Raw genomic sequence first — 487,587 nt, 5'->3', positions numbered from 1 at the left:
AATTTAAAGAAAATAAATAGGCTGGCACTGTGAATTAGAGTTACATTAAGAGTTCAATGAATAGAACTGCAAAGGCTGGAGCAAACACAACATAGAAAACGGCAAAGGCAATTGTATAGCGTACAACTGCATGAGAGAAATACATTTAAACATGGTTAGATACGTCGGCCAATGAAATGTGAATTCAACTGTTAGTACAATTGGCATAAGGCGGTGATGCTACAGCTAGTACAAACAGCATGACGTAGGTGATCACATTTTCATGACAAAATGGCAGATATTTAAAAGAAGATATAAACACTGCTGGATTACAAGTCTCTGGGTTTCATTCATTTAAATTTTGTGTGTTGGATATGCCCCCCGAATGAATAAAAGACTATAATACCAGCATTAGGAGTTGGATTTTTGGCTTTGCAAAGTCTTGCAATATGACAAATAAATGATCTAATATAACAAAAATAAACCCTGACCCTAAATGTAAAAAAATACTTATTGGAAAATTAAAGAAACTCCGTTATAGTGAAATTACCCACAAGCAAAGAACCCTACTAACCAAAATCAGAAAAACAAAGGGACCACCACAATAATGCAAATCCACCTTACACATAATTGAGACACTGCTTTCCTCATTTTTAGTTCAGTCAGTTTTAACCAGAGAGCCGCAGTTAAAGAAACATTTACAAAACTATACTCCAAAAAATGAAATAATACAACATACAAAAGGACACAATAAAATTCATAAGCACTCGCGTTTGGAATTCATGCTCCTTTAAAGCATGCTTCTTTAGAAGCTAAGCACTGAACAGGTTTACAGTTAAACAGGTTAAGGATAGTTAGCCTGAGCTGTAAAACTTTTCTCCACAGGTAAAGAAATTGCTCCACAGAAGATTTGTTAAAATCAACGCACTCGTTAAGTTAGTGTTTTATTGCTTTACTTTACAAACATTACAGGAATCGTTGCAATCCGTAATTAAAACCCAATGGGTGCCAGCAGCATTTCCTGGCATTTTGATTTTACAGTATTAGTACATATAGGTATATTTGTGTTACCCATTTTAAAAATTACAATTCCATAGTCTTTATATAAAGCCCTTTTTAAAAAATGCGATATAACGGGTTTACAGAAAATGTGGAAAATAACAAATGAATGGCACTCCTCTCAGACCCAGTGATTTCTTCGAGGAAATTATGCTTAGTAAGTAGTGTAAACAAGCGGAGTTAGTGTTGAAGTACCAGATCTTTGTCCTCACCGGGATGACGCAGATTGTCAGACATTGTTACAATCATGATTGTGTGCTGTAGTGACCACACCAGAGAATGGCCGCTGTTGAGCTTAAACCAACAGTCTAATGCTATACAAGATACTTTAAAATGAACTGAAAAATACTTTTTTTTTAAAGAAAAGGGATGTTAACCCCCCCTTGTTTAAAGCCTTCACATTTTCTACCGCGTTTTACTCCGTCATCATTAATCTTCTAATCTGTGCCCATTATGATCTAAAAAGCAAAAGTGCAATCGTTTGAGTCCCTGAACATGTGTCATTTTAGAACCTTGGCACCCATCACGATTGTAGCATGTGAGCATTGCCTCACAGTGATAGGTTTGTCTTTCAAGATGGACCATGTGTGCCGGATGGATCTAACCAACCATAGATCATTCATAAAAAGAAAAAAAAAATCCCCTCCTCTGATTGTAGAGCATGTTTTCAAGTCTAGCATTGTCTTACCTTGTGAACTTTACAAAAAAATATTAGTTATGTTTTTGAACTACCTTCATCATTTTAAAATGGAGAGATGTGGAATCATAAAAAAATAAAACCTTCTCATGATACTTCCAGTTAGCTTCATTAAAGTATTACCAGTGCATTACTCCAAGCTCGCTACAAAGTCGTAGTGTGTCATCAGGTTTCTCCGTTCAAAGGCAAATAATTTTTACCCACATTCTTCTACCCATGTTGAGTCCAAGACAAAGGAAGCTTAAATTAAAGATAGATCCACAAATTATTTGTTGAATTACTTTCTTAAACACAAGCCTTTTTGAAATTTGGAGGTTTTACAGAACTGGAATGGAGTGGTTTGGTCCCATAAAATTCCTCATATTTTGCTATTCCCCATCAAACCTGTATTTTTCTTATATTTTAAATGAATTTTTCAGTGCATTTGGTAAGTAAATGGCAGAATTTTAAAAAGGATGCTAATTCGCGCTGCCTTGTAAAATCTCTTTCACTGCTGACATACGCTAAGCTTCTTTGGACCAGGATGTAGGCAGACAATCACATCATTGATACTTTGTGGTGAAACACTTCAACGGTGGTCCTGTGCATCTGTATTTGAGAGTTCCAGTTTGATTTTAAAATCATGCAGAGTGGCAAATACTTTGTTCCATTGGTTTTGTGAGGATCCCTATGCAAGTCCTTTACTTTTGGCAGATTTGTGCATGTTACGCTGCTCGGAGGTTGCCCTATAAATTGTCTCCAGGTTGATACTGTGGTTCTGTAGCTGTGAAATAGTCTTCCAAGAAGGACTGAATATACTCAAATGTAGGCCGCTCATCCGGGTCCTTCTTCCAACATTGCTTCATTAATTCATGCAAAGATTCAGGACAACCCTGTGGGCATGGCATCCTGTACCCACGCTCCACCTGTTCCAAAACCTCCCGGTTCACCATTCCTACAAGAAAAGGAGAAAAAGTTAATTTCTGCTTTCAGGAACATTTGATAAAGTATTCCCTACTGTTTATTTTTCAACTGTATTTTCGAGACAAGATTCTGAAAGAGCATCACAGACTTCATTTACAAGTCGCAGAATATTTAGGGTTCAGTACATATATTTTGTAGCCAGTGATACCATTTATCAGAGTTGTGAGAAAAATTGCAAATATTACATATGACTTTTGAACAACACATCATTTTCAGCAAGCTACCTACAACGGGGTCTCTCACACAAAAATCTATCTTTATATGTTATCGTCAGCATTAACTAGGCTGAAGTACGGTCAGTTCTCTTCATAATCATGCACCCACACCTTTGTTTTCGGATGACCACTTCTTGTGGATGACCATTGTAGTTGGTTCCGTTTACAACAATACGCAAATTTTTTCCGTCGAATATACATTTCACTGTGCTGATCTCCAAAGCCTGTCCACACTTTGGGTCAAACAGGAAAATTAGTGGGATACAGAAGTGTCAAGACAATCCAGAGAACCTGGAGTTTAAAGAGTCAGCTAGACACTGACACACAAAGCCTTTCATATGATAACCTGATCCTCTTAGACTCTGATTATTTGTAACATGGAAATCAAGTCCATATATGTTTTATACAGATTAAACTCAACCCGAAGTTATCGGTGAGCTTTACATGAGCACCAGCTGCATTAATTAATTTTTAAGAACAGAGAAAGCGATAGCCTAGAATCACAGGATGTTGAGTCGACACCGAGACTCAAACCTGGTTCCCAAGCTTCTAAGTAGGCCGCTCAAGTAGTTACGCCACATCCTCTCCAGGAGTTTATAAAAAGCAGCATAGGGGAACAGTAAAGAGGAAAGCTTTTAACAAATTAGAAGGCAAGCTTTTGCACTGCACAACCCGAGTGAAAATCAATACGGGCGGTGGCAAGCAACAAACACTGCAAGTATAAAACTAAGCAGGATTTGCCCACAATCACAGGACGTTAAGCCTGCCACAAAGACTCATACCCTGTTTCCCAGCTTTAAAGTCAGCTGATCAAGCCGTTACACCACATCCTCTCCCAGTGCCTATAAAATGAAGCATAAGGGAACAGTAGAGGCAAGCTTTCAACAAACTAGGAGGTAAGCTTTTCCACTGCACATACTTATGAAAATCACATTAGCAAAACATAGTTCTGTAGTCATTGGTGGAAGTTTAAATTGTTGATGCGATTGTACCTTGATCTTAAATCAGACTTAAAGAGGATGCATTAAAACCCAACTCGTGTTGCAGAGGCGCATAGCTGTTATGGTACCTTCACATGTGAAGCTGTTATTAAGGAAAACAAGCAAGTCAAGGGAGAAGTAAAGCTTGCTGTACAGTTGGAATAGTAAAGCAAACAAACGGATATCCCGGAAGCAACATTCCAGTGGCATGCTCGATTGTAAATAAAACTAGCAAGAAAAGGGAGCAGTAAAGGGCGCCATCCAATTGGAAAGGCAAAAACAGGAGCAGTGGATGTTTTCAAGTACTTGGTCCATGCTATGGAGGGAGGGCTAAATACAAGAAGAGGCATGACCATGCATGCCAGGGACAAATGGAGACAAGAATATGAGACAGACTATGGCTCAAGCAAATGGGAAATCTGTGGGCAGGCTGAAGTCCACAGATTAAGCACAACATGTCTCTTCAAGACAGCGCATGCGCTGTCTAGCCAAGACCAAAAAATGGCACCTGCATTTTACACAAGCTGAAGGAGACTGATGAGATATTTATTGAAATTTACTGTAATTGTATTTATATAGAACACTACCCCTGACGAGCCGTCAAAAAGCTTTTAAGAGAGTAGCACGCCACTATGGAACCCAAAAAGGATTAGTGGTGGATTAGTAGTGACATTTGAGAGTTGGACATTTGAGTCTGTTAGTTGGATTGAGAAGGATAATGGGGAATAGAAGAGGGAAGAGTCTAGAAACTGTTTCTTGGGAGATGATAGTAGTAAGATGAGGTTTGGGATGAGTATAGGAGAGATGGAGGAGGGTAAGAATCACTAGAAACGGATTAAGGAGATCATGTTAGTAAAATTAGTTTTGGGATGAGTCAAAGGAGGGATAGGCGAGGGAATAATTTAGAAGGGTTATTGGGGAGATAATAGTATTAAAATGAGGTTTGGGGTAATCCAAGGAGGATTGAGGAGGTAAGAGTCTATAAATAGTTATTTTGGAGATCACAGTAATAGAATGAGCTTTGGGAAGAGTCAGAGAGAGGAGGAAGAGGATATATTGAGAGAGGTATAGGGTGAAATATAGGGTAATGCATTGGAGTGTATCAAAGTTTTTTTTCTAACGTTAGGACTAAAGTAATAAATATATAGATACATAAGTACATATTTATATCAAGAAATACAAATATCTAGATACATACATGTAATCAATTTAAATGTTTATATACACAGGGATATTCTGTACATTTGTGTTTGAGTATGGTAGTTATGTAGTAAAGAGCCAACTCTTGAGTAGTTGTCTGATGATACAATAGTTATTTGTGGATCGTATGTTTGGGGGTAATGAATTCCATAGTTTGGCTTCTTGAACAGAGAAAGATGTGCCACCTATGGTTCTTTTCATGTATCATGGGATTTTGAGGTGAGGTGCCAATTTGGAGCAGAGAATCCTTTGTTAAATGCATTTGGTGATTTTATTCCTGATGAAAAGCGGTCCTGGTTCCATGTATTGATTTGTGGCTGATACAAAGTTGTTGTATCATCCAGACAGAGATAGTTGCCTGGAACACAGATCTGCTCTCTTCAAAGCTGAGGCAAGGAGTAATTTTTTTAAGCTCTTCAAAGGGGAGTGACACCTACCCGAGATCTTGTTGACATGCCGGCCGAAGGTGATACCAGCAACTAATCTCTGATATTTACATCAAGATTTTTGGTCATAGTAGCAGTGGTTGGGAGTGGGCCAAGTATCAGGTCTGGAGATTCTTCCCTTCAAACATCATCTCTATTTTATCAGCATTCAAATTCAAAAGGGTATTGGTCATCAAACATGGGAATAAAGGAAATCATCTTAGTCTAGATAGACCCATCAAACATTTTAGGCAGAGCCAAAGTATACAATAACATGAACATTAAGTATTATTTTAAAACAATAAGTATTTACTGTGACCAGACCTAAGAAGGGCCCTCTGTACTAAACCCCTTCCTATTGCATTTGCTAGAGAGGTCACAATAGAAACCCCCATCCTATTGTATTTGTCAAACAGTTCAAAATGTAGCACCCAGCCTCCCACTTCATTTGGTGTTTGTCAAGGAGTTCACAATGTAAAAATCCCTACATATCGCATTTGTCAAAGAGTTCACAATGAAAAACAATTTACTATTGCTTTTGTAAGATTTTGCAGTGTAAAACCCCTTCGTGTTGCATTCATTAGGGGTCCACAATGCAAAGCCACTTCATATGGTATTGGCAAGCAACTCAATATAAAGTCTCTTCCTCTAATATTTGTGACAGCTCACAATGTGAAGCTACTTCTTATTGTCTTGGGATTACACCATGCAGGGGCCATTCCTCCTGTGAGAAGTTGGCCTGATATGTGATGTCCACTATTCTAGTGGGCACCCTGTATCAGTCCAAACAACCCTTATGGTGATGGTTGTAAAGTCAACCTTATAGATCAGCTATCCTAGTGGTAGCATGGACAAAGCAGTCTTAGGCTAATACTTCAGAGAGCATATGAAGCCAATTTCTTTTACCAATAATAACTCATTGAATACCAAATGAAAGGACACCACAGAAGGTATATATCAAATATATATGTATTTATTACTAACACAACCCCTCTGCACTCTTTATGAGGTCAGAGTTCAATAAACAGCACAAGTGACTCAATAAGCATACTATAAGTTGCACAAATACAATTCTGCCCTAGGGGCCTCACAAACCATATACTAAATAAGTGGTATAAGAAGGTGACTAGGCCTAGGGAATCGCTGGGACTACACTGAACAACCACAGGTTAGGCAGTAGGAGTCTCACAGGATGCGTGTGCAATGTCTAAACACACACGTGGGTTCTCATAGACATTCAATGGGAAAGTAAAGTTAACAAAGTAGTTGATTTCCGACACTTACGGGTGGACTACGGGAAAACCCAGTTAAAGTAGGACACTTGGATAGTTATTACCCACGGGAGCACCGGAGTCCTCGACTTACTTCACCCAGGGAAGCCGGGTGCATAGGTGTTCTTTCGCGTCGGGTTTCGTCGTCGAATCCTATGGAGAACTGCACAAAGATGCTGCAGGCGACCAGGAGGAAAATCTCCGGTTGGATCCAAGAGTGGATCGAAGCAGTGAAGGACCTGAAAGCAGAGGGGACAGAGTCTGGGTCACTAGACAGTGACCAGGAAGGAGCCAGGCGATGTCGAGCTGCAAACAGGTGAAGAAGTGAAGCTTGTCTCTGCAGCCACGTGGACCAGGGGCCGTTGCCGACGACCAGGAGCTGGATACGGACTGTCCCACTAAGGATTTAGCTGTTGGCGGTGTCGGCGTCCAGATTGGAGTCAATAAGCCTTGGCAAAGGCAACCCACTCAGGAAGGGAAGATCAGCTTCTGTTCAGACCAACAAGGTTCTGGGGAGCTCCCCCTTTACAGGAAAGAAGGAGCAAGCCCGGAGCAACCAGGCAAGCGATGTTGTTTCGTAAAGATGTCTTCAGGAGGGCTACTAGCCAGCGGGATAGCAACTGCGAAGACCCGTATAGGAGAAATGCAAGAGCAGGCCCTACGCGGCACTCGTGGAGTGTGGAGGGCTGAGCTTCGGTGCACTTACGGCTCGGGGTTGGGGCTTCTCAGAAGCTGTACAGTTAGCAAAAAGCAGGTACTGCAGGTAGTCCGGTCCCATGTCTCTTGTGTCTGCCACGGGTCTCAGCTTTGCTGTGGATGTGGGTCGGGTCAGAGAAGTCTGGAAGTCCAGAGACTGCGTCGCTAAGTCTTCCGCCTCCGGCGGGAGCATCGACAAAGCACACCGGCAAGTCACTGATGGTGCCTGTTTGCACAGGGTGGTCACTCCTTGACCACAAGGGAGATTCTTCAGTCTTCTAGTTGCAGTAGAATGTCAAAGGTCCAGAGTTTCGTTTCAGAGTTTCAGTTCAGGATAATCTAAAGTCTCTAGACTAAGCTCCTAGCTTTATACTAATCTAAGGGGCTGGATTACCTGCTATGTCCCTCCTATGGGTGGAACCTGGGAAAGGGGTGGTTACACCCCTTTCTCTTTGTCCAGTTTCGCGCCAGAGCTGGGGCTGGAGTGCCCCAGCAACTGGTTTGAACCGGGCTATGTATGGGACACCTTGTGTGCCCCAGGCAGTGTCTCATTTCATTCAACCCACCCTGACCCAATACACTATAGCCTGTCTGGGGAGGTGCTAGCACCTCCCAAGGCAGCAAAAATCTATTGTCCAGGCCTCCCTCGCTGGAAGGGCTCCCAGCTGCAGGAGGTCAGACTTGCGTCTGTGGCAGCAGCATCCATTTTATGATGCTGAGGCTCTGGTGAACTTTAACCAGGTAAAGCTACAACTACATGTCTTCTCCCTCTAGAAGGGTGGAATTCTACCCCTGCCGCCAGGACTGGCGGGGGGGGGGGGGGGGGGGGGGGGGGGTTGTGTTGTTGAGTATTCCAAAGCGTCTTACACGACATGTTTTTATAAAGCCAAACCAAAGTTAGCATTAACCGCCAGGATTATAATGCACTTAAGAGTATATGGTATGGCTATATCATAGAACAGCTATAAGGACATGGTTCCGAAAGCTGCAGACAGGCTCAGCTCATGCAAGAGCACCATCTCACATAAAACCAAGCACTCTGCCTTCAGGGTTGTCAAGGCCTGCCATAGGAGTGACTTATAGGTATATATGTGTCTATATGTAATGGTAGGTATAGGGATACTATACCTAAGCAAGGGGTGATTACACGACCTTGCCCCAGCTGAGTGATCAGCCAGTTGTGTCAATGTGAGTGGCCAGCCAGGGGTGGCAGAATACATGCTGCAGCTCCTGGTAGGCCTTGGATGCACCTATGCTCTGGGTACCTATGGTACACTATAGAGGGACTCATAAGGTGACCCAATATCCAATTGGAGATGTACCTAAAGTACATGGAGCTCCATTTTTACAGTGAGAGCAGATAGCCTGGGGCCCTGATTAGCAGGATCCCAGGCCAACTAAGTCGAAAACCAGCTAAACACTAGGCAAAAAGTTGGGGTAACCATATAGTCAGATATCCACCTTCCTACACCTACTGTCCCTGATCTAGGGTTAAAATTTGCCTACAGGTCTCAACACAGTGTAATACCAATCCATTCCTGAAGATTTACTGGTTTAAGAAATGCTTTTCACAAACAATTCAAGCCATCTTGATAGGGTCATAAACAGATCAAACCTAACTTACAGCATCAGATATAACTGTTCCCAATGAATCTATCAGGCTTACAGCCCTGATCATTGGCTTGTTACCGTAACAGAGGCCTACCGTACTAAACATAATCTGTGCCATACAAGCACTCCTTTTCAGAGGAAGCACACAACTTCTTTCCAATCAAATCCAGCAAGGCTGAACATAAACCAAGTGGACAGATCCAAAGTCCCTCTATAAGTAGTGCTTCTTAAAGCTTTTTTGTTGGTCATATAAAGTGGGCAACAGTTATGCTGTCAAGCCATGCCTAACCAATGTTACCTGTTGGGTGGGCTGAGTGTATAAGGAGGCAATACATTCCCATAGAGAAATATATTAGGAGTCATTTGAATCACAGTTAGAAGATTATGATACAATATTTCTACACGACAACAATGAAAATCATATTAGGAGAAAAATGTTTTAAGTTCTAGTGACAAACTTAAATGAAATGCGTTGTACAATATCACTCTTCTATTTACCAAGCAAAGTGACTGGAAAAGCCAATCCCAGACAGAGCACAAGATTTCCAGTCCTTACTCTTTGAGGCGCCTCTACAGTTCGTAACAAATCTCTTATGTCTTATGCTTCCTCCAAGATATAAGTGTTGCACCTAAATGTGATTTTCATACTGTACAGGCAAGAGAAGGCAAATCCAATGCCCACTTTCTTCAACACAAAGTGATGCTCAAAAAATCCCTCTCTCTTTTGCACAAATTCCCAGGTAAAAGAGAATTTTTGTCACTGTAACATGACTAATTAGTTCTTCATAGACCACTGGGAATGACACTGTCCAATTTTATAATTTTGGGAATTCATGCATCGAGAAATTGCTCATTCCTCTATGAGAATAAGGGTCTTTATGATCCTCCTTAGTTTTCTTTCGTGGTCCTCATTCCATTTTGATAGTATTTCCATGTCCTTAATGGTGAGCCACGTTGGCACTCTATATTGTAGAGATTGGTTTCAGATTCTCTCATAATCTGCTTAAATATCACTCTTTATCCTACCAATCTCTGCAAGGATGAGATATTTGCCCGTCTTGGTTGACTGGATACGTTTGCACCTGGAGCTTACGTTTTTCATTATTGTCTTCATACCTTTTGCAGACTCAATTTTCAGAGCGGACTAGATGCGACTGTTCTTAAAAGAAGAGATTTGGCCTGGGAACGGAACCTGCAAAAAGGTGTACTCTTGAACTGAACTTTGTAATATTAGATCTGAATATTGATGCTTAATGTTTTCAGGGAACCCTTCCACAAACTTTTGCAGTCATTTAAAAATTATATTACCGGGATCCTCATGTTTGCCATCTCATAAAAGGCTAGAAGAAAAGGCCTGAGCCACATATCCTTGTAGAGCACTGTCCGAATATTTTCTCTGGAGGCCACCATTTATCGGTTGAATGTGAACCCCCAATGGATGGTCATGAAGTAAAGAACTGGGACAACATCAAAATGTGTAGTTTTGAGACTGTCCCTTCAGAGGCCTGCTGGGATAAGGGAGGCAGTAAATAAATTGTTAGTTCAAGATACATTTTGGGCCTGCGCTCTTTTTTTCATGACTGGTTTTATAGTCACATTATTGAACCCATTGGGAATAAAGGCTGCTTGAAAGATACATTAAGGGCCTCTTTCAAGTCCTTTGCGAGAAATGTTGCACTATGGGCTTTCATGAGTAGGAATCTCGTGGAGAGGGTAATGTTGTCAAGGCCTTGAAGCACTTATGATTGACTTCTAGGCTTTAAAAAGTTTGAGTTAATTCTACCTTTGGAGATAGGGGAAGGGCTGGTGGATAGAGAGAATGACATTTCTAAACAGTCTGAAGAGACTCTCAGATTGTAGTTATTGTTGCTATTCTTTGTCAAAGAACTGTTTCAGGTTTCTGAGTGGAGCACATAAAGTTCCAAGTGCTGCTCTTTAATGGTGTTCCAATTGTTTAAACATTTACCTGTTTAGCTGATAGTCTTCCTAATAAATTTAGCATACTAACCTTTCTTTTAGCTACTGGATCAGCTCAAAGTTAGTCTCTTGTGTGCGTATGGTAATGTTGTAGACTAATTGCACCCTTTGTTAATTTTTTTTCCAAAGGAGGAAAAATACCTTATTCCTGTCACAGTATGAACGAAATAATCCCTAAGCAGCCTGTCAAATTAAAGGGAAATGGTAGAACTGTAAGGAGATTATGGTAACTTATAAAGACATTTTGTAAGAAGGCCCATCAATAATTTTAGCAACAAGTAGAGGAGGGCTTGTGAGAAGCCAAAAACTGAGACAGAAGTTACTCTGCTAGATTTTATTTTTACAGTTTGCATGAAATACTTGTAATTCTAGGTCCGGACTGAAGGCAAGGATTACGCTGTTATTTCTTTGTTTCACTGATACAGCAGCCATTTACAAGTAAGTAATTAATTCCAAAAATAATTCCAGCTTATTCCTGAGGGAGTATAGTGTGGAGGTCTCCTAACTGTTTATGCACGTCCAGAGGGCCAATAACAGTGTCAGGCCCTGCAGTACACAGAGCGCCCACTGAAAATACCTAGGACAGATGGACTCGCATGGGCAGGTGTGCTTTAGCATAATGTTGGGATCGCGCTAATCACCGATAGTGCAGACCCCCGATAGGGGGGTAGGAGGGGGAAGGGGGGGCATAGAAGCTCCAGGTGTGAGGAGCACTAACCAGCAGTTTGCAAACCAGGGGCGTAGCTAGAGCTTGTGGTGCCCGGGGCTAGCCCTCAGTATGCCGCCCCTTGGTGGGGAGAGGGGGGTGCTCGGGAAAAAGGACGGTGAGCACTTGAAAGATGTCCGAGACACGTAGTATTGACTGGACCAGGAATCTCCCGCATCTGTTAGTCTTTGAGAGCATGAGAGGGTTTGGGGTGTGATTTCCTGCTCTAAATATTTTCCATTGGCCTATCATGGCTAGATAGAAAATAGTCCTTTCAATTATTGTGTTTTATTCTACGAAAAGTCCCTAACTTTACTTGTTACTTAATTTCTTTCCTCGCACGGCTACTATTCATTTTGCCAACTTTCTTTTTGCCCATTTTGCATCTTTTTTTTTTATTTGGCAATATTAATCACTTGTGCAGTTTACCACCTGGATTACTGGCTGGGACTTCTCCAATTATCTCCCTTTATTGACATAGGTGCACACAGCACCGTTCTGCGCTGGGTGGTGCATCCACACAACATGTGTTCTCCTGCTCCCCCAGCTGTACTGCCTATATCATTGACCATCCATGTAAATCTCTGCCTTGAATATATTAGAAAGTATGGCATACCACGAGCAGTGCTTCAATTGGAAATGTGCAAGTGCTGGCACTACCCATCTCCAAATAACTGTCTAAATCTGGGAAATGTTGGTACTTTCTCATTCATAGCATGGACCCACACTAGTGAAGTGCACATACTTAACACTTAATTGTATCAGCCCCCTTAAAGCACTGGCTGTCAGTTAATTAATTTTGTATGTTGCATGTCTTATTCACACAACTCCTCCTCCACCTCACTGCGTGCTAGGCATTGTGGGTCACGACAAGATAAGAGCAACCCTCTAGTCGCACAATCATGACATAAACACATGCCCACGTATAATCAAAACAAATTCCAAACTTTTCTCACATATGGTCACAACAAAAAAATAAAAGAAATGCGTTACTTACCTGTAACAGCAGTTATCCAGTATTGGTGTTTTTCATAGATTCACATGCCTGAATCATTCCCCGTCGTCGAGACGGGAGCCTCCGGTAAATAAAAAAGTAATGTCCATAGACATACATAGAGAGAAAAGGTCTAAGGGCCTCCCCTTAGTAGCCTTTTCTTGTCCTTATGTAAAAAGGACCAAACTCTCACAGTCAGCCAATCAGCTCCGACCTCCCTCTAGAACCTTCCTGGGAGGAGCCTCAGTCCCTCAGATTTTCGTACGCACCCAGCTAGGTTGGCGTAATATAGTCCGAGAGGGAAGTGAGTCCTTCCAGGGGAGGCGGGAGGGTTGCATGTGAATCTATGAAAGACACCAATACTGGATAACTGCTGTTACAGGTAAGTAACGCATTTCTTATCCAGTATTAGGGGTGTCTTTCATAGATTCACATGCCTGAATCAGAATAGCTAGCAATCATAGTAGCACATTTGTAAAGTAGAGTTGCTCTGCCGTCATGGTAGATAATGCATATAATATCATACAACAAAGAGACAGCATAGATAGAACATCATCAGAGCAAGAACGTGCATACCTGGAAGGCGGGATGTAGGAAGGCTCACCTTACTGAAAGAGATGGCGAAGCACCGCCTGGCCCACTGCCGCATCCTTCTGGAGTTCGATATCCAGGCAGTAGTGTCTGGAGAAAGTATGCGGTGACTTCCAGGTCGCCGCTCTGCAGATGTCCAGGATCGGCACTCCAGCGAACAGTGCTGCTGACGTGGACATCGCCCTGGTTGAATGAGCCATAACACGATCATTCAAAGGCCGGCCGGCCTTGTCGTGGCAGAATGAAATCGCAGAGGAGATCCATCTGGAGATGCTTTGCTTCGTGAGGGGCAGGCCCATTCGTGGTCTGCTGTATGCCACGAACAGTTGTGAAGATTTCCTGAGAGCCTTAGTCTTGTCCAGGTAGAACTTTAGGCATCTCATAAGGTCCAAAGAATGCAGCGACCTTTCCGCTGCTGTTGAAGTGTTGGCAAAGAAGGACCTAAGGACTATTGGTTCATTGAGATGAAAGTCCGAAGGTACTTTTGGAATGAACTTAGGGTTTGGTCGCAGTATCACCCTGTCATGTCTGAATTGCATATATGGTTCCTGAATGGACAAGGCTTGCAGCTCGCTAACCCTTCTGGCCGATGATAGAGCGAGCAAGAGCGCTGTCTTCCATGAGATGTGTTTAAGAGATGCCCGATGAATGGGCTCAAACGGATGACGCATGAGTTGGTTGAGTACCAGATTAAGCTGCCATGTAGGAGGTACTTTCCGAGGCCTCGGAAAGGATCTGTATAGTCCCTTGAGGAATTGCTTGACTAGCCGACTAGACCACAGAGAAGGTCCTGTGACAGTTCTGGTGAACCTCGAGATAGCTGCCAGGTGAACCTTGATGGACGCATGCGCCAGTCCCGACTGAGCCAAATGCAGGAGGTATGGTAATATCTGTTCAGGTGTGATGGTGAGGGGCCGTATGCCCTGGTCGGAACACCAAATGCAGAACCTCTTCCATTTGAGACTGTAGGTTTTGTTCGTACTGTCTGCCCTTGCTTTGGCTAGTACATCCCTGCAGTCTTGTGGGATATTCAGGCCACCGAACTCTCTGTGCTCAGGAGCCAGGCTGATAATTTGAGCGATTGGAGGTTCGGGTGCTGCACTTGCCCGTTGGACATCGTCAGAAGGGCCGGGTGTGGTTTCAGGCGAATCGGTGATCTGATGGAGAGTCGAAGCAGATCCGAGAACCAGTGTTGCCTCGGCCAGAACGGGGCAATTAGGATCAGGGTACATGGTTCCACCTTCATCTTCCTGAGGAGCCGTGGGATCATCGGGAATGGAGGAAAAGCGTATGCAAAGGCGCTGTACCATCCGATGGAAAATGCATTTCCTAGTGATCCTTGTTGGGGATGCCAACTTGCGTAGCTTGGGCATTTGGCGTTCCTCTTGGTGGCAAAGAGGTCGATGTTTGGGACTCCCCATAGAGAAAAGATGTGAGTGAGGGCGCTGTCTGAGAGTTCCCACTCGTGGGAGAGGGATTTTTGCCTGCTCAGGGCGTCCGCGATGGTATTGTCCTTTCCTGGGACATATTCCGCTTTGAGCGGAATTCCGTGCAGCACTAGCCAGTTCCAGATCCTTTGCGATTCGCGTGAGAGAGAGAGCGCAAACGCGTTCCCCCTTGTTTGTTTAGATAGTGCATCGTCGTGGTGTTGTCTGTCCTGACGAGCACCGGGGAGTTCTGGATGCGGGGCAAGAAGGCTTGGAGAGCCAGATACACGGCTCTTAGCTCCAAAAGGTTTATATGGAGCGATTGCTCCTGAGAGTCCCATTTGCCGCTGATCTGTAGGTTCTGGAGAACAGCGCCCCATCCCTCTAGGGAGGCGTCGGTTGTTATCACCAGCGGTGATGCTGGAAGGAGAAACGGTAAGCCCACAGTTAGATTCTGGAGACGTTTCCACCATTGCAGAGCTTTGGACATTTTTGGTGTGATCCGAATAATGTCTTCGAAGGAGCCAGTGCTTTGAGTCCATTGGCTCGCGAGTGCCTCCTGCAAGGGCCGCATTCTGAGTCTGCAGTGCGGGATGAGGAGTATGCAGGAAGACATCATCCCCAGGAGGGAGGTGTAAGTCCGAACTTTCAGGTGCGTGTTTGCTGCCACAGCCGTGGCCAGGGATAAGATCTTGTCTGTCCTCTCTTTCGAGGGGAAGGCTCTTGTGCACTCTGTGTCCAATGTGGCCCCTAGGAAGGTAATCTTCGTTGCGGGGACCATGCAGGATTTTTTGAGATTGAGCGTCAATCCCAGATTCTGAAAGAGATTGGTGCATGCGTTGGAGGATGTGACTGCGTCTCCAGGTGAGGGTGCTTTCACCAGCCAGTCGTCTAGGTAGGGGAAGACTTGGTGGCCCAGTTGACGCAGGAAGGCTGCCACTGGCGCAAGGCATTTCGTGAAAATGCGCGGCGCGGACTTGAGGCCGAATGGCAGGACTTTGAACTGATAGTGACGGCCCGCCACCTCGAATCTCAGGAATTTCCGGTGATTTCTGAGGATGGGGATGTGGTAGTAGGCATCCTGGAGATCTAGTGATGTCATGAAATCTCCTTTCTCTAGAATGCCCAGAATTTCTTGAATCGTCACCATCCTGAAGGATTGGCTCCGCAGGAAGGTGTTGAGCGCCCGGAGATCCAGGATGGGCCTCCACTTGTTTTCTTTTTGCTGTACAAGAAAGAAGTGGGAGTAAAATCCTTTCCCCTTTGAGGATGCCGGTACCTTTTCGATTGCTCCTTTTTGTAGCATTGTCGAAAGCTCCTTGAGAAGCAGGCGCGGGTGTTTGTGTGTCCGTCTGCGTGGAGGGGTATTGGGAGGGATGGAGGTGAATTCGAGAGAGTGGCCGAATCGAATAATTTGAAGAACCCACCGGTCCGTGGTGATGTACTACCAATTGGTGAGGAAATGGGTCAGCTTTCCTCCAATTTGAAAGGATGGAGAGGGTGTTTGGACTGGCTGGAGTAGTCGGTCACTGGCGGCCGCCAGCGCCCCTCTTGGTATTTTTACCTCTGTAGCTAGATCTTCCAAACGAAGACTGGCGGCCTTGCTGTTGTTTGTTTTGGTACTGGCCTTTGTGATTGTATGAAAACGAGGACCTGTTCTGATAGGAGCCTCGATAGGAGGACTGACCTCTGGACCTGTTGCCCCGAAAGGACTGGTTTCTGGACTGCAGAGTGCCCAGTGCCCTTGCCGTGTCTGTGTCCTTCTTAATGGCCTGCAGTGCCTCGTCGATTTTTTCTCCAAAGAGGTGCTGGCCGTCGAAGGGCATGTCCAGAACCTTTGCTTGTACTTCCTGGCGGAATGATGTCGCTCTTAGCCATCCTTGGCGTCGCAGTACTGCAGCTCCCGCGAGTTGACGGAAGCCTGTCATGGCTGCGTCGATAGCACAGTCTATGAGTTCCGCTGCAGAAGATTGACCTTCCACTAGGAGCGCTTTCACCTCACCCTGGACTTCGTCAGGTAGTTCCTTCACGTAAGGGGCAATGTCCTCCCACAGCTGGCGATTGTAACGCCCCAACAAGGCAATGGAGTTGGCCACCTTGATGGACATGGCTGATGTGGATGTGAAACGTTTTCCAATCGTGTCAAGTTTCCTGCCCTCCTTGTCCGGGGGAGCGGACAGTGGTGAGGAAGGGTTGCGGGAGTGTTTCTGGGCCGCCTGCGTCACCACCGAGTCCGGTTTGGGGTGACCATTGAGGCAAGCCGCTGCAGTAAGTGGTGCTCTGTATTTCTTATCTAGGCGTGGGACCACCGCCGGTACAGAAGCAGGTGTTAGCATTAATTTCTTTCCTTGTTCCCACAAAAATTCTATAATTGGAATAGCCTTTGCGGACTTTTGAGTCTGTTCCTTAAAATCGTGCAGGAAACAGTCTGTTTCTGTTGATTCCACCGCCATGTGGAATCTCTTCGCTGCTCTCTCCACAAGCTTGTGGAAGCCAGCAATGTCCACCGGCGGGGAGTCCGCTTGACGTGGTTGTGGTGAAGCTGGGGATGATGCTATATATTCATCCTCTTCATCCTGGTCTGAGTGGTCCGAGTGTACCTCCTGGACCTCTCCTTCCTCTAGTTCCTCCTCCTCCTCATCATCGTCCAAAGAGACCACCACCTGAGGCTGGATGTCATGGTGGGTTTGAGGGTGATGCTGAGTTTGTTTTGGTGCGGACACCGGTACTTGGATTGTAGGTGTCTGATTCCCCTTGTCCTCCGGCGCAGGACTCTTAGGCGCCTAACCGCCTCTGTCCGCCTCTGGAAAGCGTTGCTTGTAGTCTTGCACAAGGAATCGTAAGTCATCAACAAGGGTCGCCGGTAAGCATATCATGGGGGTGACTTCCGTGCGGACACTAGTATGGACAGAGTGTTCCTGATAGGTGAAGTCTTCCTGTTCCTCATCAGTGCTTTGGCATTTTATGTGAAGGTCCGAGACCGAAGTTGCGGGATCCAGATGGTCATCCTCTTCGGATTCTTCGCTTTGGAAGATTTCCTGAGGTGGTTGCTTTTCCACCTTGCTTGGAGACGTCGTTTCCGGGGTAATTTGTGGTTTGTTTGGTTTGCCAGACTGCATGTCAGAGCCTGTCGTCGTCGAGGGGACCGTCGACGGCGGCAGCATCAGGGTCGATACCTCCACCAGTTTCGATTTTTTCCATGGCTCCTGCAGTGCTCCCTTCGACGACGAGCCCTCCGTCGACGGTGTCGTCGTCGAGTCCGTCGTCGACGGAGTCTTTGGTGTCGTCGTCGAGTCCTTCGTCGACGGAGTCTTCGTCGACGGGGTCATCGACGACGAGCCTTTCGTCGACGGAGTCGTCGACGGTGGAGTGGGCGATGGGATCTTGGTCGTCGACAACTGCGAAGTCGTCGTCGACGTCTTAGTCGACGGTGCTTTCGTAGACGATGTCCTCGTCGTCGAGTCTCTCGTCGACACCTTTGTCGTCGACAGTGGGATCCTTAGTAGCGCCTTCGACGACGATGGGCTCGTCGATGACGACGGCGTCGTCGACGGTGTAGTCTTCGTTGTCGACATGGTCTTTGTCGTCGTCGACGATTTTAGAAGAATAATAGAAGAAACAGGTCTACCTGAAGATGAGGAGGACGTAGTCGTCGTCGACGCTGAGGGCGACGACGCTGATGTGGTAGACACTGTGGTCGTGACTGAGGTAGTCCTCTGGGCTTGTCTAGAGGACGGAGCAGGCTTCTTAAAGGTTTTATCCTCCTTAGCAGACACTGAAGATGACGCAGATCTCGCCTCTGAAGACTTTTTGTGGGTCTTCGTAGGAGGAGTGTCTGAGGGGCCAGGGGAAGCTTCCCTAGGCCTCTTTTTTGAGACAGCTGAGGTCCTGGAAAAACTGCTCACAGAGGAGTCCAGATTGTCTCTGTCCTTAAGCCTGTCCAGCCAAATAAGAAGGCGACCTTCCCTGTCTCTCACGGTCTTTTTTGGAAAAGACCTACAAATCTTGCATTTGTCCGAGTTATGGTCCGGGTAAAGGCAATACAAGCACAGGTCGTGCTGATCATCCACATGGATTCTTTTCTTGCTACAGGAAGAGCAGGCCCTGAACAGGGCTTTCTTCTTCGAGTCAGACATGGAAGAAGCAGTTGAAAACACACTTACTGTCAAGACAGTGTAGTGAAGAAGTCCTTGAAGAGTTTTGAGGGTTCAGAGAACACTTTCCAAGAAAGTTTGATGAATTTTGAGTAATCCTGAGGAGAGCTCAGGCTGGAGACTCCCTAGCACAACGTGCGGTAGAAAATCTGAGGGACTGAGGCTCCTCCCAGGAAGGTTCTAGAGGGAGGTCGGAGCTGATTGGCTGACTGTGAGAGTTTGGTCCTTTTTACATAAGGACAAGAAAAGGCTACTAAGGGGAGGCCCTTAGACCCTTTCTCTCTATGTATGTCTATGGACATTACTTTTTTATTTACCGGAGGCTCCCGTCTCGACGACGAGGAATGATTCAGGCATGTGAATCTATGAAAGACACCCCTAATACTGGATAACTCTGCCAACCACTTTCATGATCTATTGAGATATCACTCTTTTTTTTTACTTCTAGCGCAAAATTCATTTTGAATGTGAAGGGTGATCATCTGCACAGCTGATTACACCCCCACCTCCTTTCGTGCATACGCCAGTGCTAATAAAGTAATCCTGGCCCAGAATCTTGTAAGTATCTTTTACAAGCACAGGAAAGTGTCACGGGACCACGCACGGCAGCATCACCTCCCCACTAACCGACGGTGCACTTGTTGCTGCACACAGATTGCAGGACCTCCACATCAGCATTGTTCCTTCCCAACAACACAGACACACCCATAGGGGTCCAGGCTCCAGGACCAGACGTTATAAGTATAAGTATTTACTTCACGGGCTCAAGCTCTAGGTTGCTGTGTTGCCTTACACAGACACCCTGTTGCTCTCCGAATAAACCTTTTCTGTATAACGAAATAAACCAGAAACCATCAATCAGTGAAAACAGAAAACCCTTATCTTCCCAATGATAACTAGTTTTACAGGTTGCATAGCACATTTCTGATATTTGTGTTTCCCTAGTCTTCATTGTTTGATTTTGCTCAAGAGAAAGCGTCACTCGTTGTGGAAATGTCACTCATAACTACACTGAAATTATAAAAATGTCACACATAGTAATCTGAAACCTTGGCAGCTATGAGGTAATTAGAATTATGCAGTCTCTCACCTCGGCTCTTCATAATTATAAAAGCTCAGCACTGCCCGCCAGCCACTCTCTACTCCTCACAACGACGAGAGCATAGTGGTGCGCGTAATGCGTCACCTATCGCGATGCGAGGTGAGGGCTGGCCAAATGTCCATTGCAGGGCCGTCATTGGTAGCGCTACCGCGCGCCACAACTGATTGACGGCCCTTGCTGGACAGGGGGGAGGAGGGGGAGCCAGCCAAGTCAACAACAGACCGTCGGAGCCTGCAAGTGGCAAAAAAACGAGTTAGGTGCACCGCAGCACTGGTGGAGGCCGCCTTAATAATTTATTTGGGTTTGGGAGTTGGGACAACTGTGTTCAACAACTTTTCCATTCCCAAAATAAATTACAAGCGCCGGGCCCGGACGGAACTGGCCTCAGTGCTGCACGACCAAGGCCGCCTCAAAAATTGTGCCGCCTGGGGCGGACCGCCCCCCCCCCCCCCCAACCCCGCACCCCCCTAGCTACGCGGCTGTTGCAAACATCCGGCGGCTGCACTATCAGTTTCAAGTAATTGAATGTGCGCGCCGGCACAGGGGTAGTGAGAGGTGCTGAGCGCAAGTGATTATAAGGCTCCACCTAGTGGCCAGAGGCCAACACCGCAATGGCGCCAGGCCCTGCAGCGCGCAGCTGAACTCACAGCGGCTGCGGAGGAGCAACATTGGTTCCCGCAACTGTACAATGTAAAGCTAAACACACACAGAGCAAAATAGTCAGTAAATCACCATAAACATCAAAGTGGCCGAAGGCACGTAACTCTGCTGCTGGATCAGCAAACAGAGGATGCAGCGACGTGGGACTATGGAGGGGTCCTGGCCTCGTCTGATTGGATGTTGTTATTTATTGAACAGTGACTTTTTCCCTTAGCGTTATGGGAAATGAAGTCTGTTCTTGTAAATGGCTGCCGTATCAATAAACTGAAGAAAGGACGGCGTATTCCTCGCCTCCTTGTCCTTAACACCTTCGCTGCGGTGGCTATTCCGCCGCAGCGCTAACGGTCGCGGGGGGCGCGCGGCTCACCTGCGTGGGTGACAGAACAGTTTCATCACGGCTCGCGGGTGAGCTGTGCTTGTGACGGAACGGTTCCGTCACGGCCCCACCCGCTCAATGAAACGCACCGCGCAGGCGCAAAATCAGTGCCGCGCAGGCACGGCGAGCGGGCCGTGATGGAACCGTTCCGTCATGAGCACAGCCCACCTGAGGGGCGTGACGGAACAGTTCCGTCAATATGGTCGAAGTGGTAAACAGAATTGAAACTTTTTGTTAAGATAGCTAGGACATTTTCCATTCCTCTGTAAAGAAGATGAACAATCAAGCAGTCTTTCTCATACTTTGCACATAGACTGTGAAGCAATTTGCAGTAGGTAATATGGCTAGCCCCCTGATATCTTCTCCCTTATTGCATGAACTGATTGCCCAAATAACGAACTTTGCATCTCTCCACCTGCCCTTACCCCTGTATTCCGCATCCATGAAATGTGCCTACTTTATGCAGTTACTTCTAACTCTATTTACAGTGTGCTGCATTCCATGCGCTCTAATTTGAGGACTTACACTACCTTGAGTGAGGCGTAGACCCTTCCAAATAAAAACACAGAAAGTGGCTTTGTGGCGAAATCCATTAACATAATGTGAGGATTGAACCTGGACAAATGAAAGAAAAACTGAAAAGTGGGGCTTGTAGGTGTAGTAGTGATCGTGGTCATCAGCAGGGAGGAGAATTGACAAACTGAAGAGGTGAAGGGGGAGGGAAGTGCCATTAGAAAGTTGACTGTGGAAGGAACGTGGCCGGGGACTGGCAGCAGTGCGATGACAGTAGCAGTAGGTGGCATGAGAAACTGAAAGGGGACTAGTGACACAGAGTGGGAGGGAGAATAAGGCAACAAGGCATTTCACTGAATGCATCTTATGGATAAACAATATGTGCATTCAAAAATATTCCTCGCTTTAAATGATTATTTCTTAAAGTATTAACATGCATAAAAAAAACATTCCAATACCATCTTATTTGCACATGTGTAGAAAGAATTCTGTATCCTAAATACACAATTTGCAGAAAGTGTTACTGGTAATAAAATCACAACTAATCAGTGTTACATCCTACCAAAGCAAAGAAGAAACAACTAATTTGAAAAAAATATCCCCAGGGATAGTGTTAAGTCACAGCAGTGACATTTCATGTATCTGCTTGTTCCACTTCATAGATGGCGCTTGCAGAATGCAGCCAACACCGTCACGTGACTGCGTGGCTAAATCCTCCACTGCAGAATCGACACATCATTAGGTAAGGAAGAATGACATGGCTCAAACTGCATAACTAACAAAATCAGACAGAACAGGAGTATGAAAAGACATTTGTTAACCATGTTGTATTAAAATCAAAACCAGCAACATATTTTTGATTTCAGAATATTTTAAGCACAATTGTGCATTTCAGTGTCTGTAGTAAAAGGACCAATGCTTGACCCACACAATGACCTTCATCCCCACATGCTCTTACGTTATCTTAGGTTAATACTTTCTTGTTGGTATTATACAGGGAGTGGTGCAGAAGGGGTAGAATGTACGCTAAGAATGTACAATATTTTGATTTAAGATGAGCATATCTATATCAACCTATCAACATTTAAAAATCTCAAACAAAAGTTTCAGCAAATTCCGACTGGAATTTCAAGTGAGTGTTTTTGTAGCACCATGTAATAAAACCTGAAAATCTTTAATAGAGCTTGGCTTGCATAACATTCCATGAACATTCGAACTGATGCACAGAGCATTTCTTACACACCTGGATAGGGCACCCTGCCCTTTGTCACCAGCTCCGTCAGCAGAATTCCAAAGGACCAGCCGTCGGACTTTATCGTAAACCGGCCGTACAACGCCGCCTCAGGCGCAGTCCATTTGATTGGAAATTTGGCACCTAAAACAATGAAGGTTAATATTCTTGAGTATTAAACAAACATTCTTAAATGTTAGAGCATCTCTGCGTCTCAAAACAGAATGTTCAATTCGTATTTTATTGATGAATAGAGGACCAAATATCCAGTAGGAAGCACAAGTTGCCCCTATCCTCCCTCTCCCCCACACCATGTACAAATCTTTGTTGTTTGTATGTAGAGACACCGGTTCCACCTGGCTAAGGGAAGAGCACCCTCTGAATCAACTGTATTTTGTGGAGGAAGTGATGTTTGGGAAAATATTAGGGGTGAGACGTGACAGCAGGGAGCCAGGTTTGTAGTCATTACAAGGGATACAAGCACTTTGTCTACTTTTTAAGACCGGTTCCTTCCGCTCTATGACCCGATGGGGGATCCATTTTTTGGTAGCCGTTAGTTAGTTGATGGAATAGGGAAGCAGTTATTGACCTGGGTATAGAAAAGGCCACCAGCTTTAGCTCGGGACTTCCCAATAACGCTTTCAGTGAAAGACTAACTTTGGGAGCTCGTTCTCTACCAACATTGCTTAATTATGGTCCAACAAGCGATGAAACCGAGTAAAAACTGAAACTGAAGCCAGAATTATTCATTTAAACAGCGCAACACTGAAATAATTCTTTGGTATTAAACAGCAGCTGGCTATAAACAGATATTTGACCCCTCCCCCCACTTCAATTAATATCTAACAATATCCTAAAAGTTGAATACGTTGGATTGGCTGCTTAATGGATATAGGGCCTTGGAACCACAACTGCAAAAGCTCAAACCTTTCATCTTCACAAGCGGTGGTTCTTAACCTGTGGTTCGAAGACCCCTGGGGGTCAACAGCACATACTCAGGGGGTCCGCAACTGCTTAGATCATTAAAATATTAATAAGGCCTATAGAGTAAAGAAGCAAATGTTAAATATTTAAATATTTTGTATATGCGAAAGAATCTGAAATTTGAGCCTAAACATTCAATTGATATCCTGCAACTGATTTGTGGGAGCAGTGCTAGTTCTTCACACAGAATACAACAAAGATGAAGGGTGGCATTAATTGAATTTAGAAAAGCTCTACCTTGAGATACATTTTTTTCTTCATATTTATTTGTGAATTAAATAAAATATTTAATCATTTGTGTTTTTGTTTGGATGACCCACTTTTCAGAACAATAAACTTTCGCAACCCAACTACCTATTAATGGACATGAGGGAGATCTTCAAAGGCAACTAAAGCCTCATCTGGTAGTGCGCTGTCATTTCCAGACAGCACATTTCCATTGAAATGGCCACTAACGTTTGACCTCTGTCGCTGAAGCACGAGCAAATGTGAAAAGATAAAAACAGAAGTTAAAGGCATTTTGATTTTTATATACTGTGTGAACTTTCCCGATCAACCAAAAATCGTCACGCAACCCAACCAAGTACAAGTGTCTCCCTCATGCTCCTCCTGTTATGTTATGTTATTTAAAATTTATAGAGCGCTCATACGCCCAGGGGCTTCTTGGCGCTGGAAAGAGATAAAAAAACATAACAAGGGGTGGATCAACGAAAGTCTCTATTTAAAATATGCCTGTGTGAATAGGTGAGTCTTAAATGCCTTTCTAAAGGCAAGGAGATCCTTGCTCTGTCTAAGGGCTAGCGGCAAAGAGTTCCACAGGGTAGCTGCTAAAAAATGAAAACTGCTGCCTCCCTGTCATTTCTTCTTAAAGCGAGGTACCTCAAGCAGGTCTTTGTGAGCGGATCTCAAGCTGCGAGAGGGGACGTATCTGCCGATCAACTGTTTGATAAAAAAAGGGCCCTTGCCTTGCAATGCCTTAAAAATGATGCACCCGGCTTTGAATTCGGCTCTTTGGGACACAGGTAGCCAATGCAAGGCCTCTAAGCCAGGTTTAATCGAGACCCATTTGGGAACATTGCAGATCAGTCTGGCAGCTTGGTTCTGTAGGTACTGTAATCTTCTAAGTTGGCCTAGGGGTAAGCCAAGATAGAGGCTGTTTGAAAAATCAATGTGGGAGAGGATTAGGGCCATGACCACCTGGATTAGAGCAGTATGAGTGAGGAGGTGTGCAATTTTCCTGATTTTCCTCAGTTGAAAAAAGCCATAGGAGACCACGGTACCGATCTGGGATTTTAAAGTGAGGTCCTCATTGATGGTTACCCCCAAACTTTTTACTGTTTGTGATTTCTTTGGGGGGAGGCCCATGTCAGCAGGCCAGAAATTAGGGCTCCAACTGATTTCGCTCTTGCCGGGCAAAATCAGCTCAGTTTTCCCCGGGTTTAATTTGAGGTGATTTAAAGACATCCACCTCTGGATAAGGGTCATGGTTGCTTGAAACTCCTCCACAGCATTAGGGGAGTGGAGTGCAAAGACTAACTGCAAGTCATCTGCATAGTTATATACAGTGACTTTGTGTTTACTTAAAGCAAAAAGAAGGGGCCGCATATACAAATTAAATAATAAGGGGGACAAAGAAGAGCCTTGGGGGACCCCACAGAAGGAATTGATTTTAGGAGCTGAGAAAGATCCTAGGCAGACAGACTGGGTGCGTTCGAATATGAACGATTTTAGCCAAGCCAAGGCAGAGTCTCTAAGGCCTGCCTGTTCGACACGGTTGACCAGAATGGAATAGTCAACCGCGTCGAATGCCGCGGACAAATCAAGGAGCACCAGGGCTTGGTGAAGGTTTTTGTCAGCGTTGGACCTCAAGGTGTTCTGGACGGCCAGTATTACTGCCTCAGTAGAATGACCAGGCCGAAATCCTGCTTGATTAGGTTGAAGATAGCCCGATTCCTCCACAAAGTTTGAGAGGCAGTTGGTAACATGAGCCTCCAACATTTTGGACAAAAAGGGCAGCAGGGATATGGACCGATAATTTGTGAGGTCCGATGGATCAATACCAGGTTTCTTCGTAAGGGGTATCAATAAAGCCTGCTTGAAGCTGCTGGGGACTATCCCTGAAGTGAGAGAGTTGTTAAGCAGGGGGATCATGCTGTTGGGAATGGCTCGGCCGATTTCCTTCATAATTTGAGGGGGACAGACGTCCATAGGGGAGCCTGATTTGACTCTAGCTAGTAACTCTAAAAAGACTTTCAAATCAATAGGGGAAAAAGAATGTAAGGTTAGGGGATTAAAAAAAATATCGTCCACAGGGGCACAAGTTGGAAGTGTGGAGATGTTCTGTTTAATCAGTAGAATCGTTTCACTGAAGAAATCATTCAGGGAGTTGCATAGTGCTTGTGTAGGAACTACCGGAGGAGAGGTTCTGTCATCATTGCATAGGTCGTTCACTATCCTGAAGATTTCTTTCGACTTATTAGTCGAGTTTAAGATTTTGGATGAAAAATATGCGGTCTTATGGTTATGTAGTATTTTTTTATATGCCTTCCTTGCTAGGCAATAAGTAGCCCTGGCTAGAGGGCAATACTGAGAGCGCCATGCCCTTTCCTGTTGCCTCACTTCCAGTTTTAATTTTTTGAGCTCAGGTGTGAACCATTTGTGTGCGTCCGGGCTCCTAGAGCTGCACAGGCGTGTGAGAGGAGCATAGATATTGACCGCTGAAGTAAGCCATTCTTTAAACCGGAGATCTGCCTCCTCCACATTGGTACTCTCTAGGGGAAGGGAGGTATTTAAAAAATTTAAGAAAGCAGACATATCCATGGAAGCCCATTTCCTGGTGGTCTTACTGGTTTGTAGCTTAAATTGGATAGTCTTGTCTAGCTGGAAAGAGAAACTTATGCTGTAGTGGTCAGACCAACAACATGGTTTTATGTCTATCGAAGATATTGGTAAGTTCGAGGACCAGATTTGGTCGAGGCTATGACCTTTCTGATGAGTCTCGTGTGGATATATTGTGTCAGGTTGAGGTCATCAAGAAGTTCTTTCATCTCTGCGGCTTGGGGGTCTAGCGTTATATTGTCAAACCAAAAATTTAAGTCCCCGACCAAAAGTAGTTTAGAATGGTCGGTGACCAACGGGGCCAATAACTCAGCTAGGGTAGATGGAAATGTGGCCATAGTTTGAGGTGGGCGGTACAATAGCACCAGTGCAAGTGTTCCATTGGGAGTGTCTAGTTTAGCGACTAAATTTTCTGTGTTGGACAAAGGCAAGGATGACAGTTGTCTGAGTTGATGTTTTTTATTGACAATAATGGCCACTCCTCCCCCAGCTTTCCCTCCTGGACGAGCTGCTGACAGAATATAGTATTCTGCTGGTAGGGCCGCTAAGTGTGCATGAACTAAGGAGCGCTGAGCTTCTGACACCCAGCGTAGGAGCTGAAACCCAAAGGAGGTAGACATTACTTGACATCAACGGGTAAGTGCAGAATTCCACCGAACCCCATTCTTTTAGTAGGCTCCGCCAACGATAACTCACTTTAAACATGACTTAAAGCACAAATTCTTTCAATGAACGTCATCTTATGGTAGAGTTGACCAACAGTCAGACACCTTGGAGTAATATTGCACATTATACGTATAGAAGTTCCCGTAGTAGGTAAATTAAATTAGAAAGGTGAATGAAAAAAAGGAAGAGTTATTAGATGATGGGCAGTAACATTTTTCAGCGCAGAATATTTAATTGTAGGCAGCATACGACAAGACGCATGGCAATTCCCATCGTCTAGGCTATTTCACATTAACCAAACACAGTTGTTCTTACCTTGCCGAGCCGTGTATTCGTTGTCCTCTATTAACCTTGCCAAGCCAAAATCTGCTATTTTGCAAACAAGGTTGTCTCCCACCAGGATGTTAGCCGCCCGGAGGTCTCTGTGAATGTAGTTCATTCTTTCAATGTACGCCATTCCGTCAGCAATCTAGGCAAACCAGGAAAACGCTTTGACACGAGTAATTTGGAAAAACTTAGCGAGCTGGTGAATAATATATATATGATCAAATAAAAAATATATATAAAAACCTTCAAAGTGCACATATATTTATATATAAAAAAATTACTTCAAAGGGTGTAATAGGGGCATCTGCCATTTTAAACACTCTTTGGGTACCTGAGTGAAATGTGGTTCATCAGTGTTTGAATCGCAATTATTAAAAACAGACAACCCTGTTAGTCATATATTCACTGGAAATAAGATAATACTTCACCTTTCTGCCAACCACAAGAAGCATAAAACGCTAAGTACCCATGATCTGTATGGCCAGCTCACTATGTCAGCCTTCCAAATGCATCTCTTGACCCATGGCCACGAAAGCACTAACTCTAATCGAACAGTAGGCAGTCTTTCTAGTTATGCCATTTATTATGCTCCAAAAACTGAAATTAAGCTTCGACAGTGATAAAACATCACCTATTTTCCAGGCAGATGTTTAACAGTAAACATGCAGCCTGTTCCTGACCATATTACAATCCGAGTTAAAGGTGAGTCTGATTTTTAATACAACCCTGCCAACTCCAAAAACCCATACTCGCTGATCACTCCAGGCTGTCACTAGAATGTCCTAGAGGTGAATCGTGCCCAACAAAACTAAGTGCGCCACATGCTGTATGTAGCAGGTAATCCTCCTCCCTTACACTTTGACAAATTCTTAACACCCTGACACAGCACCGCAGAAATGTGCACTTATATATTTAAACTTTATTATTTTGCTCCAGACAGAAAATATTTTCCGTGGATAAACTCGTTCTGCTATCTCTTATGAAAGGTGACAAGTGTTTGCATTCTCACTTATGAAACACTTAGTTCTTTTTTGGAGTAAATGTGCAAGTGTTTCCATGGTGGAAGTGGACATGCAAATGGTGCGACTTCACAAACCTAAAAGTCTATGGTTACTCCATTCATTTGCATGGCCACTCCATGGACACACTCACTTTGACAACACAGCTTTGCTGGTAAAACATCCACCAGATAGCTTTCATGACATTAGAAGTGCACTTTATAATCCAAAGATTCCACAGATCACAATGCGGGAATCGGATTTTAGAATTGCAAATACCTTCCTGCTCCCCTAACATAAATATAGCTGAACAAAACAAATTGTGAAGCCAGCCCTTTGTCTCAGTTTCAGCTTTTAGGATATAGCAATAATATAGAAGAAAAAGCATTGAATGGAAGTGAAAAGGATCCCAACAACGCACAGGAGACAGCGCATATAATGTAAAAGCTATGAAATCATATGTATATTGCTAGAAATGGGTTTCCTGGTTGGCTAGGGTTTGCACCTAAGCCAGGCAGAATCCACCACTCTAGTCAGGATAAGGTGATTACAAGTCTAAAATAACCCCTGCTCACCACATTGGCACGAGAAGTCAGGCTTATCCCAGAGGCAGTGTGTAAAACAAGACCAAAATAACAATCCAACATGCAGTGATCAAAATACGAATAATGCAAAAACAGCCTTTATATACAGCTCCTTGAAGTCGATCGCTCCACCAAAAAAATCAAACAGTTCTGGCCAGTCGTGACGTCACGGGCCAGCTACAGTGTCGGGGAGAACCGTAAAACAGTAGCTTTGGAGAAGCAGGGCGTCGGACCTCCGGAGGAGTGTCATCGTCGGTGCAAGAGTCTTCGGACCCATGAAATCACACGCGTTGCAGGTCGAACTCCGTGAGTGTGAAGTCAGGAGCACCGCAAGGCGTCAGGGTGCAGGCAGCGGCTCGTGACGGGTAACACCCCATATCAGCCAGGCTCCGTCCATCATCTCCTTGAATTTGCTTTGTTTGCCCTAAGTTGGCAGGGTATGCCCAGACGTGGGTCCCTTGGTCACTTTGCCACTGGATTCAAGCTAGCCTGACTGATGAGGGGTGTTATCCCAAAACCGGTCCAGGGAATATCTGGCTTGGCAGTTCGGCTGGACTGTTCCCATGAGGCACAGGGTCAAGACTGATTTGCATATAGCTGGGTCTGAACTGGGGTGGTGAAGTGAGCTAAAGAACGGTGATGGATTTAACCCGGATCTGTGATTGGGGGGAGGGAGTGTCTGAAAAGTTTCAGTGCTCCGTCCATCATCTCCTTGTGTTTGCCTTAAGTTGGCAGGGTATGCCCAGACGTGGGTCCTTTGCTCACTTTGCCACTGGATTCAAGCTAGCCTGGCTGATGAGGGGTGTTACCCTCTAACCGGTCCCAGGATGCTTGTTTCCGGTCCAAGGATGACCTGGCTTGGCAGTTCGGGCTGGACTGTTCTGATGAGGCACAGGGTCAAGACTTATTTGCATACTGTTGGGTCTGAACTAGGTTTTGTAAAAGATTGTACCACCACCACATCTTTGCAACTTTTTTTTAAATATCATGGCAATAACTGCATAGCTGAGAAAAGAATGATTTAGGTTTGCCAATGAGAGTAAATAAAATTGTGCCCAGATATAAAAGCTTGATAGGATACTAGTAAATAAACAGTCCATGATCTCCTTTCACTCTAAACATAAGGTTCATGTCAACCGTATACTAACAAAAGAAGACATAATGGACTTCATCAAGTAATATAGTAGTTGAGTAATGTTAATTGTAGGGGAAAGTGTACATCAGACGCAGAAAATGGCACTAAACGGGCTGAGCCATCAGGCTCACAGGGAGAGATCCAATCCTATATTGATCAAACAAGTTAAAGCTCACTCTATGGATAAACATATCAGTCCTTTTATCTATCTTGTCTGCAAACGGAAATTACTGTCACATATCCCCATATTATATTGACGTACCTGTGCAGCCATGTCAACTAGCTGAGGGAGCTTTAGGTACTTTCCGTCACCTTCCTTAAGGAAGTCTAGTAAGCTACCTGCGAAAAGAAGATGATGTGATTAAATTACATTGCCAATCACTTTCATCTAAGGTGCATTTTTATCGTGCATGTCAGAGAGAACTTTACTGAGCTAGATTCTTATAGCCCTATAGGGACTAAGTACTCTGGCGTGTAGTGCATTAACAGCCTATTCCTATATACTATTTTACCACACAGCAGCCTAACTTCGCACCAGCGCCAACTGTGGTCCTGCTTTCGACTTCGACTTGACATGAGTGAAACAGTTCAAAATACTTTGAAAAGCATAAAACGGGAGATATATATTACTTCACATTTCGCGAATACTATCCTAAATATTTTGACATATTTTGTTCATTGAGCAGCCTCCTCACATAAGCAGCGTTCAAATCCATGTTTGAATCACAGCCGACAGCGCCCCCAGAAGAGATGAACGAATAATTATTTTACCACACAGGACTCTTTTTTTACCTAAAGGACATCAAACATTGGTAACTTTCTTTTCTCCAGTATGTTCATACTGAATCTGAACTCTCTCAACTTTCAAATTCAGGCATACCCTCTTCGGCTCATATGCAATGAGTTTTTGTAACACTTCTTGAATACCACTTCGGCTACTTCTAGAAGTAGGTGCGGGGAAAAGGTATTAAGGTAGCAGCCAGTGAACAATTAGGATTCCATTAAATATTTGGTTCTTAATTTGTGAGAGCTGAGAGACAGTCACTCACCTGTATGCACAGAAATGTATGAATGTATGTATATGGTAATTATATAGCGCAAACCTAGCCAAAAGGCGGTAGAGTGCTGTACATGTCAAAGACCCGAAAAAGTCAACGAGTAAAGGAAGCCAAGTTCTGGAATCTTAATGGAATGTGATGTAGTGTCCTCTGAAAAGGTAAGTCTTCAACTCTATCCTAAATTGGAGTAGTATTAGGGTGGTCCTGATGAATACAGGGATTTTCTTCCAGATCCTGGGTGAATAGATGGAAAGAACCTGCTGTCTTGTGGTTTCTTTTTTACATTTCTTAGTCTTCAATTTGATGGTGGCCTGGCTGCGCCTGTGCTAAGAACTATCAGAGACGGTGAGCTTGTCTGCAGGATAAGGGGGAGGGGATGCTGTTGTGACGGGTTTGTAAGTGATGCAGCTAGTTTAGAAAATGGTGCGGGCCATCAAGAGAAGCCAGTGGAGTTCCATCAGAATGGGGGTTATGTGATCATATTTCTCCAGGCCCTGGATGAAACGTGCTGCATCATGTAGTATGCCTCTAAAAATCATAAAAATGTAACTAGACCTGCAGGTCAAGTAACTTGAATAATCTACTCAACCTAACTGCAATGTACTTGACCTGTAAAGTGGTCTCAAATTGTGCGATCACTGGAAAATATTACATTTTACAGAGTCACCCTTTCTTCAGTCTCACGTTTCTGTTTTTGAGTGCACTTTCAAATATGTAAGTTCAGCATTTCTGCTGGACAAAACAAAACTGTTTTGTTTGACTAAACAGACTAAATGCTTGCTACATGTGTAATAAGAATCTAGCCCACATATAGGGTAAACATGAGCCCGGAATTGCTTCTTAGTTTAACATCGCATTGCCATCAGGGCAGGAGTATTTGTCAGTTCACGTTTAAACACTCACTTTTAATGAATATATTTCTGAAGCATGATGTGGTAGCACACTGTCATTTAGTGACCAAAAACCTTTCCACTACCTTGCAGCTTTACTGATAAAACTATATAGTATATTAACAATCTGTGAAAAGTGGATTTTAGAAAACATTTATCATTTGCTCAACATCAAGTAAAGTGTTCTGATTTTCATCCTATTAAAATAGTTTTTCATCACACAGAAGTACAAAAAATGGCTTTCACAAATAATAGGTGAGAAGATTTTTCGAAGCCTGCTTCAGCATGGCTGTAGCTACTGTGAAGGTGATCATATTAGCCCCATGGTCGGACAGCATTGATGGGTAAGGGCATAGGTGTTAATATAAGTTCCTGTAAAAAAGGATATGATTTAAAATATGCACCGGTCTGGAATTGGGGTGCAATGCACAATAACATATACCCGAATTGTTAAGATGACAAAAAAGCCTAGAAGCATCTGTGTGTATGGTATCTTCATAGCAAATATTGAAATATTTAGCCAAAACAAGCGGGTTTTGTTAAAGGGCAACTGGAGACTAAACGTTCAAACTTTCATCAAGTGTGGGGAAGATATGTGCAGGAGAAAGTCTAAAAAACAGTTGTATAATTAGTTTGGTCTTTCTCCAGTTAACTCAGAGTTAACGGCAAGATATTGATGTGCAGGAAGACCTACTATTGTGGATGTGTACACTGAAGCTGTTCCTGCATCTCTGCCAAGAATTTGCCATTAGTCACAAGTTTATAGCAGGGGTGGCCTCATACTACAGATCATCCTTTGACAGTCAGGTCTCTGAGAAAATCAAAATAACTTATTTCTAAGTGGAGGATTATCTGTGGTATGCTGCAACTCCACACAGAATGAAGTGGTAACAAGTAATTATTTATTGAGCTATGCAGGGCTGTCGAAGTTGTGGTAGTGCATGATGACATCTTACACATGATGAAGTATAGTTAGTGTCAAGATGGAAAAGTTGAGCCGCCATCTACCATTGGTGTTTGTGTAGAGGGGAACTGATGGGTTTGCCTTGGAGAGTCCTTAGAATTTGAACCTCTTATGCTGCACTGTATTTGGTAGCTTCCAAGCTTTGCAAGAAGCAAGTGATAATTTGAATTAGGTGGAAAGCAAAACTATTGTACTGTATCCAAGCCATTAAGTCACTGGGATTTTAACAGTACAGAGAGGTAGCAGTAGTCGAATTCAATTGCACATTCCTTATAAAGTTCGGGTTAGTATATCATCACAAATTTTGAAAATCCCCTTCAAGTACATCAAATGCTACTGACAGTGTCCGGCACTGTGCTACCCATAGGGTGTCATAAGTTGTTACCAAAAGATGGGCTACAATCAAATCCAAGTTTACAATGCGAAACCGCAGCACTATAAAAACAGTCAATACAAACAACAGCAATTTTTCTCTTGGATAAATGATCCAAACATTTCTCTTCTTCTCGGTTTATATTCAATGGCTCCAGTTTTTCAAATGAGTACATACATCCAACAGGCAACAAGTGGTGCAGACTCTTTCAAGGCTGCAATGAGTACAGAACATATGTGTTCAGACAAATGATAATATATTCCAAAATGCACCTTTCAAGAATTTAGTGCTTCTCTAGGGCAGCCAGGAAAGGAACCGAAAATGCACCAGAAACAGAAGAACACCAAGTGTCTTTGTGTCTCTGAAAAACAAGTGAAGTGCTTATCACCTAGTCAAAAAACGATGATCGTGAGTGCCGATGTCAAGACAAAAATTGGCCAAGCAAGGGCTACCTTCTTTCAGCTAAAGAAGATCTGGTGCTCCAAGGACCCAACGCTGCTAACCAAGATCAACTATTGAAACCCAATGTAAAATTGGTCCTTCTGTATGGAACAGAAACTTGGAAGACAATAGTGCCCAATACTAGCTAAGTCTAGACCTTTAGCAACACCTGTCGGAGGAAAACCTTCCAAATCCGCAAGCCAAACCCAATCAGCAAACCTCACCGGACAAGCCCTGACCTGGAACCCTCAAGGAAAGACAAAAAGATGAAGACCAAGAAACACCTGGAGCAGAGGCTTCAAAGGATGACTACAAGGAGATGGGTTACACCTGGACAGCGATGGCTGGAGAATCCTGGTCGACCCACCAGGAGGGGTAACAAGCATAAGTAAGTTACCTTGTGGTGTTTGCAGAAAGCAACAAAAAGCTGTTCTAAAAGGTTGACTTCTGTCATTATGGTTTAACATCTGAAGTGTGGAGAGCCTGCTCTGCAACTGAGTCAGGCTGGGATAAAAAAAGAAACAGGAAGTTCAATGGACTGACTGAGGTGTAGCTGTGAGCCCATATTAGGGAGAAATCTGAGGTTGGTGCGGAGGACAACCCTTTCCCTCTGTATCTGGAAGAAACGTTCTTACAAGGTTAGTTCCTGAACTCACTGACATGCCTGAGTGAAGTGATGGTGAACAAAAAGCTACCTTCCAAGAGAAAAACTGGAGTGAATAGGAGTGGAGAGGGTCGAACGGAAAGCCAATGAGTCTGTCAATACAACATTGAGGTTCCATGTCAGGGCAGGTGGGCCGCGAGGAGGAATGACTTGAGGCCCTCCATAAAAGGTTTAATAACTGGAATTTTGAAGAGGGAAATGTGTTGACAGTTATGAAGGTAGGAGGATATTGCAGCTAGGTGTAATCATATGGATGTGAAAGCTAAACCACAAATTTACACATGAAGCAGGTAGCGGGCAATATCTTGCTCTTTGGCTGCTAAGGGGTCAATGTATTTTGAATGACATCAGTGGATGAATCTCTTCTGTTTGGCAGCATAACAGGCATGAGCAGTAGGTCTGTGCCCTTCTTTGAGAATGCACATGCATTTGGGTGGAAGATTAACAAACCTAAATTTCAGGACTTCAAGAGACACATCACAAGATTGCGAGATCTGAGGTCAGGGTCTCTTATTTCTCCATGATTCTGCGTGAGAAGGTCTGGCCTGTTGGGGAGTTTCTCATGCAGAAACAATGAGAGCTCGAGGTGGATGGCGAACTATGGTTGGGTGCCCAGGTGGAAGCCACCTTGATGAGGGTGAGAGATGTCTGCCGAACCCTCTATACTACAAACGGAGTAGTGGGAGAGGAGGAAAAGTCTAGGCCAATATCCCTGACCAACTCATCCACAATGCGCTGCCTCTGGACTGTTGTTGTGGGAACTAGGATGCAAAGCCTGAGCATTTGGCATTTTCTGCTGTGGCGAAGAGGTCTATATCTGGAAGCTGGAGGTACTGGAGAAGGACTTGTTGCTGCATCCTGCTGAAGTCAGCAAAGTCGCTGTCCACTCTCAGAAGGTACTTCACTAACAGATGTATGTTGTGTCAGAGAGCCCATAGTCAAATTGTTTGGGCTAGGTGTGAGAGCTGGGGCAATCTGGCACCCCCTTGCTTTTGAAGATACTATATGTCTTCATGTTGTCCCTTTTGATGAGGACCACTTTGCCAATCAAGTGAGGAAGGAAAGCTTTCAACACAAGGCGAACAGCTAGTAGTTTGAGGTAGTTGATGTAGAGACCCTGATGTGTGAGTTCCCACTGGTCTTGCACAGTCCGAACCCGTTGTAATGCTCTTCTGCGGAACTGGGTCGAGAAAAAGAAGACCCTCCAACAGGTTGTTGGTGTTCCTCAATGGCAGAGAGCGATGACCATCCGCTTGGGATCATTGGTGCGCTAAGCACTCCTGTGATGGACGCATGTGCAACTGGGCATAGGGCACTGTGGCAATACAGGAGGCCATCAAGCTAAGGAGGTGCATGACTGTCCTGATCATGAGTTGGTAGCCTGGTTGAAAGAGAGGGTTTAGCATCTGGAAGGACTGTATCTTAGCAGCATTTGGATATGCTATGCCAATTTCGGAGTTGAGGATTGCCCCCACATACAGCTATATCTGGAGGGGTTGAAGGTGGGGTTTTGTAGTGTCGATGGTAAACCCTAGTTGGTGAAGGAGGTTTATTGTGAGCCAAGTGTGTTCGCTGCAGGTCTGACAGGTGGGACTCATCGTCTACATAGGGAAGACATGGACTCCTCCTCTGTGCAGGTGAGCAGTCACTACTGCAAGACACTTGGTGAACACCCTGGATGCAGTGGTGACCCAGAGAGGGAGCACCTTGAACTCGTAATGCTTTCTGCTGACAACAAACCTGAGATACTGACGATGTGCCGGGCGGATCAGCACGTGGAAATAAGCGCCCTTCAGGTCGTTGTAGCAGTGAGATGACATCATGAAGAGTAACCATGCTAAAGTGCTCTCAAAGAATGCATTTGTTTAGGTGCTTGAGGTCCAGAATAGATCAAAGCGAACCGTCTTTATTGGAGTGAGAAAGTATAGGGAATACTCCCATGCCCTGCTGATGGTGGGGGATGGGTTCTATGGCCACTTTAATTAGGGGCGCTTGGAGCTCTTTCCTGTGTAGCCTTTGATGTTCTGGGGTGAGTTTGTGTTTGGGAGGTGGAATGGTAGGAGGCGAGAACGTGAGCTCCAGATAATAACCATATTGGATAATTTCCAACACCTTCTGGTAGGGGGTGACATTTTGCCAAGTGAAGAAAACCTTTGAAGTCGTTCTGACAGGTGTTGTATGATTGGGAGGAAGGAGAGGGAAGTCAGGGCTTAGCAGGGGTGGCAGCAGCGGCTCCTTTAAGGGAGCCAGCTTTACCCCTGCCTTGTAAGTTGTTATCTCTGTGGGATCCTCGAAAATAGCCACTAGGGGAGAACTGTTGGGTGTGTGGACATTGGTACAAGGAAGAAGTCTCTGCAAGAAATCTTTGAGCCTCCACAGCTGGACATGCAACAAAAGGAGCTGCGACCGGTAAGTATTTGAAGGGCACCTATCACTTTAGTCAATACTGTGCATAACTTTTGAACCCTCCTGAGGCACAGCCGGGAGTAGCAAGGAAAACTGAGCATAACTTTGTTTTAAAACTGAAAAATTTCACTTTGCTTTTAAAATCACTCACCTTACCTGTCACATCACTGCAGTGTGCAGGCACCCTTTCCTGCTGAAAAACGAGCACTGGTAAGGGCAAAATCGCCGTTTTCCCGCCAACTTCATTCCCCTCTCCCTGACTGGGACACGCCCACTTCGAGGCCACGCCTCTTGCATTGCTCCCTCCCTACAAATATGTGCATCTTCCGGAAGCGCAGCGGACGAGCGCAGCGGGCGCGACGAATGCGCGCCGAAGGCACGCATAAGGCAAGCTCGTCTGCGCTCGTCCGCGCCGAGTCCGGGCCCTGGGCCACCCCCCCTGCATCTCAGCCACTACAGCACAGATGCTACAACATAGAAACCCTCTATGGACTAAGGCCCTCTGCCAGTGTCTGCACCCGGCATATTTATCCAGCCGAGGATCTGACGCAAACCTGCCCCACTTGCCGCCTCCCCCTCAAACACAAACCTAGCCCCGAGCCCACACACGACTTTCGCATGTTCCTACTAAATTGCCGCTCCTTGCCTAAGCACAGCGCTGAAATGGCACTTTTGTTAGAGGAATACACTCCTGATATACTGTTCCTGACGGAAACCTGGCTCACCTCCGACTCCGATCCCGCGGTAGTAGATGCTCTACCGTCTGGCTTCCAAATCACACGGCAAGACCGACCTAAAGGGAGAGGAGGAGGCCTGGCTATTATCTACAAGGAACAATATCACTGCCGAATCACCTTTGAAACCATCCCGGACTGTGAGAGTCTTGGCTTTAATATCGAACTCTCACCCAACAGTTGCTTCTCTGGTACTCTTATCTACCGCCCCCCCGGGCCCCTCAAGCAGTTCCATGAAATATTACCATCCAGTGTGGCCGATAGAGTCAGTACCACCTCTAACTTCACCTTGCTAGGTGATCTCAATTTCCACTTCGACTCCCTCTCTGACCACACAGCCGCCACCCTGACAGACGATCTAGCGGCCCTGCAACTCACGCAACGTGTCACCTCCCCCACTCACGCCAAAGGCCACTTGCTGGACCCTGTCTTCAGCAACTGCCCCGACCTCTTAGTCGGCTCACCAATCCCTCTGCCCTGGACAGACCACCTTTTGGTCCCCATCAGCTGGACTTCGTTCAAACCACCGTCACCCGCCCCTACCTCAAGGTTGACAACTGGTCTACCAAACTCACCAGCTCTCAACCCAGTGATCAGAAAGACCCTGTCCTAGCAAATCAAGCCTATGTCAACTGGATCACTCAAACTCTTGACGATACTCTCCCAATGAGCAAGACTATGCTGAAGCGTTCCCAAAAAACTGCCCCTTGGTACACGCAGGCTCTCAGGGACAAGAAACGCCTATGTAGAAGGTCGGAAAAGACGCTGGCGTTTAGATGACTCAGCAGACAATAAAACTCGCTACCGAGAATCTATCGGCGACTACAAAGTTCAAATAAAAGCAGCCCAGTCCACCTATTTCGCCGAAAAAATTCTACAGGCCAAGTCCAAACCTAAGGAGATCTTCCAGATCGTTAAAAAGTTAACGAACCCCCCTCCTGCATTGCAGGTCGAGAAATCCGTCACTCATTGCAATGATGTCGCTGAATTCTTTTATCAGAAAGTAAACACTATCTATTCAGCCTTCCCCCCCCAAAATATAAACTCATCTACCCAATCCAACTCTCTATCTCAACACACCATGTCCCACTTTCCCCTACTAGACCTTACCACCCTTGAACCACTAGCGCGCAGTGTTAAGTCCGGATCGCCGGATGATCCTGCTCCACCAGACATAATAATGGCTGCCTCTCAGATCACCCTGCCTATTATTAGGGAGGTACTAAACGCATCCATCACCTCCAGCACTGTACCGACCGTCTGGAAACAGGCCATGGTCAGGTCGCTGCTTAAAAAACCCAATTTAGACCCATCTGACTTGGCCAACTATCGCCCCATCTCCCTGCTCCCATGGGTGAGTAAGGTCTTATAAAAATATATTAATCAACAGCTAGTGAACTTCCTGGAAAATCATCACGTACTAGATCCCACCCAGACGGGCTTCAGACCGAAACACGGGACGAGACCGCTCTCCTCATGGTCACCGAGGAAGCTAGAAAAATCCTGGATCAAGGAGGATCAGTGGCAGTGATCCTCCTTGATCTAAGCGCGGCATTTGACACGGTCAGTCATGACACCCTACTGGACCGTTTGTCCTGCGCCGGGATCAAGGACAAAGCCTGGACATGGTTTAAATCCTTTCTGGAGAACAGATCCTTCAGGGTCTTTGAGGGTGATTCAGTCTCCTCTAGCAGACCTCTAAAGTGCGGAGTTCCTCAGGGCTCCTCTCTGAGCCCCGCACTCTTCAACCTGTATATGAGGCCACTGGCTGATGTCATCCGCCCATTCGGAGTTAAGATCATCTCCTATGCGGACGACACGCAGCTGGTGGTCTCACTGGCGCAGGATACTACCCGGCCTGCGTCAGGTGGGCTTAGAAAATGCCTAGAGGAGGTGAAGACCTGGATGTCTTCATCATCCCTCAAGTTGAATGGAGATAAAACAGAGCTGATGCTCTTAGGCCCCCCAGATCTTGGCCTCCCCCCCTCCTTGTGGCCTCCTTGTCTGGCCCCCCCCCAGCCCCCAAGAACAATATTAAGAGCCTCGGAATGTGGCTAGACAGATCTCTGTCCTTCAACGCTCAAGCCACAAAACTATCAGCCACCTGTTTTGGCATCATGAGGATGCTAAATAAAATCTTCCCCCTCCTCCCCATGGAAGCCAAACAGGTGGCCATACAAGGCCTCATACACTCACGCCTCGATTTCAACAATGTGCTCTATCTAGGCGCCCCAGATTACACTCTGCGCAGACTGCAGATAGTGCAGAACTGCGCAGCGCGCTTACTGCTCAAGATCCCTCGGAGACAATCAGTGAGGGCCGGTCTGGTCAGCCTTCACTGGCTACCGATTTGGCAGAGAGTCCTTTTTAAAGCTATGTGCATAGCCCACCAAGCATTCTGGGACACAGGCCCCAGCATTTCACGTGACCTAGTTACTCACTACATTCCCAACCGAAGCCTTCGCTCCAGCCAGACCTTTTTAGCAGTGGCGCCAAGAATAAAAAGATCCAGGTCAGGCGGAAGGACGTTCGCCTACAATGCGTCCAGAACCTGGAACACTCTGCCACTACATCTCAGAGCCAATCCCAACCTCACTGTGTTTCGCAAACAATTAAAGACTTTCCTGTTTAATTCCCCCCACTAATCCCTAGCTTCCTCCTCATCTGCTCTTCGGTAGGTTCTGGTTACCCTAGCGCTTGGACGCCTCCGGGCAGCACTTGCACTCTACAAGTCTACAGGTTTACAGGTTTCTTTCCCCCATACCCCCCCCCAACATCTGGTCAACTTGTGGGCTGAACAGATGTTGCGCATCGAAAGGGTAGGTTGAGCAAATTTTGTTGGACTTCTGGCTTGAGGCTGGAGATATGGAGCCAAGCAGGCCTGTTTAGGGCAACACTAGAGTTGACCTCCCTTGCAGCAGTGTCCACAGCATGCAGTGTGCAGCGGATGGTGGTGTTGGAGATCGGCTTTCCCTTAGAGACAATCTCATAACCCCATTTTCTGTGCACCTCTGGCAGATGTTGGAGGAGTTCCTCCATCTCATTCCATAGGGCACAGTCGTACCTAGAGAGCAGCCCAATAGATCTGGCAATCCACCAATTATTATCCAGTTGTGCAGCTACCCGCTTACCAGCTGCGTCTATTCGTTTACTCTCTCTATCTGGTGGAGGGGTAACACCAGTAGTCAGAGTTCGGCCTTTTGCAGATGGGAGTGACCATTAAAAAGTTGGGTGGAAGCTGGTCACAGATGTACAGAGAGTCAGTAAGGGAAGCTTTGTATTTTTTGTCCACCCTAGGAGTAATGACTCTGATTCGGACAGGGTCGTGAAAGATGTCCGAAGTGTGACGGAGCATGCCTTTAAACACGGGAAGGTACTGAGCGGAGTGGTGGGTGGAGGATTAGATTAGATTAGATTTCAGTTTATAAAGAGCTCGAATGCCGAGGCGTCTTGGCGCTAAGAGTGAGAAAGGGAGATCAAGCGTAATACAGCTAATTAGTTAAGCCCCCGGAAACAGCCAGGTTTTTAATTGCTTCCTAAAAACTGACTAACAGGACAGGGTCACGAATAGGAAGTCTTCCTCTAAAGGCTTAGTGCGGAGATCCACCTTGTGGAAGGAGGCAGCCCTACCAATAAGTTCATGGTAGGAGGTGGAGTCATCAGGAGGGGAGGGACAGGCAGGGTGCAGGTCGGGATCTGTGTCCCTTGGTGGATCAGTGTCATATGTGTCCCAGGGATCCCAGTGCAGAGGAGTGTCACTGGTATCACCCCCTCCCATCCAGTCACACCAGGTCTGAATGAGGCAACTCCAGAGGTGTGTAGGGAATAGGGTTGCCTGGAGAAGTGGGTGGGGAGGGTAAGTGGTGTGGAGCAGGATGAGGTGGTGGTCGTGGTAGAAGAGTGACATGCAAACAGCTTGTAGCCTTGTCCACTTTCTTGCACTGCTTCGGTGAAAGGGGCATGTCCAAGGCTTCCTTGAAGGTCAGGTTCCATTTTGACGGCTGAGCAGCAGCAGCTCCCGGAGGGTGAGTGAGTATCCGGCCCATATGGGGATGTATCATGAGGTGTTCCTGTTGGGAGTCGATCTCTTCCTGAAGTTTATGGAGAATCTGCTTGACTGCCCCTGAGTCGTGCCTGGACTTGCTTGTCGGTGCCGATAGCCTCGGCTCTGACACCAATATTGACATCGAAGTTGTCACCTCCAACAGTAGGCTCCGCTAAAAAGGCAGGCGGGGCCGGTGCTGAAGCAGTAGGTCACTGTGGTTTCTTCGGCATTGTGCTGGGGATGGGTGTTGCATCTGAAGATGGTGGTCAGTACGGACCATGGCCCAAAGGCAGTTGCGGCCTGGCAGTCTGTGTCTGGTGCTCCAGAGTAGCTTGACAATCCCTTGGAGGGGGCTGCAAAGCATGGGACTGGTGTCAAAGGGGGGCGGGTTGAGGGGGATACTGTACTAATGGCTGAGTGCGCAGGTGAAAAATGTCAGATCTCCAAATCTGAGCTGGATCTGTTGTCAGGGGAGAAAGCCTCTTCACCTGTGGCCAACAGTCGTGGATGGTGTTCACCAGTCGGTGTCCACGGCCCGAAAAGGTGTTGTCTCTACTCCTATTTGACATCTGGAGATGTTTGGTTCGATGGTCACAGAGTGTTTTCTTCGAACGGAAGGAGCGGCAGGCGTCGCATGCAAAGTCATCGCTCTCAGGAGACAGACACAAATTACAGACCTGATGGAGATTGGTCCGAGGATATTTTGCATGGCAGCAAGGACAACAACTCCATCAGCATGAGGACATGGTTGGGAGGGGGGGGACGCAGTTCGAGATGGAGTGAAAGCCCATGTGGGCCCGAGTTCGACAGAGAGCCGCCTGGCCAAAGCATGTGTCGTTGAACAGAAACAAAGGGACAAGAGGAACAGGATTGAAACGATACCAAAGGGGGAAGGAACCCATGTAAACCAAAAAAGTGCACCACAATGGTGTCTAACCAAAGATTAGGAGCACACGTCCGAACCAGAAGGTGGAGAGAAAACATTCTAACAATGAAGTTGGTGACCTTGAGCATTACCAACAAGAGGAGGAGTCACAGTACTGCGTGACTGGAAAGACTTCTTTGAAGAAAAACAACTTGCACACATCCAGCTCAACACTAGATGTCAGGAGTATCTGCAGCCACACATGCCTCAAACATATAGTCTCGAGGGAGGCTCGCAAAAAGACTTCCCACAAAATTGATGATAAAGAAACGTTCGCTCTGGGCAACACAAAAAAAGCCTGCCAAAACAGGAATTGGGACTGCCAGTCGAAGATAAGTGACCTAATTTCAGAAGAGACACAACTAGCTAACAGCTTTGCATAAGGAATATGATCATTTGTAACATTAACCATGTTCCTAAAGCTCCAGGATGCCCAGAAAGTACAACTAGCTGAAATGGAACAGTAGAGAAATCCTTATTAAGTGTAAGTTGTAGGTGAATTCAAGATGACACCATATAATCCCATCCATGTGTAAATGAGTTGGATTACATTAAACATTGCTGCTTTACACAGACGCCATTGTAACAAACCTTTTGCCATAAATTCAGTGACAATGTAGATTGGCTCTTCTGACACCACAGCATAGAGTGGAACCAGCTTGTCGTGCCTTAGTTTCTTCATTATCTGGGCTTCCTGCAAAAAGGCTTCCGGCATCATTGTTCCGGGCTTAAGGGTTTTGATTGCTACCTTTGTGGTACCATTCCAAGTTCCTAGGTAAGAAAGTAGATTATCCTACATTAGATTTCATTTGAATCGTTTCTGAACACTGAAACATTGAAGCACTTAGGTAGGTGTGGTCAGCAACAGTGGCACCTGCTGTTGTCATATGCTAGCACCAACAAATGACACTGAACCCTAGGCAACAGCACATGATTTGAAACTCACCCATCCACACTTCTCCAAAGCAGCCTTGACCAAGCTTCAACTCTAGCCGTAAAGAGTCCCGCGGGATTTCCCAGGCATCCTTGGACAGGCCTTGGGTCTGCGGTTTCACAGTCGGACACACAGTCGTTAACCGATGGCACAAACCGTCAGCATGATCTAAAAGATTAAAAAACCATAAGTACATACTGTGAGTATGTGTTGCATTCGAGCTATCATAATTAATTGTACCTGTATTCTGTACAGCAGCTAGGGTACAATACTTCTGGAAATACATTTTTATTTCATTGGCACGTACAGCTAAATATGTTCGAAAACAAGAACGTCATATGTATCCCTCTTATGTTATTAGCACTCAAAAAAGACTCGATGACCGTGAATAAGCCGTGGCCATGTATAAAAAGAACACAAACTACCCTAGTGCCACAGGTCACTGAGGACTTCACAACGCTTTCCCCCATGTGGTATTTCGAAGTGCCTTTAGGATAGAATTTCACCCTGACACAGAGTGAGAGAGAGACTTGCTTTCCTCTTTGGTTATCAAATGAACATTTGTATTTAAGGAATGTTTCACGGACTCTGAAACCTGCAATACTCTCATAACAAGTTCAAGTCTTTTTTTCAGGTCTGTAAAGTGTACACAATACCCTGTTCACGTCCACACTTGGTTGGTTCACTGCCTTATCAACGCGAAAGACATGTCTGATCACTGCAATCGGTTATCACCACCTGGAGGGATTACTGGACCAATTGACCTCTTATTATTTTAAGTGAACACCCTTCTTGTGAGCAAAGCTCTCTGAGAATAAGAATAAAAACTTCAGCCTGGTTTCGATGTCACATTGTTAAAATGAAAAGCGTTCTCAAATTAAGTTGAGTAACATCGACACATTTTGTAATTAGAAAAGGGCACAGGTTGGACACCTCACAAAGATTAATCATGCCAGGTTTCAGCAGAGCAGGCTTATGAAGCCTCAAGCCTATGTGGCCTGCATTTAAGGGTATGTTTCAGTCTTTTATCACACTTGCTTGAACTAGCCACAAAAGAAATTATAGTGGTGCTGCATTATGGTAGCTGTTGGCATCCCTTTCATTATTCGTGTATTGAAATAGGGAGCACGTAATGGAAAGGGAATGTCTTGTGTAGGGAAAATTGGTGTGCACCCCTCCTCTGAGTGACCCCACTACACATGGAAGTACTACCCTGGTCTTTTGTGGCACAGCTGGCACGCTTAACAGGCAAGCGTGCTGAAGCCAAGGCCTGTCCATACCAATGTCAAGGTCCATAACCTGTTTTGTGACCTGGAGTGGTACACAAGAGTACCCTCTTTGTTGACATGGGACTACAGCTCATTTACTAAGTTTTTACTATGAAGCAGTGGTGGCATCATGCTGATTTTTGTGAATTCACACAAAAGCACACTAAGCAGACTTGTTTCCTCTCTTTCAAGGAAGGGTGACCTACCTTCCCCACTCATGTGTAGTTCTATTTTAATGAGACATCCAGCCCATTGCACGGACATGCAGTATGTATTGCATAGGTGGTGGTAGGACTCAGTGATGTGGTGAGAGCCTGACTGCTGTGGTTCCCTGAGATCCATTCTTCAAAGTCCTTTGTTTAACAAAGAACAAGATGGAGAGATGGAAATTCAGGCAATACAGTCCCACTGGTTTTATCATGAGGACTGTATTACCTCCATTTCTGGAGCTTAACCGCTTCCATGCTCGTGACGGAACCGCTCCGTCACGAGCCTCGGTTGAGCTGTGCTCATGACGGAGCGGTTCCATCTGATTTCGCGCCTGCACGGCGCGTTCTATTGAGCGGGCGGCGCCATGACGGAACCGCTCCGTCATGAGCACAGCTCAACCGAGGCTCGTGACGGAGCGGTTCCGTCACGAGCATGTGGGCGCCGCTCGGCCCCCCTCCCCCCTAGCGCTGCGGCGGAATTGCCGCCGCAGCGAAGGGGTTAAGGGAGGAGACCAAGACACGGAGGTGGGGGAGGATGGAGACGGGGCTACTCTAGCAATTTTACGAGAACTTTTTAGCCGGGATTGCTAATTTGTCTCTTCTATGCACTGCCATTTGGTCACTCGTCGAGGAGAGCGGGTAAGTCAGCAGATTCCATTAAGAGTGAGGAAGTTTCTAGGCAGAGGCTGCCCTTTAGAGTTTCACTGATTGCTAATTTCGGAAGGCTGATGACAGCCAGGTGCAGGGTGTTCGCACTTCAGTGTGCTCATGTTTTGTATACTCATGCTTGGACCCAGCATCATCTCTACCTGCTGACAGAGCCATCAACTTGCACATTTAGTTAAGCCCCTTAGAAAACGACACAACCTCCCTGGCATCTGGAAAAACATGGTGTTATTGCTGAACGTGCCTAAACTGTTTCCACGGTATGCTACATTTATTGTTTTGTTGCAAATCATACTCTTCAGGATCACCACGCAACACGCAACAAGCACTACTGGACACTATCGGATATGCTCTGTATGTCGCTTGTTTGCGAATATCAATACATATAATGACAAAAATAGGAGGCAATAAACTATATAGCAAGATACAAACTGAACTGACCTATAGGTCCCTTTATTGGGCAATCAACTATACTAGCAGCGAAGTCCATTGTCGTCTTAAATTACCCTTCAGTTTTAAGTTCTCATAGGCAGGTGAAAGCTACAGTCATGGTGCTAGACAGCTGTTCGAGACGGCTACTGCCACTCTCAAGCTAGGACCCTGGTTGGGAACAATACAAATTGTTCTAGCCTGTAGTGTTCAGAACCCTGTAACTGGGCCCCATTTCTGTGTGTGCGATTATTTTTTGCTGTGCTGTTAAGGTATAGTATATTACGGTGTCTGCTGGCGGATTTCTGACTACTTGCCCTCCACGCTACCTCCCTGAAAAGCCTTCGAGTGCCTGCCTTTAGTACTCCAACTCAAGTACAGAATGAGGGGAAATGACCCCAATCAGCATGCTTGTGGCCCTGTATCCCTCTCTGTGCATAGCCCTGGTCTGCGTATGGCCCCTCTTGAACCGGGTCTGATTTTAGTTTTCATCTGGCCCTGGGCTGTGCCATAATTAAATTGGGAAGGTGTTTCTTAGTAAGATGATACCATTTTAACACCAACACCACTATAGCTGAGGGTTTAAAATCTTATTCATTTGACACCTGCGGAGACACCGCATAAGAAATGTCATGATTTCCACTCCCTGATCCAAGAACTGATAAGCTAGGCTGCATATGGAGGCTAATCACAGAGTAGAGAAGATAAATGAGAAGACCGATATTTCACCCAAGGATAAAGACCAGAAATACATGTTCAAAGACTAACTCACCCGGGTCAATAAAAACATCCTGACAAACAGAGGCGCCAAACAAGTGAGGAGGAGTAGATCTAACATATGCAAATAATTTGAATGGTACCAAAATCCTGGACAAAACATAGTCTTCATTGAAGTAGATAGCTGCCCAATGTTCCCCCAACTGAAACAAATCTCTCATCTGGGGAGTGGTATACTGACTCTCCAAGGCATAACGTTAATTTAATAGAGAAATGTCTCAAAATAATACTAGATCTACCGACCAAAACAAACTAAATCTTTATCAGGGTGCAGCTTCCTAGAATCTTATTAATGGATATAGTCACAGACCGTGGAGGATCAGTAAGGAATCTGCAGCTCGATAGAGTGTAGAAAAGCACTACCAAAAGTAAGCATCTTGTTTTTCTGATAGAGACTACTAACTGCATATTCTCACATTCTGATTGGATAGCAAAGTTGTACCTATTTGGAGGTGGGCCTGTGAATGGACTCAAACCAAAAAGTCATGTAGGAATGAGCTGGAAAAATGTCTCTCTCGGCGTACCTGAGAATAGTGCTTCATGAATGTATGGAGGAAAGCCCATGTAGCCACCTGGTAAATGGCCAGGGCAATGACTCTGCTTGCCAAAGCAGTGGAAGTAGCTTTGGCCCTGGTAGAGTGAGCATGCAGTCCTTCCAGAGGCTGCTTTTTAACCAATGCAGAAGATCAGAATGCAAAGCACGATCCAGCACAACATAGTTCTCTTCTGCACAGCCTTGCCTTTTTTCGCTCCTGACAGAGCCCTAAAAAGAGCTGATCACCCATTCTGTGTTCTTTGCTATGATCAATATAAAAGCTTAGAGCTTTCTACTGCCAAATGGTGACATCTCTCTTCCAGCTTAGAGGGGTGAGTCAGGAGCTCAGAGTGCCAGAAAGGTGATGTTTGACCAACGTCTATGGCATCACAACTTCAGGCAAGAAAAATGCCTGTGTCCACAAAACCAGCTTTTCTGAGGTCACAAGTAACACTGTCTTGAGAGTGAAAAGCCACAGGAACAGTTTTGAAGCAGCTCATCAGAAATGTGAGGAACAAGTTAGGTTCCCACTGTGACATGACAAAGGGTGTGAGAGGAAACAAGTATTTAAACCTTTCAAAAACTGCATAACAACTGGAGAGTTAAACAATGAGGGCTGATCCAGCACCACAAAAGGCAGAAAGAGATGAAAGGTACCCATGTAACTGTGTCCAGAGCAAACCTCGCCAGACTAGAGACAAAACAACAAAATGACTGTCTGGAGGGGGCATATCTGTCTAGCACCGCACCAAGCCACAACTCTGTCTAAACAACAGGTGTATACAGTTTTTGTCGAGGGGTGTCTGGCTGCAGAGGTGAGATCAACCACCTGCAGAGAAATGTCGATGGTGCCAATGGCCCGCTCAATGGAATTTGTGGTATCCAATCACAATGAATTGTGAACTTGGCTAGGCCACGACCGTCCTGTATAGCCTGAGCAAGGACAAGTCGGAGATCTTCAGGAAAACCTGGAAGGACTTGAGCCGCCGAATCCCAAACGGTGTGGGAATAGCATCCCAGTAGGGAACTGGTATTGATACATCGAAGCATCAAGCTGATGGATGGGAAGAATATCTTTTCAAATGTTTCCGCCACTCTATCGTGGAGGAAAGTGAGGGGGAGAATAGTTGAGAATGTGTTTGGATTAATCCTGCTGGTGGCCACCTGCACCACCAAGCTTTCAAGGGGGGGGGGGGGTGTCGAGATAAAAACACAGGGTCACTCAGGGTGGAGGGTGGTGTTGATGTGCAATTTGCTGGCTGACCAAGGCCAGAGAAAGGTTTGGGAGGTAACATTTCCCTTGCACACTGCAAGTACAAATTTTAGTAGAGGTAAGGGTCTCAATGAGACAAAGGACACTCTCAGTAGCCATGTGCTCTATAAATTCTATTTTCTTTTTATCCATTTCTGGTAGCTACGAATCAGTCAGGTGTTGCGGAAAGAAAGGAACTGATGTCAGCCTGCAGGAGTGGAACCTATGTAGGCTCCATACATCATTTCAGAACAGCGTCTGTGCAGAGCCAAACTGCACGAACCTTCAGACGCACAGCGGTACTGCTGAAAAGTTTCCAGACCCAGCCTGACGCCTGGGGAATATTCAAAAGGTGAGGAGTCTGTGGCTAGAAGACTATCAGAAGTGACCCACACTGTCAGTCACTCAGTCCCCTCCACTGACTGCCTAAGTCCCAAGATTTAAAATCACAATGTGAAACCCTGAACCAACATGGCATTAGAATTCTCAACCTAGAGTTGGAAGGTTTGAAACATTCCGCTGGGCGTACAATGAATTGAGCAAGTGCACTAAATGCAAGAGCTCCTGTGTTGCTTATTCCACTTTTCCTCATCTCAAGGAGGTGCCGTTCTTCATGCCTAGCTCTGCCCTGTGATTGATTTAAATTTCCTGGTTGTTCATACATTAACGAATTTTACTTTTGAAGAGTCAACATGCAGCGTCTCTCCCTCTGCCAGTAATCTACACCTTACAAGCAGGGGCCTGCGCATGTTTGACATTGCTTCTATGACTTAGCTGAGCTAGGGTGACCAACCGTCCGTAAATTTCACGGACAGTCCGTAATTTCGTCCGTCTGCCCGTTGTCCGTGAAGGAATCTTTAACGGACGCCATTTGTCCGTCATTTTAACCGGGCACCGGTTGCTCCACCCTAAAGCCAGCACAGCTTGCACCCACCTCCCTTCTTCACTCCGATGCTGCACCAAAGCTCCTCAGATACCCCGCAGCAATGGAGAGGCTCAGCGGGATGGCAACCCTCACACCTCCAGCCCTTGATGACCTGTTAAGAGGTGCTTCGAAGGTGACTGAGAGGGAGGGGCTGCAGCTTCAGGAGCAGCGACATCTATTCACATGCAAACAGCCCTGAATGTGTCATGTCTCTGTTATTTAAAGGGGGGCTCACACATTCCATTTCTACCCAGGGCCCCAAACATCCGAGACTCGGCCAGATTACACCCCTGATTACACCGAGGCAGCACTTGGTTCTCTTCACAGAGCGTAATTACTGTGAGGCTTCAGGACTCGGTTCTTCAAACATGCAGTCTATAATGTAAGAAAATAAAGAAATGGCACAATCGCAACCACACTGATTAACAAAGTATGGAGGACAATCAGTTAAATCAGTTCTCTTGGAGTATCTCCTGTAAGTACTGTACATCACAGTGGGGGGTGGCATTTTGGACAGAGCTGTCTTGTGCAGGAGAGGAGCCCAAGATGATACTAGAATACTGCATGCCCACCCCTGTGTTCCCTCTCCTGTGATGGCTCCTGCCCTCCCCTCAGTGATGGCACCTGTCCCCCCATGTGGTGGCTCCAGTCCACCCCCCCCCCTGTGGTGGGTCCGGTCTCCTCCCTGGGTGGCTTCTGTCCCAGTCCTGGAACGGCCCCTGCAGCGAGGGTGAAGTTCTTGATGGGACTCTTCTCAAAAGGGCTCAGCTCAAAATTAATATGGAAAGGTCGGCGAGTAAGTAAGTGAAGGGATGGGTGAATGGCTTGATGAATTAGTGAATGGATGAATGAAAGATTGAATAAATGGCTAATGAGAGAGGATGGATGGATTGATGAGTGAGGGGAAGGATGGAGAGAATGTAAATAGCTGGATGTATGGGTGGAAGGGTAGCTGGATGATGGATGAGGGGAAAGATGGATGAGGGGAAGGATGATGGAGAAGGATGGATGGAGGGGAAGGATGGATGAGGAGAAGGATGGATGGATGGAGGGGAAGGATGGATGAGGAGAAGGATGGATGGATGGATGGATGGATGGATGGATGGATGGATGGATGGATGGAGGGGAAGGATGGATGAATGAGGGGATGGATGGATGGATGGATGGAGTGGATGGATGGAGGGGAAGGATGGATGATGGATGAAAGGAAGGATGGATGGATGAGGGGAAGGATGGATGGATGAGGGGAAGGATGGATGAGGGGAAGGATGGATGGGTGAGGGGATGGGTGAGGGGATGGATGGATGGATGAGGGGATGGATGGATGAGGGGATGGATGGATGAGGGGATGGATAGAGGGGAAGGATGGATGGATGGGTGGGTGAAAGGATGGATGGATGGGTGGGTGAAAGGATGGATGATGAGGGGAAGGATGGATGATGAGGGGAAGGATGGATGATGAGGGGAAGGATGGATGATGAGGGGAAGGATGGATGATGAGGGGAAGGATGGATGATGAGGGGAAGGATGGATGATGAGGGGAAGGATGGATGGATGATGAGGGGGTGGGTGAAAGGATGGATGATGAGGGGAAGGGTTGATGGATGATGAGGGGGTGCGTGAAAGGATGGATGGATGGATGATTAGGGAATGGATGGATGATGAGGGGGTGGGTAAAAGGATGGATGGATGATGAGGGGAAGGATGGATGGATGATGAGTGGGTGGGTAGAAGGAAGGATGGATGGATGATGAGGGAAAAGGATGGATGGATGATGAGGGAAAAGGAGGATGGATGGATGATGAGGGGAACGATGGATGAGGGGAAGGACGGATGGATGGATGGATGGAGAGTCGGTGGGTGAAAGGATGGATGGGTGGGTGAAAGGATGGATGGATGATGAGTGGGTGGGTGAAAGGATGGATGGATGGATGAGTGGGTGGGTGAAAGGATGGATGGATGAGTGGGTGGGTGGATAGTGGGTGGGTGAAAGGATGGATCAGTGGATTGGATGGTGGGTGGGTGAAAGGATGGATGAGTGGGTGGATGGTGGGTGGGTGGATGGTTGGGTGGATGATGGGTGGGTAGGTGGATGAGTAAAATGATGGATGGATTGATGGATTGATTAGTGCAAGGGGGAATGAATGGACTTATGAGTGAAAGGGTGGATGTAAGGATGGATGAGTGAGTGAAAGGGAGGGTAGATGGACAAAAGGATGAATAGATGTGTGAAGGAGTGAAATGATAGGTGGATAAGTGATAGGATCAATGGATGGAATCATGAGTGGATGAGTAGATGGATGGATGGATGGGTTGGTGGATGGATGGATGGAAGGAAGGATGGCGAAGTGAAAGGGTCGATGGAGAGAGAAAGGGAGGATGGATGGATGACTAAAATAGTGGATGGGTGGAAGGATTAGTAAGTGAAAGGATGGCTGGATTGGTGAAAGGGTAAATGGCTGAATGGATGAGTGAATGGATGGATGGGATAAAGAGTGGATGGATAAGTGTACAGATGGATAGGGTGAAATGGTGGATGGATGGATGGATGGATGGATGGATGGATAATGGAGATGAGTGAAAGGATGGATGAGGGGATGGATGAAGGGATGGATGAGTGAAATGATAGATGGAAGGATACATGATGGATAGGTATGCAAACAGTTGAATATGTTTGGAAATGGCTGGGCTTACTTATATACTATTGCGCGACCTCTGATGTGTCTGTAAAACGTACCTATTGTCCTGAAGTTTTGTCCTGAATTTTGACCTCCTGTCCTGAATTTGTGTCCTGAATTTTGACCCTTTGTCCTGAATTTTTACACTCACCGTCCTGAATTTGCACCAATGCCAGTTGGTCACCCTAAGCTGAGCCCGTAGTGTCTGTGTGACTGGTTTCATGCCTGTGACTTATGGCCGTTTTTCTCATTATTTCGTGCTCAAGTTGGGATATTAAAGCGGTCATTATGAGTTTTGTAGTAAATAATGGTACGTCAGACCTGATTATATTTATTAGAGGGGGAAATGGCCAGTAAATAGTGCACTAAAATCTGCACGTTTTTTCAAAATAACAAAACTTGTGGTAAATACCTAACACCTCAGTGTCCGTTTTAATTGTGTGCGACAATTATTGCACTCCATAGCGTTCAGCTCAAAATGAAGGGCTCTGCTTTTAATCTGTACCGGTCAATGGGGTTCAGTATTAGTTCTGCAGGAATGTCACAGAGGTGAGTATTTCACTTTTTATGCCAGAAATATATTTTGCATCCCATACCCAGGACTATCTGCTGATATTAAAGCTTGTATTACATAGTGACAGACCTGATTCTCAAAGGTAAGCCAACCTCTTTCTATGTCCTTCTACCCCTGACTCTCTCACGCTCTACCTATCCTTACTTTACCTCACCACCCTCTTTCCTTTGCCTGCGTCTCTATCCTTTTCCCAGAAACTCTCTACAGGTGTATCTCCCCCTTCCCTCACCTCTTTCTCAGCCATCTTTCTGTACCGACCCCATCCAATTTGTACCGGTCTACCTCCGATAACGTAATCTTTACATCTTCACATCATCTCCCTCTACCTTGGTTCTCTCTCATCTTTCCACATCTCTTCTTTCTATCTCACTTCTTTCTACCTAACAATATTGTAGTATCTTATCTCTATATCAATCAATAAATTGCAGCTCTTATCTATCTACCTCTAACTCCACACCCTCTACATCTTGATGTTCCCACTCCCATCTCACCTGTCTGTCTCAAATCTCTACAGCAACCCTCACCTCTCGCAGGTACACTTCTATGTGCCTGTCCCCTCTGTCACTCACTATCATGACCTCATCATGTCACTATTCTCTTTGCACCTCACCTCACTGTGCCCATCTCACTTCCTCACCTCTCTGTCTACCTCATCTTTTCCTTGAACTCTCCTATTTTCATCTCACTTTAACTCACCTCTCTGCCCTTCTTTCCCCATACTTTCACTCACCACCTCCATCTCATTTCTCTCTCTTCCTCACCTCACTCACTCTCATCTTTGTACCCCACCTCACTCACAAGCTTACCTCTCAATTTGGCTAACATTTATTCACAGCCTCACCTCTCCACCTCCCTTCTTTCTCCTTGTTGGTTCCTCCTAACTCGCCTCTCACTACCTTCCTCCTCTGTTGCTACCTCTTTCTCTAAAGCAACCCTTTATGCAGTCTGTCATTCTCTTTTCACTCCACTTTCCCTGTACCGACTTTGTTTCAGTCCATCCTCTCCACCTCGCCCTTTAACCCTTCATCCATTGTTCTTCCTCACTTTCTCTCTACTTTCCTCTCATACTCTACTTCACCTATTTACTTCATCTTTCCCCTCTAAAAATCATCTTTCAGTTCTTCATCCTTCTTGCTCTGTGCTTTACCTAACCTATCTTCTACACCTCACTTCTCATTGTGTCCCTCTCTGTCACCACTCCACCTCTGCTTTTCATCTCCTTATCCTTTCTGAAAATGATAACATGGGAAACCTTTGCTGTTGCATGCATGCATTTTTTACACAGAGTACTACTTGAAATGCATTCATATTTTGTGCACTTTTTTAAAATGGCGTTTCTGGCATGAAAAGAGAAAATTAATTTAAAGGAAATAGTACCATCATATTGATGTACAGCACTGCACAGTCACAGAATGTATTTATTGTATAGTTAAAACCATTACAAGTGTATCAGTGTGTTCAAAAGTTAATATGGTGCAAAGATTGTCCTCTATAGCACATAAAATTGGCAATTTCTTAATTGATAAATAATTCAATCGTATTGCTTTAATAACCTTCCTGCTTTCTCAAATTTGCTTGAAAATGCACCATTTGTCCGCTCCTTTTTCAAAAATTGCTGTAGGTTGCTCGGGCTCGCTCGCTATGCTCGCTCGCCACAGTGCAATACGGCAATTATTTTACGCCCCACCACTTTCAAATGTCACCAGCCACCACTGCTTACAAGCACTTACAACTAAGACCATGTGTATGGGTGAATATCTGCATTTAGGCCAAATGGTATTGACCTGCACTTTAAGTGTTTGCTCCCAATACAAACCTGTACTGTCCTCCTAAATGGAAGACAAGAGGTTTGTACCCTACAGATGAAGAGATGACCAAGTAATCTACCAGTTGACTGAGTAATTATTTATAATTAAGTTTCCATTTTGCACTTCTCAAGCAGGACAATTTGCAGCCTTCACACACCAAACTCCTTGCACAATTAAATCCGAGAACAGAAGCCCTGTCCAAATTCACCTTCCTCCGCTCCTCACAACAACTATCTATCTCAGTTGTCATATAATAAGCACATGGACTTCGAACAGCAGCACTGGAGATTCCTCCTAGAACAAAAAAAGTGGTCACGAAGAGAGGGCAAATCACTTGAAGCTGAAATGTAAAACTAGCAACAAGACTTAGAACTTCAAGTTGTGAAGTGATCAGTGTCCAGCAATGTTATAAGCTGAAAGCCTTTCCTCCTACAGGTGCGATGTGTAACTCTACCAGTGAATAATGAAGGAATGGGAACAGAGTAATGGGAACCAGCAGGGACTGTGCTGGAATGTGTGACAATCAGAATTGTCTCTAAGAATGGGGCTCTGGATTTAGAGTTATAACTATTGTACACAACATTATGGAATTATTTTGATTTCTTTTAGACTTTACATGACAATTTAAAAGTACTAATTTACAGTACCACAGCAGGTCTGCTAGTGAAATTACTGAACAACAAGTGAAAACGGTGCTTTACTTGTGTGGAAAGTGGCTAGGTCTTTTCAGACCAAGACATTCAGATAAAGTGGTGAAGTGGAGAATGTGGCTATTGTTGCCCTCAGTCCTCTAATTACTAACCATCAATGTACATGAATTTGTCAATAAATTAAATAAAGAAGGAAGACAGATTGCGTTGTAAATTGGACTGGGAGAGGTAGAACATGTTTAATCTTAAAGGATGTTCTTTCATCCTCCTTGGTAACAACTAGCACCAGAATGGTAACGAGACACTTGAAGGGAGATGGCAGGGGTACACCAGTGCTGGAGCAGAAGCACCCTCAACAAGCATTAGAAATGCAATAGGTCTCGCAGCATTAGAGTTAGTGCTTTTAGAATTGTTTATGGTTTTTTTTGTAAATCTTTAGCATGAGGTTGAGGGTGAGTGAGGGTGAGTGAGGGTGAGGGGTTGAGGGTGAGTGAGGGTGAGGCTGAGGTGTTGAGGGTGAGTGAGGGTGAGAGGGGTTGAGGGTGAGGGGTTGAGGGTGAGTGAGGGTGAGGGGTTGAGGGTGGGTGAGGGGTTGAGGGTGAGTGAGGTGAGGGGTTGAGGGTGAGTGAGGGTGAGGGTGAGTGAGGGTGAGTGAGGGTGAGGGTGAGTGAGGTTGGGTGAGTGAGTGTGAGTGAGGGTGAGTGGGGGTGAGTGTGGGTGAGTGTGGGTGAGTGTGGGTGAGTGTGGGTGAGTGTGGGTGAGTGTGGGTGAGGGGTTGAGGGTGAGTGAGGGTGAGGGGTTGAGGGTGAGTGAGGGTGAGTTAGGGTGAGGGGTTGAGGGTGGGTGAGGGTGAGTGAGGGTGAGGGGTTGAGGGTGGGTGAGGGTGAGTGAGGATGAGTGAGAGTGAGGGTGAGTGAGGGTGAGGGGTTGAGGGTGAGTTAGGGTGAGGGGTTGAGGGTGGGTGAGGGTGAGTGAGGATGAGTCAGAGTGAGGGTGAGTGAGGGTGAGGGTGAGTGAGGGTGAGTGAGGGTGAGTGAGGGTGAGGGTGAGGGTGGGTGAGGGTGAGGGTGAGTGTGAGGGTGAGTGGTTGAGGGTGAGTGAGGGTGAGTGAGGGTGAGGGTGAGTGAGGGTGAGGGTGAGTGAGGGTGAGGGTGAGTGAGGGTGAGGGTGAGTGAGGGTGAGCGTGAGGGTGAGTGAGGGTGAGCGTGAGGGTGAGTGAGGGTGAGGTGTTGAGGGTGAGTGAGGGTGAGTGAGGGTGAGGTGTTGAGGGTGAGTGAGGGTGAGCGTGAGGGTGAGTGAGGGTGAGGTGTTGAGGGTGAGTGAGGGTGAGTGAGGGTGAGGTGTTGAGGGTGAGTGAGTGAGGGTGAGTGAGAGTGAGGGTGAGTGAGAGTGAGGGTGTGTAATATCAATACATCTAAGTCACGTACATACAACACATATGGCATTACAAATGCTATAGGTGTCACATTTGCGAAAGCTAAAACTATTGGCATTGCAAATGACAAAGCTATTAATTTAGCTATTTTCAAAACCAATACATAAATACAACATTTTTCATTTACAATACCAATAGCTCAAACGTTCCTAATGCGAGACCTATTGCATTGCAAATGCTTGTTGTGATCCTTGTAATGTTAACACCGGACCAGTATTTTGGTGCAAGATTAAGTGAAACGTGTGAAATTTAAACATGAACTAAATCGCTGACTTGGATTACCTTAACGTCTTTTACATTCATTGTTCAAAAATCAATCAGTATTATGTGTCAGTACAATTAAGGACATTAATATAGGAACTCGATTCAATGTCTGTTTTTAATTACTAATAGGTCTGAGACCCGGAGGAACCCAGCCCACTGACAGGGGAAGGTGATACTGGTATGGAAACATGGACGAGAGAAGGGGCACAAGATAAAACTGGGAAGGCGACAGTAACATGCACACTGGACCATGAAAAGTCTGTCACTGGGACAGGCCAGAGAGGGACACGTGTACTATGAGACACTGGACCGCACACAAACACCCCTGATACAAAACCTCAAAAATAGGGGAAACCCACGAGCAGCAGAGAAAAATCTGCAAAATAAATTACCAAACAGCACCAAGATGGCTTGCAAATGGCGAGCACTGTGCTACGATAAAAAAACGTGCAACATTATAACTTTCTCTCCCAAACACACGAGCACTTGTAGTAAGTACAGCTGGAACATTGCTGGCTTGCACTAGAAATGGAACATGGCTCACTTGCAACAGAAGAGCTACCTTACTCACTGGCAGTCTGGCACCAGAAAGGATAAACTGATCGCTGGCACCAGAAATGTAACATTATTTACATACACCAGAAATTGTGTATGTGCTCACGTGCATCAGAAACTACACAATACAGTGCAGCCTTGATGATATATTCACCCGTGGGAAGCACGACTAGCTCAACTGCTCACACACAGCCACCAATAGGGGGACGTACAAAGATTACATATTTTACTCACCCACACTCGCCTCCCCAATTGTGTAGGTCTTGCCAGAACCCGTTTGACCGTAAGCGATCACGGTGGCATTGTAGCCCTGAAAGAAAGACTGCACCAGTGGTTGCACGCAGGTCGAGTACACGGCCTCCTGGTTTGGGGTCTCAGCCCCAAAGACTTGGTGGAAACGGAAAGTGCGGTCCCGTCCCAGAGTGAGCTCCTGCGGTCCCACCCGCAGACAAGGCTGGTGTCCACGGAGCACCTCTACGGGCAGCAGCGGCCGCACACGCACAGACACCCGCACTGGACTGTCATCTGCTGGAAGCTTCAGACCCCTGGCGGCGTAGTCAATAACCAAGAGGAAGAACTTTTAACATCCCCAACTAGAAGAGAGATGCCGGCCCTAGTCCCAAACAACACAGTCGATGAACTACCAATCCAGCCCCGTAGACATGGAAGACAGACTAAACCAAGAGGACGACAAACAAGGCGAACACAGTAGAAGAGAGACTATTTATGGCTTTCGAAGCTAGACTAACTAAGGCTCAGGACAGCTGATGAACCACGCCATCGCTGCAAAATACAGTTGCAAGTTTTGGCCATTTGAATTTTAAATAATTTAAATGTTGTACTTTAAATCTGTTGACACGTTTTGCGCAATATAAAGATGCTATCACATCACAGGAATAACGGATGCCTATTTCTATCAACATTCAGAGAAGTTTGTATTCATTCCCTGTGCTTAAATTGGAAACAAGCCTTTCACCGTAACACGGCGGGCAGGGGAGGGGGCGGAGAGGGGAGAGGTGCGACACGGCAGGCAGGCAGGGGAGGAGAGTAGGAGGAGGAGGGGGGAGGAGAGTAGGGGAGGCACGGCCTAGCGGCAGGCAGGCAGGGGAGGAGAGGAGGAGGGGGGGAGGAGAGTAGGGGAGGCACGGCCTAGCGGCCGTGCAATCAAGTAGTGAGGGGGCGGAGCTGGGGGAGGCTGTGAGAGAGAGTAGGCAAGGCAGGCGGCTGGGGGCATGTGCACGCGCATTTAAGCTCCATGCGCATGCGCATTGAGCTTAAATTTCTCGTGCACTGCAAGGAATCGCCACGATTCCTTGCAGTGTGGATAAAGAGCGGATAAGTGCCAATACTCTCGCCTTGCTCGATGCGCATGCGCATCGACAGGCGAGACCTAAAAAGGGCTATATGGGAAAGAACTGATTTCTGTATCAATGCTTTCTCTGCATTATAAACCAAGGGTAAGTATGCATAATTGTAGCCAAGGAAGGGTCTAAGTTTGACTGCAAAAACACAATATACTTCGAACTCCCTGAGCAAACTCACAAAGTGTAGAATGATTAGAAATGCAAAGAAAGACTGTCCAGGGTAGGAAACACTGCAATCCATCAGAGACGAGAATGCATGCAACACTTAACTAGCTACCTGTCACTAGTGCATCTTCGAGGTACAAACTTTGGTAGGCAAAAAATGTTGAACAAGTGCTCTTTATATAAAAATACAATAAAACGCACCAGTAACACAACCCGATTTGGAACCTCTCATCTAACTATACAGATAGTAAATTACAACAGCCATAACATGACCGTGACCCTTCATAAAGAAAAGCGGTACAAAAGGGGGTGGTGATGGACGGAGCATCTGAATCAATCAAACACTCACACCCAGTCAAAAGATCTGGGTTTAATCCTTCACCGTTCTTTAGCCCACTCTGCCACCCCAGTTCAGACATGGCCATAAGCAAATCAGTCTGACCCTGTGCCTCATGGGAACAGTCCAGCCCGAACTGCCAAGCCATACCTTCCCTGGACCGGAAACAAGCTTCCGAGGACCGGTTTCACCACCCCCTTTTGTACCACCTTCATAAAGAAAAGACCTTAAATACCCTTCAAGAAACACGACGCAAGCCCATGAAATAACCACATTCTTCAATTCCCTGGCATCACACCACTTCCTACAACCTCACTACTCTAGCAAAGACCGGTAAAATATGGGATATCACTGTGTATAGAGGTGGAGATTTATAGACTGGCATGACCAGCTTTTTCTTCCCAGCATACAATTCCATATCAAGTTAGGTATCTTGACATCAAGATTCTATAATTTCTAATGGACAAAGAACACACATGGATACCTCACTTATCACTAGGACCATTGGCCATATGGTCAGAGTTGATCATCTTTCAACTAACTCCCCCTCACAGGATTTCCTACCAGCACTCTAAAAAAATAATGTATATGCTTAAATTATTCATGGGGGCTTTGTTCTATCCGCAGGAATAAATCACTTATCAATGACCTTATAAGACTGCAGGTAGGCAGCTGTAAGCATAAACAATGGGGAGGTGGCTCTCACAGGCTGCGTACAGTCTCTTAAGATAAATGTTGAGAATAACCCAGTAAGGAAGTCGCCCCCCCCCCCCCAGCTATATTAAAAACAAGCATTTACAATGCAATGGTCTCAGCATTGTTAAAGTTAGAGCTATTGGCATTGCTCGTGACATTATTTTTATTTATGTTTTGGTTTTTAAAACATAAATAAATGGCATTGCCATTTACAATGCCAATAGCTTAATCGCTCACAAATGCGAGACCGATTGCATTTGCACCCACACACACACACAAAGCCACCCACCCACCCACACACACAGAGCCACCTACATACACAGAGCCACCTACACACACACACAGAGCCACCTACACACACACAGAGCCACCTACACACACACAGAGCCTCCCTCACACGGACAGAGCCACCCACAGAGCCACCTACAAAAAAAGCTACCCACAAACACAGAGCCACACACACACAGACAGAGCCACACACACAGACAGAGCCACACACACACAGAGCCATACACACAGACAGAGCCATACACACAGACAGAGCCACACACACAGACAGAGCCACACACACACACACACAGCGCCACACACAGACAGAGCCACACACAGACCGAGCCGCACACACACAGACCGAGCCGCACACACACAGACAGAGCCACACACACACAGAGCCACACACACACACACAGAGCCACACACACACAGACAGAGCCACACACACACAGACAGAGCCACACACACACAGACAGAGCCACACACACACAGACAGAGCCACACACACACAGACAGAGCCACACACACACAGACAGAGCCACACACACACAGACAGAGCCACACACACACAGACAGAGCCACACACACACACAGAGCCACAGACAGAGCCACACAGACACAGACAGAGCCAGAGCCACACACACAGACAGAGCCACACACACAGACAGAGCCACACACACAGACAGAGCCACACACACAGACAGAGCCACACACACAGACAGAGCCACACACACAGACAGAGCCACACACACAGACAGAGCCACACACACAGACAGAGCCACACACACAGATAGAGCCACACACACACAGACGGACAGAACCACACACACACACACACACACACACACACACACAGACAGACAGAGCTGTGCACCATGCTGGAGTCCTTAGATAGCTCAACTGGCCTCATTCAGAGGTCCTTTGGCCGATGCCAGCTTGCCAATACGAGGCTGGTCAGCAGTTTCGGAACTGGTGGATTTACAATTAAAATATGGACGATGTGTCAAGCATATGAGTGGCCAGGCTGCCTTTACAGCTTTGGGTCTGCCCCCCATCTATCTAGTGGCCGCTTCACTGCAGGTATAATTCACATTCTTCCTATTATCCATAAAAGACTAAACTAGTTTCCAAAAATGTGTTGCGTAGAACATATTTGTCCGGCTGCTCCTCTCTCCCATATTCCCTTTGAACAAAAGCTAGCTCTTCCCAGGCCCCTCTACCCCCTCAGGCCACTGGAGGGAGGAGTTCGAGAAATGCTGTCAAGGCCGCTGGAGGCCTGTAGATCGCCACCTGCTGGCCAGCGTAAACATCGGTTAAAAAATATACAACACCAGTTTTGCATCCGGCTCGCGCAAGAATGGAAAATGTTTTGGTTTTTTGAAGCGATTAAAACTGAGTTGCACATTGAACAGATGCTGTCCATGTTCACGTTGACCTTCCGCCCCGCCCCATGAAAAATGTGCGGGGCCTGAAGCTTGTCGATATCCATCCACGGAGCAAGGAATCGCGCTAGTCAAGCAGATGCAAAAACAGCTCTTAAGGGGCGCGCTCAGCAGGTTTATTTAATCGCTAAACCAACAGCCAGGCAGTTACACTTTAACTCTGTACGTTGCGTGATTACCCTGTTTTATGCTGAACTTTCAGTGTGGCAGCGTCTAGTTTTCGCACAGTCAACATTTTAGCTGGCACACGCCTTGCCCTTAAAGCGCGTCTCGGGCCGGTGCTGCGCTTCTGCCGGCAGTACCAAGAGAGCAAACAGTGGCAGCCGGAGAGGACTGGGGGAGGACACCAGAGCAGCAGCCGTACACAGGAGTACCGAGGGTGCCGAGAGCAGGGGGAGGGGACGAGCAGCAGCACCAGCCGGGCTGAGGCCGCAGGAGGCGGGAGGCGGAGGCAGCCGCACTGAGGAAGCGGCTTGCAGGGGAAGCAGAGCAACCGGATCGAAGACTGGAGGGGAGGCGGCTTTGGCAGGCTGAAATACGGAGGGAGGAGACCCGATTACAACAACAGACGGGGGACGAAAAGCACGAGTTCAGGAGAAACGGGAGAAGGTGGCAGCCAGAACGTCTGGAGAAGCGAGGGAGACGAGAACAGGGGGAGGGGACGAGCAGCAGCACCAGCCGGGCCGTGTACAGGGTACCATGGTGGACGGGGATGACGCCATGAACACATGAACACAACCATCTTTCTCCGAGGCCAAGCAGAAATGCCTCGGAGAAACACAGCGTCATTTTGGGATTCGGGGGCGTGTTTTTCTTTCTCTCCTCTTCCCATTGGCTGGAATGTAAAATTCCAGCCAATGGGAAGAGGAGAGAAAGAACATGAAAAAACATGCCCCAGAATCCCAAAATGACGGGGCTTAAACTGACAGACGCCCCTCTTCTCCAATGGCCGGCCTCCGTTTAGGAAGCCAGCCAATGGAGAAGAGGGGCGGGTTCAAGCCCCACACTAAGGAGATATGAGATCTCGCCGGCGAGACTGCGCAAGCGCAGCCTATGCATGCAGAGACCTAAAAACCTATGAAAGGAGTACTTAACGAAAAAGAAAAAAAGTTCTTGTGATGTGAGCAGTGGAAGACAAAAGTCATCAATTTAAAAGTACGTTAAGAAGCTATCCTCCTGGGGAGGAACAAACAGAAGACAGAAATCCAATGAATAAGAGGCGAGCAAATCAGAGTGACAAGCAAGAAAATCGATGGTAAGCAATGGGCTGGTGCTAAGCCTGGTCGGTCTAAGCTTCTGTTATGGTCTACAAGAGGTCTGTCCCAGACAGAGAGACATTAAAATAAACCCCTTGTTAGGGACACAACTATAAAAATAGACCATATATCATAGGTTGCCCTGTTTCACTAGCCCATGAAAAAGAACTACTTCTGAAATAGATGTAAAGAGGACACGGAGCTCATCTCCTATTGTTCACGTCTTTAACTTCAAAAAGGTAGCATTTAAATAATATTATCTGGCATAGAGAGGAATGAGGTTGGAGAGTAACAATGCATCACTGTATGATGAAAATGCATGTCAAGCATGACAGTTCAAAAGGGTAAATATATACAAATGTAAGAGACCTATTAGGTATGAAATATAATAATTAAGTAATATGTGGATTCTGACTGAGCATCACGTTTAATCGCACACAAACCATGCCTACCTTTGTAATGTTTAACCAGCTTCTGCAGGGACTCGAATTGTGCCCTGGTTGTGATGTAGTATCCACCATTGTCAAGTTTTCTGATTTTGTAGTGTTTCACATTATCTCCCCTCGCCTCGTCCCAATCTCGTATAGAAAGAGAATATGCACCTAAGGAGCAAGAAAAAAATGGTTGATTGGCATAAAAGTATTGTCTTCTAAAAGTGGTACAAAGGAAGTAATTATATTTACCTTTAGTGGTTTCACTTTCTCGGACCAAGAAGGTCCCTCTCTGGTTCCCTGGATTTAGCAATAATCGCTCTGCATCTTTTCTACCCATTTTTCCAAAATACCATCTGAAAGAAGTAGGCACGTTCACTTAATAGATTAGCACCAAGAAGCCCATTCCAGCACAACCTTAAACTAACTTACCAGTGACCTGTGTTTTAAAGTGCTGACACAGACGTCAGCATTTTAGAACACAGGCATCAAAGTTCTCAGATTTCTTCCTTATATGACTTCTGGTCTTGTATGTTAGGGGATTTTATTCTTACAGCTTCTTTTTTTCTCTTAACACCTACCCCCACCTACTTCTCTCACCTACGCAGAATAGCATTATGCGGATAAACTTCTAAAGTGCAGCATGTATTAGAATAGAAAATATTCTGTCGGCAAAGCTAGGAGGCTGAGCAGCTGACATACTTTAAAAGAAAATAAAGAGCAAAAAACTTCATATATGCTTTTTTGTGGATAAGTGGATGAGGTTTATAAACAGTCAGAATTATTTACAGTGCAACACCACAACAAATCAAAAGATGAATTCCAACATATGAGCGAGTAATTAAAATAGAATCACAGGGAGTGAAGAGATGCCTTTTGTATCTGTGGCTTTACGCCAAATTTCTTTTGTTTGCAGGCCAGTACATGATGTACGCTCTTCTCAGCTGTATTCACTTGTACAGGCTAGACTTCTTTCTGATCTAATAGATACAAAATGGCGATTGCGTGCACTAAAATAAACATCAGTACTTATAGCATTCTCCCTTAGGTTCCCTCAGTTTTTCAAAGTCTCCTTTCACTTCAATATCAGAGACTGCATATCTGGATCTTAGTCCCACGTTTTCCCATCATAATACCTCAATAGTCGATCAGTAGCAGCACCCCGCCCCCCCACCTGCAGCGCTTTGAGACCCTAATGGGTATGTAGTGCGCTTTATAAGTGTCTTGATTGATTGAATATGCCTCACTTTGCTTTTGAATCTATACGCTAAAGCCATTGAACCCAGCTGAAAATCGTACTCAAACTACTCCAATTCCCTTGTATACACCGCACTCCAAGGGTGGTCGTGTGTCTCAACACACGCAAGCATAAAGAGGACAGTAGGGGCCCAAAACAAAACTTTTATAGCCCGACTCCCAAAAATTATTGTGCACCTCAGCTAAACTTGGGTGCATAAAAAGTTTGCAGATGGAATTTTCATATCCTGATTCACACGATTTGCTTTTGTGGATTTTTGTGACCACAGATTAAATGTATTCCTTGGGGAAATCTGTCAATATGTGAGATGTCACATCAGCATAGAATCATGGTGGGAACATGGGTGTTCCCGCGAGAGAGGTAAAGGGCAATCCTGCGGAATGCTTGAAACACCCACAAAGGTGGAACTTTGTGGGCATTTTCTAATTTTTTTCTATCCCTTTCCATTCTGGTATACAGGAATTTACTTCCACATAAGTTACGAGTGACAGTGTTACCAGGCCCATAAAGGGAATAAACAACTCCTCATAAATCTTCGGTAGGAAGTGAAAAGGGTTGTTCCAGTGGGAGAAATGTTATCCAATTACAGAAAACTATTTACAGTTGCTAATGCATATTCCTTAAGCTTATGTACAAGTAAACCTGGAAAAGTAGGAGTTGCATAGATTTACTTGCACATGGTTGGGGATCTTAGTGAACACCATAAAAGTCAGAAATCCACAGAAGTAAAACTAGGATGGATATAATTCTGCCCCCCAAAAAGTAGCAAATCAAACCCTATGATTTTAAAACAGGCTGATCGGGGTTATTCGAAGCAAAGCGAATATTTTTAAGACGTGGCATATAACTGGCTTGTGCGGACAGTTGAACTGCATTTGCTAGCTTAGAGACTATAGAATTGAAATCTCAAATTGACCGCGACATCTTACTCTTCGGCTTGAATAGAGTCCGCTGGGGCGACATAATTGCTGGGGATGTATCCAGTTTTCCCAGTCGCAATGGATCTTGCTTCCCACCAGTCTCCCTCCCTGTAATAAAAAAAAATAGTTTGCACATCAGTGACACCATTATCCCCAGAGCGCATTACAATTTAGGGTGCGTTTGTGTCGAAATGCATTATATTCAGTGCTGGTATTCTATACAATTCAGAATTCACTCTGCACATGCCTGAAGCTCAAAATTACAATCACTGACAGAATGTCACACAAAAAACACTACACAGCTGTACTGGAAATAGTCTGAGCGCAGAAAATGTATTCAGTTAAATCGTTGGGTCGGCCAAAGTCTTTGTGCATCACCTGGGTTTCCAGATGGTCAATAAAAAGTTGCGAAACAAAATCAACTGGATGCAACGAGTGCACAACGTCACTCCTTGCAAGGCAGGCAATAGCTTTGCCTTAGTAATGCCCTGATGCTTTAGAAATGCGCCGAGAGTTTATTTAAAGCGGCATAGCATTCCAACTATAACGCTATACCACAGAGTCAGTCACATATATACCAGGTGTGATTTAATGGCCTAGTGTGAGATGGGTGCACTGCGTCAAGGGGGTTCACATAAACACCAATGCACGTTCTTTTAACGTCTCCAACTGTTCGACTCGGAATGTTTAAAATTAGCTGCATACTATAGAAAGGATTAGCTGTCTGTGAGCGAGTTACCCTTGCCTGGGGAAAAAAACAAATATATATAGATCTTACATTTCACACAAGACATAATCTACTCCCACCAAAGTCAACAATGCTTCCCAGAACCTCTGCAGCCTTATCATACTAGATGAAAGTGAGTAAATGGGCACAAATGAATTTCGATGTTTTTGTGTCTCTACGAAAGGTAGAGGTCTGGGTCAATTTGCACCGCCCTGTAAAAGCCAAGGGTTCTACAGAGAGTACTTCAGCACCACAAGGTATGGCCACGCAGACTTACACAATGTACTACAAACCGCAGGAGATGTCCAGGTATTGTCATGGTTTCCCCCATAACAAGTACACGCTTATTTCTGTTATAGTTCTTTGGAGGGAGGACTTATGGGTGCACAAATGTTCTAAATCAAAAAAAATAAATGTGTGTTTTTACCTTGGGTATAAGATTTGTTATTGAATTTCAGGGTTTATAGTATTTTATTTTATCATATTATGGCAAATGGGAATCCTGTCCTATAATTTTGCAGTGCTGTTCTTTAACATGGCAAAGTGGATCCCCAAACAAGGGACCTGGTTCTCGTACCACATGTTAAGGTGTGAACTGGTCCTGAATTTACAGGGCGGATTCATTTGCTTAAGAATATTCAAATGTAGGACCTGCTTACTGAAAGAAGAAGAGCTTTGTGAAGCAGGGCCCTGATTAAGCATGCCTCCCTCATGGGAATTCAGTAGGAAGCTAAACACAAGTCTAGGGTAAGACACACCTATTCACAGAAAAATCTTTGTGATTGGCACCACATTTCTTCTAGTCAAGAAGCAGAAGTTTAGTAGCTGGTGGTAAAATAGCAGTCTGGTGTGGTTTTCAGAGTCTCTGTGGAATTGTATTTAGGCTGTTGGAGTTCCTAGTACTCCTTAGTGGCTTGTAGTATGTATTGGAAATTGGAATTGTGTAATCTGTGAGCAGAAGGTTGGCCCGGGAGACTGCTGTGATCTTGAAGTGATCAAGGCTGTTGTGAGGGAGTCTATGTGACAGACTGTCTGTGTGGCTTAGCTGCATTGACATGGGTGGGCTTGGAGTATGAAGGCAACACACTACAGTAAGAATAAATGCTAGCACACACTTGTATCTAACAAAAAGAAGAGGATTTCAAATGGAATGGGTGAAGCAGGGAAGCAAGCGACCACAGTTGCCCCTCGAGATCCAGTCTCTGGCTAGGGGTGGAATAAATATCTGACTATTACAGGAGAGGGGTTGAAGATGGTTGGGTGGTGGTTTTATCATTGCGGCTTTGCCGTTAACAGTGTAAATCCTGCACTTTCCGTCTGCAAGAATGTGCATTATGTGATACAACTCCCGAGATCTTTGCCATCTGAAGTTGAAGTAAGTATTCCTGGGTCTAAAAGACCAGCCAAGGGTTCCTATTACAAGGGAATGGTGGGCCAATATTGGCTGACAATTTTAGGGAAACTGAAAATTGAATTTTAAGCCTACTCTTGCCAGAGGTGCAGGGTGAGGAATCACTGGTTAGATGGTCTGAAATCGGCTGTTATTTCAGGAGGCTATGTGAAGCAAAAATATAAAATAAAGGAATTACAGTGAGTAATTAGAAGGTCAACACACAGGGCATCAGTGGAAATGTTACTCTAACACGAATTAAGACAGCAAAAAAATGGGGTGGGAGGTGAGGGAGTCCAAATGCCCAAAAGGTATACACGATTATTTGTACACTGCTAGAAGCACAGTAGTGATGCTGCAAGGGCTGACAAGGGGGATGCGGGGTTCATGACAACTACGCTTCTTCCGCTAGATTCATACCTTTCTTGGAGGCATTAAGGGGAGCGGCATATTAGCTGGACTAGAAGTGTGGCTAAGAAGTGGTCACAAACCTGCTTTTGCAGTGTGGTGCCTTGCAGAACTCACCAACAGTGCAATAGTTCTGATGGAACCATGTTAAGTCACAAGTGAGATACTCTTTGCCTGTGGATAGTAATGTGCTGCTCCTAGATGTAGGTTCTGCCATTCTATAGCTCAGAGGTAGCCTAGGGTAAGCAGATTGTTTTACAAGGCTGGACAAACCAGTGCAAAGCCTGAACTGGATCACTGCAACGGTTGTGTTAACTGTGTAACTTTAAAGTTACAGTGCTGAGGACTGGATTGGAGTTCTGGACTTTTTGGTTCCGTCCAGAGGTGTCAGGGTACAACACCCAAAGACCCCGGAGTCCCACCTGCCTTGGTGCACAAATGAACAGAAACACGGGCTTCTCGATGGTGGCGTCAAAGACCAAAGGTTTATTACTGCAGGGACACAGAAGTCACAGAATCTACACACGGGCAGAATCTAGGAGACTGTTCGATTTGTACAAAGTGGGTTGCTCCTTATATACTAAAAATTGTGCTCTAGGCAAATAATTCACATGTCGGTACATTCCCAAACCTTTTTGTCTCTAAACAATAAATATTTGGCGTTACACAGGAACTGTCGATAATATCTGATACCAAACATCACGAAGAGGGGTTCCCACCAGTCCATCACAATCCCTTGTCAATATTGCATTCAAGACCCGGACCGCCTCATCGTAAAGTTCGTTACCTCCCCCTAATAAAGGCCCAGAAGGAAAGGAGCAGAGCCAGGTGCAGAAGATAGAAAAGCGGGATAAGAGATGTTTGTGGGTTGTAAATGGGCAAGGCTACCGGCTTCGGCCGCCTAATCATGATCAGGTACAATGGACAGGAAAACCAGTTCAGGTGGGCTGGCCTCGGGCAGAGGAGGCAGCCTTTGTCGAGTCATGCAGCTTCAGCGTGATCTGGTTTAAGGTGCACGTGTCATGTAAGAGGTGAATCTCCGGCTAAGGCTACGTGTCTTTAATCAAAGTGAAGTGAATGAAATGATCAGAGGCTATTGCATATGTGAGGGCAAGGAACCACAAAATGGCGGCCATGATCTAAGATGGATGCCGTGGGTATATCAGAAATATGTCAATGGAAGGAGTGCTCTTGCTCGTAGCGTAGCGAAAACACTAGGATATACTAAATGGATCATTTGCGGTTCGCTGATACTAATTTTATGTATTTCCGACAAACTTGAAAACACGGGTTCAAGTCGTCACGGAACCGTCACGGAACCTCAGACCCTCCTTTTGCCCTTACATAGGCAATTACTCAATCTATGTCTGAATCTAGTTCTATGCTCATCAGGTCAGTGACATGCTGTTGTATCATCATCCTTTCTCGTGTCTTTTCTCCAAATGCAGGTGGTTTCCTAAAACAGGTTGTAGCACAAAGACTACACAGAGCAGGACCACACTGGATAATCAGACAACATGAGAATAGTAATATTAAGATGACACCAATGACCATTAGAACCTTCCATCCCCACGCTGAGATCAGAGTCCAAACCCACTCCATAAAGGACCAGTTTCCCTCATCTACATGTATGGAGTCTGAAATCTTGTGCAACTTAGAGATCGCCTCGTAAACTGTTGGAGCATTATTAGGAATAAAGACACAGCAGCTCGATTGGATCATTCTGCATACCCCACCTCGATCTGCAAGTATAACATCTAGAACCATACGGTTCTGCAATGTCATGAGCCTATCCGCCTGAAGCTCAGCTGTCAGATTGCTAAGGGCACCAGCAGTTTCGGTAATAGTAGATTCAACTACCCGTGTTAGCTGACGTATGTTTCTACTATTGGCCATAGGCCCCCAGAACGGAAGGAAGCCTTTGAAGAAGTCTCCAACTTCCTGACCAGCTGTATCTTCCTTGCTGAAGACACCTCTCGCTACTCTTGTTCTGTGGTAATCAGGTGAAGCAGTGTATGTCGGAGGCAATAATCGAGCAATATAACATGAACCTGAGAAGTCGGCAGGCAACCATGTATAAGCTCTGTCTCGACAAATGAAGTAGGTACCCCTAGCAGTAAGAAAGGCAGGGGAAGAGTTAGCCGGAAACACATAAGTCTCTACGCACTCACTCCTCCCTAGCTGAGCTCTCGGATTTCTCCCATTACCTTGCAAACAGACCTGACCTCGGTGAGGTACGACCCAGATTGGAGTTGAGCTTTTACGCTTGCTTTCTCCTAAACTAAGGCGATACTCTGAAGTATTCCAACTTAAATATACTCGCAATTCGTCTCTAGGGTATGATGGAGTATTATTGACGTCTTTGATCATGTCAATAATTCCCTGGACTAAAGCTTTGTTGGCAGAGTTATATTTAGTGGAACGTGGTGGACGTGGAGGATAGGTCTCAAGAGCATAAGCAAAGATGGTTTGAAGGGCCTGAAATGATCCATTGTAGCTGAAAGGCAAAACCAGATAGGGAATACCTTTATCCATAGTGTGGGGTATCAAGCCACACACCCAACAGTCTGTCGTGTTAACTACCAGTTGGTGTTGGTGCAAGAGCTGTACAAAAGTATTATTAATGAATTCTGAGCGTCGAGCTTGCTCATGTTCCGGAAACGAGTGAAAAGAGTGTATAGAAGAAACAGTAGAAACAGCAGGATCAAGGGGAGGTACTGTAGATACTGGCACAAAAATCAAATTTATGCTAAAGACAATTCCACCCACCAGTGTTGCTAAAACAATCAAAAATGTAATGGCACATTGCATCAAGAAACATTTGCTATGAAGAATTCTATTTAGTCTGTTTCTGCGAACGTAAATCACATTTTCTCGTTGCAGCGCAGGAAGTTCCATCTTCTACAATCCGCTCGCGACCACTGATGATGTGTACGTAGATGAAAATGCCTCTGTCAGCCCTGGGAGTTCCCAGTACTAACAGAAAGATCGACCTTGTGTCAGACCCCTGCAAATTCAAACTAGGCACACAGCCACGACCCTACGGCTACCCAGACGGCAAGGCAATTTTAAAAACAATAAACAATAGCAAACTTCCTGGCTGAAGGCAAAAGTTCAAAATATATATAAATATATCAAAATCACAGTATGCAGTTGCCTGCTTTATAAGTCCGTTTTATGGCTTCTAAGGTGGTATCTTTTCTTCGCTGGTACTGTTTGATCGGAAAATAGTGTATCACTAGCAGCTGTTGCAGAGTTTACGTTCGCAGATGGCAAAGTTTCTTCTGATGCTGGAGACAAATTTTCAATGTTCAAAGCAGTCTTTTCAAGAGGAGAGTCACGTTTCAAAGTGTCAGAAATCAAATCGGCATCGCTGAAAGGGACAAATTTTGGAGTTATTTCAGATTCGGAGGCACCAATTCCCTTCTTCACCCAGTCGTCGTAGGGCAGCGGCAGTGGAACACGCTTTACGTGAGAAGCGTGGATCCAGTGCTTGCGACCAGCAACACGTACAGCTGTCCTCGTTGCCAGCAGGATTTGGAAGGGGCCGATGTAGCGAGGCTGAAGATTCTTTGTCCTCGCAAAATTTCTGACCACCACGTGGTCGCCGGGTTTCAGCTGATGCCCTGGACTCTCCGGAGGTTTTGGCAAAGCATCAAAGACCTGTTGATGAATAAGACTTAATTTAGCAGTCAAGTCGTAAAGGTAGTCTATCAACATAGGATATTCAATGGAGCAGAATTGTTTAGGCCTTGGCACACCCCAGACATTTGCCGGGCGGCCAAATACAATCTCATATGGAGAAAGCCCTATTCTAGAATGCACTGTTGCTCTCGTTGATAACAAAGCCAAAGGAAGTGCGTCTGGCCAAGCCAAACCTGTGGATGCTTGAATTTTGGCTATTTTAAGCTTGAGGGTGCCATTGTAACCCTCGACTAAACCAGCAGACTGGGGATGGTTCGCACTATGAAATTTTTGTTTCAATCCTAGACCAGCACACACACTCTGCATAACTTTCCCTATAAACTCACTTCCGTTATCTGACCATACAATCCGTGGCATTCCAAACCTAGGGAAAAATTCTTTGAGAAGAATTTTGGCAGTTGATAAAGCAGTGTTGTCCTTTAGTGGGTATGCTTCTATCCACCTGGAAAAAACACAAACCACCACCAGGACGTATTTTAAATTGTTGCAGCGTTCCATGTGAATGAAGTCTAACTGTATTACTTCAAAGGGACAGGAAGGAGGAGCGAAATGACCAGCTGGAGTTGGAGTTCCCTTGCCAGGATTATGCATCAAGCACACCATACAATTTTTCACCACTCTCTCTGCACACTTACTGATTCCCTCATTCTTCCAAACCGGAGCTAACATCTTACATATCCCTTTAGAACTTATGTGCGCCACTCCATGCGCCATCGTCACTACTGCAAGCACATACGCATCAGGCAACATCCAACGCTGCTGTTCTGTCAAATCAATCCAACATCCATTCGAGTCCAATTTGCCCGTACTTTCTCTCCATACGCGTTTCTCTTCCTCAGTCGCTTCTTTCTGAATCTCTTTCACACTTTCCATTGTGTCCTCACACATTCCAGACTCAGCAATCCATCTTGCAGACGTAGCAACGTACATTCTACTCATCATGTCTCTAGCTGTCTGTTTAGCGGTTTCATCAGCAAAGGCATTTCCCCGACCAACATCATCCGTGATTGCTTTATGAGCACTGCACTTCACAATCGCAACTTCAGTCGGCAAGGTTAGAGATTCCAACAAGTCGTTAACTAGCTGACCATGTTGAATCTTAGTCCCATGGGACGTAATGAAACCCCTTTCTCTCCACAACCGGCCAAAACTATGGGCCACGCCAAATGCGTACTGACTATCTGTAAACACATTCACTCTCTTTCCCTCAGCTAAAACACACGCTCTCGTAAGAGCTATTAACTCTGCAGCTTGGGCAGAATTCTGACTCACTCTTGCAGTCTCCACAATCGTCTTCAAAGTCGTTACCGCGTAGGCAGCAGTCACATCACCATTCTCCAATTTAAAACATGACCCGTCCACATACAGCGTACCATCTGGGTCGGATAGAGGAGTATCTCTCAAGTCGATACGACCTTTTGTCTCTTCCTCCGTTTTGAAATAACAGTCATGTGGCTCAGAATCACTCGACTCTTGATCAGTCGGCAACAATGTTGCTGGGTTCAATACATTGCATCTTTTGATCTGAATATGACTCGCTAATAACGTCAGCTCGTAACCAGATAATCTCGCACTAGTAAGGTGTTGAGTCTTCGTTCGGTTCATGAGTGTGTCCACTGCATGAGGAACCATGACCACTAGCATATTGTTCATCACCAAACCAGCAGATTGTCGAATGGAAGCTGCAGCTGCCGCTGTAGCCCTCAAACAACTAGGCAATGCTCTAGCTACCGGATCTAATGTTGATGAGAAATACGCACAAGGGCGTTGTTTATCACCAAACTTCTGTGTCAAGACACTCAACGCGCAACCTTCTCTTTCGTGAACGTAGAGCGTGAATGGCTTACTGTAATCAGGTGTGCCCAATACAGGAGCTGAACACAAAGCTTTTCGTAATTCAGCAAAACTCTCTTGACATTCATCAGACCATGGCACCGGACTCGGAACATTTTTCCCAGTCAAAGCTACCAATGGCTTTGCTAAAAGTGAAAAATTTGGGATCCATTGCCTACAGTAAGAGGTAATACCTAGAAAGGCACGTACTTCCCTCTGTGTGCGTGGAACACTCATCTGCGTAATTGCTTTTATTCTTTCTGGGGTCAACTTCCTTCCCTCCTTTGATAAGAGGTGACCTAAGTAGGTTACTTCTTGGCAGCAATATTGCATCTTGGAAGGAGACACCTTATGATTCAAATTAGACAAATGATGCAATAGTGAAATTGTAGCTGCTTTGCAAGTTTCCTTGTCATCGGCAGCCACTAAAAGATCGTCTACGTATTGTACTAGGGCAGAACCTGGAGGAAGGACAAAAGAATCTAGCTGACTTTTTAAAGCTTGACTGTAAATAGATGGACTTTCACAGTAGCCTTGTGGAGCGCGTTTAAATCTGAAACTACGACCTCCTAAACAGAAGCCGAAAATATCCCTACTTTCCTCGGCTATCGGAATGCTGAAAAAGGCATTCTTCAAGTCGATGACTGAGAACCATGTAGCTGTAGCAGGAATCAATGTTAACAAAGCAGTAATGTCTGGCACTACAGGAAACTGCGGAATTACAATCTTATTAACTTCTCTAAGGTCTATGACAAACCTATAGACTGGAGGCTTTGTAGGATCTGTTCGTTTCAAAATCGGCAATACAGGACTATTACAAACATTTCCTCGCGTTTCTTCAACCACACCCTTTTTAATCAAATCTTGCACAATCAATAAGAGTGCACGTTCTCCTTCACTTGAGATTTTATATTGAGGAATTCTTGGAAATTTTACATTCGCTTTCAAAGTTACTACATACGGTGGAATCTCTAGTAGACCTACATCATTGGGACCAGTCGCCCAAAGAGAATCAGGGAGTGAACGTAGCTCCGGCGGGAGTGCGTCCATTGACAAGTACATCGGAGAGGTGAGTCTTTTACCCAAAGTAAGCTGTACTCCTTCCGGAGAACAGTACAATGTCGCATATAGTCGTTTTAACAAATCTAAACCAAGCAGATTTTCATTACAACCTGTCGTCAAAATTAAGGGTGCTTTCAATTGACACGGTCCAACAGAAATAGACAAAGGACCAGATATCGGGTTGTACACAGGGGCGCCTGAAAAACCTACGGAAACATTTGTTGAGCCAGACAAAGGTGCGCCAGGGAGTTTCGCATGCATGATAGAACTTTTTGCGGCACCAGTATCCAACAGAAACGGTTCGACTACACCTGATGTTGCTACTGCGACATAAGGCCCACTCTGATCCACTGGAACTGATACTACTCCCTCTCTCTGTCTATGGCTGTCCTAGTACCCATTTTGTTGAAATCCCTCTTCAACTTCACAATAATCCTCAACAAGATATTGCTGAGATCTATTCTGTTGAGCTGACTGTACATTTCGCTGATCAAAGTGATTAGAAGGACGATCATTAGTTTGTGGAGGCATAGCACCTCGTCCCCGACCTCTAGAATTCTGTGCAAAACCACCACGACCTCTCTGAGCTGCTGCTGCATTATTTTGCGCTAAGATCTGACAATCATTTTTATAGTGACCCTCTTTCTTACAGTACGCACACTGATTCCACTGGTATTGAGGCCTGGTCGAATTATAATCTGTCTTTTGATACGAATTCTGTTGCATATTAGTCTGATTCGTGCGAGGCGGATACGCCTGCTGTAAGAGAACTTTAGTCTTTAAATCTTTCGTTTTCTTCTCTGATTTCTCCTTTTCCTCTTTATCCCTATTTTCATAGTACTGTGCAGTCGCAAGTATTTGCGCTGTCGTAGATACAGCCCACGCACTTTCTGAGTCTTTCAATTTATTGCATAATTCGGGTAACAAATTATGCACAAATTTATCGACAAACAATCTCTGTCCTCCTTCAGTGCTCATATCCTGACCACTATGATCTACAAAAGTCTCTTCGAACCTCGTGAAGAAGTCGGAGACACTTTCGTCTTTCTTCTGCTTGCATGCGGATAATTTATCCCAATTAACACGCAATGCTGGCATCAGAGTCTTCATTAAATCTATTATTCTGCCAGGAAGATTAGCAATTAGGGGTTCGGGTTTCGCACCACCTATTTGTTGAGCATCTGCTGCAGTGATAGCTGCCCAATCACCACCTAAAGCAGCCTGATGATCCTCTCTACGAATTTTAGCCCACACTGGTTGTGGAACTACATTACCAAACAACATATCAATGTCGGCTAAGTTCATTATACAAGCCTCAACTGTCTGTGTCAATTCCTTGTAATATCCGGCTGGATTCTTACGTGGATCTGGCAAGGCCTGTTTCACTGCTAACACTTCTGCTCGCTTCCACGGAATATGTATCCATACTCTTTGGAACTGTGCTGGAGCAGCTGCAATACCCGCATTATCATCACGTTGTACTGCTTCGCGCCAAATTGGAGGAACTTCCCTCATAGGATATTGGCGACTTAGCTTCATTCTACCTCTCTCTAAATCTCTCGGCGAACGAAGAGATGGATCATTCCTAAAACTCAAAATGAGTTCCATCGCTTCCTTTATATTATCGCCCACTATCATTCCAGCAGCAAACTCTTTTTGAATCTTAATTAAATCTTCCAAATCTGATTCGACATCGTCTTCTTCTATTTCCTCACGCAACAACGAGCACATCTCGTCGAAGACGTATCGCTGTGTTGGCTCTCCCCATTGCATAAATGTCTCTAACACATCTTTCGTACTATATCTTCTAACTTTTGTAATCCATCTGAGAGCCGTGGAGTCTAAAACTCCCCGTTCCTCAGTACTTGGAAGCTGACTCCGTCTCTGAACAGAGTCAGGAGTAGGAGTCTTAATCAAGGTTTTATATATAGGAGACAGCATATTAGTAACAGAATCAGTAATTCTTCGACGAACAGAAAGTGGAGTTAGTACACTCGCAGACATAGAGAACGCAGTAGAGGTAGGAATAGATGACGAAACAGTAGGAGTATCGAGGAAAATAGTTTGAGGACCAATAGGTACAGTGGTAGGTATAGGAGCGGGCAGTGCAGGAAGAGGAGGAGCTGTAGGAACATTTACATTCACCACAGGAAGTAAAGGAGCTTGATTCTGAGGAACAAGAGCAGGAGCACCAGGTTGTCCAGCAACCGGCAATTGAACATTCGGTATAAGTGGAGCCGCAGCACCTTGTGCATACGGTGGAGGCGACCGTAACAGATAAGATAGCAGAGGATCGTTTTCGGAATCCTCCAGTATCTTAGCCATTTTCGATGGCAAGGCAGGATAGCACTTGTCAATCGCTAAGTTACGCTCTCTAATGGCTACATCTATGGCTTTCTCACACTCGTCAGCCTGCAACTGCTTAGTCGCTTGCTCTAGAGTTAACTCTTCTAGTTCTTTTTGCTCTTTTTTCAACCTTTTCATTTCTCTCTGTTTGGATTCTTTCCGCCAATAACGAAAAGAGTCAAACATTGCCGGCCGGGCTTTCTTCCTAAACAATTTCGCTTCTAAATTGTCGAGAATCTCTTGTTCAAAACTACCATGCAGTGGCCAACTAAGGACACCATCCTTCTTACAATAACGGACCCATATCTCATTATAAGTTATAGGACCCACACCATACTTACAATATAGGTCATATAGGGGAGTCCCAATCGGAGGAACCAGACAGGAATCCTCTAATTGTGAGTCACTGTTGCAACTAAAACAAGACAACATTTTCCGACTTACCATTCTCAGTCCGGAACACAAAACAAACAAAACACGAAACAAATTGTGCACTCGAACTAAGAACTTAGGCCTACCAAAACGAACTGATGTATCGATACCCAAAACTGAACCAAATAGATTATCGTAACCAGAACAACCAATGATAATCTTACAAAACCAAACCAAACCAAGAACCGATCAAGGATTTTTAACAATCCTCACAAAAGTAACCAGCTAGCTATCACTAAATACTTAACTGAGGCACTGAAGACGTCACCAAGGAGAAACCCGTCACGTTTCGCCGTACTAAGGACTGCACCACTTCGGGTCCAAGACAGGGCGACGGTCAAGGCAACGGCCCACTGCAGCCGTCCTGAACGGGAACCCTCGTGGAAGAGAACTTCAGGGCCACTTTTGCGATATGCCGGGATCGATGAAGTGGGGCGCCTCCCTCAGGAATCTTCACACGAAGCTTCTCGAACTCTTCAGGCTTTTGGACCGGTACCGAATGACGTCGCCCCACGTTGGGCGCCAATTGGAGTTCTGGACTTTTTGGTTCCGTCCAGAGGTGTCAGGGTACAACACCCAAAGACCCCGGAGTCCCACCTGCCTTGGTGCACAAATGAACAGAAACACGGGCTTCTCGATGGTGGCGTCAAAGACCAAAGGTTTATTACTGCAGGGACACAGAAGTCACAGAATCTACACACGGGCAGAATCTAGGAGACTGTTCGATTTGTACAAAGTGGGTTGCTCCTTATATACTAAAAATTGTGCTCTAGGCAAATAATTCACATGTCGGTACATTCCCAAACCTTTTTGTCTCTAAACAATAAATATTTGGCGTTACACAGGAACTGTCGATAATATCTGATACCAAACATCACGAAGAGGGGTTCCCACCAGTCCATCACAATCCCTTGTCAATATTGCATTCAAGACCCGGACCGCCTCATCGTAAAGTTCGTTACCTCCCCCTAATAAAGGCCCAGAAGGAAAGGAGCAGAGCCAGGTGCAGAAGATAGAAAAGCGGGATAAGAGATGTTTGTGGGTTGTAAATGGGCAAGGCTACCGGCTTCGGCCGCCTAATCATGATCAGGTACAATGGACAGGAAAACCAGTTCAGGTGGGCTGGCCTCGGGCAGAGGAGGCAGCCTTTGTCGAGTCATGCAGCTTCAGCGTGATCTGGTTTAAGGTGCACGTGTCATGTAAGAGGTGAATCTCCGGCTAAGGCTACGTGTCTTTAATCAAAGTGAAGTGAATGAAATGATCAGAGGCTATTGCATATGTGAGGGCAAGGAACCACAAAATGGCGGCCATGATCTAAGATGGATGCCGTGGGTATATCAGAAATATGTCAATGGAAGGAGTGCTCTTGCTCGTAGCGTAGCGAAAACACTAGGATATACTAAATGGATCATTTGCGGTTCGCTGATACTAATTTTATGTATTTCCGACAAACTTGAAAACACGGGTTCAAGTCGTCACGGAACCGTCACGGAACCTCAGGATTTCCAAGAACGATGTGGTCTCCAGCAAGTGAGGAGGAGGTCATGACCACCCTAGCGCCTTGCAGGTTTCACTCATGGAGAATCACTGAGCAGGTGAAGTACAGCAGCAAAGTGAGCCTTCTGCACTCGCTGCAGCCATGGAAACGCTGACTTACTCCTGTGCGATAGCACAGTGGCCAACGACTCTCCACTCAACAGAGGGAGGACGCGGAAGACAAGAGAGAACGGAAAATAACAAACAGTCTTTGCAGTGTTTCCATACGTCTCGTGCCAGAGAGGGAAGTGCGCTCGCGCTCTCCCTTCCTGAACTGGTACAGAGCTTAGCTTGCCCTTTAGTTTCCCTCCTAAGCAGATAACATTTACATTTTATTATTAGTAAAATATAAACACCAAGCATTTAGTTATTCAAGCTCAAACATGAATATGGAAGTATATCAGACCAGTCACCTTGTTTTTACACAGGAACAGAATAATTAAGTTGAGTACAAGAGACCTCTCAGGCTGATAAATGAGATCCTCCTGTAGGCAAACTTCACGTCGAAATGTCTGGTGGCAAAACACTCAACTAATGAAGAGCTGCAGCACAATGGCGGACCACCAGTGCAGAGGCAGCGCTTTCAGGAAGACTTGATTTTAAGAGCAGCCTCTACCTCCTTTAGAAGGGCAACACACCAAGCAATAATGCCCTGCTCTGTGGAGGGCAAGTGGGCAGGGACATCACAACAAAGACAACAGCGCTAAATTTGTTTCAATACAGGTGTTGCCTCTGCCACACAATGCAAAGTTACAGCTGGATAGAAACTCACACGGACAAGTACACCCTGGTGCGCCAGAGACTGGGGCATAAGCTCGATTAAGGGACTGAGTTAGAGTTTGGCGCACGGGCTGCTCCGTAACATATGTGACTGATATCCTGTCCGCCATATTACAAGTGCCATAGGATATGATGGACTTGAAATATGGCGGAAGGGATATCCGTCATGTTCGTGACAGAGTAACCCGATCCGCCGAACTCTAATTCAGGCCCTAAATCTAATGTCTCTAAATACAGTCTTGCATACTTACAGGGCCACTGCCAGCCACAACGCCCCATGTAATAACACCATTTTACATAGACCACATCATATAACCAGATAGAGCAACCATCCGCCCAGAGACGACCCATCACGCACGCTCTGAACAACCGACATATCCCTTGGTACAGGCATGACATGCCCTGAAATGCCATTATATACCCGTTCGAAGGTTATATTCCCATATTTATCGACAGTGGCATTTTCCTGTCTTCTGTTGCCAATACCGATTGCCAGCCTTTTATTCAAGATTACCACGGTATCCACCGACAGTGTGCCCGGCTGGGTACACTGTAAGTCAATTCCAATTTTTTATCACGCATGGGTTGCATTAATAAAAGACACCACAAGATGTCCCTCACTGTCTAGTCCTGACGAGACCTTTACTGAGCAGGTCGAAACGCCGTCGACGCCATAGGGAATGAACCTTTTCAAGCACAGTGTTCTATGATTGCAGATAGTCACTGCTAAGAATTGCTTTATTATTGCGCTTGGTCATTTTCCCTTTGTAAATATTCATAATAACAAAGTTGTACAGATCACTTATTATTTTATGTTCTGTTTTTTGTTCACAAAACCACTGGGGACACATTGCACAATTTTTTGTAAATATGTCGCTGTTATAACTATTAGACTGAGTGTCTGAAAGTTGAAATACAAAGAATAATTTCTTTAAAAAATTGGTATATATGTGTGCTTCTTTCTTTGCCAGACCCTTTTCTGTTACAATTTAATAGTGCTTATCTAAGCTGTTATATTAAATATTGTGTTAAATAAATATGCCACAGGAACCATTGTTCTTTGGATAAACATATTGCCCTGGTTCCGCTGTGAGTAGGGTTCCCTTGTTTCCCCCTTTCGTCTAAATACAGTCTTGCATACTTACAGGGCCACTGCCAGCCACAACGCCCCATGTAATAACACCATTTTACATAGACCACATCATATAACCAGATAGAGCAACCATCCGCCCAGAGACGACCCATCACGCACGCTCTGAACAACCGACATATCCCTTGGTACAGGCATGACATGCCCTGAAATGCCATTATATACCCGTTCGAAGGTTATATTCCCAAATTCTGCGTTTCAGGGTCAGATACAGGCTCACAGACCCATTTACACTACACCCACCACGTACTTTGCCCGTCTTCCTTTGTCTTCTGTAAATTTATAAAGGTATTACCCTATGATGCAGCAGGATGGGCATTGGCATTTCACAGCCTGGAGACAGAGGCGAGGGTGCATGGGAAAGGAGGCACGTCTGAGGCTGCTCTCCGCACCGGAAGTGACGCAGCGCCGGCTCCTACTCCGTTGGTTCACCTGCCACCCAACACTTCCGGAATTCTTAATTTCAATATTTACTTCTACGCTGAAATTCACCACCGAGGCAAAGTCTTTTGTGATCCCCTATCACACCTTCTTTCAGCCGCAAACACAAATTCTGCTGCCTCAACTGCATTTAAAATACCCTAGTACGGATATTTAAAATCTGCGTGTGGGAGGAAAAGAGCAGCAAAAAGAAAATCTCCACATTCTAACGCCGGTTTGAAAAGAGCACCAGGTACACGTTAGATACTTCCCAGAAGCGTTGTAATGAATTTAAATACTTACTCATGCTAACACCGTTAACACAACGCAATTGTAATGAAGCCATGACATCATGTACAGTCAATTTGAAACTCTCCCACTGAACAAACAACAATATATCAAAGTAAGCGAAGGAAGGAGAGCTTTAATAAAGGGGAGCAGACATATCTGGAGGCTGAGGTCTATATTCCCCAAATCAATCAAAATGTGAGTCGAAATTCAAACAGAATCCCGACGTCATTTTCAGCCAAACAATACCTAACTGAAGTTCGTTTTTAACTCCTCAGTGGAGGATGCTACGTCATGATCCGTCTTAACCCTTACATACTAGCAGGTACAGTTTAATTTAATGTAACATTTTTCTAGAGTGCAAACTCATCTTTCTTCCACGAAGCTGCATACAATTAACTGAATAATACAAAACAAATGAAAAAAATACCAGAAAATATTAGCGATTTCCAGCCACACAACACATTAAAGAAGGAAAATAATCATTACTCGTAATATTGTTCAAAATAAAAAATATATATATTTGTAGTCATTCTTTGTGACCAAGCCTGTTTGTTGTTCATGCTGGTTTCCAGAGGGCGAGAGCCTTGCAGAGGGTGCAAGCCAACCACATAAGTAAAATTCGACTGTAAAAATAATTTTAAGTATAAGCGCTCCGACAGGGCTCACTCTGCTGTACGGGAGGAATGTTAGGTGACCACCCAGAGTATTCCCAATAGACTTGTAAAAACTAATGCTGGGATGAGAGGGGAGGGGGGGGGGGGGGGGGGTCCGGTTCGGAAACCACAAGGGGCAGAAAAGGCCTCACTTGTTTTTCAATCCTCAAAGTTGCAAATTAGCTGTGGGATGCCTTTGGAGATGTGTGCTGAAAATGTTAATTAAGGAGACAGGCCAATGATAGACAGCCGGACTGAAAGCCAAGACTGAATTAACGGATAAGCAGTGCAGAAGGAAACAGTAAGACTCAGTCTTGGAGGGAGTGAATTAAAGATACATAGAAGATACTTGATGAATGACAGGCCACTATTCAGGGTAGGAAGTCCCATAGTCCCAACATTCTTAGGTGCCACCATAGAGCGGTTGAATACCATTGAATGAAGGGAAATGCAGTGTTTACGGACCACAAAAATCCGCCAGAATCGCGGCTGCATTTAAAAATAGGAGCTGAGAGAAGACCAGACATGCCCTTAAAGTGCACCGCTAGAAAGAGGAAGACATAGGGATCAACAGGGGAAGGGAGAATAATCGTCCGCTGTCAAGATGGAATTCCCCCCGCTGTCTGATGGGTTAGACGTACAAACTATAACACAAACTAACACACTCATTGGATGATTACATCGCTGTTGTCATCAATGATGTCATTTAAGATATCAGTGTTGTCATAAATGATATTATAGAACAAGTCATGAGTGATGTAATAGGTGAGGTCATAAGCAGTGCATGGCGGGGCGCAAGTTATAGTTAGTGCAGTTGACTATAACTGGTGAATTTCTATGGTTTCTTTTGTGTTCAAACGTTAATGTTGTCAAAGACATCTTCACTGAACTATAGCGGTACTTTAACCTTTGTTTTTTTAAGTGAATTTCTAGTTTTTTCGTTTTTTTAAAAACAAAGTGTTTTATTACCATATGTAAAGCCAAACCCCAACCGCGCACAGTCATATGCCGTGTGCAGCAAGGGGTTGTCCACAAGGCTTGGTTTTTGGCCAGGCCCTAAGGCAAATCCCCCACAGGCAGCCAACCTCCCGCAGTGCAGAAAAGGAAGCAGATAACTCTGGTCAGTTCCCAAGTTTAGGTGGAAAGCAGCTCCTATATAGAACCCCCTAAAACACCAGCAACACTCCGAATCTGCTTATGCCAAATATCTGCTTTTAGCACAATACACCCATTCCGAGCTAGAAAGTGACAGCCTTTTGTCAATTTTACAGCTAAGTCTTTAAGCATAGGATAAGCACAGTGCCACCCACGCCAAGCTGAAAAATTACAAAAGCCTTTTACCACTTCGGTTATAGAATTACAACTTTTGGGTGGTATAGCTTTGTCCAGACACAGGGGAGCACCCAGTAGAAGTCAAGCCAAAGCTATTCCTGTCTTTCAACTACAACAAAACACATCAGGGGGTGGTTTTATTCATTCCAGGTTGGCTAGAGTTGTATTTAACTATAACCCATGCCCTCACCATGCACTGCTACTTACCTCAGGTATTACTTCACTCACAATATGTTTTATGACATTATTGAACAGATCGCTGCAACATCTGAAATGACATCATTGATGACAACAGCGTGTATGGCGGGGGTGCATGTAACTGCCATTATTTTACATAAGTTTGTGTAACCCTGTATTGCCATTATTAGTATGCCTTGCAAGACTGTTCGATTATCTTCATTCCCTGGTCTAGACGAGTCAGTCACAGATCTAAATTGGTTTGGGATTGCTTTAGTTCGATCATCACTAGCTTGGTGCTTTCATGTGTATGCCTGATAGGGAGTATTTTGGGATGATGGACTGTTTGAGTGCAAATACAATTAGAACACTAGAATGGTGGAAAGTCCACTGAGGAAAATGAAGTGACTGAGGGCTAATAATGACTGGTCTAAGCCTTCTGTTCCACCATTTAATTTCAATGTTTATCTGTTTCTCCCTTTTTAATTCAGAACATTCTATCCTCAGTGGGTGGTATGTTCCATAGCCTTGTAGCCCTTCCACCTTGGGCTATACCAGTTTTTAAAGGCCCTCTTCCTTGTAATAGGCCTGTACTTGCAGCTCAGGTCTATAACTCTGGTTCAGGGCCTTTAACATCTGGTATGGACCTCAGCAGCAGGCTGTAAGGCTATATCACCCAGACATGTTAGTATGCAAGATTACCCAAGCAGTGGAACCATACCTTTTAATTAGGTTAATGGAGTAAAAGGAATTCTAAAATAAAGTGATATAAGGCTGCCTTTAACAGGGAAAATTGCTTCAAAGTTTAAAGTGAAACGATGTTTATAAAACTATAAAAAAAACTGTAAAATGAGCGATTAGATTTGGATGGTAACAGAAAGCTAATGAAAATAACAAGGGGGGGTTGGAGGTTAATAAAAAGTGTTGCAAAGTCAAGTAAACGTATCCAAAACAGTCAGCTGTATGATCTGCAAGTTAAATGTTAACAGTCCGCGATGGTAACCTGAAATACGTTATTAAATGGTGCTAAGCAGATGGCCTGGTAATCTCTCTCTTCATTTAACACTCATTACCGCATACACTAGAACACAAAGGAAATTAATACTTGCGTGTTTCGAAATTGAACATACTGGGAAGCCTGCTGCTGATTAACTGGGCACAAAAGCCTTTAATAAAGATTGCACTTATGCTCATAGCAGGAACATTTATTTTTAGACCACAAAACAGTACATGGTAATCTCCTTTGACAATTTTTTTTAAATTTGGAATAATTAATAGAATTAAAGAAATGATAGCAAGTACAAACCTAGAGAACACCAAAAAGAATATTTAATGTATTAACACGATTCAAATGCAATTTTAAGGAAAATATAAGAGTGATATGGAACACACAGAATAAAAGATCTAGGTAGCATGATTCATGTGAACAAGGAGAAAATAGTTGAGTATGGTTCAAGGACAGCAGTATAAAATATGAAAATTGCCTATATAAATATCTAATTTTAATCTTTCACTGTTGAGGTTGGTAAGTGGTGGTACATAACTGTTTAACCTACTATGATTTAGGAAGCCTTTACTTTGGAGTTGTAATTTCTAAATACCATCATTTCAGCCTCATATGTTTTTGTACTATAATTTTGGATGCCATTATTATTATGATTATTTTTTTTAATTCAGGATCTTTTTTTTAATTTGGCTTTTTTTTTTAACATGTGTTTGAGTAACCCATAACCCCAAAAAACTACTTAATCGTAAACACAAACTCACCTCTAAACCCTTGAAAAAATTCTTAACTCAGCACAGAAAGACACCCCTCAACCATAAAAAACCTATCACATCTAGTCTAAACAGAGAGAGAGAAAAAAGGCGCAAAATTCTGCAACCTAACATAATTTTCATAAAGAAGCATAACATGAAAATAAGCAAGAGTACGCCAAACATAATGGAATTTTCAACAAGGCCTAGTAAAATCCCCAAACCCTTCTTATCTTTTTAACACATTTTAACATATTTTATTTATATAATTGTAATTGCATTTATATAGAGCTTACTACCCTCATGAGGCGTTGAAGCGCTTTTCCGCGGGTAGCACGCTCCTCTGGAACAGGATTAGATTAAATTAAATCACTTTAGGAGTACTAAATTTAGGAGCCCTAACTTTACTACTCCTAAACTGAGAAAAATCCTGACTTTAAGACTTTCGGTATTCACAGAAGGCATTTAAGAGTCCTAAAGTTAGGACTCCTAACTTATGTGAATACCGAAACGGTAGTAAGTTTAGGATTTTGTCTTAAGTTAGTTCTGTGAATCAGGCCCAGTGACTTCTCCCTTGAAAAACGTGTTCCGGTGCAACGTACAAGACTGGACACAAAATTTCAGTATGGAAATTTAATCTTTTTGGCTTAAGCCTATGATTTGTACATATTTCTGGAACTCTCAAATAATTCCAGGACCACACTTGGAAAGCAGCGACTGCAGTATTGTCATGTTTATTTCTGTCACACTCCTAAATGTCCATAACCCATGAACATTCATTCAAGCGAGAAAACAAATGCCACACGTTTAATTGCATTTTCAAGCTTAGTTTGTGTTTTGTCAAATGCACATTATTTTTCCCCGTTGAGAAAATAGTTCTCATACAGCCAAACCAGTTTTTGATTGTATTCTCCTCATTGTCACATTGGATAAAGACTTAATAGACTGACAAATAATATTACCCGACCAGGGGATCAGAATGTCTGGCAAATGTTTAACAGCTACTTTGGCAAGTCACACTGATATGCAATACGCACTACTAGCCACTGTTACATTTTTCACTGACAAAAAGAATTGTGAATTTATGTTTTGTGAATCAGTGACAGGAAAGTGTACTATTGAATGATGCATTAAAGAACAAATTGCTTACCTTCGGTAATGCTTAATCTGGCAGAAACTTTATCCAGCTGCAGATTCCTTACCTTAGAATTATTTCTGGGCGTCAGACTGGATCAAGAAATTCTTAAGCAGTACCCTGTGCACCACTAGGTGGCATTGTTCAGCTCCGTGTCAGCGGTGTACGTGTCAGATGTGACACGCGCAGCGCCTATATAGGCGCCAACCCAGATCACTGAAGAGTTTCTTTTCTTGACATACACGCCAGAAGTGAAGAGCCACGAAGAATGCTGATACACTGGTGTTCAATGCGAAGATCTTGAGACGGGTAACTTCATTCAGAAATCAGTTCATAGAATGGGGAGGTTGGGAGGGTCAATAGGGAATCTGTAGCTAGACAGTCTGTACCAGATTAGGTGTTCCCGAAGGAAAGTAATTCGTTCATTTGATAAAGACTTCTAGTCACAGACTCCTTACCTTAGAATAGATACCCAAGCAATATCTCCCGGAGGTGGGTCAGCGAGCAGATTGGACAAAAAGTCCTGTTGGACCGAATTGGAAAAACTCCCATCACAATGGACCTGACTATACAGACATCTTTGGGAAATAGGTGCAGTGATACCCACGTTGCTGCCTGACAGATGTCCAAGACAAGGACTCCCCGAGCTAACGCAGTGGTCGTAGCCTTGGCTCGGAGCAATGAGCATGCAATCCATATGGGGTGCTTTTTGGCCAGTGCGTAGCAGATTTTTATACAGAGCACCCTCAATTGTGAGAAGGGTTGTAACTGCACAGCCTTTTCCTTATTTGCCCAAATATACCCAATAAACAGCTATTCGCCCACCCGAAACTCTTTGGTACAATCAAGGAAGAATGACAAAGATCTTTTTGAGTTCAGGCAGGGGGTCTCTCCTCTTCTTTAAAAGGGTGAGGCGTAGCACAGAAGGTATTCCAGGTGATATTCTGACCTACTTGAAAAGGTGTCAAATGCTTCTGAAGGAAGCACACATGGGTCCTCAGAACCAGTTAGTGTGGATAGAAAGTTGTGTAAGGAGGGCGCACACAGAGTGCTTGCAGTACACTGACCCTCCTGGCCGACGTTATGGCTACCAGAAAAGCCATTTTCATGGTGAGTAGGCGAGTGGGGCACTTGAGTGGGGCTCCCATGTTGCACACATGAGAAATGTGAAGACAAGGTTGAGATCCTACAGAGGCTAAATAGTCTTGGAGTGAACAGATGTTGAAATCACTTATGAAACCAAGTCACAATAAGTGATGTAATCAAAAAAGGTCGGACCGGCAAACGCAAGAAGACCAAGATGGCCGACAATCTTGATCAGTGCCCAGAGCAGAGTCCTACGGGGCCAGAGAAAGGACAAACAAAACTTGCGAGTTTGATGAAGACAGAGGTCAATGCTCTTGGATGCACACAATATCAAAAATGTGTCCAACGGCAGGCGTATACTGTCTTGGTGGAGTGACGCATGGTTGCCTGAATAACATCACAGGCTTCAGGAGGAATGCTGAAAAATGTCATCTGTCATCGCTCAATCTCCTTGCATGAGGGCGGAGAGTATGCAGGTTTAGGTGAAAGACAGTGCCCTGTTGCTGTGAAAGAAGATCCTCTCTAAGGGGCAGCCTGAACAGAGGACCGATGATCATGCTCAGAGATTCGGTATACCATACTCTCTGTGCCCAAACCAATACCATAAGAATAACTTGAGCCTGGCTGTTCCTGAACGTCTTGACAACTTTTGACAGGAGTGGCATCAGCGAAAAGGCGTACAGAAGGCGTGAGCTCCATTCAAGACGAAAATCATCTACGAGCAAGAGCCGTCTTTGAAACTTCAGTGTGCAGAACTGCGGAAATTGCGCGTTCTTTGCAGTGGAGAACATATCTAACCAAGGCTCTTCCCGTAATTGAAAAAGTCCCTGCACTACCTCTGGATGGAGACACAATTTGTGATCCTCTCAAGATCGACGGCTGAGTTTGCCCCCCTGGCATTCAGAAAGCCCGCCAGGTGTTGAACCACAAGGGAAATGCCCTGACGTTTCAGCCAAGACCAGAGACACAGGGAGTCTTGATCAACGGTCCAGGGCAACACCCCACCCTGTTTCTCGCAGTACAACATGGCAGTGGTGTTGTCTGTGAACACCTGAATCAGCATTCCCTTGATTAAAGGAAGAAAGGCATTCAATACCAGTCGGATTTCCAGCAGCGCCAACAGGTTAATGTGGAGTCTAGACACCACCGGATACCAGAGTCCTCTGATCTCCATCTCGCTGAGGTGGCCGCCCCACCCCAAGAGGTATACATCCGTCATTACAGTCAGCTCTGGTTGGTGAGGGCAGAGGGTTCTGCTGCTGACCCAATCGCGACTCATCAGCCACCACTGCAGGTCTTTTCAGTTCCCTCTGAGATCAGGACCAGGTTGGAGAGATTCCCCTTTTGCTGCACCCTCTGGAACTTCAGGTACCACTGCAGAGCCTGCATATGCCATCGGGCATGTGTCACTAGCATGATGTCCAGACTCACCTAAAGCCAGGATAGAGGCAGAAACATTAGCCTAGCCCAAATATATTGTACTCGCCATTTGGGATAGGCCAGAGAGGTTGTTTCCTGTTCTATGTCCAGATCAGGAAACAACCTTTACAACGCAGTCATTACATCGCACTACTTTTACATAACAGTCATTACGTTGCAACATCCTTTACATTGCATGTCACTACAACGCATGTCATTACAACGCATGTCACTACAACGCAGGCATTACATCGCAAGTCCTTACAATGCATACCATTACAACGCATAGTACCCTTACACTATCCAACATTTACCCTACTGTTGCACTAACTGCAGTTAGAATAGTAATTTATACCCCTACACTATCTAACACTTGCCCTATTGTTGCAATCACTGGAGTTAGAATAGTAATCATTACCCTTATACTATCCAACACTTACCCTAAATGTGATGTAATGGTATGCATTGTAATGGAATGAATTGTAAAGGTATAATGCGATTTAATCGAATACGTTGTAAAGGTACTTTCTGAAAATGCGATGTAATGGCATGCAATGTAAAAGAATGCATTGTAAAGGATGTCGCGATGTAAAAACTGCGTTTTAAAGGCATGCATTGTAAATGTATGCGCTGTAACGTCATACATTCGTCCAGAACAACTCCAATGTAAGGGAGCATCTGAGAAAAAGTCAGATGTGAATTTGGCACATTTAGTGAACCTCAGCGAATAAAGGAGGTCCGCCATAGTCTGGAGGTGGGAGATGACTACCTGGTCGAGTCTGCCTTCAACAGTCAATCATTTAGGTAGGGAAAGACTGGAACATCTGACCTCCAAGATGTGCTGCAACCACCACCATCTCCTTGGTGAAAACCCAAGAGGCACTGGTAAGGCCAAAGAGAAGCACAGTAAATTGAAAGTGTTCCTGGCCCAAAGTAAACAGCAGGTAACGTCTGTGGGCAGGCAGGATGGGGGTGAGCAAATATGCATCCGGCAAGTCCAACAATACCGTCCAAGGCAGAAAAGATCTGAGCTACTGTGAGCACCTTGAACTTCTTTCTTCAGGAAGAAGTTGAGAAGGTGCAGGTCTTCATCTGTTTTAGTTACTAGAAAGTAGCTGTAATAACAACCCTGATCTACATCTGATGCCAGCAACTTCTCAATGCTCAATGAGCCCTTTGGCCAAAAGGGCCAACACTTCCAGGTGGAGCAAGGTGAGATTGTCCTCCGTCAGTTGGTTATATGTGGGGGGCATCGTTAGGGGGATTTCCAGAAAGGGATCAGAGTAGGCCCTGTGGGCGATTTGCAAAACCCACTTGTCCGATGTTATGAATTGCCTGTGGGGCAGGTGATTGCAGATCCTGCTACCCCACTGGGGGCCTTTGCTGGTTAAAGGGACAATTATAAGAGTTTTAAGGCTGTGGCTGCCAGGGGTGGACACTAGGGGCCATATGTAGGTAATTTAATTTTACCAATTCCTAAATACCGAATTTTACCAATTCGGTATTTAGGAATCTGTAAATTGAATGTAGGTAAAATTCAGTAAATTTTACCGATTCAGTAATATTCGTTATTACCGATTCGGTATTTACCCGATTCGGTAATTCCCATTCATTCATATGGGCCTGGAGGCCCATTGGAATGACTGGGAAGCCATTCACTATTACTGATTCGGTAAATACCGAATCAGTAATAGGGGGAGCATTTTCAAGGGTGGCAGGGTGTCATATTGACACCCTGTTGCACCCCTGAATCGTGCATGAGTGCACATGTGGCACACATACATGCCCTAAGGGCATGTATGTCTGCCACATGGCACCTTGAAAAAAGCAAATTATTGTTTTATCAAAGGTATTCGGTATTTATCACCAACTTGTAGTTGGTGGTAAATAACGAATCCAGAATGCAAAAACGCACTCACTTGAGTGACTCCTACATAGCTCTTAGGGATTCGGTAATTTACCGATTCCTTAAAATAAGGAATCAGTAAATTACAGAATCCTTAAAACCTGTCTCCTACATCAGAAAATGCTAAATACCGGTCGGTAACTGGTTAATTACCGATTTTCGGGCGTTACTGACCGGTATTTAGCTACCTACATATGGCCCTAGGACACTAGCCGAAAGGCTAGTGTCCTAATGTGGTTTGTGGAAACCACGTCCAAGAAAATGCTGGGAAGCCTGCTGGCATTTTTGGCTGGGCGGGAAAGGTTGTGGTTGGTAGCTTTTCCTGGAGCAACAGAAAGAGCGAAAGGCAGGTTGGGTTGGTGGGGGGCCATGAAGAGGCCCAAAAATCTAGCAGTAGCTCTGCTGTCTTTAAAGCTCTCCAGTGCTGAGTCTGCCTTGGTGTCAAAAAGGTGGAAGTCATCAAAGGCCTGAAAAGCCAGTGGTTCACAATAAGGCTAGGCGCCTAAATGCCCTAGATGATGCAATCGCTCTGCATAGGGAGCCGTGTTCAGCCCACATCTGATGATGAACTTTGCTGCATTTCACCCGTCAGCAATTGCTTGGGTGAGTATAGCTCAGGCCTCATCCGATACAATGGGCAGCAGTTGCACATTTAACTCACAGAGTGTGGGTATATCAGCCCAAAAAGTATGCAGGTTTTCTTCCTAATGTTTTTATTGGATTTTAACAAAAAAAACCGAAAATAATACAAATAATCTAAAATAAAACAGATCACATAATCCAGGATCAGCATTATTACAATGTACACAGGGTCACATTGATATAAAAGGCACAAAGAGATAAGCAACCAATTGTTCAGCAACTTGTCTTCACATAGGTATTGACAGAGAAACATTTCAGAAAGGCAAGTCCCTACCCCACAGGAGGCTATGTCCACAGGTCTACCGTACACCAAGTAGGGATGTTTAGAAAACAGCAGTGGCATCACAAACATCATCAACCCTGCTCTTCATTGTTAAGTGGCATGACAATTGATATTGTGTAAATAGATTCCAGAAACCCAACAGGTGTCTACAGGGTGGAAGCAGTTCGTTATAAATATCCGATTGGGTGTTAAAATACACCATATCTTTTTCCCACTCAGCAACTGTAGGTACAGGCCCACGCATCCACCTCATTGCTAGTCTACGCTTAGCGAGAAGACCAATGGCAATCAATTTGCAAAAATTTTTCCTAAGGGGTTTCGTATACCCCAGCAACGCCAGTAGGGGGTGCGGAGCAAGTGAGAGATCCACAATATCGTTTAACATCTTAAAAATATGGCTCCAAAATAAATTACTCCACAGGGGGGCATTGCCAAGTTAGGTGAAAACACCTGGCACCCGGCTTGCCACATCGTTCACAGTTATCAGTGTCATGCAACCCATATCTATGTAGGCGCTCTGGAGAGTAATGAACCCTGTTTAAGAACTTAAAATGGGCCAACCTGTCGCTACCATTCAGAGAGACCTTGCGTGTAATCTCACAGAAGTAATACCAAATATCGTCCGTGAGTGGTATCCCAATGTCCGCCTACCAGGCCAGCCGCGCCTTTGTGTAGGTGTCATCTTAGTATGTGATGCCGAAGCATGAAACCGTGAAACTAACTTAATAGGAGACTGTGAACGCAATAGTATGGACAGTGGTGGGATATCCATTGATTCCGTGAGCTCATCACCCAGCACAGCTCGCATAGCGCGGCGAGTCATAAAGAAATGAAATTGAGCTAGCGCAGAGGGTACCGCCATACCAGTCGCCGCCTCCACCCATGTTACCGCTCAGCCATTTTTAAACAGGTCCTCATCTCATGTATGCGCAGATCATTCAGCGAGCGAAGAGTACCTCGCTCTGAGCTAAGAGCAAACCACTGACCCCACTCTATTAGCATGGGTTGCGAATATAATTGTGCACCAGAATACAGTTTAAGAACAATATGCCAAGCATGGACTGTGGAATTCACAGAGTCAAGAACCCCACATCGCCTAATTGGCGGTTTAGTCAAAAACGTGGTAAGGGGCCAACAGCAGCAACCACTTTTTCTATCTAAAGGTGAGGGAGGGTATGAGGGCCATGAACCCAACCATGTGCATGTGAGGCCTGTGCTATCCGATAATAAAGCTTTTAGTCCGGCGCACCCAGACCTAATGCAGTATAGGGCAGCATGGGGGTGTCCAATGCAACTCACGGCGTCTTGCCCGCCCATGCCAATTTATCCATCAGTGTACGCAATTCTTTAAACATATGCTGAGGCACCACTATGATGATACTGACTAAGAGAAAAAGAAAGCAAGGAACTACCACCATCTTCATTAATGAAAGCCTTTCCACCAGCGAGAGCGGGAGCCGAATCCAGCGGTCTAGGTCATCGCCCAGCTTGTCAATTGCCTTACCGTAATTTGCCTTGGTCTGCATCAGAGTGAACTTGAATACCCAGGTAGCGAACCAGGTCAGACGGCCAATGGAGAGGGAAGTTGAGAGGGGTCGGCACTGTGACTGAAGTCAATGGGAAAATTATAGACTTATCTTATCAAAATGTTATAAAGCGCGCGCGCACACCCGAGGGTTTCATGGCGCTTACCAAAAGGTCGCTAAATCTACAAGGAGACCATCAAGCATTAGGCCAAGACCTGAGTGAACAGCCAGGTTTTTAAAAGCTTCCTGAATGGAAGGAGAACAGTGCAAGAACGAATTTCCAGGGGGAGGGGGATTGGAATATCCCAATTGACCTTCAGACCCAAAAGTCCACCAACGTGCAACACCTAGCGAATCACAGCAGGAAGGTGGACCTCTGGGATCCCGAATATACAAGAGCATGCCATCAGCGAAGGCTGAGATTATTAGGTTATAGTTAGGGAACCGAAGTCCCCTGTGACCGTGATATTCCTGTGGCGCCCGTAGCAGGGGCTCAGCAGCTATTGCATATAATAGCGGGGATAGGGGACACTCCTGCTGAGTGCCCAGAGATATGTAAAATAGGGCGGAAACCATGTTTCCGGAGTGGACCCGGGCCACAGGCGAATTATAAAGCATCAACACCAACTGCAGGAAGACCTCACCCACTCCCATGCGGCGCAGTACAGCGAGCATAAACGACCATTCGATGGAATCAAAGGCCTTCTCTGCGTCTAAAAAGACCGCCGCAGCCTTAACCTCTTGTCGGACATGCTGAAGTGCGCCAAACACCGTTCGGAGATTGTACAATAGCGTCCGGCCCGGAATAAATCTGGCCTGCTCAGGGCCAAACAACTGAGGCAGCAATGGAGACAGACGGTTGGCCAACATTTTGGCAAATATTTGTGTCTCCACGTTAAGAAGGGAAAGTGGGCAATAAGAACACCACTTTTGGGGGTCCTTGTCAGGCTTCAACAATGTGACAATCAGGGTCTCCCGCACGGTAGGTGGTGTAATCCCATCCGCTCCCATCTCCTGAAACAGGGTAGCCATATGGGGGATCAAAAGATCACTAAAAACTTTGTAAAAGGCTACCGTAACCCATCCTGTCCTGGAGCACTGCCCTCTCGCATAGAGTTCAAGGCCAATCGTATCTCCGCAACCTCAATAGGACGCATTAAAAATTCACAGTGCCAATTTTGCATCCAAGGCAGCTCGATATATTTCAGATACTGCAATATATCTGCGTCACTAGGGGTGACCTTAGAGCTGTATAGCTCTTGGTAATAATTACGAAACTGAGTGTTAAGGTCCGCCTCCTCTGTTAAAACAGAACCCCCCTCATCTACCGGTGCGGCCACGCTACCAGTCTCCGACCTGCGGCGAGCCAGCGCCGCCAGGACCGAACCCGGCCTGTCAGCCTCACCATAGAATCTAGCTGTTGCGTATTTGCCCATATGTTTGACTTCACAATCAGCTTCTTCATGTTATTCGTCGATCATGGACATTAGGAGATCTCGCAGCTCGGGATCATTCCAGAGGACCAGCTCTGCTTCACGTTTAGCGATTCGAGATTCTAATAAGGTTAGCCTGTCTCTAATAGAGCAAAGAACTCCTGCGTGTTTGCTGATGGCAACGCCTCTTTTGTAGACCTTTAACGACTCCTACACTGTGGTGAAAGACACCACTGAGCCGATATTAATAGCAAAGAACTCAGAAATTGCATCATGTAGCTCATACTTAAAGACTGTGTCTAGTAACTGTAGGAAGGTAGATCCTGACTATGGTTGCCCCCAACATTTTGCCCTGTGTTTTAGCTGGTTTTTGACATAGTTGGCCTGGGACCCAGATGGCCTGGGACCCAGCCAATCAGGACCCCAGGCCTACTGCTCTCTCTGTAAAATGGATTCCATGTACCTTAGGTACATATCCAATTGGTACTGGGCCACCTTATCAGACCCTGTAACTCAGGGCATAGGTGTACCCAGGGCCTACCAGGGGCTGCAGCATGTATTATGCCACCCCTGGCTGGCCATCTAAATCTGACACAACTGGCTGCACGACAGCTGGGGCAAGGTGGTGTACTCACCCTTTGCTTTAGATATAGTATACCTATATCTAACCCTAAAATGGACACATAGATTCCTATCAGTCACTCCTATGGCAGGCCTTGACAATACTGAAGGCAGAGTGCTTGGAATTATATGAGATGGTGCTCAGATCCTTTTTCGTTTCAGCTCTACCTAGTCGGATTCGTCCGATAACACTAACTTTGTAATTTCTAGCAACCATAGACTTTGTCCCGCATCCCGCGTGAGAGTGCACACTCTGCACCCGATCCCCCTAGGCCTCCTGCTAGTAATCTGAAGGTTCAGTAGTCAAGTCCTAGCGATCCTAAAGTCTATTAGAGTAGTACTTACCTGCTAGTAATTTCGCACTCCACTTTTAGAGTATATGGTTTTTCGTGCCCCTCGGGCATTTGTGTAAATTGTGCAACTTTGCGTATTTTCTTAAGAGCTTTGTATTGTGCTTAGCACCCTGTCCTCATAAAGAGTCCAGGGTTGTTGTGTTCTAAATAAATATCCTTTTATTTTCATAACAACTTGTGTGGTGTCCTTTCACTTGGTGTTCAAGGGGTATATGTGATGGTATAACAGCTGGCTTAACAGGCCCTCTAGAGTTTACCCTAAAGACTGCTCTTGTCCATGCTACTAGGATAGCTGGTCTACGGTTGACTTACAACCAATCATCAATAAGGGTTGTTTGGACTGATACAAAGTGCTCACTAGAATAGTGAACATTATATATCAGGCCAACTTCTCACATTAACGAATATGGGGTAGAACCTCCAAAAGAAAGGAGGAGGACCTCGCGAAGGCACCGTAATGGTCAGCAGCATGGGAGAGTGGTCTGAAAAAAAACAAGCAAGCACCGAGCAATCCTGAACCTTGGACAGTAGCACTTGCGAGATGAGCCAGTAGTCTATGCGTGTGTGAATATCATGGTGCACTGAATAATGTGTGAATCTAACATTGGATCTAGCCCTCCAAACGTCAACCTTTTGTAACTGTAAAGAAATATCAGCAATGGCTTTAGCAGCAGCAGACGGGGCCGAGGTGGGCCTCTTGAGCGGTCAAAAGCTGGATCTAAGACACAATTAAAATCACTCCCCCATAGTAGTGGTAAGCGATAACGGTCTTTAAGAAGCCTAACGATGAACTGGTAAAACTGTGGGTCATCATAATTCCGTAGGAATGAACAATAAGGAAATCAGCTCTTTACTATAACAACGGGATAGAACATATCTACCAGCTGGGTCAGTTTCACAGTGTTCTATTTGGAGTCCCGATTTTGGATTAATCCAAGTCAACACCCCCCTAGAGTGGGAAGTAAAACACGCAGCGTGGAAGGCACCCGTTAACCGACTGCTTGTCAGTAACGCACAGCCAGGGTGAAGGTGCGTCTCCTGAAGCAAAGCAATGTTGACCTCCTTCAGTTTTAAGTGGGCTAGTATTTTACGCACCTTTCTGTGATCATTTAGGCCATGACATTCCGTGTCATGAGGTTCAGTCGCCTAATACGACTCAGATTGTTGTGCCTACTTGACATGCAATGAATGAGTACAAGTATAGCTCCCACCCTGTAATACCACAAAGTCTACCCTGCTACACAAGGGGAAATAAAGACATGTGATCTGCAAAAGGAAAAATACCACAAAAAACCCCAATACCACCCCACACCTACGTCTTGCATGCCCCAACTAAGCAAAGGCGAATAGCATCCCACCCTGTCTCAAAAAGGACATTTAGGAATTGCACATCGAACAAACAAGCAACAACATACCCCCAAAAATCAGAAAATATAGTTTGTAATGCATTGGGGCAGATGTTACCCTGCAATATCACACTAATTAACCCCTTGCCGCAACACCAAACATCAAACATAAAGCTTCAGTCGTTACAACCAGTAACATTGAGGAAATACTTATAGTTCCCGAATCCTCCACCGCAGAGATCCCGTCACTGCGCCCAACGCAGAAGAGACCCACGGAGCAAAAAATTAAAGAATATGCATAAGCAAATCATGTGAGACTGGAATGCACCGAATAGCCTTCCGGAATAACAACAACCCTCTAGGTGCTAGGTGCATCATCGGCTCTAGGACTGCCATCTGGACCCTTCTGTTGTTTTCCAACCTTGTCCCAGTCCTTGAGAGCTCTCTGAAGGGACTGCGGATCCGAGAATATCTGGGGCTTCCCATCAAACAGTACCCTGAGTCGTGCAGGGTACAGCAAAGCATATTCAATTTGCTGAACACGAAGCTTGCGCTTCAGAGGAGCAAATTGCCTCCTGGCTTCCTGGACCTTAAGTGTAAAGTCAGGGAATAAGCAAAAAGAAGATCCTTCATATTGTAGTGTACCCAGCTCTCTAGCTTTCCCTAGTGCAGCGTCTCTGTCATGGTAATTGAGCAATTCAGCAATGATGGGCCCCGGAAGGGCGCCGGGCTGGGGTCTAGGACCCAAAGAGCGGTGCGCTCGCTCCACCACAAACAGACGAGAAGGTATCAGCACCCAGCAGTGTCGTGAAGAGTTTCTCAATGAAGGTCTCCATATTACCCGTCGCAGTAGATTCAGGCAGGCCCGTAATGTGGAGGTTACTGCGCCGCAACCTTGCTTCCAAGTCTTCAGCTCTGTCCTGCCGGGCAACCAGGACCCTCTCCACTCGCTTCTGGGCATTGTTGGAGTCAGACTCAGACTCCTCTGTTTCCGCAATGCGACGTTCTGCCATATCCAGGCACTCTGAATGTGTGTCAACCCTTTCCGACATTCTGTCCATTCTGTTTGCCAAAGTGTCGATTTTGGCATCTGTAGCCATGAGACCGTGCTGCAGGACACTATAATCTGTTTGATATCGCCAATAGGATCCTCCGTGGGGTTATACGGCTCAGACATTGCGGATTCCGTAGCGCCTGGATTGTCGCTGCTCGAAATTGATCTTCGGTTGAGATTTGTCGGGCTTGCCCATCACAGCTTCACAGGCACACCGACCTCCCAGGCACGCGTGTACCAACCCCCATCAACTGGGACTCTCAGGTCTAGGGAGTGTGGTTAGCTCCCGCCAAGAACGTCTGGCCTAGGCCACAGCGTGCCGGGCCAGTATCAACAGTTGTGGGCAGGGAAGAAAAGGGGCCGCCTACAGTATCCTCCACTCAGTAAGCACTGACTCCGGCCCTTTACTATCAGTCTGTAGGGGCCACCACTCAACAGATGGCACAATGCAGACCTAGACAGAAGGTCCTCACCCAGGCGACACAGACAACGCAATCCTCTAATTTCGGGGGTGCCAGGCCCAGGGTATGAGACCAGAGCTGTCAGAGGCCGTGGCAATGCAACGCTTCCAAGTCTCAGGGATATGGGTGCAGGTCCAAAGTCTCAGGGCACCAAGGGCAGAGGCAGAGCAGCGCGGTTCAGTCCCCAGCACAACCTCCGCCAGACGGGCCCATGCAGTTCAATGTGACGGGACGCAGGGCTCACCTCACGTCGCCGAGCTCTTGATGCGTCCCACAGCACCGCCAACCTCCTGCAAGGAGCCGCGCCGAGAGGGGTCCCGCACACTACAGATGCCACACTCCAGCCAGCGGCCAGCCGATGCGGCACAACGTCTCGCTCGTCAGCCACGTTACCAGGCCGCGCACCAATGCCTACAGGATGGGACAGATCCCCGGCTGCATCAGAGCAAGACGACTATTAAGCACAGCGATTGATTCAGCAATCAGAGGGCTACATCTGCTCAGTATTTCCGCACAATACCGAGATGGTAGAAGCAGCAAATCCCTGCCGGATTGTACTGGTGGCCGGCGGAGCTCGATCACGGAGTGGCCATCTTGAAGCTAGGCAAGCTCTGCCCCCCCAAAGTGTATGCAGTGTTCATCGACTTCAGTGCTAGGCTGTAGGAGAAGACATACTCCTGCCAAAGGTATCCAGCAGTTTGGAATCCCTATCAGGTAAATTGGTAGGGATTGTGCCAGGTTTGATCCTGGAGGTGGAGGCTTGAACGACCAGGCTCTCCGTGGTAGGGTGCTGGTTGAGGAAACCGGGGTCTCCAGGAGCAGTCTCCAGGAGCAGGATGATGGTGGTGGGCTATCGTGCTATGCACGGAAGCCCCTGTGCAGGGCTTGGACCAGGACTACAGTAGGACATCAGTGAGGGCTTCGCTGAATGGGAGGAGAGATTCAGAAGGAGTATTTCCCGACTGAAGGACCACTATCAAGATGTTTGTCTTAACTACCACCAAATGCAACTGACAGTCTAGGACCTTCGCTGCCCTCTGCACCACCATTGTAAAAAGGCTCCCTCCTGTGTTGTCGCAGTAGGAGGAGAGACCAAGCCGTGTCTGGTGAGGTGTCCAACCCACTGGCATCCATCAGTTCCTCATGCCAATTATCCTCTGGTTCATTTAAGGGGTGATGGAATGAATAAGGGTCTTTAAACCCCTCCAAATCGTCTCCCTCTCTAGGCCATGATAAGAAAAGGCACTGGCTTCGGCTTGGAAGGCATGGTACCAGCCGGCACAGGAATCAACAACAGCCAATACCGATTCGGCTCCATATCGAAGTAGGGATTGATGATGGGGTCGGCGACGGGAAGGACCGCATTGGAGCGGGCTCCATGGAGGGTCACTGTTTCACAGGTGGAGTCGCTCCAGTTCCAACACCAGATCCAGGAGGCCAACTAACACCGAAGATGAACCCGCCGGCGGGAATCCAGGAGAGGCGCTCCTGAAACTGTGGGGCCCAAAAGGCGCTCCAGAGGGGTGTAACCGCTGATATATGAGGTGTCTGGCCTCACAGAAATCCTTGAGTTAGGCAGGGGCCACTCCGGCTCTAGAAAACTCTTAAGAGACGTGGAGCGGACCCAGGCACAGGCTCTGAGGAGGAGCAAGGTGTCAAGCAGTGTCATTGTTTCCATGCCTGCCCGGTAACTTGGACTGACATAGAGAAGTCAGAGAGCACTTCAACTTCTTGCACTAGTGGGACTTACCTGACCATTTAGACTGCGATGACTATAGTCAGGAGCTACTCTGCAAGCGGCCCTGGAACTTTCCGTATGACAGGGATCGAGAGCATCACAGGGTGGATGAAGTCGGGTAACGAGGGGCTTCCGGGAACATTACCTCTGTGCCTTTTGGTTCATGGCATGACAGTCCTCACAGGCCTTGGAGTTGTGGTCTCGCTCCAAGCACCACAAACAAAGTATGGGTCTGTCACAGACAATTGCCTGTGATAGGCATCACTGGGTTTAAACCCCGTTGGTTTCTTGGGTGACATCCTTCACACACCTTGTGAAAGGATTCTCAAAATGTTTTACAAAAAATTGAAAAAAGTTAAGTCAAAAAGTGTCTGAGGGGTAGCTCTTCTAGATCTGCGCCGACGGGCGCGGAAAGAAAATAACTGAAGTCAGCGCGCTGAGGTGGTGCCTATATAGGCATTGTACATGTCACAACTGGTGCAGATAATGTAGAGCCAAAATATACCACCTACCAACGAGCACAGGCACTGCTCAGGAATTTTCCGATCCAGTCTGACGCTTGGGGATAATTCTAAGGTAAGGAATCTGGGGCTAAAGTCTCTATCAGATTGATGGCATTTGTGCAGATAGGTGTCACTTAGGTGTGCAAATAAGTTTTCAAATGGCGACCCTTAAAAGGAGCCTTTTAACCCAATATCCACAGAAGCATGGCTGGTTTCATACATTTGAAAAATAGTCCTAGACTACTCACTTACTAAGGGGAATTTCACATTAGGCACACTGTCCTTGTTTTCTACATGAAATGTTTCCTGAATGTCCCTTGGGTTCTACCTAGGGGGCCTGAAATACAGGTGGTGGGGCCTTAGGGAATACTCATGGGAACCATTTTCCTGTACTTCGATTATGGCTGTTGAAGGCTGGATTGCCTCAGGTGGTCTCAGTCCATGGTGGTGTTATTGTCTACTCTGAGATCGGTTTTCACCAAGGAGCCCGAAGCGTAGATCTCCATCTTGAAGATGGGCTGCTACCACTGACATGTGCTTAGTAGAAACCAAGGGGTTGATATCAGGTTGAAAAGTAGAAAGATGAATAGGAAGGGACCGTACCCCGCTAAATGGCATAGATACTTACTGTAGCCCTGCAGGTTCGGCACATGAAAGTACACATCCTGCAAGTCTAAAGATATAATCCAGACTTTGGGAAGAAGGGCCAAAAGAACCTGATACAGTGTCATAATTTTAAATTTTGCCTTCTTGAGGAACAAGTACAAGACTCGGAGGCTCAAAATCGGTTGCATACCCTCATCTTTCAAAACCAGAAAGCATCTGGAATAGCAAATCATGACCCTTTCTACCTTTGTTACAGTTTTGATTGCTCCCTTGGCAAGCCACATCCCCACTTCTTGGGAATGAATAGCAGCATGATCTGTTGAAGTCTGAGCAAACACCAGAGTAACCGGAGCTAGGCCACAAACAAAGGGAACAGCATGGCCTTGTGAACAATTTAAAAAGACCCCACTGGGAAAAAGTAATAGAGTTACTGTCTGGTAGAAAGCACTTGATTTTGTCCCTAAATGGCTGACGGAAGGGAAACTAAAAGGACTTGGTGGCAGTAGCACCAGGCAAGGAAGGTGGCCTCTTCTCCTACCACTACCCGTTGTAACCATGAAAATTCTGAACTGCTGAATGGGCTGGCTGTCTCTGTCAATAGATAAGGACACTTCAATACCCACAGAACTTCTGATACTGTTGGTGGGATTGGCTGGCAGGGCAAAGCAAACAAGACGTTAAAGCAGCCCACTGTAATATGCTGGGGAGGGGGGGGGGGGTAGTGTAGGAAACTAGGACCTGCTTCTCATGGTTACCCCCACTTTTTTCTTGATGTTACACTGTTTTTGACTAGTTTGACTGGGATCCAGTCTATCTGCTTTCTCCCTAAAATGTAACAATGTACTTAGGTACACTCTGGATTGAATACTGAAGTACCGATATAGACCTAGGTATCCCAGAGGTCTTCCATGGGCTGAAGCATGTATTTTGCCACCCATGAGAGGCCATGCAAAATGGAACTACAGGTCTGCCTTTGCAGCCTGTGTAAGCTGGTGCATGCACCAATTGCAATAGATATAGGTTCACTATATCCATAGGTCTCTACACTTAAAACATATAAGTCACCCCTATAGCAGGCCTTAACACTCCTGAAGGCAGGATGCTGGGTTTAACGTGAGAGGGTGCCCCTGCATGAGCAGAGCCCCTATGCAGCCTTTGGAAACCATTCGCCTGGCTTGTCTGTGACTCAGCCAGACATATAGGTAGAGGTGCATTATAACCTTGCGGTAAATCATATCTTGAAAACGGCTGAAACAAAACATGTTGTGTTTGGTATCAAACACCTTGGAATCATACCTCCACACCGGTAACCGGTGTAAGAGGTATGATTCCACCCCTCAGAAGCAAGCTTCTTGGGTCCTTGGTCTTCCCGGTACCAGCCTTCTCGACATGGAAAGCACAAAATGGATGCTGCCGACAAGAGATACATTTCTGACCTCCTGCTGCTGAGCCAAGCTCGAGCAGAGGAAGGCAGCACAATAGGCATCCTGTCACAGGGAGGTGTGACCACCTCCCAGACATGGGTGGGTTCACTACCAAAGTGCCTGAAGGTCTGCATGAGGCGCACATTTGGTGTCCCTGTGCACTGTCCAGTTCAAACCAGATCTGGGAGCCGTTGGCTCCTGCTCTGGCGCAAAACTAGACAAAGGACATGGGTGTAACTACCCCTTTGTCCTGACCCTCCCCTAGGAGGGTCCCTGAATCTGTCAAACTCTTTCCCGAAATCAAAGGGTAGGCCCTTTGATTTCACGTGTGCAGGATTCTGAACAAGAAACCAGTGACCTTCGATCGTCTGGACACTCTGGACTTCGCTGAACTTCGACTGGGCCCGACTTAGTCTCCCTCTCCGTCCAAAGCATTGTCTGTGCCCGTGCACCATACAGGCTCCGTGCAGGACCTGTGGACCATCAAGGACATCTGAAGAGTCTCCCTTGGGGTGAAGGAGTCACTTCCCTGCCTTCGCAGGCACCGTAACACAACTGATAGGTCTACTGATCCTGAGCTGCTACGGTCTCCGAAGGCACCGGCAACACAGGTGGGTTCCAATGTACCTTGAGGTCGAGCAGCCCTCTCACCGAGTTTGAGGCCAGTATCCCTCGTGGGGACCGCAACACCCAAACCCCTATGCATTTCCTACTTTTGCAAGTGCATATGCTTGTTGGTGATTCCCGAGCTTGTGCATTGGATTCCGTGTAGTCCTGACCCTGAGCAGTATTTCCACCAAAGAACTCTGGCCTCCTTGCACCGAGTGCTCCGTGGGCTGGTGCTTTGTAATCTTGCTTTTGGTCCCCTCGCGACTCCTGGTCATTCAGCCTGTGGGTCCTCCTGAGGGACATCTTGAATTCTGTTGGGCTTTGCTCATTGCTCCAGACGTGCCCTAGCTCCTCATTGTTTGGTGAGTCCCCTGGTCCTTGCTGGTCAACACTGTAACCTGCTTGACGTTCCTGCGTGGGTTGCTGTTGCCAAGGCTAGTTTCTGCTCCCGCCGGACACCGAATACTCCGCACTCGACATCCTTCGTGGGACAGCTTGCATCCAGCTCCTCGTCGTCCTCGATGTCTCCTGGTGGCTGTGGAGTCAAGCATCCCTTCTTCGCACCTGAAGCACCCGACATCGGTGGGCATTTGTCTACTGAGCCCCAGACTCTGTCCCCTCTGCTTTCAGGTTCCTTCCATCAAGAATCCATACTTGGATTCCAACGGACACTTCCTTCCTTACCGGCAGCTGCTCTTCTTTGAAGCCCTCCAGTGAAAACGACGGCGGTTTCCGACACCACTTTAGACCTATGCACCAGGCTCTCCTGGGATAGGTAACTTTGGTACTCCGTTATCCCAAGGGTGGGGTGGCTCTTCAACCTCCTAAGTTCCAAAGGGTTTCCTCGAAGTCCACTGAGAAGGGTCCTAAAACTTTAAAAGCCCACAGAATTGAAAGGAGCCCGCAGTCGTGTTACCACACTCCACCATTCCTCCGTGGGGTCCCTGTTTACTCACCTTGGGTGGTTTCTTGGGGTCCCAGCGATTCTACTTGCTCTAGACACGTTCTCGACCCAAGTCGTGGTTCTTATACCACTATTTTAGCATATGGTTTGATCTCCCCCTGGAGCCCATTGTGTATTGCGCTACTTATAAGTGTTCCTTTGCTAAATTATTGTGTGCTTTGTGTTGCATCATCGTGAAGAGGATACTAGAGAGTGTTATATAAATAAATACATATTTTAAAAACTACTGTGTGGTTCTCCTTTCATTTAATTAATACTAAAGGTGATATTCTGGTAAAACAAGCTGCTTTATATTCCTTTAAGATTAAGCCTGAAGGCTGCTCTCCACAGCTACCACTAGAATAGCTTTCTAAAGGTTACCTTTGACCTCATACATCATAAAGGTCATTTAGACTGGCGCAAGGTGCTCAGTTTAATTAGTGGACAGCATATACCAGGCCAACTTCTCACACCGTAGCTCTGCTTTCCTTAAAGCATTCAAGGGCAGAATCTCCCATCTCGTTAAACAAACAAGCCTGTCAAAGGCCATGCCTGTAAGCGAGATTTGGACACCTCCAGAAAACCAACTGGCATGCATCTGGGCATGGCATATATGGGAAACACTATTTGTAGTATCCAGGCTGGGCCTCAAATATATTTTGCTACAACCTGGAAATCCAATATTGTCTGGGCAAAAGAACTCCCAACGTCTTCAGACAATCCGAGAATAACCTCACTCATTATGTCCCAGAGGGAGCAAGTAAAACGACCTAAGAAAAAAATGCATTCATGGATTGGAGAGCTAAGGCCGTCAATGAAGACTCACGCCCACAGAATCAATTTTCTTCAATTATCTGCCTGTTGCAGCAGAGCGAAAACATATTTAGAATGATTCTGTTCACAGGAGGCATAAACTTTAAAGGTACTCCGGAGTAAGATACTGTTTCCAGAAACATTGGATAAATTGGCACAGGTCTATGTCTTTCTGCAATGTGACTCACTGTCCGGGTCAAACAAGGCTTGGACCAGGGTGCCATAGGGGGCTTAGTAAGGGTTTTATTGAACAGCAATGAAGGATCTGAAGCAGTCCTTAATTTATAATGGAATAAGTACCGGGTCCCAAAGCTCTGAAACAAACAACCGGTGCAATTAAGTGCCTGCACACTGAATACCAAGGCTGCGTAGTCTTGAATTCACATCAGGCCTCTTTAACCCCTTCCACGCTGATGACGAGCTGGGCTCGTCATGGCGTAGCCTCCTCGCACGCTGATGACGAGCCCAGCTCGTCACGTAAAGTGCGTTTTCGCAAATCCCAGCGTGAGAGCGGAATTCCGCTAGCGCGCATGGTGTTAATCCACTACCAGGCCCTTCCTGCCCCTTTATCTCACACTTACAGGCTCCTGCTTTCTCCCTTTCTGACAATTTTTCCTTTCTTGTTCTACTTCTTTCCGCTTTGTTTGTTTTTCCATCTTATGCTCTTCGTTGCAGAAGCATTTGTGCCGGTCCCCAAAAATAAATGCTGGTGCCCCCCACCAGCAACCACTGCTCAAATTAAGCAGAAGTCTCAGGCAGCAAAATTACAGTCAAATAGTTGGCCTTATCTTCCAATGCAGGATGCTGCAAACCTATAACTTCCACTGATCTGCGCCCACTATCACAAACAAGCACTTTCTTCTGTAGGGTGTCCCAAGGGCGAACTTAATTCAGTCTTTAATGAAGTCTTGAAACCACTGTCATTCTACAGACCAAGTTTCCAGCTAGCACCAGCATAATGACCGGGGAGTAAGTGGTCTGCCTCTTGATTAGCGCCTTTGTTGTGGAAAACTTTCTCAAAGACGTGAAGAGCCCTGGAATCATAACCAAAGAGGATCTTGATCCTCCAGAAATACTGCCTCCAAAGCAAGAGAAGAAGAGAATAGTCCTCTAATTGAAGTCGGGCATAGTTAATTGCATACTGTGGCACACGTGGTTCAGGGGATCCCAATTATGAATAAGAGCCTCAACCAGTAATGGAAAAACAAGAGGCAGCATAACAAAGAACCAACTGGCATTGAGAACAGCAAAAGAAATGAGGCACAACAAACTGAATTTGCACAGTGTCAGTCAGAGGAGGACCCTGCTGGTAGAAGCCAGACTGGAGGCCATCACACATCCATGGGACGCGGCGGCACATGTGAGGGATCCAGAATCTTATTAAAGAGCAGTTTAATGACCTCCCTGAATGCTGCGATTTTGATGGCATGGGGATATTGAAAGCTATGTCTCCAGAACCGGATACAAAAATCAATTTTGAAGCTAGAGTTGGGCTGTTTTAGCACGGACTATTAGACCACTTCCTGGAGGGGGAAGCCAATGTGGATAAGAGCTTTGCCTGTGTTTTTTTCTACTTCTCTCCCAGCTTCGTTTTGGACTTATTCAATGATGGTGAACAGGAAAGGGATTGGGAATGGCCATATGACGTGGAGTGGGACTGGCCATGTTTCTTATGCTCAGCAATGCACAGTTTAACTTTTCGGTCTCCGATGGTCTGCAGATGCAGCAGGGAGCTATTGTTGCAAGTTTTTGACTCATGCTAGGTGCCCAGGCACCAAAGAGGATCATCCTGCGGGAAAGTGACTGATATTTGTTGGTGACATGCACACCAAGGCTGGAATCCTACAGTTTCGGGGACGGGGTTCAACATGCCGACTTACAGTTAATGTTTTTTTTTTGAAAAACTGAAGGAGCTTAGTGCAGGGGTGGTGCCTAAATGCATCTCCATATTGTATTGTCATGTCCAGTGGTGGGACAGATTTGGAACAGAGGCCGATGTTGCTATTGCGAGAGTTTCCAGATCTAGTCTGGAGCCTGAGGAGAGTCACAAAGAGAGAAATCTGTAGGTAGAAGTATCCCTTAGAAATCCTGATTATACTGGGAACAGACAAAATATCTATTTGCCACATTTTCCAATCTACTCGTTATATGTGCTATATCCTGCCACTATGTGTAGCCTTGGGGCCGCTGACTCAAAATGTTGTCAGGAAGAGAGTTACTACATTCTGAATCCCTCTCAAGTACTTTCAATTACGATGCGAATGTCCTATGGGCCATGGCATTAGGGAAAGAACCTTCGCATCGTAATTGGATCAATATGTAAATGAAGGACTGGTCAACGAAAGGCCACACACTCAGTGTTTTGTTAAATATATGGTTATGTTGGTTTGTCAATATATGTCTTTTGTAGATTTATGTGCATACAAAGGTGTTTCAATGTATGTTTGTACTTTGTGTTCTGTAATCAAGTGTTGCCCTTCAAAGAGACATGCAATAATGTAAAAATACTTTTCTGAAAAAGATAAAGAGAAGTGAAACATATCACAAGAGCTAATGAAATCAGAACATTGGTATCTTTATTTTGAGTAGATTAGAAAAGGTGGACACTAGATATTTTGTCAGTTTACAAAGTTTAAGTGGTCCAATCTGCTTTGCTCAAAGGACCTAAGCCTTCCTTTATCGACAAGATTACTGGGAACAGGGCATTCTACTAAATGTAGCGAGGAGCCTGGCAAATTAAGTGTTCTGCCGTCAGTTCGATGTGAAGCCACACCAGGAGAAGTAATGAACTGCTGATGGCTGTAAGCATGAAGTATTATTACCATCAGCGGACAGCCAGAGAAAACACGAGCAGCCGAAGCGACCTGCCTAAGTCTGATACAACACATGGGGAGTCACTGGCCACAAGAAGCGAGAAGGTCACTGCTGAATTAACATGCCAAGAACCTGATGCAGGAGAAAGCACAGGGAGCATGCGAACATTGAAAAAAGAAGCCAGTTGTCGAGTGAATCCATTTCGACAAGCAGTTTTAAATACAGTTGTATACTCAGGTGTATCCGTGTGCATGTTACCATGTTTACTGCTCAATTGAATCCCTGTTTTTTGTCCAAGCACACTAGGGCCTGCAACACCAGAGGGACACAGGACATGCAATGGGAAGATACTCCAACAGTACCATGGAAGGAGCAACAGGTGTAATGAAACTACAGCAGCACCTGTGCCAAAGAACCTAAAGCCATAGCAGCTGCAAGCAGCAACTGTAGGGGCGCAGGGGCCCAGGGGAAACACAGGAAAAACCATGATACCAAATGACACTGCAGTCATCTTTAAAAACAAATGCCAATTGTGCCGGAAACTCTTTTTTTTAATCTTTGCTACTAATGGGGAATCTGTACAGGAAAAAAAAACAAGTATACATCCGTGAAATGCTTTGGGTTGGTACCAAAGCAGTGGATGCTCCTCCGCTGAGCATGGAGGAGCGTCACCCCACTGCTATTTCAGGATTGCAAAAAATTAAAATTAAATGATAACAGGACATTATCATTTTATTTTTCTAGGTGGGAGTCGAGGCGGGCTGGGCTCTTTGATGCCATAACAGGGGAGGAGTGGTTTGCACTCCTCTAAGTGCACATGACAATTTGGCCGGCCCTCTGAGGCCGACCAAACAAACCATCAAGTGCACTTGGCATGTTTTGTGTTGCACAGCCCCGTGGAGTTCATGTTCAGCCTCCCCAGGCATGTCTGTGCTTCCAAACAGGATACTCAGACCAAACACAACGCTGCTCCTGCAGTGTCGTGATTGGCTAGGAAAGTCCAGAAGCCTGGGTGCTTCTGGTGCTTCCAGTACAGCAGATGGAGAGGCGGTGGGTAGGTAGGTATGTTTATTTTATTCTTTTAATCCCCCCCCCCCACCCCTGTTCCGAGGCAGCCGCAACTGTACCAACGTGATGGACAACCCACTTAGCTAATGTCTAAAATCAGATTAACCAAACAAGCTTAGACTTAAGGGTTCTGTCCTAAAGTCCTTTCCTTCTGTGTGTGAACACAGGTGTATATATAAGTGCATGCCTTGTGTTGCATAGGGTGTGTAGTGTCAGTCAGTCAGTCAGAATACTTTATTTCGATAAATCAATATCATAAAAAGACAATAGTACTATACATAATTAACATAAAATACAGTTACAATGATTGTACAGACTAAAAACAGAATTAATTTATACAAAGTTGATTTTACACAATGAAAGTATCAAACTTTTAAAAAAACTCCTTAAAATTCATAAAAATTTCATAAAATTTCCTACAATAAGATCAAAATGTAAAAAATTAAAAGGTTCTTTCAATATTTAAAATGGATCTTTTATTATAATTACCCTAAACTGCTATGTTATATTGTGAATAGTTATCCCAGATTTCATCTCAGATCATTTCCATACATTTACGGGCTATCATTCATGTTCTTGTTTCTAATCCTGACTGCACCCACTAAAAAACTAGCAACGTGGTAGATAATCCTAGGGGTCTCTAATAATTGCAGATACAAAAGGGCAGGCTTAACCTGCAGAAACCCAGCCTCCTTTAAAATAGGGACCAAAAATGTTAACTTTAATTCAGTGTAATTTGATATTTTTGATATTTATTGGCATTTGTAGAGCGCTAACTTTCGCTCCGGAGGGAGCATCTTGGCGCTGAGCACACAGAAGGTCGTCTATGGGGGGCATGGATCAGATAGCTGCGAGAACTGAGGAGTCGGACTGAGAATAAATCCAAGTTTTCAGGGATTTCCTAAATAGGCTTTCTGAGGGAGCGTGCCTAAGGTCGGGGGGGAGACGGTTCCATGCCTTAGCCGCCAGAAAAGAAAAGGTCTTTCCACCCTTAGATTTAAATTTTATACGGGGTTCAGAGATGAAATTGGCGCCAGATGACCTCAAACATCGGGTTGGAGTGTAACACTGGAAGCGCTTGGTCAAGTAGGATGGACCCGTGCACCTGTTAGCTTTAAATACAGTGACTAAGAGCTTAAATAAGATTCTCTTATGGAGGGGCAGCCAGTGGAGGGCGTTGAGGGCTGCAGAGGCCGAGGACCTACGGGGGAGTTTTAAAACAAGCCTGGCTGCTGCATGTTGAACACTTTGTAGTTTTTTCAGAGAGGATTTCTTGATGCCTGCTAGGAGGCCGTTACAATAATCCAGCCGGGAGAGGATAAGCGCCACAGCGACTGATTTCCTGGCTGTGATAGGCAGAAAATTAAAAAATTTCTTTAATTGCCTGATCAGACTGAAACAGCGCCCTGCGGTAATGCGCACATGCTCATCGAAGCTGAGGGAAGCGTCAAATTGAACGCCCAGGTTGCGGGCTGAAGCGACCGCGCTAGGTGGTGCTTCGGAGTTATGACCACAGAACATCAGGAAATGCATTGTGTTCTGGGTAGAAAAGTTGTCACATGAACAGAGTTGAATTTTCAGGGGTACTCCAATTAGGGAAATATCCGAGGTTCAAATTAATCATATTAAAACGGAATCGGGTTAAAAGAAACCTATGATATGAGCGATTCACTATTTTAAGATAGATTTCAGGTCCTAGTTGACTGGAAATAATAAGATTAGCCCTCACAGTCGGTTTTTTCAACTCCAGTTCTTCCCTTTCCAAACTTAACGTATGTTCCATTGCACCCTTGATTAGTGCAATGTCCTTTGATGTTATTGTCTCTGGGGAGAAAAAGAGCTCTGGTCTCCCTAGCTTGACAAAACTGTTTTTAATGTAGGTCAGCCACTGAATCTTATTATTTTTGTCTAAGTGTAGACAGTCTTTCAGAATAATATGATTCAGGGGGATCTCCTGATTTAACCAGGTCTTCATCCAGGATATTAGAGGGGTCACTTTTATCCTATCTGAGATAAAACCTTCCCCAAGTTCGGAGTGGATAGTATATGAGGGAGTAGACTGTGGCACAGAGAGGACAGATCTAAAAAATTTATTTTCAGTGGTCTGCAGACAATCCGGGGAACGATATCCCCAGATTGAACTGCCATAAGTGGCCACTGCAAGGCATTTAGCTTTGTGAATTTTTCATTAAACCTACTATGGGCCTTGCCCCCAATCGTTTGGAAAAACCCTGGAGAGCAGAGGTAGTTCTTGCGAGGGAGATGTTTCTATTTTTTAACTGCGGACCCCAGTTCCCTCTTTCATCAAACGTTATCCCCAAATAGGGGAATGTAGTAACTCTGCAGAGTTCTTCTTTTCTACAAGTGAATATTTTAGAGTACTTCTTCCTAGAACACTTTCCCATGATCATGATCTGGGACTTCTTATCATTAATTTTAAGGTCCAAGGAACCCATAAAATGCTCAAAAACATCCAGCAGGCGTTGTATTCCAACCCCGGTCCGCGAAAGAAGGACAGCGTCATCCGCGTAGAGGAAAACTGGTATTCCAAGTTCTCCTACACGGGGGATGTCAAGGGTGGCCTCCTTTAGTACAGGTTCCAAAGCGTTTATATACATCGTAAAAAGAAGGGGAGCCAGGATGCACCCTTGCCTGACCCCCCCTATCTGAGTTAAAATGGGTGGTACATCGGCCCTCCGTGGTGACCCTGACGGAGGCTAACAATCCAGAATGTAAGTCAGCCAGAAGGTTAACTAGGGCCCTGTCAAGACCAATATTAAGTAAAAATTCCCACAGCTTTGACCGATTTACAAGGTCAAAAGCTGAAGAGAGGTCCATGAACCCCAGGTACATGGACCCCTCCTTGGCCATGGTGTATTTATTCAGGAGCAGGTGTAAATTAAGACATTGGTCTAGAGTACTACTTTTTGGTCTAAACCCATATTGCACATTTAACAGGACCTCTTTTTCATTCACCCATTCATTCAATTTAAACAGAATGACCCGCCCCAAAATTTTAACCGAGGAGTCAATTAATGAGATGGGTCTGTAGCAAGAGGGGTCCTGCCTATTTCTCTTCTTGAAGATGGGGATGATGATCGATTTTTTCCACGAGGCCGGTATGTTATCCTGGTTTAAAGCATTAAAAACATTACACAAAATCTTTGACCAGAATTTAGGTGCACATTTAAATACATCAGCAGGGACCCCATCGGGGCCAGGAGCCTTATTTTTTAGGGTCAGGTCTATCGCTTTTTCCACTTCTGAAACCTCGAAGGTTACAATGGAACCCTCGATCCTAAGAGGGATGTCACCCCTTTGTGTGTCATTGCTAGGGTCGGAGTACATTTTTCCAAAATGTTTTATCCATCCCTCATCTGGAATGTTAGCCTCAAGTGGGGATTCTCCTCACCCGAGAATAATGGTTGGTTTACTATTTTCCAGAACAGACCGCTATTTTTTAAGGTATCTGGGGCAAGTAGTTGGTCCCAAGCTTCATCTTTTACCTCTTTTTTCCGGTCTAAGATAGCTTTCTTATACGCAGATCTTAAGCTAACTATTTGGGCTCGATCTTTGGGTGTGGCCTTCAGGGCCCTAAATAGGTTCCCATGTCCCTTAGAGCATGTTCTATTAAACCATCTCTTGCCATAATGCGACTTCTGTCTTAAGCCTATAAGTAAACTTTTATTTATTTCCCTGCAGATATTATCAAAAGCAAAAACCACCTCATGATTTTGGGTCTCGTTTGCCAGACATAAAGCCACCTCGTCCTCAAGTTTGTCCAGTACCTCTACTAGGAAGGTTTCAGGGACTATGTTTGACCATTTAAGCCTGCGTCATTGGTCTTTAACAGTCACATTTTGTCCACCCTAGTGTGACACCGTTTTCATGGAAAATATGTCCGTAGACATTATCTCCATGAACACTGGGTTATGATCACTGAAGACCGAGACCTCCGTTTTACATATTAAAACTTTACACAATAAAAAAGAAGACATGAAAATATAATCAATAATAGTACCATCATCTATTCCCTTAAATGTAGGAGACCTACACCCCCCATCCCCCGCCTTGTATAAGTTCCATCTGGCCAGAAAGTTTTTAAGAGCCTCCCCTCGTTTAGAATGTTCTAGGTGCATAGGTAAAGAGAAAGGGGGGCCTTCGTCTTCTAAACTGGCACACTGTAGGTTGCAGGGATGTATGTTAAAACCCCCAAGGAATATTATTTCAAAAGTATTCACGTTTACACTGTAGACTGACAAGAATGTTTCCAGTACATCTAGGTTATAACTGGTGCACTCATTTGCACTTGAATTATAAAAGTTGATAAATAAAATCTTACTCTTATCGGGGATGGATAATTCCACAATTAAACAATTCTCGCAGCCTGAAATACATTGAGATAGTGTGCCCTTTATATCAAGTTTGAATAAGCTTAGTAAGCCCCCCTTGGCTCTTCCTGCGGCACTACTAGTTGCTGGGATGCAAAAGTGGCTATAACCATCCAGGGAGAAACTGTTTGTCTGTTCCCATGTCTCTTGTAGAGCAATAATATCAAAAGTTTTTAATATGTTAATCCACGTATCCCTGCTTTAGCCTTGATACCAGCAATGTTCCTGGTTGCAATTTTGAAGCTAGAAGGTGGTGGCTGGGCTTTAGTCCTCAGTTCATTTGACTGTCAATCGTTTTCTTCCAGTGAAGATGGGGGGGTGTAACGATTTGCCAGGGGAAAGACTTGATCAAAATCAAATTGATTACACGGCCTAGCCAACCGATAACAGTATGGGTCAGGTTTATTTGGTGGTTGATATGCGTTTTGCGGGGGACAGACAAAACCCCGCCTAGGTCGAACAGCTGGAAACTTAGACTGATCAGGCTGTGAGAGCACAGGGTTACTAAGATGATTATAAAAGAAACCAAGGGGCCGTGCACATACAATGTTATCCCCGACTGGTAAGGAAGCTGCTCTAAGTAAAACTGTGGCCACGTGCTGTGGATGCTTAAAATTTACAATAATGCAGTCCCCCCTAGTATTCTTTCTGGAGTTTCCTATCTAGCTGACTCTTCGGGTAGAAATTATATCATTAGAGAAGGCGAGTGGAAAACCGCAATTCCGGCTTAACCACGATAGCGATTTGTTTTTCAAAGCCTCAGTGAGATAAGAATCCACCTCAGGAACATTAGTTAGCACAACAGTATATGGTACACATTCCGGGGGAAGATAAACTGGAGCTTTCCTCTTAGCCACACTCCATTCATTGATTCCCCCACCTACAGCTGTCAGGTTACTAGAGGTTGTAGGGGGTGGTTGAATTACTGGTACTGAGGGTGGTTGAGTGTTTGGTACCAATGGAGGTTGAGTGGCTAGTACAGTTTGTGTGTTTGTTATGACCCTGTTCCCCCCATTGCCACGACTGCCTGCATCCTTATTATCAATATTTGCATTATTTCCAACCTTGAGAGACTTCTGTGTTTTAGTCAAGGTTAGGTGTGAGTTCAGAAGACCACCCAGTCTAGATACCTCTTGTGTTACCTGATCTAATTTTTCCACAAGAGGTTTGAGCAAAAGTTCGTTTTTTGATCCAATTAGGCTTGCCAGCAGGTCAATATGGGCAGGAAGCAGATTATTCATCTCCGCATTATTTGTGGACTCAGCTATTCTCCCTTGACCAGTAAATTGAGTTCCAGCCTTTTATGATTTCCAATCCCCCCCCCCCCCCCCCTGCTTAGCTGGTACCTTCCTACAGGCCCTTAATACTCTTCGTACAGGCGAGGGTGCAGGTGAGGGTGTAGGTGAAGGCCTCGGGGACGGTAAAGGGGAGGAGGATGATGATGTTTCCAAGGATTTATCCCTCTCTTCCTGCCTATGTTCTGGGGATATATCATTGGCACTAATAATGATCGAGTCATCATTACAACTACGATCCAGAGCCGGTGAGACCAAGGGGGCATGCAAGCTTGTTGGGGAGACCGGAGGGCTTACCCGGTTTAGAGAAAGACGCCTTTCTTTATTAATTTTACTGACCACCTTTACCAGATAATTGTCCATAGTGCTAGTCACTAGTGGTGTTTTGGATGATGTAAGTTTCGACATTTTGGTATACCTAGGTTATGGATCAGAGCACTTTAGTTTGGTGACAGGTATTGTTACTTATAAAACGATTGCCTTAACTTCAAAAGCGTCAACAAGGGCCACAGTACAAGTACAAAATAGTTAGTCTCACAGTTTTGAAGTGTTCCGGGGGAAAAGAGCGGAGGTCCGTGGCCCGGCCCAGCCTCGGTCTGCCACAGACGGCCCGCCCTCTGCCCGGGCTCAGCCCGGCGTGTCCCGCGCACGTCCTCGCGGGACGAGATAGAGCGCTGATCTTTAAGCGCCTCCTGGCGCAGGCTGATGACAACAGTGGCGGCGTCCTGGGGTGGGGCTGCTGGGATTCGTAGTCCTGCCCAGCGGAGCAAATCCCGGCCAGACAGGAGAGCAGTGGGGGTAGGTCGCTTGGCGGAGCGAAGCCCGGCCACTACACCCAACCAGTAAGGTGAGCCTCCAAAATGCCTCAGCGGAGCAAAGCCCGACCGGCGTGAGACCCTCTCAGAGCAGCAGTGTGTAGTGCTTATAAGCTGTGCCACACATGAAAGCTCATTTAAGCCAGCTCTAAAAAGGACAAGAAAAATGTAGCAGGAGCTACCAAAAGGTACAGACTTAGTCACCTAATGTGGCATGGGCAATATTCTTCTAGTACCGGCTCGTGAGCTTAAGGTTTAATATTTGTTAACCCAGGAGACACGGATTGGCTGTAGTACAAAATACGTATTGCACACATAGCTTTAGAAACGGGCTTATCTTTAGTGACGCTACTAAGGAAGAATGTGATCACATGCAGTGAAGAGTCCAAAACCTGGAAATTAGAACCTTTGCATGCACTAGATTGCAAGGGTTAAAAAGAACAGTGAGACCGGCACGCCGTCGTACTAGGCTCAAGAACACAACTGGGATGGAATAGCTAAAGTGTTATTGGGATAGGCAGAGTGACAAGCACAGAGTGTCATGCCCACTGGAAAAAGAGCCATTGAGACATGAGGAACATGAAAAGCAACGCCTGTACAGGCTACCAGAGCTCATCATGGACAGAGAAACAGGAGCGGCTATGAGAGCGATGCAGGCCAAAGCGCACTAAAAGAGGGGCAGCAGCAAAGCATTAATGGAGTCAAAGAGGCAAGAATGGAGGAGACTTGAAAAGGAGGGCGACAAGGAGGGGAAAGGCAGAGGCGAGACAAAGAGAAAATAGCAACAACACACGTGAAGGGAGAATAAACGAAGAAACAAGGAGCGAGAAGCTTGGAGACAGCTGGACGAATAAAAGACAGACAAACCCAGAAGGAGAAGTAGCACTAGGCAGACGAACTAGATTTGTGTCTTTTGAAGAAAACATTGGCCAACTTGCAAAAGATCCTCAACTGCCCCGCTCACGTCATCCTTGGCCTGAAGTACACCGATGACATCACTGGCGCCTGGTCCTGATCACAAGGCCCTCCATGGCCGAGCCTGACCTGGCCTCACTGAGTGGTTACTACTGTCTTACTGACCCACCAGACACTTAAGGACAACCGTCCAAATCCAGCTTATACAACAAAACTGGCTGCGCGTTTCACGCACGAGGTCGCGCCCTTCAAAGCCCTGAAAGGGCACTTACCCCATCAGTCCTGCTAACAGTCCGCCCTGAAATCCAATTATTTGACCAGCACGGCCCCTGTCTCAGCTGATCCTCAGCTGACTCCTCCACCCCCCGCCCTATAGCGCCATCTTCTATTGCTTAGACGTCGTTATTCAAACACAACGAAGAAAATGAAATAAATCATGGAAACGACTGTGGCGGGAGCAGCGAGAGGGAAAATCGTACGTAGGACGTGAGAAAGCAAAAAGAACGCGGCACAGAAAATGAGATAGAAGACTAAAGTAGATATATACTGGAAATAAAATGAAGTCGACATCTTAGAACACAAGACCCAGGGGAAGCCTTCGAAAAATGGTTAAAAAACATAACGGAGACACCACATGAGACTTCTTATACTTTCTTCCTAATACAGTTATCAAAATGGAAAATAGATTGACAATATATACTTTCGTTTGGAGCACTGTGCGCTGCAGAGTTCACCTTTTGTTCAATAACATAACATCTTCATGTCCTTCGTTGCGTGTCCATAAACACAACTCGAAAAGTTTGATTTTCAACCAGCAGCAAAGAATCGCTGCAACCAAACAGGCAACGCCCCTCACTGCACCGACCTATGCACCTCCAGCAGCCATCAGTACAGTGAGTCCCCGCCTTGTGCTAATTTTAGATGTGGACGTGTAGATAACACTCACGTGTTGTTTATTATCTGGAACCTTTCACCCTTCTTAAACGAAAGATCTTCGGTAGTTCTCGCTTCGTAATCATATAAGGCCACAAAAATGGTAACGCCACCTTAAAAGCAAGATAAACAACAACAAGAGTTAGCACACGACATAATATGTTACAATTAAATAATGTTCTGTTCAGAAAATGGAAACAAACTGACAGACGAAAAGAGCGCCCGACCGACAAAAAAATTACCACCAGCATTGTTGGTACTGTCGAATAACAGCACGACAAATACAATGTGTCTTAATGGCGGATTTAGGAACCCCTGTGGGTCTCCATACCCCTTCGCACAACCTCACACACACCATCAATCTCATAAGCAGGATCGACGCTTGTGGTTGTAGAGAGGGGACCTGTCAGTGCCCGCAATGCACGTCTTTTAAAGTGTCATTATTTTTAAGATTAGTGGTGAATTAGTATAGTGAAATAGGAAAGTGATTTGAGCGGTGGATATGTTAGTCAGTTATTTGGATTGAGAAGGATGGGGAAGGGATAGAAGAGGGTAAAAGGCAGGGGCGGCTGGTGACATTTGAAAGTGGTGAGGCGTAAACTAATTTGCATATTGCACCGCAGCGAGCGAGCCCGAACCACCTTGCATCCATCCATACATCATTCATACATCCACCCATCCATCCACCCACCCATCCAGAACCCATACATCATTCATTCATGCATCCACCCACCCATCCATCCATCATGCATCCACCCATCATGCATGCATCCATCCATACATCATTCATGCATACACCCATCCATCCACCCACCCATCCTGAATCCATACATCATTCATTCATGCATCCACCCACCCACCCATCCATCCATCCTGCATCCACCCATCATGCATGCATCCATCCATACATCATTCATGCACCCACCCATCCTGCATCCATACAACATTCATTCATGCATCCACCCACCCATCCTGCATCCACCCACCCATCCTGCATCCATCCACCCATCATGCATGCATCCATCCATCCTGCATCCATACAACATTCATTCATGCATCCACCCACCCATCCTGCATCCATCCACCCAACAATCATTAATGCACCCACCCTGCATCCATACAACATTCATTCATGCATCCACCCACCCATCCTGCATCCATCCACCCAACAATCATTAATGCACCCACCCTGCATCCATCCATCATTCATGTATTTTTATGACCATATAACTTGCACCCAGCTTGTCAGTGTTCAATACCAGTCTCGAACCTTGTACTCCAGCACCAATGATACATGATTAATATTAATTGTTTTTAAAACATGTATTTATTCGACACCAATTTCACACCTTAGTCGGAACATCATTTTTATTTGTTTTTTAAAACATCTATTTATTTTACACCAAAGTCATGTATACTTTTTTATGGCTCGATAAGAGGCTCGAACCTGGTTTCACAGCACAAAGTTGGCCGCGCTAACCGTCAGACCACATCCTCTCCCCTTTGGTGTGGCCCTGCAGTTTTGATGGTACATATTCACACCAAAGTCATGTATACATTTTTACAACTTCACACCAAAATCGGAACATACATATTGAGCCCAAAGTCATGTATAAATTTCTACAACTTTACACCAAAATTGAAATCCCCGCTTTTTCCCATGCGCTCATTTTGTAATGCGCTGATAGTCACTGAAGAGGGCAGCATCTGATGCTGCTTGTAAGCCCTAGGTATGTACTATACAAATTCACATACAAACATACACCAACATGCATGCAATAATAAATGCATATATCATGCTATTCCGCCTCTTCCGTTTGTTAACATTTTTAAATTTTATAACCTTAGTTCAAAGAGTACATTATATTTGTGGTGACAAAGTTGTTAACTCATTTTCTGGAAAATGTTTATAAAATGAAATCTGTTGAAGGCTGTTGTTGCAACTATCAAAATAGAAATTCTGAGAATATTTACATTTCCAAAACCCCATGCCGTGAAATAAACGGGTGACCTGGAATAGACGCACACATTTCTGTAGCAGATGCTTTAACACACTGAACTATCTCAAGTCATTTGAGCTTGCGGAGTTAATGTGTGTCTGAAAGGGTAAAGAGAACCGTGCCAAGGAAGTGCGTCTAGGTCCAAAATAACTGTCTATTCGCTACTGGTCAAATTTCTACGCAGACGACCTTTGACATATGTAAGTGGCCAAAAGCAATATATTAAATTGCATTTGCTTACAGATTAGACTATTGATTAAAGAATCAACTAATTCTGCGTCCAGCACTCCTTGCAGGACCCGGGCTATAGTATTGACCAGCCAATCCTGGCGCTGTATGCAGCGCCGGGATTGGCTGGGGGCGCACCATGAAAAGTCAGGTGTCTCCCGGATTGCCGGTTGGCGGGTATCGCGAATATTTAAATATTTTCATTTGTATTTTAGTGACGATGCGGTAGGTCCTGGTAAAAGGTTTGCATTTATAAAGCGCTTGCTACCCCTGGCGAGGTGTTAAAGTGTTTTTTCGGCGAGTACGATGCTACTCCAGAACCCATGAAAGGTTATTGGTGAATTAGTATAGTGAAATATGAAATGAATGAGTGGTGGACATGTTAATCTGTTTTTTGGCTTGACAACAATAGTGGAGGGATAGAAGAGGGAAGGAGAATAGAGGAGACGTGTATCATGAGTTCAGCCCTTCAGAGTACCACTCCCATGCATGCTCTTTTAGTTACAAACCGGATGTAAATAATTATACTGTATTTTGTACAGATGAGACACGTCGAGTTGGCGCTGTTATGAGCATGCTGCATAGATGCATAGATTGTGCAATACTGTGAATCACCGGCCTGAAGAAAGGTAAAGCCCCAAAGACATCCAGTAAAACCCAATTCTCGGCAGAACATTACCAGTGCAAGGCTTCTGCTGATTTGTGCACATACATATTGTCTCTTCAAACCATCCGTCTGTAGTTTACATTGAAGAACGGCATGTATATAGCAGCCGAGAAGCTTGGCAGAGGGTCGGACAGACCACCCAATGTCACTGAGAGAGGCACTGTTCCAATGAACAGCAGAGACTGCTTTCATGAAGGGCTGAATGCCCAGTCATGGCGTGCGTGGCCCGGGTGCTCTCCCGCCTCAAAGGAGAACACCTATATAGCGAGCTTTTCATTACGGGGGTCTCATGAGCTCACAAAGTGGCACACATGCCAATACTCCTGATTTAGGTGACAAATTCCCAGTTTTAAACATTAAAATGGTGTTATTTTTACTAAGTTCCACTTAAAACTTCCTCAGCTTCGTTCCCAGTTGATGAGAAAACTCCTTTTTTTAAAAGCGCGAACATGACCACCGTGAGTATCAGAGCGCTTTACAGTTTATACATCAAGAAGGATACAAGGGGTCAAAACCAGAACAAACAGACTAAAGTTAACAGTCCTGTAGAGCTGGGCACCCTCTGGAGCCCTGGCACCTAGGCACAAACCTGCGCGGGTGACCTCGGTCTCCTTTGGAAGCTCCATTTCTAAGGCAGAAATTTCTTCATCAATAAAACTTTGACTTGCTTTTTTGAATTTGAATTTAAATTTGAATTTAAAAACATTTGTATAGCGCGCTTATACCACGCGGTTTCATGGCGCTTTTCAGATTGCGAGGTAGCAGCAGAAGCAGAGGAAGTTAGACAGCGAAGGCTCGGGAGAAGAGCAGGGTTTTAAGGCTTTTTCGGAACTATGTGTAGGAGGATGTGATGCGGAGTGCCACAGGGAGGGAGTTCCAAAACGCAGGAGCGAGAACCGCAAATTTAGTTCCACCAGCCTTCTTCTTTTTAAATCGAGGGGTGGTCAGGAGTGCCATGTGGGTGGAGCGAAGCTCTCTGCCCGGTGTGTAAGGCTTAATGGCAGAGCAAATAAACTCCGGAGCGCTGCCCATTTTGGCCTGGAAAGTAAGGCAACCAAGCTTGAACAAGGCTCGCTCTTTCACCGGCAGCCAGTGTAGTGTCTGCAATAGAGGAGTGGCACAATGGAATTTAGGCAGGCCATGGATCAGGCGGGCAGCCTGGTTCTGCACTAGTTGCAGGCGGTGAATAGCATAGGCCGGCGCGCCATTATAGATAATGTTGCCATAATCAAGGCGCGAGAGCACCATTGCCATCACTATGATCTTTAGAGCAGGAAGGGAAAAAAAACGGGAAATCTTCCTGATTGTTCTGAGGGAGAAAAAACAAGAGGAAACAACAGAACTAACCTGTGAGTGGACAGAAAGTAGGGGACTAAGGAGGATACCGAGAGTTTTGACTTTGGGAACGGGGAGTGGAGGGACACCAAGTGAGAGGGGCCAGTGAGACGGGGACCAGGGGCTGCAACCACCTCCGGTCAAGACTAACTCAGTCTTGTCCGGGTTGAGTTTGAGGTGGTTGCAGTTCATCCAGTCCTGAATGAACAACATAACTGATTGGACATTCTGAGAGGATGAGGGGGAGTGAGAAAGGTTGAAAATTAGCTGGAGGTCATCGGCGTAATTAAACACTGTGACCTCAAGCTGCTGCAACATAAAAATGAGGGGATAGATGTATAAATTAAACAAAAGAGGGGAAAGTGAAGAACCCTGGGGAACCCCGCACACAACCTTACGGGAGGCGGCAGTGAAACCAGCTAGATGGACCGCCTGAGCCCTGTCGCTCAGGAAGGACTCGAGCCATGCGAAGGCTAGGCCCTCTATGCCCGCCGCCCTGACACGGGTGAGAAGGATGGAGTGGTCCACCGTGTCAAAAGCGGCGGACAGATCTAAAAGGATGAGGGCCTGCGGGAGATTGGTATCAATGCCCTCGCGTAGGCTGTCCATCACTGAGATCACCACCTTCTCCATAGAGTGGAGGGGCCGAAAGCCCGCCTGACGGGGGGAGAGGCAGTGATTGGTTTCCACGTGGGTGCTCAGGATGCTAGTTACATGAGTTTCTAAGACCTTACCCAGGTAAGGCAGGAGGGAGATGGGACGGTAGTTGGAAGGGGATGAAGGGTCGGCGCCAGCCTTTTTTAAAATAGGAATGACAGTCGCAAATTTATGGGGGGTGGGAACCACTCCATTGCTGAGTGAATCATTCAGAAATGTGAGGGGTGGAGTAGGGCATGCTAGGAAGATTTCTCTCAGGATATGAGCAGGGGAAAAGTCCAGGGGGGAACCTGACTTCACCCTTTGAAGCAGAGGGAGGAGAGTGGCTTTAGTCAGGGGGGGAATGGAAGTTAATTTAGAAATGGTGGCGGGGGAGAGGGATTAATAAATGTGGGGGATGGAAGAGGAATATTAGCCTTGATCTTTGCGACCTTTTCAACGAAAAAATCGTTGAGCGAGTCGCAGAGAGATTGGGAGGGAGGGATCGAGGCCGTAGCTCTGTTGGATGAAGCAAGTTCGTACACCGTGGCGAAGATTTCTTTAGATTGTGACTCCGCTGCCAGTATCCTGTTGGAGTAGAATATGGTCTTGGCATCAAGGATGCCTTGCTTATATATCTTAAGAACAGAGAGATAAGTAATTTTTTGGGCGGGGCAGTATGCTCTTCTCCATGCTCGCTCGGCTCTCCGTGCGGCCAATTTCTTCTCCTTGAGATCAGGAGTGAACCAATGGTTAGCAGCGTGGGCTCGCTTGACCGTGATCCACCTCAAGGGAGCAAAATCGTCGCCCGCTTGGGTCAACCAATTGTTAATGGTGGCCAGTTGGACAGGGGCGGCGAGGCCGGAAAGGTCGGGGCTGGAATTGGCCAGAGACGAGCAGAGAGATGGCATATCGGCTTTGCCCCATTTTCTAACCCTGGTGTTCTTGGGGAGTGGAGGCTTAATGGCTGGGGCTAGGGCAAGGGAAAAGGAAAATAAAGAGTGGTCAGACCAGGAACAAGGGGAAATAAGGGGAGGTGTGATGGGGATGTTCAGGGTCCAGACCTGATCGAGCGAATGGCCTTGTATGTGAGTGGGGCTGTGGATGTGGGGGATAAAATTAAGACTGATCATAAGATCGGTGAATTCTTTAGAGAGGGGGCTTTCAGCCGGGTCATTAGGCCAAAAGTTTAGGTCGCCTAGAACTAGCACTGACGAGTTGTTTACTACCAGTGTTGCGAGGATGTCTTGGAGGCTGGAAACAAAAGCAGGAGTGGGGTGGGGGGGACGGTAAATAAGAACGGAAGTTAGGGGAGCCAGATGAGAGCTAGAGCGGATTATCAGGCAGTCAACTTCAGGAATAGGGGGGGAGGGGAGAATCTGGAAATGAAGATCAGTGCGAGCTATCAAGGCCACTCCGCCGCCTCTTCTGCCCTCCGGTCGGTCCGCTCGGATGGTATAGTATGAGGGGGTAGTGCAGCTAGGACGTTGGGCAGGGAGTCGGCCTTGAACCAGGTCTCCGTTAAAAACAGGAGATCTGGTTCGTGAGTATCGATATAGTCGAATAGCTCATACTGATGGCTGACCGCCGATCTAGTGTTTAGGAGCGTGGCCGTGGTATTAAAAGCCTGGGTGTGGGGGACAAACGGAGGGGGGGGGGAGATGGGCAGGACAATGATAGGCACGGAGGTCACTCCTGATATGACAGCGGGGGGAGTGGAAGGTGGGTGGGAGAGTAGACCTAGATGTGTCAGGAGTTCGGAGACAGACGATCTGATGGATCCGGGAGTCCAATACGAAAGGAGGAGGGAAGGAGAATATGTGAGCGAGGGGACATAAGGAGGTGCCCCTTGCCCCGGCCTGCCTCGGACGGGCGCAGACGGGCTGGACTCTGGCGTGACTCCGGCGCGCCCACTGCGCTGACACATGAGGGCCGTTAAATGGAGGAGCAGCGTGGGGGGAGTGGCGTGGGTGGGGTTGGGCGATCCAGCCCAAGCCAAGATGGCGGCCACGGCCGCTGAGAGCCCGCGATGTAGTCAGCTGACAGACAGCCACGCACAGCCCCTAAGAAGCAAGGTAAGGATTAATGACCTGTTGATTTTCAGTACAGGTTAGTCAAAATTAAAAAGAGTCACAATCTAACACAAGTAAAAGCGTGTCACCGCTCGTAATCAGCGTGACAAACGCGCAAGGTTTTAAAATGAGAACGCAGCCCTCAGCTCCTGCTAGCAAGCCCACTGCCACCGGGCTGCTCGCAATCGCTGGGGAAGCGTCAGAAACACTCCTAAATGGAGGAGCAGCGTGGGGGGAGTGGATATATGTTGCAGAGTTTCATCCAGGGTAATCTAAAGTCCTAAGGACTGGGTACATATACTTATACTAAGTTTAGGGGTTGGACTTACTCTAGGGGTCCCACCTATGAGAGGTCCCAGGGTGGGGGTGGTTACAACCCTTTCCCTTTGCCCAGTTTCGCGTCAGAGCAGGGGCTGAGTGCCCCTGCAAACAGTTTGAACTGGGGTATGCACAGGGACATCAAGTGTGCCCCCAGCACTGTCTGAAAAAGCATTCTATGAATGCACCCACCCGGCCCTAATACACTAAAGCCTGTCTGGGAGGTGGTTACACCTCCCTGTGACAGGAAACCTATTGTCCAGGCCTCTCTGCCGGAGTTTCGTCCAGCAGTAGGAGGTCAGACTTGTGTCTGTGGCTGCAGCATCCATTTTGTGATGCCAGGGCTCTTTAAAACTATTACCGGTTAAGTAAGTATGTACATGTCTTCTCCCTCTAGAAGGGTGGAATTCTACCCCCGCCGCCAGGACTGGCAGGGGGTAGGATTCCAAAGTGTTTAACACCAAACAAGACATGTTTCTATGCAGCCATTCCAAAGTTAGCATTTACAGCGAGGTTATAATGCACTTAAGAGTATATGGTCTTGCTGCATCACAGAACAGCCTCAGAGAATAGATTACGAAAGCTGCAGAGGGGCTCAGCTCATGCTTGGGCACCCTCTCTCACAAAACCAAGCGCTCTGCCTTCAGGATTGATAAGACCCGCCATAGGAGTGACTTATGGGTGTATATGTGTCAGTGATATAAGGTAGATATAGGTAGCCTATATATTAGTAAGGGGTGCAAGCACCACCTTACCCAGGCTGCAGTAGCAGATCTGTTATGCCATTTTGGAAGGCTTCCCAGGGGTGGCATAATACATGCTTCAGCCCCTGGTAGACCTCGGGGGTACCTATGCCCTTAGTACCTAAGGTACCATATACTAGGGACTCACAAGGGTAACCCAGTAACCATTCTGTACCTAAAGTACATGCAATCAATTTAGAGAGGAAGCAGCTAGGCTGGGGTCCTGGTTAGCAGGGTCCCAGCCAGACTAAAGTCGAAAAACAGAGAAACACCAGCAAAGAGTGGGGGTAACCATAGTAAGCAGATCCTACTCTCCTACACCTGCTACCTCGGGAGGGGGGTCAGGTGACTCCTTACACCATGTATACCTGAGAGGAAGGCCGGACCGGGAGGAGCAGCCCTTGTCCACCTCCAATGGGAGCTATAATGGGGCCTTACATGCCATGGTAGTTTGTTTGGTTCCTTGTACTATAATGAGCTGCAATTAACAATGCAAAGTGAATGCCTGCATGGAAACGAGAAATTTAACTTTCTGGCCTGGCATTTTTGTTTCACATACTTGGATAATGTGGAGCAGTGCATGGCAGTGTGAGCTTTCTTACTGTGACAATGTGGAAAATGGCATCTTGGCGCTACCTACTACGTGATATTTACCTCTAACGTCTGAGGTCCATGCCTTGGCATAATAGTTACCCGCACAAGTCCTATGACACTAAAGAATAACACTGAGACTCTAGGAAACTCCTCAGCCCTGTGAGATGGCCTTTTCAAGACATTTTGAAAAGCATCCTGGAACATTTAAAGGCAGCCCTGACTGGGTGGCATAGTCATGTTATTTGCACAAATGTTTTGATAACTAAGAACAGTGATGACAAAAGTCTTGAGAGGCAATGTAAACCTGGCAGAAATTCTCTCTGGGTAAGATTATAAACTGGCAGTTCAGTGGGTTATACTGCATCAGATAAACACTGTGCATGCACCCCTTTATTGTACCTAGGCACAGGCGCTATTTTGTGCATTGGATAAACACTGCTCCTGCTTTCAGTCTCTTGAAGACATTTAAGTATAGGAATATTTCATTACTACCCCATCAGAAAAGCCCGTAAATCTCATGGATTTTCGTAAATATATCTAAACACTGCTACAATAAGTTTCAAAACTTAATTGCGCACAAAAACACCCTCCAGGCTTAAACTCCCTATGGAGAGGGTTGAGCTCGCCGTTATGTTCTAATGGCACAATATTAAAATATGACTGGTTTTCGTGCCTACTTTGCAACTTGCGCTGCTGCCAGGTCCTCACAGAAAGGTCAGCCATGCTTGAGGCTCTTCCGGCTGTCCTCCCTCTGAACCCCCAGCCCCTGGCTGCTCTTATAGGATAAAAGTTTTTAAACAAAGTCAAAAAGATGCATCATGATTCAAGGCTGCAGGAAACAAGAGACTTGGGGAAATGCGGTTCCAAAGCCCAACTGGCTATATTTTTGGCAAGCCAGTGGTTACAAGCTCCAATTACAGAACGAAAATTGTCAAATTCTAAAAACAGGGTGAACAAATAATGGGTCACAACCCAAGAATATGAGACATTCTTTTTATTTAAAAAAAATATATATATATATATTTTTTTAATCCGGTATTGTACCCGTGAGCCGATACAGGGATTTTGTGTAGTAATAGGATAATGATAGAAAATACTAGTAATGATGGATCATAGAATGGGCTCGAAACCATGCTGAAGGGGACGGCTACATATTTAAAACCCAGTTATGTTTGTACCAAAACAATGTCTCAGAAATGAGCAGCTCGTTTCTGTAGAAAATGGTGTCCCATAGAGCAACTGGAGAGGAGTTGGTGAATACCATTACATGTGTTTGCGGGTGTGCAGCAGAGGCGCAACTAGAGCCACATTGCGGGGGCGGGGGGGGGTCTTAAATACTTTGTTCATCTACTCAAGCACTCTTGGTTGCCCATGCAACATCACACTAGCAAAGACAGATGGTTTGCTTGATTCTCGCTCCGATTCCCTGTTTGAAAGGTGTAGGACTAGGCCCTTTGAAGTACAGGGTGAGCACATTGCATGTGAGAGCATTATAATAAACATAACATAACACAGAGGGGACCAGAGATGAAGCCTTACCTTGTTCTTCAAAAGGCTGCTCTAAAAAACTCACCAAATGAGAAGGACTGAAAAACAAAACTTGGAGCTCTGAGCATCGTATTTGGACGTTCAGAATTTAAAACACTGGTCAAATGCCTTCACAACTTGGGAGGAAAACCCATAAGGTTGTAAATATTGCCCTCATCCAGTAGACAGTGGCATGCTTCATCATTGGGCCGCTCACACACCCTTGCGAAGACCAACGCTTAGGGTGGAGCACATTTCTTTTGTTTTAGAAAGAACCTTTTTCTTCTTGAAAGGGATCCCAAATTCATAGAGAGAAAGAATATTAAACTTTCTACGTGGATCACCCTAACCTTTTTTTAATCTGGGCCACCAGTGACAGGATTAAAATAAGAATGAGTATATTGAGAGATTATGTCTCAATTAACCTTACTGCCAGGATCAACATGTTTCAGCCTCTACCAACTGTCCCAACAGGTTATAGGCCTTCTTCAGGATACAGATCCCTATGCTTTTCACAATCCCTCCTGATAGGAAATACCTAGTGGCAGGGATGGATAGCGCTGGCAATACTTGCCTACACACTTGAAACATGTTCCAGAGTTTCACAATTGTCGTTCTCAACACAGGGTGCGAGTGGGACTGTCCTCCTGTAGTCACTCTTTCTTCAAGGAGTAACCTCGCCGTCCACGCCACTCTCGACCCTTAGACAGTTTTCATATTCTTTCTTTCTCTGCATTTGGGATCCCTTTCAAGAAGAAAAATGTTCTTTCTAAAACAAAAGAAATGCGCTCCACCCTGAGCGTTGGTCTGCGCCAGTGAGTGTCAGCGGGCCAATGATGAAGCATGCCACTATCTAGAGGGCAAGGGCAATATTTACAACCTTATGTGTTTTCCTCCTAAGTTGTGAAGTCATTATATCAGCGTTTTAAATTATAAATGTACAAATGGGATAATAAGAGCTCTAAGTTTGCATATTAAAGCCAGACCTATTGGCATTGCCAGTGCTTGTTTCTGGCCTATCATACTGAAACTAAAACCACTGAGCACAGGCATAAAAATTATCGGAGTAGTCTTGGGACATCTGTAAAAATGCACACACTAGCCTACCAAAATTACATATTCGGAAACTGAGACAATAGTGAAGGGCTGATAGAGCACACCTTAACTCCAATAGCCATTGACACACAACTCCAGCTTTGAAAGTATTACACTGGCGCCCAGAAGAACAAAATACCAGAATTCAGGCCCTATGTGAAGCACCCAATGTTTCCTATAACCGGATAAGTCTGATCCAGAAACCACACACAGGGTGATTACCGGCTGATCTGCTGGAAGAGGATCAACAGATACAAGAACCCAAGAAAAGACTAACAGCGTTGAGAGTCACATGGAGCAGTAAGTTGCATATTTCTTTTTGGTCACAAGACAGCCGTAAAAGCTTGAGGAATTATCTTAAAGTCTACCTTTATAAAGTCATTTAGCTGCTAGCAGCACACTTAGAGTACGCCCACCATCGTCACTAAAGGATCGGCCTTATAGCGCTATACAATCGTAATCTCCGACTGATGATGCAAATGTATTGTCCAGATAGAACAAGCCTGCCTTCTAGAGGAAAACAAAGACCGACCACCAGAACTGTTCGCAGTTTTAAATGGACTACCGTTTTCACCTCTATCACAAACCATCAGCCCCCGCTTTGTATGGGACCTGCCTGGCAGCACAGCCTTGGCTGTTCCCATTAGAGCAGTATCATGGTCGAACTGCAAGTGGCTCGTTCCTGTGTGATGGTGGGCAAAATAACAATGGACTGGCATGCGATCCAAGTAATTGCCAGTGGCGGAGATTAATTCAAGTTTTCGCCCACCACTTTATGTTTTTTTATTCCTCAGCACAGTTCAGTAAGACACATGAGAGGATGTCAACAGCAGGGAAGAGAACGGGCAGTAATGGTATGGTCAATCATGCTGTTCAATGCAAGAAGTACTCAAGTGGAGGTGGAAAATACACCCAGAAAGCCAATAGCATTAGGTGAGAAAGTAATACTTCACTCGGCTGAAGCCAATGGCTGAAAAAGGAGGTTGAAGAAACCCAGGGGTTGAAAAGCAGTGGAGTTCCTCATTTAAGCACTGGAACAGTTTAAATCTAGTTCTGTGCTTGTCCCTAAACCTGCCCATCTCCTTTCCAAAGTAAAACTGAGCATTGGCCTTCCTTTGGCTTATTATCCCTAACTGATCTCTTACCCAAGGTACAATGCTAGCAGCGGTTAAAGGTGGAACAATTCTTCGTCTTTCAAGAAATCTGGAGTTGATCCATCAAACATCTTCAATTGCCACCATATTCTTCTTACCTTCCGCTTCAGATATTATGGAACGCCGCCTACATTGAATCACTGGAACTGCTGTCAGAGCATAGACCTATGCAGGACTGCAGATGTTGATAGCATCAATGACCTGATTTGCTGGATCTATCAGCAGCATTTGACATGGTCAACCATTGCCCGCTGATCCAGTAACGTTATGAAGCAGGAAGAGGTAAGTTAGCCAAATAGTTGGCCTCCTTTTTCTCAGATAGGTCTCAAAAGGTGGCTCTTGGTCCTTTTTATCCATGTCTAAATCCTTAGGCTGTAGAGTTTTACAGCTTGGCTTATTTCTGTCAGTATTTATTGTGTATGTTGAACCCCTTGCCACAGCGCTTCATTTGTAGAAGAATGAATGCTGGGGTCCACAGTCTTACTCCACAACTGATATTATTGAATGTCAGCATGCTGAATACCATGGTTGCGTTGTCTTGATTCCACCTCACGCCTCTTTAATGCACTGCCATTCACGCCCTGCCACTTTATCTCTCTTGCAGATTCCTGCTTTCTCATTTTGTCATGTTATTTCAGTCTTTCATTTCCTCCTTTTTTCCCCTTTCATTCTCATACACAGGGCCAAATTTTGAAGAGTACATTAAAGTTCTTCTCCTTGAGTGTGCTTTGTTCTCCCTAAGTTGGCACGGTATGACCAGACATGGGTCCCTTGCTCACTTTGCCCCTGCATTCAAGCTAGCCTGGTTGATGAGGGGTGTTACCCTGAAACCAGTCCCAGGATGCTGGTTTCCAGTCCAGGGAAGACCTGGCTTGGCAGTACAGGCTGGACTGTTCTCATGAGGCACAGGGTCAAGACTGATGTGGCGAAGTGAGCTAAAGAACAATGATGGATTCAACCAAGATCTGTGACTGGGGTGGAGTGAAAAGTTTCAGCGTTCCGTCCATCATCTCCTTGTGTTTGCCATGAGGACATTTAAGTGTCACTCCCCATAAAGGAGTGCTGGTGGGTCCCACATTCAACCACCAGCTCACATTAAGCACAGCCTAGCTGCTATTCAGCAATTCTATGGGAACCAACTAACATTATTCAGATGACACAGAAATGCTATCCAGAAGAATCAAGCCCTTATGCAATGCCTGTTGGAAGCCGAGAGAGTGGATGGGAAATCAGTGGCTAAAGTCGAAACGCAGATAAAATGTAATTCTTACTGAAAAATTATTCTCCACCCTTGTTTTCCCCTGTATGGCTTTCTGACTTCGGTTCTGACCCGAGACCAGAAGTAAGATAAATGACAACATCGATGCCGTCGTGAATATTAACTACTCATTTAAAATGAGACAACTGCACCCCATTCTTCATCTTTTACCAGAGAAAGATTGTTGTTTGTCCACATCCGCATTGATACGCTACAGAGTAGAGTATTGTAATGCAGCTCATCTACTGATTAAGCCTACCCTACTTCAATGACTTTAAGCAGTACAAAAATCAAGCTGCTCGACTGACGTTTTTGGCCGCCACCACAGACATGTTACTCCGCTTTTGAAATACCTCCACTAGCATCCCATACAAGCATGCACCATTTTTAGGGTACTTAGTATTGATGGCACTGCCCGAAATGTCATTTGCCAACACCTCATTCTTTACATTTTACCAGAAACCTATGTTCTTCCATACTGTTGACTGGGGGAGACAGCCATTACAACGCGGCTGTTTCCATGTAGGGCTTTTACCATGCAGGCCTTGGCAAGCATACCCTGTTACAACGCATAGCCTTCACCACGCATTTCTTTTTACAACGTACGTGGTGAGGGCATATGCTGGTAACGGCACCTGAGTGGTAGAGGCTATCGGCGTCGTTAGAGGAGCGAATAGATCATTCGGCTTCCTCTAGACAACCTGTGTGCGCAGTGCCTCACAAGAGTTGTCTTGTCATGTAAAGGTAAGGGGGATTGTTTTTGGGAGTGAGGTGACTATTTTAAAGGAACTGGGGGCCATGGGACAGATTTAGGGCTCAGGGCGGGGGCTGGGTATTTTTTGAAAGGGCTGGAGTATAGGAAGGGATTGCGCAGGGTTCTAGATTTAGGGTTTAGGGAAGAGTCCGTTATTTTTCAACAGGGAGGGGGTTGCATTGGGTGTCAAGATTTACGGCTTTTGGAAGGGTCGGGTGATTATTAACAGGGCGGGGGTCGCGTTGGGTTCTAGGTTTAGGGAAGAGTCGGGCAATTTTAAAAAAGGCAGGTGGTAGGGGTCACGCAGGGGACAATTTTTAGGGATTAGGGCAGGGGTCTGGATTTTTTTTTAAAGGGACGGGGTGGGGAAGGCTGGGAACCGGCTTAAGGACTGAGGGCAGGATTTAAGAAAAACTTTTATCACAAGTAGGCCTTTACCACACTAGCTTTAAAACAAAATATGTTGTAAAAGCATGCGTGGTACAGGTTATATGTGATAAAGGCTTTTGCGTTGTAACCAATGTGTGGTAAAGGCATGCATTGCAACGGAATGCGTTGTTTTATCATTCAACCCTTGACCAGCTCTCGATATTGGAAGTCTCACGGGGCGGGGGAAATCGAGCTTGCTCAATTTTAGCCACAAAGTTACTGATTGTCTTTCCCTGGTCTCTCAGAAACACTTCCCCGTATTTGCTTTTTTGGAAAAATTCTAACAACTTTGCCTTTAAGGCAACCCTTTGGTCAATTTCGGTTTTCTTTTTTTCTCACATGGTCTTTAACAGCGCTCTGAGATTTGCTGGTTTAGAGTGGTTTAAAATTCCCTTATAACATAAAACTTGTTCTATGGATATTGCAAGCAATAGATCTTTTGACATCTCTGTCAAAACCTAACCTAAAACATGCTGTAGGAGACTGGCAAGTTTTCTCCTGATATTTAATTTTCTCTATATTGATTTTCCCTCATGGTAAGGTCAGGCTATGTTCGCTTCATCTTGTTGCTGTTGACAGAAGGGCACGTTAGTGGACACAGTCACGATCTGTTAAGCCTTGACAGGTGTTTGGATGCTGGGTCTTCATCAGACTTATCCCCTACAAGGAGTGTGTCCTACCGTTCAATCTCAGGTTTTGGGAATGGTTCCCAAATACAAATAGAGGTTGCAGTAAACATGGATAGCTAACAGCTCCCTTTCTTTAGCCCTTCATTTTATCATCCATTAATCTAGCTCTTCGTTTCTATAGCCATCCCTCCTTCTTGTCAGGTCTTCATCATCATTTCCTTCAACTCCAGCCGCAATAACCTGTTACTTACTATTGTGGGCTATTTCGGGAGCTCTTCCAGGTTTACGTTCTGCTTTCCCAAACTGGATGCCCGCAGCACCAACCAATGTTTGTTTACTGTACAAGATTGCTCACTGTTAAGCTACAGTGTCAGATGTATACAATTGGAGGTTCATATAGGTTAAACTCTGGTGAGAATCTCAACCTTACACCATTCCTTGGCTAAGAAAGTGCCCATGACACTCTTGAATTAACAGTAACACATGTAAGCAGCACTTGAGGGTTAGAGGGTATTTAAATATGTAGAGTGCACAGTAAAAGTACGTTTTATTTTAAATGAGCGACAACTACTAAAAATTATTTTTACAAATGAGCTAAGGGGTGTTGGCTGGTGTGGATCAGAGTGAGAAGATGGCCTGTCAAGTGTTCTGGACAGTCCTGTTGGGCAGGCTGTGTGCCCTTCTTAAAAGAAGAGGGTGGAGGTGAGGTAGCGCACAGCCCAGCAGCCTCTAATGTAAATGCCTTAGAGGATGCAAGGTTCTCTCTGCTGTCACACCGCCAATGTTGGAAAATTAGGGGCATGAGCACCTGTAGAGGCTGAAGGCTGCAAAATAGGATGGCTGAATATCTGGGAAAAGTGACGCTGCCCTTTCTTGGGCTGGGGTGAAGCTCCACATTATGCATGCAACCCTGCAGCAAAAGCCATGCCCAATCCCTACTGTTCAACCCTATGCTGTTTCAACCCCTGTTTTCCTGCCAGCCATGAATATCTCCTTGTGGGGTTGCTGATTAGCGTTAAAGGAAGATTTAGGATGCCTCTCCCTTATATTTAAAGATTGTAGCACTATGATCTGACTACTCGCTAAGTAAATACAGGGGCTAAATAGTTCACGGTCGAAGCCAGGGTTACCCCCCATATTACAGGTTTCGAGATGACCAACGAAGCCACTGAATTATAACCCGGGGCGGTTAGCAAAGTTACAAAGCAAGAACAATACAACCAAAGAAAACGTATGTGGTACGGTGGTTCAGTTATCAAGATTAAAACCTGGTAAGCTGCATTTGAGTACCAGCTTCATTAAAAGATCGCATTTGTGTGATTCTGAGTCAACACTAAATATTTATTTGCCCTAGTGTACTTATGTTTCAAAACCGAAGTTCACACACTACCAGTATTAAGTGATATATGAAACTGATTGTAAAAATTTATTTAGAGCTTAATTTGTAATACAATTAGTGTCAGGCCCAAACTTTTTTTCAGAAGCTGTTATTGCAGAAGGTTGAGGTACTGAGTACCAAAGATGTGTAGTCTTAGTTCTATCTCATGCCTCTTTAGTTCACCACCAGACACTCCCCGCCCCTACATCTCCCCTCTTCGCCTTCTTTTTTGTCCCTGCTTTTTCCTTTGGTCACCCGTTTTCAGCCTTTCTCCTCATTTCCACCTTATGTATCTCTTAGTTTGGTTCAGAGTCTGAGAGGAAAAATAAGTGCTGGTCCCCAAAAATGAGTGCAGGTGGCCCCAAGTGCAACCACCGGCTGAAATTAAGCATTTAATTCAAGGGGTGGTACGGGGAAGCGTTCTTGGCTAATTTAGTACTGTTACTGATTAAGAAAACAATAAAAAGACGTTTAAAAATGGAAGCACTGCGTCTACTGGTTGCTAGAGACCTCTATCTGAATTACACGTCTTTTCAAGATACATGTGTGGGATTCTGTGACTTGTCTCCACTTGTTAATATAGATCTAAGAGAACACAGTCACCTTGGTTTCTGCATAAGCTAGCCTTTGATTATAACAAGCAAAAGCTTGGCAGCAAGTCCTTTCTTTTCATATTACTGTAAACGAGGCTCAATGCATCCACTATAATTGGGGCTAGACAGCAGCGCATGCCTATTTACAGCTTCTCACAAATACCACTTATGTTTATCTACAGGTATTTTACAGTCATTAGAAAGGAAGGTCTGTAGTTGTTCAATTTGAAGAGGACTTTCACACCAGCTACTTGACAAACTCAGAAGTCGGTGGACGCATGTTTGTCCAACCATTTACAAATTATATATCCTGGATTTATGGCAACAAAGCGCTCGCTACTACACAATGCAAAGAGTCCCAGCTGTGACACTTGGCTTCCCTCTTGCGACCCTTGGCACTGCATTTGAGACCCAAGGCCTTAGAGGGTGTAAAATCAGTGCCAATAACAGTGGGTCGTTGGACCTCTACCCTCCCTTGTTTTCGGTCTGTTTCTTTTTTTAAGTAACAATGACGAATGCTCGATTATTCACTATTAATGCACTAAAAAAGGATCACAATTAGCTGAAACTTGACTCACTGGGAGCTGAGGTAAGTAAAAAATATTTTAAATGTATGATAGGTGCGTGTTGCCAGTTGAGAGCATGTTACTGTGAGAGAGAATATGTGTATGTGTGACAATGACAGTCTGTGTGTGTAAGCAAGTGTGACTAAAAGTGAATGGGAGTCAGTGACAGATAGTGAGAGAGAATGAATGAGCTTGCCAATAAATGAGTAGGAGTGAGTATGAGTTTGAGGAAAAGTGACTGCAAACAAATTAGTAAAATCGAGATTGGCGGAGTTGGAAAGAGTAAGTGAGAATGAGTGAGTGACAGGGAGGATAACAGAGTGATAATGAGTGAGTCAAAGTGAATGAGAATGATTTTCTGACTTTTCTGTATTATTCTATGAACCTGTAAAGCGCTCTGATACCCTCACGGGTCAAGTTCGCGCTCTATAAAACCTTAAAATAAATAAATAAGAATGAGGGAGAATGAATTTGAGTGAGTTAAAGAGAGTGAGGGAATGAATAAGTGAAAGTGTGAGTGAATGTAGGTGAGTAGGAGTATGAATGTGTTGTGATGCTTTTATTTCAGATGTTTACCCTAGCATGTTCACAGTATTTTTTGTTTTACAAAGGCACCATGGCAAAATACTGGCACTTGCACAACTGAGGTAGTTCTTGGCATAATGAGAACCATGGTAAAATACTGAAGCTGGCATGCTAGAGCCAATAAGTGGCACATAAGGCACCATGAAAAAATACTTGAGGAAATGCTTGCCCTGGCATACTGAGCTAATTTCTTTAACGAAGATCGCTCACGGTGTACGGGCAGCGTTAATGGCAAAACTTTACACTGGCATATTGTACATACATTTGTGGTGTAAGGCGGAACCCATGACAAAATGCTTCTGCAGGCACAATGGAGGTAACATTTTTGACGTAAGAGGCACCCAAAGCACATTCTGTAAAAATGGGATCAACTCTTGGGAGAGTAATGTTTCATTGGCTTGTCACACCACTAAAGGACTTGACTATTTAATGATTGTTTATTAGAGCCTGTGTCGTTTTCATAAACGTAAGTGAAAATGTTGCTTTAAAATGCTCTATTTGAACCCACCCCCGGACCTTTCCTAGAAGACGTCTGGCAGCTCACTAGATGCAATGCAAAGCAGTATTATGCCTCACCACTTTCAAAACTCACGGCAGCATCGTAATAAGGTGGTACCTACAATAGACATTTGCCTGTTTAATAATGCAGTTATTATGGAACATCAGTGATGTCATCTATCATGATGCCATCGAGGTTAAGGTCATGTGACATGACTTCTTGGGAAGGTCATATGATGTAACTTCCTTTTACATCATTAAGGCGAAATGGAGTGCGACGTCACTTCCATCAGGTGTTTTAGTGAGTCAACGCCCATGCTGCTCGAAGCCAACCCTGAAATTCAGCACCATCGCAAGTTCTCGTGACAGACCTTCACTGGAGCGCTGCATAATTTGTAGAATTTGACAATGGTTTTACTGGTGTCTTCTCAGCTCCTCCAATCTGAGTAAGGGACTCGGGTTGCTTTCACAGTTTCAAAACAAAACGTTCAGCCATCTGCTCGTATCGTCTATGTTTTCAAGTACATTTTAATCTCGGATGTCAGGCTTTGCTGGGCAGATGGTAAGGCAAATCAAAGAAAAACATCTTACGGGTGCACGTGCTTTACGGTCTCGCGTGACGCACGCGACGCAGGCTCGCGCTTGTTGCAAATGATAGTCAAATGGCTGCCTCGTGAGGTGTTCTTCGAGGGCTTCACCCGTGTCTGGCACGAGAGCGGCAGATGTTTCTAAGAGGACAGTCACATAATCGCTGGGATTGTATGCTTAGCCTCAATTAAAAACTCGGATTGTAATGATCAGATGAAAGCATGCATTGGGGTCAGTTCGATGTCCGCAACCAACATCCGAGGCCGAGCGGGGAACACAGCGGACGCGACAGGCAGGTTTAAATCATCCCCACATTGGAAGGGACGAGGGAATGTAACGAAATGGGTCTAAAAGTGCATAATAACAAGACTGGCCTCTTTCAGTTCACTGGTCCCTGCTCGTCATTAAGGCAGAACGCCGATACAACTGAGAGTTGCTTGAAATAGGAAACTTAGTAATTGCGTTATATACATATAAAAAACTCGCAGGAGTGATGTTATGGTGAAGCAGCGTTTAAAGTGTACTGGTGGAGACTGGTATTCGTTTCTGTGGACTGGAACGTATCTTTCATCCTCTGGCCCAGAAAAAGAGGAAACGGCAGACATGGGAGAAAGGAAGGAAGCGGTTGCTAAAAGTGGTAAAAAAGCCAGGGATTTTGAATTTTACAAAACATTTACTTATCCACAGGACTGGATACTTCCGACATCTACTTTTCCTTTAAAGAATTCTAATTGTCCAATATGGTGCCGCACAGTGTAGTAACAAACTTGTGGCACGTTCTCAGTATAGCAGAGCTCTGATAGTAGTAGCCTGTCTGATTGTGTTAGGGTTCATCTTATATCAGGCTTTGGAGTCTAGCAAGGCTCTGATTTTCCCTCCTGATGCAGATCTCCTACACTGGCTGGAAGGAGGCAGAAAGTCGTCGATCCATGGTTGGAAAGCCCCATGAGTCGGTGCGCACCCACAAACCAACATGTTTAATGGTATTCATAAACCTCTCTCCAATCTCTTCCCACACTGCAAATCGTTGAAATGTACTCCTAATAAGGGAATATGTAAAACGTTTTCCAGGGTGGAAAAAAATGGGTGTAGGAAAAGTGAATTTGCAATCACCCAGCAGATTTCTGCATTAAAAAAAATATACACATGCGGACACCACAAGGTATGTGTGGCCGATTAAGAAAATGTGTATCTGTCCTCGCATCCGCTCTTAGGTGGCATGCTTCATCACTGGGTCCCTTTTCACACCAGTATGTGGTGTGGGCTACACCTCTCTATTATAGAGACGAGCTACTGAGGTGTTTTCAGATAATGTGGGCCCTTGTGAAAATGATGGTATGGGTGAGGAATGCAAAGTGCTCAATGTGTATGTGAAGTGAAGGGACAGATTAAAAAGCTCAAGGGGGAGTGAAACTTCACCCTAGTGCAAGAGTGGTCAACATGTTTCTGCCCATCTTGTGACCTTGCTAAGAGGTGCTTAGGCATTCTACAGGACCACAGATGTATGCCACTCTGCAGTGTAGTGTGACCAAAGTGTTCTAAAATAAAAAAAATGATAATTAACAACTAAATACAGAAGGTGACCCACATGTTTTGTCAGGGAGAACCACCCTCATTCTCACACGCAACTGGTAGGTGCTTTACTTGAACTCAAGCCTGTATTAAGGCTGCCTGTAGAGTAGTCCTGTAGAAGACAAAGTTTAGATTCAGCCACCAATAGGTGGTTTAAATACATTTAATTCACATACATCTAGCACGCTTCACTCTTCACCCATAATTTTTGTTGCAAGCACAAGTACACATTTCTTTAATCAACCACGTGCCTCACTGGGCCAGTTTGTGTTTTGGGAGCTTTACTGGTTTGGTCAGTAGCTCCCAATAGTCCACCTTTGTTGTATTGTAAAATTTATACATGTACGTTTGCTTATGTGAAAATCGAATTAACAAAAGTTTGCTAGAAGTACAGCTATCAAGCTAGCTTCTGTACCCACTGAAATTATCTGAAAGTCAATATGCATTAATACAAAGACATAAATCTGCAGCTTTTGAGACTTTCTTTAAGAAATGGGCCCAATATTTATTACATGTTCATGTTGCCCATAGGGTTGTCCGCTGATTCTCAATTAATACTCTTTATTTTTACATATTGGCATGCATTAAATCCTTAATGAATGATACCACAGAGAAATTGCATTTAACGTAGAATAGTTCAGAAAATTAGTTTTCTTAAGTTGCAGTTTTTTGTGTACGTTTTAATTTGAAAGCAAACTTTCTCCAAATTTCCTTTCATAACTGTGCATGTATTGCCTGGCTGTCAGGGAGCATTATAAAGAGCCTTGAATTGTTAAATACTACAAACGTGTGTACATGTTTTTTTACGGGATCCACTGACAGTAATGCAATCATAAATCACAACTCTCTGCATTTCCTAGAAAAGCTTCCCCTAATATTAAAGGCTTTCCAAAAATTAACCAAATAAAAAAGTTTGAACTATTTATACATAGCGATACAAATCTTGCTTAGTGGCAGACAATGCTCTTTAACTGAACCCTATTGTGTTGCTGTAAACCAGTAGCCAAAGGGATTGTACTGCAGAGGGCTAGGTCTGCTTATTCAAACGCCAAACAAGATGTTCTAGGTGTAGGGAGATAGGAATCTCACACTCCTGAAACAAGTGCATACAAAAACCTAAAATGGAGATAAAAAAGAACCTGCAAGAGTGAAATAAATAAGAAGTTTAGGATATAGAAAAGCCTTGAAAAATACTGTAATATCCAAAACTACCAGTAATTCAATTGGGGCTCATCGATTTTTAAAAATATAATTTGCTCTATCCAGCTCAATGACTGATGCCAATCATGACAAATTTTTTTTTATAGTTTCCATTCTACCTGGTAAACTATGAGAACTGCATATAAATATATTTTAATAACCTAAAAACTCACTGCGAATGCATGGGATATGAGAGTGTATCTTGGAATCATCTAAGTTTACAATAGGGCAATGTCAGTTTGCCTCAACGGTTTTATGATGCTGCATATAAGCAGTGTAAAATGGTCCTGGCGGATAGATTTGTTCAGATGACCTACCTGGAAGTCTGCAAATTCTTTCAGCGGGAATTTCCAAATTCCTCCAAATTGGGAATTTTATTTGAATAGTGTAAGACATTGATATAAAAGCATGTTCATTTCAAATGCCGGATCGTTTCCTATAACTGTCACCCATTTATTCACCTGTGGAAGACAAATCTGAGTCAAAATGTTCCAGTGGTCTATTTGTGTTTGGATTTTCAACCAATATTTCCCATGAAGTGCGACGATATGAAGGGTGTAGTGTTTTCACCTCTGTTGCCCAAGGCTGGAGCCTTATTTTAGAGCCACTGACACAAATGTGACCTTTCTTCAGCTGCAAACGTTATGAAAAAATTGTGCGATTATCGACTGGGCCTTGGAACATACTCTAATTTGAGATTAACTTAGATATAGTCTACACACATCTGGAAATGCATGTACTGTAGGCCAATCACAAGTATGAGGGGGGTACACAAATAATAAATTAACTAGTTGTTACAAAGTGGAACCCCAATTGCTCATTGAGTAATCGGTTTTTCAGTGCTTGCAAGAGTCCTCTGATAATCTGCTCCTTTTGATTCTGTAGAAAGAACTGAATCCACACTCCAGGTTAGCGAGACGAAATTTACATTCAATCAAGCAGTCACTGTCATGGCATTTCATAATGTACCCCTCCACAGGTCGCAGAGAACACGTAGTTTACTAATGCTTATATATGCACTTTTTGACCAGGGTTGAATTAGTCTTCTGAAGACTCCTAGAGGGATTGCAGGTTTGACTATTAACTTGCAGTCAAAGAACCTGGTTCAGTTGGACTTATCACACAGCTTTAGCTAGCCAAGGTATTGCTGCGCTATGACAAGGTTAAGGAGGGTGGAAGGTGAAAGGGTTGTTGCTGGGATTAACCAACATCCACTTTTGAGGATGGGAGTGAGTTTGATTGTCAGGTGGTCCCACATTTTCTGCTTCCATGGTTGAGCCCTGGAGATACAAGCCTTCCGGTAGTAGTTTATCACATCTTGCCAAATCAAGTTATGTGTAAGGGGTAGCGGTAAAAAGCTGAGCTAGACAGGTCAGTTCTTTTCACTATATCCTAGGGGAGGGCTTGGGTAACAGCGAGTTCAATTGTGAGTACATTTAATTTTCTACTGCTATTGCGGGTCTCAGACAATAGCAAATTGTTTTAAAGTGTCAAAAGATCTTACTTGGCTCTCGACCCTGTGAGGTGGCAACGTGGACCAGCATGAACCTCAGATCCAGCATGACATAATCAAATAGTACGGGAATGTGGGAAGCAGCATTGAAGACAATAGAGTGGCTCTTGTCCAATAATTATTGGTATCAGCTGCCGTCTCAAATTATTTTTTGATTCTCCCAACTTAATTTAAAACATTCTACCATAGCCCTCCACCTGATTATAAATACACCTTCGCCTCCGGCTTGGCCCTATAAATAGGGTTCAATGTTCAGCAAGAGCTATAGTTTAGAAAGCCCAGGGATTGATTTACTCTAAAGATTTATAAAACGGCAAAAATGTAGAACAACAAATATTACAGCGCCGCCCACTAGGATGTGCTAAAGGCGTAAGGTAAAGTTGAGCTGTTCGCTCACGTTAACCAGAGTGAAATACTGATCATGAGCAGAACACGCATATCAACTATGTTTTGCTGAAATAATTAACTCTCAGCAGTTCCCGCATTTACAACAGAAAGACTGCAAAGTCTGCGCACGTAACTTCTAAAACAGACATCAGGTTTCTTAGCAACCATGCCTTGAAAAAGAAATTGCTATTCCAGTGTCTTGGCAACCCCCTGCCCAATTTTAGCAACGTAGCTCAGCAACAAGGGTGAATATAGCCGCGCTTGATGACAGTTGACACACCGGATCCCTCCAGTAAACCCACCTCCCAAGGAATCATTGGTCCTTCTTCCGTTATGGTTGAAAGAGGGGTACCAAGATCTGGGACGAAAGGAAGTTCAAACCAAAGGTTAGGCCATAACCTAGGTGTGAAACGTTCCCATCTCAAAACGTCACAGCATGGATTTAACTTGACCTTTACATTCATATTCAGCTAGGGCTGCACCGGCTCCACAAGACCAGGTTTTTGCAATTTCCCCGAGTTTGGGTAGTAGAACGAAAAACCGGATATCAGAATGGAACTCGTTTTCCATTAGTTCCAGAGCAGGCAGGGACCTGACCCGAAAGTACCGGTCATGGCAACAGGCATGGGCCTGAGCAAGGAGGAAGGTTGGGTTAGTAGAAGCTGGAAGGACAGTGAGACACCACCTGGTAAGGGAAGGAAGATGCTTACTGGAGGACTTCCACAGACAGCCAGTGAAGAATCTTCGAGAACACCACATCTGAACTCACTGGAGACAGCCACTCAACCGCCTGAAAACAAATGGACCAGAGATGCTGATAAAGTTGAAGGCAACTACAGGATTCTGAAAGGCAAGGGAGCAGGATCCACAGGACAACTAAAAACGCCACCTGCTACACAAAATAAAATAAAACTCTGCTGTCGGCTAAATAAGCAAGCAGAGGCCCTACCATCGGAGATCTACGGGGGGTGGGGGAGTGGGGTGGGGGTTGCAGCTGGAGTCAAGTACTTGCTCTAAAGTGGGAACGTGTTAATTAATTCTAGACACAGTGGAGCTGTGTTACACTCTACGAGGGTAATTGCGATGAAATACTAAGGTGAAAAAGACTATTATGATTTGGGGACTCATCCAACCACCAGGAGTAAATGTGAGAGAGCACCAATCTCACCTTTAGCACTGGGGTTCATGGTAATGGGAAAACGAGGCGACTTGTCTAATTTCTCATAACCTTATGCTTTCCTGTATTTTCCACTAAGGGGAAAGCAAAAATGGCACAAAAGCGGCAGAGGAAGCTCTCCTCCTGGAAGGAAGAATCCAAAGTGAAACCACGGTTCGCTTGTACAGACATTATAATCTGAACAGCCCAATATTCAATTAAAAGATATAATAGATAGTGTACTGGCACAACTCGCAGGTATCAACATTTTTTACACCACCACTATGGTCTTTCAAATTAAGAGACTTTGGAGGCCTGCAACTTCAAATGTGAAGCATCCCCAAAGGTTAAAATGACAAAGGAGGTCACCCTAGTATTACTCTGAGGAAAACTGCAAAGGAGCCTGCTAACTAACTGTAGTCTTAGGGGTTCTCCTCTTTAGGCAATGGTGAAGTTAAGGCACGAGGGGGATCTGTACCCTCTCCTGTCCTTGCCTGCACACCAGAACAACAACAGCCTAGCATGTCAATTTTCAGACTGAAACATAGTGGTGCACAGCATACAGAAGAGAAAGCTGAGCTCGGAGCGAGTTTGTCAAGCATCTATCATCTGATGGGTGATTCTCCACAGGCTACTGCCCCCGATTGTTAGATTATCTTCTTTTGAGTTGAAATTGGAAGACTATCCTCTGATCCATACTGGCTCATTTTCTTCAGAAAGCTCGGCATAGCAGGTCTTTGTCAACGAGGACTCCGTTCTCATCCAGTCAAGTCCTCGCCACTCAAAGTCTAAATTCCCCTTCCTCCTCACAGACAGGTAAACTAGCTTGATTTCAGGGTTCTAGGCCTAGCTATGGGCTTAAGGGTCACAGAGAACATCTTCAGAGGTGGAAGCAAAATACTCAGAAGTAACACATATCCATGAATAGTGCAAATAAATGAGGTCAAATAACATTATTTGGAACAGTGTCACTCACTTATCACTGTAGTACAAATGGCAAATTTCTTATTGATACTGTAAAGTGGAACCGACTTCAAAAACACACTTTTTTATTAAAGCCTTATAGCCTGCTGACAAGACAATTCCGTTTGTTAAAGGCCCTGGATCCGAGTTATAGGCATGCACCTTTAAAAACGGGTATAAGCCTACACAGAAGTGCTATAAAGCTATTAGAACATTCTACCCACTGAGGGTAGAATGATCTAAATAAAAAATAGTGAAACAGAAAGACAAACATTGAAATGTTGGAATTGAAGGTTTGTAACAGCCGTTATTAGCGCTGAGCAACTCCACTGTCTTCAATGAAATTCCCAACATTACAATGTTCTAATATCTCACAGATTCCGTTCTAGAATAAGTTGACCGAAATAGGCAACTGTGGCCATACAGACAAAGCATAGTTAGTGTGATTCTATCTCATAACACAGATTTAACCCCTTGTGCTCTCAACGCAACTTTGTTTTTAGCTACACGTGATTTAAAAAAAACATGCCGTAATCTATGCATACAGATATACTGAGCGTACTACGCTATTTAATAACATTTTTGAGCAACACGAGTGGCATTATGACTTACATAAGGTTTTGCCTCTCGTTATTCAGACCCCTTCCTACACTCCACAATGGTAATAAATACCATATTACACGTAGTGCATCCGCATATGTACGTACACAGTTCTAATGTTGTTGGGACCAGAGGAAAAAATAGTGTCCAGTCCGGGTCTGGGATCTTTGAAATGGTTACTGTCCTGCCAATTCAACTGACATTCTCCAGGGTCTCCCCCTCAAGACATAGGGAATGGTGGTGTTGATTTGCAATGAGTTGCTACTATCACAATAGAGGCGGAAACCACTTAAGGAGTCACTTTCTGTGTATGTTTACTCATCACTCTCTCCTCCATTTACATTGTGAATAGGCACTATGTCAATGTTTCTCTGCATTCACTACCCCAGAATAGCTTAGCACGTAGAGGTAGTAAACACTATGCAACAACTATGCCCAGGATCATCACTACTGGCCCTATGTTTAGCAACCATATTCAAGGTCTGCCAGTAAACATGGGTACCCCACGTCATGGCAACAATTAGTATACATTTGTTGCCTACCGGCTGGCTTTAAAGCCCTCAAACGTTTGACTTGCAGGAAACTGCATATAACCTCCAATTTAAATTTCCCTTTAATCTGAAGATCACTGAAATGTAAGTGATTCAGCAGCTTCAGTTCTAAGAGGAGAGTGAACTTATCACGGATGATTATTGGAGTGATTGGCCAAATAACACAACAGATCACACTCTGGCGGGTCGAGGAGCACATGCTACAATGCATCAACAGTGTCCACCAAGAAGCAGCAATAATACCAAAAGGCAGTATCGGTATGGCTTGACCTCTCTTTGGTACTTAATGCCGCCAATACCAAGATCTACACAGGGTCTAAACTCCTGGTGTAACATTTTCTTGTCAAAGTGAGCCGAAGGACATGAGCAGTAATCCTTTTGTTGCCTATCGGGGCATTGGTGGGGACAGCGGGTCGTTGGACTGCTGTAGAAGGACTCCTTATGTTACGTACGGTCTATGCAACATCCCTATATGTCAATAAAGTTTATTAATAAAAAAAGGTATATGGTATTTCTATAGCGCAAATCTAGCCATAAGGAAGCAGAGCACTGTACATGGTCAAAGGCGAGCTTAAAGTCAGCGAGTAAGAGGAGAGGAGGAAGGGTTGTAGCAGGTTATGGCATTATAATGCAGTGATCTTTAGAGAGGTGACTCTGCAAGGGTTTACTACATTGGAGCAGTGTTGGAGCGATCCTGATTGATACAGGGATGTTGTTGCAGCTCCTGTGTGCTTAGATGAAAAAGGCATGATGTCTTATTTTTTCTTTCTTACACTTCTTGTTCTGCAGTCTGATGTTGTCCTGGCTGCAGGTACCCAAAGATCCACGAGAGATGGTGAGCTTGCCTGCTGGACAAGCAAAGGTGTTGGTTACGATGGCTCTGTAAATGATGCAGCTGGTTTTGAAGATGGGGGCAGCAAAAGGAGCCAACGGCGTTCCATTAGGATGGGGTGATGTCCTCTTATATCTTTATGCCCTGTATGAGGCGCACTACAGTGTGTAGGATATCCCTAAGGTTTGCCTCAGGGGTGAGTCCTCCCTGCTCTTATTATAACACAAACATGCATCTCTCAACTGAGGCTATCCATCTGACTGGGCTGATGTTTTCCATGTGTGCAGATAGCAAATCACTGTTAGGTAATTTCAAACATGACTAAAATGCAGAATATCTTTTGGCCTAGGGTTTGAAGCTTGGATCTACACCATAGTTTGACCCTAAACACCGATAAAAATGGTAGTCAGAGGCAAAGTATCTACCACAGTGCTTCTTTTTGGGGTGTATATAATTCACAATTTTGCCTGATGTACTAGAGACAATATCTTTAAAATTTGCTTGTCGATGCACCCTGACCCACAAATCACACTAGTGTGCAACCTGCAATCATTAGGCTATAAATACATGGTTCAGCAAACCATTATTTTCCACTTGGTTGGAAACTAGTACAGGAACTCACTAACCAATGTCTTGAATATATCAAGAATCGCTCACAGCAATGCATGTCATGTCTCCTTCTACTAAAATCAAGTATCAGGTCACAGGCTTTACAAAACAAGAGCTATACTAAGCAAGATAGCCAAGCTGATAAAAGTCAGCAAGCACATCCACAACATAGTCTGCCCATGACCCAGGCTCTAAATAAAGTGGCAGATATGATTTAAGATCATTTGCATCCCCCCCCCTCCTCCCCCCCCCGGGTAGCCTAAGAGATTACTACCAGCAGGTACTCCCACTCCCTGAGAGTTGAGAAAAACTCTACTGTCACGATGCACCTCTAGCGATAGCACATTTTTTCCAATGTTCATCCTCTGCAAGAAACCGCATGAAGATTAGGAAGAAGCCCAAGATGCATTTGTTTAGCAAAGCACAGAAGTAGGGAACTGCACATCCATGTGCACTCTTTGGAGTCTTCAATCATCTTAATTATGTTTTATTCTCTCTCAAGATCTGAATTAAGGAAGCAGGCATCACATTTAAATGAAGTTTTACTAGATCAAGCCATGGAAAAGTTACTCAATACAAGGTATTTTCATTAAAACAAAAGGAGAGTTTTGACAAAGTACACAAGTCCCTACAAAAAAAGTGTCATCTATTCACCCAGATGTCAAATAATGTGAAGCAATACATGTAGTTTGCTAACTTGAGCCACTGTAGAAAACAATCACAAAGACAATCTGAAAGCACATGGACACCAAATCGACTGGTAAAATACATTTCCAGCTTACCTGTCAGACCACTAGGATATGGACTTGGTGTAGCTGGAAATGATGACGATGCTCCCCCAAACGGAGTCATTCCAGAAGATCCTCCAAAGGGCGTCATGGAATGGCTGTTGAAATTAGGGGTTGGTCCCTTTGCTGCTGGCGACTGTGGTCCTTGAATAGGATCTCCTCCATATTGACTAATGTGGACGCTCTCTGGCTCTGTGGTGTTATCGGTTCTATACGTCGTGGCGGGGCCCTTGTCCTCCTTGCTTTTGACGCACCCCATAGTAAACTCTACAAACAAAGGAGAAAGAAGGAGAATTAACCATTCAGCAGTTCACAAGCAACATGAAGACTGCAGCAGGGTCGTAACATGGTACGCAGTGATGAACACAATTTAGCAAATAAACGAGTTAACGAGTCCAAAGAATACTACAAACACAAGCTAATCATAAGAAGAAGCACACCTGTGATTACATCACAAATGTGATGTGTTTTCTGAACATCTGTATCCTGCCATATGCAGATTATGGTGTCACATGGCTTAATCAAGCCAGAGGTACCGACGGACAGAGCGGGGCCTCATTCCCTGAGCAGTTGCCAGGTGAGGTGAGGTGAGTATTGCTCCCACATAATGATGGGAATGAATTCAAGACTCCTTGAATTTGGATTGCACAGAGTATGGTAGGGTGTATCGCACCAATCATTTTGAGTTGTTAATATTTGATTTTGCACAGTTTTTTATATTTGCAGTAGTGTTTATATATTGGTTCTGAAGAAAGCCTAAGGTTTAAACTTAACCGAGTTGCTGAAACATGCAGACCTGTAAATCCATAACCTTGATAGTTATTTTGTCAAACTATCAGCACGCTGTTTTTAGGTTTGACACTATGATAGCGTATATAAAAACATTTTGAGGTATCTTAGTAGTGAATTTTAAAATTGCACATATCTTTTCTTCTTCACGTTTCGTAGCACTGCAAATGTTTCAGCACCACTGACTACAAACAAGTTGTGGCTTTATCTATCACTGGTGTTACAGTCCAGAACAGCTTTCCACTCTACACGGTCAGCTGCACTGGTTGTGTAATCTACAACTAATCCCAGATGATGAAGTTCTGCCACTTTGGTGGGCTGATGGGATTCCTTCCTAATTTTTAAACAGGTTGTGTTTATGACCCAGATCCCAATGTGTTTCTGTTTAACTCTGCCTCACTTTTGGTAGACCGGTAGTTTCTTTGTGTTATTAAATATTGCTAGTTGTGGACTTAATACTACCTGGTCTTAAAATATTTCATCCCTTGGACCCTCTTGCTAAGTTTTTTGTCACATCAGAGTTCACATCGGTCCAGGAAGGATTTGGTGAGGGGCTGGTAGCATCCAAGTTACCTGTTGACTAGCCCCGATTTACGCAGTCCAGACATGTTGCTTACTGGTCTGTTTTTACTACTTATAATAAGCCGAATATATAGCAACCAGCAGTGAGATTGCAGTGCGACTTTTCCTGCGGTCTAATATAAAGGGGGGCTTTATGGTGAAAATGCATCTTTTCCTGTTGATGGTTTTCCAGCTCCAAAGAAATTAAAAGTAAAAATACACTTAGTTTAAAATCATAAAATACTTTCAACAATTTACCCAACTAAGAATGCTCTCATTCGAAATGGTTAGTTTTTACGCCCCAAGGAATAATTTTACTCCTAACCAAGGAGTACACCCTCCCAGCTTTCAAAAATGTTATCCGAAGCTCTATATTTTCAATACTTAGGATTCTCGTAAACAGTCAGGATTATGCCCAGAGTCTACAAAAACACACATACCATGGAGCCCAGCCTAGCAGAGGATTCAGAGGATCAGTCGCTCATCTGTGTGGCCTCCGGCATGGCCAATGCCCTGGATGTAGCACTACTGAGTTGCAGACCTGCGACACAAAAGCCAGCCAAACCAATGGTAAATCCTCATATTCAAGCACACAGTGTGACTGACCGCGTGAAGCCTACAATCTAGCCAATCGCCAAGCAGCAAACCCACCCACTGTAGCAGGCCATAGAGCGGTCAGTCAAAGACAGAGAGAGAGAGAGAGAGAGAATTAGTATGTATGTATGTGGTATATGTAGCAAGCATACCTAGTCAAAGAAAATGATGCTTTTCCTTCCCTGGCAAGAGAGTGAGAAAAGTTCCTCTACTGGGAGACAGTCAAAAAGCATCAGTCAGAGTGGAAGTGTGCAAACGTAACTAAAATCATTGGAGGACCATGTCTGATGCAGAAACTATTGTAACAGTTATTATAATTGTTATTGGCTCTGTATGAAATTCATTGATCAAAAGTCATCTCATTAAACAATTGGGAGAGCCAGGTAGTAATTTAAGCAAAGCATAGGTCATGACTGCGACTCCCAGACTAAGTTTGTTAATTTTATAACTTTTCTGATTCTTATTGCTAGTCTAGGCGTACAAACTGCACAATATGGCAAAAAACCTAACTCTATACGTGCCAGTCACTCATTGTCCACAGCCCTACTAGTAATCCATTAACTCTAATAGGAATATATATTTCACATTCACCATGAAGCAAAGCACTCCCTCGGGGCAATTGAAGCGTGGCATAAATGTCTTTATTCGATACGGTCTTAATGACATGTTTCGGCCATCGAGGTCTTGATCACAAGACCGGCAGTACAACTGATATGCAAATTTAGAAGAATACTACTAAGGGCAGACTAATGTAACAAAAACAAATTGCGCCATCTTGCAGTGTCATAGTTCCATCTACAACTTATAAATGCGATGAGGTGTAAAGGCTGTTCTAAAAAACACTTTTCCAAGCTGCTGCAGCTGGCACAGGCGGCCGCCGTTAATGGAGGGACTGCTATGTATTCTATGCACAGATATGAATTCAGAAGCCCACATGCCTCGAACCGAATATGCTACTTACCAGTATGCATCTGTTCTTGGCATGTAGGGCTGCTGACATTCATATCGCCCGCCCTCCTCCCCGGCACCTGTAGCAGCTGCAGCATTCACACATACTTCTAGCATGGTCATCATTCACATAGTTTCACTCCATCTTGGCCACAATGGCTAATAACAATCTGAGGATGGAGTCGGTGCCCATGCGCACTGTGGTCCGGGGGGGAGCCACCTATCTCGTGGTGCTTCCGGGACTCTTCCAGGACGGCGGTGTGCGATCGTCCGGACCCAGCACTAGGCGGCGATCTATGCTAGCAGGAAGAGGGCCGGCGAGAGCGGGCATCCCTGTCTGGTCCCTCGCTTTAGGTCTAGCAGCTCTGACGTGCCTACGTGTACTACCACTCGAGCCTTGGGTTCGTTATATTAGGGCCATTACCATCTTCCTGTAGTTAGGGCCTAATCCGAACTTTTGCATGCATTGGTCCAGGTACGGCCATGACACCCTGTCAAAAGCTTTTTCTGCATCAAGGGCAATCATGACCGCCGCGTTATTGCTTTTGGCTGCATGGTGGATTATGTGGCAGAGCAGTTGTCGTGGGACATTCTGTTTTTCAGGTATCCCACCTGCGCGCGGTGTATGAGTGGGTAGGTATGTGTTGAGTCTAGTTGCTAGGATCTTGGCGTAGATTTTGCAGTCCACATTTATGAGTGAGATAGGCCTGTAGTTTTTGGGGTGTTGTGTGTCCTTGCCTTCCTTTGGGATTACGATAATATTTGCTTCCGCCATAGATTGGGTCATGCGCCCGTTGTGTACACAGCTTGTGAACACCGATGTCATCGCGGGTCTGAGTATGGTGATATAATGTTTGTAGAACTTGGCTGTGAACCCGTCTGGCCCTGCTGCTTTGTTGTCTTTAAGGCTTTTGACTGCTCTTTCTATCTCCTCGCTAGTTATTTTTGAGTCAAGCCTCTCCCTCTGGGCTTTGGTTAGTTCTGGTGTTGTGTTTCAGGAGTTATCTACCCCCATCACTTAGTGTGTCGTCTTTTTTGTAAAGCTGCGTATAGTAGTCCCTGAAGGTGTTGAGTATTCCTTTGTTCGTCGTCTGCGATTTGTTCGCACTGTCCTTAACGGCTGCTATCGTGTGTTGCCTCTGTTTGCCCTTGAGGTAGGATGCAAGTGCCTTCCCTGCCCTATTGGCGGTGCATGGATTGATTGCTTTGCATTTGTTGATCCAGGTCCCTGCCCTCTCGCTAAGGATCTTGTTCAGTTCATATTTTTTCTTTGTTAGGGTCGTGAGGGTGTTCCTGTCTTTTAAGTTGGCTATGTGTCCTGCTCCTAGTTTTTTGATTTCCCGCTCTAGGTCAGTTATCTTTTTGCCTCTTTCTCTGTTCTGTCTCCCTTTGATACTGATTATTGTTCCTCGTCTTGTGGCTTTCAGTGCATCCCACAGGGTCCTCCTGTCCATGTCTGGGCTGTCATTGTTTGTGAGGTACTCTTTTATGGCTAACTCTATCTCAGCACTGTTTGTTTTTGAGTAGGTCGTCGTCAAATCTCTACATGCGCGTCGGACGTTCATTGTGTTTGCCCGTCAGTGTGAGGCAGATGTGGGAGTGGTCTGAGATGGTCCTTGGACCAATCTCTGTGTGATCTATGAGGTGTGTGTGTGTGTCTGACATGAAGGTATAGTCAATTCTGCTGTAGGAGTTGTGCGGGGGCGAATAGAAAGTGTACTAAGTGTTAAGCAATCTATAATCTACTGTATAATCTGCTGATTTTAACCCCCAAAAATAGTTTCTAGTGCAAATGAATCAACAGATACCAAAACTGACTACAAGTATTGCCGCAAAGTGGAAGACCTGTCGCAAAGGGTGATTGGTCACCTTTCTGTTGCGAATTGTTCTATTTGGGTGTTACATTGGTACTAATGAGGTTAGGCTTTAATGCAGACTGTTAGCATGTGTGAAAATGTCAAAGTTTATAAAATGTTGTAAAAAAAAGGGCACCTGTTCTTGCTGCATAATTCAACCCTGACACACAATTTGGTCCTCTCCTGTCTCACAAATCCAGTCCAGCGGCCCTGACTATGGTGGAAAGTAAAGGTGGGCGAGCCAACCAATTAAAAGGGACAGCTGAGGTTGGCTCTGGCTCTTAAGAACCCATGCAAAAGCCGAGACTTAAAAGTATGCATGGCATGTCAACCATGGGACACAGATTGTTAGGGTATATAAGGTGTCTTAAAAAATTAAATGTGGAAGCGTTTCACCCTAGTCTTTGCCACTTGAATGATGTCATTCTGCAGCTTCTCTATATTGCTGTGAATTTGCTGCATTTGCCACAATCAATTATCTGCTGGATAATCTGCAGATTTTAACAAATTTCTGCTCAAACTGATAAAAAGTTACTAAAAACGTGGCAATGTGTTTGCACTCAATGGAAGGCCCTTCACAAACGGTTATCTGGCTTACTTTTCAGTTCCTTATTTCTGCATTTGGTTGTTACATTGGTAGTCATTTCTTTTAACACACTTTATAAAAAAAAAAATCCTTTTTTGTTCTGTAAACACAGAATGAATACAGCCATGCATAGAAAACTTATCAGTGCATTACAGATAGTATCATGAATCATACATGGAAAGGTCCAAGATGGCCGCGGGGAGGGAGCACTCCATCGGAGCTCCGGACACCGAGATCACCTACACGGTGTAAATCCCAATCTGACCCCCACCATCACCTCATCTCCCCCCTAACAAAGAACACGGACTCACCGGGCTCTAGACCAGAGAGGGACAAGCCGGGTTCTCGCTCCCCCATATCCAGGAGGCTTGGATGCATCACGCTACTCCCGCCTCCTCCAGGACTGCAGCGGATGCCTCGGAGGGAACGGAGACCAGCGATTCTGATGGAGACCTCGGGACGTGCTCCATTCGTCCTGCGAGTGCCCCTCGAACATGCGAGCCAGGAACGGAGACTGAAACGGGCACAGACGACTGCAGGGAGGGAGGTGAGAGCCAAGGTAGAGCTACGGAGTGCCTGTCTTCAAGATGGCCGCTCCCAGCCCCGAATATCTATAGCGCCCCTTTTAAGCATGCAGCCCGGATCTGGGGGGCACGACCCTGGATTTCTCAGAACGCAAGTCTTGGCCATTTACCACTGGCTTTGAATTGTGCACAATATACAATACTCGTTCAGGAATTACAGATGCCTGACCTTATGATGGCCGCCCCCCGGGGCTGATCTCGGAAGGATGACCCATGGCGCCTTATCTCGCCCTGATCCAAGGATGCCTACCCCTGACTCCGAGCACCCCAACGCGCCGAGGAATCACTCTATCTCCCTGCTCCAGAGTCTTGCCATCATATGCCAACTGCCTGAGATCTACAATGAGCAAATCCCTACTAGCTTACTCTGAACATTCGTAATGAACAGGGGCAGCTGAAATTCCAGGAGCCTAGTCCCGACAGCTCGACGACTTCGGAGGGCTGGAAGAGGTCCCCCGCTACACGGCGGAGGAGGGCACTGGACATCGAATGCTGTCTCATACTATGTGACCTATTGTTCCACCTGTCTGTCTATGCTCTCCCAGGTACTTCTCTTGTAAAGCGCTCTGATATCCGCAAGGATCTTGTCCGCGCTATATAAAACTTTCTAAATAAAATAAAATAATCCACCAGGCTCAAGATAAATCCATTAATCAACTGTAATCATTTCACGAATTGGTCAAACAAATGATATACAGAGCATGTAAGTAACACCAAAAGCAACCCATTAATCATTCGGGATAATTGTCTGAAATAAAAACGAGGGGATAAACCAGAGTGCATCCTACTTCTTATAAACCTTGGAGCAAGCCACAATCACCATCTTATCATGACCACCCAAGGGAAATAGTACAGCAGGAATAATTAAATAAATATATATTCCTTAAAGTGCACAACTAGGACTTTTATTTGTCCATTTAACGTTATTATCAGCAAAGGGCACAAATTATTAACTTCGAGAAAACTGAAAAGCTGCTTTTGACACAACCTCATTGAAACTTGTGACCAGCAACTTGCACGCAAAGTTCATCAGCAGTTGGTCATCCTATGGACTTACCTTACAGGTAAGTCATCTAAACAAAAATGTTACATGTGTATGAATGTACGCAAGACGCACCACTGCCCAGCGCATATGTGAGCTTGTTCGGTATATTGATACGGTAAGGCTCGGGCAGGCCAGCTCTGCAATCACTCAGACTGACAAAGGGACAGTCAGGCAAGGACTTACACCTGTTCTGAATGGGTGGAGTTCAAGAGAAGACGGGCCTGTTCTCGGTTTGCTGGTGAAAGGGCAATGCTTAATTTGTGCAGCTTGTGGCCACCAACACTTATTTATGGGGTCAGGACTTCTTTTCCACAATCAGACTTTTGACAGCAAGTGAGAAGGGCAAAATAGGAAAAAAGGGAAGAGAAGAGAAGACGAGAGGAGAGAATAGAAAGGCTGGAAAACGGTGACAAAGGGAGAAAGCAGGGTTGAAAAGGAGAAGCAAGAGTACGATTATGGGAAAAGAAGTGAAGGCAGGTGGCGTAAGGTCAAAGCAAGACTAGCCAGCGGTGTTATTTCATAAATTCACACTTAGCAGTGCAAGCAGCAGGCTCCCAAGCTATTATTATTATTATTTTTTTTTTTACAAATGAAGGACAGCGAGAGATGCACGGTGTGCCAGTAGTGCTATTGGTGTGATAGTGAAGAATTCATGTGCTAAGCTCTCCTTCCAGTGTGATATTGGCTGGGCACAGATGCCAAGCAAGACCATACCGGTCACCCCTATTTACTTGGAGCCATATTAATCTGGAGATGCAGCACATGGCGTAAGATGAGCTCCTCGGCTCAGTTCTATCAGAAACTTTACCTGAACCTAACTCTAGTCTTACACCAAACCATGACGTTACTATACAGAACTACTCTGCCTGGATTAGAACAGCGATTGACACTCTTCCACCTGAAAAAGCATTCACCAACCGCTGAAAAGCCCCTCAGAGCCCTGGCACTCAAAGCTCAAGAACCCAGAAACAGCTATGGAGAAGACTGGAGCGAGTTTGGAGATCTAAATATAATACCCAAGACAGGGTGATCTATAAAAAATAAAATTGCAGAATATAAAAAGTTAATATTAAAGAAAAGAACTAAATATTTTTCTGACAAGATTCTCCAATCTGACAATTCTGTAAACACTCTTTAATACCACAAATCAAAAGATGCCTACGCCCAGCAGCAATAGCTGTAGCCAAATGTTCTGCAATGCTCTTGCAAATTTGTTTTCAGGAAAAAGTAGGGGATGTCTTCGACACTTTTCATATCTAACAATCAATATTAGCCGTATCTCCTAGCTTAGTGTAGAGCAAGTATTACATTTAATTGGATCCACCAAATCTGGAGCACCATTAGATATATGACCCCCAAAAATTATACATTTTGTACCAAAGATCTCATGCATTCAACTGACTGGGATTTTTAATGCAATCATCAACAATGGATATTTTCCTTCCGAGTGGAAGAAAGCTTCCATTTTACGTCTGTTGGAAAAAACTGTCTGGACCCACAGGAGACTAGCAATTACAGGCCCATCTGCAGGCTACCCTTCCCAGCCTAATTATTAGAGAAGGCTCTGAAAATGGAGCTTATGTGATTTATTGATAATAAAATTCTCTGGGACTCCACCCAATATCGATTAGAACGACCCATAGTAGAGTAACGGAGTTCATAGCCGCATCAGAGGAACTGAGGTTCATTGTAGATGGAGGAGGTCGAGCCGCGCTGATATTATTACATCTCTCAGCTGTTTTCAACACTATCAACCATAATATCTTGACTGACAGTCTCGCAGAGTTAGGAATAAGCAGCCCTTTTATAACGGACAGAATGACAAAGATTGCTATGTATGATTTCATCTCTGATCAGTTTCATTTGCCTTCTGGGGTGCCTCGGGTCTGTTGGATGAGCCCTACCCCTTTTTAGGTCTTGGTCTAGCGATACAATGTGCAGCCGTGTTCGCGAAGCCAGAGCCCTTTTGACTGGGTTTTCAAAATGGACCTGGAAATTCCACAGGCTCGTGCGTGTTTATTTCCTATGGTCCATTTTGATTGGGCTTTGTGTGTGTGTTGTTTTTTAACAGAACACGCAACAGGCCATAGGCGGTCGCGTAGCTCTGCCTATGGCCTATTGGTGTCTGTTAGGCGCACCAAAGCCCATATGTTTTCAATTATCGTGCCCAGACACAGGCGCGATAATTGAAAACATATGCTTGCAGTGGCGCGCGTGCATCACTCGGAATTGATAGTCAGTTTGGAGCTTGGACCTGCCTGAATGAGGTGCTCGGTTATACAAATCCTGACTTACCCACATGTGAGCAAAATCATTGGTGTGTGCCAAACACCACAATTTAGCAACAAGTGATGTGGCAGTAAAAGCGCGCACCTCCACAAAAAGTCAAATTGAAGTAATAGATTGGCTTGAATTATGCAAAGTTTGAGCTAAGGAATCTGAAGGTAATGTAACCATCATGAATTTGGAAAAGCTTAGCCACAACCCATGCGTGGTGGGAAAAACTGGGTGAGCAGCGGTGAAGACATGTTGTTTTAGGTACAGAGGACGAAGATTGATTGCACTCAGATCAGGCAGTAACACTGGCATCAGAGTGGAATGCATCAGTAAGGTGAAACGTGCCACGCAAGATTGTCTTAACTGTAACACTTTAAAGTTGTGCTTCTCAAGTTAAACATGCAGTTGCTTTAAGAAAAAGGAAATTAAGAGATGAATAATACATGTCAATCACTTGGCAATTGTATAACCACTAAGTTGACTTGGAATAGTGTAAAAATGTCCCACAACTGGTACACAAGTTGATTAATTAAATTCCCAGTGATTAATTGGTTTTATCTCTTCGAAGTACTTGTTTATTGTGAGACATGGAGAGATCACGCCGTTTGCCCATAATCACAAGATGTTGAGCGGAGCCGAGGGTCGAACATGCTGTCCCAGTTCCAAAGTCGGCAGCTTTGCTCATTAGGCCATACTCCCTCGTTCAGTTGCTCATCCTTTTATTTGTCTGGAAATGCTTACAAACCCTACAGAAATGTCGGAATTCTGACTACAAGCAGAAAAAGTGCCTTGAATGCGTGGGCATTAGATAAAATATTCTTTCAAGGGCATAGTATCACACAATTTACTTAAGCTCGGAAGCTTTGATTAATCCAGGTTTTTGGTTTCACGTTCTGCCTCCTGATCCATCCGCTTTATTAGCTTGCTTTTTGTTTAGATGTTTTCAAACCTGCTGACTGTAAACAACAAACAGCTCATGCATACCCACAACCACTCAACAGCAGAAAAAAACACACAAGTAGGAAAAATTGACATTTACATCGCCAGTATAACTTTCACCAATGCGAGACCTATTGCATTGCAAATGCTTGTTAATCTTTATATCACCCCACTGGTAAGACTGATTAAATCATTTTGATTTTCGGTGGTGTCCTACGCTGACAATACCCAAATAGTGGTATCTATTCCTAGTAATCCTGAGAATACTGATAAAAAATTCAGCTCTTGTATGACTCATGTAGATCATTGGATGAGGTCAAATTGTTTAACGCCTTAACTGCTTCGAACGTTCAGCGCCAGTGCTGAACGTTCGAATAACGGGTGGGGCCGCGTCGGCCGTTGGACGTGCGCAGCACTACAGAGGTAGTGCTCGCAACGTCCAACGGCCGACAGGAGCACTAAAGGGGTTAAAGCTCAATTTCGGGAAGACAGAGGTCCTCCTTCTTGGCAAAGACAACTCTTATTGGTCATCATGTTGGTGGCCTCAAGATATGGGGGTACCTCCCTCACCAGTGCAGAAAGTGAAAAACGTGGGGATTCTCGTCAATGATAAACTTAATTTCAAAGATCAGGTTAATGCTTTAGTCTCATCAGTATTCTTAACTTTAAGAATAATTATAAAGATTTGTCTCTTCATTGCCTCTGGCCTTCAAAAATTGGTGGTACCACCCTGTGGAAGAGGTGTGGCGCAGCGGCCAGGGTGCCAGACTCCGGACCACGGGGTTTACAGTTCGATCCCCAGTGCTGGTGGCAGGTTAGCCCAGCACCATGTGACTTTGGGCAATAGCTCGAATAATCTTCCCGATGGCCCCCAGCGCCGGGACACCTCTCCGGAGGTAGCTGTGCGCATTACAAATGCTGGTATTCCACCCTAGTCTTAGCTAAATTGCATTATGGGAATGCCCGATTGATGGGTGTCCAGAAAACATCCCTCCTTAAACTTCAGATGTTACCCAATGCCTCAGCTCGGCTTCTCCCAGGAATACCCAAATATCAGACAGTTTCGCAGGCCTTGATTAAACTACACCGGCTTCCAGTGGCAAAAGGATTGAATTCAAGGCTTTCTGTATAGCCTCCAAGGCACTGCACAACAATGTTCCACAATATCTTCATGAGAGATTTGTCAGGTATATCCCGCCTAGGAAGCTCAGATCCTTGGAAGCCAATTACTTAGTACTGCCAAAGGTCAAACGAGCATCATGGGGAGGTATGGGTCTCCATTGACGACCACAAAACGATGGAACTCTCTCCCCACAAATGTAAGAATCTGCCCTGACATTCTGTCTTTCCGAAAGTCTTTGAAGACTTGGCTGTTTATTCATTAGAGCTGAATTCTGGTTTTATATTTACCTCTCTCGTCTATGTGAAAGTAGCAGCGCCAAGACGACTTGGGGCATTCAAGCGCTCTAGAAAATTATAAATCGAATCTGTGACGAGAGAATTAACCGAGAGATGCCAATCTCGGTAGTCAGTATAATGGAGGGCGAGGGAGTAGGGGGCCAGTGAAAGAGGGCATCCTCCATAACCAGTAGGATTAACAACGTTTGAGAAAGCAGCAGTTGTAATACACGACTAGTTTCATTGGGCAGACAGTGCATTAATAGATTCATTATAGTTGTATGTACTCCAATTTCCATGTTTCAAGACGTCCCGCCGGCAGCAGCTAGCAAAACAGTCTGCACGGACAAAGCCACAACCTTGGAGGCAGCTCTGAGCTCTTTTGCATCGTGTTTATCTTTTGCAGGTCGAAGGAAGGGTGCAGCTACACCAGCACGGGTCTCTAGGTAGCACGACCAGAAAAAAAACGTAGGGGTCTGTAGTCCCCAGCCCGAAGACTGCTCAACTAGAATTTTATAAATCAACATCAATGACATTCAGTAGTTTTTCTCACTATTGTTAATAAAAATGGTTCTTGGACATGGAGGTGGGGGCGGCGTAACAAAGGAGCGAGCTGCATAGGCAGTTACCTACTTCATTCACGGAGTTTCTATCTATACACAACTGCTGAAGGCCTGCTGGACTGGAAAAGAATATCCCCTCTGCCATTTATTGTGCTGTTAAAGTAATCTTCTTTAGAGAGATGAAAATTCTAGCAGGGATATAATCAGCACTTAAAGAGAAAATCCACTCAGCGACAAGAGAAACAGTGGCAGACGTCAGAGGCCTATTCTGGCAATCCCCTCTGACAACGCCACACCAAACTGCACACTTTACACCAAGGCTCCTCTCCTACCCTTACGGTGCGCTGCACTAACCGCTCTTCGCCAAAATAAAGTAAAACTTACATTTCTGGATAGAGTTATGCACTAGTTAATAATTAAAAGATTGCCATTTTGGAAAAAGTGCGCCATAATGTCTGGAATTGCATTAACGGTTACGTCACTAAAGTTTTACTGTCATTGCTTGCGCATGGTTAGTGTATGGAGCAAAGGGTAAGGAGGATATTTGCTGTAGTGTCCTGAATAGAGGCCTAGAATGAGGAGACTCAAGACACGTGTGGTGTGGTTCGTGGCGGTAAACTAACCTGACCACGCCCGGAGCCCCGGGCTTTTTATTGCATAACTCGCGTACACACGTACACGCTCGGACTAAACCAACGCCCCTTTACGTTCCAGGGGATAACACTTAGTAACAGTGGGAGGGGGCGTGCGCGGCAGTGGTACGCCCCAACTGCTCGCAACACCACATTCCTCCTTTACCTAGGGATAAAACAAAAGGGTAGAAAGAAAAAAAAACGTGGGCAGTGTCTTTGAAAAACGTGACGGCTGTCCGCACTAAGTGCACAGTTCATCAACGTTCGTTCAACAGTCTATGGTGCAGTCTCTGACATAGTGTGACCCATATAACAGATGAACCATAAAAAATGTAACAGTCTTACTTCAATCTCGGCGGGGCCTCTCGTCGGGGTACTTCAACGCCAACACTGGGCCACAAAGTCTCGGTACCTCTGGGAGGGTCTGGGGCAGGGGCGTAGGCTGTACTTCGATTGGCTGCGGCCTTCAGCTGTGGCGGGGGAGAGTTTTTCCGTTTCACTGGTGGCGTCTCGGCCGCCGGGGCCTTCCGCTGGTCCTGATGGATCTTCTTTGCTTGGGGTGGTGTCTTCAGGCCAACGCGCCGGGGTGCTGGTCCCCACTGGTTCCGATGGCCTGCGTGGCGTGTCCGGGTGCCCGGCGTCTGGTTCCGGCGATTCAGGTGCCAGTCGTCTGGCTCAGGGTCTTCTCTCCTTTCCGGGACTTGTTTGAAGAACGAGACATTTCTCGTGACTACCTCTCCTCTCCTGACGGCTGTGACCATTGTTCTGTGCACTTCAGTGACTCTCCAGGGGTCGAGTTCAAACGGCAAACGGAACTTCCCGCCGGGGTGGCGGTCTTTCACTAACACCACGTCGCCTACTTGAATCGGGCTGTCTGCGGCCCTCCGCCTCTGGGATGTTCCTTGGTTGTTTTTGGTGCGTCGTTCCATGGACTGGTTGCTGGGGTTTGGAACCATCTCCCATCTGGGATGGTGCGGAAGGGTGTCCGCAACGACTCGGTTGAAGGACAGGCGGTTGGGGCGATTCCGGTGGTGCAGTGTGGTGTCTGGCGATACTCTCGGAGGAACTGGTAGATTGCTAGTTCTATACAGAGACCGTCAGCGACGGCAATTTGAATGACTTTATTTAAAGTTCTCATCAGCCTTTCGACCTCCCCGTTCGCCTGCGGCCACCTTGGTGTGATCCGTCTGTGGGTGATATTATGGCTTTGCAGGTACTCGGTGAACTCACTGCCGTTGAACGGGGGTCCATTGTCCTTGCGGACCTCTTTCATGATCCCATGGGTGGCAATTATTTTTTCGAACTTCGGGATCACCTCGGCTGCTGCAGTCGACGTTACAAACTCCACCTCGGGGTAGCGGGAGAAGTCATCCACTACGACAAGCATGTACTTGCCTCCCGGAAGGCTGTCAAAGTCTGCGCTTGCCCGGGCCCAGGGGGAGGTCGGTCCGTCCTCGGTGATCACCGGTGCTGGGGGATTTGGTAGGCTGGTCGCCAGGCATACTGGACAGCTGTGGACGACTTCCTCGACGGCTCCGTCGAGTCCAGGGAACCATAGTTTGCTTCGGAGTCGGCTTTTTGACTTGACGATCCCCTGGTGTGACCCATGGGCTAGCAGGACGGCTTGCCGGGTGAGGCTGCTGGGCAATACAAGGCGGGGGCCTCGCAGGAGACACCCTTCAGTAGACACCGATAGCTCGTCTTTGACTCTGTACAGGGCCTTAAGGATTGTTTGGGCGTCTTGAGTGCGGAAGGACGCCGGGCTTTGCAGGGCTTTCCAGTCAGCGGATTTTAGGGCACTGATTGCTATCTGGAGGCAGTCATCGTCTTAAGTGGCTCTTGCAACTTCTTCCAGGGACATGGGGCGCGGTTTCGACCGCTCGACGATGAGCCGGACGTATTCTTCCATGGCTGCTGCTTCTGCCGCTTCCGCGTCGGTGACTGGACGAGCGTGTCTCGAAAGGTAGTCTGCCGGGTTTCGGGTGCCCGGCCTGTACTCCACCATGAATTGGAACTCTTGCAGCTGAAGCACCCACTTCTCGATTCTTGGTGGTGGTCGAGATGATGACCCTTGGAAGAGGGGTATTAGGGGCTTGTGATAGGTGATCACGGAGAAGGGGTGGCCATACAGGTAGATATGGAAGTGGCGGCACCCCCATAAGATGGCGATTGCTTCTCGTTCTATTTGAGAATAGCGTTGTTCGGTGGGTGTCCGCGTGCGGCTGGCATATGCTACTGGGGCCCATTCACCGCATGGCTGACGCTGCGATAGGACCGCTCCTAGGCCGGTGGGACTGGCATCCACTATTAGTTGAGAGGCGTGCTGTGGATTGAAGTAGGCTAAAGTAGTATCTGCCGACAGGGCCGCTTTGGTGTTCATGAATGACTCTTGCTCCTCTGGGCCCCACTTCCAGGTGGCATTTGCTTTGGTTAGGTTGCGGAGGGGCCCTGTGAGGTCTGATAAGTCTTTGATGAAGCGTCCGCAGTACGTCACCATGCCCAGGAAGCTGCGGACGGCAGTTACGGATGTGGGGGCTGGAGCGTTGTGAATGTCTTTGACTTTGTCCGGGTCAGGGCCCACTCCTTGGTCGGAGAACCGGTATCCAAAAAAACTGATGTCCCTCCGCAGGAATTCACATTTGTCTTTATGGAGTGTTAGTCCTTTGTCTTGTAGCCGGTTGAAGACTGCCTGGACTCGTCTGATGTGCTCTTCCAGGGTTGGGGCGTGTACTAGGATATCGTCACTCACGTTGAGCACGCCGTCAAGGCCTTGGAGGACGTTGTGGACGATATTTTGAAAAACTTCTGCCGCACTCGAGATGCCGAAGTTTAGCCTGGTGTATCTCCACAGACCTGCATGGGTGGAGAAGGTTGTGATTGCGCGCGAGTCAGGGTGGAGAGGGATCTGATGGTACCCCGACCGCAGGCCCATTTTGGAGAACCACTTGGACCCTGCAAGTTCTCCGATGATGTCATCAATGGTCGGGGTCAGGTGACGCTCTCTCTTGATGGCTAGGTTGGGGATGCGCATATCTACGCATATTCTCACTGCGTCGGGTTGCTTCGGTTTTTTGGCTACAACTATGGGTGAAACCCACGGCGTGGGCCCTGTGACTCGTTCGATAATGCCTGCTTGTTCTAGCATCCTCAGTTCCGCTTCGACTTTGGGGCGGAGGTGAAAAGCGATCCGCCTGTGCCGGAGGGCTACTGGGGCGACTGATCGGTCTATGTGGAGTCGGACAGGGGGGCCCTGTAGGCACCCGATGCCCTCGAATAGTGAGGAATGTTCCGCAACCAGATGGTCCAGCCCTTGGGCCTGCACGGTCAGAGCGAAGTGTATAAGTCCCAGTTCCCGGGCGGTCCTGCAACCGAGAAGGAATCCTGATCCTTCCTGGGACACATAGATCTTTGTATGTAGGAGTGTCGAGTCGTGAGACACAGTCGTCCGGAATACTCCGCATAGGCGTAGAGGGCGCCGAGTTCCATAGGCAAACACTTGCACCCTGGTGGGGTGGAGTTCGGGGGCGTCTTCGAGGCTCTGGTATACGCTGGCCGCCATGAGGTTTATCGTGGCGCCGGTATCGATGAGGGCTTGCATCACTTGGCCATGCACCTGGACGGAGCACATCGGTTCGGATGAGGACGCTGCCGCCAGTGTGTTGAGCATGCGCACCACGTGGACGGACGCTGCGTCATCCCCGTCGTCCATGTCGCTGCTGGTCGACGTATCTTGTGGTGGCGCCACCTGTCGCACCCTCCTGGGTGGGCCGCTCTGCTTCTTCCTTTGGGACGATAGACAGACGCTTGCAAAGTGATTTGCCTTACCACATGCGCTGCAGATTTTGCCCTGCGCCGGACAGGGACCCTTGTGGGGGGTAGGGCCTCCGCACCACATGCAGGGTTGGTCCTGGGAGGATTGGCCTTGCTTCGGGCGCCCTTTCCTGGGGGTCCGCGCCTTGTTGTCCGCCGGATGTGATCGGATGGCACACACGGGCTCAGTTTTGACGGTGACTGGTGATTTTGGCTCCATGTGGGCTGCCCGGGCTTTGGACAGTTCTTTAGACCACCCTAGGGCTAGGATGTCGCGCATGGGCATTGCATCTGTCTCAAGTACTCTTTCCCGCAGCTTTAGCGAGGCACACCCCTGAATGAATTGGGCGCGAATTTCATCTTCCGCATCGGGGAGGGTGCACGTGCTAGCTAGCAGTTTGAGGCGAGCGTAGAACACGTTGACGGACTCCTCAGGAAGTTGGCGCGCTTGGCGCAGCAGGAAGCGTTCATAGTCGGCACTGGCAAACGGCTCAAAATACCTAGTGATGGCGTCGCGGAGGGTGGCGTAGGTGTGTGGTGGAGCGCCTTCTGTGATATCTTTGGAGATGTCGTGGATAGCTTCACCTCCCAAATGCAACAGCATGGCGCAGCAGCGCCCCACAGCAATGTCGGCGGCAATGAAATAGTTCTCCAGCCGCTCTACCCATTTCCTCCAACAGGTGGCTTGCGAGGGAGGGGGGCCTGTGACTGCAAACGGTTCGAGGTGTGGCACGGTGGCCATGGTGGTCGGGCGCCCTCGTCGGGGAGACAGGAGGCAGGCTGTAGGCTTCACGGGGCACCGGGGCGGTGTCACACTGGAGCGCCGAGTACAGGGCAGTGCGGCGTCGGAGTGCAGCAGGGCACGTGGAGAGGTGGGTCGTGGACCACTCTCGTCGCCAGTGTAGTGTCCTGAATAGAGGCCAAGAATGAGGAGACTCAAGACACGTGTGGTGTGGTTCGTGGCGGTAAAGTAACCTGACCACGCCCGGAGCCCCGGGCTTTTTATTGCATAACTCGCGTACACACGTACACGCTCGGACTCAACCAACGCCCCTTTACGTTCCAGGGGTATAACACTTAGTAACAGTGGGAGGGGGCGTGCGCGGCAGTAGTACGCCCCAACTGCTCGCAACACTACATTTGCCTCTGTGGGGACTGAAGTTACCCAACCTATCGTTAGCAAGGAGAGAAATGTCAGGGCAGAGCTGGTTACATCCTGTGTGTAGGGTAAACATGAGCAGTGGACACAGTGACAAGGAGTATCTGCATGAGACAAGGCAAGTGACTCCATCAAAGGATGAATGGTGAAAGTATAGAGAAGAAAAGGGCAAGGTGATGGTGAAAGTGAGGCTAGTAAGAGGCCAGCAACGGTGAAGTCATAACCAACAAGGGAGCTGGCTGCTGGTCAACGGGCTGGAAAAAAGCAAACAGACAGTAAAGCATGACAGGGTGAATGAGAAGTATTGTTGGGAACATAATTGGCAATGGTAAAGGTACATTCGTAATAGTGTTGAGTAATAGTGATGGTGTATAAGTACTACAGCTGAGTAAAAGTAGGGTTAGTCACAAGGCTGTGCGATGGTGAAAGTGCGGAACAGGGATGGGGTGCAAAATAACGTTGGAGTGGGATGTGGCCCAAGTAATTACAAGTAACTAGGGAATAATTCAGTTATTCCAACCATCAATTTTTTTGTATCCTTCAGTGACAGCAGCCGGATTTCTGTCTGCCCAATTCTTAGATTTTCTGAAAGGGCCCAGTTTGTTCTACAGTGTGTGAAAAGGTTGCTGGGCAAAATTACTTAAATGAAGATCCAAAAGCTTGATCATTTTTATTTGAATATTTTATTTCTAGCATAAATATAAATCCTGGCTTTGAGGGGGAAAAATCCTAGCAATTTATGCTAAATTCCTGGGAGAATATAAAATGGTTTCCGTATCTCGATATATTACCAAATCGTGGGCTTTGGTGTGAATTGCTAAGAATAACGATTGGAGTTATCCTCGGTTATACAAATGACAAGACAACAATGGAAATGATTCAACCCAGAGGGAATTGTATATGAGAGTAGAGTACAAAATGTGATATTTTGAACATCTTAGTGGACTGCTTAAAAGTGTTGCCCTTGCGGAAATTGATTTTATGTCCATTATTTTTTAAAATACGAGATTAGGAATTGAGCGCAAGCCGTAGAACTTCTTACTGTTATGCTTTATTTGGATATTGCAATTGCTTATTGGAAGGTTTATTACTGCAGTTAAAAAGGCCCTGCATGGGTAAGCAAGATTAATGTTGTTGTTAGGTAATAATTTATAACAAGGAGCTATAATTGAGCAATGAAGTGAGGTAAATATAACCAGGTACTTTTAAGATGTTATTGTTTTATTGTGATTTTGGAAGATTCATTTTAAATTGTGTTACATTTTTTATGTAAATTTGAAAATCTATAGTACAATGTGATTATACGTGCAACTGTGTTGTTTAAAGACCGTTGGCCTAAATAAACATTTGATTGATTGATTGATTATATTGATGAACCCGCCCTGCCTGGCTACCTCGCCTGCTGGGTGGCAGTCACTCCTGCACAGTCAGGAGTAGGCGGGTCATGGTGAGGCTTGGCAATGCAGGAATGAAGGTGGGGGGTTACCCAAGAAGACTGGACAGACACATTCGAAGCGACTGACCTGACAGAAGGGAAGTTACAAAGGATTTGAGAAAGGGGTAGGTGAAAGGAAAGAAAGGAGTGAAGACGGGTCGTACGTGAACAAGAGAGCCACAGAAGGGGAATGCATGGGAGGAAGGAAGGAAAGACAGTAGGTGAAACCGGACGGGAGAAGAAAGGAATGGGAAAAGGAGAAAACAAAAGACAATGGAAAATAAGAGAGGAAAGAGTTCAGAGAAAAGAACAAAAAATGCAGCTGAGGGAAAAATGGATAAACAATGAAGGAATAAATGGAGAATGTAAAGAAAAAATATGAGCATAGATATGGTGTAGTAGTTCATTTTCCGCATTTTTAGGAAATGGATTACTTTAACTCATCACAGGTGCAAAAATAGAGTGAATGTTCTTTTGCACCTTTTTGGTCATTTCTTATTAGAGACTAGACAAAACTGTGCTTATTCAAACCATAAAAATAAAGAGAACATTAGATAAAGGCAAAAAATTGGGTAAATAATGGATGATGGACCCTCAACCAAGCTACTCCATGGACAGAATGAAGTCTTTGGAAGCAAAAGTTCCAATGATTGGACCTTAAGGAAATGCACCACAACCTTCCATAGCCGGGGAGGATAGACACTGGAGTAAAGGGGCTTCCAGCAGTTATTAGTATAGATTGATGTAAAGAATGGGGAGGTGACAGGCACCTCAGGCATTGTAGAGGCGGGCAGGTATATGCCAGTCGCTGACAGATGTAGAGCGGGGCAAAATGTTGTTGCACAGTTAAGAGGAGCAGACACGGCACAAAGGGGGTACCAGGTATGGTGCAAGAGAGCTCAGACCCCACATCATTAACAACTGTGTTATCAATGCCTGAGACACAGAGAAGAGACATAAAGGTGGTGTGTTATTTAAATGGCTTCATTCATTAGCTAAAAAGAGGGGTGGTGACAACATTTCTTGCAGGACACAATTCAGACTTGATTCTGCTTCAGGAGACCCACATAATAGGTTAAATGCTGTCGCTATTGGGTAGGAGAAAACATAAGGTATGGTTTCACCCAAACTTTACAAAGGAGTAAAGGGGAGTCAGCCCATAAAGCACTGCCGCTCACTGTCAAACGCATGTGGATAGCGTATGTTGTGCCGCACTAATAGGGAGAGGGAACAGGGAGGGACTCAAAATAGTGTCTGTTAATCTCCCACCAGGTTTGCAGACTACAGTCCTAGAGCAATTAGTAACCCACCTCTTGTAGGTCCCAGACACCTTACTTATTATAGGAAGCAAATATAACCTGACCGTTAATGAGTGCCTGCATAGAATTACTATCTGGAAATGCCCTATGAGGGAGAAGAGAAGGCTACGTGACTTTACTAGAGCCATGGAGCTATTGCACATATGGAGACATGCACACAACACACAAATACTCAGGCATCAAAATATAAGGTGTTCCTAGTCTAGGCTTCATGCATTCTGGTCTTATTAGGGGGAAGAAATGAAGAGACAAAACACTTTGTACGTGGAAGTACTGATCACTCACAACTGTGTACTACACTGGTGTCATCTAGGTCTCAGTCGGCCGTAGGATGAAGGCTAGACCTATGGGAGTTGCGAAACAAAGAGATGCCTGGGGGTCTGAGGCAGACTATCGATCTTTACCTTGAAGCGAATAAGGAAGACCTTGTATTCTGATGCTACCCTTCGGGGGCATATAAATTGTTAATAAGGGGACAGGCCAAAGTCGTTAATACGGGCTTCCCCAATGCAAGTGAGGAGGAAGTGCATATACTTGTACAAATGTTGCTGCAATGGGAGGCAGGTGTCAATGAACGAACCGGGGCATCCACTGGCATTGGCAAGGAAATATTATAGTCTATTAGGAGAAAGGGAAGCGAGTGCATGTTATTTGGTGAAAGAACACCAACTATATGAAGGTGAAAAAGCAGAGAAACGCTTGTCATGGTAATCTAAAATGAAGTAGAGCCAACGATTGATAAAAGGGGTTGGATCACACACAGGGGTATGGTAGAATCTGCAACTGAGATTGTATGTAAATTTGGGAACTCCAGGAGAACACGATCGCAGAGAGAACTGGAGGAGTTTCTGGCTGATATTCCTAACTAGTGCTGGAAGATTGGGAATCACTAGAGGAAGTGATTAAAGTAGCAGAAATTGAGGACAATTAAAAAAAACATGAGGGAGGAAAGACCCCAGGACCAAAAGGTTTGCCACCAGAGTTCTTTGAAAGCCTGGGGAGCAGATTAGTGAAACCTCTTAAATGCCTATTTTATAGAGCCAGAGAAGAAGAGATACTTCTGTTAGATTTGAGGACAGCAGAGAATCTTGTTATAGAAACCCCTAAACTAGGAGGAGTGTAGCTCATATAGACCAATCTCCTTGTTAAATATTGAGACCAAAATCTTGGCCAAACTGTGGGCCAACCGATTGCACACAGTATTTGATAAACGAATCCATCTGGATCAATCCAGTTTTGTGTCTTATGTCAACAAGGCACAATCTTAACCGCTTCGACGCGGCTGGAATTCCCCCGCTGTGCGGGAGAATTCAATGTGTGCACGGAATGGATGGCCCCCGGCCGCCGTCCGCACCCGTCCACTGTGATGTCGGATGACTGGGGGCCGTCCGACGCATGGAAGAGGTTAGACAAATGTATATACTCCTTGCAAAAGTGCATACCAACCAAAAGCCAGCTGTTATTGGCGTTGGACGCTGATAAGGTATTTGATTCACTAGACTGATTATCTACAATCCATCCATTGGGCCCGAGTTTATGATAGGAGTTTCTCTACTGTACAAGAATCCAGTAGCCAGGGTACAGGTAAATGGGGCAGTTTCACAGTCCTTCCAATTGAGTAAAAGAATGAGACCGGGAAGTCCATTCTTCCACTGTTGTTCTCCTTGGCATTGGAGCCACTGGCACCGTGGGTGTGGAGTGATGCAGAGATTAGGGGGCTGACATTGAATCATGATTGGGAGGATATCATTTCTTGTATGCAGAGGATTTCCTTTTATATTTAGCAGACCCTGAATACTCTATACACCCAGAGTCCTGGATATTATTAATAGATTAGGCGAATATGCAGCAGTGTCAATAAACTGGCATAGATCAATTATATTTCCCCTTACAGATAGGGCACCAAGGGTTCGATGGAGATGAAAACAAAAACTTAACAAGCTCCCCTAAGCCAAGACAGGTTAGAAAGTGCAAAGAACAGATTAGAAAAAAGTGCAGCAGTGGAAGAAATAAATATAAAACATCAAAATGCAAATATATATCATTTGTAATCAATCTAAAATTCATAAATGTAGAAAAAAGTACTTCAAAATATTTAAAAAAATTCCACATAGAATTTGATCAACATTTATCACTGCACTTTTCATAAAACATCATGAATTCATATCCTTTAAAATTTCAACAATCAAATGTAATAGGAAATGTGCAAAATATGGTCATTGACACATTTGGGTGGATAGATCTAATTACATCCAACTTCTTCAGGATAAACAACCTTTCTTTTGACAACACACACATTGCTTCTACGTGATATAGTTCTCATAAATGATCTCAAGGGTAATTCAGTTCATCCTCCTTTAACTCCGTTCTGCTCAATCAATACCACACAGCGCAGGGACCAGACATTTTGGCTATTACAAAATAAGAACAAGCTGGTGTAGGTTCAACCCACTACTGAACTTCCGATACGAACAGACACAACTGCTCTCCGAACCGCCACAATGAGAAAATTAAGAAATTAAAAGGGGATGCCAATTAACATTAGCCACCGGGAGCGTTAAGTACCTGGGAATGTATATTACTATGGATAAGAATGAATTCCAGTGTTGAAATCTAGTATCTCTCCTTGAAAAGTTTAATGTTTAATGTTGATGTGATCCATTGGAAGAAGTTACCAATATCTGTGCTTGGGAGACGAGAGCTAATTAAAATGACGGTTCTGTCTAAATTTCTGTATAGGTTTCAGAACACCCCACACTGGATCACTAAGGCGTTATGCTAAAAAGTGGATAGCATACTTTGGACCTAACTGTGGGATGGGAAAATACCCTGGATTGTGCTGGCGACTCTTTGCAGGAGCCCGTTTGAGGAGGGCATTGCGGTCCCGGACTTATGTAAATACTATTAGGCCTCTTATCTAATCTGGGCATTTATCTCGCAACAGAAATTGGCAGGGCAGGAAGATAGAGCAGCTATGGAGCCAGAGGTGTACATAGGGGCACTTAATGGTGAGAGGGCTCACAAACCCAGGCACACTCACACCTCGATAGCAGTCAGAAAGCAGCAGATGGCGAGTCACTGAATGGACAGGTAAGCCGACACTTGTGACTGTATTGGACTTTCAACTGCTGCCTGATTTGGGTAAACTGGAAGTTTTTTTTTTAAACACTGGGGCCTCCTGCGATTATCCAAATGGCGGGAATGTCTAAAGCGCAGGTGGAATGATAGCCTTTCAGGAATTCCAAGTCCAATTAGACCTGTCAGGGACCCTGGGATTTAAGTAGCTTCAGTTTCAGTTTAAACGACTTAGTGAGGTCCAGGACGAGTCACCACTGGCATGTAGGCTGCTGATAGTCGTGCTTCGTATTCATGTCATTTTTGCAAATATACAGTATGCCCGTTAGCAATATCCAATCACTCTTGATGGTCTCAAGGCGCAATGGCAACAAGATCTTTGGGTGCTAAAGGATGCCGACTCAGCGAAAGGCATGCAGGCTCCCCCAGGAGGTGGCAGTTAGGGCTGGCCTTAGCTAAAATTGCTGCATAGGGTGTATATTACATAACAAACCTGCTGTGGTAAATGGGGAACATTGCTACAGAGAGATTTCATACACTGTGGGATGCCCAAAAATTTGTATGCATAATACTGGCCTCTAGCCCTGACAGAATTCGAATTGTTTGCGTTTTTGCCAGGGGATTAACTGCTGGTTGTAGAGTGTGAATGGTGAGAAGTTTTTAATCCGCACTGTTGAGTACGGGACAGGATACGAGCCTAACAAGATATACTCTGACATTCTGTCATTTTGTTTGAGGATAGTGGCCAGGCGGGAGACACTGTAAAAGTCTGGGGATCTAGGCCCTTCCCAAATCTCGCATAGTGGGGGAAAAATGTGGAATGGTGGAAGGAACAGCACATACGACGAGAGGAGGCCGGTAGAAATTTGAGGTGTGTAGCAGGAGTTTGCGGTGGGGACTGAGAGGATAGATGCGCTTTGGAAGTCACCGCCCAGTAAAAGGTTTAGACCACTGGTCTCCAACCGGTCGATCGCGAGCCACTGGTAGTTCGCCCAGGACCAGTGAGTAGCTCGCGGCAGCATTTTGAATTTGTAGCCCATTACTGTCTTTGTTTTCTTGGCCTTTTTTTTAAAAATAGCTGTTGTCCGTCCTCACCTAAACAAACTCCTCTGATAGGCTCTACTGAGCTGGAGTAGGGCGGGGTGAAGAAGAGTCATCTCGCGCCACCTGCCTTTTGCAGTCTTGCACCGCAATTTCATCTGGACGTGTGTTGGTGCGGATTAGAAGGACGCACGCTGCGGATTACTTATCGGTGGATCACAGCAGAGAAGAGCGGTGGGAGGTGCACGGTACAAAGTCACCTGAGGCCCAGTGGTATGTGGTAAAAGGAATACATATTGTGTCATGCTCCTTTATCTAACTATGAGGCCCTTTTAATTATTTGTTGATCGCGGCATCCAGGTTCAGCCTGTGACTGGCAATGGAGCAACCACATGCTGTGCCAGGTAGGCACTTTTATCTGTGGCGGTTAAGGGGCAGTTGGGGCGCCAGCAGCAGGGGCACATGTACACTGTAGGCTGCAGTTTGCAGGGGCTTGTTTGTTGACATTGAGGCTTGTTTACCCAAGCACCAGGCTATTGTTTTGCCCTTGATCTTATGAGGCCCTCTGAGGATTCGGTTAGCCAGGTCCTTCGGGGACCAGCAGTGCTACAGGTCATCCGGCACACTGAAGCCACTGATGAACGCAGTCACCACTTGGGCTTTTACCGTGATAGGCTGGGTTCTTTTCTGGTGCTTTCCACAGGGGCTCCACCACCCGCTGAGGAGTCCGCCAAACCTCCCTCGGCCCGCGTGTCTACCTCTGTGCAGAGGTCAAATCGCTGTTCTCCCTAATCTAGCTGCCTTGCCCTCTAAATGAGGAATGCTTCCAGGGTGTCTCAGGCAGGTCTCTCTCACAGGGCTGCCCACAGCCCCAAGATGGCAGGTCTAGGCTCGGGGAGCACTTCGTCCGTGACAATGCAATTATACTTCTGCACAGGTCTATCACGACGTTAGGACCCTATGCGCAACATCTCCTGGGGTCACTACTCCCCCTCCTTACCCCATTACAGCTCATTGGAAGGGCCGCCATTGCTACAGGCTCTTTGATGAAGGCTCAGTCGAGGAGTTCATGCTCGTCTGACTGCACACGCCACACACATATGGTTTCTTTTTGTATTACAAGTGCAGACCTTTATGAATCTATAATGCAAGTGGCCCAGTAGCACAGCCTGAACTGGTCATCTAGGATGGTGACCACATCAGACTACAGAAAGGGAGATTCCTACAAATGGGCAGAGGCAAATAGTCCTGCCACAGTTCAGAAATGCTTTTACCCGGGTGAGTGCACTCCATTAGGTGGCACGAGAAATGGGGAGTTCAATGCCACCCCCTAACAACCACTCAATCCTCTCCAGCTATAATAAAGCTCCATCAGAGGTTACTCTGCTGCCACAGATGGGGGCTGCATAAACAGCAGGGACCTCGCTTGGGGTCTGATCGCCCGGGCAGTCAAGATGCAGAGGAAACAGCAATAAGGTTTTATTTTGTTCAAACCCACAGTATGGCCTACAAAGAAATTATGCTTAAAGTCAGTGAAGCTGGGTGGGGGTGGGGGGTAGTCTCGCAAAATTGCGCAGGTTGCTCGGCCTTTAGTGGCTCACAACGATTTTCACTGATCAGAAGTAGCTCTCACTACAGAAAAGGTTGGAGACCGATGGTTTAGACTAAGGTCAGAAAGGAAGCGAGTAACTAGAGAGAGAGGAGAAAGGGAGCGAGGAACTGGAGAGAGAGCAGAGACGGAGAGAGGAACTGGAGAGAGAGAGAACAGAGAGGGAGAGAGAGGAACTGGAGAGTGAGGTCAGAGGGAGAGAGAATAAAGGGGGTTTCGTAGGTGAAATCAAGGTGTCCAGGGGAATGAGTACGGTTTCACTGACATGTGGCCTGACATTTGAATCTCTTTTGTGAATGATGTCTGCTATTAATGTTTGAAATCAAGCTTTGTAGTATTTTCAGGCTGTAAAAGCCAGTGGAGCTTTTCATGTGTTTTCCCCACAGAGACTCCATAATCCTAATAATATGTGCGCCACTAGTGACAGAAAGGCCCCTCTTGCTGCTTGTTAAGATCTTATTTTCAAAACACACACGCACCAGCGAAAAGAGAACCTGGCTGCGTAATCTTTAAAGAAGATTGGAAGTAATTGGCTCTGCATTGTGGAAACACTGGATGGAGTGCACTAAGTCAGCAGTAATGCATCTGAAAAAACCACCACTGAGGGAGGGGCCTTCCTCCCAGTTCAACAGTTCAAATACGGACCGTTGCGCAGCCGCGCGCTTGTTAGATGAAGACTGCGCATGCTGTTTCCACTACAGAGAAAGTGGGCTTCGCCTGCCTTGCTTCACCATAGAGTTTAAGGAAAGGAGGACGGTGGCCAAGAGGTACACAAATGAAATTAGAGAATTTACAAATGGCGAAGTGTTCAGCATCAAACTAAAGAAAGACTGCAACTGCACTACAGTTCGTGCCTGATGGGGAGGAGTTATTTATGCTTATGTTAATGCAGGCTATGGTATTTACCGGGTGCAGTAACTACCTCCAATTTCGAATTTTCCCAAAGAAAATGAAAAAAATCCATGCAGAATCTTGTGTATCCGGATGTACTAGGCATTTCTCTCCTGGTAAATTTCAGCAGGTGTGACTTGCCAAAATGCACCCGGGAAAATTGCAGGAAGAGCAATGATTAATAGACACACACACTTCCGACCCCTGGGCAAAGAGGGCTTTGCACAGGAATCGATTTTTTTTCAAATCCTTGTTGTGGCTTACGTATATAGTATTATATAACATTGTGATCATTAAAAAGCTATTGAAAATGACTCTTCTGTGTTCAATTCAACCTATTCAAGCCAAAAAATACAAACGATATTCAAACCCACAGTTGATGTATGAATGTTTTAAGAGCACCACCTACACATACCTTTAGAATATTGGCCATTGGGTAAAATAGTAATCTAAGATATTTTGTGCATTTCCGACTTCAGAGGTTTGTGTCAAAAGTACTGCTATTTGATGGAAAACAGTGGTACATTTTCATGTAATTTGACAACATTTTCATGTAGTTTGACAAAATTGCGCTTTCAGAGTAAAACACAATTTGCCACATCTTTTTTTTTAATGCGAGTGCGCACCTCACATAAAAACGTCTCATCAAGAGAAGTCGGATTAGAGCAGAAAATGTCTATCATGAGACTTTTTCTGTGTGAAATGCGAAAAACTCTTCCCTTGGTACCTTGCAAGCCTTTTTTTTCTTTTCTTAAAAAAAAGGGGCAGGCTCACTTTCACATAAGATGGAATTCAGTAATTTTGTGAATTTTGTCCAGGCTTACACTGCATATTTGTAATTAATTTATGTAGCCAACAGAAGTTGAATTCTTTATTGCTTAAGGGAAAAACTCTATTGCAGCAAAACATACAATTGCAGCAGAAACAGATACAAACATTCATAATATGCCAATATAAGAATACATTAAGATCACAGTATCTCTCTCCCTTCCACTCCCCTTAGACGCAGAGCTGTCCACACAGTGCAACCTACACGTTGGCTTTGCCAAGGCTTGTTTAGCTAGAAATTAACAGATGGATAAATCGCATCAGACTTGCACATGGTTTATAAAATAATCTGAAGTCTTGGAAAAATGTTTGCCGACAACAGTATGACTGCTGAATGTCGTAGTTATTGGTTCATTCCTCAAAACAGTGATCTGAGGTCCCTAAGCATAAAAGATGTGGTAAAAATTGAACAACTGCATTACACAGTTGGCTTGGATGACTCTTAGTTACTTATGCTCACCATCAAGGCACAAAGAGGTATCTCAGAGAGTGAGAGAATAGCGCAACAAACAATGAGAAGGTGTTGGCTTTCTAAACTCATGCACTCACTCCCATACAAAAAGGTTATCAGTTTATCTTTTTTCTTAATACCTTCGATGCTGATGACGAGCTCAGCTCGTCATCAGCTACGGCGCTCGTATGCTGATGACGAGCTGAGCTCGTCATGTAACGCGGGGTTTTGAAAAACGCTGCACACAGCGGGAAAAGCCGCCGCAGCGATGCGGTTAAATGACAATATTGGGGGGGTGGTCTGCTCAACGGCAGAATGATACTGCTTAGTAAATTCCCTTTGTAAACAGCTACTAGAGAAACTGGTGGTGCTCCTGTTGTCATTCCAAGACCTAGTTCAGTCAGCTCAAGAAAATGCTTTACGGTTACACAGAAGATTAAACAAACCAGCATAACTTCTCTTCTGGAGGTTATATCACTGTATCCGAGGTACATTTTGGATGGAGCTATGAAAAACCTTGTGCTTCAAGTGAGCAGAAAAATACTCCGGTGTTGGGAAGAAGAAAAGTGGCATGGGAAAGGGGGTGTATGAAGAGTATCATCAGGGAAAGAAAATGATGAAGGATAAAATAATAATATTAAACAATTAAGGAAACAAACCTATAACTTTGCACAAAATCGGTAATGAAGGTCCTACTACATATTTTAACTCCATGCCCCACAAAACTCTGAGACAGCCCTGGAGAGTAGTGACCTATTACTCACAGGAAAAAGAATGAACCTTCCATATTCATCTAATAAGTTTTCATTTCTAGCACACCACTAGAATCTCTCTTGGGAGGTTCCTAGCAACATTATCTAAAAGGTGGCCCAAGGATGCTCTAAAGGCCTGAACTTCATAGTGGTACTGCAGCAGACCGGTTTAGATGCTGGAAATCCTACACATCAATACAGCACTGCTTGTTTCTCAGAACAGTCTGTGGACAGGAACATAAGCAGGGCTGGTTTGAAGCTCGCCTTAGAAACGAGGGGTGCCTCCTCCATTGGAGTGGAGGAGAGTCGCCCCACTTAGATGCCCCCAGAAAAGCACCAGAGACAAAAAATAAAATGGTAATGAAGTTTATTCATTGCCATTATATTTTTTGGCAACTCGTCCTGAACAGTGTGTCAGGACAGGGCGGGGCCTCCTGAGAGGCAGCAGTGGTGGGCTGCCTGTGCACTAGTATATATTGCACATATCACTTTGGCGGGCCATCCTACAATGGCCAGCCTGATAACCGCACTATAAACCTCACAATCCAGTTGTTTTTGACAGTTGGGTTGAGAGCCTGCACAGGCCTCTACTGTCCTAAGGAGAGCAAAGAAACGCCGCTCCCTCCAATCCTATCTAATAACAGCATGAGAGCAGCACCAGGATTGATCAATGGACTTAGCTGAAGCCCTGGATGTGACATGGCGAAGAAGAGGAGGACCTGAGCAAGGAGGACGTGTCTGCAGCAAGCACGATAAGTAACACTTTATTTATTTCATGCATGTATTTATTTTATGGATTTATTTTATGCCCCCATCCATTTGACACTCCCCCCCGCCCCAAACGCTGTACTTGCCAGCCCCCACTGCTAGAAAGCACAAGGGATTTTTTGGGAGATAAAGACAGTACTCGTTTTAGGCAACCCTAAACTCTCCGAATCCAGACAGACAACTTGCTACATAAAAATGCAATTGGCAAGACATACGAAAATGGGGAGTTGCGGAGTAACTTAAATAAAAAAAACAAAAAACAAGACTTTCCTTAGGGGTAATCAACCCTTACTTTGCGGGTGCTAATACGCATGCCATTACTACGCAAGCATTATTATGCTTGCGATGTTACAGCGCGTACCATTAGTACGCAAGTTCTAACATCGAAAGCGTTGTTACAACACATGCGTTGTAATGGGATGCGCTATCCACACCGTTATGCCATTGTTTGGAAAGAAACGTCATATATCCTGAAAAGCATTGTGGGAAGGATTTTACCTACTCCCACCCACATACATGTGTGTTGATGTCACATCCTGATAAAAATCGGTGCCAGAGGAAAGCGTCAAGAGACGCATACTGCTTCCGTCCTCCTCCTAGCATGGTAAAGTCGTGCAGATCGGACGTCAAAGGAATTTGGAGAAGAGAGGAACCATGGAGGAGAGAGAGGTAAGTGTATTTTTTGGGGTCGTGCAGAGGGTAGTCTTTTAGGTTGTGTATGAGTAGTGTAGAGTAGTGTATTTGAGATTAGGGTAGTGTCTGGGGTCGTGAAGTGTAGTGTTGAGGAGTAGGGACAGGACATGGGGTCGGGTAGGGATATGCAGGGGGTAGTGTTTTAGGGTAGTGTTTGTGTAGTGTAGGGTAGTGTTTTAGGGTAGTGTAGGGGGTGCATGCAGGGTGTTTGGGACAGGAATAGGGGTAGTGATTTAGGGTTTAGGGTAGTGTTGTGGTGTTTGTGTAGTGTAGGGTAATGTTTTAGGGTAGTTTAGGGTAGCTAGACAAGGCAAGCACAGCTTTATACTGTCGCAACAGGTAGAGTAGCTCTCTCCACACAGGCAAACAGCTGGTCTCAATTTGCTGCTTCACCGGCAGCCACTTTTATACTTTGTCTGACAATGCTGATTACAAAAGGGCAAACATTAAGTTACTTAGAAGTTACACATTGGTAACAAAAAACAATTTTTGTCACCTGTGTTCCTAACCGTATGACTTCTCTCTACACATTCTTTTGTGTAATTTCTATCAATGCTTAGCTTAACAAACTATTTTCTACTCTTGACTGCATGTGTATTTGTGTCTGTGCTTTATCATTCTGCTCTCAAGACCTCTTAATAGATAATGTGTCCTCCTGGCTAATTCAATGTCTTGCTCCTCTTGTTGAATCATTTGCTGAGAACCAAAATATGTGCATGTGTGCTAAGACAATAAATTCACTCAAGCTTACAAACACGGATTTTCCTTTAACTAAGACCTTGCAGGTCATGCGCTCTATTTTCAAGTGAACTCTTCATCTCTCTGGCATCAGCACAAATTTTAGGCTTGCACTTTTCTTTCACCACATATACTTTTATATCATTTTCTACTGATGTCTGATGAAGCCTCATTTCTTCTTATTTCATTTGCTATATGACATTGGTAAGTAGAGTATCATTTAGAAGTACAACTTTTACAAATGTGCCAAGAATGGGGCCGGTGACAAGCAGCTACACCAAAGAACAAATAGATTGTAATCGTGACTCCGTCATGCAAGATAACTACACCATTTACAAAACATATCCAGGCACCTATTGTGTTTAGAAAAAGAATCATCAATTTTAAGAATCTTCTATTTGTGTCTTATTGCCGAATTTTCAAGTTGCTCATTGTAAATTTTTGCGTCTTCACACGACTATAAAGACTTTGTCAACTGCCAAATACAGTAGGAATTATATTGATGGTTCACAAACATCACAGGAGTGTATGTACAGCTACCTTCAGAGTGCTCTGCAAAGCCTCCGAGCTGCAAAAAATCAGCTTTTTTTTCTTTCTTACATCTTCTCTTTCTGAATTGAACCACTTTATCCAAACATGAGTCACAGCAATCTCCCACTGGGCTGTCTTCACGCGCGATGGGTTTGTCATCTAAATATTGCAAACCCTTTAAAAAGCAATAGCTAAATCAGAACTCTGAATAACTCTTAGATCCTCTTCAAAAAGTGAAATGCTCCCCCCCCCTTGTTTAAAGAACGTCTACTATTTGCAAAACGTTCTCCATTATGTTCTCAGTTTTCCTTAAACCATTTGCTCTGATTTAGGTTATTATCTACTTAGTAGAAGGTTGTGGTATCAATTTACTGCATGGTAAAAATATTTACAGTTTGCCATAGTTATTATTCTGTTTACCAAGGGAGTAGACTATGAATATTGTTTAATACATCCATGTCAAGGTGCATTAATGCAAGGTTATCGGTCACCCAGTGTAAGCCCTTCTTCAAAGAACACACTTTTACCAGATTAGATCTTGCCAGTACCTCTGAATCTGTTGTGGATCCCGAAGGACTGTTTACGTGTTTCTGGAAGACTCCTTTCCCCCAGTCATAAATATTCCAATAGATCAACTATGAAATGTAAGATTCTGCTGAATCAAAGGACCTCCTGTAGTCTTAGTGGGCAAGTCAATAGCTCTGGCCTGCTTTTTTAGTCCTGGCTAAAATATTTTTTTTAAACTGCTGGAATGAAAAAAAAAAAGATTTGTGAACGGTGCATCCAAGGCAGAAATAATTTAAAATGTGATGATATAGGTGACATTTGAGATGTAAAATATCCCTGAATACACAGCAATTGAAACACTCTAGAGGAGGAAGAAAGACACACCAACAGCAAATAGCCCCTGGTTAGGGGGATTCACTCCTCTTGGCAGAACCAGAGTTCACTCTACGTGTATTTAAGGAATCAATAAAAATAGGTACTACAGACAGTTGCTAGTTAAGCCGAAAATGAATAGACATAAAAGGCCATCTATTTCCGTCTTTTTCAACAAGGACAAGACAACAAAAACCATGCACAGCCTCAGTGACACTCCAAAGTGTTGGGGAGCCTACTCACATCTCATCACCAACATATTTTTGTAAAGTCAAGACTAAATGTCACATCTACTGGACCACATCTATTGACGAGGTTGGGGTGGTCTGACAATCTACTTCAGAGAATTGCCCAATCAAGGTTTATTTACAGTACTCCCTCCCTTAATTGAGGATGTTTCTGAGCATTCTGAATGTATTCCGATAACAGAGTACGGGCAGACTAAGGTAGTGAGGTGTTTTTTATCTGGCAGATATGCCAGAAGGTGATTACCGGACTCTATCTGTGGTGGATACTGTTGTTGTTTACTGTTAGTGTCAGGACTCTGATACTATTTTATTCCAAATGACTAACCAAGTAATGCCCTGTTAATAATGCTTGACTTGCTACTGGTAGTGGCTAGCAGGAGGTCAAAGTGGCGTTTACTTCTACAATATGGGTGCTATATAAATGGTAAAATGAATATCCTATTAACTTCTGATTTTGTTTTTTTTCATTGTCTAGCAAGACTATTCATACATTTGTAAGGCAGAGCATTCTATTTCACATACACAAGGCCACACCATTTCAGGGTTTGCCCACGCAGCTTTTCCATCACACCAACACTGGAACCGATTGCCCATTTGGAAGTGGATGGCACCCCAGAGTATACCAACATGATGCCACAGCAAGTAGTGTTTGCCAAGGAAAATGGAACCAACCAGCTAAAAAAAGCTCACAGTAAATTTTAAGTTGTTAACAGATGTATTTTTCATTATTTGAACACCGGGGTCTCAATGGTAGCCTCAGTTACAGTAGCTTAGATATATCAAATCCTGACACTCACTGAGGGACAATTTGTGACCTTGTTAGAGATGATCTTGGTTTCAAATCCCCTAAACAAAAGATTTAACGCTAAATGAAAGGCAACGTCTTTGTCAAACCATTTGTATAGACTTACAAAGAGCAGTAATACTATTTTCAAAGCTATACATAGCTAAATAGTTATTCGATATAGTCTGGGAAATGGATTATGAAAACTTGGGAGTCATCCATGTAGATATTGGTTATATGGTTATTTTCACATCAGAGTCAAGCCAAGAAAGAGGATATTTCCAGAAAGGAGACTACCACTGACATTTAATATTTGTGCAGGCCAAATTCATCTACCAGATCAGTCAACAAGCACTAGAGAATATTTGGGTATACCCTGATCACGAAATTAAGATAACTGTAGAATTTACAGCGTTGGCAAGCCAGACAGCGAGTGCCACATAGTTCCTAAGATTAATCCTATATTCAATGATCAACATACATATCTTATTCAAACGAGCAAGATATCTCCATATAGGGCATATTCTCCCTCGGGTGCACAGATCTTACATAATCCTCTAAGAAAAGGCTACTATAAGGGACTAGTTTATAGAGCCAGACCACAGGCCATCTCGCTATACGCGGACGACCTTCTGATGTTTTTAGCTAACGCGGATGAGGAATTGGAGGGAGCCAAGCGACTTCTCAGAATTTTCGTGAGATTGTCGGGTCTAAAGGTTAACTGGGCCAAATCCTGCCTATTCTCGTTGCGACAGGGAGAGTCGCGCCCTCTCAACACCCAGGAGCTCAGATGGGAGCCTCACTGCCTACATTATTTAGGTGTCTGTGTATCACACGGCAGCTGATATGTTGGATGGAAATGTAACCCGCTGCATTAATGCACTGAAGGGGAGCATGGACTTTCGGGCCACTCTACCACTCTCGATGACGGGCCGTGTCTCCTTGCTGAAGATGATAGCGCTTCCACGACTGCTATACTACTTCCGTACATTACCGGTATGGATACCGAGTTCCATCTTCCGTCGATTAAGATCACTAGTAATAGCATTTCTATGGGGATCGGGCAGGCGACGGATAGCGCTGGACACCCTCTTGCGGACCAAGGATGAGGGAGGTATGGCAGTGGAGTTCGGGGGGTTGCTGTTAGGGGGAGGGGGCGGGGTGAAAATATAAAAGCCGACCACGTTATCCTAATGCCCAAGCCAATGTGAATTGGAAGAAAATGCAGAAGATGAATATATCACAGACGCCGCCCGGCCTTCTGGATGTGGGCATACAGGCTGTGTAATTGTGTCGCTCAGGCACACTTTATATTTCACTACTGCATTGATATTATATTTATCGCTGTAATGAATACACAACAATTTGGTACTGCAATAAAAACGATGTTACAAAAAAAATAATAATCCTCTAAGAAAAGATAGCAAATTAGGCCCCTCTCGAACTAGTTTAATAAACACACGTTGTCAAAAAAAGAGGCAAGATAGAAAAATGGGGTCGGTATCAAGTGTGATCAGTGTTTCCCAGTTCAAATAAACAAATCAGAACACAGAACCCTTATACAAATGCCTCAGGAAGCAATGGTAAAACACTCGTCGCTCTAGGGCTGGGCTTTTACAAAGAGAATGCAACTCCAATCTGCCTACAACCTTCAATAAATGTACAAATAATACAAAAAGAGAAACCTTTTTCCAGCTACCAGCATGAACTTTATAAGTAAGACATTGTTTAGTTAGTGGCCTGATGTTTCTAGAAGTACCATCTGTGAGAAGTTGGCCTGGTATAGGATGTTCACTATTCTGGTGAGCACCTTGCACCAGTCCAAACAACCCTTATGGTGATGGTTGTAAAGTCAACCTTATAGACCAGCTATCCTAGTGGTAGCATGGACAAAGCAGTCTTAGGCTAAACTCAAGAGGGCATGTGAAGCCAGCTGTTTTACCATATGTAACCCCTTTAATACCAAATGAAAGGACACCACACAGGATATATATAAAATATATATGTTATTTATTACTAGACAAACCCTCTGAACTCTTTATGAGGTCAGAGGTACAAGCGCAATACAAGATATTTAATTAAAATACAATAAGTTGCACAAAATATGGTAGGGCCCTAGGGGCACGCTAAACCATATACTGAAATAGTGGTATAAGGACCACTACACGGAAAAAAAATAGGCCTAGGGCATCGCTGGGGCTACGCTGTACTACCAAGAGTTAGGAAGCAGGAGCCCCACGGGATGCGTGTGCAGGGTCTAAACACACACGCGAGTTACCATAGAGAATGAATGGGAACGTAACAGATGGAAACTAGTTCTTTTAGGTCACTTCTGACTGGACTCAGTGAAAGTTACTTGAAACCTAGACAGTTGGATAGTCAATACCCACAGGAGCACCGGAGTACTCGCGTTACCTCACTCACAGGAAGCGGGTGCATAGGTGTCAAAGTGTGTCGGGTTTCGCCGTCGAATCGTATGGAGCCTGGAAGAAAGATACTGCAGGCGACCAGGAGAGAAGTGTCCGGGTGGATCCAAGGGTGGATCGAAGATGTAGAGGACCTGAAAGCAGAGGGGACAGAGTCCGGGTCACTAGCCAGTGACCAGGAAGGAACCAGGCAATGTCGTGAAGCAATCAGGTGCTGTCGTGAAGCTGATCTCTGCAGCCACGTGGACAGGAGGCGTCGACGACAACAAGGAGACAGGCACGGACAGTCCCACGAAGGCTCTCGCTGTTGGCGGTGTCGGCTTCAGGATTGGAGTCAACAAGCCTTGGCAAAGGCAACCCACGCAGGAAACGAAGTTGGCTTCTTACTCAGACCAGCAAGGTCTGAGGGGCTGCTTCTTTTGAGGGAAGCAAGGGCCAGTCTGGAGCAACCAGACCAGCGGTGTAAATTCAAAGGTTCGTCGCCAAGATGGCCACTAGCCAACGGGCAAGTGACCAGGCAGATGCGTCGAGCAGGAAAATACAGAAGGGCCCCACGCAGAACTCGTGGAGTGTGCAGGGCTGATCTTCGGTGCAGATGATGCTCGGATCTGGGGCTTCTCAATCCCCAATGCACATCTTCAAGGGTGCCTCTGGTGCTGCACAAGTAGCACGTCGCAGACTTTTCAAGATTGCCGGTCCCACGTCTCTCGTCGCCTCCACGGGTCTCAGCTCTGTTGGGACTGTGGATCGGGCTGTTGGATGTCTGGAAGTACGGTTCTCGTCAGGCTCTGTGCTCGGGCTCCGGCGGGAGCGTCGACAAAGCAAGCTGTTGATTGCTGGATGGTGCCTGCTTGTGCAGGGTGGTCACTCCTTGACCACAAGGGAGATTCTTCAGTCGTCTTCTTGCAAAGTAGATCGTAGAAGGTCCAGAGTTTCGTTTCAGAGTTTCAGTCAGGATAAATCTAAAGTCTTGGGACTCAGCTCCTACCTATATACCAAATCTAGGGGCTGGATTACCTGCTAGGTCCCTCTTATGGGTGGGACGAGGGAAGGGGGTGGTTACACGCCTTTCCCTTTGTCCAGTTTCGTGCCAGAGCTGGGGCTGGGAAGCCCCAGCACCGGTTTGAACTGGACTATGCATGGGACACCTTGTGTGCCCCAGGCAGTGTCTCATTTCGTTCAGCCCTCCCTGCCCCAATACAGAAAGGCCTGTCTGGGGTGGTGTTACCACCTCACAAGGCAGGAAATCTATTGTCCAAACCTCCCTCGCTGGAAGGACTCCCAGCAGCAGGAGGTCAGACTTGTGTCTGTGGCAGCAGCATCCATTTTGTGATGCTGAGGCTCTGGTTAACGTTAACCCGGGATTATTATTATTATTATTAATGGACATTTATTAAGCGCCTGGTTACGCCACTGGCGTGTCCCCGCGCTATGACAAGTGGAGTGGCTGTCCCCCCTCCTCCCACACAAGCTATCTGCTGAAAAGGTGCGTTTTAAGTTTTTTCCTGAACTGGACTTCGGAAGGTTCAAGCCGAAGTTCCAGCGGAAGATTATTCCAGCGCTTGGGAGCAAGGTATCTGAAGGATCTACCTCCCATACGAGCTTTGAATATTCTTGGGACTTTTAACAGCCCGGTCTGCGAGGACCGAAGACTGCGTGCGGGCTCATAATGGGATACTAGGCTCTGGAGCGGAAGAGGTGCTTTGCCGTTCAGGATACGATGACAAGTGGCAAGGGCCTTAAACTCCACTCTCCTCTCAATGGGGAGCCAATGGAGGGCCCGTAAAGCTGGTTTGGCGGATGACCTCCTAGGGAGTCTGAGAACCAGCCGCGCTGCCGCATTTTGAAGAACCTGCAGGCGGCCCATAACCCTGCCTGTGGCCCCCAAATAGAGCAGGTTCCCATAATCAAGTCGGGAGGTGACCAGGGAATGCACCAGCGTCTTACGAGCAGAAATGGGAAGCAGATCTAATACTTTCCTAAGGGCTCTCAGAACACTGAAGCATATCCCTGCCACCCGACCGACCTGTGGGCCAAAGGTGAGGTCCTTATCCAGCCACACGCCAAGGTTCCTGGCCTCGCGGCAGGGAGCAGGAACTTCCCCCAGACAGGGTGGCCACCACGCCGACGACCACGCAGACGGTGCACCCCCCACCACGAGCACCTCAGTCTTGCTCCCGTTCAACTTTAAACAGTTTGCGGACATCCAGGCAGCAAGGTCTTTCATGCAATTCCTGAAGATGTCCGCTGCAAGTCCGGGCGCGCGCGATAGGGAGATGACCAACTGCGTGTCATCGGCGTAGGACACCAGGCGGAGACCATACCCCTCCACGATAGCCGCCAGGGGGGAGACGTAGATGTTAAATAGAGTTGAGCTCAGGGACGAACCCTGAGGTACGCCCTGGCCCAACTCAATCTCCCTGGAGTAGCAATCACCCATCAGAAAGGAAGGACTTGATCCAGCCAAGCGCAGCTCCTGTCACCCCTCCTCCATTCAGACACTGTAGCAAGGTGGAGTGTGCTACAGTGTCGAATGCTGCGCTTAAGTCTAGTAGGATCAATGCCATCGTTTGGCCCTCGTCTACTCCCTGTCTGAGTGCTTCCACCGCCACGAGAAGAGCAGACTCCGTCGAGTGACGGGGGCGGAAGCCAAATTGCGAGTCGTGGAGTAGCGAAGCCGTCTCCACGAACTGCATAAGCTGTATGTTGGCTATTTTTTCCGCCACCTTCGCCATATAGGGAAGGAGGGAAATAGGACGGAGGTTGTCCATTAGTAGGAACAACATGTCTTCTCCCTCTAGAAGAGTGGAATGCTACCCCAGTCGCCAGAACTGGCGAGGGGGTAGTATTCCAAATTGTATGACACTTTACTCAACATGTTTTGATAAAGCCAAACCAGAGTTAGCATTTAACCGCGAGGTTCATAATGCACTTAAGAGTATATGGTATGGCAATATCCTAGAACAGCTATAAGGACATGGTTCCGAAAGCTGCAGACAGGCTCAGCTCATGCTAGAGCACCATTTCACATAAAACAAAGCACTCTGCCTCCAGGATTGTTAAGGCCTGCCATAAGAGTGACTTATAGGTGTATATGTGTCTAGATATAAGGTTAGATATAGGTATAATATATCTAAGCTAGGGGTGATTACACGACCTTGCCCCAGCTGAGTGTTCAGCCAGTTGTGTCAATGTGAGTGGCCAGCCAGGGGTGGCATAATACATGCTGCAGACCCTGGTAGGCCTTGGATGCACCTATGCCCTGGGTACCTTTAGTACACTGTACGGGGGCTCATAAGGTGACCCAGTATCCAATTGGAGATGTACCTAGGGTACATGGAGTCCATTTTAAAGGGAGAGCAGATAGCCTGGGGCCCCGATTAGCAGGATGCCAGGCCAACTAATTCGAAAAACCAGCTAAACACTAGGCAAAAAATCTGGGGTAACCATAGTCAGGTATCCACCTTCCTACACCAACTTTGACACCAGGTTTTCTTTAATCAAATTTTGCTAACCAGGAATTTGGCCATTGTTGGAAACTCACCTTTCTATTTAGTGCAACACAATAGGGTACACTGTGCAGAGAGGTCGAGGAGAACCTTACTGGTTTACGGGGCAAAAGTAGATAATACGAACACTCTATTTTGTGGTAGTAAGGGTGAGCAATTAGGCTTATCAGAGGGTAGTACTAAGCATTTGGTGTGCTCAGAAAGGCAATAAATGATCCACATACTCAATGAATGAAGTAGAGACCGAAATAGAAATAGTACTTTTTACATAAATATTTAGACCAAGAACTTCGGGTACAAGGTTAATACTTTTCGCAATATGATACAATCTCTATAAATCTAATAATCACAGTTGTGCACAATTATGCACAATACAGTTCCTATGGAAGGAAAAAGGCAACCGGAAAATCCATGCAATGCAGGTACTTCAGTGGTTCACCTTTTAGAATCGGTAGGTTCGAGGGCCAAGGTCTAAAGTGCCAAGGCCAAGGCCAAGGCCAAGTTCTCAGGAGCTTCCTGGATTTCCCCAGGAGCAAGGAAAAAAGGGGACTTTGTAGCTGCGAAGACAAGGTGCCATCTGTAAAAGCAAAGCAAAGGAGGAGTTGCAGGCACATCCGGAAATACTAATTCTTATAAAACTTTGGACTTCGTGATGAGTACTTCAGGTAGCAGTTACCGAGCATACAAAAGAAGAGTAAGTGGGTTCCTACTGGCACTGTAGAATAACTTCAGCCCTACAGACACAGTACTCTAGTGAGACTCGGATGTAGTCCAAAAAGCGATATGGCAAGCCCATGGGCAGAGGTGAAGAGCAAAGAGGGCGGTACAGAAGGCTAAGGATAAGGATATCAGAAAAAAAAGTTCGATTTCTCACCTTCGGTTAGATTTAACAGGCATCTTGGGCCATTGGGCCACATACTATACAAATGTAAGTAAGAAAGTAAGTAAGTAAAAAAATGTATTGTTTTTGATGAATTAAAACCATTACATAAACACCATAAAAGACTTCGAACATAATCAGACAAGAGAAATGTAATTCTAAAAATGTTTAAGTCTCTGATGAAAAGCCACCATTGTTCAACTTCTTATATAGAGGTTCAAAGGTCTGTGCTCTAAGTTCCCGATTATGTAGATTAAAGCTTCCTTATTTGGTTCTAGCATTTACGTGTGGTGCTGCTCTCCCTTGCTTTGATTCTACGAGTGACAGAAATTTCACTAGCTTCCCGTTTAGCTGCGGGTCCTTAGAGTCAAAGCATGCAATCACAGCCTGTCTCCGGATTCGAATACCTTGTTCATTAAAGTGGGCTTTAAGTAATCCTGTCCTTTCCTCCTTTAGTTCGGTCCAGGAGCAGATTACGTGTTCCACGCCTTCAGTGCCGTTCCCACATAATCTCCATGTTTTCCCACATTTCTCCCTCTGCCAAGGTGGAAAGTGCGGGATGACTGGCAGGCAGAATTCCAAACCAGTATTTTAAGAATTGTTCTTTGGTCCTCCTGGAGTAGCCCAGATTGAAGTATGACTGTGGCTGAAGTGATTTGTAACCGCTCGGAGTCATCCAGGCGTGTCTCCTGCGGGCAAAGGCGGCTTGATCTTCGACAAGGGAGTTTTACTTTTTTTACTGGTTGTTTAAAGAACAAATGGGTAGTATGAGAGTCCCATAGGTTGCCTAGCCCTATAGTAGCAAGTGAGGCCTCCAAGTACTTTCTGGCCGGGGAATTGGGTGTGTTAGCGAATTCTTGCCATAGCTGATGGTTCAACGTGTTCTGTGGAGAGTTCTTAATTTTGTGCCAGCACATTATGTTTACAGATGTGTACTGTATATCGCCCATCCCTGAAAGCCCAGCACAACCAGGTATGACTGTCAGCAGGTTTTCACTGCCGCTACTGGCAGCATCCTGGCACAGTTGGGCTGGGAGGGTTTAATTTTCACGGGGGCAGTGCCATAAACCAATAGGGTTTTTCACCCTTTATACTCTAACTTAAAACAGAAATTGAAGTACCCTTCTGTTAGTCTGATTATGGGTAATGTTAGTAGGGTACTAGCTTCCATACTCAAGAACTCCATCTACCCCCAAAGTAAGGGTGTTGCAAAGACATCACAGCTATTTGGGGAAGGAATCCATGAGAGAGATCTGTGTTTTCACTGACTTGTGCCTCATCGCTGTATAAAATCATCACGTCAAGTTAAACTGTACCGCCAGCTCACCTATAGAAATAGAATTATACTCCAATTGTGTGTGAAAGGAACTAAAATAAAACTCATCATTACTATGTTATAAATGTAAATATATTGGGTAATTTTACCAACAAGAATGAACAATATTATGGAGTGCTGAATTTATGACTGGTTGCTTACATGTGAAAATAATATTAGAGCACAAGTTTATTTTTCAAATAATAATGAAGTCATTTTCTTGTTCATAAATGCAATTGATGAATGCACATTGTTCCGGGAGACATGTTATAAATCACGCCGACAGCCCTATTATCTACTTACTGGATGTTGTTTAAAATGAAGTAAAGATGCTCCCTGCACAAAAGCATTCCAAAAAAGATCTATGTTAATAAAATCGAGTATTTTAATGTCCCTTTATTGTTTTGTTTCTTCTTTGTTCAAGTAGGTGAACTGTTGGTACGCAACATAAATGGTACCAAATTGATGAGTCCAAATGAATGACTTTGTTGCTCCATGGATTGTGAATCTATGAATTGACGTATGCTTGAAAGGGTCACCAATCAAAAATGAGTGGGAAAATGCACCTACGTTGGGTTCGTTTTCTTGAGTTCCATAATGCTGATCAAAATAGGTATAAAAGTTCCACTGTGTAGTAAACATACTTCGAAAGAGCACAAAACAAGCATTTACAATGCAACGCTCTCGCCTTTGCAAAAGTTAGAGCTATTGGCATTGTAAATGACAAAATTTTTATTTATGTGTTGGTTTTGAAAACAGATAAATAAATGGCAGTCATATACAATGCCAATAGCTTCATCTCTCGCAAATGCGAGACATATTGCATTTGCATCCACACACACACACAGAGCCCCACACACACACACACACACAGCCACACACACACACACAGCCACACACAGAGATCCACACACACACACAGAGCCACACACACACACACACACACAGAGCCACACACACACAGAGCCACACAAACACAGAGCCACACAAACAAAGAGCCACACACACACACAGAGCCACAGAGCCACACACAGAGCCACACACACACACACAGCCACACACACACACACACACAGAGCTACACACACAGAGCCACACACACACACACACAGAGCCACACACACGGAGCCACACACACACACCCCGGGTGCAGTGTCTGGAAAGTGGCGGCACCCCTCCCCCGCAGCCTGCCCAATGAACACAGCACGTCCCCCCATCATCACATTTGATCGGTGTTGAGCCATCTTGTGGTATCCATCGCCCCAGAAGAGGCTGGGAGTCCTCTGGGGCCATTCTTCTCCGGGGAACAAACCTTGCAAGGCTATGTTTACACTGGCTTTAAACAACTGATGCAGAGTCCTTAAGATTAAGGGTAAAAGCCACTCTGTGGCAGATGCCACAAAGCGCAGGCAGCAAAGTGGGGGCAACAGTCCATGGACCCCTGCCTACGCCACCACCACGCTGACAAAAACGTTTCATGTGAATCCCCAGTCGAAAACAGAGACCAGTCGGCTGGTGTCAGCTGACTAAATGCTCAGCTGACCATGTCTAGCGTTAACGTGTTGTTCCTTGCAAGTTTGATAGCCATCTTGGAAGGGTTAGCTTCAACAAATCAACGCGGAAGGAGATTTAGTTATTAAGAGGAAAACGTTAAATTGGATCTTTATTGCTGACGATAGAACATCTAAAGAGCCTAGAATCTCTTCATTTTCTTCTAATAAATAAATAACAGAAATGGAAAAAACACACTACACTCTCAAAATAGACCTACCATTTTATCACACACACATTCACACCTCTCTCTATATTATAAATACACTTTGATGCCCAAAACACTCCATAGTAATATGGCCGCCCTTTACTAACCGGCTTTACTGCGTCCAAACACCAGGCAGGGTTCTGACAGGGCGAGTAGTTATCGATAAAGCCTCACTGACACTTCTCATGGCGCTGACTAGAAAGACGATTGCTGAGCACATCGATCCCTCACCTGCTCCTGGAGGTGCAGGGCAGGGAAGAAGAGCGCCGAGAAATCGTACGGGGCTTGCTCAATCGATCCCTGAGAAGCTGCTCGGCAACATCCTTGGAGTGAGGAGCGCGCCCCTGACCGGTGGGAGGGTATAGTCTTGACAGGCGAGGTGGTGGAGGGAGAGACAGCGCTCCTTGCCCCAGCAGAACAGGCCGGCTAACTCAGAGTTCTAAGTGTGGGCCCGGGCATGACTAATGCCAATTAGCAGAAAGGATGGTGGCACGCTTTTACATTTTGAATTCGTTTTACCCCAGATACAAACTGTGTTGGAGCATTATAAAATAAATATCGTAGCAATCCAAAAGAAGAGGTGGTCACCTACTTACCATTCACATCCGCAGCAGCCGTTCCTTCATCTCGCGGGGGTGGCCGCACAGAGGGCTGTCGGTTCGGCAGACAAGGGGGTCCCAAGCGTCCCTTAAACCCTGTTTCAAGAAGGCTCCACAAACTCCTAATGGGCCAGGAAGAGGCTTCCTTCTCCGGGCGGCAGCGTTGTCTGTGACAAGAAGGGTGAAAACAAGCGCTCGGAACAAGCGCTAGGGATGACGTCAACTTTCCGCTTTTAGAGCCGTCCTTTTCAGACTGGCTTGGCCTGACTTACTGGTTGCGTAAAAGCTTTCTTATCTTCTTTATGGGGCGAAACAGATGGCCCCATAAAGCAGATAAGAAAGCTTTTACGCCAGCAGGGAGTCAAGTAAGCCAGTCTGAAAAGGACGGGGCTTGGAGAGAAAGAAGAACGGCACTGGGACCTCTTCTCCAATGGCTGGCCACCGTTTAGGAGGCCAGCCAATGGAGAAGAGGGGCAGGGCTTAACCATTGCTAGTGAGGTACACTCTAAAACATAAAATCTCGCGAGCTCGACTGCGCATGTGCGCAGTACGCCACGTGAGACCTAAAACGAAAAGCAAAATGACAAAATCGAGGCAGAAGTGGTGTGAAAAGTCTCATGAGAAAATGTTGCCATTCCTCTATGTGCCAAATTGCACAATTTCTACAGTAAAAAAATCTCAATCAACTAACTAGATAACTAACGAAGGATTCACAACAAAAGAGTAGAGAACCTTTCTTGACTGTTTTGCAAACAAATTTAAGAGCAAAAAAGCAGGTAGAAAAGGAGAGGAGAGTAGCTCAAATGCATGATCAAATGTGTGGGTGCTTGGTTGTCGCCACCATCATAACTGCAACAGTTGATTAACACTTACTTTCATTTGATGTGAGTGAATTTTATTTTCTCCTTCTGTTTATCCTTCACAGCAAGCCGCAATGAAAAATCCCGGCTGACCATCACAAAACCCAATTACCTAATTTCTAAATCCGCTAACCAATATAATTCCCAAACAGAAGACCTTTAAGTGTATTCTACATTTGATGCAAATTTGACTGTTGAGATAAGGATGTAGGGATAAAGGAAAGTTCTGAAATAAAAACAAAATGGCCCACCAGCCCTGGCACTGTAGTGGACTTCTTTCTATGAAGCTAAGTACAGGTGTACAAACAAAATGTTGTCGCTCTCAGTTAAAAGCACCAATGGCCGAAGTGGGCAGCATCAAAATTTGAATAACACTTGAACAAACCAATGGATGAGGACGGCTGACCTAAAGCCCCTGTAGGTATGCGTGTATGCGTTTATGGTCACTGAAAAAACTAAGTTAAAAAAGAGTCATGATTGTGAATTAAAACCAAAAAAAACACTGACATTACTAAGATGTGGTTAGGACTGCAACCCATAACTCACACACTAGATTCAATGCTCTTGACCTCATCCTTGTTGGCAGAGGCAATTGCAAAGGTTACAAATATACTTACAGATGTAATTACAAAGCAAATTACCTTAACACTATGAAAGAAACAACTAGGAATGTAGTATTATTTATTAATGTGTGTATGCATTGTTACTTAATTACGTTGTGCTTTTAGGCTTTGTTACATGTTGGGATAAACTTTCCGTGTCTATAAGCCTTGCAACGCTTGGACGAGTTATAGTTTGAATATCCGTTGTGTGATTTATGGGTTGTGAACTCAACTATAACTTAAAAAAACAAGCCACTGAAATTCGCAAAGATAACTTCACTTTTTTAAAAAAAAATACTTGATTGGTTTTCACAAGGTATACAGAACGTGTATATCAGGGTACGCACGGGTATCCAAGGCAAAGTTTCACATGTGCAAGCATAGCGTGACCACAGCCTGTGTAAGCACACAATGGGGAAATTAAGATGACAGAGACCTGTTCGACCTGTTAATAACCTCGGCAGTGAAAATGGTGCTTGCCAAATGGAAAGACACAAGCAAGACGTTGTACAAGAGCTGGCTAAACTGGATCATCCATCTCAGAGGGGCTGACAACATAGCCTTACAAAGCTCCCCAAGGAAACAGACACTTTAACTGCGTTTTCTCTGTTAATTTGAAGGGTTTTTATGTAAACACAATTTAATGTGTTTTAATCAAACGTTACTCAGAACTGCACTTTTTCTCATACAGTGAACTTTTTTTGTGTCTTATACCATATGCAACAGTCCTCCCGCCCAACCAACCGCAGGAAGCTAGCCCTCGCTCCATACAGCCTTTATCTGTGCACAGTGAGGGTGGTTCTAATAGACTGACCTGTGTGACCTGCAGCCAGACCTCGCGCCCAACCCTCTCCAGACAGTCAAACACCACCGCACGCAGCCTTTGCAGTGCACACAGGAGAGGGTCAGAGTGCTTGACCTTCAGTCCACTGCAGTGCACAACCGTCTGCGGAGACCACACCCCCTCTGTACATGGTCTTCAACCCTGAGCAGCAGGAGATGCCCACAGGTAGTGGGACTCTGTGCTCAACCCGCAGCATGCAGTCAAACCCCACTGTCCAATCCAGTCAGATAAGCTCAGCAGGGCTTAGATGCCGGGCCCCAATCCGTCACAGGTGTCCGAACCCAGCTGTGCATTTGTTAATGAACAGGGAGGATTGGCAGCTATCACTCGACTGTGGTTAAGCCTTGCTCTCAACTTACAAGGGGCAGCAAACATCTACAAGTGGCCGTTAGCCATGCACCGCTGTGGTGCTCTAAATAACTTTTTTTCAATTTTTTCTGTTACTTGACAAAGTTCTGTAAATCCAGTTTCACAGAACTCCACGGGCCCAAAATCCCCAAAATACTCAAACCTGTTTCGACAAGGAAACTTTCTCTCCTGCCGACCCTTGTGGCTGCATAGAAGCAAACCTCTCTTGATTAGCTGGCTGCTATTTCGGAGGAAAAAAAAGTTGTGGTCATCATTCCAGGATGCGGGGCCTCGGTCTCTATGTTATTAAAAAAATCAAAACTGAAAGGGCACATAAGGAGGCAGAGTGAGTACGCCCTGACCCCCAGGATCATGTGGGAAGAAGGGTTCCAAAGGAAACCTCCGTGAATAAATAGATATACATATTTTTAATGTAGGATTCTGCAGCGAGGTTCACCAATCCCAAGGCTGAGTTCAGACGCAAGTTCATGGGCAGGGATCATAAACCCACATTAACCATTGACCGCGGCGCAAATTCCGCCACGGTGCGGGTGAATTAATGAGTGGGCGTGTTTCGGACGCCCCCTCCAAACACCTGTGGGTTCACTCAGCCTGTCATCCTTTTGGTGTTAATAAAATTAGTACCACTGAGTTGGCTAACAATAAACACCTTTTATTCAGCACCAAGATGCATCAAGAGGCGAACATACGTTTTACAAATACAGGTTTTTTAATGTTTGTTCTTAACAGAGATTTATATAGCGCGAACTTGACCCGAATCAGGAATCCGAGCGCTTTACATTGCACCAGTTGCATTACATGAGGACACGTTCATTTTGCTATGTAATTTTAAAAAAAAACATGCTCAAACCAGTAAGTTATCATACATGCATAGTGGTCTCTTTCATGGTGTGAAGGGCAATGTATAAACTCCTGTTTAAGATGACTTATGACATTTGCAATTCCATCCATCCGTCAAATCAAGAGTGAGGCCATGACCATTGCATTTAGTGTGCCAGTTACACCCTGTATGGCTGCTGTGCAATTATGAAGGGTCTAAACATAATTTATGAATTTGAGAGTTTTATGGCTTTATTTTGTAAATATAACTGCACTGCAACTGTGTTTTTTTTTATTTCTGGGGTTCTTTTAAACATACCTTTAGGTGTTACAACAAAAGCTAACCATAACTTCACTTTAACCTGTTTGCTCTTGTGTGTACGTGTTAGTTCAGAACAAATAGCTGTAAAAGTGCAAATTCCACAGGAAAACATAAAATATGAAAAATATGTCATGTTTGCCTGTGAAATATGGATTTAATCTTCATAATAACAGCCCCAATACCAATCTGCAGAGCTTTACCATTGTCAGGCCTCTTGGGGTACTGTGCCAGGGAGCAAGGTTATCCACATTAAGCGGCAAAAACCCAACTAATTATGTGGCACATGAATAACACACACCTACCCACATCATTGTTCTTTGTTTTATTAGCAATTTATTCATGAAAGGTACCTAAACCTAAACCTAAATATCATACTTCCAATCAGCACCTATTGTTAGCAGACCTTAAACATTCTAATTAGAATCAGTGCTCATTGTAAACTGTACTTTCTTTGAATAAACATCCCAAAATATACATGTAACAAATACAAAGCAGCACACATTTCACTAGTCCAACAAACCTTACAAGCAACGGATACGAGGTATTTTGTCAGACAGCTACTCAAATGAATATGCGGAGGTGAAATAGTTTGAAAACATTTAAGTTTAAATTTCCCAAAACCTAACCTGGAAAACGTATGTGTTGTGAACAGAAGTCCATTAGCCGAGGTGTATAAAAGAAGGTAGATTTATTCAGGCTTAGTTCCAGGTTAAGTTTCTTATAATTAGGTAGAAGAAGGAAAGTATGAGAGAGCCCCAGCATGAGCAGCCTCCCTGCTGCTCAGCCTGCCCACTCTAACTGACACTCAGATCCACCACAGGCACCCACGCATTCCACATCATCAAACATCCAGCATTCCAAACATCATCAAGCACACCAGCATTCATCCTGGCTGTGCAGTAGGGAAGACGTAGCTAAAGAAGAGGAATGATGACAAGTAAGTTATAACAGTATGCCACTGTCCGCCTACCAAGGTTTGCTATTCAAAAACTTGGCACGGGTAGCAAGACAGATATCTGCAGGACTTCCTTCAGTCTTATGATAGCATGGTCAAACATATCAGCCTTTTCAGTTGCCTTTTCCAAATGATTTCAGGAACCAAGCATACCCAGTTAGCAGAAGCTCATATTTTGTACACTGCTTCATTTAGCAGAAAGAATGGCACTCATAAAATATCTAAAACTCCAGCGCGTGCTGCATGACTGGACTTCCTGACTGCGCTGCGGGGGACCGGGGCTGCGCTTGCGTTTGAACTTCGCCCTCTTGCGTGCCCCGGATATATTCGGCATACCATTAAACACAGTTGGCAGGCATGTGACGCCGGCGGCCATCTTTCACCACAGTTGACACATCTTTAGTCACAGCTGCCCCCGCAGCTGACATACCTTCATTGCATTTGCTTTTCACTAGATCCGAAATGCATTTGGCTACAGCTTCGGCGAACGTTAAGTACAGGAGAATTATTGCAATCACAGGGTTTAGCTTAACTAAACTACGGTGGTCAAGCTGTTCTGCCTCATCAATGCACGAACATTATTTGTGGAAGTCTCTTGCTACACCTAGACAAAAACCACATTGCGTACTCATGCCGTGAGATGTATGTGCAAAGGGCTCGGACTGATAAATCCTGGAGAAAAAAAAAAGAGTCCATTGGCCATTCCTGTTCGTGAAGGTATAAATTGGCAGCAGAAAAAGCTAATTTCAAACTTCAATTATTAGCAATTGCTATAAAAATATTTCAATGTCCAGAAAAAAACCTATGCGGAATCCAGTGTGTTGGTCTCTAAGCATTGCAGTAAACAAACTGTATCCAATTAATTTTGAGACCCTTTATAAACCTTTAGGAACATTATTTATGCCACGCAGATTATCAAAGTTAGCCTTAACAAAAAAACAAAAAAAAAAAAGAGGAAGGGAGACAGTAAAAAAGGAGACACAGGCATGTACCTTTGGGAGTGCTAACGCTAAATCAAGGAGCACGTCTCTGAAAGGCTGCTCCAACCAAGTCTTGGGTGATTCAACTTACTTCAGATCTGATGGGAAGATTACCAAAACACAAAAAGACCCAATTAGTGACCTCTTCCAGGAAAAGGAATGAATCCTAATGTGCTGGGCCATCACGCAGGGGTGTTGGGTTGACTCGGTCTATGAACAGAAGATCTGCATCTGAACCTTTAAGACGGAACATGTTTAGGTGCACCCAGCTTACAGTAGATAACCACTTGTTGTTAGTCCCTACATCCCTCCTGCAGGATGAGACGGAGCAGGCCGTGATCCAAATACTAGCAATAGCTGATTTTGCCGGGGTTCAGAAGAGACATACAGCAATAGAAGATGTTACGGAGAGAGAGGATCCCTTCGGAACGCTGCCTATGATGTTGCTAATTTTGGAATGCAAAGTGCACAGATTAATTTGCTAAATATAGTTTTGAAAGAAGGAGTTGAGATAAGTTACGTTTAGCCCATTAATTCACACAACCCTTTCTCCCAGAAAGGAGCCGAGCCGGAGCGCTCTTGCTAAGTGGTCCCCAGTTCTTGGTAGACCTTAAGAAGCTTGCTTGTGGAAAGCTTTATTTCAGTCTGAAGTGAGCCTTCCAGTCTGCCTGCAGCTCTCTTGCACCGGACCTTCTCCACAAAGACACAGAGGAGTAACATCACACACAATATACAGGTTGAGGGATTCACGCCTTGAACTAAACTACATCAGTTTCAATCTGTAGCACATCAACCACCACTAACGATTTCAATTTTTCATCATCTGTGTGTACCCAGTACAAACTGTAATGTATTACCAAGGCGCCATGGGCATTTAAAGGCACTAATGCAGACCCCCACCAGATAGTTATGCTGCCACTGCCAGGGCCTGGAGCTGTGGAGAGCTGACACCAGCACGCTGCAGGAGGTGGACTGCAGAGACCCAGACCCTCCAGACCCTCGGAGAAGCAGCAAAAGACAACTGCCTCCGTGGGATGGGGGAGTGGCCCATCACACATGTTCAGCTTCTGTCTTTGGGTAGAGGAATTCACTAAGAGCTTTATAATGGGGATCAAGATGAAACCTCCGCTGTCGTTCAGTGTGCTGCAACACCCACAGTCAAAATGTCAGCTAACAGCAAGACAAAACAATAGCACATGCAGTGTGACTAAGTCGAGCACCAGGGTAATCGCTGTGTGGTAGAGAGCCATATTGTAACTAGGTGAAGTGAAGACAGAGAGCTACCGTTACACTGTATGGTTGTAGTAGAGCAAGACGGTGTCAATAAAATGATCTGCTATGGTCTGTGGCCTACCAGATTGGGAGCAGGAAAGGGTGCTAGAAGCGGCTGTGCTGAGCAGAATAGACCCCCAATAGTCTCAATTCTGGAAGTGGAGTGAGATGTGTCCACGTGGATGCGCGAGTGTGTGTTGGTGTGCCTTCAGCCTAACTCATGGCATCTCAGTCATCCACAGCATTTGCTACCCATGGCATATAAAAAGTATCTATGGCATAGCACCGACCGGCACTGGCTTAAAGCTAGCCATTCCTAACATATTTCTGGGCATCTCTGGAATGACAGTAGCCATCCCTGAAATAAGGCTGGCCATCCTTGGCATTTCTGGAATAACATTGATTATGTCACATGGGTGGTCATTCTTGGCATATTGCAAGCATCACTGACACGATGCCCGTCCTCCCAGCAGCACAATGCTGGCCTTCTGTGGTATATTGCAGGCATCCTTGGCGTGACTGTGACGTACTCTGGCATAATGCTGGCCTGGCTATCCTTGCTGTTCTGGTGCTCATCCCTGCCTGTAGTATCCTGGAACAAGGGTAGACATGCCATAATAGTGGGCATTAAAATTGTGGGCACCCTCAAAATGATTTTGCCCACCCCTTACACAATAGTCATCTTGGCATATGCGAGTGGTATTTCTGGCATGTCAAGATGATACACCTGCATGTGAAGGCAGAATCTGTCCATCTCTGACCACATTGAGTGGGAGCACATGATGAAAATGGCAAGTGGATATTTCGGGATAAAATATAATTTACTCAAAAAAATGAAAACTGCTATTTTCGGATAAAAACACCGTTTTTTAAATCATGTTTTTGATTGAACCAATTACGTTGGACACCCAAAATGCAAAGCTTACAAATCAGAGAAAAGTTTGTGTATTTTCAAAACCACCAAGCTTATGTTTGGGGAAAATGATTGCTTTTCCCAGATATTTCTAAAGATGATATTTCAGTGGTAATTCATGTTGAAGGTGGGATACTTATTGCTGAAGTTAGTATCTAGGTGCCACAGGACACTTACTGCCAGAGCTGCTATTAAATGGCTGATAAAGAAATTGAGGCACGTCCCCTTCAAAGTTTTATATAATAGTATTTCTATGCTGTCTGAGGACTGACTGTATGACTGGTGCAACCTGTCTGCTGTCTGAACTTTGGGGCAGCAGTAATGTCCTTTGAGACTTCCAAAACGTATCTCACTGCACTGTCTACTGCCTGAGATTATGAAATATGTGGAACTATTTATTTTTCCGCCTACCATTGGTTGGCGTCATTGACAATTTCACTTACTTGCTTCTTATTCATTAGCTTGTGTGTGCTTCTTTCCTCTTCTTGTGGAGCATGGATGCTTTATTTGCGCCATCCATTGCTCATTTGTCAGGTGCTACTTTTTTCTGTTTGTTTAACCACTCCAAGAGAGTGCATGTGTTTTCTGTTTCCCTAGTGCTTCTCTTCCCCCTCCCTTTTCCTCTTCAAGCTCTGTGTTGTGCGCTTCTCCGCTCACTCCCACTGCTTTCTGGGCTGCCTACTTTTCCGCCCCACCACGTTACTGTCTCTGCCATTTAGTTTGCTTCCCTCCCCATGCCCTCTGTGTAGCTTCCCCATCTACATAGTGTTACTCCCACACCATCCTCAGTGCTGCTTTCCCACCCCCACTCTACCACAGCGTTGCTATCTCTCCACCATGTTTCTCAGTTTGCGTTTGACTGACAGACAAGCTGGAGATATTTGGATCAACGTCACAAGGGAGAAAATGGCCTTCATGACTTCGAGATCAACTTCGACAGAAAACAAATACGGCAGTTCCACTTCTAAAAGTGCATCCAATAGCCCCGGGACCTACAATCACGGCCTGGGTTGTCAAAGTGGAGAAGATCAGGCCCTCGACTTTCTTTCATTGAGGTGCATAATCCCCCCCATCCCCCCACCAGGAAGCAGCAGCTATACTCCAGTCCTCACAGAGATGCTGCTGAGTGAGTGACACAGAATAGAAAAGCGGTCGCTTCTCCTTTCTGCTGCACAAGTTTTTTATTGGACTCCAAGGACGTCCCCGTTTTACAAAATCACAATTTTTACCTCTCACTCACAAGACAGCTTTTAGCAGTCTGTAGGCTAACGCCTACTGTGGACCACAGTGTTTAAATAAGATTTAAAAAAATAAAAAAGATTAGCTGGTGGGGTGGTCAGGTGTGTGCGCGTGGGTGAGTGTGTATGTATGTGCACAAGCACACAAGTGCAGAGGGGGTGTCTCTAAAAGGAACATGGTCTTAGAACTTGAGGGTATGCGTTAAAACATGTAAACTACAATCCTGCGCTCGGAAAAACATTTAGAGGCATTGCTGTGAGTTTCCCGATGTTGCATCCAGGCACATCACACAACAAGAAATATATGCTTAAACAAGTCAGACCTATTGGCTTTGAGAGTGCTGGTTAGTAATTCGATATTAATGAGCAACAATGATTTCATTTAAGAAATTAGAATTGCTCATTACAAGTGGTACACATGTGACCATCACTGTGCCCATTCAGAAGCCAAGAGTTAGATGAGCATGAAATCTGAGCACTGTCATAGCCCCAGGGCTTTAAGTGGGATGAAAAAAGTCAGGGGTCTAAGAAAGGGGTGCGGCCTATTTAACCAAGGGCGTAGTTTGAACATGCAAACTAAATTTGTGATTCTGACATCATGCCACCCGACTGGTATTATGGAGCCTCTCTGAGCTTTGTGTTATTGCATACGGATATATAGCACAATAACTGAAATACACTATGAACAACCCAGTACTATTGGCTTGGTCAGTGGTTAACTGTTTAAAATAAATGAGTAACAATGATTTTGCAGTAAATATTACAAATGTTTCAATTCTGAACATATGAGAGAATTAAAAGTTCCTAAGGTGCGTGGAAGGCATAGTGGTTTTCAGAGTGTCTCAGTCGCTTTTGTTCTTCTCTTCACCACTTTCCTCCGAAGTGTATGTTAGAGAAATGCACCCTTTTTTCTCCACACCCTCTGAAGTCCTCTGTATTTATCTCTCACACCCCATTCTTCTTCAGCACCCTTTCCACTCTCCCCTGCATGCACTGCAATGCATCCAGCCCAAACTCCAGAGCTCGCAACTCTGGTCCCTAATAAACACCTGGAAACGACATAGGTCAAAGTATGCACTGCGCAAGAGCACTATGCTGTACAAAAAAATAAACTACTGAAACCACATCCTGGAAAGAGCAAAAACTCTTGGGGAATGTAGAATTAAGCGAACCGTTAAATATAAAGAGTGACTACATCACTGACATGAATACCCTTAACATTTTTTATATCCATTTTTCACAAATCGGTCAGTTTTTTTTGCTTCTTAAGTTAAGGACATGAAAATACGGCCTTAAAGGGACCTGCTTCAATGGCCACTTTTAATTGCTTCCGGGTTTGGGACCCGGAGGGACCAGGTCAACTTAAAGACCTGTATGGCCACTGACTCCATTACATTCAGCCTCCCCTGCAGAATTCCTAAAAGTGCCCCATTATGAACACCACCCCAAAACCAGAACTCATTCGAAGACCTAGATGCAACTCAGCTCTCATGAACCATATAACCACTGGAAAACCCAACTTCGCCTTTTAGAGCCAACCCGCTGTGTTTTTCCAAGACGGAGTAAAATTAATTCCAATATAAAACTGCACTGGAGCAGAGTTTACAAATGTTAATAAATTCAAAGACTTTGCTTATATGAAATATGCCAAATATATACAGTATTATATTGCTAAAACCAATGGCAAAGCCAAGTGATCCCAAAGACGTAACCTAAAGACTTTGCAAACATTTCTTTATTTTTATGATGTGTACTTCTGGACATGCGCTTTTTGTATGAATGGATATGATTACACCTATTTTGTGGCCATTCACTGTTGGTCATTTATAATTATACAAAAAGAACAACTGATAGACAGAACGTTTGCTGTAACACTTTTCGCCCTAAGTGGGATGGGTATGCCCAGACGAGGGTCCCTTGCTCACTGTGCCACTGGATTCAAGATAGCCTGGCTAAAGAAGAGTGCCATACCCTGAAACCGGTCCTAAGATGCTTGATTCTGGTCCATGGAGGACCTGGCTCGGCAGTTCGGTCTGGACTGATCTCATGGGGCACAGGGTCAAGACTGATTTACATATGGCTGGGTCCAAACTGGGGTGGCGTAGTGGGCAAAAGGACGATGAATTTAACCCGGATCTTTTGACTGGGGGAGAATGTTTGCATTGTCAGTATTCCGTCCATCATTTGTTTGCTGTAACACATTTATAATTATACAGCATGAACTTTGTACTATTAACGTTGATTTTTAGCACTATAAATAAACTTTTTGTTTGCTCTTTTTCAAACAAGACAGTAAAAAGGAGAAGCCCTTTTGCTCAAGTCACTGTAAAAGGCTCAGACGTCTCACAGGGGCGTTTTAAAGAAGTCACTCACACACAAATTAGATAAAATACCACTGAACGGCTTAACATAAGCGCGACTTCTTCAATGTAGATATTCACAGCCAGGTGACCCTCTATGAACAAGATAAAGAGATCGTGCATACACTGAAAAAAAGCAGAGGAAGAAATGACTGTTGAGGCTTAATTGCTCCAGTGCTGCCGTGTGAATGGAAAAGACACACCCCCAGTACAATCCAGAACTGAATGACTGTCAGTGAACTAACTCTCTAGGCGGGAGGCACGCTTTCACCGCATGCAGAGGCGGATGCTGCATCTGCGTCAGTGAGTGTGCGTCTGAAATTTCCAAACAATCTCCATGATTTAACCACCTTAAAATGTTAATCCGACAAGTGGGTTACGGGGGTGGTTTGAGTGGTAGGAGGGCCGGTGATGTGTGGTAAGGGTGCCAGTGACAATACTCCGAATATTACACGGCATTCCGAAGACCCCTCAAATCTATCCAAGTACGCAGGTCTCTGTATGGTACGAACAAAACTTGCAATTCTACGCCCATTTACGTCAATTCACCGAAATGCCAGGAGTATCGGAAGTGACATCACACGCTCTTTGGCCTCCCCTTTCACTCATATACACATACACACAAATGCACTCTCACACAAACAAACTCTCACCCGTAAGCATGCACACACCATACATTTAAAATCATTTGTTTCTTACCTCAGCTGCCATGAAAGGGCATATTCCAGCTTATTGTACTCCATTTTTATTACACTATTAGTGAATAATACATATTATTTATTCGCTATTAGTGTAATAACAAATTTACAGAAAATAAAGTGAGTGGAGCCCCAGATGCCCCTGTGTTCCTGGCACTGAATTTGCCACCTCTGAGGTCAGGGCTGGCAAAGGCAGTGCCAGGGGTAGCAAAAAGCAAGCTGCGACCCCTGAATGACCTCCATGTATACGCCACTGTCACCATCACCTCCAGGTTGCTGGCTCTAGTCAAGGAACTCGGGAGATTGAATACATGTATAAGGATTTATAGCGCAAAGACTGTCACCCCGCAGGGAAGGAGCGGAACAGACACAGACCCCCACCCCTAGACAGACAGACAGACAGACAGACAGACCCCCACCCCTAGACACACAGACAGACAGACAGACAGACAGACAGACAGACCCCCACCCCTAGACACACAGACAGACAGACAGACAGACCCCCACCCCTAGACACACAGACAGACAGACAGACAGACAGACCCCCACCCCTAGACAGACAGACAGACAGACAGACAGAGACACACACACACACACACACACACCCACACACACACCCCCCCCCCCCCGAATGAGTATATTTGATTTAAAACAGCATTAATAGCTGCTCCTTGGTATTCGGAGCTAGACTTAAGCGCATAAAACAAAGTAAGTATCATGCTACCTGTGGCAATGGTACATTCTTCATCAACACAAAGTAGGTCTCTCTCGAAAAAGCACAGTAAAACGTATCCAGTCTGTCAAATACACATGTGTAAAATGTTACATTTTGTATCAGTCATCTCTGCATAGCCAATAAAGCAATACACAGGTGAAACATTTTCAGGGGAGAAATGGCAAAAACCATAGCTTTGAAATGTGCTGCCTCCTTGGTCACAATGTGCATTAATTAAGCTCTTTGTTTTTCTTATTACTTCAAAAGTTCGGGGTGTGGGGAGGTGGGGGAAGAAGGTATTTATTAAAGAGGGTGGAGGAAAGCACACGTCCCTGAGCATAAGCTTAAACGTTGTCTTCTGTGGCAAACACGCATACTGCCATTCAGATATCACAGTGGGTTATTGTTCCTAGAGTGGAAATCGGTCAGCAACGTAAAGCCCATTGACTAGAATCAACACATCTTTTTATACTTTTATGGTTGATAAAAGTAGTACTACCAAGATAGCTAATAAGAAAGCCAATTATTTGTGGTTCTATTTACCAGTCGGACCGGACAAAAACTCTACAAAAAAGAACACAAGTATACATATGTTGTGTCTGCCCCTACATGCATACACATATCCAATTTTATCAAAGGGTCTCTCTTCCCGCGTGGATTTTGATTACAAAGTGAGAAATGTTAGGTTGGAGTGCACAGATATGGTGAGGTTTCGAATGTCTTATTGCTAGTAGCCTAAAATAAGAGTTACATCAAGTGCTAAATATCCATTTATTTGATTTCCCTTATCTAGTACCAATGTGTCAAGCCACGCCTTTTCCAAAAGGGTTCGTAGTTCCGGTTCGTAGGCCAACCCAAACCCCACCTTTTCAATCCACCTGGAGCCCTGTTGAACTTCCGACATGTTCCTTCCTGGGCTCCATGGAGTAGTGCTTTATGGTGTCACCTGGACACGTTGGCTCTGCCCTCGGATCTACAACCATTTTATTTCTGCGAAGCAATGGGATATTGGGCAAAAGTGACATTAAGCGTTGATTTTGGATGTTGCATATTAAGGATGTTGAACCTGCTGTACAAGAAAGTCATTTTAGTTCAGTCGAGAACAAGGCGATTGTGGATGTCGACGACCCAGAAACTTACACATAGGCTGGACAACATTCCTCAGTCCACTACCGTAGAGGATATTGATCTGTCCTCTTTCTGATAACGTGGTACTTACTCATCGTTTAATAAGCTAATTAGGGTGTATCTCTTCTACCTGTCTTGAGGAAGACCAGATCCAAAATCATCTTCCTACAGGTCAAAACGTTGACACCTACGTATCTTCATGCTTGATTAAATAAAATGACAAATGGGCATAAACACTGAGTTGACTGTCGTACGTTTAGTCAGCCTGACTGTTCAGAGAGCTTTTGTTTGTTTTTCCTTTTTTTGTGCACTTCACCCTCACGGTCACTGCACCAGTATATCTCACCATTAGGGACGAACACCTCTTTGTCATATACAAGGTCTTGTTTAATAAAATACACTTAGTTTACTCGTATTGATGTGTACTTGTTTTTTCCTTGCAATTCTGATGTACACACATTTATAATCCTCCCTTCCCTCACATTGATTGGGCATACTTAGGACTAATTTATAGCCTTTGATTAAGTGACAAATTATTGTACAAATGCATCTGACATAATCAAGATATCCTTAATGTTACATAAATCCAGATTCTGAGGATTACCAGGTGTATCCCCTGTATTTATACATGGTTCAATGATTCTGGGGTGACGAAATGGCAAATCTGTAGTACTATGTGCAACATGTTCTGTACAAGCAAAACCATTTTAATGCTGGCATAGAAAGGATGCACCATATATCCCCTCCCGGAAGGAACATTTCTTTTTTTTTTTTAAGATGGGCGATAGGGGCACTACTCGACAGCACTGGTTGATGAGGCTACTATCTTGAATTATTGGAGACCATGTTGTCCAATGGAGGAGGAGACGTGCAAGAAAGGCGGAAGCCACACAGCAGCAGCTGCTTGGAGTTACTATTATACAGCACTTGCTGACAGTAGTGCACAGCGCTGGCTGATGAGGACACACTGGTCCTTCTGTTGGGAACTGCACAGTAGTGGCAGATGTGTGCCTAGATTTCTGTGCCGGGGTTGAGAGGAGAAATTCTGGCCTCATGGAACCTAATATAGTACACAGCTGTAGAGTAATAGTTAATGGAGACTACTTTACTGTGTTGACTAATGGGGAAATACAACAGTACAATACCCAGACCTGCAAGCTGAAAAATGTCACTGTTTGAGGAGGGGGCGGGGCCTTATGCTGAGAACTTAGTGCCACTTTTGCCCACTCGCCCAACAACCTCCGCCCCCTCCAATTGACCGTGGGAGCAGATATCCTGTCACACATAGGGGTGCCATGCGAGTTGGCAGGTCTAAGTACTTGTGGGCAGTAATCACTACAGAGTACCGACTGCTAAGGAGATTATTGTACAGAATCACATGATATAGAGTACTATGCATCAGTACTCTCAGATCCAAACAATCCTGGCTCTTGAGGTAGTACTGCAATGTAACACCTTGTTGATGGGTAACAATTACACCAAAGAGATGCCTGAAGCTACCATCCTGGCACAATCACTAATCCAGGGGTCTCCAAGCCTATCTGTAATAACCGTTACTTGTTGAATGGAAATCATAACCAGCTACAATTATTAGAGTTGAGTTCTGTAGGAAGCTAGCTCTGTATATAACGTATCAACAAAAGATATATTGTGCACAGAGTTCATTGGAACCCCAGAGGCTTACAGAGGTTTAAGTAGATAATACTAAAAACTCTATTTGTGGTAGTGTGGCCGAGCAGTTAGGCTCATCAGAGGGCAGCGTTAAACATTTGTTGTGCACACTCAGGCAAGAAATGATTACACACACACTCAAAGACTGAATCCAAGAGCAACTGTTTTGTAAAAAAAAAAACATGCATTTTGTTATTTTACTTTAGGACTAAGTAGAACTCAGTTACTGGTAATTGTTTCAAGAATGGTAATAATACTTGTGGTAAGAATGGTTTTGCAAGGCAGAAAATGCTTTACAGTGATAGGAATACTTTTGTATTGTCAATCAAAAACAGTAGAACTTAGCAACTGTGAAAGATAGACAGTTACATGCAAGAGGAGAAAATGCAATGCAAACCTATAGGAGGAAAACAGGTATATGCATTAACAGGTAAGTAAAACACTTACTCTTCCAGTCTTCGAGGGTTTAGAGCAACACTGGTCAAGTTTCAATTCAAGGTAGGTACTGCACCAACAGTGGCACTGGGGCGCCGGGGACAGAGGGCACTGGGCCCAATGTTAGTCAATAAAGACTGGGGGCACTGAACAAGGTGCAGATTGCAGGTAGGTACCCATGGTTTCAGGGCACAGGCCCTAGAGGTTAAGGTGAGCATGGGGGGCCACAAGGCAGCACCATATCTACACCACCAGCGGCACTGGGGCGGCAGGGTGCAAATCAGCGTGAGGCTCCCAATGCGTTTCAATGGGGAACCTCGGTCTCACAAAGAGGCTGCAGGGTCTGTCCAGGAGGCTGGATGAAGTTGACCATTGACTGGACTGGTATGTTGGAGGGTCGCTGGGCACCGTTGGCTGGGCTCCCCAAAGTCGGTGAGCTGAGTATGCAAGGGTGCCTTTTGGAGATGCGTTTTCTTCACTGGAGCCGGTCGGGGGGGACCCTTTGTGTTGAGGCTGCTGGTGATTTCTTGAGGCCCAGATTAGGTCAACCACCAATGGAGTAGAAGTTTGGATCCCTGGGGAGACGTCACTGGACAGGTATGCCACTCAGACTCGGACCGTGGGCATCAGGTGCAGAGCGGGCAGGTGTCGCGAATCCACCTTTATCCGGAATCCTTTAAGATTGGGTTTTTTTGAACAGGGACAATGTTCTCAGGAGATCTGGTCTTGGCTGAAGAGTGGCAGTCTTCTTGGGGTTCTTGGAAGTCACTGGTCACGCGACAGGCGTGGACTTCTATGCAGGGTTCTTTGAGCAGGAGACAGGCCAGTAACGCTGGAGTTAAATCAACAATCATCTTCCAGGCAAGGCTGCCCAGCGTCTTCTTCGTCTTTTTCTTCTTTCGGCACAGGAATCTGACGATCAAGGTTCAGTGGTGCCCATAAATACTGGAATTAGGAGCATTACAGGGTCTGGCAGGTAGTAGCACATGAGCTACTTGCCTTTAGGGTGGCTACACCCTTTGAATGCCCTCTCCCTTTGGAGAGGGGGCATCCCCTAACCTGATTGGGTCGAATCACTCCTTTCAACATTGAGGATTTCCAAAGGAGGTGGTCATCTCGGTCCAGGGCACCTTAGAGGTGGTCTTGGCAGAGAGGGGACACACCTCTCATGACTACTAATTTTCCCGCCGACCTTGCTGCCAAAAGTGGGGCTTGGGAGGAGGGTGCATCTCCACTAGCTGGAGAGACCCTGTCTAGCATATCAAAGGTCAGGAAGCCTTTGAGGCTCACTGTCCTGCATGTTGTTCCTGCCTGGGGGTAGTTGTGAAGCACCTCCACCCCAAGCAGCCTTTGTCCCTGACCCAAAAGAGCACAAGGGACCCCCGCCTCAGGGGGTCAGAAACATGCCTGTGCATGGCAGGTTGGTGCAGACCAGTCACCTAGACATGAGGGAGTCGTTTTTCATGGGGCATCACTAAGATGCCCTCTGAGTGCCTTTTGTAATAAATCCAACACTGGCATTAGTGTGGGTTTATTATGCTGAGGAGTTTGATGCCAAACTCCTTAGCATTCAGTAAAGCCATCATGGTGCTGTGGGGTTCTTAATGACAAACTCCCAGTCCATGTATTCAATATGGCTTCACTGGACTTGCAAGGTCTGTGAATGGCACAGACACTGTAAGGGCACATTGATCATGCAGCTGTGCCCTCACCTGAGTTATAGTGCACCCTGCCTTAGGGCTGTGAGACCTGCTAGAGGGGAGACTTACCTATGCCACAGGCAGTGGTTGGTGGGCACGGCACAAGGGATGTGTGACATGCAGACTCTTAAGTTTTGCCTGTACCAAAACACACAGTCTACAATGGCAAATCAAATCAGCATAATTTGTATAGCGCGCTACTCACCCGTAAGGGTCTCAAGGCGCTGCGGGGAGGTGAGGGGAGGGGGGGGGGGGTCGCTACTGCTCGAACAGCGAGGTCTTGAGTTGTTTCCTGAAGGGGAGATGGTCCCGGGTCAGCCGTAGGTGAGTGGGGAGGGAGTTCCACGTCTTCGCTGCCAGGTAGGAGAAGGATCTACCTCCGACGGTGGATTTCCGAAAGCGTGGGACGGAGGCGAGGGCGAGGCTGGCGGATCGGAGCTGGCGGGTGGGTGTGTAGAATGTGAGGCGGCTGTTGAGGTATTTCGGGCCCATGTCGTGGAGAGCCTTGTGTGCGTGGGTGAGGAGTATGAACGTGATCCTCTTGTTGACGGGGAGCCAGTGAAGGACTTTCAGGTGGGCAGAGATGTGGTTGCGGTGAGGGATGTCCAGGATGAGTCGTGCTGAGGCGTTCTGGATGCGCTGGAGTCTTTTTTGTAGTTTGGCTGTGGTTCCAGCGTAGAGGGTGCTCCCGTAGTGCAGACGGCTGGTGACGAGGGCCTGGGTGACCGTCTTCCTGGTTTTGGTGGGGATCCATCGGAAGATCTTTCGGAGCATGCGCAGGGTGTTGAAGCAGGATGATGAGAAGGGCGTTGACTTGCTTGTTCATCGTTAGGGTGTGTATGTGTTTGGTGAAGGGTATCAGAAGGTGGCAATCAATCAATCACAGGCATTTATATAGCGCACTACTTACCCGGAGGGTCTCAAGGCGCTAGGGGGGGGGGGGGTGGGGGGGGGGGGGAGTGCTGCTACTGCTCGAATAGCCAGGTCTTGAGCTTCTTCCTGAAGGAGAGGTGGTCTTGGGTCAGGCGCTGGTCGGTCGGTAGGGAGTTCCAGGTCTTGGCGGCCAGGTAGGAGAAGGACCTTCCTCCTGTTGTCGTTCTTCGGATGCGGGGGACGGCGGCGAGGGCGTGGCTGGCTGATCGGAGATGTCGTTTGGGAGCGTAGAAGTTGATGCGGTTGTTGAGGTAGCTAGGGCCTTGATCGTGTAGGGCTTTGTGTGCGTGGGTGAGGAGGCGGAAGGTGATTCTTTTGTTGACGGGGAGCCAATGCAGGTCTCTCAGATGTCCGGAGATGTGGCTGTGTCGTGGGATGTCGAGGATGAGTCTGGCTGAGGCGTTCTGGATCCGCTGGAGTCTCTTCTGGAGCTTGGCGGTGGTTCCGGCGAAGAGGGCGTTGCCGTAGTCCAGTCGGCTGGTGACAAGGGTCTGGGTGACCGTCTTCCTGGTCTCGGTGGGGATCCACCGGAAGATCTTCCGTAGCATGCGCAGGGTGTTGAAGCATGACGAGGAGATGGCGTTGACTTGTCTGGTCATGGTGAGGGAGGAGTCCAAGATGAAGCCCAGGTTGCGTGCGTGGTCTGTCGGTTTGGGTGCGCTGCCCAGGGCGGGGGGCCACCAGGAGTCGTCCCAGGCGGAGGGCGAGGAACCCAGGATGAGGACTTCCGTCTTGTCTGAGTTCAGTTTCAGGCGGCTGGTCGTCATCCACTCGGCTACGTCCTTCATCCCTTCGTGAAGGTTGGCTCTGGCGGCGGCGGGGTCGTTGGTCAGGGAGAGGATCAGCTGGGTGTCGTCAGCGTAGGAGATGATGTTGAGGTTGTGTTGGCGTGCGATGGCCGCGAGGGGGCTCATGTAGACGTTGAAGAGGGTGGGGCTCAGCGAGGATCCTTGAGGGACGCCGCAGATGACTTCGGTGGCCTCTGACTTGTACGGTGGTAGACGGACTCTCTGTGTTCTTCCGTCGAGGAAGGAGATGATCCATTCCAGTGCCTTCTCCTGGATTCCGACGTTGCTGAGGCGCTGCACTAGGGTGCGGTGGCAGACAGTGTTGAATGCCGCGGAGAGGTCTAGGAGGATGAGGGCCGCTGTTTCTCCGTTGTCCATCAGGGCTCGGATGTCATCGGTGGCAGCGATGAGGGCGGTCTCGGTGCTGTGGTTGGCTCGGAAGCCAGACTGTGAGGGGTCGAGGGATCCATTCGTCTCGAGGAAGGCGGCCAGCTGCTTGTTGACGGTCTTCTCGATGACTTTGTCTGGGAACGGGAGGAGCGAGATGGGATTCTTGAGTTCGGTGGGGTCCGCTGTAGGTTTCTTGAGTAGGGCGCTGAGTTCGGCGTGCTTCCAGCTCTCCGGGAAGGTGGCGGTGTCGAAGGAGGTGTTGATGATGTCCCGCAGGTGGGGTGCGATGACCGCGTCGGCCTTGTTGAAGACGTGGTGAGGGCAGGGGTCGGTCGGAGATCCAGAGTGGATGGAGTTCATCAAGCGGATGGTGTCTTCGGTGCTGATCGGAGTCCAGGCGCGGAGGGTGGTGGTGGGGGGCGGTGGTTCGGTTGTGGCGTGCGTCGGTTGAGTGCTGAAGCTGTTGTGTATGTCCGCGATCTTGTTGTGGAAGTAGGAGGCGAGGGAGTTGCAGAGGTCTTGCGATGGGGTGATGATGTTGTTTCCGGCGTTGGGGTTGGAGAGCTCTTTGACGATGTTGAAGAGTTCCTTGCAATTGTGTGCGTTGTTGTCTAGCCGGTCCTTGAAAGCAGTTTTCTTAGTGGCGCGGATCAGTTGGTGGTGCTTCCGGGTGGCAAGCTTGAGGGCGGTCATGTTGTCCGGTGTTGGTTCCCTTCTCCAGGCTTTCTCGAGGGCTCAGCAGTTCTTCTTGGAGCTCTTGAGTTCGTCGGTGAACCATGGGGCCTTCTTGCTGCCGGGTCTGCTAGGCGGGGTCCTCAGTGGGGCGAGTTCGTCCGCGCAGTTGTTGATCCACTTCGTGAGGTTGTCGGCGGCCTGGCTGGGGTTCGCTGAGCTGGCGGGGCGGTGTTGGCTCAGGGAAGCGGCGAGCTGGCCGGCTGTGATCTTGTTCCAGCTTCTTCGAGCAACCGGTTGCTGGTGGTGGTGGTGGATCATCGTTCTTCTGAAGGTGAAGTGGACGCAGCTGTGGTCCGTCCAGTGGAGTCCAGTGGCGTGGCTGAAGGCGATGTCTTTGCTGGATGAGAAGACGGCATCGAGTGTGTGTCCGGCGAGGTGGGTGGGGGTGGATACCAGCTGCTTGAGTCCGAGGTTGGCGAGGTTGTCGAGCAGGGTGGTGGTGTTGCGGTCGTTGTTCTCCAGGTGGAAGTTGAGGTCCCCCAGGAGGATGTAGTCAGCGGAGGGGAGGGCATGCGGGCTGACGAAGTCGGCGATGTCCTCGCTGAATTGTGTGCGTGGTCCCGGGGGTCGGTAGATCAGGGTGCCTCTGAGGGTGGTCTTCGGGTCGGTGCGGATCTGGAAGTGTAGGTGTTCGGCGGTTTTCAGGGTGTCGTCGGTGTTGGTTGTGATGTGGATGGTGTCCCTGTGGATGATGGCAATGCCTCCTCCAGTCTGTTTGACGCGGTCTCTTCGGGTGATCTTGTAGCCCTCTGGGATGGCGATGGCGATGTCGGGCGCTGAGGAGTCGTTCATCCAGGTTTCTGTGAGGAAGGCAATGTCAGGAGCTGTGGTGTCGAGGAGGTTCCAGAGTTCGATGGCGTGCCTGTGGACGGAGTGGGTGTTGAGCAGGATGCACTTGAGGTGGTTGCTGCTGGTGTTCGGCTTGGCGGGTGCTGGTGTGGGGCAGGTCCGGATGCAGGTGAACTTGCAGGCGTGGCAGCTGAAGGGTCCGTGGGTGCGCCTCGGGGTGGCTCGGTAGCATCCAGTGATCCCGCCGGTGTTGAGTGCGATGAGTTCGGTGGCGTTGTAGGACAGTCGGGTCGTCTTTCGTCAGTGGGGGCCAGGGATCCTGGCGCTGGGCGCGGTCCAGGCGCGGACGGGCGCAGACGGGCTTACCTTTGGCGCACCTTCGGCGCTCAATCGGTGCTCCCGCTGCGTGCGTCCGCTGCGCGGTCGCTCCGGGGGGGTCATAAGAAGGGGGACGATGGGCGGGTCAGCTGGGCGTCGGTCTCGGCTCGGCCAATGGGCCGGTGGTGGGCGGGGCCTGTGGCGAGCTGTGGCGGGAACGGGCTAGCGGGCTAGCGGGCGGCACTGCAGAGGCTGGCCCGCTCGGGGGGCCTCTGGGAGGAAGAATGCGGCAGGGAATGCAGGCAGGAGCAGGCTGGAGCAGGAGGCGGCAGGAGGAGCAAGGGGGCGACCCGGCCTGGTGAAAGGCGCAGTGGTCACTCCCGAGTTCTCCCTGCTGTCTCCTTAAGAAGGGGGACGATGGGCGGGTCAGCTGGGCGTCGGTCTTGGCTCGGCCAATGGGCTGGTGGTGGGCGGGGCCTGTGGCGAGCTGCGGCGGGAACGGGCTAGGGGGCTAGCGGGCGGCACTGCAGAGGCTGGCCAGCTCGGGGGGCCTCTGGGAGGAAGAATGCGGCAGGGAATGCAGGCAGGAGCAGGCTGGAGCAGGAGGCGGCAGGAGGAGCAAGGGGGCGACCCGGCCTGGTGAAAGCCGCAGTGGTCACTACATGCAACATGCAAAATACATGCTGCAGCCCTTGAGAGACCAGCTCTGGTCACAAGGCCCTTGGTACTACCGATACCTTTTACAAGGGACTTGCATGTGAGCCAGAGGTGTACCAATTGGGGAAACAAAGGTACAGTTTTGGGAAAGAACACAGGGACCGGGAACGTGATTGGCAGAGACCCAGTGCACACTCAGTCAAAGTGCATCAGATATCAGGCAAAAAGTTAAGGGTAACCATGCAAATATGGGCATTTTCCAACATGGTCGTGACCAAATCAGACAAGAGTACATTAGTAGCCACGGTATACAAGCTTACCAACAATGATCTTCTCAGCGCATCAGGCATGGCTGCCAGCAGTAATGAAAAACATACTTTGTCAATGGGGAATGCTTCTGCATGGCTAATACATAAGAGCCTTAGCTGCAATGCTCATAGCACCAAGTTAATATCAGTAATAAGTCTCATCGACACCACACCATCACTCGAATATCAGTTTTAAATATATTTTGGAAATTCAGCCATTTTTCTCCAAACATCTGCATATAAGTTCTGAAAACACAGACTGTCATGAATATACACTTTTGTATTTAGTTATGCATATTGTCATTCAACCAAGCAAAGGCCTCTCATTCACTAGGCTGGGTTGTACACAGGAGAGCCACATACAGGTATGTGGAAATCTACCAATATCTCGTTAGGTACTTGAAGCAGCCTGGGCCTATTTGTAGATTCCCCAGAGTACCAGAAGCTTGTAGGGTGCTAAAAAATTAATGTGACAATCTAAGTGTTTGCTGGCCCCCAACGAGTATGATGTGAAGCTCACAAATGATAACTTCATATTGGAAACTGTTACGAGAGTTAATCAATTTTCCACAATCAGTCTGAGCAACTGAATATTTCTTCCAGGCTAATCAAAAGTGAAGAGCCTATTTATACAGGCACTATATCTAGGCCAAATATATCCTGGCACCAGCGCTGGAAATGATGACTTATCCTCGCACTGGAATCTGAGAACAATCTTGGTGAAACAGAAGTATGCACACATATATAGCAAACTATATTAAACTCACTATCTAGGAGATGGGAATAACGTTATCATTTTGAGAAATTTGGAGGAAACTGCTCGTTTAGTCGTATTTGAGCTAATTTGTAAGATCATCTATTGCACTGACACTTAAGAAATTGTATTATTCCGAAATATATTTTTTCCATGCAACTTTCAGGCACTTAACTGATGCAAATTCCTGTCAAGCTTTGTGATTCCTCAAAGATAAAAAATGACAGAGGTCAAGGTTCGCGTGGCATCATCCGGTATGCTAATTAAAGCCACAGATATGAGCTTCGAATGCTAGGGTTCGGGATGGGGACTCCCGCCTTTGAAAACCTGTACTTTTCCACCGGTGAAAATGAAAAAACACACCTACCTGTTGTAGTGCAAGATGACCGTTTCAAACTAATGCCCTTCACAGTGTACTTCTGCAGGCCATTAGTAATTTTAAAAGCAGCAGTTAAACTAGAAATGTCCTACCAATGCGCACTTTCAATCCCCCGTGCGCATCCATCAACTGGTTCACTTTCCTGTTTTTCAAAGCTCTTTCTAAACAAAAATCAACTCTCGCATTGATTTGCTAACCGCATATGTCGTAAAGGGACTACTTAAAACAAATCAACTTGGATGCAATGGAAATAACGTGTTTTTTTCTGCTGAGACCTTGCTTTGCCTTGCAGTCCTTGTAGATTTACACGCGTTTTTCCAATTCGGCCACCGCAGGCTAAACTGTTTTGGCAAACCACACAGTGCAAGGAGCACAGGAGCCTAAATGTAAACAAAACGGCTCAAGGTTAAAATGGCGGCTGTTCTATTACACCACTGAGAACAATGTCTCTCTGCACTGTCCTTGGGTGCACCTGGCAGAGCCCAGGCCTGTGCACCCTATTGCACAATTAATTTGTGCTGTTCCTGGTGTAGACCAATGTCTGCAAAAGGGCCTGTGCGGCAGTTTCAAACGGTCGCTTCTTCTTTCACTGAAGGTGTCAAATGCAGGTATAGGGCTTCCATAGCCACTTCCATAGGGGTAACCTAGGGGTGCGTTAGCGACTCCTTAGCTTGCGCACATAATGTGTGACTTAGAGAAGACTGATTGCCCTTGCGCCCATATCAGGAGGAGTGTGGTGTGGGCACAAGGGCAAAGGCGTTCCCACATTTGAATGGGATCCTCGTTGAAAGCGGCTCTAAGGCAACCCCTTGACATTGCCTAGGTGCAAAGAGTGTCTCCTTGTGAGGATTGATCCAGAGGGGGTCGCACACAAGGCTTGTTCTGAAATACAGAACACCACCAGTGGAGCCCTAACTGGAAGTAGCCCCCCCCCCCCCCCCCCCCCCCCCGGACACCTCAATAAACTGGCCCCAGTGGCACTCCGATACCGTCTCCGGCGGCAGGGGTCAGCCCAGCACCATGTGACTCTGGGCAATAGCTTGCTTAATCTTCCCGACGGCCCCCAGCGCCTTGACACCTTCGGGTAATTGTTTGCGCTTCACAAATACTGGACAGTTACGAGGGTCATTTCCATCACTGCATGCACACAAACTTGCCACTAGTCACTGTTCCGGAGCTTAGAAATACATATATATTTCAATATTTTTGTTTTTCCACGGTGCTGGTTCAGCCACCTGAATAAAAGGTTGTACGAGTCGTATTCCTATAACTATGGCAACCAGAGTTAGAAAAGCCTCAGAAAAAGGATGACGCCGACAGGTAAAAAAAACAAAAAAACAGCAGAACTATGTAACTGTCCCGATTAAAAAAATTAAGAAGAAAACAAAAGCATCTTATGTGGTCTTTAGTTATACATTTCCTTTGCCACTGCTATGGTTTTCCTCCAACCCAGGCCTTTTGTTTCATGGTGCAGTTTGCGTCGAGCCACTCCCCCTGTGAAATGCTTCCTAGAGGTGGTAATCGTGTCTGGGGACGTGGGCTGGGCCTGGCGGCGCAGCGTCTCTAGCAGGTTCCGCTTACAATCCGCGGCTCTCCAGGCCTGGAGCTGGCCTTGAACCCCGTGTTCGTCCAGAGTGGGACAAGCCCTCTCCGCCCACCCCAGGGCGGGGGATCACAGGGGAGTGTCAGCACGCATGTACGACCGACAAGAGGAGGCTGAAAAACGCTTTACATTTCAAAGCCTGGCTTCTACCCCTAAACTGCTTGAGAGCTCAGAGACACACAATGTCAAAACGAGCTGCTGTGAAATAGAGCAGGACAAAGGTACACCACCCCTTGGGTTTATGGCAGTGCAGAAGTAGGAAGGCAGCACCTTAAAACGGAAACATATATACTGTGAACAAATAACTGTAGGCTAAGCTGTCTAGTAGTTGCCAAATAATATATTGCTATCCCCACCTCCTCCTTGCATTTCTTCTTTGATGATCAAAATTAAAGCCCCCACAAAACCTCTCCCCAAAATACAAACATATACCATTATTCAGTTTGCAGTGTTTCGAGACTGTGATCATCCTGCTGACATGTTTCTCCCTAGAGTGCTTGGCTGGTCTTTGGAATAATATCTGCACTATGTCAAATACTCAGCTAAAAATAAAAACAAGCATTGGCAAAGCAAGCCAGTCTGGCTGATACCTGAAAGTGCCATGATGTTTCCATCCATGGAGTTACTCATCCATCTGTCAATGTACGAGGTCACTCATCCTTGCATTCATACATTTAGGAATCCACCGACCCCTGTCTTCCCCCATCTGCAATACCGCAATCACAAACTCACTGAACAACACAAACGCGTTGTCTGTTGCAAGCCAGACCTTCTGGATTTGCTGTGAATCTGTGAGGGATGCGAGAGTGCTTGCGCTAGTGTTTGACTGCTAGTCTCTCCAGCAGGTAAAAGCGCTCTCTGTAGAGTCACCTCTACTCCGTGAAGGATGCAAGAGTGCTTCTGGTGATGCGTGACTTCTACTATGTAAGGCTGGGGCGACAAGGGCCACTGGAAGAGACTCGCATGCCCACAGGTCAGGGCATTGTCTGCCTGGGAAGACCGCTGCCCACACTCCGAGGCCGACTCTGTTAAAAAAAACATGTAAAAACAGAAATTTCACCTGAAGGGCGAGGGATGGACCATCTCCTCCAGAGAGCTACTTCTGACGGAGACGTTCCAGGTCTTATGCCTTCATCTGGATGCCCGCTTTGATTAGTCAGATTTTTGTAACCTGTCCTGCAGTGATGTGTGGGGTATCCTTGATTCACTCTGAAAAGCTCTACTCTTGCCGCACACATGGCGTCTGACATCAGCTGCTGGGCACTCCTAACATGCGTTCTACTGTAACCACCCCAGTGACGGCTTCTTAGTGAGCTCTGGGTTGCTCACTGACCCTTGAGATGGCAGAGGGTGCTGGCAACTCCCTCATCTCCCATTGGCTTGGAATTCTGATTTGCTGGCAGCTTTGACAGGGTTAAAACATCTTCCAGCTTGAAGAGCTTTATTAGAAGTTTCTGAGGGATGAGGAATCACAAACTGGAATGATTTTAGACTGCAAAGCTTTTTCAAAAGGTATTTGTAAAACTTCCAACAATTGATGATTGTCGAGATGCATAGTGAGAGTCTATGGTTTCTATAGTGGCTTGACGTTTTAAAACACATAGGTAGTTCATGAGGCTGTTTTACAGACCGGCGTAGGTACTTAAAAAAAACTCAAAAAATATACCAGAGCCAACACTGCAACCACAAACCTTTGAGGCATGTCTCACTCAACCATCGGTGTCAGTAAATAGTTCATAGTCCTTGATCCAGCGCCACCAACAGTCCTAGGTTGTTGCATTCATATAGGCTAAAAGGTGGCAAAACACATAAGAGGAAACTACAGCGGGCGAAGCAGCACTGAAAGACCTGGACACCTCCAGAAAGGATTTTATAGCTGTCATCCTAATCGGAGGATATCACTTATACGAGCAACAGAAGAGGGGGCAGAAATTAGCCCTCAAGCATGTGTAGGATGGAAAGTTGCATCAACACGTGGGAAAGCTCTGCGTGGTCACCACTGTATAGCACAAGGATTCCAGGCAGCAAACAAGGGCCACAACATTTATCAACACACTACAACATGCTACTGGCTCAAAGACACAGCAGAAAGAAATGCCAGTTGCCATAATTCAAGGACTCTTGTTTTGTATGGCCTGAGGGACAGAGCCCAGTGTGGTGTGTCTATCCCATGGGTTGGCCAGCTCTATTCTGTTTTTACCTGCCCTCTTCTCCAATATGCCCGTCCCCCCAGACTTCCTGTTTCTGTGCACATAAACACGCGTTTCAGAAATGTCATTTTGGTGCATCTGGAATGTAGCGATGACACGAGGACAACAAGCAGGGCTGGAGCAACATTCAAAGCAAAAGATCAATATCAAAATATCTAACGCTCACAGCAACCATTTATTTACTGCATAAAATGTAAAATGAAAGAAGATTTTAAATGACAATGTTGACAAGCTAGCACAAGCTAACACGTAGGTGAAACTGGACAAAAGTCAAAATACACCCGTGAGTCAGCCCCATCTTACAGCCTGCAACCCTAGGCACTCAAGACCATAAACTTTACATTAAATATTTCGTATTGGCCAACCCAGTGCAGTAAGCAGCTAAATCGACTATGAACATAAGAAATACCTTAAAGGGATCTGAAGAGCTGCTAAAAGTTTCCAACTTGCGAAAAACTATCAACTGCCCCCGTTCCCTCAACTTCTGCATTCATCTCACTGCTTAACACTGCATGCGGGATGCACCTCAGTGGTCCTCAACCATGACGTGGAAACACTTCCTGCATAGGGTCATAACAAAGACAGCAACCTCCCAACCACTATAACTATATGCAGACTGAAAAGGCGCCGCTCACTGACGCAACAAGGCTGCGACATCATCCTGCGAGCAATGTTTAAAATGTTCGCTTCGCATTTGCAAGACCGTCGGAACGCCATCTGGAGTGGATTAAAGAGTTTTCCTAGACAGCATTTAGGAGACAGCATTACTTTTTCCATAATGCGGTTAAATTACCATCCAGTGGGATTTAGTGAAACATGGACAACGCTACACCCACAACTTATTTTTAAGCTGAAATGTTGAAAGCGAACGCGCAGAATATTACTTGTGGTAAATTCTTGCTCGAATGAAGCTCCAGCTTAAACCCAATGCATCAGAAAACTCATTACGGTCCTTGTTGCGCATTTGAAATTGAGCCCGTCTCAGCATTGTTGCAAATGCGTTTTTCTGATGAGTTAGAGACTTCCTCGCGAGGAAGGGCTAAACTTACCTCACTCTTCTTTACGAGAGCCAACAGAAAATATTTCTTCCATGTCAAGTGCAGGCAGGGTGACCAGGCGTCCAGGATATGCTGCGGCGGTCGCGGTTTTTAGAAGGGTTGGCTAAGCAGAGGCGAGGCACGTTTTTGTGTTCAAGTGAAGGATTAGTTCAAATTCAAAGCCTTCATCAGAAAACAATTTTGTCAAGAAAGATGACGCGGTGCTTAAAAGTTACATGAAATTACTCGTAGTGAATCTTTCTCTGTCTTTCCAATGTTAGTGAGCGGTCAGTCAAGTCATTCTGTCGTGAGGGTCTTCTCTGTTTGTGGAATGTTAACATTTTTGGTTTTCGTGAATCTGATCACTTTATGCCCAGGTACAGTTTGCATTTCACCCTCACTGCTGGCAATACAAGAAGAATTATTTTCCATCTGGTAAAAAAAGGCTTCCACATTACTTCGATACGATTTAAAATTCCTTGTCAAGCTTCAAACTTTTCCAAATTTAAAATGTCATCAAGGACACATGGGCATGATATTTTTAGTTTAAACTGCTTACGCGGTCCAACAAGATATTCAGGGTTGAGGAAATAACTAACTTTTATTGTAAGGTTTCTGCTTATGATAGAAAAAAACCTCAGAAACACTGGTCCATTTATCACCACCTTATGCCTTAGGTGGCCCGATATGCCAAAATTTACCATCAATATAAGCCATGGACAGCTTTTTGAAAATGGTGAACACATTCATACCTTAATGGTCCCAATATGATAAAAATATTACCATCACTATTTAAGGGTCACTAGGTAGGCATTATGCTACCATGCAAGGCCGCAAAATGCCACAAACTGCCAACAGTGAATGTAAGTGTCAGGGTTTCCCCAGTGCCGACAGTCTTGCGCGGCTGGCCTAACATTAGCAGTAATATGTGAGGGTCGGGTTTTTGCTCAAGGCAGGATTTAGACAAATTGCCAAGAATAACTCAACAAACCGGGTCACATGGATGTACATATATGCACATGCGTGCACAAACACAGAAGAACACACACACACACACACACACACACGTGCACATACAGACACACTCTCACACACGTTCTAATCATACACTGACGTGGTGAGAAGTGCTGGTCAAGAAAAATCCTGCGAAACAGTGCTCAAATGGTACTGCTACCTAACTGAGAAGTACTGGAAAAGTATAAGAACCCACTGAAAAGTGCTTTTAGTGAATTGCTGGTAAACTGCTGCGGCCTTGCTGAGAAGTGCTGGTAGAGGAGTGCATCCCTGCTGACAAGTGCTGGGCAGCTATGTTAATAAGTGCTGAAACTGCCCTGATCCCAGCAGATAAGTGATGCAGTCCTATGGCAGGCGGCAGCCGTGCAAAGGCTAGGTGTGCAACCCTGCTACAAAGTGCTTTAGACCACAACAGTCCATCTGAGATCTTTTCACGGATCGATGGGAAATTTAAGTTGAGGTAGTTGCACACTGGCTCGAGACACTTGTTTATGGTGAGACTGGAAAGACAAACGGTTATATTTCCGCTACAAGAAAGTTCTACTTTCTTCACTTACCTTGCACCAGACTCTGTAGGGGATCACACTCCTTCAGTCGGATGCTCCGAGGACCGGTCGACTCCGCACAGATCCTGGGCACATTTCCACACTACCCGGCAGTCCTGGCATCATACTTGCCTAGTGACTGACAGTGCAGAGCCTTACAGGGCCAATCCCACCTTGAGTATGATGCCAGGCCCTGCCACTGGTGATGCTTGCTGAAAGGCAGTGCCTCGTTAGTGGGCTGCGAGGCCCGTTGCAGGCCCACTTACTGTCAAGCAGATCCCTGGCAATCAACGCTACAAGTAGGCAGACTGTGCATGTAAGCTTGGCTCACTGGTCTCGCCAGCCAAGCAGAGAAGAGCAGTCTGTATTTTTCCTACTGTCACGCCAGAGTGAGAGAGTGTGAAAGACGAGGCAATGCCGGACTCCCAAGGGAGGTAGCATGGGGGCGTGGGGGTCGGGGTAGGGGTGAGGGTGTAACTTCACAAAATGCTTTGATAATTCGTCTCGATGTTCAGATGTAGCTCACATCAAAGACTGGATAAGACACAACTGCTCACAGAGAAAACTTTGTGAATCAGGCCTCATGTCTTCTAATGTCTTATAAGTCGATCTCAAAGGCAGAAAGGCCTTGGTTATAGAGAAGTTTAAAAAAAACACGTTACAGCTAGTGTGCACGTTACAGCTAGTGTGAATTCTGGCAATTCATGTCACTTTTTATATACTTATTGATTTCAAAAGAACACAACAGTGGATTTACTCAATTAGACATCCTAGGAGTCTTTCCACTAGTACTCCTGTATCCACAAGTGGGTCTAGTGTAACACATACAAACATAATACCTGGAATTGTTAAGATCACTTTTTTAGTGCTGTGCCTAGTTTTAATCACCGAGCTCAAATATTTTTCCTTGATCGCTAAGAGACTGCTGACCTACTATGTGCTCCTATGGGCATTTAAAATCTGCACATGTACTTATATTTTTTAGGTCAGGCCTAAAGAAAGTTTTACCTGTCTTGCTAGCTTAACATAATAAAAACTCAAACATTTGATACATATAGACCTATATCAAGGGCCTTCACTCATTTATTTATTTACTTCACTTCTAAAGCGCACTATCACCTAAAAAAAGGCATCCTGGCGCTGACAGACTCATATCAGAGGGGGGGACAACTGGTAGCAAGCTAGGGGTTCGGGAAAAGCCACGTTTTCAAGTGCCTCCTAAACACGAAGAGGTCGGAGACATGCCTAAGTTCAACCGGAAGGGCGTTCCATCTACCTCCTGCTTTAGATTTCTTAAACCTATGTATGGTCACCAACCTGGCTGAGGAGGAACGTAGATTGCGAGCCGGCGCATGCCACGAGAACTTCCTTTGTAAACGAACAGGGCCCAACCCATGGAGAGCTTTAAAAGGCCAGACAGAGAGACTTGAATTGCACCGCCGCTCAAGTAGCACAACACATACTCCAGCACAGTCCACACTGTGGCGGTCTCACCTCTTTACATCAATGTCCAGTTGGTAACGTTTATCTGAACTGGCTGGTTTACCACAATTCACAATCGTTGCAAGTCAGGTTTGGTGGCCCAATGAAGTAATGCGTCTACTATTGATCGGTGTTTGACTTCAGGTCATAGATTTGACCCTCCAGAAAGGGGTTGATCCATTCTGGCTGGAATCGAACTGACCCATAGTACCTGTTACGGCCCGATAGCTAACCTACTTTCAGATAGTTTTTTTTAAATACAACTAATACTCACAATACTGATTTTCTTACTAGTCCATCGCCTAAACTAGCCAGTCTAATTCAATTAACCTGAAGTACTCCAAGAAAGCTAAGGGGCTACATATGTGGTGCCATATGAACATATTAATAAAGATAATCATGGTAGTCAGTCAAGTCGAAGTGCAACCCAACTACAAACGACCTGCTTCTCCCACATTGAGACCCTTGCAAAACACTTAACTATTCATAAATCGGGGTTTTATTGTTCCTTTTGGTGCCTTTGTGCTGACTGCCCAACCTACCTGCTAACTATTCTCTGAGGTAAGGGACGCTGCTACCAACGTTCCCGACGCAAAGCCCATCCCGCTGGACTGGACGCGGGCTCCCAGGGAGAGGGACTGCATTTCCCAGCAGCCTCCTTCGGCAGGCACAATCCACGTCACCCACAATCGCCAGGAGGCGCTTAAATTCGACCTGAGCCTCCTGCGTGCGGGTTTCATTGTTCCTTTTGGTGCCTTTGTCCTGACTGCCCAACCTACCTGCTAACTCTTCTCTGAGGTACAGGACGCTGCCTCCAACGCTCCCGACGCAAAGCCCATTCCGCTGGACTGGACGCGGGCTCCCAGGGAGAGGGACTGCATTTCCCAGCAGCCTCTTTCGGCGGGCACAATCCACGTCACCCATAAGCGCCAGGAGGCTCTTAAATTCTACCTGAACTTCCCCCAGCGCGGGACGCGCGCGGGCGAAGCCCGGGCCAAGGGCGGGCCCGTCCGCGCCAGTCAAAGCCAGGAGGAGAAAGGGCAGGGCCACCCCTCTTCCACTGGACATTGGACGCAACTAATGAGTTAAGTTAGTGTTTATGAACAGTAATAATTGTTGTTGCTTATCTGTTAATTTATCTGTGGTCTTAGCACTTCCTTACTAGTCACTAACCATGAGTAAGGGGAGTCGCAAGGGGCAGGGGGGCAAGGTGTTGTAGACACACTTGATGCATTTTTAATGAGGGCCGAATCCGTCCACATACATGAAATCGAGCTCACGCAAAGGAGACTCTCTTCAGAGCCTCGACTAGCCCCCTCTGAAGCTCTTACTGCTGGTCCTTTGTTAACTACAGATCCGCCTCTTGATTGTGTGCCCCCCCAGGGCTTTCTATCCCCTACAGTACCACCAGTTGATCCCCCTATTCTCGCTAGTGTGTTCACTAGTCTAGTCTAGTCTGGAAATTTGTATTGCGCAAAACATATCACATCCCGTGAGGGAGTCTCATGGCGCATGCGGACAGTCCCAGAGCAAAAGGAGAGAGATCCTGTGAAAAAGGCAAGACCTAGCTGAAAAGCCATGTTTTCAACAGTTTTCGGAAACGCGAGTGCTCGATCGTTGCACGGATAAGTCAGTGGAAGTTTGTTCCACAGGAGAGGTGCCATATGTGAGAAAGCACGTCCCCCATTCCTGACTGTTTGTACTCTAGATGGCGTAAGTTGGAACTTATGGCTGGATCTCAGTTCTCGTCCGGGCTGGTACCAGGTCAATTTTTGGTTCCAGTATTTGGGTCCAGTGCCATGCATATGTTTGTGAACCAGACACATGATTTTAAAAATGACTCTTTTTTATGGGGAGCCAGTGTAGATTCTTCAGGCTAGGGAGGGAAGGGGATCGTTTTGGGAGCCCCAAAATCAGACGAGCAGCAGTGTTTTGAACAACTTGCAGTCTCTTTGTGTGGCACTCATTTATGGCCAGTAGGATAGAATTGCAATAATCTAGCCTATTTATAATGAGGCCCTGAACTAGAACTTTGCGTGCTTCTTTTGGTATCCATTTGAAAGCTCTACGGAGGCTTCGCATGATTCCGAAGCAGGTTCCAATAGTGTGGTTCACCTGGTCCTTCATGGATAATTTATTATCCATGTGGATTCCAAGATTGCGGACGGATTCTTTTGGGACCGGACATTCCCCCAGTTCCGGGGGCCACCAGTCCTGAGACCAGTGTGCACTGGCTTGACCGAAAATCATTATTTCGGATTTTGCGCCATTTAGTTGTAGGTGGTTCAGACTCATCCAGTTTTTAACCTCTATCAGGCACTTTTTAAAACGTTTTTTGGTGTCATTAATATCCTGGCCAAGGGTAACTAGTATTTGCGTGTCATCCGCATAGGATAACACGTCAAATCCATGTGCCCTAATGAGATTGGCCAGGTGGGCCATATAAACATTAAAAAGTGAAGGGCTGAGAATAGAGCCCTGTGGCACACCCCTTGTAACTGGCCGTGTGCTGGCTAAGGTTTCATCTGTTTGCAGTGTGGTGGTTCGGTTTGACAGATAGCTAATGAACCACTTTAAAACCTGCCCTTTGACACCACACTCCCACAGTCGTCTGACTAGGATATGGTGGGAGATGGTGTCAAAGGCAGCCGATAAGTCTAAAAGTACCAAAATGCATGACTGGCGTTTGTCAAGGGCACCTCTGATGTTATAGGTCACCTCGATCAGGGCGGTCTCCGTGCTATGTGCCGCACGGAAACCTGACTGTGAGGTATCAGGTAGATTATTCCTCTCGAGATAGCTTATCAGCTGCTCATTTACAAATGCCTCCAGCACTTTCCCTGAGAAGGGCAGCAAGGAGATGGGGCGATAGTTTGAAAAGGTGTTTGCATCCGCACCGGGCTTTTTTAGTAGTGGTTTTACTCTAGCCGCTTTCCAAATTTGAGGGAATTCCGCTTCTCTCAGGGATGTGTTTAGGAGGCAAGAGAGGGGATGGGCCAACACTGGAGTGAGGGTAGTAAATAGTTTGGATGTTAGGTGGTCACAGGGAGATCAGGATTTTATTTTATATCCTAGACGTAGGATTTTTTCATCGTCTAACAATTCGAAAGTGGACCAGTTGGGGGAGGAGACATCTTGGTTCATGTGTAGCTCTATGTCAAGGTGTTGGAGAGATGTATTTTCTGCATTGAATGGTTGACATATTTTTGTGATCTTATCGTCTAAGAACGTTGAAAGGTCTTCTATCCATTCTTTGGTTTTTGGGGCCTCTGGTGGGCTTTTAACAGACGTAAGTTCTTTTAGTATGTGATGAAGCTCTTTGGACGAGGTTTTAGCTTTACTTATGCGTTCAGCTATATGGGGTTTTTTTGCCGCTTTGATTTTCCTCATGTATTCGGTATGTAGGGTTTGGTAATTTTTACGATCATTGGGGTTTTTTGTTTTACGCCAGGTTTTTTCGGCATTTCTTGTTTGAGTTTTGAAATATTTTAATTGATCGGTAAACCATGGTGAGGTTTTGACCCTACAATACACCTTTCGTAAGGGGGCTATTTTAATAATCTCCCACTCACCCCGCCACCAGTTAAGATTCTTACCCGCAACTAACAAATATCTCATGCAAGGGGTGGGGAGGGTGCCCCAGCAGTTGCTGCAAAGAAAAGGAAGGCGGTGGTTTGCCACTCACTACCATCCAGACTAACAAAGTGGCCAAAACCAGAGGGGGGCTAAGACCAGAGGGGTTGGGCTAGGCATTAAAGGTAGCTCCCTATGAGCTCTAGATACCAGTATATCCAGCACACTAGAGATCAGTGCACAGGCTCCATCTAGCGAGGCGTTAATCGACTTTGAAGCTCGACTCTTACTCAAAATTGAAGAGAAACTATCAGTGTTGCTCAATCCCCTATTAACTAAGTTGTCTGATATTAATTTAAGATTAGACAAAATTGAGCAACAACTTCCATCTCTCAAGTCCCGCTTCCCCCAAAGTAGTTAGTAGCGGTGTAATTGATTCCAGCAGAACAACATCTTCGTCAGCAAATGCACCTAACAACATAGCCGGACTGAGCACCAATTCAGCAGCCTTACCCCTGCTCGTAAATCTTAGAAGCATATCCACTAGCATTCCAAACACTGTCCCCATGGGGGAATTAACCGGGGGCATCAATAGAGGAAGGGCAGGGCACGGCCTATCAAGATTACTACCTTAACTTACCTCCTGCCGCCACACCCTTCAATATTATACTATCGAACGTACCCCCACTACAACATGGAAGTAGGGAACATTGGGTGTCGCTAAGGAATAAGGCCCTGCACTTTTTAAATAACAAAAACGGGTTCGGTAGCCTCTTATTTCACAAATTCAAAATGATTCGTAGAATCTCTTGGATTGGGAAATCACCAAAAGCGAGCAGAGGGGACTGTGTGGTGTTGAACTTTGGATCCTCCCTACTAGTGAAAACCATTCTAGATAGGGCCGGGTCAAGGCACTTGAGTAAGGAAGACATTAGTATCTTACCACTAGGGTTCTTCTACCAAAACCCCCCAAAATGGTCTGCTGGGATGGGTGTTAATCGAACTACCTCCAACTCTCAGGAATTCTACGAATACAATGTACCTACACATAACAGTTTGAATTTACTGTCCAATTTGGAAGACTTGGATTGACTGGGTTGCCCATTTTTCAGTGAAAAGATTCCATCTCTGACGGTTACCCAAAGTGGGGGTGACTTAGTTTAGTCTCCCACAAGGAGAGATTCTGCTTCTTTGTATGTTACTTTGGGCCATTACAGAGTAATAATTCTGGCTCATTTGGTTCTTTTGGACAAAGTAGGGTACTACTGGGTTGTGGCACGTCCCAAATAATGGATTTCACTCTAAATGTTGTTGACCCACTCGAGACTTTGTGTGATCCTTGCCCCCATGCAAGAATTTGTGACTCTATATACAATTGTGCTGGCTTAAAAAAAAAAAAAAAAAAAAACAAAAAAAAAAAAAATCGCTTCGTGGAATATAGCGGGCCTCACTGGCAAAACTGCCTCACCTGATTGGTCCTCATTTATCGAGGAACAAGATGTTTTGTCTTTCCAAGAGACTTGGGCAGTGGATCAGGTATTCCGCTCAGGTTATATGAACTTTTATAAACATGCAGAAAAGGGACATCAGGGCAGGCCTAAAGGGGGCTTGACAATTTGCGTTAGGCAGTGTCTGCAGTATAAGCTAGAGGAAATTTACATTGACTCCATCGACATTCTTATTATTAGGTTTTATAAGGGTAATCTTCCTGATTTTTTATATATTAATGTTTATTCCAGGGGGTTGCAAGGAGGGAAGTTTTCAAACACCATAGCATTGCTTGATGTTTTTTTAACTAACCAAAAAGGACAAAATAACATAATACTAGCCGGAGATTTTAATTGTACCTTTGAACCCCTGGATTTCCAGGATACGAATTTTAGTGCAGAAGAGGATGAAAAATGATCGCTTCCCGCCCTTGAGCTTACACCAATAAAAAGGTGGACAAGCACAGCAGTCTAACTAAAAGTACTTTGTTTGAACATGGGGCAAAGAGCTGTAAATGGGCGTACCATATCAGACAAAAATGGGCTGCCGACCTATGTTAGTGGTCAACACAGAAGTTGTATAGATTATATTATTATTAATAAGATGCTATGGACTTACCTGTTAGATATGAAGGTCCATTGTCGCTTGGAAAGCGATCATAATCCTTTGCTTTTCTCCTTGCGGGATAGGTATCCCAACCAAGGTCAAGGAGGGTTACCAAGTGTCGATTTGTGGAAATTATCTCAACAAATGATACTCGCTGCCTTAAATGGCCAAATTTGGCGAACAAGGTTGATCATATGAACCAAATGAGTACAATGGTAACTAATGCAATAGCGACCCTTCAGATTGATGCTGCCCATGATCTATCCATTTCTAGAGCTGCATTGGTTCACGAACAGCTTTTTAGTGATCTTAAACGCTTTTTTATTACCAAACCCCAAAAAATAGCGAAACAATCAGGCCAGAAGACTGCCCCATGGTATAGCTCGTCCTGCCGTGCTGCTAATAGATCCTTAGCAGCTGCGGTTAGGAGTAAAGACAGTGGTTTGATTAGAGCGAAAAGGTCGGCCTGCAAGGCAGCTCAATCCCAGGCCAAGAGGGACTGGGATGAAGCACATTGGGAGGACCTGCTTAAAGCATGTAGCAGGAAAGACTTATATCAAATCCCCCAACTTTTAGCCATTAAAGCCTTCATCCGCTGCACCGAAGATTGGATTTTCTGAATTAGTCTACTCAAGCTGCAGTTATTTGGTGAACTTGTATTAATTTTAGCCCATATAATTATTTTCAAGAATGACTGCTTCATTAGGACACATTGAAGGTGCATCTAGGCGGCCCATCATCCACACCTTTACATCCGAGCCATCACCATACATTATGTAGAACGTGTTCTTCAACAGGCAGTATGCCAGCATATCTCACATACAAATATATTTTACAAAACTATTATACACTTTGTGTAGATTTTCTATTATTAGCTTCAAAGGGTCGTTACTTTTTTCAGATAACTGGGACACAAGTATGTCAGATGATAGTCTGACTACAATATTAAGCACTCTTACAATATTCTGGTACTGCACCCTTGGACACTACCTTGCTTCACTTTTAGGAAGCCAACGCCGATTATACATGTCACCATATTCATCAATAATAATTATTTCATCACAATATTAACACAGTTACATCTTCCTTGATGTGTATATAGACTTTACTTTCTATACTTTCCTTTCCATGGCAACAGTGCAAGTGATATTAATACTTTAAAGTTTTCATTTTGAAAAAATAGCAGGGCACCAACAACGGCGCACACTTGATTCAGGAATAAAAAAGCGCACTGTAGTGAATTCTACTTAAATAGTGATAAAATGGGCATGGAAGCAGCACATGTGGATGAGTTACCATCAGCCTCCTTCCACATTAACTTAATACATCTTTGGCTTCGAATTTAGACGTATACGTTCATATCTTTTATAGCGAGCAGTCCCATTTGCCTCATGAAAGTACACCTCAAAGCTAATGATCCGAAATATATTCAATTCCATTCAGTTCAAAATACCTTTATATCGGCTATTAGAAGCCATAAAAGTGTGTACAAATTAAATTAAAAATAATAAAATACATTTTATGGTATAAATAACAATAAAAACGAAGTCATAAAATACAATTTTAAATCCGAAACAGGCTCGAATATATGCAGCAGCAAGGGAACGTGCTTCATGAGGCAGTTAAGAAAATAAAATGACACACTATGTATAGGCAGGACCCTCCTGCGAAGCAGCCACATAGCACCCAAAAATGTAGCTACAGCACAAGCATATAATGGCCGATAATCAGTTTTAAGTAACCAAAGCGCAGTGCGGTGACTTTTTCTCTACAAGGAAAAGCAAGTGAACCCCTCTTTTTTCTTATATGTCCTAGATGTAAAATGTTGATTTCCACAATAGAGCGAACATACCACCTGAACAATTGTACTTAACTGATTTAACCCTTGTTGCCTACACTAGGCTGCAGCGGTGGGTGAGGCCTATCGATATCGGTCTGCCCTTGTGCCAACATCTACATAGAATGTCAGAAGTAAATGATAAGAACCGCCATTCTTTCTTCCCTTCTCTTCCCTTTCCTTCCCCCCTTTCCCTTCTTCTGCCTGAATTCTTTCTTTTGCTCTTATTATTGATCATGTGGGTTAGCTATATAAGCGGAACACACAGTCTTAGGACTCATATGCATAAACCTTGCCTTGGATAACTTATGCTAACCCGGTTATAGATTTCTAGTTTGCCCTTGTTAAAATAAAAATGAATAAAGTATTTTGAAGGGAAAAAAACTGCATCTTTTTTTAACCTTATTTCTTCTACCTACATAGTTTACACGTTTTCAGCTTGGCAAAATTTCAAATAATGTATGAATACACACGAACATACGGGTTTGTGAATCTTATTTTTGTTTTTCATGGCTGACTCCATAGCACCGTCTTTCTGATGCCAACACTAACTTAGTAATGTAGAAGTTTTGCTTGGTCGCCACAAAAGTAAACCCCATCTGCTAGAGTCTGACGTCCCCAGATCTAAATTCTATCACTCGTTATCACGGAATCTGGACTTATATGCAGTTTTTTTTGCACACCCTAGTTCTACCAAGTTGCAGATGTGACTGAGTGAAAAGATCAAATCAAATATGGGAGACCCGATTTCTAAGCTGCAGTGTAAGCCCCAATTTCAAATGCAAACCCACCCTAAGAAAGGTCGGAGTGAATCCGTAGGTTTTCCCTAGTTTCATCTCATGGGTCAAATAAATGGTGGTGCTGTGGACGTCTGTTTGATCAAAAGCATATCACCTTCTCAGTTGTTTCTGGAAATGACCGTGCAACAGTCGAGCGGATTATGCACATACAGTTAAGCCAGGGGGTCTGAAGGGTCACATACTATTGACACAGGGTGAGGGATGTCGGTTTACTAAATTAACACCCAGAGCAAAACTGAGCTGACAAAATCCAAAAATAGTTAAACCACAGGTCTTGAAGTAATAATTTAGTTGAAACGATGGAGGTAACACAATGGCCCTTGCCGAATGGGCACTGGTGCTTCTAAATGTACCACTACCATGCAGAGCTGTGGGAATGGTTTTAAATCTGTACATTGGAAGCTTAAGAACCAAAGGTTTACCACCATTGTAGTTCCTAAATTTGTAGTTATCCCTTTCGCTCGGGTCATTAAATTGTTCTTGTTGCACAAGAGATTAAACAAATGTAACACAGCATTCAGTTTGTACCCTAAGTAAGTACAAATAGGTAAAACAATGCGGAGGAAGAGTCCTTGACATACAGGCAAACTTTAATCATGATTGTGTTAGGTGCCCAGCCACTCCTTAAATACAAACTGAATGTAGCAAATAATCTTCGTCCATTAACCATCACCTCTTAAATGGGAAAGATCCAATTTCCAAGGAATTCAGTAGTGGAATCAATATGTGAAAAATACTGCTAAGAGCTGATACTTTACATATCCTCTGGCCAGGTGGAAGAAAGGCAGATCAACTTACAATTACACTTGTCTTGATAAAAATGAATGGATACATTTAAGGATGTTCTTGTACATCACATACTGTGAATTAATGTTTTCTGGGCTTTCCATTTCTTTGGTATCTAAGGTAACTGAGTGATAAGAAGATAACGTTATCAGTCCAAGATCACACTAATTTACTCAAGTCCAGAACCCGATTCTGAACTTGAGCCCCCTGGTTACAATGTATGCAAATAACCCACTCAACTTCGCCCCCACCTAAACACGCACCGGCGGAGTCAACAGGTTTTACATTTGTACTCCTTGCTTTTGAACATATGGATCCTACAGAAAAAAAGATTGATTTATTATCTGTGGTATCAATTTTCTAATGCATTAGTATATATCCACACCTCAGTGATACCGTGCGACTCACACACTTTAAGCTCGTTCTTCAAGTATTCCAATTGGAGGTGTATAAACACATTGAAACAGCCAACAGAAACAACCATTGGAAAAGCCAATAGGCCTTTGAAATCTCTGAACTATGTACCCAGTGCCTGGACCAACATCTCCATACCGAGTGCTGCTCCTCTTTAGTAAAGAGTTGAAGGCTCACCTCTTCATAGAACACTATCACACTGCATCAATCATCCATAACTCAACTTCCTCTCCTATTACTTGCTGACCTTAAGCTTGTCTGACACTGTACAGCGCCATGCTGTCTTTAGGCTAGGTTTGCGTTATAGAAATGCCACATTCATACATACCTATTGGCTTTGCCAATACCTTTTAGCCATGCTATACAGCACCCCCAATGCTGTGGAGCTTTCCTAAATAAGGGTACGCAACATGTGTGAGGGGTCACAGAGACAACATTGGGGACTGGTGGGGGCTGAATCAATATGTGGGCAGCAAACATTACAGAGGGTGCGAGTGCAAGGTTTGGGGGGAAGCAACAGGGAAAGGGTGGGAAGGAAGCAATAGGGAGGGAGCAGGAGGGGCAACTGTGAGAGCAGAGTTCAATGTGGGGAGTGGGGGAGAAAGAGCAACACAGAGCCGAGAAAGAGGAGAAGCCACGGGTGAAAAAGCAACATGGGCAGGCAGAGCACACAAGGATGAGCATATCACGGAAGAGGGTAGAGGAGAAACACATGGAAAAGATAGAGAAGCACGCAAGGAGGAAGAGATGCACACTAAGGAGAGAACTGCACAACATTTGCACTCTTGTGGAAAGCTTAAACAAAAAGAAAAAAATAGCACCTGAAAAAAAGAGGAGTGTAATGGCACAGTAATGCATCCATGCTCCAGGGGAGGGACACACAAGATGAGGAACGAAAGGCCACACACTCTAACAAATGAGAAGAAATGAGAGGATACCAACAGCAAGTACGCTCACTGTAAGCTAACAATGCGTCTCAACAGGCCATGCATTCGTTGTTTAGTAGGTGAGACATAAACAGGTGATGTCAGAGTACTGCTGCGGGTTGCCCCAAGATGTGTTTTTAACAATGTTCCAAACCAATGACTGCGTTTTGAACGCAAAAGAAGCAAAGGACTGTCCACATAATACTTCAGTTTACTTGTCGGAATGACAGAATGTGTGCTTACGCTAAGAAATGCAGTAACATTCTACGAGACACTTAAAAAGCTAATTCATGTATTGCTAGCCTAAAGCTCTATGGGAGTGCAAAGTAAAGTTAGTATACATCCTAGTATATTAGCTTACAGTGAATTAAAGTGATTTTTTAAAAACTCTAATCCTTGGTGCTTTGCCATCCAGGCATATGTTTTTTACTGATTAGTTAGCTTGTCTAACGGTTCCTTCTTAATTATGCCAAAAACACAAGAGCCTTTACAACCTGGCTATGTTCAAGAAAAAAACCTGAAAAGAGGCTTTCCCATCCTTAAACAAAATTTCCAGAACTACTCCCCTTCAAAACTTAACAAGAAACAGGTTCTGAAGAACTTGCTAGTTTCTTCGGCCCCCTCACAGGGCACGGATTTCCCTCAGCTGAGAAAGGCCAGCAGACTGTACCTATCTCCAGTAGAGCAATGAAGTGGCACCCATCACAAGCCAGTGTCTACAAAGACACGCACGTAAATAAATAAACAAACAAGCAACCTTCACACTTCCTCCATGGATGGGTCATCCTAAAAAGCAGGCAGTGGTGGAAGAAACATGCAGTAGATCAGTTTCATTTAGGTGTGATCTGGCTTCGTCACAAAATACTCAAGTTCCAAGCTGTCTCTCCACTACTAATCTGCATCCTGGATGGATAAATCAATGATACGCAATCATGCAAGACACCTTTCTGTATGAAAGTACCCCTTTTGACATGGTTACCCCAGCCCCCATACTTTTTGCCTGGTATCTGATGCAACTTTGACCAACGTGTGCTGAGTTTCTGCTAACCAGGTCCCCAGCACTAGTGTTCTTTCCCTAAACTGTACCTTTGTTCCACAACTGGCACCACTTTAGGCTCTATGTAAATCCCTAGTAAATGGTACTCCTAATACCAAAGGCATTGGGACTAAAGAGGGTCCCTAATGGCTGCATCATGAATTGTGCCACCCTAAGTGACCCGCACTTAACTCATGCAAACTGCCAGTGCAGAATGCGTGTCTTGGTGAAGAGAAAAACGGAGAGTTGACATGGCACACATCCCTGTTTGCCATGCCTGCAAAACAGTAAATGTGGTATAGGTGTGTGACCCCTACAGTAGCCCTAAGGCAGGGTGCACTATACCCATGTGTGGACATATCTGCATGAGTGGATGTGTCCCTGTGATATCCAATTCACCCTTAGATACCACAAGTGCACAGGGTAGCCATACCAAGTACATTGGCTGAACACTTGTCATTACGAGTTCCTCAACTACATGATGGCTTCACTGTACCCCCAGATGTTTGGCACCAAACATCTCATCTTAATAAACCCACACTGATGCAAGTGTTTGATTTATTACTAAATGCACCCAGAGAGTACCTTAGAGGTTCCCCCTGAAAACCTTCTGATCACTAGTGTGTTCACTGACTGGTCTCGACCAGCCAGCCACCCTAGACAAGTTTCTGACCCCACTGAGGTGGGAGCCTCTATTCTCGGAGGTCAGGATCAAAGCCTGCTCTGGACAGTGGTTTACATTGCCTCCACGCAGGAACTGCATTCCAGGTGGGAAGCTTCAACGGTCATACCACCTTTATTACATGACCAAGGCCGCTCCAGATAGTGGAGATGCCCAACCCCCATCCAGACACCACTTTTTGGTCGCAAGACAGGCAGGAAAATTAGCTAGATTAGGAGGAGTGTAAAGACGTGGGTCCCTTGCTCACTGTGCCACTGGATTCAAGCTAACAAAATAAGTAAAAAATGGTTCTGTCGGTAGGACAACTGATTTTTACACAGTATTCAATACCTTAAAGACATTATTAAGAAACACCCCAAGAAAACACAGCTCGATTAAGCAATAATGGTATTTTTTACTTTTCACATATGTTGAAAAGGCTGTCGAGTGGCACGCTACACAAAAACAAAACACTACATAAGACTCAAGTGTACATTGAGTGCCTTATTGTGATAAGTGACAGTTGTGCTATAAAAGAAGTGACAAGCATGACATGTGAATACAGATAGGGGAAGGCTCTTTATGGTCAAGTCCAAAATACAAGCATAACCCTCCAACAGGGGTAATGATTTCCTGTTCAGTTCAGGGGATTGCGTGGACTGATAATGACGATAATGTCTAATGGATGCAAGCTAGCCTGGCTGAAGGGTGACATACCCTGAAACCGGTCCCAGGATGCTTGTTTCTGGTCCAGGGAGTACCTGGCCTGGCAGTTCAGTCTGGACTGTTCCCATGAGGCACAGGGTCAAGACTGATTTGCATATGGGTGGGTACAAACTGGGGTGGCGTAGTGGGCAAAAGAACGATGGATTTAACCCTGATCTTTTGACTGGCGGAGAAGGTTTTCATTTTCAGCATTCCTTCCATCATTTGTTTGTTGTAACACTTTTCGCCCTAAGTGGGATGGGTATGCTCAAACGTGGGTCCCTTGCTCACTGTGCCACTGGGTTCAAGCTAGCCTGGCTGAATGAAGAAGGGTGACATACCCTGAAACCGGTCCCAGGATGCTCGTTTCTGGTCCAAGGAGGACCTGGCCATCCGACCTCAACTCGTGAGGTGCAAACGCAAAACGTCAGAGGTGAGAGGGGGGAAGAGAGACAAAGGAGCGACGAGCAAACCCAGGCCCAGGGGTCAAGGATTGTCAGGCAGTACCAGCAACCGCCAACCACTGCACACTAGGGCACTGAAGTGTGGTCAATACTACCAAACTACTGCACAACCCATGAGAACCCTGTGAAGCCTGACTAATTGAACTGAACCCCCCAAGCAAGGGTGGAACCTCGACAAAGAACAATAAGGCCTCTCATCGAACCCAGAAGAACAAGTTACTTACCTTCGGTAACGATACATCTGTAAGAAACAGTAGTTAGTATTAGATTCCTTACCTTAGAATATCCCCAGGCATCAGACTGGATCCGGTAACTTTTGCGTAGCAATACCCCTGCGCGTCGGTAGGCATCGTCCGCAGCTCCACGTCCGTCGTCGGCGTCGTCGTTAGCACCGGAATGACGTTGCTGGAGTACTTAGACGCCGCCCTCGCGTGCTGACGTCAGTTCTTATACACAGCTTTTCCGCGCCAGATACGCAGAGCTATGATAGAACCAACACTGGTGCCATGAAACTAGGGCCCTGAAAGGGGATGACCTTAACCCTAGATATCGGTTCGCAGAATGGGGAGGATGGGTGGGTCGGTAAGGAATCTATCACTCAGTAATGTCTCTTACAGATATATCGTTACACAAGTAGTAACTTGTGCATCTGAAAGAAACAGGTTAGTATTAGATTCCTTACCTTAGAATAGATACCCCAGCAATACCAACCCCGGTGGTGGGCCTGCGAACCAATAATCACACCAGAAAGTCCTGGAGGACGGAACGGCCAAAGAAACCATCCCTCCGGACTTGGCTGTCCAGGCAGTAGTGTCTTGCGAACGTGTGCAGCGAGGCCCACGTAGCTGCCTGACGTATGTCCTGCAAGGGAACTCCCCGACCCAGGGCAGTAGTAGCCGCCGTGGCCCGAGTGGAATGGCCCCTCAGCCTAACAGGAGGTTCCTTTTCAGCCAAGGAGTAGCATGCCTGGGTGCACAAAACGACCCACCGAGAGATGGTCCGTTTCTGCACCGCCCGTCCCTTCTTAGCGCCCACATAACAAACAAAGAGTTGGTCATCCCCCCGGAACTGGCGTGTGTGATCCAGATAGAACGAAAGCGCACGTTTTGGGTCCAGACGGTGGAGCCGCTCTTCTTCTTTAGAGGGATGCAGAGGTGGAAAGAAGGTGCCCAATATGGAAGACTGTGACTACCATGGGTAGGAAAGAGGGTCTTGTCCGCAACACAACCATGTCCAGATGGACAGAGAGGAAAGGAGGTTTGGAAGAAAGAGCCTGGAGCTCACTCACTCTCCTGGCAGAGGTGATGGCAACCAGGAAAGCAGTCTTAAGGGTAAGAAGACGGATAGGACAGTTGTGAAGTGGCTCGCAAGGAGCGCCCTTCAGATAAGTTAGTACAAGGTTCAAGTCCCATTGAGGCATCACGAAAGGAACGGGGGGAACATATGAGTGATGTCCTTCAAGAACCTATTTACAATGGGGGACTTGAACAAAGAAGGCTGATCAGGTAGCTTTAAGAAGGCTGAAAGGGCAGAAAGGTAGCCCTTGATAGTGCCCACAGCAGAGCCCTGCTGCGCAAGAGAAAGAAGGAAGAGAAGAACCTCAGAAAGAGGGACATTGAGAGGATCCACAGCCTTTGCTGTGAACCATGCCACAAATCTGTTACACCTGTAGGCGTATACCGACTTTGTGGAAGGACGCCTGGCTGCCAGAATCACAGTACAGACTTCAGGAGGCAAGTCAAATGGCCTCAACTGTCGCCGCTCAATCTCCAAGCATGGAGGTGGAGACTGGACAGGTTCGGGTGGAGGACCGTCCCCTGCTGCTGCGAAAGAAGGTCCTCCTGAAGAGGCAGACGAATTGGGGGATCGACTGACATACTGAGTAGCTCGGGATACCAGTACCTTCGTGCCCAGTCCGGAGCCACAAGGATGACTTGGGCCCGGTCGCGCTTGATTTTCTTCAGCATTCTGGGCAGAAGTGGTATAGGCGGAAAGGCGTACAACAGACTGCAACTCCACTTGCGATGAAAAGAGTCCCTGAACGAGTTCCACCTTGGAAATTTAAACGGGCAGAACTGATGACATTGCACGTTCTCTTCGGTGGCGAATGGATCTAACCAAGGCTCTCCCCACTGCAGAAAGAGGCCTTGCGCCACGTCAGAGTTCAGACGCCATTCGTGATCCATCAAGCACCTTCGGCTGAGCTCGTCCGCCCTGGCGTTCAGAGAACCTGCCAGGTGTTGAACCACCAGGGTCACCCCCTGATGTTGCAGCCACTGCCAGAGGTGCAGAGCCTCCTGGCAGAGGGTCCACGACCCCACCCCGCCCTGTTTGTTGCAGTACCACATGGCGGTGGTGTTGTCCGTGAACACCTGCACTACACTCCCCCGGACAGAGGGGAGGAATGCCTTCAGTGCTAGATGAATCGCCCGCAGCTCCAGAAGGTTGATGTGAAGCCAGGACTCGGTCGGAGACCAGAGGCCTCTGATCTCTGCCTGTCCCATGTGGCCTCCCCAGCCCTGGAGGGACGCTTCCGTCACAACTACATGCTCCGGTTGGGCAAGGGAGAGGAATCTGCCGCTGACCGAATCGCGGTCCGTGAGCCACCACTGCAGCTGTCTCGCAGTGCCCTCCGAGATCAGGACATGGTCAGACAGGTTGCCCTGATGCTGGGCCCACTGAAACTTCAGGTCCCATTGCAGAGCCCGCACCCGCCACCTGGCGTGATGCACCAGAAGGATGCAGGAGGCCATCAGCCCCAGAAGCCGCAGCGTCAACCTGACCGAGACCCGGGATAAAGGCTGAAAGATTGGAATCAGAGCCTGAATATCCCGGACCCACTGTTCAGGAGGATAAACCCGAAACTGCGCTGAGTCAAGGACCGCTCCGATGAAGAGGAGCTTCTGAGAGGGGCACAGGTGTGATTTCGGCACATTGATGGAAAACCCCAGCTGGTGCAGGACGTCCGCCGTTGTCTGGAGGTGGCTGACTACTTTCTGGGGCGAGCCCGCCTTCAACAACCAGTCGTCGAGGTAGGGGGAAGACTGAAACCCCTAACTTGCACAGATGAGCTTTCGTGAACACCCGTGGGGCGCTGGTAAGGCCGAAGGGGAGCACGGTAAAGTGCTTGTGGCCTACCGTGAACCGCAGGTAGCGCCGGTGGGCCGGCAGGACGGGGATGTGGAAATAAGCGTCCTGCAAGTCCAACGCTACCATCCAGTCTCCTGGGTCCAGGGCAGCTAAGACCTGAGCCAATGTCAGCATTTTGAACTTCTCCTTCCGGAGGAAGCCGTTGGCGTTCCGTAGGTCCAAGATAGGGCGCATGCCCCCCTTGCCCTTCTTGGGTACCAGAAAGTAGTGGGAGTAACAACCACACCCCACTTCCGGCCCAGGAACGCGCTCGATGGCCTCCTTGGCCAAGAGGGCCGTAACTTCCTCTTGCAGAAGTTGCAAGTGATCCCCGACACGCAGTGGTATTGCGGTGGCATGGCTGGAGGGGTCACCTCGAAGGGGAGGGAGAAGCCCCTTCGGACGATTTGCAGCACCCACATGTCCGACGTGACCGTGCGCCAGTGGAACTGGTGATGGCGAACGCTGCCCCCCACTGGCGTCATATGGGCCTGAAAGCACGGACTAGGAGGGTTTTGAGGTGGATCCTGCAGGGGAAGGTGCGGACTGGCCTTGCCGTTGTCCCCGACTGCCGCCACGGCGGTTTCCACGGCCACCACCGCACTGTGTATTAGTCTGCGGTGCGTGGCTGGCAGCACGTGTGGGAGCGCCCCTTCCTTGGCCACGAAAGGAGCGAAAGGCACCTGTTTGCTGGTGAGGGGCCCGAGAGGCCCAAGGACTTGGCAGTAGCCCTGGAGTCCTTAAAACGCTCAAGCGCATGGTCTGCCTTGTCGCCAAAGAGGCGACGGCCATCAAACGGCATGTCCAGAAGGGTGGCCTGGACATCAGTCGAAAAGTTGGCAGTCCTCAACCAGGCGTGGTGTCAAACCGCCACCGTCGTTGCCATCGCTCTGCCTAGTGAGTCCGTGGTATCCAGCCCACACCGATTGGAATAGCGTGCCGCATCTCGACCCTCCGCAAGGGCTTGGGCGAGTTTAGTCCGAACCTCCTCCGGACATTGTGGCAGCACGTCCGCGACTGTGTCCCACAGAGTGTGGGTGTAGCGCCTAAGAGGCATGCGGTATTGACTGACCGCAGTGCCAAACTCAGGGACGAGAACACCTTCTTACCGAATTGCTCGTACCTCTTAGATTCCCGATCGGGCGGCGCCGTTGGGAATGCGGTCTGGGAAATAAAGGCCTGGATAACCAGGCTCTCGGGGTGGGGTGGGTGGACAAGAAGCAAGGGTCGCCCGGAGCCGGGCGGTAGGCTGACCTGTAGCGGGCTTGGACCAAGTGCCCAAAAGAACGTCACACAAGGCCTCATTAAACGGAAGCAGAGGCTTAGCCGAGCTTGCCTGTGGTTTAAGGAACTCAGTGAGGAGGTTAGTCCTCACGGCCGCGACGGGGAGCTCTAGGCCCAATGCCTTGGCGGCCCGCATCAACACTACACTGTAGGCAGACCCCTCCTCTGTAGCCACGGTTGGAGACACAAAACCAGTGTCTGGCGAAGTGTACAGTCCACTGGCATCCCCAAGTTCACATGTCCAGTCCTGTTGAGACTGGCACTCCTGTGCCAGAGGGTCCACAAACCCCTCCCAATCTCCCTCGTCACCCATCACCTGAAATTCAGGTTCAAAGGATGGGGCCGGTTCGTGGAAGTAAAAGTCTCCATACGACTTCGAGAGCGGCGCCCGGCGGCGCCGCTCCGGCGCCAGAACCGAATCAAGGGCAGGATCGGGGACGGCGTCGCCGGGGGCGACACCCTAGGGGCCGGCGTCTGTGAAGTCGTGAGGTCGACCGGCAACGACCCGGATCAGGAACCGGATCCAGTGAGGGCCTGAGGCGCCGGGACCGAAGTCGCCTGCGGTGCCGGGGCCGAAGCACCCTACCAGCTAGGCCCCCCAGCCGGGACCGTAGGGCCCGAAGGCACCACGGAGCCCGGCGGAGGAGGGAGAGACCTCATGGGCATGAGGTCCCACTAGATCTCCTCTGGCGTCGCATCGTGCCCAAGGACTGGAAGGTATGGGCCAGGTTGCGACCTCGTGACTCCGTCAGAGCCACGTGGGTGGTGTCACCCAACCCCCCGGCCGCGTCGCGCGAGCGTCTGGGTGGGTCGGAAGAATGATGACGCCTTTCAGACCTCTCATGCCTCTTACCTGAGGATCTTGATCCCGAAGACCGATGCCGACTCTCTGAACTACAAGGGCTCCGACCCCGCGACCGGTCCCTCGACCTCCTGTGGGACCGGGACCTTGAACGGCGCGGGCCGACTGCCGGAGCTCAAGCCGCTTGCGGGACCGCTCCCGCCTAGCCTTAGACGTCAGGGCCCGGCAGTCGGAGCAGGTTCGGTTGTCGTGGTCGAGGGCTAGACACTGAAGACACCGGCGATGGGGGTCGGTAATCGACATCAGTCGGCTGCACATGGAGCAGGGTTTGAACCCGGGCATCCCTACCGGCACCGTAGGAGTCGAACGACACGAGAAAAACAGATCAAAAGATAAAAAAAGTTTAGTCAAAAATTGACAAAGGGGTAGAGCTTCCCTGGATCTGCGCTAGCTGGCGCGGAAAAAAGAAGAACTTACGTCAGCGCGCGAGGGTGGCGTCTAAGTACTCCGGCGATAGACGCGGAGCCGCGGACGACGCGCAGGGGTATTGCTACGCAAAAGTTTCCCGATACAGTCTGATGCCTGGGGAAATTCTAAGGTAAGGAATCTAATACTAACCTGTTTCTTTCAGATGGAACAGCGTATCAAAACCTAAAAGGAAAACCAAACCTGCTGTCTCATCACAAACCCCGAAGTGCTAAATAGCCTCTGCACACACTTTCACACCCTAAAACAAAGTACCACCGACAAAGGAGGAAAGGAAACAACGCACAAGGGGAAAAACAAGCAGAAGTAAAGAACGGACAGTCACCTCTAGAAAGCAACGAAGGGACTCCGGGGCACCCCCAGAAGGAGTGCAGAGTGCGGCGACACATAGCCCGCACCAAGAGCCCTTGGCATCGAGCAACCCCTATGGTGTCTTGAAGACAACATACCATGATCAAGAAAAACCACTAGCACCCACAGAAGTGACCTCAGCAATATACTCAGGACAGATTGTGGAAAAGACAAGCCGAAATAGGGACAACGACTGCTAGAAGAAGGGTAGAAGAACGGAGTGCCAAACCAAGGACACAACCGCGAAACAGCAAAGGGAAGGAAATAAAATGGCAGACAGAGAATCAAGGCTACAGCAGCAGCTGCAAAAGAAAAGCAAAGGGGAGCCACAGATATCAGACTCCCAGCTCAAACAGAAACCAGACAAACAACACCCTAGAGACTATCCTGAAGAAACTCGCGGAGGTCCACGATCTAGCGAAATCCACAAAACTCACCACAGAATCAATACAATTGGAGATAGTCACAGTAAGAGCAGACTCGAACCCAGTCAACATAAGACTGGCAGCAACTGAACAACGCATTAGCGACTCCGAAGACACAAACCAAAACACAAAGAAAGAGGTCAAGGCCCTTACCATAACAACTGATTCCCTACAAAAACAAACGGCGGAGATGGAAGACAAGAATCGCAGAGGGAACGTACGTATACTGGGTATTCCAGAAGGAACAGAGGATGCAGCCGGGTCATGTGCCAACTTCCTGGAAGATCTAATTCCTAAGATCACAAACCTAAATTTTGCCCGCCAGTTCGAACTGGACAAAGCATTCAGAGTCCCAGCATCCAGACAACCGTGCTTCACCAGACCCATCATTTGCAAACCCTTGAGATCACAGCACACTGAAGACATCTTCAACTACACAAGAAAGAACCACAAAATCATTCTAACACAGGACTACTCAAAGCCCACAGTAGACACCAGGAAAGGTTTTCTCGCACAACCCCAGCTGCTCAAGAACAGAGACATCCAATTCTCGTTTGTAGCCCCCGCCAAATTTAAAATAACAGACCAAGGATAAACCTACTTTTTCACAGACCCACAAGAACTGCATCAATACCTCCAAGGCCCACCGACACAAGCGATGGACACCGCAGCGCATGGCACGACCAAAAGAGGACCTTCACCGGAACCAAACAATGACTGAACACTGAACTGATCCCCGAGAGACCATAGGACAACCGATACAACCAAAACTACCTCAAAGTAACCAAAGTAACCTCAAAAGGAACCAAAAACGACCTCAAATGAGGGGACGGTACCCGTGGGCGCCAACAGGTCAAAGGCTCAACCAGAACGCAGAGGCAAACACGCATGTGACCAAGTCTTGAACCTGACAAACATCAGAATCCACGGCGTATCCTTTCCTTAAATAATAATATGTTATCATGTTAGGGCTCGAAATTTCCACTCGACCGCTTGCATAGTCCAGCTTAATTTAACATGGTCGAGCTGTTTTTAGGTCCTACTCACCCTTTCTGGCGAGTAGGAAAACAAACCAACTTTTGTCCTCTGTCTGTGAAAACGGAACAAACGTGACAAGAGAACAAGATTTAAAGGCATTTTTATTGCTCACAAAGTTAATAAGCAATGAAGATGCCTTTAAATCTTGTTATCGTGTCACATTTGCTCCGCTTTCAGAGACGGAGGTCAAGTGGGTAGCAGTTAGGTCGAGAACATTTTTTAAGGTACTAGTCCTGCAGGACTAGTACCATTTTTGGGATTTTTCGAGCCCTGCATGTGTATCTGTGTAAGTCTAGAACTGTTCCTCTCAAAGAGAGGTGGACAGACACCTGCGAGACACATCATGTCTCCCAACAAAGCCTAGATTAGGCTGTAAATTGGGAACCTAATATGTTTGTGATATATAGTCTAAGCCTCGGGAGGCGTAATGGCGATCCTGCCGTCGCACTTTCCGCATTCTAATTGTTGGGGTGTGGGGGAGGGGTGGAGGGGAGACAAGGGGGAGGCCAGGGACGAATGGTAGGATCTTTTTCTAAACTCATCTCTGTATTTTCGATACTTTACTTATTCCAAATCTCGCATACCTTGAAGCTTGAGACCATACATTGTAGTAGTTCCTTAAACATTGGGCACAGGAAGCAAGCGCTCCGAACCTTAGATAATGGCTAGCAATAACCCGGTCTCGCTCACCGAAGACCTCAAAATAACCTCGCTAAATGTTAAAGGCCTGAATCACCCCATCAAATGCAGGAAGATAGTGGAGTACCTAGCAAAGACAAAAAGCGACATTGTGCTATTGCAGGAAACAAAACTAGATGAGGAAGGCTACAAATTAGTCAGAACTAACTGGATAGCGCACTCAGTGTGTTCACCCGCCACTAAAAAGAGAGGAGGTGTCATGACTCATCTCCAACCAATTAATACATACTTTTTTTATTTATAACTCTATTTAGTGTCAAGAGCAGGTCACTGCAGGCTCTTTAAACAACACACAGCAGGCATGTTTCTTTTGGCAACTCAACTTTATATTCCTTTTCATTAAATGCATTCTCACACTACAGCAGTAAGTGTAAAAATACAAATGAATAGAACAGGAAGAGTGGGGGCCCAGGGGGTACTGGAACCATAAAAAAACTAAGCTTTGGTAACCAGTTAACAAAGGCATGTATATATGCTAATGGTCTTTAAAGACCTGTGAAAACTCGGGCATGCCGGAGAGAAGACTCCAGACACTGCCCAGCTGAACCCCAGCAGCAGCCGGGGCTGAGACACAGTATGGGGCAGGAGGGAAGCTGAAGCCCTGGAGGCCAGGGCAGAAGTGTGAATGTGAATGCGCGACCCCCTTCACATCACTCCACGGCCCCCCTGGGAGTCGCGCCCCACAGTTTGAAGACCCCTGTTCTACACTTATTCTCACTTTCCTCTTCTATTCTTATCCTACCACCACTGTTTAACGAACAAAGGGGTTGCCAACCGAGATGTTTACCATGAACCACTTACCTTGTATCCTCACAGGCTGAAAATCCATATAACTATTCCCTTTTGCATTGTATGTATATGCACAAATACCATAAATAAATATATATATTAAAAAGAAATGAATGCAGGAAAAAAACATTTTGCTAAACTACTTTTAAATTTCAGGCACCATTTCTTTGCAGCATCATTTATTAACATGTTGATGCATGTAAATATTTGCCAAAAAAAATCATAATGGAAAAATCAGCGTAACCAGTTTCAATAAGATTATGGGAAACAAGCATGGGAAAAGCCACTAGGTCTGAAATTGGTGTTCAGCTTTTTACTTTCGTCAAGGTGCGACTTGTTTCTGCATGGTTTTTGTAAAACCTTATTGGTGTGGGAGCTGCCGGGCCCTCACCATTATAACAAACAATGGCAAAAGCAAAAAATGTTTTGGTCTCAAAAAGCACACACTGTCACAGTAGTTACTGGCAAGGAACAAAACTACTTTGTGAGCCGATATGCTCCTTGTGAACGAGTAGAATGCTGTCACTTACAGTGAAGTCAGCCGATAGACCGAGAGAGACAGAATTTGAATAAACACAAAATGTCACGGTCAAAGCCAGACCAAATTAGGGGCCCAATTATATAAGAAAACGTAGTTTTTATGAACTGGTAGATGTTCAATTAAATAATGATTACGCAAGAATGTCTCTCATTCATTAGGTTTATATTTGATTTTTTTCAATGTAATGTTGTTTTAAGCAAAACATTTCCAAATCCCAATACATTTCGGCCATATGTGGCCTTCATCTGGAGAGGATTCAAGAGGCTTCGCCTTCGTGCTTTGACGCGTTCTCTATGTCGTGGTATTGGGATTTGGAAATGCTTTGCTTAAATCAATGAATTGCAGTGATTAAAACTACACTTGATTGAAAAAAATCAAATATAAACTTCATGAATGAGAGACATTCTTGCGTAATCATTATTTAACTGAACATCTACAAGTTCCTAAAAACTACGTTGAAACTCAGCAACTTCCTGTTGGAGGCAACATACTGTGCCCTGGGGACACACCTCACAGTTGTGGGGGTGCACCCTGTTGATCAGAACCATATCATTCTTCTTCAGAGAGTGAGACCCAGGAGGCACGTGAAACCTTAACAGACGGTGATTACTTTGGAGGCTGTGCAAGCACTTATTTTCCCTTTTTACGTAACATTGAGAAAGACCTTTTACGTAACATTGAGAAAGACCCATGATGAAAGGGAACAGCTAAACAGTAAAAACTGTGGATAGATCCATAAATACCTGGAAATAAGATATATACCCCAGCAAATCTGGTGCGGACACTAATTTACCTGGGTGCTATCCGCCCACTCGTTTGGGATACATCAAACATTTACGCACCATATGGGGTTACTCTTCTTTACGTTTATGTATGCACAAGCAGCCATTGGTCAAGCACAGCATGTTTTACAGACGAGTGAGAGAGAGCAACACCACCTGTGAACCACAGTCCTCTCCAGGAAGCAAACAAAAATGATAATACCGGTTCTGCTCCCGTAAAACAAACACCATAAACAGCAGAGTTTTATGTCAGCTCTCCGTAAAGGGAGGGGCACAACACACACGTCACAGGGTCGCTTGAGTCTTGCAGCAGCTCGCCATAAGGACAGCCCAAGAAATGTGGTATTGCACCATGTAGCAGTGTACAGGCTGTGTGTGCCAGATTCTTCCAAATGCCCAAAGGAAGAGGCAGGAAGATGGAATAGGCTATTGTAAATTGATTTATGGCCAGTATCAGAATGTTCCAGTGTGAATGGATGTTGGTCGGACAATTATCACAGGGGGGCTCGCTAATACAAATTATTGTAGGGAATAAAACTAATGTTTTACATAATGGATGTACAAGTATGAACCACTTGACCAGGCAGCAAATTAAGACCCCGATTTAAACAGCAAATGTCAAACAAATAGTAACAAAAATGCAGAAAGACTATGGGAAATGATCACATGGAAAATCCCAGCATTAACTGAGAAGAACCCAAAACATGGTGGTCTTAAGTCCACGTGGGCTCTTCTCTCGGGAACAGTCATTCTTAAAGCCATTTGTCAGCTTACACTTCTAAACTAGGCAACTAATAACTTAATTCTGAAAGGTCTGCACCCCGTGTTATGTAGTGTTAAAAAACATGGACATTAAAACCAATGTTGAGGATCAAGGTCCCTGCCCTATTGCTAATTGTATAAAGGGCTCAGCTGTCCTTTTTGCTCCAGTGGCACAGATGATCTTTGTTGACACTGCCATGTTAATCCTCTCACCTATTTTCATTGCTAAATAAGTACACTGGAGTTTTCCCAACAGGCCCGCCCCTCTGTTGCCCTATTCTGTACCTTTCCAGTCTTGGGGCAGTTAGTTCTTTCTTGGCCCTGTTCTATGACCGATGGCTCAAATGGAGTCTGCTTTCCTAATCCAGGTCTAGGACTGAGGGCTTTAGTAACAAATGTAAACATGAATCATGTAAAACATCACAACGGTTTCCAAAGTGAAACCACATCCATAAACTATGTACAAAGTGCCACTTTCCTGACTTTAGAATTTGATGCGCGAAATTGCACAGTTGGTACAAACATCAAAAAATAAATAGTACACATTAATCCACAAAGGTCAGGAATAAGAAGGTGGAAAAAATCAGAAAGAAAAGCTACCGATAAAATGAATGTCAAATGAACGGAGGATGTAGAAAGAGTGAGAACAGGGGATTAATCCCAGAGGCTACGGAGGGAACTGTTATCACATTATTGAACCAGTGCAAAACACCGTCATTTTCTTTCACACGGTGGCTATGGTATGTGAAACTTCTAACGTTGCCCAGCAACCAAACCTCCAGTTTACGGACATCGTTTACTACTGCAGCTGTTTATCTCAGCGGTATCTTCTCCTGTTTTAGTCGAAGACACGGAGAAACAAGAATATGTGATATCCGTTGAAGAAAGTTACTAGGGCACTCACGGTCAACGTCCCAAGAAAAAGTGTTACCAACCGAATTATGATTTCATTGCTGGTAGAAAGAAACTACACGAGTGAAAATCTTTCCACGGTCGACCAGAGACCCACATATCCACCGGTCCATCTGCCTACAAATGGCGACAGAAACCCCTAATTCCGGCGTGTCTGGCCTCAGAGTTATGAGATATTCATGCAGAGAACCAGCAGCTTTGTACATCGGAGGCAAATCAGTAATAGAGGTTGCACGGTGGTGGCTTTCGTGCTGGCTTTCTGCCAAACGTTGAAGGGCAAGCGTGTAAATAAGGATGGTTTTGAAGGAAATTTGCGCTTGTTTTTTTAATACTTATATGTGATTATCCTTTTGTTTAATACGAGAAGGCTTCTGTGCCTCTACTACAAAACGTTCTGTCCCTCTTCTTCAGACTATCAGTTTTCTGGTGCCTGGAAGTACTTTAGATTACTCAGCTACCGGTAAGCTATACATTTCCTTGCACGTCGGAATGTTACTTTTATATGCCTTTAGGCTACCAACAAACATGTACGATATATATACATTTTTCACTTCTCTGCTAGGACTCATTGAATGTTTTTAGGCTTAGGGATTTTTAAAAATTCTTTTGAAGACAACAATGCCTTTAGACCCGCTCTTGTTTGTATGAGCAATGGTTGGATTTACATACAATATTTTCTTTAAACTAACTGGTCTACGAAGTTCAGATTTATTGCTTATGTTAGAGTTTACATCAGATAGGTCATCATTACAGCATCTGCACCCACAATGAACATGGCCGCGTTCTATTCTGAAATGCATGGCCTAGAACCTGTTGCCCAACAACTTCCATTTGAGAGAACCGTGCCCAGGGCCAGACAGGCCTTTCATTCCACCGGGCATTTTCCTAGTGGTTGGTGCTCTTGGAGGACGCTTGTTTTCACAGCCCAGGGCCACTACTGGTGCCTCTGTCACTTAACGAAGCTCGAAGGGGTTAACTGGGGCAGGACGCAGGGAGGCTTCAAGCCAGAGAAGAAGTAAGATGGAGACTAACGGAGGGGGAAGCTAGGGTGAAAGGGAGCAGCGAGGGGAGGAGAGAAGCAGAGAGGGAGGAGAGAAGCAGAGAGGGAGGAGAGAAGCAGAGAGGGAGCATGGATGGATGGAAAGAGAGCAATATAGCAAGGAGGCGGAGGGTGTGTGGTAGGTTTGAGCATTTTTGCCAGGGATGCTTTTGTTTTCCCAGTCCGGCCCGACCCGACATTACTTTACACGTTGCCAAGTCCACCTATCAACGGACAGCCTAATCTAATTTCTCTCACTCTGAGAAAGGCCTAGTTATTACACTGGTGTGAAGGTGGCACAGCTTACTGCCTCTACTGTAACAGAAATTATCCAGCAAGACCTCGAGACTGGGATCCTGAGCAGGTTCTCCTCCGGCATCCACAATACACTCTTTCCAGTCCTCAGTACCAGTTTCCCTGCTCCATAGAGTGCCCCACATAAATAGTTAAGATGTTACACACAGTATAGGTTTCCACACTCCCATTGTGCACATTTTTCCTAATGCTGGGTACCAAAGGTACTTTCTAACATTTAATCTGGGCGTGTCCTCCTGCAGCTCAGTATTGGACCTATTTGCATAACAAAGTTACTGGGGCTTCCAGACGACACCTTTAATGCTCAGTGTTGCATTGCCTGCTAGCACTGGTACCACAACTTAGTAATAAAGGTACTCCTATAAAGTTCCTACAAATGGCTCTGCTGTTGGCCCAACGAAGTAACACTCATCCATGGATGCATTTGGGCATACAACGATTTCCATTATCGTAAAAACACACAAGAAAGTTCTTCATTTGAGGACAAAATACAACATAATGTTATAGATGGACGATACATGGATACCTACAACATGTGGCTGCAGTATCTCGATTCCTCAGCAGACTATGACATACTAACAAATAGGACAAACTGTACCTTGACCGTGAAATACCAAATATATTTTAACTTATAAGTAAACAGTGCCAATGGGGCATTATGACCTCACAATGCTACTGGGCCGCCTTACCTATGGTGACTCTAATCATAACTGTTGTCTGTTTGCTAATGTAATAAGAAAAAAGCAATTTTAAAAAGCTGTCAATACCTAAATTGAATTAGAAGTATGGCTTTTGAGTAGATCTATACAAATAATGTCCTCCAACAAAAATGACAGCAGGAATACTAAGTTAACAAAAAGTTTTGAGAAACAAGGAAATAAATTACATTTTCTTTTTAAAGGATACCAGGATCCATATAGCTCATGCATGTAGCCTAAAAGAGACTATCTTAAGACATATTCATACTAGGAGCTACATTCAACTCTCTTCAGTAGCAGAGGGCACATAATGCACCTACAACTCTTTCATGCCTTAACTTTCAGCCATTTGTAAACGGTTATGGGGAGATGTGGCCTAATGGTTAGGGCGGTCGACCTGGAAGCTGGGGAATCAAGTTCGAGTCTCAGCAGGGACGCTCAACAAACTGTGATTCTGGGCAAATCACTTGATCACCCTGTGCCTAGCAAAAATTAATGTGCCCGTCTGTAACGCAACTGGTGCTCATGTAAAGCGCTCCGATACCTTCTAGTTAGAGCTATATAAAACTTCCACCCCAAAAAATAAACTCTACTTAGACCTAGCGAAAAAAATTTGTTTAAAGCCAGAGCAGGTAAAGATTTTTCTGGCAACCCGCTGGATCTTGGGATCAATATGAGACTGGATTATCGGAGGGTCACAGCTCCGCAGTCGCCCCTTTTGTTCCTATTGCGCCTACTCAACCAATTAAAACCCATGATATACGTCGGAGCTATTGAAATGCAATGTTCATGAGTGGGAACAGGGTAGGTGTTCAATGAGGTAACTGGGCTCCTAAACAAAATAGTGAAAATCAGTAATAGGTTAAGAGAAAACTAATCAGAAAAGTGATCCACAATATCCAAATAATCTTAAAACAGATGTTTGCGCAGGGACTGTAACACACCCAGAAACTGTGGTAAGATGACGTTAGAGCTCAGCTGAAATAACACATTTTTACCATCCTACTAATCAGCATATGGCACGGTCACAAGCAGGCCTCTAAGCTCAAATAGATTTATCAAGCTAAACACTATATTTTTATCCTACACGATTAAAAGGTACCCCGGCTCCAGAATAAAAGGAGAGCAGGCAACCGAAGCTTCTGCAGTTTGTGTTTTTCCTTCGTTTACAGAACGAGCTAACACAATCACTGGCAATCGGAGGGCTGCCATGCCTGCTCAGAACCATAAACTTTTAAACAAAATATCTCAGACTTGACCACCCAGGGCAGAAACCAGAAAAGTAGACTATGATCATAAGAAATACTATACGAGACCTGCAGAGCGGCTCAAAGCTGCCAGCTAATGGAAAACTGTGAGCCTGTTCATCCACCAGACTAAGCGTGGCGTCCCATAACAAAACTGTACCTCGGTGGCCATCATGCATGACACGGAAATACCTCCCAAATGGGATCAAAAACAAGGACAGCACCCTTCCAACTACACGCCTTACATACACACTGCAGCATGCTGCCCTTTAGGCAAGTTTTTCAGTGGCCAACACAGGCTTAGCAAGGGCTTTATAAATGCTGCATCCTTGGTGATTTCAAGCTGCACTCCAGATACACACATGCACATGGCTCCGCACAAACTGGTTAAGAAAGGGAATTGACCGCAAAGGCACCCATAGTGTGCTTAGAAAACTCAAACTAATAAAAACATCACAACTACATTCAGTTCAGATGCGAAAGTAAACTAAATTTATGGTTGTTGTGCCTGATCTCTTGTTTTGTTACGTTATTCACCCAGCCCAGCCACAAGCAGTCACCTTGTTCTCTGAATAGACTCGGCAATCAAGACTGGCAGTAAACCAAAAACAAGCCTTGGCAAAGCCAATAGGTCTCGCGTACAAGAGTCCTATTGGCTTTTTCAATGTTTTTATAACCATGTTGTGCAGCGGCTGCAGCACAATTGAAAGTAAAAAAAAAACAAAAAAGCTAAGAAGCGGTCAACGCTGGCTGCGCTTGCAGCACCTTTTCGTTTATACCTTATAGTGAGAGCTCCACTAAAACTATTGTCATAAGCTCTAGAGGGGCCACGAAGTTTGAAGGAGAAATTCATGGGGTGGCAAAGAACAAAAAGTCATCGGAGTAGGGAAGAGTATGGTGTATGCATGAACATCCAAATTAATTTGTTTAATCTAGTTTGAATTTAAGAAGGGTTTGTGTGCTATGCGTGTGTGTTAAAGGGGTGCGGGTACTTCAGGGGACAGCAGCTGTTGCACGGAATGCCGTTTCACTAGGACGTGCTTGTATTTGCGACTTGTCCACTCTGGCACAACGCTGGCTACAAGGATAGTTGCCAGAAAGGAAGCAGCGGTGTACTGGTAACTGTTGCAAGGGTCAACATGGACAGGTCAGGTGACTGTACCTAAAGATTTACACTCTTCTCGGAACAGCAGCAGTAACACGACTCTGCCTAAAGAACTGGAGTGGAATATGGACTTAAAGCCGGTACTTTATGGTCTGATCACCTGCATAACACACAAAATGCTGACGTTTTTGTATGCTTGATAACATTTGACCTACGTCTTTGTAAACTGCACTGGTGCCAGCTTGGCCTTATTCACTCTTTATAAAAATAAAAATTGTATTAATAAAAATAAAGGAATTCGATAATGGCTAAAATAGATTTAGCATGAGCCTGCGGCATGCTAAAAACCACAAGAGTGAGTGCCGTGCTGACGCATCCCTAAGTAGCTTAATGAGCATGCAAAGGAAGATATTGGTTTCCTGAAGTGTGACGGGTGGCGTAAGAAGATCAGGAAACTGAAGAAAACACACCTTAGTATTGCAGCAACCATGGGCTACACGTTACTAATACAATTTATATAAGGAGAAGGAACAGAGCACCAAGAAACACACAGCGTGAAAGGGTACTATTTTAGTCATGGCAAAAGAACACAAGAAAACCGCGAGAAAGACAAGAAGACCGCGAGTGGGAAATTAAAATACTCAGAGAGGCCCTGGGTGGCAACAAAAAGAGAAAGACAAGAAGACCGCGAGAAAGACAAGACGACCGCGAGTGGTGCGTGCGCACTCAAAAGGAATATAAGCAATGCAGCTGCCACCCTGCGCGCCGTTGCTCACTCCTGCAAGCAAAATGCTGTGGGAGTGAACATTTGGGGGAGTGAACATGTGGTAAAGAAGTGGGACATGCGCCCGCCTTTAGCCATTTGCAAGCTACGAAAAATGAATGACACAGGCAACAACCAACCGAATGCGTGGGGGTGAAGTCCTAGCCACACAAAGGAGTTTGGAGTGCTCACAAGAAGCCTCCCACAGAACAACGCATGCACGCTGCGCTAGGCTCGCCCTAATAAGACCTAGCAAAAATGGTCTAACCAGCCCCGCCTTGTGGGAGGCTGCCATTAGAATGGGGCCATGGGTCCCTGGCAGCATCAGAAGTCCATCCTGCTCTGAAAGCAACCCCCTGGCCTGCATCCCACCGGGAAAAGCCAGAGTGACCGAATGGCCTGGTAGGCACTGTTGGAGATATGTTGCTGTAGATAAAAAAAAAAAAAACACTCGGAGGTAAAAAGAGGATGGGAGAGGATGAGGTCTAACTGCTAGGGTGGCCTATCTCCAATCTGGGGAACCGGGTTCGAGGCTCATCAAGTACACTCAACTTCCTGCAATTCTGGGCAAATCACTTAATCTCCCCGTGCCTAACAAAAATGAATGTGTCCTTGTGTAACACAACTGGTGCTCATGTAAAGCGCTCCGATACCTTCGGGTCAAGTTCGTGCTACATAAAACTCAGGCAAAATAACTCGCCTTTAGAATGTGAATGCCGACCTGTTCACTTTGCCAGCGTTAGTCTGTAAAGCACTGTTAATAAAAAGTAAAAGAAAAAAAAATTTCAAGATATTGAAATAACTTTAAGTGTAACACTTTTATCATTCGAAAGTACACCTTTATGTTCTCGGTCTGAAATAACTAGTCACAAATACAAAGTTAGTGGAAGACAAGAACATTTTACCAGGCTCGGGCCTACATCTTTCCCTTGGAGGTATTAATTATAGTGAGTGTCCTCCTAGCAGTCCATTTTCTGCATCTGCGTAACCAATAGTTCAGCCTACTCATAGGAGTTTTTACACCCGATAATTAAATTTGTCAGAGGCAAGGGCTTTGCTTTCCGTCCAATTTTCAGATTAATGGCAAAAATGTAAAGTAATTCACACAAATGATAGCTGCACCCTTTTTAGGTCTCTGCTAGCATAGGCTGCGCACATGCGCAGTATCACTGGCGAGATTTAATGATTTGGTGTAGCAAGGTTAAGCCCCACCATTCTTCTCCATTGGCTGGCCTCCTAAACGGTGGCCTGCCAGTGGAGAAGAGGTCCTAGTGACATTCTTCTTTCGATCTAAGCCCCGTCCTTTTCATATTGGGGGAGCGTGTTTTTTTAACTTTCTTTCTCCCCTCTTCTCCATTGGCTGGCCTCCTAAACGGTGGCCAGCCATTGGAGAAGATGCAAACAACAGTCAAAAACACGCCCCCCCAGTCTGAAGAGGATGGGGCTTAGAGATGGTGAGCGCTTATTGATAAAATATGGGCCCCCACTTCTTTACTATACTGCCAAGAAAAAAAAGCAACGTTTTGAAATTGCGGAGATTGAAATATAACCTGCTAATGGTGAAAACATTGCAAAGGTTTCATAGTCATACGAGTTCTGTGAGAGTAATAACACGCCGCTCTGGTTGGAGAGAAATATAATCTCAGTAACATGCTGCTTGCAAGGAGTGATTTTATTCGTTAGGAGGGGCGGTAGTTTGGGCAGGCCTGCGTTCCTTTTCAAAAGCGATGTTAACGGCAATGCCTGGGCCCAGCTCTAGAAACAAGTAATCCGAGCAACTGACAAACACGCCTAGCCACTGTCTCTTTAAGAGCAGCACACGCGGAGGCTGAGAGTGGACCCGAAAGGGGAGGTACCACGTCTGGTAAGGTGGGGGGGGGGGGGGGGGGGGAGGGATAGGTAGCCGCTGCCACCATCGTAAGGGGAGGTGGGAAAGATAACTTCCACGGGGAGCCTCCCCCCGCCGTCAGAGGCAGGTAACTGGCGGTTGGTGTTGCGCGCAGGCAGTTGGTTGGTGGGATTGCGCTTGGGCACTGTCCTCGTGCCGGTTGCCTTTCTCGCTCTCAGTGAAGCTCGGCACGAGCGTGTCAGAGAGGGGGGGGGGGGGGCGGCATAAGAAGGGGCCTACGCCATCAGGGGCAACATGGGTGGTGACTGGTGGCGCCATATGGGGGAGGGCCATTAGCCTTCAACGGCCCCCGCGGCACAAGAAAGTTTTGCCTCAGGCTGCAGGAATCTGGTGAGTTTGAGTCCTGGGAAGCTCTGTCTGCGTGAGAAGCCATGTGGATGTGAGGGGACTCCGGGACAAGGGCGGATGAGCTTGGGGATTCTGTCATGGTTCGAGGGGGTAATCACAACCAAGGGATGCAGGGTTGCGAGTGGTTGGGTGGGGGTGTCGAAACATTGCTATGGGACTGGAGTATTTGGACGGGTATTATAGGTAAATTTGGTCAAGGATCTGATAAATAAGATTGTGCACTTTTGGAGTAGGTGCTCTTAGCTGTTGGATGGGGCTACTCGGAACCTCTCATCTGTTTCCCCCTTGTAGACTCCCTGTGTGTGTGTGGCTGTGTGTGTGTGTGGCTGTGTGTGTGTGTGGCTGTGTGGCTGTGTGTGTGTGTGTGTGTGGCTGTGTGTGTGTGTGTGGCTGTGTGTGTGGCTGTGTGTGTGGCTGTGTGTGTGGCTGTGTGTGTGGCTGTGTGTGTGGCTGTGTGGCTGGGTGTGTGTGTGTGGCTGTGTGTGTGTGTGTGTGGCTGTGTGTGTGTGTGTGTGGCTGTGTGTGTGTGTGTGGCTGTGTGGCTGTGTGTGTGTGTGTGTGTGGCTGTGTGGCTGTGTGTGTGGTTGTGTGTGTGTGTGGCTGTGTGTGTGGTTGTGTGTGTGTGTGGCTGTGTGTGTGTGTGTGTGTGTGTGTGTGTGTGTGTGTGTGGCTGTGTGTGTGTGTGTGTGTGTGTGTGTGTGTGTGGCTGTGTGTGTGTGTGTGTGTGTGTGGCTGTGTGTGTGTGTGTGTGTGTGTGGCTGTGTGTGTGTGTGTGTGGCTGTGTGTGTGTGGTTGTGTGTGTGGTTGTGTGTGTGGTTGTGTGTGTGGTTGTGTGTGTGGTTGTGTGTGTGGTTGTGTGTGTGGTTGTGTGTGTGTGTGTGTGTGTGTGTGTGTGTGTGGCTCTGTGTGTGTGTGTGGCTCTGTGTGTGTGTGTGTGTGGCTCTGTGTGTGGCTGTTGGACAGGCCACGTGAAGGGCCGCTCCCCCTCTGCCCGACCAGGCCCGAGCCCGGTCCCCCAAGTGTCACACACCACCACTTCACGTTTTCCGTCCCCTCCGGGACCCTTGCCTCTGAACATATCGACCTCGTGGGCCCGATCCACTACTGGCCCGCGCGCCCAGCCTGGGCGCCATCTTGGACACTCCGCCACGAGGCCGCGTGGCCCCCGATCGACCCCAACCCTGGGCCTGGCCAGGCCTCAGACATCCCGGCACCACCATCCACCCAGGAGGTGAGCGGACTACTTGGCAGGTCAATGGGAGAAAGAGGTGTTGATGGCTCTCCCCCGCCAGGTGCCGCTCGCCCACAACCTCCCCGGGCGCTGGCTCCACCCCCCTGCTGGGTGTCTGGACCCCTTCATCCCGGACCCCCCAACCTCCAAGTGCGAGGGTCCGGACATCAAAGGGCACCAGCCCTATAACTGGGGCAGCTCCAGAGCAGGAAGGCAGTTGTATCCTGGAGTCGAGAGACGCAGTGAAGAACTCATCCTTGACGGACTACTGGCGCTGCCGTAGCCCTGCCTTGCGAACCATCGTCCTGCCTGCTGGCGCTGCCGCAACCTTCGTAACCTTCATCGTCGTCGGGACCTGCTGGCGTGGCCGCGGACCGTTTGTAACCACCATCTTCATCGGGACCTGCTGGCTCCGCCGCGGACCGTCGCTTCCTTCATCCATCTCGGGACCTGCTGGCTCCGCCGCGGCCCGATCATCTAGAACGCCGAGCTCGAGGATTGAGAGCTATTTCCATCTATTGGTAACAAGACTGTCCCGCTACCCTTTTCCCAATCCAGAGACCAGAACCGAGGGGACCCCTGAGTCCAGACCTCCTTGTATCATTTTACCGTACCTAAAGAATTGCTGATAAAGTATCGTTGAACCTTATCCTGGTGTGGTGTCCGTCTGTGGGGGGGGGAAGTTACTTGTCTGTACGATCGCTGGAGACGGCTCTCCCCGGAGACCTCTCCCCTTATCCTCGGCCGACCCTCCCGGTCCGTCTAACATTGGTGGCCAGCGGCGCGATCCGAATCACCGCATAATCGTACAGAGAGTAGCTCACCCCACGACGAAATCACGATGACAACCAAAGAAAGCGGATCCACCGAGAAATTTCAGATGGAGAAATTGGACGAGTACAGCCATCGTGAACTAAAACAATTCTGCATCGAACTAGGTATCGCTACCACCGGTCTAAGTACCAAAGACGATTTCAAGCATGCCCTAGAGTCCTGGGCAGAAACCGGGGCCATTGGGACCACCGACCAAAACATCGCAGCAGTAGAAAAAAACACCACGGCCCCCGAGGAGCGAAGAACGGGTCTCTCGCAAGACGAGATCCAGGAACGAGAAAAAACACGACTACATGAACTAGAAATGGCCCGGCTCAAAATGGATGTTGAACTTAAATTGGCCGAACAAAAATTGAGCTTAGAGCACCTGCGTCTCCGAGAAGAAAGAGAGGAAAAACAGAGACAAAGGGAGCTCGAGGAAAAGAGGCTGGCGTATGAACACGAGCGCAAACTAGCTGAGATAGACTTACGCAAGCAGAACAAAGAATTAGGGGTGCCCGAGCAACCCCGCGACCCAGGGGCAACAGAGAAAAAGGTACACATCCCCAAGGATGTCGTTCGAGAATACTTCCGAGAGGACGACATCCAGCAATGGTTCAAGGCCTACGAAATCGCTATGACCGCCCACCGGATCGATCGAAGCGACTGGGGAGCCGGTCTATGGGGGAGATTCCTCAATGAGGGCCGCGATGCCCTGCTACAGCTCCCGGACCATCAGATGACCTCCTATGACCACATGAAAGCTGCCCTCCTCACCCGCTATGGGCTCACACCCGAGATGTACCGCCAGAGGTTCAGAGACTGCACCCGCATCCCGGGTACAACTTGGGTGGACTACGTGAACTATTTTAGCCGAGCCTTCGAGGGCTGGATCAAAGGAAGCAATGTCACAACTTACGAACAACTCTTCAATCTCATGGTGTGGGAGCATCTATCAAACAATTGCTTCATTGAGCTCCGGCAGCACCTCCTCGACAGCAAATTGACTGATCCACGGCAGCTCGCAGCCGAGGCTGACCGGTGGGAAATCACCAGAGTGGGCCGAAATGGATCCTATGAACAGAACCGGAACAACAACGGTCAGCACCGTCCCCGAGGAGGAGGAGGGGGCCAAGGGCGAGGAAGAGACAACGCTCCGGTCACCCCCGCGACCAGCACCACCCCCCCGGCCAACCGGGGCAGCACCCCGGCGCGACCGGGATACAGAGCCAATGTCACGTGTCACCGATGCCAACGAGTCGGCCACTATGCAAACGACCCAAATTGCCCACAGTACCAGAGCCCAAGACCCCGCCAAGTGGCCGCTGCTGCCCTGGGGGAAGAACAGATCTCCGAGGAGCAGGAAGAATATGAACAAGAGCATCAAGAATGGGAGCCAGCCGCCATGACTTTAGCATGCTTAGGGGGGAAAGACATGGTCCCGCGGGTCCCCCTACCCGCTAACACCCGTAAGTACAGCCAATGGGTGAGCATCAATGGACGCCAGGCCGAAGCCCTCCGTGACACCGGGGCCAGTGTAACAGCCGTCCGCTGTCACCTGGTGACCCCAGAACAGTTCATACCAAACATTCTCTGCCCTGTCCGTTCAGCCGATAATTCGGAAAGTCTGTGTCGGATGGCCTGCGTCCCTTTCGAATGGGGAGGGGTCTCCGGCATGTGTGTGTGGCTCTGTGTGTGTGTGTGTGTGTGTGGCTCTGTGTGTGTGTGTGGCTCTGTGTGTGTGTGTGGCTCTGTGTGTGTGTGGCTGTGTGTGTGTGGCTGTGTGTGTGTGGCTGTGTGTGTGGTTGTGTGTGGCTGTGTGTGTGGCTGTGTGTGTGGTTGTGTGTGTGGCTGTGTGTGTGGTTGTGTGTGTGGTTGTGTGTGTGGTTGTGTGTGTGGTTGTGTGTGTGGTTGTGTGTGTGGTTGTGTGTGTGGCTGTGTGTGTGGCTGTGTGTGTGGGTGTGTGGCTGTGTGTGTGGGTGTGTGGCTGTGTGTGGGTGTGTGGGTGTGTGGCTGTGTGTGGCTGTGTGTGGGTGTGTGGGTGTGTGGGTGTGTGTGGCTCTGTGTGTGTGTGTGTGGCTCTGTGTGTGTGGCTCTGTGTGTGTGTGGCTCTGTGTGTGTGTGTGTGGCTCTGTGTGTGTGTGTGTGGCTCTGTGTGTGTGTGTGTGGCTCTGTGTGTGTGTGTGTGGCTCTGTGTGTGTGTGTGGCTGTGTGTGTGGCTCTGTGTGTGTGTGTGTGGCTGTGTGTGTGTGTGTGGCTCTGTGTGTGTGTGTGGCTCTGTGTGTGTGTGTGGCTCTGTGTGTGTGTGGCTCTGTGTGTGTGTGGCTCTGTGTGTGTGTGGCTCTGTGTGTGTGGCTCTGTGTGTGTGGCTCTGTGTGTGTGTGTGGCTCTGTGTGTGTGGCTCTGTGTGTGTGTGTGGCTCTGTGTGTGTGTGTGGCTCTGTGTGTGTGTGTGGCTCTGTGTGTGTGGCTCTGTGTGTGTGTGGCTCTGTGTGTGTGTGTGGCTGTGTGTGTGTGTGTGGCTGTGTGTGTGTGTGTGGCTCTGTGTGTGTGTGTGTGGCTCTGTGTGTGTGTGTGTGTGGCTCTGTGTGTGTGTGGCTGTGTGTGTGTGTGGCTGTGTGTGTGTGTGTGGCTGTGTGTGTGGCTGTGTGTGTGTGTGTGTGTGGCTGTGTGTGTGGCTCTGTGTGTGTGTGGCTGTGTGTGTGGCTGTGTGTGTGTGTGGCTGTGTGTGTGTGTGGCTGTGCGTGTGTGTGTGTGTGTGTGTGTGTGTGTGTGTGTGGATGTGTGTGTGTGGATGTGTGTGTGTGGATGTGTGTGTGTGGCTCTGTGTGTGTGGCTCTGTGCGCGGCTCTGTGTGTGTGCGCGGCTCTGCGTGTGTTTGCGTGCGCGGCTCTCTGTGTGCGTGGCTCTCTGTGTGTGCGTGGCTCTCTGTGTGTGCGTGGCTCTGTGTGTGTGCGTGGCTCTGTGTGTGTGTGTGGCTCTGTGTGTGTGTGTGGCTCTGTGTGTGTGTGGCTCTGTGTATGTGTGTGGCTCTGTGTGTGTGGGTGCAAATGCAATAGGTCTTGCATTTGTGAGATTAAGCTATTGGCATTGTAAATGACAATGCCATTTATTTATCTGTTTTCAAAACCAACACATAAATAAAAATGTTGTCATTTACAATGCCAATAGCTCTAACTTTTGCAAAGGCAAGTCCGTTGCATTGTAAATGTTTGTTTTATATATTTTCAGTCAATTGTTTTCCTTTCCAAGCATAATCTACAGCAAGAGCAATAAGCACCCAGGTCTCATTACTTCATAACCCAGGTCTTCAACCCATTCCTTAAATCCACCTAAAGGCCACACATCCCCATCCGTAAAGGGGGCCTGCGCTCACATCACATATTTGGTTAAGTCAGTGGTTTCCCTTGCTTACTTAAACTCATGCTGGATTGTCTCTTCCTGATTAAGGTCTGATTTACGAGGGTTATGGTTAGGGGTGGACAGAACTCGCAGAGTTATACGAAAACTCTGCAAGGTTCAGCGAAATTCCACCAACAGACGGACCCTGGCACGTTTCATTGCATACACTGAACAAGCATTAGAAATGCAATAGGTCTCGCAGCATTAGAGTTAGTGCTTTTAGAATTGTTTATGGGTTTTTTTGTAAATCTTTAGCATTTTTGTTTCCTGTAGCCAATGCTAAAGAATTTAAAAAAAAAAGCCATAAACATTTCTAAAAGCTCTAACTCAAATTCTCCGAGACCTATTGCATTGGAAATGCAATAGGTCTCGCAGTAGGAAAGTTTGAGCTATAGGTGTTATTTATTTTTTTGTTTTTTATTTATGTGTTGTTTTTTCTAAATAGCTAAATTAATAGCTTTCTTCTTTACAAAGCCAATAGTTATAATTTTTGTAAATGTGACACCTCTAGCATTTGTAAAGCAACATGTTTTGTATTAACGGGACTTATATGTGACTTATATGTATTGATATTAAAAAAATCAATGGCTTTAAAAAACAATTAATAATTAATACGTAAATAAAATGGATTTTATTTTATATTGCCAATAGCTTAAAGTTTATTAAATATATTTAGTGAAGATGCTGTGGTTGCGCTGAGTGAGGGTGAGTGAGGGTGAGTGAGGGTGAGTGAGGGTGAGTGAGGGTGAGTGAGGGTGAGTGAGGGTGAGTGAGGGTGAGTGAGGGTGAGTGAGGGTGAGTGAGGGTGAGGGTGAGTGAGGGTGAGGGTGAGGGTGAGTGAGTGAGGGTGAGTGAGTGAGGGTGAGTGAGTGAGGGTGAGTGAGTGAGGGTGAGTGAGGGTGAGTGAGGGTGAGTGAGGGTGAGTGAGGGTGAGTGAGTGAGTGTGAGTGAGGGTGAGTGAGTGAGTGAGTGAGGGTGGGTGAGGGGGTGAGAGGGTGAGGGTGAGTGAGGGGGTGAGGGGTTGAGGGTGAGTGAGGGTGAGGGTGAGTGAGGGTGAGGTGTTGAGGGTGAGTGAGGGTGAGGTGTTGAGGGTGAGTGAGGGTGAGGGTGAGTGAGGGTGAGGTGTTGAGGGTGAGTGAGGGTGAGGCGTTGAGGGTGAGGCGTTGAGGGTGAGTGAGGGTGAGTGAGGGTGAGGGGTTGAGGGTGAGGCTGAGGGGTTGAGGGTGAGTGAGGGTGAGTGAGAGTGAGGGTGAGTGAGGGGTTGAGGGTGAGTGAGGGTGAGGGGTTGAGGGTGAGTGAGGGGTTGAGGGTGAGTGAGGGTGAGGGGTTGAGGGTGAGTGAGGGTGAGTGAGGGGGAGTGAGGGTGAGTGTGGGTGAGGGTGAAGGTGGGTGAGGGTGAGTGAGGGTGGGTGAGTGTGAGGGTGAGTGAGGTGAGTGAGGGTGAGTGAGGCATCACAGCAAACCTGTAGAGAAGAGCCACTATAGTTTAGTACAGCAGTGTCCAAATATGCACAACTCTTGGTACTTAAGAAGGAGCGTTTGCGACCATTTTAGCCGCTCTTCAATGTCACGTTGGGTGTTGACGATTACAAAGTGGCCTATGCTAGAATCAAATTCCTCCGTTTGAAATGACATGGTAGCTGCATTTCAACATGCTCACATATGCACATTCCGCAGTATTCATGTTGTGATTGTGAACACTGTAATGGGGAAACCACCATAACCTTTAATGATGCGCCCACCCAATAAATTGATAAAGCCCAGTGGGCTTCCTTGCACAAAGTCAACAATGTATATAAAAACATCATCTCGAATACTTTGGGCGCCAGGTTTTAAAACTGCTAGTAAATTGTGAGGATAAACGGGGTTTACCTAACGGCTGGGGGTTGTTCATGCTGATTTAGTATCTGCGCCATGACTGATTCATCTGTTCCAGTGTTTGTCACAGAGAGACCCGTGGCGTTTTGTGCTTCAAAAGATTGACAATGTAACTTTACATAGCCGCGTGACGTGCCAGCTTACTTCAGAGCTGCCATGTCGTCTTTATCAGGAACAGCAGTTTGAGTGTCGGGGATTAGTTCGACCGAGGGGCGGGGCTTGCGAGTTTACCCAGCAGACTGCAAGCACGCAGACAGCGGTGATTGATGGGATGGGAACAGGCAGGCTGAATGCGGAGATGCCCCTGCGTGCATGTCCTGAAGGGCTCCGCTTGGCCCTTCCTGAGCAGACATTGATACTGGGACACACTGATTACCCCTGGAAGGAGCTGCCGTTGTGCAGACATTCAAATGCAAATGTTTGCAAAGTCTCCCCTGAAGGTAGCCCACCCTTGTAGTTGTGCCTATCAGTTGCAGGGCATCTCATGTCGCTGAGAAAGGAGAAGGTATGTTAATTGGTAAGTAGCCGTCCACTCAGTGGCTTAAAACAAGAAACATTAAATCAGTCCTGTCTGCAGGAGGAAGTGTTAAAGAGACCCCTTGCCGAGATACTTGTGTGTGTGCTATTTAATTAGTAGCAGCTCGGTAATGTAGGAAAAAGCTTGTTTTTTTTAATGATCCGTGTCAGAAACGCATTCATTTTTTCCGCAATGCTCAATGCATTATAAAACTGACCAGTCCTGGTGGCTGTCTTCGGGCACTGTGTCGGTAGGGCTAAGAGGAAGTTCCTTATGTACACGTGTCATGTGTACCTACAAAAAAACATTAAAAAAGATCGGGAGGCGGAGAGTTGAGGCAGGCAGGCAGGCAGGCATGGGAGGAGAGGAGGAGGGGGGAGGAGAGTAGGGGAGGCACGGCCTAGCGGCCGTGCAATCAAGTAGTGAGGGGGCGGAGTTGTGGGAAGGCTGAGAGAGAGAGTAGGCGGCTGGGGGCATGTGCACGCGCATTTAAGCTCAATGCGCATGCGCATTGAGCTTACATTTATCGTGCACTGCAAGGAATCGCCACGATTCCTTGCAGTGTGGATAAAGAGCGGATAAGTGCCAATACTCTCGCCTTGCTCGATGCGCATGCGCATCGACAGGCGAGACCTAAAAAGGAGCGTAAACAGCCGCATGCAGAGCGCCAGAGGGTACCACTTCTCGAGTTGGTTTTGTTGCCACTTACGAAGATTTTCTGCTCAGGCGGCAGCTTTCTCACTGCAAACAGTTGCGATTGCCTGCGAAGGCTCATGTTGGGAAATCTTGCTGGGTGCCGGCTTGGCACCCGAAAATCACAGTAGGGGATGTCAATTCTCGCTACCAACTTACCATTAGAATTGGAAAACGGCATATGAGGAAAAATTCTGCCGTGTGGCGGCCGGCAGAATTCTGCTGGAACTCAACGCGGACTGGCTAAAATTCCACCAACTCCGCCAGCTAGTGGAATTTAATCGCCCAACCCTTGTTATAGTGCCTTTCGGATCAGAGTTTGGTGAGGTTCCCTTTCTGATAACACCAGGGCCACCACGTTGATGACGCCACCCAGGAGATCCAATGAGCTTTGACAAAGCCAGTGGGTTGTGCTTCTGTAAAGTGCATGTACAGAGATGCAAAACATACAAGGACACATTAACTGCAAAAACACTTGTTTCCATATCCATTTAACCTTTGCCCTATATAAAATGATCACCAGTCACTACTTGTATGTATTGTATATACCCATTCCACCTTTGGCCTGTTTGGGGGACTAATAGATATACTGCAGTGCAAATTAGTACCTTTAACTTTCTAGTACTGACATATGGTATTCTTAGGTTGCTAGTTCACTTTATGTTCATAAAAACACATTGTATCCAGAGATGGCTTTACATTTACAAATCATTGCCAGGTATGTTGGTTTAAGTAAAGAAAATAACGCAACTCCCTGAATAGATACACTTTTCAGATGAAAGTCTAGGACTAATTGTTGTCCCCCACATACATGTAGCAAGCATGCAAACACCGCAAATAGCATTTATCAAGTTAACTAGCCTTAATTTCACACTAAACATACATCTGATATTTACGATGCTGAAAAGCATATTACTTTCTTTTTTTTTTGCTTGCCAAAGTAATTAAATGCACCCTGACATTTTAAACAAAAGTAGATGAAAAAAAACAATTTTGAGAGCACTCATTATTTTGAATAGCTTCACTTGTTAAACATTTTCGTTAACCTTTGTTGACATTTATCTGCAGGCAACAGGTCTCATGCATTGCATCTTTGCAACGGGACATTAGGGATGCAAGATCCTGAGTAACTTTGATAATGAGGACGGTTAGGCAATGTAGTGTTATGCATGCACAGGTACTACTACAGAAAGGGTCTGGCTTTAAAATGGGTTTGGTAATGAAAGTCTTTACATTTTTACATTTTAAATTGCAACACCAATGCAAACAGTAAATGCCACACCTTTCAATTACTGTGAAGGATTTACAAAAATGGTGCACTAGATGTGTAATCAAGAAACGTCCTGTGTCCAAGAGTGCTACATTAACAACTGCACAGAGGGGAAATGTTAAATCTAAACAAGATATATATGAATTCACAAACCAATACAGGCCGCCGGAAGAGCTAATAAAGGTGGCAAAGGAAGCTACGGAGAACAATACATTACACCTGAGTATGTGGCATCTGGAAATTAAATGGGAAATACTGATAAAGATAACTTCACTACTTCTGACTGCTCTGGTTCAGTGGGACAGCCGCTTTCAATCCATTCCTTTATGATAAGACAGTTTTCTTTAAGTATCCCCATCCACCCAACCCCCTTTACCCCACAAAAGCATTCTGCACTACTAAAGAAAAGCATACTGCACTACTAAAGAAAAACATACTGCACTACTAAAGAAAAACATACTGCACTACTACAAACGGTGTTTCTCATAGGAGAACTTCACCTGCAAAATACGGTTTGTCACATACAACACGACTGCACAAACAATTAAAAAACCTTAGTGGGCTCACGTCAATGCAATCATTCCATTTGAGCTCAGGAATTGAAACATTTGCTTGTAGTCCTCTGCTAACTGGTGAACACCTTCTTTCCACTTTAATTAGCTTTGTATAATGGAATCATGATTTATTAATATAAGTTTGCTACAGGTTGGTAGTGGCCACAATTACATACCTGCTAGACACACCGACCTGAAAATAAATGCAGTAAACTGTGACCCACAATTTAGGCTTGCAATCTTGGTAGTGCACTAGAGCAAGTGGTCATTTCACACTTAATATCCAAAACACATGGGCGGCTCGCTCCTCCATTATAGCGGAGGAGCGTTGCCCCACTAAAATGCCCCCAGAGACGAAAAAGAACATGGCAATGAAGTTAATGCATTATCTTTTTGACATTTTGTGTGTCAAGACGGGGCGGGCAGGGCCAGCTGAGTGGCAGCAAGGAGGAGTGGTGGACAGAGGGCTGCCTGCGCACTGTTTAGAGTGCGCATGTCCCTTTGGCCAGCCACACATGCGCACTTTAAACTCTCAACCCAGCTGTCTTAAGACTGCTGGGTTGGTAGCAAGTGGAGGCCTCCAGAGCCCTGGGAAACGCCGACAGAGGCAACTCCAACCCTGGCGCTTCTCTCGTGCAGGTTAAGGAGGACGGCTGCGGCACAGTCAGTAACTTTTTATTACGTTTATTTAACCCCTTCGGCGCTGCGCAAATTATTCTGCTGTGCGGGAGAATTATTGAGTGGCCGTGCTTCGGACAGCCCCCGGCCGTCCTCAGCACACGCCCACCGTGACGTTGGAGCACCGAAGAGGTTAATGTAAAGCCCCCTTCCCCACCCCTCGCAGTGGTTGTTAGCCACCACTGTCCAACAGGTTTCTTTACATAAAAACAGACACAAGCTACCTTTAAAACTATCTGCAAATCAAGCACTGGAATGAAAAGGCAGGTTTTTAAAAATAAACCAAAAAAAAAAATGTTTGCAGTGCCTATACAATAGAATGCATAAGGAGCACTTTATGTCACACAAAGCATAGTCCAGCTCCTGACCCCATTAACCAAAAGGTTCAACTTCATCATCTGGGTTGCACAGGCTCGGGCTTGTAACACTGTGGATTCATGGAAATTGGATGCGGTCCGATTCTCCCATCCTATAAATGGGTGACACTTTAGTGAAACTCGCCTCTTCTGAATGATTAACCCTAAACAACCTTTAAGTGTCAAAACGAATGTGGGCTACTTCCACACCTATGACTTCAAATATTTGACCGCCAAATTACAGATGTTATATCATGCAAATATGATTAATGAAACCTATATAACACATGCAGGCCTTCTTTATCATTTGGTTTCCAACTTTAGTAGACACAATATGGTGCCAATTTGTTGGCCATTGTGCCACCCCTTTGCAGTCTTTCTTGTCCCTCTTTCACCATCACCCGCTCATAAAGAATTATTTTTAGAACGTCAAACACGGTCAGTAATGTTTTACGAATTATTAAATACAAAAGGTTATATGGATTTTATTAAAAAGGAGGGAACAGCCACCCACTGTGTCATGTAAAAAAAATGATACACTGCCATGACCATTCATCACAGACCATTCAAGCCCCTTTCCAGCATGTAGCATCAACACAGGTCTCGCGATAATTCATACTTGTAATATTAGCCTAATAAAGACAGCCAGCTCTGCAGAATGTCCACATTGCCCATCAGCTGGAACTTGCATTCCATTCCATGCACGTTCGCCACAGAAAATGCTTACCTTCCACACTTCCTGTGATCACAAGAACTTACAAAAGAACAAAGTGAGACAAAAATAGCAGCTTGTGTTTTTGCAGTGCTGGGGACAGCCGTGCTTCAGCTTGTAAAATAAGTACTTAAAGCAACAACAACAAATCTATACCAGTGCTGCAAGCGGCGACTTCCTGAACATCTCAAAACCAGCGTTCATTGTGTAGCAATTAGAGAACGCGCTTTGAAGGCGAACAATTTTCAAGGACGAACATTAAAGATATGTTACCATTAGACTGTAAGTTTACAGTTTTCTCGAAAATTGAAGCAAGCATCAAACCTTGAAGGACTTGATCGAGCATGGTTGGGGAAAAACATCTTGACCAACCACCTATGTAGCTGCCCACGTGTGAATCGAGCAGCGGATGCCGTTTCTTCGGGCATGATTCACACAGGTAAATAAATATGCAGCTCAAGTGTGTGATGAGGTCACTGGATGGGCACGTGCAGAAAGAAACGAGGGTGTAGTCATGAACACTGCCAAAACAGCTTTCAGACAAGGGCTTCGAGAGAGGTTTAGTGCACTAAAGTTTGGCGCGCCTTCCAACAAGCACTGGTGAAGCCAAAAGGTGTTGCCTTTTAATCAGATTGTCAAGTTATTGACTTTGCAAATGCTTGCTAGCAAAGAATTGTGTAAAAAATAAAAAAAACTGTTCAAAATACTGGAGGAATAGGAAATGCATATCTTATGGTAATTCGAAAATGTATAGTGAATTCACTATTTTCAGTATTTGATTTTTTTGGGTGCTTTATTTTGCAAATACTTCTTGCTCAAGAAACTCTGAACATCATTTAAAAAGAAAAGGGAACAGTCATAATTTAAAGGAGAACACTTTGAAAAGCCTAATTTACTTTCCACCACGCTCAGAAGTAAAATAAATGTTCCAACTTTTCGGTCTTAGCAGTAGCCCAGGGTGCAGATCAATCAGCCTGCAGAAGAGACAGCACCTTCTGTTCCAAACACCAGTTAAGTGAGGGCATCGGCCAGCCACTCCCCCAGCGCCTTAAAAGCCTTTATGTGTCAAGGCCTGAGCTTTCATGCTATATGTGGAATGCAGGAGATACAACAAAAGCAACACTAAAGTCTGCCCTTTAGCCATACCCGGGAAAAATATATGCGTTGCTGTGTGTTTACAGACAAGCTGGGAGGGATGGAAAAGAACAGAGTCCTGGGGTAAGTATCTGAGTGGGAAAGCAGCACGAGGGATAGGGCAAAAAACGTGCTCTTGGGGAGTAACGAATTAAAAAGGAAATATTCGTTCCCTGAATGCAAGCAGTGGAAGGCTACATATTACCCAATCATAAGAATGGTAAAGAAGCTATGTTCCACACGAGGGGAAACAAGAAGAGGAAGGGAAATCATTGGATAAAAAGCAAGCAAATGGGTTGGCACAAAACCCACTAAGTTTCCGTATGGGCCATAAGAGGTGTTTCAACCACAGGCAGCTAAAAGGTGTCTACAGGCAAGACATAAACAGAAGGAGTCACACAAGATTCAATCAATGTGAATCACCAGTGTGAGGGAAAACCTTCATTTTCCTTCTGGATATACTACTCTGTGGTTACCTATGTATTGCTCTACCATTATAATAAATGGGGTGACCCAGTTAAGTCAAAGGACCTGAATGTTGATCGATATAGAAAACAGTGGTCCTAGACACTCTTTATTTATACTCAATTGTATACCAGTAGATGCGAATTAAATACTTGTAGGCACATTAAGGTGAAAACATGAAGTTATAGACCACTTCAAGATAACTAGCAAGATTCAATTTACTCATTTATGATAAGCATTCATCCAAAAAGTAATGTCATAAATTCAAAAGCATAATATACAATTTGTAATATCAACGTGGTTATTGTCAAGAAGAAGGGGGTGTGAAAGTAAGTGCTCATGTGAAAAATAGAAAAGAAGGATATGAGTTTCATAAAGCGGGTAATTCGAATAAGTTAATGCCTAAGGGATCCAACTAAAAGCTTGACAAAAAGTGGTATCCCTTAGGAATTCCGGCCTACCTCTGTATACAAATTCAAATACAGTACATTTCATTCATCAGTTTTTTTTTATCACAGCGTAACCTCATCTGTGATTCAGGTATGGGGGGTCAGGGTGTAGGGCCAATCAGGGGTTGTTAACATTTCGACCCTAACGCAAAAGGGTGAGTGGATTCCTCAGCTGCGGGTCTTCCTCAGGACGGGGGGTCGGGGGGGGGGGGGGGAGGAGAGGGGTACCAGTGCGCACAGTGCAGTGAGGAACCAAGAGATTACTTCATGGTTCTATTGGTTTCAATCCTGTTGATTCACCATGTAAAGGGGGTGATCTCCCAGCGCCGCTGTGTGGAAGAGAGGCGTGAGAACGTCTGGGCATGTATCAAATTTGTTTGAAATCTTAATTGTGCAGGTTCTCTCAGTGCATACAGCGTGCCGCATCCGTCGGCATCTCTGTGGAACGGCATTTTTGTTAGATGAATACTTACCATAAATGAATAAATTGAATCTTGCTAGTAATCTTGAAGTGGCCTATAACTTTATGTTTTCACCTTAATGTGCCTATAAGTATTTTATTCTGATCTACTGGTATATGTATTGCTCTAGTTCGCAGCAATGCCTTATCGAACCAGAAAAATATCTTTGCACGGTCTTGCAGTTAAACCACAGGCATAATGTAAAATGTACTTTACTGTTTTGATTTCATTGTTCCCAATTCTTTCTTCCGAGGCCTTTCAGGGCATATGGTGAACAAGCATTTACAATGCAATGGTTTCGCCTTTGGAAAAGTTAGAGCTATTGGCATTGCTCATGACATTTCTTTTTTTTTTTTTTTTACTTATAAATAAATGGCATTGTTATTTACATTGCCAACAGCTCTCACAGTCCACACAGCCCTCACAGTCCTCACAGTCCTCACAGTCCTCACAGCCCACACAGCCCACACAGCCCACACAGCCCACACAGCCCACACAGCCCACACAGCCCACACAGCCCACACAGCCCACACAGCCCACACAGCCCACACAGCCCACACAGCCCACACAGCCCACACAGCCCACACAGCCCACACAGCCCACACAGCTCTCACAGCTCTCACAGCTCTCACAGCCCACACAGCTCTCACAGCCCACACAGCTCTCACAGCTCTCACAGCTCTCACAGCCCACACAGCTCTCACAGCCCACACAGCCCACACAGCTCACACAGCTCTCACAGCTCTCACAGCTCTCACAGCTCTCACAGCTCTCACAGCCCACACTATGCTGCTGTCTCTAAGAAAAGCACTTCCCAAATTCAAAACAGATCTCAGTTTCAGAGATTCATTCCCCAAATGCAACTACAGACATGTGCTTTCCCAAGGAAATATACTGCAAAAATAAAAACAAGCATTTACAAGTGGGGCCGGAGACACGGACAGCAGGAGGGGGGGGGGGGGTGGGAACAGGCACAGGCACAATCAAAAGGCAGAAGGCAAGAAAAAACAAAACAAAGTTGTATCTGTTATTTTGGTGCAGGCTAGAACCTACTTGCATGAGCTAGCTGCACAAAGGCGGAGTCTCATTTCAGGCCTGGAGGGACTCCCTGCACAGGGAGGGAGACTGGGGACAGGCCTGAAGGGACTCACTGCACACAGAGGGAGATTGAGGACAGGCCTGGAGGGACTCACTGCACACAGAGGGAGACTGAGGACAAGCATGGGGGGGACTCACTGCACACAGAGGGAGACTGAGGACAAGTCTTGAGGGACTCACTGCACAGAGAGGGAGACTGAGGACAAGTCTTGAGGGACTCACTGCACAGAGAGGGAGACTGAGGACAAGCATGGGGGTGACTCACTGCACACAGAGTGAGACTGAGGACAAGTCTTGAGGGACTCACTGCACAGAGAGGGAGACTGAAGACAAGCCTGGAGGGACTCACTGCACACAAAGAGAGACTGAGGACAAGCCTGGAGGGACTCACTGCACACAGAGGGAGACTGAGGACAAGCCTGAAGGGACTCACTGCACACAGAGGGAGACTGAGGACAAGCCTGGAGGTTTAGAAATGGTTAGAAACTGCGCAGAGTATCTCTCTCAGACTTCTGTGTAACTGGAGCTTCGCAAAAAATGGGCAACATAGGAAAGCAAACATTAGCAAAGCCAATCCATCTAGCGTTGGGTTCCAGGCTTTGGGTTTGGTTAATAGTTGTTCTGTATTGCCATTGATTGCATAAAACGCCGCCGTGGAAGTTGCCAGGCCTTCACTAATATTTAAAAAATATATAAACACACATTTTTTCTCGAAACAAACACAGTGTCAAAGTGGCCCCTGAGGGGGTGCTACTTTGTGTGTGGAGGTGTTCATTTTGACAGGGTTTGCTTTTGCCCTCGCTCAGGATGCAGTAAGCCAATGGCTGAAGTGGGCTTGGCCAGGGGGTTCAAAGCAGCGAGCAGAAGAGAAGTGTGAATGGCACAACAGCAGACCAATGTCATCCTTTGCTACTAATGCCCTCAAATAACATCGAAAAACCGTGATGCCTATGGGAGGTTTTACTATATGGTAGGGGTTATTACTTATAGGTGTGCATGCCTCTAATTTGCAATCTAGCAACTGTTTTCAAACGTCACGAGCTTCACCAAGTTTAAGCTTGTAAAGTTTATTTTCTATAAGGGGCAAGTCCAGTGTCCCTCCGCAGAAGCAAGAAGAGTTTCCGCTGCCATGAGGGGCGAGTGGGCGACTCAACCCAACAGGCAGACACAGGTGCTGCTTGTCAGCAACCCCCGCCTCTGCTCAGAGGCGCCTCTGTAAAGCCTAAACCCCCCTGAGGCTTCAACGCCCACCATCCTGCCCCAGGCCCCCCTCTCCCCGGCACCATCATGGCCCAGTTCAAGCTGATCGCCGCACCCTCAAAAACGAAACCCAACTGGGGTCACCTGTCCCACTCCCGCATCGTCGCTACCTGGTGAGCTATGCATGCGTCGCGCGCGCACACACATACGCGCAGGGACACACACATATACACGCTCACATTCGCTCTCTAGCCCCCACCCCCCTCCTCCACCCCACGGGGTTTCCTAACCCTGCCAAAGCTGCGTTTTGCTTCCCCCGAGAGAAATATCACTCTGATACCCCCAGTATAGAGACAGTGCTCTCAGCAAGGGATCAATACACACAGGAAGTTTCCCGCCGCACAATGCAGATAGCAGCGTCGTGCTCACTTCCAACGGGGAGCGCAGGGAGTGTTTGCTGGCACTTTAAAAAAAATCCTTAAGATGCTATAAAGCCGCTGAGGTATAAAATGGAAAGTGCTTAGCCTGCGTTAGTCATTTATTTGGATTACGATTGTCAAACTCAAGCTCCGCCTCTCGTGACTCCACCCCCTTTGCTCTGCCACTCGTTGACCGCCAATTTCAGCATTCCGAGAGTATTTTTTCCCAATTCCACTACCGGAAAGCGCTTTATAAATGCTCCGATACAAATACATTACAATGCCGACATTCTCCCTCAGTATCTATACTCAGCCCATTCGGGCGGGAGACCCGGATTAAGCTCCGCGGCATGTTTTACCGCTTCAAAGGCCTCTCTTCACTTCTCTATGAGAAGGATCGCCCCACTAGTCCCCGGAATGCTGTTTTTCCAGTCACTGACACGCAAGCGCGATAACAGCGTGCGTCATTTCACGCTAGAACGCGGGGACGGGCACACGGAGGGGGGGAGGGGGGACGGCGGGAGGGGGGACACTGAGGAAGGCAGGACCACACGGAGAGCGGGAGGGGGGAGAGCGGGAGGGGGGACGGCGGGAGGAGGGACACGCGCTAATAACTCTTTCCACGGAGTAGTTTTTTTCCCCCCAAATACAATAATTCGCTAAGGTGAAATGTGTGCCAGATAAAAGTTTGTCTTATATAAGGCTTAAGTCACCACCTCTACTAACGAAGATACATTGTGTGCGCACACATGCCTAAAGGCAAATATGATTTCCTGAAAAATGTTTTCCTATACAGTATGAATGGGACCAAATTACTCCACTTGCATGTACAGGCGTTTTAAATACAAAATGCACTCTGCACTTCCAGGGCTCACATAGATCAAGGGTCAACAAAATACCGTACTCTCCCCGAAAATGATATGATCATTTAGAGGACATAATTTTGTTTGGAAAAATATTCAGACTATAAGCAAATCTGGTTCCATTCTATCTAAAGCAAAACGGGGACAAACAGCAGTGGAATACCTGCACCCACAGGGCAACACCAGACATTTTGCCCATCCTGTAAAGCGCTTAAAATGGCATTTCCCCCGACCTCACTAAGGAGTCCGCATTCCCCCAATTAGTCCAGTTAAAAACCGCCAATGAAACACACACAGCAGGGCCCTAGGAAACCAAGGGCAACCCGCTATAGGAAACCAACGACAGAGATCATAACAAACCCCTCCATCGGCCTGCGCTTACCGAATATTTCCCGCTTGAAAAAGTCGGGGGCGGCGGGAGGAGGGACACGGAGGAAGGCAGGACAGCAGCAAGCACGGCCCGGCCGGACCAGATTCGGGGGCGTTCCCGACTTTTGGCTGACGTAGCCAAAAGCCAAAAATTCTCTGGAACGCCCCCGCCATGACGGACGCCTCTCTGTTCCAATGGCTAGCCTCCATTTATGGAGCTAGCCAATGGAACAGAGGGCGGATTCCCGAGCAACATACTGTAACTCATTAGATTTCTCCTGCGCAAAAGCTGCTTGCGCAGCTTTTTTGCAGTCGAAACCTAAAAACAAATAAAAGGCACACACTCCTCGAACTTCAATCATGGTTGACTACACTACGCTGACACTGTTGCCACTAGGCCACCAGTTCTACAAACCCATTAACTTACCAAAAATATTCTGACCTCAAATGCGGTTGTGTTAGCCATTTATTATATTTTGGGGCAGAGGTGAGAAATGCTGTCCACATCGTGATGTGCAACTTTTCAGGTATGATTTCTAGTTAGAGCCACATGCTTTTGCGATAGACGACTAAGCAGTGAACCCAATGTAAGCAGGGTGCAAGGAATACAAGTAACAGTTTCTCCAAATATGCTCATTTATATGCATACTCGAGGGACGTGTACAGAAGCGTATGAGAAGTAGGGTCAGTGAGTACAAAAGGTTCCAGAGGTCCAGGTTAATGTATATGAGAAAGATCCGGGAATTTAAGAAAAACATTAGGGCTTTAGAAAGCGTTTATTCATTTGGAATGACACATGATCAGCATATTAACATATCTATATTCAATGCTCTCAATGTTGCACATTTCACCTAATTACAATACTTACAAAAGCAAGTGCACATTTACTGACTCACTTAATCTCAGTCAGTGAATTTATTTAAACAGACATTAAACACACACACTCTCTTTCTCAATTGATTTGAGCTTTCACATTTCATGCTGGGGGTAGGAAAATGCCTCTTTTTGTCAAAATCACCTCAACTTTTTTTTGACTGATGCTGCTGTTTTCTTTTTTACTCTGTGCACTGGGACACTGCTAACCTGGTCCTAGTGCATGTGCTCTGACCCCTAGAACATATCAGATTTAGTTGTACTCCTAATTGGCATATAATTAACTTCCCAATAAGCCCATAATATGCTGGTACAGAGTGTACTCAGAGCCTATAAGTTAAATTCCACTAGTGGACTGCGTGATAAGGTGAAGGTACCTTGAAGGGATTTTAGTAAACAAAAGAATTTTAAAGTCACTAAGAGAATGAAATCATGTGGGCTTCCTGATTTGAACCCACTAATGCTGGTTATGCAACAACAGAAATGATACGCATTTAAAGGCTGTCACTTATTAGTGATCAGTGAAAGGAGAGAGCAAAAAGGGATTGGAAGACGGGTGTATATAGAAAAAAAGTATATATGTAATCTTTTTTCAAATCAAGTTAAAATATTGGTGGGTACATGATAGACAGCAATAACGCAGAAGGGTAAATACATTAATCTACACAGCCCTTACTACATCAATTGCTCAAGCTTTTCTACCTATTACAAAATTAATTAAGCATTCAATGGTAGATAAAGCCACAGTCGACGTTTCGGTCTCTATTCTTTCGTGTAGGAGACCATCCTCAGGACATGGATTTCATATCTTGAGTACCCTCATTCATATAAACGCCCGGATCAGAGACTAGTGGACAGCAGCACATATTGTGCCGCCTCTAAAGCAAGCCAGACAAATCTACTTGGTCACTTGCTATGGCGAGTCAGATTTGATCGGGGCAAGCTATATTAGGGACTACTCACCCCTTCTGGTGAGCTGACAAACAACAGGTGTTCTGTTCTTTCACAAAGTGAAGGAGCCTTAAAGATGCCTTTAAACCTTGTTTTTATTTTGTCACAATAATTCTGTGATCAGAGACAGAGGTCAACAGTCAATTAAATCCCTATAAGGCAAGGTGCTTGGTATTTAAAAGTAGGATATATAAATGTTTAATGTTAGATATGTCCTTTCAGTGACAATGCCCTAAAGCCATTTTCACTAGAGCATGGTTAGCTATTTCGGAGGAAAGCATTAGGGTACTTAATTAAAATTAATAAAGTTATCTCTATCTAGGACCAGATAAAGAAAGTTAATTATTGTTCTTTTTAAAATATTTATTACAAATCCAATTAACTGGTAAAGTCAGATTTTTAACAAATATTTGACAAAAAGTCATTTTAAAAAGCTACCTTTAGACTGCCTAAGGTCTTTAGAAGCCCATTTGCTTATGTTTCAAACTGTCACCCAGGAGCTGAATAGCTCCTTGATTGGGTATGAATTGGCTCCCAGGGTTGAGGCAAGGGGCTTGGGTGTAGATGTAGGAGGTTGGATTCCTCTGACAAGAGAACCATCTGGCAGTGCCCAGGGACTTAATTTTCTTCAATGGGGTCTCTTTGGACAAATGCAGAAGTTGCTCAAATCTGGGCCTGCCCCCTTTAACTGTCCTTCTAGCCAGTCAGGCACCAATACTAGTGGGAGAGGAGCTGCCTTAAGAACCATTATTGAGTGACCACAGAGAAGGATGTATGCATTTCCCTGGTCACACTCTAGGGTGGGCACAGGAGCTCTGCACAGAATAAGAAAGGCTATGCCATCTTGCTTTCAGGTAGAGAGGTGCACTGTGGCACTGTGGAATTGTTTGCGGAAGGGCACACAAGACCTGCTGCAAAGGTTGGTAGGGTTACTTACCCCTGAGACCTTTTTCCCTCTTGATCAGGGAGGGGTCACAAGTCAACCCCGCCCACAAGCTAGTGCCAGGCATAAATACCCTTTTAAGAACACTGCCGGAAATGTGAAAGACATAAGGACTGCAAATGCTGTTGTGACCTGTGAGGAGAACACGAAGGGCTGGATGTGCTCCCAGTTGTGCCCAGGATGAAGAAGTGGACTTTAAGCGTCAAGTGGCAGAACTGTTAAGCTACAGGGACAAAAAACCTGCTAGAAACTCACTTTCTTGAAGACCCCAGCAGACTGGTTTCAAATGAACCAGTCCTCAACCCTGCTGGTGGCTTCTTTTGGAACCTGACCCCCATACGCTGGTCCTGTACCCTTTGAATTATGTTAGAGTGTACTCCTCCTACCCAAACTGTAAAAGCTGGGACTTCAAAACTTTCTGTAAACTTTTGCTCTAAAGAACCTGTGGAAGACCCAGTCCGCCGCCGACCTGTAGCTATCAACATCATATCACCGGTCAGATCTAACTGGCTGGTCTACCCAGCTGAAGGAGATCTAACTTCTATCTAAGACCAAACACAGAGGGCTTCATTGAGAGTGATGGCAAGCCGAAGCAGTTCAACATCAAGATCTTTCTGGGCATGAACTTAGTTGGCTTGGGAGCTTTCCTACCTTTGTGAATGACTGCTCCGGGACCTCTTCTTCAGCAACCCGCTGTCATTGAGCCCCCTTCGGATCCAGCTTGTAACTTGCCTTGCTGATGACTGCCACTTTTTCTCCATAAAAGTTTCTACGTTAGAAGGTAAGCTTTCCAGACGGGCAAACCTGGCCCCAGTATCCGACGACTGGTCCATTCAGGGCAGCCTTAACTTTTGAGTTTGACCTGGTCTAGTACAACCAACTGCCTGCGGTTGTTGGTTCACACTTTTTGGCACTATTTTTATTTGAAACTTGGAAAGTTCATGTATCTGGTTCCCCCTACTGGATTTTTGACATTTTGGTTTTTGGTGTAATTTTGTTCATTAAAATAGTCTCTCTTTTTATACATTGGAGTGGGATATTTATTGAGTTGTGTTTTTAACTTTAACTGTTTTGATACTTCTATATGCTTTACACATCGCTTTAAGTTAAGCCTGTCAGCTCTATGACATAGTTACCAGGGGTTTAGCAAACATTTTCACTATGATGGAGATACACTGTGGAGAACATATCAGTCACACAGTCAACCAGACGTGAAACCATTAAGTAGCCGACATGGCTTAGGTTTTCAGATAGATACGATGACAACACAATGGCCTGGTTAGACCTGGCATCCATGGCGTGGTTTCCCCCGTTTTGCCTTCAGACCTCTTGTTTTTGCTAACTTCGTTTTAGCTGGCCTTAGGGCTGTGCTCACTTTACCAATGCTAACCAGTGCAAAAGTGCTCGTGCTCTTTCCCTAAAACACTGTAACTGCTGTACGTGGCCCTTTTTGAAGGATTATCCCCAAACTTTTTGCCTCTTCCTCCTAATTATTCGGACCGGTTTTTGTTGGTTTTAGGATGCTGGGCACTTTACCACTGCTAACCAGTGAAAGTGCATATGCGCTCTATTTAATTTGTGTTGGTGATTAGTTTATCCATGATTGGCACATTCGATTTACTAGCAAGTCCCTAGTAAAGTGCAGCAGGTGTGCCCAGGGCCTGTAAATCAAATGCTACAAGAGGGCCTACATCACTGATTTTGCGAACCACATGAGTAGCTCTGCGAACATATCTCAGACCTACTACTGCAGCATCTGTGTGTGCAGTTGTGAACTGCCATTTCGACCTGGCATGTGCAACAACTTGCAAGACCCAAACCCTCCCTTTTACTAGATGTAAGGCACCTCTAAGGTAGGCCAAAAGTAGCCCCATGAGCATGGTGCACTGTATTTAAAAGGTAGGACATGTACTGGTGTGTTTTATATGTCCTGATAGTGAAATACTGCTGATTTCGTTTTCCACTATTGCAAGGACTATCTTTCCCATAGGTTATCATTGGAACTGCCTTGTAACCTCTTACAAGTGTAACTTCCAGTTGGGAAGAGATACAGATTTGGAGTTTGAGGTTCCTGAACTCACATTTTTTAATGACATCTTTTAGTGAAGTTGATTTTTAAACTGCATGTCTAAAAATATCACATTTAGAAAGTAGGCATTTTTTTCCTTTACCATTCTGAGCCTCTGCCTCTGAAATCCACGTCGGCGTGAGGGTGACAGTTAGGCTGTTTGTGCATTCACGCTAGACCACGGGTACTCATAGTACGGCTTGCCAAGCCTTCCTGGGCTGCCTGCGGACCTTGCAGACAATTTACCCGTGTTTAAAAAAAAAAAAATTTAAAGAGTGTCTGCAAACTGTGCGCCAAGACTCTGCTGCTCTGTGGGGGCCCGGGCATTCCAGCGATAGTCAGAGTGGAGCTGCAGGGGCGCTAAGAGGTGAAATACAAAAGCCTCATTAACATACAAATGGTCTTTTAAAGACCTTTGAAGTGCTCAGGGGCTGTGCGAGTGTGTGTGCCCGGAAGCTGTCTCAGCCGGGCGCACACAGGCAGGATGAGATGAAGAGGGTGACATAGCGGGGGTAGAGGGAGGGAGGGAGAGCGAGGGAGAGCAAGGGAAAGGGAGAGGGAGAGCGGGGGAGGGAAAGGGAGAGGGAAAGGGAGAGCGAGGGAGGGAGGGAAAGGGAGAGGGAAAGGGAGAGGGAAAGGGAGAGGGAAAGGGAGAGGGAAAGGGAGAGGGAAAGGGAGAGGGAAAGGGAGAGGGAAAGGGAGAGGGAAAGGGAGAGGGAAAGGGAGAGGGAAAGGGAGAGGGAGAGGGAGAGGGAGAGCGAGGCAGAGCGAGGGAGAGCGAGGGAGAGCGAGGGAGAGCGAGGGAGAGCGAGGGAGAGCAAGGGAGAGCAAGGGAGAGCGAGGGAGAGCAAGGGAGAGCGAGGGAGAGCGAGGGAGAGCAAGGGAGAGCAAGGGAGAGCGAGGGAGAGCGAGGGAGAGCAAGGGAGAGCAAGGGAGAGCAAGGGAGAGCGAGGGAGAGCGAGGGAGAGGGAGGCAGACCAAGGGAGAGAGAGAGGGGGCAGGAAAGGGAGGCAGACAGGAAGAGGGAGGGAGAGCGAGGGAGGGAGGGTGGGAAAGGGAGAGGGAGAGTGAGGGAGGGAGAGCGAGGGAGAGGGAGAGGGAGAGGGAGAGGGAGAGTGAGGGAGGGAGAGCGAGGGAGAGGGAGAGGGAGAGGGAGAGGGAGAGGGAGAGGGAGAGGGAGAGGGAGAGGGAGAGGGAGAGGGAGAGGGAGAGGGAGAGGGAGAGGGAGAGGGAGAGGGAGAGGGAGAGGGAGAGAAAGGGAGGGAGAGGGAGAGGGAGAGGGAGGGAAAGGGAGGGAGAGGGAGGGAGAGGGAGGGAGAGGGAGGGAAAGGGAGGGAGGGAAAGGGAAGCAGGGAGAGGGAGGGAGGGAGAGCGAGCGAGGGAGAGTGAGGGAGAGCGAGCGAGGGAGAGTGAGGGAGAGCGAGCGAGGGAGAGCGTGGGAGAGCGTGAGAGGGAGAGGGAGAGGGAGAGGGAGAGGGAGAGGGAGAGGGAGAGGGAGGGAGAGGGAGGGAGAGCGAGGGAAAGCGAGGGAAAGCGAGGGAGAGCGAGGGAGGGAGAGGGAGGGAGAGGGAGGGAGAGCAAGGGAGAGCAAGGGAGAGCAAGGGAGAGCAAGGGAGAGCAAGGGAGAGGGAGGCAGACAGAGGGAGAGAGAGGGAGAGGGAGAGCGAGGGAGGGAGAGGGAGAGCGAGGGAGGGAGAGGGAGGGAGAGGGAGGGAGAGGGAGAGGTAGGGAGAGGGAGGGAGAGGGAGAGGTAGGGAGAGGGAGGGAGAGGGAGGGAGAGGGAGGGAGAGGGAGGGAGAGGGAGGGAGAGGGAGAGGGAGAAGGAGGGAGGGAGGCAGACAGAGAGGGAGGGAGGGAAAGGGAGGCAGACAGAGAGGGAGGGCGGGAAAGGGAGGGAAAGGGAGGCAGACAGAGGGAGGAAGGGAAAGGGAGAAAGGGAGGCAGACAGAGGGAGAGCGAGGGAGGGAAGGAAAGAAAGGGAGGGAAAGGGAAAGGGAGATGGAGAGGGAGGGCGGGAGGGAGAGAGAGAGGGAGGGAGAGAAAGGGAGAGCGAGGAAGGAAAGGGAGGGAGAGGGAGAGCGAGGGAGGGAAGGAAAGGGAGGGAGAGCGAGGGAGGGAGAGGGAGAGGGAGAGGGAAAGGGAGAGGGAGAGGGAGGGGGAGAGAGGAAAAGGGAGGGAGGGAAAGGGAGGGAGAGCGAGGGAGGGGGGGAGGGAAAGGGAGGCAGACAGAGGAAGAGCGAGGGAGGGGGGAGAAAGGGAGGCAGACAGAGGGAGAGCGAGGGAGGGAAAGGGAGGCAGACGGAGAGCAAGGGACAGAGGTGGAGGGAGAGAGACAGGGAGGGATGGAAAGGGGGAGGGAGAGCGATGGAGGGAAAGGGGAGGGAGGGAGAGGGAGGGAGGAAGAGGGAGGGGGAAAGCAAGGGAGGGAGGGAGAGCGAGGGAGGGAAAGGGAGGCAGAGAGAGGGAGAGCGAGGGAGGGAGGGAAAGGGAGGTAGACAGAGGGAGAGCAAGGGAGGGAGGGAAAGGGAGGCAGACAGAGGGAGAGCGAGGGAGGGAGGGAAAGGGAGGCAGACAGAGGGAGAGCAAGGGAGGGAGGAAAAGGGAGGCAGACAGAGGGAAAGGGAGGGAGGGAAAGGGAGGCAGACGTAGAGCAACGGAGGGGGGTGGAGGGATGGAGACAGGGAGGTAGAGGGGGAGGAAGAGCGAGGGAGGGAAAGGGAGGCATACAGAGGGAGAGCAAGGGAGGGAGGTAAAGGGACGGAAAGCGAGGGAGGGAAAGGGAGGGAGGAAAAGGAGGGAGGGAAAGGGAGGCAGACAGAGGGAGGGAAAGGAGGGAGGGAAAGGGAGGCAGATAGAAGGAGAACGAGGGAGGGAGGGAGGGAAAGGGAGGCAGGCAGACCGGGAGAGCGAGGGAGGGAAAGGGAGGCAGAGAGGGAGTGCGAGGGAGGGAAGGAAAGGAAAGGAGGGAGGGAAAGGGAGGCAGACAGAGGGAGACAGAGAAATGGAGAGGGAGGGAGACAGGCACAGACAGAGGGTGGGAGACAGACAGAGGGAGGGAGACAGACAGGGAGGGAGGGAGACAGGGAGGGAGGGTGACAGAGGGAGGGTGACAGAGGGAGGGTGACAGAGGGAGGAGGGTGACAGAGGGAGGAGGGTGACAGAGGGAGGAGGGTGACAGAGGGAGGAGGGTGACAGAGGGAGGAGGGTGACAGAGGGAGGAGGGTGACAGAGGGAGGAGGGTGACAGAGGGAGGAGGGAGACTAAGGGAGGAGGGAGACTAAGGGAGGAGGGAGACTAAGGGAGGAGGGAGACTAAGGGAGGAGGGAGACAGAGGGAGGAGGGAGACAGAGGGAGGAGGGAGACAGAGGGAGGAGGGAGACAGGGAGGAGGGTGACAGGGAGGAGGGAGACAGGGAGGAGGGTGACAGGGAGGAGGGAGACAGAGGGAGGAGGGAGACAGAGGGAGGAGGGAGACAGAGGAAAGAAGACAGATAGGGAGACAAAGAGAGGGAGACAGACAGAGGGAGAGGAAGGGATACAGAGAAAGGGAGAGGAAGGGAGACAGAGGGTGACAGACAGAGGGAGGGAGGAGGGTGACAGACAGAGGGAGGAGGTAGGGAGGAGGGTGACCGACAGAGGGAGGGAGGAGGGTGACCGACAGAGGGAAGGAGGGAGGAGGGCAACAGAGTGAGGGAGACAGAGAGGGAAGGAGAGAGGAGATTAGATAGATAGATAGATAGATAGATAGATATAGATGTGTATGCCGGGTCTGGTGGCTCAGTGGACGAAGGCGTCCGCTGCAGGGACCTGTGTTCAACCTCATGGTCACAGTTTTTTTTTGTTGCTCTAGCCCCGACCCCTCCCCCAATGACCCCTCCCCAACCATGCAGTCCTCGGACACAAACCACACTGTAAATGTGGCCCTAAAGAGAGAAAATTTGTGAATACCCATGCTCTAGACAGTCACACAATGGGAGAGGAGGTGTGCCCTGCATATCCTGATGGCCCATCACCAGGCTGATGGGTCTCCTGAGCTAGAGTGGTGGGAGGAATTGTCACTGACACCTGAATAGGGCTGCACCTGTACTCACATAAAGCTGTCTCCACCCCCTGTAGTGTGTCTGGAGCCAGGCCAGGGAAAGGCAGGGTCTTGTGCACTATAAAGACTTTCCTTTGAAGTTTTCTTACTTCAAAGGCAGAAACTGGTATAGGTACTGGAGCTGTGACACCATAACTTTAGAACACTTTTGGACTAAGAGGACATTCTACCAGGAAAAAGAGCTGGATGCTGTAGAAGGGGGAGCTGTCACTCTGTTTATTGCTTTGTTGTGCTGGCCTACTGCTTTTGTTCTGGGAGAGAAATAACTGGACTTTGCTTTCTACATCCAACTTCCAAGGTACTCCAAGGGCATTTGTGTGCCAGTGTCCTGTTAAGAAGTCTCAGGGCCGTCAAAGACCTCATCTGCAGCCCCTGAACCCATGTGCTGGGAGTCCTGAACTTCCAAGTGGTGCCAATTCCAATCCTGGGCCCTTGGAGGTGGTTTTGCTGCTAAGAACCAAGAACATCCACTCATCGACCCTCAGCGTCTGTTTTTCTGACACAGCATTGCGGTGCGCTTGAAAAATCAACGTATCGCCACAGTGCGGCAGAAGAATCGACCAACACCTGTCATGCGGCTGAAGGATCACCGTAACCTGCTTCGTGGCAGGAAAAAAAACAACGCTGTGCCCGTTCAGCCACCGCATCGAACCAGCGCATCTGGATTTTCAATGCATCGTCCCTAGGTGCCAAGATCTTCATTGACGTTGTCCAGCAGTAGGGAACCAAGACAGCCTAACCAGAGATCGACAAATCACCTCTCCTCGCAGTAGGGAATCTGTGCATTACCTCCCCTGCGTTGCGGTAAGGAATCAACGCATCACCTCCCATGGCAGTAAGGAATCAATGCATCACATCTCCTGGGAGAAAGGAACCAACGCATCGCTTTGCTTTCCAGCGCCTCACTTCCCCTTTGTCTGTTTTTGTCTTTTATATTGACGCAACCCAGGTACTTTGTGATGAAAGTGACACATTCATAGTTTCCTGTAGACTGAACCGATTTAAACCTTTTTAAAGTGATATATTTACTTGTGTATGTTGGACTTTGGTTGTTTTGGTCTTGTTTTATTCAGATAAATATTGGTTATTTTCTAGACTGGTTTGTAGAGTTTTCACTGTGTTAGTGTGTGTGTGTGTTTGTACAAATGCTTTACCAATTGCCTCTGAAATAAGCCTAACTGATCATGCAAAGCTACCAAGGGGGTGAGCAGGGGTTATCTTAGCTGTGCGAGTCCCTTACCCCGACTAGAATAAGATGTCCTACATGGACAGGGTGCAAACTACTGCCAACTACAGACCCCTAGTTCCAAAAATAAAACGTTGAAACATACCCAATTGGCATATTTAATTTAAAGTCCTTAGTAAAGTGTACTATATGTGCCCAGGGCCTGTAAATTACATGCTACTAGTAGACCCGTAGCAATGATTGTGCCACCCACTTAAGTAGCACGTGCCAGAATTGCCATTGCCAAGCCTGTGTGTGCATTTACTCTGCCATTTTGACCTGGGAAAATAAACCTTTTACCAGGCCCAACCCTTCTTTTTAATACATATAAGTCACCCTTAGGTAGGCCCTAGACAGCCCCAAGGGCAGGGCGCAGGGTTTTTAAAAAGTTGGACATGTACTTTTACATTAATTTTTCACGGCTGCAAGTCCCATCTATCAGATACGATAACATTAGAGTTGCATAATTAGAAAGTGTAATTTCCAAATGGGAAGAGATAACTAGTTCATGCGTGGGGTCTCTGGAATTCTAACAAACTCCTAACTTATGGCACGGTCAGATTTTAAATTACTATTCTGAAAATGTCACTTTTAGAAAGTTGGCTTTTTTTGCCTCAGCCATTTAGAGTCTCAGGTCACATGGCTGGGTATAGTTGGCAGTTGAATTTGGTGTATTCCTCCTAGACGGCCACACACAATGGGAGCTTAGGTGTTACTATCACTGACACGATGGGAGATAGGAGCTGGGCACAGCCTCACTGACACCTGAATAGGCTGTATCGTGTCTCCACACAAAGGGCTGTATACCCCTGTAGTTAGTCTGAAGACAGGCCATCTGTACACTTCAAAGGCATGCCTCTAAATGTTCATTGCTTTTTCAAAGGCACAACTGTGTATAAAAGAAGGAAATTGGACAACACCATTTCAGTACACTTCTGGACCTGTGGATACTCTGACAGGAAGGAGGACTGTTGTGCTGATGAAAGGACGGATACTCTGCCACTCTGAAGGAGCTACTGCCTTGTTGTGCTGACCTGATGGCCTCTTTCCTGTGGAGGAAGATCTGGACCCGCAATGCATCTTGAGCCCAGGACCCTAGAGTGTCTCAAAGGGGTTGTCTGGTGGCCTCCAAACCTGAGCCTCAGGTAAAAGGGATGTGGAATTCCTACAGCCCGACACCCAGGACATTTTGTTTGGGGTCAAGGGCAACAAGTTTTCATGTGTATTTTGTCCTTGCGACAAGTAGGCTCAACCCCCTGCAACACAAGCCCTTTGGATGCCGGTTTACAGTGCCACATTATGGATCAGGAAAGGGCACGCTCTGCAGTAAAGGTAATATTTTTGTAAATATGTTAATGCTGTTCACATTTGTATTTATGGCTAATTAACTAAAATCCTTTATTAATAGGGTGATCGCTCTAAACAAATGTTGTAAGCTCTGATGGTATTACTGACGGTGGTTTCAAGTATAAAAATGTGAACACACGTTTTCAAAATCTAGCTATATGATGCTATGTATAATGCTCCCAGAAGGCTCTCCGGTTTGATGCAAATATTTGCAGAAGCTGAAAAGCAAGATTGATGATTCTTTGTTTTCAAAATAAAATGTTCATAAAAAAATGAAAGCAGGGAAAAAAAAACATTTAGCCAAACTTCTGTGAAATTTCAGGTACCATTTCTTTGCAGTATCATTTAGTAACCTTGGTTGATGCATGCTTGCTTTCCTGAAAATATTCATAATGGAGAATGAGTGTAACCAGTTTCAATAAGAATATGGGAAACAAAAATAAACAACCATTGGCAAAGCCAGTAGGTCTAAAATTGGTGGTCAGCTTTTGAGTATTGTCAATGTGTGAATTGTTTTGGCATGTTTTTTGTAAAACCTTATTGGTGTGGGAGCTGCCGGCCCTCACCAGTATAACAAACATTGGCGAAAGCAAAAATAGTTTTTGCTCTCAAAAAGCACACACTGCCACAATAGTTACTGGCACTGAACAAAACTATTTTGTGTACCGATATGCTCCTTGTGAAAGAGCAGAATATGGTCACTCACAGTGAAGCCAGCCGAAACAGAGAGAGACACAGATGTTTAATAAATGCAAACGGCCATGGTCAACGCCAGACCAAATTATGGGCCAAATAATTTAAGTCACAAAAGTCCACCCATGATATGTGTCCTTGCATTAAGTGCAGATATATATGGATTTCTTGAATTCCCCAAAATTTACAGTAGTAGGACAAGAAATAGTAGTCCTAGAAAATATTTGTGAACTGCATTTAAGCATGAACAAATATGCATGTGAAAATCTGAGAGTTTGCAAGTTCACTTTCACTTTCACTTACTACCCCCCTGGATAAATTAAATCTAGAGGCATTTTGGGGCCCATTTGCAAACATGGTTTTTATTTTTTTAATGAATGCTAACATTAAGCAAAGCCATTGGTGGTGCAACTCTATACAAACATTAGTAAGAGCGAGTAGTGTAAATGCTGCACAAGCCCTCAACTGCAAGCATTTATTTTAGAGAAAAAATTGAGTTTGCAAGATGAGGAGGAGTGTTGCTCACCACAAAGGACAAGTCCATGCTCCACTTCTTACCCGCTGGTGCTGTGAAGAATTCGGTGATGTGTGCTATCTCAGAGACTTCCCTTAGAAAATAAACTCTGCCTTTGTTGGCTCACCCTGTCCATATGTGAGATGCATGGACACCGACTGGTAACAAGCATAAGATCAACAGCCTAGCTTTCGGAATATATGCAGGAACTTTCTGGTCATCTTTTGGAGTTTAAGGAGCTTGGACTCTGTTAAAGTTTATTTACCCAGAGTAGAATTTGCTTGCAGTCGACTGCTCCATGGCTAGAACTAAGTCCAAAGGTGTGCGTTAGCTTTGCTGACTTCCCCTGCTGCTGATATCTTTCTGTGTAGAAACCTCTCACCCCATCCAAGGAGACCAAAGATCCCCACAATATATAAACAGCAATGCTCTCGCAACCACATAACAACGTAAATTTAGGAAATTGTATCGCTATGGAGTTATAACAAGCAGGTAGTAAACAAAAGCAAATCTTTGTGTTTGTATTCCTTATGGAAAGATGTTTATTAGGTCCACATTCAGCCGACACGTGTTTCGTCGTGTTCAAAGTTGAGTCAACACGACTCTTCAGGGCTGATAAAAGAGAAAACAACATGGGTATAGTTCATTTCACATGTATCACATCTTAAACACTGGTGCGTGACGCTACCTACCAATCATAACCCGTCTATTTGGATCCCCTCCCGGTACAGTCAGACACAAACACGTGTCTAGGTATGTGCACATCCGTTACCTTAGCGTCTAGTTTTCGTAATGGAAGTTAAATCTCCGTGTATTGAATACAGCCAATATCACCTAATTCCCGCTTTACTTGGATTGTTCTTTTCTATACAGTCTGTTTTGGTACTGACTAGCCATACTTGGCCTGAAGGATATCCGTAGAAGCCTAACCTTTCGCTCCAAACCCGGAGTAGGTTTTTCAAGTATCAGTATTTGAACACGCAGCAATTAATACATCGGGGTAAGCAATACTTCCCGATATTTTCCACAGTACCCCACCATTTCTAACCACTTGCTCTCCTCTTATGCCTCTCCCGCAATTTCTTTTAATACACAGATTCATCTACCTAATTAATATTTTCCTTGTTGACCCATAGACGTTTGGGTCTCTCCACCAGGTATGCCTCTTTGAGGATAATAGACACTTCCAGTCCTGCATGAAACATGTCACATTCACTTAAACACATATTTGAAAAGTTGGACGGCAGCGCACTCACTGATTTCGTTCACTAATCTATATAGATATTTAATCACCCTGATCCCTTGTTCAAATGCAGGATCGTCGTGAGCACGAGAATATAAAAAATCTTGCACGTCGCTTATACTCAAGAACCATATCTTGGAATGTTTTTTCACATAGACACTATGAGTCACTTTTCTCGGTTGGAGTGTTGAGAAAGGCATGGTTCAATTGTCACGAAAATGGACACTAGACACTTGAGTAATCCGTGGTCTGAAATCCACCTTCACAACCATGCACTTCGAAATTTCTCCGTCACGCACCAGTGTTTAAGATGTGATACATGTGAAATGAACTATACACATGTTGTTTTCTCTTTTATCAGCCCTGAAAAGTCGTGTTGACTCAACTTTGAACACGACGAAACACGTGTCGGCTGAATGTGGGTGGACCTAATAAACATCTTTCCATAAAGAATACAAACACAAAGATTTGCTTTTGTTTACTACCTGCTTGTTATAACTCCATAGCGATACAATTTCTTAAATTTACGTTGTTATGTGGTTGCGAGAACATTGCTGTTTATAAGTTGTGAAAGTCTTGTTGATTTTCTTACGAACGGTTAAGGGCTTCCCCGTTCGCTCTTTACGCACCACGCCCAGACACTTCTTCCCAACGGAACTTAACGTAGACTCCAGGTAGAGCGCCCTGAATTTCTGAATTTCTCAAAAAACCCTTCACAGCCAAAGATCCCCACAAGTCCGCTCTGCCACTAACCACAGAAAAGTAGGTTGCTCTACCTTGATGACTGCTGATGGTCAGGCACATCCGCTGGGTCCTTCCAACCCCTCTACAGAGACAGAATTCCTGGGAGATGGGCTGCTCAGAAAAGTAGGTGCAAAAAGAACCATTGATGGACAGAATGTTGAACAATGTCGAACATTCATCCCAGTAGTAATATCTGGGCCTAAATCCATCCATCCGGTCCCAGGATGCTTGTTTCCGGTCCAGAGAGGGCCTGGCTTAGCAGTTCATGCTGGACTGTTCTCATGAGGAGCATGGTCAAGACTGATTTGCATATGACAGGGTCCAAACTGGGGTGGCGTAGTGAGCAAAGGAATGACAGATTAAACCCAGATCTTTGTGATTTGGAAGAATGTTTGCATTGTTCAGCATTCTGCTCATCATTTGTTCCTTTGGCAGAAGTGTAGATGTGCCTGGTGAGAATACCCCTCTCTGTACCGACGTATAGCAGATCTGTCCATTACAATTTGTTCCTTTCAAAACAACACAGCGGTCCAGCACACTTAATTTAGATTAGTAAATTAATAAACAAAAGGTTTTTTTTTTTAGAAGTAATCCTTGGTATAAGTCAAACATTAATTCATAAATCAAATATCAAAACAAAAATGGCAATTCAGCAGGGTTGTTCTTTAAATCCTTCATTGGAGACTTCTTTTTTCAGACAAGGTAAAATCGTACCAACGCATTTCATCCTTGCGGACTTCTTCAGAGCAAAACACAACAAAACACTCTTATCATCGGTTGGATTTTTTGCATTGCGCAGTGTCTCCTTTTATAATCAGGCAATTTATTGTTTTATCTGTTATCTGGTTTGATAAGTCTGACGAATAATTGAAGGATTTTAACCTTTCTTCGTGTCCCAAGTTATCAGTATAAGTGACATGAAGGTCCGGTCATTCCATTAGTGACTTTTTAAGCTGTATTCTGGCCGGCGTGGTACCACTGTGTTCTGTCCTGTTAGAACCTCTTGGGTCGGAAGACTTAATAACGACTCAAAGCATGTGGCAGGAAGATTGTTATACTTCACTTTACAACTGCACCTGGGCTTTATTTCATTATGACACACTTTTCAAACTTGAGGAACTAAATCACAAGCATGTTTCCCCATCCCACAACCTATTTTTTTTCTGTAAAGTTGTATCATAGGGCTTGCATGAACGGTTTTCGATTTCTTGATAATACATATACTTCCCATCATAAAAAGTGTGTGGACAGGCATTATTTTAACATTGTTGAAATCACAAGTCATCAGGCCATAATGGAATGCCAACATTTTCAGGGCATGATAATGCCCTAAAATGCCAGCCAATGGTCCATGAAATTCATTTTAAGGTTTCTGTACCTAGCACACGTATACGTTTTCTTATTAAGACTTCTAGCTCTAAGGTTGTCCCCTGATCCACTCTGGGGTTAAAGAGGTTTCCCCTTACTTCCGCATAGTCCCAATTATGTTTTTCCACAGCACTGCAATCACTAATAGCCTTGCAAAGTAACCACCACCAAAAACAAAAAACTTGACTTCCAAAACAATCTCATTGATCCACAAACCATCCCAGACCTAATGAAAGGTTCTTAAACTCCTAAACGCTCCATGACAAAAATGGCTCTCTTGGTCAGATATATTTTTAACCTAAACTTGGTCAACTAATAGAACGGTCAGATACATATAAAATTAACACCATTAAACGTGCTGGCTGTTGTTTGGCTCCTGCAAACTGCAGCCAGTGAATTACCACAAATGAATCCTTACGAGACACCGCCCAAAGAACCAAAAAATTAACGATACTCAAAACCTCAAGGTCTCAAAATTGTATATGTTCATACTTCCTTCATGAGGTGATTTTTATGTTGTTGCAAATATCAGATTCAAAACAAATTTAGAAAAGCCTCTGTAGAAGTTTGAATCTTTTTGTATGTCAAATGTAGTGTTTTTCTGAAGCTCATGCCAAACCTTCCTTTGGGACGAGTACACTATCTGGATCAAAGTACCAATAAGAAATCATGTTTGCCTTTTGACCCATGAAAATTGAACTTTCAGGAAACAACCAAAAAAGAATGACATCTTTTTAGATGTTGGGGTATGGGAGGAGGTTGTGCCGATTCATTGAATGTCACCTATGTCAATAGCACCTCAAAAATGATACATCTATAGTTAGCAATTTTCCCATAGCAGCATCTGTAATATTAACGTTTTTTGCATACACACAAATCCTATCATTTTCTTACGATACTGGGGAACAATTTAAAAAACATCACTTTTCTGACTGGCAAAGAACACTCAATAACTAGGGGAAACAGTAAATAATGTGGTAGCTGGTATCTATTAACAGACCTAAACAATGTAAACCTTATCTGGCAAGTGATGAAAGTTAGTCAATATAGAAATATAATTGAGACTGGGCCGAAACAACAGATCTGGGTTGCTATAGAACTTATTTATCTATATTGTACTCTACCTGCTTCAAAATGGACGGCAGCAGGATGACTAACAGAACGTCAATAATCTCTCTAACACTAAGTGGAAGCCTTCGTCAACACGTCTCCCATTGACAGTCACAAAAAATTGAATACACCATTTGTTACTCACCAGTAGCATAACACCTAAAACATGTGCCTACGCCTACAGTATTCAAATCACAAGCACTAACAGATTGGAGTTTCCCCAAGCAGATGGTGATGGCTGAGTCACATACCTCCCACTTTTAATACCGTTGATGGCACATGTCAAAACAAAAGCCTAAAAAAAGTTTAATAGCGGAATGGTTAGGGATAGAAATCCTTCTTGTTAAATCTCAAGGGTAAGGGAGTTTAGAATTTTAGAGTTTAGAGCTCTCACTATCGGTCATGTAATTTAACAGTGCTGAGTGATAAAAGCATAGTTGATAAATGCCTTTTGCTTAAAAAGCAGAGAGGAAGACAAAAAAATCATTAGACCAACTCAAAAACCAACTGGCACCTTAAAACGACATGCAATCTAACCAAACAAGCATACTTTTTAAGGTCACCTATCAGAGACATTGTAATTCTTGCCTCATACACCTCCAAAACACTACTTACTGTGTCACTCTTGTTCTGACACCAAAATGCCACCATTCCCACAAAATTAACTAGGATATGAAACCACTCACCCCCATTTTAACCATCACAGTACTTACACCACTGCTTGCAATTCTATCCTGAGCTTCTCTTAGCTTTAAAGAACCAAATATCTCAAATCCATGCATAATCCTACTCAGTCGGTCCCATCAAAGAACCAATCAATGTCCTCAGTATAGCAAAACCACATATGTTGGAACACATCCAAAAAGCAGGGGACTGAACCTGCCAAACAAGTCTGAGTAACAGCTCAGCTAAATAAGCAGTTGAGAGACCCTAGAGAAACCTTACTACACGTCTGTTTTTCCAGTAAGACTATAGAGAGAACTTGAAATAGCAACCTCAAAACTACACTGAACTTCATCAACTACTTCACAACTGCTAATCGTGCTCGAGAGTGGCCTGCATAACAAACAACTTTGAAGAACATCAAGAAGACTTCCTCCGTCTGAAAAAAGACCATGTGCCAGCTTCTAACATAGTCGATCGTGAAAGCATGCTTTATCGACTCAAGAGGAGAGCATGAGTGTGGCATTAGGACTGGATCAGCTTCTTTATGAATTGCAATGTCGCTGTCTTCAATAGAGGACACCTTGTGCGGACTTATTCTCGGCTCTCACCATTTCCACTTCTTTCAATATCTAGATAAGGCCCCTCGCGGATTTCATTGCTCCATGATACTTAAAGTGTATGCTGGTGAACACTTAAATCCAACAGACGGGCGAATCGTTTTTATGACCAGCAAGTGTTTCAGACATCTACTTCTGAATAAGCATGAACTTTTTTACATTAACTGACTACTTCGGTCCTGCATGAAACCCCAACTCCAGTCACAGAAGTTGAGATATCTCGTTTAGCACTGACCTGGACTACTTCATGCAGATTAAAAACGTTGTTAAAACACAAACCTGCATCTAATTATATTGCGGAAGGTCCTCCCAAGCCAGCAGTCCTATCACGGACTAGAAAATACAGAAGCACACTTTCACACTATTACATTAAGAATGTGCTTGGCCTAAATAAGGAGCTGCGTAAACTTAAAAAGAACAAAACAAACTTTAAGACCAGGGGATGTATCATTCCAGCCCTTCAGTCACAGGGAAGGCTCGCTTTAGAGCAGAAAGTGAAGAGCAAGACCTTTTAAACCATTCACAAACTACACAAGAGCTATGTGTAGGAGAATCTGCAAAGGGTACCCCTACCCCCCCTCCACTACACACCGCCTCGTTGAGACCAGAAACACAGCTGAGACTACACGCTTACGAGTTAAGAATACTTTTGCTTTCTAGTAGGCCTTTCCTCGCTTTTTTACATAAAACGTAAGTCAACCAACCCCAGTGACCCTTGTCAGAGGCCCTTGGCCTGTTATTCTAAGACCTGTCTTTCAAAGCAGTCTCTTCATCTGTGACCTAAGATGACCAAACCTCAGCAAGCTGGATGGCCGCGTCCCCCACAGTGGGACACTAGAGGGGACAAACCCTTAGTGTTTTCTCACTGACCATGGGGGGTGTGGGTTGGGGGGGCTAGTATTTTTTTCTGTGGCCACCTGGCAGGGATATGGCTACGACTAGGGCGAGATCTCGCCTCTCTAGGGATGATGTCACTTCCGGAGGCGGCTGGCTTTTTAGGTGGGAAACACACTTAAGACATTCCTCTATCACCTCCAAGGAACTTGCTTCATTAAAGTTCTCTACTCACTGCAAAGTTGCCATGAGATGTGTAGGCTACAATACAAAACGCCTTAATAGCAATGTCTTCACGCCCATTAGCAGCTTGCCCCCGTTGCTTCTAGAGTGACTTGACTCGTGCCCAGACACGACAACGCAAGACCTACTGATACCCACAACTCATTAACGTGTTGCAGTCTCTAAAATACCCACTTCAACGGTTCAAAAGACCATGTCTATTTTTTAAAACAAATTCAAAACAAGCTTTGAAGAAAAAAAGAGTGCGCTCGAGCAGCACTCTGAGCCCACGCAGCGCGCACTACGCTGCGTCTTTGAACTACTGAAATACAATCGTGCGACAACAAGGATACAAAACCCGAAGGTTATTGTTGGGAGTACAATGGGACAGCAGCCGGACGTGCATCCTGAAGTTTGTCAGGGCGAAACTCGGCGAAAGCACCGACTGACAAAGGCGACCTTTCTTGTCAGGGGGGCGGCCTGCTGCGGCATTCCTGCCGGGGGGGCTCGAACAATGGCCGGTGTCTCCTTCCCGTGACTCTCGCCTCAGCAGGCACCGAGCGCCGGGCTTGTAATCCCACTGCTGGGGCCCTGCCGGGCACGGGCCTGCTCGGGCTGTGATTTACGGCACCGGTGCCTGAAACGCTGAAACAGTATGCTCAGTCCGGTCCAGGAGGTCACTGGGCGCTTCGGGTGGGTTACCGTCACGCCTGCAGGTGGCGTTGTGTTATAGTAACACTATATGCATTCATAAGAGCTAACAATACCACTGGGGCAACCACGTGCGCTCTGAAAGAGAGATTATTAACTAGGCTTAAAGGGTTAGTTAGCTCTTCTAGAAGGCCAAGTCCTGCGGTTTTATCACACTCTGCTTTAAAACGCACCTTCTCACTGAGAAAACATATCTGCAGCTTCCATACAGAATGTGCGCACCTGGGGGGGGGGGGGTTCAGACTAACAACTCCCAAAAACTGTTTTCAAAGGGCCAGCATCTGGTTGACTGGAGTCACAGCACTGTGTGATTTGTGTAGTAGGAAATCAGAATGGTATGACAATAGTAGATCTACTTATGTAGCGCTGCATGTATGGAAAGCATCTCCAGTGATCTTAGAGCATGATCTTGCCAAACAAGAGGAAAAGCAGTGACGAACACAAGGAAGCCACCGGAAACGCATGACGAGGAAGTACTAGAGTTGCTTACATGCTAGAAGGCAGAGGGACACTGCTGAAGTCCAAGCATACAAGGGTGTAAAAACCACAGAAAGCTTACAAAGCTGGTCTGAACCTAGGAGATTTGAAAATGGTCTCTTGCAATGTAAGCAAAGACTTAAAAAAAAGAAAGAGGTGCTTGTCAAGCTGAATGCACCTTGGCCCATGAGTTTGTTGGTACGTGCCTTGATATGAACGAGACCTATTTGGTATGGTACTGAAACTCTGTGCAATATTTTATGGTCTCAATATACTCAACTGACGAGTGGGATGTCCTGCCTGGATGGAGAAATATTTCTATAGCACCAGGGATGCAAGATTGCCCATTATGGGGTCAGCTTTACAAAACAAGGATTATGCACAGGGCCACTAAAGGATGGAGGACCATTTTATTTAATCTTTCTAGACTGAAGGGATGTGTTTACGCTGGACGGAGATGAGGGTCTCAAACTAAAGTTTCTGATATTGCTGCATCTGTGGTGCCCACCAACAGTCAAGACCCACAGCCATGCTAGATTTGCAGAACAACAATGGAAATGCCTAAATTACTCAAAGGTAGATTACTTGGTTGTAAATCTACCTCGTGTGGCTATCCTCAAAATCGGCCACAGCTTCAGACCTCATAGGCCAAAGCTGGACACCCTTACGCTAAATGTCAGATATATGCACTTCTCGTCTTTATATAATGACTGGCAGAGATTGGTGGGGGCAGAGATGGGGGGCTTGGCATCACTTGTCTAGAAGTATACCTGCCCGGTGCCTAAATTGTGCAGGCGGCAGTCACCAACATTCATTTTTGGCAACTGATGTATTTCCGATCACGAGAATCTGATCTAGAAAAGAGAAAAATAAAAAGGAAATGGAGAATAGTGAAATGGTGGCAAAAGGAGCAAGCTGGGATAGAAAAGGAGCTGCAAGTATGAGATAGAAATACAGGAAGTAGAAGATGGTGGAAGCAAATGGCTTGAGGTGGAATTAAAGACTGGGCATCCTTGTGGTTTGGCAACCCCAGTTTATGACACCATCGGAGTCATAAGAAAACTTTTCGACCCCTACACTTATATTTGTTTACCAGTAAAGCACTGTTCATGCCCTGTTACTATGCAGATGTCAACCAACTCAATGTCACACGACACAGCAGCCAGTTCTCGCTTTTTAGTCTGCAATACTCTGTATGCCGGGATTTTTCAACAATTATATATGATGAACCTGGATTTGTAAAAGCGCACAGAATGCTCCGACGAGCGTCCCGGCGCTAATCCGCATGGCTAAAAAGTCTGAGCTAACAACCGTATATTCAATTTATCAATAGAGTAAGGATTAAAGGGGGCATACGAAGACTCATGGGACGAAATAAATGTGTTAAGCATGATTCGAAAAAAAATGTCCACACTGTACCCACGCTCGTCTGTGAGGTGAGGAACAGTATGGCCTGGCCTGCTGTCAAATGCAGTAAGAGGGAATGCCGGGCAGTGGGTGGGACACACCCCTCCGGAGGCCTGCCCGCTGAGGGGGGACATAAAACATGCTGTCGTTTTCAATCAAAGACGCAACAGAAGGTCCCGACAGAAGGACCCTCCGGAGCAGTTGTTCTAAACCCTCACCCGGCAGGGAGCAGCCCACTTGTCTTCCGAAGATTAAACACAAAAAAGCATTATCGGCACTCTCTTCGTCCAAGCCTGCTCCCGGGCAGAACTGTAATAATATTTAAAAGCATTTACCAGAACTGATTTAAGAATGAAATAACAACGTACAGTGCATTCTAAAAAAGCTTCCAATAATTCATGAATCTGCCAGGTTACTCGCTATAAACAACGCCCTGAAAAGCAAAATACATGGAGAGGGTTAACGAGTGGGGCAGGAAGAAAGTGACAGGTAACTTTCAGACGTGCAGTTCCCTAGAAGCAGCCACTGTTGTTTAGAAAAGCTGATACATACAACACGTATGGGAAAGGGCAGGCGTGATGACAGCAGCAACCGGGGAAGTTTTCTGTCCTGTTGCGTTTCACCCTTTCTGGGTTTCTCTCTAATTCACTTTTTGAGGAATATCACGGATTGTAAAGGCGCAGAAAACAGAGTGACAGGATCCGTCATACATGTTTGTGTAGGTTACTCACTCGTGTTACGTGTCAATTGTTAACGGGGCGGGAGTGCTGCCGGAGTACACACCTTGAAGCGTGACTGTGGCCTAGCTCTCCGGATTTCCTTATCCCAAGATCCTTCTCCTCGCCCCGTTCCTGCGGATCCCAGGGTGAGGAACAGGACAGGCGGTCACAAGCACCCCTCTACTTCCTGAAACAAGGGGGCACGGGGTGGCGGGAGGGAGAGCTTACCTGCGTTATCCAAGCTCAGGGCCGGGGGTCACATAAGTTCCTCCTCCCGGGATCCTGCGTGCGGGGCAATCACAGCGCTCGCAATCCAGGAAATGAAAAGGGAAAGCTCGGCCGAGCCAGCACCGGGGGCGCGGGAAGGCGCTGCGCGGGCGGACGGGGCAGTCAGCTCATCGGATCCAGTTCAGCGGCAGCCCGGGGAAATCTCAGCGCAGCTGGAGAAGTCCGCCCGTCGCCCGGCCAGCGCCAAGAAGCCAAACAACAATCCACACAAACTGTGCCTGCCCGGGCTGCAGAAGCCGGAGCACAGGGATTGACTCAGCGCCGTCTCGGGCCCTGCAGGGCAGAGGGACGCGTGCTGCACTCGCTGCTCCCAGGGCTGCTGCACCTTCCTGCCCGCCTCCTGCCCCTCCTCCTTTCACTCCCCTCTCCGGTGCGTGGTGCGCTGGGTCCCAGCTCCGCAGGAAGGACAGCGGGCCCCCCTCGGAGCTGCAGTTACAATCTCCCCAGTAACATGGCGGCCGGCTCGAGGAGAGGGAGGGAGACGGGCTGCCACGGAGCGGGAGGGAGGGTGGGAGGGGGTCAAAGGGAAAGTACTGCTCCTGCGGGGGTGCTCGCCGCACGAGTCACTGGAGCTCGCGTCACTCCACCCACTCAGCAGCACCGGCTGAGATGATCGCATCTCGCGCACACTTCCAGGGAGATGTCATGACGTCAAACAGCAAAAGTTAACTCTGCAGTGACAGTCCTCCAGGGCGAGGAGCTTTCCTATTAAACTCTATCGAGCGACTTTTACCAGCAACCGACAAACTTTATTTTAGTGCGGTGAACCTCCCCCCTTTCAAATATTCCAATTGAAACATGTCAGTGACAAAGTACAATGTAATTCTCCTTCAAGAGTCACACAAAATCGTAGCTTTGTTTCTGGAATGAGACTGCAACTTTGCAGTTCCTGTGCTGTTTTTCATTTTAACTACAGTGAGCCCCGCACAACAACATTCAGGTTTTCCAAATGTGAGATTAAATAGTAAAATCAGAAACCATAGTAATTGACCATCTGCTCTCACCACTATGGAACTGGCTCCCAAACAAGGCTGTCTCAAGGCATTGTGGAGTCATAGACGAGGAACATTTATTGCAACCTGTCCAATGACCTCAATTCAACAAAATGCCCGGGGAAGCGAAAGTAACATCACTCTGTTTGACCATTCTCTATTACCGGGACACTGGAATTATGCAGCAGTGGTGGGCCAAATTATGCTGCAGGGTAAACTAAATTATGCAGCAAGAAAAGCCAAATTATACAGCATTCTGTTAATGTATTACTTTAATATGTTCTCATTAGGTCTTGCATTGGCAGTGCTTGCACTGTCTCTCCGAGACCTGTTGAATTCAGAGCATGGGCTGTAAGCTCTGCCCATTTCCCTGCCCACGTTTTTCATTGGTGCCTTTAACTGTGTTTTGGGAAGGCTCTTTTTTCTTTGGTGAATTTGTTTAGTAGTCCCTCTTTAGTCCCTCCTTGGCTACAGTTTTAACCTCCCATAAGAACTGCCTCTGTTACAAGTGACCTTACTCTGATTGTTTTATTTTCAATTTGTGAGCACTATTATGTTACAGACTTTTTGTTAGCTGAAGTTGCAGGCATGTCATCTACCGACTTTCCCAACTTCGCCGACCGCAACGTATTTGCCGGCAAGATAGCTAAGGACTTCACAGCATTTTATAAATTATTATTAGCTTCTCTTGCAGGCAGAACAGCTCCAGACTTTAGCAAGCATATTTCCACAAGCATAAGTGTCACAATAGCTATGGACTGCGTAGCATTTCCAGCATCATAATGTTTTTGCTACTGTTGCAAGCAGAACAGCTACAGACTGTACTGACCGCATTTTCATGAGTACAATACATGTTTTGTTTATTTCTTATTTCACCCGAGCCGCCACTCACCGTTCTCCACCATTGCAGCTGATGTTGCCCCAGAGCCCCCAAGCACTGCAGCTGCACGGCATGGCATGCCGATGCAGACTCGACCCGCCATACCGCCAGCTCCGACATCCTGGGAGCCATGAAATACACATCATCATACATTTTTAGCTACTCTGGCAGGCAGAACACCTATGGACTGCACTAAGAGCATTTTAGACGACTATAATCAATTTTGTTTCACCCGGGCCACCTCTCACCGTTCTCCTTCAGGGCAGCTGACGCTACTTCGGAGCCTCACCCGCGTTACAGCTACTCGACATGGTGTGCCTGTGCAGACTCAACATGCCATACCCCCAGCTCTGGCATCCTAGGAGCTATGAAATACAGTGCCCTCCTCAAAACGCACCCACGGGCCGCTCCCAGCTCTGTTCCAGGGCAGCTGATGCTGCCGCAGAGCCCTGCCAGTTCTGCAGCTACTCTGCATGGCATGCCCAAGCAGACTCGACCCACCATACCCCCAACTCTGGCTCCAACATCCTGGGAGCCACGAACTGTTCAAATTTTCAAGTTTGCAGTTGGAATTCACTTCTTGCCCTGAGCCTACATCCTGGCTGGGACTGCCTGTCTCATTAAAAGGTAGACATATTTACTTTTTAGCAACTTTGTTTCACACAACACAGCACTGCAGTGCTGGCAGCAAAGTGTTTCCTTTTGTGGCTTTAGAGTAACAGTTTTTAGGTCTTGCCTAGCGACGCAGCACGAAGCGCTGTCGCTAGCGAGAATCTATTGTTGTCGACTTAATTTTGGAAGGGGGACAGGAGATGTGCACTTTCGCCCACACAGGCGATGTGCACGCTCATGGCGTCTGTTTAAGCTTTGTCTCAGACAGCCGATGTGCACGCGTGTGGCTCGCTGCGTTATTGCAACTCCTGCTCGCACCATACTCGTGCACATCTCCTGTCCAGGCGCTGCGCGTTTATGTCACCACAATCACCAGGCGCAGCCTGCCAGTGCACACGTATGGCTCGTTCTATTCGTGTTTGTGTCACTGCTGCTGTGGACACGTCGTTCCTGTAAGAAAGGAGATGTTCACAGTGTTAACATTCACCTCCACCAGCACAAAGCTTGGCCTTTTACAACCTCACAGGAACCGCGTTGCGATTCAACCACTTCCTAAGAGTGAGCTGGAGGGCACGCTGGGATGCAGTACTCGCGCGAGCAGCGCACATGCTAAGAAGCTGCGTTTGCACCGTAATTCTGAACAAACCATGCACTGTTTTAACACACGCTGGTTCAGTCTCGTGCCAACTGTGGTGTCACAACATTAGGATGTTTCCAAGCCTAGGCTGCTATTTCTATTATTTTAATTAAACACTGCACGGTGAAGACGTCTGACGAAAGACTTTATACGATCCAACTTAATATACTGTGCAACAGCTCTTCTACTACTTGTTTACTATTGGTTACGGAGTAGATCAAAGCCATGTTAAAGTACTGGAGAGTTCGTCTGCTACTTAAGCAAGGGAACGGTTTTTACAGCCTTTTATTCAGCATCATGTTGTTCAGGGCAGGTTCGTTCTGTGACTTTCAAGCACGAGTTCTTTTCATCTTGTGTACCAGATGTCTCAGGCGGAGTTGAGTATCAGCTCGAGTGGGTGTGGCTTATGGGCATTGCAGTGGGTGACTTGACTTGCGACCCTGTCTCCAGGGCCAAGGACCCCGCTGGCTCCCTGCTGTGTGCCTGGCTGAGGCTGTAACAGCTCGGGTTCCGTGTATAAAGCCATCCATTTTTCGTGTGCATATTTATATAGAGCAAACTCGACCCTTGACAATATTTGGTATGTAAGTCATGCAAAACTATTCTGTCCGAGGGTCTCAGAAGCCGTTAATAGTGGGAGATCACCGCTTGTGTCCGTGGGGCCCTTGATGCTCTAATAACGGGAACGCGTGCACCATGCCGCCAGTCAATGTGGGGTCCGTGATGCTGTAGGGCTGAGAGCTCGGTTTGGTGTCTGTGATTGTTATGTTGTGAGACCACCCATCAGGAACGATTAGGGAAGGGGTGTCCTCCACGCCCACCCCCAGTGTAACTGTTTGATCAGCCCCGGGCGGAAGCCGAGGCTAGGTAATAAAGATAGGTCATGAACGGACATCCGGGTCAGACAACGTTACCTACTTAGAGAGTGTTGGTGCAATTCATTGTCCCCTGCTAATTACAAGCTCTATCAGGCTATTTTTACCGAATCAGGGCGCCCTCTCCGGACACATAACAATTATGGGCCTCCTATGCAGTTATTTTTTGGAGAAGCTCAGCTTGGCGTCGGTGGGTGTGGGGCCCTGGAAGCTGTAGTGGGGGAGCTCCGCATGGTGTCAGTGAGTATGGTTCCCACAATGCTGTAGAACGAGAAGAACCCAGCTCCACAAAGCCTCTATATTGCACCAGCGTCTTCTGTGCTCGCATCTTTCATATTAACCACTCGTGGCAGTTCAGAGCTGCGACGTGGCAGATCGCTGGTGCATCGGTTAATGCCTCCTCGAGGCACTATCCCAGATGTTGCTTTGTTTTTCCATGCCTGCCTGGTTTATTTTTCGGGGATTCTTACCCGTACATCGCCCAACCTCCCCAACCCACCAATTTCCTTTCTTCTCACTTTCCCTGTTTTTTCATTGTCATCACCTGCCATGGTGTCTGATTTAATGATGCATTGCAGCATTGCAGGGTGGGCGTGTCCCGCAAGATTGCAAGCAGACAGCTATAAAAGAGGAGAGCTCTCCGCCCTAAACAAGCATTTGCAATGCATTCGGTGACGCAATTACGAGATTTTGAACTATTGGCATTGTAAATGACAATGCTATTTGTGTTTAAAAAACCTTGCTTCTCGTAGGTAACGACTATGCACTGCTTGTAGTTTTTCAAAACACATAAATAAAAGGCACTGTCATTTACAATGCCAATAGCTCAAACTCTCGCCAATGCGAGACCTATTGCATTGCAAATGCTTGTTTTTTTACTTAGTGGACTCATGTCAGAAAGCAAATAGGGACTCGCATTATTTTATAAATTGCACTGGCTGAGTTTTGTGTGCTGTGCTCAACAATTCTGCCTGTCTACTGAGGTAGTTAGTTAGTTACAGCTTTATTACATTTTCTTTCAAATCATGAACATACATAGAAAAATCATCATGCAATGTAAAAAATCGGTATCCCAAATCTCCCAACATTTAATGCAATATATACATAAAATCCACTTAAAGATAAAAACGCATAGAATAAAAATAGCTCATCTCATTAATTAAAAGAACAACTGTCCTATTAAAACCAGCCGTCTATAATTCATTTTCAGCAGCCATTAACAACCCCTGATAAAAAATAACGGGCTAAATAGTAACAAAAATTGGGTGTTTTTAACATTTGGAGAAAGAAAAAAGCTAGCCGCACTTTAGTAAAATCCTGATTCACAGCCGATTAAATCTAGGACATATCATAACAATATGGCAAGTATCAGGAAGGGAAACATGATTGCAAGAACAATGAGCTGGAGCCAACACTATACACAAAGCCGCTCTAGGTAACAAAAGCTGATAAATCTTGTTATACCTGAAGTGCGTCAGGAGCCTCCTATGATATGAAGACATTTCCCACAGTATATAGGGTTGTCAGAAGGAAAGCTTATGAAGGGCTAAGGCTTCCCATTCTAAAGCCACTCTTTCAAAAAAATATGTTATACCCAAGGAATGTACCTCTTGACTATTCCTATCAGGATTGGAAAACAGGTCGACCCAAAGACTTAAAAGCAAGCTTGATATAGGCTAACCAAGAGATACTCATTGCTACTTCCAGTGCCATACAATCCTGTATTATGAGCCTATTAAGGAAGAGATCTTCTTATAAACAGACTGATAGCCAGAAGGTCAGGGGACGAAGGTCAATCCAGTCTGTTTTGTAACCAGGGCCTACTTCCTCATGCAACGTTTCTGAGGGGATGCTTGCAGGAACTTTCAGGAGGCCCCTAAGGAAAGAGTTTTTGACCTGTAGCTGGGAACATGATTCATAACCCCAAATCTCACAGCCATAACTGGCCAGTGACACACATTTAGCCTTGTAGACCTTTAACATCGCCTCCACATTAGTTTGGCCCAAGCATCTAGCTATAAGGGCAACCCCTGCAGTGGCCGATTTAAGTTTCAGCTAATGTTTCTTCACCAGTGGTTGCCAAGAAAACCTTAATTCTAAAAGAAGTTCCAGGTAGGAAAAGTGCTCTACCGTAGAGATGGATGGACCCTTTGATACAAAGCTTTTTTGACCTGGTATTCCTAGGTCCCACCAACATCACATGGGATTTGAGATGATTTGTGGAAAAGTCCTGGCCTTCCATATACCCTACATAAAACTCTTATCAGTCGTGGTAGCTTCTTGGCAGTCCTAGACATAAGGACAAGCCGAATATAAAAGAACTGGCAAACGGCGAGCACCTACTATTGGGAAATCTAGATCTTATTTATTTATTTGAAAGGTTTTATAAAGAGCGAACAAGACCCAGAACAGGTATCAGAGCGCTGGATAGAGAGGACAATTAGCATTGCCATGGGGAGACAGCAAAATTACAATACAACAAAGGTAGCATAGGAAGGACCAGGTGAAGGCCCTACTAGAAGAGGCTGTGCAGTTTAAGCAGAGCACTGCACTCCAAGAACGATACAGTACATTTCGAATCAAGTACAAAATTAAACCATTTCAGAGAGAAAGATTGTCAGGCATACATTTCAATACACAAAGTAAAAAAGATTGTCAAGCACTCGATGGACATGATTATCACAAGAACATAGAGGCTATTGCTGTTGAAGTTCTTCCAAAAGTAGGCTTTTGACTTGTTTCTTAAAAGAAGCAGTTGAGGGGTTGGTTCTGATTTCCGTCGGAAGGGCATTCCAGATTCTTGACGCCAGCCCCGAGAAGGTGCGATTGTAGGTTCTTTTTTTGATAAAGTTGGGTGGTTTCAGGAGTAGGGTATTCAAGCTTCTTAAGTTTCGACTGGAACCAGAGAGCTCGAGTTTCTTTGCCAGGTAAACAGGGCTATTGCGGTGAATAGCTTTATGTGTCAGACAAGGAATCTTGAAGCGGATCCTTGCTTCAATGGAAAGCCAGTTAGGTTGAATTAGGTCAGGTGTAATATGATCATGCTTTCTGGAGCTTTTGATTAGTCTGGCAGAGGCATTCAGAGTAGCTCTTAGTGGCGCTAACCTTGCTTTAGGAAGCCCTGCTAGGGTTACCAAGCCATATTCAACTCGCAGGATAACAAGTGATTGGAATGCTGATTGGACGTCCTCAGGAGGTAGGAAAGGTTTGATTTTCCTGAGAGTGTTGCACTGATGGTTCTCACTCTTAGTAGTGGCCCTGATGTGTTATGGAATGTTTAGAAATTTGTCCAGAGTGACACCTAAAGAACAAGCGGAGTCCACCACGTGCAGGGAGCAGTTGAGTGCAGAGGTATCTTTGATCCAGTTTTGCGTTTGGGTCTCTTGGTTGCGGGGTGTAATCAGGAGAAACTCTATTTTGAGTGCATTTAGTAACAGATGGTTATGTGTTAGCCATTGTTGAGTTTTTTGGAGCGCTACAATAAGAGTTTTAATGTCATCTGGATAGGAGATTTTCAAATACACTTGCGTATCATCTGCGTACATATGGTATTGAATGTTTGACCCATTCAAAATAGCAGTTAGCAGTTCCATGAGGAGATTGAAGAGCGTGGACGAGAGAGCAGAGCCCTGAGGTACCCCGATAGTGACCGGGGTGCTTGCAGCCAAAGATTGGTTGACTTTGGTTCTCTGCGTTCGATTGTGCAGGAAGGAGGAGAACCAGTTTAAGACAAGGCCAGATAGCCCCATCCTATATTGCAGAATGTTAATCAAGTTATCATGTTTGCTAGTGTCAAAAGCAGAGGACACGTCTAGAAGAATTCGAAGACAAGGTGTGTCTTGATCCAGAGCTCTCAAGGCGTCATCCACAATGTCCATAAGGGCAGTTTCTGTGCTATGACCTGGTCTAAAGCCTGACTGATGTCGGTCTAGCAGCTGAAATTTCTCGATATGGTTGCATAGCTGAGTGTATACGCACTTCTCGAGCAACTTCACTAAAGACATGATGCTGGTGATCAGCCAGTAGTTATTGGGGTTAGTTAGGTCTGCATTTGGCTTCTTGGGGATAGTCATGACTTGCCCCATTTTAAGGCAGTCCGGAATACTCCCCTGTAAGAGAGGTTGTTGGGTGATCTTGGACCTGAGAGGCAGAATGGCCGAGTTGAGGTCTTTGAGCAGCATAGCAGGGAGTGGATCACTGAAATGGTTGGATGGTTTAAGAGAGGTTATTGGATGTTATATCTCCTCCAAATCAGGGAGTATGAAGGTGTTTCAGCAACCATTGTTTTTGAGTGTGTACTCTGTGGAGTAAGTCGGAGTACTCACTGCTGCTGGTACTGTCACACCCAGGGAGCTCATCGACAGCAGATTAGCAGCGGCACGTTGCAGTTCCCAATCAATACTCCTAGAATTTTCCGAAAAATGAGCTGAGAAGTCTTCTTTACTGGGACCCGCGGTTTTGATTGCAGGAGTAGGATTAGCCTGTTGTTTGATGATATCAGTTTTCTGGGATGGTTTTTTACGCGGTCAAGCTGCGCTCTGAAATGATCTGATTTAGCAATGCGAATGTGTTTGTTAAAAGAGCTTCTCTTCTTCCTTAACTGATTGAGATTAGGGGTGGAGGGGGAATTTCTCCACCGTCTCTCAAAGAGCCTTAAATTGCGACTTTCGTCGTTAAGGTCACCATTGAAAAAAGGTTTGGATTTTTGGCAAGGGATCCTTTCGAGTTGCTTCGGGGCTGCAGAGTAGAGGATGTTTGTCATTGTGTTGACGTAGTGATCTGTCAACTCTTCCAAATTATTCATGTTAGTGGGAGGTTCTAGAAGCTTCATGCTCAAGTTGGTGAGGTTAGGCATGTTGATGTCTCTCAGGTTACGAGAGAGTTGCTTGTTTTTGAGTGGTTGACCTGGTCTGAGCAATACCTTTTCCAGGATGTGAAAGTAGACTTGTTGATGATCAGACTAATCGCATTGTATTATGTCATCTAGTTGAATGATGTGGTCTCTAGCTAAAATAAAGTCAAGGGTAGCACCCTTGGAGTGAGTGGGTCCATTGCAAGCCTGTATATATTTGAGGTTGGAGTGGAATGACTTAAGAGAGCAAATTAGTGTATCATCCATGTCATCTTGTTCCAACAAGGCCGCCACCAAACCATTAATCTACTGAGTGAAGAGAAACAGTGCCAAAATGCACCTGTGGCACACCCCTCTTTTCAATTCCAGGAACTTTGATCTTGATGATATCACAGGAAATTATGTCACATGACCTATGGCTTGCAATTGCTTGCAATTACAGAAAGTGACAACAGTGAACTTTGAAAACCCCCACACCATGAAACCAATATTATTCAAATATAGTGAAAAACGCTGATGCAGATAAAACTCAATTTAAGTTACCACCTGTTAGAAATGGGGGTCTCTGGTTGACAATGGTTTGCACCTTTGTCCAAGTAGGGACCCTTCCTTCTAGCCAGGATAAGGGGGATACACTACTGAAATAACCCCTGCTCACCCCCATAGTATCTTGGCAAAAGCTGTCAGGCTTATCTCAGAGGCAGTGTGTAAAGCATTTGCACATAACCAACAGTAATACTGGGAAAACACTACAAAAGGACACCACACCGGTTTAGAAAAATATCCAATACTTTATATATTCAAAACAAGACCAAAATGATAAAAATCCTTTGTTGCTTGTACTGCCGTACAATTCAGACCCTGTTTGTTGCCTACTCGGGGATCTTACCTGCCACACGCCGCCTGTGCCGCCGCATCGACCTGCCTCCCGCCGCTGCACACCCACGCCATCTGGTGCAGCCGCTGAGAGGAGAGTGGACTTCAAATCCCAGCAGTCTATGCGGCCAGAAGCCGCACACGGGGATATCGCGCCAGGAGGCGCATAAAAACTAGCGTCACCCCCGGTGGAGTGGGGAACTCCTTTGTTGCTTGTACTGCCGTACAATTCAGACCCTGTTTGTTGCCTACTTGGGGATCTTACCTGCCACACGCCGCCTGTGCCGCCGCATCGACCCGCCTCCCGCCGCTGCACACCCACGCCATCTGGTGCAGCCGCTGAGAGGAGAGCGGACTTCAAATCCCAGCAGTCTATGCGGCCGGATGCCACTCACGGGGATATCACGCCAGGAGGCGCATAAAAACTTGCGTCACCTCTGGTGGAGTGGGGAACTCCTTTGTTGCTTGTACAGCCGTACAATTCAGACCCTGTTTGTTGCTACTCGGGGATCTTACCTGCCACAAGCCACCTGTGCCGCCGCATTGACCCGCCTTCCGCCGCTGCACACCCACGTCATCTGGTGCAGCCGCTGAGAGGAGAGCGGACTTCAAATCCCAGCAGTCTATGCGGCCGGAAGCCGCACACGGGGATATCGCGCCAGGAGGCGCATAAAAACTAACATCACCCCCGCGTCGCGGGAGCGCGCGGGCAGCGCCGGGCTAAGCCCGGGCAAAGGGCGGACCGACTGTGGCCATCCGGGGCTGGCCAGGCTGGGCTGGGCCACCCCCCTTTTTGGTCTGTTTTCAACTTAGATCTACGAAGCAAGACTCTAAGCACCATTTGTAAGGAAATCTAGCTTCTCATTCTCTTGCCCATTGTATTGTATTTACCGTATTTATCATGTCTAATATCTTGAACTTAGGCCGAAGATCTTTAACAGGAGGCTCAGTCCAAGGGACCCTGGATGCGTTTATTACAAGGGCTACCTCGGTATTAGAAAAATAAATTATGTTAACTGAGCGGCGTATATCCTTAGAATGCCAGAGAAAACGCTCATCTTTAGGGACTATTCAATCAGCAAAGACCCCCACGCATGCCATTACTTGTTCTGAACCAACTAGTATTATAGGCATACCCCTACAACTACAAGATCTCCCAGCAACCTTACCGACTCAACGGGACCCCTCTAGTACTGACATAAGTCTGGGTTCGAAATCTCCTTCGTCGAAAGATTCATTACTAATGATTTCTGGTAATCAAGTCCCAGAAAAGTCGACCAGTATTAGAAAATTAGGGCCGGCCATTCCCATGAAAAGAAAGAGGGGTGGGGCAAAGCATAAAGGAAGTCGAGCTAAAGCTTGCCGGGCAGACAGGACTCCTAATACACCTAAAGGCCCAGAAATAAGTGAAGCCACTCAAGGCCATTTAAATACACGCCTTATGCAAGTGTTAATGAACAACATCGAGCAACTAATTAAATCGCTTCTCTTGCCTTTAATTGAGAGGGTTAAACGTATGACTGAGCAATTAGGATCCATCTCAGATATGGGGATTGCCAACTCAAATCTACTTAAAGAGATGGCAAAAGACATACCCGAACACATTAGAGCCGAGGACAGCGTCCAAGGCCCCTAAAAATGTAACCAATAGTAAGTCGCAGCCTACAGCCCATGATAATATTACAATGGGTAAACACCCTACAAATATTTCTTCTGACCTCACTAATCCTAGGGAAACATTAGACAAAAGGCAAGTAAACATGAAAGGTCATGAAACATTGGGTAACATACAGAGGACTACCCACAAAGATAAACAGATCACAGGGCCTGCCCAACATATAGATCTCCCACCGGAGGCTGAACCTTTTGTCATTGTTTTAACAGGGGTACCAGAGTTTACAGCAGGAACATTTGAAAGCTATCAGACCCTCAAGAACAGGGTCATGCACTGGCTAAGAGTTAACAGGCCATTACCTCCCAACCTAGACGGCGAAATTTTACATGTTAGAAGGTTGGATTGGGTCTGAAGAATACCGAAGGATGTACCCGGGGACATAATTATTATAAATTTCAGGGATCGCAGGGCCACAAATTATATCCGAGACTGGTTCACGGGGGGTTATGAGGGAGGTATATCCACCAAAGATGTAAATTACTTTTACCCAAAAGCGCTGGTGGGTAACCCCCGGAGACAGGGAAAACAAAATATATGTAGCGATGTACATCCCATGTTCAACATTGCCACCTCAAATCGCTTCTCCTCACTCATGGGGATGGAGGGGGTCGACTGACTGCTACCGGGTAATAATGAGATACTGGGGGACGGAGACAACCCAGAACTAGGACTAGCCAGCCCACTGGACGTGTATAGTGCATGCCTGTCTACTGAACTTTGCGCACAGGGTCCTGTTTGTAGCCTAGTGGTAGATAGTGCTACACCATCTGGTGACAGAGTTCCAATCTCTTTGCCCAGTGAAGGGGATTATATGAAAAACAGGCCCACATTAAGAATAGTAGCTGAGGGGGGGTCCTCCGGTTCGGAAGTTCCAACTATGAGCTCTACAGTGGAAGATGGGGTCACCAATCTAGTAGTAACACATTCAGTGATTACAGGGAATAAGGAGTGTAAGGAATTAAGACCCACTGTATCGTAGAACAAGATAGTGATCCTATCATGGAATATTGCCGGGCTACGATCAAAAAGAGGGGACATAAACTGGGAGGCTTTTCTCTCAGTTCACCACATTATCGCCCTGCAGGAAACATGGGAAGTTAGAGAAGGCTATCACTTGGATGGTTACCAATCATTTAGTAAATTTGCAACACCATCTACAATGGGGAGATCTAGGGGGGGGGCTCTTGTTGTTATTTAGTCTGAAACTACTGTATAAAGCAGTATTAATAGTGACAAGTTCCCAAAATATTTTAGCAGTAAGATTGAAGGGTGATAATTTGCCTACAATCCTGGTGATACATTTTTATAATTCTTTCACCCGGAGCGATGAATTGGACCATTTAAGAGCACTATCGGGTTTTTGGATGATTATGATGAACACAACGACAAGTTTCATTATCTTTTAGTGCTTGGTGATTTTAACATACATGTTTGTCACATGCAATGTTTTCAGAATATGGATTTTGAAAATGACCCATTTGGGAATACTCTTTTTGATCATACTAAGATTGGGGTGTATCTAGAGAGTTTTATATCAGCACATTATCTGTTTGCCCCAGTGCAAGGGGAAACTCAGTGCCCTGTCCCAACGTTTAATGGTCAAGGCAAAAAGTCTATTATAGACTATATTTTAGTGTCGTGCCTTTTGAGAAACACAATAGGTCCTTTGTCTGTTACACAGAATGGTTTTAGTGATCATAACCCACTCACGTTGGACATTAATATCAGGGCCTTTAAAAGTGAGATTGTTTCTGCTACTATTTCAAATTTAAATATTGCCTCTAAATGTCAAGGCCGTAGATTAAGGTGGGAGATGATTACTCCTATTGAGTTCCTGGAAAGCCTGTACAGGAGTAAAACTGAGGATCTGACCATATGTTTAGGTGCAAGTTCAGATCCAAGGGATATCCTCTGTGCTTTTAACCGTATCGCAGAACAGGTAGCAACTAATTTGACTAGGAAAAGTAAAATAATTCCCAAGAAATTGGAAAATTGGTTTAACCAAGCCTGTACTGATACCCACACAGTGCTTCTAGAAGTACTAAAAGAGCCTGGTAAGGATTCCCAGAGGATTGCTGAGGCAAGAAGGGCCTATAAGAAGGCTATTAAACGGAGGAAAATCGAGCTAAAAGATATAGCTTGGCAGGAACTGTCCAAAGCGAGTGTTCTGAAAAGTAGCACTCAATTTTGGAAAGTGATTAATAGTCCTTTGTTTAATGAGACAGAAAATACAAACAAGGATTGTCTCATCCCACCAGAAAAGTGGGTGGAGCACTTTGGTAGTCTTTATGCGGATATAAATAACTCATCTTTTATGATTCTAGGTGATTCTATACGGGCAGGAAAAAATAATTTTACTGAGGAAGAAGTGTTGGATGCTATTGAGTCATGGCACATGGGAAAGCCCCAGGCCCGGACCGGGTTCCGGCAGACCTTTACAGGGCAGATCCTCACTATTGGGCAAAGATTTTAACTTCTGTTTTTAATGCAGTCACTAAAGTGGGTCCCCCAGTGTCTTGGGGTAAGGCGGTTATTGTTCCAATATTTAAGAAGGGTTCAAGAGAGAACCCGGCGTGTTATCGGCCGATCTCTCTCTTGGATTCGGCTGCTAAAATAATGGGAAAAGCCGTACTGGAGCGGCTGACAAACTGGCTGGAAGAGAACGCAGTCATCTCAGATCTACAGTAAGGGTTTAGAAAAGGAAGAGGTACTGCTGGTCAATGCCTCAATTTACATCTAGTGATAGGGAAATACACGGTCGCAAAGCAGGGGGACATACATCTAGCTTTTATGGATTTGTCCACTGTTTTCGACCTTGTAAATCGTCAAAAACTTTGGACTTCCCTGTTTGACATAGGGTTGGACCCCTACTGATATCCTTCCTAGCAGATATCCATGAGAACACTAGCGCAGCAGTTCGCTATAATGAGAATGGGAGCTTGACGGACACCTGGCCAGTAAAGCGAGGGGTAAGGCAAGGGTGTATCCTTGCTCCCTTGCTGTTTACACTCTATATAAACAAGCTGGGTGACGCCCTAATTTCAGCATGCAAGGACATCCCGAGAGTTGGCCAAAAAAAGATTTCCGCACTACTATATGCAGACGATGCTGTGTTAGTGGCTAGGACGGCAAGAGGATTACAATCGCTTTTAGATTGTTTTATTAATTTTATGGACTCTTTGGATTTGAAAACTAATTTTAAAAAGTCACATGCTATGTCATTAGGTAGTGGACAGGCGAAAAAGGCATAATTTTTCTGCAAAGGGCAGGAGCTCTGTTGGACAGGCCACATGAAGGGCCGCTCTCCCCCGGCCCGACCAGGCCCGAGCCCGGTCACACAAGTACCACCCACCACCATTGCACACCCTCCGTCCCCTCAGGGACCTCTGCCTTCGAACATATCGACCTCGTGGGCCCGATCCACTGCTGGCCCACGCGCCCTCCGGGACGCCATCTTGGACACTCCACCACGAGGCCGCCTGGCCCCCGATCGACCTCAACCCTGGGCCTAGCCAGGCCTCAGACATCCCGGCACCACCATCCACCCAGGAGGTGAGCGGGCTACTTGGTAAGTCAATGGGAGAAAGAGGTGTCGATGGCTCTCCCCCGCCAAGTGCCGCTCGGCCATCGCCTCCTCGGGCGCTGGCTCCACCCCCCTGCTGGGTGTCGGGACACCCTCATCCCGGACCTCCCGACCTCCAGGTGCGAGGGTCCGGACATCAAAGAACATCAGCCCTATAACTGGGGCAGCCCAGAGCAGGAGGGTAGTTGTATCTTGGAGTCGAGAGACGCAAAGAAGACTCATCCTTGACGGACTACTGGCGCTGCCATAGCTCTGCCTCGTGCACCTTCGTCTTGCCTGCCGGCGCTGCCGCAACCTTCGTAACCTTCCAAATCCTTCATCGTCGTCGGGACCTGCTGGCGTGGCCGCGGACCGTTTGCAACCATCATCTCATCGGGACCTGCTGGCTCCGCCGCGGACCGTCGTTTCCTTCGTCCATCTCGGGACCTGCTGGCTCCGCCGCGGCCCGATCATCTAGAACGCCGAGCTCGAGGAAAAGAGACTGGCATATGAACACGAGCGAAAACTAGCTGAGATCGATCTACGCAAGCAGAATAAAGAAGTAGGGGTGTACGAGCAACCCCACACCCCAGGGGCAACAGAGAAAAAGGTACACATCCCCAAAGACGTCGTTCGACCGAGGTACGAGCCTTCCTGGGCCTCACGGGCTATTACCGAAGGTTTGTGAAAGACTATGGTACTATAGTGGGGCCCCTCACAGAACTTACGTCCAAAAATCAACCCAAGAAAGTCAACTGGACCGCCGATTGTCAAACAGCATTCGAGCAATTGAAAGCCGCCATGTGTTCCGCCCCTGTGCTCCAGGCCCCCGACTACAGCAGGGAGTTCGTCGTCCAGACGGATGCCTCCGACCATGGCATTGGGGCAGTCCTGTCTCAAGTAAACACCGAGGGCCTTGATCAGCCAGTGGCCTTCATCAGCAGACGACTCCTACCACGAGAACAACGCTGGAGCACCATAGAGAGGGAGGCCTTCGCAGTGGTATGGGCCCTCAAGAAGCTCCGGCCCTACCTCTTTGGCACACACTTTCGGGTACAGACCGACCACCGACCCCTGCAGTGGCTGATGCAGATGCGGGGAGAAAACCCGAAGTTACTACGTTGGTCCATCTCCCTACAAGGGATGGACTTCACCGTTGAACACCGGCCTGGGCCAGATCACGCCAACGCAGATGGCCTGTCCCGGTTTTTCCGCCTCGACGAGGAGAGTCCCCAAGAGGATGGGTAACTCTCCCCGCCTTCAGCTGGGGGGGACGCATGTTGGACAGGCCACATGAAGGGCCGCTCTCCCCCGGCCCGACCAGGCCCGAGCCCGGTCACACAAGTACCACCCACCACCATTGCACACCCTCCGTCCCCTCAGGGACCTCTGCCTTCGAACATATCGACCTCGTGGGCCCGATCCACTGCTGGCCCACGCGCCCTCCGGGACGCCATCTTGGACACTCCACCACGAGGCCGCCTGGCCCCCGATCGACCTCAACCCTGGGCCTAGCCAGGCCTCAGACATCCCGGCACCACCATCCACCCAGGAGGTGAGCGGGCTACTTGGTAAGTCAATGGGAGAAAGAGGTGTCGATGGCTCTCCCCCGCCAAGTGCCGCTCGGCCATCGCCTCCTCGGGCGCTGGCTCCACCCCCCTGCTGGGTGTCGGGACACCCTCATCCCGGACCTCCCGACCTCCAGGTGCGAGGGTCCGGACATCAAAGAACATCAGCCCTATAACTGGGGCAGCCCAGAGCAGGAGGGTAGTTGTATCTTGGAGTCGAGAGACGCAAAGAAGACTCATCCTTGACGGACTACTGGCGCTGCCATAGCTCTGCCTCGTGCACCTTCGTCTTGCCTGCCGGCGCTGCCGCAACCTTCGTAACCTTCCAAATCCTTCATCGTCGTCGGGACCTGCTGGCGTGGCCGCGGACCGTTTGCAACCATCATCTCATCGGGACCTGCTGGCTCCGCCGCGGACCGTCGTTTCCTTCGTCCATCTCGGGACCTGCTGGCTCCGCCGCGGCCCGATCATCTAGAACGCCGAGCTCGAGGATTGAGAGCTATTTCCACTTTTTGGTAACAAGACTGTCCCGCTACCCTTTTCCCAAACCAGAGACCAGAATCGAGGGGACCCCTGAGTCCAGACCTCCTTGTACAAATCCATCGTACTTAAAGAATTGCCTATAAAGTATCGTTGAACCTTACCCTTGTGTGGTGTCCGTCTGTGGGGGGGGAAGTTACTTGTCTGTACGATCGCTGGAGACGGCTCTCCCCGGAGACCTCTCCCTTTATCCTCGGCCGACCCTCCCGGTCCGTCTAACAAGCTCATTAAAAGTACCTACCTTCCCATACTTGGGTATTGTATTTGATGATAGAAGGTCATGGGCGATGCAACGCGCATTGAAAAAAACACACTAGTGAGGGCCACAGGGGCCCTGTTGGGCTTTGCGAAACGTGTAGGCTGCAAGCCATTATCGGCCCTTATGAAAATCTATAACGCTAAATGTGTGCCCATGGTGTTGTATGGGAGTGAGGTGTGGGGCTATACTGAAGTAAGTGAGATCCAAACTGCAGAAAATGTCTTTTTTAGAAAAGTGTTGTCGCTCCCTCATTCTGCAGCTACCTTTAACATACATGAAGACCTGGGGGCTGGATATATTTCTGATCAGATTGCTGTGGCACCGATACTAGGGTGACAAAGAATTTGGACACAGCAAGCTCCGAACTTAAATCAATTTATTATGTTTGTCCCTAGATAAGGCCTTGGCTATACCTTGGATACGTTATATTAAAACTCAAATGGATTCAATGGGTAGCCCTGATCTGTTTACAAACCCTAGGGCTTTAAGTAAAATTGCAATCAAGGCAGTAAAATCCCAATTCCTAAATAGGGTGAAGTCACAAAGGGAAGAAGACGAATTGGTAAAACCATCAGTCAGAAATTTTGTTATGCTAAGTACAGGGAGAGAGATACAGCCGTACTTAACCTATATAAACAAGCCATTCCATCTGTTTGTTTTATTAAGGTTTAAGCATAACATGCTACCATGGTTGCTATCTTTCCCTAGGGGGTTTGCTAAAAGTGGGACTTTGGGGCCGTGCCCATGTGATGATAATTCTGAGCAAAACGTGCTTCACATGATCTTTTTCTGTACGTTTTATGTACTGCCACGTAAGAAATTCATCTTGCCATTGTTAAGAGGTTATAATTTTGAGCAGGTCAGACCAGCTTTGGTCTATTGACAAATGCTCGGGACTGCTGTGGTATGTTTTGGGGTGTCGAGTTACATTACAGGGGCTATGAGATGTAGAAAGAAATTATTGTTACCCTAAATCGCCTTCCTTCACCCTACCTGTAATGTTGCCCCCAGTATGTTAAAAAGTTTATGCTGTGACGACCATCAGAGAATTTTGGATTTTTAAATAATTGATAATCTTTATTGGGCGACAAACTTTTTATCTTGTATATGTGTTTGCCAAATGTAAAGCACTTTTTATATTGTATTGTATTTAGTTGGGCTAGTTGTGATATGTAAACATGATCAATTGTGAAGTGAAATACTGTGCTGTGCTTTGATGGTTTTAAAATTTTTAACCGAATAAAGCAACATTTTTGACTTTTGACGTATGACTTTTGATAAAAATCCAACATACAGGAATTAAAAATATGCACTTTGCAAGAATACCTTAAAATGCAGTTTCTTGAAGTCTGTAGCTCCGTCCTGCACTACAGCGGTGCTGAAAACAATAGAATCCAATAGTTCCATCTGACTGTGTCAGTCGTGTGTTGGCAGACTCGTAAACAGTACCTTTTCATTGCGGCTGATCATGTTGGTGTGGGCCGGTCGTGACAACTGTCGCGGTTGCAGTGTGAAGTGGAGCGGTGCTGTGTGCGCTTCCCTCAAGTAGTGGTGCAGGCAGCAGCTCAGTCCAGCGGCATCGGTCAGACCAGGGCTGCAGTGCGGAGTGAAAGTGGTGCTCGTTGCAGTGTTGACAGATCACGGTGCAGCCAGCTGTGGGGAGCTGTTATTGGCCAGTCTGGACTGCGGTTTGGGACGTGGTTGTGCGTCAAAAGACTTACAAGCGGTGCTCCCAAGCCAAGGGGCGGTCACGGGCATTATAGTCAGTGGGCAGCGACGGTGTCGGTGAGACCAGGGCAGCAAGGTGAAGTGAGGTAGTGTGGAGAGCAGAGCCCACAGGTCACTGTTCAAGCCGCGGCTCGGTGGTTGCGGCATCGGTCGTCATCATCAGTGAGATCAAGGTTGCGGTGCGAGGATGCGGTGGTGCCCTCATCCGTGGCTTCAAGACACGGGGCCAGCGATGGAGTCGGTTGCTTTCCCCCCTCTGTAGCAACTGAAACCACAGTTTCAGAGGCGGTACCCAGAGGTCAGTGATGTCTTTGTGGTCCCTGAAACTTCAGAACAGGACACAAGCTCTACTTCAAGCCCTTGGAGATACTCAGCAACAAGTTTGAGAAAGTACAGTCCAGTCCTTCCACTGCCCAAGGCAGAAGCAGCAACTGAAGGCCAACCCAACAAAGCAACAATACAACAATACAACAAAGGGGCAGCACTCCTCCTGGCAGTTCTTCCAGCTCTTCTTCTTCTTCAGGTTCCTTGATTCCTTGATTCCAGCGAGTTCTAAAGTTCTGGGGTCTAGGCCCCAATATTTAAACTCAGTTTCTTTTTGTTCTTTTGAGCAGAGAGTGTCTGTGCCTAGCCCATACCAGTTCCACACTCTCTGTCTCTGCTTTCTGGCAGGAGGTGGAGATAGCATTGCCAAAGGCAGGCCAGGCCCATTCATGTGCAAGAAAATCTCCTCCCACTACTCTAAATGCAGTCCAGGTCTATTCAGCCCAGCCCTGACTCATCTAGGAAAGACAGGTCCTCAGGTCGCTCCCCACACCGCACGGCTCCTGCTGTGCGCCCGTGACTCTGCCCCACTGCTGCCGCTAGTTCGCCGCTGGTGTGCCCCTGGTGACTGATTTTGCGTTTCTCCACTGTACTGCTAATTTGTTTTTACCACCTTGGCATTTGTATTTTGTATTCTGTTTTTAGGCGTTCCTTTGCGCCCCTTGCCCTCTGTGCCCCCTCGCTTCCCGCCGCTGCTCCCCTGTGACCCGCCCTCTTTTCCCTTCTGTGTCCCCTCCCCTCGCCCATTGGCCGCTCCGCTCCCGCCTCCCAGCTGCTCCTCCCTCCCACTTGGCCTCTTATGGAGGTCGCCGCGCGGCAGTTATTGTGACCTGACCTCAGGTCGCTCCCCACGCTGCACGGCTCCTCCTGTGCGCACGTAACTCTGCCCCACTGCTGCCGCTGCCGGGAATTCACAGCTGGTGTGCCCCTGGTGACTGTTTTTGCGTTTCTCCACTGTACTGCTAATTTGTTTTTACCACCTTGGCATTTGTATTTTGTATTCTGTTTTTAGGCGTTCCTTTGCGCCTCTTGCCCTCTGTGCCCCCCGCTGCTCCCCTGCAGCCCTGCCCCCTTTTGCCTTCTGTGTCCTGTCCCCTCGCCCATTGGCCGCCCTGCTCCCGCCTCCCAGCTGCTCCTCCCTCCCACTGGCCTTTATGGAGGTCGCCGCGCGGCAGTGATTGTGACCTGACCTCAGGTCGCTCCCCACCCTGCATGGCTCCTCCTGTGCGCCCGTGACTCTGCCCCACTGCTACCCCTGCCGGGAGTTTGCCGCTGGGGTGCCCCTGGTGACTGTTTTTGCGTTTCTCCACTGTACTGCTAATTTGTTTTTACCACCTTGGCATTTGTATTTTGTATTCTGTTTTTAGGCGTTCCTTTGCACCCCTTGCCCTCTGTGCCCCCCGCTTCCCGCTCCTGCTCCCCTGGGGCGCGCCCCCTTTTGCCTTCTGTATCCCATCCCCTTGCCCATTGGCCGCTCCGCTCCCGCCTCCCAGCTGCTCCTCCCTCCCACTTGGCCTCTTATGGAGGACGCCGTGCGGAAGCGCAGTGGATGTGCGCAGTGGGCGTACCGCTGCAAGCCTGTCTGCGCCTGGACCGCACCCAGCGCCAGACCCCCTGTACCCCGCGCCCCCCGCAATGCCAGACTGCACTACCACTCCAGCACCCTCCACACACTCAACCCCGGACGATATCACCCTTGCTGCCAGGCCATCCCGAAGCACACCCAAGGGCCTTTCACCTGTCGGAACTGCAGATACACCAGCATCCAGCCTGCAAACCACCAACCAGAGAACCCAACCACCTCAGATGCATCCTCCTCAACACCTGCTCCGCTCGCAAGCATGCCATCGAACTCTGGGACCTCTTAGACTCTACCGCCCCCAACGTCGCCTTCCTGACGGAGACCTGGCTGAATGCCACCTCAGCACCAGACATCGCCATAGCCATCCCACAGGGCTACAAGATCTCCCGCAGAGACCATGCCAACGGAGTTGGAGGGGGAATCGCCATCGTCCACAAAGACACCCTCAGAGTCTGGACCAACACCGACGAAACCCTCACCACTGCCGAGCACATGCACTTCCAGATCCACACCGACACCAACACGACCCTCAGAGGAACACTCGTCTACAGACCACCCGGACCACGACTACAGTTCAGCGACACTATCGCTGACCTCGCCTCCGCGGACTACATCCTCCTCGGGGACCTGATCTTCCACCTCGAGAACAACAATGACGCCAACTCCACCACCCTGATCGACAATCTCGCCAACCTCGGACTCAAACAACTCGTGACAACTCCCATCCACACCGCTGGACACACGCTGGACTCCATCTTCTCTGCAAGCCCCCGCGTCTCCTTCAACCACACCACCGTACCCCACTGGACCGACCACAGATGCGTCCACTTCACCTTCAGGAAACCCACCACACGGCACCCAACAGCTGCCACGCCGCTGCTGGGGCATGGTCACCAAGGATCAACTGACCACCACCCTCGCCCTGAGACCACCCGCCGACCCCATCAACCCCGACTCCGCCGCTACCAACCTCAAAGAGTGGATCAACGACTGCCCCAACATCCTCCCCCCTCTCAAGATCTCCACAACCAACCACACCAACAAGAAAGCCGCCTGGTTCAACGAAGACCTCTGGACCTCCAAACACACCTGTCGGAAACTGGAGAAGAAATGGCTCCGCGACCGATCACCAGACAGCCTCACAGCCCACAAGAACGCCACCCACAGACACCACCAACTCATCAGGACAGCCAAAAGGACTGCCTTCAAGGACCGCCTAGACAACAACGCACACAACACCAAAGAGCTCTTCAGCATCGTGAAAGAACTCTCCAACCCCAGCTCCAACACCAATGACATTCCACCATCACAATGTTGTGAATGTATCAGGGACCCTAATTAAGACATTCCCGATGTATGCCCTTATGTGGTTATAGCAAATAATATCCTTATAAAGGCATAAGAATCATATCCATATTAAGTCATAACCAATGCAGTCCAAATACAGCAAGGCTACTCCCATAGACTCCTAGAAAGCACAACGCATTCTTAAACAAACCAAACCTCCAGCAGCCCGGGAATTCCCCCTGCTTCTGTTTTGATTTGTCCTAAGAACTCCTAGAGTCCTGAAAGAACTGCCAGTTCTTAGTGACGTCTTATGTCCAACCTTACGTCAAACTCGGCACCTTCCAGGTATAAATATACCAGCATCTGCCTTAAGCAACACACCGTGGTTTGGAGCAGATCGGCTATCTACTTGCCCGACGCCCTGCTGATGCGAGTGCCGAAGGAAGCCAACCCTCCCTGCTGACGCACTGAGAGAGACGCTGTCCTTTCTCTTGCCGAGAAATCCAGCTCCAGTGTTTTACGGTCACCCTCGCGGATTGCTGGGAGATCGAGTCCTGAGAGAGAGATACAAGACCCCCTTCATTCTATACCTAAGGTACGGAGCTGGTTAGACCCATAGAGAATTCTTGATTCAGATTCTTGGCAAAAAACTGTAACTCATCTACTCCTTCTCACGTACTAGGCTTAGGTTAGGTACACCGGGGTAGGCGTATCTTAGAAACACCAGTTGAGTACGTTTAGTCATTATTTTATCAGTGTATGTATTTTATCCATTTTAAGCATGTTATGGCTTAGAAACCATATAAATGCTTTTACAGTATTATTTCATAATACTCCTTTTACTGTATGCACTTTACTTTATGACAAGTATTGCAATTGTGGCAATTCATTTCTCTTGCATGAGAAAGAAGACTGCTCAATAAATAACCCTTTTATTGAAAACGCCCATCTCTCTATTTCTCTGCATTTCTGGTGAAACGAAGCATGCACGATTGACTGAGTAAAATAGCTATCTATTGTTTCCGCGACTCTGGAGATATTCCTTATTTCAGGGGGAACAAAGTTGTCATGTTATATGGTTGTCAGAAGCTAATTCCTTCTTGTCTATTCAGGGAAGTTAACACCTTCTTGTTTACTCGAGAAAGTTTCTAGTGACCTCTGAGCTAGCTGGCACACACAATTAAGTCTAACATATTCAATAGAGACCTGGTCGACCTCAGTCCTACGTCTACACTATCGTTTATGTTATTCCAATGCACAGAGCCTATTGGGAATATTGGAACTACACTACAACAAGACCTGTGCGATTCCCTGGCCACCTTCTTTCACCGCAAGATCACCGGCATCCATGACAGCTTCAACTGCGACACCCCCGCACCCACCACCAAGACCACCATCCCCGCGACATCCACCCACACCAGTCGCCTGACCGCCTGGTCCAACGTCAGCGAAGAAGACACCATCAAAACCATGAACTCCATCCACTCCGGATCCCCATCCGACCCGTGCCTTCACCACATTTTCAACATAGCCAGCACAACCATCGGACCCCACCTCCGGAAAACAATCAACATCTCCTTCGAGACAGCATCCTTCCCGGAAAGCAGGAAACACGCCGAGATCAGCGCCCTTCTGAAGAAACCCAAGGCAGCCCCCAAGGACCTCAAGAACTTCCGGCCCATCTCCCTGCTCCCGTTCCCAGCAAAAGTGACAGAGAAGATTGTCAACAAACAGCTAACCCGCTACCTCGAAGACAACAACATCTTGGACCCTCCCCAATCCGGCTTCCGCAGCAACCACAGCACCAAGACCGCCCTCATCGCCGCCACCGACGACATCAGGATCCTGAAGGACAAAGGAGAACCAGCCGCCCTCATCCTCCTGGACCTGTCAGCTGCCTTCGACGCGGTCTGCCACCGCACCCTATCAGCGCGCCTCCATGACGCCGGTATTCAAGCAAAGGCCCTGGCCTGGACCACATCCTTCCTCTCCGGCAGAACCCAGAGCGTCTGCCTCCCACCCTTCCGCTCAAAAACCACTGAGATCATCTGCGGCTTCCCACAGGGATCCTCCTTTAGCCCGACGCTGTTCAACATCTACAAGGCACCTCTCACCCACATCGCACGACAGCACAACCTCAACATAATCTCCTACGTCGACGACACCCAGCTGGTCATATCCCTCACCGAAGACCCCCACACTGCCAAAGCCAACCTCCACAGAGGAATGAAGGCCGTCGCCGACTAGATGAAGGACAGCAGACTGAAGCTGAATTCAGACAAGACGGAGGTCCTCATCCTCGGACCCACATCATCAGCCTGGGACGACTCCTGGTGGCCCACATCGCTAGGCACAGCCCCAGAACCCACCGACCACGCACGCAACCTGGGGTTCATTGTAGACTCCACCCTCTCCATGACCAAGCAAGTCAACGCCGTCTCCGCGTCCTGCTTCAACACCCTCTGGATGCTCTGCAGGATCTTCAAATGGATCCCTCCCGACACGAGAAAAACCGTCACCCAGGTCCTCATCACCAGCAGACTCGACTACAGGAACGCCCTCTACTCAGGAACAACAACCAAGCTCCTGAGACGACTACAACGAATCCAGAAAGTCTCGGCACGACTGATCCTCAACGTCCCCCGACGCAACCACATCACACTTCACCTGAGAGGCCTTCGCTGGCTCCCCGTCAAAAAAAGAATCACCTTCAAACTCCTCACCCACTCACACAAGGCGCTACACAACACCAGACCAACATACCTCAACAACCGACTCAGCATCCACACCCCCACCCGCAACCTCCGCTCTGCCACCCTCGCCCTCGCCACAGTTCCTCGTATCCGGAAAACCACCGCTGGCGGCAGATCCTTCTCCTACCTCGCCGCCAAGACCTGGAACACTCTCCTTACCAGCCTACGACAGACCCAGGACCTGCTGGCCTTCAGAAGACTTCTCAAGACGTGGCTCTTTGATCAGTAGCAGCCCCCCCCCAGCGCCTTGAGACCCTCACGGGTATGTAGCGCGCTCTACAAACTTAAAAAACAGGGTTCCTGTCAATTTCGTTCCTAAAAATGTTTTTTTTACTGAATAGTAATTATGATGTTATAATGTAATGTTTGTGTGAAACCTTGCTAGATTAGCAATTTTTAAAGAATACTGTATGTTTTTTTATTTCTGAAACTGATGATAAATGTTGATGTATATGATTTTAAATACAAAAATATGCTATTAGCAAATTTAAAAAAAATTATTTTTTCAAATAAACGAATGAAAAATGTTTTAATAAAAATTGTTTCATGTCTTTCATGTCTTTCAACAATACATGTGGGCCATATATAGATATATCAATTTGTGAATTTGGTAACCGATGTAACATTCTAATCCCTCCTATTGACGCAAACACCCCTTTCTGGGGACAGTAACACCACCTAGGATCTATTGAACTCAGGAGAAGGAACCCTGTTTTTTAAGATTTGTTGACCCAATCCTTTTCCTGCTAGAAAGGGTAGCTCCCTACATACAATTGTTGCGCGCTCTACAAATGCATTGATTGATTGATTGACACACCTCTACCCCCCAGTGGCTGTCTGAAAAGAATGCACATCCCCAGCCCCTGTCACTTCAAATCCAGAGAGTCAAACCACAACCCCAGCAGAGGCACACAGGATGGCTAAGCAAGAAAATACCTACTTTCTAAAAGTGGTATTTTCAAACACAGAACATAAAAATCATCTTAACTAAAAGATGCACTTTTATATTCTGAGTTCAGGCATACCAAACCCAATTTCTCTATCTTTTCCCCATGGGAAGATATGCTTATATGATGTTCTAAGTAAACTCCCATTCTATCCTAGAGGACAGATAGCCTTTCAATAGTGAAAAACTAAATACACTGTAATTCACTACCAAGACATGTCACACACTCCAGGACATGTCCTACCTTTAATATACACAGCATCCTGCCCACAGGGGTACCTTGGGCCTACCTTAGGAGTGACCTACATATAAGAAAATGGAAGAGAGGGGCCTGGCAAGTGGGTGCACTTGCCAGGTCGATATGGCAGTTACAAAATGGGTACAGACACTGCCGTGGCAGTTCTGAGAACCCTTTACAGGGCCCCTTGTGTGGTTGGCACAACCAGTGCTGCAGTCCCAGTAGCAGCATTTGATTTAAAGGTCCTGGCACTCTCAGTGTACTTTACTAGGGACTTAATAGTAAATCAAACATGCTTACCATAGAAACACCAAACCATAACACAGTTTACAATAGGAACACTTGCACTTTAACACTGAACAGCAATGAGAAAGTGCGTAGAGACACTAAACCAGCAAAAACAGAGTAAAAACCGGGAGGTCAGAAAGCAAAAAGACAGAGGAAACACGCCAAAAGATGTCAGGACTCACACCACCAATATATATTAGCTAGGGTTCTATCATGGTATGCCAGAGGTACAAACCTGATGCATAAGTGCAAGGCAACCATAGGCCAGCAGTATGGCAATCCAGTTCTTAAGTATAGGCTCAAATGCCCTACACATATAGGTTATATGCGCACTTAGGTCTCACAGCATACATAATCCTATAGGTTCTGCCAATAATAACCAAGTGTGTTCTGAGGAATCCGTTGTGTGTTTTCTATAGTGACATCATGTTTAGTTTGAGCTTTGATTTGTGTAGCATAAACATACAGACAAAATATTCTAATAATTACAATGCTTTGGTTTTTCAAGCAATAAATATGTTTGGCATATACTACTCTACAAAGTAAATTGTCTTACATTTATTTATTAGTTAAAATGGTAAAAAGAGAGAGATGCTGAGCTTTCTCTCTAGAATTTTAGTATTTACATTTAGTGGGGTACCGTTCTTATAGGGAGAAATGTGGGAACACTAAGTGGAAAAAATTTGGTGGATCCCAATATTTTCTGTAACTTTTCCTCACAATAATATGAGGACATGCATGCTTTTAGTCAACATTTGATAGTTTCATGGCATTTTGGGTAAGAAAACATTATGGGATCCACTTAAGTCACACCACCTTGATGGTGTCTACTTTTCAGAATTGTCTGGGTTTAGTGTACTTCCCTGGTTGGCGGACGAGTACAAATACTGCAAATGTTTACATTTATTTTTAGAAATGTAAAAGTTCCTAGCTATCAAGAAGAAAAGTTTCAGTTCTATGAAGGTCACAGATACAAGAATGATGTATCATCTATTTTCACTTTACTAACTCAGCAGCAGTTCCTAAGTTAACCTCTCTAAAACAACAACTGCATTTCCCATGAAAATAGGGAATAATTAACAAAAAAATGGTCCATCATTCGTTGGTCTTCATCCACTATAAGCCCTTTTGCATTCGCTTACTCTTTTTCCTTGTGTGGTAAAGTGCCCTTTTTATGGTCACCCCCCACACTTTTTGCTCCAATGTTGATGGTTATGACACTAATAGTGCACTGGAGTCTGATGACCAGATCCCATTGCCAGTGCTCTCTCCCTAAAACTGGGAAGTATAAATTGGAAACCCCAATTGACAAGGACTTTACCCCCCCCTTATAAGTCCCTAGTATATGGTACATGGGCTACCCCAGTGCATTAGTGGTAAAGGGATCCTCAGCGCCTGCAGCACTGTATGTGCCGCCCTGAGTGGCCCAAGTAAACTACTTGGGCCCAGGCCTGCCATTTAGACTGCAGGAGCAGTGCGAACTGGGTTCCCAGACTTTCCAGCAGGTTAAAACTGGGATCCAGCAAATACTTCTGGGTTGTTTCATGACTGTCATCAGGCAGGTCATAAGAAAGGAGATGCAAAATGCTCCAAAAAGTCCCCCAGTGGTGACAATCCCAGGGATTGGCTAGTATAGGATTGGGGGTAGAAGTGTACTCTGGACAGGCCGGAGGATACATATAGGCTACTTTAGTTTCTCTAGGTGTTGTGGATAATGAAGCCCTGGCTGTCTTACATCCAAGCATGGAGATTTATAGACAACTGCCTAAAATCCATGAGATTGAGATAGAGCCTCTGAGGGATTCAGGTGCCAGTGTCACTATGGTGGCTCCTAGAATGGATTTCCCAGACCAAATGATATTTATTTATTTATAGAGTTTTATATAGCGCGAACGTGACACATGGGTATCAGAGCGCTTTACATTTACAATAGGTAAAGTTTAGATTACACTGGTATAGCAGCAGTAATATATATATATCAGTATAATAATATGATCAAGATGAAAGTCGAAACCCGTTGCTGTGAAGTTGTGGAATAAATTATCTGCAATCCAGGAAGTTGTTGGTGGTGACATTGGAGCAGGGCTGCCGGTGCCCTAGTCACGGACCGCCCTGAAAGACGGCCTCTTTTATTACCGGATATATATATATATATAATAAAGTTTCATGTGATAAGTGCAACATAAACAAAGGACTCATAGCTTGCATATATGGTGGCCATCTTTGAATGGAGTACACATATATTAGTCACACAGTTCCAAAGAATAAAAATCTGATTCAAAGGCACCCAAACAAAATACATATGGCATAAATAAGCCATTATTGCCACATTTGTGTCACAATGAACAAAGGAATAATACGAAACGTTATATGCACATTTCATGGTTCAATAGACATGCAAGCTATGAGTCCTTTGTTTATGTTGCACTTATCACATGAAACTTTATTTAAATGTTTGTTCATTGGATCTGTAACTACCCGTGATCAAGGCGAGTTTCCTCGCTGAAACGCGTTGGGTTTTGTGATTCCATGACTTATCACGATGCTGCACTTTAAATAAATATGGAATTTTGGAAAAGCGCACTTTGCTGAGAACTTTCTGATTCCTGATATTTCAAGGGGAGTGCATTTCACGTAGCTTTGCTACGTATTGTGGACCTGCATACAACGAAGGGGGACCTTTGCCCCTTAATGCACCGCTGTCCCGGTGTCCCGGCGTTACAAAGGATGTGGATCCGATATTGTGAAATCGCCGGTTGACCGCGTTTTTACAGATGCCATACACGGAGGAGCTGTTCATTTTCACTTGGGATTAGACGATACACGAACACTGGATATGCTTAAACGACTCACCGGGAGCCTGGGAACTACGAGGTGGATGTGCCTGACTTCTCCTGCAGCTCCGTGACGGGTGAGTCAGTTTCTTTGTCATTTTCCGGTCGTGCTATCGCTAAAAGTACAAGTGCCATCTACGCGCAGTATTTAAATCACACGCCTTTGAACTTAACTGCGGCAGGCGGTGTGTACTGCTCCGACGCATTTTCGGAACGTTCCGACCTGGCAATTAAAAACAAAAACGCGACTTCCCCACGCCGGACCGCCAGTAGAGCTACAATCTGGGGGTCAATGTGCGAGGGACCTTGAAAGGGAATCATAATAATATCCATTGAATAACTGTGCGCATTTTCCATAAAACGAACAAGAATATATGCAGGCAAGAGGGGGGATCCCCACGTGAGTTCGAATCATGGAAGAAGAAGCGGAGGCACGGAGAAGACTAAGGGCACAGTCCATGTTTGTACAAACTGCAAACAGTTCTTCTAGCAAGGAGCCAGCACCATCTGGGCAAGGATTAGTAAACAAATACCAGAAACTTGAAAAGTTGATACGCAAAGAGATCTCTCGCTGGTGGGAAGCAATTACTCTGGAAAAGTATCAGGAGGAGAAGAGAATTCCCAGAGGATTGCGTATCTTAATAGCTCCATCACATGAAGAACCAGACGTGGAATTAGCAGAAGAATGGGCTGAGAACTTAATGGACTGTTCTAATCGCATGTTATCTATTTTGATTAAACATGCATGGAAGGACAGAATGTCACTGTTGAAACTTATTGCGGATCTGAAAGATGAATTAACGAAGGAAGACACAACGGAAGGCTTCGCAAAGAAAATGGAAGAAATTGATAAAAAGATGGCTAAACACGAAGACGATATCGTGGCAAAAAAAGAAAGAAAATTCTTACGTGACAAAATTGATTACCAAGAAGGCCGCATATTTACCTTCAGCCGTAAATATGACAATCTACAAAGAAAGGGGGTACAAGCCAACATTGATGCTGTGGGTGCTGGGGCACCAGTCTCGGAGGAGGAAGTGGTGGAGAGTGACGTCTCAGAGGACGGTCAACTACAGGCACCCAAGGATGCATCAAAAAACTTCAACAAGGCTTCACATTTTCGGGTGGAATTCAAGATGATGAATCAAACCACGCAACAACAAAACTGGCAAATAGACAGAGACCGGGGACAAGGAAGAGGATTCAGAGGAAAAGGCAGAGGAAGAGGCAAGCCTGGAGAAAATACAACAAAAAACAACGGCCAGTCAGGAGGGGCGGCTGGAACAAGTGGATTGACAACAACCCCAGTGGGAGTGGAAACACGGGGTCAAAAGAAAACACGAGGAAAATGAATCAACGTAATGTGGTAAACCTTTCATCCCATATCCTATCTAAAGTAGAATATGATGTTTTACAGTATGGCTTATCCTTTTGCCCCTCGGCTAATTTTAACTATTCGCAGGAACGAATAGATTTGTTTAAATTCACTAGAAAGCTACGTTTACACAAATGGAACAAACTTAAAGTGAAAAATACACCCATGACTGCCTCAAACATAGAACCAGCTAGCGAAACTATTGGTGAAATAGAATCACTTATTGCCATGAAGGATTTGGAGTTTGGTACACCTGAAAATACCCCTAACAATGCGATTTCCTTGGGTTATAGAACAGATCTTAACTGTCCAAATCATTTCAAATCCAAATCGACCTTCAATCCAACTATGCCTGCTTGTAGCATTGACACCTTTGAAACCCTTGTTATTAATGACCTTAAAAACTTGGCCAAAAACAAATGCTGGTTTAAAGACAATCTGAGTAAAGCAGAAAGAGTAGCCATAAAATCATTGGAAGAGGACCCCTCCATTGTCATTCGTCAATCTGACAAAGGGGGGAATGTGGTTGTGATGAATGTGAATGACTACATAAATGAGGGTAACAGACAACTTAATGTAAAAGATTGTTATGAGGTCTCTTCTTTACAGCAGATTGAAGAAAGCAATAACAAATATTTTGAAATGTTAACAAACTGGCGGACAAATGGCAATTATCGAATGGGATGAGTACTCCTTTTTGTTAAATAGACATCCGAAAATAGCAGTCTTATATTTACTGCCTAAGTTACACAAAGACTCAAAAAACCCCCCTGGCAGGCCGATAGTATCTTCGATTGGTTCCCTATTGGAGAACACGTCAAGTTACATTGACTACTTTCTGAGACCTTTCGTTGAAAATGTACCATCGTACTTAAAAGACAGTAGGGATTTTATCAATAAAATCACCAACTTTAAGTGGCAGGAAGGCTATCTACTCATTTCATTAGACGTATGCAGTTTGTATACGTCTATTAGACATGAAGATGGTATTGGAGCATGTTGGAAATTTTTGTGCACCAGATCTATCTCCTATCTGAACCATTCTGAGATGATAATCCAAATGATCAGATTTTGTCTGGAACACAATTTTTTCGTCTTTAACGATGTCTATTTCAGACAACGGCAGGGGACGGCGATGGGAACTTGTTTTGCTCCCAGTTTTGCTAATCTCTTCATGGCGAACTGGGAGCAGCAAGTAGAGAGGACTCATCCAATGTACCGCGGCCATGTGAAAATGTGGCTGCGCTACATTGATGATCTTTTCATCATTTGGGACGGGACACAGAGTGAAGCAGAGACTTTTGTGGCTGATCTAAACAGAAATGATCTTAATGTCAGGCTGGAAGGTCACATGGATACCCAGAAAATGGTATTTCTGGATCTACAGGTGAAGGTTCTGAATAGTAAACTTAAGACCTCCCTATACCGTAAGGAAACTGCGGGTAACACTTTGTTACACGCAGATAGTGGTCACCCGAAAACCTTGATCAAAAGCATTCCTTTTGGGGAATTCCTCCGGGCTCGGAGGAATTGTAGTACGGAAGAAGATTTCAGGAAGGAAAGTATATGCATGAGGAAGCGCTTTGTTGAAAGGGGATATCAATCCTCAATCATAGATGCTGCTTTCAATAAGGCCAGTGAAATCAGCCACCAATCCCTGCTAACGCCCAATGTGAGTCTTGAAACTGCTAAAACAACAGAAGTAGTAAGGCATATTTCTACCTATCATTCCAAATCATGGCAAGTATTTAAGACCTTCAAACGCCATTGGAATGTTCTTAGAACGGAACCCACTCTGACTGAAGTCCTAGGTGAGAATCCCAGCATGACCTACAGGAAAGCACATTCCCTTAAGGACAAATTGAGTAAAAATGAGGTAAGCACGACCACAACTAAATCAAGTGACATCAAGGGCTTCTATACCTGCATGAAATGCAAAGCTTGCAGGTATAGTCACAACATCAAGAAAGTCTTTTTTCCTGTAGAAGCAGTTGAAAAACCAATAAATAAACATCTAACATGCTTATCTGAATATTGCGTGTATGTTTTGACATGCCCGTGTTCTAGAAAATACGTAGGGAGCACAATGTTCCCTGCCAAGAAATGTGTTCTTGAACACATGAGATCCATTGAGAACAAGGATCAAACTTCGCCCATCGCACGTCATTTCGAGGAACAACACAAGAGCAATAGAAATTTGCTCAAGTTCTTCGTTATTGACAAGCTCCCTGCCATGAGGAGAGGTGGAGACAAGATCCGCAAATTAAGGCAAATGGAGAATAGGTATATCATTGAGCTCGACACCCTGATGCCTAGGGGTTTAAACTCGGAGGAAGAAATGAAATGGCATCTAGGTGACTGATGAGAAGTGCTATCTGGATATGGTTACCTAGGTCATTGCCCTGGATGTGACTAGAAATGTAAATGATTTTTAGCCCTTAGTCTAGTTAGTGCCTTCTGCTGTTTTTAATTATACTGTGTAATTTTAATTTTGTTTCATCACTGTCACTCACTTAGTTTAAAACTCATAGCTTATATTATTAGTCTCTGAGTTTGCATGATACAGATTCTGATTTGCACCTTCTCTTTCCTTTGTGTCTCACTTATAGGTACTGACTTTGTTATGATGCACAGGGAGAAACATCCACCTAAGCCCATATAGACTTGGATTGACACGAATGACTGCCATAAACGCATTACCTCACTTGGGACTCCATATGTAGCATGCAATGCACTGTATGTATGTGGCACCTTTCTGCTAAGTCAACTGACTGAAGTTGGACAGCGTAACTTTCCACAGAAGTAATCAATAGTTAAGTAGAGACCGAGTATGCATGTTGGTCAACCCGTAATATCTATTAGGGTGAATGCAAAACCTCACTGGGGGTTTATACACGAGCGGTAACTTTAAAACTTTAAAATTGATGCTTCGGGAAATCTCATTTGTAGCATGAATTTAAATGAGAAGATAATAACCGATTATTTTCTAAAGTTATGATGTCTATTGAACCATGAAATGTGCATATAACGTTTCGTATTATTCCTTTGTTCATTGTGACACAAATGTGGCAATAATGGCTTATTTATGCCATATGTATTTTGTTTGGGTGCCTTTGAATCAGATTTTTATTCTTTGGAACTGTGTGACTAATATATGTGTACTCCATTCAAAGATGGCCACCATATATGCAAGCTATGAGTCCTTTGTTTATGTTGCACTTATCACATGAAACTTTATTTAAATGTTTGTTCATTGGATCTGTAACTACCCGTGATCAAGGCGAGTTTCCTCGCTGAAACGCGTTGGGTTTTGTGATTCCATGACTTATCACGATGCTGCACTTTAAATAAATATGGAATTTTGGAAAAGCGCACTTTGCTGAGAACTTTCTGATTCCTGATATTTCAAGGGGAGTGCATTTCACGTAGCTTTGCTACGTATTGTGGACCTGCATACAACGAAGGGGGACCTTTGCCCCTTAATGCACCGCTGTCCCGGTGTCCCGGCGTTACAAAGGATGTGGATCCGATATATATATATATATATATATATATATATATATATATATATATATATATATATATATATATCGCTGGACCAAGTGTCTTGTACAATTGGGAAGAGAGCATATTTTTGTGAACAACTCATTTGTATGAATCTATGGCGTAATACGCTATGGGTTCATGTTCACGACATAATTAACTTGTATTCATACAGTTATTCATATCAACTTTAGTGGTTTTTTAAGTGTAAATATATATTTATATTTTATATATTAAGCCACTTGTACTTCAATCAAAGTATGTACATAATAGTAGCATGCATTTGATAGCACTTGGAAATGCAGTATTTTTTCTATGTTGCTGAATTGTGTGTAATGATTTGCGCGCGCACTTGCACTTTAAATGTATGGCATTGGCTGTAAGCAACTGGCCATGTGATCAAGCTGTAAAGGCGAAACGCGTTATGGCGGCGGCAGGCTTGCTGAAATAAACACGAAGGTTTAAGCACTGAAAATTTGGGTCCATTCTTTCGTCAGCGCTGGAGTGTTGGGCTGAGGCGTCTGCCTTGGCTGGTGACGAATTTTCGTTCATATATATATATATATATATATATATATATATATATATATATATATATATATATATATATATATATTCCAGGAGTAATCCAGTACGGCGCAGAGTTCCAAAAAGCTGCAAATACGGACTCGAACCCAGGTATAAGTGCAAAAAAGGGTGGTTTATTCAGCAAATGGTCTCCCCCGAAGAAGGCTGAGTGGAAAAGCCGAAATGCATTGGGACTAATGTTAAGAATTTGACCTTGAATAAACACCAGTTTGAACCCGTGAATTAGTGCGACTCAATTTCTCCTGCTGGGGAAGATGTTTGATGTTTAAAACGGCTTTGTCCAGCCGTGGAGTCACGCACCTCGGAAAGAGCGCCAGACCTGCCTGAAAAAGGACGTTTTTTGGAACAGAGCGCGAAGCTTACAGGGCAGCGGCTGCCACCAGGCACTGGAACCTGGCACGAGTCCCCATGATGTACAAAAGATGCGTGTGGGGAAGTCACGGAAATACCTCAAGGTAACGAGAGACATCAAGCCTACGTGTACCAGGGAACCCTGCGAACTAAACATTGCAACGCCCACCAGAGGCAAGTTAATTAAAAAGGATTAAGCATTCACCTGTGACCACGAGGCAAACAGCATTGATGTCTGCAGAAATTTCTCCCCCGAAGAAGGCTGAGTGGAAAAGCCGAAATGCATTGGGACTAATGTTAAGAATTTGACCTTGAATAAACACCAGTTTGAACCCGTAAATTAGTGCGACTCAATTTCTCCTGCTGGGGAAGATGTTTGATGTTTAAAACGACTTTGTCCAGCCGTGGAGTCACGCACCTCGGAAAGAGCGCCAGACCTGCCTGAAAAAGGAAGTTTTTTGGAACAGAGCGCGAAGCTTACAGGGCAGCGGCTGCCACCAGGCACTGGAGCCTGGCACGAGTCCCCATGATGTACAAAAGATGCGTGTGGGGAAGTCACGGAAATACCTCAAGGTAACGAGAGACATCAAGCCTACGTGTACCAGGGAACCCTGCGAACTAAACATTGCAACGCCCACCAGAGGCAAGTTAATTAAAAAGGATTAAGCATTCACCTGTGACCACGAGGCAAACAGCATTGATGTCTGCAGAAATTTCTCCCCCGAAGAAGGCTGAGTGGAAAAGCCGAAATGCATTGGGACTAATGTTAAGAATTTGACCTTGAATAAACACCAGTTTGAACCCGTGAATTAGTGCGACTCAATTTCTCCTGCTGGGGAAGATGTTTGATGTTTAAAACGGCTTTGTCCAGCCGTGGAGTCACGCACCTCGGAAAGAGCGCCAGACCTGCCTGAAAAAGGACGTTTTTTGGAACAGAGCGCAAAGCTTACAGGGCAGCGGCTGCCACCAGGCACTGGAGCCTGGCACGAGTCCCCATGATGTACAAAAGATGCGTGTGGGGAAGTCACGGAAATACCTCAAGGTAACGAGAGACATCAAGCCTACGTGTACCAGGGAACCCTGCGAACTAAACATTGCAACGCCCACCAGAGGCAAGTTAATTAAAAAGGATTAAGCATTCACCTGTGACCACGAGGCAAACAGCATTGATGTCTGCAGAAATTTCTCCCCCGAAGAAGGCTGAGTGGAAAAGCCGAAATGCATTGGGACTAATGTTAAGAATTTGACCTTGAATAAACTCTAGTTTGAACCCGTGAATTAGTGCGACTCAATTTCTCCTGCTGGGGAAGATGTTTGATGTTTAAAACGGCTTTGTCCAGCCGTGGAGTCACGCACCTTGGAAAGAGCGCCAGACCTGCCTGAAAAAGGACGTTTTTTGGAACAGAGCGCGAAGCTTACAGGGCAGCGGCTGCCACCAGGCACTGGAGCCTGGCACGAGTCCCCATGATGTACAAAAGATGCGTGTGGGGAAGTCACGGAAATACCTCAAGGTAACGAGAGACATCAAGCCTACGTGTACCAGGGAACCCTGCGAACTAAACATTGCAACGCCTACCAGAGGCAAGTTAATTAAAAAGGATTAAGCATTCACCTGTGACCACGAGGCAAACAGCATTGATGTCTGCAGAAATTTCTCCCCCGAAGAAGGCTGAGTGGAAAAGCCGAAATGCATTGGGACTAATGTTAAGAATTTGACCTTGAATAAACACCAGTTTGAACCCGTGAATTAGTGCGACTCAATTTCTCCTGCTGGGGAAGATGTTTGATGTTTAAAACGGCTTTGTCCAGCCGTGGAGTCACGCACCTCGGAAAGAGCGCCAGACCTGCCTGAAAAAGGACGTTTTTTGGAACAGAGCGCGAAGCTTACAGGGCAGCGGCTGCCACCAGGCACTGGAGCCTGGCACGAGTCCCCATGATGTACAAAAGATGCGTGTGGGGAAGTCACGGAAATACCTCAAGGTAACGAGAGACATCAAGCCTACGTGTACCAGGGAACCCTGCGAACTAAACATTGCAACGCCCACCAGAGGCAAGTTAATTAAAAAGGATTAAGCATTCACCTGTGACCACGAGGCAAACAGCATTGATGTCTGCAGAAATTTCTCCCCCGAAGAAGGCTGAGTGGAAAAGCCGAAATGCATTGGGACTAATGTTAAGAATTTGACCTTGAATAAACACCAGTTTGAACCCGTGAATTAGTGCGACTCAATTTCTCCTGCCGCGGAAGATGTTTGATATATATATATATATATATATATATATATATTCCAGGAGTAATCCAGTACGGCGCAGAGTTCCAAAAAGCTGCAAATACGGACTCGAACCCAGGTATAAGTGCAAAAAAGGGTGGTTTATTCAGCAAATGGTGTTCCCAGTCATCACGACGCGTTTCGCGCTTCACAGAGCGCTTGATCACATGACATATATATATATATATTCACTGAAAAAACCATAGGTTATAGACCATATATAGTTAGGAATTAGCAGTGATGTCATTTGAGATGTCATCAGTGATGTCACTGACCATGTCATGAATGATGTAATATGTGACATGATCAGCAGTGGATTGCGGGTGCGCGATATATAGTTAGTGCAACTAACTATATATGCGAATTTCAATGGTTTTGTGTGAGTAAAATAAGGTTTTGTGAATGCTAATTCCTAACTATATATGGTCTACAACCTATGGTTTTTTCAGTGAATTTTCAAGGTTTTGTAAATGCTAATTCCTAACTATATATGGTCTATAACCTATGGTTTTTTCAGTGAATTGCAATGGTTTTTTAATAGCAAATATCAAAAGCTGTAAAATGTATTCTTCTTTAAAGGAAAAATATATTTTATATGTATTTAATATCATTTTTTTATGTATATAAATTTTTTGAGGGAACGCATTTATCAGCTATCATGCTGAAGAAGAGTGTGGGGAAAAAAAACCAAAGAGGAGGACTAAGAGGAAAGAATAATCAGTTCAAAAATACAATTGCTTTAAAGCATGAAGTGCTTTTCCACACATTTACATTTAAATAACCCATATTAGAACATACAAAATATCTACAGAGGAGACGGTGTACATTGAATTTTAGACTCTTCATTGGTACCTACATGTTGGTACTTACATCACCCACACAACACAACAGCTCTATTCAGAGCTACCCTACCTCAAAGCACTCTATTATTTTACTATTTCCCTTGGTTTTCCCCTTGTTACGCTTTCCGGAACGCTACCCGGTGCGCGGATCGGGCGCTAACCGTGCGAGAATGTGAAAAAAAAGGTTTTTTTTTTACATATATGGGCCTCCTCAGCCACCCTCAGAAAACCTAGGGGGTGAGGATATGTCTCCCGTGCCCCCTTATACCCATTCCCAACATTGTTTATCCTCCATCTTGTGACTAAATTCGTCCGAAACACAAGATGGCGGACTCCTGTTACGCTACTGGTGAGCTACCCGGTTCGCGTACCGGGTAGCACTTTCACCGCGAAAAATCGAAAAAAAATGTATTTTATTTTTTTGCACCGCGGGGCCCTTTAATAGCCCCCACATCAATCCTAGGGGGTCAGGAGGGGTCTACCTTGCCCCTTTCATTCATTTACCCCTTCGTTTATTTCCACCTCTTGTCTCTCGATCCTACAGAGAGACAAGATGGCGGGCGCTCCGGACTGTTTAGAATGTTGAGAGTCACCGGAGAGCCAATCCGCTTCTCCTCGCGAAGTTCCGTTACGCGTCTGGTACGCGAACCGGGGCGCTAACCGGGACGCTGTCACAGATATATATATTTTTTTGAAAGTTAATTTCTCAAAATCCACTGCAGCACATATCTTGAGACCTAGCAAAGGCACATCGGGCAAACAGTCTCTACAATTTTGCCAAGTTTCATAGAAATCCATTCAGCCGTTCGAGCTAAAAGTGAGTCCAACCGCCCTATTGAAAACTCAATGTTAAAAACACGTTTTGGGACCCCCTTTTTTCTCGGCCCCAGCTTGACGAAACCCCCCCAAACTTTCAGGGGACGCTCAGAAACAAAATGTGCCATTTTCCTGAAAATTTCAGCCAATTCCGTCCATCAACGCCAAAGTTATTCAACATAGAATTTTCAGAAATCCCTATTCAAAAAAATCCTAACTATATATACTTACTGGCGACCGCCAGTAGGTAATATATATATATATATATATATATATATATATATATATATATATATATATATATATATATATATATATATATACAACATTTCTATGGCAAAATGAACCCCCTCATTTTGTTCCTTTGCAAATTAAATGTTTTAAGTGTTAACACTTTATTCCAATCAAGATGACTTCAGGTGTGCCATACTTTTGTCATAAGTAAGACTGTTAGCGCTCTAGTTGTTCTTTACAACACTCTGGGACATTCTGTCACTGGACTATAGATGGGCTACATCTGGCTGATATTTGGGCTACATTTGTTTTTTTTGTCTCTGGTGGCCATCTTTGGGCTACATTGGGCTACATTGGGCTACATTGGGCTACATTTGGGCTCTAACATGTATGTAGCCCAATGTAGCCCAATATATATTTTTCAAAGTTAATTTTCGTAAAAACCACTGGAGCATATATCTTGAGATATAGCAAAGGCACATCGGGCTACCAGTCCCTACAATTTTGCCAAGTTTTGTGGAAATCCATTCAGCCGTTCGAGCCGTTGCGAGCAGCCCGGTGGCAGTGGCTGGATGGTTGCTCTCTCGTTTTAAACTATCGCATTTTGTCACGCTGATTGCAAGCGGTGACACGCTTCTGCTAATGCTGGAATTGTTCATTTTTAATTTGTGCACTAACCTGTCCTGAAAACCAACAGGCTATTAACTTTTACCTTGGATCCTAGGGGCTGTGCGTGGCTGTCTGTGAGCTGACTGACATCGCGAGCTTACAGCGGCCGCGGCCGCCATCTTGGCTTGGGCTGGATCGCCTAACCCCACCCACGCCACTCCCCCCACGCTACTCCTCCATTTAGGAGTGTCTCTGACGCCTCCCCAGCGATTGCGAGCAGCCCGGTGGCAGTGGGCTCGCTGGCAGGAGCTGGATGGTTGCTCTCTCGTTTTAAACTATCGCATTTTGTCACGCTGATTGCAAGTGGTGACACGCTTCTGCTAACGCTGGAATTGTTCATTTTTAATTTGTGCACTAACCTGTCCTGAAAATCAACAGGCTATTAACTTTTACCATGGACACTAGGGGCTGTGCGTGGCTGTCTGTGAGCTGACTGACATCGCGGGCTTACAGCGGCCGCGGCCGCCATCTTGGCTTGGGCTGGATCACCTAACCCCACCCACGCCACTCCCCCCACGCTACTCCTCCATTTAGGAGTGTCTCTGACACCTCCCCATCGATTGCGAGCAGCCCGGTGGCAGTGGGCTCGCTGGCAGGAGCTGGATGGTTGCTCTCTCGTTTTAAACTATCGCATTTTTTCACGCTGATTGCAAGCGGTGACACGCTTCTGCTAACGCTGGAATTGTTCATTTTTAATTTGTGCACTAACCTGTCCTGAAAATCAACAGGCTATTAACTTTTACCATGGACCCTAGGGGCTGTGCGTGGCTGTCTGTGAGCTGACTGACATCGCGGGCTTACAGCGGCCGCGGCCGCCATCTTGGCTTGGGCTGGATCACCTAACCCCACCCACGCCACTCCCCCCACGCTACTCCTCCATTTAGGAGTGTCTCTGACACCTCCCCATCGATTGCGAGCAGCCCGGTGGCAGTGGGCTCGCTGGCAGGAGCTGGATGGTTGCTCTATCGTTTTAAACTATCGCATTTTGTCACGCTGATTGCAAGCGGTGACACGCTTCTGCTAACGCTGGAATTGCTAATTTTTAATTTGTGCACTAACCTGTCCTGAAAATCAACAGGCTATTAACTTTTACCGGATATATAACGTTACAACGCGTACTATTACAACGCATACCATTACAACGCATCTTTTACAACGCAAATACTGTTACAACGCATGTTTTAACAACGAGTACTATAACAACGCAAAATAGTAATTTAATACTAAAAATACCATTACAACGCAACATGTAACATCGTATACCATTACAACGGAAAAATATAATTATATATATATTTTTTTTTTGTTCAATAAAACCTGGCACGGGATGCAGGGAAAATAGGGGTTTTGGGTGGGGAAGTGTATTAAATAATGATGAAAGAAACTACCATTTTATAACGAAACCTAAGTATTTTTTTAAATTAATACTCGAGTATAAAAATTAATACTCGGGTACTTAAATTAATACTCTGGCTGCTAAAAATCATCTCATTTTACCACATTACATTTCAAAATGAAAAAAAAATACTGAAATAACAATTATTTTCACGATATTAATCATTAAAGAAATTCGACACCATTTTAAGAAGGTATTGCATAGATTAGTCCTACTATTATTTCTTTAAATTAATACCACAACACATTATCCAAAATGGATGCCAAAACAGCAGAATTATCGCAAACAAAATTACTTTTAATTAATTTTTAAAATAAACGTTTACAGAGAAATACATCTAAAAAAAAAAACAATTATAAAGCATATTTTTAATAATAAAATAGAGTCAGTAAGCGAAACTTATAAATACGAGTCAGACACCATTTTTGAACCAGTTGATCCTCAACTACCCAAGAGAGCAGACGTGAAATCTGAACCTCTGACCTTTTCACCTTTTGAGATCCGTTTTACCAACAGAGCGAAATAATTAAACGATTAACAAGTGAGTAACATTAATAGAAAACGATAAAACAATGAACACATTTTATTTATACGCAATGTCGGAAAAAGTTAATAATAAATATTATTAATATTTTAAAATTTAACTTGTATTTTAAATATATTACTGAGAATTATTAAACATATACGTGAAAGAAACACATATTAAGAAAGAACGCTAAATATGTATTTCTAAATGCAACTATTTTTCTTGACTAGAAAAAAAACGCAATAACATTTGATTGGGTTAACATAACGACAAAATGTGTTTAATTTATTACTCATAGATATCACTTCTTGGCCGCAGAAAACGTGTGACTACGGAAAATATTGTATTCGACACTACCAACCCTTTTTTTCAATTTAAAAAAAGGTACATATTCAGTATTTTAAGAACTACTTTTAAATGAAGTATAGGAAATAAGTCGCATAATAAATACATGTTCTTAATTATTTTGACAGAAAAATCACTTCAAAAATAAATACCACTTCATAACTGACAGAATAAAGTGACTCGACATGTTTTGAAAAAGATAAATGAAATTATTTAAAGGAAGAGTAAATACAGCAATTAGTTTAAAAAACATGTAAACTAGAAACAGAAGAAATAATATTATTTTTTTATATGTTTTAGATACGAAAACCGAGGCTTAAAAACAGATAAGAAAATTCATCCATTTAAAGAAAAATCAAACATCCAACCTTCGTTCCAAAAGGTAAATTCGAAAAAAAATAATTAATATGTATTATATCTTTGTAATGGGGTGAGTGTGTGACATTGATCCACATTCGGTCCATCACCTGTTGTGTTTGCATAGTCTAGAAGTATAAATTACTACTCAATCTCATGGTAAGTGCTGCAGTGAGTAAAGTGCTGGATAGTCTAGTATTAGTATAGTATACTTTTCAAAAACGGGATAAGTGCAGCAAAAAAAAATTGCTTGATAATGTAGAGGTATAAATTAACAATCAAACTCCAAATAAGTACTGTAGTGGTGAAAATGTTGAAAGTCTAGAGATATAAATTACTATTCCATCTCCGGGTAAGTGCTGCAGTAGGGAAAGTGCTGGATAGTATAGAGGTATAAAATACTATTCCAAATCCGGGTAAGTGCTGCAGTAGAGAAAGTGCTGGATAGTATAGAGGTATAAATTACTATTCCATCTCCGGGTAAGTGCTGCAGTAGGGAAAGTGCTGGATAGTATAGAGGTATAAATTACTATTCCATCTCCGGGTAAGTGCTGCAGTAGGGTAAGTACTTGATAGTATAGAGGTATAAATGACAATTTCAACATTATTAAGCAGCAACAAAACAGAACGTTCAGATTAATTTAAAAAAAGTCAAAACGACAATCTAACTCAAACAGTGCACATCATTAAAATCCATAATAAATTGAAAAACATATATACATTGTGCTTTTAAATTGTCTCTCATTTTAAAAAAAAGCTTAAATAACATATTTTTCTCCATATATTATTTCCAGAGTACTACCCACAAAAATCAATTTCCCAAAAACAATAGCTCAAGGAAACAACCACATCAATTACACGTTTCAAGTGAAGAAAGCTCCAATCTCATAAGTAAGTAAAGTTTAAAATAATTAATACACATAACAATAGTGCATAAGTGCAAATTGTTAATTTATATAAGTAACTAAAAATAAATGTAGCTAAACAGAAAAAGCACAATTAAGTGCTCCAGTAGGGATAATGCTGGAGACTGTATACGTATAAATTGCTATTAAAATTCTGCATAAGTGCTACAGTTAAAAAAGTGCTGGATAGTATAAAGGTTTAAATTTCTATTCAAACTCCGGGAAAGTGCTGCAGTAGATAATGTGCTGGATAGTATAGAGGTATAAATTAGTATTCCAACTCAAAGTAAGTTCTGCAGTAGGGAAAGTGCTGGATAGTCTAGAGGTTTAAATGACTATTCCAATTCCGGGTAAGTGGTACAGTAGGGAAAGTGCTGGATAGTATAAAAATATAAATTACTATTCCAACTCCAGGTAAGTACTGTAATAGGGAAAGTGCTGGATAGTAAAGAGGTTCAAATTACTATTCCAACTCCAAGTAAGTGTTGCAGTAGGGAAAGTACTAGTTAGTCTAAAGGTAAAAATTACTATTCCAAATGCAAGTAAGTGCTACAGTATAGAAAGTGCTGGATATTATAGAGGTACAAATTACTATTCCAACTCCGGGTAAGTGCTGCAGTAGGGAAAGTGCTGGATAGTATAAAGGTAAAAATTAGTATTCCAACTCAAAGTAAGTGCTGCAGTAGGGAAAGTGCTGGAAAGTCTCGAGGTTTAAATTTCTATTCCAACTCCGGGTAAGTGCAGCAGTGTCGGAAGTGCTGGATAGTATAGAGTTATAAATTAGTATTCCAACTCCAAGTAAGTGCTGCAGTAGGGAAAGTGCTGGATAGTGTAGAGGTTTAAATTACTATTCCAATTCCAGGTAAGTGCTACAGTAGGGAAAGTGCTAGATAGTTTAAAGATAAAAATTACTATTCCATCTCCAAGTAAGTGCTGTAGTAGGGAAAGTGCTGGATAGTACAGAGGTTTAAATTACTATTCCAACTCCAAGTAAGTGTTCCAGTAGGGAAAGTACTGGATAGAATAGAGGTATAAATTACTATTCCATCTCCAGGTAAGTGCTGCATTTGGTAAAGTGCTAGTTAGTCTAAAGGTACAAATTACTATTCCAAATCCAAAAAAGTGCTGCAGTATGTAAAGTGCTGGATAGTATAGAGGTACAAATCACTATTTCAACTCTGGGTAAGTGCTGCAGTAGGGAAAGTGCTGGATAGTATAGAGGTATAAATTACTATTCCAAATCCGGGTAAGTGCTGCAGTAGGGAAAATGTTGGATAGTATAGAGGTATAACTTAGTTTTCTATCTCCGGGTAAGTGCTGTCATAGGAAAAGTACTTGATAGTATAGAGGTATGGATTACAATTTCTACATTATTGAGCAACAACAAAACTGAACGTTCAGATTAATTATAAAAATGTCAAAAAGGACAATCTAACTCAAACAGTGCACATCAATAAAATCCATAATAAACTGAAAAACATATAAACATTGTGCTTTTAAAATGTCTCTCATTCTACAAAAAGCATAAATAACATATTTTTCTCCATATATTATTTCCAGAGTACTACCCACAAAAATCAATATCCAGAAAAAGAGCTCAAGGAAACAACCACATCAATTAAACGTTTCAAGTGAAAAAAGCTCCAATCTCATAAGTAAGTAAAAATCTAAAAAATTAATACACATAAAAATAGTGCATAAGTGCAAATTGTAAATTTTTATAAATAACTAAAAATAAGTGTAGGTACACAGAAAAAGCACAATTAAGTGCTACAGTAGGTATAATGCTGGAGAATGTAAACGTATAAATTACTATTAAAATTCCACATAAGAGCTACAGTCAAAAAGTGCTGGATAGTATAGAGGTTTTAAATTTCTATTCCAACTCCGGGTAAGTGCAGCAGTAGAGAAAGTGCTGGATAGTATAGAGATATAAATTACTATTCCAACTTCAAGTAAGTGCTGCAGTAGGGAAACTGCTGGATAGTCTAGAGGTATAAAGTACTATTCCAACTCCGAGTAAGTGCTGCAGTAGGGAAAGTGCTGGATAGTCTAGAGGTTTAAATTACTATTCCAATTCCGGGTAAGTGCTGTAGTAGGGAAAGTGCTGGATAGTATAAAGATATAAATTAGTATTCTATCTCCAAGTAAGTGCTGGAGTAGGGAAAGTGCTGGATAGTCTAGAGGTTTAAATTACTATTCCAATTCCGGGTAAGTGATACAGTAGGGAAAGTGCTGGATAGTATAAAGATATAAATTACTATTCCAACTCCAGGTAAGTGCTGTAGTAGGGAAAGTGCTGGATAGTATAGAGGTATAAAGTACTATTCCAACTCCAAGTAAGTGCTGCAGTAGGGAAAGTGCTGGAAAGTCTAGAGGTTTAAATTACTATTCCAATTCCGGGTAAGTGCTGTAGTAGGGAAAGTGCTGGATAGTATAAAGATATAAATTAGTATTCTATCTCCAAGTAAGTGCTGGAGTAGGGAAAGTGCTGGATAGTCTAGAGGTTTAAATTACTATTCCAATTCCGAGTAAGTGATACAGTAGGGAAAGTGCTGGATAGTATAAAGATATAAATTACTATTCCAACTCCAGGTAAGTGCTGTAGTAGGGAAAGTGCTGGATAGTATAGAGGTATAAAGTACTATTCCAACTCCAAGTAAGTGCTGCAGTAGGGAAAGTGCTGGAAAGTCTAGAGGTTTAAATTACTATTCCAATTCCGGGTAAGTGCTGCAGTAGGGAAAGTGCTGGATAGAACAGAGGTATAATTTTCAATTCCAACATCTTTAAAATATTATCTAACTCTATCACTGAAGATCAATGAAATGATTAATAAATAGAAAAACATGTAAACATTGTACTTTTAAATAGTCTCATTCTTCAGAAAGCATAAGTCACATTTTTTTCTCCATATATTATTTCCATAGTACTACCCACCAAAAACAATATCCTGAAAAACAACATCTAAAGGAAAGAACCACATCAATTACACATTTCAAGTGAAAAAAGCTCCAAACTCATAAGTAAGTGAAATTCATAATAATTGATAGACATAACAATAGTGCATTAGTGCAAATTGCTAATTTTTATAAATAACTATAAATAAATGTATCTACACAGAAAAAGCCCAAATAAGTGCTACAGTAGGGATAATGCTGGAGAATCTATACGTATAAATTACTATTAAAATTCCGCATAAGTGCTACAGTCAAAAAAGTGCTGGATAGTGTAGGGGTTTAAATTTCTATTCCAACTCTGGGTAAGTGCTGCAGTAGGTAATCTGCTGGATAGTATAAAGGAATAAATTACTATTCCAACTCCAAGTAAGTGCTGCAGTAGGGAAAGTACTGGATAGTCTAGAGGTTTAAATTTCTATTCCAACTCCGGGTAAGTGCTGCTTTAGGGAAAGTGCTGGATAGTCTAGAGGTATAAATTATTAATGCAACTCAGGGTAAGTGGTGCAGTTGGGAAAATACTAGAAAGTATAGATGTTTTAATTACTATTCCAACTCTAAGTAAGTGGTGCAGTAGGGAAAGTGCTGGATAGTATAGAGGTATAAATTACTATTCCAACTCCGGGTAAGTGCTGCAGTAGGGAAAATGCTGGATAGTATAAAGATATAAAATACTATTCCTAATACAGGAAAGTGCTGCTGTAGGGAAAGTGCGAGATAATCTAGAGGTATAAATTACTATTCCAACTCCAGTTAAGTGGTGCTGTAGGGAAAGTGCAGTATAGTATAGAGGTATAAATTACTATTCCAACTCCAGGTAAGTGCTGCAGTAGGGAAAGTGCTGGATAATATAGAGATATAAATTATTAATGCAACTCAGGGTAAGTGGTGTAGTTGGGAAAGTGCTGGATAGTATAGAGGTACAAATTAGTATTCCAACTCCGAGTAAGTGCTGCAGTAGGGAAAGTGCTGGATAGTCTAGAGGTTTAAATTACTTTTCCAACTCCTGGTAAGTGCTGCAGTAGGGAAAGTGGTGGATAGTTTAACGAAATAAATTACTATTTTAACTCAGGCTATCTGCTACAGATTGCAAAATGCAGGATAGTCTAGAGAATTAAAATAATATACCAAGTAAATGCTTCAATTGAAAAATTACTTAGACAGTAGAGAAAAACCTGAAAAGTTCAACGTTTAAAAAACAATTTTTAATCCTTGATAGTGGTTCAGTACTAAAGATACCAGCAATTGTATGAGTATATTGTGCAGTAATATAACACAAACATCATATACTAACACAACATATTTGTAAATGATACAGAAACTACAATTATGAAATGTTTCCAAAAATTTTAATATCATTTATTTTTCTTTTCAGGAAATGTCTACACATCCTACCGCTAAATATATCAACTCCAGGAAAGGAAACCGACTCCTTAATCATGCAGGTTACATTTATTGTAAGGAAAGGATACGTTTTCCACGGAATCATTGGAGATGCGTGCAATACTTTACAACCCGTTGCAGCGGCAGAGCGGTTACGGTCGATGACATTATTGTAAGAACAACCGACCATAACCACTCTGCCTCTGCAATGGAAGTTGATGTAAGAGAAACAGTCAATGAGATGAAAGTAATTGCAAGCACCTCCAATGATTCCACAGGATCCATTTTGAGAGCGGTTGCTCAGCACGTCCCTACCCATGTTGCTAGTAATATGCCTACCATTCATAATTTGCGTAGAATTATACAACGTCATAAGCAGGCAAGTAATACTCAAATTAATACTCCACATACCTTTTCTGATATAAATATTCCACAAGAACTTACTATTTCTTTTGCTAATGAACCTTTCCTTCTGCATGATAATGAAAACCCTCAAAAGCGTATCTTAATTTTTAGTACTCCCCGCAACCTTTTAAAGCTAGAAAGTAGTGAAATTTGGATGATGGATGGGACGTTTAAAAGCACGCCCCATCCATTCACCCAAATTTATACTATACACGCAAAAATTAACAATAGTGTAATTTCCCTAGTGTATAGTTTGCTGCCTGATAAGACTTCTGCAACTTACACAGAATTTTTAACTGTGATTAAATCTAAAACTAACCAAAGCCCTAGGACAATAATAATGGATTTTGAATTGAGCATGATCAATGTGATCAACAAAATGTACACGGATACCCAAATTCAGGGGTGTTTTTTCCATTTTTCCCAGGCATTCTGGCGTAAATTACAAAAAAACACCCTTGGTTACAGAATACTCAACAGACAGCAAACTTCAAGTCGAATTAAAAAAACTAACAGCTCTTTGTTTTGTCCCTCCCGAAAGTGTAGACGAGTACTACACTGCCATTACAGAATCTGAATATTATTTAACAAATGAAGATAAATTGGCACCAATTCTAAATTATATGGAAGACACATGGATTGGACACCTAGGCAGATCGGGTCGCAGGAGGAAGCCACGTTTCCATGTGGAGTGGTGGAACTGTTATTCGAGTTGCCTACAGGGAGAGGCTAAAACAAATAATGCCATTGAGGGATGGCATAACTCCTTCAATCATGTAATTGGAAAACCCCACCCGAATTTCTATTCATTCCTTGAAACTTTGAAGAAGGAGCAAAGTTTTCAAGAAATGAGAATATCACAAACTCTCACAGGTAGTCTAAATTCACGGATTACTCAAAGAACTAAGGAAATGTCTGAACGACTATTAGGACTTATACAACAGTTTTCGTTGTGTGTGGCTCTAGATTACCTTGAGAATCTCGCTAACATCCTATCTTTTTAAAAACATATACACATTACTTTCCTGCTTTGCTCTAAATTTACTCCCTTTCTAATTTTAATTGGCAAAAAAAACATTTTTTTTAAAAAATTTCTAAATTATATGTTGGGTCACCTATCTTATTTTTTTATTTTATTTTAAAAAATATAATTTTTTAAATAATTTTAAAAATAATCCCCTTAAAATGAAAACTTTTTTTGGTTTTCAAAATAAATATTTTGGATTAATTTGAAAAGATTAATAGCAAACAAAATATATTGATTTATTGCTAATCTTTTCCACATTACCTTGCAAAATTTGTAAATGCATTTTTGATAGCTTATACTCTTCTTCTTTTCAGTCTACACCATACAATTGTTGATAAAACTATTTCTTAAAGCAGTAACTTGATATTTCAATGATATTACCGATATTGGCAAATTATTTTCAATATTTTTTCAAAACATAGTTTCCAAAAATCTTCTATCTACTTGAGCAAAACCTCTATATTTTTGTACCAATCAAACATGTTTCTAAACTTGAAAAGGCAGCAAAAATATATTTTTTAAATTTTGTGGTTTAATTAAAACCAGTTTCCATCTTTTTTTAATGTGTTAAAACACCACATCCAATATTTTATTAATTTGAAAATATATTCACATTTTTTAAATCAAACGAATTAAACATATTGATTACCATTTAAAAACATACCCAAATACACAAGTGCAAATGTAATCATTACATTTTATACTTCTTGAAATTTTTTCTAAACAAAATTTCTAGTAAAATCTTTTTTTGCAATGAATTGACAACGCTAAATAATCAACAGAACAAGAAAGTAGCAAACTCAGATGTTTTTTTCAAAATTTAGTCACTCAAATATAATCCATAAATATAAGCTTCACCATATTTTTCAAAAATGAGTGAAAAACAATTCGGCCTTTCATAATGTCTTTTTGTCCACATTATACAACACTTTGAAACTAAAAATCATATTCCTTTTCCACAAATCAACAAAACAACATTAGAAATATCACTGTTTACTATCGATTTATGTTTTATCAACAATTAAGTGAAACTAACTTTCTCAAACGTCTTTTTGCAAAACTTTATATTAGATCAAAAATGCATTATAATACATTGCATTCCAAACGATTTTGAATTTATAAAACATAAACTCTAAATCACTTATTCTTCATTAAATACAACTACTTCTTCCTAAATTTAAGTTTCCGATCTTCCCCCACCCACCGACCCAACACAGGCATATTCTAGAAATACGGGTAGCGACATGTCTTCTTTTTTTACATTGTTTACTATTCGAGCAACCTCAACTTATCCTTTCCTTACAATAAATGTTAATCTTTTTAACAATAAATTTATTAAAGAAGGTTTAAGTTGTTTCCTACATGGACGTAGATCAGCTTCCAGCTGCTTCCTGCTCCGATACTCCACAAAATGGCCACTGACGCTCACGTAAACGTCATGACGTCAAAAAGTGCTGCAACGATAAAGAAAGGACTACTGTACATTTATATATATTACATATATTGTAATAATATTTTTTATATATATTCTTACATTATATTAAAAAATGTACAAAAATATGCATTTAATTATTAAAAATTGGATGTTTTTTTCAATATATTTATCACTAATAAAATAAAAACTAAACTTATGTAATCACTGGTTTCGTGTTATTATTTTCATAAGCATTATTTTTTTATATATACATTAATCATGTAAATTAACTACTTTCATTACTTACCTGTTTTCTTCTTTCATTACCCTTATTTTCTGATTCTTTCCTGTTCTTTCCTTTACTGTAATTCCGGACCGCTATACACATATCAAGAAACCATGGAAATAAACAAATTTATCCATAGAAAACAATATAAAACCGGGGGAACCATAATTTTTTAATTTGGTAAACATATTAATACTCAATGTAATAAATTTAAAAATATAAAATTAAAAAAAAAAATTAATACTTAAGTATCCTTTAAATTAAATAAATATATACTCATTTATAAAAAATATAAATTAGTTCTAAAGTACCTTATTTTGTTTATTTAAATTTTTTTTTAATACATTCCGATATATTAAATATAAATATTACTATATTTCCCTTTAAATTTTAATAAATAAATTCACTTTTAATCTTATTTTCTTAAAATAAAATAATATATATAATAGAGTTCTAAATTTAATAATTTAAAAATTTATTTTATTAAAAAATAAATACTAAAGTACCTTTTAAATAAAATAAATAAATACTCATTTATAATAAATATAAATTACTTTTATAGTACCCTAATTTTAATTCTAATTTAAATATTATTTCAAAATAAATTAGTATTTACTAAATTAAAATTACTAATATATTTCCCTTTAAATTTTATTAAATAAATCCCCTTTTTAAAAAATTAATATATATAAATTAGTTCAATAGTACCCAAATTAATACTCTAATTAATAAATTATTAAATTAATACTACAAATGTGAAATATGAAATAGTAATAGTAAAAAATAGTAATATATATTAATAAAAAATTAATACTATAATACCCTTTTTTAAAATAAATACTCATTATATTAAATATAAATTAGTTCAATTTAATCCAAACATATCATTAAAAAATGCGTTGTAAAAGTACCTGCATTGTAAAAGTACTAGCGTTGTGACAGTTTCAGTTATAAAAGTATGCGTTGTAACAGTATTTGCGTTGTAAATGATGCGTTGTAATGGTATTGCATTGTAAAAAATGCGTTGTAACAGTTGTATACCACTTTTACCTTGGACCCTAGGGGCTGTGCGTGGCTGTCTGTGAGCTGACTGACATCGCGGGCTTACAGCGGCCGCGGCCGCCATCTTGGCTTGGGCTGGATCGCCTAACCCCACCCACGCCACTCCCCCCACTCTACTCCTCCATTTAAATGGCCCACATGTGTCAGCGCAGCGGACGAGCGCAGCGGGCGCGATGTAGGCACGCCGGAGTCACGCCAGAGTCGAGCCCGTCTGCGCCCGTCCGCGGCAGGCCGGGGCAAGGGGCTCCTCATTATGCCCCTTTACTCACATATTCATCTTCCCATCTCTGTTCATACTGGAATCCCGGCTCAATTGGACCCTCTGTCACTGACCTCCTGACCCATCTGGGTCTACTCTCCCTCCCCTCCCGCACCCCTCTCGCTTTTATATCACGGCTGAACTCCTCGTCCACCACCCTCCCGCCTATTCCATCCCCCCTCCTACCCTTTACACTCCGGTAGTTAATACCGTGGCCACGCTCCTGAACACCAGGTCGGCGGTCAATCATCAGTACGAGCTATTTGATTACATCGATACACACGAACCGGATCTCCTGTTCTTAACGGAGACCTGGTTCAAGGCCGACTCCCTGCCTATTGTTCTAGCTGCACTGCCCCCCTCATACTCTGCCATCCGAGCGGACCGACCAGAAGGCAGAAGAGGCGGCGGAGTGGCCTTGATAGCTCGCACCGACCTCCATTTCCAGATCCTCCCCTTCCCTCCCATTCCTGAAGTAGACTGCCTGGTAACCCGGTCGAGCTCCCATCAGAATCCCTTGACCTCTGTTCTTATTTACCGCCCCCATCATTCCACCCCTTCTTTTGTTTCCAGCCTCCAAGATCTCCTGGCCACACTGGTAATAAACAACTCGTCAGTGTTAGTCCTGGGCGAGCTTAACTTCTGGCCGAATGACCCTGCTGAAAGCTCCCTCTCTAAGGAGTTTACCGATCTCATGACTAGCCTTAACTTTACACCTCACATTCACAGCCCCACCCATATACAGGGTCACACGTTGGACCAGGTCTGGACCCTGAATATCCCCACCACACCCTCCTTCATTTCCCCTTGTTCCTGGTCTGACCACTCTTTAATCTCATTTTCCCTTGCCCTAGCCCCAGAGACTAAGCCCCCGCTCCCCAAGAACACCTGGGTCAGGAAATGGGGCAAAGCCGACATGCCATCCCTCTGCTCGTCTCTGGCCAAATCCAGCCCTGTTCTTTCCGGCCTTGCAGCTCCTGCTCAGCTGGCTACCATTAATAACTGGCTGACCCAAGCGGGCGACGAATTTGCCCCTTTGAGGCGAATCACAGTTAAGCGAGCTCACGCTGCTAACCGCTGGTTCACCTCAGACCTTAAGGAGAAGAAACTGGCTGCACGGAGAGCAGAGCGAGCATGGAGAAGAGCGTATTGCCCTGTTCTAAAAGCCACTTATCTATCTGTTCTTAAGACATACAAACAAGGCCAAAACTGCATTCTACTCTAATAGGATACTGGCAGCGGAGTCTCAACCAAAAGAAATTTTTGCCACTGTGCATGAGCTGGCCTCATCTGATAGGCTACGGCTACAATTCCCCCCTCCCAATCCCTCTGTGATTCGCTCAACGATTTCTTCGTTGAAAAGGTCGCAAAGATCAAAATCAACATTCCTCCCCCATCCTCCACATTCATCAACCCCTCCCCCCTCCCACCATTCCTAAACTAACTACCATTCCCCTCCTGACCAAAGCTACACTTTTCCCCCTGCTTCAAAGGGTGAAGTCGGGCTCCCCCCTGGACTTTGCCCCTGCTCATATCCTTAGAGAAATTTTCCTAGCTTGTCCCACCCCGTCCCTCACACTCCTCAACGATTCACTCAGCAATGGGGTTGTCCCCACCCCCCAATAAATCCGCGGTCGTCATCCCTATCCTAAAAAAGGCTGGCACCGACCCATCATCCCCTTCTAACTATCGCCCCATCTTTCTCCTGCCTTATCTGGGTACGGTTTTATAAACCCATGTGACCAGCACCCTGAGCACCCACGTGGAGGCTAATCACTGCCTCTCCCCTTGCCAGGCGGGTTTTCGACCACTCTACGGAGAAGGTGGTGATCTCAGTGATGGACAGGCTACGTGAAGGCATTGACACCAACCTCCCACAAGCCCTCATCCTCTTAGATCTGTCCGCCGCTTTTGACACGGTGTACCACTCCATCCTCCTCACCCGTGTCAGGGCGGCGGGCATAGAGGGCCTGGCCTTCGCGTGGCTCGAGTCCTTCCTGAGCGAGAGGGCTCAGGCGGTCCACCTTGCCGGTTTCACTGCCGCCTCCCGCAAGGTAGTGTGTGGTGTTCCTCAGGGCTCTTCACTTTCCCCTCTTTTGTTTAATTTATACATCTACCCCCTAATTTTTATGTTGCAGCAGCTCGAGGTCATGGTGTTCAATTACGCCGATGACTTCCAGCTAATCTTTAACCTTTCCCATTCTCCCTCATCCGCCCTGAATGTCCAAACTGTCATGTTGTTCATTCAGGACTGGATGAACTGCAACCACCTCAAACTCAATCCGGACAAGACGGAGCTGGTCTTGACCGGAGGTGGTTGCAGCCCTTGGTCTCCTTCCCATTGGCCCCTTTCACTCGGTGTTCCCCCACTCCCAGTTCCTAAAGTCAAAACTCTCGGTATCCTTCTTAACCCCCAACTTTCTGTTCACTCTCAGGTTAGTTCTGTTGTGTCCTCTTGTTTCTTTTCCCTTAGGACAATCAGGAAGATTTCCCGCTTCTTCTCCCTCCCGGCTCTAAAAATCATTGTGATGGCAATGGTGCTCTCGCGCCTTGATTATGGCAACATAATCTATAATGGCGCGCTAGCCTATGCTATTCCCCGTCTGCAACCAGTGCAGAACCAGGCTGCTCGCCTGATTCATGGCCTGCCCAAATTTCATCGTGCCACCCCTCTACTGCAGGCATTACACTGGCTGCCTGTGAAAGAGCGAGCCCTATTCAAACTTGGCTGCCTCACCTTTCAGGCCAAAATGGGCACCGCTCCGGAGTTTATATGCTCTGCCATCAAGCCCTACATGCCGGGTAGAGAACTCCTCTCCACCCACATGGCACTCCTGACCACTCCACGATTTAAAAAGAAGAAGGCTGGCGGAACAAAATTTGCGGTCCTCGCCCCAGCTTTCTGGAACTCCCTCCCTGTGGGACTTCGCACCTCATCTTCCTACATAGAGTTCCGGAAAAGTCTTAAAACCTTGCTTTTCTCCCGAGCTTTTGCTGCCTAATCTCCCTTCGCCACTGTCGTTGTTCGCAATCTGAAAAGCGCCATGAAACCGCTGGGTAAAAGCGCGCTAAATAAATGTTTTTAAATTCAAATTCAAATTAAAAGTGAGTCCAACCGCCCTATGGAAAACTCAATGTTAAAAACACGTTTTGGGACCCCCCTTTTTTATCGGCCCCCGCTTGACGAAACCCCCCCAAACTTTCAGGGGACGCTCAGAAACAAAATGTGCCATGCGGGTGCGCGATATATAGTTATTGCATCTAACTATATATGCAAATTTCTATGGTTTTGTGCGAGTAAATTAAGGTTTTGTAAATGCTAATCCCTAACTATATATGGCCTAAAACCTATGTTTTTTTCAGTGAATTTCAATGGTTTTTTAATAGCAAATATCAAAAGCTGTCAAATGTCAAGTACGTGATAGGTAAAAACATTTTCATGTTTATGCACGCTGATGTACTTTGAACGCTGCCCCCCCCCGCTTTTCTCTTAGCAGTTCTCTCTCTTTGCAGATAGTGAAGGGTAGTTAACGCAGGCTTTTGCCCCCGTTGTAATCCGTCGTGCCTGCTTCTCTCTCCATTTGATTGATTGTTATCCAAGCATTTACTGTTTTAGAATTGGTTCTCTTTGGTTCATTCTCTATTTACAAACAAGCACAGTCGCAATACTCTGTTTAGTCTTTGCAGATAGTGAAAAATCGTTTTAAAAAACAAAAGGAATCGAGCAAAATCAGTAGGCCACTAATGGGATCTCTTTTTGACCTAGTTAAAATAGAAACATTAAGAACAACCCCTCATGAGAAATACGAAACTAGTGAGATGAACTGAGCTCCACACGATGATGGCTGCAAGACAGCTCGGCTCCGCCACCCACCCCACCCAAAATAACGACAAACCCTATGCAAATATTATAAATATATACAACACACCAGCAAAGTAACAGGGTAAAACATTTTATTAAATAACTATTTACATAACTATTTTATACTTTTAGTTGCCCGATCCAGCTAGCTCAATCGATCGAGCATGAGACTCATGCACTCTGATCTCCTTGGCCTCAGTCAAGCATCAATAGTAAGATTTTCATACTTGAGTGTTCGTTCATGGTTTTGGTCCCTGAGTTGCTTCGATGTCACTGCCTTGCACAAATGGCATAAGTCCTAGATGTTGGGTGCCATAGTTCAGAGTTCTGAGCAGCGCTTGTAACACTGTCTAAACCTTATTTGCACCTGCTGCAGCTTCACTATTCTCAAAGTAAGTGGGGGCCGTTTGTGGACCTGACTGCATTTGAAAACAATGTGATACGGTACCTCCCTAAACCGCTTGACGGAGGCCCCCGAGGGGCGGTGTGATGGCGCGGACTCGGAGAAGACGCTTGGCTCCGACCCCCTGCCCAAGTCTTGTTGCCCTGGTGTAGCCTGAGATCGCACCCGACATAGGCGGCCGGCTCCCGGGGTCAAGCGGAACGTTTTGCCTTTTGGTGACTCTTCCATTCTGAACATTGTCCCACAATCCGTTTGACATGAAACGATTACACAAATAAAATATTTGTGAGTTTTAAATTTCCGGAGAAGTATAATTCACCAATACCTTTCTCTGTAGATCTTTTTCTATTAACAATCCCAGTTCCATCACCCGCCCAGGATATCACTACTGTTAGTTGTCATTTTTGCTTCTGTTTTAATAAAAAATGTTTTAAGGTGTTTACTGTTTTTGTTGCGATGTATATATTTATAAGTTATGAAAGTGTTATAATCCTACTAATTTTTTATCGATTATTGCTCTTTGAGATATTCCCTGTCACAGGGAATATCTCAAAGAGCAATAATCGGACCCTGTCTACAAACAGAGAAGAATAGGAATATTCTGTCTCCCTTTGCAGATAGTGAAGGATAGGTAATGCGGACTTGTGTCCCCCGTTGTAATCCGTCATGCCTGTTTTTCTCCCCACTGATTGATTGATTGGCTGGACATTTATTGTTCAAGGAATAGTTCTTTCGAGGTATTCTCTGTTTACAAATAACGTGGAATGGAAATATTCTGTCTAGTCTTTGCAAGTAGTGACGGGTGGGTAATGCGGACCTTTGTCCCCCGTTGTAATCTGTCATGCCCATCTACTCCCCACTGATTGAGAAACTAGTTTCACCTGGACCATTTATTAGAGGTACATCATCTGGCTCAACCGGAGAGTACCCCTAATAAAGAAGACATATGTAAAATACGAAGTAATCACTGTATCCTAATAAACAGAAACTTTAACATGAAACACACTTGAAAAGGAAGGGAAAGAAATCGAACAAAATCAGTAGGCCACTGATAAGTTTTTGACTTCGCTAGAAATAAGAAACATGGAAGTGGTGAAAAAAGCCAAGCTTGACGTTACGGCAGCCACGAGGTAGCTAGGCTCCGCCACCCCCCAACTGCTCCAAGCATGTCTGTCCCACCGCCCGCCACGCCCATTAACGGTAACATGAAATAGATACAAATCAGCAGATACCTACCCCCATTCCGGAAACTCCTGAAGTGCAACAGGGCCACGGTTACGCCCATCCGGAAGATGAGGCCTCGACACGTGCAGGGCGGGGCCCGGGTAACCGCCATCAGCCGTGGGGTGGATGGCCCAAAATGTACTGGTCTCCCGATTCCCTTCTTCTGCCGCCTTGCAGGCCACGGGGGGGGGATGTCTTGCCTCTGCCTCCGACCCCCCCCCCTCTTATCGCCTGGTCCGGACATCACGAATATCAACGCCAGGTGTCGGCACGTTTGCTGAATACTGTAAAGGTTTTCCTACACTTGGCGACGTGCTCGCTGCCTTGAATTCCTGGCATGAGTCTATGAAGTTTCAGTCAACAAGGCCGGAGGGTGTTCTTCTAGACTGGCTCGCTGACCCGCTTCCCACGTGTGCTTGATATGAGCTCCCCGTTCGGGCTTGAAGCGGCGCCCTGCAGGCCACGGGGGGGGGATGTCTTGCCTCTGCCTCCGACCCCCCCCCTCTTATCGCCTGGTCCGGACATCACGGATATCAACGCCAGGTGTCGGCGTGGGGTGCGCTGGGAGGGAGAGGCGGCGCGAACGAGCCTCTCCCACCCCCACAGTTGGGGGCCCCTCAGCTGCACCCCCAACGCTCCACTCACCCAACAAAAGGGTTCCTCCACTCTTGCGATGCAGCGACGCTGCACTCACCCGACAAAAGGTCTTGTCCACTATTGCGAGGCAATGATGCTCCGCTCACCCAGCGGGGGTCTCGTCCACTGTTGCGGTGCAACGACGCTTCTAGTTTCCTGCGTCCAGAAACGTTCTCCTCAACTTTGAAGATTCTATAAGAGCCACGGGGGCCCCCGACCCCCGATGGGGAATGACTGCCATGATCATCCACGGAAAGACCACGACGTAGCCGCGGGACGTCGGCGCGCTCATGCCGGCGCCGGCCTCAGTCTTGAAATCACCAAAATCCTGCAAGACTACCAACTTGATCAGTTCCGGTGGGACACCAGTATGACCCGATAGGAGAGATTGTTGCCTCCCACCCCACTTTGACTGATCGTTCATGTCGGCAGTCCCCTCTGCTACCCTTCAATGAAAACTTTTGGACTGCCGAAAGAGGTCCCGGTCCAACCACGAGTTGGTGGAGACATTTTGACTATACTTGGACCTTCCTGACCTCACCCAAAATGGCGCCGGTACAAATGAAACTCTCAACTCCTTGTTGTGCCCGATTACTCAGCCTTGATATCATGAGATATGTATGCAGTTTTTAGCACATGAATTGATATGGGATAAGACTGATTATATGTTCGGACAATGAATTGATCCAGGATGGGTATTGATTATACGTTCGAACAATGAATTGACATGGGACGGGTACTGATTACACGTTCGAACAATGAATTGATATTAAGTTCTAATGCATCATTGATTACTGTATTTATTATTGAAGGTTCGAATTGTCGACACTTTTGGTACTTGCTCACAATGAATTATCAATATGATTTTGTTGCACTTGTCGCACTTTTTACTATGAAATCAACGACCACTGACTCTCTGTTATGTTTTCCACAAATAAATACCCCCCCCCCCCCCCCCCCATTTACAGTTCCAGCCTGCTCCGTGGCCGGCCCACGGGGTTGTAAGCCCGTATTTGGGCACCGACATTTTTATTAAAGGTTTTTGAAAAAGCAAACGTAGTTGTAACGCGTAGATTGGTAAGTTTCGAATAAATGGCCACTGTTTCCGATTTTTTTTTTTTTTTTTTTAAAAAGCAGGTGAAATGAAGCAGCTCAATTAGTTAAGGGTTAAAAAGTATAGTACGCAGAAACATTGAAAATATGAATGGTCCAGGTTTGTTGTGTGTTTTTCATTTTTGTACAGCATAAAGCAATCAATAAAGATCCTTGTATTTAGCCTCTACTTTATATGCTACCTGTATCAGGGAAGTTGTTTTAAATGCCCCTAAGCCACCCCGAACGAATGTCACCTGGCCCCCCTAGTACGAACAAAAACGACCCCGTACCACTGTAGGTTATCTCTCTTCCTCAAAAATGACAAAAAATACTTTCTAGGACGTTTTGGACAATGATGATTTTCATATGATCTATTTATTAAAGTAATACTCATTTCTCCGCATGAAATTAATTTTCCACATGCTATACAAGTCAATCTCATCTGCCTAAAGTTCTTTTACAGATTTGGGACCGTTTCCCTTGCCTCTGACTCACTTATTGCTAAGTCATTGGTACATGTTTTTGCCGGTCGGGGATTATCCACCAAATCTCGAAGTTGTGCTTTAGAATAATTAAGAGGGTGCCACCTCTCCATGTGCCAATGCATGGTATGATTACCATAGCTATATTTATTTTCGGTCCCTCTCGAGAGTTTTTTTTTTGCAGATGAGGCAGGTAACGAACCTGGCATTAACTTTCTTTTCATGAGAAGGAAAAGAAAAAAATTGCCAGATAAAATTCACTTTCACATGGGACGTTCTTAGCATTTCTTTCAGAAACTTTTACATCACTGTGTCATTTCTTTGTCTATCCTGGTTAAAGCAATGTCATGTAAATAGTTGTTTAAAAATTTTTTTTAACGTGTTTACTTTGTTGGAGCGTTGTATATATTTATAAGTTATTAAAGTGCTATAATCCTACAACTGTGTTGGAGTGCTATATATTTTTAATGTGACACATAATTGTGAAGACTTTGATGTACAAAAAGGCATCCCTGGAATCTTCCGCTTCAGGCTCGGTCCCACACACCCTTACAGTGAGAATCCCCTCCCCAATCACAATACAGGATCGTTATCAGATAGTAGGAACGCGTGTGGTGTGACGGATCTCATGAGGTGGCGACCTTGATCTACTGTAACTCCTTTGAACAGGGGTGATTATTTACAGTTGGGGCCATAAACTACATCCGCAGGGCTAGGTGATAGCCTGGGACCGGCCAAGACAATCAGACACAGAGGAAGAGGAGTGTCAGAGGGTGCGGTAGTGAATAGGGTGAAAGGGAGGTGTCGGGCGGGCACAGGGTGTGATACTCAGGGAAGAGCAGCGCAGATGGGGGGAAGTTTATGGCCCATGCATGAGAGAGAGAGCGGGGGTGACCAGTGCGTGGGGGAGATGCTTGCGAGGGTGGGGAGCCATGCTGAGGATCGGCGGCGTGCAGAGAGTGGGTCTGGTCAAGGCATCTAAAATGGCTGCCGTGCACGACAAAAGTGTGGCATTGGAAAAAAGGCAAGATGGCGCAGACAATGTTTATCAATACGGATTAATTTATAACAATTATTTTTAACAATATATTTACTTGCAGTGTCAAAATGGCGATCAACACTTCCTAATTTCCTTCGAATCGAACGTTAACAGAAGTCAAGCGGCAAAAAAAAAAAAAAAACGCTAACGTGCAACCGCTGGAAGACAAGTATCAACATATATGAGCCTCCTCAACCACCCTCAGAAAACATAGGGGGTCAGGATAAGTCTCCCATACCCCCTTATACCCAATACTCACATTGCTTTTCCACCATCTAGTAATTTAATTAAATCGAAACACAAAATGGCGAATTCCCGTTTCGCTACCAGTTTGCGACCCGGTTCGCGAACCGAGAAGCGCTTCTACCGCGAAAAATCAATTTTTTTTTATTTGCCCCACGGGACCCTTTAATAACCCCAACATCATTCCTAGGGGGTCAAGAGGAGTCTACCTTGCCCCCTTTCATTAAATTCCCCCTTCGTTTTTCTCCTCCTCTTGTCTCTCGATCCTACCGAGAGACAAGATGGCGGCCGCACCGGACTGTTTATAATGTTGACAGACACCGGAGAGCCAATCAGCTTCGCTTCGCAAAGCTCCGTTACGCGAAAAGTACGCGATCTGGAGCGCTATCCAGGACGCTGTCACAGATATATCTGTTTTTTTAAACGTTAATTTCTCGAAATCCACTGGAGCACATATATTGAGACCCAGCAAAGGAACATCGGGCTAACAGTCCCTACAATTTTGCCAAGTTTCGTGCAAATCCATTCAGCCGTTCGAGCTAAAAGTGAGGCCAAAGGCCCTATGGAAAAATGAATGGGAAAAACGCGTTTTGGGACCCCCCTTTTTTCTCAGCCCCCCCTTGACAGAACCCCCCCAAATTTTCAGGGGCTGCTCAGAAACAAAATGTGCCATTTTCCTGAAAATTTCTGCCGATTCCGTCCACAAACACTAAAGTTGTTAGACATAGAATTTTCAAAAGTTGCATAGAGAAAAAATCCTAACTATATATACCTACTGGCTATCGCCAGTAGGTAATATATATATATATATTCACTGAAAAAACCATAGGTTTCACACCAGTTATAGTTAGCTGGAAATTTTACTGATATAAAACCATTGAAATTCCCACGTTATAGTTAGTCGGACTCACTATAACTTGCGCGTGCAATGCACTGCTGATGACATCACATATTACATCACTCATGACATGGTCAGTGACATCACTCATGACATCACTGATGACACCATCCTTGTGACACAGTGACAGACCTCCTCTCAGTGTAAAGTAACCCTTGAGACACATATTCAAAAATAGAAACTGAAATTTTTAAAAAATGGACATACCTATATCAGTTACAACAAGCAATTCTGTACTTCCACTATCTATATACACATCCACTCATTCACCAACAGTTCTATATAGTCACTCATACATATACTCACTCATCATATGAAGAGATACATCTATACATCCTGTTACACACCGACATTCATCCAAAAGTTACTCACACACATATTCACACGTGCAAATAAACTATTGAACAACCATTTATTTGAAATTGGAGTTATACACACACTTCCACCTTACTTCTATTGAAAATTACACATATTTATTCTCTTAAACAATCACTTATAGAAACACATACTTATTTAAACAGGAAATCTTACAATCTCTTACTCTCACATATACTCACTTATATACATCAATATTCATATATACTAGATTAAAACATATGTAGTTACTGATAAAGACACTAGTGAGACAGTCATTCACTCACTAACAAACACATATAGACACTCATCCACCCATACAGTCCTGTACATATGCTGTCTTCAAAACACATACAAACAAAGTCAGTCACTCATGCATCTATGTGCTAAGTAATACCCCCACCAAACCATATAGACACTCATACTGATACTAATAAAAATATCAAATAACCCATATACATACGCATGTAGCTACTTATCAACACATGTAGCCACTTATACACAAAGTGAAACACTAATATATGTATTTAAATATTTAAACATAACTCACTAATATTTATTTTTCAGAAAGACACATATTCACTGGATGGTGGCATCAGTGATGTCATGAGTGATGTCACTGACCATGTCATGAGTGATGTAATATGTGATGTCATCAGCAGTGCATTGCACGTGCAAGTTATAGTGAGTCCGACTAACTATAACGTGGGAATTTCAATGGTTTTATATCAGTAAAATTTCCAGCTAACTATAACTGGTGTGAAACCTATGGTTTTTTCAGTGAATTTAATAGGTTTTTTAAATGCTAATTCCTAACTATAACCGGTGTGAAACCTATGGTTTTTTCAGTGAATTTCATAGGTTTTTTAAATGCTAATTCCTAACTATAACTGGTGTGAAACCTATGGTTTTTTCAGTGAATTTCATAGGTTTTGTTAATGCTAATTCCTAACTATAAGTTTCACTTTATAAATAAGACTGTTAGCACTCTAGTTGTTCTTTTTAACACTCTGGTACATTCTGTCATTGGGCTACAGTTGGGCTACATCTAGTTGAAATTTGGGCTACATTTACAATTTTTGGTCTCTGGTGGCCATCTTTGGGCTACATTGGGCTACTTTGGGCGACATTTGGGCTACATTTTGGCTCTAACATATATTAAGCCCAATGTAGCACAATACATATTTTTCTAAAGTTAATTTTTTTACAAACCACTTCAGAATAGGGCTACCTGTCCCTACAATTATCCCATTTTTATTTTTTTTATTTTTGGGGGGAGCGCCCCGAAAAGCGTATTTCTGAAAAGCGCCCCGGGGCGCGCTCCGGGGAGCGTCCCGTGAGCGCCAATATCGCAAACGAAAACATGATCGTGACGTATCGCGTAGCCGCGACCGCGTGATACGCACGGCGTAAGCGCACCCGGAAGTACTCGAGCGGATACGACCGCACAACGAAAACTTCCGACGCGCTTACGCTGCGCGACCCCGGGCGCGCCCCCGGGCGCGCCCCGGGCGCGTAGCGTAAGCGCGTCGGGTCATGTGAGCAGAAAATAACACTTTTCATTGGTTCATAACAGTTTTAGTTTCATAATGATGAAGCCCCTGGTCTTGTGACCTGAAAATAACACTTCTCATTGGTTCAGGACAGTTTTTTTTTCTAAATGATGAAAGACCCCACCTTTTTTCCTTATTCTGACTTTGTCCTTTGACTGAGGAAGACCTGTTTGTTGCTCTCTCTACTTTTTTGCTCCAAATAATGGCTTCAGTAGTAGCATCAGCTGGTGCATCTGCCCCACCACCACCACCACAACCACCAAGAGGACCAGCTCCAAATTATATTGGTGGTCAAGAACAGGAGGAGGAGGAAGAGGAAGAGGAGGAGGGGAGAAGAAGATGGCTGCCAGAAGAAAATACACCTTACAAACCCAAACCACACATTGTATGGCAGTTTTTTTCAATCCCAGAGGGGAAAAAAAAGGTGAATGCGCCCAAGGTGACTTGCCTCATCTGCAATGATGAACTTTCACGGGGCAACCCAAACAAAAAATATTCTTTTGGTAACTATACCATGATTCGGCACATGACCAGAAAGCACCCAAACAACTACTCTCGTGCAGAGTTCAGGGAACTGGCCAGTAACCTCCCCCAGTCATCAAGGACCCCCTCCCAAAGAAACCAACCCACTTCATCAGAACCAGAAACATCCGAGGTGATGCCTTGCATTCAGCCGAGATTTGCTGATTTTAAAATCACTTGTTCTGCATGTGGCAAGCTTATCGCCTATGGCGAAAAAAGCGTTAAGCTCATCGTCCTTGCAGGTGATAATCACAAGTGCCCCAAAAAGAAGTAATTTTTTGGGTTTTTTGTTTTTTTGCTCCAGTTGAGCCAGTTTCAATTCCCTTTTTTTGTTTCTCCCCCTAAAAAAATACAAAAAAAATATAAAACTGTTTTGAAAAGCCAAAAAAAGTTCAAAAAGTTCAAAAAACACAAAAAAATATAAAACAACAAAAAGAAGAAAAAAAAAAGTTCTTTTTAGAACTACCTCCAATTTCTAAATCAAAACTTCATTTTTTAAAAACTCTGTCACCTTTTTTCCTCATAGTACGCTCCCAGGGCCGCTCCCCGGTGCGCGCACCGGGCGCTTCCCCCGCGCAAAACGAAAAAAAAAAATATTTTAAATGCCCCGCGGGGCCCTTTTATAGCCCCCACATCAAACCTAGGGGGTCAAAGGGGTCTATCCCTGACACCTTATGGTCAGTTCCCCCTTTGTTTTAGCCACCTATTATGTCTCGATTTTACCGAGACACAAGATGGCGGCCGCTCTGGACTGTTTCGAATGTTAACAGACACCCGAGAGCCAATCAGCTTTCCATGCGCACCTCGCGTCACGTGCCCGGAGCGCTCCCTGGTGCGCGCACCGGTGCGCTGCTATAGATATATATATTTTTTTGAACCTAAATTACTCAAAATCCACTGTAGCACATATCTTGAGACATAGCAAAGGCACATCAGGCTACCAATCCCTACAATTTTGCCAAATTTGGTGGAAATCCATTCAGCCGTTCGGGTTAAAAGTGAAATCGACCGCCCTATGGAAATTAACATGGGGAAAACGCGTTTTGGGGCCCCCCTTTCATCTCGGCCCCGCTTGACGTATCCCCCCCAAACTTTCAAGGAAGGACTGGAGCTCGACGAGGCCATTTTCAGGAAATTTTCAGGCAGATTCGTCAACCGGTGCCAAAGTTATTCCAAATAGAATTTTGAGATTTAACATTGAAAAAAATCCTAACTATAACTACCTACTGGCGACCGCCAGTAGGTAATATATATATATATATATATATATATATATATATATATATATATATATATATATATATATATATATATATATATATATATATACATATATATATATATATATATATATATATATATATATATATATATATATATATACATATATATATATATATATCCCAAAAGAAAACCAGCACTCATGGGGGGTAAATCCTCCTTCGGAATTATTTGGCACAAAGTATATAAACACAATCGCGTTTCAGCGTTACGCCTTTATCAGTGTGAGGCGACCGCCATAACCACCTCATTAACTAAATAAACAAACAAACAAACATTGTCATCAGGTCACATGGGTGGTGTCACGACATGGCGCCATCTTAGTGTCAGGCTTAGCGATGTTCTTTTCCAGTAACCATTAAAGAAATGGGGTGACCCAAAAGGTACTGGACATGGGTAATGTATTAGTATAAACAAACAGCGGTCCGAGACCTGTATTTTTCAAACACGCAATAAATCAAAATTTATTCAATTAGAAGGCGTATGTTATTTAAACAACCCTGCTCAATCAATGATGAACATATAGAAATAGGCAACAGCAACAAACTCCAAGTATATATGCAATATTTTAATCTATTGTCAAATTGTAGTATCGAAAGCACAATTCACAGTATTATGTACTTTTCCTTATATACATTGCCCCTTATTTAGAACGTGCAGTAAAGCAAAAGAGGTGTCAAAAGAGATTGAACGTGGTAAGGTGAAAGGAAAGGAAATCACACAGAATTGTAAAAATATTCTAAATAATTCAAAAGAAAACCAGCCAATGAAGGCCGGAACAATATATATCCAGTTTACCCTAGAGTGCGATAACCACACGATCAGCTTTTTGGACATACAAATAAGGCCCGAACAGGGACACTTGTACACTACTCTATATAGGAAGAGTAGCGAGCGCAACACGCTCCTTAGGTACTCGAGCCACCACCCTCGGAACCTCAGGGACAACCTCCCGTTTGGGCAATTCCTGAGGCTCCGAAGGAATTGTACTAAGAAGGAGGATTTCTTTGATGAGTCATCACTCTTGATAGCCAGACTAAGCGAGAGGGGTTACCCCTTATGCCTACTCAAGAAGGCACGCAAGCGAGCTTGGCACAATCACAGGGATCAATTGCTTATGGTACAAGAGAAGGACAAAAGTGAAGAAAGGTTAGTCTGTGTGACAACGTTTAATACCAAAAGCAATCAGATTAAGAAAGCCATAAATCGACATTGGCATCTAGTACAAGACGAAGTGGGTGGACTTCCAACACCCTTACATGCCTTCAGAAAAGGGAAGAGTATCAGGGACCACCTAATTAAATCACTCCTTCCAATAACATCAGTCCCTTCCCAAACCACACTATGGGGCTTACCGCCAGTAATGGGACATAAAAAATGCGGAAATTGCAAAGCATGCCCCCTTACCGTGGAATGCACAACCTTCTCACACAACGATCAGACACACACGTTGAAAGTACATAGCAATTGCAACACCGCAGGGGTAATCTATGCCATCTTGTGCCCCTGTGGATTTATGTACGTGGGACAAACTATACAGCGAGTTAAGTGCAGGATTCTCCAACATGTCAGTCGGATACGGTGTAAAACAGTGGGAGCTCCACTTGTGCAACATTTCACGACATTCGCACTGCCACCTGAGAGTATCAGATGGTGGGTTGTGGAGAAGGTACATGTAAATCCACGAGGAGGTGAACTTCAGAGCATTTTGAGCAGAAGAGAATGTCGTTGGATATACCTTCTAGACACGGCACATAAGGGTCTAAACGAATTGGAGGAAATTAACAGACAGGTGGCAATTCTCTAATTTTACCCCTAGCCGTTGCAGACAATGACAATATGAAACACTGAAATTTGGTTGTTTGTTTGTTCTGTTAAGTAATTTGTAAATATTGTGGAAAGTGGCTATTTTGTAAATATTGCTCTATAGTATTGTGTTAAATGTTCTTGTAAATATGTTTTTAAACATGTGCACACCAATGGGAATTATGGTTTGACATTTGCTTCCCAAACTAAGATGGCCGCCACATTTTCTACCAATGCTGGATATTACTGTATGTAATGTGGGTATAATTGGCAAATATACATAGAATTGTTTATATTTATTTAGCCAGGAGTTGTTTGTGCTCAATATCTAAAAATACTAAGGCTTATTTTGTGCACCTTTAATATTACCAATAATGGTGGCGGAACAAACCAAGAAAACCTTAGCGTTCTTAAATAAACCCTGACGTTTAAAACGATGTAGGGATTTAGTCACTTTGCCCGTAATTGTTGTTTTAATTCGAACAACGGAGCTTGCGAAAGGAACGGCGTAGTCCGTCCTCGCTTTCCGCCAATAGGAAGTAGTCCAACAAAAGTAGGTTGCCAGGCAACGCCGTGGTTCACTCCCGAACAGTTGTCCTGTGGTTTCCGACAGACGCGTGTCAATTTTAAGGAACTCTTGCCTTACTTCACGGTAAGCACGAAACGTGATTCCTACCCACCCGCTATGATCACCTATCCCAGGCCTTAATCGTACACAGGCATTTACTATGGGTTCTTATTTCAGCTGCCTGAGTTTCCCTACATCGGAAAAGTGACCAACTTTAAGCCACATATTTAACGAACTCAGGTAATTGACATCCTGTGTTTTAACCAGTCATTGTTTGGAAGCGCCATAATTTTGGGTGTTTCACTCACTCTTTGGTCTTTGATTCCTCAGGCTAATTAATTCGTGAGGAGTTACAAAAATTATATTGAAATTGTCCAATACCCACGATTGGAACCAGTTTTCAAAGACATGTAGTGGCACATGTACATCCACCTTGGATAGGAAACCCAACAACATTGTAGAGGTAATTATTTAATATTTCCTTGCCTGATGCGAATATTATGGTAAATACATGATTTTACAAATGGGCTCCTCATTGATTTTCCAGAATACTTGGATAACTTTCCTGGATTCATAAGGACTGAGTCAATTTGGAGTGGGAATTATGACCACTATATCCCTAGAAGGGTAAGCATTCTTGGAATTCTGCCCTTGTTTTAAGTGACTAGGCAACAGCCCCAACCCTCATGGGTTTTTTTATATTTCTCATAGGGTCATCAATGAGATCCCTGTATTGTCCCGTCCCATCTGTCCTGAAGAAGACTCGCATGGCCCAGGCATAATCAACCGCAAGGCCGCAAGACGAGTCGAAACGTCGACATTTATTAAAAAACCTGGACCACTAACTATATCTCCCTCTATGATATAGTGCAGACATTTTTTACATCTTATGCCTTGGAATAAAATTAGGGAAAGTGTGCTGACTAATTGAAGTGGCCAAGATATATATTGTTCCGGCCTTCATTGGCTGGTTTTCTTTTGAATTATTTAGAATATTTTTACAATTCTGTGTGATTTCCTTTCCTTTCACCTTACCACGTTCACGCTCTTTTGACACCTCTTTTGCTTTACTGCACGTTCTAAATACGGGGCAATGTATATAAGGAAAAGTACATAATACTGTGAATTGTGCTTTCGATACTACAATTTGACAATAGATTAAAATATTGCATATATACTTGGAGTTTGTTGCTGTTGCCTATTTTCTATATGTTCATCATTGATTGAGCAGGGTTGTTTAAATAACATACGCCTTCTAATTGAATAAATTTTGATTTATTGCGTGTTTGAAAAATACAGGTCTCGGACCGCTGTTTGTTTATACTAAGTTCTTTTCCAGTAGTCAATAAAGCATTTTATGTTATGTTATGTTATAAATCCTTTTATTGCGCGCTCTATTACTCAGGAGTATCCTGGCGCGATGAGTACATGATAAAAAGGCGGGGCCGCTAACACACCGAAGAGAGAGATTACAGAGTAATGTTAAACAGGTATGTTTTGAGTCCCTTCTTGAACTGCGAAAGTGAGGAGGCAGTGCGAAGGGCCAAAGGAAGAACATTCCATACTCTAGCAGCCTTAACAGAGATGGATTTGCCTCCAGTTCTGGCAAGCTTAAATTTAGGCTGGACCATCTGACAAAGGTTAGCCGAGCGGAGAGCCCGTTTAGGAGCATAAAGAACAAATCTATTCCGCAAGTATACTGGGCCTTGCTGATTGATAGTCCGATATGCCAGGACCAGAATTTTAAACAAAATACGATTGGCAATAGGCAACCAATGAAGGCTGCGCAGATGTTCACGAACACTAGTTCTCCTGGGTAGTTGAAACATCAACCTGACTGCCGAGTTTTGAATAACCTGAAGTCGACGGACCATGTAATCAGGTAGGCCACTGAAGAGTGCATTTGCATAATCTAAGCGTGATAAAATCAACGCTCTAAGCACAGTCTCTCTAGCTTTGCCGGGAATGAGGGGAAAAAACCTTCTGAGGGCCTTTAGAGTGGCATAACAGGTACCGGTTAGTTTCTTAATATGCTCCCCGAACTTTAAATCCTGTCCGAACCAGACACCTAGGTTCTTTACAGGGGCACCTGATGAGTTCGGACAGGGTAGGTCGGAGGGCCAAATTTGTTCCCTGAAATTATCCGGAAAAGATCCATAGAGGAGGATCTCCGTCTTCTCCTCGTTACATTTAAGCTGGGCCATTGCCAGCCAGCGAAAAACCTGCGACAGGCAACTCTGAACGGTCAAGGGGTCTAGATGATTTTTTGGCCAGGTGAAGAGCAGCTGGGTATCATCAGCATAAGCCATTATTTTGGCACCCAGCTGCTCAGCTAGATAGACCAAAGGGGTCACATAAACATTAAAAAGCAAGGGGCTTAAGGTAGACCCCTGCGGGACTCCTGTGGTAAGTTCCTTAGCCTTAGATGCATAAGGGGGGACCCACACTTGCTGTAATCTATCTTTCAGAAATGAGGTCAACCAACCCAAAGCGCGGCCTGAAATTCCGACAGCACCCAATCTGGCCAGAAGCAACGAATGGGGCACCGTATCGAAGGCGGCAGAGAGGTCTAGTAAGATCAGAACCGCCCTGCCGCCTCCATCCAGGCACTCCCGAATAGCCTCTGAAACCTCAATTAATGCTGTTTCGGTGCTGTAGGCCGCTCTGAACCCCGATTGAGCAGGGTGGAGCGCGTGAGAAGACTCAATAAACCCTTCAAGTTGTCTAAAAACAATCTTTTCACATGTCTTAGCCAACGCTGGCAAAAGAGATATGGGCCGATAGCTAGAGGGCATAGTCGGGTCCAGGCCAGACTTCTTCAGTAATGGGAGGAGCTTGGCTTGCTTCCAACTCAGAGGCACAGAGGCCGAGCAAAGAGATAAGTTAACAATCCTAGTTACCTCCTGGCAGACTATCGCCGACACTCCTCCCAGAACTCTAGCAGGGCAGGGGTCGGCAGGCGAACCAGATTTAAGGGCAGACAGAATTGGTAAAACATCCTTTTCAGAGGCTGGGGAGAAGGAAGTAAACAGACCTTCCGAAGAAACAGCTTCCAATATAGGCAATGAAGTGGATGTCAGGGACTTGTTCAAGGCAGTTTGGAGATCTTGCTGGATCTTCAGAATCTTTTCAGAGAAAAAATCTGAAAGTTCATCGCACCATTGATTGGAAGAAGGTAGTGTAGGTAGCGCAGCTCTAGGAGAGAGAAAACTCTGGACTATAGCAAAAATTTCTTTGCTATTATTACTGGCTTTTTCAATGCGTCCAGCATAGTAATTACTTTTGGCCACCTTGATTTCATTATAGTACTCCTTTTGGGAGCAGCGCAGCCGTTTCTTCGCCTCCGACGAATAATCAAGCCGCCAAATCCTCTCCAGTTTCTTACACTTCAGCTTCTGCTCCCGTAGGCCATGGGTAAACCAGGGCTGGGACGGCAAGAAGCGGGGTCGGCAGACTCGTTTATTCTGCATAGAAACTGCCGAGCCACTAGCCATCCATGTGTTAAAAGCGTCAACTGCTGCATTAATTTCAGTAGTCAGCATCGGCTGGCAGCTAGAAAGAAATTCAGAAAAGGATGCAACATTGATACGTTGCTGATGGGCCTGAGACTGAGTTGGCATTAATCCAGAGCCGATAGTCAATGTCCAGGAAAATCTAACCAATTCATGGTCGGTCCAGGTCATGGCTTCTGGCCGCTCCATTATAATGTCAAAGTTAGAACAGACTAAATCAAGGACATGGCCCCCCCGCATGCGTTGGAGTCTCCACCCATTGTTTAAGATGGGCCATTGAAAGAGTTTCTCCAAATCTAATTGCCTCACTGCAATCCGCCATATCCATATGGATATTAAAATCCCCCAAAAGGAGATAATTTGCAAACTGAAGTGTGCGGGGTATGATGGCTTCTTCAAGATCCCCAATGAAGTTGCCAATATAGCCTGGAGGACGATACACAAGTGAGCCACCTAGTGTCCAGTGAGAATTAAAAGCAAGACTGAAGTGCAGGAGTTCTGCTTCATGAAAGCCTTCAAGGGGTTCACATAAAAGGGTCCAATGCTCTCTATAGATCACTGCAATCCCTCCCCCTCTGCCCTTGGGGCGATCTGCTCTAGAGATCTTAAACCCACGTGGGATTGCCAGTTCAACGACGGGAGCGCATGAGTCATTCATCCAGGTCTCTGTAACGAAGAGTAGGTCAAGCCTATTCTCCCCAAGGATATCAAATATAGCCGCAGCATGTCTCACTAGAGACCTAGCATTGATAAGCGCCGCTCGGATCCTACAGGTATCCAGGCTGGGTTGTACAGAGTGGACCTCAGGCTTAGGAAGATGATAACTACAAGCCGGACACACTTTGCCCTGACTTTCACTCACCAGCCACGAATGGCTCTCCACGCAGCCACGGGATTTAAGAGCCATCAGGTCTGCATGGGTATACCGCAGAGCAGCGTGGGGCTGATGCGATTGAAAACACCTTGGGGGCCCTGCCCTGGGCCCGTCCGGGACACGGACGGGCACAGACGGGCCCTCCTTTGGCGCTCCTTCGGCGCGCAGACGGCGCGCCCGCTGCGCGCGTCCGCTGCGCGGTCGCTGACACATAGCGTTATATGCGGTCAGGTGATCAGCCGACTAGAGCGTCAACCCCGGTGCAATGCGGTCCCGCCTCACTTCCGGGTACCGCTGGGGCCGAACGCTGAGAACGGCGCTAGGAAAGGGGCGTGTACTAAACAAACAATCCCCGTGCAAAATAGCAAGTAAAGCACCCCACTGGCTGTTAAAGTGCAGCAATATGAAGCGGAGCCAGCACACGGTAAGGAAAAGGGTCGGGAAGTTAAAAATATTAAGAACAATTTAAGAAAGGTAGCTAAAATGCTGTAGATACATCTACACTTAGCAGCGTCAGGATAGCAGCAATAATAGATGTGCAAGGTAGCAGCGTTCGTCACAAAATACTCACAACTCAAATGCGCGACCTCTCCCAAATATATGCGGTCGGGTGATCAGCCGACTAGAGCGTCAACCCCGGTGCAATGCGGTCCCGCCTCACTTCCGGGTACCGCTGGGGCCGAACGCTGAGAACGGCGCTAGGAAAGGGGCGTGTACTAAACAAACAATCCCCGTGCAAAATAGCAAGTAAAGCACCCCACTGGCTGTTAAAGTGCAGCAATATGAAGCGGAGCCAGCACACGGTAAGGAAAAGGGTCGGGAAGTTAAAAATATTAAGAACAATTTAAGAAAGGTAGCTAAAATGCTGTAGATACATCTACACTTAGCAGCGTCAGGATAGCAGCAATAATAGATGTGCAAGGTAGCAGCGTTCGTCACAAAATACTCACAACTCAAATGCGCGACCTCTCCCAAATATATGCAGTCGGGTGATCAGCCGACTAGAGCGTCAACCCCGGTGCAATGCGGTCCCGCCTCACTTCCGGGTACCGCTGGGGCCGAACGCTGAGAACGGCGCTAGGAAAGGGGCGTGTACTAAACAAACAATCCCCGTGCAAAATAGCAAGTAAAGCACCCCACTGGCTGTTAAAGTGCAGCAATATGAAGCGGAGCCAGCACACGGTAAGGAAAAGGGTCGGGAAGTTAAAAATATTAAGAACAATTTAAGAAAGGTAGCTAAAATGCTGTAGATACATCTACACTTAGCAGCGTCAGGATAGCAGCAATAATAGATGTGCAAGGTAGCAGCGTTCGTCACAAAATACTCACAACTCAAATGCGCGACCTCTCCCAAATATATGCGGTCGGGTGATCAGCCGACTAGAGCGTCAACCCCGGTGCAATGCGGTCCCGCCTCACTTCCGGGTACCGCTGGGGCCGAACGCTGAGAACGGCGCTAGGAAAGGGGCGTGTACTAAACAAACAATCCCCGTGCAAAATAGCAAGTAAAGCACCCCACTGGCTGTTAAAGTGCAGCAATATGAAGCGGAGCCAGCACACGGTAAGGAAAAGGGTCGGGAAGTTAAAAATATTAAGAACAATTTAAGAAAGGTAGCTAAAATGCTGTAGATACATCTACACTTAGCAGCGTCAGGATAGCAGCAATAATAGATGTGCAAGGTAGCAGCGTTCGTCACAAAATACTTATGAATGGTGACATCAACAGTGAATCAATTTAGACATCATAATGATAGATATACAGTCTGTTTCTGCATGCATACATAATTAGACAGTTACATTCATCACTGCCTAAGTACTTGTCAGGCCAATTGCCGATCTCAGTCAGCGAAATCACTTAGGACTGCCCACTCTTCCCCTCTGATGCAGGAGCTACATTGGCTCCCGATTCGGCAGAGAGTTGTATTCAAAGGATTGTGTATCGTACACAAGGCGCTGTATGGTAATGCACCAAGATACTTGAAATCCCGCCTATCCCCATATACACCGAGCAGGACTTTGCGCTCGTCGGACGCTACGCTACCCTCTTGTCCCAATCCCGTTTTAAACTGGCCACGGTGGGGGGACGTGCTTTCTCCAACACACTCCCAGCTTTGTGGAACAAACTGGCCCCAGAACTAAGGAAGGAATGCAATCTGTTATCCTTTAGAAAAAAGTTAAAAACTGTTCTGTTCAAGCAAGCATGGAGCAGCCTCTAGGCATTGTGTTAAGATCAAGTAAATACCGAACCCCACTACGTAATCTGGACAAACAGCGCTTAGAGACCCCGGTGGTTATAACGCGCTATACAAATTAAATAAATAAATAAATAAATAAATAAATCACTTATTAAAATATTTACACGACTTAGACAGATCGTCATAATGCATAATCAAGTCCCCTGGGCCAAAGCATTATTTGAATTTTGAATTTTGAGTTATTTGTAGAGCGCACATTCACTAAGCAGTTTCTTGGCGCTATAGGATTTCAAACTGTGGGGAAGAGAGGACTAAGGGCTAAAAGCTTGCTCAAACAAAAAGGTCTTTAGAGCTTTGCGAAACTCCATCTATGAAGGAGAAGATCTGAGAGGGGGGGGGGGGGAGGGAGTTCCAGAAAGTGGGTGCCAGTACCGAGAATTTCTGGCCACCAGATCGTTTTTTCCTGAACCGGGGGATAACTAGCAGGGACTTGGAGGAAGAACGTAAGTCTCTAGCAGGGCTGTAGTTAATAATGGCAGAATTGATAAACGCGGGGGCAGTGCCTGCCCGGGCTTGGAAAGTGAGGCAACCAAGTTTAAAGAGATCTCTTTCTTTAATTGGAAGCCAATGGAGGACCATAAGAAGAGGGGTGGAGTGATGGAATTTTGGTAGGCCATATACCAGGCGAGCTGCCTGGTTCTGCACCATCTGGAGGCGTTGAAGTGCATAGGCGGGGGCACCATTATAGATGGTGTTCCCATAATCAATCTTAGATAAGATCAAGGCCATAACAATCAGTTTAAGTGCGCAAAGAGAAAAACAACGGGATACTTTCCTAATGATGCGTAAAGTGAAAAAACAAGAAGAGACAACAGAACTTATATGGGTGTGAAGTGTCAAATGGTGATTGAGTGTAATGCCAAGGGTCTTAACAGCATTAGAAGGAGAGGGGGGGGCCAAAGGAGTTAGGCCAAAAGGAAGACGACCAGGGGTTGCTACAGCCTCCAGTCAGGATCAACTCTGTCTTATCCGGGTTGAGTTTAAGATGGTTTGCGTTCATCCAAGCCTGGATAAACAGTAAGACCGACTGGAAGCTGGAGGCACCAAGTGAAGAGGGAGAAAAATTAAAAATGAGTTGGAGGTCATCAGCACAGTTGTAGACTGTGACCTCCATTTGTTGGAGTGCAAAAATGAGAGGAAAGATATAAAGATTAAATAAAAAGGGGGGGAGAGAAGAGCCCTGGGGAACCCCACATTTCACCCTGCTAGGTGAGGCAGAAAATTTGGCCAGATGAACCGCCTGTGTGCGCCCCTTCAGGAAGGATCCTATCCAGTCAAGGGCCTGTCCCCCTATGCCCGCCGCCTTGACACGGGACAGGAGGATGGAATGGTCTACCGTGTCAAAGGCGGTGGATAGGTCGAGGAGGACCAAGGCCTGGGGGGTGTTGGTGTCGAGTCCTTCCCTTAGTTGATCCATGACTGAGATGACCACCTTCTCAGTGGAGTGGCGGGGTCGAAAGCCCGCCTGGCAGGGAGCAAGGTAATTGCTGCTCTCTATAAAAGAGCTGATCACCTGGGTGACATGGGACTCTGCTACTTTTCCCAGGTAAGGGAGAAGGGATATAGGGCGGTAGTTTGCAGGGGAGGAAGGGTCGGCTCCTGGTAGTTTTTTTAATATGGGAAGAATTATGGCAGTCTTCAGGGAGGCCGGAACAGAGCCTGAGGTGAAGCAGTTGTTCAGGAGGGCATGGGCGGGGGATGGACACGCCGAGAAAAACTGGCTAAGAATGCGTGCCGGACCAATGTCGGCTGGAGAACCCGACTTAATGCGGCTAAGCAGGGGGGACAGGGATTCTCTGGTGAGAGGAGGGATAGTGGTGAGGGAACGGTTGTTTTCGGGGGGTTGGGGTGGAGTGAAAGTAGGAGGGGGGAGGGATGTTAGCTTTGATGAGGGCTATCTTGTCAATAAAGAATTCATTAAGCGAATCACATAAGCCCTGAGAGGGGGGAATCTTAGGCAGAGTTCTATCCGATGAAGCCAATTCATGGACGGTGGAAAATATTTCATGATTATGCATGAACAGGAAAGCATGTACTGTCCCATCCATTAATTTAATCATAATTGTCCAATAACTCATATATAGTTCTTTGTCTCTAGCTATATATAGACTAGGAGTACAGAAATATAGCCCTGAATGGGCTTGAGTTCATTGCACAAACAAAAGAAGTATAGTGACCAAAAGGCCCACGTGTCAGTACTCCTAATAGACAGACAAAGGTGTGCTGTAGTGTGCAGAAAAGCAAAGATGGCTTACTCATAGTCCTCCATTCCAAACCTTAAAGTTATACTATATACATATTTACAGGTGTACCCTAAGTTCCTCCCCCATATTCAGTCCCACAGGGACTTTGGTGGCTAGATCTATGATACAACGAGACTCTAGTCTCCTGAGACGTCTTTCCCTGTCACCGCCTCGCGAGTCTCAAGCCACATGGTCTAAGCAAAAATATCTAAGCAGTTTGCGATTGCTATTGTGGTGCAACTGGAAATGTCAGGCGACGGGGTAATTACTGTCATTATTCTGGATGGCCCTTTGATGTTCTAATATTCGTATTTTGGCAGCATGTATGGTACTGCCCACGTACCTTCGGCCACATGGGCAGCTCAGACAGTAAACCACAAAAGGTGTATTGCAGTTCATGAATTTGGAGATTTTCACAGGATCTTTCCATTCAGGAATTGAGTATGATGTCATTTTATTGCTATCGGCACATGCCTTGCATTTACTGCAAGTGTAAAAACCCGATAGTCCCTGAATACCCCTTTGGATAGGTGGCAGATGGCTTTTGACCAAATGATCCTTAAAGGATCTGGTCTTGCGGAAAGTCAAGGAAGGGTGAGGGGGGATATCTCGGCCAATAACTACATCAGACTTCAAGATACTCCAATTAGACTGGATTATTTTCTTAAGGCTCTTTGATGCATTGGAGTAATTGGTAATTAGCTTAAAGTTGTTGGCATTTTTGCTGGATCTTTGTTTAGGGGCGTCAATAAGCAGTTCTGTTCTATTCTTGGATTCTGTTTTCTTCCACGCCTCCCTCAATACCTTTTCCTGGTAACCTCTCTCACGGAACCTAGTTATACTATCCGCAGCTGGCTGCTGAAAATCCTCTGATCTGGTGCTATTGCGTTTTATACACAATAGTTCCCCATACGGAATGCTGTTCTTCAAATTGACTGGGTGGTTACTCCGTGCATGAAGCACTGAGTTACCCGCCGTGGGTTTCCTAAATAGTGCTGTTTGCATCTGCCACAAAGACCTTCACATCCAAATAGATGACCTCTGTTGCGCTTACATTGCTGGTAAACCTTAGGTTCAGACTATTGCTGTTAAGATGCTCTATGTATTCCATGGCTGTTTCTTTGTTGCCTCGTCACACAAGAAAGAGATCGTCTATGTACCGTCTCCAAATAATGGTTTAGTCAACCCAATGATCACATGAGTCCGCCCATGCTGCCTGCTTCTCCCACCAGCCAACGAAGAGGTTCACGTAGCTGGGCGCGAAGTAGGCTCCCATGGCCGTCCCCCGTTTCTGTCTGTAGATTTGCTCCTGAAAAATAAAGATGTTATTAAACAAGCAAAACTGCAAAAAATCAATAAGCATTTCGCTATGATCTGCAAATCTTTGTGGACATTGTTTAAGAAACTGTCGAATGGCATCAATCCCTTCCTTATGGGAGATGCTAGTGTATAGACTAGCTATGTCAAGCGTGATCATCAGGAAGTCTGATTCCCATGGACTTTCTTCTATGTACCTCAGGAAATCCTTCGTGTCTCTAGTATAGGAGGGTAACTCCAGTACAAATGGGAATAGATAAAAATCAATAAACCTGGACATGTTTTCCAGGAGGCCGCCAATAGAGGAAATGATAGGTCGTCCTGGCGGTTTGTCCGCATCCTTATGTACCTTTGGCAGGTGATAGAAGGTAGGTAGTCTTGGGTGGGGCACCTGTAGGAATCTGTACTCCTCAGTAGAAAGCATTCCTCGTGTGTGCCATTTCAGAATCAATATGTCATAATGTGCAATGCTCTCCATATATTCTCCCATAGTTATTGGTGAATAGTTGTCACGATTACTGAGTTGAGAATGAGCTTCCTTACAGTAGTTGATACGTGTCTGCAGCACCACATTCCCACCCTTGTCTGAGGGTTTAATTACTATGTTCTCATCAGATTCAAGATCCCTCACTGCTTTCCTCTGTGTATGTGTGAGGTTCCACGACGATTTGATGTTGCTTTTGCCATTTTCTCTGAATTCACGAAGATCCAGCATTACTTTCCCATGAAAAACGTCGATCGCATCGATAGGTATTTGGGGTAGACATTTGGACACTGGTCTAAATGAGCTTGCTTCTCTGACTTGGTGGATAGCAGAACTAGTCACAGCGTCTGCAGTCCCTGAGTCACTAGTACTCGTGATGGCTCCTTCATTCCTGAGATCTTCTAGTGTCACAAGTAACTCCAATTCTTGCCCATTGATCAGACCTGTTGTAGGCGACTGGGGAGAGTAAACACTAGCAGTTCTTGACTCCATCTCCTTCTTTTTGAAGTTCTTAAAAAGTTAAATTTTCCTGACAAGTTTGAAAATGTCTATTCGGGTCTGAACAAATTCAAAGTTACTCATGGTAAAAAAAGTCAATCCCGGTTGTAGAACTGATTTTTCTGCTTGAGTCAGTGTTTTGGGTGTTAGGTTGATAATCTTCAAATTTTCGGTATCAGATAAGCCAGGCATTATTTGTACTTTGGGGTTCTCCTGGGTCGATTGTAGGCACCTGCTCCTCTTTTTGGGCGGGTTCCCCCCACCTCTCCTTGTGCGTCTGTGGCTGATTGATCTGGAGGTCTTCCTTCGCGCCCCCGTAGCCACGTCTGTCGGATGAGGTCGAACTCCTCGTAAAAATGGGGAGGAGCTAGTCCGCTTGCTCCGCTTGCTCCGCTTGCTCCCCCAGCTTCCTCCTCTGATTGCTCCGCTGCAGAGACCTCAGATTCAGAGGTATCTATAGATGCCACTGGTGGTTGCAATTGATTCTTTCTCAAATCCCTTCTAGGGGCATCATATTTGCGGGCAAAAGTTAGGATTTGTCCTTGTTCATAATCCCTGGTATCCCTTTCGAATTTCTGTTGTTTAAGCTGTCTGATCTTATTTTCGTATCCTTCTAATCTTTTCTTCATTTGTGCATGCAGTTCATCATGCGTTGATTTGTCCCTTTCTTCACTGAGTTTATTTTCAAGCTCGCTAATATCATCCAATGTTTTTTTTCTGTCACTCCAGGCGAACTTGACTAGGATCCCCAGCATTCCCTTTGATGACGCGGCAGTGTATTCAGCCCATTCATCTAGGAGTTTGGTATCAGGGCTTTCATAAGCTGGGACAGTATATATTCTGAGACCCCTAGGCACTCGGTCGACGTCAATGTAATGTTGTAGAGAAGTGGCCTCCCACCACTTTCTCGTTTCCCTCTCGTACAATCTTTCCAGTTGTGAATATTTAAATTTGAGACCTTGCTGTGGCTGTCCTTGGGTCACTCCCTTTCCTGCAGGACGGGGCCTTGGTCTCGCCTTGAAGATATCTGAGGCCGCATTTGGTGGTCTGCATCGCTGTACATTTGATTTTTTTAAAGTCAGTAATCTGTTGTGAGCTCCCCCCACGCTATACTCCTGATTGCCAATAAAGTACTAAATTAGTGTCCCGTTGTGAGGAAGAGTGTAGAGTTCTTACCGCTTACCTCACACGGTGGCAGAATCAATCCTCGGAAATCCGTCATGCTTACTGGGACAACCTTTGTCAATGCTAGGAGTGGTGCGCGGGCTCCTCCAATGTTGCAACGCTCCTGGTCCCTGCCGCCACACCAGCGCACTCGGTAGCAGGCGCTGGACACGCGACAGCAGGCTTGCGTGAAATATGATGCTCCAAAAAGAAAGCCAGCACTCGCGGGGGGTAAATCCTCCTTCGGATTTATTTGGCACAAAGTATATAAACACAAACGCATTTCAGCGGTACGCCTTCATCAGTGTGAGGCGACCGCAATAACCAACCTCATTAAATAAATAAACAAACATTGTCATCAGGTCACATGGGTGGTGTCATGACATGGTGCCATCTTTAGTGTCAGGCATAGCGTTGTTCTTTGCCAGTAGTCAATAAAGCATTTTATGAATGGTGACGTCAACAGTGAATCAATTTGGACATCATAATGATAGATATACAGTCTGTTTCTGCATGCATACATAATTAGCCAGTTAAATTCATCACTGCCTAAGTACCTGTCAGACCAATTGCTGATCTCAGTCGGCGAAATCACTTATTAACATATTTACACAACTTAAACAGATCGTCATAATGAGTAATCAAGTCCCCTGGGCTGGGCCAAAGCGTTATGCATGAACAGGAAAGCATGTACTATCCCATCCATTAATTTAAACATAATTGTGCAATAACTCATATATAGTTCTTTGTCTCTAGTTACATATAGACTAGCAGTACATAAATATATATGAACCAGGTACATGTCTTTCTTACCAGTTTCATAAAAAATGTTTAAGAACTGTTTAGAATACAAAGGTGTACTCAGTGGTATCATCCAACATAGTTCCGATGTGTACCTTTTGAATGTTTTACATCAGTACTACAACAATCCATTAATTGTGCTACTGAACAGTTAAAGAGGTTTTTGCAGCTAACTGGTAATTTTATCTTTACAATCGTAAATGTCTTTGTGGTCATTTTGTGCATGATGTATTTATACAAGACAGGGCTATTCGACTTCTGGTTTTTAACCATGGTGCAGATGATGAACAGTCTTATCTAGGGAAGGAACTTGCTCATTAGGAAGTTCTTCGCTTCCCTCTTGAATGTTGCCAAATTTGGAATGTTTCTAATGTTTGGAGGGAGTGAATTCCAGATTTTGGGTGCCGCTCCAGAAAATGCTCTGTCATATGTTTTCTTGTTCCGAAAGATGGGCGGTTTCAGCAACAGCTCTTTGGCACTCCTTGCCGGCCTGCTTCCCCCTGATAGCTCAATTTTCTGGGCTAAGTACATTGGTGTTTTGTGGTGGAGCGCTTTGTGGGTACTACAAGCCAGTTTAAGTTGAATTCTGGCTTCATATGGAAGCCAGTTTAGTGCTTTCAGATGAGGGGAGATATGGTTGTATTTTCTAGAACCTGTAATGAGTTTTGCGGCCGCATTGAGACATGCTTTTAGTGGTGCTGTGGAGATGTTTGATAGACCTGTTAGTGTTGCACATCCATATTCAATCCTTGAGATAACCAGGGACTGAACTGTCAATTTGAGGTCCTCTGTAGTAATGAATTGTTTCACTTTTCTAATATAGTTCAGGTGAAACCTGGCACTATTAGCCATTGATTTGATGTGGGCTTTAATGTCTAGGTTCTTATCAAGCATGGTTCCCAGTAATTTGGTTGAGTCAACTAGGGTAGGTGTGCAGTTTAGAGCTGTGATCAGCTCGGTCCATTCCTTCACATTTGTCGGGTCCTTCGGCGGTGATAATAATAGGAATTCTGTTTTTTTGTGCATTTAATTTCAGATGATTGCCGGTTAACCATTGTAATGAAATTTTTAAGGCCTCATTCATTGTCTTGATCTCTTCCAGTGACGATATCTTGATATAGATCTGGGTGTCATCGGCGTACATGTGATAGGATATGTTTGCGTCTCAGCGGATTTCTGTAAGGGGTTCGAAATATAGATTGAATAGTGATGGAGATAATGTTAATCCTTGTGGGACTCCTATTGAGTTTGGGCATGATAGGGATAGTGTCTGGTTGATCAGGAATCTTTGTTTTCTGTTATGAAGGCATGATTCAAACCATTTCAGAACATTTCCAGATAGTCCCATCCTGTCTTCAAGCCAGGCTAGCAATTTTTCATGATTTACTGTGTCGAATGCAGACGACAGGTCAAGAAGAACTAGTAGAAATGTTTGATTATGATCTAGAGCCTATAGCGCATCGTCCATTATATGTAAGATTTCTGTTTCTGTACTGTGGCCTGGTCTGAATCCAGATTGGCAGTTGTCCAGCAGACTAAAATTATTGATGTGGTTCCTCAGCTGACTTTGCACACATTTTTCAATTAGTTTGACAATTAATGGAATATTGGTTACTGGGAGGAAGTTATTTGGGTTTGCCGGGTCCGCTGTAGGTTTTTTGATGATGGGTAGGACTTGACCTGTTTTTAGGCACTGTGGTAGGACCCCTTTAGATAGTGAGGCATTGTTTATTTTTGTCCATATTGGGACAAAGATATGGTTGATTTTTTTAGGCATTTAGAGGGGAGGGGGTCATTGTAGTGGTTATTTGGTTTGATGTAATGTAAATGTAAATGTTTCCCGGCGCTTGTACGAATACCGCAAGGGAACCCTTCCTGGCTTTCCCTGTGAAGTGTCTACTCCTGGGCACCCCCATGGTGCAGACCAGGCATCCCTCGCATTGTGGGGGCCGTTGTGGAGACTAAGCAAGCTATTGCCCAGAGTTGCAGCGTGGGACCCATGATCAGAATAGGCACTGAGGCGAGAATATCCGGTCAGGGGAATTAATGAGCCCGAGACCCGCCGGGGCAGGAATCGAACCCTGGTCCCTTGCCAGAGCTCTGCATCGAGGTCTGCCCGCTGTAACCATTGAGCCACACTTCCCCACATATCCGAGAGAGTTTTGGCAACAGTATTCTGGTTATAAAGCTTGAAGGTTGACCATTGTGCTTGGTTTTTCGACCTATCATGATCGTTTTTCAGGGTAGCATCGTTCTGTGGAGGTAGTTGGCTAGCGAGGTAGTCGGCTGCTATCCTGAGATCTCTTTCAAGCGCGTTGGCTTTGTCTGTGAAGAATGTTGAGAATTCCTCGCAGCTCAGTTTAGTTTTGGTTGCTTCTTGGGCAGATTTGGCCCATTTATTGGATTGATGTTTTAACATCTCAAAAAGTTTCTGTGGTCTGTTTTTGGCCTTATCTAATTCAGATTAAAAAAATTCCTTTTTCGGGGTTGAGAACACTTTTGTTGTATTCATTTCTGATTTTTCTGAGAGTTTTTAGCTGGAGGGATGATGGGTGCTGTCTCCATTTTCTTTCTCCCAGTCTCAGCTTCTATCTGTCTTCATTGAGTGTCCCATTAAACCATGGATTTGTACCTTTCTCTGAGACTCTTTTCAGTTTTAATGTCATGGTGGAGTTGACTAAATTCGTCATTGATGTGGTGTAGTGATCAGTGTGTTCGTTGACTTTCATCACGTTGTCAGGTGGATTTAGATCCTTCTCACATCTTTCTAAAGTTCACTCCATCCTTACATTTATCTATAACTGGATAAATCTCAACCAATTGAAGTTGAATCCTGATAAGACGGAGCTGGTTCTCATTGGTGGTCTCTCTAATCCCTGGTCCTCTGCTTTCTGGCCCCTTACCTTTGGTTGACCCCCGTCTCCCTCTACCTCTGTGAAAACCCTGGGCATCAAAATCAGCCAAGATCTCTCTATGCGGCCTCAGATTAGCTCGGTAGTCTCCTCCTGCTTTTTATCCCTCAGAACTATCCGCAAAATCTCGCGGTATTTCTCGGTTGAAGCTCTCAAACTCATTGTCCTGGCGATGATCTTATCCCGCCTGGACTATGGCAACGCTCTGTTGCTGGCATTCCAGCCTACGAACACCGCTGTTTGCAGCTCATCCAGAATCAAGCAGCCTGCCTTATGTACGGGCTCCCAAAATCCAGTCTCATCACCCCTCTGCTAAAGACTCTCCATTGGCTCCCCATGAGGGAACGTTCGCTTTTCAAGATGGGCTGCCTGACTTTTATGTCCTTAGCCGGCACTGCCCCCGCCTTCGTTAGATCTATGATCAACGCATATGTTCCTGGCAGAAATCTTCGCTCATCCTCCAAGTTCCTCCTCAATGTTCCCCGCTTTCGAAAGAAAAAATTTGGTGGCTCCAGATTTTCAACCCTTGCCCCCTCCTTCTGGAATGCACTTCCTTTTGCGATTAGATCCATTTCCTCCTACGTAGACTTTCACGCAGCCTTAAAAACCCACCTCTTTTCTTTAGCATATCCATCTTAAGCTCACCTCCTCCTCTTCCTCAGTTCCAGTCTTTTTTTTCTATAGCGCCAAGAAACCGCTTGGTAGTAGAGCGCTCTACAAAACCCTTTCAACTTCAACTTCTGCTACAAGTTGCTCAATATTAGGGTCTTTGGTGTCTTGAGTCCATTTCTTAATTTTGACAGGTTGCGTGGTCTTGTTCTTTTTTTACGGTGGTTATATGGAAGGTTAAGGCATGGTGATCCGACCAATCGCACAGAACAATTGATTGGATAGTAGTATTCTTAACTATCAAGATTACCCAGTCTAAGGTTGCCCCTTTTGAGTGTGTTGGCGGAGTGTACGCTTGAGTCAGGGGTTAGGTCTGTTAGAAAGTCTTTAAGTGCGTTTACCTGTTTGTCATTATTGTCGTCCCAGTATAAATTAAAGTTGCCTAGGAATATGTTATTAGTGTGACTGTTAGAGTTAGCCGTGATGATTTCCAGTAGCTGGCCTATGAAGGGGCATTATCGCTTGGTGGGTGATAGAGCGCATGTAAATTGCACCTTTGATTTTCTGCAGTTCCTATACCAAGACCGCGGTATTCACAAGATTCAAAAGGTTCAGATTGTATTTGGCTGACCTCGATATCAGTATGGTGTATGCAGGCTATACCACCTCCTGTCTTCTTTTGTCTGTCTAATCTCACAATATTGTAGTGAGGAGGCACCAGCAGATCCATTACCGGGGAGGAGGATTCCGTGAGCCATGTTTCAGTTAAGATTGTCACATCAACTTCCTGACTAATTATGAGGGCTGCAATGTCTGAGGCATGATTTGCTGCTAAATGACCGTTGAGTAGTAGGCAAAACAGTGGTTTCCCTGAGCTACTAGAGTTCATCTCTTGAGTATTGGTGATTAGCTTGACTTGTTTTTGGTTGTTATAGTTGGGTTTTCTGTTTTTAGGCCCGGACGTTCTATTTGCATTGATCGGGACTGATCTAATTTCCTCGCCTCTGCTGATGTCTGTAGACTCATATGAACCGAGTAGGGTTTGGGTTTCATCCTCTGATAAATATTTAAGATTTTTGTGTGGTCGATTATGTCTATTTGAAAATAGCATGGCTGTCCTTTTTCTCTTTTCTTGAAGATCAAGCATTAATTTTTTAATGAGTTCGACTTCGGAGTGAGTGCTTACCGTGATATCTAGTATTTTTTCCATAGCGTGCAATGCTCTTAGAATGTCCTGTGACATATTGCCCGCTTGTATTTGCAGAGTTTTGATTTCTCTCTGCATATGAGGTGATATACTAGAGGTGAGCATCTGTGTATTATGAGTTTTGTTTGTTCCTCAGTTTCTTAGATCTGGCATAGTTCCTGTTTTTTTGTCATTAGTAGGGGGATGTGAGTTTCGTAAGGACGCAGGTGCTATTTGTACTGTTGTCGAGGGGGGTATGGAAGGTGTGTTTGCTTCCCTATCCTTTATTACTGGATTGGGGTTCCCATGAAATGGCCTATGTGTGGGGGTGATCATATCCTGGTTTAAATGGGTTGATTTTTCCCCATGTACAGGCATCGGAGAGATATTGGGGTACAGTACAGATATTTCTCCTATCTCTGTACACTTCCCGTCCAGTGAGTGCAATGCAAAAGGTCGCTTTGATAACACAATCCGTGTAAGGGCTGCAGCCAACGAGTACCAAACAAATTCAACAATACCAGGCTCGATGCCCATGAATTTGGTCTATCATGGATGTGTATACTGCTAATGATATAGTGTGTGTGTCTAAGTTATGTACTCTCTTTTTTGCAATTGTATTGTAAACAAACCCACTTTTGAATTTTGTCCTATGATTGTGCAATTTGTAACAGAATGTTTTGGGATTATGTCAATTTTTTTTTTTGTAAATTATCTTTATTGTACCACATTTCTTTCCATATTGTTACATCCAATTGAACTATATAATTCACACTGTTTGCAATATTCTGTACATTGAGGATATGAAGGAAAAGGCATTGAGTAGGAAACACAGTTTTCTTGATACATACATATTCTTAATTAAAGGTACTGAACCCCCCTCCCCCAACTTCCCTATGCACTCAGTTCAATATGACTACATATTCTGTGTTTGTCATGAATAATCCGCACACACCATTCACACATCCTTGACATTCAACACCCATCTAAGCTATATAATTTGCTTTTATCTACTTGGATTCCTGCACTCGTTGCTGCGTGGCTATATTAAAGGGTGGGGGGGTAAAAAGTGGGAAGCGAAGGGGCAAGGGGGGAGGGAAAAAGAAGGGGGGAGGGAAAGGGAAGGGCATATATATTGCTACATGCTTCCACATCACTGTAAACGGAACAACAACAGCACAACTTCCATTATTCAGTGACATCAAAGGCCTCAAATTGAAGAAGTAGCGCGTGCCATTCCAACGATATATGTTTCTTACGCAGCCCTCTATAATCCTCTCTCTGAAATTCGGTTCCATCTGCTCTCCCCCACAGCACCACCTCCTCATGCCAATCTATAGGGTTGGGGGGCTTAGTAGATTTCCAACTTTTGGTTATTGTTCGTATAGCCAGCAGGAGTGCCAAATCCACAAATCGTGTAGCGGGATGCTTCCGTTTCTTAGGAAGTCCCAAACCCAATATGCAAAATTCCAGGGAGGTGTACGGTCTCGCCTGTGCTATTACGTGTAGGTTCTTGTGTATCATTCCCCAGTAAGGGCTCAATCTGGGACAAGACCACAGCATATCTAGGAGACCAGCGTCCGATGACAAGAGCCTTGGGCAGGTATCCGCAGCATCAGGAATCATGATGTGCAATCGGTGTGGTGTGAGGTACGCCCTATGTAAGAGCATTAATTGAATAAACTTAAATTTAGGGTTACGTGTCACCCGTTTGGGATACTTCAGTACTCTGTCCCATTCCTTATCCGTAAATTCTCGTCCTGCGTCACGTTCCCATTTGTCTTGTGTGGACCGCAGAGAAACAGTTCTATCAGCGCACTAAGTACTGCATTAAGTATTGCATAGTGAGGAGCGAGGACGTGGATGGTTCTATTCCGTCCCTTGTCCAAGTCTGGCTGATGTAGTGTATTATGTGTGCATGTAGTAAGAACAGCGCATCAGGCGTCTGGTGCGCTTGTACAAAGTCCCCATACGACATAAGCTTGCTATCAGCGAAGAAGTCACCTAAGGCTGTGACTCCTGACTCAGTCCACATCTGGATCGCACGCCCTGTGATTGTCCCTGATCTGAGGGGTAGTCTTAGTAAGGGTATGGTAGGCGCATAAGGCATACGCGTGCCTATATACTTACTAGCACTCTTCCAACAGTTAATTGCAAGACGTAATAGAAATGGTGTGCCTCTGAGGATAGCGACACCCGGCAATAACAGTTTATGGATGATGCCCCGATTCCTGTCGGTCATAGTCATATGTATCTCATGCAGGTTACGACCTGCCAGCCAGTAAGCCAACCATTGGAGCCGGCATGCGTAGTTGTAGATCGCTAGGTCTGGGACGCCCAGGCCTCCACTGGAGGTAGGTAGTTGTAGTTTAGCGAGGCTAATCCTCCATCTTCCAGGTCCCCATATGAGCTCAGTCAGTAATGTATTCATTGTCTTAAAGGTGCTAGCCGGTATCAGGAGTGGGAGGTTCGTAAAATAGTATATGAAACGTGGTAAAACTACCATTTTAGAAATAGCTATTCTCCCTGCAACCGACAACGGTAGGGTGACCCAGAACTGGATCTGATGTTTAAGAGCTATAAGTGCCCTGCCCAGATTTCCATCTAGAAGGTCCTGTGTAGTCCGGTATATTTTTTATCCCTAGATACTTAAATGTCGTAGGTGCAATCTGAAATGGGTGTGGGGGAAACTGCATCTGAGCGGCCTGTACATTGTCGTTAAAATAATAACCATAGGATTTGGCCTCATTGATGGCCAGCCCGGATATACTACAAAATGATTAAAAAATGGCGGGTATAGGGCCGAGGCTGCCCGACAGGTCCCCGATGTATAATATAATGTCATCAGCGTATGCTGACGCTATATGTGTTATATGATTACACTTTAGTCCTTGTAGTGTAGCGGATACTTGAAGCCTATGCAGCAAGGGTTCCAGTGCCAAGATGAAAAGTAGGGGCAATAGCGGGCACCCCTGTCGTGTCCCTCTATGTATTTCAAACTGCCCAGAGATACATCTGTTTGTGCGGACTCGTGCCGTTGGCCGCAGGTACAATAGGTTTACCCATAACAGGTAGTCAGGTGGCACTCCAAAATGCGCCATTGCAGCAAACATAAAATCCCAGCGCAGGGAATCAAATGCCTGTTTCAAGTCTAAAGAGACACAGCCTTCCGTACTATGATGCACAGTGTCATGTAACATTATTTGATTTAACCATCGGAGGTTAATCGCCGTGCTTCTACCTGGCACGAATCCGCACTGATCCGTATGAATAAGAGTTGGGATGTAATTGTTCAGTCTAATAGCTAATAATTTACTAAGTATTTTATCGTCCGTGTTTAATAACGACAGCGGTCTGTAATTCGAGATGCGTAGTCCATCTCTACCTGGCTTTAAAATAGAGACTATCAATGCCTGGATTGTCGTATCCGGCAAGGCGCTGTTCGTCAGTGATTCGTGATAGAGGAGATGGAGTTGTGGAGCTAATAAATCAATAAATGTGACATAAAACTCAGCCGGCAAGCCGTTTGTTCCCGGGGTTTTATTACGCGGCAAGGCCTTAATTGTGTGCCTGATTTCCGCTATGGTGATGGGGCGCGCCATGTCGTCCTGCTGTGCAGGCGTGAGCTGAGGGAGAGGTAGGTCCTCTACGAAGGAGTCAAAAGACGTGTTCTGCAACAAGGGGTGTGGTCTATATAGGTGAGTATAGTAGTCTTGAAAGGCTGCATTTATGTCCAATTGGGTATCGGCCACACCTCCCATCTGGTCCAGTACTTCCAATATAGGGGTGGACACTGGTGCATTATTCACCATGTGTGCCAGCAAGGGGCCCGATCTGTCAGCCTGAGTGTGCTGTTTTGCTATGTACATCTTACGATCAATTAGTCGGAGTTCCTCTAACAGCTCCGCGTGTTGTATATGAGCCTCTTGGAGTTGCATAAGCTGCTCGTACGTACCCGCAGCCTCGTTTTCTAACAGTGCCAATCGACCCTCCACTTCCGTGAGTTTCCCCACGATAGTCTGTCATATACTTATTTTGGTGCCTATGGCCACTCCCCTTATGGTTGCCTTAAAGGCGTCCCATTCTATTTGCCTAGTACTAGCTGTGCCCGTATTATCGTGAAAGAACTTGGATTTGGCGTCTGAGATAGTTGCCCTAAAAACTGGGTCTTCTAATACCTCGGTAGGCAAACGCCAGGTCGGTATCGGGGTTGGTACCTTCCCCCATTGCATTGTCAACTCTACTGGGTTGTGGTCTGATAACGTCTTCCCCATATGTGTGGCCGAAGTAATGGAACCTAAGAGTGTGGTTGAGTAGAAGAAGCAGTCTATTCTCGTGTGTAGTTTGTGTGGTGGGAGTAAAACGTATATTCCCTGTGTCCAGCGTTTTTAGTTCTCCAGGCGTCCCCTAAAACCCAGCTCGTCGCCCAGTGAGCTAATGCCTCTGCCTGTCTTCTACTTTCAGTGGCGTGTAGTGGGGGGCGGGACCTATCCAGCGTAATATCTAGCACCGCATTATAGTCTCCCCCTAGTATCCAGCTGTGGTCGGACCAATCTGATAACACTCTATTAAGGGAGGTAAAATACTTTGTCTGCTCGAAATTGGCGGCATATATACAGCCCAACACCACCGGAACGCCATCCAGTAGGCCACGTGCAAACATGTAGCGACCTTCCTTGCCTATGCGTTGTTCTAATAATTTAAAGGGAACAGAGTTCCTCAGCCATAGAGCATCCCCTCTAGAAAAAGCCGAGTACGTGGTTGCAAACAATTGACCCTTCCATTTACGATGCAGCTTAGACTCCTCCACCCCATTAAGGTGGGTTTCCTGTAGACATGCAATGGATATCTTTCTTCTATTCATTTGTGCCAAAATTCTATGACGTTTCTGCACTGATCCCATACCGCGCACATTCCAGGTGTAGAACTTATATGTGTTAGGTGTCGTCATTATGGGGAGGTGGTGGTGTGTACAAGTAGTCCATCTCCTGAGCTCTACAGGCTGATACTACATATGAACTGAGTGCTCTAACTATTTGAAACTCCCCAACTCCAGGGTCCACCCACATAACCAAAGGGGGGGACCAAACAATTGTTACTCAACAGGAGTACACCTAATACACGCAATTACGCCTTTGCTTAGGAGGGGGTGGGGTCCGATGCACGTGCACAGCAATAAACAACCACTTATTGTCCTTGAGGTGCATCCCATTAGTCCAAATTAACCCCGGGTCCGCTAGGGCTCTCAGTGTCCTTAGCATATCATGCATCTTCATACATTACCATTGTGTGTCTGCAATCTGGATACTCAAAAGTCATTCGCCTTTTGTGCAGTGATTCGTGGAAAAAGTTGAAGGCTAGTGTCCGACTCTGAGGGTTCCGTTGGTGTGCCAGGCAGTGGGTCAGCATCTGCCTGTTCCTGGGCATCGTGGGCTGCCAGTGCTGTCGTTGAAAGGACCGATTTCCGGTCCGGTGGCAAGGCGGAGTCGACGACCTCCTCATCGTGGTTATGGTCAGGGGGGGCGTGCGGTCAGCTCCGTCCGACCGGAAGGGTCGGATCTGCTGTGCCGATGATAAGGGATCTTGAGAGGGATTCGGTGTCAGCGTGACCTCTATCCATTCTGACGCTTCCTCTGGAGTATCGAAAAAATAAGTCTTATGTTCGTACATCATTTTTAGACGCGCTGAAAAGAGAAGTGCATACTTCAAGTTGCGGTCTCGCAAAGTCCTTTTCACTTCCAGGAAAGTAGACCTCGCTTTCTGAACTGCTGGGGTGAAATCTGGGTATAGGGAGATCGTGTTGTTGGTGTATTTCACTGGTGCGTTTTCCCGGGCAGCCTTGAGGATGGTATCTCTGTCTTTGTAGTGCAGTATGCGTGCTATGAGCGGGCGCGGAGTCGCTCCTGGCTTGGGTGGTCTCGGGGGGACTCTGTGTGCACGCTCCACGCTATAGAGCGGTGTAAGGCCCGTCGGTGCCACCACATTTTTTAACCAGTCCTCCACGAACTGTGTGGGATTCGATCCCTCGCTTCGTTCCGGAATTCCCAGTATGTGTACATTGTTGCGGCGGGAACGCCCTTCCGCATCATCCACCCTGTCTCGTAGTCCTTTGATCTGGCGCGTGAGGTCTTCGAGTTGTGTGGAGTGCTCAGTTTGTTGTGGGAGCAAGTCGTTGAGCGCCAGTTTGTGCGCAGCCACCTTTTCGGCCAGTTTATTGTGGTCTGCCTTTAGGAGGGATAAACCTGTGGACATTGTGTCCATACGTGACTCCAATGCCTCTCTGGAAGCCCTGATCTCAGATAGGATCAAGGCCAATTTTGCGTCTCGTGGGTCGACCCCTGTTGGTGGTATAATGTCATTGCTGGAGGTAGCAAGGGGGTCCTCAGAGCCAGTGGACTGCGACATAACATCTGCCGCTGGGTCTGGTTGTTTGGGCCTAGTGCGCCCCATGGTGCTGCCCGATGGCCTTTATCCTATTAGGTTACACAGGGCGTCCGGGTGATCTATTCCCTCTGCGGTGCCAATGTTCCCCACTTATATGCGTTTCAGGGTTTCGCAGGATCAGCTCTCCACAAGAGGGAGGAGAACTGCCTTCAGCTACCAGCCTCTGTCTCGTGTGGTCGCCCTTGCAGCACAGTCCATACCAGGACACACTCACCGGTCAAATGTTCGTTGAGCCCAACGCGGGGGTCCACGTCGAACGTCGAGGGCAGGTCGCACTATTGGCGCCGTCTAATAGGAGCTCTCATTCACAGCCCCAGCACCCATCCGCAGATCCGTCATATAGAGCTTTGCTTTATGCGCGTGTAAGATGTGCCAGATTCTCCCATCTGGAATTCAAACAGTGTGTTCATCCCATGAGGCCAGCATCCTCCCACTCCAATGCAGATCACCTCATAACATCTCCGCCATTTTGTGCAGCCGAGTATGCCTCCTCCTGAGTACTGGCTAATCCTCAGAACAAGCAGCGGCAGACAGGCGCCCCCGCGTTGCAGCAGTGGGTAGCTCACCAGAGGACTCGTTGAGCTCTGTCTCGATGCTCCGTTTGTCCTCCTCACGCCGCCATGTATAACGCCATGCTTCTCTAGCATGGCGTTATATCCTCGTTATATCCTCTAGTGCAACGCCCTCAGCTCCTAATACGCAGGATCGACATTCCCTGCACCGGTGTCAGTACTAGGTGTGTCCGTCCCGTCATGTGTCACTCTCGGACCAGGAGCAGGATGCGTCACTGCCAGGGGTGTCTTGGGGCTCCGCTCGGGCCCGGCGCAGGAAGGCCCCCACCTCCGCTCCGCTCCCCGGAGTCATCCACAGCTCCGCCCACACCACGAGTGGCGGCGTCCTTCCGAGTATCCGTGCTAGGTTACGCTCCTAAAAGGAGCCTTTAATATGTCCGATGGCCCTGGAATGGAGCCACTTTTGCTCCGCTGGTATTCCGCCGTCAGTGTGCTAAGGTGAGGTGCCCACGGCTCCGGGGGAGTCAGGATAATTTGCTGGTATGCAATATTGAGGACTGAGCTCGTCTAGCTCACGTCCTCCATGTTCGGCCGGTAGCCACGCCCCCTGTCAATTGTTTTTTTAACACTGTGCTTTAATTAAATATTTTTTATCAATAAATCGATTTATACTTTCCTAAAATCATGACCTTTGAGATTATCTATGGGAAATATATGGTCAAAACTTCTTGTGCATGTGCAGCGTGGAATGGTATCCTCTGGTATCCTCTGGTTTGACGTTCCTTCCACCCCCTATACCGTTCAGTTTGCCTTAGCGCCGGGAAACCTCCGGGTAGCTGCGCGCTTAACAAATGTAATTATAAATAAATAAATAAATAAATAAATGAGAGGATTGTGGTTTGTATGAGAGAGTAATAGAATAGAAGTTGTCTATATGACACAATACTGCCGAAAGGTTACCGTTTTTTTTTAAGACTGTTTACTACTCTATTGTTAGACCTGGCATCATTGGTGTGAATCTCCCTTCCATTTTGATGGATTGCCTCCTCTGTTTTGATACGTTTTTTCTGGTTTTATGCTTTGAGCACTGTGCCACTGCTAATCAGTGCCACAGTGAAAGTGCTCCCTATGTTAAATTGATGTACTAATTGGTTATTCCATGATTGGGTTATTTGATTTACCTGTCAGCCCCTAGTACATTGCACCATGTGTGCCCAGGGCTTGTAAATCAAATGCTGCTGGTGGGCTTGCAGCACTGGCTGTCCCACCCACAGAAGCAGCTTGTAAAGTGTGTTTCAGGCCTGCCATTGCATGGCCTATGTGCAGTCTAGCACTGTCATGTCGACTTGGCCAAGTGCACCCACTTGCCGGTCCCTAAACCTTCCCTTTGCTTCATGTTAGACACCCCTATGGTAAGCCCAAGGGCAGGGTGCATTGTAAGTATAAGGTAGGACATGCTCTGATGTGTGTAGCATGTCCTAATAGTGAAATACAGCCATTTTTGGTTTTCACTGTTGAAGGCTACCTGTTCTCCATATGCCAGAATGGGCAGTTAGATTATTACATTCTTATAATCCTAACTGACTCAGGGAACATGGTAGAACATCGAATTTAGTATGCCTGAACTCAGAATGATAATATATACATTTTAGTAAAGTTGGTTTTAATATTCTGTGTTTGAAAATACCACTTTTAGAATTCAGGTATTTTCTTGCCTAACTGTCCAGGCCTGCCTCTGCTAGGTTGTGTATTCCTTGTCTGAGTTTGGGAGTGACAGGGCTGGGGGATTCCAGGAGACAGGCTGGGGCAGCCCAGTGGTGAATAGAGAGATCTGCATCTAGATGGGAGGGAGGAGTTGCACCTGGGACCTGAATAGGGCTGGGCCTTCCCTCTACAATGTTGGCTCCACCTTCTGTGGTTTGTCTGATGTCTCTGCCCTGCACTGTGAAAGGAGAGAAGGAATCTTGTCAACATAGTGCTCCAGAGCTGTATCTTCCCTCCCATGTGCTGGCTCCACCTCCTGTGGGGTGGCTGATGTTGCCCTGCACAGTGAAAGGAAGAAGAGAGTCATGTAAACTAAGTGCTCAGGAACTGGTTTGGACTAGGCAGAGGCCTCTCTGCCTTTAGAGAACAAAGGATTTTGGGGTATAAATATTGGGACCCTGATCCCAAGAAATTAGATCACTTTTGGAACAAGAAAACTTTTGCCAAGGAGAAGAACCAAGGAAGCTGCAGGAGTTATACTGCCCCTCTGCCAGTGTGCTGTTTGCTAGGTTGGCATGCAGTGGTTGCTTCATTATCAAGTAAAGGAGAAGGAACTTTTTAGGACTTTCATCTTCAGAATATTCTCCAAGTTGTTGAACTGTGTTTGCCTCCTGCTGAAGTCTCAGGGACAAAATACTTTATCTCCAGCTCCACTCTGAATTTCCTTGCTGGGAATTCTCAACTCCAGACATTTGCATGTCTCTGGGAGCTGGAAGCATGACGCATCGAGAAGAAGCGTGTCACCGCCACAGCTGAAATCGTTGCATCGCCGGAGAAGCAAGCCTTTGCTGCATCTCCCTGGAAGCGTGTGCTCATCGAAGCTGCCTGCTGTCGTATCACTGGAGAAGCGTGACGCCATTGTGAGAGTCGCCATCGCATCACCGGAGAATCGTGTTGCAGGGCCTGTCGCGGATCCAAAGTACAGAGTCGTCGCAAGGCTGCCAGGGCGTCTACGCATCGTCATCGCATCGCCGCATCAAGGGCCCCATCTTCTCGCATCGCAACTGGATCATCGCATCCCATCAAGGCGCCATCTTGCGCACCGCATCGGGCCCGCATACCAAGAATCTACGCATCACCTCCGCACCGGTAAAGATCACGACGCATCCCCTACTCTGCGCAAGCATTGAGGCACAACGCATCATCTCCCCCGGATCACGGAACCGACGCATCTCCCCTTTTGCGATCCTTTTGTTTACTTTGCGTTACTCATCCAGGTACTTTGTTGAGAACTTTGTCGCATTTATCATCAACTTTAACTAGGCAACATTTTTCATCTTTAAGCAATTTTAAGTGTAGTATTGTGGATTTTTGTTGTTTGTGGTCTTGTGTTAAGTCTATTTAAAGAATACTTATTTTTATAAAACCTGAGTTGTGTCCATCTGCAGTGTTTTCACTGTATTGCTGTGTATATCCACAAATGCTTAACACACTGCCTCTGAGATAAGCCTGTTTGCTCGTGCCAAGCTACCAAGGGGGTGAGCAGGGGTTATTAAGGAGTGTAATCCCCTTATCCTGACTTAGAAGTAAGGGTCTCTATTTGGACAAAGGTGAATACCATTACCAACTAGAGACCCCCAGATCTAACATTGGTGGCAGCGGTGGGATTTAGACTTTGCATTTGTGTTTCATATACAGTGATTGGTGTACACTACTAGTGAGTGCAGATCAAACGTGACCACATACTTTTTTTTAAAATCTTTTTTTCCTTGGACTGTTAGTTTTTCCTGAAAACTCCCAATTTTTACTACCATGAGTAAACCAGCATCTGTTGCATCTATGGATCTTGAATTTGAGGAAGAGAGGTTGGATACATACACTGTGAAGCAGCTCAAACATCTGTGCAGGAAATTGAAAGTTGCAACACCAGGCATTTCTAAAAAGGATGACTACCAAAAGGCGCTGAGGGCCTGCGTAGAAGCAAGAAATGCCCCTGATCTTGTGGAGAAGTGTGGCTCAATGATTAGAGCGGCAGACCCTGATGCAGAGGTCTAGCCCGGGACCAGGGTTCAATTCCCCGCCTCGGCGGGTCTTGGGCTCAAAAAAATTCCACGGACCTGATATTCCCTCTGGTGGCAGCACACCATCTGTGCCTTCAGAAGGCAGGGTACATATTCCCAAGGATGTCATCAAAGATTTCCACAAGAGTGAAGATATTGGGCAGTGGTTTGCAGCCTATGAGATAGCAATGTTGGCCCGCCGGGTCCCTGAGAAGGATTGGGGAGCAGGGTTGTGGGGCCTCTTTTTAACTGAAGGTAGGGATACTTTGTTAGACCTGTCCAGTGATCGTAGGATGTCTTATGCCCACATGAAAGAAGCACTGATGACAAGGTATGGTTTAACTCCAGAACTCTATAGACAGAGGTGCAGGAATTGTAAGAAGTTGGAGGGAACCACTTTGGTAGAATATGTGTCTTTCTTTTGCAGAGATATGGATGGTTGGGTGAGGGGTAGCAATGTGGATAATTTTCAAGCGCTCTATGATTTGATTGCTAGGGAGCACTTGTCTGCTAATTGTTTTCCAGAGCTACGCCAGCACCCTATTGATAGCAAGTTGACTAACCCTAAAAAGCTTGCTGAAGGGGCAGACCGCTGGGTCAGTACTAGGGTCCACAAGGGTCTTGTGGGAGACTCCGCCAAAGGTGGGCAGGGTCCCCAGCAGAAGAGTGGGGGGGACAAGGGTAAACAGAGGGAGTTCCAGAAAGGGCCCTAAAGTAATTCCCAAGGGAACCAAGGTAAGGGTTCCCAGCCTCCCCCTCAGAGGAAGTCAGGATCCCGACAGGTAAACCTGTTCATAGGGTGCCTGTTACCTGCTTTCAGTGTAAGCAGGTGGGACACCGTTGGTATGATCCCCAGGGTCCCCAAAAGGGTCAGTATGTGCCACCCCGTGCACCACCCCGTCAGATGGCCAGTGTAGCCCTGGGTGGGGAGGAGATCGGTGCCCAAGGTGGGTGGGGTCCCGCAGAAATGTCCCTGGTCTCATTAGGAGACCTTGAGATGGTCCCTGGAACTCAGCTGCCTGATAACACTAAGAAATACAGGCATTGGGTGACCATCAATGGCCATAGAGTGGAGGCTCTGAGAGACACAGGAGCAAGTGTGACAGTTGTCAAGTGTCACTTGGTGTCTGAAGAGCAGGTGGTTCCCAATGCATTCTTCCCAGTTATTGCCGCTGACAACAAAGAGAGCCGTTGCAAGGTGGCTCAAGTTCCCTTTGAGTGGGGGGGGGGTCTCAGGTACTCTTCAGGTAGCTGTGAGGCCAGCCATGCCTGTTGCTTGTCTGTTAGGCAATTATTTGGAAAGCTCCCCTTGGGTTAAGGTGGAGATGAAGGCGCATTTAGAGATGTTGGGTCTGCCTGAGGGGGCGTGTGTGACCACTCAGTCTATGGCAGCTAAGGGTGTTCAAGAGACCCTGGAGCCTGAAAGTATGGCCTAGGGACCTGCCTTAAAGAGAAGAGGTAGGGGGCGCGGGAAACCAGCCCCCGTTGATCCCATGGTGCAGGAGGAGGCAGACCTTGAGGGGGATGCTCTGGAACCAACTGGTGAGCAAGTTTCTGAACTGGGAAACCTACCTGAGCTGACCCATTGGCAGCAAGAAGGGGGTCCCTCCAGGGAGGAATTTTGTGAACAGCAGCAGAAGTGCCCTTCTCTTGTGGGTATGAGGCAACATGCCACAAACCAGGCAGCAAGTGATCAGTTTGGATCACATTGGATCTACTGGGAGAACGGTCTCCTGTATAGCCAGCCTAAGGTCGCTGAGCCTGGGTCAGCCCAGCACTTCAGAGCCTTCCTACTGGGTTTGGCTCATGATGTTCCTTTAGCTGGTCATCTGGGGCAGAACAAGGACTTTGAAAGGCTTGTCTCCCACTTTTATTGGCCCCAGATGCGGAAGGGTTCAGATACTCATTGTAGGACCTGTCAAACTTGCCAGGCAAAGCGGAAAAGTGAAAGGAGGCACAAGGCCCCTCTCCAACATTTCCCTGTAGTCAGTACCTCCTTTGAACGGGTGGGCATTGACATTGTGGGGCCACTGGACCCCAAGACAGGCATGGGCAACAGGTTTATCCTGGTCTTGGTGGACCTTGCTACCCGCTACCCGGAAGCCATTCCGCTCAGGACAATGACGGCCCCCATGGTGGGACGTGCACTGATGGGGATCTTCTCACGTGTGGGGTTCCCCAGAGAGGTGGTGTCTGACCATGTTACAAACTTAATTTCTAATTATATGAAGTCTCTGTGGAAGGAGTGTGGTGTTACCTAAAAGTTTACCACTCCTTACCACCCACAAGGTAATGGGCTGGTTGAAAGATTCAACCGGACCCTTAAAGGCATGATCATGGGTCTTGAAGAACCAATGAGGCATAAGTGGGACATCCTCTTGCCATGCCTTCTGTTTGTCTACTGTGAGGTGCCGCAAAAGTTCCTAGGGTTCAGCCCCTTTGAGCTTTTGTATGGTCACCCGGTAAGAGGACCTTTGAGTTTGGTCAAGAAATGCTGGGCGAAATCTCCCAGGAAACCTCCCCAGGATTTATATAGTTACATGCTGGCCTTCAGGAACCAGACTCTGCGATTCAGAGATCTCGCTAAGGTGAATCTGGAAGCCAGCGAGGAGGAAATGAAGCGGTGGTACCATCAGAATGCCACTCTGCTTCAGCTTCAACCTGGACAGAAAGTTTGGGTCATAGCCCCTGTGGAGCCTTGTGCGTTCCAGGACAGGTAGACCGGTCTATATGAGGTGGTGGAGCGCAAGAGTGTTGTCACTTATCTGGTGAACTTGCAGTTTCCCAGGAACCGCTTGCGGTCCTGCATGTTAATCGCCTAAAGCTCCACTTAGAAAGGTCCGAAGTGGGCATGCTCCTAGCGTCAGATGATGGAATGGAGGAGGAGACGGAGCCTCTATTTGACCTCCTGTCTGCAACAGAGCAAGATGGGTCAGAGGATGGTGTCAGCCTCTCTGCCACACTGACCCCTGATCAGCAGCAATATTGTTGCCAGCTGTTGGGGAAATTCTCTGATCTATTTTCCTTGGTTCCTGGTGTCACAGAGTGGTGCGTCCATGATGTGAACACTGGAGACAGTCCTCCTGTGAAGCACAAGGCTTACAGAGTGACTGACAAGGTTAGGGCTTACATCAAGGAGGAAATCTCCAAGATGTTTGCTTTAGGAATCATTGAGTCCTCAAACAGTCCTTGGGCCAGCCCAGTGGTCTTGGTCCCAAAGACTGCCTCGCCGGGTGCCACACCTGAACTCCGGTTCTGTGTGGACTACAGAGGGCTCAATTCAGTCACCAGGACTGATGCACACCCCATCTCTAGAGCTGATGAGCTCATCGATCGGTTGGGGGCTGCACGGTACCTCAGCACGTTTGATTTGACGTCTGGGTACTGGCAGATCGCCTTGACTGATGGGGCTAAGGAAAGGTTAGCATTCTCCACACGAGATGGGCACTACCAATTCCGGGTTATTCCCTCTGGGATGAAGAATGAGCCTGCCACCTTTCAGAGGTTGGTCAACCAGGTGTTGGCTGGGCTGGAAGATTTTCTGTGCCGCCTACTTATTTTAATAAAACCTGAGTTGTGTCCATCTGTAGAGTTTTCACTGTATTACTGTGTATATTAACAAATGCTTAACACACAGCCTCTGAGATAAGCCTGTCTGCTCGTGCCAAGCTACCAAGGGGGTGAGCAGAGATTATTAAGAAGGGTAATCCCCTTATCCTGACTCAGAAGTAAGGGTCCCTATTTGGACAAACGTGAATACCATTGCTAATTAGAGACCCCCAGATCTAACACCTATTCGTTTGGTTTGAAGGGGTTCCTCTTTTCTGCCATTAATCTCCAGCACCAGAAACAGCTAGGACAACTGTGCACACAAGTTCCACAGGCCAGGTAAAATTCAACTGATTGTTGTGGCTTGGTCCTGGGACCTTCATCACCTTTACCCTGCAAGGGTACCACACAACTCGACTGGCAAGTGACCAATTGTCACTAGTGGTCTTTAACATTGTTACATTTTCACTGTTTTATTTTGCACTGATTTTATATTGCTTCAAAAATCTTTAACTTCATTATATGTATGCAATTCAATTCTTTTTAGTGTCTGAATTAAGATATAAATGCATTCTATTTTTATAAAGTGGTGTTGGATTTCTCTCGAGTTTTGTCAATTACATATCATCCATGTTGGTACTCTGAAATGCTTAACTCATGCTCTAGTAAAGTCTGACTGCTTTTTGACACACTACAAGGACTGAGTTAAAGATTTATTAGTGTGAATGTAAGGACCATGTTTGGGGTCTGTGAGAGTATTGTGAGGCCTAACCAGCATCACCACATAACACTCCACATCTACAGTCGGGCTCAAACAAACAGTGAATACTGTCTCACATAATGCCGGACATACGCTAGACGGAATTTTCACAGACCAATTATCCCTCCATTTCCAGGAGGCTTTACCTTTAGTATGGTCTGACCAACATGCCTTACTATTTGACTTTCCTTCCACCACACTACCTAACCCCACTACCTTTCCTCCAAAGCCCAAAATAACACGACCCTGGCACAAAATAGATTCTGAACTCAGTATCTGTTTTTGATCATACTCCAACAACAGACCCTGACACAATGGCAGCTAACTATCACTTCTGGCTTACTAATACCATAAACACACTAGCTCCAGCAACCATATCAACCAGCCAATGTAAAAATCCCTCAGAACCGTGGTATTTTAATAGTCGTAAAGAACAAAAAAAGATCTGCCACAAACTAGAACGAAAATGGAGACTGAACTACAGAGGAAGATAAAACCACATATAAGCAAGCTCTAAAAATCTATAAATCAATGATCTGAACAAATAAAATGGTCTATAGCTCCGAAAAAAGGTAATCTGCAAAAAAATCTACTAAAGAACTATTTAAAACGGTCAAAATACTATCTAATGCAGATCAAAATAAGCCATCTAATGCTAGTCAAGACTTTTGCGATACTCTATCAAAAACATTTCAGTCAAAAGTACTTCACGTTTATTCTGCTTTCTCCCCAAATATCCCCAAACTATACAAAATTACAATCCTCTACCAGAATTTGATACACAATGTTGCTTTTTGAACTTTACCGTCCTTATCCTAAGAGCAAGTCAAGAACCTCTTATCCAGAACTAAATCAGGCTCTAAATCAGGCTCCTAAGATGATCCATGTCCTCCTAAAGTGTTAGATCTTGAAACAGAAACTATTTCTGCACACCTTACACTAATTTTTAATGAAAGTATTCAAGCTGGCATTTTTCAAATGCTATGGAAGAAAGCAGCAATTCTTCCACTTATAAAAAAGGCCACCCTTCCGGCATTGGGCGCTCTGCACTATCGACCCATACCACGTCTAACCATGCCAGGTAAAATACTGGATAAGCACTTAATCAGCAACTATCTACTTTCATAATTGACAACAGTCTGCTAAATGAGTCCCAATTCGGTTTTTGGAGCCAGCATATCACAGAATCAGCCCTTATAATAGATGCAGAGAGCATTAGATCTATCGTTGATAATGGAGACAATGCAGCCTTGATACTCTTATTTCTGTTGACAGTGTTTTACACGGTCAATCATGTCATTTTAACCAACCACCTGCATGAGCTAGGAGTCAGAAACAAAGCCCTTGCCTTACTTCCTTCCTTTTTGGCTAATAGGGAACAATACATCATGCTAGAGAAATTTGCCTCCACAACTTATAATCTTCCTTGTGGCGTCCCCCAAGGAGTCTCTCTAAGACCCAACCTATTTAATTTGTACATCAGTCGTTTGGTTAAACTTGTCAGACCCTATGAGTTCTCAGTTGTTTCCTACGTAGACGACACACAAATTGTGGTGTCCGTTACAGGAAATCCAGCCCAAACAGCCTCGCAGTTCCGACTCTGTATGGAAAACATTGGAACTTGGATGGCAGAAAACTGCCTGAGATTAAACTCAGGTAAGACTGAAATTCTACTCTTCGGAAACAAAGCTAATTTCTGGTCACCAGACTGGTGGCCACCAGATATGCGCCCTACCCCATTTCCAGTAGAAAGGTTAGAAACCTGGGGGTCATCTTTCGCGAAACAAATCAATAAAACAACCTCCTCAGTCTTTTTTCTTCTTACGATCCTATTTTTTTTAGCTTACATTCCCTCCAATCTTCAGAACCAGATCATGTCAGCACTAATTTTATCCAATCTTGACTACTGTAATGGACTATATATCAGCATACAACAAAAAATGGTATCTAAACTTCAGACCCTACAAAATACTGCAGTCTGTCTCATTTTCAGTCTCATCTAATTTGACTCAGCTACCATGGCACTGAACCAACTGCACTGGCTACTGTGAGGAAAAGACTTGCATTCAAGGTCTTGTGCACCGCCTTTAAGGCTTTATATAACATCGGACCAGTTGCCCTTAGACAGGGCTATCGCTAGTACATACCTCCTAGACCCTTATTTTCATCAGGTCTGAAAAATATTGAGGTACCAAAATTCAGACTTGCTCGTTGAGCCGGTAGAGGCTTTGTAACTTGTTCTGCTAAATTATGAAACTTCCTTACTTTTTAACTAAAAATCTCTCAGACCCTTTTACTTTTTAGAAAAGAATTGAAAATAATCCAGAGGCCATATTATATCTATCCAGTCTCACTGACCACCCTCATTCTCTGCAGCGCCAAGACACCTTCGAGTATACGATCGCTATATATAATTCTATAACATAACACCTTCCTATACCTTGCATGAAGCTTCTACTCCATTTGATCGTCTCCTTACTCATTTTTTGTTCTACACCTATGACAAGCTACGGTAAATATTATTAACCTATTCTTTTATCCATACTGAAATACAATACACCATCATTCAATACAACCTTCATATCCTTAAAAAAATCCACATTTTCAATTAATATGAAAGTTATTAAAAAATGTACTTACTTTCTCAAAGTAGACCTTACCAAGAGGCAATGATCTTTATCAAGTGATCCTCGCTGGGATAATCCTCACCTCCATGCTCTTAATAGAATAGGAATTTTTATTTTTAATAGCTTGACAATTTTCCATAGTAAGTCAGGCCCTGTGGTGTGGATTATGTCTGTTTAAAACCTACTAATCACCAATGACGCTACCGCAGAATTTGGACTAAAGTAGAACTTTTTAAAAGTTAATTCTAATTATCAGTCAGCTGCATTCAGAATATCCTCCAAATTCCTTCCCAGCAAGAATGCCTTAGATGCCAGGGCACCTCTCACTAAATGAGCACCAACGTCAAACCTCTACCATAATCAATTTTACCCACCTGATGAGGTAAGGGGAAGTTACTACTTTGAAGGATTTCTTCAGGGAAGTCAATGATTGGTTCCCCTGCCAGTCTCAGCTTTGTAGTAATCTCATAAGTTTTAATCCTTTTAACCACATCAAATTTTGGCTTCTCCACAAAGGCTGGATATAAAATTGGTCTAGCATTAGTTTTAATCCTAGACCATTTGTGTCTTATACTTGTGGAATAAAATATTCTGCAAGAAATATCCAAAGTAGTGACACCAGGCATGTCTGCAAGAAACCAAAGACAACACCATTGCAAGCTTAGCTGATAACTCATTCCTAGACAGAAAACCGAATTATCCTGGTGTTCAGACAGAAAAGTCCCTCGCATGGTGAAGGACGTGTAGCCCTGCCCTGAGTGACCCAGCTGCAATGATGTCTGGATCCTGGGTACTGATCTTTATTGTCCTGGGCAAATACAGGTAATGCATGTGCGCCATGTCATAGGCCTGTCTCATGGATTGCATGCTTGTTGGACCAGGATTGAACCAAAAGTGCTAACCTCATTGTGGTGAAAGGATACTTTGTTTGCCAGGAGTTAAGTAGCAAGAGCACAGTGGTAGCAGCATGCTGTAAAGTGATCAGCAGGACTGAACAGGTCCTTCTTTTTACCTATGTCAATAGAGTGAGGCATACAGGCTCTGTGTGTATTGTTTGCGAATGTAGTATTTTACTTTGTCTCCATATATAAATACTACTTTTTCATAAAAGTAAGTATTTGACTGGCAATCATTTATTGCTGCTGCTGAACGTACTTTGAGTTATGAGCCTTAGTTCAGCCCCCTGTGTCTCCCTCCCCTGGGAAGCCTTGGACTGCTTGACCTGCACTACCACTGACAGTCAAGTGCTGAAGTGGTACTTGGCCAAGCTGCTCAGGATCCAGAGTAGGTCGGTCCAGGAACATCAGGAATAAAACATCTCAGCACCAACGGTTGGGCCCAGTAGTTCCTGCTTGCAGTGTGGCCTTCTAAAATGGGTTCTGACAGTGGCCATCATAGTTCGGGGAGAATATACCTTCCCAGAAGTCCCACTGAGGCACTATGGGAATGAGGAAACAGCAGGAAGATGGAGACGCTGCCTGTGTCACAAAACAAACTCCTAGGGGAATACTGTTGGACAGGGAGACAACACCCGCGGGCATCCAAGAGGCATCTCCCTCATGCAAGGTGCTAAGGGAGCAGTGCTTCTTGCCCCTCTTAAGCAATTTCTGCTAAAGACAGCAATGGGGGAGCCGGGTCTTATACTGCCGCTACAGATACTGGTGGTAGGCAATGGGCATATTGAGCCATTATCTTGGATGTTGTTGCCCTTCCAATGTTTATTTTGGTTTTGGGAACAATCTGGCTCAGAACACATACTCTTTTCAACAGTTGGTGAAAGAATACATAACTCTTGGTTCTGTTTATTGTCATCAGAACTGCTGACTTCTATCTCTGGCACAATATCACCAACCATTGACGTGTTCCACCATGCAAGAAATGATAGAATCATAATATCCTACAAGGACTTCAAATGTTTTCAGTAAAAAGGGAGCTAATACCTTACCTCCATGTTGTATTTATGATTGCGCCACTAATCTGCAACCCCTGCCTAAGCTACCGCATGGTCACATTTACTTGCTCATCTCTAAAGATGATGTAATCTTGAAAGCCTACCTCGGGTACAATGCTGGTAAGGGATATATTACCCATGGACATCAATTCACTAAAATGCCAGAGGTAGCAGAAGTGACTTCACATGCCCCTTGACCTTCACTATCACTCACACATACACATGCTAATACATATACACGCATTCACACATACACATACACTTACACATACACACACACTCTGCCTACACATGCTTACACATTCACACATACACACACTCTCTCTCACATAAACACACTCAAAACTGCAAGCACGCAGTACCGAATATTTGATAATCATGCAGCTGCAAAACTGGTAAGGTATTGAAATTTGACATGTTTGTGTAACTGCTGTTTCAAACACTTATGGATGCTGTGTTAATCTGAAATACGTGGATCCATAGTAGGACTGGGGCAGAATATGGGCCCTTGCCCCAAAATGAGAGCTTACCCCACCAATGAACGAGATATCTAAATAGTTGGCCGATGTTTGCAAAACGGGGCAGTTTTGAACATGTAAAGAAACACGGAAAAATGAACTTGCAAGGTGTGGGAAACTGCATGCTACTGTGGTTGCTTTGCTTTCTGCAGGCAGTGCGTGTTTTTATGTCACTAAACCAATAGTAAACACTGGCCAGACCGTAAAACAGGCCAACAAACTCCAAAGAAACACCCCACACACTGACCTGTTCGACCAGCCTTTCGGACACTGCCTTATTGTCCTATAGGCTAGTGTGGGGCCCAAAAACAGAGCAAGTATTGCAGTGGTCCTGGCTGTCTTAATACCAAGCAGAAGGAGAAAGAGACACAAACTCACCCCTGGGGATGCAGTCTGACTCCAGACACTCCAGTCAGGACACATGTAAGACATATCCATATCCCAGAGCGGACCGCGCGTGCTGATGAGATATCTGAGAGGAAGCCCAGAGCCCGGAGTATCGGAAGCATTGATTGTCTAAGCTGACACGTTTGACAATGGTGGCAGGCTTTAGGCACCCTGAAAATCTCTCTGATGAAGCGCGCGCTAATGCGTGCACATCCTCAAAGGATTTCCCAACTCTTTGATGTGCTGGGTAAACAGAGTTCCCGCACGGTTAGTACTGATACACTTAACTGCTTATTGGCAAGTCGGGGAGCACAAATTACTGCTAATCCGTTAAAGTCACGCATTAGAGACGGTGATTTAAATTGTGTTATAAAGACGAACGCAGTCAACATGAAGCTTTCTTCTATATACACTCTGGACAATTCAGAAATCAACAAATCGAGTTGAGACGTTGTTTGTCTTCCATGCTACCTGTTCTCTCGGAAAAGGGATGCAAGCTGTATACCATTACTCCATGTGCTCTTCGCACTGCTGAAAGACTTAACAAGAAATGATTTGTGTGCCATGGATCTGTGACACTAATCAGTGAGTGAGCTCTCTAAACAAAGAGAAGGAATCATGCTGAAAAAAAAGCAAACGTGTGTCTTTAGATGGGTGACATGGACAAAACAAGCTCTCGGCATTGCTGTGGCGGGGAGGGAGGGGCGGGGGAGCGGCAGCATGTGAAGTCTGATTCGGAGGCACAGACTAATGGTGGTGCGCGATTTGCACATGGGGGGAAAGGGAGCGGCAGCCTTTGAAGTCTGATGCCGCGGCACAGACAAATGGTGGTGTGTTATGTGGCTGGCGATGGTGTGCACGCGCATAGATCACATGAACTGTACGCGATCCGCAGTTTGGTAGAGTTTGTGAACTGCCTACTATAATCTCGCCTATCTATCCCTGCGGGATAGAATAGTCAAGACCTAAAAAGGGTGGGGTGGGAAAGGAAAAGAACAGGCACCTTGCCAACCCAGAAAAAAATTGAAAAAGATTGAAAGGGTCATGCAAGCAGCGAGCACAGCGCCTATAGCTAACCACTGCAGAGAGTGTGCCTCGAGGGGCCCGTGGAGGTAGCCTGGTTAGGTTCCAGATGCTGCCTGTGGGCTCTAATCATAGTGCCCCGCTCGCTATATGCACTGCATTGTAAATACTTCATTGGGGCCTGCATTGTGGACTGTGCATCCAATTCCACTGCCATCTTAACTGTATAATGAGCCTAGATGATTAAGAAAGGGGTTTCTGATGTGACTTCAGGAATTGGAGTCTGTGTTAGGAATACACAGGAGTGCCCTCTAGAGCAAGACGGTAAACACCACTTTCAGGAAAAAACAGGCATTCGCCGAGGATTGGAAGATAGCGCACAGAATTCTTTTACAAAGGAGAGCAATGGTGAAAGGTGTTAAGTGGACCAAGCTGATGCCACAGGGGAGAGTTCAAAAAAGGATGCCCACAACTCAAGAAGATGGCCTTGTCATTGACCTTTCTATGGACATTGAATCAGTAAAGACCAGTGAACCAACAATGAATGTGAATGCCCGTCCAATTTGATAAATACAAACATGGGAAGGTTAACTGAGCATAAGGATGCAGCTATTTCCAGCTGCCTAAACGATAGTAAATCACCATTGTCAAAGGCCTATATAGAGGCAAAGCCCCCCACAATAATTAGAAACACATTAAAGATAACCACTGAGTCCACTGGAAAAAAAGGAAACAGGCAGGGGCAGAGACACAAAACATTCATGGAATATTTTCCAACTGTAGCTAAGGGGACACCCATCCCTAATATAGGAGGCCCCCCTCGGCTCAAAGGGGACTACATCTAAAATGGTCACAGACATAAAGTTTACAAAGGAGATTCAACCAACAAATGCGGCAACAGAAAAGTGTATGACAGGAAGCCAAAAGATTGCATTCTGTCAAATAATCACATGCCCTTCGAGCAGACCATCCTCCAGTCCAACTTCCTAGGAAGTTATTCTGCCTAGGAGTGGGAGTAGCGATGTCCAGCAGGAGCCAGCCCTCAGAGCCTTAGAGAACACACACCAACAGAAAGAGATTAAAAAAAACAATAACAGTCAAGGCAGAAGTACACACTTCTGACATCAATGGTGGCCAGCTGGATACTGTTAACCCTACACCCTTGAGCCAGGCGACAGTGGAGACTCTGACCTGTTAAACCAACAAGTCAGTAAACAAGGAAACACCTGAGGCCAGGGGACACTAAAGACTCGGACCTGTTACTACAAGTACAGGAAATAAGGAAACACCAGTGACACATTAGCTCAAATTCAAATTCTTTGATTTTCACGCCAGATAAAAAACATGGTAATCCCCTTCAGGACAGCTCAATTGTCATTTTGGAGCTCACCAAGACAAATTGCTCTCCTCCATAAACACAACACTTATGGCAGCAATCAAGGCCCTTACCTGGCAATCACATAAACTGGAAATCCAAATGGACATAATCCAAACAATAGCCTTAGCAATTGTAACAAGCATTTGCAATGCAATAGGTCTCGCATTAGGAGAGTTTGAGCTATTGGTATTTTGAATGACAAATTTTTTATTTATGTGTTGGTTTTGAAAAAAGCGAATTTAATAGCTTTGTCATTTACAATGCCAAAAGTTTTAACTTTTGCAAATGTGACACCTATAGCATTTGTAATGCAATATGTTTTGTATTTACGTGACTTAGATGTATTGATATTACAAATACCAATAGCAACACGGGCTTTAAACTTTACTTATATTCCCTTCTTTGTTGCGAACAGTAAGAGTGTCAATGTTTGCACTCCAGTGAGGTGACCAGGAGGGTAACCCTAGGTATCTCTTTTTGTTTTTTACAGCATTGGCAGCACAGTGCCTCTAGCAGTGGCATTCAATTCGGGTGGCCCTGAGGAAATTGCCTGATCTAAACCATGGCAATGAAACATGTCGGCTGTAAGTGGGGTGTGAAGTGATAGGTAGTCTTCACACTCTTCTTTTTTATACTTTGTCTTACTGTTCGCAACAAAGAAGGGAATATAAGTAAAGTTTAAAGCCCGTGTTGCGCAGTATCTTATATGTTTACATGTTTAAATGTCTGTGAGTTTCGTTACATATAAGTTGTGTTCACTGCATCACGCACTGTTACTTTTGGGTTGAGACACGTTTCCTTTAACGCTTGATGGCACCAATGATGATAACAGGGCCATCCTGGTGAGTACCAGCCAGGGGTCCCATTGGTGGTGCGCCCGTAAGGTGCCATCTTGCTCTTCACACATTTTTTGTCCGTCCTAAGTGTTCGTGAGTTCTGTGTTGTCTTGTAATGTCAAGATCAGAGTGAGGCTGCTTTTTATTTAAGCAATAGATTGAGATGTTATGAGTATCCCTAGATCAAGGAACTCCCTGGTGTTATTTATTAGCGACCAGTGACGTCTATGTTTCACTAAGTAGTATTGCAGTGAGATCTAGGACTTGTTGCGTTCAGTGTAATTATATGTCACTGACTGGTATTATGTGGAGTGTATTTACATTGCCTTGAGAAGAGTGTAATTATGTGGTGTATAATTATGTGGCACTGAGTGGTAATATGGGGAGTGTATGTTGTATTCAGTAGAGTGTAATTATGTGGCGTGTAATTATGTGGCACTGAGTGGTATTTGGAGTGTATGTTGCATTGAGAGCAGTGTAATTATGTATCATTTAATTATATGGCACTGAGTTGTATTATTTGGAGTGTATGTTGCATTGAATGCAGTGTAATTATGTAGCATATAATTATGTGGCACTGAGTGGTATTGTGTGGAGTGTGTGTTGCATTCAGTAGAGTGTAATTGTGTGGCGTGTAATTATCTGGCACTGAGTGGTATTTGGAGTGTATATTGCATTGAGTGCAGTGTAATTATGTTGCATATAACTATGTGGCACTGAGTGGTATTTGGAGTGTATGTTGCATTGAGTGCAGCGTAATTATGTGGTGTATAATTATGTGGCACTGAGTGGTATTGGGAGTGTATGTTGCATTGAGTGCAGTGTAATTATGTGCTGTGTATTTAGGTGGCACTGAGTGGTATTTGGAGTGTATGTTGCATTGAGCACAGTGTAAATATGTAGCATATAATTATGTGGCACTGAGTGGTATTGTGTGGAGTGTATGTTGTATTCAGTAGAGTGTAATTGTGTGACGTGTAATTATGTGGCACTGAGTGGTATTTGGTAGTATATGTTGCATTGAGTGCAGTGTAATTATTTGGGGTGTAATTATGTGACACTGAATGGTATTTGGAATGTATGTTGCATTGAGCGCAGTGTAATTATGTGGTGTGTAATTATGTGGCACTAAGTGGTATTAGAAGTGTATGTTACATTGAGTGCAGTGCAATTATGTGGCGTGTAAATATGTGGCACTAAGTGATATTTAGAGTGTATGTTGCATTGAATGCAGTGTAATTATGTGGCGTGTAATTATGTCGCAGTGAGTGGTATTTGAAGTTTATGTTGCATTGAGTGCAGTGTAATTATGTGGCGTGTAATTATGTGGCACTGAGTGGTATTTGGAGTGTATGTTGCGTTGAGTGCAGTGTAATTATGTGGCGTGTAATTAGGTGGCACTGAGTGGTATTTTGAGTGTATGTTGCGTTGAGCACAGTCTAATTATGTGGAGTGTAATTATGTGGCACTGAGTGGTATTTGGAGTGTATGTTGCATTGAGTGCATTGTGAATATATGGCGTGTAATTATGTGGCACTGAGTGGTATTTGGAGTGTATGTTGCATTGAGGGCAGTGTAATTATGTGGGGTTGTGTGTAGGGTTGTGTGTGTGGGGAGGTGTGTGTGTGTGTGTGTGTGGGGGGGGGTGTGTGAGGTGTGTGTGTGTGTGGGAGGGTGTGGGGGGGTGGGGTGTGTCTGTGTGTGGGTGTGTGTGTGGGGGTTGTGTGTGTGTGTGGGGTTGTGGGTCATTCTCTCAAGGAAAAAGAGATGTAAGTGAATGTGTGAACATTAGTCGAAACAACAGTAAACAACACTGCGAAAAATACAAGCATGAAAAATGTGGAATCCATGAAGTTACATAAAAAGAATGAGATAGCTACATTCCCTAAATGTGTAGTACTTGTGACTGCTAGCAGATGAGGTCTGTTGACGGATGGATTGCCTCCTGTTACTTCCCCTTATGATGAGCAGGCGTGGAGAGCAACGTGCAGCAGAGCAACAGGCCAGAGGTTGGGGAGAAGAATTTTTGAAAAATCTAAAGAAAGCCAAGGATGAAGAAGCATTGGGCAGGAGGAAGGAGCAACAGAGAACAGGTCTGGGCAAGTGGAATAAAATGCAGCACACGAAGAAGAGAGAGCAAATGGGGTGAGGGGAGCAACATGGAGCGCACAAGGCGAGGGGTGCAGGACTTTAGTGGAAAGAAAGCTGCACACAAGCCCTCGTGTTTAGCGAACATGAAAAACTCCCTACACACAAAACATTAAAGAACCTTTCTTTAAAACTGTATTTATTTGTTTTCTTTCCTTTTTAAATATATTTATTTAATGGCAGCATCTTCTTTATAGAGCCGTCTAAACAGCAGCCTGGGCTGCACTGACCCATGGAAAGTTAGGAAAGCTGAGCGTCACTATGAGGGTAGACAGCCCATGCTGTAATCTGTCAGCAATGGAAAACAAGCTGTCTTTAAAGAAGGACAGGCAGCGCTGGGAGGGGGGCTGATTCACGAGCAGATAGGCCAGTTTATTAACTGCTGAGCGCATGAAGTGGCTGGTGGGAAATGTCTTGCTTTGTGGGAGGGGTAGGAGGAGTGGGGCGCGCATGAAGTGGCTGGTGGTTTGAAGTCTGATGCCGAGGCACAGACAAATGGTGTGCGATGTGCACGCGGGGGGCGGGGGAGTGTGGGGGGGGGTTGTGTGTGTGTGTGCGGGGTTGTGGGTCATTCTCTAAAGAAACAAGAATTGAAATATGGGGGCTGTTCAAACGCCTTTTTAGAAAGTTATGAGCTGTACGTGGTACTATACAAACATGCAAATACTGGCGGCTCCTCGGCAAGCGCCTCATTGTACTTCTAATGGCAAGAGTTACCAATGTCAGGAGTGTTAATGCAGGCCCTTGGGATGGGGGGGCAGGACAGGCAGAGCTCTGTGGCCCGGGGGGCGGCATTTCTGTGGGGTGGCAATGAGAGGGGCGTGATGGGGTAAAGACTGAGCCTCTCTGGAGGAAGAACGTCCAGGGGAGACCTTAAAAAGAGACCACCAGGAGCAAAGGTAGAGAAACTGGGGAGACACAGAGAGAACAGAAGAGTGCAGGGCTGGGAGGGGGAGAGTGGTGAGAGGAGGGGAGACCGGATAACTCAGGAGAAAGAGGATAGGACAGAGGTAAGGGACAGAGAGAAGAAGATAATGGAAATGGCAAAAATAGATAAACGGGAGAAAGAAAACAGTGAGACGGAAAGTAGAGTGAAAAGAGTGAGGTAGGGTAGAGTAGGAGAAATGGTGGAATCGAGAGAGAAAAAAGAGATGCCAAGGCAGGGGGAAGGGGGAGAGAAAGTTATGAGCTGTACGTGGCACTTTACAAACATGCAAATACTGGCGGCTCCTCGCCAAGCGGCTCATTTGGGGCTTTGCATTCCACTAGACTCTATACAAAAAAAGACAAGAAATAAAAGCCAGATGTAACGTTTCATACATTATTTTAACTGTATCTAACTAAAGACTGAAAGGGTCCTGTAACAGTGATGCCCTTCTGACACTGAATTGCTTAATAAAGCTAAAAGCCCGCACGTGTACTTCTAATCGCAAGAGTTACCAGTGTCAGGAGTGTTAATGCAGGCCCTTGAGATGGGGGGCAGGACAGGCAGAGCTCTGTGGCCAGGGGGCGGCAGTTCTGCAGGGTGGCAATGAGAGAGGCGTGATGGGGTACGGGCTGAGCCTCTCCGGAGGAAGAACGTCCAGGGGAGACCTTAAAAGAGACCACCAGGAGCAAAGGTAAAGAAACCGGGGAGACACAGAGAGAACAGAAGAGTGCAGGGCGGGGAGGGGGAGAGCGGTGAGAGGAGGGGAGACCGGATAACTCGGGAGAAAGAGGATTGGACAGAGGTAAGGGACAGAGAGAAGAAGAGAATGGAAATGGCGAAAATAGATAAACGGGAGAAAGAAAACAGTGAGACGGAAAGTAGAGTGAAAAGAGTGAGGCAGGATAAAGTAGGAGAAATGGTTGAATCAAGAGAGAAAAAAGAGATGCCAAGGCAGGGGGAAGGGGGAGAGAAAGTTATGAGCTGTATGTGGCACTATACAAACATGCAAATACTGGTGGCTCCTCGCCAAGCGGCTCATTTGGGGCTTTGCATTCCACTAGATGCTATACAAAAATAGACAAGAAGTAAAAGCCAGATGTAACATTTCATACATTATTTTAACTGTAACTAACTGAAAGATGAAAGGGTCCTGTAACAGCGATGCCCTTCTGACACTGAATTGCTTTACAAAGCTAAAAGGCTGCACGTGTACTTCTAATGGCAAGATTTACCAGTGTCAGAGTGTTCATGCAGGCCCTTGGGTTGGGGGGGCAGGACAGGCAGAGCTTTGTGGCCCGGGAGGTGGCAGTTCTAAGGGGTGGCAATGAGAGAGGCATGATGGGGTAAAGGCTGAGGCTCTCCGGAGGAAGGACGTCCAGGGGAGACCTTAAAAAGAGACCGTCAGGAGCAAAGGTAGAGAAACCGGGAGATACGGAGAGAACAAAAGAGTGCAGGGCGGGGAGGGGGAGAGCGGTGAGAGGAGGGGAGACCGGATAACTCGGGAGAAAGAGGATAGGACAGAGATAAGGGACAGAGAGAAGAAGAGAATGGAAATGGCGAAAATAGATAAACGGGAGAAAGAAAACAGTGAGACGGAAAGTAGAGTGAAAAGAGTGAGGCAGGGTAAAGTAGGAGAAATGGTGGAATCGAGGGAGAAAGAAAAAGAGATGCCAAGGCAGGGGGAAGGGGGAGATAAAGATAGGAAACAGGGGGAGAGGGAGAGGAGAGACAAATGGAGGAGAAACCGCAGCAGAAAAGACAGGAAAAAAGATAAAGGTGGAGCTATGAAGGCCGTGGCACACCGGGAGGGAAATAAGTTCAGGTATTCAATAAAAAGCGAGTGAGGGAAGGGGCGAGTGAAACAAGTAAGAGAAGAACGTGAGAGGTAGGGGACAAAGGGACAGCGGAAAACAAGCTCTCGGCATTGCTGTGGCAGGGGAGGTGGGCGGGGGAGCGGCAGCCTTTGAAGTCTGATGCCGAGGCACAGACAAATGGTTGTGCGCGATGTGCATGCGGGGGGCGGGGGAGCGGCAGCCTTTGAAGTCTGATGCGAGGCACAGACAAATGGTGGCGTGACGTGGCTGGTGATGGCGTGCACGCGCATAGCTCACATGAACTGTACGCGATCCGCAAGTTTGGTAGAGTTTTTGAACTGCCTACTATAATCTCGCCTAGAATAGTCGAGACCTAAAAACGTTGGCCAAATTAGACAAGGTCAGAGAGTGCCACTGTTCTGACATTGTAGATAAATTAACAACACTGCCTGAAGTCCTGCTATCCATCATAAATGAGTTATGGAACCTTTACTCGCCTGGTCAGCATAAGCAAAACAATGAGACAAAAAAATAGCAGTAAAAAGCCTAGTCTTGTTAGAAGGTCACGAAGAACAACCTAAAAACGTGTTGGACGATGAAGTGAACAAGAAGACTGGATGCCCCTCTAACTCCAGTCAACTTCATCAAAACACACCCAGTCAAATCAGAGCCTGATACTACAAGTTCAAATATAATGAAAGATTGCAAACCACAACAAAATGCCCAACCACTAAAGGAAGAAGAAGAATTACTAAAGGTTGCCTCAAAATTTGAATCAGCAAATATTTGCAGTGATCACAAAGACAGTTGACTTGTCAATCACTGAGGTATCAATGACACAGGAAACCATAAAAACCTGCAAGCAAGAAACTACCACAAGTAAGCTGTCAAGACAAGCGAAAAAAAGATTACAAAAATAGCAGAAGTGCCAAAAGATGACACACATTAGAAGATGCTGGGGACAGTCCCCTAACTCTCCAGTAGAGTCAATAGCAAAGCCAGCTACGAATCAGGATGGGCTAGTAAATATGAAGTCATATCTAATTTTTACAAAGACATTCAAGCAAAGCAAACAATTTGGACAGGGGAACATTATGGGTACCGCCACAACCCTAGCAGCCACAACATCAGGGGGAAATTCAATGATGCCTCAGTTGTTTTGGAACCTAAAAAACTCTCCACTCTGACAGGAAGATGGACACCGAGAGGCTCAGTACAGCCGCCACGAGGAGCTCGCAAAGGGGGGAAAATAAATATCAACAGAATCTCAAATGGAAAGCTCTGCTCGTGACCCACCTACAGAGAAATTCTACAAAAGATTGACATACTCATAGGCTGTGAGGAAAAATATATAAAATTCTGCTCACAAAATTAGTGTATGGAAGATCGTATTTCAGCCTTTGTACAAATTAAAGGGTAGGCATGATATACTAAACTGGGCAAACCTATTGAGGCTCTTCCAACATATACCTTCATTGACAGAAATAACAAGCTAAGACTTGGTCAGTATACAATTCACACCAAAAGGAGAAAAATAACAGCCAAGAAGACACTATATTGAAATGGAAGAATCATTGCATTTCAGAAGTAGTCCTCCGGGAAAAAGAAAGCTTTGAAATATGGGGCATAGAAATAGATGAGCTAAAGCAAGAAAAATATCCCCACATGCTACTTCAAACAACAAACACCAGAAAAAAACTGAAAGAAAGCCAAGGAAAATGTGAAGAGCGCATTAAGAGGAACGGCAAAAGTACAATCACTACAGAATTACAACAATTTGAGAATATCAGTAAGAACCCAAGAAGGTACGATCAAAAGTAGAACAGTCACATATGCAGCATTTCAAAAATCTAAAAGGAGGGAGCAACAACACAGGACAAGTAGTGAGACACTGCATGCCATTCATCAATCCTAACACCAAGGAGGCCCCCCAATTGTGCAATAGCAAACAAATAAGGCCCATAGAAATTAGAATTCAAAGCACCAACAAAGGTAACCAATATGGTATCAACATTGTTACCTGGAATGTTGCCGGTATTCAGAGAGCACTTAAACACAAAGCAGCCAGGAAGATATCGCAAGAAGGTGACATTGTGGGCCTACAAAAAACATGGGCAACAAAGCCAACTAATTTAGAAGGCCTTGCAGGCAAACCAGCAACCACACATCAACGAAATGATAGTCTGTCTGGTGGGATCTCGACCTATATAAAGAATGCAAAAGAACTCAAAATAAGAAAAAGAAAAACAGACTCAGAAATACTGCAGGCACTCGTAGTGGAAGGGAAAGAGGACATGGAAGGAACATCTTCACTGTTAATAATAAATGTATATCTCAAGGCCCAAGGTCAGGCAAAATTGGAGACAACAAGATCCATGATCGCCACCATAGAGGAAATCTTATGCACACTTCCGCCCTTCGCCAAGGTGATCATGGGCAACATCAATCTTCATTATCTGAGAATAGAGAAAGGTGGAACAACGCATTCCACAAGCTCGGAAAAGTTTTTAATGGCTTCCTACAAAATTACAACTTCATATTCGCTGAGGCATTAAACAAAAACCTAAACCCAAATTCAGCCAAAAAGCTTACTTGCAACAACTGCACAACAATGGATTACATCTTTCTGTGTAACTATCTCAGTCAGAAAATGGATCATTTTGCAATGGGGACATACAAAGCAAGTGAATTTGCAGTCCTTCAAGTGGATCTAAGTATCCACCCCAAACAACGGAAACAACAAGTCACCACTCTAGCACATTCCAGAGGTATTGAGGTATATTCATTAATAAGGAGGATAAGATGGAATGAGCAGAAGGCTGCCATATTAACATCATGGAAATACGATCAGGAATGCAAAAACAATCATCCTAGATTTGAATACACCCCGAAAACTGGGGAGCATGGATCTCTGCCCTGAAAGCAGCTCTTCAGGGAGGAGCCAAGAACATCTTCAGAGTAAACTATCTACCTACTGTGCAAACCTGGCAAAACAATAAAAAAGCAAGTGAACTATCCCAGAACCTAGAACAGGCAAAAAGGAATCACCGGGAGACTGGTACACAAGCTACAGAGGATACGTGTAGGGAACTCAACACTGAGCGCAAACATCTGAAATGGAACTTAAAACAGAAGAACCATGAGGAAGAATGGATTAAGATCTATGAGCTATCCAAGAACCATAAACATCGGCAGTTCTGGCAACACATTGCCCGGTTGGGAAATGATAAAGTGGAGTGCCGCAACTCCGTCCCCGCTGAAGGATAGCTACGTCACGTAGCCGCAATCTACCTAGAAAACAAAGGGTGTGCCTAGCCGAGGATGCAATAGTGGTGCTCACAAGTGAAACATTGAAAGCATCTCCAGGCGTACTTCTCAATAGTGAAGTGAAGTTTGAGGTTAAAGCGCACAGCATCTAGTTAGATAGTGGGCTAGTTCGAAAAGTCTTCTATATTCCAGAGTGCTGCCCGGGTGGCGCCTCTTGCCTATGGCGTCCTGATTATAATAAAGAAAGTGCTGCTCACAAGTGGGATGTAAAACAGCAATGATGGGCCTAGGTCAGCAGCCGGAGGCAAAGATTAAGACAGTACTGTGGTTCAGTATATAATAAAAAAAGATAAGAAAAGATGGGCCCCTGGTCCCAATGGGCTTCAGTGACGAATGGTCAGAGAAGACCCGGTATACTGGGGAGGAGTCCTATCCACCCTATTCCCTGAATGTCGACTGCAAGCCAATTTTCCGGAATCATGGCAAGGCTCACTGCTACAACCCATATTTAAGAAAGGAGATAATACAGAACCAAAAAATTACGGGTAGATTGCCCTTCTGGACATTGAAGTGAAAGCTTATGCTTGCACCCTATTGGCAGAGCTGAGTAGATGGATCAAAAGCAAAGAAATCCTCCCCTATATCAAGCTGGGTTTCACAAAGGAGGGTTGACAATTGATAACACAGTGGCTGTATCCTACTTGAGCCAGCAAGCGAACACCAAAAATAAAAAAAACGGTTTATGCCTGCTTTGTCAATTAATTGGCAGCATTCAATGGGGTTTCTCGACACAAGCTTTGGAATAAGCTAAGAAACAGGCAAATTCAAGCAGGCCCCTTGAAAGCTATTATCTCCATATACAATAAAACCTGGCAAAAATGTAAATTGGCAGACAACACAATAACAAAAAAGTGCTTTACAGACAGCGGCCTAAAACAGGGCTGTGTTCTTGCCCGACTCTCTTTAACTTATACACAGCAGATTTAGGGAAGACGCTTCGAAAAACCAACCTCAAAAGTCCCAAAATGGGCTCCAATAAATTTCAATCTTTGCAATATGTGGACAACCTGGTAGTGATAGACCATACCAAAATCAGCCTACAATGGGGACTAAACGCTCTTCATACTTTATGATGAGACCAATGAATTGGTCATATTTATTTAATTTTCCCTTGTGGTCGTCCCTCGAAATCTCCCCTCAACAGGCCCCTCTGCCTCACCGCTCTTACCTGCAGTGGCGGCTGCCACCAATGTGTCTATTGGGTTCAGACATGCAAAGAAGATGTATTGGCTTTGTTCTCCTGCACCGCACCAACCGCTTTGGCCAAATTTGGGAAATATATGGCTGTGTTGGGTGTGCGGCTCGCCGAGAAAGAAGGTCTTGATGACAACATAAGGGCTTTCACAAGCAGCAAGCAAACAAATAGGATATAGACTTGCCCTCTAATTTTGATAACAAAGTTTCACACAACACAAGGCACTTGGTCACTTTAACCCTGTGGCGCTTAGACATTACGGTGGCCAGAAGATGCCATTCCTGTCTTTTAATTCTGCCGCTCGTTGACTTTAAGACATGGAATCTGACATTCAATTTTAATTAATGCTGTCAAAATAACACCTCTTTATAAGACGAACAAATATTTTAAATAATTCTATTATGCTATTTTGAGCATTATTCATGTTTCCTTTCTACAGATGTAAGAAATATTGCAAATGGTTTAAAGAAATTGTGAAAGTATTTTTTTTCATTCATAGTGGGAGGGTTCACTCTTCACTACATACAAAGTACTCTCTGTATCGGGTGGTGCAAGCTATGTTTTCAGGGGTGCCTAATGTGAAGTGCTCCTAGGATGACATGCTGGTGTATGGTAAAGATATGGAGTGTCATGACAAGACGTTAGCCAGAGTGTTACTCCTTTTGACAAAGAGAGGAGTTACCTTGAAGGCAGATAAGTGCAAATTTGTGATGGATGCTGTGAATTCATTGGGGTACATGTTGTCTGCTATGTGGGTTGAACCAAAGGAGGATTTGGGTAGGGCAATTAAGGAATGCGCGGTTCCAAAAAATAAAGAACAGCTACGATCAATTTTTGAAAACTGGAGTTCTATGCTCGATTTACTCCCAACTTCAGTGGGAAAACGCATAACATGAGGGCTCCTATGAAGATGCATCAACTGTTTGTCTGGTCCTCAGAGCAGATGTGAGAATTCCAGGGTATTAAACTTGGGTCAGGAAATGCCATTCCCCCTCAGCCTTTTATTACTCATGATCCATTGATTGTGGTGACAAATGCCAATCAGCAGGGCAGAGAAGAAGTAGTGGCATTTGCATCACAAGCTTTACGGGGTGCAGAATCAACTTACTCGGTAATTGAGCGTGACTCTCTGGTCTGCTGGTGGGGTTGGACCATTTTTAAATTATCTTTGGGGGTCTGAATTTGTCATCTGCATGGATCACAAGCCTTTGGTAAAGTGTTTATCATGAAGGATGCCAGTAAAACTACTCCTTGCATTGTGGCACTAAAGGTTGATGGAATTCCAATTTCAGTTGGAATATATTCCTGTGCAAAGAACGTCTTTGCAGACCATTTGTTCAGATTGCCACTCAGGAATGAGGAGGCTGATGCTGAACGGCAGGAAGATTTTTGTGTGGCAGCTTCATTGGATGAGTCTGCTTTTGGATGTATATCAGATGAGGAATAGAAGACGGCTGTGCAGGAGGACGAAATGATTCAGGAGGTGGCTGGTATATTGGGAAAAGGTTGGATGCCTGAAGACATTAGTGGGGATGTGAACACTTTTAAACATATGTTTCCGAAATTGAGTACGAAGGAGGGAGGGATGAGAAGAACGGATTTGTTCTACAGGACACACAGAGTAAAGTGTTTGCATCGGCCCAATTGGCAATGTCACTTGAGAATATTAGGAGCAGGTTTCAAATGCAGGTAATGTAGATTAATGGGGGGCAATATCACAGCCCCAGACTGTTCCAAAATGTAAATGCTACCAGGTGGTTCCACTTGCCTTCTCTGAATTAGCACTCAAGTTGTGGAACTTTCTCTGCATGTTTGTATGTCTTTTCTGCTTGCATGCAGAAAGGATCTTCCATTAATACCTCAGTCATCTCACTCAACTCTCCTCCCGGTGCCAAGATGCCCATTTGCAGACTGGTTACAGTACAAATACACCATTCGTCTAAATTCAGCATTTGTGGCTTCAAGGGAATAAGGGGCATTTGTGAATAGGCCACGTTCCAAAGTATGCAACACATCATTTACAATGCATGCGATACATCGCATGCCATTACAATGTGGTCACTACAATGACTGCGTCGTTACATCGCATACCATTGCAACGCAATGGGGGGGGGGGCTGGATTTTGGAATAGTATCATTTACTATTCTAACTCCAGTCTGTGCAACAGTAGGGAAGGTGTTGGAGTTTAAATCCAACACCTTCTGCTCCCTACAGCAGTTGTAACAACTTGCGTTGTAATGGTATGCGAGTTAACGACGCAGTCATTGTAGTGACCACATTGTAATGGCATGCGATGTATCGTATGCATTGTAAATGATGTTTCCCGGCATTGGGGCATAGGGGCATTGATCCAAGGAAGAGAAGTGACAGGAACACCGAGACACACTGCAATGGATGTAGACACCGAGACAGAAAAAGGGAGGAAGGGAGAGGCAGGCACAAGCATATAGACACGTGGGTATGAGAGCCATGAGGAGAAGGATCAGGACGATTTTTTTGATGGTTAGGAATGGATCGGTGTGGAACATTTAGTGAGAGATTGTGTTGGCTGTGCTGTGAGTGATAAAACTCAAGTCACCTTTCTGAGTCCAATTGAAGCCATACCGGTTCCGGATAAAATTTGATTCAAGTTGGGTTTGGATGTTATTGGACCAATGTATGTATTGAAGAATGGAACAGATATGGTTTGGTGTTGGTGGATTACGGCACACAATGGCCTGAGATGCAGTTTGTGAAGTCAACTAACACTGAGGAGATAGTAGAATTTTTGCACTATTTTGTTTTTGAGAGAGAGGGCTTCAGCTGAACTTGTTACTGACAATGGTGTGCAATTTGTATTCAAAGAGTTCCAAAGGTGCCTGTCCCATTGGGGCATAAAGCAAATTACAATGTCCTTATATTATTCCCACAGTAATTGTTTACAGAAACGTTGTAACAGGATTATTAAGGACAGTATTCAGGTGTTGGTAGCCAAAGGCAAGCCTGTCTGCGCCCGTCAGCGTCCGGATCGTGGCCAGCGCCAGGCATGCTGCTCAAACGGGGAGCAGTAGGTTCATCACATATACATTTAAGGCTTTAAGGAGCAACCGATGCACAGAAACGCTGTAGAATGACTCGTGCAATCGTGCCACATCATTCCGCTGTAAAGAATGTATTTTTGACTTGGAGATTCAGGACAGGGTAACCCAGGGGAGAGGTAAGCACTCTAGTGCTCAGGGATCACCTAGTGGTGAGGTTAGAGCCAGTTTGGTCAATTGTAGGTCACTCCCCAAACATGCTGACAATATTTGGTTATCTTTAATAGATGACACTTGGGAGGTGATGTTTTTAACGGAGATGTGGTTGAAAGAGGAGTCTCCACGCACCTTGACAATTGCTATTCCTCCCGGCTTCCGTATCTTCAGCGCTAACAGGAATCCTGACAAATGAGGGGGTGGGGTTGATATTACTGCAAATAAATCCAGGGATATCTCTACCTCGGAATTGATTATGCCAGGAAATATGGAAGGCCTGAATTTTTTTATAAAACCTACCCGCACCCTTTGCTTTGCCGGCCTGTTAATTTATCGACCGCCAGATTGTGCTAATGGGAATATCCTGGAAATATGTAACCTGATAGCTCAGAGATTGTTACAGTATGCCAATTTCATAGCCCTTGGTGATTTTAATCTCCATTTGGATGATCCCACTTGCCCTCAGGCTTCCCAGCTAATAAGATCACTTAATTGAGCCATCCACACTCAGCATGTAATTGACCCACACATAGAGCCGGCCATACCCTAGACCTGATCTTCTCTTGCATCCCCACCATGAGAGTTGAGGCACCTCAATGTCTGGTATGGACGGATCACCATATTGTCCCTTTTTTATTCAGCTTGGGGAATTTACAGTGTGTGGGAAGCAAGCAAACGATTCTGAGAAGAAATTGGAAAAAGATGACAACTGATAGCTTGGGCCCGTGCTTTTAGGAAAGGGCATACAGAGCTCTGGTAATCTGAATGAGGATGCGGTTGCGTTCATTTTGGGATTATCTCTGCTCTTGATTTAGTGGCTCCTCTGATAGCGGTGAGGACCGCAAGGGAGTCACCATCAGCCCCTTGGTTTGCAACAAAACTCAGTACTGAATAAAGCCGGTGTAAAAAACTTGAGCGGCGGTAGAGGAAAGGTTACTCATCGGAAGCCAAGATAGCATTTAAGGAAGCCTTAAAAAAACTTTGAAAAATGATGAGGGGAGCCATCCCTTCAGGAATCCTTAGCGGAAATTTTAAAGTGCTAGTCAGGATCCCCATTAGACCCGTGCCCACCCAAGCTGTTTAGATCCTGTCCCTCTGGATGAATCCAGCCTTAAATATGATATGGAATACTTCACTATCTTCAGGCATCTTTCCTGTTGTTTGGAAGCATGCTCTCTTACTTGCATTGTTGAATAAGCCTAATGCAGATCCCAAGGAGTTGGGCAACTGTTGCCCTATCTTACTGCTACCTGCACCCACAAAAATACTAAAGAAACTGGTCCAACAACAACTGGCCATTTTTATAAATGATCATGACATCCTGCAGGATACTCAGTCCGGCTTTCAATTGGGATACAGCACTGAGACAGCTTTGGTGGAGGTGGCAGAGTGAGTGAGAATGTCGGTAGATGCAGGGGCAGCTGCTATGCTGATCCTATTAGACCTGCCGGAGGCCTTCGACACGATCGCCCACTACAGCTTTCTGCAAAGACTGCAGCAGGTAGGGATATAGGATACAGCTCTTGCCTGTATCAGGTCTTATCTTACAGATCAATCACAAAGAGTCTTCCTTCAACTGCATCGATTGGACAATAAGCAATCATGGTGCGGCGTACCACAGGGCTCGGCCCTTAGCCCTTTACTTTTTAACATTTACCTGGTGCCCCTCTTTACCATAATTGATTCATGGGAGGTGAAAGCTGTCGCTTACGCTGATGACACCCAGCTGGTGTTCTCATTCAAAGACCACTTGGAGGACTTGTTTGCCAGACTATCTGGGTGTCTAAGGGATATCGCAGGTTGGATGAACCTAAATAAACTTAAATTGAATGCAAACAAAACCGAGGTCCTATTTTTCGACCAGGTCTCACCACTGCCCCCGGGGCTTTGGTCGCCAGGGGAACTGGGTCCTCCCCCAATCCTAGCAAAATCCGCTAGAAATTTGAGTATTAAGTAGAACTCAGATCTTTCCTTTGCAACGCAAGTCCAGCACATCGCGTCGTCCTGCTTCGGAAAAATAAACAGCCTTAGGAAATTCCTGCACCTTCTACCTGAGGAAAGTCGCAGGATTGTCGTCCATGCTACTGTGACATATCATCTGGATTATGCAAACAGTCCGTACCTTGGGCTACCTCTATATTTGATCCATAGACTCCAGATGGTACAAAATGCGGCAGCAAGACTTATCCGTCGGGTACCGTTACGCCACCATATCTCCCCACATATTAGGAAACTGCATTGGCTCCCAGTGGCTAAAAGGATCAAGTTCAAGTCCTTAAATATAGCCCATCGTGCCCTACATAGTAAGGGCCCTAGGTATCTCAGTCACAGGCTGTGCCCATACCAACCTCAACGCACTCTAAGATCCACCTCCCAGCACTTGCTTTGTGTTCCCCATTTTGCCAAGTCTTGTGTGGGAGGCAGAGCCTTCACTGTGAAGACGGCCAAGCTATGGAATCCCTTGCCAGCACATTTGCATAGAGTGGATACGGAACAGGAGTTCAGGCAGATCTTGAAGACTTGGCTCTTTTACCAGGATTAGTGCCTGGCCAGTTACTCTACCTGATTTCCGTTTAAGGGCTGGGACACCTCTGTGGAGGTGTCTGTTGCGCTGTATAAGTGCCACTATTATTATTATTTATTATTAACCCCGGGCGGCATACTCTGCCCCGCCAGCGGAGTTTGCGGAGTTTTACCAACTCTGTGCTCCGCTGGGAATGGGAAGTTGAGGCAAAAACTCTGAATTCGCGGTGGAGCAGAGTACGCCACTTAGCGCCCCGGGCCACGGCCCTGTAAAAGGTAAAAAAAACACTTACCTTGTCTTCTCGGTCATCTGCGGGCCGCCCTCCTCCTTGCGTGGTGTCTCCTGGCTCTACTCCTTGCTGTCCTCCTCCTCCCCCTACTTTTTAGAGCTTGCTTGAACTGCGCATGTGCAGTTCACGCAAGATGTAAAATGTAGGGAGAGGAGTAGGACGGCAAGGAGAGGAGTCAGGAGAGAGGAGACACCACTGCGAGGAGGAGGGTGGCCCGCAGATGACAGAGAAGACAAGGTAAGTGGGATTTTTTACCCTTTTTTAAAATTTGTTCGTGTGACTGGGGCGGAACGGAGTTCCACAGAGTTTATTTTAACTCTGTGGAACTCTGCGGAGTGCCACTCCGCATACCCACCCATGCTTAGTTTGGATTAGGAGAAAGAACTCAAGGATTTGTTTGGGCTCTACGCACCGCACCGAATGCCACTACTAACATATCACCGTTTGCCTTATTGAGGGGCAGAATGGCTGCCACTAAACTGGTTAGGCCTTGAATGTGTGATTTGAAATTGATATCCTCAGAGGAGGACTAAGAGCAACTTTTGATTCAGCAGATTTTTAACAAGCTAATTTTCATTTTTTGCTTTCTTCTTTTTAAAGCTGCATAATTCTTAATTTGACAGATTCAGTATCATCCCCGATCTGTTTAATTACCAACACACATCTCTCTTAAGTAAACCATCATGAGTTAATATGCTTTTAACTATAATGTTCTTTATACTATATGTTATAGATGAGTCTTTTATTGCTTGAAACAGGCAAGGGTAAAGAAAAGTATTCATGCAAAGCGTACTGTATTACTTCATGCTATTTTATGTTGTTATAATCTTATTGATATTTGTAAAGCGCTCGAATGACCCCCGAAGGGGTCTCTCGGCTCTCTGGCAAACCCCACAGATTAATTAGCCATGTTTTCAGGAGTTTTTTTAAATATGGCTAAGTTAACACAGGAGCATAGGTTTAGTGACAGTTGATTCCAATGAGGGGGGGATAAGAAAGAAAGAGATTGGTCCCATGCCTAACCCTATGGATGCGCCAAAGGCGTAATAACAGTTGATCACTGGATCTCAGGTTGGGGGTAAGAATGTAAGATTGCAACCAATTTTGTAGGAAATGAGGACTATTTCCATGGAGAGACCCATGAACCAGACATAAAAGCTTAAAAAGGGCACACTTACAGGCAACCAGTGCAGAAATCTCTAAGTGGGTTCAGAAGGAGAGCGAGACGGTAGGTTGCAAACCAGTTGCACAGCTGTGTTCTGTATCACCTGGATCTTGCAAAAGAGGCCTTCATTCATTGCAACCATTATGCCATATGATTGTTATGAAATTGTGTTAGATATAGAGTTTTATATCTCCTTGTTCTGAGAGCATGGATCTCCTTATAAATGAGATAAATCCTTAGATACAACTCCATTTACATGATGCCACATTCAGATGTGCAAGCTGGGGATGACGTAAAGTCCCTAAGGCCAGACTCTATCTTTTGTAGGTTGAGACTTAATTTTCTTTATTTTTGCCTAATCCTTGACCTGTCTGCCTTCAAACCAGGTGTAGTCTGTACTTATCTTTCTGAAAAGCTGTGAAAGTGTCAAGGTATATAGACAATGACATCAATAAGGCACCTCATGCAGACAATGACCTTGATATGACTCCTGATGAATCATCAATCTGGAACAAGTGCCTTGTTATCTTTATCTCAAGGTCAGATAATAATAACAACATAAAGTGTGTAGTATGAATTGATGTGTTTTCACTTTATTTTTTTGCAAGAATGCCTCTAAAAGTAGCATATTGATGCACATAGGTTATGTTAGACGTTCCTAAGGTTATGTCAGAAATTCCCATCTCAGATAACAAACAGTATGAAAGGCACCCCAAGCGACCACTTGGCAGTAATGATCCATCACCACAAATTATAGCGCATTATACTTTCAGTAGAACTTCAGATGGACATGATGCTGCTGCATCCCATTCTGAACTAAGATCTGGCACCAAACCATAGGAGAAGCTACTGATGATGTGTGTTTTTCTCATGAGGGAACACGTGTGCCGGACTTGCTGATAACTAAAGCATTTTGATGTAAACAGGTATGCAGTGTCTTGATGCTTTCTAAGAAATTCTAGATGCAAGTTATCCTACTCTATGCTCTCCTGGTATTGACCATAGAAGTGGGTTTTAGGGTGTTAGGTTACTAGATTACATTTTAACTACGGCAAATATGTTCCTTTTATACTCAATGTTTGCAACAAACATTCGTGCCATTTAAATAATATTTTGTGTGATTATCATAGATGTGCCAAACACCAGGATGAGACTGTTGGAAAAAAAAAAAACGTTTTAGTTAAAGTATCTTTTTCTTAGTGCAGTTCTTGCGTGTGATATTGTAACGAATACAATTGGGCTTCTGGGCACTTCTCCAACTATGCATTGAGTGGGGTTGTGTGGGGCTACAACAACCTGTTTTTTTCACATTCAATTGCTGGTGCATTGAAACAAGTCCATTCATGACACCCATGTGTGTGAAATCAAATCTTGTAGAGCTAAGCCAGAATCTTTGTTTATACAACAAGAGCCTGCCAAAAGAGGGATACTGTTATAACTTGGTTTCCCTGCTGCTCAGCTAGTATGTATGTCATATAGATTGTTGGATGATAGGAATGTTGCTGTGCTGTGAATGTCAGTTGAGTGAGGGCTGAGCAGCAGGACAGCTGCTCCTGATGGGGTTAACTTTATAACTTAACTAACTAACTTAAATAAAGTAACTTGATCTACTTTACATGAAGTATCCATCTTCCTTTTGAGTACAACATTTTAGCGACATTTGGGGACTTTACTGAAAAGAATCAACGCGTGCAAAGGAAAAGGACTATTTGAAAACTTCATTCTGACCAAGGAAAGAAGAGATATGGTACTGGTGAAGAGGAAGAAAGAAGATCAAAGGTAAAAAAAAAAAAGATAATTTAAGTTTGGATGAAAAAATGCGTGTGTAATCCTGGCTGGCAAACAAACCCCATCAGTGACCCAGACATCGGTCGCCCTGAAATCAAGGTTTGCCAGATTGGATTTGTTTGATTTACCAGCGACAGTGTGGAGCATCTGCCTGCAGATCAGTATTTGTGTCTGTTGGAAAAGAAATTAAAACTTTGACAAGGCACAAGAGATCAGCTGTAACTGTCAAAAAACGAAGAGATTAGCGCTGTGAAATTAACACTGTTTATGTTAAAAGAGAATTTTGTCAAGGCAGAAGAGATTGGCGCTGGGACAGTTAAAAAAAAAAAAAAAACTTTGACGAGACAGAGGCAGAACTAGCGCTGTGATTGTGAAGTGCTGAATATAAAACTGTGCCAAGACAGAAGTGATTAGCGCTGCTACTGCTAAAAAGAAAATTAAATAAAACTGTGGCAAGCTGAAGAGATTAGCCCTGTTACTGTTAAACGGAAAGTGTGCTCTGTGACTGTCAAAATGCAAATAAAATAAAACTGTAGCAGGGCTGAAGAAATTAGCGCTATTACGGATTGAAGGAAAGTGTGCTCCGTTACTGTTAAAGGAAAATAAAACTCTGGCAAGGCTCAAGAGATTAGCGCTATTACGGATTGAAGGAAAGTGTGCTCTGTGACTGTTAAAAGGAAAATAAAACTTTGAGAAGCAGAAGAAACTTGCGCAGTGTCAGTTTAAAAGAAAAAATGTTGTCAAGGAAGTAGAGACTAGCGCTTTAACAGTTATAAGGTAAATAATACTTTGAGAAGGCAAAAAGAAACCAGCGCTGTGACAGTTAAATGGGAAAAATAGCGCTGTAATGGTTTGAAAGAAACTGTGCCCCAACCGATTGAAACTGTGAGTAAACAAAAAACGTTGTGGAACAGAAGTAACGTGGACAGTCAGCTTGAGTGTTTTTTTTTTAAGAAGTATGAGAAGAGCCCTGCTCGAGCAGCGCGACGCGAGTCTAAATATTTTTTTTAAAGAATTTGAAAGTAAAGCCTGGCTCGAGCGGTGAGGCGCGAGCCAACTCTTCACTCACTATTGGAATCTTCTCTATGGCATCTTCGAAGTCGACGAGGCTGGAGACTTGAAGCTTTCCTGGAATTCAGTCGGCTCTGGAGGAAGTAATCGTCACAGCAGGAAGTGGCACTGACGTAACCACGCTACGTGGCGGCCATCTTTGGACAATTTTGTGCATTGGGTTACTAGGCAACGCGTCTCGTAGGAGCAGCGCGTCTGGAACTGTATTGCGCTATTGAGCAACGCGATAATTTAACCAGAAGTGAAGTAATGCGATATTTACCCAGAATTGCACAATACTGCGAAGAGTGCTATTATTAGACTTTGCCTGTAAAAAAAAAGAGAGAAAAGGAAAGTAATCTGCGATGGAGAACCATAATGTCCCAGTGATGAAGAGGATCCACGCAGGGGACACTTTAATGAGTCAATTATTGCTGAATTTGACAAACAACAGTATATTTTGGTTGCAATGTTTTATAAGCTTGCCTGAGAACTTGTTTGGTGCAATGCTAAGACTGCTTGAGGATGGGTGTAGTTTGCTGTTGTGTGTGAGCAAGGTTCTAAGAGCTGTTTCTCTTTTGGTTTTGTGTGTGAGCTTGTGTCAAGATTCCAAACCATTCATTAGTTTCACTGGTGTGTATAATTTGAGGGTTTGTAGTGGCTATGTCGTATGCGGTCACATGGTTATTAGAGGACTATGCAGTATATGGTCACCCTTAGGTTATGTTTGTTTGGGTGTTGAAGTTTATTTAGCAAGAGTTGTTACACGGCTTATGTTGTGTGTGAGTGTGTCTTGACTCATTAACTCATGTTTGTTGTGGCTATGCGGTATATGGTCACTTGGTCATTTGAGGGCTATGCTGTATATGGTCACTCATTGGTTATTTGAGGGCTATGCTGTATATGGTCACTCATTGGTTATTTGAGGACTATGCTGTATATGGTCACTCATTGGTTATTTGAGGGCTATGCTGTATGTGGTCACTCATTGGTTATTTGAGGGCTATGCTGTATATGGTCACTCATTGGTTATTTGTGGGCCATGCTGTATATGGTCACTCTTTGGTTTTTTGAGGGCTATGCTGTATATGGTCACTCATTGGTAATTTGAGGACTATGCTGTATATGGTCACTCATTGGTCATTGTGTTTTGGTATCAATGATTGTTTCACCAAAGAGTTGTTACACAAAATTGGTGTTGTGTGTGATTGTGGATTTGTTGTGTGCACCTGGTTTCCCGGCTACCTATGTGTCTGCTGTGTGCACGTGCTGTGCTGAGGTGTGCCTGTTGTGAGTGTATGTTTTCCCGCAGTATGGATGTGTCATACGAGTTCTGCCACTTATGGTGTGCGCGTTGTTTCCTGGTGTTTTTACATTAAGTTTGTTCCTTTGTGCCTTGCTTCTTATACTGGTCTGGCCAACTTGTATAATTAGTGGCATAAGGATGTAGGATGAAGGTAGTTGTTAATGTCAGGAAGTAATGCGGTGCGGGATGTGTTAAATTTATTGTACGTGTTGTTAATTTGTACTTTAGTGCATTGTGTTTACATTACTGACTATATGTACTAGAGTGCATCTCATTGACAACCATTTTATTGCTTATTTGCAATTGTACCCATAACAAAGGGAGATATGTTATAACTTGGTTTCCCTGCTGCTCAGCTAGTATGTATGTCATATAGATTGTTGGATGATTGGAATGTTGCTGTGCTGTGAATGTCAGTTGAGTGAGGGCTGAGCAGCAGGACAGCTGCTCCTGATGGGGTTAACTTTATAACTTAACTAACTAACTTAAATAAAGTAACTTGATCTACTTTACATGAAGTATCCATCTTCCTTTTGAGTACAACAGATACAAATCCTGATGGCAGTCCCACTTGACAGCCCAGAGAACCTAATTCATTGATTCACAATTACCATGAAAATACCAAACATCAATAATGCAGAATGACTTCAAATACAGTTCAAGTAGAAGTGAATCTTAAAATTATAAGGTCCTACTACAAGGAGAGACCCAAAATGTGCCTGTAGCACAAGATTAATGTGAATCCACATTTACTTATCACCAAGGGTTGGCAAAGGCAGAGTAGAGAGTGAGGGAGCAAAAATACGACCGTTGCAGTCCAGGGCCCTCACCGAGTAGTATCATATCTTTCAAAATGCCAAAGAGCAAGATTAGGATTAATGATAAATCGCTTCGAAGAAGAGTGACATGTTCCACTACTCTTTGCAGTTTCCATTGTATGCTTTCCAATTAATTATAATACTGGTTGCCATCTCTCTAGCCACCAGTAACAGCTCCACTGTTGGAAATGATCATCTTGTGCGTAGTTTCCCCCATACTTTTGCATTCTGTTAGTGAATCTGTTTATGTTGGCTATAGCATTTTGCACACTTTATTACTGCTAACCAGTAATAAAGTGCGTGTGCTCTTCCTTTACAAATGGTAAAATTGACATATTTTTAATTGATGCATTTAATTTACTTATAAGTCACTAGTATATAGTACTACACATACCCAGGGCATGTAAATTAAATGCTGCTATTGAGCTGCAGCACTCGTTTAAAAAAAAACTTTATTCGATTCAAAGAAGAAGAATCATAAAAGTCATACAGTTACATATACAAACATGGTTTGAAATTCATTTTTAAGAAACAATTTTACAATTATAACACTAAACTAATAAGATACATTAGTTAAAAAGATCATAGTTAAAACCCATAACTTTTACTTTCAATCTGATTAGGGTAATTCATAAATTCATACCAGGATATGCATTCAAGGGCAGGGAAAAAAGGGAAGAAACACAATACAACAATATACATGGGCAAGAGACAGGATTTTTGGGCCAAAATTAACCATACCGTTTTCTGATCAGAAGTGATACTCGTATAAAGTTTAACATCGCACAACAGACACTGGTTGAAGACAAAGATAACAAATGGTCATAGCCCTCTTTGTAGTGACATGGTTGCATTTCCTTAAGGATCGGTTTGATAAACCTAGTCCTCGGATCCTTTTAAAGGGAACAGAAGAGAACAACATGCATCGTGCTTTGGCTATCTTTGTTGTTACAAGGACAGGGGGGCAGTCTCTCACACCAACCCCCCTGTTTAGGGAATGCAAAGAGAAAGTGCAAAATGTGTAGCCTGAACCTTGTCAAGTAGAATCGCCATTGCACATGATTTGTAAAGGCTAAGTAAAACCGATGCTGTAAAGTAGCCTTAGGAACGTGAGGGCTAACCAAGGAGTATGCCAATGAGGATTTCCAGTAGCTTGATTTAATAACAGCTTTAACATCTCCCTGTATGTTTTCGGGGTTGTCAAAGATGTCACCCAGACCTAATTTATGGAGCATTTCATTTACATAAGATAGCCAAGGGATCTGTTTCATATTTGCCAGACTTAAACAGTCCCGAAGGATATCTCTAGTAAGCTGTAAGTCCTCTGATAGCCATATTTTGCCCCATAATAATAGAGGGGAGAGGCGAATGGTGTCACTCACGTAACACAGGCCTATCTCATCGTGGGCAAATCTATTTGAAGAGCTTGATGGGATAGCTAATACACGCTTTAGAAATTTGTTCTCCATAATTTGTATCATGTCAGGGGTTTCGGTCCCCCAAACCCCTGCCCCATAGGTGGCCACCGACAAACATTTTGCTTTGTACAGGGTTTTAAGATGTGTAACAGGTTTTTGTCCTAGTTTGCCACAAAATCGAAACAGACCTTCAATAGAGCGACTAGCACTCAGGACTCGAGTCTTCATTAATTCACAGAAGGCACTTACTCATTTCGGTATTCACAGAAGTTAGGAGTCTTAACTTTACTACTCCTAAAATGAGAAAAATCCTAACTTTAAGACTTTCAGTATTCCCAGAAGGCATTTAGGAGTCCTAAAGTTAGGACTCCTAACTTCTGTGAACACCGAAATGAGTAAGTGCATTCTGTGAATACCAAAATGAGTAAATGCCTTCTGTGAATACCAAAATGGTAGTAAGGTTAGGATTGTGTCTTAAATTAGTTCTGTGAATCTGGACCTATGTCACTGTAGACATCGACAAGTTTCTACTTCAATAGGAACAGTCCAGCTCGAACTTCCAGGCCATTAACAGACAACACCTAGCCATCAGGCATTAATGATATGAAGCACCCAAGTGGTGTACCTATCTATGGTTGATGCCTCCACTGGGCAAGGTATGGCTGTAATCTTAGGGTACCACCACTAGGTGGCACCACATTTCATAAATGACGTAGAATTTGATCTTATTAGTGGAAATGTAGGACACTAGCTGCCAAATGACATTTTGCTTCGAGCGCTGAATATCCTGTGTGTAGTGGTAGCTTGTGCTGTTGTTGCTAGTGCTGTACCTGTTGTGTGTGCCTGCGTATGCCCTCTGTTGCCTGTGCTGTATCTGCTAACCTTTCATTGCTGCGGGCAATGCTTGGCATAACACTTGAGAAACATGTGAACGTCCAATATCGTGTTGTACCAATTCTACATGTTAGGGAAACTTCAGCGCTCTGCCCCGTTCTGTCTCCGCGTGAAAGTGCTTTACACAGGTTCAAACCATGCAGTACATGTCACACGTATAAAGCGTGCCTCTAGTCCTTGACAAGCGTCTTTCTGTGATGTACTATTTCTGTTTTGTGTGGGAAGTTTGCTCTTCAGCTACCACAGATGTTCATTTTTTTTAAAACATGTTTTTATTGGTTTTACAACAGACTTAGAGCACCAGTTCGTAAATAGAAGTTCATTTTTTATTTTGTTATATTTGAGACTTCCTATAGCGCCACATGCTACCAAAACGTCTTCAGAGTCATTTGAGGATAACTCAAAATGTAAAAACAAATATAATAGAAACAAACAAAAATGTAGTGGAATAAACACGCCATGTGGCAATTAATTTAAAAAAATGCGTTCTACAGAATATACTCTGTCAGAGCAGGTAGAGCCTGTTGCAGAAAATCAATGGATTTATGAAATTTCCACTCAGAGATGTAACTTGTAATTTTGCGGCATTGGCATGTACGGCATTTTACCACAACTGTAGGGTAGGTTTGCGAGCAGAAACATGGGCATTCTAAGGAAGGGCAGAGAGGTCGTCATACAACGGTAAAAAAACACCTACATGGCTGTACCTTTGTCAGTACTCAAAAACCTTTCCAAAGGGTTTTTGTATCCAATATGCCCCCGTAACCCTTGGGGAAAAAAGCTGGTGTGTAAGTGCATTAACTTGGTGTCAGATACATCTTATTCAACTTGTGCGTTATCCCAAATATATAGGAGAAACAAGACACGTGACTTCCCTCTTAGGTCATTAATATGCTTATCTCACACTAATAAAGGCCTCTCAGTGCAATGATATGATCTAATATGCTAAATACACTTTTCTGTGTAGAAGTTCATACCTCAGCTAAAAATAAAGTGGCACTCAGTGGCACCTTCACAGGGCAGGATGGTCAGGTTGAGCAAGGAGTTGATCTCCTCAGCCTCGACCATGCTCCTACTCCAGACAGGATGCAACACAGACAGGACCACAGAGAATTACACAGAACCACCTCTCCTTCAGAAAACTACTAAAAACTTGGATATTCGATAAGTAAAGTTCCCCCCTCCCTCAAGCGCCTTGAGACCCTCTGGGTGAGTAGTGCGCTTTACAAATTTAAACTTGACTTGAACTTGACTTGACTCCTCACTACCACCCCCCTTGTGGTGCTAGTGGCGAGGCAGGAGATGCTTGGGTGTGTGGCATGTGGTTGGCGCTCTCAAGGCCTGTGCGCTCCTGCTGAGAGCCCCCAGTCGCTGTGAAGCTTTGTAGCATGGACATCGCCTGTTTTATAGGCCATGATTACAGTGAAACACCCTATGAAACATGCTGCGTGTGCTTACAGCTTTCCCAATAGCATGCTTCAAGGCCTCTTTACGGCATGGGGCCTGAGGAAATTCGCTCCATCCGCCCCTCCCACTACCCCTTCTGAGGCTGGTGAACATGCCCTATGAAGCAGGGTCTATTTCACAATATTTGATGTAAGGTAGCTACATTCCTGGGAAAGACGCCTGACCCCACATAGGCAATATTTGAACCCCAAAACATGTCAATGGAAATAAGAACTAGGGTTCATTGCTCAGCTCTGCTGTTTTCAATCTTCTGATATGGAGACACAAGCAAAACAATTTTTTAGCTCTCCCCAACATACAATTTTAATATAGGTCTGGCAACTTAAAACAGGGAGAACATAAATGTTGACTTAAGTGACAAAACCACACCCAAAGCAGACAACCAATATCTAGGAGACAGTACAACCAGTAAACAATAGTATTCTCATAAACCATACTAGGTAGGTGAGCATTTCTCATCTATATGAGTAAATAAATAAACAGTGTTAGATTTGGGGGTCTCTAGTTGGCATAGGTAGGTACCTGTGACAAATAGGGACCCTTGCGTCTAGTCAAGGTAAGGGGCTACACTACTAAAATAACCCCTGCTCACCCCCTTGATACCTTGGCTTGAGCAGGCAGGCTTATCTCAGAGGCAGAGTGTAAAGCATTTGTGAACGCATACAGTAATACAGTGACAACACTACAAATGGGCACCACACAGGTCGTATTATAAAAATAGGTATTTTTATATAGACTTAACACAAGACCCAACGACAAAAATCCACAATACTGTACTCAAAAATAGTCTTTAAAAGGTTGTAAAATAGCTCAGTTCTCTCAAGTTGTAAATGCGACACTTTACTCTCAATGTACCTTAAATGCATAACGCAAGGAAAACAAAAGGGTCGCAGGGAAGTAGATGCTCACTTCCTTACTGTGTGGGGAGTTGATGTGTTGGTTTCTTACTGCTCTCCAGTGCGATGCGACAAGATGGCACCTTGATGCCATACTCTTCTCTGGTGCAATGCGACAAAATGGCGTCTCGGTTGCGATGCAACAACATTGGTGTGATGCGTGCAAGCACGACGGCCGTGTGGCGACTCAATGATCTTTGGAGCCGCGACAGGCCCTGCAACATGCTTCTCTGGTGATGAGACGAAGTCCTCTGTGGCAACGTCCCTCTTCTCCGGCGATGCGCCACACTTCGGCGATGTGATGATGGCAGCGGCGGCTAGCTTCCTCAGCAAAGTAATGTCAGCGGCTGCGGCAGCAACACGCTTCTTGATGTTCCGTCGCACTTTCAGCTCCCAGCAACACACAGTCTCTCAGAAGGCCCAGCACAACAGCAGGCACTTCAATTCCCAGCAAGGGAATTCAGGGGGGGAGTTGGTTGGTGAAGTCTTGTATCCCTGAGACTTCAGGCAGGAGGCAAACTTAGTTCAAGCCCTTGGAGATTCTTCTTCAAGTTGATAGAAAGCACACTCAGTCCTTTCCTCCTCTCTTTGGCAATGAAGCAACCACTGCAGGCCTACCCCCAAACACACAGCACAGGGGTAGTCTCCTTCAGCTTCCTGGTTTTTCTTCTCAGCAAAAGTTTGTCTTGATTCCCAGAAGTGATCTCAAGTTCTTGGGTCTGGGTCCCAATATTTATACTACTTTTCTCTTTGTTCTCTGAAGGAAGAGAGGCCTTTGCCTAGCCCAAACCAGTTCTTGTCAGTCCTAGAGCACTTTGTTGACAAGACCCCTGCTTTCCTTTCAGTGTGTTGGCCAGGGACATCAGACACACCACAGGAGGTGGAGCCAGCATTGTGGAGGGAAGGCACAGCACTATTCAGGTCCCAGGTGAAACTCCTCCCTCCCTTCTGCATGCAGATCTCTCTATTCAGCCCTATGCTGATTCACCTTCTCTCCTGGAACCCCCCAGCCCCTGTCACTCAAACTCCAGACAAGGAATACACAACCTGGCAGAGGCAGGCTTGGATAGTTAGGCAAGAAAATACCCACTTTCTAAAAGTGGTATTTTCAAACACAGAATGCTAAAATCAACTTCATTAAAAGATGTATTTTATCATTCTGAGTTCAGGCATACTAAACTCGAATTTCTACCTAGTTCCCTGAGTCAGTTAGGATTATAAAATGTTATAATCTAGCTACTCATTCTGGCCTATGGTGAATAGGTAGCCTCGCAATAGTGAAAAACGAAAATGGCTGTAATTCACTATTAGGACATGTCAAAACACACATCAGGGCATGTCCTACCTTTTACCTACAATGCACCCTACCCTTGGGCCTACCTTAGGGGTGACTAATATGTATAAAAGGGAAGGTTTAGGGACTGGCAAGTGGGTGCACTTGTCCAGTCAACATGGCAGTACCAGACTGCACACAGGCTCTGCAATGGAAGACGTGAAAGACACTTTACAAGCTGCTTAGGTCGGTGGCACAACCAGTGCTGCAAGCCCACCAGCAGCATTGGATTTACAAGCCCTGGGCACACGCAGTGTACTGTACTAGGGTCTGACAAGTAAACCAATCAAGCCAATCATGGAGTCACTAATCCATACATCAATTGACCATAGGGAGCACTTGTACTGTGGCACTGAACAGCAGTAGCACAGTGCCCAAAATCATCTAAGACCAGCAAAAACATAAGAGGCAACAACAAAAGTGGTAGGGAGACCTACTCCAATGGTGCCAGGTCTAACACGCTTCTGCTCAAGATCCACCTCCAGCTGAAATGTGGGTAGAACTACCCTACCTCCTGGGAGTTCTCATCACTAAGGCGGAAAAATCTGGACTGAACATCAGCATTGGCGTGTTCTGTACCAGGGAGGTGTGCCACTGTGAAGTCCATCCCCTGTAGGGATATGGACGTATGTCTGAACCAGGAAGTGAGTCGTAAACAAGTATGGTCTCAACTTCTTCCGTGCCCAGACCACAGCAAATGCCTCACGCTTAATTGCACACCACCTCTGTTCCTGTGGAAGTAACCTCTTACTGATAAAGGCTACAGGTTGATCTAGCCCATCTTCATTAATCTGTGATAGAACAGCCCCCACACCATGCTCTGAAGTGTCTATTTGCACAATAAACTCTTTTGAGAAGTTGAGTGCCAGGAGCACAGGCACGCTTGCACATGGCAGTCTTCAGGGCATCAAAAGCTCTCTGATAGGTGTCAGTCCAAATCACTCTCTTGGGCTGCTTCCTGGGAGTCATCTCTGTCAAGGGTGCAACAATGCTGCTATACCCCTTGATAAACCTCCTGTAATACCCGCTCAGTCCTAAAAAGGCTCTCACCTATGTCTGGGTCTTGGGGGATGCCCAAGTCAGGATGGTCTCGATCTTGGGCAGTAGGGGCACCACCTGGCCGCTCCCAATCTGGTGTCCCAAGTACACCACGGAACCCTGCACGATCTGGCACTTACTCGCCTTGATCGTGAGGCCTGCTCTCCGCAGTGCCATCAACACTTCCCAGGGGTGGTGCAGATGTTCTTCCTAACTGGCGCTGACCACTGCAATGTCATCCAGGTAGGCGGCAGTGAACTCTTCCAATCCAACCAACACCTGGTTGACCTCTGAAAGGTGGCAGGGGTATTCTTCATTCAAAAGGGCATAACCCGGAATTGGTAGTGCCCATCTGGTGTGGAGAATGCTGACCTCTCTCTTGCCCCATCAGTCAAGGCGATCTGCCAGTACCTAGACGTTAAGTCAAACGTGATGAGGTACCAGGCAGCCCCTAACCGATCAATGAGCTCCTCAGCTCTGAGCATCGGGTGCGCATCAGTCCTGGTGACTGAATTGAGCCCTCAGTAGTCCACACAGAACCACAGTTCTGGTGTGACACCCGGTGCGGCAGCCTTTGGAACAAAGATCACTGGGCTGGCCCAAGGACTGCTAGAGGACTCAATCACCCCTAACGCAAGCATCTTGGAGACCTCCTCCTTGATCCAAGCGCTCACCCTGTCATTTACCCTGTACGTTTTGTGCTTGACAGGAAGACAGTCCTCAGTGTCTACATCATGGACGCACCAATCAGTGACACTGGGAATCAGGGAGAATAGGTCAGAAAACTTTCCCAGCAACTTGTGGCAGTCATTGTGTTGCTCAGGGGTCAGGGTGGAGGAGAGGTTAATTCCATCCACTGACCCATCTTGCTCTGTTGCAGACAGGTGATCAGGAAGAGGCTGATCTGTTGCTAGGAGCATGCCCACTTCGGACCTCTCTAAGTGGGGCTTTAGGTGGTTGGCATGCAGGACCCTCAAGGGTTTCCTGGGAGACCGCAAGTCCACCAAGTTGGTAGCCGGACTTTTGCGCTCCACCACCTCAAATGGTCCGATCCACTTACCTTGGAATGCACAGGACTTCACTGGGGCCATGAACCACACTTTTTGACCAGGCTGAAGCTCTACCAGAGTGGCATTCTGGTCGTACCACCGCTTCATCTCCTCCTGGCTGGCTTCCAGATTCGCCTCCGCGAGTTTTCTGAAACGCCTAGTTTGGTTCCTGAAAGCCAGCATGTAGCTATATACATCCTGGGGAGGTTTCCTGGGATATTACTCCCAGCCTTCCTTGACCAAACTCAAAGGTCCTCTCACTGGGTGACCATGGAGAAGGTCAAAGGGACTGAAACCTAGAGATTTATGTGGCACCTCATGGTATGCAAAGAGAAGGCATGGTAAGAGGATGTCCCACTTACACCTCATAGGTTCCTCAAGACCCATAATCATACCTTTTAGGGTTCGGTTGAATCTTTCAACCAATTAATTTCCTTGGGGGTGTTAAGGAGTGGTGAACTTATAGGTTACACCACACTCCTGCCAGAGAGACTTCATAGACTTAGAAATTAAGTTGGTACTTTGGTCAGACACCACCCCTCCAGGGAATCTGAAAGGAAGTGGAGCCCACACGACAGGTAGGAGAAGGGCTTTATTTTACATCCAGCCACAGCAACTCCCCGGCAGCAACTGCCGTAAACAGAATCATTGCATGTGTTCCACGCAGGGAACATTCTGTAAAGAATGTGAAGACAGAGAAGAGAAATCCCAACACATCTCCCTTCCTTCATGAAGAAAACAAAAAAAAAGAAAAGAAAAGGAAGATAGAACCAAGAAAGAGATAGAGACAGGAGCAAGAAGGAGATAAAGACAGAAGCAAGAAGAAGATGAAAACAAGGCAAAACTAAAACAAACACGACTTTACCCCCATCGTGTGGTCCAGAAATTACCCCATCATATAGTCCTGAAATCTCGCAGGAACAGATCTGACCCTGGAGAAAGTTTCCCTCTGCGGGCAAGAGACAGAAACAGGAGAACGCACAACACCACCCACCTTAGGAGAAGCAGGGAAAACACTAACTCCCAACCGCTTCCCGACACTCTCAACCATAGGGCAAGGCACAATGGAAACCAAACTCTTGCTCCAAACCCTTCCATCCTACAACACCACCACACGATCCTTAACTGCAGAAACCTTCTTAGGAGAATAAAACCGAGACTCCCCCTTACGGAGAAACCCAGGTTTTTTTACTCTCACCCAGTCACCAACCTTCACCTTGCAAGAAGACAAAACGTCTGACCTGGTATCATACTTGCTTTGAACCGAAACCCTGACGTCAGCTACACCAGCTAAACAAGCAGCATCCACAACCTTCCTAGACATCCACTCTTTGTTCAACTTGGTACCAGCAACCCTACCACGCAACAATGTAAAAGGAGCAACACCAGTGGAAACGTGTGGAGTGGTTCTTACAGCCCATAACAAGTCGCTAACCGCTTGACGCCAATGTAAACCATTCACTAAAGCCAGTTGAAGGTGCTCTTTGACAACACGGTTGAAACGCTCAACCAAACCGTTGCTACGAGGATGATAGAGTGACGCGCAAATATGTTTAATACCAACCTCCTTGAAAATCGAAGACATCTCAGCAGAAACCAACTGCGTACCACTATCCGAAACTATTTCTTCAGGAAAACCTTCCCTGGAGAAAACGTCACGTAAAAATGAAATCACCACAGAAGAACTGATAGAATCAAAGAACCTAACCTCAGGCCACTTGGTCATATAGTCAATCAATACCAAAATAAACTTGGGAGTTGAACCAATGAGACCATAAGGTCCAGCAAAGTCCAAAGCTAACTTAGACCAAGGAATATTCTTCACAAAGATAGGCTCAACAGGCAAAGGATGGGTGACCTGTGACTTATCACTAACAACACATTCACAGCATTCACAAACAAAATGCTCAATATCCTTATCTACAGACGGCCACCAAAAATCCTGCCTTGCCCTACGCTTCATGGAACGAATACAAGGATGCCCTTCGTGAGCCAGACCAAGAATTTTACCTCGGATCGAAAGAGGAACAACTAATAAACCCCCTCTTCTCAATATTCCATCCACAAGGGACAATTCATCCTTAACCCTCATGTAAGGGACAATAGCAGCAGAACAAGCTTTTTCACTCGGCCAAGGTTTGCAGAGGAGATCAATAACCTGTTACATGTCATCATCAGAAGCAATCCCTTCCAACCACTCACACTCAGAAAGAGCACACCCAACAGAGTCACTTAAAGAACCAACTGCACAAACCACCTCCAAATCGTCACTCGTAACACTGTCATCACCATTGGAAAGGGGTGGCCTAGATAAGCAATCTGCAACTAAATTCTTCGCCCCAGCTACATACTCAAGCTGATATTGAAACTCTTGCAATCTAAACTGCCATTTGGAGATCCGTGGGGTAGCCCTCCCACCCCCCTTAGTGGTGAACAAATCGACTAAGGGCTTGTGGTCAGTCCTCAAGATAAATCTGTTCCCCCAGAGAAAATTCTTGAAATGCAATACTCCCCACCACATTGCCAAAGCCTCCTTCTCGATGGTAGAATAAGTACCCTCAGCACCCCTCAAAGTTCTAGAGGCAAAAGCGATGGTTTCTTCACGACCATCACACCTTCTCTGCATGAGAACAGACCCCAACCCCACATTACTAGCATCGGTGGAAAGCATACATGAGTCATTGATGTTAAACATTTTGAGAGGACGAGCAGCAATAATTTCATGCTTAATGGTATTAAAGTTGCTATTACAATCATCATCCCAAACAAACTTAGCCTTCTTTTTAAGTAGGCAACGCATAGCAGCGGTTTTGGAAGAGATGTTTTTCACGAATTTGGAGTAATACTCCACCAGACCAAGATATGAACGTAACTGATCCTTGTTTGCAGGAATAGGAGCATTTTGAATGGCATCAATAATTTGGAGTTTAGGTTGTACACCATTGTGGGAAATATGGTCCAAGATAGTCCACCCCATCTTGAAGGAATTTGCATTTGTCCTCCCTCAAGGTTAGCCCACTGGAACTTAAAATACTCAAAACTAGTTTGACACACTCATCATGCTCACATTCAGTCTTCCCGTGAACCAGTATGTCGTCCTGGAAAAAGATTATGCCAGGAATGTCTTTAAAAAGGTTGTTCATCAGCCTCTGAAAGACAGCCAAGGCTGAAGCTAAACCAAATGGCATACGGATGTAACGATAAGCTCCCTCTGGAGTTACAAAAGAGGTGAGATGCTTAGAATTTGGACACAACTCAATTTGGTGATATGCTGATGAAATATCAAGGGAAGTGAAAAATGTAGCACCTTCGAGAGTAGCTAACATCTCGTTGATATTTGGGAGAGGTTGCCGGTCAATCCAAAGATTACCATTCAAATCGCGCAGGTCAACACACATCCTCAAACATTTGTCAGATTTCCTCGCCAAAACTATGGGAGCGAGCCACTCAGAACCCTCAATTGGCTCGATCACTCCAGCAGTACACAAACGCTCTAATTCCTTCTTCAACTCTGCCCGTAAACTTAAAGGCACTTTGCGCACCTTGTGAGCAACAGGTATGGCATTTTCTTTTAAATTTATACGGTGTTGAAAACCCTTGAGCTTGCCCAATTCCTCACTAAATACCTCAGGAAACATAAGTGCCCACTTGGTGTTAGACACTTGAGACACAGTCAGTGCCTTTGTTGGTGCAGAAGTCGAAGAATAAAACTTGCACAATTCACTACGGGATATCACCATGTCCGGATGGTTGGGATCTAAAATGATGTTCAAATCGCCTTGTTCGTCCCACCCCAATAAATTTGTACCATCCTTAACTATGAATACCACACCAGTGGTATGATCGGCATGAAATTCTAGTTTGGCAGAATACTTCCCCAAAACTTCTACTCTTTTCCCATTGTAAGCAAAAATCTTAATGCTAGAAGTTTCTAAAAGTGCATTAGACAGTTTACCAAAGTGAGCAGAATTCAACAAGGGGAATGGAGAACCTGAATCTGCTAAAAACTTGCAGACAACTCCATTCACAGCTATCAAACATGAAGGAGACTTCCTTTTCCGAAGACCAGACAAAGCAGACAGTTCAACTACTCCGGCCTCAAGCGAAGCAGAAGACAGCATTAACAATTCATAGCATTCCTCATCAGATTCCCCTGAAATGTTCTTCACAGATTGAAGTGGCTTATTCGTAGAAGCAGCTTTACACATACAAGAATAATGACCTTAGTTCCCACACTTATAGCAAGTTTGATTGAGAGCAAAACAGAATTTAGCAGAACCCAAATGTGACTTACTACCACAACGAAAACAAATTAATTCATTTTGCACAAACTTGGTTTTGGAAGAAACATTGGATGGAAGAGAACGGGTAATATTAGGCAAAGCACTAGCTTTAGGTTTAAAAGGAGGTTTGGAATTCAACAGTTTAACCTCCATTGAAGAAGAGGATGTGGATGGAGAGGGAGAACTCATTTCTCTAACACAAAACTGAGAATGCTCAATACTTTTGGCTAAGGTGAGAGCAGTCTCCAAATCAGGATCGCCAGAAGCAAGTAGTTTCTCTTGGATTTTCTTGTTGGAAGTTCTTTCAATGAGTTGATCACGTATGATCTCATCCCTGAATTCTCTATAGTTACAGTTAATGGCAAGTATGCGAAGCGCTGCTACAAAGTCGTCAATTGATTCACCAGGGGTTTGGGCACGTTGAAGAAACTTATGGCGTTCGAGCACAACATTCCTCTTGGGAGGGAATCTTTTATCAAGAGTTTTAATCAGCGAGGCATATTCATCAATTAGAAGTGATTCTCCAGCATCACCACCACTAACTCTAATACTGACCACTTCGAGAGTCAAAGTTTTTAATATGTTCCTGCCTTCAGTGCCAAGATTATAAACGAGCAGAGCTTTTTTCTTTTTGCTAGTAAAGGTATCGCCATCAATAGCTTCCAAATACACCTCAAAAGTATCCTTCCACTGTTCCCATGGTACAGGCGGAGTGCCAGCAGTTTGCAAAAAGGGAGGAGGAGCCAAAATACGATCCATTGCGTGGGTGAGTTGCTGCCCCAACAATAAACACACAAAATGTATCTCCAATGAAGCTATTTAAAATTGTCACTCAGCATGTAAAAATTAAAAAAAAAATTGCGTGCAAAGAATTAATCTGTAACTTGAAGAGAAATAGTGCATCACACAAAATTGTACACAACAAACTAAGAAAACGTTTCTGTGCACATCAAAATGATAAGCAAAATGCTTTGATTAGGCAAGACATGCTGTGTGCATCAGCGATGAAGATAATGAAGGGCTGGACATTGCTGTGCGCATCAGCGTTGAAGTGTAAAGCAAAACGCTTGGAAAGACGTGCTGTGCGCATCAGCGATGAAAGTAGTGAAGCGCTGAACGATTGTGCGCGTCGTGCGAGCGTTGCTTATGTTGCTAGGTTACTAAAGCAATTCAACATGGCCGCACGCAACGTGGAATGTCGCGCTGACATCGTCAGGTGGGTCAGGCAGGGATTACGTTGTAGCGCGAGAGCAGAGCAACAGCTCGATCGCGAAACGGAAATAAACAAATTGTACCTTAAATCACTGAGGAGCCAGCAGTTATGAAGGACACAATCGGAAACGGCAGAAAGTGGGCAGAAGTCACTGGGACCTTTTCCTGACAAAACGTCGAATTCCTTTAAACATCAAGATGTCAGGAAGACCGGATCGCCACAGGAGGGATCTTCTTCGAGGTTGGGGAGGCTGGAAGCTGGAATCGATCGTCGCCACTGAAAGGAAGTGGAGCCCACACGACAGGTAGGAGAAGGGCTTTATTTTACATCCAGCCACAGCAACTCCCCGGCAGCAACTGCCGTAAACAGAATCATTGCATGTGTTCCACGCAGGGAACATTCTGTAAAGAATGTGAAGACAAAGAAGAAAAATCCCAACAGAATCCTACTCATGAGAAAATTCTCATCAGTGCCCGTCGCACCACGGGGGCAGTCACTGTCCTCAGAGGTATCGCTTCCGGGTGCCGGGTGGCATGGTCAACCAGGGCCAGGATGAACCTGTTGCCCATGGCTGTCTTGGGGTCCAGTGGCCCCACAATGTCAATGCACACCCTTTCAAAGGGGGTGCTGACCACAGGGAATGGCTGGAAAGGAGCCTTACGCTTCCTCCCACTCTTTCCACTTGCCTGGAAAGTCTGACAGGTCCTGCAATGAGTGTCTGAACTCTTGTGCATTTGGGGCCAATAAAAATGGGTGATAAGCCTTTCAAAGGTCTTGTCCTGCCCCAAATGTCCTGCTAAAGGCACATCATGAGCCAGCCTCAGTAGGAAGGCTCTGAAGCGCTGGGGTACCACCAGCACACGGACTGACCAAGGCTCAGCAACCTTAGGCTCACTATACAGGAGACCATTCTCCCAGGAGACCCAATGTGATCCACACTGATCACCTGCTGCCTGGTTTGCAGCCTGCTGCTGCACACCCAAAAGAGAAGGACACTTGTTCTGCTCCTCACAGAACTCCTCCCTAGAGGGACCTTCTTCCTGCTGCCGATGGATCAGGTCAGGCAGGTCTCCCAGTTTAGCAATCTCTTCCCCGGTAGGCTCCAGGGCATCCCCCTCAGGATCTGCCTCCTCCTGGGCCATGGGAATTTCAGGGGCAGGTTTCCCCTGACCCCTACCTCTTCTCTTTTTTTTAATTTTTTTTTAATTTTTGAAAACCTTTATTGTGCATGAAAAAAGAGAACAAATACGGGCCTACAACCATCAGGCCGGCCACGATACTGTTAAGCACTGGTGCAAGCAATACGGTTCCCCAGCGGCATCAGGCAATATAGCAACAATTAATATCAGTTACACTGAGTGGGATCATGTCGCCAGGGGGAAGGAGCATTGAAGGTTAAATTTTAAAAACATTTTTTATCTAAATAAATCAGTGAAGAATAGAATCAAGGAGAACTGAGTCCTCACATTAGCTTCAGAACATGAGCAGGCAGCATCCATAAGAAACAACAGCAGTGATGAACACCCCGTCAATATGGCAGTACAGTGCAAAATAACAGGAGCATCAGTCCGCAGTTACGTACCACCCACAGCACCACCCACTCCCTACTAACCCCTGTCACAGACCCAGAACAGAAGACAGAACAAGAAAGCGCGGAAAGTTTAGAAAAATAAGGCCCATAGAAACCAAATAAGAAAAATTAAATCTACCCCCCCACCCTACATCAATGCGGAGGCTACGGCCTACCCCCCCCGACAATGTGCCTGTCGCCCATTAAAACCCGAAATATAGATCAAGAATAAAGAGAAGAGAGGGGAACGAAAAGAAAGTAGAAGAGAGAGAGAGGAAAGAAAAAGGAAGAATTATAACATCTGTATATAGGGAGTAAGAAAAGAGCACTCTAATCTATAACTCCCAAAAAAGAAGCAAGTCGGGAGGAGGTCAGTTCCACATACTCTCGGTCTCCGCCAGCCCCATCAACCTCCGCCACCCCAAGTATCATCATCACAATAAGAATAGCAAACAATACTGCGACTGGGGTGAATCATTTCCGAATAGGCATACAAATCAAGCAATAAGCAGTCCCAATCCAGTCCCCGCCCGCCGGTACATCAATTCCCCCAAGGGAGCCGCCTAGCCCTGGCCCGATCGCGGATGTCCCCCTATTCCCACCCCCCATGAAAATCCAATACCTACGGAGACAAAGGAACAAGATGGCTCCATTGAGAAAGGGGGAGGGACATGAACGCAAGATGGACGTCGCCAGCCTCCAAAAAGTTCACTGTCCCCAGTTGAGAGACTCTCCGACGCATCCAGTTGGTAAAAGTTCCACATTGGAGAGAATGGAAACCTCAAAGACAAAGCAGGCAAATGGGCGTGAGGCCACGTACTTAGCGCCCGAAACAGTAGCGATACCAGGCAAGGCTGAATGTCAGTCACAGGATGGGAGGGAAACAAAGTATCGTCAACCGGTCCGACCGGTGGCCTCGATTTGCTGCAAGTTGTAGTGGAAACAGTAACAACATTATTGCGGACCCTCGAAGACACTGTATCACAGGCAGCCAACTGTGCGGGGGGGGTCCGGACTTTGTGGGGGATAGACCTTCCGCTCCCGCCTCAAGTCGAGCACAATGGTGTCAAGCTTCACGCCCAGTGTAGCATAGCCACGTTCCAGCGCCGATCTCAGGTCACCCAGAGCGGCCATAACATCACTAATTGAACACGCAGGCTGCTGTTCCATTGATTCCAGGTCGGAGGAGGGTGAATGCGACCTGGCCCCCTGTGTGTTCATGGGCTCGCGGTCACAAAGCGAGGACGGGCCGTCTTCTTCACGATACAGGGGGACAGGCGTCGCCATCTTGTCTACCATATAGCGCTGGAGCTGGGGGGTGGGAGACCCCGGAGGCACTGCCGATAATCGATGCTAGCTCACGGCGTCAGGGCCGTCTCACAGCCAGCCGAGTTTCGCGCGGGGCCGTATCAGCGTTGTTAGTTAGTCAGGGCGGAGGGGGGGGGGGGTTCGCCGTTGCCAGGCAGGAGCAGCGATGGGGTCGAGGCAGCTCTCCGTCAGCGCCTTGAAAGGAGTCTATCACCAACGCGTCCGTTCCAAGTAATCACGCTGCAATTCCAATGCGCGATGAAATCTTTGGCAGACTGTGCAGGACAATCTGCATCACGAGCCAAGGCAGCGCCCCTCACACCCCGGCTCCAAGCGAGCAGCCCAGTCGAAACAAAGCCTCAGAGGTCCGGCGGTGCGCAGCACACAAGCTGGGGTCCGGGGCAGTTAGGCAAAAGCAGGATATCTTCGGACACCGGGCAGACAGAGGATCCGGAGGAACGCTGGCTAAGTCAGCGCACTTCACCGCACATCCCGAAGGTGATTTGCATCAGGATATCAGGCAGGATGACGGCGCAGGATTCAAGGGCCGGCGGAGCCGAGAGCTTACACGTCCGCTCCGGTCGCCATCTTGGCTCCTCCCCCCTACCTCTTCTCTTTAAGGCAGGCACCTGTGCCATTTTCTCAGGCTCCAGGTCCTCTTGAATACCCTTACTGGCTGCCATTGACGGAGTGGTCACGCAGGCCCACTCAGGCAAACCCAACATCTCTAAATGAGCTCTCTGCTCTACCTTAGTCTAAGGGGAGCTCTCCAAATAGTTACCTTACAGACATTCAACAGGCATGGCTGGCCTCACAGCTACTTGAAGAGTCCCTGAGACCCCCCTCACTCAAGGGAAGCTGTGCCACCTTGCAGTGGCTCTCTATGTTGTCAGCGGCAACAACTGGGTAAAATGCACTGGGGACTACCTGCTCTTAAGTCACCAGCCGACAACTGACAGCTGTGACACTGGCTTCGGTGTCTCTAAGAGCTTCCACCCTCTTCCCATTGATGGTCACCGACTACCTGTATTTTTTTGACTTATCAGGCAGCTGGGTCCTGGGGACCACCTCACAGTCTCCTAAGGAGACAAGGGACATCTCTGCGGGACCCCACCCACCTTGGACGCCCATCTCTTCCCCCAGGGCTACACTAGCCAACTGCTGGGGTGGTGCACCAGTGTATGCTGTCTTCCCATATAAGGGACGTCTAGCATCATAAGACCACACTTAAAACAAGTATTGGGCCCCTTGTGAACAGGTTTATCTGTCGGGCCACTGCCTTCTTCTCAGGGGGAGTCTGGGAACCTTTCCCTTGGTTCCCTTTGAGATTAATTTGGGGCCCTTTCTGGAAATCCCTCTGTTTACCCTTGTGCCCCCCACTCTTCTGCTGGGGACCCTGCTCACCTTTGGAAAAGTCTCCCACATGACCCTTCTGGACCTGGGTGCTCACCCAGCAGTCTGCCTCCTCAGCAAGCTTCCTAGGTTTAGTCAGCTTGCTATCAATAAGATGCTGGCGTAGCTCTGGAAAACAGTTATTTGACAAGTGTTCCCATGCTAACAAATCATAAAGCACCTCAAACTCGTCCACTTTACTACCCTTCACCCAACCATCCAATGCTCTGCAAAAGAAAGACACATATTCCACCTAAGTGGTAGATTCCAGAATTCTACAATTTCTAAACCTTTGTCTGTATAACTCTGGAATCAAACCAAATCAGGACATTAGGGCTCCCTTCATGTGGGTGTAGGACATCTGCTCCTCTGTAGGCAAATTCAACAAAGTGTCCCTCCCATCACTAACAAAGCGGCCTCACAACCCCGCTCCCCAATCCTTCTCAGGGACCCGGTGGGCCAACATTGCAGCTTCATAAGCCCTAAAAATTTGGCCAATATCCTCATTCTTGTGGTAATCTTTCACTACATCTTTGGGGATGTAAGCTCTCGCTTCTACATGCACTGGCGGTATGCTACCACCAGAGGGAGTAACATCTACACTTTTGGCCAATTCCCTCAATCCTCTTTCATGCTCAAAATGCATTCTCTTTTCCTCTATCGCGAACTTCTTCATCTGTAATTTCATTCCAAGCTCTATTTACTTGCTCTCTATGTCTTTCTGACCATTCATTTTGACCCTAGCCAGCTCCAACTTATGCATCCTCTCCTTTGCTCTGACCTCCAGCTTTCCTGGAGACAATTCCTTGGAAAAAACACTGCTACCCGCCCCTGAAGGTGCTTTCCCCAAAGTTGAGCCCACTGGCCCCTCAAGCTGCCCATCTAAATTCTCTGCCTCCATTGCTGGCTCCTCAGGGTGCTCACTGGCATTCCTAGATTCGACCCAGGCTCTCAGCGCCTCTTGGTATTCCTTTTTCCTGGTGAGGCCTTTCACAGAGATTTTAATTTTCTTGCACAAAGCCTTGAGATGAGGCACAGTGTAGGTATAGATTCTCTCTTCTTCCAATACAATGTCTACAGATACTATGGATGCTGACTTGCTCATGGTAGCAAAAAGACTGGCAGTTCTCAAGAATCAAAAATAGAAAAGAAGTTCTGAGGAAACATTCTCTCAAAGCATGTGGTTGCATTATGGTCTGCACTCACTAGTAGTGTACACCATTCACTGTATATGAATCACAAATGCAAAGTCCAAATCCTCATTGCTGACCGCCACTGTTAGATTTGGGAATCCCTAGTTGGCATAGGTAGGCACCTGTGACAAATAGGGTCCCTTGTGCTAGTCAGTGTAAGGGGCAACACTCCTGAAATAACCCCTGCTCAACCCCTTGGTAGCTGGGCATGAGCAGGCAGGCTTATCTCAGAGGCAGTGTTTAACGCATTTGTGAACACATACAGTAATACAGTGACAACACTACAAACGGACAACACACAGGTTGTATTATTAAAATTTGTATTTTTATATAGACATAACACAAGACCCAACAACAAAAATCCACAATTCTGTACTCAAAAATAGTCTCTAAAAGGTTATAAAATAGCTCAGTTCTCTCAAGTTGTAAATGCAAAACTTTACTCTCAATGTACCTTAAATGCGTAATGCAAGGAAAACAAAAGGGTCGCAGGGAAGTTGATGCGTCAGTTCCTTACGCGCAGCGGAGTAGATGCGTCTGTTCCTTACTGCTGCGCAGGGGAGTTGATGCTCACTTCCTTGTGGTGTGGGGAATTGATGCGTCGATTTCTTACTGCTCTCCGGTGCGATGCGACAAGATAGCACCTCGATGCCATACTCTTCTCCGGTGCGATGCGCCAAAATGGCATCTCGGTTGCGATGCAACAACGTTGGTGTGATGCGTGCACGCCTGACGGCTGTGTGTCGACTCGGTGATCTTTGGAGCCATGACAGGTCCTGCAAGGCTCTTCTCCGGTGATGAGACGATGTCCTCTGTGGCAGCGTCCCGCTTCTCCGGCGATGCGCCGCGCTTTGGCGATGTAATGATGACAGCGGCAGCGGCGGCTCGCTTCCTCGGCGATGCGATGACAGTGGCTCCGGCGACGACAAGCTTCTCGTTGTTGCGTCGTGCTTCCATTTTTTATAAAGTACAATCATCTAGAACTTTCAATTCTGATTGCACACACAGAAATCTATATATGCACAACACCCTGCACACCAATATCATTATTTCAAATTTAGGTAATATAAGTATTTTTCTAGAACAATCAGTAAACCAGACCTCAACCTAAGAAGATTTGTTTGGACTCCCTGTTTTTCTTTTGAGACTTTCTGGATTTAGAACATATAGGACGCTGAAGCTTTACTGATTGTTCTAGAAAAATACTTATATTACCTAAATTTGAAATAATGATATTGGTGTTCTCAGGTGTTATGCATATATATGTTTGACCTGGGTTCATTTGAATCCTGGGGCTGAATGACACTTTGGTGGGTAGGTGTCATATACCTTAGGAGCACCCCAGCCACAGTTGCTTCCTGTCATTTACCTATGTCCATATTACAATTGGCTTAACCTTGTGATGTGTGGTTCAAATTAAGCAAACCCATTTGTTTCATATGTTACACAGAAATCTAGGCTATTAGAACATTTAGGCCTAGGTCATCGTGATACCGGGTTCCTGGAGTCCCAGGGCAGTAAGGGATTACTGGTCTTTAATTGTGATAAAAGTTGTTTGCCAGTAGTGTCCTGCAGCCACTATACTTATTGCCTAAACTTGATGAGCAAGTACACCCGTTTAGCACTTGACTCTTTCAGGTTAACAAGGTATAGCAGTGCAAGGCTCACTGTGGGAGGTAATGTGAAGTGAGTAAACTTAGAACACAGTAGAAAAACTCCAAAACCAAATAATACCTTATTGTTCATGCACTGTTTAATTTTTTCTCAAAGAAAAATACTTTAATAAATATAAAGGGAATAAGCACCACATGATTTGCAAAGAAAAGCAGAAGTCTCTAACTCCTTCCTGGCCAGAGACACAACCCTAATTACAATTGTAATGCTTACGCTCTGAGGGGGATATTCTCAAGAGCGTGTGATAATTAAAGAAAAATTAGCTTAACGCAACTCTTCACAATGCAGTCCATCGTGGGAAAATAATGTATTAAAGTTGTAATCTCAACACGGCGGTACCATGCAATAGTCTCACGATAACGCGTCAAATGACCGCGTTAAAATTAACGCGATGCCGCAAAAATGCGAAAAACGAACGCGAAAAAAGTTGCAATGAGGCCAATCGCAATACAAAAATCAGCGATAACCAGTGACAGGCATGCAATTCCTACGCCTCATTGGAAAAATGCACCATAGAAGCAGAACAATAAAAAGGGGGAAAAAATAAACTGCATAACACCATGGATGCACCCGGACAGAGTGTAGAGGTCAACGCGAACCCCACAAGCCCCACAAACCACCAGCAAGGAACCTCGGGGTCGGGGAAGGCCAAGAAGAAGAGGAAGACAAGGTACAGCCACAGGAAAACTGGATCATCGTTACGGAGGTGAAAGAACACTACCAACAACTGCTCATCACCCCCACTGTGTCATTGGGAACACAAACAGAAAAATGGCAGTCCATAATGAACAACGTGAATGCAGTCGGAGTTTAGAGGAGGTCAATGGAGGAGGTCAAGAGGTGCTGGCATGATGTGAAAAGTCAAACCAAGCAGAAAACCGCTGTCAACAGGAAGGCAACATCAGGGACTGGAGGGGGCAGTCCTGCGCCACAGAAAGAGCTGGAGGAAATGGTGGCCACAGTCATCAGTGATGAGAGGGTGCAAGGAGTTGGGAGTCCGGACACAGCTCGATATGACCTGACACAACAGCAACAGGGTGAGTAATGACCAGGGACTGGGGGGGACGGGGGGAGATGGGCACAATGGCACACATGCACAACCATGTGTAGCACACTGCACACCCACAATGACCCTGGATAATGTCCCTGATCCCCATGTCACAGTGCAGCACACATACATACACCAAGCAGGCCCTGTCCACATTGTGCCCAAAGGGGTCCCACCCCACACATCACCAATCTCACAATCAATACAAACACACATGCGAAACCCAATAAAGATGCGTATTTGTGAGCCACAATGTCAATTCAACTGACACTACATGACGATCAGAATGGCTGCAGTACAATCATCATGACATTGTGCCACGGGACTGAGGTGGCTGAGTGTGGACCACATCCGGAAAGGAGCTGGTCACACTGACACATCCACATGCTCAAATAACCCCATGACGTAAACAATACATCTGCAGACAACCAATGCACAAGCGTACAATAGCCGTTCAAGAGCACAAATGACCCAAGTTGCCAACATCTAAGCACCGTAAAAGCCCAAAAGTGAAAGACACACTGCCTCAAAGGTATAGGGGCAGCATAATCACAGCTGCAGGGGCGACTCCCCCACAATGCAGCACACACATAGCAATAACAGCACATCCACATTGACGACAATGTGGTACATAGTGCAACACTTACACTGCAAAACAGAGGACACAACTATGTCCACTTGTGCGTATAAACTGTCCAATCACACTTGACATAGCAGGAAACTATGTGTACAACCTCACATCCATCATGTAGTCCAAATGTCCACTGTCCTGCATCAAATAGTCAGCTTCTTCCAAACAGTCACAATGTACATAGTAATACAGTCTGTATGTAAACATGAACAATGCGCCAACGGATCTGTAAGAGGGCGTGGCTTGGACGCTGATGGCGATGGTCGCCTGAGAGCTCGGCTCCGAGACTGAGTCCACATTTATCCTGAATTCTGAGGGTTTTGTGGCGCCCCGATCCCCACAAATCGGAGATCGAGTTGAGGCCGACTTGGTGAGGCACCTGAGTGACCCCGAAAATCGACGGTTCTGGTCGAAAAGCGAAGTTGCGGAGGGAGCGGAGCGGAGCTCAAGATGGCGCCCAGGCCTTCTCGATAGACTTCCCGAGACCCTCGGCCCGGAAGAGCCTGCCAACTTCACGTGTGCCTTCTCTACACCTTATCTCTCGGAGAGACGACTATCCATCCGACGACCTGGGAGTGTCCGGACACCATAGACATCCCTGGAGGATTCATAGTCGGGTTTCGGCGCCGGATGGTCCCCGGCGGCCGGACGTCTTGGCCAGGAGAGCGGAGCCACCCGAGACGATCAGCCGTACTCCGCTGAGATCCTGTAATCACCTGGCCCCAAGGAACTTAATAGGCGACACTACACCGTGGCCCAGCGGAAGACCCGCTGTATTGGTGACCACAATTCGCTTGGACCGGCGGGCCCACGTCGATTGGCGGTGGTCGCCCCCACTTCCCCCCTGGTGGCCTCCAGGGACTCGGCGGTGGTTCATCCCGAGAGATCGGCGTAGTGGCAGAAATTTGCGCCACTGCATCGGGGACATTTGAAGGCCCACTCCACCGCGGCCGCTCACCGGGCGAGCAACAGCCGACGCCCATATTTGGTGGGTCGCCTGCCGAGCTTCCCACTGCAGGGCGCGTCCGACATGGGAAAGCCAAGGGGACCTAAGGGGACCACCCCGGCCGCCTCGGACACGGAGGCGCCGGATAAGGACGATCGACATGATCCGGAGAGTTCTGGAGGCCCTCCTCTACAGCAACAGTTCGATAGGATCCTGGAGGCGATCGCAGATACGTGATCGGCCCTACAACAAGACATCGCCCAGGTTGCGACAAGTCTGGGCCTCCTCAGGGTGGACCATGGTAAGCTCTCGGACAGAGTCAAAGAGGTAGAGACTCTGGCTGCTGCGATGAAGGATGCCCTGACCCGGATCTGTGACTTTGAAAGACGGGCAGAGGACGCTGAAGGGCGTAACAGGAGGAACAATATTCGCGTAGTGGGCCTACCGGAAAAGATCGAGAATGGAGATATGGTGGCCTATTTGGAATCTTGGCTCCGAACTGTGGTGGCGCCGGAGGGTCTGTCCCCCTTCTATACCCTGGAGCGTGCACACAGGGTGCCGGCCAGACCGCCTCAACAAGGCTGCTCCCCGCGCCCCGTGGTGGCGCGTTTATTGCATTTCCATGACATGGATCTGCTCCTCAATGCTGCCAGACACAATGGCCCGTACCAGGTGGAGAACAGCCAAGTGAACATTTTCCCGGACTATACCTATGAAACTCAACGTAAGCGGGCCTCCTTCCTAGCGGTCAAACGTGAGTTGCGGAGCGAGGGTATACAATACTCTCTCCTCTTTCCAGCGAGGCTCCGCGTCATCCTTGATGATACGACCCAATTTTTTGAAACCCCGGAGGACGTTTGTGCTTGGCTTGAACTGTACAGGGCTGGCAAAGATGGCTTCGGATCCTCCTTCCAGGCGACGTCGGAGCCCGGACAACAACGGCGATCCAAAAGACTTCGGAGCCGCCGCGGTAAACCGGGCAAGCCCTCGACGGTAGAGGCTTTGGCCGAGCGACGGGGAGTGTTGGAGATGGTGTCCAACTAGTCTGGCGCCCAGGGCAGTCCCATCGTCGAAGAATCGGAACCTGGCGGAGAGGGGGCCCACTCGGACACTGAGGACTCAGAGACTGACAGTGTTTTAAAAAAAAAAAAAAAATATTTGGAAAACCTCAGACATTACAGCAAAGCGAGTACAGGCCAGGGGGGCCACCAAGCGACACAATTTCAGACATCAGAATGTCATGCAGCAATAAAAGAAAAAACGTTAAGGTGTACCCCAACCCGGCCAGTCACATTAAATCAGGATCGACGTGTAAAATCGTTCACATTAGTACAGGATATGGGAGGATTCCATTTTGTAATAGAGTTGAAGGATCAAGCAGCAAGCATTAGTGCGACATCATGTAGCCGTCAATACACAGGACAAGATATTAGCCTTTAGTCGAACACAGCATTGGGAGAACAATAGGAAGATATGGAGCCAAATACGAGCAGTCTGACTCACATAGTCCCATTCACCAAAGGGAGCAATATTAACCAATACCCGTAGCTAATAGGGACGCAAGCGATAATCTCCCCAGGAAACCCAAACCCCGGCCTCCAACTACAAGAAATATGTAAGAGAGGAAAATACATCAAGAAGAACAAGAAAAGAAGAAGAAAAGTAGGGCCATAGAGACAAAGAAACACAAAAAACACGTCCCGCCCCCACCCCCCACCCTGCATGCAGCGGAAGGCCACGGCCCACCCCCCCCCATAGGCATGCTTGATGCCCCAGAAAACTCACAAGAGGGAATTTAGAAGAAAGACTTAACCAAGAAAGGGGCCATAGAAGGAAGAATATACTAACCCAGAAGATCCCTAATCCCCCCAACCCCCCACCCTGCACGTCTAAAGAGGCTATGGCCCACCCCCGACTAGCGTGCCCGTCGCCCCTGAAAGAATCCCAAAGAAAGGGAAAAAATTGGGGGGAGAATCATTAAAATCAAACCCCCCGCCCCCCCACCCCACCCGCACAAAATAGCTCAGGCTCGATCACCATTTAGGCAACATGTCAACAGGCAATGGCGGCGTCGCTGTACAAAGCATTAAACATGTTCATCACAATAGCCGTCCTCAAGAGATCAGGGTGCCCAGGTAAGCGAGGCAGAGTCAGCCGCACGGGTGATCCCGCCGTCAAAGGGCGGAGAAACCAGTCTTTCCAGACATGTAGGAGCAACAACAAAGTACCGGGCCATCCTCCCAAGTCGCGACACAGTAAAGGCAAATCAGGTTGGGTGAGCAAAGGAGCCGTTCCATGAAAGCAAACTGCCTGCAGTACAGTTTCAGGTCCCAATGTCGCATTCACGCAGTCGGGCGACCCGGAGCCGCCTCCAACGCTGGCCAGGGTCCGCCACAGGACCACCTGTGAATGCATAGCCGTTTCTCCCATCTCCTGCGTAAAGCTGCCTGTGGCACCACTCCCCGTCAGATCATCAGGGTTCTCATCCGTCGGTGGAGCAATAATGGCGTCCAGCCGCCTACAAGTTCCTTGGCTCCTCCTACCCAAGCCACACGGAGGGAGTCCAAAGTACCCAGGAGGTCCCGAACCGTGGGTTCCATCCTGCGAGGCCAGACCAAGCGCACTCACCCCGCAAAGTGACACCTTCACCAAACAGCACCAGAAGCTTACACGGTGCCACTTAACCAAAGAGCTCTTAGGAGATCCATCAAACAGGGGCCAGCAAAGCACACAGTTGTGAGATACAATCCGCCATGTCCACCTTGACCGTAGACAAGGCTCTCAACCCTCGAACGTCCTATGGGAAACGCAGGCAGTAGTCGCGCTGCATGGCACGGGGACATAACGACCAGGACAGGCAATGCAGGATCATCGACCCCGGTGTCACTGAGATCCGGGACACATAGAGCACAGGCCTTGCCCAAGCACACAAGCTCTATAATGTTGAGCCCGCTCCAAAATGGCGTCCCTCGCCCGACCAGTCACTCTAAGCAAGCAGCCCCAAGAACAAAGGGACGATCTTACAAGCTGGCGTAGCGGACTTCCCAATGTGTGCGTCCGTTTCTGGGGCTGCGCTGGGTCTCTGCGTTCATCCGTGCAGCTCCAATGCCACCTTCAGCAGTCCCGATCTCCGGACGTCCTGGCCTGCACAGCCGCGGTCTCGGGTACCAACAACAGCCGGCTTCAACATCCGGCCCCTCGGCCAGCTGCCCGACTCCGTCACGTCTCAGGCGGCAGGGATCAAAGAAGGGGGATGCCGGTCACGCCGAACTCCAAGATTGCCGCCAGCTACTTCCGGGGTCTTCCGACGCCGCAGATGATCAGCGCTGAGCTGGTGCAAGCGGGGAGAGGCAGGATAATTTCAGGATTTCATGCCGCGGCGAGCGGAGCTCACAGCCTAAGCGGCCATCTCGCTTCGCGCTCGGCCACGCCCCGAGACTGACAGTGTTAATTTACCAGTGGTTACACCGGACTCGGCTGAGGGCATGCTGGATGGGCAGGGATGAACTCGGGTGAGCTGATTCCATTTGGGTGGGGGAATGTCGCGGGAGGTGTGGAGGTGGTAGGAGTTGCTGCTGGACCGTGAATCACCAATGGGGTTGGGGGGCCTTGCTCTGCCTGATACTTATGATTTGGCGCTCGGTCTAGTCTCGGTAGTCCGAGACTCGGTGGCCCGTTGCTGGCGCCCGGCCCGCACTCGGCCCTTAAGGCATACCTACGGTGGCTACCGTAGGATTAGTTGGGGGAAGGGAGTTTACTGAGGGTGCAGTTTGGATGGGAACTGGATGGTGCTATTTGGGTCCTATTCTGGGGTGGGTGGGAGGGGGTTTGTTTCAAAGGGAAGTTTTGTTGTTGCTGGGGGGGATGGCCGCCATTGGTGTTGAATCGAATACTGAACGTATTTTGACTGAGCGTTGTTGGGGGAACCTGGACGCGACAATATGGGACAATGGCTGAGATCACTAATGTAAAATGCGTCACTTGGAATGTGCGGGCCTTCACACTATGTCCAGACGACACAAAATTCACGCTTATCTAGTGCGTAGAGGGGTGCAGATAGCGTTGCAGCAGGAGACACACCTTACTAAGGCGGAAGGGGCGGCGCTACAGCGTAGATGGAGAGGGCAGGTTTACTACAGCACATATTCAGCTTATGCGAGAGGGGTGTTGATCTGGGTAAGAGCTGGGACACCCCTGCAGGTTTCCAAATCTGTGGTGGATTCCGAGGGTCGCTACGTGGCCATTTCTGGCACATTAGGGGCTAGGGCACTGGATATTTGTTGCGTTTATGCGCCTAACGTGGACCAGCTCGCCTTCCTGTCCGGGCTGTCGGGCTCCTTGGCCCATTTCCTGTCGGGGACCCTCCTGCTGGGAGGAGATTTTAATTCGGTGGTGGATGTCAACATCGATCGTTCACACCCCCCTCTTCCGGACTCCCCGGTCCGACGTGTAGCTAAAGGCAGGAAGGAATGGCAGGCTCAATGGGGGCTGACAGACATTTGGCGTGCACAGCACCCCTATACTAGAGATTATTCGTACTTCTCTGGTATGCACGAATTACATGTGAGACTGGATGGGTTTCTGGGGTCGGCGGAATTGGTGTCCGCGACCGTGCGATCTGAATATTTGGCTAGGACCATCTCGGATCACAACCCCCTATTAGCGGATTTCAGTTGGTTTCCCAGAGTCCCCAGCGTACCTACTTGGAAACTGCGCCCAAGATATTAGAAGATATAGTCTTCAAGGCGGACCTAAGGGATAAAATAACTGATTATTTTGCGACTAATGGGGGCACTGCTGGGTCGAGGGCCTCGGAGTGGGACGCTTTCAAGGTGGTGATCAGGGGCTACTGTATATCCAAGAAAGTGGGAATGCGTTCTGTCATCCTTGATGACCTGGCCAACGCGGACCGGAAGCTCAGCGAGATGGAGCTTCGCCGCCCCGGCCACCCAGAACTTCAAGAACGTACTGCTGCAGCGAGAGAGGCAGTGGCGGCGGAGGTCGAACGATTGCGATGTTTCGATTATAAGGCCTATGTTACCAGATCGCTCACCGAAGGAGACAAGTCGGGCGCGCTCTTAGCTTGGTTGGCCAATCCCACGCGCCGGACTTCCCCGACGGTGTCCATGCGCACCGCGGAGGGACTTGAGGTGCATACTCAACCGGAGATACTCGATTGCTACTTGCGCAACTATGAACGGCTATACCGTAGTAGGCTGACCCGTGATCCTACCCTGATCGACGATTATTTACAATCCTTAGAGATTCCCACATTGGAACCTGACGTAGCGAAGGCCCTGGGCACCGATATTGAAATTGGGGAAATCCGTAGCGCCATAAAAGGGAGGGCGAGAAACAAGACCCCGGGCCTCGATGGGCTCCCGGTCGAATTTTATTCCACCTACGTAGATCTATTGGCACCCCGACTATTAATAGTCTACAAGGAAGCGAAACGTTTGGGGCGCCTCCCCGGCTCGATGTGCGAAGCCCTGGTAGTCCCCCTCCTTAAACCTGGTAGGGAGTCCGGTGACCCGGCGTCCTATCGACCGTTATCAATGCTAACGGTAGATTATAAGATCCTGAGCAGCATATTGGCATCGAGGCTGCTGGGGCACATGCGCTCCTTGGTGCATGAGGACCAGGCAGGATTTATCCCCAAACGCAATACCACCATGAATATTCGTCGCTTGTTCCGTCTGCTGGAGGAACCACTTACAGAGGTTTTTGCCCCTTGGTCCTTTCGGTTGATTTGGAAAAAGCCTTCGACAGCCTAGAATGGGAATATTTGCGTAGAGTATTACTGCGGTTCGGTCTGGGAGAGGGATTTGTCAGATGGACCATGGTACTTTATGCCTCGGCGTCGGCCAGGGTGAGGGCGGGCCCGCTGGTCTCTCAACAATACTCAGTGGAGCGAGGCACGAGACAGGGTTGCTCGTTATCCCCCCCCGCTCTTCGCGCTCGCGGTGGAACCGCTAGCGTTATCGGTCCGGACCGGAGCTTATTTCGGCGGATTACGGACCTTAACTGGACAGCAATACATCTCTCTGTATGCCGATGACCTGCTGCTCTTTCTTGAGGATTCGGGTAACGCTCTGGATGGGGCCGAGGAGGCTCTCAAGACCTTCGGAGAGATCTCGGGCCTCAAGGTGAATTGGGCCAAGACTTGCCTATTTCCGGTTCGGAAGGGAGAGCCTAGACCCGACACCACTAGAGAGATCAGATGGGAACCTAGCTGCCTCAAATACCTGGGGGTATATGTATACCATGACACCGCCGATCTTCTGGACGGCAATATAGCCCGCTGTATTCGTGCACTGCGAGGCAGCATGGATTTCTGGGCCACCCTGCCGCTTTCGGTAGCTGGGCGGATAGCACTGTTGAAAATGGTGGCACTACCCCGGCTAATATATTATTTTAGAGCGCTCCCGATTTGGGTTCCGTCGGCCACCTTCCGGCTCCTGAGATCCATGGTGGTGGGGTTCCTCTGGGGGTCGGGCCGCCGAAGGGTGGCACTCAAGACCCTGATGAGACCGAAGTCGGAGGGCGGCCTAGCGGTGCCGGATTTTGAAAAATACTATTTAGCGGCCCAACTGCAAACCTTCACCCAGGAAGTAGCGAGAGAGTTCCGAGGCCCGGAGGAAGGGAGAGGCAGGGGAATGCCCAGACACGTTATTTCCTATGTTGCATTGCGCCAGCGCTTTGCTCTGCAAGACCTTACACTCGAGGAACGGACTATACGGCTGTGCTGGAATCGCGCCCACGCCCGGGGGGAGCTGAAACTACCATATGCTCCGGAGATTCCATTGGGGATGTTAACGGCCTTGCCACACGGTGGTGACTGGTCGCGCTTAAGGCATTGGGAAGATGCAGGGTTGCAGTTTGTGGGAGATCTTTATGAAGATGGGGTGTTGTTGCCCTTCTAGGAGATTCTGGACCGATTTGACGTTCCCCGAGGCGACTTCCTACTTCATACAGCTATAATTAGGGCAATTCAGATGCACTGGAAGAGGGGTATGGAGGAGCCGCCAACATCATCGGTGTGCCAATATGTTATGATGTCCGCGGGGACGGTCAAGGCAGTCTCGTGTTTATATAATAGATTAATTCATGAGGGTCTACCCCCGCTTGCCGTACTGCGGAACCGCTGGGAAACCGACATAGGTAAAGATATACCGGAAACGACGTGGGCGCAGCTGATGCGTCGAGCCTGGAAGGGCACACACCACGCTTGGTTTCAATTGGTTCATTTTTATGTACTTCATAGGGCCTACCTGACTCCGGCGAAAATCCAACAATACTTTGCCACGGACACGGCGGCCTGTCCCAGATGCCGAACACCCGCAGTGGACCTCATACACATGCTGTGGTCCTGCCCAGCGCTGTCCTCCTACTGGCTCCTGATAGAGGACACCCTCAATGGGGTCACTGGGAGAGCCTTGACTTTCAATACAGCGGTGGGGATCCTACACTGGTTCCCTCATACCCCTAAAAACAAAATCTCTAGTAAATTTATTGACCTAGGGCTTATCCTCGCAAAAAGGGAGATAACCAGGCATTGGAAGGCAAGAGCTGGTCCAACGGGAGCTAAATGGCACAACGAACTCCTGAAGTGGGCCACGGGAGAGAGCAGAGCACCCTGAGATACCAGCTGGCGAGGCGACAGCAGAATGAGAGGGTGCTAGAAGCTGCATTGGAATGGGAGACGTTAGTGCAGGCCCTGCGAGATTATAGCGCTTCCAGCGATTCCGAGAGTGATGACGCAGCACAACCTGAGTCTCGTTAGGTCCCCATTACACTGGTCTCTACGTAATTCATTACGCTTTCTTCCCACAAGCTCTTTTTACACATACACCAAGCCGATGGCGGGGCTGGGTGGGGGGAGGGGTTGGGTTGAGTGGGTGTTGGGGGAGTTTTCTTTTAGGATGATTTAGAAAAGCAGATGAAGATCGCCCGTTTATCCAGATCAACCTCAGCGATATGCCGGATCCCCATATGCGACTGTATAGTAGACGCCGCCCGACCCTCGGGTTGTGGGCTGAATGGCTGTGTATACAAGGTGTTTCTTCACGGGGGATCGGTTGTTTTTATTTTTCACTGCAACTATTTCGCTGATCTGTCATGTAACTTTGGCTAATTCCTGCAATAAAAATATATTTAAAAAAAAAAACAATGCGCCAACATACATGTCAACACAATGTCAAAATGCATCTCCCCTTCAAATTGCAGAGGGACAAACAAAACCTCCAGCAGAGCAGACCAGACAACTCATCAGTGATGCTGAAGAGGACCTCCACACCTTCGACACCGACGCCCTACAGAAGCTCATGGACATCTTAGGCAACCCACCTCCAGGAGCAGGGCAGCCCAGATGCATCGAGGAGACCCCACCCCCTGCATAGACCACACAGCAGGAAGCACCCACTACCAAGGCTGGCCACCAGCACCTCACTGAAGCACACATCACATTCCAAGGCCAGGTGTTAGAATGCCAGAAGGAGGTGGCCGAACCAGTGCTGGTGGGGGTTCAACCTCATGGAAGCCGAACTAGATTACATACGTGGGTGTCTAAGTCGCATCAGGGACCACTTATACTCCCCAACGGAATCCCACACTGCAACAGAGACACATGCATTTGCATATTTCCAGTACTGAACCACGCCCAGAGCCCCAGGATAATCATTCACACCCCCACGCTGGACTTGCGTACGCCGGCCCAGTCCACTCCTCTTACGCATTGAGTGGGGGACGACAAAGCTACATGTCCAAGGTCTTACCCACCGGCTGAGGTAACATGGTTGCATCCACTGTCCACTGCACTAAAAACACCAGCAGTAGTTGACATGGACATGTCTGTGGTCTGCATACTGCAGTCTGTCCAGCACATCCACGTCACACTTGGCATTGTGTACATTCTCATTCATGAGTCACTTGTCTCCTTCGCACATGCCTAGTTCCCACCAAACCCCACAATCTGCTATTGTGTGGCTGAGGTACCATGCCGTTGATGGCTTATGCACATGGCTAGCCCAGGTTACCACAGTAAGTTGTGCTGTTATGTCTGGTAGGTGGGCATGTTGTTTGGCATGTTGTATGTGAGTTTGTAACGTGTGCATCCCTAGAGTTGTGAGTTGCATGATTGTGGAGTTGAGGTGTGTGGTGTGTTCATTTGGTTCTTACTAACGAGCACTGCATTTCCATTGGTGCCACCCTGGAAGCGCTGGTTGATGATGGACTGAAGATATAGGAATCATGCACACTGCCTGGGTAGTCGGCGATGACGTTGGTGAAGAGTCCCCAGTGGTCCACTATTGCCTGCACATTGATGGAATGCGTGTGCTTTCTGATGCGGTAATTGTGTGCAGTGTCAGCAGGGGGCACAAGTAGGACATGTGTGCAGTCAATTTCCCCCAACACATGTGGGAAGCCAACTATGGCGTAGACACCTTGCTTGTTCTCCAGTTGTTCCTGTGCAGTGTGGGGGAAGTGAAGGTGCTGGGGTACCAGGCTGATGATGGAATCCAGAACAGCTGTGATGTACTTTGATAGGGCTGGCTTTGAGACTCCTACTACTCTGGCAGTTGTTGGTTGGAAGGTACCAGAGACCAACAAGTGCAGCAAAGACAAAAGCTTTGTCTCAGGTGGGATGTTGGTTGTCCGCTGTGTTGGTACCTTCAGCCTGTGGACAATGATGGTCAGGATGCAGAGGATGGTTGTCCTTTTAAGCCTGTAGTGGGCAATGACATCCTCTGGTGTTAGGTCTGTGAGGCTGGTGCATTTTCTGGAGGTCCGCTGTATTTGTCTGCGCTGCCTCTGTGGTAGTCTGGGGGGGGGGGGGTGGACAGGGGGTTCTGGGGGGGGGGGGACAGGGGGTTCCGGGGGGGGGGGCCTGGGTTTGGTGCCGGTGGGTGTTGTGGCCTTCATGGGTATGCGAGCTGCACGATCAGTAGCTCCATGGCATCTGTTGTTCTTCTGGTGTGGCTCTGGGCTGGGCTCCCTTTTATGGTGCAGGTAAGAGCAGGTGTTAAATTCCTGCTGCTAGCGTGTCTTATCGCCTATTTTGTGATCTTATCGCCGATCTGGCTGGTAATTGAGAATGTTGCAGAATGCTGTTTTCGCGGCTTTTTGCACAGGAATGCCTTCTCTGCATCTGGAGAAGTGTGGCTCAATGGTTAGAGCGGCAGACCCTGATGCAGAGGTCTAGCCCGGGACCAGGGTTCAATTCCCCGCCTCGGCTGGTCTTGGGCTCAAAATTCCACGGACCTGATAATTCTCGCCTCGGTGCCTATTCCAATCATGGAGTCCCACTCTGCAACTCTGCGCAATAGCTTGCTTAATCTCCACAACGGCCCCCACAACGCTAAGGATGCCTGGCCTTCACCCTGGGGGTGCCCAGGAGTGGATGCCTCACAGGGAAAGCCAGGACGGGCTCCACAGCGGTATTCGTACAAGCACCTTGAGACCCTTACAAGTATCAATTTACAATTTTATTTACATCTCATTAGTGTTAGTTGCTGGGGTCATCTGTGGCAATATTTTTTGCGGCTGCTATTGCAGGTAAACTGGTGATATGGGCTGTTAGCACCAGCTTGCGAAGGGGGCAATACATTTATAGCCACTTTGGCTGCGATACAATGCTGATAGCTCTTTGATAAGTGCTTGAGAATATGCCCCTAAGTGCCATCAAATATTCAATATGGAGGCACTTGACCAATGCTATTTAAAGGGCAGTGTTTCCAAAGAAAAAAACTCGTGACTTTGGAACCCCACGGTGACTACGCAATACTCTTTATGAAAGGGTCAAAGAAACAGTAACATCAAATCTCAGTTTATTAGTGCAGTACTTCAAAGTATAGGAGTGCAACATGAAACTAAAAGTATAGGTTTGTATGAAGTGCAAAAATGTAGGGCCTCATTTACGAAGAAATGACTCAGTGAGGTGCGGCAAGCCATTTTGTTACGTGGAGCTGCGTCATTTTAAAAGCACAGAGATGTGCAGAATTTACAGCAATATGGCACATCCCTGTGCTCTCCCCTGTAAGGGCGCTAAAACACCAGCTGTACACCAACACAGGCACCCCTGTACCATGGTGAAAGGGTGCCTTTATTACAGGGATGATTATTGTTGTGCAGGAAGGCTCACCTTCCTCCACAAAAACAATAATTGATGGCTTTTTCTGCTTTCTATGTGTGCTGCAGAATGCAGCACATGTAGAAACAGGAAAAGAAGGAGGAGAAATAAAAGTATTTCTTCTCATTGTGCCACTTTTATGCCTCCCCTGATGAGACATAGGATTCTGACACATTCCCAGGTTTACAAAACGTTGTAAATCTGGGACTGCGTCAGATTCCATGGGTGATGCATGGGAACATCCACAGCAACACCCATGGCACGCCCCTTTTAGGTAAAGTAATGTGTGAAAAGTGACCATGTTTACGAGTCCATGAAAAGCCATGCAGGGTGGCTTTGCAAGGCCCTGTAAATATGGGCTAGCACACTCCGCCACTGGTGCGTCAAAAAAAGCGATTCACCAGCGGCGCAAGGGGCTTGTGAATAAGCTCCTTAGTTTCAGGTCCTGGCAGTGAAACTATGATGTGGTTTTGATTAATAATTTATAAATTAATAACAAATATTTTAAATTACAAATACTTTTAAAAACATAAAACCTTAAACATAAATAAAAAGTAAAGACTTATGTTTAATACATTAAAAAAATTAAATATATACCTTTAATATTTTTTAAATTAATTATATACTTACCCCCGGAATAGCTTGAGCTAAGTTTCGAATCAATCTATTGTGCCTTATATGGGTCTTCCTTTTGGTTTCTCAGTTACTGGTACTTTTCCATGTACGGGGTTTCAATGAGGTATGCCGAAAGTATATATGCACTGTTTTGAATGTGATCCAGCAGTCTCCTCTGCACACATTTGAGAGCTGTGGCGAGAGGGAGGCTCCACTGTATAGAGCGCTTTGCAAAATAAACGATTGAACCTTTTCCATTCCCGACTGACTTATGTATGGTAACTAAGGTATATGGGCTATTGGTAAGTATAGCTCTATAGTATATTTTTTGTAGTACTTCAGTGGCTGCCACAAATGATTGCAGAGTGTCCAAGTGTTTTCCTGCGAAACAAATATAGTGCTGAAATTACATCTGTTTTTTTTCCTTTTTATTAACCTTCGTATTTTCTTTTTTCTGCGTTCAGCATTCCTTATTTGAAGTTTGTCTCGCTAATATTCTTTTCCGTTAATAACTTGTAGCATGTATCCTCTTTTCTCAATAGATGTGAATGTTGCGCTGCCACCAATTTTGCTCCTTGGGTTCTTGTGTTGGTGCTGATTGCCAAAAATTGTAGGGAATAAAAGCCGGAACCATGTAGAAATGAAGATCTTCTTTATTGAATTAACACCAACACAAGCTCCGCCAGGTGTGGAGCTAAGGAGACACAACTGGTCCGTTAGTCACCAGCTGTCAACTGTCAACATTCCAGGGCTGGCAGCTGGTGACAAGGCATGCATAAATTTGGTGTCCGAGAGCAGACATAAGTATACAGATCGCAACAAGCAGAATTGGATTTTTCGATTATTATCCATTCACATGGTTTGAATGAGGATATACCCTGGGTGGAAATTGACCTATGATACTCACTCATAACACCCCTGACATCTACCCACCAGCTCCGGGATCCACACTCGAAGGGACACGTAACCCCATGGCATATCTAAAGCTGCTCTTCTCACCCAGTGTCATAGACACACATGCTACCCGAGCTACTAACAACATCATCTCCATACCACACCCAGTGATGGCTGCCATCTTACTCTAAATGAGCACCTTATCAGAATGTAGCCACATTCATCAATCGCATAATTTTCCTGTATATTTAACCAGCCTAAGCTGTGCAGGACCACTCCTGTGAATTTGTGAATGGCAAACTATATCATTATTTCCTTCCTTGAAAATAGTTTTTGTAAATAAATAGTTTTGCTTATCCATGTATGCATCCGTGTTCATAATTAAGGTTGGGGGTAGTGCGCTACGGGAAGCTACGCGAAGACGTTCTTGCACTATGTTAGCTTCGCAAGCATGCGTAGTACCTTGTTCGACCCGTTCGCGAGCTGTTTTTCTTGCTCGGGAGCGCATTGTGCGTGTTCGGGGCGCTGTCTGTGTGCTCGGGGGATTTTAGCGTGCAAACTATGGGCGCGGCCATCTTGTTTTTTCAATTGTCCCGCCTGCTCACGTTGCCTTATTTCCTGTTCCGGGTCACGCATAAAGTGTTCGCGTTGTGCAAGTCATGTTCGGGATCGCATCTACTTGTTTGCGCGGACAAAGTGCGTGTTAGCGAGAAATATCACGCAAACTTACCCACATGGTCGCGATGGGCGCGGCCATCTTATTTTTCACACTTTATGCTATGGTTTTGGGCCTAGTTTTCTATCCAGCTTTCATCTCTGCAATCTTTACTCATTTTCACAGTTTTTCTGACTTTTTTTTACTTATCATCTATCTCACTCTGTCCCTAAGTTTATATTTTGCATTTTATTTCTACTTTTACAACTATTTTTTCACTTTTCTACTGTTTTATTTTACTTCTTTCTTTACCCTGCTACTTCTTTCCCCAACTTTTTTTCCTTTTGTTCTAACTTTTCTTTTCCGCCTCCAACCCAGAACCATGGCAAAGCGTAGCACCAGTACCGGCTCGAAGGGCAAGGAGCCTGCCCCCAAGAGCTGTCTGCCTGGCAGCAGAATGAGACCTGCAGGGGGGAAGCCCTGGCAACTTTTCGGGGAGGCGGAGTTGGCCGCCCTGTTTTTTTTCATCCAGCGCCACCTCCCCTTGACCTTGGCAGCAGGCGGCAGGCCTGGCTCCGGTTACCCCACAGAGGAGTGTCACCGCCAGTGGGCGAAGGTGCGCCGGGCAGCCTTCCGCTGCTCGGGTATCCGGCGCACCCACCATCAGCTGGTCCACCAGTGGGCAGACATTCTGGACCGGGAGCAGGACCTGTTGGACCTGCTAGGTGTCGAGGTTGTGGGGCTTGGTGAGTAGCTAGTAATATATATATATATAGTAGTATAAGTATTGTGTATAATTCTTGGACGAATAAGTAACACGATTACTGGTGTGCTTAGTTACATTGCAGATCAATTACGATTCAAAATCTTCTGTGATTGTATGACACAGGTGCTGCTCGGCACTTCTCTTACTTGTTTGTAACTTTGCGCTAGCTTGGGCTGATTATTGATGTTAGAGTTTACTGTAGAGAACTGAAGTTAGTTAATGCTATTGCTAGAGTCTAGTCCTTCCATTGTCCTTCAGTGAAATAGTGGTGGATGGATATAAGTTTACTTAGTATCAGTTCATATTTTTTTTACCGTCTGCATGAAGCCTCCTCTGTCAATGAATGCTTAGTTACTTCTTTCCCCAGCCCTCCATAGAACCTTTTTGTACTTTGTTTAGTGAGTGGTAGGCTTAGCAGCAATAGCATTGTCAGTCAGTAGCAGAACAACATATGACGCAACCAACCAACAATTTTGTGTATGCACACATTTATGCATGTGTCCTCCATCTCATCTATGCATTTTTGCTGGCAAAAATAAAATGGAAATGCCGACTTACTGAACAATTGGCCCGTCTGGAATAGGTGGTGTAGGTCAGGTGGTACTGGCTTCGTTAGTTATTATTCTGCAATCAGAATGATTATGGAACATTTGATTAGTGTTCTATAGGTGGACGGTCTGTGAATCCTATAAGCCAGTAGTTATTTAGATAGGTCAGTTTTATTGCAATTGTTGTTTCCTAAAATGTTTGAGCGTTTCAATGTTTTTCTCTTTCTTTATTATTTCTTACATGATCAGCAGAACCCATGGGCAAGAAGACGGGTCAGAGTCGGCGGGACAACCACCAGAGCGCTCCTCTACTGAGGATCCTGCTGCTGGCCCCAGTAAATCCTACAGTGCTTTTAATATTAATAATTATATTTCCCAAACTTTTTAACACACCTTATTTTTTCCAACCGAATAATTAAGCTTCCTTCCTAATTCAATTTTAACAAAAGCTTCTTTGATCTTCATTATGTTTTCCAAATTTTGGGTATCCGTCCCTGCCTTTCAGTTCCTTCCAACTGCCTCTGCTATGACTCTCTGTGCTACTACTATTAGACTGTCTGTAGCTAAGCTTGCCCTGTTGGCCACTCTTTAGTTAAGGTATTCTTTTGAATGAAACTTTGATAGAATAGCTGTAGACACTGGGTCCACTCCTGTCTTTTGCGTTGTCCTCTGTAATCTCTAGGCTTTGTCAATTACCACCAACAAAATGCGCAACCAAATGTTTGTCTAGTATTTTGTTAGGTTAGTATACTACTACTGGGTATTCTATGCACAGCCACATACAGAACTATGCACAAGAAAATAGGATGTTGGTGATAGGGAGGTTGGACCTTACTTACACCTCGGTCACAGAACTCAGAAGAACCAACCATTCACTGACCGACTACCTATAGTGTCTCAGTCACTAGTCATCATTTGTCCCACTCCCGACCCCCACACGAAGATACCCAATGATTTTATTACACAACCCAGAACATAAGTAACACCCTTTTGCTCACTCACTTGTGTAAGTCTACAACACCACAGACACTCAAAATATACTACTTAGTCTATGTGGTATTTCAAAAGCTATATATTTTTTTAAATAATAACAAGCTTTTTAAGTTTTTCAATGAAATACATCCAGGTTCACCATGCAAAATAAAGAAGATTAAAACTATACATTTGTACAACTACTAGTGCAAGATAGGGAATTGTGGGAATTGTGGGAGACCCCTCACCATTGAACGTATACTGGTTACACATGCATCTTTCGAAAGCTCTGCAAATCTCTGGTTCGTAGAAGGAAATCTTCTTATCTGCCTAAAATAATGAGAAAAATGGTGCACGCTAGACTGTATGAAATACAATTATGCAAGCTTTTTGCAGTCATGCCATAAGGTGTAACATTATGGATAAGCAATAGGAACTAACCAGATGTAACCTGGTTACATCCAGGCCCTAGGTCTCCCTACCGCATGTGGTACAGGAATACAGCCACATAAAGGCCGTAAATGCATTAAGGGATTGGCCCCTGCTAACAACGAATAATGTAGGACAGCTACTAGAATCTATTAAATCAGGATCACCGAAGGACCCCATCCCAGCAAATATCCTTAAACAACTTAATCACCCAGTCATGTCAACCATAACCCATGTACTCAATGCATCCATTAAAGAGTCCAAAATGCCATCTTCTTGGAAACACGCTATGATTCACCCACTTTAAAAAAAAACGAATGCAGACACATCTGATATTAAAAACTATCGACCTATTTCACTGCTCCCAATTCTATCAAATATCTTAGAAAAACGCATTCACAAACATCTGACACAATATGTTACAATACATCAACTGCTTCATCCCTCACAGTCAGGCTTTAGGGCTGATTTCTCAATGGAAACCACTCTCCTAGGGGTGACCGAAGCTTTCCGCCAGAAATTAGATCAAGGGGAAACGGTGGCGCTCATCCTATTGGATTAGAGAGCTGCCTTTGGTACTATATCACACAGGGTGCTTCTCAACACACTGAGTGACATAGAAATGGGTGGAGCAGCTTTCAAATGGATTCAGGCCTTTCTTTCTAACAGAACTTTTCAAGTTTTTTCCCAAAATGCCAGTTCAAAAATCTACGCTTTTACACATGGTGTTCCACAGGGGTCTATCCTGAGTCCACTTCTTTTCAACCTCTATGTTAAACCTTTGGCAGAGTTGGCAGAAGAGTCTGGACTCTCGATTTATTCTTATGCTGATGATGTGCAAATTATGTTTTCACTCACGGCTCAATGACACTTCTATGCTCAAATTAGGACTAACTAACATTGCAACTTGGATGAAAGTAAATTTCCTAAAATTAAACGGAGAAAAAACGGAGGTAATCATTCTAGGGAAACAGAAACATCTGTGGAACCCACAACACTGGCCAGAAATAATGGGCAACCTCCATGTCCCGGTATCTCAATTACGCAATCTAGGCATACTCCTTGATGATAATCTAAGTATGCATGCACAACCAGTTAAAGTTGCAGCCACCTGTTTTTCTATCATTAGGTGGCTGAGGAAAATCTGCTGGATGCTCCCGAAGTCTACAAAAAAAAACGGTAGTCAATGCCTTGATTACGTCCGGTTTAGACTACGGAAATGTCCTATATATGGGATCAAATTAAGCAAATCTCCATTGTCTACAGATGGCCCAAAATGCAGCAATAAGACTACTATGCAAAGTACCAAAAAGGGAATCTGTTTCTGCTTTTCGATGCAAATTACATCGGCTAAATGTAGAAAACCAAATTAAATTTAAAGCACTTACTTATATGTACAAAATAAAAGCCAACACAGCCCCCAAGTACCTTTTCACTCTGGCCAAAGCACACATTCCATCTAGAAATCTTAGATCAGCTACCCATGGCCGTTTCATGATCCCTAAAGTTAAGCGAGCACGCATTGGAGGCAGATCTTTTGCCTACCTAGGCCCGTTGTACTGGAACTCTCTCCCGATCTCATTGAGAAATGAAACAAGCTACTCCAGTTTCCGCAAGTTGCTAAAAACCTGGCTGTTTGATAAATAAGACATTCTTTTTTCCATCTTGTCAACTGACTGCTCTGCGCCGGGAAACCCTTTCTGGGTAGCTGTTGCGCAATAAAAATGCAAATAAATAAATAAATAAATAAATAACCAAACTTCATAGTATATACAAAAAGGTGCCTTGTTTTTCAACCTCTTCAGTTGTATGCAACACTCATGTGGTCTCAAAGGCGTCTTACTGCGCAACAAGCTGCGAGGTAACATGCGCAAAACAGTAGACATGGATCTAAAATGGTTACATGGCTCAGGCTAACTTTCCAAAGACTAGAGTAGGAGTAGAGATGAGATGAGCTCAGGGACCATATAACATAATAAATTAATACTAAGGTCTGTCTAGTGACTCTGCTGTAGTACGCAATTTCGACTAGTGATGATTTATGTTGTACTTAAATGTTTTTTCAATCTTCCTTCCTGGTGAAAAAACTAGTAAAATAGGGGGAGGTGTGTAGGCATCTAAAAAGATGTACTTGTTTTTATAGGTGCACAACCACTACCACCCACCAGTGCCAACGGGGCCAGCGGCGATGCAACTCTTGCCATCCCGGAGGGGACAGGAGCTGCGGCACCTACAGGAGCACCAGTGGGGGAAGAAACATGAGTGGTGGGTGGTGGTAAGTTATATTCATTACTTATTCGCATTACTAGGTGGAAGGGGAACATTTCCCTCACTGTACTCTGAGACTTATTAGGTAAGTATGAACTTGAAGTTGAACTGGACAATATACAATGGTTAAATGAGACCACCTTTACTTGGTATTGCCAATGCATTAGCAATAGCATTACCAGCGTGAGTTAACAAGGCCTCTTCTATCAGACTCCAACTCAGTTGTGAAATTTATGGAGAAGACTAAAAGTCAGATCAGATGACCTTGATGGATGTGTTGAACAAAATGTGAAAGAAGTGAAGTAGGATGGTAGGAGGAAGGACGAAAGAGATGTAATACGACTACCATAGAAGGATACTTTGGAAGCAGCTTGCAGGTGACTGATAGGAATCTGATGCATGGGTTGTTGAAGGATGGGTGGAAGGTGAAAGAAGATGCCTGCCTGGGTGGGTGACACAATGTGGGTGGATAGATAGAGTGGATAGCAAGAATCATCAACGGTGTTTGTGTCAAACCCAAAGCCAAGGCAAGGAAGGAGTGGACGCATGGGTGGTTGTTGGTGAAAGTGAAACCAGCTATGGTTTGTAGAGCGATAATAAAGAATGATAGACATTTACTTTTAAGGCATGGATGCCCCCTGGATGTATTGTATTCATTTACGGTGGAGACTGTCACTGGAAGCAGAGTCTTACTTTGAAAATAATATAAAAGGAGATAGGAAAAAGACTGGTGTTCCTCTGTGTGCTGAAGTCCACCCATAGTACTAGGGCAAGTATAATGCCGGACAAAAAGTCCAACAAATGTTACAGGCCGGAGAATCCGGAGGATAGACACTTAAAGTTACCACCAATTTTAAGTACTGCGCTTGCTAGTGCTACCGTCACTATGTGTTGAATTAATTTTGTGTTACTGATTTGCTAAGAGTTTCGGTTACAATTCTGTTTCTTTCTTTATAGCTACTCCTTCCCAAAAACCATCCCGGGAGGAGTTGGCAGCCAGGGCCCGGCAACGGAAACTGCAGGCCATCGTGGACGAATACTGCCGGCTGGTGGCTCAGGCCGAGGAGGAGGCGGTGGCAGCAGCTCCTGCCCCTTCCAATGCCCTGGGCCCCAGCCAGGCCCCGCCTGCAGGATTACGGCACCGTGGTCAGGCAGCCACCCACCGGCGGCATTTCTCAACATCTGCCCCCCCCCACATCATGGATGCAAATGTAGGTGCTGTGCATTTCGGCAACAAATTCTCCTCCGGGTGGCAAAGCTGTAGGATCAATTAGAGGAGCGGGTGAAGATCTTGGTGGACAAACACCTGAAAGCCTGCCGATTGTAATGGACCCTGTTAATTTGCCCCTTGTTTAATACTTTTGTTGGTGGGTGGGAATTGGATGTTGGAGTCTTTGTGGGAAATTCTTTGGACTTGGACATTGGTTGGGGTTAGGGAGAGGGGTGGGGGAGGTGTGGGATTGTATATTTTTTTATGTCATCATGAATAAATGTTATTTATTTTAAACGTACACATATGATGTTAATGTTTTGTGGTGGGTTTACTGTTTCACGAATTAATGTACGTCACAAGGTTTAATTGGAGATGCAGGGCAGCGGCCAGTGTTTTTGATTTAAATAATTTATTAATTGCCCACATTTGTAACATGCAAACAGATAGATGCGGTACCCCTCAGTGAGTTATATTTGTCCTATTAGAACTACCAGTATCTCCACCATTATACCTCCCAGCAAACTTATCTTACCTGTGATTGATGATGATTACGTTTGGCACCGCAAGGGCTGCATTGTTTCCCAAGACAATGGAGAAGATTCTGTGGTTGTGTGATGGTAGTAGTAGACACTGGCACTAGCATTTGCAAACAAAACCAAAGAGGCAGTAATTTGCCTGAGAGACAATGTGGGGGTAGTAGAAAAGTACAGTACATAACAAGACTGACAAAAAACAATATTGCAACTGCTAAACTAAAAGAAAACAATGGTGTTGGGGACTGCCAAGTACAAGAAGATAAGAAGTTCAACTGTAGTTGTGTAGAAGGAGTCACTTAAACACAATCCTAATTCGTAAACTTTAAGGCTGTAAAATTAAATCCAAACAATGCCGGCAATTAATTAGATGTATTCGGTGGCTCCCTTTGGAAAATGTATTGGCTTGTACATACAAAGAGCTTGGGTGGGCAAGCAGAAGAAGATCCTGACCCTGCCTCGTTGACATTTAATTAGTGTTGCTTTCACCACATCTGCCCCAGCAAGCGTGTGATCAAATTGTTGGTGTAGATTTAATGTAACATCACACCTCAATATAAAACCACACAGCCCGGGGGAAGAGGGTTAGGGTTTGATGAATGGATGGGAACGGGGGTTTGGGGAAAGGTATGACAAAGAAAAACAGTACTCACGGAGACAACAAAAGCAAAACAATGAAGACGATGATTGATGATGATCCACTACCCAATAAATCTAAAGTAAAGGTAGGGAAAATGAAATGCATGCATGATGAAGATACATTTTATAACTTGATGGTTAATACCATATCAAGAAGCTGTCAGGGACCTGTTTTGCTACGCTAAGGGCTTTAAGAAAATTCTTCCCTCTGCTGCCCAGAGAAGCTAGGGAATCGGTTGCGCGTGCCCTCATCTTGTCCAGATTGGACTATGCTAATGCTTTGTTTTGTGGTATCCCGGCGTATCTGGTCAAACGACTGCAGGTTGTCCAGAACGCCGCGGTCCGCCTTTTGTTTAGCATTCCGAAATGGCAGAGTGTTCGGTCACACATGCGCGCACTTCACTGGCTTCCTGTAGCTCAGAGAATTATGTTCAAATCTCTCGTGCTGTCATTTAGAGCTGTCCACGAGCTTGGCCCCGGCTACCTGAGGAAGCGCTTCTCTTTCTACACTCCCTCTCGCTGTCTCAGGTCAGCCTCGCTGGCCAAACTGACTCTTCCCCGCTATAAGCGGGCTAGGCTGGGCGGCCAATCTATTTCTGTGGTAACTGCGAAGGCTGGAATGCTCTCCCTCTTCATTTACGTACCGCCCAGTGTCTATCCAAGTTTAAGAAGGATCTCAAGACCCATCTGTTTGTTTGTTAGGTCTAGGCTGTCTCTCTGTGTTATGTTTGGTCACCTCCGCAACACGCCAGGATACTCCCCAGTAGCAGAGCGCGCTACAAAACAACCTATAACATAACATAACATAACATAACATAACATAACATAACATAACATAACAATATGAGTGTTACTTGTGCCCTCGTAATTCTGTGTTTTTTTTCCCCGTGCTGCCCCTGATTTCCCCCCCATTGTGCTGACACCCCCTGCACCTGCTCCCCGCTGCCGACTCCCGCCACCGGGGAGTGTAGCCACGCCCCCTTCCTCCACGCTCCTGCCTCCCAGCTGCCCCTCCCTCCCTGCACTTCGCCATAAATGGCGACCGTGTGCACGCGCAGCGGGTGCGCCGATTGTGCGCCGAAGGCGCGCCAAAGGTAAGCCCGTCTACGCCCGTCCGCGCCTGGACCGCGCCCAGTGCCAGGACCCCTGGCCCCCGCAGACCCCAGCCCGCCCGCCGGACGTACGACACTGCCACCATCAACGCACTCAACACCGGCCGAATCCCGGGATGCTACCGAGCCACCCCGAGACAAACCCACGGACCCTTCAGCTGTCACACCTGCAAGTTCTCCTGCAACCGGACCTGCCCCGCACCAGCACCCGCCAAGCCGAACACCAGCAGCAACCACCTCAAGTGCATCCTACTCAACACCCGCTCCGTCCACAGACACACCATCGAACTCTGGAACCTCCTCGACACCAAGGCTCCAGACGTCGCCTTCCTCACCGAAACCTGGATGAGCGACTCTTCAGCGCCCAACATCGCCATCGCCATGCCAGAGGGCTACAAGATCACCCGAAGAGACTGCGGCAACCAGACTGGAGGAGGCATCGCCATCATCTACAGGGACACCATCCGCATCACGACCAACACCGACGACACCCTGAAAACCGCCGAACACCTGCACTTCCAGATCCACACGGACCCCAAAACCACCCTCAGAGGCACCCTCATCTACTGACCCCCGGGACCACGCACACAATTCAGCGAAGACATCGCCGACTTCATCTGCCCGCACGCCCTCCCCTCCGCTGACTACATCCTCTTGGGAGACATCAACTTCCACCTGGAGAACAACAACGACCGCAACACCACCACCCTGCTTGACAACCTCGCCAATCTCGGACTGAAGCAGCTAGTGACCACCCCCACCCACCTCGCCGGACACACACTCGACGCTGTCTTCTCATCCAGCAAGGACATCATCTTCAGCCACGCCACCGGACTCCACTGGACGGACCACAGCTGCGTCCATTTCACCTTCAGAAGATCCACAATCCACCACCACCAGCAACAGGTTGCTCGAAGAAACTGGAATAAGATCACAGCAGACCAGCTTGCCGCTTCCCTGAGCCAGCACCCCCCCGCCAGCTCAGCGAACCCCAGCCAGGCCGCCGACAACCTCACGAAGTGGATCAGCAACTGCGCAGACGACCTCGCCCCACTGAGGACCCCGCCTAGCAGACCCGGCAGCAAGAAGGCCCCATGGTTCACCGACGAACTCAAGAGCTCCAAGAAGAACTTCCGAGCCCTCGAGAAAGCCTGGTGAAGGGAGCCAACACCGGACAACATGACCACCCTCAAGCTCGCCACCCGGAAGCACCATCAACTGATCCTCGCCACCAAGAAAACAGCATTCAAGGACCGGCTGGACAACAACACACACAACTGCAAGGAACTCTTCAACATCGTGAAAGAGCTCTCCAACCCCAACGCCGGAAACAACGACATCACCCCGTCGCAAGACCTCTGCAACTCCCTCGCCTCCTACTTCCATAACAAGATCGTTGACATACACAACAGCTTCAGCCCACAAACAACGCTCCCCACGACCGCACCAACGCTCCCCACCACCACCCTCAGCGCCTGGACCCAGATCAACACAGAAGACACCATCTGCACAATGAACTCTATCCACTCCGGATCTCCGACCGACCCCTGCCCCCACCACATCTTCAACAAGGCCGACGCTGTAATCGCACCCCACCTGCGGGAAATCATCAACGCCTCCTTCGACACCGCCACCTTCCCTGAGAGCTGGAAGCACGCCGAACTCAACGCTCTACTAAAGAAACCAACAGCGGACCCCACCGAACTCAAGAATTACCGCCCCATCTCGCTCCTCCCGTTCCCAGCCAAAGTCATCGAGAAGACCGTCAACAAGCAACTGGCCGCCTTCCTCGAGACGAATGGATCCCTCGACCCCTCACAGTCTGGCTTCCGAGCCAACCACAGCACCGAGACCGCCCTCATCGCTGCCACCGATGACATCCGAGCACTGCTGGACAACGGTGAAACAGCAGTCCTCATCCTCCTAGACCTCTCCGCGGCGTTCGACACTGTCTGCCACCGCACCCTAGTGCAGCGCCTCAGCAACATCGGAATCCAGGAGAAGGCACTGGAGTGGATCATCTCCTTCCTCGCAGGAAGGAGACAGAGAGTCCGCCTACCACCGTTCAGATCTGCAGCCACGGAAGTCATCTGCGGCGTTCCTCAGGGCTCCTCGCTCAGCCCCACCCTCTTCAACGTCTACATGAGCCCCCTTGCGGCCATCGCACGCCAGCACAACCTCAACATCATCTCCTACGCCGACGACACCCAGCTGATCCTCTCCCTGACCAACGACCCTGCCGCCGCCAGAACCAACCTCCACGAAGGGATGAAAGACGTAGCCGAGTGGATGATGACCAGCCCCCTGAAACTGAACTCAGACAAGACGGAAGTCCTCATCCTTTGCTCCTCGCCCTCCGCCTGGGACGACTCCTGGTGGCCCCCCGCCCTGGGCACCGCACCCAAACCAACAGACCACGCACGCAACCTGGGCTTCATCCTGGACTCCTCCCTCTCCATGACCAGACAAGTCAACGCCATCTCCGCGTCCTGTTTCAACATCCTACGCATCCTACGGAAGATCTTCCGGTGGATCCCCACCGAGACCAGGAAGACGGTCACCCAGGCCCTCGTCACCAGCCGACTAGACTACGGCAACGCCCTCTACGCCGGAACCACCGCCAAGCTCCAGAAGAGACTCCAGCGGATCCAGAACGCCTCAGCCAGACCCATCCTCGACATCCCCCGACGCAGCCACATCTCCGGACACCTGAGAGACCTGCACTGGCTCCCCGTCAACAAGAGAATCACCTTCCGTCTCCTCACCCACGCACACAAAGCCCTACACGACCAAGGCCCAAGCTACCTCAACAACCGCCTCAACTTCTACGCTCCCAAACGCCACCTCCGATCGACCAACCACGCCCTCGCCGCCGTCCCCCGCATCCGAAGAGCAACAACAGGAGGAAGGTCCTTCTCCTACCTGGCCACCAAGACCTGGAACACCCTCCCTACCGACCTCCGCCTGCCCCAAGACCACCTCTCCTTCAGGAAGAAGCTCAAGACCTGGCTGTTCGTGCAGTAGCGGCACCCCACCCCCTCCCCCAAGCGCCTTGAGACCCTCTGGGTAAGTAGCGCGCTCTATAAATGCCTTGATTGATTGATTGACTTAAACTACTACTACACAATTCTACAGTACAAGGAAGTATTTCTTATATATGACATTTGCCTAGGCTGTATGCCCTCAGAGAAACCCTAATACCTGCTGTAGCGGGCAGCAAGCTAGCAAAGAATATTAAGAAATAGTTTTAGGTAGCAATTACCAAACAAAGTCACACAAGTGTTAAATAAATGAAGAGGAAAAAGGAATAAAAAAATATATGAAAATTATACTAAAGTTACTGTATTATCCAGGTCCAAAATGTGTATCTCGTCATTCATCTTGGTCCTTCCTTCCATGGACACTCTGAATATCATTCTTGGGTTCCACTGGCTGGATGATGAGGATTGGTAAGGTAAGGGTGAGTTGTTTCTCCAAGTATAATAGCACTGGGTAAAAGGCCAGCCTGTAAGTGTTGATGAAAAAAGAAAAGGGGTATTACAAAATAACTGAATGAAAAAAAATTCAAATACAGTGAAGTGCAAAAAAAGATAAGACTCGTGAGCGAGAAGACTTGCAGACTGAGGCGGCTTGGATACATTGTGTCTAACTCTACTAGTTGCACAGCATTAATCTAGAAGGACAGCAAGATAGGAGTCAGCACAGAACAGGCCTCTACACCGGGCTGCCCATAAGTCTGTGACCCAAACTGCATTTATTATAATTTTTCACAGAGCCAGACAAAAGGCATATACAGCAACCTAGCATTTTCCAAATCAAGTGACTAAATCAATGCACCATTGTCAGTCATCAATCATACCACTATTCTACTCCACCACTGCACACACATGTAGCCTAGGACTGCTGTGGTTCTTGTTAATTGGTTGTGTTTACCTTGCATTCCACTTCCTGAAACATCTTCCATCAATCATCTCAGATCCAACTGCCTGACAGCGTGCAAAGATAGTATGATGGTCATCATCATCAGGTGTGGCACGTATACGTGTTGTCCAACAGACCAACAGAAACTCAGTCTGTAGTGAGTGACTACGATTAAGTAAGTCAAGACTGCACCTGCAGTAGTAGGAGTACAATTGGTTAATATATATTATTAAACAACATGGAAAAATTGACTATCACTTGAGTCACAACACAAGTACTTGGTTATTAATTATTAAACTACCAGTATAGTTCTACTTCATGCACATTTGCTCAGAGTCAGCAAGCATCCAATGCAATGCATGGCATCATTCAGTTCATATACCTGTCTTGCTCTTCTCTTTGGCTGTCAGATCACAGCAGAGCCTTCTGAAAGTGATGACGAGTCACGAGTTTTCACAGTGATGAGTTTCAGATTAGAAACAAAACAGAAGATGGCTATAGTCATGTATGTTTCTCTTATTATGGATGGACTGTTAGAGACTACATTATTGTACTATTCTCCATCTCCATCCAATGTATGGCAAGATGGAAATGTATTTAGGGCGAGTCAGGAAGATGGAGCAGGACTCTGAGGAGTGGGATGGACAGTCAAATGCACAGATGTGCAACTCCAATAGGTAAATAAAATGAGACAGTGGTGATGGATTTGTTGTGGTTTGATTTGAACCAGAAAGACAGATATACACACAAATAAAGGAAGGGAGAAAGTAACAATGTGAAAGCCTAGTTGTCAGGGAAGAGGAGCTCGTCCTAAAATCCTGGTGGTTTGGACAGAAGTAGGTCATGTAACCCACTAGTTATGTCTTCGGACTCGCTCTCCTGTTCCTGCTGTGATTCACGCATTTTGTAGTCTGGTGGTATGAAGTGTTGATTCATTTTGATCATCGTTAACCTCTCCACACTTTTGGGCGAGAGACTGGTCCTTTTCACAGTTACAATGGCACCAGCAGCACTGAAAACACGCTCAGAAGAGACACTTGTGACAGGGCAAGCCCGATACTTTATCACCAGCCTGCTGAGCACTGGCCATTGGCTTCTTTTCCTATACCAATACACCAATGGGTGCCCCATGAACACCTCTGTTTTGTCATCCAGATAGGCCTGGACCATCCGCTCAATGTTCAGTGGTGCTCCGATTTGCTTGGCCTCTTCTGGCTTTGCGACAGTAACGGACTTACTCATCCCTTTCTGTAGAAACCAAGCAGCTATTTTTTTAGTTGTGTCTGATGAATCAGATCCCGTTGGTGCTGTTGTTATTAGTAGTGTTGGTGATTGCTGGGAAGCAAACACACTGCTCTCATGCTCTGAAGAAGAACTTGACTCTGGAGGATGCCCTGTAGTACTTGCACTGTCCTGGGCTGGCATTGGCAGGCCTCTAATTAAGAGCTGTTCGTTTTCTAAATCAGTGGCTTCCTCAGCTATTAAAGTTTTGTACTTGGCAACATTCCCTTCTGAAAAAGGAATTACTGCGTTACTATTCAGAAATAATTTGCACCGTGGATCCAAAATTGTGGCAGTAATGTAATGTTGATGTGACACAATCGTATTTCGAATCCTTGTATTATCAGATAAGCGTGCGGCTAAGGCTTCTGCCAAATAACATGCATCAAGTTTTTCATCCACACCTTCGTTTGTTTCAGACACCTCCTTCAGCTCTTGCTCTAGCATGTATAACAATGGGATAGTTTGGCCCATAGTTCAGTCCTCTTTGCTGACTGCACATGTGAAGACCTCAAAAGGAAGTAGCATCTCTGTCAGGCATTTAATGAGGTCCCATTGCCACATCTCAACGGTCATGGCCTTAACAGTAGGATCCCCTAATCTTCTTGTCATGACATAAGCATTAAGTGGTATGTATTGCTCAAACAGACGATCAAGCATGTAATAAGTTGAGTTCCAACGTGTTGGGACCTCCTGGATGAGTGCTTTGACTGGCATTTTATGCTCACGTTGAATGACCCGTAGCTGCTTCTGGGCTTTAAAAGAATGGTTGAAATGCATGCATATTCTTCTGCAGGTGGTCAGTAAGTTGCTGACTTTGCTTTCCATTTTTCAGAAAGTCTTGCACAACAATGTTAATGCAGTGTGCCAAACACGGGACCCTGAAATAGCCACCATCTTTCATGGCCTTCACTACATTACTGCCATTGTTGGTGGCAACAAAACCAATCTTAAGGCCTCTTGGTCACAGCCATTCAAAGACCTTGCTGTTAAACTCAGACAAAATGTTTGCAGCAGTATGAGATTTCTCCATAGCAAACATGGCTACAGTTGCATGTCTGCGAGTCTCATTAAAAACCTCAACAGCGTCATCGCCTGCAGTTAGCTTGTCTCTAACACCTGAGAAAGAGATCCAGTGTGCAGTGATGCACATGTAATCGGTGGTTGGCAACTGCTCCACATGTCTGTTGTCAGATGGATACTATGAACAGCACTCTGATGTAAGGCTTTTCCAATCAAATCCAGCACGTCGTGGTGTAGTGCTAGAACAGCAACTCTGGCAAAATAGTACCGTCTGGGAATGTTCCATTTTGGGCAGATGGTTGTCACAAATTCCAGAAAACCCACCCCTTCAACAAAAGAAAAAGGGAGAAGGTCCAGTGCTAACATTTTAGCAACCTTAGCATTGTACAAACATGCTATTGAGTGGTTGCGCTCGTACTCTTCCTCCTGCCTAAACATGCTAAGAATGATACGCTGCTTGGTATTTCTTTCGGTTATGCTCGACACAGCACTTTGCATCGCAGACTTCGCAGCAGTAGTCCTTGGTGTCTCCGGCTGACTATTACTCTGGTGCCACTGAGATGTTGCTGATGCGGAGGATGTAGGCTGTACCACTGCAGTGCTGGCGACAGGGGTACTTTGTGTACCACTACCAGATAAAATGTCTCCCTCTTCTTCTTCCTGTTCGACCATGAGTGGACCTAGTACTAGTTTATCCCCACCAACATCAATGGTTCCAGTTTTTATGCTACACAGGTGGTCCTCCCACCTGATTAAGTGGTGTTTTTCAAATGGGTCAATTGGCCTCCAGTACCATAGTTTGTACCAAGCCTACCACGACTAACAGAGACATGACAAATGGAGCATATAGCAATGTTGTCCTCATGTGCGCTAACCGTAAAGAAGTCCCACACTGGGGAGCTTAACTTTTGTCTCCTGCTAGAGGTGCCACTTCCAATGCCGGATGAACTGAAGGGTGTGTGTTGAATTTCACTATGTGGCAGCGCAGTAGTAGTACCACTACCTACTTCTGCTGAGGTGGTGCTTGTGCTGAATGTAGGACGCTGCCGGCCCTTTGCTAATGTAAAAATGGAAGCTGGAGGTTGTTTTGGTGTTGCCTGTGTTGGAGGTATGCGTGCTACATCCCTAGTCTCAGCCATTCGGGATAGGGTGAAAATGTTGGTCTCCATGTCCTTGGGGCCAGGAGTTATGCTTGTGATGACTGGGTCTGACTCATCATCATCATTATCCTGCTGATCTACATCGACCTCCATAAGTGTAAGGCTTGCTGGAACCTTCCTTTTCCCTAGCCTGGTCTTGGGATGTCTCTCCCTCTCATGCTCAGATTGTTGTGGCTCCCAATTGAGATCTAGATCATCAGAAGGGATGCTTGGCGAAGAACTCGATGGACTAACTCTCCTTTTCCTTGGTGGGGATTTGGAAGACAATAGATCTCCTGCAGGAGTGGCTTCCTCTTCTTCTTGCTCAGCATGAGGCTTAATTTCTTGAACTGCCCCGACTTCGGGAGGAACAACAACTACTATTGCGGGCAGAGGTTGTGGTTGTTGTTCTTGAACAACTACTATTGCGGGCGGTGGTAGTTGTTGTTGAACAACTACTATTGCGGGTGGTGGTTGTGGTTGTTGTTGTTGAACATCTACTATTGCGGGCGGTGGTTGTGGTTGTTGAACATATACTATTGTGGGCGGTGGTTGCTGTTCACCACTTTTCTGCTGTGCTCCCTCTTGCGTTGATTGTGTACTACTTTGAGATAGCGATAAGTATAGGTCAGGCTCAGTATCACTGCTTTCCACCATTAGGCTGGCTACCTCTTCCACACTCATCTGCTTGGGCCTGGCTGGGTGGCTTGACCCCACTGATGCGGAGGTGCTGGCCCCAGCTTGCACCCCGGACACCGCTGCTGCATGCGTACTTTTTTTTCTCCCAAAAAAGCTTTTGGGGTCAACACCAGACTTAAGTGTCACTTCCTTCTTCTGTTCTTCCTTCTTCTCCGCAGCAACTTTCTTGGTCTTGGAGGACCTGGTACCTGCTTTCTTTGGGCCCATTTTCTTCAGATGTCAGCAGCAGCACTCAGTTGCACAAGTTGCAGAGATGTCTGGTCAGGTAAGTCACACCACACGTGGCGTAGAACAGAAGGACGCCCGTCCTCAGTCTTTTGTGCACCCACAAGCAAAGAAGGCAGAAGAACATCAGTCAAATGTGGAGTTTTTTTAGCTTTAATTTTAATTACTAGTATTAGTACACTCAGTAAGAGGAAGAAGAATAGCAAAGACCTAAAATACAAATGTAGTGGAAGTGGAACTTGTTTATCCTTAATTTGTGCATCATGTCGGATGGATGCAGCATCAGTGACCTGCAGCAGATAGCAAATGCAATGGGGATGTAACCAACAGTAAGCCAACAGGAACAATGGAAAGACACGCAGGCCTATGTGTAAAAAACGAAACAGAACACTACTACTACCACCACCACAGTTCCCAGCAACATGGGCACTCATCACAGGCACATGGGTCAAGCCCAGAAAACAATAAACTCAAGCAGGCCTATATATCCCTATATGGCCAGAAAAAGGAGGATGCCTGTTACACATCACAGGTTAATGCAAAAGATAAAATCCCCATGGCTAAAAGGTTGGAAAGTTACACAACAACAACACATACAAAGGCATTTGTTAACACTCACCCAAAAAGTTACCTACATCCCAAACACCACATTTGGAAATTCAATCCAATGCCATCCATGCCCTAAATGAGGTTAAATTGAACAGACAAAATGGAAACAGCTACATCAAGCACCCCCGCTGACCACCTCTGGGACTCTAGGCCTACTGGCAGAATAGACCACAAGTTTGGAGGCCTATGGCAAAAGCTCGCAGGAAGGTCACCCAAAATGGCCGCCACCACATGGACAGGTGCTCAAAAAAAAAAAAAAAAAAAAAAAGAATCAAAATAAGAAAGGAATAAAAAACAGACAAAGCAGGCCTATGGGAAAAGCACAATGCCTGGCTTCACCAGATGGCCACCACCCACATGGTCAGCCCACCAACAAGAAAGTACATACAATATAAACGCAAGCAGGTCTATATATCCCTATATGGCCAGAAAAAGGAGGATGCCTGTTACATATCACAGTTTAATGCAAAAAATAAAATCCCCATGGGTAAAAGGTTGAAAGATACACAACAACAACACATACAAAGGCATTTATTAACACACACCCAAAAAGTTACCTACACCACAAACACCACATTTGGAAATTCAATCCAATGCCATCCATGCCCTAAATGATGTTAAATTGAACAGACAAAATGGAAACAGCTACATCAAGCACACCCCCTGACTACCTCTGGGACTCTAGGCCTACTGGCAGAATAGACCACAAGTTTGGGGGCCTATGGCAAAAGCACGAAGGAAGGTCACATAAAATGGCCACCACCACATGGCCTGGCCACCCACAACAACATGAAAAGAAAGAGTAGACAGACAATACATGCCTATGGCAAAAGGACAATGCTTGGCTTAAAAAAATGGCTGCACCGCCACCCACATGGTCAGCCCACCCACAAACAAATTACATAGAGGACAGAAACAGGAAGTGGTCCATGCCCTCAAAACTGGGAACGTCATACATTCCCAAAAACTACAACCAAATGACAACATGAGGAGTTTTTTAGCAAAATGAACAGAATCAACATTTTCGAGAAAGTTTTCTGCAACTCGAGACATATTGCTCACGAGATTGCAAATTCGGCGTGTTCGGCAGCGCAAATTGTACAAAACATCGTTATCGCGTGCCCGAGCATGCAAATTGAGCGCACGAAGAAGACAAAAACTGTAAGGTCGCGTTGTCGCACTATGCAAAGTTACCAAAACTACGCGAGCTGAATTCCTAGGGTTACCTACTGGCAGAAAGTGCCATATTATTTAACACACACCCAAAACCTGAAATTCCGCACCAAAAATCACATTTTTAAAATCAATCCAAAGCCATCCATGCCATACATGATGTACAAATTAAAGAGACACCACAAAAACAGTTGATTAACTTTCATGCACCTATGATGAATCCAGTAGTACCTCTGGGCTACTGGCAGAGTAGGCCACAAGGTTGGAGGCCTATGGCAAAAGCACAGTGGCTGGAAACACAAAATGGCCGCCACCACATTGCCAGGCCACCCACAGAAAGTAAATACAATGAACTCAAGCAGGCCTACACTAACTACATGAAATACTAGGGTTACCTATTGGCTGCAAAAAAAGATAAAATGTAATTACACACAAAAACTGAAATTCCACTACAACAGAGTTTGCAATTGAATCCAATGCCATCCATGATGTTTAAAAACTTGAAATTTAACAGACACCACAGAAACATGGTTGGTCCCATGGGTACCTCTATACGGATGAAATTTCAAAGAAATACAAGTTTGCCCCTCATGAAAGGACAGTCCTCCCTCAATAATAATTTTTAAGAAGGATTAAAAAGCCCAGAAAACTGTAGTTAAAAAAAGCCCAAATCAAACAAACAAGTATACATTATTACTCCAACTTACTTGAAAAAGAGAATTTCAAATCCAAAAGTCCTCAATAAATTCAATAAAAGGCTATGATGCAGCAGACATACACAAAAGTGATCCTTCCAGCTCCAGTCCAAATCCAAATGAAAGTGAACAGCACATGGACAAAGCACTGGGAGGAGCCTGGTGGACAGGAACAGGAAGTTGGAGACTCAGGGGCACTTCCTCCTTACTCTTGAAAAAAAGAGTAGAAACAAAAAGAGGACACCTTGCACAAAAAAATACAGCCAAATGACAATCTGAGTGATTTTCCTGAGCAAAATTATAATTTTTGATAAAGTTTTATCATGCTCGAGAGATATTCTGTGCCAGATTGCAGTTTCTGCGTATTCAGAAACGCATTCTTACCAACATGGCTCCTCAAGGAAGATCGCGCGTCCTAATGACGTGATCGCGCGTCCGAATGACGTGATCGCGTTCGCACAGACGCGCGGGATTGTGCGGCTGGATTTCCAAACATCGTGGCGCACGTGACCGGGAGAGAAAATCGAGAAGGCGAACGCAGAACCAAGGTAAGTCATTACCGCGCACGCAAGAACGCTATTGAGCGTGCCAGGAAGAAAAACTACTACGCTACGCTGTAGATTGCGAAGTAGTCGACAACTTCGAACTCACCGCGAATCGCGCAGTTGTCGCTACTTCGCAGACTCCGCAAACGGAGCATTGTACATCGCCCAGGGTTATTCATAATAACCAAGCACCCGCCTTTATAAATTCCTCTTGTAGTGGCCTCCTACACTTTAAGATGGCGCGCAAACATCCCTGACTGGGTGGCCCCTTTTCACAATGCCGTCCACCTCGCAGGACATTTTCTGATGTATATATTTTCTATCCCGCAACAGTGTGCTGAAATACAGAATGCCGCTCCAGGCGCCCTTGAGGAGGCACACATGTAACCGTAATTAGGTAAGTGGTTACTCCTCCGGCCCATCCACAAAGTTTGCGACCATTGCTAATATTTTCATGACTTATGTGTAATGTGTTGGTCACGTCTTCCCACCTTTATTTGTTTTATCATCACATTAAGAGTTTTTCCATGGTGTAAAGCATGCCGAGTGATTATAGAAGTGTATTATTTATGCAAATGTCATCCAGCCATTATCGTTTGCATTGCATTTGACGCCTTGCTCTTCCCTTGTTCTAATAGGTCAACCTTGAAAGCTTCAAAAAGTTAAGCCTAATCAGGTTTTATGGTGCATTATCAGAAACAGCCTACAGCTTGGATCACGTGTTCAACTCCAATGGTTCCAAGCATTGCAAAGATGAAATGTATCTTTCCTTGGACCTGAAGAATTGCCTGGATCATTTATTGACATATTTAGGCAAGAAACATGTCAACCGCTTGATAGTAATAAGCCACCAGAGATCATTGCCTCTATTGGTGGCGCACACATTTTTCAATCAGGACAGGTGGACTCACTGAATATTATTTACCTTTGAGATTTTCCTGATCCTTTTTAAGTCACTAGTACTTACTAACCCAAACACTCACTTGTTACACATCTACACCTAGGGCCCTACACAGGCACTTCACATACAGCTTTGGAAAAAGATCTCCGCCGAAGTGCCCCTTAGAGGGTGCCCGTTGAGCATTGTAGCGCTGGCTCGACAAGGAGCAAAGCCCTATTATGAAGCATGACACTTGTTAGAGAGTGTGAGGGCTCCTAGTTCAACCCTTCAGATTCCACATAGAACTCTAAGCACACTCCTGTTATTTTTCCCCATAGGAACTGCATACCCATTCACATTCCAGCTGTTTTGTTTACACCTTTTTGTTTAACAAGGTGGGA

The 487,587-nt window shown here is 45.7% G+C and overlaps 1 protein-coding gene and 1 pseudogene across 2 annotated transcripts; both read right to left on the bottom strand.

The window, feature by feature from the left end:
- Positions 1-888: 888 nt before the first annotated feature.
- On the bottom strand, positions 889-299,045 carry YES1 (YES proto-oncogene 1, Src family tyrosine kinase). 2 transcript variants are annotated; one of them, XM_086965610.1, is made up of 12 exons: positions 298,341-299,045; positions 147,902-148,174; positions 118,103-118,202; positions 65,970-66,068; positions 64,035-64,138; positions 63,804-63,953; positions 43,806-43,961; positions 43,451-43,630; positions 30,622-30,698; positions 27,631-27,784; positions 22,840-22,971; positions 889-2,669 (listed from the first exon to the last, which is right to left on the bottom strand). In XM_086965610.1, the coding sequence occupies exons 2-12, from the start codon at positions 148,164-148,166 to the stop codon at positions 2,461-2,463; spliced, it is 1,626 nt and encodes a 541-aa protein (XP_086821736.1). In that variant the 5' UTR covers positions 148,167-148,174; positions 298,341-299,045; the 3' UTR covers positions 889-2,460. The 2 variants fall into 2 exon arrangements, with proteins under 2 accessions (XP_086821736.1, XP_086821737.1); XM_086965611.1 differs by lacking the exon at positions 298,341-299,045 and adding an exon at positions 297,612-297,696.
- Positions 299,046-479,700: 180,655 nt separating this feature from the next.
- LOC147724009 (zinc finger BED domain-containing protein 4-like) lies at positions 479,701-480,996 on the bottom strand (annotated as a pseudogene).
- Positions 480,997-487,587: the final 6,591 nt, after the last annotated feature.

The sequence above is a fragment of the Lissotriton vulgaris genome, chromosome 4_1, assembly GCF_964263255.1.
Source record: "Lissotriton vulgaris chromosome 4_1, aLisVul1.2, whole genome shotgun sequence".
Classification (NCBI taxonomy): Eukaryota; Metazoa; Chordata; class Amphibia; order Caudata; family Salamandridae; genus Lissotriton; species Lissotriton vulgaris.
Note: the sequence above shows the minus strand (reverse complement) of the source record. Positions and strands in the feature narration are given on the sequence as shown.

Coding starts and splice junctions, on each gene's coding strand:
- YES1 (XM_086965610.1), bottom strand. CDS start 148,166: ATGGGGTGCGTCAAAAGCAAGGAGGACAAGGGCCCCGCCACGACGTAT. Junction 66,069..118,102: donor TTCCAGATAATAAACAACAC/GTGAGTGTTATC, acceptor TTTTTATTACAG/GGAGGGAGACTGGTGGGAAG. Junction 64,139..65,969: donor GACTCTATTCAAGCCGAAGA/GTAAGATGTCGC, acceptor TACTTCTTTCAG/ATGGTATTTTGGAAAAATGG.